The sequence below is a fragment of the Doryrhamphus excisus genome, chromosome 9 (genome assembly GCF_030265055.1).
Source record: "Doryrhamphus excisus isolate RoL2022-K1 chromosome 9, RoL_Dexc_1.0, whole genome shotgun sequence".
Classification (NCBI taxonomy): Eukaryota; Metazoa; Chordata; class Actinopteri; order Syngnathiformes; family Syngnathidae; genus Doryrhamphus; species Doryrhamphus excisus.
In genome coordinates, this window is record NC_080474.1 from 12,873,576 (window position 1) to 13,318,828 (window position 445,253).

Consider the following 445,253-nt stretch of genomic DNA (forward strand, 5'->3'; position numbering starts at 1 on the left):
CCAGTTAGTTTTAGGTATAAAACGAAGCACAATGAGTGAAAATTACATTCAAGACACTCACTAAGCATCTTATGTTTAATCTTGGATGCTGCTGCTGAAGCTTGCTTAGAAACCTTGCCAGGCGTCATATTCCTTAAATGCAACATGACTGGCGTTCGCTTGCTTTACATTCACAAAAACAGTAACCTGAAAGACAACAAAACAGTGGCATAGTCAGTAATTTGCGCCTTCAAGCCATCTTGTTTGCTAGTAAATTAGTAGCAGTGTAACTTGACATCAGAAATTCAAAAAGGGTGCGTATTTATTATTCCAAATGGAAGATAGCGGTGGTATAAATGACGGTAACAGTAGCATATATCTTCAACGGGTGTATTTAACGCGATTAAACTACAACCTTTGCTAAAGTGATGACTTTCGTAAATTCAGAGGTCAGATATCAGCGTTATGGTTAGCATTCGATACCATCCTTCGAAACTCATTTAAATTAGCTCTTTTGTCTAACAAAATGTATTACATACTTAACGGTTACGGGTCGTTTTCGAGTGGATTATCTTAATATGAAGCGAAAATGTGAACGATATACGCAATCGCAACAAGCAAATAAAGAATAGTTTTCCTAACAGACCCGTCCTCCGTTTTATTTTTTTGAAAACTAACACACTTCACCGCGCTTCCGGTTACAAGAGTCGGCGGAGCCAATCTGAAAGGCGCCACAAATTATTTTGCTCCTGAGTTTGTCTGCTTAGGCTATGTCTGCCTTCACGACTGCCAGGGGGTTACCATATTTTGTTTCTAATGGTTATAATATTTATGAATTGTATTACTGGTACAGTTCAGTGAAATATTTTCAAAACCTAAAAGTGTATCTTATAATACAATAAATTCCGAATTGATAGAAGATTAATATTAGCTACACACTACTGTTAGTAGTGACACATTGGGTTTCTTATCCAAGTTACTCTATAGGTTCATAAATTATGTTGATATAGATATATAGATATATGTACGTCAACATGTATTTGTATTCAAAGCAGATGACACAAACCATTGCATTCAATCGATCACCGACCGTGCCGGCTCAGCTTGTAATGCCTGCCCATTAAGCATGTATTAATACCTAGTATCAGTGCCTTGTTCCGTCAAACCTCTTTTTTGGGAGTATGTAAATGTGTTTTACAGATTTATGGCAGTGCGGAGAAAGCTTCGAGCACCGATGTGGAATTCATAAGTAAATGGGTAAGTCGAAAGCGGGATCAAACATAGCTTGTGACGAGGAGCCGGCTATTTAGCATTGGAGGCTAACGTGAGCTACCTAGCTTGCACTTGCTAACTTGACATTTCGGTAGGGAGTTAAAATTCATCTGAGCATTTATATGGGTGGTTGTTGTGTTTTCCATTTGTTTAGCTTTAGATGGAAAGGCAAAAACATTCAAGGTTGTCCAAAGCTGGACTGCCATTGATCGCTGTTTGTGATCGCTATTCAAACTTTGCGGCTCAGACCGACTCTTTTTTTGTTTTGTATGTCAATTATGTTAATGTTGGGCTTGGTCTCAAACTGTCAAACGGTACACACTCACAGACAGTGCCATCAAGCAAAGGGCCTGTTATGGTCACATGACGAGGTGGAGACGTGATGCTAGCACTTCTGCTATTTTCGCTACAGATCCCACATGACATGACATAATGTTCGGCCAGTTCTTCAAAGAGTAAGTTAAATCAATCCTTTTTTGTTTAAACGTGAATGTGCGACGTGTTATTGTACTGTTTTTCTACCGTGGTGAAAGTTAGTACTCGCTCAGAACATCTCACAAGTCAGTCGATACCGAACTAATCGATTGCACTGAATTTGGAGGATTAAATATTAGCATTCTAATAGCTACAAGTTAATCTAGTTTTTGTGTTTTCGGTGTTGGAAGTCGACTCGACGAGACTTGAAGTTCAGCAACAAATAGTGACGTCATTTTTGTAAACTATATAGCTTTCGCCATATATTAAAACGGTAATCGATTAGCGATAGTAGTAGTAAATAGTAGTAAATGTCATCTGTTACCTCTTATTAGTAACACACTATTCAGTTTTATGTTAGCTATACTTAGTATATCAATTTCTCCCTTTTGTAACATATGTCAGTATGAATGTCATTGAATGTTGACAATTTCAGCGATTAGTGTGGAACTATTGTTTTATGGAGTAGGACCAATGGACCATGAATGATTAATTATTATTTTCTTTTCTTGCCTATCCCAACATCACAACACTTTTAGCCAGGACACATACAGACAAACAACCATTCAGACTCACATCTACAGGCAATTTACAGTGTCCATTTATCCCAGTGCTATTCGGGTAGGCCCTCCTGGGTGGGGCATGAGAGGCAGGTTAGCACTTGAAATATTAGTCCAGACCTGCCAACATCTATGAATTAATGGTACTGAGAATGCAATTTTACTCTTGAATACTGTTGCATGCTTTGCTTGTTTTCATTTTGTTTCATTCCATTGAGTCTGTACAGTACAGATAAATAAATAGATAGTAGCAGTTTCTCAATACTATTTCAATTTGGGGGGAGGGCGGTTAGCACATGCTACCCAAGTACAGTGGGGTCACATTGTGTGCCGTGCCTTTGCCCTTGTAGGAGGAGATTCCGGGACATGGCCGCCGACGACAAGCCCTTGCCATCAGACTGGAGCGTAGATCCACCCATCACCTCGCCCGGCAGCCCCTCCCAGCTGACCCACTTCAAGCCGCTCACCCCGGAGCAGGATGAGCCTCCACTACGCTCGGCGTACAGCTCCTTCGTCAATCTGTTTCGCTTCAATAACAAAGGTCAGCCACCGCCTTCTGCCATTTGAAGGGTTATCAATGTTGCTGATTCGAAACAAGTGATAACTGCGAAGAGGCTGTTATTTTTCAAATGTGAAAACTTGTATATAACAAGTTATTTAAACATTAATAATGATTTGCAGAGCAGCTATCTTTGATCTTTTGACATATATTACACAACACAGCAGCAACAGAACCAATGTTGTAATAGCGATAAGATGCAAAGAAGCAGAGGAGTTTGTTGTAAACATCAGTACGGTACTCTAACAGTTTAACACCAACATCTGAGGAGCGCTATCAGCATTTTGAACGTCATGCAGAGGTCGGTAAAGCTGCTGGAAGCTGACCAAGCATTCAAATACAACTATAATACAACTCATGCTAATTTTCAAACACTTTCTGGCTACCATTTTCAAGACGAAGCAGTTGAGCAGCAGTTGTTGATGACGGCTGGACACCAGGATTTAGGAGCAACTTAAAAACACACCAACTTTATTGTATGGCACTTCCACATCATGTAGAAATCTGAAACGTTGTGTTGTATCCGCTTACAGTCTGACCTTTGAGAATGATTTAATGACACTAAGGAAGTTTCCACTGTATCTTGATAAAGTATGGTTTTAAGGAGAAATTGTTGGAACTAAACAATAAATAGTAAAGGCACATAGAAGTTTCTCCAATACTGTATGTATGCATATGAGAATCATGTGTCCGAGGACATTATTGGAAACCTGCAGTAGCAGCTGTCACTGTCTTGTGAGGTCGTGAGGGGAAATTGCGTCTTTTTCATGGTCCCATGCTGGTATTTGTCGGATCACATGACATAACTGCACAGCAAGATCCCTATACGGCACTGTATTAGCACATTAGTGGCATTGGGCTCCAAATTGGGAATCAATTTGCCCTCAATACCTTATTTCCTTCACACGGTGTTGATATTAGCCACTTAATTAGGTTCACTTCCACCTTTACTCAATGATATATGTTGTCTTTTACATGCAGCTTTTTTACGTGCCTTTCAAATGAACAGGCATTACAATAATTGTCCTCTCTGCACAGAGGAGGTTCGTCCTCCAATCGCTACTGCAGGCAAGCCGGATGAGCCATCCCCTTCCCCACAGTCGGAAAGGAGAAGCTGGTCCAGCTCTTCCTCCTCCACATATGGCTCAAGGGCACACCGGAAGTCGCATCCTGAGAACCTGCGACGAACTTCCACTGCCTCAGGTAAAAGCACACTTAATGTAGATGTTGACTGTGTTGCTTTTAGGCTATTTTTATTTGTTGCATTCTAATAGCCATGTAAAACTATTTTTATTTAAAACAAAAGGAAGGAAATGATAACAGTAGTGGTGTTCCCATTGATCGGGAACACCAATATCAGTGATAAAACACAGTATCGATATCGCACGATCACCGCCGAGCAGCTCCGCCGCCAGCTGCAGCATTTAGAACAACCATGTCTGCTGTGTGTGGGACTTCCTGTCTTTGTGAGAGTCATATAAATTTTGCACCCTACAAAATGTGCCTTAAAAATGTTTCACCGGGGTGGCGCTTGTGCGGCATTTGGGGGCAAGCCCTTGGCAGGGTGTGGTGAGTTTGAGGCTCGCGATGTGATCATCCTTCAGGCAGCAGCTATAAAGCCCACATCCCAAACCGCTGTACTTGCAAGTGTGGGCAAAATTTGGGAATAAGTACCGCCTCAGTACGAATATGGGAGCATGCAGATACTATGTAGCACTTATGTAGCACTTATGTACTTATGTACACTATGTAGTGCAGGAGGATCTTTCATCCAATAATTAATTGAGGCATGCAATCTACCACAGGCCACTATTTGAGGCACGACAAACTGTGTGGCGTATGCTTTGAGCTTTTTTGGTTTACTGATTTCATCTTTTAAGTGTTTCTGTTACTGTGGTTTCACAGTATTTATGTATGTGGTCTGTGTTTTTTTCTTCTTCTATGTTTGCAAACAAATGCCCTTTCAGATAGCAGCAGGAAGTCTGATACGCCACTAAGCAATCATGACCCCCGCACGGCTGTGCAGCTTCGGACGGCGCTGAAGCGACTCAAGGAAATTATGGATGGAAAAAGCCAGGTAAAATTTCTCCCAACCATTATTGAGCCAAGGCACATATTTGACATTAGAACATTAGAAAACTGTCACAGCAAAATACCAGTCAACAATATATAAGCCAGTGTTACAATAAGTTTACAAAGATTTGTAGTATAATAAATAACAAAGTAATAATTTTCAGAACCATTGAATGAAATAAACTTTTTAACCTCTCCAGGACAGCGACCTGAAGCAGTACTGGATGCCTGACAGCCAGTGTAAGGAGTGCTACGACTGTAACGAAAAGTTCACCACCTTCCGTCGGCGTCACCACTGCAGGTTATGTGGTCAGATTTTCTGCAGCCGCTGTTGCAACCAAGAGATTCCTGGCAAGTTCATGGGCTACACAGGTAAGCTGTACTAAAGCGTCGCGGTGATACCCACTGAAACCGAAGCAGACGAAAACGTGACACATTTTTCTTCTCAACATGTTATCTAGGAGATCTACGAGCCTGTACGTACTGTCGTAAAATAGCGCTAAACTACGCGTACTCGGCTGAGACGGGCTCCATCGGTGAGGATCTGAACGTCTTGTCTGACTCTTCGTGCTCTGTGTGTGTGTTGGAACCCATCGAACCACGGACACCTGTCGGGGTGCGAAAGGCTAGCAGGAACATCTTCCTTGAAGAAGACTTGACCTGGCAGAGGTGAAGCAATCGTGACATCCTTTTCGTACCTTTTTGAAGGCTCACACCATCAAAATCTGGCTGAATGTATGGGCTCATCTTCATTTACAATCTCTAGCCATTGCCTCCATTACAAAAATGTCCACATAAACATCAGTATTTAAAAACGATATATATTCTGCTATGCAGTTTGGCCTTTTGTCCAAAGTTCCTTCAAACCCTTAAATGGAAACTTTACTTTTTTGGAAAGCTCCAGCTTGTCTTTTTGCATTTTTTCTTACATGAACCAATTAAATATTGTGTTTTGGTCATTATTTTTAAACAAATTGAAAGTACAGTATACTGTCAGTCCACACGCATGATTACGGCAATTTAATCAGTATTGGTTTACACTAAAAATAAAACATACCCACGAAAAAAAACATGAAGTGGGATTCATTGAGCTTTTTTGTGTACAAATTTGTTGTAAAAATATATTGCTGTTTCCATCTGATAGCATTGGGGCCATGTTGGGTAGATACCCACCAATTTAAGTAGATGGAACATTGACACCGACTTAGTAATTAACGCATATTAGTGCTTAGAAAATCAAGATTTGACAAATATATATATTATCATTTATTATATTTGATTCTATTATTATGTTATGTGTGATATTAAATTATATTTAAATATATATATAATGCTCACTTGTGCCCATTTTATTTGTTATTGTGCTTTTTCCACTAAGGACTTTTTTCCGGTTTCTTAGTTATTCTAGCATCCCTTGCTGAGTCAGAAGTATAGCACTGCAATGAAGTAGAGCGGTGACCCATCACATCCATGCTCAGTAATTCATGCAAATTATCTGTATTTACGAGACATGTATAGGATCAGTCGTGAATTGTGTTTATTATGGCGCTTTTTCCGCCAATTACTTTCCCTTTTTTTATTGGTGTTTATTTCACTGCAGAGTAGTTTTTAGAAATACCAGTGTATGTGTGGACATATCTAATTTAACTAACTCAAAAACTAACAAAGTAACTAACTCAAAAAGTATGTTACATTTTATGCTTGTGACTATGTTTAAAAAGACGTCCTCCTGTTAGGTTTAGACTCAGCTAGCAAAGTGGCTATATTATTCATAAAGAACAAAAAAAGGTCCAGAGAGGATGACTTAGGCATAGTTTTAGTAAAGAATCTTCAACCACTCTTCAACAATCCAGCAATGACTTGATGTTTCCATCATCACGCTTGTTGGCTTTGCTTGCATTGCCGCTTGCTGCTGCTTTTGTTTGTTTTGTTTTCTATCTTCTGTCAAAATACCTCAAAGAAAAATATCTTTCCTCTCTCCTGGCATAGAAAAACTCCCATTGGGATGAGAAAAACGTGAGTGTCGCTATTTGTTTTTTTTCCCCCCTCCCTCCATGTCATTTCTCAGCTTTAGCCGTGTTCTCTGTAGATGAGTTAGTGTTGTGCATGCTCATGCTTAAATAATGATTACCACTCGATGTGATGGTGATGGCAAGATGATAATGACTACAATATTATTAAGGCCTATCTATTTGTTTGTTTGTACACGTGCACTAGAATGATCCATCAGGAACCTCAGAAAAGTGGCCTACCTTCCAGACTGACGACACTGCAAGAAGATGTGTGTAAAACCCCCACTAGGAAGAGGTGGGTTTGCACGCCTCACTCATTTAAATAATAATAATAATAATCACATTTATTTATCACATTATTCACATCACTGCAACTAAAAAATACTGGAGATCTAACCTCTAAAATATATATTTTTTAATGTAAATAAATGTATCAAATATAATAATAAAAATACATGCTTTTTGCTGAACGCTGTATATTTTATTTAATTTGGGCTTTTTCATTATTTTATCCCACTTTATCCAAGATTTTATTTTATTTTATTTTACAGTACAGTACAGGCTCCTTTGGTGAAATTATGATTTTCACTCATTTAAATAATAATAATAATAATCACATTATTCACATCACTGGGATTCAAAAATACTGGATAATACAGCCAATACTTCAGTTCAAGAAATAATAATAATCAATTTCTAATAATGATTTATTACTACAACATCACTGTTTTTTATATGGCAAACCTCTAAAATATATATTTTTTAATGTAAATAAATGTATCAAATATAATAATAAAAATACATGCTTTTTGCTGAACGCTGTATGTTTTATTTAATTTGGGCTTTTTCATTATTGTATCCCACTTTATTTAAGATTTTATTTTATTTTATTTTACAGTACAGTACAGGCTCCTTTTGAAATTATGATTTTTTTCCCCTCATAGATTAATGTCCATGACATGTGATCATCTGCAACCAAGCACTTTTAGTTTTCATTGTCTTTTTTGTTAAGTAGACAAATAGGGTTCCTTGTTCAAAACAAGCTACTCATTAGATGTCTATGATCCTCTGTTTTTTCCCCCACCAGGTCCGCCAGCGTCACCAACCTGTCTCTGGACCGCTCCGGATCCTCCATGGTTCCTTCCTACGACAGCTCCATCAGCCCACCCACCACACGGGCCTTGTCGGGTGCAAAGAGCATCACCAAGCTGGACCACAGCGAGGAGGAGAGGAAGAACATCCTGGTCGTCCGCTTTACTTATGCTGACTCCACTTTTGTTAGATGCTCGCTCACAAGGGAGGAGAGGTTGCTGATTTTCTTCCATTGGCTTTTGTCTTGCAGGACTCCTCCCAGCTTAAGGACCTGTGGAAGAAGATCTGCCACAACAACACGGGGATGGAGTTTCAGGACCACAGGTACTGGCTGAGGACTTATCCCAACTGCATTGTGGGGAAGGAGTTGGTCAACTGGCTACTGAGAAACGGCACCATCTCCAACAGGTACCACCAGAGCGTTTGTTTAGCTAAATCACAAATTTGTAATGGCAGTGAGGAGCATGCATGCGTTTCACAATAGTAGCGTGTTGAGGTAGATAGATCTGCTGGATGCTCACCCTGCTCATTGAAAGCTGTCCATGCGTGTTGCCTACAGCCACAGCAGTTGATGGCAATGTGTTTTGACCCAGCGCTAATTAGAGACCCCAGCGGTTATTTGATTTTGTAAGGAGGCTCTGCGGTTAATTGAATTCAATACTTCCTTCTTGGAATTTTGTGTTCCAGGGCCCAGGCGATTGCCATCGGGCAGGCACTAGTGGACGGTCGATGGCTGGACTGCGTCACTCATAACGACCAGCTCTTCAGGGACGAATACGCCCTCTATCGCCCCCTGCAGGTGACAGCCCTTGGCGGATGGAGAAACATCACAGGTGATTCTTTCTGGAAGGTAAAACACTGATGGTGCCTGTTTGGTCTGCAGAGCACAGAGTTCTCCGAGACACCGTCTCCGGACAGCGACAGCGTCAACTCTGTGGAGGGACATTCTGAGCCATCTTGGTTCAAGGACATCAAGTTTGACGACAGCGACACAGAGCAGCTGGCAGACGAGTCAGACTACAACATACCTAGTAGGTGTCACAGAACATCTGTTTTGGAGGGGTGTGGCATTGGGTCAGGAAAGAAACATTGTTTTGCAGATTGAGGAAATGTACTGTTGTGGTTCGCGGACAGTTTTTACGGAGGTCTGTATGACCACACAGAACCTCAGATACCTCAAATAGTGGGCCTCCACTCTAATAGACAAGGCATCTCAATCAATCACTGGTTATGTGGTCAATTAAAAACAAATACTTTCAAGTTTCTTAGCTGTGTAAGTGTTATTTTTGTGCATGTTTGAGGAGAAAGGAGGCCATATTCCAACCAATATGGCCGTATGTGGAAGAATTGATCGCCCCCTAAACCTAACAACTGGTTGAGTTATGGTAATGGTAATGGTTTTATTTGATTTGAACATGCATCAGATTACAATTGAATGCATCACACAGCCACAGCATCTCAATAGGAATTAGGTCAGGATTTTGACTAGGCCTTGCTGGTGTGTTTGTTTTGTTTGTTTTGTTATTGTCATGCTGCACAACCTATCCATCCATTTTCTATACCGCTTACCTCACTAAAGTCGCAGGCATGCTGGAGCCTACCCTAGCTGTCTTCAGGCGAGAGGCGTGGTACACCCTGGACTGGTTGCCAGCCAATCACAGGGCACATATACACAAACAACCATTCACACTCACATTCATACCTATGGACAATTTGGAGTCACAAATTAACCTAGCATGTTTTTGGAATGTGGGAGAAAACTGGATTACCTGGAGAAAACCCATGCATGCACAGATTGAACATGCAAACTCCACACAGAAACACCCAAACCCAGGTCTCCTAGCTGTGTGGCCTGCACACTAACCACTCTTCACCGTGCAGCCTTTTTCCAAAACATGTAAAAATTAACTACTTAAGCTATTGCGATTGCTACCATTGTCTTGTTGGTCCAGCTACAATTCTGCTAATGGTGTCTAATCTGTCCAGGCTCCGCCAGCGCCAGTAAGAGGACATCCGTCAGCAGCTCCCAGTCAGTGGTGGACAGTGACTCAGCAGCCTCCATCAGCCTCAACATGGAACACAACAACGTCAACTTCCACATCAAGAAGCAGTCCAAGTATCCACACGTTCCTCCGTCTACTGAGCAGAAAGGTTTGGACTTCTGATGCTTACATATGTTTACATATAATATTTTCACTGTAGCTCAGAGCCTTGTTTGGGCTTGTTGCAGCTGAATTTCTGATGTCAGAAGATGGAGGACAGAACATTGTGATCAGTGATGCCTTCATTAAAGGTAAGACTGTCAGCACTCATTGACTCAATCAAGGAAGCCTCATTGCCAATTGTCTTCCTGTGCGACTGCAGAGTCTCTCTTCAACCGGCGTGTGGAAGAGAAAGCAAAAGAGATGCTTTTTACGCCACTGGGTTGGCACCACAGCTCCCTGGACCAGCTCCGAGAGGAGAATGGAGAGAAGAAGGCCATGGAGAGGCTGCTGTGAGAACGGATACAAGAGCTAAATCTAAATATTCTGTCCTTATTTTGTTGTTGTTACTCAACATTTCTGTCCTCAGCTCGGCCAATCACAGCCACATGATGGCACTCCTGCAGCAGCTGCTCTATAGCGAGTCCCTGTCACTGTCCTGGCGTGACATCATCGTCCCCGTCGTCCGCCAGGTGGTCCAGACGGTGCGGCCGGATGTGCGTAACTGCGACGACGACATGGATATCCGACAGCTGGTTCACATTAAGAAGGTGGAGGAGGACAAGCTAATAAGGAATCAAACACACACAAGGACCTTTTAATGGATGCTGTATTTTTGGGTTTAGATTCCCGGAGGGAGGAAGTTTGATTCAACCGTGGTGAATGGCTTCATATGCACCAAGAACATCGCTCACAAGAAGGTAGGTCAGGTTTGTTTTGGACTCAATTATGCTTGAGCTTGCTAATTTTGCCATTATTTTTAGTTTCTCTTCCACTTTCACTGACTGTTAATATCACCTGTGTTTTTAGATGAATTCCTATATCAAGAACCCCAAAATCCTGCTATTGAAATGTTCCATCGAGTATCTATACAGGGAGGAGACCAAGTTCACCTGCATTGATCCCATTGTGTTACAGGTGTGTAGGTTCACACTTACAGTACAGGTTTGCTGCAACTTTATCCCCACGTTTTTTTCCATAAAAGATTTGTGTCTATTTCAGGAGCGAGAATTTTTGAAGAACTATGTCCAGCGGATAGTGGACGTCCGGCCAAACCTGGTCCTGGTGGAGAAGACGGTGTCTCGTATTGCTCAGGACATGCTATTGGAGCACGGCATCACTCTGGTGATCAACGTCAAACCGGTCAGTTTAAAAACTGACTATCAAATGACAGGCTACTTAGCTGACAGGAAGCAATACGTACAGCTAGGAGAATACACATCTGCAAGTTCATATATTACGTGCGGAGTTCCCCAGGGGTCAATACTGGGGCCAAAACTGTTATCAATGACATCTCCAAAGTTACTTTTAGTAAGACTTAAAGCTGGTATTATTTGCGCATGATACCACTGCTTTTTGTTCTGGAGGGAGTACAGACGAAATCATTATAAAGGTCAGAGAAGAAATGGTCACACTAAAAAGATGGTTTGATGATAATAGATTGTCCTTGAACCTAAGTAAAACTAAAATCATGCTGTTTGGTAACTGCAGAAAGAACATGCACCAGCAAATACAAATAGACGGTGTAGACATTGAAAGGGTTAACGAGAATAAATTTCTGGGGATCACAATAGATGAAAATATGAGCTGGAAACCTCGTATTACAAATATACAACATAAGGTGGCCAGAAATATTTCAGTATTGAACAAAGCAAAATTTGTTCTCAATCAGAAATCACTCCACACTCTTTATTGCTCTCTGGTTCTACCATATCTTACTTATTGTGTGGAAATATGGGGTAATAACTATAAAAGCAATCTTCACTCGCTAAATGTACTGGAAAAAGGTCAGTAAGGATAATTCATAATGCCGCCTACAGAGAACATACTAACTCCTTATTTCTAAAATCACAAATAATTAAACTTGCTGATTATAGTTAATCTTCAAACAGCTAAAATAATGCATAAGGCTAAAAATAACCAATTACCGAAAAATGTCATCCAATACTTCTCTACAAGAGAGGAGAAATATGATCTCAGGGAAGAACTACATTTGAAACGTATACTATGCTAGGACTACGTTAAAAAGCCATAGCATTTCAGTATGTGGAATCAAACTATGGAATGGATTGAGTAAGGACCTCAAACAATGCACAACGATGACCCAATTCAAGAAACAATCCAAGCAGTTGATGTTTGCTAAATACAAGGATGAAGAGTCTGAACCAGTCATGATGTGCTATACATATCACTATATTGACAGTTACTATGGTACCCATTAAGTCATTGTATGGTCATATCACCTCGGTACGAGGTATACATATTATTAAAACAAAAAAACAATCTTAAACTGTATTATGGAAAGCAGGAAGTGAACAAATGTAACAGTTACTGATTGTAAAAGTACCAGATGGAGGGGTAGGATTTAATAAGCTTTGTTTCTTCCCACTCCTTTTGGACATGTGGAACGGTGAACTGATTATGGGATGCATTCAATTGTAATCTGATGCAAATTAAATAAAACCATTACAGGCAGAACTGTGGTATCATGTCCAAGGGGAAGGTGGCTTTTCCTTCATGATGTCATCAAAAGCGAGCATTTTGTTTATGTTTGGTGTTCATAAACAGGTTCTAGGGACACATATTACTGTTAGAACATCATCAGTTGCTACCATATCATAATCATAATCAAGTTTCCCCCCCAATTTAGCAAGTCTTGGACCGAGTGAGTCGAGTGACCCAAGGTGACCTGGTAATGTCAATGGATCAACTCCTCACCAAGCCTCGTCTGGGTACCTGTCACAAGTTCTACATGCAGCCTTTCACCCTGGCCAACAGTGAGTGAGCACCTCATCAATCTTTATGAACACAGTATGACGTCATGTTTTTTTTTTTATTTCAGATGACGTCAAGATGCTGATGTTCTTTGAGGGTTGCGCCACCCACCTGGGCTGCTCCATCAAGCTGCGTGGCGCCTCCGAATATGAGCTGGCCCGAGTGAAGGAGATCATCATGATGATGGTGTGCGTAGCCTACCACTCCCAGCTGGAGATCTCCTTCCTCATGGACGAGTTTGCCATGCCGCCCAGTTTGTCCCAGAACACCTCCTTCCCTTGCCTGCTGGAGGGCGCCTCCGCCGAAGGGCAGGTGGACAGCGAGCAGAAGGATGATGAGAATCTGGACACAACTGTCGAACCTTATCCTGATGGTTCTGCACCACCTGGCCACCTTGATGAGGACACATTTCCTCCTTGGGTGGAAAGCAGCCAGGACCATCCACATTCATCAGCTTCATCCGTCCACAGTGAGGAAGCTGGAATCAAAGAGACCAGGACCTCATCGCCGTTTTCTAGCCCTCCTGCTCCTCCTCTGTCAGTATCCCCACCATTCCTCATGGAAGACAACCAAGTGATGTCTCCAAACACATTCGGCAAGGAAACAGAGGAGCAAGACAATGAAGAGCCGGAAAGCACGGAAGATAAGGGATCAGAAACACCGCGGTTGTTCCGAGACCCCCTCCAGGACGACACAGGCGTGTTTGTCGCCGAGCAGGTGGCGTCAACGGATGACCAACTGAAGTCCATCTCAGCTGTCTTCAAGCAGGAGCTCAAGGACATCATTTTGTCTATCTCGCCTTTCATCACATTCCGAGAACCGTTCCTCCTCACACCTGCTGGAATGCACTGCCCCAGCAGGGACTACTTCCCCGAACAGGCATGTGAAGTTTGCATGCATCACACAATGCATGTTACAAAAACACACCACAAACCAAAAAGATATATTCATTCATTTTCCACCGCTTATCCTCATGAGGGTCGCACGGGGTGCTGGAGCCTATCCCAGCTGTCTTTGGGCGAGAGGCGGGGCACACCCTGGACTGGTCGCTAGCCAATCACAGGGCACATACAGACAAACAACCATTCACACTGAATGGAATGTGGGAGGAAACCGGAGTACCCAGAGAAAACCCACGCATGCACGGGGAGCACATGCAAACTCCACACAGAGATGGCCGAGGGTGGAATTGAACTTGTGTCTCCGAGCTGTGAGGCCTCTGTGCTAACCACTTGGTCGCTGTGCAGCCCCAAAAAGAAATATGTATTTACTTAAAACCTCAATGGTCCCATATTATAATATTCTTGAACAATACTAAGTCCCACAATAAGGTATTATCCAAAAAGTGCTTTTAGTAAGCCCTACTGGGAACACTCCACATTTTACATTCATTCATTCATTCATTTTCTACCGCTTTTTCCTCACGAGGGTCGCGGGGGTGCTGGAGCCTATCCCAGCTGTCTTTAGGCGAGAGGCGGGGTACACCCTGGACTGGTCGCCAGCCAATCACAGGGCACATATAGACAAACATTCATTCATTCATACCTATGGACAATTTGGAGTCACCAATTAACCTAGCATGTTTTTGGAATGTGGGAGGAAACCAGAGTACCCGGAGAAATCCCACGCATGCACGGGGAGAACATGCAAACTCCACACAGAGATGGCCGAGGGTGGAATTGAACCCTGGTCTCCTAGCTGTGCGGTCTACGCACTAACCACTTGACCGCCGTGCCGCCCACATTTGATATAAACACTGTCATTTGGCACTTGTCCAACATGATAGATGACATACAACAATATAACATTGAGTGGAACAGGAGGACACAAATGTTAGCAACATAGTTTAGCACCAAAGCTATATGAGCCATGTTGTACTAACAGCAACATCATGCTAAGTTAGCTTATTCGCTGCAGAAAACACAATCTAACTTGCAGCTCCCACATGTGTAGCTGACTGACTTGCACAGCAATGCAGGACTATTACGAAATCCTAGCGGTTCTCATCTGTGCATTCCCATCCTGCATAGGTCTACCTGTCCCCCCTCCTCAACAAGGACTTCAAAGAACTAGACGTGCGCAGAAAGCGGCAGCTCCTCAAGGACTCTGCGTCCTCCTCGCTAGTCAGCAGCAGTCAGACCAATGGCATCGCTCCGCCCAAGCCGGTCGATGTCCTCCCCTGCCACAGCCTTACAAGCACCCGCATCGTGGAGCAACTGAGCAGCAGCCAGGAACTAGCCAAGATGCTGGCAGAGTACAGGGCCAAGGGAGGTCGCATTCGGCAGAGGGAGGCAAGTGACCCCTTCAACAGCGTGGTCAACGGCCAGAGTAGGACAGAGGAGACGTCACCACCGCCGTCGTCAGTTAAAATGCTCGTCAAAGGCGATGGTGACGAAGACAAACCAAGCAAACAGAGTGAAATGGGATTGGCTCCAAAGGTGAGAATCCATGGATTTCACGCTCGGTTGGACTTGTTTTATTTAAATTTTTTTTATTTCCTTCCCAGATGGACTGTCTGACACCTGTCAATCATCAGCGTCTATGCGTGCTCTTCAGCAGCTCGTCTGCTCAGTCCAGCAATGCTCCAAACCCCTGCGTCAGCCCGTGGTAAAGTCTCCTACTGGATCAGAACCAGCTCAAGAACTGTGTTAAGAACTGGTTTAGCAGTCACTCTTTCCAAACAGGATAGTCACCATGGAGTTTTACGGCAAGAATGATCTCTCGCTTGGCGTCTTCTTGGAGAGATATTGTTTCAGGTAGCACACATCTGTGGTTGGACACGTTTAGGAGGCCACAAGTGTTTGTTTTTTCCCCACAACAGGCCATCTTACCAGTGTCCCAGTATGTTCTGCGAGACTCCCATGGTGCATCACATCCGCCGCTTCGTGCATGGCAACGGCTGCGTGCAGATCGTGCTGAAGGAGCTGGACTCGCCCGTTCCTGGTTATCAGCACACCATCCTCAACTACTCCTGGTGCCGCATCTGCAAACAGGTCACTAATATAAATAGCACATCTTCAGTTTGTAGTCTCTTATATAATTTCCTGTTTTCTTATTTTTCTCCCCATTGGTAGGTGACCCCGGTGGTGCCCCTGTCCAACGACTCGTGGTCTATGTCGTTCGCCAAATACCTGGAGCTGCACTTCTATGGCCACCAGTACACCAGGCGGGCTAACGCCGAGCCCTGTGGACACTCCATCCACAAAGACTACCACCAGTACTTCTCCTACAACCAGATGGTGGCCTCCTTCAGGTAGGTCGATGTGGTCCATCCCCTTGCTGAGCTCAGTGACAAAAGTGTCCACTTCTTCTGTCCTCTTCTCAGTTACACCTCTGTGAGGCTGTTGGAGATTTGTCTTCCTCGGCCCAAGATCTTCATCAGAAACCGGGGGCCCTCCAAAGCTATCGTGCAGCAGGACCTGAAGGACTTCTCACAAAAGTAATGAATTTAAACAGCAGCTTGGCAAATGGAAAAATACATTTCTAATACATTTTTGGGGATGTCGCACAAAAATTCAGATTTGAAACTGTTATGTTGGATGTCAACATGACCGCAGTTCACATTTCAGCTGTATATTTTGCTCTTAACAATGGTTAACTTCTTGTTACACTTGTACATGTGTTAATGATGTTAAAATAATAATAGATACGTTTCTATAGTGCATTTCCTGGTACTTGAAGACGCTTTTACTTGTTAATGTGACTTAAAGTATTTTTTTACGATGACGTTTGATCCCGGAACAGAATATTTCTTTTTCCCCATTATATTCTATGTGGAAATTAGTTATAAAGAAGTCTGAGGTTGTCCAGCATCTTGGTCTTGGTTGGCATCATGACACCGTTCCAAAATACATTTTTCCATTGGAAATAATGTCTAATCTAATTCATCCATTCCAGAAAACTAAAACCATATGTGAGCACATTTGGAACCTGGGCCAGTCACTCTGTAACAAAAATGTAAAAAATAACAATTGCAAATATTGGGGGTTTGAACAACAGTCACCAATGGCGAGCAATGGACGCCTTAGCAATGCACCATACAGAAATTCAATGGCATTCCAAGAAATTAATTAACATAGCCACAGTCCCAATACTCTATTGATTATCATAAGAGTCCCCAATACACCTACTTGCGTTACTGCTCATAACTTTGAGTTATGGCAACACAGAAGCTAAAATCTGATTGGACAAAACATACACTAACAAGAAACATGCTACTAAATGAATATAATAGACTCTTTATAATACGGTTTCATAGAACAAATACTAGAATTAAAATTTAGCAATGTAGGTCTGTGGTAGTGGTTAGGTCAGCTGACTGACTGGACACTACTGATATAAATTATGACTAAAAGACATTTAATGTCACATTTACCTTGATTGAAGATATGATTGTTGACAAAGACAGAGATGTGGTAGTAAGATCCAGACACCACTTTTGCTATGAGGTATTTCTTGAATTCAATAGTGTTGCAACCTTGCTTGGCACTTGCATCTTTCTTTGGCTCCATTGTGTATTTAACATACGCTAATAGAGCTTTCACTGTACATAATTATTCCACCATACCGATTGCTGGGGGAAATATTGCTCATTCCATTGTTTTCTTGTGTCCATTGTCTCAGAGTATCACAGGTTTACCTGGCTATCGATGACCGCTTAACCTCCCTGAAGACCGACACCTTCAGTAAGACCCGAGAAGAGAAAATGGAGGACCTTTTCGCTCAGAAAGATGTACGTTCTTCCTGCGTTTTTGTCCTCTTTGGGGACAAAACAATTGATAGATGGCTTATTACAAAAATAATACTAACAACATATCATAATAAATACAAGTAGTTAATGAAAATTAATTTTAAAAAAGTGGGTTGCACGAGTGGATAGCGCGCAGACCACACAGCTCGGAGACCCGAGTTCGATTCCATCCTTTGGCATCTCTGTGTGGAGTTTGCATGTTCTCCCCGTGCATGCGTGGGTTTTCTCCGGGTACTCCGGTTTCCTCCCACATTCCAAAAACATGCTAGGTTAATTGGCGACTCCAAATTGTCCATAGGTATGAATGTGAGTGTGAATGGTTGTTTGTCTATATGTGCCCTGTGATTGGCTGGCAACCTGTCCAGGTGTACCCCGCCTCTCACCCAAAGACAGCTGGGATAGGCCTCATGAGGATAAGCGCTAGAAAATGAATGAATGAATGAACAAAATAGTGACATAAATATAAGATTCATCCCAAGTGTCACCTCCGTGTGTTTTAGATGGAGGAGGTCGAGCTGCGCAGTTGGATCGAGAAGCTCCAGGTGCGACTCCAGGCCTGCGGTCTGGATTCCCCGCAGCAACTCCAAGCTGTGCTCGAGTCCCTTGTGTTGAAGAAGCAGAGTCTCTGTGAGATGCTGCAGTCCTGGAACAGCAGGTCATATTCTTAGAACACTGTTCTCATCTTTTGAGCATTTTGCTGATTTCTTCCTTGCTTGTGTCCTCCCTAGACTACAAGACTTGTTCCAGCAGGAGAAAGGCCGCAAGCGTCTGTCTGTACCCCCGAGCCCGGGACGCCACCGGCAGGCTGCCGCAGATGACAGCAAGGTGTGTTTAGGTACCCTTAAGACCAGGGGTCTCAAACTCAATTTACCTTGGGGGCCACTGGAGCTAGGGTCTGGGCAAGGCTGGGCCGCATCAGGTTTTCCAAAAAAAAAAAACAACGCATTTATTAAAAACAGAAAAATATACAAACATTTTCAGTGCTTTGGTTCCGATTTTCTACAATAAAAGCTCTGATAAAACATTCCACTGTTCTCAAATATCTTAATTTTTATTTTTCTGCACAAAATAAGATGAAAAATAAATAAACAAATCAAGAATAAAGAAAATCAATCAATCAGTAATAAATAAATATAATAATAATAAAACGGCAAATAATAAAACGGCAAATAATAAAAACTTAAGAAACCACATATAGTTGGTGGGTAGACAAATTATTTTTTTCAGATTAAAATTCACAAAGCTTTTTTTATTTACAACATATTGCGCAACTGCAGGGTCTTGAGACACATGCTAACTCGCAAACTAGAGAGCTAGCGACCTAAACGGTAGCCTTCAAGTTATTTCCTTTAAACTTAAATAGCCAAAAACTTACCACTTCCACACGGATAGGGAGAATAACTATTAACAGTTATTTAACCTTTAACATGAACATTAATCAAACGTAATAATTTTTTCTGGGTACATGATACCATACAGCATCCATATCAAACTCGCGCGGGCCGCACTAACATTAAACTTTCATATCAAGGGCGGGGCCTCAAACTAGTGTCCTGCGGGCCACATTTGGCCTGCGGGCCGCGTGTTTGAGACCCCTGCTTAAGACTTTTCCATACTGTGGCGATAAAGGCGATGTCATGTTGTGTTTTGATGACAGAGCACGCTGGACTCCTCCCCCCGTAACCCGTCACCTGTGGTGCAGAATGGGGACAAAGGTAAACATGAATAGCTACTTAGAATCAGTTTCAGCAATTAAAAAAAATATGCGGATGAATTTTATTACAGCAACAGAGGACCGTCACCTCAGCACTTTACCCTCAACATCCTCCTCCTCCACTGTGCTGCTGTCGCCGCCCACAGAACCTGGAGTTGAGCCCACCACCCCCTCCTTCACTGAGCCTGACTCGGTCAGCATCCCAGAAGGTACACACAAACACACACATCATTGTGTTTGTGAATGACACAACACTAAAATCACCCGCATTTCCTGGGTTGGTCAGACGTGTTTGATGGACACTTGCTGGGCTCCACCGACAGTCAGGTGAAGGAGAAGTCCACCATGAAGGCCATCCTGGCTAACTTTCTGCCTGGCAACAGCTACAACCCCATCCCCTTCCCTTTGTGAGTACAGAGTACAGAAATCAGATCACAAATCAGTTCTTATTTGTAACTTTTTTTAATGTCAGTGCTGTTCATCCACTTGGGTCTAGGACTGCATGTGGGGGGACAAGATGTTCAGTTGGCTACATCCATTTGTAGTTATAAATGTAGAAGAATACTAGTATTATACCTAGTATACCAGGAACTACTGTATATGCATGTTATTCATTCATTCATTAATTCATTTTTTACCGCTTTTTCCTCACGAGGGTCGCGGGGGTGCTGGAGCCTATCCCAGCTGTCTTTGGGGTACACCCTGGACTGGTCGCCAGCCAATCACAGGGCACATATAGACAAACAACCATTCACACTCACATTCATACCTATGGACAATTTGGAGTCACCAATTAACCTAGCATGTTTTTGGAATGTGGGAGGAAACCGGAGTACCCGGAGAAAACCCACGCATGCACGGGGAGAACATGCAAACTCCACACAGAGATGGCCGAGGGCGGAACCGAACCCCGGTCTCCTAGCTGTGAGGTCTGCGCGCTAACCACTAGACCGCCGTGCCACCCCATGCATGTTGTTATTATTATTATTATTATTATTATTATTATTATTATTATTATTATTATTATTATTAAGTTGGACATTTTAGCCAAGACCTCACATTTGCCTGAAATCCTCCATTATATTTGTGAAACCTTGATTTTAAACACATGTGAGCTTTGCCGTCTTCCATGTTTGCAGTGATCCGGACAAGCACTACCTGATGTACGAACACGAGCGGGTTCCCATCGCCGTGTGTGAGAAGGAACCCAGCTCCATTATCGCATTTGCTCTCAGGTGACCACTCACACTTTGATGTTTGTTTAACACGTAATAAAGACATCAATGTTGATGTTTCTGACCACAGCTGTAAGGAGTATAAAACGGCACTGGATGATTTGTCTAAGGCGTCCAACGTGGGAGGCGATGAGGCACCCCAGGCTAACGGGTGAGTCCCACTGGCTATGCAAAATGGGGTGGGTTCAAGTGAACATGACGTTCCTGACTTGTGTGGAGTAGCGGAGAGAACCGAGCGAAGGGCAGCCCCGCCAGGCTAGGCGACTCGTCCCAGCAGAGCCGTACCAGCATGGAAGCCGACCTACCGAGTAAGATGTTCACTGATGATGTCATCTTTGAGCCGACGGCGTTGACTGTTCTTTCTTTCTTGTCTGCAGAGGAGACCGACTCGGCCGACAAACAGAAGAAGCAGTCACAGAATCCGCATATCGAGCTGCGTACGTTTCTCTCCTCCACTCCCACGTCTTCTCTGATCAAAGATGACTAATGACCTCGTTCTTTTGTGTAGAATTCTCAGATGCCAACGCCAAGTTCTACTGCCGCATCTATTACGCCGATGAGTTCCACAGGATGCGTGAGGAGATCCTGGAGAGCGCCGAGGAGGATTTTGTCCGCTCGCTTTCTCACTGCGTCAACTGGCAGGCACGGGGCGGGAAATCTGGAGCAGTCTTCTACGCCACAGAAGGTCAGACCTTTGACTCAAGTTGTAGTTGGAAGCCATGATTACATCACGGTTCTCCTTCTAATTTTTCATCTTCTTCTTCTTCTCATTTTCCTTTGTGTGATCAGATGATCGCTTCATCCTGAAGCAGATGCCCAGACTGGAGGTCCAGTCCTTCCTGGACTTTGCTCCTCACTACTTCACGTACATCACAGGAGCTGTGCAGCAAAAAGTATGCAAACACAACATTATTGTGTAGTTTTGACGGCTTAAGTAGGACTGAATCGTCTTCATCGTGAAACAGAGGCCGACCGCACTGGCTAAGATCCTGGGTGTTTACCGCATCGGCTATAAGAATTCTCAGAACAACACAGAGAAGAAGCTGGACCTGCTGGTGATGGAAAATCTATTTTACGGACGCAAGATGGCGCAGGTAAGGAAGGGGTAGAACTCATTTTAACGACAGTTTTAAAAAAAACTGATGTAGGTATATTGGCCCTGGGCATATCGTAAAAATTAAATCAAGACGATTCTTGTTTGGGAAAGCAAAAGAATCCCTTGAAAGAATTCCCTCCTCCCCTCCCAACCCCGGCAGGTGTTTGACCTCAAGGGTTCGCTACGGAACCGCAATGTCAAAACGGACTCTGGCAAGGAGAGCTGCGAGGTGGTCCTGCTGGACGAGAACCTCCTCAAGCTAATCTACGACAACCCGCTCTACATCCGCTCGCACTGCAAGTCGGTGCTACGGGCCGCCATCCACAGCGACGCCTACTTCCTGTCCAGCCACCTCATCATCGACTATTCGCTGCTGGTGGGCCGCGATGATGCCACCAATCAGCTGGTAGTGGGCATCATCGGTGAGCAAAAGCTGTTCATTTAGTATTTTTTATCATATTTTAAGTGTCCCACAAAATGTGTTGTCCAAATTTAAGCCTTGATGCTGAAATTTAGTTACCCTGATTGGTTTTGTGTGTCAGCTTTAATGCTAATGAGCTGCGTTTGTCCATTATTTTGCACTTTTTTTTGTCTACTTTTTACATATACACTGTAACTTTATCCTGGTCAAGCATAGTCGATGCACTATATCACAACAAGTTAACATTGTCGAGTGGGACAGGAGAACACAAACGTCAGCTACAGTGCTAACATTACACTCTAACAGCAGTATCATGCTAGGTTAGCCCAGTGATTTTCAACAACTGTGCCGCGGCACACAAGTGTGCCGTGAGGAATTATTCAATATTACTTTTTTAATTAACATGTACTAATAATTTTCTGCAAATATTATGTCATTGTCGCGTGTCATTGGTGTAAAGACTGGCAGAGCAATGTAATATTCGTCCGTGTGGCAACACGTAGCTTGATTGCCTCGTTCCTCCAATGCACGTGAGAGGTAGTGTAACATTGTTGGTTAAATTAGTATACGGATCAAAAGAATCTGCTGTGGCGAGTCCGTAATCAGGAAAAAAGCTGAAAGAAGCAAATAATGTTGGTTATTGGTGTGCCGCAAATTTTTTCCAACGTAACAAACGTGCCGTGGCTCAAAAAAAAGTTGAAAAACACTGGGTTAGCCTATTAGCTAAAGCAAAACAATCTTACAGCTCCCACGTCTCTAGCTAGCATATGAAAAGTTAGCTTTATTGTCTTTGGCAGATTATATCAGGACGTTCACCTGGGATAAAAGGCTGGAGATGGTCGTCAAATCCACAGGAATTCTGGGAGGTCAAGGTAGGTTGAAGTCAGCACTACGTGGATATGAAGTCAACTCACAACATTGTCGTCCTTAGGGAAGATGCCCACCGTGGTGTCCCCAGAACTGTACCGCGCTCGCTTCTGCGAAGCCATGGATAAATACTTCCTCATGGTGCCGGACCATTGGACGGGACTGGGCATTAACTGCTGAGAGGGACATGCCCGATAGGGTCCAATATGCACGTCTTTTTTCTTTTTGTATACATTCCATTATGTAGAGAGGCGGCATTCCAACCTTTAAAGTGTTTATTTTTATCCTTGAGGGTTTCGAGTCTAGTGGTAGGTCCTTCTTGCTGTTTTATCGGTGCCACGTGTTCATGATGCTCTCATATACTGTAATTTAAACTTTGAATATGTACATAGATGATGTAACTATTAAAAGATTAACACCGATTCTTAAATCATTGTGGCAATTTAAGAGAACTATTAATAAATATACATGTTATATACTGTATATCATATTTTTATTAGTTTTTAACTATTTAAAAATTAAGTATTTGACATACACACTTGTAAACCAAAGTTGAACCAGAAAATAAAAGTACATTTTAATTTTCTTTTCATGGATCAACATACTGGACCGCACGGTAGTCCAGTGGAAGACCTGGGTTAGATTCTTCACTTGGGCATCTCTGTGTGGAGTTTGCATGTTTTTCCTGCGCATGCGTGGGTTTTCTCCGGGTACTCCGTTTTCCTCCCAAATTCTAAAAACATGCTAGTTTAATTGGAGACTCCAAATTGTCCATAGGTATGAATGTGAGTGTGAATGGTTGTTTGTCTATATGTGCCCTGTGATTGGCTGGCAACCAGTCCAGAGTGTACCCCGCCTCTCGCCAAAAACACCCTGCAAGCCTAATGATGATAAACGGTATAGAAAATGGATTAACCTACTTAAAAATAATTACAAAAATGTACTACTAATAAAACTTCATTATAAAAATTTAATATTTGAAAAATAGATTAAAAAACATTTTAAGTAAAAACATTTTTTTTAAAAGTAAAAACGAATATAAAATTAAAGTACCAAAGTTTACTCCTTCATTTTGAATTGTACATCTATATTAATATCAAATCTTGACTATATATAGTTGTTATATTTGATATAACATGTTAAAAAATACACCTTTTTTTCAAAGTAACATTGTCTGTGAGTATATACTATATGTATATATACACTGATTACTTACAATTAATAATACTGTAAAATATAACAAATCCTTCTCATCCATAAAATACCTTACCTCAAACACGTTTTTATCCCTTGGGAAATTTACTTTTACATGATATTTAAAAGTATTTACATGTGGAATTAAAATCACTATCATATCATCACAAATCACAATTAAAGTATTTACATGTGGAATTAAAATCACTATCATATCATCACAAATCACAAAAAGCCTCTTCATCAATGAAGACCTTACTTCTAAGAGAGACCTCTTCTCTTTCCCCCTTGGGGATTTTTTTTTTTAAACCAAACAATAAAATTGATTTTATGATGACTTGCCACCATTCTATTTGGACTCTCTTCATTTTGTATTTTGCATGTATTTATTTAAATAGCAAACAAACGGGGGGGGGGGGGATTTGTATTTAAATAGTGAAGGGAAACACAATAACAAAAGGCCAAACTGCACACATTTAATGTTCTAATTGTACAATATATATATAAAAACAAAAAGTGTAGCTGACGAACAGCCGTCAGCGAGTCGTACTGCATCAGGAACTGCTGTGAAAAACATGTTTTTTTTGTTGTTTTTTAAAACGACGTGCTGAGGAAACATCTGATCGTCTCTTAAGTTAATTTAAGGTCATATGTTGAGTCTGTAATGAAAACTCATATGAAGCATCAATATATAAAAGAGCAGTACCAAATACAACCTTTAAGTTCACCAACAGCAAATCAGAGCATAGTTGGCAAAAATAAACAGACATAAAAATTCTCTCTTCATTCAAAGTGAAATGTCCGTAAATTACCGTATAACTTACCAACACCATCATTTCCTTATGCCCTTTAGTTAAAAATTCACTAAAATGCCCTCTAGTGGTTTGGGTCAATAGCAAACATGGCCCTCAATGTATTTCATATTTCTCAGTTATGATACTTCAAAATTCAAATGACAAAAAAAGAACATTTGGTTTAGTCTAGTACCTGTTTGGTTTTCAATTCAACACCATTGGGAATGTTTGCCTTCCAGCTCCAGTGGAGTGACAATACAAAAAGACACATTTAGATGCTCCAAATAACAGTGAGTACACATCTATTTAACGTATACAAAACATTATTAGGCCCGCAGTATTTATTTATGCTGGTTATTATTGTGAAATGGCTGTGATAAAAACAAAAATTGTGAAAATAACCTTGTATGTGAAATTTGAGTTTTTTTTCATCTTGCAAGATTTGGATGTTTTGATCCAAATATGACGCCCTCAATATACTCATATGCATATATACTTCGTTTGTCTCAGTGACACACAAATCGTGAAAATACCTCTTCCGTGAAATTTCAGGGTTTTTTTTCATCTTGCAAGATTTGGATGTTTTGATCTTGTAATATTGAAATTTCATCCATGTGAAAACTTTTTTCTTTCATAATTTTTTGGTTTATTTCATTCCAATGCACCCCCGGAATATTGCAATTTTGTCATTCTAAAATGATTTCCCCCCCCTTAACATTAGTGGAAAATAAACAATTTTATGCTTGGAATATTTAATCTTCTTTCCCAGAGTATTGCTTCTTTATAGTATAGTACGTTTTTTCTAAGTGCGGTGAAAACGCCATGGTAAACATCTGATCATCACATCCTAAAAATTCACTGTAAATAACGGCGATAAAATGTGCTGGTTGTGATTAGGCCACCTGACCCTTTTACTGTATACAGTAGATCCTCGACTATTCCCCACATACAGTGTTCCCTTGTTTATCGTGGGAGGGATAAGTTCCAAAATAGCCCACAATAATTGAAATCCACAAAGTCATCAATGACTGTATAATTATAATATACGTCTTAAGTTAATAAAATCCCTCACAATACACTTTTCGCAAAGTTCAAATTTCTACTTATGAGATTGACATATGAAATTTAAGGGACTCACGCATTCACTCCTCTGATTGTGGCTTGTCCTGGCGCTGTTTTTGTATCCTTGTTAAAACATGTTCCTCCTCAATCATACAACATACAACGATCATACAACAGGAAACAGGCAGTCCTGCGCGAAGGAGACAACGGTCTTCAGACAATCAGAACGCAGAAAACAATGAGCGGGTCCTCTGGACATGCCTTTAACTCTCAAATGAGTATACAACACCCTCTACTGGTAGCAGTACTAAATACAATACCACACATACACAGCACCAATAAATCACGCTAATACACCACAAGGATGCAGAACACATTGCGTGTTCATACTTTAAAAAACTCCACAAAGAAGTAAATCTAAATCTACAAAAGGGTGAACCGCGATGTAGTGATGGAACAGTATTCCAGATTTATTTTTTCTGCCTTAAATGGTAAATTATACATAGTTTAATGCTTAACTTAAACCCAAAATGAGAGTGATGAAGCTATGAATCCAGCAGAGGGTGCTGTCTCACAAAGTCAATATGCTGTGACAAGACGTGATGTTGTGTACTTTAAATGCACAATTAGCACAATACTATACAGTCATTGCTCATTTATCGCAGTGAATTGAAATCAGACCGAACCGCTTCTTTTTTAAAAATCATATTTTCGTAATTATGGCGTAGAAAACCTGTTTTTGAAACTTTAGAGCCTTCTAGACATGAAATAACACCCATATCCTTTACATCAGTATTACCCAATATAGTAGACATTATAAGAGAAAATAAGCCATTTAAGACATAAATAAAACTTGTGCTTGTGTGTGTCATAGTTAGGCCTGTCACTATAATGGATAAATCGATTTATTCAACGATTAAAAAAAACGGATAATTATGACGCCCTCGATATACTCATATGCATATATACTCCGTTTGTCTCTCTGTGACACACAGGCTGAAGGACAAGAGGGTTCACTCTGCATCTGTCTGTGGCATTTGTTCTACAAGTGGAATGACCGGAAAGAGTGGGCTCTCATCTCATTACGCATCTTTGTGGAGGCTAGGCTACTAGCTACGGTAGCTACTATCACAGCTGCAGTTAGCCAGCTCCGTGACTCGGCATTCGCTAACATGAATCGACTTTTAACCACGTTGTGGGGATATTTCTGTTTTAAACAGAACACCGACGACCGACACGGATAGTTTTTCTCAACTTCGAGGGGAAAAAAAGTACCGATGGAGGTGCTCGGGCAGCGATGCCTTCGTCACGACTGTCTGCTTACGGCAAATATAAACAAAACAGTTCAAAATGCTGCGCGCGCACAAAGTAAACATCGGAAAAACATACACACATACAGGCAACTTCTGTGTTAAGCTAATGACTCACACACATACACGGTACAAAAGTGGTTCATAATTAAATGGTGCGTGTATTTTCGCCATGAGCGAATAACGAGGATCTACTGTATTTTAGGAAATGTCGATTTAAAAACAAAAACAAGCGTCAAGGCACTGCACTGATGGCACATTGCTGGTAGGTAGTCACACGGTGGTTGAGGGGGCGGTGATAGAAGAGGTCAAGGCCTTGTGTCTTTACATTTAAGTGCTGGCAGTTTTTGTACCATTGTGTCAAATGAAAACAAAGAAGAGAGGAAGACTCCCTGTCAGGTGATTTTGGCGGGAATTATTTGTTTTTTTCTCATTTTTTTCTTTTTCTTTAAAAGCATTGGCTACCCTGGTTCACGAATGTCGGCATGCAGGAAAAGGGCAAAATGGAGTCTTTCTTAACAAGCCAGCTTTGTGCTTCAGGTAACAAAGTGATTGTTGCGACGATGACTCTGCAATTTTAATAAGTGCGTACGCCATAGGAGTATCGTTGCAGGTTGACATGTTCAATCAACATTATTATTGTGTTAAAAGCTGCTTATTTTGTACAACAAACCAGCCTGTTAGGAAAAACTACTAAAAGGACATTTAGTTTGTTTTTTTTTGTACAAAAGATGGCTTTTTTCTGTCTTTCTTGTAAAAGACAAAAAAAAGGTCTCACCAGGTGAAGACTGAGAAACGAGGTCAGTTTGGATTTCAGCACCCGTGAGAGAACAAACATGCAACCTTCTTCAGTCCAAAAAGACATCACCTCACAATGTCAGAACGTTTCCGAATCCTCAGAGTCGTTCTCTGTGGTCCCCTCGCTGGAGGGTCCCGACGGGTTCCGTGAGCTGCGCGGTCCACGGGGTCGGGCGCCGTCGGGGGGGCCTCTAGGCGCCTTAGGGGGCAGCTGCCTCAGCAGGGAACCCGGGGAGGGGGCCCCAGAGCTGCAAGGGGAGCAGAAAGGCATCATGGTAGCCAGAATGAGAGCCAGACAGTCTGCCACCTCATGGCTGGGAGCGCAAGCCAGAGCTGGGGTCAAACCTGCGGGACAGAGAGACAGGGATGGAGGGGGGGGAGCGAAACGGCAAAGCGGGAGACGGAAAAGAGGGACGGAGCGGCAATCTGTTAGTGTTTCAGCCAGCAGACACATACGTGAGGGGAGGGGTGCAACAGTAACAGTACATACAGTACATACAGTACATGCTACATGGACAAAGGTACTGAGACACACCTTTTAATTAATTCAGTGAAGTCAGACCAAACTGCTAATTACTCTGTCCCAACACTTTTGTCCATGTGGTGCACTGCACTGCAAACAAGTAACTTTAACTGACCTTTAAATTACAGTTTCTACTATCAGTTGGAACTTATTTTTTCATGACTAAAAGTTTAAGTTTAGGCAAAAATCCACAGATAATTGCACATAAAAATGTTCATTTTTGACACAGCTTGCTCTTTTTGATGCTCAATTCCAATTTTGGATCAACATTTGCAGTAAACGTTACTTTTGGAACTATTGAATTTGATTCAGCTCCAGAACCCTTTAAAAAATATAAATTAGTAACAAATGCAATAATGACTACAACATCATTACACATACAAACTAGTGACCTGCTTTCCAGGTCATGTAATTGACCAAGATTTAGGCTTTTTCCACACTATAAGGCACACTTAAAAACCTTTAATCTTCTTTCTCTTTCAGCTTTTCCCTTCAGGGGTCACCACACCAAATCAATCTCCTCCATCTAACCTGCTGTCTTTTGAATCTGTCTCTCTCACACCAACTACCCCCATGTCCTCCTTCACTACATCCATAAACCTCCTCTTTGGTCTTCAAAACGCAGCATCCTTTTACCAATATATTCACTATCGCTCCTCTGGACATGTCCCAACCATCTCAGTCTCTGACTTTATCTAACATGTAATGTCCCTCTGTACTTGTTCCTGATCCTATCCATCCTGGTCACTCCCAATGAGAACCTCAACATCCTCATCTCTGCTACCTCCAGTTCTGCTTACGTATTTACTTACTTAAAAACCTTTAATATTCTCTGAAATTGACCATGTTCCTTATGAGTGTATTGAGTTCCAAAATCTGTAAAAATTATGGTAAGCTTTTAGTAAGGGCTCCGCTTGATTGACTGTCGGACCATTTCCCGCTGACACAAGGACGCAATACGTATGCTGGCAGCGATAAACCAATCAGAGAACAATACGTACATTCACCTCTGTGATGAACTATACATATAGATATACATAATAAATACTGTAGACTGTGGGTATAGGCTTGAGCAAGCTGATGCTAAGCTAACAAAAACACTTTTAAAGAGCCTTTTTCCACCATCCTAATGAGTAAGTAAACTTTCTTCACAGCTTAGTGGGAAAGCAGATCAAAGAAAATAGCGCAAAGACTGCCGGAAGTCAACACTGAAGGCGCACGCAGGAAGAGGCTACTGCTGCCATGTCAAGCCAAGTCGAGTGCACCTCACCGTTCTCGTCCACCGTCTGAATGTTGGCTCCACGAGACAGCAGCTCCTGGACCGCCCGTTTGAGTCCGCTACGAGCCGCCAGGTGGAGGGGGCTGCCAGGGAGAGGTCAATGGTCACTGATGATGGTCACTGACTTTGGGTGGATTTTGCCGTGGCAAGGAACTCACGTTTGCAGGGCGGCATTTGTGGCGTTGATTCGCTCCGAGTCGGACAATTTGTCCAGGATTAGCAGGGCGCACTCTTCTTTTCCCTGGAAAGAGTTTAGAGTCAAGAACTCAGTCTCATTGGTGTATTTCCTCCAATAGTGGCCTCCACTCTAATAGACGCAATGCTTCAATGAATCACCATATGGTTTCCCACTTCAAAAGGAAGACCTTTTTTAAAAAAATGTTTTTTTCATGTTGTTTTTGTAGCATTATTTATGCATTGAAAAATAATTACAATTACATAAATTGTAAAACTTAAGTCCTCGTTATCTATAAACACCTTACCTCTATGAACCCTTCTGTTTTCACACCACAGATAAAATAACAGGTGTTAGTATTTTAATTTTAAAAAATTATATGCAGCCATGATTTACACTGTAAAATATTGTAAAAAAAAAAAAAAAATTATAGTCCTCACTTAAAAATGCCCTACCTCTAATAAGTGCCTTTTTGCCACAGCAAAAATAACAGGCATTGCAATATTATATTTTAGGAAATATGTCTTTAAATGTTATTACAATATTATTACATAATATAGGCGTTCTCATCCATAAACACCTTACTACTAATAAACCTCTTTTTTTCACCACTGGCGATGACATGTTAAAATATTTGTGTTTAATGTATTTTTTAAATAAAATAAATTATTAAATACCATTCACGTCCATGAACACCTTACCTCTAACAAACGCCTCCTCTTTTTCCCCTTCAGGAGAAAAAAAAACAGCAGTTATTTAAAATGCTATAACGTTATGTGGAAAAAAATACTAATCTTCTCATTGATAAATGCCTTACCTCTGATAAACATTTGATACTGTCTGCAGTTGAGTAATATGTAAAATGTTCCCATGGCCACTATTTGAGGAAATATGGTAATCAATGCTAACAAAATAAATCATTCCCATCTCCATTTTGTAACAATAACATCATATGGAAAGACAGGAGATGCCCGCCTTTGACAGGGTTAGCTTCTGGGACCACCAACAAATTCACAAATATTTAAGACGCCGATAAAAATGTCACATAAAATGGACACTTGACTACCTTGTCCCCTCCTCTAAACCCTCCTGCTACCTTAACATCAACCTTCTGCTCCGATTTTGTATCAACATTTGCAATAATAGTGGCTGTTGTAATTGGAGTAGACACTTACATTCTTACAAGCTAGATGCAGGGCAGTGTTGCCATCCTTGTCCGCTTGATGGAGGCTGCTGGTGGCATTGTTGAGCAGAACCTCTGGAAACAAAACAAACACAAAATAAAAACAATTTTCAGGACACGTGGTAGGAAGTAAATGCCGTCTGCTCACCAAGGACCCCAATGTGACCCCTCTCGGCCGCCATCATCAGCGCGCTGCGACCCGATTGGTCCACGGCATCCACTGGTGCATCGTGGGAAAGAAGCAACTGGACGCAATCCACGTGACCCGAGAAGGCCGCCGCGTGGAGGGGGGTCCTGGAACAGGGAGGAAAGGATGTGACCCCATGATGACACACACACGCACACACACACTTTTTACCTGTCTTTAGCGTCCTTGCAGCCAGCGATGTCTGAACCCATGGCCTCCAGCAGCAGAGATGCACACGCCTCGTGGTCGTTCACCCTGTTAGCAGCAATATAAAAAATTTACAGGAATTGCAAAAATTCAAATGAATTTTATTAAACTTTGTAGAAAATCATGACAAATTATTTAATTTGCAATTACCGGTATTTTTTTTTAAAAACATTATTGATTTTATATTAATTGTATTTCTCAAGTTTATGTTTATGCTTAATTTGAAATATTTTACCTACGTAATTATTTCAAGATTTTTTTTCACAACAGTTACTTGCAATTAAGTGCCACGTAAAAAATAAATGAAATCGAATTAAACCATTACAAATACCATTAAATATATAAAAATACCATTAAAAATATTAAAAATGTCCTAAAATCGGGGCACACAAAAATACAGCATATTGGTGAAATAAATAAATAAATGTATTATATTATTATATATACACAAATCAATTAAAATCAATTCATGGAAAGTGTAATACATTAATAATAATAGTATATTTTATTATATATTGTAATGAATGATTTTACCTAAGATTGTTGTTTTATACAGTATATATAATTACCATTATTAAATTTTGTCCATTATGAAGTTATTGGAGACCCTGTACAGGCTCCTTGAGTGCCCAAAAATACACCTGTAAATACTTTCTTTGTCTTTTAATATATTAATTTAATTTCACAATTAATCAACAGCACCTCTGCTGGTTGCAGACATGTATTGCACTTCATTCTGCCTCAGGTGCTGCCAAAGGCATAGCTCCTACTAATCAATTAATCAATTATTATGAACTTACACAGCACAGTGCAGTGGCGTGAACGGGTTTCCGTCAATGCAGCGACAACCTTTCTGCTCCAGTAGAACCTCCACACAGCCCTCGTGACCTACACACACAGATACGTGCAGACAGGATATATTACAAAGATGCACAGACTCCGGCCACTCTCTCACACTGACCATGGTAGCAGGCCCAGTGCAGTGGCGTGTATCCGTGGTGGTCTCTAACAGGTGGCAGCGAGTCTGGTTCAGGGCAGGCGATGCTCAGGAGCTCGCTCAGCCAGGAGGCGTGGCCGCGCGCCGCCGCCAGGTGGATGGCAGTGCGACCCTGTGCGTCGCCCAGCAACACGGAAGCCTCCTGCTCCAGAAGACACTGGACGCACTCCTCTTGGCCACACAGTAGCTGAAAGGGGGACGAACAGGGATGACTTACAGTGGATTATTGGGGCATTTAGGGGCTTTCATTTTATGTCACCTTCACTGACCTCAACAAAAAAAACAGTACAGTGAAAAAAAAAAAGAGATTCAAACCCAGATCTTCCCAATCTTTATAATTTTAAAATATCTGTGTTGCATTGTGTGCTTATTATTACTAATAGTAGTATTAGTACTGTGTAGGCGGCACAGCGATCGAGTGGTTAGCGCGCAGACCTCACAGCTAGGAGACCAGGGTTCAATTCCACTCTCGGCCATCTCTGTGTGGAGTTTGCATGTTCTCCCCGTGCATGCGTGGGTTTTCTCCGGGTACTCCGGTTTCCTCCCACATTCCAAAAACATGCTAGGTTAATTGGTGACTCCAAATTGTCCATAAGTATGAATGTGAGTGTGAATGGTTGTTTGTCTATATGTGCCCTGTGATTGGCTAGCGACCGCCTCTCGCCCAAAAGACAGCTGGGATAGGCTCCAGCACCCCCTGCGACCCTTGTGAGGAAAAATGATAGAAAATGAATGAATGAATGAATAGTACTATGTACTAATACTAAGTAATAGTACTAAGTATACTAGTCTAAACTATACTAAGGCTCACCCCGAGGTGCAGTGCTGTCATGCCATGGTTGTCCGCCATGTTGACGTCCACTTCCCTCTCCAGCAGCAGAGACACGGCATCCACATGACCCCCTGCCACGGCCAGCATCAGAGGGGTCCTAAGGAAACACGGTATGCGTAAGAAAAGATGAGTATGGGGTAAATGTCATGTGATGGCGAGGAATCACTCACTGTCCCTGAGAGTCAGCAGCGTCTGCTAGGTCTGCGCTGTCTGATTCGTCCAGCAGGAGGCGCACGCACGATGTGTGGCCGTTCATTACTGAAGGAAGGGACAACATGTTAGCAGACAGTTAGCTCCTTGCTAAACTGCATCTACAACACTGACTTTACCTGCTAAGTGTACTGGGGTGCCTCCGTGCTGAGTGTCGCAGGTGCGCGTTGACGCCCCATGGCTGAGGAGGATGTGCACGCAGTCTGTGTGACCCCGCTGAGCCGCCATGGCAAGAGGGGTCCGGCCAGCCTCGTCCACGCGATCTACCTCCCTCTCGCCCTGCAGCAGCACCTCCAAGGCCTGAGCATGGCCGTGGTATGCCTGCACACACCAAGCATGGCACATTCAAGTATCAGGAAGTCTTATTCTCTATCTTGTGAAAGGAAGTAAACTCCAGCCTGACATCAAATAACCAGAATTACATCATCTACCCTGTGACAGGAAGTAAACAGGAAGTCTGTCATTGTCTACTATGTGACAGGAAGTAAATCCGGGGCCTATACTCCATGGTATGGAGTGTGCAGTACTACAAAGCTGGATACCAACTTCATTAGTCAAGTCAGGATTTTCTAGTCGTCATGAGCGCTTTCACATAAAGGGGGCGGGGTTAGCAGCAGATTGGTTGGTTGGTAGAAGAAAAATGCGTCATTAATGACGCAAAAATAAAAACAAAATGAACCCTGACACCTGCATGACAGCAACACTGAGGAGCCACATTCGGAAAAGATCCAGGATTAATTTCACTTTAATAACAGGAAGAATAAAACAGATAATAAATATGTTAAATGAAATAAAATACATGAAAAATTAAACTGTTTGTTGTCGATGTTATCATTTTCTGAGACAACTGATTGGTCAGTGGGTGGGGCTTTTATAGATGTGATCTCTTATTGGTCTGTAGGATGTACTGTGTTTTTGGCTCTCGAAACCAAACCTGCTCATAAGCAGGCTAGTGCCAGTGTATGAGTTACCATGGCAACATAATGTAACATACAAGCCAAAGTACAAGCCCCAGAAATCTGACGTCTTTATCTACCATATGACAGGAAGTAAACAGGAAGTTTGCCATCAAGTAAACAGAAAACCTGCTACCAAGTAAGCAGGAAGTGTCCCATCTTCTACCATGCAACAGGAAGTTGCATGCAAATTGTTGTGCTACTCACAGCTAGGTGCAGAGGACTCCTGGCGTTAGGGCATTCTGGGTCGTCATGGTAACCGTCATCTCTGTCCAGCAGCTGCACATCACATAGGTCACATGATCAGTGCACGACCCACCTGTGTTATGCTTCAGTTACTTTTATTTGGAGCTATTTGGCTGGAAATCGAATATTTTATAGCCACTAATTCCCAGTTTGTGTGTGTGTGTGTACATGCACATACCAGCTGCAGACAGTGTTTGTGCCCGTAGGCTGCAGCGTAGTGCACTGGACTGTAACCTTGTTTGTCTTTGAGGGAGGCTGTCGCTCCGCTCTGAAGCAGGAACTCCAAACATCTAGAAAATGAGACAGCGAAACACAAGGACGTTCTACACATCTTCCACTACACATCTCTGTTCATGATAAAGCACAGTGCATGCTGAAGCAACAGGTGGTGCTATAGCATCTAACTAAGGCCTCTGAGGCTCATTTAGCCCATCAGAAGCATGTAGAAAGTCACTCCAGGAAAAGGCACCATAACAACAATGGTGAAAATTGTCATTAGCCTCTTTAGCACAGAAATACCTCACAACAACAATGTTAGATGGGTCTCAAACACGCGGCCCGCTAGTTTGAGGCCCCCGCCTTGATATGAAAGTTTAATGTTAGTGCGGCCCGCGCAAGTTTGGTATGGATGCTGTATGGTATCATGTACCCAGAAAAAATTATTACGTTTGATTATTGTTTGATGTTTGATGTTCATGTTAAAGGTTAAACTCGCTATCCGTGTGGAAGTGGTAGGTTTTTGGCTATTTAAGTTTAAAGGAAATAACTTGAAGGCTACCGTTTAGGTCGCTAGATCTCTAGTTTGCGAGTTAGCATGTGTCTCAAGACCCTGCAGTTGCGCAATATGTTGTGAATAAAAAAAGTATAAATGCGACTATAGTCGTGTTTTGTCATGTCTACAGGGCTCTAATAATGCTTTGTTAATTTTAATCTGAAAAAAATAATTTGTCTACCCACCAACTATGTGGTTTCTTAAGTTTTTATTATTTGCCGTTTTATTATTATTATTATATTTATTTATTACTGATTGATTTCTTTATTCTTGATTTGTTTATTTATTTCTCATCTTATTTTGTGCAGAAAAATAAAAATTAAGATATTTGAGAACAGTGGAATGTTTTATCAGAGCTTTTATTGTAGAAAATCAGAACCAAAGCACTGAAAAAGTTTGTATATTTTTCTGTTTTTAATAAATGCGTTTTTGTTTTTTTTGGAAAACCTGATGCGGCCCAGCCTTGCCCAGACCCTAGCTCCAGTGGCCCCCAGGTAAATTGAGTTTGAGACCCCTGGTTTACAGTGTGAAAAAAAACTAAAATAGCTTTAGTTTGGACTCACAGTGCAGCCTCTTTCTCCCGCTCCGCCTGCACTCCTTCACTCTCAGGCTCCAGAGCAACACGGCGCCTGAAAGACATGTATAGTACATTAGGCTATTAGTGCATTAGCTATCTCTGCATGCACTGTAAAATGTTGCTACTCAGCTTTACTGTTAGTCATTTGTGTTACATTTATTGTTGTGTTACCATGATACTGATGCTGAGCAGTTTGCTCCCCACCACTATTACAACATTGGTTCTGTTGCTGCTTTGTGGTCCAATGCACTTGTTAATAAATGACCATGTTTTCCTGTCCACTTTTTCATGCACTCAAAATTTAACAAATTATCACATTTCCAATTATCTCCTCGTTCCAATTAAGTCATCATCCATGAATCAACACTACTATAATTAGCTCATTTGTGGTACTCTGGAGCAGGAGACGTCCACATAGGTGGGCTTGCATGTCCTGGTCTTTCACCTTCGGTCCAGGTCAGAAGCAGCAGCATAGTGCAGAGCAGAGCGCCCCCAATTGTCTGTGGCATTAATGGCGGTCCCACAAGCCACCAGGGTCTCCAGACACTGATAGTGACGACTCGCGGCAGCATAATGGAGCGAAGTCCTGCGAGACAACCAAAAAACAAAAATCAATACTTTTCCGGTGCAATAGAGCGCTGATAATCACAAAGTAAACAACCTGCCGCAGTTGTCCCTCCTGTTGTGGTCACCGCCGCTCGTCAACAATAACTTGACACACTCCACGTTGCTGCACACAAACACCAGCATCACATGATCAATAAAAGCATGGCGCTTGAACCCTCTCAGAAAGCCCTGTGCCACCATTATTAATATGTAATATTAAACATCTGTTTAAAAACTGACATTTTTGTAGGCCACTTTTTCCTTCATTCATAAATTTATTATTTATTATTGCTGTTGTTGCACATTTTCTTCAGGCTTCTGACTGGCCATAATGGACTAAGCTAAATCACCACTTGTTGATATGGCATATGTTTCACAGCTAACAAAGGTCTTGATTCACGAGGGGGTGGACATTTATTTTGTAAATTTTTATGTTCCATTAGAGTATGCAGAAAATGTGCTTCAAACACAAGAGCTGCTATAAAACATGTTATCCAACATGACGCTCACCCTCCGGCAGCAGCGGCATGCAGGCAGGTCCTCCCCTGACTGTCGGGGGTGTCGATCTGGAAGCCTGCACACAGGACCGAGTCGTTACACATTATGCTAAACCTCCGGCCTGAAGAGGACAGTGCAGGAAGACAGAGGGCAGGGTTGGACAAGTGACGAGTAAAGAGAGAGACAGATGAAGTGGGGCACACAGAGAGAGAGAGAGAGAGAGACAGACAGGAGTTAGTGCTACGGGTGAGGGGAGGAAACAGGTTAGTGCAGTATGGTGCAGGCTACAGCTCCATGACATCTCCATTTTTAAAACATTTTCCGGAGCATAAACTTCTGAAATATTGGAATTTTCCTGCAAGGAAAATGCGTGCAATGAGGCTACAATGATGTACCATCACTTATATCATTGCTTTGCTTCCAACAGCCTCTGATGTGTTCAACTTTCTCCGGCATTTTCTCTCAATGTTGCTCATCAATTACCAAATACAATAATTTCTCATTTACTGCAGTATATAGGTTCTAGACCCGTTCAAGATAAGTTAATTTCCACAAAGTAGGATTCAATATTAATAATAATATTACCCCAATAGTCACTTTTACTCTCCTATTATGCTTTGTTTACATCACATTGGGATCTCTGCAGGGACAGAGCCACCGCTAGCATAGCAAGCTACCAATCTAATTAGTTAACCTCTCCATTTTACTTACTATAAAGTTAATAAATTTGCCACTTCCACACAGAATGAGAGGAGAATATTTATTTTCACTCATGGCACAATGCAATATAATGTCATGTCTCGACATTACTGATGCCTAGTGACCATAATACTACATATAACTTTCAATATTTTTGACTAATTACATGGCATAGGTAACCACAAAACATTATGAGGGGTTAAATGTAATTTCCATGTGGGTTACCTGATGAGAGAAGCTTGCGGCAGCAGTCCGAGTGAGCATTCAAAGCTGCCATGTGCAGTGGAAACATGCCGTTGACACCTCGTCTTTATAAGAAATGGACACGGGAGGACATTTAATAACTGTGGATACGTTGCCATTATCGGACGTTAACACACAAACCTGGTGCAGTCAGCCCCACTGGTGATGAGTGTGTTGATGAGGAGTTCGTGGCCGTAGCGAGCGGCGATGTGGAGCGGCGTGTTGCCGTCCTTGTCCACACTGTCGATCTCGCCACCTGGAATGTCATAACTTGCATATAGCTGAACATAGAAGTGCCATTTTTGGAAACACGCAACATTTGAACAGTACTCAAATAAAACTGTGTTCTTCACACAAAAACATGTCGTACTATGGATCCAGTGTACGCACCCTTATGGGACGTAGTAAAACATAAAAAGTCTCACCAAGCATCCTCTAACTGTATGGGATGCTGCCTTTATTAAGTTATATATAACCATGACAGGCGGCACGGCGGTCTAGTGGTTAGCGCGCAGACCTCACAGCTAGGAGACCAGGGTTCAATTCCACCCTCGGCCATCTCTGTGTGGAGTTTGCATGTTCTCCCCGTGCATGCGTGGGTTTTCTCCGGGTACTCCGGTTTCCTCCCACATTCCAAAAACATGCTAGGTTAATTGGCGACTCCAAATTGTCCATATGTATGAATGTGAGTGTGAATGGTTGTTTGTCTATATGTGCCCTGTGATTGGCTGGCGACCAGTCCAGGGTGTACCCCGCCTCTCACCCAAAGACAGCTGGGATAGGCTCCAGCACCCCCCGCGACCCTTGTGAGAAAAAAGCGGTAGAAAATGAATGAATGAATAACCATGACATTTTTTCAGTGTTATAACGTTGTCAAAATTGAAGACAGAGATACCATTTTTTGCCCCATGTTGATATCTCAACTACTCAATGCTAAAATGTGATCATGATCCGAGTACTGTGACCTGTGTTCTATGCACACAAAAAAATGTCAGATGATGAAATGCAAGATGCTCCCACACCCGTCAGGTATAATAAAACATGGAAAAAGTTTCACAAGACATCTTCCAGCTGCCTCTGAGTCCGTAATCATATAATGTGAATGTGTCAGAATCCAAATTAGAGACGCCATTTTTGGCCCATATTTTGCAAACATGCTACATTTGTAAGAATTAACACTGTGACCTGTGTACAAAATATATCGGAATCCGATTCATCCAGCCCCCAAGGAATATATCCACATGAAGTCTCACCATTCTGGATGAGAGTCTGTGAGCGAGTAAAGCGACCGTGGACAGCCGTCATGTGAAGAGGACTCTTTCCATCTCGACTCTGCAAGGAGGAGAAATAATAGTTAATAATAGTAGTTCAAATATCACGGCAACTTTGGCGCACATCTGCAAGAAATATGTGATGAACAGCCTATTGGTCTCACTCCCATTTCGTCTTTTTGCATTTTCAGGCCCTACCTAGAAACTCCTTAAGATCCAATTATATAAAATGTAACTGGTCTTAAAATTTTGATCAAGAGTTTATATTTAGAAATATTTTTATACCTGCACGTTAACATCGGCACCATTATTGACCAGGACCTCCAAACAGAGAGCTCCGTGCGTGGAGGCGGCAGCAAAGTGCAGCGGCGTGAAACCCTTGTTATTAGCCTGGCTGACGTTAGCACCGTAGTCAATCAGCTCGCTCACCACAGCGTCCTGGCCATTGAAACACGCCACGTGGAGCGCCGTGTTCCCAAAGGCGTTGGACTCATCGATCTGTTGCAGTAAAAACAAATATTCCAATTATTACTGCGACTACATGCACATTGTTTTAAAAAAAAAACCAAAAAAAAAACAACAACAACGATCCTTACTTCTACAGCCAGGTAGAGCAGGTGCTTCACCACTGCTATCTGTCCACTAGAGGCCGCCGTGTGCAGGGGGGTGTAGCCTCGCTTGTCCTTGCAGCTTATCTCCGCCCCCTGACTCACCAGTAGACACACTACATCCAAGTGACCTGGATGTAGTGTAGTACATGTGTAGTAAAATGTGATGTTGTACATTCATTCATTCATTCATTTTCAACCGCTTTTTCCTCACGAGGGTCGCGGGGGTGCTGGAGCCTATCCCAGCTGTCTTCGGGCGAGAGGCGGGGTACACCCTGGACTGGTCGCCAGCCAATCACAGGGCACATATAGACATACACCCATTCACACTCACATTCATACCTATGGACAATTTGGAGGATGTTGTACACTAAAGCATATTAATCACAATCATCTGTGAACATGTAATGTAATATACTGTATGGTCAACAGTATTGTATGGAATATTTTTTAAGCATTAAAAAACCTCCTTATGACCTTCTAAATGCTGTTTTTAACATTATTAAAGCCCTCTTGACATTAAATACACCCCTATAGTTATATTCTGCTGGAGCTGCTCTCCAGTAGTTCCCTTGTATTTTTGTACACTGTGGCTTCTCCCTATTTACCTACATTTTTCCACTCCTCGAGAGTGCACTTTGTTATTAAACATTGTCTCTATACATGTTTTTGTTGTCTTTGCTTTGAGATCCAACCACCGGCTGTTCCTTTACACTCACACTACCCAATATAGCAGACACAATATGAGTAAATAAGACTCATTGTGATGCGTTATGCTATAAATGTGTTCACCCATGTAGCAGAGTGGGTGATGGACAGGGATTTCAGAGTTCAGTTTCTGCTTTGAGTGGGTAACGGACTCAACAATAGCCAGCATTTTTATTAGGTATTGGATATTTATTAAAGATAATTGCGCCTGTTGTTCCTTGTGTCTTACCAAACACCACAGTAGCACTGCACTAACACCTACTAACCAGTGTACTATATACTACGTTTCATCAAAGTCTTTCAATGTGTTTTTTTGAATGCCTTATATTTGTATGTTAGTTCATTTTGTCAATTGTATGCTTAATTTAGGAATGACATTCTTAACATTGGTTAGCAAGCAGACCTCACAGCTAGGAGACCAGGGTTCAATTCCACTCTCGGCCATCTCTGTGTGGAGTTTGCATGTTCTCCCCGTGCATGCGTGGGTTTTCTACGGGTACTCCGGTTTCCTCCCACATTCCAAAAACATGCTAGGTTAATTGGCGACTCCAAATTGTCCATAGGTATGAATGTGAGTGTGAATGGTTGTTTGTCTATATGTGCCCTGTGATTGGCTGGCGACCGGTCCAGGGTGTACCCCGGCTCTCGCCCAAAGACAGCTGGGATAGGCTCCAGCACCCCCGGCGACCCTCGTGAGGAAAACGTGTTAGAAAATGAATGAATTCTTAACATTTGCTTAAATACGGTTTTCTTCTTTTTTTTTTTTTTTTTTTTTACTAACAATAGGCCGTATTCAAACAGGAAACTGCATGATTTATTAATTAATAGATTTTAAAAAGCGCAAAATTCAAAGTGGTGTTTATGCAGTGTGTACGAATCCTTGCAACATTATCATGCAACACAGTAAAACATATCAATTCGTGTATGGCCAGCATATTCACTCATTGAGCATGTTTCAGATTCTCTGAATCGGCATAGCAAAAGGTGGTTAAACCAGATAATGGCATGCCAAATGCCAAAGCGTGTATTGTACAGGTGTACTAATGTATAGTCTTACCCATAAAAGCAGCCCAGTGCAGTGCCCGCCCGTCCTTCTTATCAAAAGCATTGATGTTGGCTCCTTTGGCGAGGAGAAGGTTGACCATCTAACACACACAAACACACCCACACACGGGTCAGGTGATGCATAAACATGCTTGCATTCATCTTGTCTAATGACACAGCTGCTCTCTCTTTCACTGAGACACAAAGGATGTTCGCATCACGGCCGCTATGCTAATCAACAAGGAGCAGAAACAAATGGAAATGTTAGGTAATACTTTCCCGAAGGAAATTATGAGGTAGCCTGTTGCAAAAAAGAAAGAACAACAGATGGCTCAGGTGTCCTGCAGTACCTCCGTGTGGCCATTAAGGGCGGCATGGTGCAGGGCGGTACGTCCCCCTCGGTCTGACACGTTGACGCTGCTCAGCATAGGGATGATGACCTCGGCACAGCGCAGCGCATTGTTGGCGGCGGCCACGTGCAGCGGCGTCTGCCAGTTCTTGTCGCGGGCGTTGACGTCGGCCGAGTGGCGGATCAGCACTCGCACGGCCTCCTATGGGAGGGAAAATGTTAGCATCTCATCATCTTATGCCAAAAAACAAAAAGATGTAAAGCATGTTAAGTTAACAAACAATACATGCCAAAAAATATCATGCAGAGCTTTAATTTAATACGGCATTTGAAGAATAAACACTTGACGGACTATGGTGAGTTTTCTAGGCTTGCCGTGGTATCACTGAAATTAATTAAACACTCTGAATGCACAAAATAATCATCAAACTTACTTCTTTGTTCATTTGCTGCACACTTCATACACTGTCTGCTTTCTCCTCCATTTTCATGAGGCATTCGGGTACACATGTGATTGTTCGGTGCCAGTTATTTTTAATTTTCATTCATGTAAAACCTATTACAAACAGGTAATATGAAAGTATAAAAGTGGGCAAATATGAAAGTAATCCCTGCATCCCTTCATTTTCCGAATGTGGCACGCGGTTAGCTCATCCATTTGGTTTTTCACACTTCCTGTTTTGCACGCCTATAGCATGTATGCTAAATCGCTACCTGCACTGCCTCGACTGGTTCCACCTGTTCCTCATTTGACAACAGGTCTTGACGGTGGAACTAGCTCACCTCGCTGCGGGACGCCACAGCCCGATGGAGGGGGGTGAGCCACATGTTATCTTTCGCATTGACCCGGGCGCCTGTAGAGGGGGCAGAGTAAATCAAAATGTGGTGGCTTAGAGATGGGGGGGGGGGAAACAAACAAACAAAAAGTTTCTTACCAGAGAGGATGAGGAGTTCAGTGATGTCTGCATCGTCCAGGAAGGCGGCCGCATGGAGCGGAGTTCGCTTCTCAGCATCCTGAGGCGAAGAAGTTTGTACACTGTCACACAATGTTATTCCACAATATTCATTCATTCATTTTCTACTGCATTCCAAAAACATGCTAGTTTAATTGGTGACTCCAAATTGTCCATAGGTATGAATGTGAGTGTGAATGGTTGTTTGTCTATATGTGCCCTGTGATTGGCTGGTGACCAGTCCAGTGTTGTACCCCGTCTCTTGCCCAAAGTCAGCTGGGATAGGCTCCAGCATACCCTAATGAGGATAAGTGGCATAGAAAGTGGATGGATGGAGGAAAAAGAGTGCTTTAGCTGGCACTTATATTTTATTATATTGTGACTTAGAAGACTTAGAAGTGTGTTTGTAGGACTTTTTCTCCATTTGTGAGGTCAACAGTCGCTCATGTTAAGAGGTGTGTCCAACTTCTCCCAAGAGATTGCTGCAGCGGGACGCTCTGACCCTCCTTCATTCCTTCATGGGCACCTGGTGTTTCTCTTCTCTTGGCCCACCACGGACTTCTCCATGCTATGTATCGCAACGACACCCTGCGAACTGAACTCCAGGTGGGCGAGGGAAGCGTCGCAGGCATCCCCCCCACCAAAAGCCTTTGTCGCTAATTCCCCTGGTGCGGGAATGACGGACCACGGCTTGCGCCGTAAGTGGCTGCAGGTAGCCGGGCTGGCCGCCGCTCGTATCGGCTATTTTCCCTTCATTGGCGCTGGTCTTGTGTCTATGTGTGTGAACAATGTCTTTTACCTGTATGCCGATTTGTATGCCGAGGTTTTTTTTTTAACAGTCCCACACTGTACTCCTTCATCTAAGAGTCTAGTTTGGAGTTGTTGTTTTTTCCCCTCCCCTCTCCTAGTGTTGCCCCCCCCCCTTATTCACCCCACCTCCTTCATGCAAATTTCCCCACTGAGGGACGAATAAAGGCATATCATTCATTCATTCATTCATTCATTCTACTTATTTAGCAACATTTAGCATCCTCACCAAAGCATTGATGTCTTCAGACTTGCATATGAGCATTCGTATATCCTCTGGGTCAGCGCTAAAGATGGCCTGGATGAGAGGAGGCTGCAGAGAGGAAAAGGACACGCGGTCACTGAGGGAGGATAATGGAGGCATGTGAACATCTGATGACCAGTGTTTGACAAGACAGAGCGTGGTCATGTGTGTGCGTTTATGACCTTAACGTGTTTAGCTAGCACAACAACAATGTCCTTCACTACTACAACAGCTCACTTAGAGGAGGACCAGCAGGAATATTTGCACCAAGCATATTTTTGACAATCAAGATTGTGTGTGTATGTGTATGTGTATGTGTATGTGTATGTGTATGTGTATGTGTATGTGTATGTGTATGTGTATGTGTGTGTGTGTGTGTGTGTACACCAAGGGGCCCTTTGTCCCCGAAGCCCTTATTTTCCCTCCTAGATGTCAGATATGAAGTAAATAGAGGTGCGTTAGCATCGCAGTGCAACATTCTCTTGTGTCATTATCAGTGTACGTCAAGTTATACCATCTATCTACGATGCAACTTGCTGGAACCATATTTGGTAATTCAAGTCAAGTTCAAACTTCCTGCTTTGCGTCCTGTTGCTGGCGCAGTGGAGTGTTTCACTTCTGCGTTTGAAACCACTTCCTCTTTGCAACTTCTTACCTCCAGTGTGAGGCCCTTCATCATCATGACAATTACATGTCACAAGGCCTTTAACCTGGTGACACAAACTACAGTTATAGTTTATTTATGACATCAAAGTTATTGTATTTAACAGTGGTGAGGTTTTGCCAAAAATGCTATAACGCGAGGCACCTGTGCGACATGAATCAATGAAATTGTCATTTGTCCAAAATGTTTTTACCTTATGTTTTGCTATTAATACTCCTTTTAAAAGTAAAAAGTAAGATGTGCGTTTTCAATGTACCTCCATTTTGCTCCATAAAACAAAGCCTACATTCCATCCAAAGGAGAGAAAGGCCTAACAAGCTCATATCCGTCCCGTCGGGGTCAACTTGTGTTGCCCCGTGTCTTTCCACAGCTTCAAGGCCAACAACTTCCTGTGTTTCCTGCTATATTCCCAACGATGGGAAAATGCATGATTGTCCTACAGAACCTTAACTTTCTCAAATAATACAATTTCTCTGTTAATGTGCATCAAGGAATATCTTCAACCACAGAAGACCACAAAAGAAGAGAGGAAAATCTCTGTTGAGTAAAGGAATTCCGTTATCATGCAGTCTGAAAATAACAGGAAGTCCTGCAGTGTGGTGAAGTTACATAAAAAAATCAAGTTATTCCTGCTTTGCTTGCAGACTGATGACACTGCATCGCGTCAGGAATGTCTACATTGGAGCGTGAGGCCATTCCCCCTGAAGCACTCACCGGACACTTCATTAGGTACACCCGCACTGTCTACTTTGAGGCCAAAAGAAGAGATTCATCAAATGAATCCTTTTCCTCGGTTACCTTATACACACACCACCACAGGGTCAAAATATTAGAAACACTTCTCAGTATGACTTATCTTATATTGGATCTTATCGAACCTGTGCAGGTGTACCTAATGTAGTGTCCAGTGAGTATATAACCAAGCTGTGTTGCGCAACACCAACGCTTGCTGTGTTTCCTCCTTTATGTAAGCACACGTGTGTATCTTGGTTTAGCAAAAAAACAAAATGATGCTGTCAGCAGATATTTTTGGTAAGATATGTGCACACAACAGTTATTATTCTAGAACCTATTCCTTATTCCTATTTCCCAGCCTTCCGGGTGAATAATAGCGTCCAAATAGAGTCAACAAAAATAATCTAAGCAGTTTTTTTGGTGTGATTAAGGTGTTTAAGCATCTTATTGGTGCTAAAGAGAATCATGTGATGGTGTGAAAACAAGTCCAGCACACATGGTGACACCGTGAATGCATAGTTGTTGCTGTTGTGCAACGCAAAATGCTTTACTGAAGCACAAAATAGAAGGTTAAGCTCATCAGAGTTGCTATTTTTCCTCAATCTAAAAGGATTATTGCTTCTGAACTATTTGGCTATTTCCTCCAAGAATTTTAAGGGCAAAACCACGTAAATAAATACAATTTGGGGGACTACTATGATCTCTAATAAACAGTAATAACATTCATAAAATGTTATACATAAACAATAAAATATGTACTGTACACGGTGTAATCTATATTTTTCCATTTCAGATGTAAGAATACATAAAAAATGCTCTAATAGAAACCGCACCCAAATCATTCAACAGGACCACTGTCCACAAATACAAAGAAATGTCCCAATTCTTATCAATATTGTTTAAAAATATATAAACATACATTTGTACAAGAAGACATCGCTTTAAAGGAAAACTGCTCTTTGGGGGTAAGTTTGCCCATCATCCACAAATCTTATGTGAGACATAAACACAAGTCTGTCGCTTTTCTGTGCGTTCTAAAGATATAAAAACAGATAAAATGAGACAACTTGTTACTGCACATAATGGGATCCTCCTATGCCGCCTACAAAGACTGCAACTAAAACACCTCCAACAACCTCTAACAAGGTATTATAGTTTTATATACATGCTGTGACTATGTAGTAGCAACTACATTCATGATTAATGTAATTAATAATTACAGTATTTTGGCCATTTTAAGCATAACCGGAACATCATTCCTCGGTGCATTGATTTCACATAGCAATATGCTGTAGAAATGAACTCAAATATGTCGCCTTATATTTTTGGAGTGGTCTGAGGCATTGTTAGCGCCACTCTGACATGCTGCAAGTGAGCCTGTGTTGAAGCTAGTTGCTAGCCGGCTGGTAGCGAGCTAATGTGTTCTAGCTAAGTGTCAATATGACTGTAATGTAGTTTGGTCGGTGTAACAATGTTAATAATAAAAATAATGTCTCTGTAGCTTGTAACTAACGTCAAATTAATGAAATATGTAAATGGTGCATATTGTTAGGCCTTTTCAGAAGGCTTTATAGGCATAATAAGTGGTTCCAATACATGCAGTAATGAGTTTCTGTTTTTATATCTTTAGAACACACATAAAAATGAAAGATATGTCTCATACGGATTTTGGATGATGGGCAAAATGTAATGAAGACCTTACCCTGAAAAGGTGCCAAGTTCTCTCTGCATTTGAGTAAATAAACGCCCCTAAGCCTACATGATGGAAACACGGTAGCTAATTAGGCAAGATACACACACGCACATATTGTAATTAAATGTGACATTAAATATGTTTGTTTAGATGTTCAACAGGAAGCGAGTGTGTTTTGTAATAATAAAATATGTAATAATTAAATCAATGGGGAAAATTAGCATGAGCGCGTTCAAGTGATTCGGCTGCACAATTTAGGCTAAAATGCGATATAACTCCTCATTCCCGATACACGAATTAGGAACCGATGTGCTATAACTACAAATGCGGGGATAAATGTGTTGCAGTTGTGTGTGAAAGTGAATCACCAAGCGTGCTGGATGAGAGCAGGCTAAAGCTAGCGGCGGCTAGCGGCTCTACCTGGTCGGCCAGCTTGAGAACAGCCATCTCTGCCTCGTCTCCAGCGACTCATCCACGCACGCCGACACAGCAGCACCACGGGGCGATGCTGGCAGCGAGGTCCGCTCCTCCTCTCAGGCTAGGGTGTGCGTGGGGCGGCGGGGGGTGGGGAAGTAGGCCGGGCCCGCTTTAGCAGGCTGTGCCTTGCCGCTGGTGGCTTGCTGCGAACTGGGGGACGCTGGAGTCTCTGTGCGAGGGCTCGCTCCTCCTCCGTGTGTGGGAGCCCGAAGGCGGCCAGACTTACCCAGTCGAGCCGGACGAGGAGGAACTCGGAGGTTGTGTCTCGCTTCTCTTGTTTGATGCACTGGGGGCTTCCTCAGCATCAACGCGCACGCACAGGCACGCACTATCGCCGCTGCTGCTGCCATCCACTGGATACAGATGGAACCTAACAAACACTGATCACTTCATTAGGTACACTAGCACACAAACATTCATTCATTCATTCATTTTCTACTGCTTTTCCTCACGAGGGTCGCGGGGGGTGCTGGAGCCTATCCCAGCTGTCTTCAGGCGAGAGGCGGGGTACACCCTGGACTGGTCCCCAGCCAATCACAGGCCACATATAGACAAACAACCATTCACACTCACATTCATACCTATGGACAATTTGGAGTGGCCAATTAACCTAGCATGTTTTTGGAATGTGGGAGGAAACCGGAGTACCCGGAGAAAACCCACGCATGCACGGGGAGAACATGCAAACTCCACACAGAGATGGCCGAGGGTGGAATTGAACCCTGGTCTCCTAGCTGTGAGGTCTGTGCGCTAACCACTAGACCGCCCTGCCGCCCTAACACACAAACATGTCAGTATATATATCGATATTTACTATTCATGAGGCATTTTTAAAATGGGATCTCCACTTTGGACTTTTAGAAAAAGGATGCAGCGACATTTGAGAAATTACAATCACGTATTGGCATGGCCGAGGACATTCACTCGTCGATGAAGTATTAGTATCTCCCATAATCTCTGCCATTCTGAGTTTTAATCGTGTACTGATTGATTCAGGTATTGTATTAAATGTGATTAGACTGTATAGGTGTACTTTATGAAGTGCCTTTCCAAGCTGCTTCGACTTGCTGCACAGTGAACAAGCCTCAAAGAGGTTTGTAAACGTATTACTGGACCGTGTTGTCAAAACCAAGCACTCCTCCTCAATCAAGTTGAGCAGAAGAGGACGATGTGTGTTCTGCAGCCTGCAGGAATCTGGGTCACAGCATTTGGACCAGTAAGGGAACACAGCAGTGAAACATGGGGGAAGATGGAGCCCTCCCTCCTCCCTTCCAGTGTTTGAGTGAGTGAGAGAAACATTTCAATTGTAGCATGATGAATAATGAATAAAGCACGAATAAAGTTAATTAAAAGAGAACAAAGTACTATTTTCCAGTGGGTACAAAGTGTTAAATCTCCAACACAGAGAGCCCCCATGCATGTCTTCATCTGCTTATGTCTAAGCAGCTGGAAGCTTGATCTCCTTAAGATAATTTTTGTTAAATAATGTACTTTATGAAGGATGTGATAACAAGTGTACATAAACCTTTTATTTGGTTAAATAAAAACAATCTAATAAGAAGAGATGTGAAATGAGAGGGAATACCCCATCAGAATCATTACATAGGAAATATGCAAATATTTAAAACAATTTCAACGGATTTCTGACAATGATGGGGGACTAAAGGGTAGATAAGAGGGGTGTGTTGTAGATTATGTAGTCTACATTGTTCTTTTACAGGGAATGCACCTACATTTAACGCTCACTGTGGACCTCCAAGCAGCTGTTGATCCAAAAAAAACAAAAGGAAGGAGTATTTACAAGACATAGTCCAGCTCATAGCGGACATACATGTTCTTCTCATCGTTGTACACTTGAGGGTAGTGAGCAATGAGGGCGTCCTGTGAGCCGATGTAGATGGAGTTGTAGATCTTCCAGTACACATCTCGCACCTTCCTGGCTGGATGGAATAGACCCTGACGGCACACAGGACACCAATCAGTTTTATTTCAAAATCTTTTAAGAGTTCAGCATCGGCATTGCTTCAATTGCTTCATTTTGAACTATTTATATCTTACCTGTAAGCAGTACTGAAGCATGCGACATGGCCCGATGGCGACCCTGAGCCCCTCCAGTGCGCCCATGACGGCCTGGATGACGTGCGGCGATGTCTCAAACACGTTGGGCCACACGTAGTTGAGCAAGTGGTTGAGGGAGTCCTCACAGCCAAAGCCATACACACCCAGGGACATGTGCTGGACCACAGCGCTGGCTGTCTGCCTGTGGACCAGGTCTCTGTGGGACCACGGGATCACAAGTCATGGTCAAGCAAACATACAAGGTTATTCAAAATGTATGGCTTCAGGGTCGTGCAACTCACCTGTCCATGAGCGCGTCCTCCAGCAGTGGCGTGACGGCGTAGATGTAGTCCTTGCCCATCTCGCCAATATACTCGAACAGAAAGGACAGTGACTTGAGTACACCGTTCTGCACGTTGAGCTCAGGCACACGATACTCGTTCATGAGCGCAGGGAGGACAGTGAACGGCGAACACGTCTCAGCCACGATGGCGATTGCGACTGTGGTGCACACACGGTTCTGACGCTCCTGCACCTTCAAGTTGTTGAGCAGCGTGGCTAAGACATCGTGGGGGCTGGAAAAAGATGGGGGGGGGGGGACATAATTATCCCTCAGGAGTCCAGAATTGGCTTTAGTGGCATACTTTTACATATACTTTTGAGTTTACATTAAAAACTAAAAAAAAAACATTTTCCCCAGCACCACCTTAAATAGGAATTGCATTTTTTAAGGGAATTTTGTCCATCATTCACAATCCTTATGTGAAACATGAACACATTTCTTTCCATTCTCTTTACATTATAACACGATATAAATATGGATAGTTGCAAAGGGTGATTCATCATGATTCATTTAAAAGTGTGATTAATCTGAAATGAGAAAAATAAATAGACAAAAAGACAAGGAACACTAACCCAATAGCCTTGGCGATGTAACCAAACGTGTTGACTGTCGCTCTGCGGATCGCCTTTTTGTGGGCCTTGAGAAGCTCCAGCAGCTCAAAACAAATCCTCATCCACTCTCGGGCCGACACATACTCAGCACCTCTGTAATAGTGATAAAAAACACAATAGATTAGATAAGCAATTGCACCAAAACAGAGGAAAAAATATTTTGGAGGTTGCTGACCTGTCCGCAATCCTGCCCACCAGATCGATGCAGTTCTCCTGCACTTTTTCGTGTCTGTTTTTCAAAATGGGGGTCAAGCGAGGAAGCAGGTCTTTGATGGGCGGCGTCATCTTGTGCATACCTGCATTCATGATGGAAATGGTTACAAAAACCCAAAGTATGCAAATATCAACATTTGGAGACTTACCAATGACATTGACAATGGCCTTCAGTGCACCCAGGATGCTACCCAACACTTCAGGGTACTCTTCTCCTAGGTACTCGTAAAGCACAACACCCAAATGACCCATCAGTTTTTCCTGCAGGGGCACACAAAAAGATGTTACGACTGGCCTAATGGAAATTAAGAGTGGCTTATTGCGCCGCGTACCTCCTGACACGTCTTCATAACTACAGCAGTGCGAGAGATCAGGTCGGCAGCCTGCTGACGCACTTTGGCTGACTTGTTGTTTAGACGCCACAGCACTGTACCACAGATCTGAGGCAGGTAGGGCTTAACACGCTTGCCCAGGGCGTTGACCACGGTGCCGAAACCATTGAGCATTACTGAATCCTGCAGAGAAAAATCAAACCCGGTCAGTTGACTTCCATTTATGTAGCAGCAGATGCATCGCTGTTGTCCTGCTCACCTCAGTCGTCTGTTCCTGGAAGGCGTACAGGATGCCGTCAATCAGCTGCTCCTCCAGCTTGTGGTCAATGTCAGCTGCTCCAAGGTTGCCCATGATTTTCTCGATGGTTTCCATCACCATTTTACGGTACTGCTCAGCCTCGTCTTTCAGGTCGTCCACAATGCGAGAGATTATTTCGGCTGCTCCCACCTTATTGGCCAGCTCCACTGTGGTGTCCACTAACTGTTGAAGGCATTTGTACGTCTGTGTTTGACTGCAAGTAGTTTACCAAGGTGCATTTTATCTTCTTCCTATTACTATTAACAGACTGTAGTGTGTTTAACTCCACCCCTTCGGTACACTATTGTAGCAAAAGAGGGTAAAATACGGTTCTCTTTCTCACATTTATTTGCAAGACCTTACCACTTGGATTGAGAACTACTTTCTGGTTTGTGCAAGCACTGACCTGTCTATAGTTGCGTCTGTCCAGGGCCATCCTGTGCTGCCAGAAGTGCTTGAAAAAGGGGGGCAGGATCTCAGTCTTGATGTAGTTGGCTTCCACACCGTCAGTGCCACAGCACTGCTTCACCACCTATGAGATGAAACAGAAGGTGTGGGTCAGATGTGGGGGGGAAAAAAAACTACAGAAAACGAGTGTATCCAACGGGTGCAGGGTGAGAACAGAGAGGACAAGAGTCAGCTCTGCAAGCTCTCGTGTTGGAAGTTGATCTGGCGGACAGCTAGCCCTGATTCTACCACAAACAGGTAGAACAGGCGAGAATGAGCCGCAGGGTGGTCTTTAATGTTTGAGTGACTGCTTACCTTGAGCACGATCTTCTTCATCTCCTCATCTGGGGACTGGAACTCTCTGATGAGGATCAGCATCACCTCCCTGGTATAGTAGTTGGCATACTCGGCATCCATCAGCGGGATGAGGTAGCCAATAGCTTTGAGGAAGGCGGCCAAACCCTGGTGTCAACAAAAAGCAACCAGTGGTTACTTGTTTTACTCTTTTGGGATGTCTGAAGGCCACTACTGACAGTCCTGAGTTGGAGATGCGATTGCAAGAAAATATCCACACTGCAGCCATATGCAGGCATTGTATAGGGTGTTGAGCTTGTATAATGCTTTATTCTTTTACTTTTAAAACACTTTAACATTCTCACCTTTCCTCTGTGCTGTCTGATACCCTTCCAGAGAGGCTTGAGGACAGAGTCAAAGGATTCGATACCATACGGTGTGGCGGCTTCAGCAAGAGCGGCGATGGCCAGGGCACTGATGGTCCTGACCTTCTGCTGCTCATCTACCAGACCTGCAGCACCAAAGCAAAATCATTTGTCAGAGTTGGCACATAGTAACAATGACAGTAGTGAGAAAATCTTGCATGTGACCGACCGTGCTCGATGATCTCCACCAAGCTGCGCAGGTGAGGCAAGATGGCGCAGCCCATGAGGATGGCGATCTGTTGGACAATTTTGATGCCTGTGTGCCGGGCCTGCCAGGACTTCTTGCTTTTGCAGACGGCTTTGAGGAAAGGCAGAAGGGATGGGATGCCCAGGGCTGATGCCACCACAGCAAAGGCTCTGGCAGTGGTGTTCCTGACATACTCGTCCATGTTGTCGATGTCAGGACGCATGGTGGAGATCATCGTAGCCAAGCCGGCGGCCTGGGAAGAGAAGGATGTTGGTTATGTGAACAGGATATGTTCTGTGAACCAAGTAACACGTTTTTAGACCAACTATACTTGAATGTTTTCATAAGAAAAAGTTATTCCCGCTTTTATGAAATCTTGAGCCTTCTGTGACAACTTGTAACCTGTCCTGGTGTCAATCTAGAGAACTCCCTTGCCTGGTCAGCCCACAGACCGGTCCAACAGGCTCAAACGCTTTGCAGGCAGGAGCCAGGGTGAAAATAATAAATTTGCTTCAATTTACCTTTGCCAAGTTGGAAATGATCTCTCTCCCCTCTACTCTGGCGTAGTAGTCCTCATCAATCAGCAGGGGCTCAATCACCACCAAGATCTAGGCACAAAACATACAGTTGATCACTTTTGCAAGTCCAATCCACATTGAAAAGTCTGTAGAATAGGAGAGGTTTACCTTGTGTACGTAGGGTCGAACCAGGTCATCCAATTTGTAGAGAATGCGGTCAATAACTTTAACCAGCAGATGGCGCTCTTGGTCCTCGAGGGTGGGGGACATGAGCAGTGGCAGGATCTGGTTGAACAGTGGTCCCGCTCCAAACTCGCGAGCTTTATCTGTGATCTGACGAAGGGCGGCCTAAAACAGCACAGACACAGGGGTTCACATCACAAACTGAACACAGACACTTTCTGCACCGATGGCAGGATTGTCTGCTACTTCCAGCAGAGTTAGATGGCCCACACTGGGACCTCCACTGAAAGCAGCTGTTGATTTAGCAAGAATCATTCACACTACTGCCACATACAGGCTAAGTGCTGGGTGTTGACCTTGCAGATATACATTTTCAGCTTGAAGCTACACACAAAAACAAAGGGAAAAAAACTTACTAATTCAGGACAAGACATGCCAATTTTATTGCTATTGTATGTGGAGACTTGTGGGCATTATACTGCAGTATCTACAGCGAAGGCACAGCCGCCGGATGAGTTAACATTAGCATGTGTGTTTATTTCTAGCTGTTGTGTCCTCAAATGTTGGAACAACGACCAATAACTAATGAGCGACCCCCTTCAGTTTACATCATCTGCTTTAGTGGTGCAATAGTGAAATTGTGATTAAAGCCGTATTGCGCCGAGTAGCACACAGTGGACAAGTGGTTAGCATGTTGGCCACACAGTCAGGAGATCGGGATGACCTGGGTTGAATCTCTGCTTGGTACCTATGTGTTGTGTTTGCATGTTCTCCCTGTGTGTTCGTTTTCTCCGGGTACTACAGTAACACAAGGTGTTATCAAAAATTAACAAAGTATGCATGTGAGAGTTAAAAGTTGTGTTATGTGCCCTGCGATTGGCTGGCAACCAGTCCAAGGTGTACCCCGCCTCAGTGAAAATGTCAATAGTGTGGCAATGCTGAGGGACTGGTACCAACCTTTCTCATGGGTGGAGTTCCATTTTTAATCTTCAATAGCAGCTTCATGATCTTCCTTTCCTTCTGTTCTTCTGGGCTCAACGTGGACTCATCTACCTCAACCTGACATCAAGACAGACACATTCAGACACGTTTAATAACTCCAGCTGCTGGATTTATATGTAATGCAGCTTCAATGCTCACCAGCAGTTTATCAAAATACTGGATGTCATCGGGTTTGAGGAAGGGGAGGTTCCCGGAGGGTTGGTCATTCATCTGCTTGGTGGTGCGATCCTCCACTTGCATGTGGAAGCCTGTCATGCCGCCAATTGGGGTGGGTGTGGCAGCAAGCTTGCGGGCTGGTGTGCGGATGGGCACGTACCCAGCTGGGGGAGGTAACACCTATGCAGAGAGGGGCAATAAAACAATCAGTATTGTAAATTACTAACAAGATGGAGATGCAATACAACAGCAAAGGAATGGCAAGCTGACCTTATATCCTTCGGGAAACATGGCATCAAGCTCATCGTCCGTGAGAGGCCGGTTCCTCTCGTCAATCTCTCGCTCCCACCTCCAGGCCTGCAGCTGCTCTGGAGTCATGTTCATTAGGTGACCTGGACAAAACAGTGCAGGGACTCTTCAGAAAAGCATTATGGTGTGTCTTTTTTTAGTACCAAGTCACATCCATCAAAGAGGATTAGAACAATGGACCTTTAGAGACAGTCTACCTGGTGTTGGGGTTGCCATGTTCATGGCAGGTGTTCCTATTGGGGTCTTTCCAGGGGTGAGCAGTGGTGTTGAGGAGCCCATCTGACTAGCAGGGGTTTCATCCCAACGGGACTTCCTCTTGCTGGCCCCCGGAGTAGGAGTCTCTCCAACAGACTCATCCCCCCTGTCGGTGCGAGGTGTTTCTGCCCAGCCACTCCCGTGTCCGGGGGTCTCCCTCTCCGTCTTTGGCGTTTCATCCCAGCGGTTCTTGCGCACGCTTCCCGTGGCTCCTCCATGGCCAGGGGTGGCATGGCCGGGGGTGTCCCTTCCTGGGGTGGCAGCGCCAGCAGGTGTGTGGCTTGGGGTGGGGTCCCACATACGGGTGCTGGGGGTGGCGCCAGGTGTCTCGCTGCCTTTGGGCCGGCCAGGGGTTTCATCCCAGCGGCTGTTGGATGGTGTGTGTGCAGGAGTGTGTCCTGGGGTCTGAAAAAAAAAAAGACAAAATATGAATTAAGCAATGACTTTGTGACTTATGTGTGTCCCTTAATAACTTTCCATGTTATATTAATGAGTGTTTATGTGGTGTATTATTTGCTAAAAAAGTTTTAAAAAACCTCAGCCGTGGCATCAGCCTGATCCCAGCTGGACATCTTTTTGGGGGTGGCATTGGAGGGCGTTTGGTCAGCTGTCTGGTCCCAGCGACGTTTGCGTTTAGCAGCAGCTTGGCTGGCGGCAGAACCGTTGACAGCTTTCAGGTCACCTGACTTGGCCTTCTCTGCCATCTGCAGCCGAATCTCTCTCTGCAGGTGTAAAAGACATGAGTCAGCTATGATACAAGCTACCAAGCCACATCAAACCATGTTTTATTTTTAATTCTTACCTCCTCCTTGGACAGGTTTTGCTCCCTCATGACGTCCATGTATGACCTGACCGGCAGCTTCGGATCTGGCGTTTTGCCTCCTGCGCGAAAGAGCACCAAGAAGAACAGAGGACAATCATCAGTGCACTGGGAATATGTTGCTCTTCACACCAAGCACAAACAGTCAGCTAACCTTGACTTTTTTTTTTTTACACATTATGTTCATGTGTCTTTAAAAAAACAGCTGAATCACACAAAAAGAATTACATTGAACTACTATACATAGTTCTTCCTCTATTACATAGACATAGCAACATAAGAAACAAACAGATACATGGAGAGAAGAGCTTAGGTTTGTGGTGCTTTCTCTTTTTTTAAGTGGATATAGATGTTATAGCCATCACTGATGCAGGGGGTCCTGGGCTGTGCTCTTCAGAATACGTACACTTTCAGTGCCAAGGGTCCATCTGCAGTCAGACTTCAACCGGCAGAAAAGCAGCCTAGAAAATTGCTCTTTACCATTAGTAACACTTTGGAAAAGGGTTTGAACTTACACACAACAGTATACCACCTGTGTTACATTGATATATGGCACTCAAAAAATCTTCTCGGGGGACAACCCATGTAAGAACAAAAACTGATTCAGTCATTTATGCAACTAAAATTTGATCTTGACTGATGTTGATAGCTGGTGAAATAAAAGCCTGTCTTGATTTTACCACAAGCCAAATATGAAAAAAGGTTTTTTTAGGGAATCGAAAGTAGTTCTAGCTGAGCAGATTCCCTTCAGAGTAACTAACAAGTGAACCCTGACAAAAATTGTGCGCTGTGTCCCCCATAACCTACACAGGATGAGTTGCTGCGCCCTTAACAGAGTGCAGTACAGGACTGGCAAAGCAGTACTGCTGTAGGAGAGAAATTAAGGACAGTTAGTATGGGCCTGTGGTATGGCGGCACACAATGTTCTTTATAGCATATTTCTATTTTACATAGAGCGCTGTAAAATAAAAATATATATTTCTTTTACAACAACAACTTATGTACACACTGCTGTCACTACATGCAGGCATCGAATTAGCCTCCTAGCATTATTTTTATTTTAAAACATAGCTCCCTCGTATGTATAATAAACCCGGTTTATGCATGTATGTTGCTACCAGGGATGGGCATAACATTTGTTGATTGTTAATTATCTAGTATACGTAGATTGTAAATTCTGATTAGTTTAAAGCTATTGAGACAAAATTCAGTGCACTAGTATCTACAACCAGCAGAGGTGTTATTGCTCTAGCTGGCCTAAAGATGCAAGTTTGCTTGAAAACAAGAATTCAGAAAATGTGTTGAGAGATTCCAACTCAATTGTAACACAGGTTATGGAAAGTGAGATTGGCTTGTTAGAGTTTAACCAGGCTGCTGAAGTTTCTATATTAATAAATGCAGGATTGGAACGTTAGCACTCGGCATATTGAACTGTGCTTGATTTAAGAAATTTAGTCAAATGCCCACCCCTAGTTGCTACTTACAACCTGTGGACTATGTCTGCCATATGTTTCATAAAATTAACAGTGAAATATTGTGCCATGCCGTGCCCTAGGAGTAGTACATCTAGATCGAGAAGACCAAGGAGCTAGGAGAGAGTAGATAACTGTTCCCTTGTCTTTCCGTGTGTATAAGCTTAAGCTTCAGAGGATTAGCTGCCTAATATCAATTTGTTGAACTTGATTACATCACAGCTACACTTCACAAGTCGTTGCACAATTTAGCCTGACTGTCAAGTGGGATTGTTAACCCTTCGACTCACACACACAACCCATCTGCGACCCACGTCTGTTAGGGCGAACAATCAGATTCCAACACCTAACCACCTCTCCTACTCAAAAGCATGGTAATCCTACTAAGAGTTTACATTTTTTGAGTGCCAGCCCCCTCCCCTGCAACCAAAACCTTGATGTTGGTGGCAAATACAAAACTATTAGAAAGACAATAGACAAGAAAAAAGGATTGACCACAGGAAAGGCATGAATCTGGGAGGCAACAAACTGCATTGTGGTCGAAGGGTTGAACAGCTACCATATGTGGTCAAACATAGTAAAACCATGAAGAGAGGTAATAATAAAAATGGGACTGTGTGATAACGACAGGTGAGGGGGAAAAGGCTAAATTTACCATCTGCAAATGGGTCGAGACGCTCCGGCGAGATGATCATCTGCATGCGGCGAGTTTTGTATTCGTCCTCCCTGTCTGCGATCTTCTGTGGACGATGCTCAGCGAAGGGGTCATACTGCAAAATAACAGGGGTGAATTAACTGATTTATGGGAGAATTAATGGTAATAAACTAAAATGTACACATCTCCAGACACTTACTTGTTCATCTGACTGAGGGATGGCATTAAGGATGGCCACTGGAGCGTGGTACCCTTGCTTTTTCTGCCCCAGCAAACTTGTTGACGTGTCCTCTTCATCGTCCTGGAAGATAAAAATGAGACAGGAGTCTAGTCACAGTGCGCCAAAACAGCACAACCATGCTTTCGATCAAATGCAGACAAAGGGGGAATTTGACATGTCAGCAACACAGTTCAAAACAAGGTAAACAAGTGAATAGATACTTATTTGTCACTATAAAGAGAGGAGAAATCATCTTACTTCTTCCTGTTCATTGGCAGCGATGGAAGTGACATAGCCAGCAAAGCGACTGTCGCTTCCTCCATAGATCTCCTGGTCATAAAAGCCAGTCGATACCAGGCCTACTCCCTGCTCTGCTGCTCCTTCTTCCAGCAGGGAGGCCTTCATCCCCTGGATCTCCAGGATCTGGGCCTCGATATCTATTAAAGACCAAACAATAATATATTACACAAGCGCTTAGATCCACATGACCGTAATAAAAATTGCTATTCTCACAGGAACAATGGAGCTATAACCACAGTGTTGAATGACGGCGTTAGTCTCGGTCAAGTTATTCATAAAATGACCAAGTTATTCATAATAAAATGTGGCTGGGTTATAATTCAGGCTACAAATATTCATTACATTAAATAATGTTGATGGCTCCATAACGTCAACAAGAAGTGGTAAACGACGTTCACAGTGAAGGCCGGGAGCTAACATGCTAACAAGCTAGCAACCAACGCCATTATGGAATCCAGACCGCGTTGCGTCGCATCCAGACCCGTTGTTTTTCTCATTTTATAGCCTTAAAACAAACATTTACAGGGCCATGCAGGATATTTCAACAGCAATTAACACATCACATGTTAAAGTCGAGATTCACATTTAATAAGACTGCATATACATGTATATTTAAAATAATTTACCTTCGTGCGTTGTGGCGGCCTTCGCCATTTTGATGGTTGTGGCTGTTCGCTACTGAAACCGGAAGTTACCATAAATAAAGTAGGAAGTGACGACACCTCGGCGAAATAAATAGAACAATAATATAATTCATAATAAATAAAACATAATCCTTCGAATATATATATTTCATCTGTAATTATTTGAATGTAGTTGGTTTAGAAGAACGCCAACATTACAGTCAATGTCTTAGTACAAACACGTTTTAAAAAATCTAAATTCCAAATTACAATCAAAATATTTGGGTAAATTGTACAAATTTTGTAATCATTTGAGCGAAAAAGTGTTGTGAAATATTTAGTGTTTGTAGGCAACTTGAACCGTCTGCAATCTAGGCCACTTGTTTTGAGCTGGCTCACTCGCTCCAGCCTGCTTCTTAAAATGAACACAAATTAAATGTGGATAACGGCTTGTGTGACAAAAATAAGATACACAACTGTGCATTTATTTCATTATGAAAGTATAATTAGCCTCTTTCAAACAGACATCCCGTAGCACATGTAAAATGAATACAAGTGATCGTTTCAGCAAATCCTATTTAATTTGTATGACACTGAATAAAAAGGTTATCAGGTCGTCTCCCAGTAAAAAAGTATAATACGATGTATACCGTATCATTCGTCTTTGAACGACAAGTGTGACAAATTGGGTAAAAATGGTTAAAGTCCACTAACTTGTGTTCAGATCCCGTGACTGTGTACTGCGTGTATAACTATTCTTGATGACTTGTAAGCGACCAATTAGAATCCCTCAAATGGCACCCAGTTGACCAATAAGGTGCCGGTATGTGGGTATGGGCGGAGTCAACCAGTGTGTCTGTCATATTAGTGTAAAGAGAAGAAACTAGTGACAGACGAGAAGATGGCGAGAGGTCCTCGGAGCTTGAGAAATGTCGCAGAGTGTGTGAAGCGCTTGCCGTCCGCATCAAGCCGGGACGTTCACTCCAGGAACAACGTCAGGTATATATATATCTCAGTAGTGGCAAAACTACAGCGACTGTCTCGGATTTTCATCGGAGTGGCCAACAACATCCGGTTTAAACTAGTTGTTACAATTATTTAAACGACCAACAAATTCAGTATTTTTCAGGAATGAAGGCGAATCTCATTCCTGCTAGCGTGTGAAACCTCGTTTAAACAATTAGCATTCGCTCAGTATACTAACTTAGTAACTACGCATTTTTGAGCGATAACGCAAGCAGTGTATTTTGTCAGAGAACGCCATTTTCTGTTTTGTTTACTAATTTTTAAATTGATTCCAAGTTAGCGATCTTGTATCAGAAATAGTGGAGGCGAGATGTGGACAGAAAATCAGTGGTTTGCTATTGAACAGAACACAGTACATTATGCTCTAAACAACCTTGAGCCTATACCTTGAGTATATTTATAATGATGTGGTTGCTATGATATGCCGTAATGTATCAACCTGTGCATAGTTTTTTCCCTTTGGGATTTACAAGTAGTGTTTCTTAACATTAGCAATAGTATCCAGCATAATATTCAATTGCTTTTGAATGTAAAACAGTAACTGCACTATACTACATTAATGCTAAATTGCCCTGCTATAACAATTTTTGAAATATTTTACAACTCATGTCGACATACACACTAGTCTTGGGTGTATCCTGCCTCTCGCTCAAAAGTCAGCTGGGATAGGCTCCAGCATACCCTGTGACCCTTGTTAGGACAAGCGGCATAGAAAATCTATAGGATGGACTTCAATATAAACAGTTGTTTACATAACCAAAACTGGAACTACCCAGGGACATGAGAATGGGCCACATCATTTTTCAAGCAGGGGTCTAAGCATGTGAAAAAAGTAGCATCTTATAGTCATCTTATAGAATTACGGTACCGTCACAAGCAGGCGGTATCCAATACCTCTGACATTCTCATTTGTCTTTTTCCCTTTGTGCTATTGTAGTTTACAAATTGCTGGACTGACCTATTTTTATACTTGTATGTTACTTAAAATGTTGAACACATTGAACATCAGGATCTACTCTACTTTTTTTGAGTGGCAGGGGATGTCTTTCTTTGAACTAGGCAAAAGGTTTTTGCAGTATGCAAATTATTCAGGCTTACCGACAGGTGTGAGCGCGGATGGAATACATTTCACAGTCCTCACAATGAATAATAGAATAAAATCAAAGTAATAAAAGAATAATAATGAAGAGTTAAATTGTTTTATATTGGCGTTGTTCTATTATGTGTTAATTTGACTTGTGTTGGGTGGGTTCTGTTCTTCTATTTTGAGTTTGCACTGGCATTGACCACCAGGAGTCAGTCACATGTCAAGCATATCGCATTTCAGGCACTCAGGATCAGGCTTCCTGTGTCCACGAGGGTGGTGATAAGAAGAACAATTCTGTCTTTCCGATCAGCACAGCACAACTTTTGCATATTTGAATTGATGACATTGGGGTTACTCTTGATGACACGTCAACCAGTCTTTGTGTTGTCGTTGTTTTCTTCAGTCATCTTGAACAATCCCAACCCAATAAAAATTCACCTAGACACAACACATTGATGGTAATGATGAACTAAGTAGTCTTTGGAGGGCGACTGTGTCATTATGTGGTCTTCCCTAATAATTAACCTGCCCCCTCCAACCCAGCCAAACAAAGTATGCAGGCGGGCACGCAGTGAAAGGTTAGGTATTTTAATTTACGTCTTCAACACTCCGGTAACGTCAGCAGCCTTGACCTTGTCCTATTTTGTCGTCCGCAGAACTGACACATGCGTTGTTGAATGAGGGCTTCCATGTAACCTGTCTAGACAATGTCTGACTAAATGAGTTGTCTCCACCTATGCCACGCATTGTTCTGAGCTCAACCAGTTTTGCCGCCTAAACCCACTGTGAAAGGAATTTAAATTCAACACAAACAAGGAAGATGCGATGTACTGTTAATGTTGAAATGTCATATATACTTACAACAATATAGGACAGTGAATTCAGTTCGGTTCCCACGCAGTCTAAAGCTCAGTTCATATTGCATGTATAAGGGTTTGTTTGCTTTGGATAGTATCAGAGCAGTAACAGTAAGTCAGATATGCTGTATAACATGTTGAGATTTAAAATTTACATTTTGCCGCGTTGTGTGTGAAAGTCACAGTTGGTTACATGCCGGATCTCCCGTTACGACTCCGATAAGCCATACTTTGCAGGATCTCTGTGTGAAAGAAGTTAGAGTGTCAATATGTCAGTACTCCTACAACTTTGGTACCAAACTGTCATTGGACTGCTTTCACATGTTCACAAAACAACTAAAAACCCACCTCTTTAAATCTGTTTTTAATGTCTAACTTTTTATGTCTGACTGCTGTGCCCCGATCTGCTTTTACTCATGTTTTAACTGTGTATTAACTAATTAATGTCGTATTTTGGTGTGTCTTCTACTCTGTTTACTTGCTTTATTCAACTCCATTCTTCTGTGTGTCTTTGTCTTTTGAGTATTTTGAAAAGCGTTATACAAATAAAATGTATTATTATTATTATTATTATTCACATTTAGCAATCTGTAGTATCAGTAGTGTGTACTTTATTTTGTTCAAGAGGTTTATCTCTGAGCCTGGGGTGCTGCTTCTTCTCTTTTTTTAAATCTGCGTTTAATTAATGGAGGATTGTTGTAATATAAAGATCTCCACGTGGAAAAAAACTTGCTTTGTGCCATGTCCAATTAAAAGTGACAGAGTGATAATGAACGTTCTCCTCTGTCACACGGTTTTCCTTGAATGCCCATCCCTAAATCCGGAAAGGCATGTTGGAAATTTAGGGCACCGTCACTGTCTCGGTTTACCTGCGTTATGTCACAGTAGCACTGGGCCAAGGTGACGTTTGAAACATTCACCACACACAAATATGTTTTGTGTCCTCCAGATACTTGTCGTCATGTGGGATCCTGATGAACCGCGTACCCCCTCTGCTTGGTGCTGCCATGCCCATGGGCCGCGGTGTTGTCCTGCCCATTCGTGCTTTCTTCAATCTTGCTGATTCCTTGTCCAAGAGGAGGGAGTACTCCGAGAGACGCATCATCGGGTATGTGATTCATGTTTGGGTTCACTTAAGAGGTGCATTTAGTTTTTTATCCAACTGGTAATATCTGATAATATACAGTAACAAGGGTCCATTTGTTAATGATTATTGAGTTGTTTATTTATTTATATACTACCCAAATACATACAGGTCATATATCTAATTGAAATTTTGTTGTGTGTGCATCTTAAAGGGATAGTTTAGTCACCCTTGATGCACTACACTGCTGGTGAGGTTGTCGTACAACTTTTCATTCATTCATTCATTTTCTACGGCTTATGCTCACTAGAGTCGAGGGCATGCTGGAGCCTATCCCAGCCAATCACAGGGCACATATAGACAAACAACCATTCACACTCACATTCATACCTATGGACAATTTGGAGTCGCCAATTAACCTAGCATGTTTTTGGAATGTGGGAGGAAACCGGAGTACCCGGAGAAAACCCACGCATGCACGGGAAGAACATTCAAACTCTACACAGAGATGAAGTGGAATCGAACTCAAGTCTCCTAGCTGTCTGGCCTGCGTGCAACCACTCGACCGCCGATCGTACAACTTGATGTCAAAAAATCATGTTCATCATTGATGATGTCAATGTGTATGTTGACAAACCTTTGACCAACTTATAATTATTATTACTTAAAAGTCCCTCTTCGGTTGATATCACAGATAGCAACATTTTGGTAAAGATAATTTTTTATTTTCCAAACAGGTTTGTGAAGTCATTTATGGAAAGCAACAGTACTGTGCAGCACTTGCTGCTGTTACATAATAAGGATAAAAATATCTTTGAATAGGGTGAAGGCGTGCCACAGCCTTTAAAATTCAGTCCATGCATGCTGTTTGAGGTGCGTGTCGTGAGTGACGACGCATTGAGTGACCACAGTGTTCCGCAGAGACAGTCTTCTTTACAAATCTGCTTGCATAACTACACCCATCGGCCGCCAACTGCAGTGGACGCTCTTACATAAGTTGACTGTTTAGATTACCGTATATAATGTATGTTTATTAGGGGTGCAATGATACACAAAACTCTCAGTTTAATACCTTTGTGTTACGGTTCGATATTTTTTCCAATACAAAAATAAATTGCCAACATTTTCCTCACCTTAAAAGTACAGTTCTCCTGCTCACATTTAGCACCATATACCACCAAAATGAATGTGAATATGAATGTATTCAAAATAAGTCACTTTGACCAAGATAATGCATTTTCATTTCAGTTTGTAAGTGCACTTCAAGTATCAATATAATTCAATAAAAATTCAGGCATAATTATCAACGTTTCAATCTTATTTCGCAACAATTTCATTCAACTCAAAAGGGTCGAAAACCCAATTCAAAACTACATTGCCACTTGGACAGATGCCAAAAAAGTATGTTATCTTAACTCTATGTCTGTTAGCAACATGTTTGGCTGTGATATAAACTTCTATAATTTTAAATATAAATTTCTATATTTTTAACAATATGGCGACGCCGACCATATTTGTTTACCTGTTAGCTTGATTTTGAAAGGCACCATTCACAAGGCTGCACAATGAGATAATATCCATCCATTTTTGTACCGCTTATCCTCACAAGGGTCGAAGGGCATGCTGGAGCCTATCCCAGCTGTCTTCGGGCGGCAGGCGGGGTACACACTGGACTGGTCGCCAGCCAATCCAAACAACCATTCACACTCACATTCATACCTATGGACAATTTGGAGTCATCAATTAACCTAGCATGTTTTTGGACTGTGGGAGGAAGCCGGAGTACCCGGAGAAAACCCACGCAGATATGCCTGCGAGGGGAATCCTTTCCGGGTCTCCTGCTTGCTAACCACTCAGTTTGTGGTTACTAGCACAAACAGCAATGGAATCGAGGCAGTAGTTTGAATCACTTTAGCACAAGCAAAGAATTTAGACTCGCCAGACGATGGATGACCTGGCTGCGCCAAGGTGGCGACTGGAAATGTACCGCGGGGTTATATATTGTGCGATACACATGCGTACTGAAGCGTGACCCCTGTATCAAATGGTTCGATACAGATGCATGTATTGTTTCATCTCTAATGTTTACATTTTCTCTCCTTTGTTGTTACCATTTTTGTACATCAGGTATTCAATGCAGGAGATTTATGAAGTGGTGGCAGGTGTGGAGGACTACCGCCTCTTTGTTCCCTGGTGCAAGAAGTCCGACGTGATCTTCAAGCGAACCGGGTTCTGCAAGGCCAAGCTGACAGTGGGCTTCCCTCCTGTGGTGGAGAACTATACCTCGCTTGTCACCACAGTGCGCCCCCACTTGGTCAAGGTGCAGTTTATATCTTACTGTTTAGTTGTTTTTTTTTAAAATAAGGATTAGATTCCTATCAAAATTTGTGGTTGCTGATACGATTCAAGGACGATTCACTTCATTTAGAATGAAGTGATCCGAAATGATTCAATAACTTTTTAGCCAAAAATTCAACTAGTGTGACTGTGAAATCAATACCTGGATACTGGATACTACCTTTACATGACCTCATCCATTCGACCCCCTCAGCAGGCATGAATAATCAACTTAATAATCAACTCAACACAAGTAATGTTTAATATCTTTGTCATTAAAAGTGCTAGAACAACACATTGATATAAAGCCTGCCATCAAATGCTTTATTTCCTAGTATTGATGCAATCGACTGATTACCTTTTAAACATTGTTGATAGACATATGTCGTCCGGAATGACAACTTTTTAAACGCAGATCGATGTAATTGGCTCATTGGACAATAATTTGATACATGGATGTAGTGGATGAATCGTTACACCCCAACTCTTTAGGTTTGTTTTTGGCAGTTGTGATAGAATTATTTGTGGTCCAACAGGCGTCCTGCTCAGATGGCAAGCTGTTCAACCACCTGGAGACCGTTTGGCGTTTTAGCCCTGGCCTGCCAGGATACCCTCGGACCTGCACTGTGGACTTTGCTGTGAGTACACAAATGTGCCTTCAAGGAAAATGTAAGAATGGAGGTGATAACTTTGATACATCAACAAATCCAGTGTTGGTCAAAATATGCTAATTTGCTGAGTAATGCACTACAAATCAAGAAGTACAAGAATTTGCTTATATGATAATAGGTATTACAGTATATAGATGTCCTTTTTCTTTTAATTTGTGTTTTTAAAACAATGTGAATTTTCCTTTTTCAGATATCCTTTGAGTTCCGTTCGCTCATCCACTCGCAGCTCGCTCACGTCTTCTTCGACGAGGTGGTCAAGCAGATGGTGTCGGCCTTCGAGCGCCGGGCCTCCAAGATCCACGGTGCAGAGACGCCCATCCCCCGCGAGCTCATGTTCCACGAGGTTCACCACACGTAGCATTGCATATACGTTTTTAAAAAAAAAGGTCAAAAACATGTCTTCCAAATGAGATTAGCAGCGTGCCTTTTTCATGCAGGATTATTTTTAGTAATGAAGTGGCTCACTGTGAATGCAGATTTTTGTTTTTCCGCTATGCCTGCTTGAAAAATTGGACAGAATCATGTTACAAGCCTCTCTCAATGGAGTTCAAAGGTCATGCTCAGGCCAACAAAGCTTTTGTTAAAACAGAGAAGACCACCCACTATGTCACAGTAGTTTGTTATAATGCTTCTTTCAGTGGTACTAATAATAGCAATATGCTTCTTGAGTCATGTTTTTGGGGGAACACCTGCCTTTATTTTATTTCTACTTCACCACACTATATTAGCTACGGTAAATGCCGCACACACACACGAGTTGGATCTCTGTATCATAATTAGCCTTTGTTGTTTCGCAAGTGTGCAATATAAGAAACTTTGTTTTTAAACTAGTACCCACTGTTGGTACCCCATTAGGATGTGGTTTCAGCGAGGCCAGCACAATTCCAACTGTACCCCCTCCCCCCACTCGCATATTTATCGTTACTTTTAAGAAAACCGCGCTCACATATTTATTGTGTAAATATCACAATGAGCTGCTTAAAAATGTATTTTTGTTTGAGAAAGGGATTTGGTGTGTGTTGACTGATTTAAGAAAAATGATGTACTGACAGCATGATGTATAAAGTTTTTTTTTTAAAAAAACATTGGTGTAGTTCTATCAGTTGCAGCCCCCACCCCACCAAGACGGGACAGAAATAGGCTCATCATGTGAGCAGTAAGAATAAACTACCAGTAGTTACACTGTCCTTGAAGGTGACACCTTTAAAAGGTCTGGACAAATTAGCAAAAAGACTGACAACCCAAGAGGGTAACACATTCAAATTTATTTAACTGAAAAATCACCACTAATCTGTCTACATTGTACAAAACAAATGGAACAATCACTGCTATGTTAGTTTCGAGGGAATAAAGTATTGGAAAACAGCTACTTTTTTAAATGCGGTGTAGAACATTCTACATATTTTGTTTTTAGACAGTCCTCATCTGTTCTACATTGTAGGCACTCTGCATTCAACATACAGACCACAAAAAATAATTTGAAAAATTGTTTTAATTAAATCAAATAAGCCTTCGCCTGCATCAGGGAAAAAAAAACATGATTCACACACATATAAAAAACAAAACAAAATTAAGTAACGACATACGACAGCGACATTCCTAGCTTCACGTCACATGCTCCATCTTCTTCAGTGTTATGTCTTTACAAGATGAGCTTCACAAGATGCCGAGTCAGTTTTTCCACTGCAGGAAGTAGTCAAGGGATTTTAGCAAAAATGCCTGATGGTTGTCTTCTTACATTATGAGGTCCCCGGACATGACTTTGAGAAATTGTGGGAATGCAAGTCACATGGTCTTAATTGTTAGAACAACCCAGAGGGTGCAGTCCCTGTAAACGTTCACCTGGCATTCCTGCAGGGGAAAAAATGGTAAGGTTAACTTTGACATACATTTGTGCTGAGAAGGTCTCAGATGCATGGCAAGGTGACACAGGCTCCTCTGGAGAAGAATCAGACATCCTGGCGGTTGGTCAGTGAGTTTTGGGGGGGCCAAAGTTTGGTGGAAAATTGGTGCAGAGGAGTCTTGGAGGCACCATTCCGACCTTTTAGTCTGTACAGTCGTGGAGGGAGGACTGCAAGCTTTTAAAAACCCATACCACCACCCATGCCGCCCATACCGCCCATGCCACCCATGCCTCCTCCAGGCATCTCCTTCTCCTCCTTCGGGATCTCCGTGACCACAGCCTCAGCGGTGGACAGCAGGGAGGCTACACCCGCAGCGTCCAGCAGTGCCGTCCTCACCACCTGTGAAGAGTACCCCGTCAGGATCTTCTAGTGTTGACAGATTTCCACTGTGTTATAATAGCTTGGGAAAGCAGGTGAAGTTGTACCTTGGTGGGGTCGATGATGCCCTTCTCCACCATGTTAACGTACTCGCCCTGCATGGCGTCGTAGCCGACCTCGGTAGGGCCCTGCAGGATCTTCTCCACCACCAGTGAGCCCTCCACGCCAGCGTTCTTGGCAATTGTCATTGCGGGGATGCGGAGAGCCCGCCTGATAATGTCAACGCCTGAGAAAAAAACAACAAAAATGTAACTAAGATTTTAAAAACTAAAAGATTGTGTCCTGGAGAAGTTATGATGTTACTACTTGGTAACCATCAGGGGAAGCACTTGTGTGGAAGAATGGGCATGTGGCGCCAAAACAATCGTCCCTCACTACATCACGGTTGAAACATCCAACTCTTTTTTTTCCCAAAAAGAAATGAGTGCTGTTTCGGCCTATTATGCATTTACATACTAGTTTTCTGCCTAAATGGGAAGAGAATAACATCAAAACGGGAATGTTTGGTAATGAGAAAACTAAGATGGTGACATTTTAGCTCACCGCCACCTCGTGTCTTTGGTAACATTCACAGAATCACGTCTTCAATGAAGGTGAAAGTAACCTTAAGATGTTCATTTGTCCCTTCCGTTTTAAAGACATGTTTTGTTTTAACATTTTTGACTTTCTCTAACAGATTAATTCTAATGGGAAAAATAAGTTCAGATAGAGTTCAGGTACACCTTGTTGAACGAATTGATGCTAACAAACGGTTCCATTGTATGTACTTCTAATTGAAATGACCAGTAGTTGGCTTGTACATTTAAATTATCATAATTTATTTTTTTTAATCTCTGAACCTCATTCCTCTGCCTCTCTGGTCCATTTTTTACTTAAACGTTGTAGCAAATGTTAAAAGAAAAAACAAAACCACGATGTACTAACCAATTTTCTGGTCAGCATTGGCGGTTTTGAGGCTGTCCAAGGATGGGATACAGCGCAGCAGAGCGCAGCCGCCGCCTGGCACAATGCCTTCCTCCACAGCAGCCCGTGTGGCATTCAGGGCGTCTGTCACACGGTCCTTCTTTTCATTCACCTCCACATCGCTCGTCCCTCCCACCTGAGAGAAGAATCAAAATTTATTGCAGTGTTTGTGCAATCATGGGAGTCTTTTCCATCGAACAGACACACACACACACCTTGAGCACGGCCACTCCGTCAGAAAGCTTGGCAAGACGCTCGTTGAGCTTCTCCTTTTCGTAGTCGCTGGTGGTGCTCTCCAACTGCTCCACAATCTCCGCCGCCCGCCTCTCAAGGTCGGCCGGCTTGCCGCCTCCCTTCAGCAGAAGGGTGTCGTCTTTGGTGATCTGCACCTCACCCACTTTACCAAAGTCATGAGCCTGGATGTCTTCCAGGGCCAGACCAAGGGCCTCGTCTCCAAACACCTGAGGTACAAACACACAGACATAGCTATACTCATCTCATGTTCAATGTCTAACAAAAAGAAAGTGGACCTACAGTGCCTCCGGTGGCGATGGCCATATCCTTCAGCTGGTTCTTCCTGTTGTCTCCAAAGCCTGGCGCTTTGACAGCTACCACCTGCAGCCCCACCTTGAGCCTGCACAGTTAAATACACACCTTAATGCGGGGTGTCCACACTAAGGCCACTGTCAAAGTCTAAAAGTATACATTCATTCATTTTCTAGCCTATTCCAGCTGTCTGCGGGCGAGAGGCGGGGTACACCCTCGACTGGTCGCCAGCCAATCACAGGGCACATATAGACAAACAACCATTCACACTCACATTCATACCTATAGACAATTTGGAGTCGCCAATTAACCTAGCATGTTTTTGGAATGTGGGAGGAAACCGGAGTACCCGGAGAAAACCCACGCATGCACGGGGAGAACATGCAAACTCCACACAGAGATGGCCAAGGGTGGAATTGAACCCTGGTTGTGTGTTCTTGTTGTTGAAAATCACTGCAGTAAGGGATAATGGCAAGCACATGTGTACTTCATTGTATTGTACTTCCTAGTTTAAAACACTAGATAGCGCTACTGTCCTGAACATTTCTCTTGTGAATGCATCAGAAGATAAATGTTTGTGTAGGGAAATGTTTCCCAAGCAGATCGCTCATTCAAATAGCGCACCTCCCTCCCTAACTGAACATGTTGAAACAGTCGTCAAAAAGTCATATTCCTGGGTTAGCTGGGTTAAGTTTAGCAGACCTAATGGTGGTGGTACGCCACAACGTCATGAGGTTTTTTTTTACGTTAATATATTGTATGAACGGATACATGCTATGTACTGTAGATACATATATAGCTTATTTAGACCACAATTGGTTTGAAAACTATTTTGAAACTATAGAAATGTTGTTTCACTGGGCTTTATCTTGATAAGCATGCACCTGAATCACGTGTCTGCCTATCTGGCACTTCCGCATGTGTGACCTGATACACGACACGTCTTGTGTTGACTTTCACTATGTTTCTCATTATCAGGAGAATGAATAGCACGTGAACGGTGTAGTCAGTTGACAACTTGTCACCAAACCTGTTGAGAACCAAGGTGCTGAGGGCCTCTCCATCAACATCCTCGGCCACGATGACCAGAGGCTTGCGGTGCTGGTTGGCAATCTCCAGGGCGGGAACAATGCTCTGCACACTGGAGATCTTCTTCTCGCTCAGCAGGAGGTAGGCATCCTGGAACTCACATTTCTGACCTGGATGAGGAATAGTACATTTAAATGTTAGCTACACAGGAAGTAGTTTTCTGATTACGTTTGGCTGGAGTGAGGATTTCTTACCCTTGGCAGTGTTGATGAAGTATGGGGAGATGTAACCACGGTCGAACTTCATACCCTCAATGACCTCCAGCTCATCATGAAGAGTTTTGCCATCCTGGAAGAGTAATACAAGAACCATCAGAATAAAACGCAGTCTTCTATAGTTGCCAGGTGTTCGGTATCTAAAAGCAAATACTGTAGCTCCCGCGGCTTAACAGTGGTTAAGCCGCAGGAGCGGGTTGTTCAAAACACAGTGTTCTGTACACTTGTGTCACAATAAAAATACATATATGTATCATCATCTTGGCATGTAGTCAAATGCCACTGATGTCACTCACCTTGACAGTGATGACTCCTTTGCGGCCGACTTTCTTCATGGCATTGGATATGATGTTTCCAATCTCTGTGTCGCCATTAGCAGAGATGGTGGCAACCTAAAAACACAATTATTGTTTTATCTTCGAACAAATAGGCGTTTCCCAATAGTTGTCATTTGCGAATGCTGACCTGAGCAATCTCCTCCGGCGTTGTGACGGGCTTGGAGAGCCGCTTCAGCTCGTTTATGACATTCTCCACAGCCATCATGACACCGCGGCGGATCTCCACGGGGTTGGCACCCTTGCTGATGGTGTCAAAGCCCTCCTTGGCGATGGCGCGGGCCAGCACAGTGGCGGTGGTGGTGCCATCGCCTGCCTCCTCGTTGGTGTTGTTAGCCACATCCTGCACCAGCTTGGCGCCAATGTTCTTGTATTTGTCTTTCAGGTCGATGCTCTTGGCCACCGTCACGCCGTCCTTGGTGACCTTAGGGCTTCCCCAGCTCTGCTCGATGATGACCGTACGGCCCTGGGACAGACGTTGATGCATGAGTGAGGTCCAAATAGCAAACAGAATCCGTTGGATAGTAACTAGATGTCACCATACTGCCATGTAAAATCATCAATAGTGAGTATGTAAAAACTGTGCTTGACCTTGGAACAGACCATTTGCGGTTTTTTTTTCTGTCTCCTGAATCAGACTATTGGACCTTTAATGGGGTACCTTTGGGCCCATGGTGACAGCAACAGTATCGGCCAGCAGGTCGACACCCTGCAGCATGAGGGCACGTGCGTCAGCTCCGAACTTGACATCTTTGGCGTAGCAGCGCGTTAGGTGAGGAGCCAGCCTCCTGCACACTGGCCTCACCTGCTTCATGACTGTGGGTAGACGAAACATGTCTGTGGGGGGGGACAAGATGACAAGAGTGTCACAACCGGAGCAAAGTACAACCAAACGAAGCATTTGTCTCCCACCCCCCACCACACAAAGACAGGTGGGTTACAAATTAAACTCCACTGGTGGTATAAGACACTGCAAAGTTGTATGGATTGGTGGAATTCCACTTTAAAAGGGATAATCCCATGTTGAACTATTCTGATTATTCCTATTGTGCAAGATGGTGGCTGTCTTACTAGAAGAGCGATCAAATTAATTCAATAAAAAAACATATACGAGTGTGTGCACCATGGCTTTTGACTTTAGGAACATTTTGCGTCTTCCAATGTATTAATTGTAGGAAGTTGGTTATTAAAACCTTGCAAGGAGCGATTTAACTGCAGTCATTAAATAACTGCCCAACCTCTTCCAATCATTGCAAGGGAGGGGAAGTGCGCCAAACTTGAGTATGGATCAAAGTAGCCAAAGATAGAGGAGGACATTTGGTGTGATACAATTGGCCTAGTTCAGCTTCTAGTTATGGAATTCTACAGCATTGCCTCTCATGCAGTCTTGATCCTTTTACAGTTCATTGAGTGTTGTTTAATTCTTCACCGAAATGCTATTTTCTGGTGAGGAGGACATGCACTACAAACTACGCTGGACTGTTTGGAGAAGAAGCAAGCCAGTGTATCATTTTGTTTTCTTATACACAACTTCAACAGCGTCAACTATCAAGACAATCATATGTTGTGTGTGTGAGTTTGTGTGGCAGGGGGAGCATTTTTTGGGAAGTTGCAACCTGATCATTCCTTTCATATTTAGTTTCCAACTATCTCCATTACTGCCCCAAAGGCATTAAAAAAAAAAACTAAAAAAACTTTTTCCCCCCCCACCCCTTTGGTAAATATTTAACCCTCTGGAGCCCCTAAGGACGTTTTTTGTCCTTGCAGGTAAATTTTTGCTTGGTTTTTGCTAATAACTTCGTTACTCCATACAGCATGACTTAAAAATAAATCATAAAAATCTCAAATGTGTAAGTCCGCCAGGCGCCCAGGTGTCCCACCCTTTCGGGTCCCTAGAGGGCAAAAAACTGCTATAAAAACAAAACAAATATTTTTTCTACTTTTTTAAAATCTATCATCTCTTAAACTTTCTTATTTAAAAAAACATATATTGTATTTTAAACCTCTAAAAGCCCATGTGATTAATTGATGTCACAAATTTTGCTCAGAAAAAAACTAAATTAGATATTAGTTAACAAAAACTCCAATTAACTTCCCTTACAAGCACACTTTAACGCATCTTAATTGGACAAAATAAAACATGCATTTTCTAGCTTTGTCATACTTTCATTTACTGACAGTGGTCTACTATAAATATAAAGTAATCACAACTATAAAAAATGCAACTACCGACAACTCTAGGATAGTGTACTTTGTGGAAAGCATGCACACATAATTTTCCATCATTACTGAGCACCAAGTGGAGCTGCAAGCTCCTCACCGTCTCCTCTGTCCCGACTGCACAAAAAAAAATATAAGACCACACCAAGTCATTTGCTTGGTGATAATGACTTATTGCAAATGTTTCATTGCCATTCTGGTAGTCATGAACCATTGTGCCATTAAGCCCTGCCCCTCACTGGAACTCACCACAGTCACATAGTCCAATAGCAAACACTTATCACCTACAATTGCCCAAACTCATTCTAAACAGTAAATATGACAAATTGGACCAACTTTAAACAAAATGAAACCCTGAAATTTGAACATGCATATTTCTACTGTTTTATTAGGCCTGTCACGATAATGTACATTCATTGAACAATAAAGAAAAACAGGATGATGAGCCCTGGATAAAGTGACATAAGTGGATGCGCGTCTGCACCATTTGTTAGTCTCTCTGTGCTGGATGACAAGAGGGTTCACTCTGTATGTTTCTGAGTGCATTGGTCCTATAAGAAATGAACACGGAACAGCATCTTCTCAGTTATTAAGCCTCTTTGTACCAGTAGCGGGGCTACCCGAGTGCTAGCATTTAGCTAGCAGACGCAACCATGAATGAAGGCACAAAGGCGATAGTTTGTAAGCCAAATGCTACAGTTCCAGTGTGAATGCACAGCACAGCCTTCCACCCGACACTGAGCGTGGGTGACGCAAGCGATTCCTCAAAAAAGTTGACCATTTTTTGTAAGAAATATTCAAATTATCCGAATAATTGTTGCATTCCTATTCTACATTGGTAGTGTATAGTCTGTTTTTATCCCCCTATTGTGTTTTTGCGTGTGTGCGTGTGTAGTTCTTTTGACACCAGGAGTAGGAACTGTGTGTGTGACATGGCGATGTGCCTTGATTTGTAGCCAATATGGTATGCCTCATACAAGTACACTACACTTGAGAACCATCTAGTGGCTCGAACGTGACGTGACAACGATGACAAGACAATGATTGTTCAATGATAATTTTAATGATAATTGTTTTTTCCGGGAAAAAAAAGGTTGAAATTATCAAATCAAATGTCAGTCGATAGTAGCACAATTATCGACCCGCAAATTTTTTTGTAATTGAAGTGAATGGGACTTTTCTTGTCCTCTAGGGATCCAAAAGGATAGGAAATTTGAAATCTGACCCAGGAAAAAAAGAATAAAGCATCAAAACAAATTTTACTACTAATCGTATGTATGGTCAAGCCTAATCTTTGACATAGAACCCCACCCACTTTTATTATATGGAAAATAACTAATTTTTTGTTTAAAACATACTCATTTTTCAAAGCAAAAATAGTGACATCATTGAATAAAATAGGCATTTAGAGGGCTAAAATAAAAATACCTGCTATGTATTTTTTTTTACTAGAACAATTGTGAGATCCAAGCAAAAAAAAAAAGTAGTAAAAATATTCATCTGTTATGTTTTTATAGCAGTTTTAGTGAGTAGACCGTTTTGTCCCTTAGGGACCCGAAAAGCTAGGAAATTAAAGGGACCCCATAGGCTTTGAAGCAACCCTTTGTTTAGTGAACCCCTGCTGTCTTTTTAAGAATGACAGAGGATGAGCAGACTGGTGAACATGTGAGGCTAAATATTACATAGCTAACCAGCCCACACGTGTTTTCTGTAGGGGTCATGTCTGACAAGGTCATGTACACACAATGGACTGAACCCCCATCTTTACTACCCTGATGGGCGACCATTATTACCTTCTTGTAGAACTACCCCCAACTGGAAGAATTAAGACATTTATTTAAAACCACCCTGCCAGCACATGATGCTCACATGTCGCTAGACAATTTAAGTAGGTTTCATTCTGAGACAGTAAGGACACTGTCAAAAAAGTATTTTAAGGGTACATACATACATATACTTTATTAAGTGTGGATTTGCAGATAAGCAAAGCAAGAAGCGAGTTAAGCTAGCTCGGAGGTATGAACATTACGCCACATTCTTAACTATTTAGCATATATCTTTTTCATAATCAAGGACATTGGCACTACAGACTTCATAAGATGTATCCACTTACTTGTGATGTGTAGAGTTTGAAGCGGCGACAAGAGGAGGCACGTCGGGTAAGACGAGGTGCAAAAACGACTGGAGGTGAAGACTGTCCAGATGGAAGTGCACATGGCCTATCACATCCGGGTACTTAGCCGGCACGCCCTGAACTCTGAATAACGAAATCGCACTCATTTTATATATATTGTAGACAACGTTTATATCAAAAATAAACCAGTTTTCACAAAGAGTCATTTTTATTTTATATAATTGATAAGCTTGTTGTTGTATTATATCGCTGGCTTGTAAAAAGAGAGGTGTTAATACATAAATGCTTGTTCCGGGGCCACGCTTCCAGAAATTTCTCATGCGCTATTGGAGGAAAAAAACAGAGGTCAAAGTTGACATTGTGCAACATTGCTCAGTGTTGAAAATCATCAAAAAAATCCAATCATACTGTGGTAACATTTAATTCTTCGTTTAAAGTACTGTTACGTGAGACGATCTTTAGTGACCTTCAGTTTATTTGGTTTTGGCTTGGAGTGTTTTGGAATTTCCTGACACTTGAGTCGGTAAGTGAAGGACACACGACATTGCGCATGTGCAGCAACCTTCTGGACGTTTCCTCACGTGGAGGGAGACACATTCCCCTTGAGTCAGGTTGTCGCTAGCAACTCTCCAGGTGTCACTTCGTCGACTTCCAGGCGTCACACATTAAGTCATGGTAAGAATGAAACAGCTGTTATGTGTATAATGTTAATTTTAGTTAAAAACCTTCGCCATTTCTTGTAAACCCTCCTCGATCGCATGCTAGCATATCTGCCGGCTAGCATCTGTCATGTTAGTAGTTGGTTACCATTAGCAGCTAGCCAAGCACATTTAATGCTAGCTTCCTATACCAGCCATTGGCAAGGTCACGCTACTAAGAAAACAATTTACACATTATCGCAATTGTTGAACATTGTTTAGAAACATTGAGAAATGCTGAGACCCAACCTATTGGTATAGTGACCTGCGAGCGAATGAATGAATGAACACCACATCCATATGTTCGAATTGACGCTACGTTCACACTGAATATGAGTGATTTAATAATCAGAGAAAATCCAATAGGTAATCACCCATATTAGTGTCATTAAAAGAGAAGTGCATAATGAACTATATGTGATAAAGTGACTTAAGTTTAGAGGTGAAAATCTGCAGTTGCAATGTAATACAGCAAGAATGCAGGCAGTTTGACCTACATTTTAATGTATTTTTTAGTTTTCTAGTCAGCACTGTTGAATTGTAGAAGAATGGAGACACGTGGTGTCTCTACAACGTGAATGCTGCTGCTACTATACTACTGCAGCTATTTTGTTGTTAGTGTGAGGCTTTAGTGTGTGTATGTTATGTTTTGTGAGTGGCCTGATTCTACCTGCATTCCTTTTTGATATCAGATGTATTTTGGGGCCGAGATAATGGGTTGTCGTCCTTCACTGCAAACAGCAAACAGGCCACACTTCCATACTTTGTCTATCCACAGTTAAAGGTCGCTATATCAACGTCAATGTTCTTTTTAGGTATTGTCAGTGAATATATGCCTAGTGTGGGCAACATTTTCATGTGCAAATGTAGTAACTCCCAAACAGCAAAATTAGAGAACCTTCAACACCCACCTCCCTCCTCCACCCTCAGACGACCTTGAGTCAAGGTTGCTTGAACATCTGCTGCCCCCAGGCAACCACTTGGGGTGTTTTAAGCAGCACTGCTAGCTGATGTCCTGTATTCATCTGTAACTTGCCAGCATTTAAATTAAATTAAATGAAGACTCAATTGTCTTCTCAGTTGTCTCTCTCTTCCTCGTCTGCCCACCCCATCAAGTTAATCATTCCTCAAGGCGGATTTGGTCTTTGATCACTTAAACAAAACTGCTTGTGCATTTATGACTACCAACACTATTGAATATATTATTCATTCAGCACTGCTATTATATTGCAAATTATTATTACAAACGCGTCAGGTTGATGGGGAAAATACAAGCTCTATAAAGCCCCCTACTGGTTTTGAAGGGAAAAAAAACTATTATGTTGCAAGACAACCTTCAGGGGTAATTTTATGAGAACTGTTGAAATAGAACATTTATAAATTAGTATATTTCCGTTGACACAGCTCACTAGTGGTCAGAAAAAACAAGTCAAATATTTTCTGTTGTGATTTTTTTCAGGCCTTCAGAAAGTTTCTGCCGCTGTTTGACCGGGTGCTGGTGGAGCGTCTCACCGCAGAGACGGTGACCAAAGGAGGCATCATGCTGCCAGAGAAGTCTCAAGGCAAAGTGCTGCAGGCCACAGTGGTAGCTGTTGGGCCCGGTTCTGTCAATCAGGTCAGAATGTCATTTGAGGTCTTGGCACCATTGGCTGTGATAAGGCATATAAACATTCTTGGTGGGTTTTGTTTGTTTTTTTTGCTAGAAAGGACATATACAGCCACTCAGCGTGAAGGTTGGAGAGAAGGTCCTCTTACCAGAATATGGTGGAACTAAAGTCAATCTGGATGACAAGGTATAGTATCCCATTTTCTTTTTCTTATCCATCTTTCTTAAGATGTCTGCTGTAATACCTTTTCTTCTGCCCATATAGGACTACTTCCTGTTCCGTGATGGTGACATCCTGGGTAAATATGTGGACTAAATCAACATCAATCAAGAAGTAATCCCCCTCCCAGCTGAGTGAAGAGATCATGTCTTCATGTCTTTTTTTTTTTTGTTACGCCAACTGTATATAATTCTAACCACATTTTGTTACAATAATAAAAGATTGTCATTGGTGTCTGTCTCATGTACATTACTTATCCTAATCAGCTATTTATATTTCAGCTATTTATGGATGATGTTTTAATTATGCTCCAATTAATGTTGACCTTTTGGGAGAACAAGATAGTTTAGTAGAAATCAACATTGGCAAAAGTTCTGATTTGGCAGAAAGTAAGCCAGGGTTAACCATAAGATTGATTACATGAAAATAGGGGATCTATTCAACTCAACACGCAAATCTCTCTACATATATATATATAATTCTTTTAGTTAATTTAGTGTGGTAGATGCCATTTTGAGGGGTCAAATGCAGTTTATGTTCAAAATTTGCAATGTAGAATTAATTGTAATTTTGTAATAATTTACTGGTAAATGAACAAACAAATGTTAGTAATTTTTAAGAGTAACAATACAAGCCAAATATTTGGAAAAGTAAAGCAGTACAATCAGTTAAATGCCCAATTTATCCATGTTGTCACTGGTGTTGAAAAGTTATGGTACAACACAGTCGCTGGCCCACATCCGGGTATTCTGTCGAGATGGTCATGGCGGAGGGTACTGCAGTTCTCAGGAGGAATCGGCCTGGAACCAAGGCGAAGGTACATTATGAGCTAACGGGAAGGGGAGAATATTGCTTAAGACAAACAACCGACTCGTTGTGATTCATTGTCGCTCGTTTGGTATTGTTTTACCGCCTTTGTTGGGTCGAATTTGTCGACCTCGGACTTCACTTAGGGAAGGCCTGAAGCCGTAGATAGGCTAGCTTACGTTAGCATTGCCTCCGTTTAGTTGCGAGACTGACTATACGTCGATGTCCTCCGTTTGACAAAGATTGTAACTCATTTGCCTCTATAAACGAACGTGTTAGTGTGGCTACGTTTAAAAATGTTACGAATAAACAATTTGTTTTTTTACTGGCATAAAATCCTATCTATTTGTGTTAGTTTTGTAAGGAAGCAGTCATAGCCTTGTAGCTAGCCTCCAGCTACCTTCGCAATCGTGAGTCATGGCCGAACGTAACACGTAACAGTGAATGTATTTATATATTTAGCACATTCGTGTGCTTTTGTTGGAAGTTTGTAAGCATTTATGATTTTGTGAAGTAAATCTCACGTCAATCCCGTAGGACTTCTACAACTGGCCGGATGAGTCATTTGAAGAGATGGACAGCACCCTGGCTGTTCAACAGGTGCGTGTGCATAAATATATAGAGTACAGTGGAACCGTGGTTAGCGTCATTAATTCGTTCAAGGACTGACTGACGCCAACCGAATGCATTTTTGCCATATGAAATAATGGAAATCTAATCCGTTCCAGAAATCCAAAAATGTTAACACAAACCTGTTTTTATTCCACATTAATGAGATGGTTAATTTCCTCCTCGCTCCACAAATGTGCTGTTTTGTATTAGAGACGGACGCAATTTATTTCAAGAAATAACTGGGAACAGTAGTCCTCAATGAAGGTAAAAGCAACCATAAATGTTCATGTATCCCTTTCATTCATAATTTAAATGCATTTAGAATTCTTTTATGCACGTCAAACTATAATTGTAAAACTATTTTTTTGTTTTAACATTTTTGAGAGGCAACTACTGATGGTGACTTAGACGAGGACATAGCTTCCATTTCTAGTTGCCATTTTGTTTGCTGGCTAATAGGTTGCTAACAAGGAAGGAAACGTTCTGATTTAAAAACATATATGTATACTGCATATTAAGGATATACATGGACTCACGCAGTGTGACAAGACTTGTGCCATGTTGTGGGCTAACCAGAAAACCGAGGCGAGATTGTGGCGTAAATAAACCTGGAAATAAACTAAAAAATGCTCACCGAGACGGGTGCTAACTGAGGTTCCACTGTGTATGATTGTTTGTGTGTTATCGAGTTAATTTTCCACACCCTTTGCAAATTAGTTATATTGGCGTGTCCACTTGAAGAAAAAAAAGTTGGGCTACACACAAGGAAAATAGATTTACTCCGATTGTTTTATTCATAAATATATTGCAGTAATTTGTTGCTCAACAGAATTTGTGTTGCGCAATCAATTGTGCCCTAAATCAGTGATCCCTAACATTTTTAAGGCCACTGACCTTCTCGTTTCTATCAAACCGCTGACAGAACCAAGGGAAGAAGACAAAAAAACCTGATTTAGTTGCAACTGAAGTTTGTCATGCAGAGAGAAGATGTTGGTGTGTTTTTTGTTTTTTACCATCCGTGTCTTGTTTTGTTCGTGGTCAGCACTGAAAATTCAGCTATACACAAGTAACAAGGAAATTGTGGAAAGTATAGTATAATGTATAGTCCCTTTTAACTTGAATCCAAAGTGACAAAGCAACAAACGTCTTCCCTTGCACACAACAGACACTCAAGGGATTAGACACATTCGCATGGCTGGAAATGATGACACCACGTTGTCAGTCGCTGCTGTCATAATTTGGGTTGAATTTTGCTTACTTTCTTGTTTCCCCATGATATTTATTGACCTGGGAAGTTTTTTCAGCTGCCCGCAGTTAGAATACTTGTTAATCAGTGATCAGTGTTGTTATAACACCTCTTTGTGTTACAGTACATTCAGCAGAACATTCGCTCCGATTGCTCCAACATTGACAAAATCCTGGAGCCCCCAGAGGGTCAGGATGAGGGCGTGTGGAAGTATGAACACCTCAGGTATGAATGTGTGCTACTACACTGTATACTACAGTTTTATTTGGTTGTAAATTTTGTCATGTCATGATTTGCAGGCAATTTTGCTTGGAGCTGAATGGACTAGCGGTGAAACTGCAGGTAGGTGCACCTCAGACACACTTTAAATCTCTGGCTTTATTGACAGTGACATATTTATTTATACTTTAACATATGTTGTCTTATTCTGTGGCATTAAGAAGCAGAGTTACAAGGCATACCACTAACTACTGTGCATAGTTGTAATGACAAGCTACATTCACAGACCGTTCCATTACAATATGTTTACAAGCGAGATGGAAAAGGTAGTGCCAAATCTATTTGCGGTGGCTCGCCACAAATACATCAATACATGTCCAACACTGCCATGAAAGATAATATTTAACAAAAAAGCACAACTCAAGACGAACTGACCTTTTATTTGTCTACTTCGTCAAAACTCAAATGTTTTCACCAAAACGCTTTTGAGTGATGTTGATGATTCCTTCCTGTCAGAGCGAGTGCCACCCAGACACATGTACCCAGATGACGGCCACTGAGCAGTGGATCTTTCTATGTGCTGCCCACAAGACTCCTAAAGAGGTGAGTCCCAAGCTGTGTTTTTGTTTTTGCTTTTTACTGGCCCTCAGCATATTGTAAAAATTAAATTATTTTGCTATATTATGTGGATATTACACTCATTTGCTTTGTCAGCTGTAACACAAAGTTGTTAAGTGTTGAGTGTATTTGATGTATTTGCAGTGCCCCGCCATTGACTACACCAGGCACACGCTGGACGGAGCTGCCTGCCTTCTCAATAGTAACAAATACTTCCCCAGCAGGTTAGTTAACATCCCCACCCCGTGCCCATCACAATGGTGATTGTATGTACCTTTTATTTGCGCTTGCAGGGTGAGCATCAAGGAGTCGTCGGTGGCCAAGCTGGGCTCCGTGTGTCGCCGCATCTACAGGATATTCTCTCACGCCTACTTCCACCACCGCCAGATATTTGACAAGTATGAGGTTGGTATGGACTATGAACAGGAATAGGATAGACCATTAAAAAAAATAATAGCACTAAAACTACTGGTGTGTAGATATCACGATCTTCTTAGCATGAAGTCACATATTATTTTACATTGTGTTATTGCCAAATAATACTGTGAGGTCCACGTCCCCCAGCTGATTGCGGTTGTCAGCCATGTTTTTGAGTTGGACCTTGTTAGTTCCAAGTGGGGGATTTCCAGCTTTGCAGCAGACTAGAGTGGATGAATCCAGTCCAGTCCAGTGCAGTCCTGTAGGTGGCAGTCATGTTCAATTCTACAAAAGAACTGAAGGAGAAAAAAAACCCAATCTGACCTTGTATTTTTTATATTATTATCTGGACAGCATTTCCCTGGCACACATTCTTATTTAATTGACCTTCTAATTGAAGGGTCGTCTTCAACTCTGGAAGACCTTGGCTGTGTTTCAAACCACACACTTCCGGACTTATACTTGAATAAGTATACAATGAATACTGTGTTCCAAGTTCCTTAGGGTGCATATAGCAGACATGACGATCGCAGTATTTATATCCATCATCTTCACTTCTTTTACATTGTGAATAGCCACCACATGAGATAGGCCCTCCCCTTCTGCTTTAGGTGGTTATGCTCCATAACAACCCTTGACCTGAAGACGGAGTGTCTTAATGAAGGATGCGAATTTCAATGACAGAGCGCAATCATAGTCATCATGTCTTCCTCTTGGACAGAATGAAACGTTCCTGTGTCACCGCTTCACACGCTTTGTGATGAAGTACAACCTGATGTCAAAGGACAACCTGATCGTGCCCATTCTGGAGGAGGAGGTGCAGAACGCATCGTCGGCCGGCGAGAGCGAGGCTTGAGACACACCATATAAAAAAAAAGAAAGGGAGACAACAAAGAAAACAAACTATAGACAAACACGTCATCTATTCCACACTACTGTACAGTGTACTAAGACTCCTGCCTGGTGACTGTTCCTTAGTCACCTGTGTCTAAGCAAAAAAACCCAACAAAAACACAAAAAAAACCACCTGCAGGATCATTTATTTAACCTTCTCTTTGTTTGTAAAAAGCACCACACTGTCACACGTCTCCTTTAGGGAACATTTTATCGTTTAAGCAGCTGGATTTGCAAAAAAAAAAAAAGGTAATCACAGTGCTCTATATTGTTGACAAAGGCACACACTGACAGTTACCCCCCTGTGTAAATAAGCCCCAATCATAACCTGTTAGGTCTCGTTTTCTGATGGTGCTTCACTTTTCTTTTTTTTACACATCTGCCTCTGTTTGCATTGTCTTGTTTAGTGGGGAAGGGTTTTTCGATGGCTTGGGGGTTGGGGTATCCTCGTCCCATTAAGTGGATCAATGAATAGATTTATTTACGATGCTACAAAACAACAACAGGCGTGACTTGTGTGGTAGAGAGCAACTTGTAGTTTACTCCCAAGATATATTATGTCCCCCTGTTTATAGATGCGCCCCAATGTCAATGTGCTCAAAAAGGCGTCCATATCGGCCATGTTTTAAACCCGACCGAGCGCCACCTTCCTTCTGTCGCCTGCTCCTTCATTAACTTATTTTCTTAAGCCAACCCACTTTTCTTGGTTTTTAAATGGACTAAAAATAAATTTTGTTACTGTTGACATTTTCATGATGTCTGTTAATAAAAAACTTATTCTGGATTTTGCCTTGGAATGTTAATTGGCATGAAAGGAAAAATAATGGGGGAAATAACACCTGTGTTTATTCCAATAAAAACACTCTTTTCAGGAAAGGAAACAAATATACAACTCAAAAATGACAGGTGGAATTACAGAAATCTGTTTGAATGGCTTTTTCACTGCAGTAGCAAAATTTTACTTAAAAATATGAAAGGAACATTTTCATGACATGGAAGAATGCTAGATTGCATTTGCAAATATTAACAAAGAAACGTGTGTCTTCAAATCATATAATACTGCTGTTGGCTTTGTAACGCAATGATTTAAGTCATTTGTTCTCAAACTGTGGCACATGCACCATTGGTGGTAGGCCGGTCCCATCTTGTAGTTCTCAGGAGTAAAAAAGCAAAACAAACCAAGAACCATACACACAGTAAGCCCCCGCCAGGGTGCTGTATTTCACTGAGTCAATTCACTCCAACATTTCCAGCAAGAAGACACTTTGACAAGATGAGATACTGTATGTAACTATATTTTAGTATGATACAGTAGATTATATACCTGTAATTGTTTTTAATGTGTAAAACAATTAAAAAATGCATAATAACTGTGAATGGCAAGCTTTACAGTACCTAAAATAGGCATTTTAAGGGTTTTACATCGTGTATTCATGTTTTTTCCACTCTTGAGGGAAACAGCGGGGGCTACTGGATATGAAATGTACAAATCCAAAAATTTGCTGAGAAGTCTAACCTTAAAGGTGGAACAGTACTTGCAAAATATTGTTGAGGTACAAAATTTTGAGAAGTGTTGACTTTTCTACCCATTCAAGGACTGCTAGTACCATACATACTTAATACTGTTAAAACATTTCAAGTTAAGAATAGAAGTATACGGTTGTCCAACATATTTTGCTAAAACAAAAAATTAGGATTCAAGGGGAATTTATCAAGTCCCATAATTTTGCTCCATATTGTATTAAAATGAGCTTTTTAATAATCAAATCTGCCCTTTTTATCAGTCTGTGATGGCCTCCCAGGTTCCAGGAAGGTAATCAGGAGGTGCTTGGAATGTTTCAGGACATCTTTAAAGGGTAAACAAAACCCTCGAGGACACAAAAATACTATAAAGGAAAGCAGCTAATTGGAGGAGGAAGAGGACCACCGGTTTCCTTTCACAAATGTGTGCATACTGTTAAGTGGTGTTGTGCATAAATCTTCTGATCTTGTCTCATTATGGCTTCTGTTAAAAAAAGTGCTTCCGCAGGAGTGTGATGGTGAGAGAAATGTCTGGAAGATGTAGACCTCCATCCAGGACCTAATGAGCATCAGTCCGAAGAATAGGTTCACATGCAGGTGACCTCTGCTTTCCCCTCCTCTGGATCGAAGCCTGCCTCGTCCAGGTGGGACAACGAGTTGGGGAACCCGCCTCCGAACACTGGGAATCCCCCGATGCCTCCGGCCACAGCAGAGAGCTCCTCCCTCGGTGCAGCACTGCTCACAGACCGGCTCAAGGAACGGCTGGCCACATCGCTGTGCACGGGCAGGATCTGCAGGTACAGTGGCTTATTTGATGTATTTAAAAGGTGAATCCATTGCCGCAATTCCAATATTGCCCACCAGGGTGCAGTGCAGTCAGTAAATCAGTAAAACTTCTTACCTGGTTCCTTTGTTGTGCTGGAGCCTGATTCCTAACGGGCCTCTGAAGAAACACAACCTGCTTGGTGGCTAGATTCCCATCACTATCAAGAAAACAAATAGTTAAAACGCAAGCATGAATAGCATACAAATCACTGCTAACCTGCGCCATCTAATCAGATCCAATCCAAAAATTTCAAAGATAAATATGCTCTGTAGTGGTATTAAATTTAATAATATTTTTTAATTCAGTGGTTGTAGTTGGTAGTGTCAATTGAAAAGCAGTATTACTATCAATTTAAATCATTTTTTGGTGGGTCAGCGAGTCTATTTGTGTTATCCAGAGTAAATAACATATTGTGTTTTGTTCATATTGTTTACCTGTCATGGCGGATGATGGGAGTGGGCAGCACACATGTGAGCAGCCATCCAAACTCGGCCAGAGTGTGAAGGAGTGGCCCGTAGTCAGTTTTCACGTTGGAGCCCTGCGCATGGTTAGTACATCACAGCATATGATGTCAAACTCCAGACACCCCCAAATATGTGCTGTGATAGTTGCGAGCAGCACAGCATACATGATAAATTGCAAGCGTTACAGTATATTTATTGATATGGACATGTTTTCTGACCTCAATGACGGTCCACTGTTCCACCACAATGGTGTCGTTGGCAGGAGGGGCGGTGCTCTTCTCCTCATATACAAACAGGCCCTCCAGTGACCTTGGTACAGGCTCTCCTGAAACGTGGAGAAAAATCATATTGTTATGAAGACACAAGGCAGATATATTGGCCAGCATTCTAAGAGATCTTTTGAAAGTGGTTCCAAACAAGGCCAGGGTTTTAGACATAATCTTCAGAGTGAGCGCTCTGGTGAAAGAAACAGGAAGTGTTCTAAATATAAACATGGACAACTGGAGGGATTGGTCATAATCACAACAGGACGAGCCCCGTTTTAGAAACAAGAATCCATTTTCTATAGTAAAAGGCTATTGGATATTCCAAAAGCAACAATAGCACTACAGGAGGACAAAGACGCCCGACCTTTAGGAGTGTCCCAGTAAACAAAGGAGTCCACCAGCGACCAGCCTCTGCGGTAGTAGGCTGCCGTCAGCTCCAACCAGTCGGCCTCGAGAGCACTGACCACTTGACCTTTCCTGGACACACGCATAGAGAGTGCCCCCTGGTGGTACTGACAGGCCAATGAATCCAGAGGGGCACAACCGGGAGCCCAGGCGTGGAAAAAGACCAGGAGTCGCATGTCTGCAAAGAAAGAACAAGGCTGGGGGTCAAATTGGACGAACACCAATAGAACATTGGAACAGAGGGAAGTCCACTGACCAGGGCTGTACGTGTTCTCCTCCAGGTCCCTGTCTCCAGGTGGGGTGCGAGGAGGAGAGTGCGGAGGTGAGCGGCAGCCTCTTTTTGGGCTGTGCATCCTGCCGCCATTGCTCAGCCCACTCACCTGCTGGAGGACTGAGCCAACGAAGCGAACCCCTCCTCGGGCGCTGCTGTTCACCTTAGGGAAACACCAAAAAAGGACACCAGTTCACTGATAGTCCAGAGTAGGGAAGGCCATAATAATATGTGGAATTGTTTGTTGAAGCAGTGGAGGCAAACTGGAGTGCACTACTTAGCCCCACTAATTGAGAAGCACATCCACAAAGATCTTCTCTATGGTACTACTCCTCCTCAAGGAAGCATTATTCTACCCAATACAACACTGGCATGGAAACAGGAGTTCAGAACATGCAGAAAAGGATATCAAAGTGTTGACCCTGTCAAGACCCTGGCACCCAGAATCTTTTGTTCTGTTTTGAGGCTTTTTTCGCTGGCTCATGTGGACAGTGGTTGGTTGTCTTTCATGTATGAAGACAGTGGTTGGTTGTCTTTAAATGTATGAAGACAGTGGTTGGTTGTCTTTCATGTATGAAGACAGTGGTTGGTTGTCTTTAAATGTATGAAGACAGTGGTTGGTTGTCTTTAAATGTATGAAGACAGTGGTTGGTTGTCTTTAAATGTATGAAGACAGCGGTTGGTTGTCTTTAAATGTATGAAGACAGCGGTTGGTTGTCTTTCATGTATGAAGACAGTGGTTGGTTGTCTTTAAATGTATGAAGACAGTGGTTGGTTGTCTTTCATGTATGAAGACAGTGGTTGGTTGTCTTTAAATGTATGAAGACAGTGGTTGGTTGTCTTTCATGTATGAAGACAGTGGTTGGTTGTCTTTAAATGTATGAAGACAGTGGTTGGTTGTCTTTCATGTATGAAGACAGTGGTTGGTTGTCTTTAAATGTATGAAGACAGTGGTTGGTTGTCTTTCATGTATGACGACAGTGGTTGGTTGTCTTTAAATGTATGAAGACAGTGGTTGGTTGTCTTTAAATGTATGAAGACAGTGGTTGGTTGTCTTTCATGTATGAAGACAGCGGTTGGTTGTCCTTTCATGTATGAAGACAGTGGTTGGTTGTCTTTAAATGTATGAAGACAGCGGTTGGTTGTCTTTCATGTATGAAGACAGTACTTATCACATATAAAGTGCCTTGTCATATGTTCTATTGTGAATTGACGCTCCGTCAAACAAAATTGACTTGACAGTCACCCTGTCGATGAGCGCTCGAACTGTGTCGCCCGTCAGCGATTCCCCGGGTAACGGCCACTCCTCCACTCTCAGCATGGGCACGCTGTGACACATGGACGCCGTCTGATGACTGGAAACAACAACATAAAATTAAACTACCAACATCAAACTTCTAGAAAGCTGTTGCAGTTTTTTTAAGTGTTATTCATCTTTAAAATTCTGGCCCCAGGAGTTGAACCTTTGTTTTGTTCTAACTTGAATGAATGAATGCCAGACCTCACCCTATTGGTTACTCATCCCTGTTGTCAAGTGGCTTTCCAGCCAATAGAAGCGAGCTATTCAGTCAGACAAACAAGAGTTAGGCCCTCGCCAGCGTGACCTTCTTGCATATTTTGCATGAAATATGCAGCTGTCTCCATCAATCATTCATGCGTTTACTCGACAGTTTGCTGCTCAATGAGGTGGCACAGTGAGAGCATGTGGTGCCAATGAAAGAGCGTCACTTCAGTTTTCTAAGTTTGCACTAAGCGTTGTTGGCTTACCTCAATCTGGGCCGAGCTAGGACGGCGCGGTAGAGCAGGCTGAAGGGGAGAGAGCGCGTCCGGCCCACAGACAGGATGATGGGGTGCAGGGCTGCCAAGACGTAGCCTTGCGTGTAGTATGGCTGCAGAGCCTGGGGCAGCTCCGCCAGTGAGGATACGTATTGAACTGTGGGACGGCTACCTACAACATGATGTGGTGGACAAAATCCAGGTTGTTATCTCAGCTCAGTATGAATTGTGATACATTTTTTTGCAACAAACCATGACATCATGCATGTAAACAATAGTATGGCATGTGTAACACACATGACTTTCACACCAACAGCTCAGAAGCCATACCAACATTTTCAAGCGCATGCAGAAGGGAAATAATACTTCATATCCTGCTACTTCCTCAAGCCAATTATTGTTGACCACATAACATCTTACTTGACTACTATTTCTGACAAAGTTAACCAAATTCCACTGAGCAGAAAATGTGAGTTTTCAGCGTTTGCTAAAATAAGTTGAAGTGAAATAAACAATTAAAATGAATATATACTGTGATGGCGGCACGGCGGTCCAGTGGTTAGCGCGCAGACCTCACAGCTAGGAGACCAGGGTTCAATCCCACCCTCGGGCATCTCTGTGTGGAGTTTGCATGTTCTCCCTGTGCATGCGTGGGTTTTCTCCGGGTACTCCGGTTTCCTCCCACATTCCAAAAAAACATGCTAGGTTAATTGGTGACTCCAGATTGTCCATAGGTATGAATGTGAGTGTGAATGGTTGTTTGTCTATATGTGCCCTGTGATTGGCTGGCGACCAGTCCAGGGTGTACCCCGCCTCTCGCCCGAAGACAGCTGGGAGGAAAAGGCGGTAGAAAATGAATGAATATACTGTGATCTTTTTGATAATTGAAAGATTAATCGACAATCCTAATAGCTGTTAGTAGCAGCCTTATTTGATTCAGCTAAATGCTAATGTTAGCTCTGCCCGTGACCACATGAACACACCCCGGTGTAACCTTGCAAGCGACATGCGTGTTTTGACCGCAGCTCCTCCAAGCTGTGGTCAACTAAAACATCATGGAATACTCGGCTTTAAAAGTAGTTCTAGCTCTGCCCCCTTCAGCTATGAGCCCAGTGCATACAGTAGTGGAGAGACAGAAGCCCAATGAACTCAGTCAAGTTGGGCAAACAGAGCTACAGTTTACTGGCATTCCTGCGGGATCGAACACCCCACCCTACCCCTCTTGTGTGGATGTACAACAACAACAACACAACATTCCTTAGCTGCACAGTGGACACAGGCCACTTTTACGACGACTCTAGTTACATTTTAGCACAAAACAGGTCGAGTAAAACCCTGGAATACCAGTCTAAAGTTGAAACAAGGCTGTATTAATGTGCCCCCTGAGGACCATACACAAGCACACACACACGCACATTCACACACACACACACACACACACACACACACTGTGTTTTGAGTAGCAACACCCCCTCCCATCCCGCTACCACTGGCTCTGTCACCAGCACACTGAGGCCTCTGTTCAGAGCTCTGAGGGACCAACAAAAAGAGACAGAGGACAAAGTAAAAGCACTGACGGAATGGCAAAGAGGCGGAAAATAAATAGAGGTGGGAAGCATGAAACGTCTCATGAAACCATGACAGATAAGCGAGGCAGAATGGGGGGTATTTTGGAGCAAAACAGGCAGTTTGAAGTGAGGTTTTTTATGAGTCTATTAGTGCATAGGCGAGTTTTAGGAAGGTATAATGAGGAGAAATCTGACTGGCAACAAGCAGATCAGTGACACAGTGAAGTGTAAATAAGGGTTGCGGCTATTTTCTACATGCTAACAAGCTCACTTCCAGCAACCATCATATTTAGTAAATTGCATTAAAATCAATACCAATTGGATTAATTATATATATATTATTGTTTATTTTTGTTAGCTTGCCACTGATTTAGTCAAGGAGCTAATGTTAATACGCTAAAACCGTATTAATGTGCAAATTTACACAACAACGCTTCATTATCTCAACATCAGACTCGCCCAGACGGAGATTGGCGAGGGCGGTCATCCACGTGCCCATCAGCCTTTGTCAGATTTAATAAATCAAAATCCCCACTTTAATCTGAAATAATCCAGATGAGCAGATTAGGCAGAGATTATAGAAAACTGCACTCATCCCTGGAAATGACGATAGACACATACATAGTTTCATAAATAGGACAGGGAACATCGGTGCCCATCAATATACTGTATCTATGTGGGAAAAAAAGGTCAACAGACTCTTTAGTATGCGGGTTTGTGGTATTTTGTGTTAGTGAGTGTTTGTTTGAGGAGTAGACAATAAATGGCAACACACCCCCGTGGTCATGTGTCGTCTGGGTCCTCTTTTCTGTGTTATTCTACAAGACTATTATTGTTTTTCTCAGTAACCTCTGTGTTAGTCACTGCTATTAATGGGCAAGAAAAACACAGATGTCCGTACATTTTTTGCCACAAACTATAGTCCGTCTGGGACTTCTTAGCAGGGGTCAAAATCGCAAAAAAAACAATTTTTGAATTCTTGATGAGTTTGTAAAACATAAATCCAGATGTATGAGACATCTGCATTATTTACAGTATAATGACTAATAAGATAAATCTCCTTAAAGAAATACAATACTTTTAATGACACTGATTAAAATTTTAACTTTTTTTAATCCTAAAAATTTCAAGGTAAACCTCTTATGTACTTATTTTAATTTCATTGTCATTAAACAAATTTGCCATGTCCCATTAAGCCTAATAGGCAGTCAATTAAATATGTATCATTCCAGAAAATTATTATCACACATACTTTTTTTTAAAGTTAAGTATTTTATTCATTCATTCATTCATTCATTTTCTACGAGGGTCGCGGGGGTGCTGGAGCCTATCCCAGCTCTCTTTGGGCGAGAGGCGGGGTACACCCTGGACTGGTGGCCAGCCAATCACAGGGCACATATAGACAAACAACCATTCACACTCACATTCATACCTATGGACAATTTGGAGTCACCAATTAACCTAGCATGTTTTTGGAATGTGGGAGGAAACCGGAGTACCCGGAGAACATGCAAACTCCACACAGAGATGGCCGAGGGTGGAATTGAACCCTGGTCTCCTAGCTGTGAGGTCTGCGCACTAACCACTCGACCTAAGTATTTTTTTATTTAAACAAAAAAATCATTATGAATTATATTGATCTTTTTCATTATTTCAGTTACCAAATATGGTTCCTTGCCATATAAAGCTAAGCCATCTTTGTCATGATCATAGTCAAAGCACAGTGTCAATCATGATGTGATTTAATTTCAACCCAACTAAATACAAGAGTAATCAACTTTTAAAGTCCTTCTGACCTGGATGTACTCACTACACTGAAGCTACATATCTTTCTAGGACGCTGTCAAACTTCTCTTGCACTTGAATGTGGAGATGGAGCAATTAGCACCCTCCCCCAGTCCCTCCTTTCTCAGCTCCCAGAGCTCCTAGTAACCCCATTCTACATGCACCTAGAAGAAATAGGAGCACATCAAACCAATCACATCTCCTGGCCTGACATGCTGAGATGTTTTTGTACAGGCTGAGCAAAACTTTATTGACAATAATATTCACATTTGTGAGGCATCTGTCAGCCAGGTGCACCTCAGCCATGTGGTCACATGATTTAGAATGTTACAAATCATTCCAATAGTTCTTTACTGTGAAGCCACTTCAGTCCCTCTGAGCTTGCTATAGCATCAAACAAAGACTACAGAGACCCTGGCTGGAATCTAGCTAGCACAGATGGCGCTTTTGGGGCCAATTCTATTGGTTTTATATCGGTTTCATCCATGCAACATAACCAGATTTGGACCCGACCCGCTGCATCTGTCCAGGTTTTTCTGTGTATCTACTTGGTTGCTATTCCTAAACAACATAAAAAGTGTAACTTTGCAAGAAAATAAGCTGCAAAACTCCAACAATGAAGTCGTCAATTAACAAATAATACAATTTTAATGTTCAGGTGCATGAAGTCATCATTTTGCAGTAGAAAGCAATTTGTTATTTTACTATTTTCATCTTTTCAATGTGCACCAAACACGTTTGTACAGTTATGCAAGGTGGTGTTTATCAATGATAAATGGTCAATTACACATCACATCTATGTAGCATGCTGTACTGGTGCATGTGCAAACATACCATAATGTTCATGGTTTCGCTTATTTCGTACATGCGGTGCAAAAATTGCATTACATCACAGGTTTACACTTGCACATTGAAACATGTCCGAAAAGGAATAGGAAGATGCAGATCTTATTTAATCCTACACCTTCTCCCGTGCTTGAGTATGGATGGCATGGCACATTCACAAGTCAAACAATATGGACATTACATATGGTCCGTCAGTGCTCGTTGTGCAACTTGAAACTGACTTTGAGCCATGTTATATCGTTATTGTGTTTACACGATGGTCTCCCATTCATAACCTAATCACCATTTCCTTTCCAAATGGGTCACACAGCCACCAGCGGACCTCATGAAGGGATTTAGCCTCTGGGAAAAAAAATAACCACACTCCTCTCAGAATATCACGAAATTAGATTCCATATCACTGTTTTTTTGCATTCTGATGCTTTAAAATGGGTTACCACTAGTAGTCAATGAATGCGTGTGTGGACTACTACTACTACTACTTGCCCAGACAAGGAAAAACCTCTCCTGACCTATTTCTCCATAGGCTAAAAGAAGGAGCCTGTTGCTAGGAAGAAGATACTCTACCCCACTTTAATGAGCTCAGATTTAAAGCAAGCACATTCAATTCAGTTGCACTTTACAGGCATCAGAAGAATGATATCAAACAGTAGTATGCTTAGGGAAGATGTTTTCTAGTTTGGAACCATAGAGTGATCAGGAAGTAGGACTGTGACATTTTTCCTAACCAACCATATGAGAAAATCAATAATAAATGTGAATACAATTTAAAATAAACTTTCCTGAAATGCAATTAAATAAAATATTGTGCAAATCACAATACTTTGAAAAAAGCTCAACATTAAACAAGACAAGGGGTTAGCGCGCAGGCCTCACAGCTAGGAGACCCGAGTTCAATTCCAGCCATCTCTGTTTGCATGTTCTCCCCGTGCATGCGTGAGTTTTATCCATGTACTCCGGTTTCCTCCCACATTCCAAAAACATGCTAGGTTAATTGGTGACTCCAAATTGTCCGTAGGTATGAATGTGAGTGTGAATGGTTGTTTGTCTAAATATGTCCTGTGATTGGCTGTCGACCAATCCAGGGTGTACCCCGCCTCTCGCCTGAAGACAACAGGGATAGGCTCCAGCACCCTCAAAATGAATGAACGAATAAACAAGACTTGAAGCACACCATTACAGTAATAATAATAATAATTTCTGCGATTGAGTTAACAGACATCCGTGGACCCCCACAAAGAAAAAAAACAATTGCCTTGAAAACTATGTGAATTTCTGTAGGTTTGGCGTTAAAGTTGAGCATTTTGAAAAGTAAATACCTTCCAAGCTGAAGTCCAGCAAGACATAATCGTAGACTGTCTCAGTTTTGGTCTCCACTTGAGGTCTCTTCAGCGTAGAATAGATCTTCCCGGGACTGCTGTCCTCCGGGTCCTCCAGCTTTCTCAAGCCGCAGCCCATGGCCTCAGAGGCGGGCAGAGAGCACCGGAGGAGCCGCTCCAAAAAATAATAAAAAATCCAAAACCCCAACAATTCTCTCTTGAGACTCCAACCGCCGTCAGACTCTCCCTCCCGGGGTAGCTCACTTCTGACGGGATGCGGTCATCCTTACACGCGGTGATGGCGCTGGTGGTCCTCCAAGGGGGAACAATTCTCGACAATGGAGACGGAACAAAGTATGTTTGTATGACTTCTTCTCCCGCTGTGGGATGTGACTGTGCAGCGTGGGGAGGCGGAGTGGCGCGTTCTTCCCTTGGATAAAAACTTTCCCAAGGATTCAAAAGCGACAAATTGACTCGACGTCCTGCTCTGCTTTTCAAAATAAGATCACTTCCTGTATTTAACTCAGCAAAGGCTGATTGAATCACCATACTACCGCTCTTAATCAACAACTCTTAATCAATTATGCTGATACTGGCCGGTTTTGACTTTCAGACGAAACTAATTACACTAATTACTAATTACACTATGTCAGCCATTCTGCTTTTTAGATGAAAATCTGACGTTGCATGCAGCTCTAGAACGGTAAAAAAAAAAAAAATTAGTGAATGAAAACAATTCCAGAAATGACAGTGATTCCTGAACTTTTTATAACCTCCAATACATTAAAAAAATCAAACAAAAAAAATAGTGCATAAAGTTGTATTGCAATTTGAATCATTATGTTAAGCATTATTAATATTATAAATATATATAATATAATATTAATCATTATATTATGTTCATTCATTTTCTACCGCTTTGTCCTCACGAGGGTCGCGGGGGTGCTGGAGCTTATCCCAGCTGTCTTTGGGCGAGAGGCGGGGTACACCCTGGACTGGTCGCCAGTCAAACAACCATTCACACTCACATTCATACCTATGGACAATTTGGAGTCACCAATTAACCTAGCATGTTTTTTTTGGAATGTAGGAGGAAACCGGAGTACCCGGTGAAAACCCACGCTTGCACGGGGAGAACATGCAAACTCCACACAGAGATGGCCAAGGGTGGAATTGAACCCTGGTGTCCTAGCTGTGAGGTCTGCACGCTAACCACTAGACCGCCGTGCCGCCCCTTCATATTATGTATTATTTAATAATCATGATTATTATTCTAATTATAAAATATCATTACAATGCATGAATTAATTTATCATTAATTTTCTACCCTTATCCTCATGAGGGTCGTGGGCGTGCTGGAGCCTACCCCAGGGCACAATTCATTAATTATTATTAGTATTTTTATGGACTATTATTTATTGTCATTGTGCAATCACCCAAAAAATGAAAATCAGCATCTGTTAGGGGATTGAAAGTATAAAATGTTTCAAAGGCACAAGCAAACGGGTATACAGTATTGCACATTTTATAGGTATTATGAGTGTCCTGATAGCCGATGGTTAAAAATTTGTGTCAGGTCTAAAAATCAGTAACATGCCCCATAATTGCCAATTTGAACTGAGCTTTAAAGCAGGGGTCTCAAACATGTGGCCCGCAGGCCAAATGTGGCCTGCAGGACACTAGTTTGAGGCCCCCGCCTTGATATGGAAGTTTAATGTTAGTGCGGCCCGCGCAAATTTGATATGGATGCTGTATGGTATCATGTACCCAGAAAAAATTATTACGTTTGATTAATGTTCATGTTAAAGGTTAAATAACTGTTAATAGTTATCCTCCCTATCTGTGTGGAAGTGGTAAGTTTTTGGCTATTTAATTTTAAAGGAAATAACTTAAAGGCTACCGTTTAAGTCGCTAGCTCTCTAGTTTGCGAGTTAGCATGTGTCTCAAGACCCTGCAGTTGCGCAATATGTTGTAAATAAAAAGAGTATAAATGTGACTATAGTCGTGTTTTGTCATGTCTACAGGGCTCTAATAATGCTTTGTTAATTTTCATCTGAAAAAAATAATGAGTCTACCCACCAACTATATGTGGTTTCTTAAGTTTTTATTATTTGCCATTTTATTATTATTATTATTATATTTATTTATTTATTACTGATTGATTGATTTTCAAAGCGAAGTTTAAAAAAAATAATTGTTTTTAATAAATACATTTTTTTTTTTTGAAAACCTGATGCGGCCCAGTTTCACCCAGACCCTAGCTCCAGTGGCCCCCAAGTAAATTGAGTTTGAGACCCCTGCTTTAAAGACATAAAAAAAAAACATATATTTAAAAACATATATTTCCAACTTTTGAGACTTACTATGTATAGCAGACCTGGCAACCTTACAGTTTTAAGTTTACTCCTAAACTGGTGAAAGGAGGATTGAGCAGCAAAGAAAATGAATGAATGAATGAACTGGAATAAGGGAGCAATGGGAGGATTATTATCTTTCTTGGGAGCTAAAGACCTATCTTGGAGTCATTGCTCCTTTGCTCTCATCACGTCACAGACAGCTGTTTTGTGAATAAAGCTCAGTTCGCCACCGGATTCTCCAGGGTTGATCCAATTATATTAAATTTTTCCCGTGGGGGTTGGAAGGAAGGGATTTGCTGACTGTCAACCCTCGGCCAATCACAACATAGAAGACTGCAAATTCAAAAGTCAGTATTACAAGTCAGTACCAGTCAATGAAATGACTTCACATTTGCCGTTCAATCACTGTGTTTGGGTTACTGTTGTACAGTTGAAGTTAAGTGGTACAGTCAGTCAGATGACTACCGCCCTCAACCCTTCCACCCCCCCCCCCCCCCCCCCAAAGTGGGCCATCTGCCACTTTGTGAGTGCTCCACTCACATCAGGAGTAGTAATTCAATCAGTGGCAGACGCTCAGGATTTTATCTTTGAGCTCTCGTTTAGCCCAAAGTCAATGACTGTCTGTCTGCTGCCTCTTATCTACTCAGTCATCACCAACAACGTGCTACAATATCTGCAGGGGTCAGCGATCCTCGTGACCTAAAATCTTGAATTGTCACTTAATTTGGTTTTAATTAAGGCACATTTATACTATAGTTGAGTTGAGTTCAAAATATTTGCAACACTTTATTATTTTATCTCATTTTTATGAATTACCTGGAAACCATAGTTTAAAGACTGGACACAGTACAGTTTGGTTTAATTTGCTATAATTTGGTTTTATTTAATTCTGCTTTATTTTATTTCATTATGTTGGTTTATTTGCTTTTATTTTATCATCAAGGCAGTCCTTTAAAAATTGATGAAAGTTGATTGTGTGGCCGGGCGGCACGGCGGTCTAGTGGTTAGTGCGTAGACCTCACAGCTAGGAGGACCAGGGTTTGATTCCACCCTGGGCCATCTCTGTGTGGAGTTTGCATGTTCTCCCCGTGCATGCGTGGGTTTTCTCCGGGTACTCCGGTTTCCTCCCACATTCCAAAAACATGCTAAGTTAATTGCCGACTCCAAATTGTCCATAGGTATGAATGTGAGTGTGAATGGTTGTTTGTCTATATGTGCCCTGTGATTGGCTGGCGACCAGTCCAGGGTGTACCCCGCCTCTTGCCCGAAGACAGCTGGGATAGGCTCCAGCACCCCCGCGAGGAAAAAGCGGTAGAAAATGAATGAATGAATGATTGTGTGGCCAACATGCTAACCACTCTCCACCGTGCGGTTGCCATGTGTTATTATTAATATTATTATAGACATTTAGCATTTTATTATGTACATTATCAACATACATTATCACATTAGTGGGTTTAACTATATACAAATTAAATATAATGCAAACTCACGCAATTACATGAGAGTGAGGTTCACACCACCATCTGCAGTATTTACAGCTGCCAGATGCTCACAAACACACACACACACACAAGGCCATTATTCTGTGTGTATTCATATTGTTATTCTTTCTGATGATGTGCAGCCAAAGAAAGGAAGAGAGGAGGGAGGAAAGGAAGGAAGTGTCAGGCTGAATGAGAGGCCAAGGGGGAAAGTAAGGAGGAAACACACAAAAATAAAAAAAAAGACTGTGTGGAGTGTACGCTTATATTAAATTTATATTCCTTTGTGCTTACTTTTATTGTTTTCTGAATGGGATCAGAGATGAGTTACAACTGTTCTTCCTTTGATTTCTACGTACATGGCGCCATCTAGTGGTAGTTTAAAGTCACAACACCCAGTGCATGTTTTTTTTTTGCATGTTTGGAACAGTAATTATCCAGATCATCATTCATTCATTCATTCATTTTCTACAACTTATCCTCACGAGGGTCCGCGGGGGTGCTGGAGCCTATCCCATTTGTCTTCAGGCGAGAGGCGGGGTACACCCTGGACTGGACGCCAGCCAATCACAGGGCACATATAGACAAACAACCATTCACACTCACATTCATACCTATGGACAATTTGGAGTCACCAATTAACCTAGCATGTTTTTGGAATGTACCCGGAGAAAACCCACGCATGCACTCAGATGACTGAGGGTGGAATTGAACTCGAGTCTCCTCGCTGTGAGGACTGCGTGCTAACCACTCGTTCACCGTGCAGCATCCAGACCATCAAACAAATTACAGTATTACTGAATGACAACACAACTGAACACAACATTCTGTATGTAGGTTTGGATTTTTTTCTCTCCCTTAATAATAAAAAGTTTTAGCAATTGTTTACATAAAGAATAGCAATAATAACACAACCTCTACTTTTAGCTCTTCCATGCGTCATGATCCTGAGGAGACCAGCAGAGGAATGCAGTAGCATAGAACATCAATAGAACATCTTGCACTTGTCTACTCACATTCACACACAAGTGAGCATACACAAACACACACACACACACACACACGTCTTTGACTTTTTCACATCAGGGTGGCAGCATAGCACCAAGGCATGATTTTCAGCAGACGTACTTTTAACATGTCTCTCTTATCACACTTTTAACATGTCAAGGAACCATTTTAGGTAACTTGAGTGACTCTTATGATGAGGAACCCAGCCAGTCACTACATAGAAATAATAACCATACATTCATTCATTCATTCATTCATTCATTTTCTACCGCTTCTCCTCACGAGGGTCGCGGGGGTGCTGGAGCCTATCCCAGCTGTCTTTGGGCAAGAGGCGTGGTACACACAACTGGTCACAGGGCACATATAGACAAACAACCATTCACACTCACATTCATACCTATGGACAATTTGGAGTGGCCAATTATAACCATACATGTAATAAATACATTTTAGTAATAGGCCTCTTTCTGGACACTCAGTGCCACCATACAGAGCCATTTTGAAATAACAGAAACAACTGGTGTCTTTATGTACAATAAAGCAAATAAATAGAAGATCATTAAAATGTTTAAGTAATTTACTAAATAAATTTAACCACTATGTCATCATTTTCCGGGGTTCAATTCCACCCTCGGCCATCTCTGTGTGGAGTTTGCATGTTCTCCCCGTGCATGCGTGGGTTTTCTCCAGGTACTCCGGTTTCCTCCCACATTCCAAAAACATGCTAGGTTAATTGGCGACTCCAAATTGTCCATAGGTATGAATGTGAGTGTGAATGGTTGTTTGTCTATATGTGCCCTGTGATTGGCTGGCCACCAGTCCAGGGTGTACCCCGCCTCTCGCCCAAAGACAGCTGGGATAGGCTCCAGCCCCCCCGCGACCCTCGTGAGGAAAAGCGGTAGAAAATGAATGAATGAATGAATGTCATCATTTTTTTCCTGCTCACAGCCACAACAGGGCATATTTGCATGATATCTCAGGCCTGCTATGATATGCTGTGATGTATTAACTGGGGTTACGGCCCTGAATGTGTTGTTTATTTATGGTAATTTAGTCACAATTTTTTAAGTCACTTCTCTCTTTTAGAAATAAAAGTGGCATCTTGTGTGTGGAAGGCTGGTATTTCAGCACCAAATCACGACAGAGTGCGAGCGCCGAGCCGGGTGCACTAATGGACCTCACCGGCCGACCACATTCCACAGCTGTGTGGCTCATATCTACTCCGCCTGAAGGACCCTTGCAAATATTTCCGAGGACTCGGCAAGGACTCTCTTTGACCACACGACAGTCATTCATGAACAAGTATGTTGCACAACACAGCAGCAGCAGAACCGTTGTATTAGCCATAAGGAGTAAAGTGATAAGCATTAAATAGTACTTATTAGCTCATTAGAAACACAATATAAAATACAGTAAGTGTAAATAAAGTGGATCATTCATTCATTCATTCATTCATTTTCTACCGCTTTTCCCTCACGGGGGTTGCTGGAGCCCATCCCAGCTGTCTTTGGGCGAGAGGCGGGGTACACCCTGGACTGGTTGCCAGCCAATCACAGGGCACATATAGACAAACAACCATTCACACTCACATTCATACCTATGGACAATTTGGAGTCGCTAATTAACCTAGCATGTTTTTGGAATGTGGGAGGAAACCGGAGTACCCTGAGAAAACCCATGCATGCCCAGGGAGAACATGTAAACTCACAGAGATGGCCGAGGGTGGAATTGAACCCTGGTCTCCTAGCGGTGAGGTCTGTGCGCTAACCACTCGTCCGCCGTGTCGCCCTAAAGTGGATCATGATACTTCAAATGCAGCCACTCCCATATTGTGGTGGATGAACAAAAACCTGGAAGTACCAGGAATGCCAGACCTGAGGGATGAGCAAGGCATGCCCAGATGAAATTTGGCGGAATGAAAAGTGAATTTTTTGTGTGTTAACTTTGACATGCTGCACAATCACATCCCTGCTGTGTGTGGACTCACCACAAGACTGCACGATATCAACAAGTGCATCCAAGAATCCTCCCAGATTGGGATGCGACCTTGATCCCTCCTAGCATACAGGGAGGCGATGTTGTCTCGCAGACCGTGACCTTTGACCCACCCATCCTTCTTTCCTTGCAACATAGAAAAAAGCAATTTTGCAACAGTGTTGAATAATGTATCACACTTCTTGATATTGTACTGGCAGTCTGTGCCTATTCTGGTTAGATGTATTGAAAAGACTGACTGGACACAAAATTAGGTACACTTGCACAGTAATGCGAACATGCTGCTTTCACATAGATAATAATGTTCACTTTTGATGCATAAAATAAACATGTTCATTATGGTACTTGTAATATGCAATTTTAACCTTCATTGTTACATGAAGTAAGCAAAATATTCAAAACGGAATTGCAAACTAACAAGTACATATTATTACCATAATAGCTCTCTTTTTGTTCATAAGCAGGATTATGCAACAACTACTTTACAGGAATTTGATGTCTACTTTGTAGATGTGTGGGTCAAAAGTCAAAAAGTCACTAGAATAGATTTTACTAGTAAAGGACAGTTTTGTCAAAATAATTAGGCTTCAAGGGCGGCACGGCGGTCTAGTGGTTAGCGCGCAGACCTCACAGCTAGGAAACCAATTCCACCCTCGGCCATCTCTGTGTGGAGTTTGCATGTTCTCCCCGTGCATGCGTGGGTTTTCTCCGGGTACTCCGGTTTCCTCCCACATTCCAAACACATGCTGGGTTAATTGGTGACTCCAAATTGTCCATAGGTATGAATGTGAGTGTGAATGGTTGTTTGTCTATATGTGCCCTGTGATTGGCTGGCAACCAGTTTTACCACGCCTTTTGAAACTGAGTCATCCCAAACTTCTTTTAGGGCTCACTTCTAAATGTGCAAACCTCATTATCTGAAACTTTGGCATCGTTTAACACGAGAATACAACATTCTAATTACATTTGTAGGTCAGAAAAGTGGAAAAAAAGCATAAAAAAGTGGAAAAGTGGAAAAAAAGCAAGGTCTTCTTCAACTTTGGTTTCCTCCCACATTCCAAAAACATGCTAGGTTAATTGACGACTCCAAATTGTCCATAGGTATGAATGTGAGTGTGAATGGTTGTTTGTCTATATGTGCCCTGTGATTGGCTGGCCACCAGTCTAGGGTGTACCCCGTCTCTCGCCCGAAGACAGCTGGGATAGGCTCCAGCACCCCCCGCGACTCTAGGTAGACTCGGTAGAAAATGAATGAATGAATGAATAATTAGGCTTCACTACACATGTTAAACTGAAGCCCAATACTCTGCCAAGTATCCATTATTCAGCCAGGCACATGAGAGTTTTATTTCTATGTTTTATTCAGCAAATAGGCCGAGCATGATGTTACTGTTCAAACGTGAGTAATGTTATATAGCTCATACAGCTTTGGTCGTGTTACCAATGTTTTCCTTTACCACACATATTCTCTAATATATGGCATCTATTACATTAGACAATAGTCAGAGTTGCAGTAAGAAGTGGATAAAGTAGACAATATATGCACTTCTTGAAGCCACACACTCTGTGGGAGACACGCGTAGACAAACACAACTCATTAGTATTAAAGGTACAGACGCACAAAGTAAGGCTGTGTAAAATCCTGTCTAAAATCCAGCATCAAGGTTACATTAAATAATACACTTCCAATACACTAATGGAGGACCTGTGACACTTAATTATATTGTTTTAAAAAAGTGCCCTAACATGGGACCTTTGAAGGGCAGCTTCGATCTTCAGAGTTTATTTCTGGAGTGGAAGCAAGGATACTATCAGTTGTAAATGGTATGTCATGCAAGATGGTGTGAGGTAGCTGAGGTCAAAGGTCAGCTCACAGCACACTTACTGAAATTTGTAGGGATCTTTTCTGGTGTCATTTCTTGTTTGTATGAGACAATGTGATGTACTTTGGTATGGATTGAGGTTTAGTTTTTGGTTTTGTTAATTTGTGCTGGCCTTCATTTTTAACTGGTATATTACATACAGTAAATCTTAATGACAAAAATTCTTACATATGTACTGTATACTTATGAAGGGTTACAGTTTAGTGCCTATTTTTTTTTTAATTTTAGGCCCTGTCCACACAAGAATTCATGTCCACACTGTGCCAGATTAGCGCGCAGACCTCACAGGTAGGAGACCAGGGTTCAATTCCACCCTCGGCCATCTCTGTGTGGAGTTTGCATGTTCTCCCTGTGCATGCGTGGGTTTTCTCCGGGTACTCCGGTTTCCTCCCACATTCCAAAAACATGCTAGGTTAATTGGTGACTCCAAATTGTCCATAGGTATGAATGTGAGTGTGAATGGTTGTTTGTCTATATGTGTGATTGTGATTGGCTGGCGACCAGTCCAGTGTGTACCCCGCCTCTCGCCCAAAGACAGCTGGGATAGGCTCCAGCACCCCCGCGACCCTCGTGAGGAAAAAGCGGTAGAAAATGAATGAATGTATCCAGAAGGGAGCACATGACCAGAGTGGAAACAAAGTAATACACAAGGCACACCTACGTGTGGTGCTGTGAATAGACACGCATATGGAGCAACTGTGACTTTTCATACAACAGAAGAAGAAAAAACTCGCGAGCAAGTCTTTGATAGTAAAATACACAGAAATACCAGGAGACTGTCATCTATGGTGAGTCATGACACTCAAATATTTGGATATTTTGTAGGCTTGTCTTTTCTCCGGGTACTCCGGTTCCCCCCCCCACATTCCAAAAACATGCTAGGTTAATTGGCAACTCCAAATTGTCCATAGGTATGAATGTGAGTGTGAATGGTTGTTTGTCTCCAGAATACCCCCACAAAATGGACAGATGAATGGATGTTGGATGGAGCGTTCCCATGTGGACAGGGCCATAGTCTAATCCAAGACCCTTGAAGTAGTGGCGGTCAAAGGTTGTATTTGAACAGGGTTTTTTTTGCCACTTCACCACCAGTTGACCCTTTAAACTACTGTTTTTTTAAGGACAAACACATTAGGCAATTTTTCTTGTACTGGATCTCATTAGCTTGTGTAGGTGTACCTAAAGTTGTGTCCCAAAAAGTTTAGAACATTTATTTTTCAACATTTTTGCTGTCTCACATAAAATAGATGTAATCCGAATTATTTTTAGTTATTTTAACAAAATATTTGGATGGTTATTATTATTGATATGATCATGTGATTATAATGTTGATGTATAGAAATATAGTACATACATGCTATGTGTGAAGCACCTTTCATAGAATCACAAAGTGCTTTACAGTCAAATTCCATCGTAACAAGAAATACAAGAGAACACAAATACTCTTGTCTAACTAAAGACATGTTTAAATAAAATGAATACATCGTAAATTTTAATACTATCTAAACAATGAATAAAGCAGCTTCCATTTGTACACTTTTTGAATCAATGGGCCAGTTTCCGTTTGCTTCATGCCTATTAGTCGATATTCACGTCAATCAAAACATAGGTCAGCATTTGGGCGGGGTACGCTGTCTGAAAGGGGCGTGGTCTAAGGAGACCGGAGTGGAGGCGGTGTTAGTGTGCTTACGTTTAGTGTCGCCGTCAAAAGTTGCCCACCTTTTGCCGTCAGTGGAGCCGAACCGGTACCTTTTTCGGTGGTGGGGACAAGGGGGTCTCGCCGTTCTGAACATGCGCACAATATAGGACCTAAACCGCGTCTTTTTATTTATTTTTTTAGTTGACGCAAAGTGGCGCGCAACCTGTTTGGTTTTCGTACACTTTGGTTCGGATCACACCCACTGAGATTCGGTCCACTTGTTCGTGCACGGTAACCGTGGGTGCTTTTGACGCACACTGTTGGACCCCCACTCGTCTTTCACGCAAAAGACTGTGAGGACTTGTTGCGCCTCATTTGTGGGAACTGGCGCACCAGTCACCAGTCTGGTCCAGACGAACCACACTCCGCACCTGGTTACGTTCAAGGGCTGAAGGTGCGGTGAGGCTCGATGGTCGTGCACGACATCCATACTGATATTTAAATGGCAAACTTTCGTCTGCTTGATTCATTTCCGCGCCTGACTTGACAAATCAACAACCTGCTCCAACATGTCCGAGCGAGACAGCGACGGAACGCCGGACTTCATCCCGGCCAGAGTGTCCCGAAGCCGGCGAAGTGGTGTCATCTTGCCCAGTGGTGGTGGCCAAGACGCGGAGACCATCCTGCTGGAGTCCGTGAAGGCAGCACCGAGGCGTAGCAGCATCATCAAGGTAGAGAAGAACATTTATTATGTTGGCGTGTTGTTTTTTGGGGCTTTTGGGCTTAAACATACTTTTAATTTGTTTAGTTTTTATTCAGTTGTATATTTTTTTTTATAGTAAATGATCTACCTCTTTAAATGTGTATACATCATCTTGGGGACTCCCTGTATTTATTTTCTAGACACTAGTTTTATTACATATAAAATAATTGTGAGTAAAAAGACAAACGGTATATCAATTTTTAATATGTTTTTGACACAATTTTATCTAATTACATTAGACATACGGCGAGTCACATAAAGGTGGTCTGTGGGCTTAGTGGGCAACTACTTAAAACTGCCCTAACCCTTATTTGGTTAAAGCTTTTATTTTGAGCAGCAATACAATGTTACCTTGCAGTACAAACACATATCTCCATTTTCAGATGTTTTTTATCCCAAAAAAACAACACATTTTCCACGTTTTTTTGTGTTGGACAAATACTGGAGATATATGTCTTTAATTGGAGAGCGACATGGTCACAGAATTAAGGGGGTCTTTAAGGGACCCGCTCAAAACTGCTTGAACACATGAAAATGTATGGAACAAACTTGGTATATATCTATAGTATTTTTACTTGGTTCTGATCTATCTACCTATAATCGAATGTGTTGATGTCATGGTCCAGTCCTGTGTGGATGACCTCATGGTTTTCCACCTGTGCTCAGGTTGCAGGTCAGAGAGTAGTAGTAGTGGCAGGGGCGGTAGTGTTAATAGTGTCAGGGTGAGGAAGTGAGGAGGAGGATCATGTTTTGGTCATGATTACACTTCATGTTTACTCACTCACCTTCATTGGTCACTATATGTGCTTGGAGGAGGTCATGTTGCCGCACTGAAAACACTCCAAAAAAGAAACACATATTAAGTGTTTGTATTAGCAAAAAACCCCACAATGTAATCATTCATTCATTCAGTTTCTACCACTGGGTGCTGGTGCCTATCCCAGCTGTCTTCACGTGAGAGGCGGGTACACCCTGGACTGGTCGCCAGCCAATCACATAGCACATATAGACAAACAACCATTCACACTCACATTCATACCTATGGACAATTTGGAGTCACCAAATAACCTAGCATGTTTTTGTGGGAGGAAACCGGAGTACCCAGAGAAAACCCCCCCACACGCGGGGAGAACATGCACACTCCACACAGAGATGGCCCATGGTGGAACTGAACTCCTGTGTGCCCTGCACGCTAACCACTCGTGCAGCCTGAACCCAAACATTAAACAGAAAAAAAGCAGAAAATCCGTAACTTTTGTGAGTGGTGCATTTTTTTTATTTTTTGTTGCGGTGAAAAGTGAATTGTTGGCCAAGTACTATTAATTTTAATTTTAATTTTAATTTTAATTTTAATTTTAATTTTAATTTTAATTTTAATTTTAATTTTAATTTTAATTTTAATTTTAATTTTAATTTTTATTTTTATTTTTATTTTTATTTTTATTTTTATTTTTATTTTTATTTTTATTTTTATTTTTATTTTTATTTTTATTTTTATTTTTATTTTTATTTTTATTTTTATTTTTATTTTTATTTTTTGGAATGAAATCTTTTCAGTATCAGCATTCTCCAGATATAAAGAAAGTCGCCTTTACCCTCATAGTACCCAATATAGTAGACTTAATAAGAGAAATAAGCTATTAAAGACATCAATAAGACTCATGCTTGTTTTTGTTGCTATGAATGTGTTCCGTATGGGAGCAGAGTGAGCAGCAGACAGGAAGTGATGTCAGGGGTTCATAGTTGTGTTTCAGCTTGACATGGGTTGCGGGTGCAACAGTAACTTGTGTTTTTATTTCTGATATTTATTAGGGATGATTGTGCCTGTTGTTGCAGCGATCAAGTTTGGCATTTGTGTGTCTCAGCAAACATTACAGTAACATTACTGACACCTAGTGACCAGTGTAGAATACTACATCAATGTCTTTGAATGCGTCTTGTGAATGCCTTACATTTATTTGTATTTTAGTCGATTTAGCCATTTTATGCTTGAAAATGCTTAATTTAATTAAAAATGCATGACATGTTTTGAAACAGCATGATTTATGAATGAATATATTTTTGAAAAACAGTGATGGAGTCAAGCTGCTACAATTTGTGTTGAATTCGCAACAAGGTGAATTAAAAATCTGCTTTTTTTGTTTAAATAAACAGACGTTTATAGGCAACAAAGTGTATTATCATTAGCATTATTATCATATACATTTCAATTGTATTTTTAAAACGTGCCATGGTGCCAATAAAACACAAATTGCAGTATACACTTTGATACCAAGGTTTTGTTGGGAGTTATTTTGGCATAGTTGTGTCATCCCTAACACACAAAATCCCCCTCTCTCTGCAATGCCACGCCAAGTTGAAGTACCAAATGCACCATCCGCCACTTCATGCACCAAATTCCAACATTTTGTATTTTTCTCTCCTATCTATTCTCACCGCTTTGGACCTAGACAAACATGAAATCTCCCTCTGTTTATTCCCACCAAGTAGTGACATGCATTATGACACCAGGTGTGCCTAATGTGTTCATCAGTGTTATATAAAGTGATGTCATGGCCGACATAGAGCGGCTTTGTCCCAAACAACAAGCAGCAGCAGTATAGCTGTGATGAGCTGATGTGACTTTCCAGAGGGATGTGCTACCAGCAGCAGCATGACACGGACACACAGTGGGGCCTCAGTAGCTTTGCATTAACGCGCGCGCACCCACACAAACAAATTGTCATTACTGTCCAGCAGTAAACAAACGATTCTTCACTGCTTTGCATGGCGGGAGAGGATCTGACAATGTGACTAAACACAACAAAGTGAGAACAAGGAGAAAAAAAGACAATGTGATAATTCTTGTTCTTAAAAAAAAAAGCAGAACAGAGAACAGAACTGTCCAGACAAAGGACAAAAATAAACACAGCTACAAACTTTGCATGCAGTTTCAACTCTGACCACTTTGGTATGGTGGCGCATGTATACTATTATGCATGTTCATTCAGTCATTTTCTAGCGCTTATCATCACCAGGGTTGCAGCATGCTGGAGCCTATCCCAGCTGCCTTTGGACCAGAGGTGGGGTACACCCTGGACTGGTCGCCAGCCAATCACAGGGCACATATAGACAAACAACCATTCACACTCACATTCATACCTATGGACAATTTGGAGTCACCAATTAACCTAGCATGTTTTTGGAATGTGGGAGGAAAACCGGAGTACCCGGAGAAAACCCACGCATGCACAGGAGACATGCAAACGGCACACAGAGATGCCCGAAGGGGGGAATCAACCTCGGGTCTCCTAGTTGTGTGGCCTGGCTATTATGCATGTGTACTATGTATATTATTAGTCAACTGTCAAACTTTTTATTATTAAGGGAGAAAATAATCCAAGCCTCCATGACCCTGTGTGATAAAGCGACCCCCCCCTCTCGTTAAACCATAACTTAACAAAGCTTAATTGAGATCTATCAGTCTGAAAAAGGTTATGAAGCCATTTCTATAGGTTTGGAACTCCAGTGAACCACATTGACAGCCATTATACACAAAGAGTGAAATGAGGCAGAATTGTGGCAGAATTACAACAATTCTGCAAAGATGAGTGGGCTGCAATTCCTCCACAGCGCTATATGTGACTTGTTGCAAGTTGTCGCAAATGCTTGAGTGCAGATTTTGTTTCAGGGTGACCTGATCCGTTATTAGGTTTCTTTTTTTCACACAGGTGTATGAGGTTGGATTTTTTTTCTCCCTTATCACTAAAAATTTTATTCAAGAACTTGAGCTGGATGCACGGTGGTGGAGTGGTCAGTGCGCAGACCTCACAGCTAGGAGACCAGAGTTCAATTCCACCCTCGGCCATCTCTGTGTGGAGTTTGCATGTTCTCCTTGTGTATGCGTGGGTTTTCTCCGGGTTCTCCGGTTTCCTCCCACATTCCAAAAACATGCTAGTTTAATTGTGCCCTGTGATTGGCTGGTGACCAGTCCAGGGTGTACCCCGCCTCTCGCCCAAAGACAGCTGGGATAGGCTCCAGCACCCCCGCGACCCTCGTGAGGAAAAAGTGGTAGAAAATGAATGAATGAGTGCGCAGGCCTCACAGCTAGGAGACTCGAGTTCAATTCCACCCTCGGCCATCTCTGTGTGGCGTTTGCATGTTCTCCTTGTGTATGCGTGGGTTTTCTCCGGGTACTCCGGTTTCCTGCCACATTCCAAAAACATGCTAGGTTAATTGGTGACGCCAAATTGTCCATAGGTATGAATGTGAGTGTGAATGGTTGTTTGTCTATATGTGCCCTGTGATTGGCTGGCGATCAGTCCAGGGTGTACCCCACCTCTCACCTCTTGTGATTATAAGCGGTAGAAAATGAATGAATGAAATTTGTCATTGACTAATATTTGAATTAGTTTGATGATCTAAAACATTTAAGTGTGACAAACATCAATTTAGAGTATTCAAAGAAACTAATGTATATTTAAACACAATCAAGAAAGCTAATACATTGTACCTGTTACGTAAAAATGAAGATAAACATGACTGAACCTCAAATACATGTTTGTTTGTCATCATCATTGAAGACACTTTGATTCTTCAAAGTGTCTTCAATAAAGCTCCCATCCATGATTTATGGAAAAACTGAAGTCATTGTTGACACTCACAACAACTTCTTTGCTTGTCTTCTAATCGTGCTAACATTCACTTAAGTCTCTGTCGTGCCTTTAATCTGATGCATCACCACTTGATTCACATCTCAGACATTTCAAATGTTCTTCAACTCATATTTCATCCTAATTGTCACCCGCCTGCCTGTGATTGGCCCACGCAGCGTGTCGCCAGATGGCTTCATCGTGCAGCCAAAACCCCTCCAAGACCCCCACGTGTTGACGTCATCAACACACGTCTATGTGCATAAGCTGGCAACATTTAAACACACACATTTACAATCGTGCAAAAATGATGACAGCTCATGGTGTAACTCTTCTAGTCCTGAATCGTTGCCCAACGATACAGTGAAAATTTGTCAAAACACTCATACTCACCCATACTCTGTTGTCTGTGCTATTATTTTACAAGCACACTACATCGCGGCACTGTTATTAAACACAAAGGTTTGACCCCCAAAACTTGAGAGAGTTTATTCTTATCACTGCAAAATTTGGTACACACCTTCTGGGGACTGACAAGTACTTGTGTGTAAAATTTGTGTGTAGTTTGCACGTTTTCCCCTGTGCATGCGTGGGTTTTCTCCGGGTACTCCGGTTTCCTCCCACATTCCAAAAACATGGTAGGTTAATTGGCGACTCCAAATTGTCCATAGGTATGAATGTGAGTGTGAATGGTTGTTTGTCTATATGTGCCCTGTGATTGGCTGGCTACCAGTCCAGGGTGTAGTCCGCCTCTCGTCCGAAGACAGCTGGGATAGTTTAAGTGGAATAGAAAATGGATGGGTGGAAAAATGTAATATTCAATCTGTACCAGTTTTGTTTCAAAATTTTTATCTTAATCTTCATTATTTCTGACAAAGACAAGTTTTATCACCAGCCATTGCCATGTTGGCCTTCTGGCAGTTTACATGCCAACACGGCGAGCTGATATGCTGGCTAGCATCGATATAAACAGCCTGAGGCTAATGTGTTTAACCTGATTGAGATTAACGTTCGGTGCCAGACATTCCAGCTTCGTCCACACTGGGCCGGCCAGCATAGCCATACAGGAATTATGGAATTATCTTACACATACTTTATTAGGTTATCATTTTAAAATAGAATGGTTTCTTATAGTGTTTTGAAATAAAATAAACCCTCTGAAGGGTGGTACCGGGGTGCATTTTTCAGCATTTTCATCTGAGTCTTTATCTTAGGAAGCCAGTAAGGACAAGAATTGCTGAAAAATGTTTGTTTTGTTATTATAATTTATTGTATTTATTGCAGTAATTTAATTCCTGAAGATGTAGTCAGTACTTGCAGTCATTACCTCAAACATTTTGCTGTTTGGTTCTCACCCATTCTCACCCTTCTATTGAACTCCTGTCTTTGAGTACTATATTTTTCTGTATTAGATACACTGTTTTGGTATTTTTATGTGCACGTTTTGTCTCAGTCAGGGTAGACATGTTATGTTAATTCATTAATTCATTCATTTTCTACCGCTTATCCTCACAAGGGTCGCGGGGGTGCTGGAGCCTATCCCAGCTGTCTTTCAACTCTGACCACTTTGGTAGGGTGGCGCATGTATACTATTATGCATGTTCATTCATTCATTTTCTACCGCTTATCCTCACGAGGGTTGCAGCATGCTGGAGCCTATCCCAGTTGACTTTGGACGAGAGGCGAGGTACACCCTGGACTGGTCGCCAGCCAATCACAGGGCACATATAGACAAACAACCATTCACACTCACATTCATACCTATGGACAATTTAGAGTCGCCAATTAACCTAGTATGTTTTTGGAATGTGGGAGGAAAACTCGGAGAAACTCGGGTCTCCTTGCTGTGAGGCCTGCGCTCTAACCACTCGCCCACGGTGCAGCCCCGGAGATTGACATGCATAACTGAAATCTAAAACATGCAAACGTATAGCTATTGTTTGTCATTTCATAAACAAAAAGCCAACCGAGCCCAACTGTATGTATCTTCATGAACATGAAACAGTTCAGTCTAAAATGTATGCGGGATACTGTGTTTTCTCCCGCCGCTGTCACACGGTGTGGACGTGTACACTTCAAAGTGTTCATAATTGATCTCAGTTACGTAAGCTCATCATATTGTTAAAACATTCAGCAGTAGGAGTGCGAGGTTACAATGCTGCAGTCCAATGAATGTAAGAATTTTTGCCGCTGGGAGTCCAAATGTATGCGATGTTGGGGTGCAAATACATCATTTTCAGGGAAATTATGAATTAATTTCATTGCCACATCATGCTCACTTTGAGTAGCAACCTTGCATTAAAGTAGCATGAATGACGCTACTACGCCATCATATTAGTGTTCTATCAAAAACAATTAGAGATCTGAAGAGTCCTCGTCAGGGGTTTTAATAAAAAAAAAAAAAACTCCCAAGCCAAGTCAATATCAACTGTTTTGGTGTTGAATTGAGAGCGTACGAGAGAAAAAGGCAACAAAGAAATACACAAACTGACAACATGGCAACACAATATAACTTAACAAGAGCAGCAGAAGCATGAGTCTTGCTATTTGTGTTCCTTATCTTGATGATAATTACAGTGAACGCGACCTGCATACGCACTCTTTTGCTCAATGCGCAATCACAGCATGTATGTATGCGATTTAATAAGACTCACTTCTGTTTCCTGCGTGTGTGTCTTTTAATGGCGGAAAGCTGAACAAACACTCTCTCAACATGTGAGTGTGAGTGTGTGTTGTTGTAGTAAGGCAAAACCATCCTGGAGATTTTCCCTCCATTGCAACTTGTCCTCTTCATAGATTTCCTTTAAAGGGCAACTGTATTTCACTCCTGTGACCTCCTATCAGCAGCCATCATCAAGAGAAGATCATTGTGTCTTTGAAAAGCATTCCATCACTTTTAAACAGGGTTGCCAAAATACATCTAATGGATAATAATACATATCTATAGAAATCTTCCATGGGAAGTTCAGTTTGGAACTACTCTTTCAATGGGAACAGATTTAGAATGAATGAGGAATTCATTATTTTTCATTCATTCATTTTTCACGGTCGCGGGGGGGGGGGGGTGCTGGAGCCTATCCCAGCTGTCTGTTATTATTATTATTAAATTTATTTATTACTGATTGATTGATTTTTTCTTTGGTTTGTTTATTTATTTTTCATCTTATTTTGTGCAGAAAAATAAAAATTAAGATATTTGAGAACAGTGGAATGTTTTATCAGAGCTTTTATTGTAGAAAATCGGAACCAAAGCACTGAAAAAGTTTGTATATTTTTCTGTTTTTAATAAATGCCGGTTTTTTTTGTGGAAAACCTGATGCGGCCCAGCCTTGCCCAGACCCTAGCTCCAGTGGCCCCCAGGTAAATTGAGTTTGAGACCCCTGGTTTACACAGTATCAGTGGAGGCGTACCATTACATTTTTGGTAGTACCATTGTAGTTTTAGAATGATTAAGATGTGCTGGGTGAGCGAGACGATGGCACCGTTTTGACCTACTCTGACGACAGCCTGTTACGTCACCTTGTGTGTGTGTGAGAGTGTGTGTCAGCTGCGTGTAGCGTTAACCCCAGGGAGGACAGATTGGGTGAAGCTCTGGAGACTGCACGTCGGCTTGTTTTCTCGTTTCTAGCATCAGCCTAGAGGGCAACACACGCACAAACACACACAGACACACATACACTGATACTTCTTTTCACGTTCCAAAAATATGAATATTAAGTTAATTAGAGACTCCAAATTGTCAGGAAATGTGAATGGTTCTTGTCAATGTGCCCAGTCTCTCTCCCTTGGAGATGAGCTCCACCTTACCTGAGAGCCTCATGGGGACAAGCGATATGGACGGATGAACAGCATTGTATGTCTCAGTACATTTAAAATGTATACATTTTAAATATATACATATTTAAATATATATATTATATATTTATTTTATATTTAAATATATATTTTTTAAATATATATATTTTTTAACATATATTTAAATATATATCTTTTTAATGTTTTAGTCAATAGTTTTTTAAACATAATATTACTAAATTCTGTGCTTGGTGTATATTTTCATTTAATATATTTTGTTATTATTTTTTTAGTAATTACAAAAATATTTGCCAACAATAATATCCAAAAAATATGTACTATGTGTAGTATACTTTCATTTACTTTTGTTCATTTTTTGGTATATTTTCACTACTTTAAAAATATGATTCAACAATAACAACAATAATACCATAAAGTTCATTACTTTGTGTATGTTACGTTCATTTTACTAGTACATGTTTTGAATCTTTAGCTGTCATGATGCAGCGATGAAGTGATATGTGACAGCCTCTTGTAGTGTTCTTTGGTCCTGGTTCTGGTCCTGCCTTGGTGGTGGTATCAAGGACACAATGAGATGTGTTTACGCTGACAGAGACAGCAAGGGAGAGGCAGTGATTTGTAGATAAATAGTTTGTCTTCGTCTTTCACTCTGTTGTCCTTGCCGCACTCGTCCCGGCACACACACAGACCTAAGCTAGTTTGTGTTATTTCTCTCTCTCTCTCTCTCTCTCCGCTATGCACATTTAAAATCCTCTTTTATGCTTTCGTGTTTTAATTCCGCCTCGCAATCGAGCGAAGAGTGAAGGTCAACTTTATAAATCCCACATAATTCGCATTAACTTCCTAATAACGTGCATAAACACTCTTTCAATCCCTTTTAGACTTGCCACCTCATTTCTCTACAAATAAATATTATTATTATAATATTATTTTTTCCCTAACTTATTCAATCCCATCCATTTTTCAAAAGCCGTCCCTCTCAGCACCAGCCATTTTTGATGATTTGATGATTTTGATTTTATTTTTGTGAAATGTCAAATAGCTCTGGGAAAGTATGATTTTTTTCCCTCCTTGTTTACCTCCATGAAAGAGAACTTAATAGCATCCTGTTTGCTCATCCTCGTGCTCATCCAATCACAAGTCAGAACTCAGCCAGGATGCATTCAGGGTCTCACACAAAGTTGGATGTTTTTAACTTTTTAACTTTTTCATTTTCCCAATTGTAAAGGTAGCCACAACAAAAAGGCCCCAGAGCCGGATGTGGCCATGGGTTGCTGACCCCTGATCTAGCTCATAGGATGCTAACGACAAAGGATGTTTTGTAATTAAATTTAAAAAAAACCTTGAAGAACTAGTGGTGTTTCAGGGCACTGAGTTCACGAGATGAGGTGATACACAAGACTGGATCTACAAGAATGAGATGAGACGAGACTTTAACGCTACTTTTGAGAAAAGTATAATGGAAAAAATATAAAATACATGACAATAGATTGGAATCTATTTACATGATTTCTGCACTCCGCGTGTGTGCGACTGGCCACGCCTCCACCCACTGAGACTGACAAAAGGGATTACACCATTCAAGCACAAATGTGCCAAGGCATAATTCGAAGTGGCATTGAGGCCGGCAAAATGATTGAGTTCATTTTCATTTATTGTGTGATTAATTATTAAATGTATTATTTTTGCAGGCCTAGGACCCACGTGTCATTTTATTTTACTGAACTGAAAATGCCACGTTTTATTTTTGCAAAATCTTGTGAGTCCCAGTTGATACGATTAACACGATACCATGTTGTACGCTAACCGGAGAATGCACGCAAACCAAGGCAAAATTGTGGCGGACATTTTTGACGTTAACAGAAAAACACTTGAACCGAGACATGGGCGGTAACCACTGTCGCAAATGGTGATTAAATGGTGATTAATCATGATGAACTAAATTGTGAACTGATTAATTTCATTAATTAATCATTCATTCATTCATTTATTTTCTACCGCTTATCCTCATGAGGGTCGCGGGGGTGCTGGAGCCTATCCCAGCTGTCTTCAGGCGAGAGGCGGGGTACACCCTGGACTGGTCGCCAGCCAATCACAGGGCACATATAGACAAACAACCATTCACACTCACATTCATACCTATGGATTTTAAATTCAGTTGTACATATTAAGAAACAATTACTATATAACGTCATACCTTGTCAATACATCCTCCTGCTGGAAAATGTTGAGTGAATTGACTTTTGTTACTTCTGCTGGATTCATAGCATTTTTCTCACCCTGCAGTTAGCACATCAACCCACCTTTTATACTAATAGTACATGCTTTACCATCTTAAAAACAAAGCTGATGTGAGTATGAGATGTAGTCTCTATGGTCTTTATGTGGGACCCCTGTTGAGGACATTCGTCTTTGCAGGGACATTTTTGCTATTCCACACCACAAAAAATGCTTTTAAATTGTGTGTGTGATAGACAGTCATGACTCTGTCCCACGCATTATCCTTCCAACCCTCAAGTGACAAACGCGCTGTTTATCCATGCGATCCAAGTTTATGTCTGCAGCAGCCAGGGTCCCCGCTGCCCTCGTTAGCCGACACGTCAGCTCATTAGCTCCTGTGTTCGTCACCACTCAAATGTCACATCAACAAGGCGAGCACTGAAATTTGTCGACTACTGTAAATGCTCCAATTAACACCTCTATTCAGTTGAACTATACTTGCTGGGTGTGTGATTTAGGAACGCAAATAACCGCCGAGGTCTCTAATTAGTTCCGGGTCAAAAAACACTGGCATTCACAACTGTAGCTGTAGGAGACCTCCACAAGGTGGCAGTAGTAGCATTCCACGTAGCGGTCAGCAGCTTTATTTACCTCTGCATGAGCTTTAAAATGTTGCAACTCGGTCGCTGGTACTGTTGTTTACAGTGAACTCACTAGCACTGTTAATGCAACATTGGTTCTGTTGCCGAGTTCAATTCCACGCTGGGTCATCTCTGTGCGGAGTTTGCATGTTCTCCCCGTACATGCGTGGATTTTTTCCCGGTACTCCGGTTTCCTCCCACATTCCAAAAACATGCTAGGTTAATTGGTGACTCCAAATTGTCCATAGGTATGAATGTGAGTGTGAATGGTTGTTTGTCTTCATGTGCCCTGTGATTGGCTGGCGACCAGTCCAAGGTGTACTCCGCCTCTCACCCAAAGACAGCTGGGATAGGCTCCAGCACCCCCACGACCCTTGTGAGGAAAAGCGTCAGAAAATGAATGAATGAATGAATGGTTCTGTTGCCGAGTTCAATTCCACCGTGGATCATCTCTGTGCGGGGTTTGCATGTTCTTCCCGTGCATGCGTGGATTTTCTCTGGGTACTCCGTTTTTTTCCCACATTCCAAAAACATGCTAGGTTAATTGGCGACTCCAAATTGTCCATAGGTATGAATGTGAGTGTGAATGGTTGTTTGTCTATATGTGCCCTGTGATTGGCTGGAGACCAGTCCAGGGTGTACCCCGCCTCTCGCCTGAAGACAGCTGGGATAGGCTCCAGCACCCCCGCGACTCTTGTGAGGATAAGTGTTAGAAAATGAATGAATGGTTCTGTTGCTGCCTCTGTGTTGTGCAATACAGTCATGCTACATTGCTACATTGTGGTTTACTATATCACTCCCTCAATGTCTGGCGTTTTTGTGTCCATGTGTCACTGTGTGATCAATGGAAATTGAAGAGAGGGTTTGGGAGCTGAATCAAAGAAATGTTGATGCAAAATCCGAGGAGAACATCAACGTCATTTCTATAAGTGTCTCAATTACTTGTGTTTATTCGCTATTCAAGCATGGTCTCAGGAGCTGCTGTTTTCATATTTACCTGCTGTAGAATACTGTGCAAATGGCTTGGCCCATCACTATTAATGAATAAGGCAAAGCAAACAATCTTATTTTCCCACTGAAGCTAAAGGGTTGCTAAGGAGCAGTTTTTGTGTTTGTGTACACAACCAAAGTGGGGAGGGGACGAAAGTGCAGGAATTTCATTAGTTTGTCAGGAAAGGAAACGTCACATCCACTTTGTCAGAACATCAACACTGACGTTCACATGACCCTCGGCATCCAGATCCCCATAGTACAAGTCAACAACACGAGTAAGTTGGCGGACTATGCAGAGAGCTTTTATTAAACTGAGGTTTCACTCCGAGTTAATTTTTTATTTTTTTTTACAGCAATGATAAACCATGTAATCATTCTTGTACATGCCGTCACAATATGTACAGTACATTTGGGGAAAAAAGTGACAGCAGGACAGCTTCCGACTTGATCTCATTAGATAAAACCATAATCTCCGTTAAATAAATGACACTCATGACTAAGGACCGTTGTGTATGTTGTGAAAGCGTGCATTCATTGACCTCGCTGAATAAGAAAAACGGTTCATTTTGCTGCTTTATTGTAAAAAAAGATACAGTTGCATGACAATTAATGAGAATATGAGACATGACAGCAACTCTCATTACCTTCCATTTATACGCTTGAGTTCACATGGTTTTTAAAAGCATTCTATTCATTTGAAAGTTTTGAAGAAATAGCTTTTTGAGTGAGGTATTAACAAACCGCAATTAGTTGAAAATGGTGTGGAATGATTATGTCATTGATTTGGATGCTTGGGCTGTTCAAAGTCAATGACAACAAAACTGTACTTCCCAGTTCAGTCTGCCGTGCATCTCACTCATGCTGCTGCAGCACGGCCACTTCAACACCAACCTGGCAACCTGACTTCAATTGTAAGACCATTACTTTTTAAATTAAACTTCTCAAATAAATCAACTTTTCAAATATATACCAGTCCATCCATTATTTTTCTTTACTGCTTATCCTCACTAAGGTTGCGGGTATGCTGGAGTATCCAAAGTACACCCTGGACTGGTCACCAGCCAATCATAGGGCACATATAGACAAACAACCATTCACACTCACATTCATACCTATGGACAATTTGGAGTCGCCAATTAACCTAGCATGTTTTTGGAATGTGGGAGGAAATCGGAGTACCCGGAGAAAAGAGAACACACAACTCCACACAGAGATGCCAAGCAGAGATTCAAACCCAGGTCTTCCCGATTTACTTAACAGTGTTGCCTACATGCTAACCACTCGTCTCCCATGCGGCCAATTGCAAAACATCTAAAAACAACAGCTCTCTTTCATTCATTAAGAATATAGTAATGTTACTTTAAACACAACACACCACAGCTTGACCCTGGAACAGATTATTTGCTGGCAAAAAAAGTGTTGGGAATTGTAAGCAAGCAGAAGTTCTATCATTGTCCCACAGTGTCATGTTTAAGAGGCTTTTTTTCCCTAATCTTCTATTAGTGGAGTTCACTTCTATGTTGAGCGACTCGAGATAAACCTTTGACCTGTCACACTTTCACCTGTATAGCGTTCAAGCACTTTGTACACGACTCGTACAGATTACCCGAGGATTCATGGCACCTGCTCGTGTGTAGTCAACCGGCTCGGCTTGCTTGATGGGCGGCGTGAGAATGTGTTGAGCACATAAGAGTCTTCCATGGATCATCTTGTACCATGCTTTTGTCAAGATAAACTTGGCAAGGATCGGAGATAATGGGAATAGCCAACATGTATACATTTTTCATATTCATAGCATTTTGACCCTTTTGTTCTCTCGGTATGCATTTTGCCCGTTTCAGTTTCAAGTTCAATGTCTGAAGCCTGAATGATCTCCTGCGTCGAGGCGCCAACATACCCAAGGCTGACAACCTTGTTCAGTTGTTCACTTGTTCAGTAAGAGTAACCGCATACTGGCTCTAATGCCTTCTCCTTTGATTTCTGATCAACATTTACAATAATTTACAAAAATTCAGTTTGCACAGGATGGTTAATTAGCTAAAACCAACCACCCAGAGGGTAGTCATTTGGCTGCTCTCTGGGCATTCTAGGTATGGGAGCTCCCACTTCACACAACACAATAAGCTGTTCACACTTCAGGATGGGTCATTAGCGAAGCACTAGTCCACCCTGGGTCGAGCCATTTGGCTCACCTCTGGGCATTCTAGTTAGGGATGCATTCCCCTTGGCATTCTAGTGTTAATAATGCTGTGGCGTACATAAGAAAGTGGAGATGGAAGATGTAGCTGTCTTCGACTGCATAGTCTCGTACAGGGGTCTCAAACACGCGGCTAATTTAGGCCCACGCCCTGATATGAAAGTTTAATGTTAGTGCGGCCCGCGCAAGTTTGATATGGATGCTGTATGGTATCATATACCCAGAAAAAATTATTATGTTTGATTAATGTTCATGTTAAAGGTTAAATAACTGTTAATAGTTATCCTCCCTATCCGTGTGGAAGTGGTACGTTTTTGGCTTTTTTTAAGTTTAAAGGAAATAACTTGGAGGCTACCATTTATCGCTAGATCTCTAGTTTGCGAGTTAGCATGTGTCTCAAGACCCTGCAGATGCGCAATATGTTGTAAATAAAAAGAGTATAAATGTGACTATAGTCGTGTTTTGTCATGTCTACAGGGCTCTAATAATGCTTTGTTAATTTTAATCTGGAAAAAATAATTTGTCTACCCACCAACTATATGTGGTTTCTTATGTTTTTATTATTTGCTGTTTTATTATTATTATATTTATTTATTTATTATGATTGATTGATTATGATTGATTGATTTTCTTTATTCTTGATTTGTTTATTTATTTTTCATCTTATTTTGTGCAGAAAAATAAAAATTAAGATATTTGACAACAGTGGAATGTTTTATCAGAGCTTTTCTTGTAGAAAATCGGAACCAAAGCAAAGTTTATTAATTTTTCTGTTTTTAATAAATGCGTTTTTTTTTTTTTTTTTTTGGAAAACCTGATGCGGCCCAGTCTCACCCAGACGCTAGCTCCAGTGGCCTCCAAGTAAATTGGGTTTGAGACCCCTGGTCTAGTATAGTCAGTATAACACAGCCACCCATGATACTGCAATTGCAACTACTGCCATCTTGTAGAGTTAATTTAAAAAGTTCCTTCAAGAGGCTGCCTTCAGCCGCAACTGTTAATACCAATGTTGTTTGACCCACCGCTAATTTGACACTCTGGCGGTCATTTGCTTCTGCATTTGCTAGACCAGAGGCATGAATTGGAGCAATTACAGTAATCAGTGTATTATGCAGCACCTTGCAGACGCACAAAAAGCTGTCTTTTTTGTGTTGTTTTTTTGTGTGTGTTTGCATTGTTTATGTGTGCTCTTTCCACGTTTCCCCGACTCCTTGAGTGACAGGGAGGGCATCCCCCTTGCGCTCTCTACCCCCATCTGTCTCTCCATTACGCCGTCAACATTTCAGTCACACTTATTTGTGGCGCCGCTTGATTTATTTAGCGGCGCTGCAGCACACAATGCTGTCCTCTCCATCTCTGTCACGACCCGTCACCCCCTGTCTAGCTAAAAAAAAAAAATAAATAAAAATAAACCCACAAGTACACACAAATACACAAGAAAATGTACACTTCTCATCCATCCTTGCCTTGTTACCACGGTGATTCCATAATGGGACTTGACTGACTTAAGTGTCCAATGAGATTGGACCTATGCTGCACACTACATTTTGATGGATTGCTATGATATGCTGTGATGTATTCCCTATCTATTTGCAGTATCTATCAGTTCATGTTGACATCCTTGAGGATGTCTTCATCAAGCCCAGTGGTCGGCAAGCTGTGTGATTTTTAAATATTTTTTAAACACAGAATTAAAGGAAATGTGCATTTACAAAAATGTAAACAATCTGGCTCACATTTTGTTTTCATTTTAACATGTTTAACAAAACATTAACAGAAATCACTTTTATTTGTTGAACTTTGTTGTTGGAACAGGGAACAAAAAAAGCACACCTCAGAGAAGTTTATAAGCGGTGTAATGTTTTGTGGCTGCAGACTATTTTCTTCTTTTTTTTTTTTTACTGGAAGAGTAGGCAAAATGGCTGATTGGATGCTAAAGTTTGCCGACCTCTGGTCTAGACGTCCTATTAAAGTCAATAACATGGACAGTCTGTGCACTCAGAGACCACCCAAGGCTACTTTTGCTGAGCGTGCTGCACCTCCATCATGCCTACATGGATACTGGATAAGCCACAAAGCCATTACATGCTATTAATCTTTAGCCATCCCTTTTGTGATGAGACACATCTGGTCTTGTTCAGATGTCAGCATGGTTTCCCCCCCTATGGAAATAATAAAAAAATAAATAAAAAAAAAATAAATAAAATAAATTAAAATAAATAAAATTAAAATAAATAAATAAAAATTAAAATAAATAAAATTAAAATAAATAAAATTAAAATAAATAAAATAATTAAAATTAAAATAAATAAAATCATCCCTGGCCGTTGTTGCACCTTTTATGAATTGTGTAATATTATCAGTTTCTCCATAGTATTTTACATTGTGAGGGTGATGGTGTGGGTGGGAACAGGTCAGGTTTCCAAACTTTGCCATCTCAGTGTTTTTATTTTTGTGTCCATTGCCAATATTTTTATTCATTTGATTTGACCTTGAATCTTGAAATGAAATCTTCTTTTACAGACATCTTTTTCTTCCTCTCTTTCAACGTCATAGTCGTTCCCACCCACCATCCAACCATGCACCCAACGTCCTGCCCAAAAACTGCCGCCCGCCCTCAGGCCTTTCAAGGTCACATTTTAAATGTCGAGCCTTTTTGAACACTTTCTACTGAAAATACATATGAGTCATTTCTTTTTTATTTATTCCTCAACCTTGGCTCACAGGCTGGGATGGAATAGTGATAAAATAATGTGAAGTTTTTATGTCCGTCTTTCTTGGCGGAGGAAATTAGATGGCTTGTTTGTAGTGTAATGAAAAACGAAATGAAACATTTGTGGAATGTATGATGTGAGTGATTGCAATCAACCATTTGTAATACACATTACTGCCCCCTACAGGATTAGAGTGGGACACAGCAAATTTTAACAACCGCTTAGATTTCCTTTAAAATGCGATAAATAATTTAAACATAGGAATAGTTATATTTACATTTGTGTGACGAGTAAGAATCTGCAGTGCAGTTATTGGTTATTTGTCCTTTAATTGGACCTAACATGCAAATGTAGTTAGAATGTTGTATTCTCTGGTTAAATTATTCCAAAGTTTCAGATAATGAGGTTTGCGGATTTGGAAGTGAAGTTTGGGATGGCTCAAAATGCTCGGTCTCAAAAGTTTTTGGTAAAACTGCTTCTTTGTGATGTCACAGAGGGACAGATCTCCTCATATGGGCGTGTCTGTAAGCAGATAAGGCAAGCTGTGCTAACAATTCCTAAAGACGCCACCATCAGGCATAAGTGGTTGGAGTTCCTGATTCCCTACCAGCAAAAGAAATGAATTTTAATCCATCAACGACATTTCACACTGGACTGTTTTGTGAACATGGGCCAGTATGTAACTGGACTAGCCAACGCCATTCCAAAGTGACTTGGTTGTGTAGACTGAGCAAGCAGTAAGTAACAATTTATCAGTGTCCTAACTGTGTTTATTTTGTGTAAGTCATGTAGCAAAAGCGCTTGCATACAGGGAGCGGGGTTGCTAATAGCCATTGTAGAATGTTGAGTTGTAGATGCTGTAGAAAACGCTAAAATGCTAAAGCTACTTACCATTGAGAGTAATCTCTTTTCCTGAGAAACGTCGGATTGTCCAGTCGGAATGTAAAAATCCGACATTTGAAAAAGATACGTTGCCGTTTACTATCAACTCCTGTACCATGAGAGGCACAAACCGCTTAAAACAGACCGTTTTTTTGTGGCAACCACGAAATCCCCAAAAAATACAGCTGAATAGGTGCAGATTCTGGAAGATCTATGAAGCTTTATGTGCTGATGATCGTATGTAGCTACTCAATAGGAATCCACAACAATAATAGGTCCCTTTTAAAGTTTGGACTTGAGTGTTTTATTGTTACGGTTCACGACTAACAGTGGCTAGTACATGATAATGTTACGCAATACATTGTCTGTACAGTTAGTAAAAGGTTTTGATGGCCACAGTTTGACCATGGAACAGATTTTTTTTTCCGTTCATTGCTGGTATAGACTACCACCAAAGTATTTGAAAACAAAAATACAATTAATATGATTATTATATGAATTAATGATTGCAGATAGACTATGGTCTATTGTTAGTCATAGCATATTGAAATACAAGTGATATGTAGGATGTATAATGTTACTTCCTCCTGTGGTTAAAGAGTGGTGACAGCATAAAAAAAATAAAAAAATACTCTGTGACTACATTGGGTCTGTGAGTGTCTCCACATGTGTGCACATGACGCGCCGGTGCTGGAAGTCATTTCCATGGTTACAGTGATCCAGGATAGGCCTGTGAGTGCGTGCCTCCTGCAGACAATGTTGTGCGCTCTCATTACTGCCCGCCATGTGTCCTACATCCAGCTGGGATGGAGGAGAGGGGGAAGCCTACAGTGTAAATAATGAAGAGGAATGAATCGAAAAAGCAAAAAAGTGGAGCAAGGCAGTGAGGAAATCACATAAAAGCAACAGGGGGCAGATGAGCTGGCACTGACTATTCATTACCGTCCATTAGAATGTGTGACTGTATTTCAAGGAACCCCTGAATCTGTACAGTCTGACAGAAGAGTATACCCATGATTGAAAAAAAACAAAAAAAAAAAAACACTGCAGCATAACCGCTGTCCTACAGCTATATAGCTACAGCTATATTGTTATTGTAGCAGCTAACTATATTTATCTAACATATATAATCAAATAGAAGAGTATTAGCTTGGAGTGCCAACTGCTTTAGCTTGGTTGTGTTAGCTTGGTGGACGGATATAATTTTAGTAAAAATAAATCATTAAAACTACAAGCTAACAAAAAACAGGTGGTTAGAGCTTGGTTTAATCGTTTTAGTTAAAACAACCTCAATAAAATTACCAACCAAATTGATAGCGAGACTGGTCTAGCTTGATGTAGCCTATTAGCATGGACATACAACAGGTTCTTAGAGGCAATGCTTACCTTTTCTAATTTTATCAGCTTGTCAGCCTCATTTTGACTGCAAAAAAACTAAACAAAACAATAAAATAGCATTAAAAAATGGGTTGTTGATACCATAACTTGTCCATAAGCTTGTTGCTAATGCTAATGCCTGAACAGACAGCAGGTTTCTAGCAGAAATACTATAGCTTTCCTGACTATACATTGGATCCTTGTACATTAGTGATTTGTATTCATGACCCCCCCCCCCAAAAAAAAAAAATAAAAAAAATCCCAATTTTGTGCTTTCTGTTAGATCGCTCCAACAGGCTAACAACTCCCTTGTTAGCCTGTTGGTTAAGCTCGTTGCAAAGGTGTCAAACCTGACTACAGCTAGCATGGTGAGTCAGTCAGGTTGGAAATGTTTATTTTTTTGTGTTAACATTCCACGGAATGTACGTCGGGAACTCCTTGTTGACAGCGTGACCCTGTTGGATGGGGGGGGGGGGTCATCACAGAGCGTTCCATCCTGCTTGAAAACCTTCAAACTTGTTGACGCTCTACCTCGACTTGTTGCCGCTGCCGAATAAACGGGGAGTGGTGCACGAGGACCAATCATTGTGTCTTGTTAGCGCTTTGTCGAACAAAACTTGCAAACAAAGCAGTAACGTGGTTTGTGTTGTTGCTGATTTTGGAGTAAATAAAGTTTAGAAAGCTCTTTATTGTTAATTCTGTTGCTGTTTACGTGTTGGTGTGTATTCAGCTGCCTGACCTTGCATGTGATGTTGTTACATAAGGAGATTAGCTTATGTAATATTGTGTTTTATTTTTGTCAAGGAGGTCATAATTTGCTTGCATGTTTATTTATGAATGTTTCTGTGAGCATATGTATGTGTGTGTGTGTGTGTGTGTGTGTAAGCGTAGCAGCCAGGCGCCACCCGTGGGTGTTTTTGGTCCACGTGTGCGCACACCTGCACTCATGTACACGCTGGGGGAGCAGCAGTGAAGCATGAAAACACGTCTTCTGTCCTTCTCTTTTCACTCCTTTTTTTCCCCTATTTTTATCACGCACAGTTCCCAATCTATCTGTTCACGTGTCAATCAGTCTGAGCGTCTGCATCGCCCAAAGGGTATATACTGGGGACGCTTGGTACCCCTGACAGTACCTGTTTTGCAAAGTGTAACATGTGGGATATTCTTTACAAATGTGTCACTCTGTCTTTCCCGTCTCGGTGTCCCAAATTGGATTGCGGCACCAATGGAATGACATTTATCATCATCTCTTCCATGCCGTCTGCATGGGGGCCTTCTGCTCTCCTGTCTCGCTATGGCCGCCCATTGAGTCAGGCCACCATTTAACAGCTCCTTTGACACCTCCATCCATCCAGCAATCCACAATCTCAAATACTCCATAGTTATGAATGTGAGTGTGAATGGTTGTTTGTCTATATGTGCCGTGTGATTGGCTGGTGAACAGTCCAGGGTGTACCCTGCCTCTCGCCTGAAGACAGCTGGGATAGGCTCCAGCACCTCACACACACCCCGCGACTCTTGTGAGGATAAGTGGTAGAAAATGAATGAATGAATGAATGGTTCTGTTGCTGCCTCTGTGTTGTGCAATACAGTCGTCCCTTGCTACATTGTGGTTTACTATATCATAATCTCAATGTCTGCCGTTTTTGTGTCCATGTGTCACTGTGTGATCAATGGAAATTGAAGAGAGGGTTTGGGAGCTGAATCAAAGAAATGTTGATGCAAAATCCGAGGAGAACATCAACGTTATTTCTGTAGGTGTCTCAATTACTCTCGCCTGAAGACAGCTGGGATAGGCTCCAGCACGCCCGCGACCCTCGTGCGGATAAGCGGTAGAAAATGAATGAATGTTCTCAGGACAACTGGATTTTGTCTTTGACCTTGTGTCGTTTGTTCTTCACTGCATGCTGGCATCGTCAACAACATTGATGACCGTTTCATGTTTGTCCTTCCAAGAAAAAGGACAACAGCAAGTGACATCAACCTTCCAGTTGCGACATAAAAAAGATTTTTAATGTAATCCTGCATTTCCAGCACAGCCTGACCCTACCGCCACTAGCCGACTCTTGAGTCGCTTATTCATGCAGTCATTGGGCGACCTACATGTCAGTCAGTATGACAACAGCATGTGTAGTGCAAAACAAGTTACATTGGAATGCATCACATAATAAAAGATTAAGATATGCCTTTATTTGTCCCTCAGTGGGGAAATTTGTATTGCACAGCACAGCTAACAGAGTACAGAGTCAGTTAAGCAGTACAAAATACACAATATAGAAAAAGAAACAATATAAACAACCCAAGTATTAACAAAATCAACAGTTTTTCCAAGAGTTATATACAATACAGTATGTAGATAATATGAAACGAGATGAGATATATGACCAGTCTATACACTGAGATCTTGTTAGAGAGTTAATATGAGGCATTATGGAAATACTTCACATAGAACATACAATTCGCAAACTCCACATGTCGAAAAGGAGTAGGAAGAAGCAAAGCTGCCCCCCATCCTACCTAATTGGACTCAATTGTAGTACATTTATTCACTTCCTCTATTCCAGACATGGTCATTGCCAATTAATACATATGAAGATAATAAGGTAATTTATCAATGTGGTAATATAAATGTCAAATAATTCATTTAACAGTCAGTGTAAATAGATCTAAAGTTGGAATGATGGGTGAGTAGTTATATTGAACTCACAAGAATGAAGAGTAATGAGTGTTGTAGTGGTTACAACATGTTGTACTCAGTGAGTATTCTTCCTTGTATTTGGCAAATATCAACTGCTTTTATTGTTTCTTGAAATCACTCATCTTGGTTCATTATTTATGTTCCTGGCTCAATGTGTTCCATAATTTGATTCCACATCCTAAAATGCTGTGTTTTTAGTGTTGTTCTCTGCAAGTTTAATTTTGTCTGAGTTCATAGTTCTCCTCTATTGTTGAGAAGAAATGCATGACATTTTGGATAGTTATTATTTGGTTAAATATGTTATTATTTGCTGAATGCATCATTTTCACTGAGTGATGAATATGACCTAAATTAAGGCCAGGGAAGGAAATACATCTACTTACAACAACATTTTATGGTAACAGTTTCATTCTTTTAGATTGACGGGAGTGTTCAAACATCCAAAGATTCACGTATGCAACTCCAGCAGTCGTCTGCTATTTTACTGACATTCCATCTTCCCTGCTACCTTTTTTCCATCACTTTTATGTCTTGGTGAAATCTGGTCTTATGACAACTGCACTAAGACTGCCAAGAGAAGTGAAGCTCAACAAGATAGAATAGCACTCTTGCACCTAGACCAGGGGTCTCAAACATGCGGCCCGTGGGCCAAATGTGGCCCGCAGGACACTAGTTTGAGGCCCCCGCCTTGATATGAAAGTTTAATGTTAGTGCGGCCCGCGCAAGTTTGATATGGATGCTGTATGGTATCATGTACCCAGAAAAAATTATTACGTTTGATTAATGTTCATGTTAAAGGTTAAATAACTGTTAATAGTTATCCTCCCTATCCGTGTGGAAGTGGTAAGTTTTTGGCTATTTAAGTTTAAAGGAAATAACTTGAAGGCTACGGTTTAGGTCGCTAGCTCTCTAGTTTGCGAGTTAGCACGTGTCTCAAGACGCTGCAGTTGCGCAATATGTTGTAAATAAAAATAGTATAAATGTGACTATAGTCGTGTTTTGTCACGTCTACAGGGCTCTAATAATGCTTTGTTAATTTTAATCTGAAAAAAATAATTTGTCTACCCACCATTTATATGTGGTTTCTTAAGTTTTTATTATTTGCCGTTTTATTATTATTATTATTATTATATTTATTTATTCATTACTGATTGATTGATTTTCTTTATTCTTGATTTGTTTATTTATTTTTCATCTTATTTTGTGCAGAAAAATAAAAATTAAGATATTTGAGAACAGTGGAATGTTTTATCAGAGCTTTTATTGTAGAAAATCGGAACCAAAGCACTGAAAAAGTTTGTATATTTTTCTGTCAATCAATTAATCAATCAAAATCAATTACTAAAATGGTCTGACATTTCCGTTATTGACTGGCCCTTCATTAATTGTCTGTACCAATTGCACATAGTACGGAAAGAAGAATGAATTAAGATTAAGATTTGGCATCTTCTGGAAATTATTTGATGACCAACATATGGTCACCCTACGTTTACTAATGCAAAAAAACCCAACATGATCACTTTCTTTCATCTTTTCAAAAGGGGAATGAGCAGAAATTATTGCTTATATACTGACCTATTGTTGTGGTAAAAACCTGAGCACACGTGTGCTCCACATGCTCATGCTCATCACCTGACATGTAATCACCTTCAGGTCAATTATTCAACGCAATCATCCTCATTGTTCATCTCCCTTCCTTACATCTCTGAAAGATTCATCAGGCCGTGAACCTTTTCTGATATATACAGGACATGGCTGCCATCCAACGACACCTTCCTCTTCTTACCTCCTCATCTTACTTTTCTCCTTCCCACAGACACGGTACTCCGATATCAGTTCGGACATTTTTTTATGTCTGATCGAAGCAATCTTTTTTATGGAGGTGGACTTTAGTGAAAATGTTTGAGTTTCACAAACAACCAAAGATTTAAAATGGACGATCCTCAAATGGAGGCTGTGTATGAGGATGTGCAAAATGAGGCTAAAGAAGAAAATAAAAAGCATAGTGAGGAGTTAATGCCTTGATGCTCACTGAACTGAATTCTCACATGACTTGATATCAATCTGAATTGTACACATTCAGGGGATTCGAACTGCAGAGGTTGTGTGTCACATGTTTAATACACTGAAGTGTAAAAACATGGAAATTCCCCTCAGGAGGGGTCTTATTCTTCTCAGAGCATCTTCGCTGCTCTTCTGTCATTTTTTTCGTCTGTCTCCTCTCTTGCTTACTCCCTCCTTTTCACTCTCCATTCCAGCTTTAATCATCCCCGCCTAACGCCCCCCCCCCCCCCCCCCCCCCCCCCCCGCTCACTCTACTCATGTACACAGTGGATGGATATCAGTGGAGTCAGAGGAGCTTTAAGCTGTTACGTAACAAATGTCCTCTTCACTTGGAATTGTGTCATCTCTCGGGATAAGGGCCCCTCCGGTGGCCACGGTCCAAAAAAAGACCCTACCCCTCCTGAGAGCCCCCCCCCCAGCCTCTGGAGAGAATAGTAATGTTTGGATGGTGGGATGGAAGATCAGCAGATGAAGGAAGGACGGAAAGGGCAAAAAGGATGAGAGACAAGAATAAGAGACTTAATCAACAGGGACAGAGGGTGAAGGGGGGGGGCGGCAGTCAGGATTCAAGAGAAGAGGGAGGGAGGGGGTAAGGAGAGAAAAGAGAGTTTGATGAAGATAAATGGGGGGGACATGCAGGAGAGCTGCTGTCCTGTCCTTTGATGTCATACTACTTTGAATTAATGTGTGGACATCACTTCTGGACACCACATGTCTCTACACAGTGTTGATCTTGTTTGACTACCATTGTCTTTAGTGTAGGGCGGCACAGCAGTCGAGTGGTTAGCGCGCAGACCTCACAGCTAGGAGGACTAGGGTTCAATTCCACCCTCGGCCATCTCTATGTGGAGTTTGCATGTTCTCCCCGTGCATGCGTGGGTTTTCTCCGGGTACTCCGGTTTCCTCCCACATTCCAAAAACATGCTAGGTTAATTGGTGACTCCAAATTGTCCATAGGTATGAATGTGAGTGTGAGTGGTTGTTTGTCTATATGTGCCCTGTGATTGGCTGGTAGCCAGCCTCTCGCCCAAAGACAGCTGGGATAGGCTCCAGCACCCCGGCGACCCTCGTGAGGAAAAAGCAGTAGAGAATGAATGAATATTTCTCTACCTAAAGTTGTCTTTGTTGATGTGTGTAGTATTGATATTACTTCCATTTGAAGATCCTACCATATGTCTCTACATAAGTGTAACATGAGATGGCCAGCTAGTGAGCCCTTTTGGGGTGAGCCCTTTTGTTAGTCATACAGTCTTTTTGTATTGGTGGGTGGAGGCGGGGCTTCTAGCATACACACAGTGCAGATGAGTGTAACAACATAGAAATAAAATTATTCATTCATTCATTCATTTTCTACCGCTTTTCCTCACGAGGGTCGCGGGGGGTGCTGTAGCCTATCCCAGCTGTCTTTGGGCAAGAGGCGGGGTACACCCTGGACTGGTGGCCAGCCAATCACAGGGCACATATAGACAAACAACCATTCACACTCACATTCATACCTATGGACAATTTGGAGTCGCCAATTAACCTAGCGTGTTTTTGGAATGTGGGAGGAAACCGGAGTAACCGGAGAAAACCCACGCATGCACGGGGAGAACATGCAAACTCCACACAGAGATGGCCAAGGGTGGAATTGAACCCTGATCTCCTAGCTGTGAGGTCTGTGCGCTAACCACTCAACCGTCGTTAGTAGATTGTAATATATTGTGAAATATTTTTTTCATTCTACTTTTCTAGTAGTAAGTAATGAAAGTAAATCTCTTGTTGTCTTCGTCTCATTCTCGTAGGCCCAATCATCGTTTTGAACTGACTGCCTCGTGACATCCCTAGTATTCATATTTGAATCTCAAAAAAAAAAAAAAGCAACAAAAAAGTGGGACAATTTCACAGCCGTCTATGACAATGCATCATCTTAAAGGATGAAAAGCATGGACGGTTCAGCAGCAGAAAAAAGAGTAGAGGTACTGTTAAAATAAATGGACAGTGGACAAAGGGTCATTGTTGTGTGCATGGATCCCAGCTGGCTCTTCACTCGGGATGAATTGGGTCCACATGACTCACACACTCACACAGTATTCTCGAAAATTCTTGACCAGTGGACAAAAATAAACAGTGGTCAGGATAGATTTTTATTGAGGCGTTTTACTAGGAACACTTGAATACACATTTTCATTGCGTCAATCAGAAAATCCATTAAGCATTGTATTATATTTTTTGTTTTTTGTAATAAAAATCTGCCTTAGAGTGCCACCTACTACAGGACTACAAATTCAAACTAGCCACAATGCTAATTACAGAATATTTCTGTTTTATTTGCTATACTACCACCACTCCACAAGCAGTACACATGATTGCACTTTTCTTTTTCATAATGTTGTTATTGTGTCTTTTTCAGCAATTACTTTCTTCAGGCTTCTGATTGGCTAAAACTGCCTTACGTAAGACGTTATTGTTACTTTGGCCTGCACTCACTTAACAGCCTGCGAATGCATTTTCAAAAGATTGTCTTTAACCATGCATTTTCTTGCATGTACTTTTCTACTTTAGCATTAAAATTTAATATAACCATCAAGCCAAAACTGGCACGGGCACACAACATTAAGCCACCCCCACTCGCTCAAATACAAGTGTATGCGGTATGTTTTATTTACACTGTATGTGTCAATAAAATCCAGTAAAGCGAAATAACATTTTGCCTTGAAGAGATAATTACAATTTCATACATTTAAAAAAAACGACTATAGCAGAGTTCTTGCATTTAGTCACGATAACCTTCAACAGTTATTCAACCCAAGTGAACTGAACGAGGCGGTGGAATGTTCATGTGAAAATCCATTCACCGCTGTGACAAAACACACACACGCACACACAACACAACACACTCCACCTTCAATGTTTCCATTCAGTGTGTCGTTATTTAACATTGTGCATAAACCACGCACTCACGACACCTGGCAGTTGCGTAATTCCGCTCCCAATCGGATCCCATGATCTGATGCCATGAATCCGGCTAATGATCCGGCACGCTGGCGGCAGATTAACTCAATAGATTACTGCAACAGGCGGCCGCAGCCTTGTCGGCGCTAATCCAAAGTGCTAATGTGTATGACACTCTGGTGTAGAGAACAAGTGGATGTCAGTAATGACATTAATAAAATAGCTTGTAGCTTGGCTGGTTGCATTGCATTCATTTTCAGGCTAAGGTTATCAAATTAATATAATATCCATCCACTTTCTATGCCGCTTATCCTCACTAGGGTCACGGGTATGCTGGAGCCTATCCCAACTGTCTTCGGGCGAGAGGCAGGGTACACCCTGGACTGGTCACCAGCCAATCACAGGGCACATATAGACAAACAACCATCCACACTCACATTCATACCTATGGACAATTTGGAGTCACCAATTAACCTAGCATGTTTTTGGAATGTGGGAGGAAACCGGAGTACCCGGAGAGAACCCACGCATGCACAGGGACAACATGCACACAGAGATTGTTTTTTTTGTCCAGCTAACAGAAATTTTAAAAATGTTTACAGAAAGTCAAAGTCAAATTGACAAGAAAAATCAATACTTTGTTCACTGAAAAATAAAACAATGTACAAAATGTATGGACAATTTGGAGTCACCAATTAACCTAGCATGTTTTTGGAATGTGGGAGGAAACCGGAGAAAACCCACGCATGCATGGGGAGAACATGCAAACTCCACACACAGATGCCCAAGCAGAGAATCGAACTCAGGTCTTCCCGATTTCCTGAAAAATACTGCCTTTTCAGAAGTAATAATTTCTATACTGTATATACTCTTACATATAAGACACAAGGAGACCAGGGTTCAATTCCACCCTCGGCCATCTCTGTGTGGAGTTTGCATGTTCTCCCCGTGCATGCGTGGGTTTTCTCCGGGTACTCCGGTTTCCTCCCACATTCCAAAAACATGCTAGGTTAATTGGTGACTCCAAATTGTCCATAGGTATGAATGTGAGTGTGAATGGTTGTTTGTCTATATGTGCCCTGTGATTGGCTGGCGACCAGTCCAGGTTGAAAAGCGGTAGAAAATGAATGAATGAATGAATGAATGAATGAATATTTACAGCCATCCCCCTTCTGACGGCACGTTTTCCGAATATTCTGAGGACCACCCATCCCACTTTTCCATCTTTTTCTGTTGTTCCATTCACTTATGTGTTCTCCAATATGACCTGTCTCAATGGCCTTTGCTACCTCATAGCTGACCATCCTTTTTCTGACACCATTTGTTATACATTCTGTCAACTTTTCCGTTTCACATCTTCACAACCATCCTGTCTCACACTATTTGCCAGGGAATTCTGAGGAGACTGCACCCATCCCATATCGTCATCTTTTCTGCCTCACATCTTCATGAGTGCCTCACCCATCTCTGACGTGAACTATCCCAAAGGGCCCCTCTTGTTGTATGACTGATTATACCGCTACTGACACCATTTGACAAAAAAACTACCCTAAACCGGATTCAAACCTCTTGACCTCTTCTCAAATAGTGGGTTGGACCCCGTGGAGGTGGCGCGGTGACAACATGTTTAATTTTTTTGTACTCAACATGCAATTTGACACGTAAATACGCTTCACTGCTCTCCATTTTGTTGGTTTCACTTTCGAGTTCAGTCTGTAGAGTACAGATAAATACATACATATCATCAGTTTCTCAATAGTATTTCAAATTGGTGGATGCGAAAAAAATATGTCTGTCCAGCAGTCGGGCATGACAGAAAATAGTTGAGAACCACTGTCTTAATGTGACTTTTCCTGATACCCCTTCAGCCTTTGCTCCACTTCCCTCGTCTCCATCTGCTCTCAGACTTTTCCTGCAGGCAGCGATCAAATCACAGCCGAAGAATCCAAACAAGCTGGAGAGAGAGAAGGGGGCGGTGCTTAAAGGCAACCAGGGGATTATAACTCATAGATGCCCTCTTCGACCAAAACCTCAGTGTTGTATTAAAGGCTTTGCAAGGATATACTCATAGTTTCCTGGATGGCATCGTGCGCGTGGATGTCAATGTAAAAATATGCGAGACACACACACACACACATACACACTGGATTAGCAGCCTGCAACCACAACACCCAATGTTCCTAAACGTCCGAGGCCCTCAGCATCATCGGCAGCCAGTCCGGTCACACTCAGTCCACCTAAATACTCGCTGACCTGTTTTCGCTAAGCGCGTTTGTCCGGCCCCGTCAGGACAACTTGATGAAAAGACGATTTTTTTTTTTGGGATCCTAACAAGAACAAAGACAAAACACCAGGATTTTAGAAATCCAGTTCATGCAGCAATCGGCTGTGGTGGTGACGCAGATAAATGACCTCGCAAGCAAAGCGCCATCAGCACCCGTTGTCTCCGAGGAAGGTCTGGCACAAACTTTCCAGCTCGATAGTCGTCTTGAGTTTTATTTACATCGGCAAGTTGCCGCTTGTTGCTGCAAGGCCACCAATCAATAACAGCAGGAAAGGAATGCTTTCAACCAGCAGCATGCTCACTCCTGCTGAATGCTAAGCAACATTATAATATCATCTTTCATCAGAAAAAATACATTTGTTTGAACCCTTTTCTGTAATTTTGGTATCAGCAGTAGAATATAGGTACATTTCCAACAAACAAAATGCACTTTTTTATGGCTTAAAACTGCTAGAAAATTGACATCTGTTAGTGTGCAGTTTTTGTCATCACCTCTTTTTGCCTCTTGCACTAAAAAACATAAAAGATGTATAAATATGTCTTTGGTATTGAATGAGTTCATATGCAAAAATTAAATTTCCCTTTCAATTTCTTCCCTTTTCTTTAAATATGATTGATTCATATATGGTTTTCTTCTAATATGTCGATAGTTGTATAATGGCTGCCTTGCAGTATTATTGTTGGCATTAGTGCAATATTAATATACGTATATTAATATATATATATATATATATATATATATATATATATATATATATATATATATATATATATATATATATATATATATATATATATATATATATATATATATATATATATATATTAATATAATATTATATTGCTGATTTTTGGCACTTTGTATTGAGTTGTGGACTCCTATAGAGCAGCTACTCACGATAACCCGCACAGAAAGCTTTCTAGATCTTCAGGAATCTGCACCTCTTCATTCATGCAGTGTTTCCATGGACTTCCTGCTTCTGACTGAAATTATCTGGTTTTAATTTACTCCACCCCCGCCCTCCTCTAGGTATGCCACTCCGCTGTGATTGGTCACACTCACAAGCGCTCCAGAGGACTTCCGGATACTTTGGTCTGTGTTTACTAATGGCAGGCAATATAAGGAAGTCTGGATCACATTGATGTCCGTAGAACTTTCAAAACGTCTTTCAGGGCTCACTTCCAAATGCGCAAACCTTTTAATTAACGTTTAATACAACATTGTAACAACATGTATAAGTCTGAGATTCTTCAGCTTAATTGTTAATCTTTAAAAAAAACAATAACTTCATCATTTTAAATTCAACTCCTTTAGTGGGTAAACATATAGTATATAAACAAGAAAGTACAAAAAACACATTTTTGTATGCGTTTGGTTATATCCAAGTTAGTTACAGTACTTTTTAAGCACCTTTGATAATAGTGGAGTAAAATAAAGTAATTATATGTTTTATTTCAGTGGAAGATATATACAGTATACTTCAGTGTGGTGTTACTTGAGTCGTGTTAGCGTCTTAAAAAGGACAAGATTGTTGCCCAGCACAAGGTGCTCCTCGACATGTTGCCTCTATGAGAAGATGGCGCTCTGCCTGCCCTGACGGATGATTCGTCGTCAGACTCAAAAGTCAGGAAGTCAGAAAAGGCAAGCCTCACATTCTCCCTGCGTGTTTACTTTTCAAGCCTTTTATCTGCCCTCGCCATCACTTCATCATCCCTGCTCATGTACCGCGGATGTGCTTGGGTGTTGTTTTACTGTGAGTTATGCCTGCGTACAGGAAGTATGCTTATTGTCACATTTATGTCTCAGGACATTGTAGAAACAAGTGGAATTGAACTATTTATTCACAAGTATTGGGACATGTTGCAGTTATCAAAGCTTCTACTCTGATGAGAAAACTTTTTTCCTCCCATTTTTGAGGTCAGAGGTCATTTGTACTGTGGCAACACCCTTGTTCATTTTTATTTGTATTTACATGTTATGCATTTAGTGATCTAGGTTTATTATTTGTTGTTTAGTTTTCACAACTGTAATCAAGAGGTTGCGATAACTTGCAGTGAGTCGCTTTTTTTCGGCCCACTTTGCAGAATTGTTGTCATTCAGCTACAATGGAGGCTTTTGGAACCACCTTTTAAAGGTCCTAGCACAGGATCTCAATAGGATTCCGGTCACTCCAAGGTCTTCATTTGGTTTTTCTTCAGCCATTCAGTTGCAGGGTTGCTGGTGTGTTTTGGATGATTTTCTTACTGCAGAACCCACGTTGGTTTCAACTTGAGGTCACAACAGATGGTAGACAGTAGAATTTATGTTCCCATTTATTACAGCAAGTCTTCTAAGTCCTGAAGCAGCAAAACAGCCCCAGGCCATCACACTACCACCACCATATTTTACTGTTGGTATGATGTTCTTTTTCTCAAATGTGGTATTACTTTTGCAGTAGATGTAATGGGACACACACCTTCCACCAGACCTCAAAGTATTTTTCCAAAGGTCTTGGAGATCATCAAGATGTTTTCTGGCAAAACCTTATGTTCTTTTGTTCATCAGTGATTTCATCTTGGAACTCTGTCATGCAGGCCGTTTTTGCCCAGTGTCTTTCATGAAAGGTCAGTCATGAAAACTGACCTTAACTGAGGCAAGTGAGGCTTGCAGTTCTTCTTGATGTTGTTGTGGGGTCTTTTGTGACCTCTTGGACGTGTCATTGCTGTGCATTTGGGGTAATTTTGGTTTGCTGGCCACTGAGACAAACCACCTCGGTTCCATGTTTTTAGCATTTGTGGATAATGGTTCTCACTGTGTTTCGTTGGCGTTCCAAAGCTTTTGAAATGGCTTTATTATCCTTTCCAGATCGATCTCAATTAATCTCAATTACTTTTTAAAGGTGGGGCCGGTTCGGGTTGTCACTGACTAATATTTAAATTTGATGATCTGGAACATTCAAGTGTGACAAACATGCGAGAAAAACAAGAACTCATGTAGAGTACACTTTTTCACACCACTGTATATTTATTTTATATGATATTATTTGTAATATTTCAGAAAGTGTCATGACTAATTGTGATAACGTTACCTCACTATTTGGCAACTGATGCATTGAATATACTCTTAACAAAAAGGGAAGCTCACCAAGAGCTGACAAAACTACAAATAGGCTAATGAAATAACTAGGCTGTGTCGACGCACTGTGGAAGGTGGAGGACAAGGTGAAGTGACTTAAAGAGAAAAAAATAATTACAGATGTGAGGAAAATGTTCACAGGAATGCAGCGGGGTGCATAGAGCGTAAATATAGGAAGAGAATCTAATCCAAACATTTCACAACATGAAATGACATGCAACGACCCGACCACTTATCTGAAGCTATAGCTGAATTCACCGGTAAATAAGACGCTAAATAAAGATGCAGAAAATATATTTATTATACTCGTCAATATCATGTTATATTATGATAATATTATTTCAGGGAATACTATAGTATATCCTGATACATTTAGCAAAAAATTACATTGTAATGTATTTACAAATGCATATTTAGCTACATTATTTCTGTCATTATCTATTAGCGGGGCCAATGGTCGTTGTGGCGGGAGTTCCTTGGTGACATCTCATCACCGTATCGCTGATGAAGGTTATGGTGGCGTTGACATTTGCTTGCCCAGCTGAGATGGAGCTGCCAGTCAGAGTTTGGGTAGAAGCTGATTGGAAGTGGCAAGGACCGTCCATGTGAGCACTGCATCGTACTATTATCGTAATATTCTGGTGATGCAACTTGAGAGTTGCATTTTATTTATTTATATTTCTAGCGGATCACGTTTTTTGCAAGTGTACCTACTATTTTGTCCAGTATGTTATGTGTCCGTGTTTTGTTTTGTGAGCAAACTGTTAAAACGGTTCGGGATTTTCTGTGCCAAGTCATTATTATTCTAATTTTATTCTGCTGCTCATTTCGTGATGTGCCTCTTTGGGAATTCAAATTAATTCCGTCATTAAGCTATCCCAGATGTGCCTGATTTTCAAAAATGATTCCACAGTACTGGCAATACTAGTCATTTAATGCCATGCGTCATCAAACCTGGTGCCGCCATGCGTGTTATACTTAAAAGGTCAGGAATAAAGATCCTGTCCTGCTTTTTTTTGTTCTCACAAAAACACAAAGCTGTGAGGGGGGGTGGGGGGGGGGGCTTTCTTTGAGCCACCTAAATTAGGATGACAAGAAGATGGAGAGTAAAACAAATGAGTCTAAATATAGAAAAGGGGATTACGAAGTGAGTGAAAGCCAACCTACGTTTTGTCAATCGTCGTCACTCGCCACACATATCAGCTTTATCTTTATCATCTTTATTAATAGATGACAAAAAACACACCCTTATAGCACTTCCTGCCTGGTGCGTGTAACGGTCTCTCATACGACTGTGATACAAGCACAGGCGCTCCTCTAAAAATATGTGACCTGTCTATTTTTGATGGTTGCCATGTCAGTCTGTGCAAGGGCAGGAAGTGCAACCAATTACGCTGGAGCATCCAGGATCCTTGTTTTATGTCATTTGTTTACATTTTGAATTAGTTCCTGTCATAGAATATTTTCATTGTCAGAGCATAGAAAACTTGTTTATGAACTTCTTAAGATATAGGTTTTCAAATGATTAGAGATATCTAGACAAGAACTAACACCCCTATAGTGACCTTTACATTTGTATCTAAGCAGTAAATAAACAGTTTAAGGCACAAGCAATACTCATGCTTGTGTGTGTTAGTATAAATGTCTTCTCAAGGGGAACAAAGTACTGAGCGGACGGGAAGTGACATTGGGGGTTCAGAGTTGAATTTTAGCTTGCAATTGCTATTAAAATTATTCTCGGGAGCTTGTTGACAGATTCATCACAAATTAATTATTGCCTCTCAGAAATTTGAACATGCATCAGATTACAATTGAATGCATCACATAATCAGTTCACAGTTCCACATGTCCAAAAGGAGTAGGAAGAAGCAAAGCTTATTAAATCCTACCCCTCCATCTGGTACTTTTACAATCAGTAACTGTTACATTTGTTCACTTCCTGCTTTCCATAATACAGTTTAAGGTTGTTTTTTTTTTTTTTTTAATAGTGCACCTCATACCGAAGTACAAGTTGATATGACCATACAATGACATAATGGGTACCATAGTAAGTCAATATAGTGATATGTATAGCACATCATGACTGGTTCAAGACTCTTCATCCTTGTATTTAGCAAACATCAACTGCTTGTATTGTTTCTTGAATTGGCTCATCCTTGTGCATTGTTTGAGGTCCTTACTCAATCCATTCCATAGTTTGATTCCACATACTGAAATGCTATGGCTTTTTAACGTAGTCCTAGCATATAAGTGTTTCAAATGTAGTTCTTCCCTGAGATCATATTTCTCCTCTCTAGAGAGAGAGTAGAGAGTATTGGATGATATTTTTAAGGAGATTGGCTATTTTTAACCTTATGCATTATTTTAGCTGTTTGAAGATTAACTATATCAGCAAGTTTAAGTATTTGTGATTTTACAAATAAGGAGTTAGTATGTTCTCTGTAGGTGGCATTATTAATTATCCTTACTGAGCTTTTTTGCAGTACATTTAACGAGTGAAGATTGCTTTTATAGTTATTACCCCATATTTCCACACAATAAGTAAGATATGGTAGAACCAGAGAGCAATAAAGAGTGTGGAGTGATTTCTGATTGAGAACAAATTTTGCTTTGTTCAATATTGAAATATTTTTGGCCACCTTATGTTGTATATTTGTAATATGAGGTTTCCAGCTCATATTTTCATCTATTGTGATCCCCAGAAAATTATTTTCCTTCACCCTTTCAATGTCTACACCGTCTATTTGTATTTGCCGGTGCGTGTCCTTTATGCTGTTACCACAGGACTGAGTCACTGTTGTCAAAGTCTTGTCGAATTGCAAGTCTTTGATGATATTGTGAAGTCAAGTCCAAAATTATAAAAATAACTGAACAAACAGTTTGGTTGTAATTATTTATTCTAAAAGTGATTAATCTTTTGGGGATTGTGTGTCTAGTTCCTCCTCTGTGGTACTACTACTACTACTGGTGCTACAACTACTGTTAGTACAACTACCTCAATGAAAATACTGATGATTTTTTGGGGATAACTTTTGACTATGGAAGCATAACACTAGCATTATGTGCTGTAAGTGTAAAAAGAATATTTCTATTTTCCCCCAGGATCCTTCAGTGCAGAAGGTAGGCGGCGGCAGAAAGAAGACGGTGTCATTCAGCAGCATGCCCTCAGAGAAGAAGGTACTTTTTTGTATCTCAAAAGTCATTATATATAAAAAGTTCATTTTTTTAGTGCATGAGAAAGTGGAATAAGATAAGTGGATAAGCTCCCAGCGTCCCCGCAACCGCAGTGAGGTTAAAACGACATATAAGATGGATGGATGTTGTAGTCTCTGAATGAATTGCTGTGGTCCTTTCCTGGCAGGTGAGCAGCGCAGCCGACTGCTTGACCTTTATGCAGGGCGGTTGTGAACTGAAGAAGGTACGTCCCAACTCCAGAGTCTACTGTCGTTTCTACACGCTGGAAGCCGACCTGAGCTGCTTACGTTGGGAGCCCTCCAAGAAGGACGGGGAGAAGGCTCGGCTGGATGTCTGCAACATTCGAGAGGTCAGAACAGGGAAGAGCACAGAGACCTTCCTCCATAACGGACCCCTCTCTGAGCACCTGGCTGAGGAGGCGGCCTTCTCCATCATACATGGCGAGGACTACCAGGTAAGAGTCTTGACTCTTTTAGCCGTTTCTTCCATTTTAACCTAATACTTTCATCCTCACAGTCCCTAGACTTGGTGGCGCTGTCAGCCGACGTGGCTAATATCTGGGTGACAGGCCTCCGCTACCTGCTAGCGCACCCCTCGGTCATTGGAGGGGCCGGCGGAGGTGTCGGAGGAGGCTTCGGGCTCGGTGAAGGAGGAACCATGGAGGGCAGTCTGGGCAGCAAGCTGAGGAGTGAGTGGCTGGCGGCCGAGTTTGCACGTGTGGACGAGGACGGCTATGGCATTGTGTCGGAGGACATGGCAGTGGCTACCATCTGTAAGCTGTGTCCAGGCATCAAGGAAGCCAAGGTGCTTATATTTTATTGTTTTTATCAATAGAGCAGGGGTCTCAAACTCAATTTACCTGGGGGCCACTGGAGCTAGGGTCTGGGCAAGGCTGGGCCGCATCAGGTTTTCCAAAAAAAACAAAACAAAAATGCATTTATTAAAAACAGAAAAATATACAAACTTTTTCAGTGCTTTGGTTCCGATTTTCAACAATAAAAGCTCTGATAAAACATTCCACTGTTCTCAAATATCTTAATTTTTATTTTTCTGCACAAAATAAGATGAAAAATAAATAAACAAATCAAGAATAAAGAAAATCAATCAATCAGTAATAAATAAATATAATAATAATAATAAAACGGCAAATAATAAAAACTTAAGAAACCACATATAGTTGGTGGGTAGACATTATTTTTTTCAGATTAAAATTAACAAAGCATTATTAGAGCCCTGTAGACATGACAAAACACGACTATAGTCACATTTATACTTTTTTTATTTACAACATATTGCGCGGGGGCCTCAAACTAGTGTCCTGCGGGCCAACAAGAACCGCTTTAAAAAAAAAAACTCTTCACAGTATGGAATGCCAAAGTGCACTTGCTCGATGGGAACGTCACTGATTTACTTGCCCAAATTTTGTTTTAACTTGCCCCGGGCCATCGGTACATCGTTATTGTCGAGCCCTGTCAGTGGTAAGTATAAACATTTCTCAAGGCTGGGTATGATGTCCTGCTTCACAATGTCACATTTCCCCATCAACGATCTGCAATCCACCAGTGCCGGCAGCACTCGTGCAGCCCCAGACTACAACACTACCAAAAAACAGTTCTGATAATAATAATAATACATTTTATTTGTATAGTGGAAAAACAGATATTATCATCATTGGTCCCAAAAACACCTGGAATTATGGCTATGATAGTAAACATACTATACTGCCACACAAGCTGTACATTGGCTACTTTACAGTAAATCCAATGTAGTATCGTCCATTGTACAGAAATAATAATTTTCTTTGCCGACATGTGAGGTATCCTCTCATGTTGAACTGCAGGGAAAAAATGGTGGATGGATATTTTGCGTGGTTTGCTGGTTGTTATTATCGGCAGTGACTGTCTGTCTCGTCCATCCCTTGTGTCCTCTGCTGTCAGAGTAGCAGACATGATATTAGAGAGGAAGGATTCTTTTTTTCTCCTCAAGCAGGCGAGGAGCACAGAAGGAGACGGAATGTTAAAGAGAAAAGAAACTAGATTAAAGACAGAGGACAAAGAATGAGTATTAGAGAGAACATTATTACTATACGCTGTCCTGCATCTGGGTCATGTCCATTTCCTCAGTCAAACAAGATAACCAAAGTTTAATCAGCTAGGCTAACTTTATGTAATGGATGAGGCAGAAAAGTTTCGAACTTCATTGTCTTTCATCTCACGTCGACGTCACCGATCACAGCCTCTTCTGGACTTTGATTGGATTTGTTGTCCTTTTTTTTTTGCAAAGGTGTGTCTTCGTTTCAAGGAGATCCAACGCAGCAAGGAGAAGCTGACCTCCCACGTTACACGAGAGGAGTTCCAGGAGGCCTTCTGCGAACTGTGCACCCGGCCTGACGTGTACTTCCTCATGGTGCAGCTCTCGAAGGACCGTGAGTATCTGGACCCTCAGGACCTGCGCCTCTTCTTGGAGACAGAGCAAGGTCTGTCCTTGGCCACAACCGAAGGCTGCTTGGAGCTTCTGAGGCGCTATGAGCCCTCGGATCCGGGAAAGGAGAGAGGGATTCTGGGGTTGGACGGATTCGCTCGTTACCTGCAGTCCCACGAGTGTCAGCTCCTCGACCCGGACCACGAGGGTGTTTGCCAGGACATGAACATGCCCCTGTCCCACTACTACATCAGGTAAGTCCATACGGTGTAATGTTATACATTTGAAAAACATTTTATTTTGAAAGGCATGCCACTGGCAAACTCCTGATTTTGTTCATAAGTGGTCAACATGCAGTAGATCAGGGGTCTTAAACATGCGGCCCGCGGGCCAAATGTGGCCCGCAGGACACTAGTTTGAGGCCCCTTGCCTTGATATGAAAGTTTAATGTTAGTGCGGCCCGCGCAAGTTTGATATGGATGCTGTATGGTATCATGTACCCTGAAAAAATTATTACGTTTGATTAATGTTCATGTTAAAGGTTAAATAACTGTTAATAGTTATCCTCCCTATCCGTGTGGAAGTGGTAAGTTTTTGGCTATTTAAAGTTTAAGTTTAAAGGAAATAACTTGAAGGCTACCGTTTAGGTCGCTAGCTCTCTAGTTTGCGAGTTAGCATGTGTCTCAAGACCCTGCAGTTGCGCAATATGTTGTAAATAAAAAAAGTATAAATGTGAATATAGTCGTGTTTTGTCATGTCTACAGGGCTCTAATAATGCTTTGTTAATTTGAATCTGAAAAAAATAATTTGTCTACCCACGACTTTCTTAAGTTTTTATTATTTGGTGTTTTATTATTATTATTATTATTATATTTATTTATTACTGATTGATTGATTTTATTTTTCTTGATTTGTTTATTTATTTTTCATCTTATTTTGTGTAGAAAAATACAAAATTAAGATATTTGAGAACAGTGGGAAAACAGTGAGAAAAGTTTATTCATTTTTCTGTTTTTAATAAATGCATTTTTTTTTTTTTTGGAAAACCTGATGCGGCCCCGCCTCGCCCAGACCCTAGCTCCAGTGGCCCCCAAGTAAATTGAGTTTGAGACCCCTGCTGTAGATTTATTTATACACTTTAAGGATTGTTGGTCAGCATCATTTTATTTGAATCATTAGGAAACCAACAAAGTCTGTTTTTTTCCCAAGCACCTCCTACCGGTCCTACCTTCTGGATGATCAGGTCCACGGCAGGGCTGACCTAGGTGGCTTAATCAAGGCCCTGCAGTCTGGTTGCCGTTGCCTCGAGCTGGGAGTTACAGACGGCCCGGAAGGGGAGCCTCTCCTCGGTGTGGACTACGGTCCAGACATTTCGTGTCACCACCACCACCACCACCATCATCAGCATCACCACCATGCTCCAGTTACCATCCGCTCCGCTCTAGAAGTGGTCAACAAGTACGCCTTCCTCACCTCGCAGTATCCCCTCCTGGTGTACTTGTGTCATCGCTGCTCACCCGTGCAGCAGCGCACCATGGCACAACATCTAAAGAAAGTGCTCGGTTCCAAACTCTACACTCCAGAGTCCTTGCCTGTCAGCCTGGGAGGACGAGCCACAACCCTACCATCCCCCGAGCAGCTCAAAGGACGCATCCTTATCGTGGGCAAGAAGCTTCCTCCAGAGCAACAAGGCTCAGATGGGGAAGTGTCTGAGGAAGAAGAGGAGATAGGAGGTGGAGGACCTCTGGCTGGACGTAGAATGACCATTCCAGGTGAGGAGGATCTTGGTGTGGTCTTGGTGGTCCCGCCTCCCTCTCAACCAAGGAAGCTCCGCCTTCACAGAGACCTCTCCGACTTGGTGGCCATTGCCCGTACAGGCAGCCGTCACTTTTACGCCCAAAGAACCAGTCACAAGCAGCACTCGCCGCCCAGCAGTCCCGGTTCTCCTGGCACCCCCTCAGCTGTGGAAACCCCCTACTGGACACTGTGCTCCCTGGGCGAGGGGGAGGCCGGGCGGCTCACCACAGAGAGCCCAGAAGATCTGGTGATGTTCACCAAGCGTACTCTAACAAGGGTACGGCCCAGCTCAGTGCGCCTGGATTCCAGTAACCCCAACCCGCAAGGGTACTGGAAAGGGGGGGTGCAGCTTGTGGCCTTAAACCAGCAGACCCCTGGTGCCATGCTGGACCTTCACAAAGGACGCTTCTCTCAGAATGGAGGGTGCGGGTATGTTCTGAGGCCCGCCGTCATGAGGGACGAGGTGTCGTACTTCAGCGCCCACACGCAGGGATGCGTACCAGGGGTTCCGCCTCAGACTCTCCGAATTAAGGTTCTTTCTTTTATTTTCGGAACGTCGTAATGATAGAATTTACCAACAACATGAATCCATCTTGTATTCTTCTCCAGCTTATTAGTGCCCACAACCTACCAAAACCTCAGGGATCAGGTGCCAAGGGCGAGGTCATTGACCCCTATGTGGTTCTGGAGCTGCATGGCGTTCCTGCTGACTGTGCAGAACAGCGCACACGCACCGCTCTGCAGAATCAGGATGACCCCCTTTTTGATGAGACCTTTGAGTTCGAGGTAAGGCATTTTAACTCCAACATATTTGTGTTTTCCTGAAATAGATTTTACAAATATAATAAAAGTGGGAACACAAGCTTGTTAAAAACTGATAGCAAAGCCAAAAGATTTTATGAAATTTTTCACATTACTTATGTCTGGCGCTACAAGTCTGAAGTAAATAGTTATGTTCCAAGGCTATCAACAAATGACATAAATCTGAAAGTAATTGATGTGCCCATAAAAAGGCTCTCTTTTGGACACACTGCGACCCTTCAAAACTTTCCTGCTAGCTTGACGTTGAAGTTCTCATTTGATTTCGGATCAACATTTGCAATAAAAGTGAACGTTGCTATATGCTAAATGCACAATCCTAAATATGCCTCACACATTTTAAATGATCAAATGAAAAGCTACTCAACGCTAATGAATAATGATAGAACACATGAATCAGAGCCACAGACTCGGGTGACATCTGTGCTTACGTCTGTCGTGGGGGCGCCTCCACATCACTACGGTGTTGTTTTTTGTCGATGATGAAGTTATTATGTTGACTAACCTTTTTTTTATGATGGAAACGAGATGATTATGAGCAAAACATGCCTCTTTGATGACTAAAATGTGAGTGTAAAGTTGTGTGTGAGTTTTCCCCAAGACTGAATGCAAACTTTTTGGACCAACTTGTGTTCACACAAATATCTGGCGGAAGATAATTACATCGCTGTTTGATATATGTGCTACCAGGCAGTATGCTAGCATGAATTAACTTGACGTTGTGCACCAACCAATATTAGTACTCAATAACGTCATCGAAATGTACCTTTATTTACTTTGAGGTGAAACAAAAACGGCAAAAATGCAGTCTAGAAAGTTTACATGGTGCATTCAAGGACCATTGAACAAAGTGGGAAAAAGTGTTGCTGCTCAACTTATATATGCAAAAAGTGAGAGATTTGTATTATTATTATTATTATTATTATTATTATTATTGTTATTGTTACTATCATTATTATCATTATTATTATTATTATTATTATTATTATTACTATTATTATTATTATTACTATTATTATTATTCATTTTCTACTGCTTTTTCCTCTTGAGGGTCGCGGGGGTGCTGGAGCCTATCCCAGCTGTCTTTGGGCAAGTGGCGGGGTACACCCTGGACTGGTCTAAAAAATATATAATTATTAAAATTAAATAAATTATATAAAAAAAAATAAAATTTTTAGTGTTTGTTGACTAAATCTGGGAGTTTTCTCCGGGTACTCCGGTTTCCTCCCACATTCCAAAAACATGCTAGGTTAATTGGCGACTCCAAATTGTCCATAGGTATGAATGTGAGTGTGAATGGTTGTTTGTCTATATGTGCCCTGTGATTGGCTGGCGACCAGTCCAGGGTGTACCCCGCCTCTCACCCAAAGACAGCTAGGATAGGCTGTAATAAATGAATGTTTTAATATCATTAATTAAGCAATTAATTAATTAAATAAATAAATAATAAATAAATGACTAAAACAAGAAGCTTTTTCGCCTAAAAGGCTGACTAAAAATAAAATGGCTGCCAAAAGCAACACTGCATCACTAGTGTCATCCAGTAGTGGCATATTATAGGTACTTCTACAATCAATTAGTGTTCTCTGTCCGTCAGCAGACAGAATATCATGCTTCTGTGGTTATCATCACGCTTTTCATCCGTCACAAAAACAAAGAAATCCACATACAGTTGTGGAGCTCATGCATTTAGCACACAGGAGTGGAATTCCGAAATAGGCTGTGTGGCCATAACGCCCATCAATGCGAATGACCTATAGGCCATAAGAAGTGTCTAACCTTTCGTTATGGTACTAAGTAACCTTTAGTTTTTGTACTAAAGTACTAAAATGTCAGCCCTAACTCAGTTTGTAGAGATCAACAAGAGAAGACTTGGACTTTTTGATGTTTTGCTCTTTACATCTTGTGCATCATAGAAAATTAGCAGCAATCGTTCCTCTGCCATAATGTAAGTGTTACCATGGTTACTAGGGGATTCGTTTTTTTTCATAGACAGATGGCTTCCCTGAGCCTTTTCCTCTAATTCCAATTTTCACACAAGAGAAAAAGTTTTATCAGCTTTACTTTTAAAGTACACACATAGAAATACACAAAGCAATGGAATTATTATACAACTAATCCTTAGGATTGCTTACATTATATAATGTATTCCTGTGTATTGCTATTCCTATACTTTACTGCTTACTCATGTAAAAGTACACATTTATTGCACCATAAAAATTAATACATGACAACAGTGTGTAGTACCAACTAACATACAGTTAGTTATAATGTCCGAACGGAAGAAGGTCTCAGGGAAGACCCAGGATATGTAGGAGAGACTACATCAACTGGTATGGGAATACCTCGGGATCCGCCGCGAAGAGCTGAATGAACGTCTCCCCGCTAAGACCTTGAATAGGCGGTAGAAGATGGATGGATGGTATATTGGGTAATTTAAGTATAAAGGTACAGTAACTCTAGGGGTGTTAGCTCCTGCGCTAATAATGTTAAAAAATATATTTATAAGGTCATAAACAGGTTTTTATGCTCTAACTACGACAATATTACCTATATAAACTAGAAAATTCCACCAGAAATTTTGATGGGCTTGCCACCTGTGCTGTGAGCCTCGGGCCCGGTGTGCCAGTGGCTACCATGCTAGCACCTAGCAAGAAGGCCTCAAGTACCGAAGAGGTTGATGCAGTCCCATAGTGTCCCTACATCATGCCATGTATCTATTTGCCTTTAGACATGAGAAAATTAGCTTAAATGCTAACATGCTAACGGCTACCATGCTAGCACCAAGCAACACAGCCTCAGGTCCCGAAAAGTTTGGGGCAGCCCCATAGTGTCCCCATATCATGCCATGTGTGTAGTTGCCTTTAGACACGAGTAAATTAGCTAAATTGCTAACATGCTAACAGTCATCATGCTAGCACCTAGCAAGACAGCCTCAAGTCCCAAAAGTGTCCAGGGAGTCCGAGTCCGATATCATACCCCACATCATACCATGTGTGTATTTGCCTTTAGACATGAGTAAATTAGCTAAAATGCTAACAGTCATCATGCTAGCACCTAGCAAGCGAGCCTCAAGTTTAGAAAGTGCCAAGGTTGTCCTATAACCTCCCTACATCATGCCATGTGTGTATTTGCCTGTAGACATGAGTAAATTAGCTTAAATGCTAATATACTAACGGCTACCATGATAGCACATAGCAAGACAGCCTCAGGTCCCGAAAACTTTGGGGCAGTCTCATAGTGCCCCCACATCATACCATGTGTGTATTTGCCTTTAGACATGAGTAAATTAGTTAAAATGCTAACATGCTAACAGTCATTATGCTAGCACCTAGCAAGAGAGCCTCAAGTTTAGAAAGTGCCAAGGTTGTCCTATAACCTCCCTGCATTATGCCATGTGTATATTTGTCTTTAGACATGAGTAAATTAGCTTAAATGCTAACATGCTAACGGCTACCATGCTAGCACCTAGCAAGAGGGCCTCAAGTTTAAAAACTGCCAAGGTTGTCCTTTAACCTCCCTGCATCATGCCATGTGTATTTGCCTATACACATGAGTAAATTAGCTTCAATGCTAACATGCTAACGGCTACCATGCTAGCACCGAGCAAGAGGGCCTCAAGTTTAGAAACTGCCAATGTTGTCCTATAACCTCCCTGTATCATGCCATGTGTGTATTTGCATAGCAGCAGTCTACGGGGCTTGTATGGCTGGGCAAGCCCATAATAAGAAATCTGGGAAGTTTACAAGCATATTCAGTATTCAGTCAAAATGAATCCTCCCTATCTCTTACATCCCTCCAACACATCATCCTGCCCCCACAGGGGGTGGGGGTCACCGCAATTTTAAGAAGCATTGTTCTAGGACACATTAAAAAGCCATTTTTTCATGTTAAGTCTACAGTGCATGGGTATCTGTATTATGTTCTTACTGTGTGATACTTGGTGCCTTCATGTCTTAGTAGAGGATCATTTGGTTAGAAGTATATTGTATTAAATGTCACTGAGCCACAGTATTCTATTCAGCAGCCGCTGGCCCAAAACTGACAATGACGCACACACACAAGCACAGTCTGCTGGATCTGTCAGTCTGGTTTGTCCAAGCATGCAACACACACACACACACACACCTACACACACACACACACACACACACACACACACACACACACATACACACACACAGTAAATGTAATTGGGTGAAAGGAGCTTATTACAGCATTTCTCTTGAGTGAACCAACCAAAATGTCTCTACAAAGAAAGAAAGGTTCTGAAAATGAAGATGTCAAGGGTGTGCCACAGACACACACACACACACAATGTTCAAATCGAAGCCTAAGGGGCATCCCAGTCTTTCATTCAGTGTGAAATGCAGTATTTTGGCTGCACCATCCATCATCTCCTTTTCCTCCTACCAGAATAGATTTGTTAAACATTAACATTACAACTGTGAGCACTCGACTTTCTTCCCAAAGGAACCCTGCATGTCGTTCTCTGACATGGAAAAATGTAGGAAGGCATGTTTTATGGAAAGTCATGCAATAGTAAACATTTACAAAATAAACTACCACATGAATTTGGACAAATACTGATCACTTTATATATTAGTATTTGCAAAGCAACACATTAACGCTAATGTTACAACAGGACTATTCAACTGTTGGTGTTCAAAACTTTGCAATAGATTCTTAAAAACAGCACTTTATAGAGTATTTTTGACCAGTACTTTTTGCAACAGATTGGGAAAAACCTCATTCCTTGTCAAATGGAAGATTTTTGACTAGAATATTTGCAGAAGATTGCTAAAAGCAGCACTCCATGTCACATTGAGGATCTTTGACTAGCATTTTTGCTTGTCATATAGAAGATCTTTGACGAACATTTTGGCAGAATATTATTGAAAACGGTTGTTTGTCTATATGTGCCCTGTGATTGGCTGGCGACCAGTCCAGGGTGTACCCCGCCTCTCGCCCCAAGACAGCTGGGATAGGCTCCAGCACCCCGAGGAAACCGAGGAAAAAGCGGTATAAAATGAATGAATGAATGAATTATTGAAAACGGGCTGAACAGGGTATGAGTGGTTAGCGCGCAGGCCACACAGCTAGGAGACCCGAGTTTGATTCCACCCTCGGGAATCTCCGTGCGGAGTTTGCATGTTCTTCCCGTGCATGCATGGGTTTTCTCCGGGTACTCCGGTTTCCTCCCACATTCCAAAAACATGCTAGGTTAATTGGTGACTCCAAATTGTCCATAGGTACGAATGTGAGTGTGAATGGTTGTTTGTCTATATGTGCCCTGTGATTGGCTGGCGACCAGTCCAGGGTGTACCCCGCCTCTCGCCCGAAGACAGCTGGGATAGGCTCCAGCACCCTCCGCGACCCACGTGTGGATAAGCGGTAGAAAATGAATGAATGAATGCTAAAAGCAGCACTCCATGTCACATTGAGGATCTTTGACTAGCATTTTTGCTTGTCATGTAGAAGATCTTTGACAAACATTTTGGCAGAAGATTATTGAAAACGGGCTGAACGGGGTACGAGTGGTTAGCGCGCAGGCCACACAGCTCGGAGACCTGAGTTCGATTCCGCCCTCGGGCATCTCTGTGCATGTTTGTGAGTCTGTGAGTTTGCATGTTCTCCCCGTGCATGCGTGGGTTTTCTCCCGGTACTCCGGTTTCCTCCCACATTCCAAAAACATGCTAGATTAACAAAACTTTTTTGCAGTCAATTCCTAAAAACAGCACTTCTCGTCACATATAGATCTTTGGCTAGCATTTTTGTCTGTTTTGACAATAATGACTTCTATTTATTCTTCTTAATTGACACTGAGCATTGTTTACTATTCGTCACGCTCCTTGCATCGTTCTCGATCGTTCTTGCTCTGTCCTCTGTCTTCATACTTCTTTCCTGCTGCCTTATTAGCACGACAGCTTCCTCTGACGGTGCGAAATTTAATATTGCAACTCCGACGCGGGGCGTTCTTTTCATTGTAGCGTGTAATTAAAGTGGATGGGTGCCTCTCAGTGGACAGACGAGTGACAGCTCATAACAGGAAACACTGTTTTGTTTGAGCTTCTTTGCTTCTCAATATTATGATTATTACTATCCTGCTGTAAATTCTTAGCCAAGCATAGAGATACACGGCACACCTTTGGGAGTGAATTAATCAATCACAAGTTGAGATACATCCAGGTGAGTCTTAATTCTTCATCTTAGCAAGGCATTCTGGGCAATTGTATGCTGGGAAATTGTTCTTTGCTGTCCCCAGTGCACAAGTCTATAGGCCTGCTTGGATGGCTTTGTTGTGGAAGAACAAGCCCACCACACATTGTTGACCTCTAACCTCACATATGGACATTAATTCCCACTAACACACTCCAAAATCTGCACCACCAATGGTAGTTTGCCACAAAAGTAATATACATATTTGTACATAAAAGGACCAAATATGTAGGTATGTGTATAATGGCACAATGATGATTATATGTAGTATAAGGAAATGGAAGTTTAACAGAAATGCTACGTTTTGACATTAAAACACCATATTTACTTACCAAAAGGCTTAATTGCCGTCTGACAATGTTATTTTTTACACCAAAAGGCTACATTTTGATGCTGTACTTAGCCACAAAAACACATTTTGTCACAAAAAAGATCTATTTGATTGGGAAAAAACCTCATTCCTTGTCATATGGAAGATCTTTAACTAGAATATTTGCAGAAGATTGCTAAAAGCAGCACTCCATGTCATATAGAAGATCTTTGACAAACATTTTGGCAGAAGATTATTGAAAACGGGCTGTGCGTGCTTACCAAACAGGTGTGGTTAGCACGCAGGCCACACAGCTAGGAGACCCGAGTTCGATTCTACCCTCGGGCATCTCTGTTCGCAGTTTGCATGTTCTTCCCGTGCATGCGTTTTGACATTAAAACACCATATTTACTGACAAAAAGGCTTAATTGCCATCTGACAATATTATTTTTTACACCAAAAGGCTACATTTTGATGCTGTACTTGGCCACAAAAACACATTTTGTCACAAAAATAATTTGGGAAAAACCTGATTCCTTGTCATATGGAAGATCTTTGACTAGAATATTTGCAGAAGATTGCTAAAAGCAGCACTCCATGTCACATTGAGGATCTTTGACTAGCAATTTTGCTTATCATATAGAAGATCTTTGACGAAAACTTTGATTTTGGCAGAAGATTATTGAAAACGGGCTGAATGGGGTTCGAGTGGTTAGCATGCAGGCCACACAGCTAGGAGAACCGAGTTCGATTCTCTGTGCGGAGTTTGCATGTTCTTCCCGTGCAAGCGTTTTGACATTAAAACACCATATTTACATACCAAAAGGCTTAATTGCCGTCTGACAATCATAAAATGATCTATTTAGCCGGGAATGTTGTACATTTCTCAGTTAATGTTAAAAACACCATATTAACTCAGAAAGAGTCTAATAGGATCTGCAAATGTTAGGTAGTTTGCCATGTAAATGTCATATTTTGCATGTATTTGGTAACAAAAAAGGCTATACTAGACAATGAAAATAATATTATAATAAAGTGCCATGTTGTCTTTACATGTGTAATTGTCATGTAACTGATTTTGCAGTTTTGTCAAAAATGAGTGGGGTTCCTCAGGGATGTATTTTAGGTCCATTTGCTTTTTATAAGGTTTGAATATACATCACAGTATACTGTATTTCCTGTCCAGGTGAACATGCCAGAACTGGCCTTGCTGCGTTTTGTGGTTCTGGATGATGACTACATCGGCGATGACTTCATCGGCCAGTACAGTGTGGCTTTCGAGTGCCTTCAGTCCGGCTACCGCAACGTGCCCCTGCTGGGCCTGATGGGAGAGCCCTTGGCCCACGCCAGCCTCTTTGTCCATGTGGCCGTCACAAACCGGCGAGGGGGTGGGAAGGCCCATCGCCGGGGTTTATCGGTGAGGAGGGTCGGGCGACGGGGGCGGGAGTACGTTACGCTGAGGAACACGGGCATCAAGGTGGTGGACGAGACTTTCAAGCAGGCCAGTGCGCCCCTGAAAGAGGTGATGGACCTGAGGGAGGAAGCTCAGGTAAGAGACCTCACACAACATTAGGTACACCTGGGTAGTCTTGTAATGCTTATCATCTTACATTAGCTAGCTACATGGTATGGTCAAAATAATAAACTGCAATACATTTTTTAATGAACTACTCTATCAATCAAAATTATGCATGAACTCCTCCGGCATAAAAATATTTTACTACCACACCTTTGTAGTGGGGTGGGGCACTTGCCAAAAGAAGGTGCAGTTAAACGTGTAAATCCAGTGATGGTAGTTTTGGCAACCTTGTATTACAAGGCATTTTGTACATTGTTTTTTTTTTTTCAGTGAAGAAAGTATTGATTTTTCTTGTCAATTTGAGTGCAATGTGTGATGTCCTTGGAGGCGACTTTCTGTAAACATTTTAAAAATTTCTGTTAGCTGGACAAAAAAAAACTATCTATGTGTGGAGTTTGCATGTTTTCCCCCTGCATGGGTTTTCTCCGGGTACTCCGGTTTCCTCCCACATTCCAAAAACATGCTAGGTTAATTGGTGACTCCAAATTGTCCATAGGTATGAATGTGAGTGTGAATGGTTGTTTGTCTATATGTGTCCTGTGATTGGCTGGCGACCAGTCCAGGGTGTACCCCCCCCCACCCAAAGACAGCTGGGATAGGCTATAATAAATGAATGCTTTAATATCATGAATTAATTAATTAATTAATTAATTAATTGATTGGATTGAAATAAGAAGCACTCTAATGCTTAAAAAACACAAATAAAAGCAAAAATCACATTATAATATATACATATAATTAATATATAATATAATGTTATTATAATATAATAATAATAATATATTATTATAATATAATATAATTTTACATTTTAAATAATTCCTATTATATTTCAAAATATTTTTAATTGACACTTTCTGTGGGATTGCTTAAAAGGTACAAATAAATAAACTAAAAATCACATTAGGATTTGCGACATGCAGTGTAAAAAAAAAAAAGGAGAGCACAGAATGAGCAGAAAGGTGTAGGAGGATTGTTATCAAGCATCTATTAATAGCAGAGGCATCTGAAGCCAACATCTTGCCGCCATTCACCCACCTCTTTTAACACACACAATGAAAAAAAATGTTTGAAAACACTCAGCTGCACACAAACACCACACACGTATGCATGCACACATGCACGCACACACACACACACATTTCTATTTTTCAGCTTTAATCGTCTTGCTTCACTTGTATTGCTCCCCACCCAACACCCCTCAGCCTGCACCCGCCTGAGCTCTCTGTGGGCTGCATCTCCAGCTGTAGGCTCATCTGCCACACTCCACAATCATCATTCATCACGCCTCCACTGCTGCAAGTTATACGTACACGCCGCTCACACTGGCACTTGCACAAGTGTGGTGTGATAATCGACTAGTCTGATTTAGTCTCGGGCCTCGGCTAGTCTGGTCTAGTTGGGGCTGTGCCAGGTGGCAAACTGCAGGTAGCTGACATAATTTCCCTGTAACATTTTTCCTGGTATTATTTTGTTTTCAGGGCACCATTGCCAGTTTGAAAGAGCAGTGTGGACTCCCCACGGTGGCCAAACTCAAGCAGTGCATCCAGTGCCTGGCCACCCGGCTGCAGAGCCCCGACGGCACCATGGGGGCCACCATGGTTCTCAAGGAGGGGTACCCATCCCTGGAGGCGCTGGTCAGTGTTTCGGAGACCACGCGAAAACTGCTCACCGCCTATGACACGGTCAGTACCAAGACCAATATTCTTTTTTTTTTCCTGTTGCTTTTGAGTGACTTAAACATCCCATATTATCGTATTTTAGACAACAGGTCACACAATAGTGTATTGGAAGTGTGTTGTACTAAATGTAGCCATGGTGCTGGAATTTCGACACTTTAAGTACTTTTAGTAAACACTAACAGTTAGCATGGCAAAGCTCCAGCTTTATTTTAAAAATGTGTAGCAAAGCCTGTTTTTTTACAACATGATGAGTGTTTAGATGGGGCAGGTTCATCTTGTTTGGTTCGGGTCAGAAACAGTATAATGTCCATGAGTAATGAGGTTTTTTTTTAATTCATAGTAATATAAAAGACTGCAGTCTGCAAATTCAAAAGCGAGTGTTTCTTTCCAAACTGGAGCAAACGACTGAGGGAGATGATATATTTTATATATTTTATGCTTGAACTTATGACCATGACCTCATCGTTTCAGTTTGTATTTAATGTCAACACACCGTTCTGAAAACCATTGAAAATAGTCCTAACACAACACAATAAGTGTCCTGGTTGGACCACCAATATTAAAGTTGGTGATGCAAGGTTGCCATGGCAACAGTACAGCTGCTGTTGTCCCTTTTGGTTACCATTGTAGCGTCAACATGACGTTTTTCAGGTATTATTTGACTTCCTTTGGGCACAATGCTAATGTGAGAACATTGTGATGATGAAGTGAATGTGATGCTTGTCAAGTTATGTAATGATATTCACTAATGAATACAAAATTAGTCCACAGTAGATGTGATAAAAATCCATGTTTGACGTAGTGGACCGAAAAAAGCACAACATGACTTACTACTACACCTCCCTCGGGGGCATCATCAGGCCTATTAAAACGTCTAATTGGAGAGCCTACACACACACACGCATTCACATGTAATTACACACTGATGTGGTATGCAGAGAGACACTCAACGATGACATGCGCAAAGCCGTCACCCACACGCCTTGTTGAGTTTCCACACCCCCAGCAGGCCAGCTGCGTCTGTTCCCACCTACATCTCAGGACGCCTCCCTCCCACCTGTGTCGCCACTCTGCTGCTATACCCACACACACATTGTCATACACAGCGGAATTAATATTCTGTCACTTTAGCAGCAGCTGCACTGAAAAAAATCATATATGAACATAAATTCCACAGACACACAACAATGCAATACTGTTTTTGCCATAAAAATGCAATGTTTGATTGTGGCTTAAAAATTATATATTTAGCCAGATAAGTGGAAATTATATGTTTAACGTCTGTATTTGGCCACAAAAGTATGGTTTTCTTTTGGCTATAGTTTATACACGCAGCCTGGTTTCCCATGCAAATACAATATTGCACCACTTAAAACACTATTGGGGGTTACTAAACCACATAAATTCATTTTCTACCGCTTATCCTCACGAGGGTCACAGGGGTGCTGGAGCCTATCCCAGCTGTCTTCGAGCGAGAGGCGGAGTACACCCTGGACTGGTCGCCAGCCAATCACAGGGCACATATAGACAAACAACCATTCACACTCACATTCATACCTATGGACAATTTGGAGTCACCAATTAACCTAGCATGTTTTTGGCATGTGGGAGGAAACCGGAGTAGCCGGAGAAAACCCACGCATGCAAATTTCACACAGAGATGGCCGAAGGTGGAATTGAATCCCGGTTTCCTAGCTGTGAGGCCATTGCGCTAATCACTCGCCCGCTGTGCAGCCCCACATAAATTCTCAGAATAGAAATGATAACAATAGAACTTCATTCATTCATTCATTTTCTGCCGCTTTTCCTCACGAAGGTCGCGGGGGTGCTGGAGCCTATCCCAGCTGTCTTCGGGCGAGAGGCGGAGTACACCCTGGACTGGTCGCCAGCCAATCACAGGGCACATATAGACAAACAACCATTCACACTCACATTCATACCTATGGACAATTTGGAGTCACCAATTAACCTAGCATGTTTTTGGAATGTGGGAGGAAACCGGAGTAGCCGGAGAAAACCCACGCATGCAAATTTCACACAGAGATGGCCAAAGGTGGAATTGAACTCCGGTTTCCTAGCTGTGAGGCCTGCGCGCTAATCACTTGCCCGCTGTGCAGCCCCACATAAAATCTCAGAATAGAAATTATAATCATAGAACTTAAGACAGAAATTCCAAAATATCAGAAATTGTAATATGTTGTCAAAAGTATTTCCAGAACAGTGGAAGTTGTAAAAGCTGCAAAAGCAGGGAAGCTTTTTTTTTCCACATTTAACTTGCTGTAGCTGGAAGGTCCATGTGTCCCAATACTTTTGTCCGTGTAGAAACTGTATAGCATAATCAAACATGATTTTCCACCAAAAACGCTCCAATAATTCAGGCACAATTTTGAGTGGAAAATGGTGATATAATAACAATATAATTAGCTTCCCAGTATTCAGACACTTTAGTGTTGAGTTCCACAGGGATATGTTTTAAATCCATTCATTTTCTACAAAGGTTGAACCAAATACCATGTGTGTGTTTGTGTTCAGATGATTGCCGCGCAAAAGCAGCTGATTGAGAATGCTGATGCTGTCCTGGAAAGGATTGCTCAGGTGCAGAAAGAAGGTACAAATTATAAAAATTAAATTTTCCATTACAACCATAATAAAGTATTCATGTATGAATATTGTTTTAGTTTGCAGCTGTGTCTAATGTTTTGTTCCTCTCAGGAATGGACTTCCATGAAGATCTGTCCCGGCTGTCGGAGAAGGAGGGATTGAAAGGATGCAAGCTGAACAAAGCAGTGGAGAGTTTCACCTGGAACATAACAGTTCTCAAAGTACTACTCATACCTCAAACTATTACTTTTGTTTATTACCTTTATATGAATGACATTTAGTATGAATGTGAGTGTGAATGGTTGTTTGTCTATATGTGCCCTGTGATTGGCTGGCGACCAGTTCAGGGTGTACCCTGCCTCTCGCCCGAAGTCAGCTGGGATAGGCTCCAGCATACCTCCGCGACACCAGTGAGGATAAGCGGTATAGAAAATGGATAGATGGATGGAAATTAATTACATCTTTTACCTGTTAATAATGATAATCATCCGCGATGGCTGACGACCAGCCCAGGGTGTACCCTGGGATAGGCTCCAGCATACTCTATCGCTGCGACCCAATTTATAAAGGCGAAACATTTTCTACAATATTATCAGTGTGCTAATTACAACAGTAGTTGGTACTGTTCATCAGTACCTGATGTCATCTGGGATAGGCTCCAGCATACCCCTATGACCCTTGTGAGGACAAGCGGTATAGAAAAAGAATGGATGGATAGTTATGAAAATTAATGCTAAATGCTTATTTATGATAAATGATAAACCAAACACACTGATGTTGCGGCACTGCGGTTGAGTGGTTAGCGCGCAAACCTCACAGCAAGGAGACCAGGGTTCAATTCCACCCTCGGCCATCTCTGTGTGGAGTTTGCATGTTCTCCCCGTGCATGCGTGGGTTTTCTCCGGGTACTCCGGTTTCCGACTCCAAATTATCCATAGGTATGAATGTGAGTGTGAATGGTTGTTTGTCTATATGTGCCCTGTGATTGGCTGGCGACCAGTCCTGGGTGTACCCCGCCTCTCACCTGAAGACAGCTGGGATAGGCTCCAGAAAATGAATGAATGAATGACACACTGATGTTCCACTTTGTCGCTGCAGGGTCAAAGCGACCTCCTGCGTGGAGCTAAAATGGATTCTCTGGACGCTCTGAGGCAGCTGGCCCTGGCCTGTGAGGCCTCTGGACTCACCTCACCTTCCTCCAACTCCTCATCCTTGTCCACCTTCTCCAGTTCTACGGCCGAGCTGCACTACACCTCGCAGACCTCTAGCGGGCGCCGCCGGAGCAGCACCCACAGCAATGGACGTGTCTGATGTTGATGTCAGGATATAATCCCTTTATCAATCTGTCAAAGCCTTACAGGGGTCCCATCTGAAGGAGAGACCTTTCCTGAATGTCGAAGCTCCCAAATGGAATGGAAGAAACTTTATTTTTCTGAAGGAACATTCCAGATGCAACACTGTAATGCTAGCATGTTGCTCTCGTGAGGTAGAAGTTTGTTAACTCCAGGGCCATCACGGCTACGGAGGCAGTTGGTGTGGCACAAAAAGTTCTTTTCGAGATACCCATTCTCTTGCTCTCTTGCTTTTTTCCCCCACATCTAACTAAACAGAGCTTCATCAGTTTCCTTTGTGCACTACCTTAGCAGACTGGGAACCATATTTGGTACCAATGTACATAAAAGTGAACCATGTCAATGATTTTTTTCCCAGCTAATAATAATAATAATAATAAAAATAATAACAACAACAACAACAACAATAATAATAATAATAATAATAATACTTTTCTTAAAAACTGAAAATGTCTCAAAAGCAAGTAGAACATATGGTTGACTTTATTAGGGTTTTTTAATTATCAAACAATATGAAATATTTTCGGGGGGCACGGCAATCGGGTGGTTAGCACATAGACCTCACAGCTAGGAGACCAGGGTTCAATTCCACCCTCGGCCATCTCTGTGTGGAGTTTGCATGTTCTCCCCGTGCATGCGTGGGTTTTCTCCGGGTACTCCGGTTTCCTCCCACATTCCAAAAACATGCTAGGTTAATTGGCGACTCCAAATTGTCCATAGGTATGAATGTGAGTGTGAATGGTTGTTTGTCTATATGTGCCCTGTGAATGGCTGGTGACCAGTCTTGGGTGTACCACGCCTCTCGCCCAAAGACAGCTGGGATAGGCTCCAGCACCCCCACGACCCTCGTGAGGTAGAAAATGAATGAATGAATGAAATATTTTCAGTTATAAAATAAATACAGTACTGCTAGTAATTTTCCCCCTATTTTATTTGAGGACGTGACCTTGTGTTCAATATTAATGTGACCTCCTTAGGGTTTGAACATATAAATCTGTGTCTTATTGGATTTCACCACACTTCAATTACATAGCAAATTTGAGCTCTGACTATGTTTTTTTCCTCAATTGAAAAATGTCCACCATATATGATGAACATATATGAAGTAGAGCAACAGTATTGGATTGCAGAATTAACTTGATGTGCTGCACTTGGGTGGCCTTTTGTCTCTGTCATGTCAACTCTTGAGAGGTTGAAATGTGAGGACGGGTAATTGGAGAGGCGACGTATAGTACAGGTGTGGATCACATGAACCCACTTCCTACAACGTTACAAACATACATGTGGCGTGTAGCGGTGGTGGTAAACTTACACTGTACATTAATGTAGCAATAAGAACAATGGAGACATGTAAACTAGAGTGTGTGTGTGTGTGTGTGTGCACTGACTGACTTTCTAATTGTACACATTGACTCTTTGAATGTGTCTGAACATCCTGTTGATGATGGTTGTTAACATTGGCCTTTTTTTTGACTGTAAATGTGTTTTCTTCTCATTATTACATCTTCCTTTAATCTTTCTGTGTCTGTTTCTGTTCACCTGACAGAAGCAAACCAGCTGTAGGTATAGTAGTGCATGACATTTAACACTCCACACCAATAGGGGGTGGCATACCCCCCAAAGTTGAAAAATGGCAAGGCCTACTGTTATTATTTTTGCTGCTGACGCTTAAACCGTCATTTTTGGAAGGGAAACGCCCAAAAGGAATTACAGAACACATTTCATTTCAATTACCAATATAACTGTCAAAGATCCTTTACATGGCAGGAGTGCGCTACTGTTTTTAAGAACCTAAAATGTTCAAAGGCAGTCGTGTGCATGACTGGGGCACTCTACTGTTTTTCTACTGTTATACTACACAAATGTGAATCAATGATCCAAATTCTCTTCTATTTTTAAAGGCCTACTGCGAAAAGGCTAGTCAAAGATCCTCTACATAATAAAAATGCGTGTCTGTTTCAAAACGCTAGTCAAAGATCTGGAACATGACAAGAGGACTGTATTGTTTTTAAAGATGTCAAAAAGCAGTTTGTTCTTTTTGAGGTACTCATTCTTTGCTTTGTGTTTAATTTGCGCGCTACTTTAGCGGACTGGGAACCATATTTGGTACCGTAAAGGTGGACTCAAATATACGTAAGTCAAAAAGTTATATGACAAGAGCTCTGTTGTTTTTAATTCAAAAATGTGAGTCAAAGATCCTCTAAATTACAAGAGCACTTTTTTTTCTCGATGTTTGATTTTAAGAATGTACTACAAAAATGCTAGTCAAAGACCCTCCCAATGACAAGACCAATCTACTGTTTTTAAGGATGCGCTACAAAAATTCTCGTCAAAGGTTCTTTATATGACAGGTTGCTGTTTTTAAGGGCGTACTGCAAAGATGCTAGTCAAAGATCCTCTTCATGGTTCTTTTTCTTTTTTTTTTCTGAATTCAAAGACAGGCGGCACGGTGATCGAGTGGTTAGCGCACAGACCTCACAGCTAGAAGACCAGGGTTCAATTCCACCCTCGGCCATCTCTATGTGGAGTTTGCATGTTCTCCCCGTGCATGCGTGGGTTTTCTCCGGGTACTCCGGTTTCCTCCCACATTCCAAAAACATGCTAGGTTAATTGGCGACTCCAAATTGTCCATAGGTATGAATGTGAGTGTGAATGGTTGTTTGTCTATATGTGCCCTGTGATTGGCTGGCGACCAGTCTTGGGTGTACCACGCCTCTCGCCCAAAGACAGCTGGGATAGGCTCCAGCACCACCCGCGACCCTTGTGAGGAAAAGCGGTAGAAAATGAATGAATGAATGAATTCAAAGACTCGTCCAATGTCATTCACGGGCCAGATTGACACCATCAAAGATACCCATGACTTTGATTTTAATGTCACATTATTCACTGAGAAATTAAAGAAAAATGTAGAAAAAATATGGTACTGTATTCATATGTGATTAAGTGGACTCTTGCATGTGCACCTTTATACTGATCTGCACCAAAATCTGATGGGTACTTCATTTGACTCCTGTACAAAGTTTTATGGAAAATCATTTCATCAAATAATCACAAACACGTACAGTTGTTTTGAAATGCAGTGCTCATTCCAGTAATTTACCAGTCGTGTGTCCATTCAGGGTGACAAGTTGGGCTTCTATTGCCAAACTTTTTTTACAGGCTAATGGGGACTTTTGAGGCTTTCTGCCACTGGAGATCCGATCTCGCCCATACATGAATGATGCATCCGCGACCCGTAAAACAAACCACAGTATTACCTTTCTGACAAGACACGTGTCAGAGAGCAAACAAGGCAATAAAGGGGATTGATCCATGTACATGCGACCAAAACATAGCAAAGAATGTTCGGGGAGGAGATTGCGGGGTTCGGCGGGTTGCTGGGTCTGGTTTCAGTAATTAGGTCTGACCTGGTTCAATGTTGAGCCTGGTTTTTAGAATAATGCATTGGGAGTGTACTGTATTTACAAAGAGGATCCAATCACTAACACCCAACATGTATGATGATGATGATGATGATGATCATGATGTCCTTAAAGAGGAACTGCACTTTTTGGGGGAATTTTGCCCATCATTCACAATCCTTAGGCGGCACGGTGGTCTAGTGGTTAGCGCGCAGACCTCACAGCTAGGAGACCAGGGTTCAATTCCACCCCATCTCTGTGTGGAGTTTGCATGTTCTCCCCGTGCATGCGTGGATTTTCTCCGGGTACTCCGGTTTCCTCCCACATTCCAAAAAGCAACAGAACATGCTAGGTTAATTGGCGACTCCAAATTGTCCATAGGTATGAATGTGAGTATGAATGGTTGTTTGTCTATATGTGCCCTGTGATTGGCTGGCGACCAGTCCAGGGTGTACCCCGCCTCCCGCCCAAAGACAGCTGGGATAGGCTCCAGCGACCCTCGTGAGGAAAAAGCGGTAGAAAATGAATGAATCACAATCCTTATGCAAAACATGAAGACATATTTATTTTCCATTTCTGTGCATTATAACACAAGAAAACAAGTTAATAGGAGCGAGCTAACAATGGACGTCATTGGGACACACCTGTTTCAATTATGAAGCCCTCTAAAAAAACCTCTCACAATTTTGTATCATTTGATATTGCATTAACACGTACACTGATGATAACATGTAGTAGTTCTTGCCATAATTTTGATGATTTAAAACACGACCGAAACTTCTTTTCTAAGCGCAACACTTACGATGTCCGCTCTCCTTGAATGGCTGTGTCTTCCAGCACAAGATGTGTGATCCAGTCCTCAGGTAAAAAATGCTGACGGCAAACGAGCATCTTGTTGAGTCTTTGTTGAGCAAAATATAGAGCAAGGTATCGACTAGCGATTAGCGACGCATCGTGTTAGTCCGTTGCTGGCTTATTAGTCTTATATTAACTTGTTTTCTCGCGCTAGAATATACAGAAAAGAGAAAGAAATATGTGTTCATTTTTCATATAAGGATTGTGAATGACAGGCAAACTTTCCCCAAAAGTGCAGTTCTCTGGTTATTTCTTATTTCCTGGTTTAACATGTCAAACTAACCCCTGAACTTCCTCCCACCTAAACTTACTGTAGCAGTGAGACTCACAATGACGCATTAAAACACGATACGGTTATTGGAATGTATTATTTGTTATGCAAGATATCATACTATTTGAACTCTACATGTTAGGCTAGCCACCCCAATGTAGTTTTGTCAAATGTATTTTTAAAAAATTATCAAAAAAGACAGATTATATATTGACAAACACAACAAATACTTTATTTTATGTTTGTTTTGTAAGCTCTAAAGTACAATAATGTCTCAGCCATTCACACATACTGGTGTGAAGTGTCCTGCTATCTTTCAAAACCTTAAACAGAGGAACAACTACATCTCCGACTTTAATTTCCGATTCTTCATTTGTAGTTTTTCCCCAGAGGCAGGATGGTGCATTCAGGTGTCCCTTGTTACCCACGTGTCCTTAAACCCTAAGCACCTCTCTGTATCTCTCTTTATAATGTATTTGTACGTGTCATTTTAATGTGGACAATGCTATGTAAACAGGTTGATGATGATTGTGAAGGTGGTACCACCTGTGTTCCATCTCCTGTGGCTTCTGCAGTGTATGTCGGTGTTGGATTTAACCTTTGACGCAATGTTGGTCTCTCAACTGTTCTAACACTCACTTTTTGTCTTTGTGTTTTGTAAGATGGAAGAAAGACCAAAATAGAAATATTTATTGATGTGTATTTTAAAGGATATAAATAAAAACAATTATTAATAATAACATAATTGCTATTTCTTTTATTTTGAAAAGCATTCTCATATCAATAGGTAGCTCTTATGTAACAACAGTTTATGTAATCCCTGACTGAGTAAAATAAAGTTATCTTTTTATGACTGAATGCTCCTGTTCAATTATCATTTATGCATGTATATTCATTCCATGCTTACGTTTTCAGTGATCATATTAAAGTACAATAAGAGATAGATCTCATGTGAACTGACAGTGATATTTGGTATGTACATGCACTTTACTGTAAGATTATAGTATTACTTACATTTTTTTGTTATTTTATTTCTTCATAAAAAAAATAGATGACACTGTTTTGGTAAACATTTGTCCTACTTCCTGGTACAGTTTAGCATTTTTCTCATACATTTTTGATTGGTTAACAAATCTAGAGGGACAAGTCAGGTGATACTAATTGTCACTCAAAGTTGGCCCCACCCCTCCCAGTTCCAAGTGCTTCTGTTGGAGACTATGCAGGAAGCATAGCAGGTAAAATATTTTTTATATTATTTCAATTACCCAACCCCACTTTTCTATATCATAAGCATTAACAGAACACTCAACAATTTAAGGGTATAATTTTGTTCTTCACAGCCATGTTTTTTGACGAATAAAGTGTGTATGTTAGCTCGTAGGGCCTGTTTTACCCCAAATAAATTGAAAACCTTATGCTTAAATGGTTATGTCTGTGTGAGAGAAGAACATACTTGATACAAAACAGAACAAATGCATTTCATTTTACAGACAAGGCTTGACTTTGGCTGACTGGCGCATTATTTGGACCGAAATACAACTTGCGGCGGGAACGAATGAACACCGACATCGCAGGTAAGCTAACTTCCGGTTCCATTGCCATTAGCGCCAAGTGCCTGCGATTTAGCTAACGGCCAGCAGTGGGCAGTTTTTTTCCCCTGAGAAAATGTCCTGCTTCCTGCTAATCCTCATTTATTTGTATTTGGCTTGATTCTCTTCTTTAAAACGGTATTCTAAAAAAGTGAGACTATATTTCGATGAGAATAAAGGGTTGGTCATTTGTAGTGGTGAATGAATAAATTGTTATGGTATTGTTAGTTTACATTGAAATGCTTCATATTTCAATTCACATTTCCAAACGTGCAAATTGGAGTAGGAAAGAAGCAAAAGCCTTGTTTCATGGTAGTGATGTAAAATGTTATTGAATATAATCCTTCCAACTGCGTCATTCTTCCTTTGTGGATTGTATCCTTCATTTCCCTTGTTGTCATACTGATGTGATCTTTACATTTATCCAAATAATTGATATCTTTGACAAAAAAAGCAGTCTTGCCACTTGGTCCTCCATTTAGCTTGATGTAGATTTTGCTGTTCGTGCTTTTCCTGCATTCTCAGGTTGCACGCTTCCTGTTGATGACAGTTTTGTGCCTGCATTTTCAGGCACTCATTCATGTAGATGTTTGGCGAATTTAAAGATGATTACGGGTCTTGTGTTGTTTCTCCCATACAGTGGGATGCAAGTATCGATGGTGTTGATATCTACACCCAGCTCCATTTGTTTGTAGGATATTGACAATGTGTTGTTTTGTTGTTGAGTTGTTTGGTGATCCATTTCTTCTTGTTCTCCTCTGTTCTGGACTGCCCTGTCATCAGATCTGGGTGTTTCGGAGTCACATGAGGATCACATTGTTTATTCGTGCAGTCTAATCCATCTCATCAGTTTGCTCAATGATATTTTCCTTCGCTTTTTTCTCTTCCTCAAGACTGACAGCTTTATCATTAGGTAGTACTCTTATATCAATTCAATTATTAATGTACCTCTATATAACAACAAAAATCTGATTTGCGGAATTTATGTGAGTTTCAACATGTCCAAATTATCTTTTTGTTTGGTTTCAAACAAAAAAGTAAAAAAATGTGCTGTTAAAACCAGTTTTTAATCCTAAGGACATTTTGACATCCTTTTTTTTTTACAATTTGAACATCTTTACTTATGCCAGCAGGGGGAGCCAAATAATTATTTATGACGTTATTTGTTAGTATTTGTGTAATTATGTTAGGATTATTTAAAAGGTTATGTGTTCAAATTTGTGGCTTCACAAATATTATAATTTTATTTTGATAGTTTCAGTGCTACTTTGAAATACTGTTATGGTAATATTTGATTTTCATTTGAACATACATACATTTTACTTTGGTATACATCACATAAGGAAGGAGGTGGAAGAAAAACAACAAACATTATAAACATCAACTACTGGTATGGTTTCTTGAAATGGGAGATTTTATTGCATTGTATTATTCTCTGTAAATAATACTAGCTTTAGGTCTTTTGTCACTTTACAGATGTCATTTATATGTATATGTACTTTAGGTTAAACATAGGCCTGTCAGGAACGGATTTTGCTGGTAATTGTGCCATTAATTATTGACCGATGTACTATAATTTTGACTTTAAAAAATTCATTATCCTTCAAAGATCATTATGTCATGTCATATTTGTACCATGACATTACTCGAGTGTAGGGTACCTGTGTGAGTCAAACTATCTTAACTATGAGCACCGCCATGTCACACACAATTTCTACTCCTGGTGTCAAAATAACTACACATGCACAGCAACACAATGGGTGGATAAAAACAGACAATACACTACCTACTATAATGCAGGATATTAACAAACTACTATGTGAGCGCAAACCATTTTTTCCAAATCTGTACAGCAAAGCACTCTGGGGAAACAGGAAGTACTCCCAGCAAAGTTGTATTATAAAGATTGTCTCTATTCACTTCAATAAAACCTTTTCACACACCCAGTTATGTAGTCATATTTGAGCTGTGTAAAAATAATAACTTGGCATCCACGCATATCTTGAATACAACATTGAGCATCACCGCTTCTTGTACATTACTCAAGTGCACCATTTTGCGCTGTTTCGTTTAATATTCATATCGCCAATCAAAAGTATGCTGCACAGCCCCACTGGAACTGTGGCATTCAGCTTACAACAGCCCAGGGTTAATTCACTCCACGGAGGCCATATTTTCTCTCCGCCAGTAATTAATTGTAATTTGCGAATGTATCTCAGCTGTAGTTGAATAACTTTTCAATTATTTTAGAAAATTGTGTCAATAAGAAACTGGTTTGTAGTTAGTGACTTGGTGTTTATCACCAGTTTAGAAAATTGGTACTACTTTAGCTATTACTTTAGCTATTGTAAATATACCCGTCTGAAATGATAAATCTGTCTGAGGTAGTTGCTTGTTAGCCTCATGAACATATTGTATATTTTTTCAGTGTACTAATTTCACAAATGTCTGTGCTGCATTATAGGACACATTGCTCTCATTAAATTATGTATGTGCACACTTACATATGTAACTTACATATATCCTGCTGTGGTCATTACGTTAAAAAGCAGCATTTCCAGCACTCACTCATGACATTCTAGTATTCTAGTATTGTCTCTCATTCTGAGGTTGATGGACGATGAGGTGCCCCCCCAGGAGGTGTTGGGCAGCAGATGGGAGGTGATGGAACTGTGTGGTAGCGTAGGTGGTAACATGACAGGCTGTCGGGCCCTAATGCAGGCTAACATCTGGAAGTTGCCGGGCCACGCCGCTTCTTGCCTGCCAGCAGGGGCGTCTAGCCTGGGGCCAGGCATCACCCTGAGAGAGGTACACTCGCAGATGAACCCAGGCAAATGAGAGGGGGACGCAGCAGCTCTGATCACCTCACATTCTGTGCTGAAGTGAAAGTTAAGAGCCAAACCTTGAAGTCGCTGTCAGACTTGAAGGTCATCAGCGTGCTCATGCACTCTGGTGCAAACATTAGGTACACCTGCACAGCCTTACAGCCTTGGAAATGTTACAAAGATAGCAAAAATTCTCATCACTGTAGACCTCCACCAAGGCCCAACAATTGCTATTGGTGTAAACAGAGAAATAATGTGCCAAAAAAAACATGTAATAATAATGTAAAATGATGATATATAGCTACGTATACCTCATAAATACACAAGCATGTGTCAATGTGACTTTAAAATGGGGGGAAAAAAACTATTTTAAAGTGTTGTCATGGGTATGTCAATATCTGTCATATGTCAATGAATGCATTGCGTCTGAGCAATGCATTCATTGGTTTGCTGCAATAGCGTCAGCCTCCCTCTGCCCTCCAGGCTCCCGCTGGTTGACTGAGACAGCATTGCAGGAAGAGTCGCTTATGCTGCTTGTCCTCCAATGAAATGCATTAGGGGAAAACCTAAACCCCCCTTAAACTCCTATTGTATGTTTTGTATATTTGTTATACCTTTTGACTGTTAAGTTGCTGTGTGAGCTTGTTGTGAGTGTACCGCTCATGATTGGCACCTGCCAATGAAGGAGCTTCTGTTTCCAGACTAGTAACAACATGATTCATTCTTCTAGACGTTTTTGTCCAAAACCAATTAGACACTTATAAGATGTCCTTAGTAGACCGGCATGCAGAGAATGGCATGTTTAAAGCAGTCAGCGGTGTGAAGCCTTGGCTGCTATTAGCTGCTCGCGCTCGCCTCCAGTTCCCAGAAATCTAGCGCCTCCTCTCTTTTAATGACAGCCCTCACCCAGAGGTAATTTCACAGTGATTACAGCCGGCCTCTTAAAAGTCTGTGGATTGCATCTTCTTTATCAACCTTTTAACTAACTAACAAAAGAACGGCAGACAATGGCGCTGCATGTTTTCAAGTGCCTCAAGACATCATAATGTCTTTTTCTTTAACCTCTATTAAATGCAGCATCCAGCTGATTGTACAATGATGGAAAAGTTCAAATGTGTGTGTGTGTGTACTAGGGCTGCAGCTATCGAATATTACCGAATTGACTATTCTACTGAAGTAATCGGAAGAAGCATGATTTTGCTTGGTTAAAGAGCAATAACATTTACACAGTAAAATTTGGTGAATTTTATTGAAAATTGTGGTGTGTCCATGCTCAGGAACAATCAAACCTGACTCAACTGGTTATGTTGTAAAGAGGAATGGTCAAAAATACCTTCAGCCAGAATCCAGACCCTCAGTGGAAGCTGTACAAAGAATTTATTTCTGTAAGTGGAGCATCTATTAAATATTGATGTCATTTTTGGGGGGGGAGCCCAAATTTTAGAGTCACTCTCTCTCGCCCTAGACATAGTCTATCGTCAACGGAGCCTGATATAGCGATCATGCAGGTAGAAAGTAGAAATAAGCATACATCTACCTCAAAGTTTCTATTGACTGTCACCAAATATATAAAATTACATATGTGTATGTATATGTATTTTTTTGAGTGAATGTCCACTCAAAAACGCTGAAGTGGCATATCACAATCTAATCAGCTTCGAGTGAGAGGCAGGGTACACCCTGGACTGGTCGCCAGCCAATCACAGGGCACATATAGACAAACAACCATTCACACTCACATTCAAAGCTATGGACAATTAGGAGTCGCCAATTAACCTAGCATGTTTTTGGAATGTGGGAGGAAACCGGAGTACCCGGAGAAACCCTACGCATGCACGGGGAGAACATGCAAACTCCACACAGAGATGGCCGAGGGTGGAATTGAACTCCGGTCTCTTAGGTGTGAGGCCTGCGTGCTAACCACTCGGCTGTCGTGCAGCCGCTTTTGGTTCATTCCTTCCAAAATCTCGTATGTGAACTTGTAAATCTCGTATGTCTCATGTCCATCAAATCACGTCTCTATTGTGTGAAGTAGCCAGAAGCTGTGTTTTGTGGTAATTGTTCTAACGAGAGCGTCGGCCTCACCTCGCTGACCTGCGCCGTCCCGCCCCCCACCTGTGCAATCACGTGCCATCTTCAGACAGATTATATGATAATCACAGTCATTCACAACTTTTTTTTATTCTCCTCACTTGATTGCTCAATCAACAGTTAGTCTGCAAACCTTCCAGTAAGTCACTTTCACTGGTGAAGGTGCTGCCATGCAAATAAATGAATAAATTAAAAACTCAAAACAATTTTTTTGCTGCGCATTTTCCCGCCCACCATTTGCCAAGCTAATGTTGCTGGTGTTAATAGCTTGTGCCCATTTAATTGGTTCTTAAACGATTTAAGAGTGTCGTGTCCCCCCCACAGGGCCTTTTAATGAACAGGTAGCCCTCCGTGATTACGGCAATCTCAACCCACCACCCCGCTGTTAGTCGCCGCCATAAACACCACCAAACGCCAGCCCGCCATGCTCACTAAAAGGACAAAAGCAATTTGAGGAGCGCCTGCACGCTGCAGGACGCTGGCTAATTTAGAGGCGCAAAGAGAGGGAGGCAACAAAAAGAAAATGAGGGGAAGATGAGGACTATAAAGATAATTATGAAGTGAAGAAGAATCATGTTTGATCAGAAGCTTTGCTGATTGTAAAACCACTTCTCTGAGTGACTTCTCTGAGCAGAAAAACTTTTTTCTTCGCATGTTTTCCCACCATTTGTCCTCATTTATTGTTTGTTGTCCATCCTCAGGCTCAGAGTTGTGACATTGACAGCCAGTTTTTTTTTGTCTTTTTGACCGAGCGCCTCACACCTGAGCTATATAAAGACTATTTTAATGTATGTTCTCCTGATTAGGACCTAATGAATGCCATTATTATGGATTAATCCACTGAGAATAAGTAACTGAAATAAATTACATCTAGGATAAATATGGGTCGCAGATATCAGAGTGCACAACGAAGTACAATTTAAAAAGAAACAAGAGTTGAAAGTTATGTTCCAAGATACCCAGAGAATGGCAAAAAATGTGAATAAAGAATGCACCCTGAAAAAGCCCTACAAATGTCTATTTTAGATAATCTCAATACTATAATGTGCTTCTCACACTTACTAAACACATTTTAAATTGTTGCAGTAGACAATATTCAATGAATGAATGCATTGCGTCTGAGCAATGCATTCATTGGTTCGCTGCAATGGCGTCAGCCTCCCTCTGCCCTCCAGGCTCCCACTGGTTGACTGAGACAGACCTGAGAATGGCAAAAAATGTGAATAAAGAATGCACCCTGAAAAAGGCACCCTACAAATATCTATTTTAGATAATCTCAATACTATAATGTGCTTCTCACACTTTTTAAACACATTTTAAATTGTTGTAGTGGACAATATTGTACTGAAAAGTCGTATGGTTACATATCACGTTGTGTCAAAGCATCGTCCTGCTGGACAATGTTTAGAGAATTTTCTTGTGGAACAGCATCCTTTGCTAGAATCATCGCTCCATCACTCTTTCCCCTGCATAAACCACCATTAAATTACTTTCTTTTTAAGTTGAGAAGCTGTCAGTATTCAATTTTGTGAAAAAAAAAAACTGACTGGGTATCATTATTGCTCTAATCGAATGTATTGATGCATTCGTTAATTTAAAGGAATCAATCAATTGTTTTGCCCAGGGGGGGCCTCGAAGTTTGACATATGTGGTCCAGGGTGAGCAGAACCAGAGGTGGGTGTCATTGGAGGCGTGTGTATGCGTGCGGATGGGTGGCAAACCTCACGTTGTATACATATTTGTTCAATTATGTGTCTGTGCGCGCTTCCGTAATCCTGACCCCCCCCTCATGTATACAAACAGGTAGGCCTCCGCCTACCTCAGCCACCACGATGGCAACACAGGCGAAGCCATGCGCGCCCTTTCACCAGATGCCTTTTGTAAATAAGCAAAAGGCCCTTGCAGAGGGCGCCGTCAGGCCGCCTGGCTCACCTGGTCCCGACGGACGCAATCAGGACCTCTTCTTACCTTGAATAGAGGGTGAGGAGAGGAGAGGGTCTGGTGTGCGTGAGCCTGCTAGTTGTGACACAGAGGAGCCGTGGGTCTAATTCATTAAAGCAGCCTTCTAATATAAACAGCCATTCATTTAGCTGCCTGACACTGGGCCGTCTGGACAATGTGAAGAGCCCCAATAGAGCTGCCATACACTTCTGTGTGCATGCATAGAAGCTTGGCATGCATGTTTTTCCCAAGCAAGGTACACTGAAACAAACCAGAGGGCCCTTCAGAGACTCCACATCGTTCACAACTGCAAAATCACCCATTAAAAATATTACAAGTAATCAATATACATTGCTGGTTGTTCAATTCGGAATTGGAACCAAATTTCCTGGAAAAACAAAACACTCTAGTGATGAAAAGAAGCATACCTTGTTTCTCTGGCATAACGTGAGACCTCAGTTATGCAGGCTTTCACTGATCATTTCTGTGAGATAGGGGCAACTACTGTACCTTCTTCAGTGTCGCTGTGCAGGACTACATATTTTTCCAGTTATGAGCACATAACTCGGTTTTGACTGAATCTCATATTTACAAAGCAAACTGCTTAGGTCGAAACCTTTCTTTAGTAATTTGTGGGAGTGCATCATAATCATCAAGCGGCGTAGAACGAAATTTCGTAAACCGATGACCACTTATAATCCTCATTATAATACTTATAATGTATTGCTTTAGCGGTGCTTAGCTTCTTTTTACACATTAATCATGTCAACAATTTACGCCTTTCTCATTAGTTCAGTTAGTACTGCGTGTTGTACTGTTTTTAAGTGTTACCAATTGCAATAGTGAATGTCATTAATTGCCTATACAGTTGCTAAAGGTTTTACAATTGCCACAGGTGTAAGATAGGACAGAACTACCGTAATGTGTTGAACTACCGTGCTTTTTTTTTGTTTGTTTTTTTGCAGTTTTCTGTCATGTGATATGAGAGCATATAGTATACATATATGGATATTTAAAAAATATGGAAAACATGCCTGCTCCTAAAATCCAGAGTTTTTCTTGATCTCGCTTAGATTACACACAGACACACACACACACACACACAAGAAAGATGAAAACAAAGCTAAACTGTTGTCCGCAGGGATTGCACTGGTGAACAAAAACGGAAGACTGATGATAAGCAGACGCACAGCGCAGTCTGCAGACTCTGATTTAATACATACTTAGTACAGATCAGAGTGTAAATGGGGATAGATTTTAACATGTCAATTTTTAAAATTGACATGTTAACAATGTAAATTTTTAAAATTGACATGTTAACAAGTAAGACACCTTCCTTGCATTTTATTCAAGGAAAGGAGACTGCGTAAAAGGTACACATTGTATAATTATAATAACCTTTTTATTTATAGTAAGCGATACATTTTTGAGCAAAATATTAAAACATTTTACATATAAAATGCATTTTCTGTCAAAGCATCCCAAAATTCAAGGCTTCATTTTGTCTGGTGTGCTAACATTATTATTGAATCAACTTCTTAAAGACAGTTAAGAATAATAGTACTAATAATACAGAGTTACCGTCCTTCAATCAAACTACGGTTTGGGTCGAGGGTCAAACAGGAGTAGCGCACTTTAATCACACGTCAAAAAAATTACCACATCATTAAAGTGTTAACTTTGACAGCGCTGATTTAAATATATTTGCTAATTATTTTAATAAGCTAGTATTTCACCAAAATGCTGAAAATGATGGAGCTGACAATAGTGGCAGGTTGATGCACCTAATGACTCTGAATGTGGAATGTTGGTATTTAAGGGATTGCAACTGTACTTGCGCACACACACACACACACACATACACAGTATGCACGCACATAGACACTAGAAGGCTTAGTAACACACCCATCTGTGTAAGCGCACACACACAGCACGGAATTTCGTGACCACTAATTGTGTCTGGCCAGTGCAGTCCGGGTCATGGGAGTGCTGCGGTCCAGGACAGGGTAGCCATTGTGGTAGTCTCAAACATAGCTTATACCCAAGCCTGTTATTACCCTTAGAAACCATCATCGCGTCTTTCGTTTCTTCTTTTTTTCCTGCTCAGTGTGTTTTAATGAAGCTGGCAGAAATGTGCAACAACAGCAGTAGCTAATAATAATACTTGTAGACAGGGATGGATGTGTCTTTCGGATTGTTGGTTTCTTCTATTGTGATTGTTGTCTTTGTTGAGCCTCTGTTCATCATGTTACAATTACAATTGCCGAACTTTTCTGTCACACTCATTTTAGTCAGTTAAACATGCACAGCTCTATTTCTTTGTTGTTAAGAGTTCAACGTTAACACAGTTTTACATAGTTTTGCTGCTTTTTCTTCTTATTGAACGCATGGTCAGAAAACACTGGCGTAAGCAGGCACCTATCCCAGCTGTCTTCTGGCAAGAGGCGAAGTACACCGGGGTACACCAGCCAATCACAGGGCACATATAGACAAACAACCATTCACACTCACATTCATACCTATGGACAATTTGGAGTCGCCAATTAACCTAGCTTGGTTTTGGAATGTGGGAGGAAACCGGAGTACCCGGAGAAAACCCACGCATGCACAGAGATGGCCGAGGGTGGGATTGAACTCAGGTCTCCTAGCTGTGAGGTCTGCACGCTAACCACTCATCCGCCGTGCAGCCCCTCCTGGTGTCATTAAAAAAAAAAAAAAACTCGACAAGATGGCGATATCTGCTTTGACGTATCATCCAGCAGCTTGATCTACCTCTGCATGTGCATTAAAATGTTAAACTCAAGTGTGTTGTGATTGCTGTATTTTTATTTATTTCTTTTTACAATCCATATATCAGTGCTATTAATGCTGGCTAAGCAGTTTGCTCTTTACCGTTATTACACCATTGGCTCTGCTGCCGCGATGTTGGTCAGCATGTTTGTTAATAAATTATTATGTATACCATGTGGAGAAAATAACATCAATAGAAGTGATCTGTTCATCAAACTGTCACCTTCAAAGTGTTTTAAAGTACCGTGTTGACAACCTGTGTAGTGTACTATCCAATTTCTTCAAAATAACCTCCAGTACTTGCACATTGGTACTTTGGTCCAACAAAGTACCTTTACCAAATGTGTGTGATTTTGTTTGGATGCAGACATCAATGAAAGGCTCATTCATGACAATTGATGGTACTGTAATGTTTTGGTTGGGTGGCTTTGGTAGTGTAGTGTAGTGGTTCACATGCCTTGGGATCAATTCCCCATTCATTGGCATCCATGGTGTCGTTTGCTTTTCAGCCTGATTCCTCACGGATAGAGTCCAGCCCGTGTATTAGTCCTGAACAGTCTAAACAGAGTCTGATGACCTGAAGAAACTTTATTCTGATGACAGACACTTAGGTAATGATAGGCTATAATATCTTGGTAAGCTATCAATGAAAAAGTATCGCAATAATGACTTTCCCTGTTAACTATTTACATTATGAAGGCGTAATTATGTTACTAATACAGTTATTTTTTGTATTAGTTTTAAGTAATAGTACCTATAACTGTTACTTTAGTAGTTTGTCCAACACTGATCATTATCAGTTTAAATCAATTTGCTATCTTGCTTTTTGACTCGGTATGATTATTGAAAGACGTCAGATGGGCTCGCCCTTAACTCTCGAGGACTCTCCTTCAACTGTTGACTTGAATTAGCCTCCCACCGCCTTTATTAGCAGCAGCGGTGGAATCAGAGAAGACTCTCTAACGTGGAGGAAGGAAGGAGGGGGGGTCACCACTGCTAAGTGCTTCACTTCTGATCTCTGATGGGGGTCATGGGGTCGCCGCTCAGACTCACCCTGATGACTTGTGACACCGCGGGAGAAACCAAAACCACTTGGATTGAGCCACATCCTACGGGATTGGTTATTAAGTAGAACGCAGCCACTTGTGTGCCAACATTTACATGGATGTGTTCTTACTTCATATTGCAAAGCTCTCATGGTCAAGACACTGCCAAAATATGAAGTGATAAGCTATTTTGGACTCGCATGCAATTAATGGGTCAGCATCAGACTCAGGGTTTATGTTTATGGGACGCTGGCTCTCTAATCATATCACCAAATTAGATGTAATTTAGGGTTTTTAAAGTCGGTCCGCTCTCCTTTTACTCATGAGTTTAGTTTAAATGTGCCAGTGTCAGACAAGTTGTAATTAAAAATGAAATGCAATCATGTACAACGCATACTTCAGCCATTACGCCAGACTTTGGGGGGAAAAAAGTGTGAGACTCTGTGGGAAAATGTATGGCACACAAGACAGCTGCAGTGATCCAGTGGCAGCGTCACTTGAAGCATTTAAATATAGTACTGTCTGCTGTTATTGTTTGGATAAATTCACATTCAAAACAGAAGGAGAACTGCATGTAGAAAAACATATTTGTCACCTTTCAGTGTGGCCATAATCCTCTGTGGTGAAGATTGAACATGGCCTGCAACAGGCAGGCTGTGTTTTTTTAATTTTTTTTATTTATACATATTAAAAAAACACAACTACGTGCCGCTTTGGGCACCCCTTCTTGTAATTAAATTGTAGTAGTGTATCGGTCTGAATGTAAGACTTTGAAAAATATGGGTTGTGCTTATACTTGGGATTTAAAAAAGTGAGTCAAAGCCAGAGTAGCCAAACTGTACATTATGTATGAAATACTGTATCCTTTTCCCCACCATCTTCGTTTTCATTAAAAAATAAATAAAAATACAAAACGTTCTTGAAAAACAGGGGTCGTTCTGGTCAATAAACAATTGGTGAGAGTTTCATTATTACAGTAAACCTCGGATATATCGGATTCAATTGTTCCCACTGGTTTTGTCCGATATAAGCGAAATCCGTTATATGCGTATACCGGAAAATGTCCGTTATACGCATATATCGGATTTATATCCGGTATATGCGTAAATCGGATTTTATCCGTTATAAAAAGGCACTTCCTTGACTATGTTTCCAATGTACCTGGACGCGCAGGCAACGCTGCAAACGCTCCAAATGACGTTGTATAGCGGCCTGTCACGATTCGGCGAATCGGAGCGCCACGATGCGGCCATCAGATATATGCAAGGGAAATTTAATGGAAATGCATTGGAACGGGACTGGAGATTTTGTCCGAAATAGGCTAAATCCGTTATAAAAAATCCCATATATGCAATGAATTTTTATTGGAAATGCATTACAGAAAAATTGGTTCTTTTTTTATCTGTCCGTTGTGAGCGAATTTCCGATATATCCGAGTCCGATATATCCGAGGTTTACTGTAGTATGGTTTAGAGATTCATGTGTTAAATTGTCTTGAGTTTCCTGAGTTCGGCTCAAAACGTTCATATGTCCCACAAATGCTCAACATTCAGCTTTTAGCATGTCATGTGTTAGCATACCCTTCGTTACTAGCACTTCCTTTAGCATGTCCAGTATTAGCTTGGAAACACACATTTTGTGAAGCAAACATGGATTTTGTTGAGATTTTCTATTGAAACATACTATAAATACTTTATAAATTCCTTAACTGATCACACAAGTGTACAAACCACTTTTAAACAATGAAATGTAAAATCAATAAACTATAGTGTTGTATTGTTTCACTTGAAACAATTCAAGCGAGTATACGCATGACAAAATAACAATTACTAGTGTGTTTGTGTTTTGCCATCTTGGCTAAGTAAGATGTTCCTCCCCTTGGCTCACCTCTTGTTAATCTGCTTTAAGCCTTCCCAAGGTATTCTCAGTCAACCCCCTTCCACGTGTACTCTTGCTGGAACAAAGCTGAAAATCAGACTTACAATTGCTTTCCTCTTTTCCCACCTCCTCCTCCATCATCCATCTAGCCCAGACTGTCTCCAGTGTGTTTATCTTCTCATCAGTGGTCTTTATTGGTAAATAAGGCTACCCTGCTTGGCTAGCCTTCACTCTGTATGCTCATATAGTGTGGAGCCTCAGTGCTACTTTTGTGTGTATGTGCGTGTAACTAGATGGCAGTGTTTAGGCTATTAGAGCAGTCTATTTACAATCTGGAGTTTCCTATTGATTATGTCTGCCTTGTACGAGTGTTTACACCAGGGGAAAATAAATAACACATGTGGCCGGCCGGCTCGCTCTGACTCAACATCACATCGTCTTTCCTTATTTCCTTGTTGTCCAATAAGAATGCTCGTCACTCCTTGCTCTTACTTGCAGATACAAACATCATTGAGGACTACACCAAACTGCAGTTAATTTTGTTTAATACATTTGTAAGGGTACCAAAAAAACCCAACTAAACATGTCCCCCGTTTATCGCGAAAAATGAATTTCCGCCATGTAGTAGTAAATGTTATAAATGTTAATGTTTCCTTAGTTAGAGCATGGAAGACCTGTTTATGACTTACTAAATACAGCTTTTAACATTATTAGTGCTCTGTAGACATAAAATAACTCCTATTCATTGTTTACATCACATAGTGCACCTCTTATGCCGCAAGGACTTAAAGGGGAACTGCACTTTTTTGGGAATTTTACCCATTCAGTGTTGCAGACGTGTGCTCCAGTCCTCAGGTAAAAAAATGCTGACATCAAATGAGCATCTTGTTGAGTCTTTGTCGTGAAAACAAGAGATAGGTATCCACTCTTCCAACTGTCAATGATGCTGAGACTCTTGATGTATCGTGTTTGTCCGCAAGATAAAAAATAGTTTTTCATGTTGCCTGCTACAATAATATCGCTGTAGCTTGGTTAATATACAATTCAGTTATGTAAATGGAACAGTGACATTTTTTTGTTGTTGTTTTGTGAGGGCTTTAGCGTCAAAATGGGTATTTCCCATGACGTCCGTTATTTGCTAGCTCATATAAACTTGTATTCTCGGGCTAGAATGCACAGAAAGGGGAAAGCAATATGTGTTCATGTTTTATGGGTAAAATTCCCCCCAAAAGTGCAATTCCTATTTAAGACAGCTTTTACCAAGCTAACATGCTAGAGCTTGTGAGCTAATCAGTTAGCCTTAAATTAATTTATTTTAAATTCAAGAAGCAAAAAACCTACCACTTCCACATGGAATGGGAGGATAACTTTTTTTCTTACTATTTCTCACATCCCCCGTACACCACTCAAGAGACTGCAGTGAGTTTAGCACCACCCGTTACAACCAATAGTATGATGCCAAAAAGTGGTATACACTCATCCCTCGCAAAATTGTGGTTTGATTATTGCACCCTCGCTCCATAGCGATTTTAGAAAATAATTAAATTGTTTCATGGCACACTATGGTCTATTTTTTTTAAAACATTTTGAAACACATGTCATATGTAGTATCTAGTCAAATAGGTGGCAGTAATGAGACAAAACACTGATGAGTCGTTACATTACATTACCTAAAAACTGCATGAAGTCAGCCATAGCATGTCCAACATGACAATGTGTGGCCACTGGTGGCAGTGGGGTTGTAGTAGGGTGTATGTTAATGAAAACTAACACGGGTGCATTTTATTGATGGCATTTTGAATGCACAGAGATACAGTGACAAGAAGACTAAGCCTAAGGCCCATTGTTTTGCCATTCATTCTCAAGCATCACCTCATGTTGCAGCATGATAATAGATAGCCCCATGTTGCAAGGATCTGCAAGCTGAAAACATCCCAGTTCTTGCATCGTTACAATCACTAATTGTTTCCCATTTTTATTCACATGCCCCCTATGACAATTGGTGTAACCTTGGGGGTACACGTACACCACTTGGGGAGCTTGAGGCTGTTGTGCCCCTGTCTAGTCAGCGCACTGCACCACCAAGTCAGTGGCATGTTTATAGACTGACAAGCTTGAGTTAGATGCCGTTTAATTTGGAACATAAAAGACAAAACAAAAACAAACAACTTTCCAGCCCATAACTGCTTGATGTGGTTTTTGTTGTGTGACCAACAGAGGGCGTTAGAGTCCTGATTTATAACCACTGGGGCCCTTCGTTTTCACTTCTACTGGCCTCTACTTTGCCCCTAACAGTCACCCAGCCCGCTAAGCAACCAAAAAGGTTAATTGTTTTTCAGCTGTTAATTTGCATGTGTGGCGTATTTCTGTTTTTTTCACTCTTGTTGTTGTTTTGCTGCGTCGCTATGCGGCCTTGCTGCGGCTGCAGACATCCCCCCCAGATGACAGTCTAATCAGAATGCATGTCCATGTGAAATGCCACCAGTCATTACTTGACTAAGTATAGGATGGCTGCTGCCCTCCGCCAAATGTTTTATGATAACCACCACGCGCTCAAATATGCGCTATGTGAGAACTTCTCTGCAGTTTAGTGAGCGTGAGTAGATGTCATGGTGGCTTGGCAACAAAACCATTCAATGTTTAAACTATGGCACTGAAGTCCACATTCCTCTGTCCAAGCACAAGTACTGGTGTTGTAGTTGCAGAAGCTAAATGAGCCATTTGTTAATAAAGAAAGACAAAAACAAAAAAGTCAAAGTTGTGGTCAGTACTGTTGGAATCCGATCCTATAGGTGGCCGTAATACGAATTAAAAACTGTTAGCCATCTGCTGAACTCAAGTCATTGCCTCAGTGATATTTACGGAGCGACACGAAATTTCCCAGTATTCTTCTTTTAGACCACAGCCCACGCCTGTACCAAGCATAGTTAAAATTGAAAGTAGGTTTTCCATGTTTAGTTTACATAAATAGCAGTATATTAGCAGTAACTATATAATTAGTCTATTAAACTGTCAATCCGTGTGTACTTCACATCACAACACAATCATGTTGGAGCCAAAATGAGCAACAAATGTATTACATATAGGTATCGGTGAGCCTGTTTTCTATTAAACTCGAGATAAGGATGCTCAGGATTTCTTTAACTTCTTTAACCTGTCAATCAAACATTATTATGAGTTCTGTCAATCCAGCAAGTTTTTCTTGCCTTTAAAGGTTCTGGTTGCACTGTGTCCTGTGGTGGAGGCCACGCTGGACCGGGTACAGGTTTGAGGCTTTTGGTCAGGAACCCGAGCTGACCCACAGAAAAAGAGAGAGCCCGGCGCCGTCAGTGAAGCCAACAGAAAACTGTTTTTACATTTTTTTTAAACTAAATGCAACACAAGAACGGTGCTGCTCAAAACAAAAAATATGCTAATCATTGACTTTCATAGCAGTCTGCAGTTTTAAATAATACACATCCAATTCTCTGTCCAACTCTCAATTTCCGATTCCGATATCAACCAGTGACCATATGTAGAAAGGAGGAAAAAAGTAGAATTGATTGAGGACGTGCAGGGGCATGAGAGTCGGCGTGCAAGACAGTCAGTGCTGTATGCCGCTGTTACAAATAAATGGCCAACTGAATACAGCCATCCTGACGTGTACTTATTCAGCCGCCATTACAATATCATTGAATATCAGTGAACATGAACTACACCACACTTAACCCCACACTAACTTAAAGGTGCCAAATACCACCCAGAAGTGCATACAATTCTACACAAGTTAAGCCTTACCTACTACGCCCAACCGCAGAAGTAAATAGCAACTAAATGCAGAATGCAACAGAATATTATCCCGGTCAAACTCCGCTATTACTGATATTACTGTTGAAAACAGCATCTGAAACCCAGTTGAGGTGAAAGGTAGTGTGTTTTACAAAGCAAAATACGGATGCAACTAAGTTGAGCCTCCTCCTTTGCTGTGTGAAGCAGCGACTTGTGGGGGGCGGGCAGACTGCTCTATGTCGCTCTATCCTCGCCCCCGACTGCTGAACACCAGTCACTCATTACATTGGCTGATCCAGGCATGCTCTGCGGTCTCACAAAGAAACACAGCTTTCTGATATGATGTTTAAAGTATTTGTTTGAATTAATTTTTCATAAAGTCATTATTCATGCTGTTCCGAATACCGTATTTGGGGACTCTTGCTGCGGCGGCTCTAGTGTAAGCCCGGGGTTACCCAAATGTTTTAGTGCAGAAAAAAGTAGAAATTGGCCGGTATTTAGAGGGATGTGACTGGCAGTGAATGAGTCAATTAATCATGATTAATCACATTGTCACACTGTTTGAAATATGCCCATTTTTACTTTATTTTATTGAAAGAAAGAAATGACATGAGGCAATCCATGCCGGTGAATTAACAGAAAATTTAAATTAAGTTTAGAGATGAAAATCTATTTACCTAGTAACACTGGTTTCTTTAATAGCAGAATATTTGAATCAGACTTAATTTTAACTGAAACACATCACATCTTTTAATTTGAATTCACGTGTTTTGAGTGAACTTTCTGGCATTTTCCAAGCATACTTAAATGCAGCAAATGTAAGATCCACTTATTGTTTTCTTTTCTATTTCTGTTTATTTAGACCGCACATACACACACATGATGGTGGAGTGTTGTGTGACAATAGGGAAGTGTCGTTGCAATGATGAATGGACTAGAGACGTGTTTGTTTGGAGTTGGAGATACATATATGGAGTTGGAATTGCACTGCTGTTGATGTGTTCAGGTCAGAATAAATTTATAAGAGCATCAGACTCTGTGGGGAGCTACACTGTGCTGTCGTCATAACAGAAAACCGGCTATGTGTTAATTATCCCAAAATTTTATGCGATTAATTGATTAAATTAATGAGTCTCATGCAGGAGTCTAGTCCATTTGTGTCAAACTCTGGCCCAGGGGGCATATCTGGCCCGTGCTGCAATGTTATTGTGACCTGCGGCGCTCTTTGGGAAAATATAGACTAGCAATCTGCTACTTTTTTAAAACAATTAGGTCACATGACCAGAAGTGAGCGTTGATGACAAGCCAACATAATATATGAATATTTTGAGTGTTATAGCTATAAAAACAATCAAGATAATTAATGCACGTAATGGGGCACACCTATTCCACCCACAAAGCCTGCTAACACCCCCAAAAACCTCCAACAAGCTTTTATGTTTTTATATACGTACATGCTGTGACAATGCTAGTAACAACCACATTCACAATAATCTGTAATACTTTTTTTTACTGTACCTTGGTCGTCGTAAGCATTCCTGGAACTTCCTTCCTGGGCACATTGATGTCACATGGCAGCATATAGATAAATGCTATACGTAGCATTAATTTTTCAAACTCAAAAACACATTAGCAGTGGCGGCAGCTATGTAATAAGGCCTTTCAGTAGTGGGCTGATGCATTGCGAATGTGGCGCTATGAGGCAGTGTGTGGTGAAGCTGGTAGCTAGCCGGTGTGATGTGGCCAGGTGTCACTACGCCAGTGAAGTTGTCCTTTGGCATAGCAATGTTAATAATAATAACAGTATCGCTGTAGCTTGGTTAAAAAGCAGGTCACATTATATAAATGGAGCATTATTGGTGGTTTGTGGAGGTTTTAGCAGAAGACTCGGTGGAATAGTTGCATCCCATTATGTGCATTATTAGCTGCCTCTTTTTAGCTGTTTGTGTATCTTTAGAACGCACAGAAAAGAGACATGTGTTCAAGGATTGTACAAAAAAAGTGCATTTTTCTTTACCAAACTTTATAAAAATATGTTACTGGACTATGATTCTGAAAAGACATCCTTGGCAGAGATATGAAATGGTCCTACTACATTCAATCAAAACTTCTCCAATTTAATTATTTTGTTCGTTTGAAATCCTGGTCATATGTGTCACATGAGGTCAGAACATAGCGTGAGAATCAGCCCCATTTTTTATTATCTCTATAACCATCATCCATTTTTTTTTCTTTGCAAAGAAGACCCCCTCATAAAATGCCCATAAAATAACTCTTCAGGTCTATCATTACCTGTTGCCTGAAAACAATAATGCTCGTAAAACACTTTTTATTTTTAGTGGAGCTGTAAAAAAGGACCTGCTGAACATGTATTTCATTTTAATGGAGATGCTGCTTTATGGAGGCCGAGTCATATGAGAGCCATCAATAAGGACGAGGCAAGAGTTCACTTAATGCATGTGCAAATACACGCACAACTCGACTCAATGGATCTGCATTGCCATATTGTAGCTGCTTAACCTGCAGTAATTAGTGTACAGGAAAAGGTCTGGCCACTGTAAATGCAATCAGGGAATTAGCCGTGTGCTACATCAACTGAGCCCACGTCTATTAAGTCCAAGTTATAGACGTGGCATTTGTCCACATCAGCGCCAGGGATGGCAGATAATTGGGCACGCTAATCCAGTAATGCTTACAAATGGTCAATTTACAAGCAGAAGCGCTAATTAAGGCGCCAGGTCAACCATTACTGTCATGTCCGTGGTTCATACATGCTAACATACATACGAGCACAGGGTAGCATTTGTGTCATACCAGCATCGGCGTGGTCAGCGTTTAGGCTGGGGTTGTAAAACAACGCTGTCATTAAGTACGACGTCGTTTGCCAGCACATCACACTCCGCTGCCATAAACGTAACATGCGGCGGTGCTTATTACGCACTTTACACCTTGACCTGGCTATAAACACGGATTAAATTACTAAACGGTGAGTCTGCAAATAGTTTATGAGGATTTTTCGGCCAAAGCTCCACTAATAAAATTGACAAGGTGTCATGCGCAAACTGCAAAGACTTCAAAACACGTCAATTATATCCTTGGGAAGACTGAGGCATACACATGCACACGTATTACTAAAAAGCTTAATCAAAACATTCACTGCAATCTAATAAAACATACCTGTTTAATTTATGAGCAAATACGCACATGACCTCGTGGCTACCTATTTAACCAAATAGAGCCAATGTGGGCACCATACATCACTTATTGCTGATATGGAATCAATAGTGAATTCAATTAGCTAATGATGCAGACCGTGACTTCCTGGATGGAATACAGGCCTGTTATTGGGGGGCTCACGTTTGATTTCTATGAAATTGTATTTTATTTGAATTGCCACAAAACAGGAACACACAAAACTAAGATAAGGAGTTATCGGTGCTATCTTGGCTCAATTTATCGATCCAGTCGGTTAATTCCAGTCGGAATTTATCAGTCCAGTTTCACAAAATTGGTATATGTTCTGACATAAGTTATCATGGAGATTTATTCTGTGGCGTTAGCCTGCTCCAGACCAGGCTGAGGTCTACGGACCTCAATAAAACATTGCGTAGAAATCATACTAATACTAATGTGCGTATGCCCAAAAGCTGAAAATGTAGTACGCCAGAAAATATTCAGATTTATAAAAGCGTCCGTACGCACACCTGCACGCAATTTTCAATTTTATAAATCACACTCCACCTACAAGTTTGCACAGCTAGATTCATCTCTCATCCTGCCCTCGACAAACATTTTACCATGAATGGTCAATGCAAAGTACCTCATGAATGCTGTGGCCATATTTAATGAGCCTTCATTGCATTTCGCTGGGTTCTTCTGAATTATGGCTGCTGAGAAGGCGAAGATGAAGAAGCGGAACTTCACCGAACTGTGGTGGAAATCTTAGTTGAATAGCTGGAGACCCATTAAAACATCATATCTGGAGGACATAGCAGTGGCATAACAAGAGGAAGATTAGCGAGTTTGCAGTCAATAGCATCAGTGGAACGGGGTGCGCTGTGGTAGAACTAAAAACTTGTCTTGACTCTCTCAAATTGAGCTGTTGATTATTAAAATCGTCTGCTTTAGTGACCGACTGAAAGAAATCCTTTAGTTTCTCGGCCCTCATGGCATTCGTTTGACATCCCTGATTTATTAGATTATTTACAGTCCCCCACATACTATATATTAAATGTCACATCCCATATAAATACAAATACACTTCTACAGGACAAGAGTTATGCACTTTGATGGAGTTACATTTACACAATTTCACTCACATCTGCAGTCAATTTCACTCACAAGTTGAGCTGATTCCTAATCACAGTGTGACTATGTTTTCAGAGATGTTAATTGTGTTGGTTAATGTGGAAAAAAAAAAATATTTCTTGTGCCATCTTCCAATACAAACCTACGTTACGAGAGCAATTGAACACACTACTTTTCATATGTATGGTATGTTAATCACATACCTGTGTTACTAGTTATATTTTGTCTGACATGACAAGGAATGCTCCCTATAAAGCTTCAAGGCAGCCCATTTTGCAGTGTACATTCCGCTCCATTATTACAATTGTTGACAAAGCCGTTTTGTACAGAGCAGCAACCTGGACACATGTACTGTATGTGTACCAAACAACTGACCGTGTGTTTCATTCACATACTGTAAGGATTATGGTATGTTCCGTTGTTGTTCTTTTGTTGTATGTATCGTTCTAGCAGTTTTGTAATGAGCAGCTAGGACACTTGCAAGTACTTTGGTTGAGTCGCTATTGCAAATTTCCAGTTCTATAGTTTTGTATTGTAGGTGAAACAAAAGACTTGTAACTATAATTGTTACGATTGTTACGATCAAATTTACCAAAAATATGAGTGGTTAGCGTGCAGGACACACTGCTACGAGACCTGAGTCCAATTCCACCCTCGGCCATCTCTGTGTGGAGTTTGCATGTTCTCCCCGTGCATGTGTGGGTTTTCTCTGGGTACCCCGGTTTCCTCCCACATTCCAAAAACATGCTAGGTTAATTGGTGACTCCAAATTGTCCATAGGTATGAATGTGAGTGCGAATGGTTGTTTGTCTATATGTGCCCTGTGATTGGCTGGCAACCAGTCTAGGGTGTACCCCGCCGCACGTCCGAAGACAGCTGGGATAGGCTCCAGCGACCCTTTTGGTATGACTTTGGAGTCATTTTGAGCTCCTATTGTTATCAGTATAATTTATCTGGCAGTTACTAAAAGCATACTCTTAGCATTCTCTTACTTTGAGGGATAGCACAGTAGTTTCTGGCCAATATTATTAAACAAATGTAATGTGTCTCAGAGATATTTTAAATTTGTTTAAATCTCCATTAAGAGGTGACTTGTGGACCGTCTTGTTCACTTGAGGACTGCTGTGGGCCCCTGAGCCTTTTGAACTTTTTCAGACACGAGTATGACAGGGGACTGCTGGAAGGTTCTCATTTGATTGTGGCCAAAAGTCTGGATATCATCAGGTCGGCTACACGCTCTGTAAACACAGCGGGCATTGAATACATTAGTTGCCGCATCGATTTGAACTGTTCCCTCCATATAAACCATGTTGTTCACATCCGCTCTCCTCGTTGTCTTTGACATCTTCAGCTCCTTTTACAGTTTCCTTTTTGTGTTTATTATTTTATACTAATATGTATCTTTGTTGGTGACACTGTACTTTTATATTTTTACTGTTATCAGTGACTAAACATAATGAACACTGATTACTGCAGGGGTGGGCAAACTACGGCCCGGGGGCCACATGCGGCCCACCAAGCGCTTGAATCCCTCCAGTTGCTTTTTAAGTATTTTCAACTTTTAACATACAAACTGGCAACATGACTTGCAAGTCGGATGTCTTATTTAGTGAAAGAAATATATATAACACTTTCACAAGATAAAATTTGACAAATAATTAAAAGAAAATTATAAGCATAAAATAGTGTGTGTGTTTGTTAAATATATGTTCTCGCCCCCCGAACAATTTTGTTAACTTGATGCGGCCCACGAGTCAAAATATTTGCCCACCTCTGGATTACTGGGATGGTAATTAAAACAAAATGTGGACAGAAGTATATGGACACCTGGCCATCTGAACTACAGGATGTGAACTGTAGCTTCTTCTGTGAAGACATTCTGTTCGATATTTGTTTGTTTTGAGTCATGGTCTAGCTTGTTTGTCAGGCTACTGTAAGAACCATCTCCCTTTTTAAAACAGCTAGTGTCGTTACGCAGCTCTGCATGTCACTGTCTCTTCCTGCCGAGCAGTCCGAGACCACACAGTCAGTTCTCCAGTGCTGCATCTGCATAATCCATACTGCTTGCCTGTTGTAAGTCCAGTAACAACTTGTGTTCACCGCCACTGTATGTTTGGAGACCAGACTGGAACAAAAATAGTTGACCGTCTAAAGCTAGTATTGCCGCCATCTTACACCGACGTCCCTTCTTTATAGTATGTACATAAATGCAGTATTATTATGCTGTACCTTTGGTGCTTTTATTTTCACACATTTAAAAATGATTACCAATTTACAGTGAATGAGACTGGTTTCAACAAAACAAAATACCATAGTTTTAGATCCAGGATAAATCCAGGATAAAAATGTTGGAAAATGAACAAGGCCATATGGACAAAAGCATAGGGACACCTTGCTACTTGTCCACTTGTTTGTGAAGACGTTCTGCAAGGTTTTCTAATCCATCCATCCAGTTTCTATGCCTTATCCTCACAAGGGTTGTGGGATATGCTGGAGCCTATCCCAGCTGTCTTAGAGCGAGAGGCGGGTTATACCCTGGACTGGTTGCCAGCCAATCACAGGGCACATATAGACAAACAACCATTCACACTCACATTCATACCTATGGACAATTTGGAGTCGCCAGTTAACCTAGCATGTTTTTGGAATGTGGGAGGAGACCGGAGTACCCGGAAAAAACCCACGCACTCACGGGGAGAACATGCAAACTCCACACAGAGAAGCCAGGCAGAGAATCTAACCCAGGTCTTGGTTTTCTAATTTGCTCGAGTAAAAATAACTAACTGCAACAAAACAATAAAAAGGAAGGTAAAAATGTAGAAGTGAATGTTGACGGTTGAGAATTCCATAACAATGCAAGCATTCAATAGCTGACAGTTTGAGAAGAGTTGTGTAAATTGAAAGAAAGACAAAGACCGTCTGGATGTTTTTATTAATTCATGTATTACTTTAAAGCTGTGTTCATTTGTAGTGTCAAACTCTGCTTTTTATGCGTATTTCATTTGTCTGCATGTGAGGCCTCTGTCAGCTTATGTGACAATTTAAGTGCCTGCATCCTTATGCACTCACCAATAGAAGTTTGTGTGTGTGTGTGGGTTGGGCGAGGGGGTCGGTCCGTGAGCCTGGTCTGGTTGTTGTCCTGTCGCCTTGGCTCTGGTCTGATCAGTACCAGCAGACCCGGTTAGCGCTGAGCTGAGAGTGCAAAAGCATGTCAAGCAGCACACAGCTGTTTACACACCAGGCCGCAAACACCCCGCGCCGACACGCCTCGCTCCTGATAAATAATACACACCCCCGACAGACGGCCATATTGCTGCCTGCATCAGTGTATGTGTGTGTGTGCATGTGCATTATTGCAGCCTCGACAGCAAATATAAACGACTAGACGTTATGCTTTATTTATTTGCAGGTCTATTTATCATCTATTGAAGGAAATGTGTGATTTGGTACATTGCAGTTTAATGTTGGCCTAAATTTAAATTGGCCTAAAATTGCCGTTAGTGACACTTTAAGAGGCTCCCATTTTATTGGTAAAATTTCCGATTTCGATAAGTGTATACTTGAATGTAGACATTTAAGAAAGCCTGTCATGAGGCCCGATGTGAATGAGTTGGTCTACCCGGATAAGTAAGGGGTTAAATACACAGAGGGGATAAATGGGGGTGTGCGTCTGGGGGGTCTTCTCAGAAAACATCCCTGATCTCCTTTATTCAGTTTAATTAAATTTTCAGCTCTAATTGCAATTAAGGCACTCAGTATGTATAATAATGTTTGCATCACAGAGCAGCACAGATGCAGTCCATCAAAGCAATTAAATATTAAAATGCTTGGTGCTTGTATTAATAGCAATGCAGCGTGCCCATCGCTGTTTGTGTGAGTGTGTGAGTGCATAAACACAAGCAGTCGCTGCAAGGGGGGGGGGCTCCCTTGGTATTGGTGCATCGTCTGGAGACCTCACAGCGTCATCCTTAGTGCCACCAAAGCGCCCGGTGCTGATATGACCTATATTTCTCCGCAGCACTCAAACATACCAAAGATCCCCACGAGTGTTTGAATATTCTTCTTCGCCTGCTGAATCACTGTACTGAAAGTCTAATGCAGAATTAGTGTTTTGCTGCAAAATTATTCATGACTGCACATAATGAGTGCATTTTTAAGTCAAAATGATGATTTGCTTGATTCACCTCTACTCTTACTACTCCCTTTTGGATCTCCTTTTTTATGTGATACCTTCACTTTGCCACATTCCATTTTGTTTATGAGCATCCACTCCAAAATGTGCATAATATATATGCACATTTGGGATGAGATGTTCATTTATCCCCTTCATTTTTCCTTTATGTGCTTTCACAATTGTTTTATGCTTGCAAAACTACAGTTATAAAACTATAAAAATACTGTATGTTTTGTGTTTTGAAAAGGTGGTATAATAATAATAATATAATAATACATTTTATTTGTATAGCGCTTTTCAAGATACTCAAAGACACTTTACAAAAGAATGAAGTTGAATAGAGCAAGTAAACAGAATAAAAGACACACCAAAGTTTGGTGTACCAGTTTGGTACAAGAATAAACGTGCTACCCATCTTCACTCGGAACCTGCACGCTGTCACTCCGCATTGCGACTATATACCGGTAAATAAAAAATATCGCCAGTTGGTAGGGACAGTTAAGTAAAGAGTTTGGCTACTCAAACAATATGCGTAATACAAAAGCATAACACATTTGCATCACAAAAATGCCCACTAGAAAAAAATCAGGCCTCACAAATCGCTCTGTGTTATTTTCTCTGCCGTTGTATCACTTCACGCTCCCGCCTGTCCATTGTTATGCTCATTTACTTAACCACTGTTACAGTGTTTACTGCTGGGATAGTGAAAGTTAACACTGAAGCACTGACTGTGAACCGGAATATAGGGAGTGCTATAGCGCCATAGAGTTCGGTGATAACGACAAGGTGCTAATGGGCGGCACAAATGAGCTAGTTCTTACCTGTGGTACTGGAACAGCAGAACTCTTCAAAATATGTCTCATCATCTGTCCTGGGTGTGTAGTAACGTAATCCTCCTCGTAACAGTGTGCACTGCACACACAAAGCTGTTTCACCTTAACCGCTATGGGTCCCACATTATAGCCAATGGAAAGCAGGCAAAGTTGTTTAATAGCAATGATGGAAAATAAGCTGTGACAGGAAAACGATGGAATTTATAGGGCGACAGTTCCTTGTTGTTACAGCCCGGATAATTATAAGGACGTACGTTTTTCGTTTTTTATTTTTATTTTTTACCACTATTGCTCTCATGTTGCAGTGATCGTGATCCGCTCATCACTGTGCACTGCATCACTGCATCACACTGTGAAACACACACACTTGTAGTAGTTAGCATTTTTGTGACACGAATGTATTATGCTTTTGAACGATTATTGTTTACTTAACTGCCCCCAATAACTAGCTGGAACTACTTTCTGATGCTTTCTGTGTTCTTCATCCGCCACGCATACCGCCCCATGTTATGTCCAAATAACTTTTAGTTTCATCAGTCCACAGCATCTTATTCCAAATTGAAGCCGGCTTGTACAAATGTCCTTTAGCATACCTTAAACGATTTTTTGTGGCTTGTATACAGAAAAGGCTTCTTCCGCATGACTCTCCCATACAGCATCCCCTGGTGCACTGAATAGTTGAATGATGCACATTGACTCTGCACCAAGATCATGTTGTAGGTCTTTGGAGCACGTCTGTGGGTTGAGTTTGACTGTTCTCACCATCCTTCGCCTCTGCTTATCTGAAATTTTTCTTATCCTGCCACACTAGGCCTTAACTGGAACTGCGTCTGTGGTCTTCCATGTTCCTCAGAGTGGAAACTGACAGCTGAAATCTCTGAGCTAGTTTTTTGTTAACCATGATAGTGAACAATCTTTGCTTTCAGTTCATATGACAATTGTTTTTAAGCTCCCAATTCTAAATTGTATCCAAAAGTAGCATATCATGAACTGTTGTGGCTGATCCAACAGAAAATTGTCTGTCCTCTTCTGCTTTTGTTATTGTTTCAGTCTTCTGGAATTTTGTCATGTGACACTATAAATTCGGCACATTTTGGCATAGTTTGGGTCAAGAGCAATCCTGACAATGTATGCAGATTTTCTAAATTCTAACAGCAAGCAGCATACCATTCAGTGTAGTGAGTAATAAAACCATAATACAAAAAAACAGCCTCAAGGCTAATATTCTTCAGTACCAGGATCAACATTTTTAAGAAATAGGGCATATGGAACGAAGCCCACTGATGCAAGGACATTGCTGTTGGTATTTGGGATGGCGAACAGCTGCTGGAATGTGTGCGTAGGGGGGAAACATCAGCAGTAAAGTCGAGCAACGTCCGGCCTGGGCTATGCATGCTTCGACAAATATAGCTGCCGCTGAGACTGTCTAAGTACAAGGCTCCTCTGGGCTCTAATGGATGGGTGTCGCTAACCTGTGGTGCAATCACGCCAGATTCCACTGAGACATTTCTGCACAGCGGCAAACAAACAAAGCGGAGAAAAAACAAAAGGGCGGCAAGGACCATGCTAATCACCAGGCATGGCAGAGCGTCTGTGGCCGGGTGGCGGACATGTTTGTGTGTGTGTGTGTGTGTGTGTGTGTGTGTGTGTGTGCACGAGTGCCTGAGTGATTGTGAGAACCACCACCACTGGCCCATATGGACTGTAGGACCTTTCCAACAATAGAACATAAAAATAAAGTCAGTTTGACTCTTTTGACCAGGAGAAATCTGACCAAAACTGGACTTTTAGGAGACACAAATGCACAAATCAGTCATTTAATCAATATGAACAGTCCAGAATTCAAACAGTACACAGCATGTCATGCACTGCAGTGACTTTGAGTGTCTCATCCTCTTTTGTTGTTGCTGTGTTTTGCTATTTAATCACATGACTATGTATATTTTGCCTCAAAATCAATACAGACTTTGTTCTTGCAGCATGCAACAAGAAAAGCCCAATACAGAGAGGTTAAAATATGGCACAGTACCACCTACCAGGTGTTGTAGTTTTATGTTGACCAAATCAGAACTTTCAAAAATACTGCATTTGCGTCTTTCCAGTTCATGGCTACATGGAGAAGACTAGCAGTATGTTTATGAGTCAGGCTTGTCCTGAGGACACGGTGGCGAGTCCAAAGGTTGCTTTTCTACTGTTGCTTCTGCTGCTGCTATTGTTTCTGTCGCTGTCTGTTTGTGAGCCCATCATTAACCAGCATTTAACTGCAGGCTGGTGAGTACAATTTAACAACCCAGGCGTTGCATAGAAAGGACACCACACCCACACGCACATGCAAACACACATCCCCACACTGTCATCTCCTCCCTCCAATATCCGGATCGTTAAAGCTCTATTTATTAACCAATGAAAAGGTCTTGTGATACTTAAATTGCACTTGGTCACCTTTGTCCAACTGTCCCATCGATTTGTTTTTGTCTGTTTTGCATGTATGCACACACACACACACACACACATACACACACAGTCTGTTGTGATAATTTTTAGATATACACATACGTATGTATTTGTCCATCTATTTATATATATATGTATGTATCTTTAGTTACGTAGTTCGTTAGTTTGTTGAAGGTCAAAGGTCTATTCCTCACTTATCACTCTATGTATCTCTATCTTTTCATCTATCTGCCCCTCTCTTTATTGGTATTGGTATCGGTGCTTCCATCTATCAGTAATTTCAACTTTGCTGTTGCTGTTGAGGTATATTTTTGTCGCACTAATGTATTTTATATTTAATACAGAGCAGTGATCCAGTTGCAGAATGTTGTATAAATTGTCTCATCATTTTCTTTTTTATTGGTCCTCTGGGCTCCACAGTTCTGCCTATCAATAACTGGCTTTGCAAACATGGTAAACTAATTTTCCCAATTCTGTTTATGTACATTGTTGCCTCTGTTAGCTGTCTCAATAACTGCAATACCACAAAGAACAGTGGAAGTAGTGTAGGCTTTCAACTGCATGGCCTAATTTTAAGTGGTTGAAATTAAAACAGGCTTCTTAATTCATCATGGCAGGTTGAAACTCAGTTTAATCATGCAGAGGTCACTAACAGGACACACTAAGGCCACACAAGTTGTCTTCTCTGTGAGCAGGTAAAAAAAGAAAAGGACAATGTCACTAACAATTGTCTTGACAAAACAAAGATGTGCACAGCTTTAAAGTTGGAACATTACTATGGGTGGATAGGATGGGCAAAAAAGAAGAAAACCCAAATGACTTAAGCCCATTTGCCGCACAGCTAACATTTTTTGGGAGGAGGCATTTTCCCACAGTGGACATTTTTGTCACAACTGCAAAACCGCAGGTGTAAGCCATAAAGTGGACGGTGGCTGAATTCCATTTCTCGCTTTTATTCACTTTCAGGGTGCTGCAAACGCGCGCTTTGCCTCTGTCCCGGAGTGAACTATGTCGGGCTAACAAGGATGAGACCAGAATGGCATTGCGGTGACAAATTAGTCACATACAAAGAATTCTCAAGTTTAATATCAACTTTTCCAACACATAATTTACACTTAAATATAGAGAGGACACCCTGTTTCACAACATTGAAAACCACTGGTCATTTTTCACTGTAACAACCCAGAAGATGAATAAACTTCAATGGTTTTTTCCTTATCAACACAATGTACACAACACAATGGAACTTCAAAATTCAAATACTCAAAGTCAGACAAACCAAACATTTTTTAGAAAAAATTACCTTTGGTTTCCTTGATACAGACCAAAGACAGGACACCCCATACACAGAACAACAGGCTTGTATATGCTGTCAATCCTTTTACCATTTTTATTGATACAATGACAAATGGTGTGGAGATGGCCGCTGGGCAGCACATTGGGCACCCTTAAATCTATGGATCTTGGTCAGGGTCAAACTTGTGGTGTTGGCTCTCTGAGCAGACTGCAACTCTTTTTGGCTTGTGGGCTTAGGGTTGTGGGCGAGTGATGGCGGTTGAGGGGAGATGGTCAGCGTTGCATCATTCAGTAGAGCCGTGTTTTTTTGACGGTGCGCATTTGTGAAGTCACATTTGTGCCCTAATGTAGAGGAAGCAAAGGCAGATTTTGAGCCACTTTAACGTGCAATAATTACTATAATAATTATGTGAGCAGGCACATTGCTGTGCTCTGTCACTCTCTCTCTCCCCCCCTCTCTCGGCCTGTGTGCATATGCTGGTACCTCTGGTGGGGTTTTGGGGATTGGGCTCCTGGCTTGAGCTCGCGGGTTGTGTGCCTGGAGAGTGGAAAGCGGTATGGCCGTGTTCCGTGGTCAAAATGTGTGCCTGTTAGTCACTCTCCACGAGGGGAGGGCACTGATATAATAATAATTTTTTTTCTAATATTCTTGCAAAGTCCCAAAAATTGACTGGTGGCTCATGATTGACGGGTAGGTGACCCCTGCTTTTACAGAGGATAACTGTTGAATATTTCTGCATACTGCAAAGACCTTTATACACTATAACACATAGTTCAACAATAAAGTCCTCATAAAAGTCGAGTGATGCATCTAAACATAGATACTTAAACCACTATATCCAAGGAGTACTCATTCAAACGAGCCGACTGTCACTTCCTGCTTTTCTCAAGTTTTCCCTGTCAGTATTTGTCCTTCACATCTGTCTGTTTCTTTGATAACAAGAGCGGACCAGATGCCGGTCCAAGGGAGTCTCAGATTCCCCCTCTGCGGCGCACAGACATATTGGTTCATAATTAATGACATTAGAAGCCTTATCTGCCTTGAAGAGCTTGGCATCTGTCTGTGGCTGAGTGCCGACAGACACGTAGTTTGCTGGAGGAGGCCCAGAATGATGGGAAGGACATGAGCGATTTTAAGATTTGTAGCAGTAATGAGCCCAGAGAGTTGACAGGAAACGCCTCCATGTTGCAAAGAAAATCACCGTAACTCAAATTTTTAAAATTAAGCGGACAATACGGTTTTGAGGCGTAATCTTAGAGGTCAGTTAATTACACGTACCGAAAGTGCATATCGATGAGAAGCCACTTTGTGTGGTCTCGGAGGCTATTAGTGAGAGCAGATATTTGATTAACCCCCTACATTAGTGGACGTTGTTTGCCCCCAGAGGAGCCTTTGCGTTGACAGTGACCATCAGTGTTGGAATGCGGCCAAAATAACTTTCAGTTAATATTTACTTTAGCAGTCAGTTTATCATAAACAAGGTGTCCGATTTAGATCTTTAATCGTCAGTAGGCATTAATTATTTTTTTGTATATTTACTAGCACTCCTCTGGGAGTCTTTGCTCAGCCTGCATGCTTCCTGTCCCACCCTGCCGGACATCAAATGTAGTTTATACGAGGTGAGTAAACTGAGGTATTTATCAACCACACAGGCTTCCGTAATGGAGCTGATTAATGGCTGCTTATTAACTAAAGCGCCGTCGTCCATGGCCCCGAGGGCTCGGCGTAATTCTAGAGGACCAGAGTCGATATATAATGGTCTATTTTCGCGGCTCCTGTGATTAAGCACCATTAAAGTCTGGCTTTGAATCACTTCAATGGCGACAAACATAAATGCTAGCGTGTCCCCAGAGTCCCCCAGACTCACTCACTCTATGTAGGCCTGCTACTGCAATAAAAGGCTGTATTTGTGGAGAGTTTAGATTCTCAGGGGAGCAGCATTTATCGAAGCTCTGCTCAAACATTGATCTTTTCAGCAGTTTGGATGAGATATCCACTGGGAACGCAGGCTGCCACTAATGTGAATGAATGTGTGCATCTGTGTTTGGATGCTGTATGTCAATGTGTACACATGTTAATGTGAGGCAACTGTAACACCAGACACCGCGTATGCAATAACATTAGCATGCTAATCTCTAACCTGATAATGTCTTAACTAACACGGTTAGTTAGGCCCAACATAGCATGTGCTTTCACAAAGGGACACAGCATCTCACCGTCAGTAGATGCATGACTGCATGAGCATCTTTTGACAAACTGTATAATATATAGTTTAGAAGATGGGGAATTACTAGGTAGACTCCCACAATTCTGTGTTGCTGTCATTTAAGAAAAAAGGTGTTAAAGGGGACCTATTAGGCTCATTTTTCGTCCACTTGTATTGGGTTGTGGACTCCTATAGAGCAGCTAGTATACCCAGCTATACAGAACAAAATACAACATTCATTCATTCATTCATTTTCTACCGCTTTTCCTCACAAGGGTCGCGGGGTGCTGTAGCCTATCCCAGCTGTCTTCGGGCGAGAGGCAGGGTACACCCCGGACTGGTCGCCAGCCAATCACAGGGCACATATAGACAAACAACCATTCACACTCACATTCATACCTATGGACAATTTGGAGTGGCCAATTAACCTAGCATGTTTTTGGAATGTGGGAGGAAACTGGAGTACCCGGAAAAAAACCCACGCATGCACGGGGAGAACATGCAAATTCCACACAGAGATACAAAATACAACATTCTAACTAAATTTATACGTCAGAAAAGTGGAAAAAAACACAATAGGTTCCCTTTGAAAAATGCCAGGTTAAACAGGTTGTGCAAAAGGGGCTATGATCAACGCAACCAAATGAATCAGAAAGTGTTGATGCTAAAGCTAATGACTTGAAGCACTCATAGTGTGCAAAGTTGTTGTCATTAGAGGAGATTGCGTGTTGACTGTCAACTGTCAAAACAAATCACAAAAATTGGTGTGGACCTGGATGAATACAAAAAACAATTGTATTACAATTACTACAATTACAATGTAATGAAGCCTTTTTTTAAATAAGCTGTGAAATGATCAGCATACACACAGTGTGGGCACGTCTAGCTAGGGGCAGATTACAGGTTTTTCCATTGTGATGTCATGAAAGCCCAGACTTTAAAAGTGAGCAACTTTAAGCACCTTTGAATGGACCAAACACGTGTGATAGAGGATGATTTATTCTGTCATTTGGTGTTGACATATTACTCTTAGAACATCATTATAAAGTCAATTTTAGTGGACCTTGAAAAATCGGTGTTCAGTCCGACCTTCAAACTTTTATCATCTTAGAAGAAATGAGTACATTTTTTTTGCTGTTGCTTTTGCTGACTGCACAAAGAGGAGGGCATTGAATGCAGCTCTCCATAAAACTTAATGAGTACATTTTTTGATGTTTTCCACTGTTTGCCTCTCAATCCATTTGTCTCCCTCAACAGGAAGGACTCTTCATCCTCTCAAATGTTTGGAGTAGCCCGTCCCCTCCTCTCTCCTCCCCTCCTATCCCACTCTCCATCTCTCCTCGGGCCCTGATGTTCTCCCCGGCTCCTCTGGGGACGGCAGTAATAATTATTATGTAAATAAATACGCCTGCTGTAATCACATTCGTGCCACTGATCCAATTAGAAAGCTGATAGCAGCCGGCTGATTGCGCGGCATGGCGGCTGGTGGTCAGGGCCCGTTGTGTCTTTTGTGCGTGCGTGTGTGCGTGCGTGCGTGCATGTGTGTGTGTTGTGTGGCTGGCCAACTTAGCTAAAGCCACATTAGCAGGCTGCTGTAATGAGAGCCGTTTGGTGCCATGCTGCATGTAGTCATGCACTGGAAGTAATGCTCTTTGACCGGGATCCTGCATGTCTGCCAGGCCTTGTGGTCTGCTCTCTGGGTTTGTCTGTCACTCAAGCACACATTGAGTGTGTGTTGCCGTGTGTGTGTGTCTATGCTATCATGATCCCTGGCTCTGGATCACTTTCACCGTGCATCATCTTATCGGCAATTACGGCCCTGTTGTGATTCCCATCAGCTTTAATGATGGTCCGCCGAGACCATCACCAGTCCACCGCCATCCATACTGACCTCATTCTGCTCTTCTGTTCAGTCGGCGCTCAACACAACTCTCTTAATATCTATTTTAAAACACTCAATCATTTTGTGTGGGGGTTGCATTTCAACTGCTGTTAAAACTGTACACTAGATGTGTCCCACTTGAAGAGCAGCATTCTCAAATTTCATCATGATGATGAGCATAAATGCGGTCCAAATTTCTAGTTTTCTTTATTCTCAGCTTTCTTGTCCCACTTGCTGCTACTGTTCTTTAGCCGGCAGCACTTATGCAGCCCCAGACCACGGTGCTACCACTGTAATAGTTGACTGTAGGCGAGACACAATTATAATGCTACTTGTGTTGCCAGCTTATGAGTGGAGGTCAATACTCAAAACGCAAAACCACTAAACTGATTTTTACATAAATCTGGTGTTGGTATGATATAGTGTGTTTTCTCACCTAATTTCTCTGTGGCTAAAGCAGAAATGTTACTGACAAAATTCATGCATATGCAGGAAGGGAAGCTATACGGAGCCTCAAAGTGCTTAGTGTTCACATTTTTGAGGCGATGGTGTAGCTTTGCTGTTTTATTGTTTCTGTTTTGGCAAAAGGTATTCAAAAATGATATGTTGCAGTGGCACCTTGCCAACAGTTTCCTATGGCGTGGAGGGCATCATTTCAAACAGCAATATACACTGGGCAGGAGGGGGGGGTTTGCTCTGCGGCCGCCATGTGTCGCCTGAGTAGACTCCTGCTAATGTTGGGAAGTAACGTATGGGTCCCAGCGCTAACTCCCTGCCTTTTACATCTCAATCAGGTCACTCTAGTTTATTTATATATTGTCAAGAGGACGGGGGGTAAGGCAGGCCTGGGAGGAGGACAGGGGGGCAGAGATGAATGTGGCACCCCCCCACCCCTTCCCCTCTCTATTTAGTTAGCAAAAAGCTTTTATAATGAATTTGAAAGGCGGCGCAGATCCAAGCTTTTGAAATTCCCAGAGCACCGCTAAGTGAAATGAGGAGGAAGGGGGGGCTAAAGCGGGTGAGCCCAAAAACTAAAAAGCATTAACTTACACAATGTGGGCTGGATCAAAAAAAAAAAAAAGGAAATCATTATTTTTTTCTTCTGTATTGCTTAAATCGCATGTGTGATTGTGTCCTCCTGTAAACGCCGCTCTTTGCCACGCGGTCGCATGCTATTAAACGAGCCTTCCTAATATTTTGAGTCGGCTGGCAGTTTGAATTTCATCTCGCCGACGCATCTTGTTTCTCTCAAACCCTGACTGTTTTGACATGCGGCCCGATTAAATTATAAACAAGCAGGCCTCCTGATGGTGATGCTGGAGCCACTAATTTCCCTAATTGTTTGCAGTTGTCTGGGAGGCCCTGGACTCAGCCAGCTCCGCCCCTGGCTGGCACGGCCCCGTTTAAGGAAGCAGGCAGGAGGGAAGTGGGCGGTGGGAATTAAAGGACACCATGTGAGGAAACGGCAGGTAAAGTCAATGAAATCCAAGCTGATATGTAATTTTAAGAATGTTATCAAATTAAATGTGTGATATACAGTGGCATGAAAACATTTGGGCACCCCTAATAATTTTCACATTTTCATCATTAGCACTGATAGCACTGATAGATGAGAAATGGAATTAAATGTATAGGATTTACAGAAAGTGTGTAATAATTATTGAAACAAAAGTAGGCAGGTGCCTAAATTTGGGCACCCCAACAGAAAAATGTTTAGTAGATATTTAGTAGATCCTCCTTTTGCTGAAATACATGCTTCCTATAGCTTCCAATGAGGGTCTGGATTCAGGTTGAAGGTTTTTTTTGGCCATTCCTCTTTACCAAACATCTATAGTTGAGTCAGGTTTGATGGTTTCCGAGCATGAACAGTCCGCTTTAAATCACACCACAGATTTTCAATAATATTTATACCAGAACATTGTACTTCTGTACAATGTACTGTCTTTGGGCGAAAGGCAGGGTACACCTTGGACTGGTCGTCAGCCAATCACAGGGCACAAACAACCATTCACACTCACATTCATACCTATGGACAATTTGGAATCACCAATTAACCTAGCATGTTTTTGGAATGTGGGAGGAAACCGGAGTACCCAGAGAAAACCCACGCATGCACAGGGAGAACATGCAAACTCCACACAGAGATGGCACAGGGTGGAATCGAACTCTTGTCTCCCCGCCGTGCAGCCCTGCATGCAGGTTCATTGGAGTTAATTGGTAACTCCACATCATGCAGGTTAATTGTAAACTCTAAATTGTCTATAGGTCTAATATCAGTCTGAATGGTTGTTTGTCTATATGTGCCCTGCGATTGGCTGGCGACCAGGCCAGGGTGTAACCCGCCTCCCGGTCAGTTAAATGGGATAGGCTCTAGCATACCCCCGCCACCCTAAGGAGCACCATAAAAAATTAATGAATGTAACAATACAAGCAGTCAGAAAGGTTCTGGGATTACTGTGAACTAATCCATAATCCTGGTTCACAGTTACTAGTAAAAATACAGAAACTGACTTTTTCTATGTTTTGTGCGTGTTCATAAATATAAGTTTTTAAATTGGATTGTAATGATAGGCCATATGAACACAGCTAGTAGTATGTTGATGAGGCTGGTTTCAACCTGTCCTGGAAGAGAGGAAGGAAAAATACCATTGGACAGTGGGGCTGTAAGCCGCACGGTGGATGAGTGGGTAGCACTAAACTGTGTGGAGTTCGCATGTTCTCCCAGGCATGCGTGGGTTTTCTCCGGGTACTCCAGTTTCCTCCCACATTCCAAAAACATTCTAGGTTAATTGGCAATTCCAAATTGTCCATAGGTATGAATGTGAGTGTGAATGGTTGTTTGTTTATATGTGCCCTGTGATTGGCTGGCCACCAGTCCAGGGTGTACCCTGTCTCTCACCCAAAGACAGCTGGGATAGGCTCCAGCATACCTGTGACCCTAGCGGCCAGAAAATGGATGGATGGAAATGTATATAAACACGCTATCATGTTAGGTATTGTCATGTTCGGGCTAGCATGCTAAAATTAGCATTTTTTTGGCATTGTTCTTAAGATTAACATACGAAGACACTTAACATTACCATATGTTGTAGCTGTTTTAAGTAGAAATATACTTATATATATAAGTAGAAACTTATATAGACACTTAGTTTTTTCGTGCTAGGTATTGTTCAAACACTTCAGTGTTTCATTACATTTCTGCGCCATTACAGAACAGCTTCAGCTCTCCTGCTTCCACCCTCTACTTCCACTTTCTGCATTTTGACGTTCATGCCTTTCCAGTTTCCAGTTTTTTCTTCATATCTTAAGCATTCACATGCAGTGTCTTCTGACATTACCATCATCTCATTAAAACTGAGTTTTTATTTTCACTGTATCAGCAGTGATTTACTTCTTTATACACTTCTAAACTTAATGTTAAAACAATTAATTTGATTTGACACAAATCATTAGTCCTCATTAGTCCACACACAAATATATACAGGTACTGTCGTGCATATGTACATTAAACACTTTATTCATTCATGGGTTCTTTGAGATTCACTATATCAATAAAAGTTATTGTTTTTGCTGTATATCTGTGATGCAAATTACTGTACGTCCCTCATTTATTAGAAAGTTATGAGTTTTATTAATGAAACAATGATAGTGGTTGACCTCTTTTTACACTTGCATGAGGGTTAAGAGACACTCCTGTAATTATTTACACTTTTTGGGATTGATGTTTGGGTCTTTATCGTCCCCAGCAAAAAATGAGATAAAAGTCACTGGACTAGAGCTCATGTGTACACTTGTGTGTGTGTGTGTGTGTGTGTGTGTGTGTTGTGTTTGCATGCTAGTGTTGGGCGGGTGGGAGTGGTTTGAAAGCTGAGCTGTGAATGTTATCCAAGCTGGCATCAACAGACGTCCTTTAGCAGACGGCTAAAGTCGTATCGCTGCTGTCATCACTCGATCGCTGCTATCGTCTCTCTGAGAGCGTGTGTGTGTCCACGTGCTCATTGAAGGCTAATTTAGCGTGACAGTAGGGGAGCAGGTGAGCTAATACACCTTTCTCCGGGCACAGTCGAGATCTGAGCACCAACACGTACACACGTCTCCATCTTAATGCATCCCGGAACAGCTTTTTGATACTGAATTCCACATTGTCCCCGTAGACTGTGATCGTAGGTCACAGTTGTTTTTTTTTGTCCGGTTCAAGCTTTGTATTTATAAAAGGACTTCACATGGGCAAAAAATTGTATCTTTCTTCAATTTGGATGAGTTTAGAGCTCTCAAATCACACATTTCTCACCATTGTCCGATATTACACAAACATAGCCACATCTCGTTTATTTTTTTATAAAATTATTCATGGTGTATCATGTCCTTTTCAACAGTTTGTCAACATCCCCAAAGCTGTTCATAGCAGAAATAGAGGCGCTAAGAGGTTAGATTGCATTATTCCTTTTTGAAAAAGTGTATTTGTACAAATAGCTTTTTTCTTTTTAACGATTCCTCCAGGATTTTCTAAATGTTGCAAACTAAAATGCCTGAATTTGTGGCTTTTTTTCCCCACCAATATTGTTGAGTGCTACGCAGGGACACAATTACTTAATGAAAATGATGATGGTTGGCCAAAATGTGTGAGGAAGTTTGGGAACTGGACAAAGATGTGAGGTCTTGCATAATTTGTTGGGGACTTCTTGAACTTGGTTGACTTGGTGCGATTGCAACATGTTGTAATCCTGCCTGGGCGGGTTTAATAGTCTGATTATATTTTTAGAGCAAAAACCACAAAAATCAGAAATTGACAGTCTTAGCCAAATGTTTTTGGAGTGATTTCACACAAAATTGCTTTCTTGTTCATGAAGCACCTTGTTTATGTAAAATATTATTGTAAAGTGATTGAATGTTTTTGATTGTATCTTTTTATATGCCGCAAGAGTATTGCCTCAACTGATTACCTTTTATTTTAAGTCAAATTTGAGCAGAATTTACAGGTTAATGTGCAATTTACTGTTTTTTTTTTTTACATTACACTGTGAATTTACCGTATTTATTAAAACCAAGTAACAACAATCTGTTCCTTTCTTTAAAAAGTAAAACATGTTTTCCTTGGTTGTTTCGATGACAGAACATAGAGAACATCAAGGTTAACTTGCAACCGCAGAAAGTTAGACAACAGTAGTATTAATAACAGATGTTGGCGTACTGATACTGGACTGTGAGAATAAGACTCAGATTAGATAAGATGTGCCTTTTTTGGTCCCCCACGAGGAAATTCCAACAACATTTTTTTTTAAGATAATAGAAAACCTATTGAACTAATAACATTCATTAACCATATGATACATTGCAATATCAATATTCTTGATATTCTCTATAAGGTTGTAGGATGTCCTATTGTGGTCGTCATGCCTTTTTTACATCTTTATGGCCCTCGTCTTTTCTTCTATGGTTGACATTGTGTGTGTTTTAATATACGGTACTAGTTTTTCATCTTTTATTTTTTTTACCCAAGCTGAGAGTGTGTACGTGCGTGTGTGTCACTCATGCTCTGTCATCTGTTTAACTATTTCAACAGAGGGAGCCCATTATGTGGCAGCTTGTGGTGATGAATATTGAATACAGTGTGTGATCATGTTAATGTTTCAAAATATGCGCGTGTGTGCGTGTACAACATGCGATAATCTGTGAATAATGACAATATCTCTATGAGAGAAAAACATGCAATGTACATTAAAGAGGCCACATTTTCATGATTTTGATGGAGTCACATGTTTGCAATAAAACTTGCAGGGGGGACACAGTTATTGTTCATTACTTATTTTCACCGTAGTAAATATTTGAATTTGTCTTGTTTGTCTATGTTCTGAATGAATAGCTCGGGAGGTTGAGGCTGCATGATGTTCATGTCCTACCAATCTGTGAAAAATGGTCGTTTGGAGGTATTAAGATAAACACACGCAGGACAATAAGTGACCGGTGGCTGTTCAAGCGGGACACGTGCCTCAATAGGCTACTGATGCAGTTAATGCCTGATGAGAGTTCATCACGACACTGGTAAATGCTGGTTACTCATCCACAGCCCTGCTGCCCGTCTTGTTTTTGGGGCTTTTTAATATGGAAGGTGAGGTTGCCGGGATGACATACTGTAAATGACAGTTTGCTGCAGTCAGCATACAGCCGCCATTGTATATGTAGCTGTGAGTGAGTGAAGGTGAGTGAGTATACCGACCAAATGAAAATAAGCAACTCCAAATTGTCTAAAATGTCAATATTTAGTGTGAGTATTATTGTCATTGCACAATAACACAGCAGTGAAATTGCCAACGAAATGTCGTTACCTGGCTCCCGTGTAATAATAAATAATAGTGTGTAAATAATAATGTGGAGAATAAATAGATTACATCAAATATGAACAACAATGTACAGCGTAAACAGTAATTTGTACAAATAATTTAAATCATTTAGAATAAATAACAATGATTTAAAGTTTGGGGCGGCACGGCGATCTAGTGGTTAGCGCGCAGACCTCACAGCTAGGAGACCAGGGTTCAATTCCACCCTCGGCCATCTCTGTGTGGAGTTTGCATGTTCTCTCCGTGCATGCGTGGGTTTTCTCCGGGTACTCCGGTTTCCTCCCACATTCCAAAAACATGCTAGGTTAATTGGCGACTCCAAATTGTCCATAGGTATGAATGTGAGTGTGAATGGTTGTTTGTCTATATGTGCCCTGTGATTGGCCGGCGACCAGTCCAGGGTGTACCCCGCCTCTCGCCCAAAGACAGCAGGGATAGGCTCCAGCACCCCCCGCAACCCTCGTGAGGAAAAGCGGTAGAAAATGAATGAATGAATGAATGAATTTAACGTTTTGTTTGTGCGTGTGGTCATTGAGGAGTCTGATGACCAGGGGGAAGTAGCTGTCTCTAAACCTGGTTGTTCTACATACAGCGGATGCTGCAGAGCCTTCTCCCTGATGCCGGAAGAGAAATACCACGCCACTCCATCATTTTCACCTTCCTCAGCAAAGCACTTAACCTCTTGACGGTGTGTTTGGGTTCCTTATCATGTTGGATAACTGACCTGTGACCCAATTTCTGATTTACAGTATGCCACATTACATGTTGGAATTCATTCTTCCAATCAATGAACCGCAGCATCCCGATGCTGGTAGCATTTGTGCGCGACACCACCATTTTTCTTGACTAAATACAAGGCACAATTATCTTGTTTTATATTGTTGCCAGCTATTTAATAACGGTGATGTGTGGACTCATTCTCAATTCATAGTAAATCAAGACTGCTATACAGGTTTTTCCCACTAACTACTCTAAAGTTCACGTTCTATAAGGTGAGGTTTGTATTTTTTTACTTCGGAGGGAGTTAGCTGCTCTGTCAGTGAGCATCATTGCTAGCCTCTGTGGAGGTCTGCACCAAGGGACAGCCTGAGGCGGCGGCCTGCACACACCTGCCACCTCCTCGCTCGCCATCGTGGCCCGGGGGAAGCTGGCCAGAGCCTGCGGCGCCCCCATCTTTGGGTGCTATATTTCTATTAAATCAGCTTTTTCCCCACTTTGACTGTGTATTACTACAGTATTATAAGTACAGTTAATTACCTGTATGTATTCATTCATTCAGTAATAAATAGAAGTTTCCATGATCTACTTTCCATTATCCGTTTATGTAGTTGAGCCATATCTTAGCATATTTATGATCGTTATGACCAAAGTGAGTGTATAAACTAATTTGATTTGCATTATTGTTGTGCGTTGGAACTTTTCTCCACCTCATTGTTTGTCGCACCCGCCGTTTTGTGTTTTAATCTTCCGAGGATAGACGCAATCATCACATTTTCCCTCATGCATCTTTCATGTCCCAGTCCAGATTAGTTATTCCAGGGTTTAGAGAAATGCTGAGTGTGATTTATTTTTAATCACAGCAGCTGTTTGCCTTCTCATATTGAAGATCTCGCCTGACAAAGACCTAGATCGGAGGAGACACATCTGACCTGCTGAAAAAAGGATGTTAATTTTCACTGCATTCAACTTTTTTTTGTTGTTTTTTTGGGAGCTTCTTGCCAAAATTGAATAGTCTGTGTTCCACCCCTCCTCTCTATTTTGTGTTGGTAGTTGACTGGACGAGGTTACTTAGTCTTAGCAGGATTACACACAAACCAAAGTCATGATTTCTGTCTCCCTCAGTAGGTCTCTGAACCAGGTTATGTAGACAGAAGTCAGGTTATATTAAAGTCACAGCAGCAGGAGGCCACAGGTGTGGGAGCATCCTCCATAGCGAGCCTGCTGCATTGTGGGTAATAATAATAGCAACGGCAGATGTGCCCCCGCTATTCACCCCTAATGTTCTCTAATCATCCCTCTTTCAGACCTAATAGTCCACAGTGGTGCCCTCACAGCTGCCTGATGAGCCCTGGGGTATATGCACACCTGTCAATCTCATACTCAAACAACAAACGCACACACACAGCTCGGCTGTATTGCAATTTATCGTACTGTACTTTGCTGTACCTCACTTACTACTATTACGTACTTGGCATATTGTCCAGTTGTAGTAAAATCAAAATAATGCATCATGAAGGGAAAAAAACGTATATAAGTCACATAGGACTATAAGCATTTATTTTTAATTTTATTTCACAATAGCACTCAGACTAATAGCGTAAGTAGGTGGTATATTAGCGCAACACATTAACAATAGCACATTAACATAACAATCCAACAAGTCCAACAAGAAAGTTACCGGTAAGCAAGTTCACCGATCTCCCGATCTAATGCGACTTATAGTTCCGAAAACACGTCTGTTACTGAACTACTACAGTCATCCTTGGTTTATCACAGTTAATTGGTTCCAGACACAAACGTGGTGTAGTAGGACTCCGTATAAATCAAAAATGGTTGTAGTTAGCCCGTAGAACACATTTTTAAGACCATGTCAATACATTTTTAAAACATTATTAGAACCTTAGAACTGTAGTATCTGTGCATGCACATATGTGCATTTTATATTTTCATTCAATGCGTAACCTCCTGCACCCTACACGCTTCCATGCTTTTTCATTTCCTATTTGCTATGGGGGGCTTTATTCACTGGAAAGATGCATGCCGGGCTCTTATAAAATGCACTTCTGCCGCCTTTTGGCTTTTTTTTACGACTAAACGGGATCTCTTCTATTATGCAATTGTGTCATCACCTCTTTTTACGTCTCATGCAAAACGTAAAAATGTCTTTGGGATTGGGTATTCGGGTTGGAAAAAACATCTAAAAATGTCTTTGGTAGTGAATGAGTTAATATTTTTTAAAAACCATGATGGCATGAACACACAAAATTCAAAACGTGAAGTGGTGAGGGTCAACTGTATCGTGTTGCCCCCAGTCTATTACTGTCATTGCATATGTAGCCACTCCTTTTTCTTAAATGAACATTGGTTATTTTTGCACTACTAAAACACACAGCTTCAAATTGTGCAATACTGGACTTATGTGCAATATGATTCATTCATTCAAGTGAAACTCTGGTACAACATGTGCAATACTACATTTTGTTTACTGAAATTCCACATTTTGGTTACTGCAATTCCACATCTTGTTACTGTATAGGTTATTGTTTTTGACTGCAATTCTATATTTTGTTACTGCATAGGTTATTGTTTTTGTTGTACATATATTTACACTTATTTTGAACAGCACCCGCCACTTTCATATTTATATTGTTATTCCTTGTTTTATTTTTATCCTTTTCCTTATTCTTATTTTTACTTTCTACAAAATGCACCGTGGAGTTGCACTCAAATTTCGTTGTATGCGATACAATGACTATAAAGGCGATTCTGATTCTTCTCTTGTTTTTAATTTGTAAATTGCAACCACTCGAGTTAGTCTCTTCTCTTTCGTTAGGTAGCCAAGATGGTGACTACTGAGCATGCTTAGAGTTGATGCACATTCATTTGGGGTGTGTTGAGTGCAGCATCTGGTGCTGATGGCAAACTGCATTTTGCCTTATTTCTCTGTGTGAGCGCACTTAAGTATGTACTTATGTACTTATGCACTTAGTATGGAAGTGCGTCAATTGAGATACAGTCCTCCTTTGTTTTGAACCACCCTCCTAAGAACGAACAACAACTTCACTTTTGTGAAAGAGTCAACAGAGATTGACAGAGCACATTATTCCTTTTAAATTCCCCACATTTTGGTAAAAATGTGTGGATATTTGGAATTTTTATAACGCTGTTATGATCAGCTCAAGCTACAGTCGGAATAAAATGGAGTCTCAAAGTTGGATATTTGTTCACTGTTTTAATTATGCCCATTACAAAGCCATGTGTAATTTACTTTCATATTTGCAGTCTTACTTTTTTTCCTGACATACTGGTGCTATTTGTGATTTCTGTATAGCAATAAGAAAACACACTTGAGTCTTTAAGCTTTTATTTGCCCCTTCTCAAAAGCCTCCCATTGTGAGGTCAAATTCATATTTCCCATAAGCCTTCAGTGGGGCACATGCTCCACACACAAGACCGCAAGAGACCTTTGGGTGGTCTTGTGGTGTGACAGTACTGTCTGTCTGACTGTTTTATCTGTGAGGAGAGCCCACTCCCATCCAACATCTGACAGACCTGCTCTTTAACACTGGGAGGCTGATATGTGTTTAAATGCTGTGACACCCTGCCGCTCTGCACCCACTTATCCACTGTGTGTGTGTCTTCTAATGACTACCAGCTTCGACAGGACCTGAAGCCTGAGGAGAGGGGGGGGGTTGAAGCCCGTCAATTGAGCGAATAATGACTTGAATAAGGAGATTTAGGGATGAGGGGCTGTTTGGCGCTGAATGAAAACCAGAGGTGCTCGCCGCAAAGGGCTAATGGTGGCAATAAGCGAGGCTGTGGCGTGTGAACGCATGAGGAGAAAACACATTGATGTTTCCAGAACGTTCTCAAAGGCAAATGTACAGTACTGTGCAACTGTTTTTTTTTTTGCCACCACTAACTTTGTTGTTCATAATTGGTTAAGCCGAACGTTTGACAAAATTTTGCAAAGAATTATGCAGAAAAAACAAAATAAAAATCCAGAGCACATGAGCCTGCTTTGGAGAGGATCTGGATAAAAGTGCAGATACAGGAACTAGGAAGTAGCCTCCAACTTAACAAAATGCAACCACTTTAGTGGATAGTATGGACATGGCAGAGGTCTGCGCTTCACCACAACAGTCTAGCATGTTATGTTTTTACACTGTATATTGGTCTTCGAAAAAAAAAACATGTACAGCAGGGATCTCAAACACGCGGCCCATGGGCCAAATGTGGCCCGCAGGACACTAGTTTGAGGCCCCCGCCTTGATATGAAAGTTTAAAGTTAGTGCGGCTCGCGCAAGTTTGATATGGATGCTGTATGGTATCATGTACCCAGAAAAAATTATTACGTTTGATTAATGTTCATGTTAAAGGTTAAATAACTGTTAATAGTTATCCTCCCTATCCTTGTGGAAGTGGTAGGTTTTTGGCTATTTAAGTTTAAAGGAAATAACTTGAAGGCTACCGTTAAGGTCGCTAACTCTCTAGTTTGCGAGTTTGCATGTGTCTCAAGACCCTGCAGTTGCGCAATATGTTGTAAATAAAAAAAAAAGTATAAATATGACTATAGTTGTGTTTTGTCATGTCTACAGGGCTCTAATAATGCTTTGTTAATTTTAATCTGAAAAAAATAATTTGTCTACCCACCAACTATATGTGGTTTCTTAAGTTTTTATTTGCCGTTTTATTATTATTATTATATGTATTTATTACTGATTGATTTTCTTTATTCTTGATTTGTTTGTTTATTTTTCATCTTATTTTGTGCAGAAAAATAAAAATTAAGATATTTGAGAACATTGGAATGTTTTATCAGAGCTTTTATTGTAGAAAATTGGAACCAAAGCACTGAAAAAGTTTGTATATTTTTCTGTTTTTAATAAATGCGTTTTTTTTTGGGGGGGGGGAACCTGATGCGGCCCAGCCTTGCCCAGACCCTAGCTCCAGTGGCCCCCAGGTGAATTAAGTTTGAGACCCATGATGTACAGTATACCTAAAGCTAAGCAACCAATAAAAACATATTTGACTATGTTGAGTTTTGGATGAAGTATCTCCATTAGTTGCTAGAAGTGGCGGTCAAATGGCCAAGCGTTGTCCATAACAGTGACCTTAATTTTGTATTCTTTTGAAGTACCATGGGTTTATGGTGGACTTAAACCCATACATTCATCGCTGTGGCATGGATTTTGCGCACTGAGCACAGGTCACACTTTTGGTGCATGATTTATGTGGATATTTTCATTGGATAGCAACTATATTTGTTTATTTAGATATCATAAAGTGTTAGTTGGAATATTCAGATGCTGGCAAACTGAAGCTTGTGAGAATAGTATTTCCATTCAAATCTAGTCTCTTTACATAATATTTATTGTTTGAGGTTGAGGCCAGAAAATTGATGGGAAAATAAGGCAGGCAACTGTTTTGATGCAGTTTGTTTTTCCTAATTTCCACAACCATCCACTGTGGCCTTGCGGTAACTCGATTTTGTCTCAGAACAAAAGGGCGGGCATGTGAAACATTTGCAGTTAAATTCAGTTGCTGACCAGTTATTAGCTTTATCTTGCATAATGTCCCTTTCACACAAATGAGTATTAGCATTTGAAAGTAGTTGTTGTGGCTGGCCCGTCTGTACATTTGCAAAGTTATTTACAGTGCCAGAACTTAAATAGTGGCCTCCTTTTAGGAAAGTCACATTATTTTCTTATAGAAACACAAGAAGCTGCATTGTCATCCATAATTTCTAGTCAATTTACCCGCAACAAGCTCTTAGAGTGTATTTTTTCATTTCTGGTTTTCCTCTGATTGCATACATGTACAAATGAAGCAATGTTTGGTTGCTGCGGCCACCGTGTTGTCTCCCTCGCTTGTCTCCTGCTTTCTCTCCGACCAAGCTTTGTTTTAAACAAAGCGCATCATTGTTCACGACGTCTGGCTTCTCGGGACATTGTGAAGTGGGTAAACATCTATTTTGAGTAAAGGATCATTCTTGCTGAAAAGAAGAAATTGATGACAGGTTTTGTGTGCATGACCCGAGCTAATAAAAATACCAGAAAAAGTTGTAGGGCCGCTAAATTCTTTTATTCCTTTTTAGAACTGTTTCAGAAAACCATATGTTTTATTTGTATTTTTGTGGGAAAGCGACTCAATAGAAAATCTCCCACTACTGCTTTATTAATTAATAACTTCAAGCCATCATTAATAAATCTTGTGTGACTGTGTACTTTTGCTTTTCTTGGCTTTTGTAAAAGCAGCATTTTGAGTGTTGCAGTGATCATTAATTAGTCGCCTATAGTATGATTTAGAGTTGCAAATTACGAACATGCATACTCCACACAGAAATGACTAAGTGGAGATTCGAACGCAGATCTTCTCTTGACTGTGTGGTCAACATGCTAACCACTCTTTTTGATTCATTTTTGTTATCATAAATTGATGTTGTGTCTGTTTTTAATTAGTGTATGTGCAGTATGTCAGTGTAGACAAATATATCCCATATTTCAATCATGTTTGGGGGTCCTGTAGGCACCGCATTTCTAAAATAGGATAGGTCTTGAGCAGAAAAAAACCCTGTGATGGCCGGATGTACAGTACATTTGTCCATAGATGCCTGATCCCTTTATGTAGTGGTAAGATATTATTGTATTGTTTGGAAAAGCTGAAGAGGTAAATTGTAAAAAAAAAAAAAAAAAATACATGTTCGTGTTTGTACACTGGATGAATCCAAGTTGTTTTGCAGAAATGCTTCTATTTTCTCGGGGCGGGGGGAAGCATACATTACATATCAGTGGATCCCAGCAGGTGTAATCACGCCATTGTGACGGAATCACAGCATGGGCTGATTGTCTTCCTTATTCTAACATCCAGATCATCACCAACCCTTAGGGGCTATTGTTTGCAGATGCACCCAGGTTAAGCGCCATGATTGTTCCTCTCCTGCCGCGTTTTGAAAGTAATCCGAGTGCAATTGTGTCACCCGTTTTTAGATGATTTTGCTCACCTTACTGTGAAAAAAAAAACACCACAAGTTAACTTTATGCCTGTAAAATGGCCCTTGATTGACAGGTCCAAGCGGGATTTGCTTCCTTTGTCCTCAAATGTGAACCACAGCCCATCTTGAGTCAGTTTAGCTAAGGTAGTTTGGCCCATTTCACAGAAACCTCTGTGACCCATCCATCTCCACCACAAAGCCACAGACTCCACTTGGAGCCAAAGTGACTATCTTGACGACAAGAGGCAATAAGTAGGTTTGAAAGTTCATATATTCAGGATGTGAACTGATACTATTCCCTCAACTGTTGCTGAACTCTTGCACAAGAAGCAAATATGTCACAAGGCCTGTGAAGTAGGACAGCGGTGACAATGCAACCTCACTGTTATTCCATTTATGTACCATTTCTATGGCTTCATAGTTGTTCTCCTAACGGTTAATGAATTGCCCTCCTAAAGATACGCCACTGCAAGCTTTAAATCGTAGAGCTGCTACTATGTAACGTTTTGTAAAATCATGAGGCAATCAACCAGAGTTGAGGGTCAAATTTGCTTTACATCAGGATTTCATTAGAGACACTTTTTATGACCTCCGTAGTGTAATACGTTTTTATTGACAGAACAATCCTTTTTGTATTCTTATTTGCTATAAATAGCTATAAGTATTTTCTTTTAGCAAACAAGATTAATTCTCAGAACTTTGGAGTGCATCAGGGTTCAATTATTGGCAACCTGTTTTTTTTCATTATACTACTTGTCCCCATTATATCAATCAATTTAATTGTGTTTGACATGATGAAAACTCAATTTGTGCTCAAAAACCAATTGAATTAATCGGTTAAAAATCTGATCTTTAACACCTTGTCTGATATAAGTTTTGATATTTAATACGTATTTTGTAATTTACTAAGATATAGTGTCCTCATTGGAACTTATGGGGGCTCAGACATCTCTTCTTAATATGTTTTGATGCCACTTACATGTAATCTATTAATATTGATGGATTTTCTGTGACTTTTATTATTGAGGTGTTATAGTTTTTTGTTTTTTATTCAACAAGCTTTTGGTATTCCTCAGGGCTCGGTTATTGGAACTTCAGTTTTTGAATGTCTTTGTTTTTGTATGTTTTGGTTTTCCAAAAAAAACATTTTTCTTCGGTTTTGTGCAACATTGCACATGACAAAGTGGTCCAAAGTAGATTGTAAAGTTAAAGAAGGTGAAAGTGACTGTAAATGTTGTTCACATTGTTTTTTGTTAATATTTTGGTTCTCAAGAACAGATTAATTCAACATTTCCTCAAGACAAAATTGCTTCGGTTTTTGTACATTTTGATGTTTGTTTGACCTTCTGGAACAAATTATGAACAAAAACCCAGGTATCACTTATTTTGCATGAATCACCTTCCTATAATCATCAATTAGAATAAAACGCACTTAACTCTTAATATCAAAATCTTTTGGTATCATAACCTTGCATATTATGAATTTTGTCATTTCTCTGTCAACCTGTCATCCTTCCCATCTTGACAAAAAAAGACACTTTTTTAAAATTCACAAATTTTATTCACTTCAACACTGAATGAACTATTTCATCGGAACTGTTTTTAACCCTGATTCCTGTCTTACAGAAAAGCAACAATATCTGATCTGTGTGTTGATGTGATAATTAGAAGGCAGGTCATCCGTTGGAGTTTAGCAGCCGACTTAGACGCTCATGAGAAAAAAAAACTATCCATTCTCACAATATTCTCAACATGTGTGTACACCACTGCACCAGACGATGAACACAAAACAAGTTTTCACTTCTTCTCCTCCTTCTTAAATACTCCAAACGATGGCATTTGCCTGACACAACTAAACTGATGTCAGGAAAGAGGAAAACTGCCTCTGCAAACTGGCTCAAACACTTATTTTGCAAAATAAAAAATAGACATACACTGATAACAATTTATCCCGCTTTTGGGGTATATACAGACATTAAAAGTGAAGGATAGGAATAGAACAGCCACAGTTTGTTTTCCTGTAATGGCTCAAAATAGTCGATTGTCGTCCACTGCAGCAAAGTAAAGCACGAGTTCCATTTTTTTTTAGTTTCTTTTTTGGATGCTGCTTTTACAAAATAAAAACACAAAACAGCACTTTATTTTTTATTTTTTTACCACTCAGTAACTGCTTCTTTTTTCATATTCTCCCTTCTTGTTATCAAAATAACTTCCGTTGTTGGAAAGAAAACATGGAAATACAAATTAAAAATAGCATTTATCAATCCTCACCATAATAACAACAATAATAACAATAATGATAATAATAACCATGGATAAAGATAGCAATAAATAGGGATGGTGAAGTTTAAGTGCGGGTAGGCGTGGTTAGACACAACACCATGGGCATCAATTGCAGAGGGAAAAAAATGGGCGGGGTTAGATTGTGAGGAAGCATGGAAGGGATAGACTCGTAAAGTGACTGATTGCTTGGCTGCTGAGTCTTCGCACGAGTCTCTCTGTTTTTTGGGTGTTTTTGCCACATGTGGGTGGCGCCAGGGAGGAAGAGTGTCCCTCACGCTACAGTATATCCTCTTGACTTTGGTCCCCTTGCAAAAACAGTCCATCATGTGATTCATTTATTAACCTCACAGTTTTGTGAGTCTCGGCAAGGGAATATGGAGCTCAGGGTATGAGGGTTGGCAAGGGTACATCACATCTACAAAGTAGTCCTAAGTGCTAGATAGGATCGGTAGTGATTCTCCAGGGGTAGGGACGATGCGAGGTTCGTCTTCTCAGGCAAGGAACAGCATTAGCAACACAAGCGTGTGTCCTGAGGTTTTTATAAGAGGTCTCCGAGGGTCCTAAAACCAAGTCCATGAGGATCCAAAGTGACTGTGCTGCTCAGAGTTAATAGGGGAACAGAATTGTCTTTGGCTAGAGCTAATCTTACCCTGGCAGCCCATTTCCTCTGGATCTTCAGTGGTTCTTCGGTTGTTCTACCTTGAAAAGTTTGAGATGTTTCACATTTACACAGAGGGCCAAAGTCGAAAGTTCGATTGTCAACATGAAATGTTTCTGGCCAGTGGTTTGTGATTCGTGTGCCTACATAAACTGTACAATGTCTGAGACTCTTTCCTAGTCCCCTCGCTGTTTCTCCGTTATTCTGTTTAGCCGTCTCTACCTCTGGTAGTCCGGTTGCTCTCTGGGACTAGATGAGGAGCTTCCTGGACCTAGGGAGCCACCTGGCCGGGCATGCCCTTTGTCCTTGCCTTCCTCCTGAACCAAGTTGTTCCCAGAGGACGCCTGGCTTGAGTTGGAGGAAGTGGGAGGTTGGCTCAGCCCTCCAGTGCTCCCACTACTACCACTCCCCTCTGAATGGTAGATTTCCTCTGCCCCGTCCTCGCTGGACTCTGGATCCTCCGAGCCCGAGAGCAACTCCTCCTCGCGATATTCGCTGACATCTACACCGCCGCTGGCAGCCGCTCCATCACTCAGTTCCTTGAGGCGCCCGTGGTGCTTCACGTGGTAGCGCTGGTTCTGGAAGAACTTGATGATGGTGTGCTTGGGTAGGTCGAGTTGTGCTGACAGGGTTTGGATGGCCTCCTGGTCTGGGTACAGGCCGACATCCTGGATGAAGCTCTGGAGGATGCCCAAGGCTTCCAGTGAGATCTAAAATGCGTAGATCGGTGGAGAATATTTAGTCTAGCTGGATTCACTACTGAATTTTATGTTTCTAGACGTAGTACCTTTGTGCGCAATCTTGGCTTCTTGGTGCTACCAGCAGGACCAGTACTACTAGGTGGACCACCACCTCCTGTCATCGCAGTCTGAGAAGCCTCCTCGGTAGTGGGGACAGATAACAGCTCCTCTCGCATCGGAGACAAGCGGTGCTCCTTCATTTGGGTTGGAGGCGGTCTGTGAAGCGCCTGGCGAGACAGACAAAAAAGCTAATTAATGGGGTGCAATGACCCCTGATCAAGACTTTTGGGGTTCACATTATCTTTTCTAAATGCTCTGATGTAAAATGTTCTTGTCTTTCTGGAGTACACAGTAGCCAGTGCCGCACTGTTACACCAGGGTGAGAGTGTTCACAGTCCACAGAGTGTCATGGTCTATTAACCAGCCTGACGGATTGACACTCTAACTACTATGTGTCCATATACCTTTGACCTAATGTGAAGCTGAAGTCAACTGAACTTTACACACCTCTCCATTTTAAAAAGACACCCCATTACTTTTTAACCTTAGAGTGTATCTTCCACTGGAGATTAGATGACATCCTTACCAGTGAACCTGAGAGTGGTGTATGCTACATAAGCTACATAAGCTGCATAAGCTACATAAGCTATATACACACTTGTGTTTTTTTTTAGTTCAGTACTGCGTGACAAAATATGACATGTTAGTGTGTTGATTCCAAAACCCACAATAGCTTCCTTATATGCATTGTTCTGTCCACAGCAACATAACATAGAAATAGCGGTGACATTTTTAGCATAAATACAGCAAACATAATGTGGGTACAGATATGCTTTTTTTTTTACTAGGATGTACGTACTTTCTTGCCGGAAAATGATCGCAAGTGGAGACAATGCGGAAAAAGAAGGTGAAAGTGACTGTAAATGTTCATAATTTGACATTGTTTTTTCCATGTTTTTTGTTAATATTTTTGGTTTTCAGGAACAGATTCATTTAACATTTCCTCAAGACAAAATTGCTTCGTTTTTTTGTACGTTTTGATTTTTGTTTGACCTTCTGGAACAAATTAAGAACAAAAACCCAGGTATCACTTATTTTGCATGAATGACCTTCCTATGATCATCAATTAGAATCAAACGCACTTAACTCTTAAGATCAAAAATTGAAATTGATGAATATTTGGTATCATAACCTTGCTTATTATGAATTTTGTCATTTCTCTGTCATCCTTTCCATCTTGACAAAAAAAAGACACTTTTTAAAAAATTCACAAATTTTATTCACTTCAACACTGAATGAACTATTTTAAAAAGACACCCCATTACTTTTAACCTTAGAGTGTATCTTCCACTGGAGATTAGATGACATCCTTACCAGTGAACCTGAGAGCGGTGTATGCTACATAAGCTGCATAAGCTACATAAGCTATATACACACTTATGTCTTTTTTAGTGCAGTATTGCGTGAGAAAATATTACATGTTAGTGTGTTGATTCCAAAACCCACAATGGCTTCCTTATATGCATTGTTCTGTCCACAGCAACATAACATAGAAATAGCGGTGACATTTTTAGCATAAATACAGCAAACATAATGTGGGTACAGATATGCTTTTTTTTTTACTAGGATGTACGTACTTTCTTGCCGGAAAATGATCACAAGTGGAGACAATGCGGGTGGCATCAGGAATGTGTCTGTCAGAGTGGGCTGGGATCAAACGGTGAATTTTGCTTGTTTGTCAGAAGGTGGTGGCGTGTTGAGAGAGTGTTGTGGTGGTGTCCTGCCCCGCTTGCTTTAAGAGCAGGGAGGGGCCTTCCCCACTGGAATGTCCAGCTATAAATCTGTGGCGCATAAAAATTAAAGGAGCCACGTAAAGATAATAGTAATTCTCTCTTCAATAATAACAGGGTATTACTTAAATAATGGCTAGGGCAGGCGCCTATTTCATCGCAGAGGGGGGGGAATGGTCAACTAAGAGGAATTTGATATGTTTTGCTTGTCCCTCCCTACCTCGTCCTTGCCGCCTTTAATGGAAAGTGACATATTTAGACATTTAGATGTAGAGAAATTCCTTTTAAAACTTTTTTTTTTTTTACTCACCCCCTTCCCCCATTCCTCGCAGCTCAGGTCTAATGCATCATGAATGATTAGATGAAGAAGGCTTCTGTCAAGCTCAGCCAACTCAAACCAAAGGATGCCAGGAACACCTCGCTTCCACCTCCTTCTAGTTCATTCCCACTTTTTGCACCGCTAGTTCCAGGAAAATTAGGTTCTGAAAATAAATCCTTCATACAATTTGCTCTGAGAAGATTAGCATCTTCTTAAAGAGAAATTCAGTTGAAGGCTTACTGGAATTTATTTATATTCAGAAGAATTTCCCTTATTTTGTTGACCGGTCTGTTGACCGGTTCTGCTATCAGATTATTAGATCTGTGTGTGATCACTACCAGCATAAAATACTATCGGACGACGACAACTGTTTCCAACACAAATGAGTGTCAAGTGCCACATTAAGGTAGTCTTTATTTAGTTTAGTTTTTTGTAATTTTATTTATTACTTGCTTCACTGGGGGTCAGAAAGGACTGAAATTTCATGTATGCTGTATGTCGACCATGTATAGCATATTTGACGATAAAGTTGACTTTGACTTGACTTTGACTTATGGCATTCCCTAACACACAGACCATGCCACCTCTGTTACGGCTCTAATACAACCCTTGTAAAGGTGGAATATTCCCAGGACAACTTTGTCCTAGCCATCCTATTTTCTGTTTTGTGCAAAGCTCCTTTCAAAGTTTTTTTTTTTTTTTTGTGACAATACAGCCTTGAAATCCTTGAGCAACTCATACTGAATTGACTGGTCTATAGTCGTTATGGTGGCGTGATCATGTCAAGGTACACTAATTCTCATCACATCTTTGGTTCTGTCTCAGGTTTTTCTGCATTTGAGGCAAATTACGGCACAGAACGATAAAAGAATTATACAACATCAAATATTTATCTTCTCCTTAATGAGCACTTGTCCTTCCTTCCTTCCTTCTCGCAGTGTGAGGTGGGGGCTAGCTGCACACGTGTGACCACCACAGACGCCATTAACACAGAGATAAATAGATAATGAAGAGAAAAAACACTTTTCTGTTAGTTTTTTTGCGTGACATAACCTGTGCTCTTAATCTCAGAGTATTATTTTGTGTGTGTGTGTCTGGTTGGATTTCATGGGGAGTGGATGAGTCAGTGCACTTTTCTCTGTTGTTGTGAAATAATATTTTCATGAAAAAACGAGATGTTCGCGAGATAAACTGACATTGGTGCTGTGTGCAGGTCTGCTCAGAGTTGTTTTTTTTTAGTTCAATGTGTTTGTGTGTGGTATTCCTTCCATGTATCTGCAATTAAACGGTTACGTTAATTGTGAGTAAAACAAAATAGGCCAGGCTGTACCCTACAGAAGGCTAAAAGAGGCCACCAGGACAGTGGAGGGGAAATGGTGTCTGTTTATGGCTTTTTAGCTTAGTGAAGCAATCATTTTTGTGATGTGCTCCAATTATCAGGTTGTAATTTGGAATCTCTAACTCTGTTTACACAAGATGATATTAACATGAACTAATATCGATGCAAAAAAGCTTCAAACCAATCATAAAGCAAAGCACACTTCAAACCAGAAGGGGCCAACATGATAGGCATAGTTTGCAATACCTTTTGTCTACAACTAAAGACCAGTATGTTTCGCAGTGAGAAAGTGCTATCTTCATGTACTATGGTCCTAAAAACATTCCATGTAAAGCATTTCCATTTTAAAGGTTCTTAAAACATCCGTCCAACTTTCAAAATTCAAATTCTCAATATCTAAACAACATTCTGAGGCTCTAGCGATATATACTAGTTGACTCCAAAGGAGTATAAATTGATACACTGATAAATTCGTCAATTTCTAAACACCCACTAGAAATGTAAGCCTGAGTCGAACCGAACTGCATGGTGAATACATCGCTTTCGAGTCCAATCATTGGCTCTACAACTTGTATACCGTAAATTCCAGACTATAAGCCGCTACTTTTTTCCCAAACTTTCAACCCTGCGGCTTATTCAGTGATGCGGCCAATTTATGTAATTTTTCTAACAGCCGCCAGGGCCTCTCGAGTAGAAAAGGTAAGATTAAGACCGGTGGAATATATGCGTCGAGGAAGACTGCAACTTCTTGTCTTGTGCATAAATTAGCGTGAACATACCCTCATTATGGAAAATGCAAAAAGAAAGGCATATGACGCAGCTTTCAAGCTAAAAGCAATCGAGCTGTCCGATAAAGAAGGAAACAGAGCTGCTGCACGTAAACTTGGCATAAACGAATCGATGGTGAGATGCTGGAAACGGCAGCGGGAAGAAATGGAGCAATGTAAAAAGACCGCGGCGTGTTGTTACCGTTTTACTGCCGCGTCACAGGCACCGTTTGTGAAGAAAGTTATATTATTATTATTGTTAAGTTATATTATTAAAACTTTGAAAACTCTCTCTGTGTACCGTCTTTCTTTGTAAATATGTTTACATGTTTTAATGTGGGCACATGCGGCTTATATACAGGTGCGGCTTGTGTATGTACAAAATCGTTTTTCCTCTAAAAATGTAGTGGGTGAGGCTTATAATCAGGTGCGCTCTATAGTCCGGAAATTACGGTATGTAACTTGCTAACTAACCAAGAAATACCAGCATAAACGACTCCTGTGACAAAACCAAACACTTGAGCGTCATTTTGTGTGTGACGTCCATTTTGCATCTTTTCTACAGTAAATTTACTGAGTACCGTGAATTGTTTTTTTTCTTCTTGTAGTGCTGGACTCTTGGGGTCCATGCTGCCTCGACACACACACAGAGCCTTGCAGCAGAAATCAATTTAGCATAAACAATAAAGAAATAATTTATAAGGGCAGGCTGTGCCAAATTAGCTGTGGGACGCACTTAACTGCAAACGCCATATGAATAAGAGCTGTGGAGCGAGCAGCGCGGCCGTGTTAGTCAGGAAGAATTGTGATGCTGCTTTGGTGGAGGTTGGGGGGGGGGTTCACGCACACACACATATCTAACACACCTGCACAGCTAATAGACACACAGTCGGAGATCTCCCAAAGCCCCTTCACGAAGAAGAAAAAAAATGTACTGCACATGCTGTCCAAACGTAAACAATCATCTCTGTGTGACTCCACTGAACTCTACATCCATTTTTAATTTCTATTGTGCCGTCTCTTGTTATAAAGTTGCCTACTATTGTCCAGAAGACAAAGTAGCGCTCACGTTACCAACTTTGAGTGCGAGACAGATGGGACACATGTGTGGTGTATATGGTTGCAGACTAGCTAAAGCAGACAAATATATATATATATTTGTCTTTTATACTGTATATAATTATTTAGATACATTAAACATATACTACACCTCCTTTGCCATTAATAAACCAGAAGCTTTTCACCACATGCGGTAAAAGGGACAATTTTGTGCCAGTAGAGCAGGGGAATGTCGTCATGCCACCACAGCTTCCTTCCTGTCTTTTTAATACAAAGCCCGCACGTGGTTTACTACTATGCGTGGCACTTCAAGAGGGGAGGGTCTTGTGGTTTGGGAAGACCTGTCGGGTCTGGATTGCATTAACAACACTGTGACGTTTGACCCTTTGCCGCCGTTGTTGTTGTTGTTGGCTGTTTGGAAGATTAATCAAATCTTGGTTGTGGAACCTCAGAAATCATAAAGCTGATTGACGTCCAATTTGTACAGATTTCTAAACAGTTTTTCTCATAGGTAACCAATGGAAATAGAGAGAATGTGTTCCTGGGTCAAATTGTAACCATTACAATACATTACATTACCATTCTAAATTGTAATGCAAGTGTAATCATATGAAACGTTAAAAATGTAATTGCTCAGTCTTGAGTGATAAATATAAAGTATATACCATACATGTTTTTGCCTCATGCTTCACTGATATTTTTTCTCACATCCTTGAACACACCATTGTTGGTGTGAGACACGCTAGCCTGTGATTCTGATTCGTCTATTCTATCACTCATTATCATTCATCAGTGGTAAATACATATACATTTTATAATTAAAAACTTGTGTTTCATAAGTATGTGAGGCATATTTACAGCTCAAAGAGGACCCATTATGCTTTTTCCACTTTTCTGACCTATAAAAGTTGTTAGAATGTTGTATTTTCGTGTTAAATGATGCCAGAGTTTCAGATAATTAGCTTCGCCATTTGGAAGTGAGCCCAAAAAGAAGTTTGGGATGGCTCTAAACGCTCTATTTCAGAGAGGTTGTTCTTACAACCACTCCCAGTGAGCTGGACTTTCTTACGTGGGCGTGCCTGGCTACAAGCTGTACAAGCTGTTAGCTGTACAAGCTGAGTGGAACCAATCACAGCAGAGTGGACGTGCAGGTGGAATAAATTCAAACAGACCCTTTTTAGAAATCCAAGAAAATACAGATGGAATAGGTACAGATTCTGGAAGCTTTCCGTGCGGGTTATCATGTGTAGCTGCTTTTAAGTATGTGGCAAAGAAATCCAAAACAAAGTTATTTACAAAGTCAAACCTTACTGATCTGAAAAATGAATTCAATTTTTTTCTCACAGCAGAGGTCCAAGCCTTATTTTGCGTTAAACAGACTAGCTAATATGAATATCAAATGAAATGAAATTCTGCACATCACCATACAACCATAACATACAATTATTCTGGGACCTAAATTGCATTTAAAAGAAAACGGGACCAAATTTCCCTTAAATAATAAAACAATGACTGTATAAACCGTGAATGCTGTGCTATAAAATCATGTATACTGGCTTCTCAGTGCCATTATTTCCCGCCCTCTCACATCAGACTGCTATCTATGGCTATCTGGCTATCTATGTTGCGTCAGATTTCTGCTTTTGACCAACACTACAGTTTCAGTTTCAGAACAACATATATTGGTCTGTCTTTTCACGATCAATAGTTCTTACTTTTGAGCACGCCATGATTTTTTATTCGCTTGGCAAGTAAACCGGCAATTTCATTGGCTCTTTTTGAGTGACGTCACTGCATTTGCTGTCACGTAACTGTAATAACATAAGTATTTAAACCCGCAAACTGTCGCTGTGATCAGTCCACAAGCATGATTATATGTTATAGTTGACATTCACTTGAATTGATCACGGGTCCGTAAAGGGCCATCATTGGGTCCAGATCCGGACCGAGGTTCGCGATGACTGAGGTTGGTGATGACTGGCTTCGGAGATCAAAGCTTTGGGATGGACTAGTTTAATTTGGTTCTTGAGGACAAACGTTGAGTGTAAATAACGTGGCATTTCCTGTTGTGCCACCCAGGCACAGCGTTTACTCTTTTTGTACCTGTGTGTCTTGCGGTAGGTGGAGCACGGTGTGGAGCCTCTCGCTGTGATGATGTCGCGACTCCTCCTCGTACGCCATGTCCCTGTCGGTTTGTGGTAGTGCCAGGAACCGCCGGATGGTGCACAGGTTCTCCCAAAGGGTGCGGTTCTCCGGACTGGGGTTTTCCTTCCAGCGGAGAAGCTCGCACAGCCAACCCTATGAGCAGACAGATGGACCATAGGTAAAGTGGAGTCTGAAGGAAACTACCGTAGTTTTATTAGTCAAAGCACCATATTTGGTACCTTTTAGTCATGGGAGAGCTATGTGATTTCATCTGACCAATTAGGGATAATTAATGTGCTTGAATATGGCCTATTATGAACGAACAAAAATGCATATTTAGGCAAATATTTCATATAGTTTGCCTAAACTAAACATTTAAAGCATAAAAATGTCTAAGTGAACATAGAAGACAATTATTGCAACACACAGCCTTATTTATGTCTTCAACAGCTTAGTTAGACTTAGCTAACTTAGACTAACTTAGTTACTATATTGGGTAATGTGAGTGTAAAGGAGGGCTACAGGCCTCTAATGTTAAAAATAGTATTTAGAAGGTCAAACAGGTTGTGCTGTTACTAAAATATTTGATTTATAAATAAGGAACCCTACTTTGTATAAATTCACTTATTATTGTTGCATCTGGAACCAATTAACTGCGATAAATGAGGGATTACGTTAATTGAGGACCACTGGTTCAATGCCTCTATAAGTTGTTCGTGTCGAAGTTGAGAGTAGGAACGCCATTTCAATCTTTTTGAAGTGTTAGGTTAGAAATAGCAGATTTTTCTGGAACGTTGCCAATAGGGTATTGAATGCCCCAAATTTTGAGTTCAACCACAATTTTCTGGAAAATATGCTTTTAAAAGTCAAAACATTTTCATTTCAGCAATCCCTGTAAAATGCCGCTACCTGACCTTGTATCGCTCATCAAAGATTAAGAGTCTGTCAGGCATCTTCATCAAGTGAGAGGTTTTGTACTTTTAGTTTTGTTGTACAGTGCTTAACTTCTTTTTACACTCGAGTTCAGAATGATAAAATGTGACTTTAAAACCTTGCCTGTATGGGTAATCAAGGTTTTATGATGGCAACAGTTTGAGCCTAGAAGATATAACAACATTACTACTTATCTAGAGAAATTGTTTTCAAATTTGAATATAGATTAGAATATTAAACAGTTTAAAATATGCACTAGTGCAGAGAAGTTAGTACTTTGTACAATCACTTTCCCTCCATCTTTGGTCTTTGCTGTTTAAGATAAGCTGAGCTCATGTAAGAGCGATAGACTGTATGCAGGGAGGATGCAATGACGGGAAACCAGCAAAGAATAAGTTTCCAATGCATGTTGTGTGAGGTAAATGTTGAGCCAGGACGGGTGGTGGTGATGATGATGATGCTGCTGCTTTGGGGTGGTAGAAAAGCTGGAGAAGATTCAATTATGTCTGCTAGACTGGCTCTGTTTGTGACACCAGCTGTTGTGTTCAAGCAGCCACCTCAGGCAGCGTGCGACGCTAATAGCCTGATCAGCGCTCGCTCCCTCCGTCCTTGTGGCCAGCTGCAGCAGATGGGTGCACCGAACTGTGACACCTCCCCACCCCCTCAAGCTCAGGGACCCTCACTAACTGTGCACACACACACACACACACAAGCATGCAATACTGTAAAGAAAATGTATATGGCCCCTTGTCACGCTTACACCCGGCTGGCCTGATACATATAAGCTGTCGACAAAATAGCATCATTCTTCACACGCAGTTATTTGGCATTCACCTCTGTCTTATCAATTTATTATTCCCACCATGTCCCCTTTTTATGTTGCCCCCCTCCCAAAAAAAAAAAAACTTGCATGCATTGTCTGTGTTTCCTGACCTGACTTTTGTTGGCTGCCACCTTGGCAAACAGAGCCTGGGACACCTTGGCTCTTTTCATCTCCTGCTGAATTTCGTCGTAGATGCCTGACGTGATGTTGACCAGCGATTCCAGCTTGATGGGGAGGTCAGGGGCGGGGCCTGATGGCTTTGGCTGGGATGGGGACATATCATGTACACAGTAAATTGAGTGTGCTTGTCAGGCCCCTGAATGTGTGATATGGCTTTGTTTGTTTGTTTGTTTCGGCTTTTTCCTGATTACGGAGTCGCTAAACACCTTAAAGTTACAGTTTTGTGGTATGCATGTGAGCTATGTGAGAAAATTCAAGTGGGTCCAACTTACGAAGTTTAATAACAGATTTGTGAGAAAAATAACACAGGCAGCACAGTACGGGTGCATGTTTTGACAAATGTCCACTCTTTTGTATGCATCAATTCAGGTCTAGAATAGTGAGTTCACATAAACTGATAAATTCTCATACATTCAATGACTTAGAAGCCAGGATAACAATTGTTGAACAGTCCTTGTGGGGTTTTATTTGTATCACGTTATCACGTTTCCCCTCACTTTGTATTTTTCCTGTTCCTGTATTCCCTTAGTTGGCTGTTTTCAAATACAAATCTTGACCGCTTTGCTTCAGAGCTCAAAATTGGTCAAATGTGGTTTCTCCATCAGGTTTGATGACATTTTTTCTGATGTCATTTGAGCTTAAGTTCTCCAAACCATATATACGATTTGGATGATGCCTGAAATACGCTGTGAATGTCTAACATCATGCAGTTGAATTCTTGAAAAGTCAAGTATGCGGATCAAACTCAATTTGTCGCCTCTCATCCTTCTATTGCGTTGTAGCTGTTTGCAATACGTGCGTTCACCTCGGAGCGCTTGCATTGTTTTGATGTCGTCTCCCAGACGTGCACAGACTGGCTAGCTTACATTCCCGACGCCTAAACGATGCTGAGATAATCTGATGTAGCCATAATAAATAATATCCCACACGTTCACCCCGAGCCATGAAAGAATGGCCATTTGCCCTGACATCAGAGGGGGGTGAAAAATCTTTATCACTCACTTTGCTGTAAATGCTGTATTACATCATTATGTTTACAGTGATTTGACTTTGAAGTTGTTGTTCCATTATACAGGGAATTTGTTTAAAAGATGAAAAAGGCAGACATTATTCACTTAAGCGTACACAATGTGCTGATGGCGGAGGGCTTACCGAGTTGGTTATCTTATTCTTGTTCTTCCAAATGGAGGCCCAGGTATCAGGCGTTATCTGCTCATCCAAGCTCCTCTCCCACACTTTCTATGCACACATACAAAGGAAACGCAGCATATGGAAATATAGCATTTACAGTATGTCATACAACCCTAAGTCAGCCTTACGAGGCAGGTTTTACCTGCGAGAGGCGAGGAGCGCTGGGGTTGGACGAGTTGGAGGCAGGTAGGCCCACCGAAGGGTTCATGGTGCGCTCCCGCTCTTCCTGGTAGATTCGGTCCCGCTCGCCCTCGGGCAGATTGAGGAAGTTCTGCATGGCTTTCAGGTTGACCAGCAGTGACTGCGAGGCTGTACGAGGGTCCTCCTCCTTCCGCAGGATCTCTGACAGCAGACCCTGAGCGAACAAGAGCTTTTTACCACAATGTCAAACCTCTTGGCAAAAGTAAATGTTTCATGTTGTCTCGAAGGTGAGGGCTCTCTCAGGGTACAATATTGCTATATAAGCATCAATTATTGATTTGACCTATTTAATACTTTACCACTGGATTGCATCATCAACATATATTTAAAATCTCTATCGTAGGCCCAATTTATATCGTCTATCATATGTATATATTTACAGGTTATCACATGGTTTGTCTGGTATCAGGCCAGGTATCATGCCCCCAAGTGTCAGTATCAGCCCGAGACCGAAGGCTTATTATCACATACTATTTAATCATGAGCTTATTATCACGTACTATTTAATCAAAAGACCATTTTGTTTCCAGAAAATGTTCAGTTTATTACATGTATTATATCTAAACAGTGTAAACACAACAATTGCAAAAATATTTCAACAATAATATTTTATCAACAGTCTTATCTTATCAATGTCTGACAATTAAAGTTCCATTAATCAAGTTTGGGTTTTTTGGTGACTGGAGAAGCACTAGGCACTAAGCACTCGTGTGCTGTTCTCTGATTGGTTGTTTCACGGGCACGATACCAGAGCAGCGCGCTCTGTGGACAGAGTGGACAGCTACGGGGGCTGATACTGGACATGGTTAAACTCTATATTTGATCAGTATCACTGCCCTGGGCTTTGACACAGTATCATTTCGGCCTTTTCCTGTATCATTCATGGGCGGTTTCTAGGGTACAGGGCCAATTAATACTGTAGTATGTGATCATGCATATTATATCACCCATTTTACTTCTGGCACAAGTCCTTAAGTTAGCATCACTCTACCGTCACTATTAGCGTAAGCAAAATATTGTCAAAGATACCCGAGCATGAGCACTGATTGTAAAAAATATTACATTATTGCTCAAACATACTTAACATTAGATATCGTTTAGTTTGGTCTGGACAGACACTTCCCCCCCCCCATGTTGAAAAGAGCAGCTAACCACAGGTTAGGAACTTCCCGTTCCTTCTCCATTTTATGGCCAGCTCTACAAATAGTGGGCATTGTATTGAAAGTCTTCCTGGGATTGTCAGCGTTGAAAGTGGAGTTGCCACCTGCAGGTCTATGAGCCCTCATTACATTGCTCTAATGGGGTGTGCAGTAAATAGGTTAGCGCAGCCTTGAATACATCAGGTGTTGGCGCCCCTGCAGGAAATAGAGGCCTAATGACCCGGCAAGCTATCCCACCATGCTTTCTGCTAATCCTGCTGAAAATACCTCCATGTGGGTGTCCGCAAATGAGCCCCACGTCTCTGACAGTGAGTGGAGCTCAATCAATTCAAGTAATTATCTTTCCTTGCCTGTTCTCAGTGGAATCAACAGCTTAGCTAAACATGCCTTCAGAGGCTAGATGATCAACTTTGTTCTGGCGTCTTCTCCCTCCATGTTGACCACGCTGTCCTAACATACCTGTGTGCGGTTGAAGGCCACACGGGCAAACACTGCCTGAGAGACGCTGGCTCTTTTCAGCTCGTCTCGGACCTGCTGGTAGATTTCCGACGACACTTCAGCGGCTGAGGGGTTGGTCACAGGGTGGTCGCCACCGACTTTAGTCGAGCCCCGTGGTATGGGCGGGTGGTTGAGGAACTGCTGGTTGAGGGCCTGCGGGTGCTGGTGGGCCAGCAGGCGGCTGACGGCTATCTGCTGGTTGATGAGGTGGGCCATCGCGATCTGCTGACGCACGAGCTGTGGGGAGAGTTGAGGTGAGAGCAGCCCACCTGGGCCCAGCAGGGGCTGGAGGGCGCCGGGCGGGTGGGGAGGTGGCGGAGCGGGCACTTGGCCCGCGTGGAGTGGGGGGCTGTGGTGGAGGGGACCATGGGGCGAGGGCTGTTGCTGGGGAGGAGGAGGCTGCTGGGGAGGCTGAGAGGGCGCCTGTGGATCTCCAGAAGCCGCCTTTAGGAGGGGACTGCCACCTCCTAGGTGGCCTAGCTGAGCCAGGCCAGCCAAGTGAGGAGGAGGTCTTTGGCCCAGCAAACAGAAGTCGGCCATATTGTCTCGTTCGACTGTCAATAAGACAAGTTCATCAGTTTGCTAACCAAGCACTAGACAAAAAGATTAGATTGCTTACTTTTGATGTCAGTGGGATCTCGGCCAGACCACATCTTCTCCAAATAATCCACTGCACAAAGTAAACACACAAAGTGACGTTTACTAGTTTGTTGTACAAAAATGTTAAAAATAGTTAACATACTCAGACATACAGAGAGGGTACGTTTCATAGGGCATAGCTTAACTCAAGATACCACTACCAAGCCTATGGAAAGCTACACCGTAATACTTGGAATGGTTGGGAAAGATACAACAATATGCTCTGGGACTACAAAAAACCCAGAATCGAACATTTAAAAAATAGTAATCAGCTAATCTACCTCACTTCAGTGCCTGTTTGATTGTATTTTTCTCTGGCTTTTTAATTTTGGTAAGGGTGGCTCAAATAGTGCAAAACAACGATAGAGCTAAAAAATAATGATGAAAAAAATCAAAAGCAGTACTCAACAGCACAGGTTGCTCCAGGTTTATTCAACAGTTACAGTGGAACTCTGGTTAGTGTTATTAATTTGTTCTAGAAGGTCCAACTCTAGCCGAAAAGGAGGATTAACCCAATCATCAATTATCTGTTCTAGAAAGCCAAAAATGTTAACACAAAACACGGGATTATAGTTCTAGTATTCAAATTATCATCCAATTATAGCTTGACATTCTGAAAACTATTTAAAATGTATAGAAATACATACATATAAATGATGGGATAAATTAACACATAAGGTTACTTTTACCTTCATTGAAGATGTGATTCTTGAAGTGACTGAAAACGGAAAGGTGGTTTTGATTGATCTTGCTGCCATATTGTGTCTTTGGAAACTTTGGAAGACTGATCTTAAATGTTCAATATGCATGTAAAACTATAAAAACGTGTTTTGTGTTAACATTTTTGGAAGTCAACTGCTGATGACATAAACGGCGACGTAATGTCCAGTTCTGGCTGCCATTTTGTTTGGTATGATGCTAATAAGGAAGGGCATTTTGTGATTTAAAAAAATATATTAAGAACACAGTTGGACTCACACAGTGATTTAATAACATACGTATGACACGAGCCATATTGTATGCTAACTGGAGAATGCACTGAAACCGAAGCAAAGTTGTGGCATACATTTTCAACTGTGGCAAATGCTAAGCAAGGTTCTACTGTACTTTATACAGTATATTCTTTTTGCACCAATGAATTATGCTACTTAAAAAGTTTAATGATGGGGAAACATAAAACCTTGGAACAGATGAATTCTTATTTTCATTGTTTCTGGGAAAATGAATTGGATATTGGAACAAATGTAATGGTGTGGGACAGACCTGTAATGTTACCTTTGATTTTCTTGTATTTCTTGTACCACCGACCAAACTCCTGGCATTTGGCAGTGGAGACATTGGCGTAGTAGGAGCTGTTCACAATGGACGAGATCATACTCTGAGGGACAGAGACACAGGAGAGTTAATTAATAGCCGGCATGATATGAAATGTTTACAGTTGCACATAAGAAAAGCCATGTGACACACACACACACACAAAATCTGTCAGTAATCACGACTGGAAGCCACCCATGGAAACTTCCCCCAGTATAGAGCAGCGAGGGAATCTCCAACCTCTTTCTCTCACACACACATATGCTTGCAATTGATATGCTTGCTGCCATCAACACCCCCACCAGAGCTCCATTTAAGCACATAAATCTCCCACAGCAGCCATTATGATGCGGCCAGAGCGCTAAACATGCAGCTGGGGAGTTAAAACACGCCAGAGTTTGATTAAAATGTAGCAATAGTTATTAATCACAAGATGTTTTATTTTCTCCCAGCTTGTGTCGCATACACGTCGACCTAAGACAGGGTGACGTGACATGATTTTTTTTTTTTTCCTCCCTCACCTGCGACAGAGGACACTCTTTGGCCAAAGTGCTTTGGTTCATTTCCTTCAGGAGCTCCTTGAGAGCGTTCCTGACGGTCGCATGGTTCCACTGCTCGCAGGGCAGGTCCTCCAGCTTGGAAAAACTACAAAAAAAAGTCATTTACATTAGTAGATTGTACGTTTTAAGATTATTTTTATTTTCAATAACACCAGTGGTGAACTTATTTTAAAACTTGTATGAATATGTGGGGGGCAGCACGGTGGATGAGTGGTTAACGCGCAGACCTCACAGCTAGGAGACCAGGGTTCAATTCCACCCTCGGCCATCTCTGTGTGGAGTTTGCATGTTCTCCCCGTGCATGCGTGAGTTTTCTCCGGTTTTCTCCGGTTTCCTCCCACATTCCAAAAACATGCTAGGTTAATTGGCGACTCCAAATTGTCCATAGGTATGAATGTGAGTGTGAATGGTTGTTTGTCTATATGTGTCCTGTGATTGGCTGGCGACCAGTCCAGAGTGTACCCCGCCTCTCGCCCGAAGACAGCTGGGATAGGCTCCAGCACCCCCCGCGACCCTCATGAGGAAAAAGCGGTAGAAAATAAATGAATGAATATGTGGGGTAGCTTTAGTCTGGAATGGAATATTTATATTATTTCCTATCTGTAATTTTTTTAAAGCTATTTTGAATGTGGTTTAACATAATAAACAAGATCCTGTGTTATTGTTAAAAAACACAAATAGGCCAGGCCTATTATTTTAACTGTCCTACTGTGCCTACTCATCTCCTAACTCAACCCCAAAACTTCCAGCTCCAACTGGGCCTCGTTTAAGGCTTAAAGAAATCACCATAGGATTATGCACCAAAGCTCACCGCCATGGATATGCACATGAACACGTAAACAAAACCTGGCTGGTATGTGCCAAGACAGTACCAAAAAATACGTCTCTCATCTGGATTTTATCTGTGTTTATCTGTCCATCAAGACTGCGGCTCCACTCTCTTTCTCGGAGTCTGATGACAGATAAATCATTGCAGCATTGTTGTGTGCTTCAATATTACTATTATCGACATCAACAATGACATCAGCGCATTAAAAGCAGTCATTGTGGGAACATTAAAAACATTATTATTACGTTATTCTGACCTTTGTAGCTGAATACGTAGAGTGACCATGTGGTAGACCTCCATGAGCATGTCGGCCACCGTAGCGTCCGGGGCATCCGTGAGGAAGTGGATGGGCAGAGGGTTCCACCTCCCTACCTTGATGATACCTGGGCATGGAACAACAAAGCATCAGTGTGTGTTGGTACTTTGATGTAGCTTAGAGGCAAATAGTAGCTGAGGTCTGTGTTCAGTGTTTGATTAAAAATTAGCTAAAGAAGCCGGTACATCTTTTAACCCACAATTATAATCAACTGAATGGCTGTTTCCTAAAAGTCAACCAGTCAAAACTCTGAATTGTCATCCCCTTTCACATAGAAATCCTATAAAATGACTACATTGTAAATATCTGGCATGTATCTGCATGTACCTTTTATGCAAAACCAAATAAAGGGTCAACAGTGTACATTTCACACCGGTGGCATCCCATCTTACAGTCGGATAATTTGCAGATGTCAGCTCCAGCCTCTTGAGTGACAGAATTGCTTTCAAAAGAACAGAGCGGGAGAAGTCCTTGTCCGTTCACAGCACTCTCCCGCCATTGAAGAACACCTTTAACACAGGCATTGACTCGCCAGGAAAATAGAAAATGAATTTGGTGTAGAACCTTTTCATGGCTAACACTGGTTCAACTCCAGCTCTGAACTAAATCTGCACCAGCATCAAAGACCACTGCAGTGGAAAAGGGGCTAAGAGTGAACTCTTTCCTGTTTGGAGTCGAGAGACGAGTGACATATGATTAATTTCTTATCACACAACAGTTTTTTTCTGAATGGGAAATCTTGTCAAATTTTGATCTCTTTGTACTTTTGCCATCTTGTAGCATATTGTCTCTTGACATTGCCTTGTCCTCCATACCAGCGTCTTAGACAGTGTCAAAACGGTTAGTAGTGAATGTGTATGTTAGCAAAAAAAAAAAATTCTTGTTTGTGTAATATTAACGTATATCTTATGTTATACGTACATCGTCCTCATTTTAGCCTTACAATCAGTTAGTTGTGTTGTGTCTCTGGCATTCTGATTTGACTTCCTGATTCAAACAGCATGTTGAATGTCTGATTTCGGATTATCAAAATCGTGTACATTCAAGAGAGATGGGCTCATAAACACACAGTCACACATGCGCTGGTTGGCTCGAGCTGTAAAACTTAAACAAAGGTAATCACATTATTGTCCTCTAAATGAGATCCAGACCTGTCTCTTTCCCACCCCCCTCATTTGAAATTCAGTTTTTTTTTTAATGTATCTCTTCACTTGTCTAATCAAATGAGATCCAATACAAACAAAAAACTGCCTATACAAAGATAATAGTATTCAGGTTGGACTTATGAGGTAGTCATGTTACAAAATTTATTATTGTGTCCCATTAGACTGTGCGGGTGACCTAAAGAAGTGTCTCGTGTCATGCCAGTGTTCTTTCCCTTATTTAAAAAAAAAAATACACTTTGACATGGTACATTTTTTAAACAAAGAACATATATAATTGTCACATAATTGTCAATAATTACATCCTAACTGGAAAACCACATATTTTGCCAAAAACGCTATACTGCAAAATGTAAATGCATATTTTGACGGGGGGAAAAATGTAATTCTGAATGACGCATCCCAAATAACACATTTCTGAATAACACATCCTTTTCCTCCATCTCTTCACTTATTGTTGTTTTTGTGTGTGGGTCTTGTCTAAAAGGAACCATGGCTGCACTCAGCACGCCTGATAATTGTCCCTCTGTAGTCAAACGCGTGAATAAATAAGCAGACAATGCACAAACCCACCTAGGACATCTACATGCAACCGCTGACAAGCAAACACACACACACACACTAGCAAGCTCCCAGTGTGACGCCGTTAATAATTGATTTGATCGTTTTTTTGGTCAGGGGCCTGCTTCTCTGCTTGTTGTCCACATTTAAAAGTTGAAATTGTTGTTTCCACATCAACAATTCCACGTGCCATCTAGACTTAAGAATGAATGAGCACACACTGGACCACAACATGAGGTACACATGCATACACATATCTAACAATAACAATGCTCATCTAGTTTAGTATTGCTTAAGATCAGGGGTCTCAAACCCGCGGCCCGCGAGACGCTAGTTTGAGGCCCCCACCTTGATACCAAAGTTTAATGTTGAAATGACAGCTTAAAGCTGTGTGCACACCGGACACAACATGATTTTGCCCCGCCCATACTGTTACCCTACCCTGTTACCCTGCCCTGTTTTGCTTTGGATTAGCAATGAAGCTAAAGGCTTATGATGCTGGGTGCAAATAAATGCAGGAAATGATTTGGAATAAAACGGAAAATACACATCAAGATAAAGCATCTCATCAAACATGTTGTTAAAAGTTACGACGCTGCTCCGAGATGGAACTGAGTACGATGCTAACTTGCCAATTGGGTAAAATTATTAAGTTTCATTAATGTTCATGTTAAAGGTTAAATAACTGTTAATACTGTACATTTTAATCTGAAAAAAATAATTTCTCTACCAACTGTATGTGGTTTCTTATGTTTTTCTTATTTGCTGTTTTATTATTTTACTTATTTATTACTGATTGATTGATTTATTGTCTTTATTCTTAATTTGTTTATTTTTTTATCTTTGTGTATAGAAAAATAAAAATTAAGATATTTGAGAACAGTGGAATGTTTTATTTTGGTGTGGAAAACCGGAACCAAAGTACTGAAAAAGTGTAGGGTATAGCAGAAGCAAAAGCATTGAATATAGTTTTTTTTAATTGATTTTTTTTCCAGTTTTTAATAAATGCGTTTTGGGGTTGTTTTGAAAACCTGATGCGGCCCGGCTTCACCCAGAACCTAGATCCGGTGGCCCCCAGGTAAATTGAGTTTGAGACCCCTGCTTAAGATATAAATGTTGTTAAATGAATATTATCTTTATAAAGGCAGCCTCTCCTTTTTTATTGTATCTAATAGGACAAACATCCCCCTTTAGCTCAGTGAGTCCATGTATATTCATTAATTTTTTAACATAGTGTATGAAGCATTGGTGAAGCGTTCTGAGGTAAAGCAAGCAGCAGCCAAAAGAGCCCACAGTGGGATTCCGGAAAGTTCCCTCCAAGCCGAATGTCCAGTGTCCTTGTTGCCGCAGTGACCCGTCAGACGTGGCACTGCAACAATGCTGACCGCCATTCGCTGTTTGCCGACTTAAAGCCATAAAGTACACGTCTGCGCCCATCCGTGCTATAAAAGCCTTCAGACCCTTATAATTGAAATAAACAATATCTCCCACTTAATTGCTGGCCTGGGCTAATTAAAGAATGGCCGTGGTCCTCGGCCGGGACTTTAAATACACCACTAGGACGCAAGAATGCAGGACACAATTCAAACAGGGCAAAAATAGCCGGGGCTCTGTGTAATTTTGGTTGTGGACCGCAGAGGGAAAAATGTATAATTTAAGCCAGAAATTATTCAGTTAACATAAATGGTTGTTTTAAAAAACAAAAAGTATTCATTAGAGAGAAGTCCGGGATGGGAGGTGTGTCTATTTTGTCTGTGACGCTGCATGACTGCTCACTATTCTCAACTCTTTTTCCACGCATCTTTGCCTAGGTTAAATAAAGTTTAGTCGCGTGTGCATGCATGTGCGTGCACACACACACACACACACACACATGCACTAGCATTAAGCATTAATATTGACGTGTAGAGCCCACACATGTCCAACAGATGACATTCATTCATTTTCTACCGCTTTTTCCTCACGAGGGTCGCAGAGGTGCTGGAGCCTATCCCAGCTGTCTTCAGGCGAGAGGCGGGGTACACCCTGGACTGGTCGCCAGCCAATCACAGGGCACATATAGACAAACAACCATTCACACTCACATTCATCAGATGACATTATAGTAAAAGAAAATCGTATCTCAAACAGAAGTGATCAACAGCATAAAGGAACATACTAATAAACCTAAATTAGTCCTTATGGTATTAGTCCATATGGTGCCATTTATTGCTGGTTTGAGCAACTATTTCTGCCAACTCATTGTGTCCTTTCAATACTTGGTAGTGGAAGCCCCCTGAAGCCAGCCTGAGTACTTTTGATTTAGCTTGAATCACATGAGCTGTTGGTTGTTTGTATGGTTTAGTGCATTTCTGCAGAAATATAAATTGAAAGTAAGAAAAACAAAGCCAGTGAGCAAGTGTTGTGGATTTTTTTTTTTTTTTGCTTTTTGGTGGAGGTAATTAACAGGTAATTTAAACAGGACTGTTTTAAAAACACAGCTCTGCTGAAATCAATCATTTCAAAAGGCAAAGAAACCAAAACTACCCTTTTTACTAGATTATTGTGCTTGAAGATTTGGGCTCAAGAGGCTTTATGGAGAACGGCCCTCTGTCTCCAGGTGGTCTGCAGGCCTGATAAGAAGCCGCTGGCCTCGAAGCGGTAAAAAAAGGAAATCACCTGCAGCAGCGTGTTTATGAGCGGCAACAATACGACAAACTCAATCACATGTAATCTCCCACATTTTACAAACAGCACATGTATGTATTTATGCATTCCCGAAAATCGAACTGGACCGGGGGGGGGTTCGATGAGAGACACAAAGAGTCAGTTTGAAATTGCTAACAGATGGGAGATGTCTGATTGTCTTTGCCATAACTTGTGTTGGGTCTCTTGGTTTTTTGTGTCTTCAAAACCGAACGGGACAGGAGTACATCACTGTCTTTTTGCTGATGACTAACATGCGTGCAATACTGACATTTCTTCTTTGTGGTTTTTACTTCATATGTGTTCTCACATTCTTGACACACACAATACTGTCTAACTCTTTGTTGAGTCTTTAGAGTCTGTTGTATTTTTGAAACATTCTTCTGCCGACTTCCACTCTCAGTGCAGTGCCTGCTGTAAACACAGTACACTTATACAATACAGTGTGTGTGTGTGTGTGTGTGTACTCACTATACTGTACCAGTACAGTAGTACAGTGTCACACTGTATCAGATCTGTCGCTATCTAAACACACTGTAACACTACAGTGTAACGGTGACTGCTGTCAACACTGACAGTATGATGTCTGCACGGCACGATGTATCACTTAAATATATGGCAACGTAACAACAGTGTCAGTCAGTGTGCACACTAACTAACACTAATGCGGTGTCTTTCTTGAATACATCTTAGCAGTACAGCGTGTAGTGTAAATACTGTAACAATACTGTCATTACCTGTACAGTGTCTTAGGCTCACTGTATCAGTACTGTCACTATCTTAAATGTAATATTATATAGTAGTCTCTGCCATAAGCACACTGTTAACTCACTGTGCAGTACTGTGCGTTTATTTACTCTAATGATACAATTTGTACTTAAACTGATTCATTTAGTTATAAAGTAACCCGAGTCATCAGAATAATAAAGATGAAATTAGCATTTACATTTGCCACTGAAACACTGTTCACCATTTCATCTTTGCCACGGAGGAGCAACAGTGAACCAGGAGGGCAGCTTATTGTCAGCTGACTGACATCAACAAAGTGGGTAGCACATGCAACTGACCCACAGTACCTTAGCAATCAACGTAATGATCACTCCTGTTTTAAACACTGTAGTAGTGCACGTTACATGGTCACTTTCATAGTAGTGTGTGTACAAAGTGACAGTATAGTTTCCGTGGAGTAAACAGATGCACATTAAGACTTCTACTTTATACACTGGCTCCCATCTTTCATAAGCAGAACTCAAAGATCTAAAACATAGGGCATAGCACATTTTAGAGGGACCTTTTATTGTAGCCAGCATGAGGCACATAATAGTAATCATGCTGTCGAGTCAGCATTTTCATATGCCATACCTGTGAAGTGAATGGATTAGCTTGGCAAAGGAGAAGAGAACACAGATTTGCGAGAGAAGTAGGCCTTTTGTGTACGCAGAAAAAGTTTTACATATTTAGCTTCAACTCATGAAAGAAGTGTTGCGTTTATAATACAGTAGTGAGTATGTTCTTTGTGTAAGACTGACCGTGGGCTTGTGCAGCTGAGCTGTGCGAGTAGCCAAGGGCCAGCAAGGCCGTCTCCACCAGCTGAGAGAAGAGGATGTCCTTCCGCACCAAGACAAACTCTGCATGCTCCTCCCTTCCATCACATCCATCTACTTGGATCCCGCCGTCCGACTGCTCCACCACACAGAAAACGGGAATCATCAGACCTAGCAAGGAGACCAGATATTATTTCAGATACTCTTCATGAACTTGGATGATCTCATGCAGTTGACAGTTCTAATCATCATTTCCATAGCAAGGCATGTAGAAGGGTAATTTTTTGGGGGGGGGGTTGGTGGACAGTTCACTGCCGACCAATCAATGGATCACAGTGATGATGTGCTGACAAGATATTTTGGCTGATTGCGGCAAACTTTTCTGATGTCACTTCATCTATGAAGTGGACTATTGTGTTATTTGGATTTACTTTGTTTATATTTATATATTTATAATGTCATATGTTGCCCACTTGACATCCATTGCTGCCTGGTCATCCTGGAAGGGGCCCCCCCCCCCATGCTAGGTTAATTGGTGACTCCAAATTGTCCATAGGTATGAATGTGAGTGTGAATGGTTGTTTGTCTATATGTGCTCTGTGAAAAAAAGATTCCTCTCATTCCATGGGGAAGTGGTAAGTTTTTGGATTCTTATTATGCCCTTCTCTGCACGACCTGAGTTCAATTCCACTCTCGGCCATCTCTGTGTGGAGTTTGCATGTTCTCCCTGTGCATGTGTGACTCCAAATTGTCCATAGGTATGAATGTGAGTGGTTGTTTGTCTGTATGTGCCCTGTGATTGGCTGGCAACCAGTCTAGGGTGTAACCCGCCTCTCGCCCGAAGACAGCTGGGATAGGCTCCAGCACCCCCCGCGACCCTCGTGAGGAAAAAGCAGTAGAAAATGAATGAATGAATGAATGAACTTGACTACACAATAAAATGAGAAAAGGAACTGAATTGTCTGAATTGAAATGAGACTCAAGACGTTTCTTCCTGGCCTTCATGTGTGACCTTCTCGCACATGTTCTAAGAAGACAAACTTCTCTCTGCTTATGTAAATGTCCAATGTCCTTAGGGTTGCCCGCTCTAACTAATTCCTTCCCTCATCTTTTTTTTTTTTATACCTAAAGCCTTTTGTTTTGGAGCCACCTGTCAGCTGACACAACACGAAAGCAGCGCTTGAAGAATGATGGACTAGAGAGCATTAGGCAGCGTCCCAGCACTAATAATGCGGGGCAATGTGTTTTACGGCGGGCACATGGCACCAGACTCTTTGTAGCATTAACCTCCCCTCGCTCCATCCCGCTCATTGTTTTAATCAGTCAATTCCTATATTTCTATTTCCTCCTCATTAATCACTGCAGCTCGCAGGCCTCCAGGCGCTCGACGAGTGAATTACACACCGGAGCGCTGTGCCAATTGGAGTAAGTGAATTTTTTCCCCCAGCAGGGAAATATAACTGTCAACGCGGAACAGCTCTGCTGTGCTCGCTCCCTCTCGCTTTTCAGAGTTCTTGTCGTGCTCACCATGCTCTGGTTTGGATGATGCGACGCGGCCTCAAACCTCTAATCCCGCTAATATGTATGAGGGGGGTTTTAAAATAAGATATATGTGTGTGTGTGTCCTTGTGGCAGCCGTGCGGTTTGGCTAAGACATGTCGAGTTTCCTGTCTTTAGAGGAAAAACCTGTCGTTATTATTGGCCCATTCGGCACCAGGAAACCCCTTTCTCCTTACTTCCTCCTCCCATAGCACCTTCCATCATCACCTTTTTCCCTCATCTGTCTTTGCCTCCTCCTTGCTTGCTTTGATAACCCCTTGCCCTACAAACCACACATGCCGCAAATTTGATGTTTCTCATTCCGGCAAAAGAACCCCAGGAATGTTTTATGATAAATATTGAGGAGGAGCGTCCAAAAGTATAAATGTCGCTCTAATTTTAGTCAAAGGGAAAACCGCTCTTGGGGTTTAAACTTGGGGACAACGTATGGTAGTAGCATGAATAAATTATTCAAAAAAGCAGCTTTCTTTGCGAATACTGCGATCGATAACAATCCACAGTGAGTGGTGTAAATCATGTTTATATGCTGCAATCACCTTTATTTGTCGTGGAACCTCTCTCACACACACACACACACACACCACCACCCACCAGACCTGTAAAAATAGTACTGCCTTTGTGCACAGTTGCCAGAGGTCAAAGGTTCAAAGCGGATCATAGCCACAAACCAATCTAGTTTCAATGCACTCCGTTCCGGGATGCTTGTCAACTTCCATTTTGTTGTTTTGTTTCCCATCGGAAATAATGAAAATAGAAATAATCTGTTCCAAGGTTAAACTGTCATTAAAAAAACATTTTTTAAAAACTGTACAGGCAATGTTTAGGAGCATTTTAACGTTCTTAACATCTCATCCAAGTGAAAAAAGAAGCTAATCACAAAGCAAGTCTCACATGGTAGAAAAAGAAGACGTTAACCACCATAAACGGTACAAATCACTGAACAGTATATTTTAATTTTGAATTTTGAACTTTGAACTGAGCTGTGACTTGTGTGGAATTTTAGATGTGTATTTTTCCTGGGTCGTTCGACTTTAGAGCTTCAACAGTTTAGAAGGAAAAATAGCGTGACCTCAGCAGTCTAACATATGCGGCATTTTTCCTTTTTTTGCGCAAATGCGGTGTATGAAAGGTGTGTTTTACATGACTGTTCTCAGTGAAATACACTCAGCCTTTGGAAATATATTTAGAGTTGTAACAGAGGTGGGACAGCATCTGTGTGTCAGGAAATGCCGGCTCTGTGTGTTGAATAGTTACTACTGTGTGAAAGCGCAAACATTGTGGCAATATTCTGCCTTTGCTGGGTTCTGTGTAAAAGGTACAGACTGATATTTGCTGGACTGTCTGTCTATTTTGCTGGTTCTCTGTGTGAAAGAGGGTTAAAAAAAAAAACAAAACAATGAATAACAAAAAATCTTTCTCACGCCTCATCACATGACTTACCTCCCAGGGGTCTCAGCGGTGCCCCGTTGTGGCGCAGACGTGGCCCTGTGGGGCTGCCGTTGAGCTCCAGGCGCCCCTTCTTCCCCGGTGGCGGCAGGCTGCCAATGTCTGGGCTGCTGCCTCCACCTCCCCTGCGCTCAGGACTGTCCTGTGTGATGGGACTCTCCCCTCCTCGCTCCATCCTCTTCCAGACCCCCAGAGGAGCTCCAGTCAGAGAGAAAGAGTCTGAAAACAAACAGAAAGAAGCATAAACAGTAACATAGGTGGACATTTGATATGATGTCGCTGTTAGGCCGACATATGTATATAGATATACACATAGAATCTCCTTGTACACATCTAAGACCTGCCATTGTTCTTTTTCTTTAATCTATTAACGAGTACCGACTGTACAGTAGAGACCAATCAGATCAGGTTCCATTCATGGTCCTAGGAGATATAGCCCATCAGTGTTTAAAAAAAAAATACATATACACACACACACTGTCCATACAAATTTAGCATTATTTTTCAAATGTTATTTTTGCATTGTATTGCATATTATTTATTTTTCATCCATCCGTTTTCTATGTTGCTTATACTCAATAGGGTTGAGGGGGTATGCTGGAGCCTATCCCAGCTGACTTCAGTAGTGAGGTACACCCTGGACTGGTCACAAGCCAATCACAGTTTAATTATCCATTTTATTTCTTAATTATATCACTGAAGCACCTTGGTGACGGAGACAAGGAAAAACTTTTTTTTGTACATTGTTATAGAAATATTAGAAGTAAAGCAGAGACTGAACAGAGCAGTAGAAGAAACAAACAGTCGTGTGTGTGTGTGTGTGTGTCTAATACAAGCTAATGCATTTTAGCCTTTGCCAGGCCAGCCGCAACTTGCTGAAGCCAAATGGACGTCTTTTATTTACACTGGTGGCGCCTGGACAATATCTGCTGGCATGTGTCACTGAGGAAGAGGAGGGGCGAGATAAGGGAGAGAGTGAGGAGATGGAGCTCAGGATAGTATTTGTCTATTAGCGGTTGCCAACAGAGATTTGAGAGGGTGACAACAGCAGCGGGTCGCTTGACTGATGATTTCCAACAATTCGTCAGAGCACAATGAGAAGTGCACGCTTGTATTAGCGTTTGATTAGGAAAAGATCCCACATCACACTTTGTACATTCTTTTTACAGCACCAGCTGTCCAAACCCTGCATGGAAAACAGTTGCCTCAAGCAATTCTCATTAGGTTTAGTTTTTTTAATTCTAATTATTTTCCTTTTTTTGTAAGTTTTGTGGTATTTTAATGAACTACAACTTCAATAGTGACTATTGAAAAGAAGAGAAATTACTATTACTACTAAAAATGAGACATTCATTCATTTTCTACCGCTTACCCTCACAAGGGTTGCGGGTATGCTGGAGCCTATCCCAGCTGTTTTCGGGCGAGAGACAGTGTACACCCTGGACTGGTCGCCAGCCAATCACAGGGCACATGTAGACAAACAACCATTCACACTCACATTCATACCTATGGACAATTTGGAGTCGCCAATTAACCTAGCATGTTTTTGGAATGTGGGAGGAAACCGGAGTACCCGGAGAAAACCCACGCATGCACAGGGGGAGAACATGCAAACTCCACACAGAGATGGCCGAGGGTGGATAAAAGTGAGACAAGACAAAATTAATAGCCAAAACATTTTTATAGAAATGTTTTCAGTTCATTTGACTCTGTGGAGCCATTACTTACTGTTTTAATTTAGTTATTTAGTTAATCTAATACATGTTTTTAAATAGTGTTTATAGACATTTGTAATAAAAGTGAATATTAAATGCCATACTTTGCAAATGACGTTAAAATAATATTGTCAAAATGTGAAAACAACTGCCTTTAAAATGAATAAATTCAAATCCAAAGGGATACAGATACCAATCAAAGGGTGGATTTTGCTCAGGAGAAGACAATAAACTTATCAAATGCTGCTCAAATACAGCGAGCGCTCATACAGAACCAGAAATTGAAGTCCCACTTCTGGGGAATCGGATTGAGTTCATCAAGTGACCTCATTTTTTAACTTTATTCCAAAGTAAGATTGTGCTTATGTGGTCTACAACCAGTCCTGACTTGTCTCAGCATCCTGATGATGCCTATCAAGACTTATAGCTACTCCTCGGCGACATCTCATCATCTAACCTGCACACAGCATCATCATCATCATCCACCATCATCTTCTCTAATCTGCAAAACGCTTCATTTACATCTTGTTCGGAATTTCACCCAACAGATAAAGGAAGATTGGGCTTTTACTTGGAGGGGTGGGGGGATGCTGAATTATTAAATTGAAGGCACTTTGTAATTGTCCTACTGTGCTTGTTTATCTATCACACAAGACTGAGGGACGTTGTGATAATACACACCCCTTCACCTCAATCAATGAATCCGCTGCACAGCCCACTAAAACATATACCTCATCCACAAAGCATGGGAAGTTGGACATTTTGACGCCGAAATGTGCTGCTATTGTTTTTTTGTTAATGTTCAACCACGACGTTCCAAGTTGACATGGGTGTTGTTTTCTTTGCTGTTTTTTTTGTTCGCTAGCAGGATTAGGCAATAAACTACTTCTGTAAATAAATTAATGATGATTTGGTGGTGCGGTGGGACATGGACAAATAAAGAAACTGTAGAATTTGGGTGCATATCTGGATAAAAAGGATTTTCCATTTTTAACAGTGCATTTCCTTACTTTTTCAGTGAATTCAGACATCATAGACCAGGGGTCTCAAACACACGGCCCGTGGGCCAAATGTGGCCTGCAGGACACTAGTTTGAGGCCGCCGCCTTGATATGAAAGTTTAATGTTAGTGCGGCCCGTGGAAGTTTTGATATGGTATCATGTACCCAGAAAAAATTATTACGTTTGATTAATGTTCATGTTAAAGGTTAAATAACTGTTAATAGTTATCCTCCCTATCCGTGTGGAAGTGGTAAGTTTTTGGCTATTTAAGTTTAAAGGAAATAACTTGAAGGCTACCGTTTAGGTCGCAAGCTCTCTAGTTTGCGAGTTAGCATGTGTCTCAAGACCCTGCAGTTGCGCAATATGTTGTAAATAAAAAGAGTATAAATGTGACTATAGTCGTGTTTTGTCATGTCTACAGGGCTCTAATAATGCTTAGTTAATTTTAATCTGAAAAAAATAATTTGTCTACCCACCAACTATATGTGGTTTCTTAAGTTTTTATTATTTGCCGTTTCATTATTATTATTATATTTATTTATTACTGATTGATTTTCTTTATTCTTGATTTGTTTATTTTTCATCTTATTTTGTGCAGAAAAATAAAAATTAAGATATTTGAGAACAGTGGAATATTTTATCTTTTTTTTTTATTTTTGTCATTTTATTGTAGAAAATCGGAACCAAAGCACTGAAAAAGTTTGTATATTTTTCTGTTTTTAATAAATGCGTTTTTTTTGTTGTTTTTTGGGGGGGGAACCTGATGCGGCCCAGCCTTGCCCAGACCCTAGCTCCAGTGGCCCACAGGTAAATTGAGTTGAGACCCTTGTCATAGACCATTTCCATCCATTGTCAACTGGGTTAGCATGTTCCATTTTTGATAGGCCTTGGCGAAGTGACAGATCCTCACATTCCCTTAATGAATTAGTGTGGATGCAAGAATTGTGTTGGTATTGATCCAAATTACAATTGTTTGGCCTTGGTGGAGGTCCACGCTTAACTGACTGCCTTTGCATTGAGACTTTTGAAACAAACAAAAAGGAATTTCCATGAGGAATTCCACCCTAACCACATGGTGACTGTAACTATGACAACTTAAAGGAGTGTGTTGACGCGTCATTAGGCCTCATTATTTTGGAGAACTTGCGGTCCTCCAGCAGATGAGATGACGTTTAGTCAGCGAGGATGTTGTTACGACACAAGCAGCCTGTGTGTCAACAATAGTGACTTAGATGTTAATTTATCTGTTACCGACACATCCAATGCTGATAAACGCTAATCTGCTTTATGTGCCATGTTGAGCAACAACCTTCGTTTGTACTTGTTTTTTTTTTTTTTTTTTACAACTTGATAAGTGAATAATGGCATATACTGCACATCGAGGAGGAAATCGAGTGACCTTTTCACGGTTGTTATTGCCCGGGGTGCATCCTGGTATCCGTCGTGACGAGGGCGTGCCATAGTTAAAGCTGTTAATAAAACAGCAATAAGAGGCGTATCGACTATGAGAAATATAATGTCTTTTTGATAAGCACCACTTCATGACACATTTCCCATTTATTGCTTCAAAGGAATAATTGCTGATGTTTTTTGTTTTTTTTTTACCCCACCTTAAAAATGACTAATATTTGCAGTTGACACTGTTGTATTGATGCCATACACCCATGTTGCTATGCATATTTGTGGATGCTAACTTGTCTACTTCGGAACTGGTGCATACTGGTTAACTGGGTTAACATTTTTCAAAGCATGCCCACCTCGTGTTTTGCCTGTGCTATTTTTTCCTGACAAATACACATGATGGCGCTGTTAGGTGACCACCAGACGACTGATTGACATAAAATTTCTAACACAGCTACAAAATAAACACTTTAACTTGAGGTTGTTTAGCCCAATCGGTAGGAAAATTGGTAAACATCTTCAGGGGACTTACAGGAACGTTCATTTTCATTCATTAATTTTCTACCGCTTTTTCCTCACGAGGGTCGCGGGGGTGCTGGAGCCCATCCCAGCCGTCTTCGGGCGAGAGGCGGGGTAGACCCTGGACTGGTCGCCAGCCAATCACAGGGCACATATAGACAAACAACCATTCACACTCACATTCATACCTATGGACAATTTGGAGTGGCCAATTAACCTAGCATGTTTTTGGAATGTGGGAGGAAACCGGAGTACCCGGAGAAAACCCACGCATGCACAGGGAGAACATGCAAACTCCACACAGAGATGGCCGAGGGTGGAATTGAACCGCTTACAGGAACATGTGTGTCAAATTCAAGCAATATTGGCCACAGTCTTGACACAGGCTTTGTCATTGCCCATAAGTCAGTGACCAACTGTCTATTCATTACAAAACTTTGAAGCTATCTGTATTCCATGTATGCTAGCATGCTTCCCAAGCATTCTGACCACAACCTATATGAAGGGAACCACAAATGCCATGTGAAAAAATGAGGACACCCTGTGGTGTTACTTTGAATGACCATATAAGTCCAAAAAAAAAAAACCAGTGTAAACTACGATCACTTTTGTGTTGCTTATTATACCTAAAAAGTCCACCCAAAAAAACAATGCAACAAGTAAAGACGGTGATTTTCAGACAGGAATTTGCAGCTTTAATGTACACCGAAAGTTGAATGTTACACAACCAGGCATAAAAGTTGGATAAGAGGCTCAGTCTGCCTTGCCCCATCTCTCCTCTCATTTCTACATGAGCACTAATTGAAGCTTATCAATTATTAGCACAGATAGCAGCAGATAGGACGTCCCTTCTTCTTTGCCAGCTAGATGCACTTTTATACCTTGATGGTGGAGCTATTGGTTAATGCTTGTCTCTGCTGAGCTGATAAAACCAGGCAGGAAAACACAAAGAGAGAGAGAGGGTAAACGCATATTATATATATATATATATATATATAGAACAGGGATTCAAATGAAGGTGGAAGTCACTAAAACTAAGTTTGAAACAGTGACATGATTTACTGTGTGTGTGTGTGCATGTGTGTTAATGTGAATGATGCTTTTGCTTTGTAACACACACACAGCAGGACACAACTCAACACTTGCATCCTATTGGATCATATGGAATGTACATATGAAGACTTAAAGTATATCCACACACACATGCACTACTTTAACATGTGTGAGGACCACTCATGGTGACAGCACACACTTTTTTACACACTGTAAAAAATGTGGCATCCTATAGGACACAACATTAGGTACACCAGTACTGTGTACAATTTAGTTTTGATTGACAACTTGACAGAGGTGCTCATTTGATAATGTGCTTATGATTGTGCATCCCGTGGCTAAATAAACATACAGTATGTAACATCCATAACACTGAACCTTATTATTATTATGATTAAATACGTAATGAAGTGTTATTAGCTGGTGTGTAAGAGATACAAAATTGGTCATTTAAATGAATAACATAACATGACATGAAATGAAATAAGGCAGGTAATGGATGGGGTACTTAAGTGAAAGGTCATTGTTATGTAACTTAATGTGCATCACTATAAACACACCTGCCACATTGGCTTTTACATAATTTCAATTATTTGAAACTTTTCAAAAAATGTCTTATTGCAATTAAAAACAATTCACCTTTAAAGATTTGCTCACAAACAGAGAAAATTATATACAGTTCACTTTATTCCAGCTGGATTTATTTATTTTATCCCAGTGTTTGTTTTTTTAACTTTATTTAAGTCTGTGGTTCATTCATATTATTGAAACGAAGAAACGTGAAAGTTGTGTGTTGGATTCTTGGAAAGATAGCATCATTTTAGAGGCCAGAGAGGAACAAGTGTGTCCGTTTTTAGCTCAAAAAATGTCACTTTTAGTTCACATTTGAAAAGGACTCCCTTAAAGTTAAATATGTGACTTTAAGGAATATGTAAATGTATATCATTTGGGTCCCGTTTTGCGGCATTCAGTTCCATAATTAGTATTTTTCGATGATTATATGCATTAGGCCTTTATCTTCATTGTGCTGTATTATGCATGTTAGTGTTTTAACTTCTTATTGGCATCGTGTCGTGGAGGTGTGAAAAACGTATGGGTAATTCTAACATTTATGTATACTTTTTTCACAAAAACGTCCCAAAAAAATGAACACACGGACACTTAAAAGTGGGTATAAATCATGCAGAGCTGTGTGTTAAAAATGAAGACCACCTTTTAATAATACAAAAAATAATTGCTACGTTTCAATGAATTTAGACGTCTTCGGCTTCATTAACAGTGTTCGTAGTATTTTATATTTTGTGTATGAAATATAATATAAATGTAAAACGCTACAGCAGCCACATGGCCGCAACTATTACGCATTTGGAATGTCATCATTTTAAACAGTTTTACTTTACTACTAAATTGTGTAATATACTCAGTGACATATCTAATCAACGTTATTGGTAACGACAAATAAAAATAACAAATGAGCAATAAGTTTAAAAATATATATAGTTTTAGGCTCGCTCAATTACTTATTTGACTTTTAAATTTCCTTAGCTTTGGTTTTCTATCCTGGGTTGTTGTTGTTTTTCTGGGGGTTCGGGTCTGCGCACCGTGCAGGTGGTGGTGGTGCATGCGGGCTGCAGGGCTGCACCTGGCCGCCTTATACTCACTGTTCACGGCGTGTGTGTAGCGCTGCTGGCCGCTGAGGAGGTTCTGTCCATTGATCAGCAGTAGTGAATCCAGGGCTGGGCTGGGCAGGGCTGGGTTGGTCTCGGGGTTCGGTTCTGCTCTACCGGACGAACGGATAACACTCTCGGTCAGTACCTCGGAACCGGAAATCCACGATGGGGTCGGGTAAAAGTTGTTGGAAGTATAGGTGAAAAGGATGCAGGTTTTTTCCCGGAACCGGAAATTTGTATACTCTTCTTTTCTAAACGCTCAAAGTTGCACAAGGGATCTCTTCATGGTTGCCGCAGGAAGCAAAGTGAGGACGAGAACCGGACCGTGGAGTCGTTGGAACCGCCAGCTTTGTAATCAGAAGAGTAGCTTTCAGTCGCCGCCACTCAAGTGTGGGAGGGAGGAGAGACATGAAGGGAAGGAGGGAGGAAGAAAGGGGGCGTATCTCCTATGTCTTTTATTTTTTTAATACAGATTATCCTCAATGCACAAAACCTATTTCACCAAAATGTTACTTATCTTCCTTTTGAATAGCGTCACCCAAGTTGAAGTCCACACACAGTGGCGTTAATAAGTAGCTTCTTATTAGTCAACAAGCCCCTCCTCTAACTGTTACTCATTAAGCTGACGTTTGATGGACAGCTGTCATGTGCATTGCACAGGAAGTATGTTTGCTCTTATTGTGAAAAGGCGTGTGTATACTGTAATACTGTGGTCACCAACATTTTTAAGCACAACAGCCCTGATTGTGAACCTGCAAGAACTATACCTCCCAAACTGTGTGTGTGTCTGTGAGTGTGTGTGTGTGTGTGTGTGTGTGTGCATAGAAGAAAAATGTAAATACTGATACATATTTTAAACATTGTCTTTAAATATTGTATGATGCTTTTTGTTATTACTGTATTTTGTATTTTGTTTTAGTATTTTGTTTTAGTGCCAGAGTGCCAGATGAGCCAGTAGCCACAGCCCCCCCCCCCCCCCCCCCCCCCTTCCAGGACCGCAATTTGGGCAACCCTACTTTTGTGGATCTCCATTGGGGTCGGGTTTGTGACATCGGCTTTATGAGCAAACTACAACTCTATTCGGCTTGTTGGTTCGGTGTTGCAGGTGAGCGAAGAGGAGAGAGGGGGGGCCTGATGGATGCTTACTTGTCCCACAGGCTACTTTTTGGGGGGTGGCACTCCTGTGGTGTTATATTTGTGCCTTCATTTTGAAGTAGCAAAGGCAGATTATGAGCCATATTCATGTGCGGAGATACATCGCTGTGATCCGCTACTCCCCCTCTCTCTCTTTCTCTTTCTCTCAACCTCGGCAAGCTTGTTGCGGTGTAAGGCGAGCCAGTGTACATGAGCTGGTACCTCCGGCCGGGTTTTGGGGACTTGCGGGTTGCGTGTCTGGAGGGGCGGTGAGGCGTACGGACCGTAATCACTGGTCAACATATGTGGCTGCTGGTCACTCCAAGAGGGGAGGGCACTGATATGATAATACTTTTTTTGTTATATTCCTGGCTCGCGATCGATGGTTTGGCGACCCTTGGGAAGTCCAATGAGGTCACTGAGTTGACAAATTATAATGCAGTTAACCACTTCCTCCTCAACTTTTAATGTGGAACATAACCATGACGCCATTGACCTTTTTTGGAAGGTTGCTATACCTACAGAATACTATGCATGTTTTATAGTCATTATTGCAGTTTATCTGGTTGAGGCAGATGGCCTCTGTGGCTCATGGAGCTTTTTTTCCTCCCGGAAGTATTTTTTCCCACGGTTTTACATATTTTACCCATTATTTTAATTACTTTTTTGCACTCTTGAGACATTGAATCACCTGGACTGTTGAGGTTGTCTCATGGATGACATTTCTCATGTCAGCAGGCTTCATCAGTTCATGATTAAATACTAGTTAGGACAGCTAGTCGCACCAGAACAGTCCATTTGCAATGGATCCACCTTGAGGATACCATTACTTGAATGAATGAAAATATTATCAGGCATTTGACACTGTTCAGACTTTGTATTTCTACTATTGTAAAGTCTTGATCTCCATTGTTCTAAAGTCTTCTACATTGTTCTTCATTCTTTATTTCACTGTTCTCCAAGGTGCTATATGTCATGGTTAGGTACTGCAAGGGTGGGGGTGGGGGGTGAGGGGGTCGCGTTCAAACCTACTATATCCCGCCCTCTTCCTGCTCAGCCATGACTGCTAATTGTCAATCACTCTGAAAATACAAGACTTGACTATAGGGACATATGCCTGTGTATATGACAGCCAGGTCCAATGACAAATCACATTTAGAATATAGGCATCTTTGTACATTCTGTTATTTGAAACCACTATTGGTAATGTATATTAACCGTGGTGGTCTTCTTAATTTTTAAATAGGAGTCAAGCAGGGATAGCATCTTCTCCGAAAAGTCCTACTTTTCAACTGTTTTATTTCTACTTTTTTGTAGTATTTATCAACATTGTTCTTAAGTTCTTTTTTTCCACTGTTCAGAAATTTTATTTATTTTTGTAGTATTTATCAACATTGTTTTTAAGTTCTTTTTTCCACTGTTCTGAAATTCTATTTTCTACTACCTTCATTTCTATTAAGTTATACTTGTACTGTATGCACTGTTTTATGGCCTAATCTTATCGTTCCTATTCTCTCCCCACTTTCATTCTTTTTCTCCACTGATTTTATTCCCCATTCAATGCCAGTCATTTTTAATCAGGAAATAATACACTTTAGAGTATCCATTATTGAGACAGACGCTTGAACATGCAATGTTATAGGCTATGCATGTGACACATCCTCATACACATATCTTAATTATTATTGTATTACTATTACTGCAGGCTTTCGGGCGATTTATTAATAAATGTCTTTTTTTCGTGAAATAGTGAACGTTGGTTCTTCTATTATGCGGGGATATGAGCTGCCTAGCTCGCTGTTGGATAAATGCTCTTAATTCTTGGTGTGCGTGACGCTTAAATAATTGAAACCCAACATACAGGGAATGTTTGTGCACATAACTAGTCTCCTTTCAAATTCGTGGGGAGGGGGGGGGGGCATGCAAACAAGCGTGAAGAGCTTTCTCTCCCGCGCGTGCGTTTGTCGAATAAAATATTAAAATACTGATCGGAATACTAACCCCCCCCCCCCCACACACACACACACGTGCACATTTGGTGGGTGGCCTCCATAATAGGGCCTAGCGTCACGTCCACTCATTAACAAAATATTCAAATTGCATTATTTTGGGAAGACTATGATTTGAAGCAGGGCTTAAAATACACACAAAACGAGAAAGGCGTCAAAAAAGGCAACATTAATGAACACAAACTATGATGTGACCCCGCCACCCAACCCACACACACACACGCACACACGTTAACTACACTTGCTGCACAAATGCAAATTTAACACAAAACTCTATGCCATTATGACAACATTTTTAAATTTCTAATTCATATTAAGTTAGCATTACGCCAGCTTGAGCTAAGCATTAATAGTACATACTATAGTAAACAGCTCTGCAAAATATTTCTCCAACCACAATATAATAAATATATTGTTAAATAATTGTGTGTTTTCTAAATGAAAAGTACAAGTGTACCTAACCTAAGTATTTTTTCCTGTCCACGCACAACACTGACCTTTCAAAGGTGGGCCGATGCCGTTCTAATTCAATTAAAGCAACCCTACACTGACTTTGTAAAGGGGGGAGAAAAACGCCTCACATCACCCTTAATGTTGTTTTGGCTTATTAAAACATGCAATAAAGCAGATGGACATTTCTGGCTAAATTCAGCTTATAAGGAGAAGAATTAAAGAGCGGTTGAATGAGCTCCCTTGTTTTGAATGAACGACAGCAATTTTCACGTTGCATTGCAATATAACGACGGGCAATGCAATGGAGACTCACATATATATGTTATATACATATATATGTTTATCTTTTATCACAATTAATATATATTTTTATTACTTTTGATGGCTAGCAGGCGTGTGACTCTATTGCTTTTGTTTGCATTTTCTATTTTTCCTGTTCATGTTTCCACTCAGACTTAATTGAAATCGAAAGTAACAAACAGCAGACACACGACGAACAATTACAACAACATAAAAAGTACAAATAAACGCACATTTTTTAAATGGCATGCTCTGTTTTTTTTCGTTTCACAGATGTGTAGAAAAATATAACTCTAAAGGGACTTATTTAAATGTACTTGAAATTGATGATATTGTTTCTATTGCATTATGGAGCGTAAATAGCAGAGTTAAATGAATGTGTCTAGTTTCCGTCAAAAATTAATTTGTCTCTTAGCTCACTTACTACTTTTGTCCTCCTCCCACCCTCCTTTTTAAGGTACATTGCTTCCACGCAGCGGTCACCTATCCATCAATGCTCTTTTCCACCCATTCCTCCGAGGCTGAACGCTCTATTGCCGTTTTTATTGTATTATTATTAGCATTTAAAACACATTTGTCTTGATTGAAATTATATATATGTTATCTATATGTGCAAGACGTGTTCAAAACCCTTAATACCCATACCTTAACATTAAAAAAAACTATTAGGGTTGTCAGTCATCCTTGACTGATTCAGAATATTTAGAAATTAACTAAATCATAATTCATTGGTAAGAGCAACAATTGTTTTCCATTAAAATTTGTGCATCCAAATGTTTCCCTATAGTGATTCATAATGAATAAAGTTCTAAAGAATATCACAACCTTAATAATAGTGATGAAAAATGTAAAAAAAAATACATTTAAATGTTATATATATATATATATATATATATACACACATATATACTATAATCTCTCCTGGGCCCTCAATTGTCAAATAATAATTATAATAGTCATAGAGCATGAGAGTCTCTCCCGTTATCAGGTCTTGGGTTTCCGGGGTTGCAATTTGTTTCTCTTTACAGTTTGCGTCTCTTTGGAGGCCGGTTAGGAAGCTTTTCTTCTTCTTTCTGGTAAATGGTGTCCCCCCTACCACCACCTTCAGCCCCCCTCAATATGATCCCTTACCTGAAATGGAATAAGGCCCACACTAACGAGGAGGAGGGAGGAAGGTTGTGAGTGTCAGCACTCTGCACTTTGTCACCGGGCCACAACTATTTGACAGTTGGAATTATCTGTAAATACTTCATTTCATGTGCTGCACCCCCACCACCCCCCTTTAGCTCCACTCCTGCTACGATTTACACATGATAACATAAACACTCTGCCGGGGTAACCCCACCATCCCTCCCACCAAAAAAAATTGACATTGGTGTACAGGAGGAGGCTTGATTGGTGGGGAAGGGGGGTAACAAAAAAAGCGGTGGTCTGCTTAATGAGGTTTTGGAAAGTGTGTGTTTTTGGAGGAGAGGTTAGGGGCGTTTTTGGGGATTGTCGTCAGTATGCCAGAGGTTTATAGCTGCCAACCAGCTATGTTATTAACTGAAAATGTGGAAAATAATACGCCCCTTCAAACTTGGCCCCTAATAGTGGGCCTTAATCAAATCAAAGCTTTTCCCTTCTCGTTAGATATGTTTATATCATTAAGTCCCCCTCCCTGGAGCACAGCGGTTAGGCACAAGAAAGTCACTCACATCGTGTCAACATGTCCGTCCTAATAAGCCCAGAAAGCGGGCTCTCGTTACTCCTCAAGGTTGATGTTTGGACGGGAGGGAAAAGTGATACAAGCAAGAGTATAAGGAAGGTGAGGGAGGTGTGTGTGCAGATGCTGTTCCCAGATCAGCTAGGAATGCCACATCTAGCTCCTACCTATCATAAAACGCCTCTGACAAGTCGTCCCCTGAAAATTTCTTCTCTGCACCGTCTTGGTCCAGCGTAGAGCTGCAAAGGCTTTTGGGTAAAAAAAACAAAAACTTAACAGGACTTTCGGGATAGGGGTGGGGCTAATGGAGCCCTGTCAATCATTTACTGTGGGGACACCAATGAGGAAGCGCTCGTCTAGTCTGACTCTTCAATAGAGTCAATGATTGAAGACATATTAGCTGCACTGTTTTAAATGTGGGGAGTGTGGGTGGGTGGGGGGCTCTGTCAGGGTGATAATGATCTGCGGGGTCATGGGTCACCTTGCCGCTGTGATCTTGTGTTTGTTATTGCTATGCTGCCCTTGGACGGGTTAACATAGCGTACGGCCAGTCAGCTGGCATGTGAACTTCCTCTGAGACACACACACACACACACACACACACACACACACACACACACACACACACACACACCTCTAAAGGGTCACTTCCACATGGGCCAATGGCCCTAAGTGGCTTCTATCTAAACTGAACAAAAGGTCTTATCCCACTATAGCAGCATGGCCCCATTCATAATGGGCCCAGCAACCTAAATGTTTGTTTTCTTAAAGGTGCTGCACCCATCTAACTTTTGATAAAAAAAAAATCAGAAAAGAACAAAAAATACCTTTTAATAGTTTGCATTTCTACACCATCAAATGGTTGCTTGCCTGTAGTCATAGCAGTTTAACCCCTGACAGTTGTGAGACAGCGTGGCTATGGTCTATTTGACCTGTGACCTCAGCTTCCTCTACCGTCGTCTGCTTTGTCAGATACAGTGGAACCCTTGATTAGCGTCATTAATTTGTTCTGAAAGGTCAGACTCAAACCGAAACATACTCCAAATCATGGAAAAATAATACAAATCCAATTAATTTGCTCCAAACAGCCCAAAATATGAACACAAGTATAGTTTTATATGCAGAAAACAATTAGGAATTCATATAAGCATTGAATACCTTTGTTTAAAAAGATGCAATAGTGAGCAGTGAGGGAGGGAACAGAGATCCATACGAATGACACCTTCATACTTTGCTGTAAGGTACAGTATTTCTTAAAATCAATAATGTTCTTCTTTATCAAAATGCTGCCACTTGCAACTTTATTTGGCTCCATGGTAGCTTATTTTGCAGCCATAATCATAAGAAAAGAAAGGGAGAGACTTAACTGGCTTGGCTTAACTGGCTTGGTTACAGTAGTGAAGAACAACATTCAACTGCTGATGACATCATAGATTGGGGCGGACAAACTTTTTGAATCATCGGCCACATTAGGTAAAAAAAAAAAAAAGGCATCACATAAATCAACTACAACTATGTGGGTGATAAACAACAACTAAGCACTAAACATAATAATAATGATAATACATTTTATTTGTATAGCACTTTTCAAAATACTTAATGACACTTTACAGAAGAATAAAGCAAGTAAACAGAGTAGAAGACACACCAAAATACAACATTCATAGGTTAATACACAGTTAAAACATGAGTAAAAGCGGGGCGGGGCACAGCAGTCAGATATAAAAAGTATAGTTATAACATGTAATTTTAAAAAAAACGGTTATTTCCAAATACCCGCAAGGCATGCCGGTTAGTCCAACGGCAACAATATGAACTACGAACAATAAAATATTGGATATCAAGTATTTTCAACTCCCCGTTTACTTCTCTTATAACTTCACTTCAAAATATTTTGCGTTCAAGCAAAAATACAGCAAAATGTTGGGATAAAGAGTATCAGAAGCTACCCAGCATACCTTGCGGCAGGTATATATTTTTATTTTTATTTTTATTTTTATTTTTATTTTTATTTTTATTTTTATTTTTATTTTTATTTTTATTTTTATTTTTATTTTTATTTTTATTTTTATTTTTATTTTTATTTTTATTTTTATTTTTATTTTTATTTTTATTTTTATTTTTATTTTTATTTTTATTTATTTTTCCCCATGGGTATTGTGCATAGATATTTATTTGTATCCCCACATGGGGCAGTAAGTAGGTTACTTTAAGTTACACAAGCCCAGACACTCAGCGGGCCTGATGTGGCCCAGAGTTTACCCACCTTTATCATAGATGGACAACGGAGCAGGGGGACAATGACTTCCAGTTTTGGTTTTGATATTAACATGATACTAACATGGACATTTTGTGATAAAAATGCATTATGAACCCAGTTGGACTTATGTAGCGTGTTAATAACATGAGGGGGGCTCCGATACAGAACTATTGTCTGGGGTAGAATTTTGTTGAAGTTGGACCACTTGACCTTTGATCTCTCAAGATTGACATATACATTGTATTTGTTCTAAAAATAGTAGCAGTAATATCCTGTAAATGCTATTAGCTCGCCACTAACTTTGTATACCTGTGATTGTGGGACCCTCCTGACGTGAGTGATGAAACTGAGGTATGCTAATGGAGTCAGAGGATATGTTAGTGTGCGTCACACATGCGGTCCACCCTCTTCCTTCTCTCTTATGCTCAGAAGACCGCACGTAGATCCACTAATTGGGAACATACATGGAGTAAGGACCAGAGCGGGGAGCGAAGAATATCCTCTTAATTGTTATTGTCCGTCACTGGTGGCTTTAAAATCAACATGTGGCTTTTCCCCACCACTGTTTAAATAAGCACAGTGCATATAGTCTTTGCTTCTCATTTCCCCTCCTCTAGGGGCTCCTGCTCCAATACTTTTCTGTATATAGTGTGTATCATATGTAGTGTGTGTAGTGTGTATGCTTGATATGCTCCAAATTAAAGACACTATATGAGGGTGGCGTTGCTCAGATAAGTGTTTTAAAAGGTCCTATCCGTTCCTAAAGATACAAAAACAGTTAGCTCATTTATGCACATAATGGGACACACCTACTTTGCCTACAAAGCCTGCTATTAAAAAGCCTCCAACAATGTTTTATCCTTTTAAAACCATGCTGCAACCATGTAGCAACAAGTACATAAGATGTTTTAATTGATTTCACATTGATTTCACATAGTAACATAGAAACAAACACTGCACCTAGCATTGATTTGTCCACAAACACAACATCACTGCAACAGCTCCAATATGTAGCGTTACATTTCGGGAGTGATGTGTTGTCACGCGGCGGTGAGTGTGTGGTGAAGCTAGTCGCTAGCTGTCAAGTAAATAGTTAGTCGGTGTGGCAAGGCGTCACTACGCCCGTTAAATTGTTCTTTGGCATAGCAATGTTAAGAATAATAACACTGTCCCTGTAGAGTGGTTAATATGCAGGTGACATTATGTAAATGGAGCGTTCTTGGCAGATGTTATAGGCGGAGTAGTTGCATCCAATTGTGTGCCTTCTTAGCTGTCTCATTTTAGCTGTTTTTATATCTTTAGAATGCTTACAAAAGAGAAAGACGTATATTTATGTCTCACATAAGGATTGTGAATGACAGTAGTCATCCAAAAGTGCAGTTTTCCTTTAAAATCCCATGGAAAGTCTTCCCAGAAGAGTTGGAAGTTGTTAATATGCATGCACTCATTTTAGCTGTTTTTATATCTTTAGAATGCTTACAAAAGAGAAAGACGTGTATTTATGTCTCACATAAGGATTGTGAATGACAGTATTCATCCAAAAGTGCAGTTTTCCTTTAAAATCCCATGGAAAGTCTTCCCAGAAGAGTTGGAAGTTGTTAATATGCATGCACTCATTTTAGCTGTTTTTATACAGTAAACCTCGGATATATCGGACTCGGGTATATCGGAAATTCGCTCACAACGGACAGATAAAAAAGAACCGATTTTTCTGTAATGCATTTCCAATAAAAATTCATTGCATATATCGGATTTTTTAATAACGGATTTTGCCTATTTTGGACAAAATCTCCATTCCCGTTCCAATGCATTTCCATTAAATTTCCCTCGCATATATCGGATGGCTGCATCGTGGCGCTCCGATTCGCCGAATCGTGACAGGCCGCTATACGACGTCATTTGCAGCGTTTGCAGCGTTGCCTGCGCGTCCAGGTACATTGGAAACATAGTCAAGGAAGTGCCTTTTTATAACGGATAAAATCCGATTTACGCATATACCGGATATAAATCCGATATATGTGTAAAACGGACATTTTCCGCTATACGCATATAACGGATTTCGCTTATATCGGACAAAACCAGTGGGAACAATTGAATCCGATATATCCGAGGTTTACTGTATCTTTAGAATGCTTACAAAAAAGAAAGACATGTATTTATGTCTCACATAAGGATTGTGAATGACAGTAGTCATCCAAAAGTGCAGTTTTCCTTTAAAATCCCATGGAAAGTCTTCCCAGAAGAGTTAGAAGTTGTTAATATGCTGCACGGCGTGCATGCAGATGCTGATTATGATGTAAATGATGAGTGAATGGAGGCAGGAGAGGCATTAGTGTGCTCTGCTTGGACCGCATACACTACAATATGTGGTGTGCTAATATAGAAGATTGAGCAGCAAAGGGTTCTGACATTGCCAGACCTCGCCATGTGTCGCTGATTAACTGAGCAGAGTTGCAATGATTTGACAAAGCATCACATTAGTGGCCTCTAAATATGTATATGTGTGTTTGTGTGTGTGTGTAAATTAATGATCCAGAGAAAAGGCCACATTAGTGTTGACACAGTCCAGTGTCAAACTGATATCACAACTTTGTTTTATTTCTCACGGCCCTCTCCCACTCTTATTTTAATCACTTTGACATCATTGAATATGACGGCCAGAATAACATCATATCCGTAGTGAGGGGTTGTTTTTCTTCAGCTGGAACCATGGCGCTTTAATTTATGACGCTTGGCACGATATTGATGCATTTACATTAGTAAAAGCCATTGCTACCAGGTTCTTTTTGCAGTCGGCTGTGGTTCCAAGCATGACAAAACAATACTGTCAGGAAGAATGTACATGCTAATGATAGCTTTTTTCTGTGTCTTAGCTCTGGATTATTCTCAGCGTTATTCTCACTTGTCTCCACTTTGCTCCAGTGCTCTGGGTTCTCGCTGCCCTCAGTCTCAGTTTTCTATTGAATTATTTCATTCATTCATTCATTTTCTACCGCTTTGTCCTCATGAGGGTCGCGGGGGTGCTGGAGCCTATCCCAGCTGTCTTCGGGCGAGAGGCGGAGTACACCCTGGACTGGTCGCCAGCCAATCACAGGGCACATATAGACAAACAACCATTCACACTCACATTCATACCTATGGACAATTTGGAGTCGCCAATTAACCTAGCATGTTTTTGGAATGTGGGAGGAAACCGGAGTACCCGGAGAAAACCCACACATGTACAGGGAGATCATGCAAACTCCACACAGAGATGGCCGAGGGTGGAATTGAACCCTGGTCTCCTAGCTGTGAGGTCTGTGCACTAACCACTAGACGGCCGTGCCACCTATTGTGGATTAATTTTTCAATAAAAAAGAAAAAGCTATTGATGTATGTGACACAAATTTTCAGTTAGTAGTCCTCCACAGTGAGTGTATATGTGTCAGGGAGCTTTAAGGGCAATGTGAGGAAGGGTGGTGTTTTTTTCTTTTTTTGGGGGGGGGGTTAAGTAGGGGATCGGGAACAGCCAACACTTGCGTTAATCTGAGGCCAGACCTGTTTTATCTCAGTGTGAGGGGTAGCGAAGGAGGGCCAGAGGTCTTTGCAGGGACAAGGCCAGGCTCACTATTGTGTGGTTATGTGGTTGGGAGTGGAGGGGGGAACCAGGGAAGGGGGGGGGTTAAGATGATGCTGCCGTTGACCTGGTGAGGCGAGGGTCTCTCTGTCTGTCTGTCTGTGTCGAGATGTCTGTGGAAGGCCTGCTAACTGATTTGGCTATAATTTGAGAGGTGTCACCCCCCCCTTTTTCCTTTTTCACCCATGGGAGGCTGGGGTGGCTGCAATAGGAGCTTGCACACACACACACACACACACACACACACACATATACATGAGTATAAAATGATGGATAAGCAGACTTTGGGGATTGAGAACAGGAAGTGATGATTTAAACAGAGACGCCAGCCAGAGGAGGACTTTTACTTAGTTAGTGATCCCCCTTCAGAGGACTCCAGCTTCATGTTACCATGCAGTCATTCATTTTACCACCATGCCAATGGATCAATTACTTACAGTATATTCTCATACAGTGCAAGACCCCCTGATTTATACGTATTCTCTCCTTTCTGCACATTTTTGCATTGTAAAGTTTACTGTCTTTTTATTTTCAGCAGCAAAATACTTACGTTTTATATAAGGTAGGATCCGCAAAACTAGAAATCTGGAAATAGGCATTACTTTTAAGACCTGACTGAATTGAGCTAAATTAATTGGTTTATTTATAGAGCATAGAAAACATCTAGGGAAAAAAAAGTATATGAATGAGTCTTTAATTAATTGGGACTAATATAATAAAGTACGTACCTGTCATCCTCCACATTTTCCCTGGGAAACTTCCATATTTTGCCCTTCTTAAATGATTATTTATGATGATTATTTATTATTATTATTTATTTATTATTCTTATTTCTAGGTGTCAACAAACAAACAACAAAGTGTATTTTTTTGTGCATAAACACTCTACCGCTGGTCGACACGTTTTTGGACTTGATCTGCTTGTGAGATTAAAGTGGCTAAATCTCATTTATTTTGATAAGATTAACTCAAATTTTGGAAATTTGAATGAATGTTTTCAAGAAATTTTATGATATTGTTTTACATCAAAATTGCATATGTTCTTTTTTCTGAAAAATATTCTTATTTTGTAAAAATTTTAAAGTTGCACTTCTTTATCTGTCAAGAAATAAACAAGAAATATCATCAGGTGATTGTATATCTTTTTAAAAACAATTTAAAGTATCACTTAAAAAAAACAAAGTTCCCTTTATTCAGTATCTGAACAACGCTTTTTGGCTTTTTTTACTCAGCAGCAGGGTCATCTCTGACCACATTCCAACAGTAGTCAGCAAGCATTGATGGATTCCACTTTCCCTGATATCGTTTCTCCATAGCTGCAATGTCCTGATGGAATGGTTCCCTGTGCTCATCACTAGTTTCTCCACAGTTCATTTGAAAGAAATCTAGATGGGAATGCAAAAAGTGTATCTTTAGTGACATATTGCAGGAGGTTTGCCACCTGCTGTTTATAATTATCTGCCCTGTAGCTTCCAAGAAACTCAAAAGTCAATTTCTGGTTCGTTTGTCCACTTCTAAGAGACATTTCTGCAAATAAAAACATAACATTTTCTGTCAAAACTCTAGATATATTAATATGAACGTACTGGAACGTGCAGACAGGCTGTCAGATAGAACTGGTTGCTTGTAGACACACCGTACGTTCTGGTGAACTACCGTTTTTGCATAAATGTCCTATTTTGACCCAATTATAATGTATCTTGGAAACCGTACCAATTTTTTTTTTATTAGTGACCTAAACCAAGAAAAATGTCACTACATTTGCATTTTGCCTGTAGACTGGTGTAAAATGAAAATAATTAACTGTAATAGCTTGATATTCTGATTTAAAAGCACCAAGATAATTAATTACATATTATATTCGGACATAAATGATTAACCCAAAATATAAAGTAATTAGGTAATTTACAAAAATATGTTAACTCATTTAAATGTAACTTATACATTAACTAATGTAATTTTTTAATTGAATATTGTGTTCATAACCATACTTACATATAGATTATATAGAATACTGGTAATGTTTATTATTGTATATTATGAGCATTTGTTTTTGAATGTTTTGGGGCTTTTTATAATACCCTGGCTCTAAAGTTTTTGTGTTTTTAAAATTGCATGGGGCGGCACGGTGGTCGAGTGGTTAGCGCAGACCTCACAGCTAGGAGACCAGAGTTCAATTCCTGCTTCGGCCATCTCTGTGTGGAGTTTGCATGTTCTCCCCGTGCATGCGTGGGTTTTCTCTGGGTACTCCGGTTTCCTCCCACATTCCAAAAACATGCTAGGTTAATTGGTGACTCCAAATTGTCCATAGGTATGAATGTGAGTGTGAATGGTTGTTTGTCTATACGTATGTGCAGAGTGTACCCCGCCTCTCGCCCAAAAGACGGCGGGGATAGGCTCCAGCACTCCCTGCGACCCTCATGAGGAAAAGCGGTAGAAAATGAATGAATGAATGAATAAAGTAATTAGGTAATTTACAAAAATATGTTAACTCATTTAAATGTAACTTATAGATTCACTAATGTTCATAACCATATTTAACAAGATTATATGGAATACTGGTAATGCTTCTTATTGTATATTATGAGCATTTGTTTTTCAATGTTTTGGGGCTTTTTATAATGCCCTGGCTCTCAAGTTTTTGTGTTTTTGAAATTGCACGGTGGGCTGCATCAAATTGCTCTCTCGTTCTGTTGATGTTACTGGGGCCATGGGTTGCCTACACCTGCTGTACAGACAGGCGCCAGACAAGCAAACAGCTGGTACTTCCTTGGTGGAGCTTATGGGTGCTTACGTTGCTGTGTGAGCAGTTACCGCCTGGTGATAACACCTGCGCTACAGCTATGTATTAATAACACCGGGCCTGCATACAAATGACATAAAAGTTCAAAATGAATTTTAATGTTTACCAGGCTTGCTTTGTACCCAAAATACACCAGCGCTCTCTCCTTGTGTTGTTTGGCCATTGCCATGACGCCGCGTGGGTCTCCACTATCAACAATCTCCCCATTAGATCAGACACTATTAGAGTCTCTGAGCAAACAGCGTGGCCGCTTTTAAAGGCTGCCTTGTTATCTAATCTCGTCAGCAGGGATGAGCTGGACTTTGGAGTTCACAGACACGACAGAGGAGGCACTTTGTTTGTTGTGGGTATAACACACACTCGAGGTCAGACGGTGTCGCCATTGGATGACACCCCCCACCCCGATTTCCCAGCACCTTCATTAGGAGCATTAGCTTTATGGGCGCTGATAAGAAGTTCTTTGTCTTAGGTTAGTTACGTGGTCAGGTCCAATCAGGACTTGGTATGAGAAGATAGCATGGTACAAACCTTGATACTAAGACACTCCTCAGGTTTGATGATGGTTGATAATGGCTGAAGAACATTGGGCTTATTAAACATCTTTCACTGGTCGTAGTATTAGTATTAGTAGTAGTATAGGGTTTCTAAACCACCAGAGATCTCAATAACATAGTAAAATTTGTCAGATGGAATGAAAAAGGAAGGAAAGTCTGTTTGACATTTGCGTTGTTCCCACTTTTTATTGTCTCAAAAGCCCAATTTCATTCAAGCAGTACATTTTAGTTTGCATTGTTGGCGGTTTTGTTTTATGTTTGGTGTGCACTTTTATTCTCTTATATTATTTTGTTTTGTCATCTTCTCTATTCGACTCCAAATTGTCCATAGGTATGAATGTGAGTGTGAATGGTTGTTTGTCTATATGTGCCCTGTGATTGGCTGGCGACCAGTCCAGGGTGTAGCCCGCCTCTCGCCTGAAGACAGCTGGGATAGGCTCCAGCAACCCATGTGAGGATTAGCAGTATAGAAATGGATAATTATTCTTTCATTGAATAATCAAACAATGATGGTGTGAAATTGGGTGCTGATCCAAATTAGGATTACGATTTGGATCAGAGCATTAGTAAAATAATAATTTTAATTTAAGAAAATTGATCGATGGATGAATCTTCTATAATTAAGAGTTACATAACAATGTATTCCAATAATGCTATTTGCAGTTCCAGACGTCCAAAAAGAGTAGAAAGATAAAGCTGCAATGCATTCATTCACTTCCTGTATTCTAAATGTAGTCTTTCCCATACATAGGAAAATGATAAGGTAACAATATAACAATGTGGTGATATAATTGTGCTGATGTAACACATGAGTGTTATAGTGGTTAGACCCAAGGTCGGCAACCTTTACTATCAAAAGAGCCATTTTACTCCCAGCTGGGATAGGCTCCAGCACCCCCCGCGACCCTCGTGAGGAAAAAGCGTTTAAAAATGAATGAATGAATGAACTTCTAGGGCGGCACGGCGGTCGAGTGGTTAGCGCGCAGACCTCACAGATAGGAGACCAGGGTTCAATTCCACCCTCGGCCATCTCTGTGTGGAGTTTGCATGTTCTCCCCGTGCATGCGTGGGTTTTCTCCGGGTACTCCGGTTTCCTCCCACATTCCAAAAACATGCTAGGTTAATTGGCGACTCCAAATTGTCCATAGGTATGAATGTGAGTGTGAATGGTTGTTTGTCTATATGTGCCCTGTGATTGGCTGGCAACCAGTCCAGGGTGTACCCCGCCTCTCGCCCGAAGACAGCTGGGATAGGCTCCAGCACCCCCGCGACCCTCGTGAGGAAAAAGCGGTAGAAAATGAATGAATGAATGAACTTCTCTATTCAATTACTTAGAGCTCCCGAGGACTTCCGAATAAGTATGTCCACTATTTGTAGACCGAGAGTCAGTCCGCTATGACACTTGGGGGGGCACAATAGACCACATACAAACCAGTATCTTGTACAATGTTCGGGACATTAAAGTGAATAGGTGCATGTTGTTGAAATGATTTGCTCCAATTGTGTGTGTGTGCATAGTTTATTGCATGTAGTCATGAAATAGTTGAAAACAATTTGAACCGCAGTGAAAGTTTATCCTCTGCAGAGACATAATGAATGTAGCAGATGAAAATAATGCTTCTACCATGTCAATCTGCATGAATACATTCTGATATGTGTCCTTCATTGTTTCATTGTGCTGTTTAGCACAGTGTGAACTCCAAAGCCAAAATCCCCTATAGGCTTGTCGTTTTAGCCGAACTTCATGCACTGCCAGGATGCAGGTCAGGAGAACCAGTGTGGAGAGGGGCCAGGGACACCTCCCCTGTCTGTTTTTGAGCCCTGATGTAGCGGTAGGAGCGGGGGGGAAGGTGCTGCAGGTGGATGCAGGATTGTCGAGTCATAAGTTCGAATACATCTTATTTTCTTGCAACAGAGCAGACTTTATCATCTTTGGTTGTATATTTACCTATCTATGGTGTTTATTGAATAATCAGGCAAAATGATTAATGTATGGTTGACTAATTTGTGGTAAATATGTCTGTATTTCACATTTTCACAAGCATTTTCGAGTTCTAACAATATTTTAGTATCATGCCCCCGCGTGTCAATATAAGCCCTCTCGGGCTGATACTGACACTTGGGGGCATGATACCTGGCCTGATACCAGACAAACCATGTGATAACCTATAATTATGACTGACCAAAAAATATTCTCCATATAAAATGTAAACTGTAAATATTACATGTACGTCATCGATCACATTCCAAGCAACAAATGGCGCAATAACAACGCAATTGGCCATGACAGCCGATGAGAAACTTGAAAAAAGTAGTGAATCATACTTGTGGAAACAGCTATATTTGAGCAAATGTTCTTACTATTGTTTTGACATATTGCTATTTTAATTGGAGTCCATGTTGTAAACATGTCCACCACCACGACTTTTCACCCTCCCGCTGCCGCCTGAAGCGCAGCCAAAGGGATCAGAGACTGTTTTTCTGTTTGTTATGTCTCCATCCTTTCAAGGTTCTTTATCAGCCTCCTTCTGCTTCTTTTGCTGATTGCTCCGGTCCGTGCTCGGGGGCCAGAGGCGGCGGTGTACACCGACCCGGCGTGGGCCCCGCCTGCCCAGCGTCACCCATAAGTGCCTCTGACAAGCGCTGTGCTCTGTTATTAACTGTGATCAGCCACCAGCAGGAGAGACTCCACCGCAGGAGACACAAAGCCTGCTTTCAACTCACCCTCTGACATCCAGCGTGCAGCCTCCTAAAACCCCCGTACCCCCCCTTTTTGACCCCCTGGGCTCATACATATTTACATCTTTTCATACAGTGCATGTACAGTGCATACTGGAAGGCGCCTCTGGACCGTATCCGAGCCCGCCAGGCTGATGTGCAGTTTAAGGATACATAAAAAAAAGATACAAGTTAGTGCTGCTATGTGGGATTAGTGCGACACGTAAACAGAGCGCTGTATCGTGTACGGGTGTGTGGCTTTCATCCATATAGGTGGTCCTCACTGCAGTCAGGATGTGGGAGAGCCATCAGCCACTAGAAGCAACAACACAGCACGGCTCATTAGATGACAAAATTGGGGCAGAAATAAATAAATGTTAGCGAGCGACGGTGGGGGGTGGGGGGAGAAAATCATAATGACAGTTGACTATGTTTAGCCCAGGAGAATCGGGATAAACAGCAGCTCGTCCCGGCGAAAAAACCCCCAAAAGCCACTTTTCCCCTCCCACGCGGGCCATAATGAGAACCCCGCCATTCAATTGTTGAATAGTTGAGGCTTTGCTTCCTTTGAGGTGACTGGCTTTAATATAGCAACACCGCACAGACAGCGGGCCCATGCACGATGTCCTCCCCAGCGGCGTTCAAAGCTTCAGCGTGCTGGCGACACGGCTCACATGCATTATTCCTCACAAGCATGGCCCTTTGTTTGCTTTATGTTCACATCCCGCAAATTGTAGGCTTTGTCTATCAACGCTCCTTATTTCTGTTCATTTTTAACCCCCACACGCCCCCCGTCCCCCTTGTGTCCTGCTGGCTCTGCTGCATTGCCCTCGCTAGCAATGGTGTCCATCGGGTGTCCAAAGTGTGGCCATGGGCTGCTTGTTGTTTGATTGGCAGTATTATTCATGGCTACATTACAGTATTAGGTATTATTAGTTACTGTGTGCTTTGTCACCTGCAACTAAGATGTAGCTGTTTTGTTCAGATAGCTTAGTATGTAGTATAGCGACTTACAATGGATTGGTTTTAGCATCTATTCATTCATTCATATTGGAGCCTATCCCAGCTGTCTTTGGGCGAGAGGCGGGGTACACCCTGGACTGGTCACCAGCCAATCACAGGGCACATATAGACAAACAACCATTCACACTCACATTCATACCTATGGACAATTTGGAGTCGCCAATTAACCTAGCATGTTTTTGGAATGTGGGAGGAAACCGGAGTACCCGGAGAAAACCCACGCATGCACAGGGAGAACATGCAAACTCCACACAGAGATAGCCGAGGATGGAATTGAACCCTGGTCTCGTAGCTGTGCACTTTTTTTCTGTTGTGGCCCTCACTGGGAAAGGTTTGGATACCTCTGGCATACATACTTATATTGCACAGAAGTTGGACTAGGTTGCTTAAAGGGGACCTATAATAATAATAATAATAATAATACATTTTATTTGTATAGAGCTTTTCAAAAATACTCAAAGACACTTTACAGAAGAATGGAGTTGAATAAAAACAAGTAAACAGAGTAGAAGACACACCAAAATACAACATTCATTGGTTAATGCACAGTTAAAACATGAGATAAAACAGGGGCGTGGCACAGTAGTCAGATATAAAAAGTTAGACATTAAAAACAGATTTAAAGAGGTGGGTTTTTAGTTGTTTTTTGAAGGTGGGAAGGTCAGGGCAAGCATGGAGTGAATGGGGCAAAGAGTTCCAGAGGGTGGGGGCAGCGATGGAGAAGGCGCTGTCTCCCCAGGTTCGGAGCTTGGTCTTACAGGGGAGTGCCAGAAGGTTGAGGAGCGAAGGGGACGCGGGGGATTGTGTGGATGGAGCAGGTCTGTGAGATATGGGGGGGGGGGGTTAGATCGTGGAGGGATTTGTAGGTTATGAGAATGCTCATTATGCTAATTTTCGGCACTTTTGTGGACTCTTATAGAGAGCTACGCACAATAGCCCGCACAGATAGCTTTTTAGATGTTCCAGATTATGCGCCTCTTTCTGCAGTGTTTCCATGGACTTCCTGCTTCCCACCTAAATGGTCTGTCTAATTTACTCCAGCCCTCCTCTGGACACGCCCACTCTGCGGTGATTGGTCACACTCACAAGCACACTGACAAAGACTTCCGGATAAGTTGGTCCACATTTAGTGAGTGCAAGCAATATACGGAAGTCAGTAGAACATTCTTTCATCTGATTTAACAGTGAGTGAAACAATGATGTTCCTCAAGGAAGTGTTTTAAGTCCCTTATTATTCATTGTCTTTGCGGCAGTGCCAGTGACATTTGACCTCACAAATGTCCGTCTGACACTAAATAAGAGTTTTTTTCCGAAAGAGTGGGATTGTGTTTTAACCGTGTTCCAGTGTGGTTTACTGGATGGTTATTCTCTGTTAAAAAAAACCCTGCGTGTGACAGGTCAGGCACCATTAAGTGAGCGCGCGACTGTGTTACAGCGGTTCCAAACACCCGTTGGCGCCGCTACAAACACACACGCACACGTAGATTGCCCACTTAGCCTTTCGTTTTGCCTATGCCTCACTTAACCCTGCAGCTACGCTTAGCAGTCATTACACTCAGGGTCAAGTGTGATCCCACTACTTATCTGCATCAACAACTGAGACACACTCATGCGCGCATGCATTACTGTGGCTAATAGGCAATGCTGCCCTCATGCGCTCTACAATTAGTAATTACATGAGGTTAAGAAACGTTATTGATGGATGCGCTTCCCATAAAGAGGCTCATAAACACACATACCACACACTGTTGTTCCTTATGGCGGACACACCCAGTGACTCTTTCGGTTCTCATTCTCAGGAACAAGGCCGGCTCAAGCCTACATGGGGCCCGAAGCCAAATTTTTGGCCCTCTCACACAGAAAAAACATTTTTTTATTTTTTAAGTTAATTGCTCTCAGGGGGGCGGCATGGCTGTCGAGTGGTTAGCACGCAGACCTCACAGCTAGGAGACCAGGGTTCAATTCCACCCTCGGCGTTGGCACACTGGCGAAAATACAACGAGTCGAATCCTGGCACCCAGAGACAAAATCTACAAAAGACAAGTAATGGTAATGGAAGTCGTTATGTGTTGATACAAGAATAATTAATAAGTCATAGTTAACTTGCCTGTCTCTTGGCACAATGTTGCGTGACCTGCAGGAAGGTCTGCACGCAGTGGTCCACGGCTCTCCAGCGCACATAGTAGCCCCTAAGTATGGAATGCATATGTAATATTTTTGTAATTATTTACTAAAAACTCACGACTACAATATTATGTGGTATTTAAAATTAAATACACAGAAATAAACATTGAAAGGCAAAATATATTATATATAAATATCTTGGCGGCACGACGGGCGAGTGGTTAGCGCACAGACCTCACAGCTATGAGATCAGGGTTCAATTCCACCCTCGGCCATCTCTGTGTGGAGTTTGCATGTTCTCCCCGTGCATGCGTGGGTTTTCTCCGGGTACTCCGGTTTCCTCCCACATTCCAAAAACATGCTAGGTTAATTGGTGACTCCAAATTGTCCATAGGTATGAATGTGAGTGTGAATGGTTGTTTGTCTATATGTACCCTGTGATTGGCTGGCAACCAGTCCAGGGTGTACCCCGCCTCTCGCCCGAAGACAGCTGGGATAGGCTCCAGCACCCCGGTGACCCTCGTGAGGAAAAGCGGTAGAAAATGAATGAATGCTCTTGGGGGCCCCCCACTGGTGACTGGGCCCTAAGCAGGTGCTTAGTTGGCTTATGCCTTGGGCGGGCTCTGCTTAGGAACATACAAATAATGACAAAATAATATGCTTCAAGTTCATTTTAACCCTTTATTGCATGTACAATATATGTAGGTGTATCTCAGTTGTGCAGTACAGCTGAGTCCAGCTGTCATTGTCACCGTAAACCTTGCTTAACTGTGCAGGCATTTTCAAATAAGTAATATTTTAAAATATTTTTTTTTCCATAGTGAAACTGTCGTAGCCATATTATTGCCTTCGGGGCATTTTCCAAACATAACATTTTTAAATGCTATGCAAGTGTAACAATAGATTAACTGCTGTTAATATTAGTAGGTCAAAACAATACAACCCTGACATGTCTTAGTTTGTCTTGATTTGGCTTACAAGTGTAAAAAGAAGTGAGCCATTGCTGACAAAAAAGTTGGATAACATCAATGGTAAATCTCAGGAGCCTTGTGTTGTCTTTTCTTGTTGATTCTTCTGCTCCTTTTAAAAATACATGTAGCAAATAAAGCCAAAGAAAAAGCGCATAGGTCATTTGATGCATGTGCAGCTAACTGATTTGACTTCAGAGGTTAGATTAGATAAACTCGAAGGTGTACTTGTGTACGTTTTTTCCAATTTAGCTGTTTTATTTTACATTTTATTTGTATTTATTTTATTCTTACCGGTATTTTTAGTATAACAAAATGACCATGTACTAACAGTAACACTTGAAGACACATTAGTGTGTGTCTGATGGTGCTTATGCAGCATTATTAGAACTCACAGAAACATACTACTGTCTCTGAGACACCATCATCATCATCATGTGTGAAACCTGACTATAGGAGGTTTGACGAGACAACTCCCTTCACCGCAGCCCTGCTATCTCTGTGGGAGTTCATCACACACGCACACACACAAGTAACAATAAAGGGACAGTAATTCATTGTGTTGCGGGCAGATGTGCACATCAGTCACTGGGCTATAAATTAACTGTCATAATAGTTTGTGTGGCCTGGGTGCCTGCCCCCGCCCACGTATAGATCCCCCCCCCAACAGTCATGAGATGGGTGCATGGATGATAAAGTGGGGTGATATTTAACAGAGGTGGGTCCCAGATGGCAGCCATAACAATTCTGAGGACATACTTGCTTCCAAAATGAATGCATTGATTAATATTTTTGAGTAAAAAAAAATAACATATACAAATATCTGCTATCCTCTCAAACTAATAGACAACTAATCTATTATAAACTGGATAGTGGCTGGATAGTCATTCATTGCAGCTACACAAGCCAATTGACTTAATACACTATATATACAGTATATATATATATTAGTTTTATCAGCAATATTGGGTAGTCATTGGTTATCATGTTCAATCTAATTTAAAAAAAAAACTTTTTTTCTTATATTTTTTGCCTGGCAAGACGCTTTGAAGACAGAGAGAAGTCCTTTAAAAAATAAAATAAAAGCCCAATCTGGGACTCCAGCGTCATCTACTGGTGAATTCAGGAAATAACACAAAGACAAGCTACAATTGGTAGAACTCTTGTTTTTCCTCCCCCCCCCCCCAAAAAAAAACAACAAAAAAACGTTAATTCACATTGATGGCTGTTGCAATGTCATAACAAGGAGGCAGCGTTGATACATATAACACTAATTGGGAAACATTTATCCTTTTGAGTGTCAAGCCCAGGAGGAGGGTCAGTAAAAAGAGGCACTAAGACGTGTAAAGCCTTCCTTCAAAATAAAACATTCATGTATAATTAGGGACAAATGGGAGGATGCAGAACATTCCACCAGGGAAAATCCTTTCGTTGAGCTTGCTTTTGTTTGTTGTTGTACAGCATCCCACTGTACAGTTTCTCAGTTGTTCTTCAGCATTGAGCAGAATGGGTGATGTAAACCAAAGACCATGTCAAAGATGTGGACAGAGAGTTTCTTTAGTCCAAAAGCAGGAGGCTATTGCTCATAAAACCTGCTTACTCATTGATAGCCAGCAGTGGGAGACTCCAATTATGAGTAAATATCCCTTGACTCATTCCATTTATTCCAAACCACCACTTTTTTCATACAGTCTAGTTATAACCTTAAACCTTGTAGCTGTGTACTTTAAAAGGGGGAAAATGTTGAAATGTAAAAACAAAAAGGGATCCAAGTCATCCTGAGTTGGAAAACCATAAATAAGACTGGAAGGACGATCCCACCCTTTGTCCTGTTTGTGTGCGGTGTCTTGTACAAGTCCATCCAAGAAGCATGTACTGTACTACTAGAGATGCTAGTATCCTTGTAGTCCATTATACACCTTCTGTACAGAGCCTTGTTTCAGAAGATCATGTACACCTGCAGCAACACAAGCATTTTAAAACATAGCAAATTGAGAAAAGATGACTAAATGTATTATATTTGAATAGATTTGCGATGAACACTCACCCTTTTTCTGTTGCTCATCCAGCTGTGTCTGAGGGAACTCCACGTCGAAGGTGATGATGAGAGAGCCGCGAATGTTGATGTTGTCGAAGTTAGGCAGGCCTTCGCCTTTCTTCCACATCCTGGCACCGGGCTTGGTCACCTTGTCTCGCATGATGTGCACCTGACGGACAAAAACCAGGCTCAAAGTAAATATACTTGTTGACAAAATGACTTGACTTGGGACAAAAGCAGAATGGACAATGATAAAGGATAGTTTGTAATCGTTTGTTGACATGGTTTTCCTCCATTTGTGCATATTTTTTGGGGATTATTCTGTTTTCATGTGATACTTAAAGGTTATCCCAGTATCACGCGGGGGCATGATACCGGGCCTGATACCAGACAAACCATGTGATGATCTTATTATCACATACTATTTAATCATGAGCTTATTATCACGTACTATTTAATCAAAAGACCATTTTGTTTCCAGAAAATGTTCAGTTTATTACATGTATTATATCTAAACAGTGTAAACACAATAATTGCAAAAATATTTCAACAATAATATTTTATCGACAGTCTTATCTTATCAATGTCTGACAATTAAAGTTCCATTAATCAAGTTTGGGTTTTTTGGTGACTGGAGAAGCACTAGGAATATTTATAGTGTGTGTTCACGCTCATGCGCTGTTCTCTGATTGGTTGTTTCACGGGCACGATACCAGAGCAGCGCGCTCTGCTGAGTGAACAGCTACGGGGGCTGATACTGGACATGGTTAAACGCTATATTTTATCAGTATGACTGCCCTGGGCTTTGACACAGTATCATTTCGGCCTTTTCCCGTATCATTCATGGGCGGTTTCTAGGGTACAGGGCCAATTAATACTGTAGTATGTGATAATGTAGAGTACTGCGAGTACAGGATTGCTTGTGGTTCAGAGCTGCAGTGTGGCGTTTGCCTGCTAGTTAGAGCCAGACTAAGATAGGGAAGAGCGTTGAAGTGTGGGATGTGTCTTGCGCTAAGGTGTACATGGCTGTTTTGGAGAGAATATGTGCAGTCACCCTGCCTCATCATCATTCTACCAATATTGCAATATTTTCTACAATGGAACTTGGGTCAGTGACCAGTCTAGGGTGTACCCCGCCTCTCGCCTAAATACAGCTAGGATAGGCTCCAGCATACCACGGAGCAGTACAGAAGCAGCACAGAAAATGAATGGATCGAACTTCGATCAATATATTTTTTGTTTCCTATAAAAAAAAATTCTGCAAACATAATGCCTCGGTTCGCATACATTGCCTGGTTAGCATACCATCGATATGGAACACGTCTTGTTATCTTAATATACTGCATGAGTCTAACTTCTTTTGCAACAAAACCTCCCTGTTAGCAGCCTGTTGTTGTTGGCATGGAAACCGGAACTGAAAGTCATTGTCCTCCAAGCTCTGTCACCAGCGGTTGACTCTGTGGTTCTTTGCTAACTAACACTTACGCTGCAAGGCTCTGCTTTTCTTATTGTTCACGGCTACAAAATAGCCAACAATGAAGAAGAAAGAAAGTTGCAGGTGCCAGTACTTTGATAAAGGTGAGACGTTATTCTGATGTGAGTGTGTTTCCTTGTACGAGAGAAGAGTAACAGTACCTTGTGTCCGTCCAAGTGGACGATGTCCATCTCAAAGCCGACCAGCGCCTCCACTAGGGAGATGGTGACGTTTGTGTACAGGTCATCCCCTCTACGTTCAAATACTGGGTGTCTACAAAGAAACATCTCATTAGCATAACAGGACATAATGTCACACCACGCATAGTAGTTCTTGATAGTCAGCTCCTACTTTAGCACTTTGATGCGGAAGCGTAGATCTCCAGGTTCTCCGTCGATGTGAGGTTCCCCTATGAATGTTTAGAAAACAAAACACATGAAAACATTTTAATTCAAACGTAAACAAGAGACATCCGTGAAGGTTACCTTCTCCGATGAAAGGGTATTCCATCTCATCTCTCACCCCTTGTTCAATTTCCACCTCCAAGGTTCTCTCCTCATTCACCAACCTGAGGTGTTCAAAAACACAACACATATATAGTCATTGCCATCCCATGGCGGCCACTTTGCATAAAAAAACAGACAAGCAACCATCCACAAAACCTAAACCCCGAGATAGATACATAGATAACATAGAATAAAAATAAAAACATGTCACTTGAAGAGATCACTTCAAATTCATAATGCATTCATAATAAAATAATGGAAATAAATGAAGACTAAGCCACAAAGTCACGAAAGTTGCAGTAATCCAGCATTGTGTCATGAAGTGATTAACACAAACGCTATAGAGCCGTGTGGGTGTGTCATGGACTCACTTCACATTGGGACACTCGTCGCACACCATCTCTTGGGTCATCTGGAAGCGGCCCGGGCCGAGCTGCGTGGTCCTCATTTCCTGTCTGCAGTTGCACTTCCTTTTCCCGGGAGCTTCTTTGGCTATGGGCTTGTTACGTACCACCTGGTCCACAACGCAAAATCACGGTTACAATTACAACAACTGTCAAAAGAAGGAGTGTTCTCCTCACCTCCACAAAGTTCCCAGAGTAGACCTCTTCCAGTGTGACCTCCAGGTCTAATATGATGTCATTCCCTCTGGGGATGTTTCGGTCCTGTTGTTGCCGGTTGCCGCCAAACATGAAACCGAAGTCGCCAAAGAAACTACAGAGAGGGACAAAACATTTAATACAAGAATTGTATGGTAACACCATAATGCATTGAGACTGTGTAAGGAATCATATTATTTTGGCTTTCACTTGCACCAACTAAAGACTCACCTAGAGAAGATGTCATTGTGTGAGCCGTGGTGGCCTTCCTTAAGGCCATCTTCTCCATAGGCGTCATACTGTTTCCTCTTTTCTTCATCTGAAAGAACCTGCAAAATAAAATAGTGTAGTACTCAGAAGCCTGCATTGTTCAGCCAGTGTCAACTTTATCATTTGTAAATGATTTTTTTGTAATATAGCGCTTGTATTGACTCATTCGATGCAGGTGTAACTAATGTTGTGGACAGTTTGTCTCAAGAGTTGTTATCATTTAAGCAGTACGATTTACAAATTAGTTTGAAGTATGTAAATAGTAATAGAAGAATTTGTAGTCTTTGTGCTGTATATTTAAAAAAAGTTGTGCTCTTTGATCCACCTTGACATATTGGTGTGACAGCATGTGTTGTCAGCCAATCAGACGCAGCCACACGACCGAACTGACCAATGACGATGAGCCTAGTGTTTCCAACAGCAACCAAGGAGCACCCATACAAAAGACTTGTGCCTCGAGCGCTTCCGGCACACATTTCACAACAAAACTCGACACTTTGTTTAACTAATCACCTCTGAAGCTCAGTATGGGGATAACAGTTGTCTCTTACCTCGTAGGCTGCGCCCAAGTCGGCAAACTTATCCTGAGCTTTGGGGTCGTCTTGGTTCCTATCGGGGTGTAACTGGAGAGCTAGCTTCCTGTAGGCTTTCTTTATGTCCCTGATAGATGCACTCTTGGTAACACCCAATATCTTGTAAAAATCGCGCCTGTGGGAGAGAAAATGGCCTTTAAAATTATGACAAACGTGTATAATCTCACAACAACATGCTGGCTTGTTTGTTTGAAATGAATCGCTAACTATTTTAGCTACCCGCTTTTACTCAGTGTAATAGCACGGCCAAGATTATACGGAAGACATACACAACAGTATTTAGTGGGTATTTCATATTCCTGTGCACTGCACTGCTTGAACCAATCACAGTGGAACATGTGTACCAGCTGGCGATGCTGCTTCGCCGCTGCCTGAGCGACCATTCCAGCCCAAAGCCTTGCTACTTACCCGGCGAACACCGCCGTAATAGCCCAGAGTATCAAACAGCACACAGTGCACAGGTTCATCCCTTTGGCAGCCATATATATGTGTGTGTATAAATCCGCGCAAAAATTATAAACGTAACAAAAAAAGCGTGAAAAGAGCCGGCTTCTTTTGAAGGTTGGATCTCGTAGCTGCCAGAAGCCCTTTTCCGCCTTGTCAAGGAAGTCCCTCCTACCGACAGCCCACATTTAAAGCGACAGTGCACGTTAATGTTGAAAAATGCTTATGAATGTACCGTATGTAGTATGAAAAGAGTTGAAACTTTATGTTTTGATTATTTGAGACATAATGGTGATTTTTACTCACTTTGTCTTTCTAAAAGCCGGTTAACACTTGGGAAAAACTGATCGTGAACGTTTGCTTCTTATAAGGTTACATTGTATCACAGTAGGTACGACAAATGCCGAAGCATCCGGTTTGACTCGTTCTTTTTCGACTTAACGTAATTTGGGGCAAAGAATTCTGCCTGGAGGATGTCTACTTTATTTTAAACAAAAGACGTGTCCTTATAGAAGTATTTGTTTCTGGTACCAATCCAGATAATATATTTAATTAATACCTCAATTGTCATTGTTATATTCTATTATGTTTGAATTGCCCTTGAATTGGATCAATTTATATTGCGCAAGTGTACCACAAAGTGGCCTGTGACTGGCTATTGCTAGCTGCTCGAACGCCACAGTCGGCGGGGCGGAGCCTGTAGGTAGGCTGTGGACAAACGAGGCAGTATAGCGAAGGAGGGCGCCAAATAGGAAGTCCATTAGAAATGATTTCAATATCAAGCCTCCAAACGAAATTGGCGGTACTTTTACTTTTAAAGTGTAAATGACTCGAACCCGTTGACGAATCGCTGTCACGCCGAAATGGAACTACAACACCAACACGTTTGGCCCTCGACGAAGGCGGAAAGTAAGTGAGCTGGCGTGTGGCGTTTGTCAGCCTTGTTAGCTTGGTCGGGAGTCATGTCTGAGCCTGCGGTCTAGTTTGGCCAACAAAAAGTCATTCGTTGGGAGGCAAAATCGAGACGATATAACCATTTTTTGACAACACAAGATGTATTAGTTCTAGCCGGGTTATGGTAAGTCAACGCTAACTCGGTGGCCGTTTCACGTGAAGGGTCAGGTTGCCTTGTCAACACGCACCAGTATTTGACGTCAATACACGTCGACGTGTCTTTTGTTGTTATTATTATTACAGCCCCCCCCCCTTGCATTTTGTCAATTAGACCCAAAACACATGTATCTTACCAATATACTTTACTGCTTAGTGCATAGTCTTGGGTGGCTAAGCATTTATTAGTAGTCAGTGTGCAGTCAGGGCCAGCAAGGCATTTTCTGCTGGCTGAAACACTGACCAACATTCATTCATTCATTTTCTACCGCTTTTTCCTCACGAGGGTCGCGGGGGTGCTGGAGCCTATCCCAGCTGTCTTTGGACGAGAGGTGGGGTACACCCTGGACTGGTCGCCAGCCAATCACAGAGCACACATAGACAAACAACCATTCACACTTACATTCATACCTATGGACAATTTGAAGTCGCCAATTAACCTAGCATGTTTTTGGAATGTGGGAGGAAACCGGAGTACCCGGAGAAAACCCACGCATGCACGGGGAGAACATGCAAACTCCACACAGAGATGGCCGAGGGTGGAATTGAACCCTGGTCTCCTAGCTACACTGACCAACATTTACAACTTAAATTCTAATATTTGTTTTGAAATTGTATTAATTTATTCCCATGTTCTCCTCGTGCGTGCATGGGTTTTCTCCGGTTTCTTCCCACATTCCAAAAACCATGTATGTTAGGTTAATTGGCGACTCTAAATTATCTAAACCAGGGGTGCTCATTAAGTCGATCGCGAGCTACCGGTCGATCGCGGAGGTGGTACTGGTCGATCGCTGGTCGATCGCGGCGTGACATTACAAAAATATCATCCCAGCATCAATGCCGTCACTTGATTGATATACAGGGCAGCCATTCAGATGACAACTGAATGTTGCCCTTCGGGTGACCAATCAAATCAAACAACATCTCTAAGTGCAGCAGAACTTACGATGTCAGCCTATCATCCATCCCCGTTACTTGATTGACATACAGGACAACCAATCAGATGACAACTGAATTTTGACCTTTAGGTCACCGCTCATGCGTAAACAACGATGCAAAGTGCTAAGCTAGTCGGCGAATTGCGAGATTTTAAAGCCCTCGCTAAAGTTTATGGTCACTAAAATGAGTGAAGGAGCTGGACCAAGTAAAAAGGCAAAAACTGGACCAAGTAAAAAGGCAAAAAACATATCACTTCCATACGTATATGGAATATTGTGATACGGATATTATCCATGACTGATAAACATTTGGAAGTGTGCTTGAGGCTGGCTATCAGCAGCTACTGTCCGGACTATGCATCCCTGGCTGGTTCAATTCAGTGCAAGTCATCAAAGTAAACTCAGGTAATTACAAAAAATTTAATAGTTAATTATGTGTGTTTTGCAATATTGGCTCATTTGGTTATGTAAGGTACATCAACATACATTGTACGTACAAATAATCCTCAATACATTTGAAAATAAATAGATGTTTTTGTAGTGGGTAGATCATTTTGACTCGGTCATTTTAAAAGTAGCTTGCATGCTGAAAAAGTGTGAGCACCCCTGATCTAAACTGTAGGTATGAAGGGTGTACCCTGTCTCTTGTCTAAACTCAGCTGGGATAGGCTCCAGCATACATCCACAACCCTAATGAGGACAAGCGGCATAGAAAATGGATGGATGGTTACTGCCCCTCACAGTGTCTGTCAAGAAAAGTTCTGCCTGGTCAAGGCCCAGGTACCAAATGCATCGGCCACTACTGTGATCTAAAAAAAAAAGCTTTATTTAAATCTAGTGGTGACTATGTCAAAATCATGGGTCAGCATACATACATATCTATTTTTTTGGGTCCAATCATATGCAGTTTCAATACACACTCACAGGGCATTACATAAAGTGCACCTCTACTGCGAGAACTGTCTCAAAAAATGCTTTGTTTTGTTTGATGCAATGGAATGGTATTGATTTAGCAAAATGTTAATCCTGCGGTTGCAGTGGTGTCAAAGTATACATCTGAGATCACAATGGTAAACAACTGCTTGAATCCAATTTTTCTTCAGACATGGATCCAGACAGAGTGACCATATGGCCACGTATGGAGCCCTTCCTCCTGGGTGCCCTTCAGGTAATGTTCAAAAGGCCTGGCCATCTCCTGTAATATAGTTTTAAAGCGTGGTGTCTGGTTGTAGGTGGCACCCACCTCCAAGCTCAGCCTGCACTACCTCCGCAAGATGGCCACCTATGTGCGGAGCCGCGACGGATGCTTCCCCTCCCTGGGCTGGCCCATGTGGAGGCACATCGCATGCGGAAAGCTGCAGCTTCCAGAAGACCTGGCATGGCTGTACTTTGAGACCTTTGACCTTTTCACCAGCAACTCACCTCAAGAGCGGTTGGAGAGAGTCGACTGTCTTTCACAGTGTTCTAATAAAAGTGAACTGGAACAGCAGAGGAATAAGGTATACAAATGGTTTTTGATCATATTATTTTCAAAGGAATATCTGCTGATTTCACATTTGAATCTTTGCTCTCCAGATGTCTGTGGACACGCTGCAGTTCCTCCTCTTCCTTCACATTCAGCAGCTGAACCATGTGTCTTTGCGTAGTTCTCTGATTGGTGAAGAGTGGCCCAGCCATCGAACACGCTCCTTGTCTTCATCAGACAGAGAGGCCAAGACTAGCTCCCAGAACAAGGTAATTCTCCTCTCCAAACAATAAGTATAATATTAAATTCACACATTAAGTACACCCATCACAGTCGACCGGCATCCAATACAAGAGCTGTAACAGGAATTCTACGGAACCTTCATAGATCACAGCCTGTTATCTTTGTTGTCAAGACTGGTGCATTATCATTACAAAATTAAGGAAAGTGGTTTTTAAAATACTATCACAAGTGAAAGAACTTCTAGCACATACCTCCACTGAGGTCAAATTGGCATCCATTGACTTTTGTCAATGAAGTCATTCATTCCGCCTCTCCACAAAGTATCATGGAAGTTAGTAGTACATTCTTAGAGGTACATTAAGTATCTATATCTACACCACTAACTACAACACAACTATGTAACGATTGCGCCCTCCTATAGAGGTAACGAGGCTACAACGCAAACAAGAAGGTCGCGGGGGGAGCGGATATCAGCTGTAAGAAAAAAAGGAAACACTGTCGAAAATGCTTGGTTGCCACCACCACGGCAGTTTAATCACTCCAAACCAAACCCCGCATATCATCCCCTCCCAACCTACCTAACTAACTAACTAACTAACTAAACCTCCCACCCGCCAACAAAGACAACCATGAAACACCAAAATGAATCCCGAACGTTTACCCCCCCCCCCCCCCCCCCCCCCCACCCCGAAAGTGTCCCAAAGTTCCCCGAAGAGTCAGTGCTTGTCCTCAAGACAGAGGTGAAAGCTGCAGTTCCACTCACGGACACACATCCACCTGTCAGTCCAATCCCTGGGTCCGCAACCTTGCCCAAAGTCCAACAGCTCAAGCCGAGAGGGAAAAGGAAATCCCATCAGGTGCCGCTTGACAGAGTTGGTCCTCGTGGCTCGAACGCTGGCTGTCAGCATCCCCTCGGCGTGTGACGTCACTAGTTTTCTCTTTCTCCAACCACCCCGGCGCGCTGGATGAGCTTCCTTAAATACGCGCCCTCTACAGGCGTGTCTTCTCATCGCAGTAGCTCTTTGCAGATGATGAGGATCCATGATTACAATGATGACGCACGTATATATAGCATGTATATAACTCCTGTACCTGTTCCCCTGTACATAGATTATGACAGCAGTTTTCTTACAGCTGAGTCTGATATAGTGACGCACTTATTGACCCCACTACCTCTGCTGATGGACTTCTGTGGCCATTACAACTATTGCTTATGATGTCACTCTTAGAACTGGGACGACCAGGCCCACTTGTCATTCGTGCAGAACCACCTCGCTGAGCTTCTGGAGCTGCTGGTGGAGCCCGACCAGCTGTCAGAGTCTGGCCTGGCCCTGCGTGACTGTCAGGTACATGCACCACCACCCGCATTGTATTAGCTTATAGCACTTCAGCACTGACTGACCTGTGCCGTTTGGTTTCTTAGATATCGCTAGAGGCCTTGCGCAGTTTGGGCCTGCTCCTGGAGGGCTTACCCCACCCAGGCATGCCTGTCCAGCCTGTCCACAGGCTGCTAAGCAAAGGTCCGCTCCAGGTGCAAGCGGGCTACAGTGTACTGAACAACTCATTCCCTTTGCACCAGTTGCTCTCCTGTCTCCAGCAGAACCTCACTCTCAATCCTTTTGGTATAAAGGCCTGCCTGCGCTCTGGGAAGAAACTAGCTTGGGCCCAACAAGGTATGCTAAATCTTTCACAGTACTCCGATCTTTTCTTTGGGTGAACTTTGTCTTCCATTCTTCCTTTTGTGTCTAGTCGAGGGCACCATGAAGCGAGCCAAGATAGCCCGAAACACTCACATGGCTCCAGCTGGCAGTAAGATGGTGCTCATGTCTCAGGTCTACAAACAGACCCTCGCCAAGACCTCTGACAAGCTGACAGGGGCCAACATTAAAATCCATCGATGCTCTGATGCCTTCATCTACCTCCTCTCTCCTCTCAGGTAAGGTCAAAGATCAGACTGCATGCTTGAAGGACTTGACAATTTGCAGATTTAAACCAAATATGTTGCATGTAATCAGGTTTGGAAATAATCTGGATCTGATCAAAATCCTACATATGTACAAGCATATAGGTTCACACAGTTATTGCTGTCAAATTTCATTGAGAAATTGTGGCGTTTCTTGGCGCCTTTTGACTTCATACAATAAATAAGCATAAAAACGTATCTTTTTTTTCATGTTTATTGGTGTTGGTTGTGTATTCTCCAGGTCAGTCAGTGTGGACAAATGCAGAGACTGCACGGTGGTTCTGGGCCCTGTGGAGACCAGCGTCCATGTGCACTGCTGCCAGAATGTGCGTGTGGTGTGCGTGGCGGGGAGGATCGCTGTTGGTGCGTCATCACGCTGCACGGTCCATGCCCTGACGCCCACCCGCCCTCTTCTACTGCCTGGGAATGCCGACATCACCCTGGGCCCCTACCACACCTTCTACCCCACCTTGGAGGACCACATGGGTATCGTGGGGCTGGCGGTGGTCCCCAACTTGTGGGACCAGCCGCTGCTGCTGGGGACCGATGGCCTTGTCAAAGATCTCACCGCTAACCCCGATCAGGCCTGCTACCGCCTCCTGCCCCCTGAGGAGTTCCATATGCTGGTGGTGCCTTTCCAGATGAAGGGAGACACATTTGAGGTGCCAGGGGAGTTGCCACCACGCTACCAGGCAGCGCTCTACGAGAAGAAGAAGAGAATACAAAGATGGCAGAAGACTGTAATGGAGGCCCGGCTCAACAAGTGGGTGATGCATATGAAAATTTGAATCAGGGGGTGCTTGATCGCTTAAGGGGTAGTTTGTATATTTGTACATGAAGTTGTACATCCCCATCAGCACCGTCGTCCATCAATGGTCATCCTAATGGTGCCCAAGATGCTTCAAAAGAGTAAAAATAAGAACAAGATGATGATGGAATTAAGGTAATAGGGTCCCATAGTTGGCGAGTACACTATACTACATTCAGTTGTATTTACTCCTATGTTATAAAGGCACAAATGTGTGGTTCTTGATTAAACTCTGCTAGCTACCAGATGTAGCGCATGGGTTTAACCAAATAGCACATTTAATTTATGCTGAATTTGGCAGCCTAAATCACCACTGCTCTCTCAGCCAATAGGGAAACAGTCATACCCTAGACATGACACACAAGGATTATGATACATGTTTATTTCTAAACACTATTCTGGATCAACTACTGCAGCTACCGTGGTGTTTGGATGTAGCTTGGATGCCAACACTCAATAAAAATGTGCGCTCATGCCGTGTGTGCGGTGCCATTAGCTTGAGGGACTCTGCACTCAACATGACCCTGACCACAACATCAATAAGTGAAAATGAAATTCCTGGAGCCACCTTTTTATCCACCCCTGCACCAAAAATGTTATTACCAGATTACCTACTCCTTTAACACATGCATGTTCTGTCTGTAGGGAGCAGAAGTGCAAGTTCCAGGAACTGGTGGAGGCCAAGTTCCATGAGTGGCTCCTGGAGACGGGCCAAAGGCAAGAACTGGACAGCCTTATACCACCCCCTCTCCAGTTCTACGGCGGTGCCCCCCGGGGAGACGAGCTGCCAGTTAATGTTGCAGCGTACATTACAAGTAAAGGGGCGGTGGGGCAATCGCCGATGGCTTGTTGAACTCAAAGGGGGCCAGTAGCACTTCACGACACCTTACACCTCAGTTCTATTTATTTAAATGAAGAGTAACGAGTCATTTACATGTTTTAGGGAACTATTATTATGGTAATCAGGTTGAACTTATAGTAAAGTACGGGTCCATTAGGGTGAAGACTCTATGCTGTCTTCTGTATGAAAATAGAATTAACTGAAGTACAGTAGGGTGAGCATTTAACTAAGATAAGATATGCCTTTATTCGTCCCTCAGTGGGGAAATTTGCAACTATTAGGACTATGATTTCTAGCACTGGGTAGGGCATGAACATCTGACATCAATGTTAATCCGCTTCTTGGCAGAAGTCACCACTGATCTGTTTATTTTGTTTGACTCCATGATGAGAAGGAAAGTTTAACATTTTGTACCAAATCGAAAAAAAAAGTATATTTTTCCTGTAAAAGTGAATGTTTATTGTAATTATCCATACATCCCAGCCGCATACCGAATACTGATTGTTTTGCACTTCATATACATACTCCGAATGTAGTTTGTGAAGGGCATTTTGGCTTCCTGTTAGCACACGTCTCTTTGTCATGGTATATCACAGTGACTTCAAACAATGGATTATGAGGTTATATGTATTGGAGAAATGCCTGTAGAAATGAATGTAGCACAGCTGTCTCCCGTGCAGCTTTTAGCTCGATTATATTTGCTAATAAAACAAAGATGATAATATTCACTAAAAATGCCCATTTTCTTAAGTTTTTTTTTAAAACGTATATGGATATATAGTAATAGGAATATACACTGACTGGATATTTTATTTACATAATGAAGTTTTTGATACTTAATATAACAATGTTTATTTAGACTGTCGTTATTTTAATGACCTATCGAGTAGACACACCTCCCAAAACCATGTATTGTTACCTCGTGTGTTGGATGCACCGCATGAAATGTCCTGTAAGTTTGTTCAAGTGACACTGGAAGTGTATCCGCACCTTTTTAAAAGGAAAAAAAGATGGCGCCTAGAGCAGTGTCAAACCAGTAGCATAAATAAGTCCTGACTTGGCAGGACCTCCCTCGCCAGGTGGGGGTTATGCCGGTGGAGCTGGCATGTGCGATACGAGGGGGGGAGAGGGCTGGGTTCGCTGGACGCAGCCAACATAGACGTGGGGTCATTGGACGCTTATCGTGGCCCGGCCATTATGCCGTAATCCTTCCTCGCTTTTCTGGAAAAACTGAATAGCACTAGAATCACTGACTCAATTTTTGGATCTCATTTTCATGACAAAGCGATTGTCCCCCTGTTTGCCTTCCAAATGTGGCGAGGCAGGGCTATAAAAGGGACCACCCAGGTTCCCAGCGCAACATCGAGACCTCAAAGGCAAAGAAGCAACACCATCACCTTTGCATCAACACCAAGGCTGCGCCGCACATTGTCTTCAAGATGGGCAGGGTGAGTGGATACACCTTAAGGCATTTAGGTCTGGTTTCTTGATTGGGTCTTTTGGATTGTAACCTGTTTCAGTACACGTGTAATTCTTCACTTTACAAACCAGTTTGCAGAGTCCCTTATGAACAGCCAATTGGAAATATGTAAGCCCAGATGCAATGTGTAGCGTAGTGGTTCACAAATCTGGCTGCTGCCAGTTGAGGTGATTGTAGTAATCCTGGTGATTCAGGGTTTAGACTCTAGCTGTTACGGTCATTCTTGATTGCACAGGTCAGTGTAACTAATCACATCGCTGACTTTTGAGAAGCAAGCATGGGAATGATTTCCAGTCGATTCCTCGATCTGTTTTAATTGCCCAAAGTCTGCTGGAATAGGCTCCAGCATCTATAGCAGGGGTGCCATAGACAATATGGATAGGTTGAGACGGTTCCAAAGGTTCAGGACAGTTCTCTGGTTCTACCATATCTTACTTATTGTGTGGAAATATGGGGTGATAACTATAAAAGCAATCTTCACTGGCTAAATGTACTGCAAAAAAGGGTACTAAGCATAATTCATAATGCCACCTACAGAGAACATACTAACTCCTTATTTCTGAAATCACAAATACTTCAACTTGCTGATATAGTTAATCTTCAAACAGCTAAAATAATGCATAAGGCTAAAAATAGCCAATTACCTAAAAATGTCATCCAATACTTCTCTACAAGAGAGGAGAAATATGATCTCAGGGAAGAACTACATTTGAAACTTATATGCTAGGACTACGTTAAAAAGCCATAGCATTTCAGTATGTGGAATCAAACTATAGAATGGATTGAGTAAGGACCTCAAACAATGCACAACGATGAGCCAATTCAAGAAACAATACAAGCAGTTGATGTTTGCTAAATACAAGGATGAAGAGTCTTGAACCAGTCATGATGTGCTATACATGTATGTGATAAAAAAAAAAACCTTAAAATATATTAGGAAAGCAGGAAGTGAACAAATGTAACAGTTACTGATTGTAAAAGTACCAGATGGATGGGTAGGATTTAATAAGCTTTGCTTCTTCCTCCTCCTTTTGGACATGTGGAACTGTGAACTGATTATGTGATGCATTCAATTGTAATCTGATGCATGTACAAATGAAATACAACCATTCCCATTACCAAAGGGCCCAGAATTCCTGGTGGCACTGCTCATTTACAGTAAAAGTGCCACAAAAAATAGACGGCTTGGACAGACCATTTTTCTGCATACCACGATAAAACTTTTTGACAACCTTCAACAATTTGTCCTGATATCTTACCATTGTACATTCTGTCCTGCAGATCGTCTTCTACGAGGACAAGAACTTCCAGGGCCGCCGCTACGAGTGCGACAGCGACTGCTCAGACTTTCACACCTACCTGAGCCGCTGCAACTCCATCCGAGTGGAGAGCGGCGCCTGGGTGGTGTACGAGAGGCCCAACTATATGGGCTACCAGTACGTCCTCACCCGGGGTGAGTACCCCGAGTACCAGCGCTGGATGGGTCTCAACGATCGCCTCAGCTCCTGCAAGATGATCCACTTTGTGAGTTGCTTTATTTTCTTCCTACATTAAAGACGACCCACATTAGAGCTTTGGTGATGGCACCATTTATATGGTGCTGACAACTGACACTAAGGTCAGTCTCTTGGGACCATCCAGCTGACCCACTGCTTGCAGGCACGTTCAATCAAAACAATCAATCTACTTTCATGTGTTCTTTGAACCTCATGACAAATACAACCAGCATCCAACATTAATTGATTGGGTAGCGAGTCACAAAGCTAACAAACTGGAAGACCAACATAGTCAACGTTTACACTCAATACTCATCACATACTACAGTATTAATTGGCCCTGTACCCTAGAAACCGCCCATGAATGATACGGGAAAAGGCCGAAATGATACTGTGTCAAAGCCCAGGGCAGTGATACTGATAAAATATAGAGTTTAACCATGTCCAGTATCAGCCCCTGTAGCTGTCCACTCAGAGCGCGCTGCTCTGGTATCATGCCTGTGAAACAACCAATCAGAGAACAGCGCACGAGTGCTTAGTGCCTAGTGCTTCTCCAGTCACCAAAAAACCCAAACTTGATTAATTAAACTTTAATTGTCAGACATTGATAAGATAAGACTGTTGATAAAATATTATTGTTGAAATATTTTTGCAATTATTGTGTTTACACTGTTTAGATATAAGCTGTTACTGACACTTGGGGTAACCTATGATAACCTATAATTATCAGAAATATTTTTAGATCAGACTTCCCGTCTTATAGACTAGAGGTCCCCGACCACTAGGCAACAGCCTTGTACAGGTTGGTGGGCGGCGCCAACGTTGGAAAACAAAACTATTCTGTGATTTGGGGACCACTTGATTACAGAGCAGTGCCTCCTCTTTGACAAAACAATAGAATTGATGATTAGCTCAAACTTTTACTGGTAATGTTTGTTGCCATTCGATTGGTCCTGTTCATGACTGTCTTTGCAGAGAGATATAGAGTATTTCTTGTTCCTGTTTGTTTGGAGAATAGTTTTATGAGCGATTCTTTCATGTATTTACCGTATGTGAAGGCTTCCCCCTTTACAATCGCTAGTGCAGCCACATTAGCAGCTGTAGTTGTTTGCTCTGCTCAACCTTCCGTAGTACATTAGAGGCCAAATCACTCTTACTGCCATCTGTAGTTTTTATTTTCAGAAAAAGCTGAGTGCTTGTTTTGAAAATGTCTTTCAACGTTACATTTTTTTGTAAATTAATTTTGTTAATAACACGGATAAGCCGGCGTCATTGGCAGTGAAGGCATACGAATATTTCCATTCAGAATGAACAGTCATTTGTTTCATTTTGGGGATGTATTTATTGTTATGGGTGGTTTACGGTGGGGGGCAGCACACTCAAGACTGCTTTTTTGTGTCTCACTGCACACACTGGCACCCCTCCCCCTTTCCTTGCTCATCCAATCAGCAGCCCGAACGCAGTCTAGATGCATTCACGGAAATTCGGTGAGTCGGATATTTCAAACTTTTTGAAAATGCACATTTCCTTCACTTCAGACAAATGCCAAGCTTGCCGCAGGCTTCCGCCCCCCTGGTAAAGAGGAGTTTTAAAAGTCAGCAGGACACTCCTGTCAAATAGCGGCTTGTTGGCCGGTACACTTCTGCCCTAGTTTTTAAAACCAAATCAATCATGTCAAATAGATCTTTGCCTGTCATTTTGCCAGTTGTATTTAAAACCATAGTGTGTTCCAACTGAATACATGATCTTTGATTATGGCTCTAGTTTTTCAGCATTCTTGTCAAATACAATCTTTGACTAGCCTTTGGGCAGTATGACATCAAACCAGAAGAGCACTTCAGTCTGAGAATGTTGTATTTTTGCAGTGTCTTTTATAACGGTAGGCTTTCAATGTCTTATCTTTCCAGACTAGCGGGACCCTCTACAAGATGCAGCTGTATGAGAAGGCTGACTTTGGGGGCAAAGCCTTTGAAGCCACGGAGGACTGCCCTTCGCTCTTGGAGAAGTTCCGCTGGAGGGAGGTGAACTCGTGCAAGGTCTTCGACGGCTGGTGGGTCTTCTACGAGCACCCCAACTACCGTGGGCGCCAGTACTTCCTGGAGAAGGGCGAGTACCGCAAGCCAGGTGACTGGGGGGCAGCCAGCGCCGCAGTCCAGTCCTTCAGGCGTTTCACAGAATGAGAACCAACATCAGGCTATGATCTAGGACGGGGCAAAAAAAACACGTCTGAACTGAGGTCAACAAAATAAAATATCCTGTCCACAAAGCAAATCAAGATGTTTCACGACTTAAGTTTGTTTCAAAACTAAGGGAACAGATGCTTTTGCAACATACAGATGTGACTTGTAACAGACAATGTAACAGATTATATAATAGTCACTTTGAAAGAGCTACTCAAGTGTGAGCTACCTTAAAGCAGGCTGAAGGTCCACAGTGACCAGTTGAGGGTTAAAATGTGTCCCAAAGGAAAAACAGTTTCCTCCTCCACCAATGAGCAGCAGTTCTACTTTCTTTTGGTCTGTCAGCTCCGAGCAGAAGGAGTGCAACATCAGGGGCCAGGGCACTGAGCTCTAAGGATAGCAGAGAACACTTATAGGTTCCGTTAAAGCCATGACTGTTTTTTCAACCCCGTTGAACTGACCGTATTGAGACGGAAGTCCACACTGCAGCGTGTGTCGAGGTTAATCATGGACACTGCTGGCACGTCGTCAGGATACAGCCAAACTCCTCCCACCACAAGCAGGTGTTTGCCGATCACGTGTGCAGAATGTGAATACCTAAAAGTACATTTCAAATAAGAACCACAGCAAAAAGGCACATATACAGTAGCTGTGTAGAAAAAAAACAACTAATATTAGTCTTTATAATAGCCATATTTTTGTTTTAGCTTCTACAATGAAATATTGTAAAGAAAAAAACTAGGAGACTGCTGGCGGGAATTAAGTACTGCAGTCCATTTTAAATGACAGAATTTGAAACAATTTCCATTGTAGAGTGCGACCTCCGTTAGCGGCTCCATTAGTTATCAAACATTTTTGCCTCATTTTTTGCCTCATTTAGAGGCAAAGGCATTCTTGGCTGAGAGAGGCTGCAGCGTCTTTTTAGACTTAAAATGTGATTTCGTGTGATGAACCCACCTGGGACAAGGAGGGGGCTGTACGTCTATCATCTCCCAGCAAAAGCCTCTCTCATTGGGTTTCAGCACAACTGTGTCCCCCAGAGGCTGTCCTCTTCTTCCCAGTCCCCCGAAGACCAGCACCCCTCCCTGGTAGGGACACGCCGAATGGGAATGGCGATCATCCGGTGCTGTGCCCTCTACTGGCAACTGAAACAAACACATATTGAATATTATTGTAAAAATTGTAAATTTGGAACAGCCTGCTAGAGGAAGCAATACTCCAGAGTACTCAAGACAACATTCATTCATTCATTCATTCATTTATTTTCTACTGCTTATCCTCACGAGGGTCGCGGGGGTGCTGGAGCCCATACCAGCCGCCTTTGGGCGAAAGGCGGGGCACACCCCGGACCGGTCGCCAGCCAATCACAGGGCACATACAGACAAACAACCATGCACACTCACATTCATACCTATGGACAATTTGGAGTCGCCAATTAACCTAGCATGTTTTTGGAATGTGGGAAGAAACCGGAGAAAACCCACACATGCACGGGGAGAACATGCACAGAGACGGCCGGGGGTGGAATTGAACCCTCGTCTCCTAGCTTGAGGTCCGCCGTGCCGCCCTCAAGACAACAAAAAAATAAAAAAGAAGCCATCTGTTAGCTTACATGCTAACTATTACGGTGGCCAGTTCTTACCCACAGTTTTGTGGTAAGCCTTGTATGACACATTTAATAAACTCAAGTAAACATGTTTATTCGCCACAATCCCACCAGTTCAGCCTCCAATTAGAATTTAGTTTTGCTCCGTAAATGAAGGTGACCAAACATCCCGTCCTGGGCGGAATTTGGGAACTGTGCTGTATGTGACATAATGCTTGAGAGGCTGCTGTGTGGGCAGTTTTCTGAATTATTGTTGTCAAAGAGACCACAGAGTTAATCCTCCGGCACTTGTGGAGTTGAAGTCTCGTAACACTGGGAGCGCCATGCACGACGGTCGTTGAAATTCCCAAGTTCATGCTACTATACGGGTTATATTCCCAATTGGCTGTTTCCTGTACCTTATATAAATATAATATGACAGTTGACACACGATAGTATAATCTTTAAAAGTCTTCCAGGAAATCATGCAGACATCATGTATCAGGCTCACCTCCATCCAGTGCTGCTGATCAACATCCAGAAAGTAGCCACCACCCAAAACAGCTTCACACTCATTTTTCCCACCAAAGACAAAGAGAATTTTTTTTCCTGTAGAAAAATACCCAATTAGGCTTTTAGCAAGATATAATTTCTTGATATAATTTGTATACCATTATGAGAGAGCAGAGTAGCAGTATGTCTCCACCGAAGTGGCGGATGATCCCCTGTGCAGACCATCTGCTCCTCATGAAGTGATCCACCATGATGGGTGACTTTGACAAGGCCTCCGATTGGGCTGAGAGGAGAGGATCGGCCGCCGTATATGACAGCACCTCCCCCGGGAGTGGAGGTAACGGTATGGTACAAGCGAACACCCAAATGTGCCGAGGGTTTTACAGTGACACTTTCAGTCCAGCTTTCAGGGCCTTTGAGCAAGAGTCGACTTGGAGCGCCTCTGCCACTTCGGCATGAGCCTCCAGTGAGGAGGATGTGTCCGTCATCGAGACAGGTGGACGCCGAGCCGAGACCCTCCACACAGGCTGTCAGTGTCTTCACTGAGAGGTAAATTGGGCTCCAAGATGGGCTTTTTAGGGGCACTGAGGGTACATTTCACAGTGTGAGTGGCAAATGCATTGTGGATAATGTATTTTTACACATGTATAAATAAGTACCTGGAGGATGGGTGAGCAAGGACTGCGCTGTGAGAGAACCTCGAGATGCTGTGAGGATGAAGTAGTGAGAACATTTCTGGTGCCACTCCTGACCAAATGATATAAAAAGAAGAAAAAATCGTCAAAGCTGATGCTAGGTCTAAAAATGAGACGTTCCAATTAATGCCTCTATTTAATTCAACACAGTCTCCTAGTTATCAACAGCTGTGGCTGGAGGCAACATCCTGATGTAGAAAAGAATTTCTTTAATATATTTTCCATAGTGGCAATAGCTGTATTTCTGGTATAATGAATGGTCAGCTCTTCTCGTGTGTGTTACATTGTCCTTCTGTTTTTTTTTTTTTTTTTTTTTACAATGACCTCATCAGCACACAGTGGTGTGAAAAGGCGTTTGCCCTTTTCTTTATTTTTAATTTTATTTGTATTTTTATTTTATTTTTTTTTTCATGTTTGTCACACTTAAATGTTTCACATGATCAAAAATAATAAATATTAGCCAATGACAACGAAAGTGACCAAAAATGCAGTTTTTAATGAAACGTTTTATTAAGGAAGGAAAAAAAATCAAAATCTACTTGGCCCTGTGTGAAAGAGATTATTGCCCCCCACCTCCCCTCATAAAAACATAACTGAGATTGAGATCTATGAGTCTGGGAAAGGTTATAAAGCCCTTTCTAAAGCTTTGAGCCAACCAAAATTACCCCAAAAGCACAGTGACAACTCATCTAAGTGGTCACAAAAGACCCCACAACAACATCCAAAGAACTGCAGGCCTCACTTGTCTCAGTTCAGGTCATTGTTTATGACGCCACCATAAGAATGGCCTGCATGGCAGAGTTCTAAGACCAAAACCACGGCTGAACAACATCATTAAGGTTTTTCTCAATTTCAAGTTTTAAAAACATCTTGATGATCCCCAAGACCTTTGGGAAAATCGAAAACAAACGTCATACCAAAAGTAAAATATAGTGGTGGTAGTGTAATGGTCTAGATCCGTTTTACTGCTTCAGGATCTGGGTGACTCACTGTGATAAATGGAACCATGAATTCTTGCCGTCTACCAAAATATCCTGAAGGAGAATATCCGGCCATCTGTTTGTGACCTCAAACTGAAACGAACTTGAGTTCTGCAGCAGTTTTCAGTGCTAAAATGACATTTAAGGCCGCATTGTTCACTGCTGCTACTTTTATTTCATGATTTAAACTGACCTCATACTCGTCAAAAGGCTCCAGTCTCTCCACTCGGAGTCTCTCATCATCTGGGATCAACCTGATGAAGAAGTCATTCATGTCCACGCACACACACTGCTCCCATCCCTGAAAAAAAACAAACAAACATCCATTAAAACACGCACATTTGCAAGTTCACGGCTCTGCAACTTCAAGGATTTGTGGTCAAACAGTTACTCTCTTTTTGCTATTTTTTCTGAAAAAAATGAAATATGTGATCATAAAAGTAAAATATACAGCATACACCTGTATTTACCACTGTTAACCCAGGCAAGTTAAAAACACACAGGGTGCCCTAACTTTTTCACACCACTGTATATTATATATATAGTTTATATATATATAGTTTGAGTCATGCTGCGGGGCGGCACGGCGGTCGAGTTGTTGGCGCATAGACCTCACAGCTAGGAGAGCAGGGTTCAATTCCACCCTCGGCCATCTCTGTGTGGAGTTTGCATGTTCTCCCCGTGCATGTGTGGGTTTTCTCCAGGTACTCCGGTTTCCTCCCACATTCCAAAAACATGCTAGGTTAATTGGCGACTCCAAATTGTCCATAGGTATGAATGTGAGTGTGAATGGTTGTTTGTCTATATGTGCCCTGTGATTGGCTGGCGACCAGTCCAGGGTGTACCCCGCTTCTAGCCCAAAGACAGCTGGGATAGGCTCCAGCACCCCGTGAGGAAAGGCGGTAAAAAATGAATGAATGAATGAGTCATGCTGCATCACACTGACCTTGTCCAGGAACCTTTGCCTTTGTGCATCAGTGTCCGGGTATTCTCTAAGCGCATGCAGAGTGGAATTAAGTTTGACGAAATGTTCCTGCATGATGCGACCAAACGGATCTTGAGGATGGATCTGCTCGTACATCACAAAGAGGGAGTGGGGCAGTAGTCTCGCTGCCCAAGCAATGATATCATCAGACCTGGACAGACGCCATGCGTGTAGAAGTGAATATGAACATTACTGTACATGTCAATAAAATAGAAACACATCAGAAGTTTCAAAAACTCACTGCTGTGTTTCCATGTAGGTGAGGACCACTTCGGAAAGAATGAGCGTGGGGGTAGCCTGATCCAGTCCCACCATCGTCAAAGCATCTTCAACAAGGGAGGCATGTCGCACATCCACCCCTAACAGGAAGTACTGACTACTAGACACATACACAGGCCCTGCACAGACACACACACACACACTCACATATAATGTACATACAGCATAATATAGGCAATGTGAACTAACCTGTAGGAGAATGTTCATACTGCGGGTCTAACATTGCTGCCAGAGCCTGGTTGGATCTGATCAGAGCTGCTTTACGCCGGGTGACGTCGGGGAAATCCACCTCGAACACAACGGCCCTTTCAAGCGCTGTGGCGTTGGCACACTGCCGAAAATACAACGAGTCGAATCCGGCGCCCAGAGACAAAATCTATAAAAGACAAGTAATGGTAATGGAAGTCGTTATTTGTTGATATAAGAATAATTAATAAGTCATAGTTAACTTGCCTGTCTCTTGGCACAATGTTGCGTGACCTGCAGGAAGGTCTGCACACAGTGGTCCACGGCTCTCCAGCGCACATAGTAGCCCCTAAGTATGGAATGCATATGTAATATTTTTGTAATTATTTACTAAAAACTCATGACTACAATATTATATGGTATTTAAAATTAAATGCACAGAAATAAACATTGAAAGGCAAAATATATTATATTATATATAAATATCTTGGCGGCACGGCGGTCGAGTGGTTAGCGCGCAGACCTCACAGCTAGGAGACTAGGTTCAATTCCACCCTCGGCCATCTCTGTGTGGAGTTTGCATGTTCTCCCCGTGCATGCGTGTTTTCTACGGGTACTCCGGTTTCCTCCCACATTCCAAAAACATGCTAGGTTAATTGGCGACTCCAAATTGTCCATAGGTATGAATGTGAGTGTGAATGGTTGTTTGTCTATATGTGCCCTGTGATTGGCTGGCACCCAGTCCAGGGTGTACCCCGTCTCTCGCCCGAAGACAGCTGGGATAGGCTCCAGCACCTGAATGAATGAATATACAGTCTATTGATGATTATTTTGGTAATAATTTTTTCAAGTCTTAACATTTCCTGCGGTAATGAAAAAATAAAGCACATAAAAATAACAAAAGAAAACAATTGCAAATATATAGAGAGTACATAACATGACACTGTATTTCCATCCATCCATTTTCTATGCTGCTTAGCCGTGACGGTATGCTGGAGCCTATCCCAGCTGTCTTTGTGTAAGAGGCGGGGTACACAGTCAGTTTCCAAAGGATTCATTATTAATGTATTTAAATCTGTCTACCCCCCCTCCCCCACCCACCCACACACACACACACACACACACACACACACATACACACTCAAATAATATGCAGTACTTAAAAAAAACAACATACATTTTACTGCTAAAAACTAAGTTACTTTTCCCATGCAAGTTGTACATAGTATTCCAAGCATGTCATCACTTGACCTTTATTACACCAATGCTGTCCACTCATGTCAAATAAATGCCATGTGAATGTGTTGTGTTCCACAACAAGGAGACCTTTGTGCTGACCTGTTGATGAGTGGAGCTCTTCTCGCCACTTTGCACACAAAATGCTGAAGGAAGGGATCGTGGAAGTAGCCTTGAGCTGCAGCAGATACTTTACTCAGCACACTGCTGTCATTAGTGCCCTGCACCTGTGGACAACAACATTGGCGACAATCACACCTGAATTCATTTAGTCTCTCCAATTGACGATATAAACTTACCGCCGTGTCCGCACCCTTTTGCTTCTTCCTGTTAGTCATGACTTGGGTAAGCTCACATAGTTACAAATAACTTAGTTTAAATAAAAAGGTTACGTACACATACTGTTTCACAATTCTATTTTACCAAGTTGTGTCGTCCATGTGGAACCATCGTTTAACCCGTTTGCCATTGAAACTGCACCACAGCGCCCCCAAGCGGCTCGGAGAATGCCACAGTGTTTTCACAGTAATACATATAATATTCAACTGTACACTGCTTGCCCTTTGCTTATTTGTTTCTCTTACTTGGTCTAATTCAGTTGAGAATGTTGTGTAATATACATTATAATGATATAAATTGTTAATTTGTTTACCTCAAGACGGTAACATAGGGTCAACCTACCGAGCCTGACAATGCGGCAGCCAGTACGCATGCGTGTGTATGCCAACAGGAAGCGTTTTGCTGTCAACCAGCTGATGAAGCGACATTATTGTCAGGGGAAGCTGACGTTCTTTAGGGTAAGAGTTTCTTTTGGCATTTAAACTGTCTATGTCATTTGTCAGTAATTGTTAATTTGTTGTTAGTGACGCGTCTAAAAATGTGAGCTTGGGTTTAGCATTCAGCTTTAGCTGTCGTTCAACCTGTAGTGGTCATAACGGTGTCATGCTAGCGGCACACAAACACACAATAAGATGGCTACCGGAATAAACACAGAAGCTAATAAAATGTTGGACTTCGACATCACAAAAGTTCCTGTTTTATTGTGCAATGCTGCAGTGATAGAGCGGGGAGGAGGAGACAGCTTGTTCCGAAAGGGAACCCATCAATTGGGTCCCATACAAATCAGTTGCATTGCAAAGGTACCATGCTTGATGCTGAAGTCAGTGTGTTTTGCTGCAGTACCCACCTCACCAAGACCAGACAGGGTATCACCAGGCAGCCTTGAGGACACAGCTGGAGGCAGAGCCAAGTGACCAGCAGCATCCTAGAGTCACTGTGTCCATCAGTGGGACAGCACCCTTGCACGGGTTGCTATGAGCTCCAGAGGGAGTGGTGCTGGCCGCTCCAACGGCACGCCACCACAGACCAAGATCTGTCAGTTTAAACTGGTGCTGTTGGGCGACATGGCCGTGGGCAAATCCAGCCTGGTGCTGCGCTTTGTCAAGGGGCAGTTTGACGAATTTCAGGAGACTACCATCGGAGGTGAGGAGGAGGGAAGGAGGGAAGTGAAGCAGGGGAATTTGCTAACATGTCATTTGTTTGCCCAGCTGCTTTCCTGGCCCAGTCGGTATGCTTAGACGACACCACGGTCAAGTTCGAGATCTGGGACACTGCGGGACAGGAGCGCTACCACAGCCTGGCACCCATGTACTACAGAGGGGCTCAAGCTGCAATCGTGGTCTTTGACATCACCAAGCCGGTAAGCAATAAACTTAGGAAATACTCCATTGACAAAAGAACCTCTCAAGCCAATTTCAAAACGATTTTTGAAGTAACGGAAATATGAATAATCCATTCCGGGGTCTAACACTGACATTTGTAATATTCATAACAATTGTACAAGTGTAAAAATCCATTGTACTCAGGAGACCTTTGAGAGGGCCAAGGCCTGGGTGAAAGAGCTGCAGAGGCAGGCCAGTCCCAACATTGTCATCGCTTTGGCAGGAAACAAGGCTGATCTGTCAGAGAAGAGACTAGTGGAGTATGAGGTCAGTAGCCCCTGTTAAGATTAAGATTAAGATATGCCTTTATTCGTCCCTCAGTGGGGAAATTTGTATTGCACAGAAGCAAGAGTACAGAGTCAGTTAAGCAGTACAAAAATACACAATATAGAAAAATAAACAATATAAACAACCCAAGTATTAACAAAAATCAACAGTTTTCCCAGAGATATACAATACAGTATGTAGATAATATGAAACAAGATGAGATATATGACCAGTCTATACACTGAGATCTTGCTAGTGAGTTAATATGAGGCATTATTGAAATACTTCACATAGAACTTAGTATATTGCATTTAGAGCCCTTAATATTGCACATGGAGGTTGATCAGATATTGCACAGTGAATGGGGTCTGGAGTAACTATACTGAGTATAAGAACAAAGTATTGCACAGATGTACATAGTGGTGTAGAAGTCTATTGGGAGCAGCGCTGGTTGTACAGCCTGACAGCTGCAGAAAGGTCAGTAGCCCCTGTTAAGAAAGCCAAGTATGGTGCCTTTGTTTTTCTCTTAATTTTTACAATGTTTGACATTTATGATTCTTTTCATTGTGTCTTTGCGCATCGAAGGAAGCGCAGACATACGCCGACGACACTGGCCTGCTCTTTATGGAAACCTCGGCCAAGACCGCCATGAACGTCAACGAGCTCTTCCTGGCTATTGGTGAGTTTTTCCATATTCTTGATCAAATTCATGAAAATGTCCCAACTTTGCCCAAAGTGTCAATATTTAAGACCGCCTTAATGCTCTTGGGCATGAAGTTCACTAGACCCTAGCTTGTCTCTTGAATCCTTTCATGCCTCCAATGACAACGTTATGGAGTTAGTGGACGTTAATGACCTTGTGCTCCTCCGCCTTCCATTTGAAAATACCAAACAGATGCTCAATAGGTTTTACATCTGCAGCCATGCTTGGCTAGTCCATCACCTTTACCCTAGTAGTGGCCATCTTGGAGGTGTGGTTACCATCATATTGGAATGCTGCCCTACGGCTCATCATGCTGTGCTTCACTATGTCCCAACACATGTTGGCATTCATGTTCCCCTCAATGAACCGTGCGTCCCCAGTGTGTCCCACTCATGCAGCCCCAGACCATGACACTGCCACCACCATGCTTGATGCTGACAAAGACTGAACCAAATAAGTTTATCTTGGTCTCATCACACCACAGGATATGGGTACAGTAGTCCATGCCCTTAGTCGGTATATTTAGGAAACTGTTAGTAGGCTTTTATGTTTATATAAACACACACATTAATTTTATTAATAGGCCCCTTTCTGGGCATATCGTACAAACAGGAAATAGAAAAAGTAATTTAATATTGCAAATGTGGACTAAAATAAGTAGTTGATCTAAAAAGTGAATGCAATGTCTGGAATAAGTGTGCTTTGAGTCTGGTGAGGGTAAACAAATCAAGTCCTCTGTCCCCCATGGTAGACAGGTGAGAAGAGGGGGTAGTGAGATACAGGGGACATCGAGGATCCAAGGGAGGAATTATCATTTTGGTTTTTATCACTGTTAAGTTGTACAAAAAAAAATGGATGAGATTCAGCGCTTGGGTTCAGCAAGGCAGTCAGAGAGGGAGGAAGGTGGCAGAGTGGTATTGGGTTTTAGTGTAGATGTAGAGCTGGAGGTCATAAATGATTGCTAAGCGGTAGTGTCGATGACAAGCAGGGACACCAAGATACAGCCTTGGGGCACACTTGAGAAAATGGGGGACAGATGGGATTTGGATGATCTGACTTGAACTGCCGGGGAGACATGATGGGAACCAGTGGAGGGGCGGAGGCTGATGCCAATATTCTGCGGTCTGTTAAGGAGGACACTGTGGGAAAGGCAACAGACAGCCCTAGGGGAATTGGGATAGTGAGAAGTAGGGATGCTCCGATCAATCTGCCACTGATCAGTATCAGATGATTGGCATATGCAGATAAATGGCTTTCAATGCTGATCCGATCACAAAAGCTGATCCCCTGTGGCCAATAATATTGCAGCTGGCAGCGATCCATACATGTTGTCTTGCCCTAACTAACGTCTTATCACACATGCCATGAAAACTATCTTGCAGGGAGAGGAGGGTGGGGGTCGCACATTAAAAAGGTTAATCCAACAGGGGATTTTTGTCAGGGCCGGTTCTAGACACAGGGTTTGCCGAGTGCTCTCTTACTCACCCAGACGTCCATCTGGAGCTCCATCAATGTACTCTCACATCCAAAGTTTCCTTATAGAAGGCATCTCATCCTTTAAGTAAGTCAAATATTCATTTTCTACTGCTTATACTTAAGGGTTGCGAGAGTGCTGGAGCCTATCCCAGCTGTCTTAGGGCGAGAGGCGGGGTTACACCCTGGACTGGTCGCCAGCCAATCACAGGGCACATATACACAAACAACCATTCACACTCACATTCATACCTATGGACAATTTGGAGTCACCAATTAACCTAGCATGTTTTTGGAATGTGGGAGGAAACCCACGCATGCACAGGGAGAACATGCAAACTCCACACCATGGAATTGAACTCAGGTTTCCTAGCTGTGTGGCCTGCGCGCTAACCACTGGAATTAGCTGCCAGGGAGTCATTTTCAAAAGTGCTGTGCTGTACTTTGAAGGACCGGAATTGCATATACCGTATCATTGTACTGAACTAACTATTGTATTAAAATAGAAAATTAAATTAAAATAGACAAATGGAAATACAAAAATATGTATTCCTGTACTTTATAGTAGGCAACACAAGTTGTAAGCTTTTTTTTTTTTAATCCTTGCGTTTTATAATGGATGGAAAAAAGTTATTACTTGGTGTTATTTTTGCATGCAGGTTCAATTACTATTGAAACAAGCTCTGCACCTCCTTGATTTGCATAATCCTTGTACTCTTGCTCTAATATTTTGCAGCCAAAAAGATGCCAAAAACAGACACCCAGAACCCAACACATGCGGCACGACATCGGGGAGTCAATCTCCAGGACCCGGACGCCCACTCTACCAGAGCCTGCTGCGGTGGGAACTAGACCACCTTCCCCCCCGTTTTCCCTCCCATGTGACCACCATTACCATCCACAACCACGGCAGTCATCCTAAAGCATCCTATCTCCCTCAGCCAGCTTCTATTCGTCATCAGTGAATCAAGCAGTTGTCAAGGAGGAGGAAGAGGACGTTAAGCTGTTAACTGAGGAATAATACAGCGAAGGACACTAATTGTGAATATTCAGCCTTGCATCATTTCAGCTCGAGCCCTATCTGATTGCCTAAAAATACTACAAAGCAACCAAGGAAGAAATATGAGGAAATGTGTAAAATAAAAAGTTAAATGTGTTACAGCCTGGCTGGCCTTCTTGATCCTACTTTGTTTGCTTAAGATGATACAGTACAACACTTTGCACCTGCGTACTCCCTACATACATTTTCTTTACACTACACTATGACAAATGTAATACATTGCAACCTAATTTGATGAAAATTTTAAAAGGAATGTCCCATGTTCAATCTAAATTGTTAACTTGCCGTGAATTCACAGGCTGTCTCTCAAAACACTGAAATGTAGTCACACACTCAGAAAACATTTGTAAAGGTTTGCCTTTTAAAGATGTTAATGTATTTTAAATAAAGTGAAAATTTAAAAAAAATGAAAGTGGAGATTTGTTTTTTTCAGAATGAGCAAATAATCCCCCAAAAATAAAAATCCTGTCTTTTAAAATTGAACATTTTTAAACAAAAATGTAAAATGTTTAATACGCCTGTGCTCATCAAAACAATATGAAATACAACAAGGAATTAATAGATTGTATAAAGCTAAATCATTATTTTTCCCCCTTTTGGCAAAAAAAAAAAATTAAAAATACAACCAATGATAATCCCTGCTGTCTTGAAAAATCACATTTACCAAAAAACTACAATGAACTCAAATCCTGTTTCTAAAAATAGTATATAAAATATATTTTAAAAAAGAGGAAAAATAATTTGTCCTCTATGTTAAAAATGCAGAAGAAATGCATAAATAGAAAAATAAAGGAGGATATCTAATCATCATTACACTCGTCTTCCACTGTGGCATAGATGATTTGGTTCCTGCGTTTGATGCGTGGCATCGTGGTTACACTTCCATTACCCCCAGCCTCGATGCTGGTGCGTTTGGGGGCGCGTGTTCCTGCAGGATCTGCCTCCTCGCCCTCTTTGTCCAACTCTAGCCCAGAGTTGGACTGGGTGGTTGTAGGTGTGGAGTGGCAGGGGGGTGATAGGTCAATGAGGGGAGACATAGGAATGGGGGAAGCCTCCAATTTGGGCGGGGGAAGAACCATGCGGGGTGTGTGGGTAACATCCCCGCCAGGGGGTTTTGGATCAGAGTCGCTATCAAGCTCTTCCTCCCATTCGTCCTCTATGGTGATCTCATCTGGATTAAACGAGCTTGACATGCCTGAGGTGTCCGTCGGGTACTCGCTGGGCTCATCATCTTCCAGAGAATCATCTTCCTCCTCTCCACCCTGAGTCCCCTTTGTGTCGTCGCTTTGCCCCACCTGGGTGTAGATGTCCGTGAGACCTAAAGTGGAGCACAGCACGGTGGTCTGGGGGTTGGTGTTGTAGCTGGGGGCCGAGTGGGGCTGTGGGTTTCCGGGGTCATAAGCGGACACGGTATGACTAAAGTTGTCTGGGATGGCGAGCTCGCCGCTGAGCTCCTCCATCACCTTCATCATTGCTTCTTCTGATATGCTAAAGTCCCACCTGATGGACACCAAGGCGGGTGGTTAAAACTTTATCAGTACTCGTCAACATTGGCTACACCTGCGCAATCTACAGCTCTTGTCGTGGCCCAAGTTTGTGACTAAAGATAAAATTCAACGCATTTCCAGCGTTTCCTTGGTGCTGCCAAGTTTAGACATTTTTGCAGAAGATGGCGCAGGTCTACCTCATGACAAGACAATGAAACGCACTTAGAATCAAGCGTATGTGTGTGTACCGTTCATGCAGGCCGTTGTTCTCAGGGGGGTTCCAGGGATGATGAGTGGTCCTCTGCAGATGGTTGGTGGCTTTCAGAATAGCGAGCCACTCTGGGTCATATTCCAGACCCTCGGATGAAGTGTCCCTATCTGGAATGTCCACAATCTACAAGGGAAGTGTGATTGCTTAGAGGTACCGCTTTTACATCCTCAATGTACTTCAGCACGCTAACTTACCTGCAGGAACTGCCGATAGGGCAGACATTTATCCAGCGACAGGAATTTAGTGACGCGCGGCGTGGTGTTGGCTTTAGGCTAACGGTAATTCAGGACAGACAGCTCATGAAATCAAATCAAGTATTAAGAATAATAAAAGATTTGGATTAACCACCAGTCTCACCAGATGTTGCTTGAGGGCAGCAAATTTGACGTGAAGATGTGCCGAGAACCAGTAGCTGGGCTGGAGGTGGTCCAGAAGCTCGGCAGCTGCTGGGCTGCCCAAAGAGTTGGACTCCACTTCTTGACGCAGAAACTTTTTCTTCCGTAACAACTCCTCAGTGTGGCCGTGGTGGTAGATCCCACGGGGCCAGTCATGGCTCATGAAAATATCGACTGGCATGCGGATCTGGTGTGGATTTGGAGGATTTTGTCAAGTTTAATGCTGAATCAAACTTGCATTAAAGCCATGTGGAACAACATTGCATGTGGAATAACATTGCATGTCAAGAAAATGCAGCAGCAGCAGCTCCTAGCTGATTGTGATGTGTATTCAAATTATAATAGTCATAGTGTGGGTGTAGGCAGCACAGCGGTCGAGTGGTTAGCGCGCAGACCTCACAGCTAGGAGACCAAGGTTCAATTCCACCTCAATTCCATTCCGGTTTCCCCCCACATTCCAAAAACATGCTAGGTTAATTGGTGACTCCAAATTGTCCATAGGTATGAATGTGAGTGTGAATGGTTGTTTGTCTATATGTGCCCTATGATTGGCTGGCAACCAGTCCAGCGTGTACCCCGCCTCTCGCCCCAAGACAGCTGGGATAGGCTCCAGCACCCCCCGCGACCCTCGTGAGGAAAAAGCGGTAGAAAATGAATGAATGAATCATAGTGTGGGTGTAGGCAGCACGGCGGTCGAGTTGTTAGCATGCAGACCTCACAGCTAGGAGACCAGGGTTCAATTCCACCTCAATTCCATCTCTGTGTGGAGTTTGCATGTTTGCATGTTGCTTTTTCTCCGGGTATTCCGGTTTCCTCCCACATTCCAAAAACATGCTAGGTTAATTGGTGACTCCAAATTGTCCATAGGTATGAATGTGAGTGTGAATGGTTGTTTGTCTATATGTGCCCTGTGATTGGCTGGCAACCAGTCCAGGGTGTACCCCGCAGCTGGGATAGGCTCCAGCACCCCCGGCGACCCTCGTGAGGAAAAAGCGGTAGAAAATGAATGAATGAATAGTGTGGGTGTAGTTTAGGGCTGTGCATATTGTAACATATAGTGATATATTTGATGTACAATTCATGTGATTGTACATGTATACAGTAACAACAAAACGTATTCTACTACCTGCTTTAACTTGAACACCTCAATATTTCGGACGTGATAGACACTTCTCAGGGTTTCAGGGTTGTATGGAGGGAATTCATGGTGACCTTCAAGGGCAAACACACCAATCAGTCCTTTTCTATGTATCCATTTGCTCAGTAAAGAAAAACTCACCTCTTCTGTAGTCATGTGATTTGAAGATGCCGGACATGCCTCCGATTCGGATCCCTTTGTAACGGACAACGCCGGCATAACCTACAAACATCATGTCGCTCATCAGGGACGTCAGGTTTTATTTGGCGATGTGATGAGAGAAGATGTATTCTCATAAGGTCCGTACCCAAATAATAAATATTGGGGGCCACCCAGCCACCGTAAGGCAGCTCCTGTAGGTGATTGGAGGCCTCGTGGTTACCTCCGATGAAGACAGTTAGAATTGGAGCCTTCTTCTCTCCAGAATAGTACCTCGAAAAAAAAAAAAAAAAGTCTCACTTTGGTCTTCTTTTTTTTTTTTAAGATAGAGGAATGTGTAAGAAGCACTCACTTATAAAAAGTCTGCATGGTTCTGTACTTGGCAGGCACCGCCATGCACTTGAGGTCGCCTTCATTCCTCACGGCCTGAAAGTCCCCGCAGCAAAGCAGCAGATCGACCTTGAGGGCTTCCTTCTTCTCCAAGTAGGCGATGGTCTCGTAGATCTTGTCTAGCTCGCCATGGCAACAGCCCTCCACCGCAATCTTCATACTGTTACTCTCTTGTCGCTCCCTTGGTAAATACTTTTTCTGGAATCTCTGCAGGCAGGGATGCGTTCATAAGATCTCTTTACAGTGTAACACATTTATTAGAACAGCAAATGTAAAGATAAATCTGTATACATTATTACAAAATGAGGTGTGAATGAAGATGTTTTTGATTGTTATCATAATTTGGAAGTGCTATGATTTTTAGGTAATTCCGTACATTCCTGTATTCCTAGAACATTTGCGTGGCTACATAAAGGGTCCAACATCTCGTTTAATTTACTTTAGTTTGGCTGAGTGACGCATTAAAAAGAATGTAGAACAGCTCCACATAGTATGAATGCACGTCTTTTACACCCACGTTGCTGGAATGGTTATTCTTATATAAACCACAATCAACACAAAAGGCGCCGATTAAAAACTACTTACATAGACGAACGAAGGAACGTAGTCAACACCGATTCGCGTTTACACAGCATAAAATCGCCAAATCGTGATGCAAAACATGCCTGCACACATTGTCAACGAAATTTCCCACCCTGCACACACAACCCAGTGCGCCTGCGCAATAGGTCAACAACAAGGCGCTGACTTTTTTTGATCACCGGGCGTAGATTCGACGCTTATCAAGAGAAGCCGATTGTGAAAATAATTATATTTTTTATGTACATAAAGAAGATATTAATATGTACTCTATATATTGTTTAATGTGCCTTTGATCCTTTAGTCAGTTATTTTATATGTGACGAATCTACTTCCAAGTGTCCACCATACGTCACGCTAACCTTTACACGACTGACAAATCCACTGCCTGTCAGGCAGCACGCTAAGTTAGCGGTGTTACTTTGAAGCCTCGCAATTACATTTATGCCCGCAGCGATATAGTGCACACGTTTTAAAACAAATTAAAATCACAACCTAATAGTCGCTTTATTCAACAGCATTTTTCTTTTTAAAAAAGCCGCTTAAAGCTATTCGGGGGGCGGAGTGTCTGCAAAGTGTTGCGCCGATTGGGGCGCTCCATCGGGGGACGAGAGATGGCGTGCTTGTTGGAGGCCCCACTCCGCATCAGTGTGCTGTCTGTGAGTGTCACTCTTACGTATTCAATTAGTTGTTTGTAGTTACACTGTTCCCCAATTATTGTTGTGCCTCATTAAGACCAACTAGTTGACACAAGTCTAGAGTCGTCAAAATAGACGAGCTTCTTGTGTCCCTATGTTAGCATACAAGCTAAGTCTTAGCGGTCCGCCTCCTATGAGTGCTCACCACAAGTGAGTACTCGTTTCAGGCATACTGCTTGCACGGACAGGCGGGGATATTCGGACAACTGTGATGGCCGTGTCCACTCGCCCCCTCGGCGTGTTTGGCGAGTCGAACCGAACGGACGACGGAGCTGTCAGTGTCACCCGGAATAGGTTAGCGGCTAACCTCTGCGAGTTTTCACAACTGTTCATTATAAGACAAATCTTGACGGTTGGTTACACATTTGTTTAAATACGGCATTTATGCCTCCAGTCATCCACTCTTTGCTCCCCAACGTTGAAGTCAACTTCAAATATGACGTGAACCGAAATGCAGTTAAATTAGCCGGTTAGCCGGCTTACTTAGTTACCGGGTGGCGACCATAAACGGCCGAACCAAACATCCCAATTGCTGCGTTATTTATTCTGACATTCTGATGGTGACAATGATTGACAGATCTGACGTATTGTGTGCACACATTTGGTGCCGTGACCGGGTCACACCATGTGGACGGTTCTAGCTATCACTGACAATAACAAAACTTTGATAGTGGGTGTCACATGCAGCTGCAGGGTGCAAATCTACTAACTGGCATTTCTATTAACCCTTCGGAGTCAAGGGTAGGAATTAGCGGTGTATATACTTTTGTGTTTACCTTTTATATTTCATTATTTACAGAACTGTTTACTGTATCCTGCCTCTTCTGATTTCCTTTTTCAGTCATGAACATAAAAAATGTGTAATTCCCAAACGTGGCCAAGTTTAGCCAACAAACCAATAGTCTCATTAAATAAAAAAACAGTATAAAACATGAATGAATTAAGAGGTTTCAGAATTTAATTGCCCAGCTTTACTTTAGCTTTCAGTGCAGATGTATTTTTACTTTAAAGATTTTACACTGTTTAATGACCCACATGTAGTTTGAAAGCTATATCACCTATTATGCTGTACCTGCATACATGACGGATACGGGATCGTGGGAGAGTTCAAGGGGTTCTTATTGTTGCATGCATAGAACAATAATGTTAACACTTGGACTTATTATTAAACACAGATTTGGATGTTAAAAGTAATATAAAACTGAGAAAATCAATAGCGTGTTAGTTTGGTGATTGATGTACTTCTTTTTTTTCCTGTATTGTAGGAAGTTACTGCCACAAGTCGCCATTATGTGGACCGCCTGTTCGACCCCGACCCACAGAAAGTTCTGCAGGGAGTCATGTAAGTTTATGTCATGTCAACCAATGAGGCATTTTATAGTCAACAAGCACACACGAGCTGTTATTCTCTGTGTTTATATACTAGTCTCTTTCATAACACTTTTTGCTGAATCCATTTTGGTTCTTTTTATTTTTATCTTCGGAAGAGCTCTGGTTACAGCTTCCAGTCAGCAGTACTATTCCACAAGCCTTGCTGCCATTTGATAGCATTTGGCACACTTGCAGAACACAGGAAATGTTGCATACATGTTAATGCAATGAAAAAAAAACTATGATGCAACGCAGTAGTTTTATAAATCGGTGCCTATCGGCTGATACAGTACCTTAAAACTAGACACACATTTAACCAAAGATACTTTGAAACATTATTGCACAAATTGAGTCATGTTGTGTTTGTCTCCATAGTGACATGAAGAATGCTGTAATTGGCAACAATAAGCAGAAAGCCAATCTGATCGTCCTGGGAGCTGTGCCGAGGTAAGCGCCCGCCCTCGGTTCATATTTCACTTTCTGACCAGGAAATAAAAATTGAAAGACAAAAGGCAACTTTGATGTATGAACCATAAACGAGTGTATCAGGTGACACATTTTTTTAATGTCTTTTGATTAACATTAATATAAACGTTTGTTTCCCTTTCATTTTTACACAATAAAAGCAATAACATGTCAAACACAAGCTTTTCCAGGATGTGGGTGCATTTTTCATGTGTATATAAAATAAAATTAAAAAAAATCAATTTCAGGGTCATCATAACATCATACAGGCAACGTTTAAAGTGACATTTTACTATTATTAACTGTTAAGTGTAAAAATAGGTTAACCAGTGTAAAACATAAAAATAAGTCAACCTTTATTTTGATGCTGCTGCTTTGAGCACACCTACTTCACACCACTTCTTGTCTATATTCTTCCATTCTCACCCTCGTCCTTTATTAAAAGAAAAGGCACAGAAAGACAAAAAGTGAAACAGTCAAGCCTTTGATTCCGCATGACATGTTGCAGGTTCGTGTAACCCTTTGTGTAAATTGTTAAACCCTTTGTCAGCAATTGTTCTAATGACTCACCACAAGAGTTTTGTGTGTTGTACAGGTTACTGTACCTTCTCCAGCAGAGCTCCTCCAGCCTGGAGCTGAAAACAGAGTGCGCGGTGGTGCTGGGCAGTCTTGCAATGGGCACAGAGAATAACATAAAGTCCCTGGTGGACTGCCACATCATCCCTGCCCTTCTTCAAGGTAGGCATACTTCTGGACTCATTCACTCCATTTTAGAAAGCAGATAGAAGTAGGGGGAGCATTATGAATGATTAGTTCTTTTGTCGCTTCTAGGTTTGCTGTGTCCTGACCTCATTTTCATTGAGGCTTGTCTTCGATGTCTCAGAACAGTCTTCATCAGTCCAGTCACTCCCGTGCAGCTGCTCTACACTGTAGGGTCACTTTTTGCTACTTACTTGACCTTTGCTACTGTACCACAAAAGCCCCCAATTTTTTTTTTTCTATCTTCAGGACCCCACTGTGATCCCCCATTTAATGTCTCTACTGAGCAGTTCACACAGGACGCAAGAGTACACCACACAGATCTTCTCCCACTGTTGTAAGGTATTTGGTTGGCATTGGCTCACACGCAGTGTACAGTCTTGGTAGGAATCAGACTCCATGCAATTGCTGATTGAAATGTTTTGCCTCCAGACACCGGAGCACCAGACGGTTCTGTTCAACCATGGCGCCATTCAGAACATTGCCCCATTGCTAATATCACCCTCTTATAAGGTAAGCTAATACATAATGCAACAGAATAAAGTACTTTTGTTTACAGTTACTATAATCTACAAATTATACAATATGAAAAAGTACTGACATTGTTTTCGTTTTGCATTTTGTCTTAATGCACAAAATAATCAAACTTGTTCATATAATGGACAGAGAAACCAGCAACTTATGCTCTTTTTTTCATTTCTGCTCAGTTCTTGCACCATGGGGCGTTTAGGCCCACCCGTAAGTGTGGTGTTTGGTGCTGATTGATTGGTATGTGTACCCCACTTTGGAAACCTAGGAATTAAAGCATGCCTAACTTACATGTTAGATTCATTCATTCATTCATTTTCTACCGCTTTTACCTTACGAGGGTCGCGGGGGGTGCTGGAGCCTATCCCAGCTGTCTTCGGGCGAGAGGCGGGGTACACCCTGGACTGGTCGCCAGCCAATCACAGGGCCCATATAGACAAACAACCATTCACACTCACATTCATACCTATGGACAATTTGGAGTCGCCAATTAACCTAGCATGTTTTTGGAATGTGGGAGGAAACCGGAGTACCCGGAGAAAACCCACGCATGCACGGGGAGAACATGCAAACTCCACACAGAGATGGCCGAGGGTGGAATTGAACCCTGGTCTCCTACCTGTGAGGTCTGCGCGCCAACCCCTAGACCACATGTTAGATTGTATTACAGAAAATTAGAACATATGCACATTAATATATAATGCAAAAAATGAAAACCTACCCCTTACCATTTTCAGTGTGCTGGCCACTGTAAAGCATTGACCTTTTTTACCTTTAAGGTGCGGATGCAAGCATTAAAATGTTTCTCAGTGTTGGCGTATGAGAACACTCAGGTCTCCATGACGCTTGTGAATGGTGAGCGCTTGGTCTTTCGTTTAAGAGCTATCCTCATTTAATTGCAGTGTTGAAGCTGAGACGGTTTTGTGTGTTTGCAGTGCTGGTGGAAGGCGAGCTACTCTCTCAGGTATTTGTTCGAATGATGCAAAGGGATCAGCCCATTGAAATGCAGTTAACAGCAGCCAAGTGGTGAGTAAAGTGGTGTGGAGGCCATCATGTTTAGTTGAATTCTGGAGGTACATCTCTTTGACGTGCCCTCCTTCTGCACCAGTCTCACGTACATGTGTCGAGCTGGTGCCATCAGGACGGACGACAGCTGCATTGTGCTAAAGGTGATGCTTTTATACCACGTTTACCACTCGCCATGACGTTTAGATGTTTGTGTGACCTCCTCATATTGTCCTCGACACAGACCTTGCCATGCCTGGTGCGCATGTGCAGCAAGGAGCACCTGCTAGAGGAACGTGTTGAGGGAGCAGAGACGCTGGCCTTCCTCATGGAGCCTGACGTGGAGCTGCAGAGGATCGCCAGCACCACCGACCACCTGGTGGCCATGTTGGCTGACTACTTCAAATACCCCAGTTCAGTGTCGGCCATTGCTGATATCAAAAGGGTGAGTTGATGCAATAGGAGTTCTTTTGTCATTCAGGTTGAGTCCACATTTATTATTAGCGACATGTTTTTCTCGTCCGACCGATCAAGTTGGACCATGACCTGAAGCACGCTCACGAGCTGAGACAAGCCGCTTTCAAACTTTATGCCTCACTGGGTTCCAACGACGAGGACATCCGGAAGAAGGTACATTGTCCTGCTTGGTTCCATAATAATAATACATCCATGGTGCCATTGACTCTTACTTTTATCAAGATCACAGAGACTGAGAACATGATGGACAGGATAGTCAGTGGCCTGTCAGAGTCCAGCATTAAAGTTCGCTTGGCCGCTGTCAGGTAACACCACGCCCTTGTCCGAAGGTGACGCTGGTAGTATTTAACCTTTAAATGTGTCCTGTTCTAGATGTCTACATAGTCTCTCACGGTCTGTGCAGCAGCTGAGGACCAGCTTCCACGACCATGCCGTATGGAAGCCTCTCATGAAGGTAAGAGGAAGGAAACGTTTGTGCTCTATTGTTAAAGGATGCTCCTCCATGGTAACTTATTGGTTTGGATGCAGCTCTTGCAGAACGCCCCTGATGAAGTTCTGGTCATGGCATCATCCACACTATGCAATCTGCTGCTGGAGTTCTCACCGAGCAAAGAGGTAGATGTCATCAAATACACAGATACCTCTTCCATGACGTACAATAATGGCAGTAAGAAGAGTGCAGACCTCTGCCTCGGCCTCAAGTGTACAAGCTTGTGAAGTTAGCAGGATTACACAAAAACCTACATTGCTAGTTTGCAAATATGAGGGTTGGTGGCCCACCAGATCCAGCAGCTGGAACTGTGCTGCGAAAATCTTACTGTTGGCCCTCAATTTATAATGCACACATTCTGGAGTGCAACCAGTATGGAAGTAGTAATATGTATTCACTGTGTGTGTTTGTGTGTGCGTGCAGCCCATCCTAGAATCAGGAGTGATAGAACTACTATGCAGTCTGACTCAAAGCGAGAGTCCTGCACTACGGGTCAACGGGATCTGGGCCCTCATGGTGAGCAGTGTCTCTCCTCGACAAGCTTTCAAACCACGAAAGAATCTAAAGTGTGCATGTACACATAGAATATGGCGTTCCAGGCTGACCAGAAGGTAAAGGTGGAGATCGTTCAATGTTTGGGCACGGAGCAGCTTTTTCGTTTACTGTCTGACCCCGACGCCAACGTGCTGATGAAGACGCTGGGTTTGCTCAGGAATGTTCTGTCCACGCGCCCTGTAAGAATACACAGATATACACATTTGTAAATAAAAAAAAATAAGTAAAAGCCTGCATGAAAACTTGATGTTTCTTGTGATTGTCAGCACATTGATCAGATCATGAGCTCACACGGCAAGCAGATCATGCAGGCAGTCACGCTCATCCTGGAGGCGGACCACAGCGTGGAGGTCAAAGAGCAGGTGAGTGGCCTGGCTAAAGCTATGTCATTATTATTATTATTATTAGTAGTATTATTATTGCTGAATGTCTGCCAAACATCATCATTCAGACGCTGTGTATTCTGGCCAACATCGCTGATGGCAACACGGCCAAGGAGCTCATCATGACCAACGATGACATGTTGCAGAAAATCAAATACTACATGGTACATGCATGCTTGTATACACTAGATCCTCGCTATAGAGAAAAAATTTAACAATGGGCGCACCCATAAAATACTTTTTTGTATATACCTCCTAAGCCTTACAATATGCCTCACACACACATTTGAAATAGCAAAATGTATAGCACTCACCACTAGTGAATGATAATGAAAGATGATCGACTATGGAATGGATCTACAGTCTTGCCTTTAGCCTGGTTGTCAGACCACTGCCACACAGGGCACCGCCATCTTAAACCTACATCATCATTAAGTACATGTATGCTTAATTATTATTAACCCGTACATTTTATGCTTTATTATCACATTTTATTGCCACCTTAACCCTTTATAGGGCAAGTAACCATATATGGTAACTTAAAAAACAGGGTTTCCCCATGTCTCAGCAAGGCAACAGAGTCATGTGACTTTCTCATACCAATCAGCCAAGATCAGACAATGTCACAGGAAGTGACATCATGGGCTGTAATCAATCAGGAGTGAGCCAGAGAGTTATCAAACTTCCTTCTTCATTCCGAAGTCGGAAATTGCAATTTTCTGACGCTTGGGGCAAGCATAAAACATAAAAACTAACCATGATAAGTTGATCACTCTAACTACAGTACCTCTGTTGATGTTCACCTTGTGCAGTTTGACCTGTCCCTTTTCCATACCCTAAATGGGCAAGGAACCATATATGGTAACTTCTTTGATCTTGATTTGCACCCAAAACCTGCAACTTTTTTAAAAAGTAAAAAAAAAAAGAAAAAATGTCTTTTTATAGCCCCCAATAACACTGAAGGATTGAATTTTTAAATTTCTAAGTATTTCAAGTTGAATGAGATGTTCTTTCTGAACAAAATTGCCTACTTCTGGAAAGAAAAAGCATGAATGAGCTTTTGATAACAAATCTGTGAATCCAGAGTATACATAATCATAATAAGTCATAGTTATAGTTAACATTTTATTGCCACTTTTTGACCTCCCTCAGGGTCACTCCAGTGTGAAACTGCAGTTGGCCGCCACCTTCTGCATCTCCAACCTCATCTGGAACGAGGAGGACGGTATAAGCACACAAAACACATGTTAGAGTGGGCGATGGGAAGTTTATCAATTGGTGGGGTTGTCACGAGACACTTTTAAGAAAAGTAAAATGAAAAAATATGACCATAGAACTTGATATAATTTCTACATTACACTCTTCTTCACTGGAGACTCACTCCCTTCATGCCATTGTTATACGGAATAAACGTGCCGAGGTGGTGAACCAAATGCACAGAGGAATATACACGCATGCACATTGCAGTATATTGAGGCTGGCAAAATTCTGGAGTTAATTTTCAATTAGTGTGTGATTAATTATCGGCCCAGGTCTAGTGCCCCACCAGACATTTATTTTTCTGAATGAGAAATGACCTTTTAATCTCACGAGATCTTGTGACACCCCTACCAACAGCAATCAAATGAATGGTCAAGATAGTCAATTGTACCCTTGAGCCATTAAGGAATTGTGGTTCTCCCTGCTAGGTTCTCAGGAGCGTCAGGACAAGTTACGGGAATTGGGCTTTGTGGATATATTGCACAAACTCTCACAGGCGTCAGACACCAACCTCAGCGACAGGTGAGTCCCAGTAACGCACAGCAGAACATAATACGAGCACTCACCCCATGTCCCTCCCATTTTCAGGGCCAAGACTGCAATGCAGCAGTACCTGGCGTGACCACAGAGAGGCGCTGACAACCATCACTCACTGGAGGACGCCTGTGCTGTTTTTGTTTGTTTTTTTTGGGTTGCACAAAGACACCTTTTTTTTTTGTTTTTGTTCTTTAAAGACATAGATCTCCCTTGCATTCATGAAAAGTTTTGGACACATTCACGGTCTTGAAGTGACATTCACAGCGAAGTGAAGTTTGGGGCTTTTGTGATGTGACATTGTTGAGGAAAGAGGAGACGTTTCCTCTTGTTATTTTTACATTTTTGTGATTCAGGATGGGACGTTTTTTGCTCCGCAAGGACACCTTTAGAAGATAAACACAGAGACTGCTTATTTTGAAATGTGGTTTTCATTCTTGTGGATACATACCTCGTAAATATATAAATATATATATATATATATATATGAGTCTATAAATATCTATTTTTGGAATATTATCTTCCAACGCCTCCCCACCCACTAAGTAGCGTTATTCACACCTCTCAGCACACTCCTGTTTAGAAGTAAATGATTGTCTTATGTGCCAAATAAAGTGGCACATAAGAATATTGGCATGCGTGTTGAAACTTAAGATCATGAAGCGATTGCGAGTAGCTCCCCCTTGTGGACACTAAAGTGCAGCACATTGAAAGCCTCGTGTCACTCATTCCTCAATCATGTTTTAAGTTTCCCCCCCCCAGAGTATTTGTTCCCTGACATTTCAGACCTCACTGAAGCTCTGATAGGATGAATGTTATCACCGAAAATATATGCAGTCCCCAACCACTTGCTACTGTGTTCTACTCATTATTTAACTATTAAAAGTTGAGCCTGTAGACTCTAAATTGGCTCCAGAAGTACTTGCACAGTGATGGTGAATACTTTTGACTTTGTATACTGTAGAAATTATCCTGAGACGTTGACAAGCTTGACACACCTTTATAATATGGCAGGCGTCCTCCAATTACGTTTGTCCAAGAGCCAGGTTTTGTCACCGAGGCGTCTGTATGTCCCTCTCCAACCTCCCCCATCCTCGAGTACAACATGAATGGGTGTCAAGAGACACTGTTCACAAGACCACGAGAACAAGATGATACACTGGAATGGGTCTAATCATTAGTATTTAGTATAGCAGTTTCAAACTTTACGTATGACAAGGGGTCTCAAACTCAATTTACCCGGGGGCCACCGGAGCTAGGTTCTGGGTGAAGCTGGGCCGCATCAGGTTTTTGAAAAAACCCCAAAACGCATTTATTAAAAACTGGAAAAAAATCAATAAAAAAACTATCTTCAATGCTTTTGCTTCTGCGATACCCTACACTTTTTCAGTACTTTGGTTACGGTTTTCCACATCAAAATATCTGATAAAACATTCCACTGTTCTCAAATATCTTAATTTTTATTTTTCTATACACAAAGTAAGATTAAAAAATAAACAAATTAAGAATAAAGACAATAAATCAATCAGTACTAAATAAGTAAAATAATAATAAAACAGCAAATAAGAAAAACGTAAGAAACCACATACAGTTGGTAGAGAAATTATTTTTTTCTGATTCAAATGTACAGTATTAACAGTTATTTAACCTTTCAACATGAACATTAATGAAACTTAATAATTTTACCCAATTAGTAAGTTAGCATCGTACTCAGTTCCATCTGGGAGCAGCGTCGTAACTTTAACAACATGTTTGATGAGATGCTTTATCTTGACGTGTATTTTCCGTTTTATTCCAAATCATTTCCTGCATTTATTTGTACCCTGCGTCATAAGCCTTTAGCTTCATTGCTAATCCAAAGCAAAACAGCAAAACGCGAGTTTGAGACCCCTGACGTATGATATAATGCGAATGTATTTGACTGGCAAGATGGGGATTCATTGAAAAACCCTTCTAAAAATCATTTTCAGACGAAACAGAAGGTATAAGACCTTTTCAACAACGTAAAAGAGGACTTGCTGCATGTTGTCTTGTAGTCGTACCCAATAGCTCAAATGTAGCCTTTTTGCTAAGTCCCGCCCCCGTAGCGGGTATTCTGCAGCCTATCCCAGCTGTCACCACCCTGGACTGGTCGCCAGCCAATCACAGGGCTTGCAGTGATTATAGAAAATATATCCCCATTTCAGAGGGAAGTGACTTCGTTATCCTTGACACGGAAAATTTAACTTAACAAGGCAAAACAAAAATACTAGAGTTGGCTAGCTAGCGTTAGCCGAAGTATTACTTTGGTTAGCTTCAAAGGTTTCACAACACATCATTAATACCTACATTGCTTACCTTGGGACTGTTGGAGGATGATAATTGTTCTATTAGCAAAAACTAAAAACTGAGTGACGGAAGAAGCATGACTGACCTGTGGGCGGTGCTTGAGTTGTGCTACTCTGTGATTGGCTAGTCTGTTATATTGGAACGTGGCTAACCCAATGGTCATTTTGCTTTATTTTCGGTACACAAGATGGATGAATGGATGTAATGCATTCTGTCACAAAAACCCTTTATACACTTTATATACACTTGTAAGTGTGTATATATATATATATATATATATATATATATATATATATATATATATATATATATATATATATATATATATATATATATATATATATTGTAGTGGTAGGTTACCGGGACAGAACTCACCCCGGAACTATCGATAGAGAAGGTGTTGCCACCCGGAGGCGTAAGCGTAGGTGACAAGTGTTTTTCCGGCTCCTGTTGCGGCTGGTTTTTGCTAAAGGTTTTGACGTAGCAAAGAGTGCAAGTTGATGTTGACGAGAAAAATAAAGTTTTCTCCCAAATTCAACACTCCGCCTCCGACTCCAGTCCTCTGGCGCTTCACTGGTGACCCCGACAGTAGTCCCGAAGTGTTCGGAGCTACAGCGAACATGGCTACGAACGCCACCCTAAAATTGCCGGAGTTCTGGGAATCAGCAGCGGCGGCGTGGTTCGCACAGGCGGAGGCACAGTTCGCCGTCCGCGGCGTGGATGACGACGACTCTCGCTACTATCATGTTGTTGCGGCGTTGAGCAGCTCGACGGCCGCTAAGGCGGTAAACTTCATCACCTCCCCGCCGGCCCAGCGGAAGTACGACGGTCTGAAGTCGCACTTGCTGAAGACTTTCGAGCTCTCTAGGCAAGAGCGTGCACGCCGGCTCCTGGACATTCCCGGGTTGGGAGACCGTAAGCCGTCGGAGCACATGGAGATGATGCTGAACCTGTTGGGCACGGAGGAGCCCAATTTCCTCTTCAGGGAGCTTTTCCTACGGCACATGCCCCCGCAGGTGCAAACCTCCCTCGCCAATACTGCAGCCTCTGACCCGAGGGCCCTGGCGGCCGAGGCAGACCTCTTCTTCTTGGCCGCCCAGCGCTCTACGCCTGGCCACCTGGCCCCAGTGCAAGCCCGCGCACCCCTGCGAGCAAGGTCGCCGGCCAAGGGGGGTCTCCGGATGCACACCGAGCGCGAGGTTGGATGGTGTTTCTTCCACGCCAGGTTTGGTGCTAAGGCGAGGAGATGCCGCCCCCCGTGCACCTATAAAGTTACGGGAAACGGGGAGGCCTGCGCTCAGTAGCAGCCCTGGGCGCAGGCGCGGCGAACCGGCTGTTGTTCATCAGAGACTCCCTCTCGGGGAGGAAGTTCCTCTGCGACACCGGCGCTCAGCGAAGCGTAGTTCCCGCGACGGCCAAGGACATCGCGGGGGGCGGGCATGGACCGGCTCTAGCCTCCGCCAACGATACCCCCATCAGGACCTATGGAACCCGTGCAGTGGAACTACACCTTGATGGTCAGCGCTTTGTGTGGGACTTTGTTACGGCGGACATCGCTTTTCCCCTACTCGGCGCAGATTTTTTCTGCGCACACGGATTATTGGTGGACGTTAAGAATGGCCGGTTGGTGGATGCTTTAACGTTCTCGTCCCTCGCCTGTGTCCGGGACGGAGGGCGGTACGGGGGCCTGTGCTGCTCACAATCGGAGGGCGACGACTTCCAGCGCCTCCTCAAGGAGTTTCCCAGCCTCACCAGCCCCACCTTCTCCGCCCTCTCTGCCAAGCATGGTGTGGAACACCACATTGACACCACTGGCCCTCCAGTCCACGCCCGAGCCCGCCGCCTCGACCCCGCGAAGTTGGCAGTCGCCAAGTCGGAGTTCGCTAATATGGAGCGCTTGGGTATTGTCCGCCGTTCTGACAGCCCGTGGGCATCCCCTCTCCATATCGTGCCCAAGGCAGACGGCGGGTTCCGTCCATGTGGGGATTACCGCCGCCTCAATGATGCTACCACGCCTGACCGCTACCCTATTCCCCATGTCCAAGACTTTTCGGCTCACCTTGCAGGCTGCACCATCTTTTCGAAGGTTGATTTGGTGCGGGGCTACCACCAGGTGCCCGTACATTCCGCCGACGTCCCGAAGACGGCTGTCATTACGCCTTTTGGGCTGTTCGAATTTCTCCGGATGCCGTTTGGACTCAAGAACGCGGCCCAGTCCTTCCAGCGCCTCATGGACTCCGTGCTCAGAGACATGCCGTCCGTTTTCGTGTATTTGGACGATGTCCTGGTGGCTAGTCGGTCGAAACAAGAGCACCTGCGTCACCTCCGAGAGCTGTTCTCGAGACTCGACAAGAGCGGGCTGATCATTAATCCAGCAAAGTGCGTCTTCGGCGTCCCTTCGGTCGAATTCTTGGGGCACCTCATCAGCGCGGACGGTTCTGCGCCACTGCCGTCGAAAGTGGAGGCGATCACCGCCTTTCCCCTCCCACAAACAGCCCGTGGCCTCAGAGAGTTTGTGGGCATGGTAGCTTATTACCACCGCTTCGTCTGCCATGCAGCGCATGTCATGCGGCCGCTATATGATGCGCTACATAATCTGTCGCCCAACCAGGCGGTTGTGTGGACGGAGGAGAGGAGGGACGCCTTCGAAGCTACCAAGTCCGCCCTAAGCCAAGCTGCCTTGTTAGCCCACCCATGCCCCACAGCCCCGGTGGCCCTCACCACGGACGCCTCGGACTATGCAGTGGGTGCGGTTTACGAACAGTGGGTGGATGACGCCTGGCAGCCGCTCGCTTTCTTCAGCCGCAAGCTGGTCCCACGGGAACGGAAGTACAGCGCCTTCGATCGGGAGCTCCTTGCGCTGTGGCTGGCGATTCGTCACTTCCGTTTCCTGCTCGAAGGTCGCGAGTTCACGGCCTACGTCGACCACAAGCCACTCGTCTTTGCCATGTCCAAAGTGGCCGAGCCGTGGTCCGCGAGACAGCAGAGACAGCTGTCCTTCATCTCGGAGTATACCACAGACATACGCCACGTTTCTGGCAAGGCGAATGTGGTGGCGGACTGTCTGTCCAGGGCATTTGTGAGGGCCGTGCAACTAGACCTGGACTACCCACGAATGGCGGAGGAACAGGCCACCGACGTGGGGGTGCGCGCTCTCCAACAACCGGATGTCGGCCTGCGCCTGGCCAAGGTGCCTGTTGGCGCCTCCGGGGCCAGGTTGTGGTGCGACCTCTCCACCGGTCTGCCCCGCCCGTTGGTCCCAGCGAGTTGGCGACGTGCCGTCTTCGACGCTATACACGGGCTCTCGCACCCCGGCAGAAAGGCTTCTGTGAGGCTGGTGGCACAAAAGTTTGTGTGGCGGGGCCTGAAGAAAGACGTGCTCGCTTGGGCCAGTTCGTGCATTCCATGTCAACGCGCTAAGATTCACCGCCACACAAAGGCACCACTGGAGCATTTCGCCGTCCCGGAGAGAAGGTTCGACCATGTTAATGTCGACCTTGTGGGCCCTCTCCCCCTTTCCCACGGCTTTACACACCTGCTCACCATGGTAGACAGGACTACCCGCTGGCCAGAAGCAACCCCGCTTACTTCCACTACGACCGCAGAAGTGGCCCGCGCTTTCATCAGCACGTGGGTGGCGCGCTTCGGAACTCCAACGGACCTCTCGTCGGACCGGGGTGTGCAGTTCACCTCGGAGCTTTGGAGTGCTGTTGCTGAGAATTTGGGGGTCAAGCTACACCGCACCTCCGCCTACCACCCCCAAGCGAACGGCCTCGTCGAGAGGTTCCACCGCTCAATGAAAACGGCGCTGCGGGCGAGCCTGACAAATGGCGACTGGGTGGACAGGCTACCGTGGGTCATGCTTGGTCTGCGATCCGCCCCCAAGGAAGACCTGCAGGCATCGTCGGCCGAGCTGGTGTACGGGCAGGTCTTGCGCGTCCCCGGGGACTTCCTTCCAGACGCCACCGCGCCGTGGTCCGCCGCCCTTCAGAGGTCCACCCTGCGGGAGGCGGTGGCCACCTTTAAACCCACCCCTGCATCACACCACGGCACGGTGGACCCACATGTTCCCACTGCCCTGGGCACGGCACGTTTTGTGTTTGTCCGCCACGACGCTCACCGTGGGCCTTTACGCCCGCCCTATGACGGACCGTACAGGGTCCTGGAGCACGGAGACAAGCATTTTGTTTTGGACATGGGCGGCCGACGGGAGACTGTCTCGGTGGACCGGCTGAAGGTTGCGCTGGTGGACGACACCCAACCCCTGACACTGGCGGAGCCCCCTCGCCGGGGTAGGCCTCCGCTCCTCGACATGGCACCCCCTGCCAGGCCAGGTGTGCCGACCACCGCGCGGGCAAGCTTGTCCCCTTCACCACACCCTTCTCCCCTGCCGCAAGCAGTGCACACACGGCGGGGCCGTGCAGTTGTCCCCGCGCGCATGGATGATTTTGACTATGGGTGAATTCTGGGGGGGCTGGTGTAGTGGTAGGTTACCGGGACAGAACTCACCCCGGAACTATCGATAGAGAAGGTGTTGCCACCCGGAGGCGTAAGCGTAGGTGACAAGTGTTTTTCCGGCTCCTGTTGCGGCTGGTTTTTGCTAAAGGTTTTGACGTAGCAAAGAGTGCAAGTTGATGTTGACGAGAAAAATAAAGTTTTCTCCCAAATTCAACACTCCGCCTCCGACTCCAGTCCTCTGGCGCTTCAATATATATATATATATATATATATATATATATATATATATATATATGATATATTAATATAATTGAGACTGTCGGGGAGGTAACAATATGTTCATTATTGTTGTGAGTGGCCTAAAATTGCACTGCATCACACAAAGTAATATTTTGCTACAGGAGAGGGTCGAAATATTAGAAACAGCTCTCAGTATGATGCAGTGCACTGGGAATTCCCACCAGGTTTGCCTAATTAAGAATCCATTAATCAACAGTCAAAACTATGATTGCAAAACAATATTTATTTATTGTCGTAACTCTGCGTGAGTCGAGAGTCATTTAACAGCAGTCTTCATTTTGATATCATTTTATTAATAAAATACATCTGAGACCCCCCCTTATAAGACCACCATCCCACAGGGTTTATTTGTCTACAAGTTAGCCGCCCGGTGTGGCTCCAAAAGCAGGCACATTCCTCATGCAACAAAAACTGACATGCATTGGACCCCCCCCCCCCCACCCCAAAAAAGAATAAGTACAAATCAGACCACTGATACGCCACCTGCCTGCACCACCTCAAAGTGAGTCTCTGTGAGAAAATAAAATCACGTTTACCTGTTACCAAATAAGTGATGCATCATTTTGTAGTAGCTCAGCATATGGCAAAGGGGAGTGTGACGACATAAATATAATGTGTGACTGCTACATATAGAGATCATCAAGAAAAATATCCCACATTTATTTTCCCAAATCGGGATCAAGGTGCAAAGACTTATCAGATGGCTTTTTTTTAATGTTCTCATTTGCTCCAAAAATGCCTGATGTGGGGAGTGTGTTGAGGCGGAGAAGGCACCAATGGTTGGATGGCTAAAGCTCAGGAGTGTCGTGTGAGGGTTGTAAACAGTCCTGATCAACTATGACATATGGATGGATGGGATACTAGAGAGACTGTCGTCCACTTACATTATGCTTCATTCATATATGACAATTTTGTCTTTGGCACACAATGAAAACTGCATGATTTGTTAAGTTCAAGGGGTGCCCAAATTGTTGTGTTTTAGTCAATTGTGTTTTACAGGTGACAAAGCAAGTGGCTATTAGCCTTTTTTTTATATTATACATATTTATAGAATATGACACCAAGCAAATAAAAATAGGCTACATTCTGTAGTTAGTTGGAATCTTGCTATTGTATAGTGAAAGAGGTGAAGGAAAATTAGACTTCTACAAAGTGTACTGTGCAAGCTAACATCTGACATTAGCCTAGTTAGCCGTGTCAGACACCCATTCAAATCAGAAAGGTTGTTTGTGATTGGTTGAGCAAAAATAAACACTCTCACAATATGGCTCATTTGACTACCTACTGCTTCTTGATCAAATCTTGTTTAAAAAAAAAATAAAGATTTTAACTCTACAACAATACTCCCGTAGTTTAAAATCAGAGTGACCTTAGCTACCTGGACTGTCTTGGGTCACATGTCCTTTAAAATTAATAGGATTGTTTTTTATAGTCCTTCTAATCCATCTAGTCTTTGATCTCATTCAAAAGCAGCAGGGTTCTATCTTAGATATCTGACAGTTTAAGTGCTAACCTTTACAAAGAAAACAAATCCTCAACAGTAGCTAACATCCTTTGAAATCACTAGGATTGTTGATATAAGGACCTGAAAGTTTATTTTGTGTAAAATTCCCCAAACCAGCAGGGTTCCTTAGATATATTGAACAACTGTAGTCTATAAAAGTAGAAGTTTGGGTTGCAAACTAGAGCACCCTTTAGTGAGCATCCTGACTGTTTAACATTTGTATTGGATATTATTCAAAATCAACAGGGTTCCCTCTTCAACAATAATAATCCCTGATAGTTTAAACATTTACACTGATACCTGTACTATAGATCGAATCTCCTTAAAATCTATGAGTGTTATTACAGGACCTGAGAGTTTGGTTGGCTTACATTATGTCAGATCTCTTTTAAAGGGGACCTATTATGCTTTTTCCACTTTTCTGATCTATAAATGTAGTTAAAATGTTGTATTCTCATATGAAATAATGCCAAAGTTTCTGATAAAGAGGTTTGCACATTTAGAAGTGATCCCTGAAAGAAGTTTGGGATGGCTCAAAACGCTCAGTTTCAGAGGGCGTTGTAAAACTGGAGGTTTGTGATGTCACACATGGGCGGGCTTCCTTATATGGACGCGTGCTGTAGGCCAGATATGATCTCTACTCTTCCCCAAGTTCTGCTTCCCCTGCCCTCCCCAAAGCTCTGCTTCTGTATTTATGTTGTTAGCAATGGCTCACAGGAAGTGTTTCTTCAGGTGTAAGGGAAAGCTACATTTGTTTCCAATTCCTAACGATGCAAACATCAGGCTTAAGTGGTTGGAGTTCCTGATCCCCTACCAGTGAAATAAATATGTTTTAATCTGTCAACAGCATTTCACACTGGACTTTTTTGTGAACATGGGCCAGTATGCAGCTGGACTAGCCGACAAACTGTTGCTGAAGCCTGATGCCTTTCCAACATTACTTGGTCGTCTCGAAGAGTCAGAAAAGCAAGCAGTAACTAACAATTCATGAGTGTCCTAACTGTGTTTATCTTGTATAAGTCATGGAACAAAAGCAGTTGTCTGTGTAACATTATTGAGTGTATAAATGGAGCGGCTTTGCGAATAGCCATTTCCCCCTATAATCAGTGTCTCTACCCAGGTTTTTTAAAACATTGGTAGTCCCGCAAAAAACATGTAATGAGCACATTGATGCACAAAATCCAAAGAAATACAGCTGGAATAGGGTCAGACTCTGGAAGATCTAGAAAGCTTTGTGCGCTGGTTATTGTGTGTAGCTGCTCTATAGGAGTCCACAAATCAATACAAAATGAGCATAATAGGTCCCCCTTAATGTCAATGGGTGCACTGTAGGAGAACAATCCCTCAAAGTTGAAGACCACTGAAAATGAAAGCAACAAATCGACCCCCTTATGGTGGGCAACGTACGTATGGCATCAGATACCTCTGCTATCGAATCCCTGAAAGTTTGAAGGTTGGTTTAAACATCAGAGTACTCAAAAAGGACTGATCTTGGGTCTGGTTTGTTTTAAATTGGATTCCCCTTAAATTCCTGACTGTTTTTTTTTTTTAAATGTGGTGGAAGGAGGTGGGCGGATGGCTAGGGCTAAATACAATGTAGTCACTTTTTGGTGTGGGGGGGCAACTGAATTGTCAGTGGTTCTGTAACCTTCACTTTGAAGGGGAGCAGACATCCATGCTGGGTCTTAAATTAAGCAAGTCTTGAATTCAACAAGGTTCTGTTAATATGATACTGTAAGACCGTGAGGTGTGCTCTTGTAGATCCATCCCACGACCGCTGGCTTTGTGTCCCAACGACAACCAGTGCACATGACATTCCCTGATCTGGTCTCATTTGGATCTAGATTTTTTTTTTGTCCTGCTGCTACTCTCAGCTTGCCAATCACACTGCTGGCTCGTCTTCATCGATGAAGCTGATGTTCTCCGTGGATGACCGTCCCTCTCCTGCCTCGCTCTGCCGTTCCTGCATCTCCATCTCCTGCAGGGGAGCGCCGCCCAGCCCCGTTGGCAGGTGGAAGTGAGAAGCTTGATTGGGATGGAAATCTCCGGACTTCCTGATCCATCCCGGTGAGTCCAGAGACAACGGCAGGGAGAAGAGGGAAGGACGGGGGTATGTGATGGGGGATACAATGGGGATGGATGAGGAAGGTTTCAAATGGCGGTCCCTGGGTGAGGATGCAAGAGATGGGGGCGCAGAACAGTGTGGCGGCCACGGGGGTAGAGACATGTCCTGGGATGGAGGTGGTGGGAGCAGACCTCCTCGTACAACGCAGCTGGACGGTCGGGATAGTTGGGTTCCCCGGCAAGAGGACATGGATGAAGATGAGGAGAGAGACATGGAAAAGGATAGCGATGGTGACGGGGTGCCAGAGGCCAGCGGTGGGTGGTCCTGCGGCGAGGACATAAACATGCTGGGGGAGGTTTTGGGACTCCGGAACATGAGCGATTCCTCAAGAAGTCCTTCCTTTGGCGAGTTGAGACTGGGGGCGTTGGACGGGGGTGGCGAGGGATGAGGCCTTTGTGGTGAATGAGAGGTCGGGAGAAGGCATTGCGACAAGTCCACGCCTTCGATATCCCCACAGTCCAACAGGGATTGATGAGTGTCTGGTCTCTGGAGGTGTGAGCATGGCGTGGCGGGAGGGGCTACCGCCAGGCTGACGCTTGTGGACAATCTGCTGGCACTGCTGGGAGGGGGGGTCAAGTTTGGCACAGCGGCCGCCAAAATGGGCTGTAGCGGGCTTTGGAGGAGGGGCTTGAGCAGGTGTGTCATTTCCTGGAGCTCCTGGCTGAGCTGGGACACTTGTCTGGAGAGGTTATTCATCTGTGTGACAAACAAAAATATAACATAATATATTGTAATTCCTAGCATCACATGGTGCAAAAGTATTGGGACATATGATCATTTAAAGGAAGTGGAACCTATACAGAAAAGGCGTGGACTTATATTACTTCCCAGAGGAGCTCCACAACTCAAAATAGATGGTGATCTGATTGTTACTTTGAATGGATATTGCGGTATTGTTGGGCAAAATAACGCATCTGCAGTGTACAATAATCCTTCGTTTACCGCAGTTAATTGGTTGCGGACCCGACTGCGATAAGTGAATTTCTGTGAAGTAGTTTTTGTAGTTATGGCAAAATTTTTGGACTTTATTAGAGCCATCTAGACATGAAATAACACTTTTACATTTGTATTAGGGAATATAGTATATAATCAGAGAAGATTTAATGGCTAATTAGATTTAATGGCTTATACTGCATCTGTATTTTTGTTAGCTTAGTCATTTTTATGGTGAAAAATGCTTAATCTGGGCATTAATTTGACTAATAATGTGCCGTTGTCAACCGCAAAACAGTGATCATTTATGAATGAATTAATGTTCGGAGAACTGAGTATACAGTATGTTAAAGGACACACAAGAATCTTCTGTGTGCTTGTCCAAAAATAGTATAGAAATATTGTCTACCCAGAAATGCTATTTTTGAGCTACTGATTTGGAGCCAGTCACCATAAGGACTCACTCCTTGCAACACTGCATTTTCTAGCATTTGGATCATTCTCGCTCACCATCACTGTGAGTGCTGCTATAATAGAGAGCCATGTGTTCCCCTGTCGCCTGTCTTAACACAATATTATATGGAATTTTGTGTAGACTTCAGCTGGCTGTGCGGCTATCGAAGTAATGCATGTGTAAGTAGATAACGCTATAGTAGTGCATTTCACATATTCACATAAATAACATAACCTAATAAATCCTAAATTTCACCATTTGATAGTTACTCCAGACTCTATTCACTGTGCAATATCTGATCAACCTCCACATGCAATATTAAGGCTCTAAATGCAATATATTAAGTTCTATGTGAAGTATTTCTATAATGCCTCATACTAACTCACTAGCAAGATCTCAGTGTATAGACTGGTCATATATCTCATCTCGTTTCATATTATCGGCATACTGTATTTGTATATAACTCTGGGTAAAACTGATTTTGTTAATACTTGGGTTGTTTATATGTTTATTTTTCTATATTGTGTATTTTGTACTGCTTAACTGATTCTGTACTCTCGCTGCTGTGCAATGCAATTTTCCCCACTGAGTGACGAATAAAGGCATATCTTATCTTATCTTGATAGGATGTAGTGTAAAACATGTATATATAGTGTATACACAACATAATGATCCCCCGTAACACACGCAGTATTCGTACATGAAATTCAGGGCCTGTTTCGGGGGATCTTAGTGTTTCAAAGACATTGGGACACGTGGCCATTCAAACTACAGGGTGTGCAACCTATATAGAAAACAAATGGTCATACAACACTTTCCTGAGGAATTCCACCTCTCAAAATAAACAAATAAATAAGTGTCTGTGCTATTTTCCTAATGTCCAAAATGTCCCAAAACACAACAACTCACCTCTTCTGTTAACTTGTGCACACTCTGCTTAATCTCAGATGACTCCCGGTTGGCTACACACACACACACACACACACACACACACAGTGTTATGTTCTGAATCCTCAACAGACCAGTGGTTGTTCAGGTACTGTAGTGTTACTTGGATACGGGGAGGGCGGCGCTGCAGGTGACATGCTGGGGCTGAACTCAAACTTCTGGGATGACATGGAACTGTTCTCCGTTTCGATGCCGTCCACAAACCTGCAGCAGATGCATGAAAAATGATAGAATTACAACTTCATAAAAAAACAAACCACACAATAAAGCTGTATTAATCCATAATAAAAAACTTTTAATGACCCCTCAGTCTTCCAATTCCACAACTGCTGCAGAAAGGAGTAGGAAGAAGCAAATCATATTTAATCCTATCCCTCATCAGTTTCACGTCAGTTGCAATACATTTGTTCACCTCCTGTTTTTTAAACATGCTTTTTGCCTTTGTAAATACTTCTGGAAGTGTTGGGACAGTATAACATTGAAATGATAGTGAAGGTTTATACTTACTGTAAGGAAACTACAACCTAAATAACAGTATTAACTGACATATACACAGTAAATAGTTGATGATCATAACTTGATAATGAGAGACTACAGATGATTTATTCAGTAGTAACGTGTTTCTTGCCACTTTATGTTGTATAGTTTTAATGTGAGCTTTCCATGTCATATTCTCATCTATTATAACCCCAAGAAATGTATTTTCGTTTACTATGTCAATCTCCATGTCATCAATTTGTGTTTGCACCTACCTATCCTTTTTGCATGTAGCAAATAGCATGATTTTAGTTTTACTTAGGTTAGATATTGCTTGTATATAGATTGAACAGTTTTGGTCCCAGTATTGATCCCTGGGGTACTGTGCTGTTTGCTAAATAGCTTTTAATGCTCTGATTCTGTACCTTTCTAATTTTGTAAGTAGGATATTGTGATTGATTGCGTCAAAGGCTGTTGTTAAATCCATAAATGCTGCAGCTGCACACTTTCTGTGGTCTATACTAAAATTGATGATTTCCATTTTTGTCATGTTAGTGAGGAACATGGAGTTGGAATTCCTTTCTATAATTTCATTCCTTTCCTGAACTGGAGGGAAATTTGGGATCTTTTCTTCCAGTTCCGGTCCAATATTTACAATGTAGATATTGAACTTTTCAACTACCTCAATCATATTATAATTTTTGACATTGCCTTAAGGCTGCACGGTGGACGAGTTAGCTAGCTTCACAGCTAGGAGAGCTGAGTTCAATTCCACCCTCAGCCATCTGTGTGGAGTTTGCATGTTCTCCCCGTGCATGTGTGGGTTTTCTCCAGGTACTCTGGTTTCCTCCCACATTCCAAAAACATGCTAGGTTAATTTGGCGACACCAAATTGTCCATAGGTATGAATGTGAGTGTGAATGGTTGCTTGTCTATATGTGCCCTGTGATTGGCTGGTAGAAAATGAATGAATGGATATGCAAATGGTTAACAAGGAAGCTATCCATGGGAGATAAGACAGTTTGTCAAGACAGTGCATGATATCATGCATGACGCTAATGGCTGGCAATGCTGAAGCAGTCTATGGTAGCATAACACTTGTTAGAATATAGTGTGTAATGTTTCCAGAGTTTAATTGATGACAAATGTACGAAATGTACCGTCGAACTGCAGCCCATCTCTGGTGCAGTGGCCTTTTGGGTTGCCATGGAAACTAGACTATTATATTGCCTCATCAGCTGCAATGTGAGCCCCTCAATGGTTCTGTTTACTTGCCCCAGCCAGTCAACATCAATGAATTGTGTGTGTGTGTTACCTGGGGCTGAGCTCAGCGGGCGCGCCGCTGAAGCTGACCACAGGTATCTGCAGGGTCGTAGGGCGGGGTTGCTCAGTGGGGGCACGGAAGGGTCTGGGCGGAAGCAGAGGGGAGCGCAGTGGCGAGTTGAGCCCCCTGCTGAGGCGCAGTGGGGAGCGGGGCGCGCGGGATATCAAGTTCTGCTCCTCATCACCCTCCTCGTCTTCCCGGATGGAGGGGAGCTTCTTCACCAAGCCGCCGTTGCTTTCCCAGTCGGCCTGACGCAGAAACACACAAAGAGATTAAGACTGGTAAATGTGTATGCAGAACGATATCTCACTTTGCCAACAAAGTACTGTACTCAACTGATGGTTGGCAAACAGCATTTGCTTGTGCCAGTAGGTGGCAGACAAGCACTGCTTTACATTTTCCATAAATAGGAATTTCATATGAACGCTCATTAACCACAATATTAGGTACTATCCACTATCCAATGCAAGGAAAACTCTGCCATCGTAAAGATATAATGATGCTGATTTTGAGTTGTTACAATGCAATACATCCCATAATTAAATTTTCTGTTGATTAAAATAACACAAAAACATCACTAAAAAACGCAATATATGCTGGATATCAGTAGAATAATACATACATTTATGAATGTCTAGTTTGAATGTCTAATCTTCTGACTTTATTCTTATAGTAAAATCAAATAAAATGTTTTGCTTAACAGCAAGTTTTGTACTTCAAAATAGAAGCAATGACTAATAATAGTTTCATTCCATATCTTATCATGCACGCATATTCTCATTTGAGTCCCTCCGTCTTCATTCCTCATCTTTGCCTGCTCAGCATCCTATTGTTCATCTCCCATCTCCTCCCCCACGCCACCTCCTCGCCCCCTCCGATTCGTCCTCCTGTGGCACAGTAATTTATTTTTAGCCCCTCTTGTTCTAATTTTAGTTCGCGGCTCCAGAGGCATCCAAGGGACCCTGCATGTGCGGTTGAGTGTGCACTCGCCTGATGGTTGGCGTGCCAATCGTGCGTCTGCATAATTCTATTGTGCAGGGCTGTGCGTATACAGCACGTGTTATATAGCAGGGTGTGCACTTGACTTTGTGTCTGGCAGCGCCTTTGCAAGTCAATGGTGGGTTGTACGGTACTCAGACGTCTCAATGGACATATCATTAGGTACACCTGCACCATCTAATGAATCGAATAAAATGAATTCTGCCTGTGCAAAGACAATAAAGTTCACTTTTGGTTGACACAGTCAGAGAGAAGTGGAAAAGACCATTTACTATTTACATCAATCAATGCATCTCTATGCTCATCCATTATACTCTAGGCCTGTATATACAGTCCATCCCTTTATACGTCCACTCACTCATCCATGCATACATCTCGCCCCTCATCCATTGACACAGACAGTATATACAGCATGTATCGATTCATATATCCTCCACACATATGGACTGTTTGTACATCCATACGTACATCTATCCATACATCTCTCCAGTCATCCATCCATGCTGTACTTATAGGTTATCACTTGGTTTGTCTGGTATCAGGCCAGGTATCATGCCCCCAAGTGCCAGTATCAGCCCGAGACCGAAGGTCACGTACCTTACGTATCACGTACTATTTAATATTTACTATTATACTAATATTTACTATACTATTTACTACAATTTACTATTTTACTCCAGGCGAAAGACAAATAGGGAAAATAGCAAACAGAATATTAGAAATGGAATGTTTTATCACCATTAATGAGGAGGACACTCTTGAAATGATCGAAAAAACTAAAAATGCAAATACAAGTCGGAAAACCAAGGGCGACCTCAAGCTTTTTTCTGAATGGCTCATCAACTGCAAGAACGAACGAAGACTGGTAGAAAGTATTCCCCCGCCTGAGTTAGACAAATACGTGTCTATGTTTATTTTATCAATCAGAAAAGAAAATGGGGATGAATACGAGCCTGATTCTCTCAAATCAAAATTCAACTCTCTGGCACGTTACATGATGGAAAAACGAAAGCTAAACTTCCTGTGTTTACACTGTTTAGATATAATACATGTAATAAACTGAAAATTTTCTGGAAACAAAATGGTCTTTTGATTAAATAGTACGTGATAATAAGCTCATGATTAAATAGTATGTGATAATAAGATCATCACATGGTTTGTCTGGTATCAGGCCCAGTATCATGCCCCCTAACCTATAAGTACTGCACATCCACCCATCTATAAGTCCATCCATCCATACATACCATACATCCATCCTGATGCCCATCAATCTATGCATAGACACACAAACACACACATCAGTTATCCAGCTATCCATACAGCCACCTCCTCATTAATGCATCCTTTTATCCACCCATACAGTATAGTGGTCATCCTAAGCATGTCAAAGAGACCACACATCCCCACTGATTGAGAGTTATGTCAGGCATTGCTAGCTAGTGAGCTAAAAGCCCTGGGCTCCCAACCCACTGACCAGCACGGCTTTTGAGGTGTCGGGGAGTGAGGTTTACTTAATGTTCTAACACACAACTAAGCTAGCTGGCATCTGTTACATACCCATGCATCCACACCCATTCATGTAGTAGACATACAGTACCTAATGCTGTGACTGGTGAGTGTGTGTTGGACTTTTAAGTGTTGTTGTTACTACCAGCCCTAGCGTGCATAAATAAGCAATACAAAAGCCAAATCCTTCTCCTCAGCTGTCCTCCACATGTGCCCTTGCGGACAAAAGCTCAGTCATCTCATGTGTGTGAGTTGGAGTGGACTCTGCAGTAAAAAAGCACTGCAGTAGAAGAGGAAGAGGAGAAAAACAAAGCTCGCCAAAGTGCACAGTCTTCCTCCACCTACGCGGCTGGCTGGTCTATTTTTACCCGTCGTGATCCAATCTTAGCAGCAGCTGCAGGGGACAGCCAGCCAGGGAGAGCCCGTGCTTCCCCCCCCCCATTCTATTTTTAGCAGCAGAAGGCTTCAAACAGCAGCAGCGAGCTATTCTGGGCTCCCACTGCTGCTGCTGCTGCTGCTGCACCCGTTATGCTGTTTGTGTGTCTGACTGCACACTGTGGTGTCAACATTCACGCGTGTGTGTAGTAAACTCATGTTAGCCAGGTCATGCATAGCTTTCATCCACCAAAGAGACCTCCTCTTAAGGTGAGCGTCACCTGAGGCCTTTATTTTGCATGTTGGAGGCTGCACGTGGAAGTGTGTGATTGTGCATTCATAAGCACACACCTCCCGCATAGCAACACTCCCTAAGCACGTGTCCCTGTCTATACACTAATTCACATTTTCGTTGTCGTTCAGTCCAGGCGCTTTATGCATATGCTTAAAGGTGATATTACTATTTTTCTCCACTATTTACACATTGTATTTTTGAATATTTAAGAATACATTTATTTAATGACATCCATTCATTCATTCATTTTCTACCGCTTTTCCTCACAAGGGTCGCGGGGGTGCTGGAGCCTATCCCAGCTGTCTTCGAGTGAGAGGCGGGGTATTAATAAATTAATGAATTAAGGTGTAAAAATTGTTGTTTCAAATTTAAAAATACACATTGATACACATTTCTTGAAAATTTCTAGAGAATTCCAAAGACCACCGACATACTGGTCAGTGACATATTTTTACACTTATATGATGGTTAGGAATGCAAAAATGTTAATAAAAGGTTTTAAGATGGCAACAGTTTGACCCTGGAACAGATGATTTCCATTATTTCCTAGTCATCATACAGTATATGACGACCCTTAACTCCACCCACATTAGTAGTTCCTGGTTAAGAGAATGTTTACCTTAGGGAACAGGAAATGATATCAAGGAGATCAACAGGAAGTGATCACAAAGTAGTGCAAATAAGGTAACTTTCAATGTAAATAACACTTACACTCAATGGCCACAAGAGGCAGTCTAATTTTATTAGCTTATATTCCTGGTTTTAGCTTTCCCAAACAATCGTGTTTCAAAGGTTACGTTAGGAACTTACGTCGCTGCCGTGTCCGTCACGCAAATTGTAGGTGAGGTCGTGCTGGATCTCGCCGATGAACTTCTGGGCGTACTCCGGGTAGAGTCTCAGCACCTCTCTGAGGCCCTTCAGGCTGATGTACTGAAGGTCACAGTAGGTCAGCGCCTTGACATTGGCGTTGGTTTTGATCACCTGCTCCTTGGTCAGAGAGTCTGAGCCGATCAGGTCGCCTTTACCTGGATGGACATATACACACACTTTCTCTTAATAGGAGTTAAGTATGTTAAGTTTAAAGGTTGTCATATGGTGTTGGATGGAGGGAAGAACATATTGATTGATGGGGGTGTGGAGAGTTAAATGGGTAGATGAATGGAAAGCTGAATGTACTAATAGAAGAATAGATAAATGGATGGATGGGTAGATGAAGGACTGAGGGGGTGCTACCATAGAGGGGGGAGGAACGAAAGAAGGGTGATGGCGCGTGGAGGAGGAAGAAGTGTGATCAGGCGAGGTGGCAAGAGGAAGTGAGGAGGGAGGTGGTGACAGACAGCCATGATGGGGAGAGGTGGAGGGGGGCGATATAATAACAGCCAAACATCTTGTAGAAGCTTTTCCTTCCATCTGTGCTCTCTCTCTCTCTCTTATCCACCATCACCCCCACCACACACACACTTTTTGTCACACAGATGACAAGCAGCACCTCAGCAGCTTCGGGGGGAAATCTGGCCTTAATAATCACACCAATTTCTTTTTAATTGTTAGACTTATTTGCAGACGAATCTCCCAAAGTGACACTTTGCAGAGCGAATATATCTTGTGTCTGCGTGTGTGTGAATTACATTACTTTTTTTTCTTGTCAGTTTCAGCCTTTTTTTTTCTACTATTATTTTTTTGTGCTGAAACTGCATTTTGTCACCATCCAATGAAAAGCAGGCCACATGGTAAAAAAAAAAATCTCTGACCCCATAAAAGCACTTTTGCAAGCTGTCAAGGATATATCCAGGCGGTGCTCTAACCTGCTGTGGTGCTGTAACCCTGAAGTGTGAGGCTAATTTAGGCAGACGTATGAAGAAAGCATTTTCCAAACAAGGCAGAAAAAAACATGATGAAGCAGAAATAACAAATCATTAATAGGTATTTTAAAAATCAATAAAAGGTACAATTGTTAAATATGAGATTATACAGCACACAGTAGATTCCACACAAAGGACACAAGAAATTATGCTTTTTTTTTATAAATATGAACTTTTTAGGTGACATAAAATGTTTATTTGTGTGTAGACATGAATCTAAAATGCATCAATACTAAGGTTTTCAAATATAGTTTTAAAAATGTAAACTTGACCTATCGGGTTCAAAGGTCAAACGGCACTTTTATCTGTCCAGAAGTAATTATTGAAAGCCTTAAAACCGTCAAAGATGATTTCTCTAATTTTGGTAAAAGCATTTTGATGAAGTCATTTCTTGTAGTTGGGTTTCCAATCCTGGAAGCGCTACAGTGATTTATGAGCACGGTGGGAGTCAATGTGGACTTCTGTAAAGGTTAGAGCATCGATCATCAACCCTCCATCCATTAAGATGTCTATGTATGTGCCTGTGTTGATAAAGTTAATGGAAAGGGCAGGATTGGAGATACAAAAAAAAAGAGAAAAGTATATGTTGTCTTGTTTACTGGTGTGGGTTGTTTCCTTGCCGGGATTAATGCCTTAACGAGAATGATACGTAGGCAAAATTGGCACATTTGGATCAGCACCAAAATGTACATCTTTCAAAGAGACACATCTCTTGTAGTGTGAATGTGAGTGTGAATGTTTATATTTTAACGATTGGCTAGTGACCAGTCCAGGGTGTATCCCGCCTCCTGCCTGAACTCAGCTGGGATAGGCTTCACTGTACGTGTGACAATATTTCTCATTTAGAGAAGAAGCTTAACCATGTTGTGGGTCGCATCAAGGGACATCCGAGTACGTTGCGTGTAGCACGGGTGGTCAAATGACCGCTACGGTGAGGGGGTTGGGGGGGGGGGGTATCGTGAATGGCATTGCGGGAGAAAGCGCTACAGAAATGCACTTATAATACTTAAACTTGCTGATATAGTTAATCTTCAAACAGCTAAAATAATGCATAGGGCTAAAAATAACCAATTACCTAAAAATGTCATCCAATACTTCTCTACAAGAGAGGAGAAATATGATCTCAGGGAAGAACTCAATTTGAAACACTTATATGCTAGGACTACGTTAAAAAGCCATAGCATTTCAGTATGTGGAATCAAACTATGGAATGGATTGAGTAAGGAAATCAAACAATGCACAACGATGAGCCAATTCAAGAAACAATACAAGCAGTTGATGTTTGCTAAATATGTAATAAAAATATAGTACTTTGGTAGGTGACAAAATAAATAAATTAATTAATTAAAAGAAAACAATAAAAAAAAACATTAAACTATTTTAGGAAAGCAGGAAGTTAACAAATGTAACAGTTACTGACTGCAAAAGTACCAGATGGAGGGGTAGGATTTAATAAGCTTTGCTTCTTCCTACTCCTTTTGGACACTTGGAACTGTGAACTGATTATGTGATGCATTCAATTGTAATCTGATGCATGTTCAAATGAAATAAAACCATTACCATTACCAAATGATGATGATGCCTGTATTTTTGTGAGAGATGAGGAAAGCTACGACAAGTAGATCAAACATTCTGGTGAGCTTGTTGGGTATGGTGGAGACAGGGATCTGACCATTTCCGATTCTGGTGATGTCATAACATACAAATTAGATGAGTGAATTAACTCCCATTAGAAACTTTGGGTCATACTAATGACTTTTCTCACTTACAGTATGCATTAATTTGTAACCATTTTCAAGCTACAACCCTTTGAAATAGTAATATCAAAAGTGAATATTTTCTTGAAATAATCTGTGATAATGGAGCGTGTTTACTTCACAATGTACCTTCATTGTTTTCTGACTTATATCAATAAGTCTGTTTGTCCAGTCTTCTATTTTGTCATTATTGTTTTCTTAAAAGTCATGTTAAAATATTGTATCGTCTCGTTCTTGTCCTTATCGTGTCTTGTCCCGTCTCATGAGTGTATTGTGACATCACTATAGTTTATGTAACAACGTGCAATTATGAATCAACAAGCAGATAACATTGCAGATTTCAAGCAGAGCTGTGTGCACACTCCCCAGCATTAATAATCAAACTGTTTTAATAATGTAATATTTTTTTCCATTCATTTTTAATAGCAGTGCAGTCCAGTGATGTATCAACTCTTGTGTGTTTGTGTGTCATGATCAAGATCAAATACTGGCCGTTGGCATTTGGAGATTGATCCCACTTCAGCACACACGCACACACACAGCCTCACATTTGTACATGGCATTAATTCAACACATTTTGACCTTTTCGGGAACAGATGTTAGAGAGGTGAACACGTGTCTCCGCTTAACACATAAACATGCGCAAACACACACATACTGTACAAGATAAAGGTGGGTGGGGGTTCCACTTTCATTGATGCCTGCTACACACACACACACACACACACACACACACACACACACATACACACGCACACACACTCTGAAACACCTGGAGGAAATTCATTTACAGGTATACACTTAATACATATATTCATAAATGTGTACACATTCATGTTATTATGTATTCTGTCTGTACATACGCCCACCACTTTGATCTGGCTTTGCTACACATCTTAAAATAAAGCCTGAGGTTCTGACAACTTTCTTTTAGTCATTAGCAAAGTCCATAGCTTGTTTTTCCTTAGCAAATAGGCTAACCTCGCGTCATGCTAATGTGATTGTAATGTAAGCACTGTAGCTCACAAAGCTATGCTAGTGTTGCTGTATCCTCCTGTCCTACTCCTTAATGTATAATTACTGTATAGTCTATTTGACAGTACTATGTCAAATATGCATCTATTACGTTGAACAAGTGCAGTGTACAGTAATCTCTCATTTATCACGGTTAATTGGTTCCAGATCCGACTGTCATAAGTGAATTTACACAAAGTAGGATTCCTTATTTATAATTGAAATATTTTCGTAATTATGGCATAGAAAGCTTTACAGTTTAGCGCCGTCCAGACATGAAATGTCACCCTTACATTCATATTACAGTGTACCCTTGCTACATTGTAATTCATCTTTCATAGACTCACGCTCTTGAGGATTTATTTAACTGCAATTTTGCAAGTTTTTTTAAAACTGTGTGTACATTGTGCTCTGTGTCCTTGTGGTGTATTAGAGCGGCCTGTCAGTGTTCTGTTGTGTCTGTTATTGTATTTACTACTGCTATCAGTAGTATATGTGTATACTCATGTGAGAGTTGAAGATATGCCTAGTCATGTCCAGCTGTCTCTGCAGCTCTGACTCCTCTGTAGCTGGCTTAATATAGAGCCACAGCAATCCTGATTGGCTAAGGGAGAACCCACCTGCGTTCTGATTAGCTGTAGACAATTCACAATCAGTCTCCTTCATGCACGACTGCCTTTTTCCTGTTGTGTGATTGCTAGGTGCTAGCTATCACACATCACACATCTGACTGATGGCGGCTGGAGGGTGCCTGGAATACTGTATAGCAGTGGTTCCCAAACTTTTTACAGTCAAATACCCATTCAGGCATTTGATCTGAAGCCATGTACCCCCACTCCTGCACACCTGCATAACATAAACCTTATTATGTTAATGAACTTGAAATATTGAACATAAATCAATGGTTCAATCATTTTATAGTCATTCCGGGTGAAAAATTTGTATTTTATATACACATTTTGTCAAACTTTATCCTATAGCACTAATAAATAGATAAGTTATCATTCGACAGATCTTCTATTCCACTCTGATGTTGACACCGTTCCTTTTTAATCCATTGCATTTGAATAGACTTCATTTGAGCTTCACTTTTTTGTCTTAGGATGGCTTTGGTTTAAGTCTGCATATTCATTTCATACCAAATTGACAATGACAATTGACTATCACAATTGACGTACACCTAAGGGTACACGTACCTCACTTTGGGAACCACTGCTGTATATGAATCTTCATGGAGGATGAGGAATATGCTATAACAAGGATACAACAACACTACAGCCTAATGGCACTGGGACAAGTCATGATCAGATGCGAGAATGCATGAGTTACTTAATTACACGTGTCCAATCTTGTAAGTTGATCATTAAATTTCAAACAAAATTCCAACTTTGAGAGTGTTTAAACAAGACAGAAATGTGATAAAGGGCTCTATTTTCATAGGCAAAGCGCAGGCCCGCCTACGCCACGGGGTGCGGCCAGTGCACTTTGCAATTTTCATGAGCGGTGTAGTCTGGCGCAGCGCGGCACACCACGCTTCTATCCCTCCCACCAGTACAAGTGGCAAAGAGGGAGGAGAGAAGGTGATTGAGGGCATCATTTAACATACTTACCTGTCACACAACTTAACCACTGTGAACACAACAACACTCAACCTTGTGGACTCACCCAGTATGGCGAGCACGGTGTTGTCTTTCAGAACTTCCATAGAGCCTGAGCACACAAAGTAGATGGCTTGTAGGGCGTCGCCCTGCCTGATGAGGAACTCCCCGGGTGCACAGAAGGACGTTTTGATGATGAGCGAGAGCGAGCGCAGGCACCCCCTGCTGGCTGACTCAAAGAGAGGCAGTTGAAGGAGCTCCTTGTTCAGGTGCATGGCGATGTCGGCCCTCAGCTCATCTGGGAACTCCTTCAGGAGCTGCAAAGAGATGGTGTTGCATTTGATGCTGCTTGGAAGATGGAAATATCCTGCATGGAGGTTAATGTGTTCCAAACAAACAAGATGGCTGTCGGGTGCGATAAGCTAGTATTTGTTTGGTTTATCAAGAGATTATTTTCCTGTATTTTTTTTTTTATTATACTACCCATATGTCTTGATTTTCCATTTCCAAAAATGTCTTTCTTCCGGCTTCACAATCACTAAAATGGCTCAAATGTTTCAGTTTACAGTGCCATCTGTAGTTTTGGCATGCACTTGACACCTGAAAATTATAGTTGACCCCTTTTAGAAGTGTTCCAAGTCTGCATTTGCTAAAATCGTCTCACCTCACTGACGTCGATGCCGTTGTTGACTGACCAGGTGGTCTGGAAACATTCCAGCATTCGTTGCTCCAAAGCTTTGGGCAGTCGATGGACACGGATGAAATCTTTCAGGTCCTTAGTGCGAGTGTGGTAGAGTGAACGACGTGAGTACATCCGCTGGATGATGGCTGTCACGTTGCCAAACACCACAGCATGCATCAGCGCTGAGTGACATACAGGAGAAAATGGATATACTTTAATGTTGCCAGAGTACAGCTTGTCTTGCAGTATAGATTTACTATCCACTGGAAATGAGTCAACACAAAGCCATTATTGTCTAGCAACACAAGTAAGTAGCAAGATATTGTGTCTTCCCTACAGTCCAGCGTGGTGGTGGTGGTAGTGTACATGAGTACTGCTGGCACTGGGAAGCTGTGGTTCATTGAGGGAAAACATGAGCTATGACACTGTGAAGCAGAGCATGAGCACTGAGCTGAACTGGACTGCTTGGTGGAAAGGGATTTTACTTAAAAATTGTCTCTTATGTGTCTGTAGAAAGCTCTTATGATTCTGCAGAGTGGGGACATGCACGGACAAGCCAAAAAGTTCTTTCCCCGGATCTTTGCATTGACAGGCAAATACACTTATTACTTATTAGTCAACAAACATTTGTAACCCCACAATAACGAGTCTGAGGGCACATCCCGCTGAAAGAAACTGGCTTTTTTATTCAAGGGGATGAGTGAAGTAGAAAAGCGTTAACATAGTTTTTGAAGTGAATGCAAAGGACCACATGGGAACCCCTGAGCTCACTGTGAGGATAACATTCAGCAGGATTAATTAAGAGGTGGCCTTCACCCGGCTTCCCTCTAGCCTGTCTCTTTTAACTATCCAATTCACACTTCTCTGCAAAAAGGAGCTCATTCAAAGAAACAAACAAATCAAAAGATGTGAACCTTTTAACTGGAAACAAATACAAATCATACAATAATGCATTTTGAACATGTCTCATTTATACCAGAAAGACAGAACTGATACCAGAAGCACAAAGATGTGTCTGTTATATGGGAGCCAGGCAACGACATTTCGTTGGCAATTTCACTACTGTGTTTTTGTGCAATGACAATAAAGGAAGTCTATCTATCTATCTATAGGATAGCAAACAGGAGCACACACTCACCTCCGATGAGCATGGTGCAGATGGAGAAAATCTTTTCCGAATCAGTGTTGGCTGATACATTTCCGAAGCCCACGCTGGTCAGACTGCTCAGTGCAAAGTAAAGTGATGTCACGTAGCTGCTGCGCATGGAAGGGCCTCCGCCCAGGACCCCGAAACCTGTGCCTGATGTGCCTTCGCCTGCTGTCACATTGCTGGAGTTCCAGGGGCCTTGAACCCCAAACTCATTAGAGCCCGATGCTTTCCACTGGCTACTGTTGGCTGGGAGGGTGCCAGAGGAGGTGGGAAACAGGGCGGTCAGGGGTGACAGAAAGTAGGGCGTCCCCAAACGTTTGGCAAGCTCATGCAGCCAACCTGAAGAGAAAAATACAGTTTGAATTTAAGTGTATAATTTCAGTATGTCAAACAGAAGCGCTTGGGTTCATGTTTGTTTGCTGTATTCATAACAGTAGACTATTCCTATTCATATTATTCATATATTTATGAATTATGTCATCAAATTGTAGCAGAGAGTAGTAGGTGTTTGAGGTCAGACTTACTGGAGAGCAGGCATTTTTATAACCATATTTAGAATCATACTTATTTCTATTATTTCTCCCACTTACAATATATATAGAAATAGAAATGTTACTTTTTAAAGAAATACAATTGTATGGTTGTAGTTTAATAACTAGATTATATAATTATTATAACCTTGAGCATTTTTTCTGATGGTGGGAACAAAAAAACAACAAAAAAAAAATCAGGCATTCATTTGGGTTGAGGCATTTGTTTATGAGTGAGGAGACCTTTATTTGTCTAAATGAAGTACTGTAATACTTAAATAAGACTTAAGTCTTTTGAACATATTCAAACCTTTTTGTTGTCTGTTGCAGATTCTGAGTATTTGACTCTCCTACTAATCACCCATCAACAACACCCCATGAAAGTGCCAACAAACCCGCTAATCCCGATGAGGAGGAGAATTTTCAAAGTGAAAGGGCGGGAAGCAAGCGGCGAAGGAGGACAGATGAATAATTGAGCGAGAGAGGGAGAGTGTTTGAGAATGAATGTGTGTGACGCGGCAAAGCCAGGCTTAGCTTCTGTGACTACACAACATGAGAGAGGAAGAGGAATCATACAATATGGATGCAGGCGCCCATTGATCTGCGCACCAGGCTCGTATACAGTAGCTCGCTAGCCCGTTTGCTCGAAAACCATCTTGGGAAAGGACGAGGGAAGAGATGCCAGGCTCCTTATGAGTTGTATTCAAAATGCATTGGAAGACATGCTAGCATACATGTAACACAGATACAAAGTTTTATAATCATGAGACAACTGGTCAATGGCTTATGGATTATTAGTTACCCGTGTCTCTGCAATGAAATTTTACTTTACCTTTCCATTGTGTTGCCATTGCTACTTCATGTGTTAGTTGAGGATAAGTGGTATAAAGCGTTTACTCTCCAGTAAACAACAAGCAACAACCATTTAACAACAAACCAGTTGCTAACAACAATCACATGACCCAGCAACAGATGTTTGTTGGAAAGTAAAATAAACCCCTTAAAAAAAAATGCAAACTTGCGACAAAGGCTGTAATACATTATTTTTTCTGCATATAAACAATGCACTCAGAGCCTACCTATGCCAACAGTGTTATAATGCAATGAAGCCTAGAAATCGGATGCAATAAAATTATTCAATCTATTAAATTATCACTAGCATATTCATATTTTTAAATTGGATAAATCATGGCATTATCGTGCCTCATCATGAGCTCCACTTGACCAACAGTTGGCAAATACAGTTCCTTTGCTGGATAAATGGTACAATAAATGGTATGTTCAGGTGATAATATCATATCTACCTGTCATGAGCAAACAGGAAATCAACCCCTTGCCTTATCATCATTTCACAGCAAATCTTTATAGTTGAAAGTGTACAGTGTATGCAGCGTTCTGTGAGAGCTTTGTCCGACTCTCAGGGGAGCTTTCCATGGTTCTGAACTCATCTGACCCAGAGATGGGAACTTTACCATTTGCTTGAGGGATGTGTGAATGAAGAAGTATGAGTCCATTTTTGTGAAGAAGAAACAAGATGACTAAGCGTTACTGCCTCTAGACTCTATTAGCAGCTACTGTCAGTAGACACTTTAGTTGTAGCTAATAATATACAGGTAAGATGCTGCATTTTAACATGTAAAAAGACTTAACTGACCAATATCCCAGGATCCAGGACTTTCTATCTCCCTCCGACCGATGAAGTACCAGACGCAGGCCATCCAGTGCGCTAGCAGCGCGAACATGGACATGAGCAGGGTTAGGACCACGGCGCTATACTGGGAGTAGCGCTCTAACTTCTGCAGCAGGCGCAGCAAGCGAAGCAGACGCACCGTCTTCAGCAGGTGGACGCCAAAGTACTGCACAGACATAATCGTGTCAAATTCAAGGAAATTGTCTCATTTCACACTCAAAAATGAGTACTAAACTCACATTAAAAAGTTATGAGCCTGTCAAAGCCAATGACACCAAAATCATGTTCCGATTTTATGCTATTACTTATGATTATTTATCAGCTACCTTAAATGTTCCAATTAACGCCTCTATTAATTTAACTGCAGAGTTTTGTATACTGGCTGTATGTAACGCCCTGATAACTAAAAAAATAACTACACAAGATGTCAGTAATTGCATCTGAAATATCATGACAGCCACCCAGCAGTTTTATCTACCTCTGCATTCACTTTAAAATGTTTTTGTTGTGTTTCTGTTGTTTGCAATGAACTCATAAGGGGTGTCAGTGTTAACTGAGCAGTTTGCGCTTTACCTCCTATTACCACATTGGTTCTGGACTACTTGGCGTGGGTTACACGCAGCAGTAGCCATTGTGAGATAAATCAAACCGGCAATAAAAGTCTGTCGTTTCGGTGTGTTTGTATGTCAGTAATATTGCTGACATCTAGTGACCAATGTGAAGACTTCACATCATTTACCTTCTATTCAGCCTTATCATTTAGCAATTTATATGTTGCAAATGCTTAAAAAAATCATAAAACTGGCGTTTATATACATATATATTACTAATAAGAGACTGAAGTCAACCACACAACAGCATAATTTGTTAATTAAACTCACCACGCTGACATTGAAAGCATACAGGAGGTCAAAGGGCAGGGCTGCAATGAGGTCCACAAAGAGCCACGTGGTGACGTAGTGAACGCAGATGGAGCGAGCGTCGTACACCACTTGGCCTGACGTGCTCACAAATGTGGTTCGAAAGTTCAACACAATGTCTGACACAAAGAGAGAAAGCAAAATGACGTGTCATACTAAAATTAACACATCTCTCACAACTCATGCTTTTATACACTGATACATAACATAGCATAGTGGCCAAATTGAGGAGGTCAAAGGTTAGAATCTCTGTTTGGAGGTGTGGAATTTGCAGGTTCTGCCCGTGCTTAGGTTTCCTCCCACATCCCCAAAACATTTCAGTTTTACTGGAGACTGTAAATTAGGTGTGAATGGTTACAGTATATGTATGTGCCCTGTGATTGGTGAATAAAAGAAAATTTGTCTCGAAGACCAAGCAGGCAAGAATTATAACAAAATAATCTGACTCAACAAAAACTCACATTATGAGCCTTGTTCTTGTTAACAAAAAAGAACAAATGAAAGATTGTCCCATGGCACGTCTCAGTTCATTGTGGTATTGACACTCAAACGCTGGCTCGATTAGTTCTGACAAATGGCATATCGACTGACAGAAGGTCCGTAATAAAGTTGTGGGTGGCTGGTGTAATTTGATTTGCAAGCGGACAATTCTCCACTTATGGGCGATGGTTCACATTTCCTTCAGTTGGACGAGGAACAAAGAGGCTTTCTCAGAAATTACTTTAGACCATAAGATGTAATGTTGAGTGGTGCTCATGCTCATTTCCTTCCTCTGATGCAAATCTCTCATGACAAAAAACTTTACTAATGATAGACAAAGTCTATCTATTCTCAAATAGGAGGGTAGGGTGAGGTGTTGGGGGTGGCACAGGGGCTGGAGGAGGACGTTCACTATCAGTGCTATCTGCTCCCGCTAAATGCTTCTAATGCTTCTACAGTTTCTATAGAAACTTCTCGTTTATGGTGGTATCACGGTTCTGACCTGAACACATCAGACTTGTGGACAGGAAGGGAGTGGAGTTGAGTTTTAGCTGCATTACGGCCACAACAGTAGCCATGTTATTATTATGATTATGACTGTATGTATTGTGAGATCATTTAACACGGAAAAATGAAGGCATGAAATTTCAATCAGAATGTGGCGAGGGATGACTGTGACTTCCCAGGTCGGCAGACAGATGACAATTTCTTTACTTTGAACACTAAACATAGATAAATAAAGCCTGTCAATTATGATTTACATTAATTAACGCCTATGTACAAATGATCAGAGCGGCCACTAACGAGGTGTTTTTCCAACGCGCAGGCGTACTACCTATCTTTACGCAGGACAGTCATTCACCAGCCACGTCAACAACCACATTGTGGCCACGTCCAAGGGACACACCCACCAGGGACATAAACAGCCAAACTCCACTCCTAAATGTTAGAACTGAAGAAGCTTTTTGGATGAAGGGTAAAACCCTCTTCAGCAAACAAAAACAGTCAAATTGCCTTGATTCAACCTACAGTCTGTGAATTACCATGACATGGATTACCGAGCATCTACACAGACAAAATTTAGCTCAAAGCCGTGGATTATGAGATTTTTTTCAAATAATTAAATAAAAAAAGAGAATTGTTGGAGTGTAACCTGTCGAAGGAAGGATATTTTGATTGGCAGGGGGGAATGTGATTTATTTATTTGAAATTGGTAATCACAGTTATTCCAACTGCGAGTTCCTTTTCTCAATTAATGATGAAGGTTGAATGATAATGGATGAAACGCCACCTTAACATAACTAGCATCATCAAGGTGCTTTTCAGTACTCACCTAGCATAAATAAGATCTCCACGAGGATGTCGCTGACGCTGGGAGGGCTTCTGGGGGCGCTGCCTTCGTCTCGCCCACCGACCACCGTGAAGCAGACATTATAGGGCACAGTGACAGCCACGTAGAAAGTGGCCAGTAGGATCAGCCAATCCCAGCCGGCCTTGAAGGTGCCGTAGTGGAGCAGGATGAAGCGGGACTTCTGGATGGCCGCTACTTTGTACTCTGGGATCGGAGGCTTCTCCCCAAACATATTCTGTGTAAGGATGGAGGTGTTAGCTTTCAAGGCTCACAAGTATGCAGTACATAAAAAATACACTGGATATACCAAGTTGATATTTCATTAGGTAGCCACTACAATGACATCAAATACAGAAATTGTATAAAAAAACAGTATCTGGTTATAGATGAACACAATGTATCTCACCGGGCATCCTCAAATAGCATCAACTAGCATCTCCTCCACCTGTTCCCTATACTCTCACTACAAATGTCATCTGCAAACATCATAGTCCATGGAGATTCTTGTCTAACCTCATCTCTCAGCCTGTCCATCATCATAGCAAACAAGAGGGGGCTCAGAGCTGACCCTGATGCAGTCCCATCTCCACCTTGAACTCTTCTGTCACACCGAGAGCACATCTTGCAGTCTTACAGTATGTCCTGCACCACTTTAACATACTTCTCCAGACTTCCTCATACTATACCACAGTTCCTCTCTAGGTGCAGTTCCTCATAGGCTTTCTCCAGATCTACAAAGACACAATGCAGCTCCCTCTGATCTTCTCTGTACTTCTCTATTAGCATTCTTAAAGCAAATACTGCATCTTTTTTGGCATGAAATCATACTGCTGCTCACAAATGCTGACTTCTGCCCTTAGTCTAGCTTCAACGACTCTTTCCCATAACTTCATTTATGGCTCATTAGCTTTATACCTCTGTATTTGCCACAGCTCTGCACATCACCTCTCCTCCATTCCTGAGGCATCTTCTCAACAACTAAGATCCTATTGAAGTCAGGAACCCTACTGTTACCTCTACGAGACACTTCCATACCGCCACAGGTATACCATCAGGACCAAGTACCTTCCCACTCTTCATCATTTCCAATCCTCTTCTCACTTCATCTTTACTAATCTTTGCTACTTCCTGGTCCACAACAGACAAATACAAGCAGTAAAAATACATTTCATCCCCAATAAATCTCGCCAACTCATTATTGAGAGCTTATATGTATACTTTGATAAAAACATGCTAGCTAGCATCTGTCGCAGCCCATCTCTTCAGGTGTGAGCTGCTTCTGGCTGACACTACACTTTTAACTCGCTAGAGGTGACCTTCACGCCATCTGTTAAGATGTAAGCACAGCAAAGTAGTACACTATTTACTGTATGTCAGCAACATATAAACACAAACACACATGAGCTCACAACGTCTACATTTTACTCTTTGGCTGTGTTAACCATGGTAATGCCACCCTGTTGTGATTACATAATGCTAACACCCATAATTAGGTTACTATGCTAATGTCACAGGGGATTGGGACACCTGGGCACAATACTGGAACCATCTTTAGATTTGTTAACCCTTGCGGTGGCTCTTTGAAGGCGACATTCAAAACATTCGGTACCATAGGGTCAAAATATTAGAAACAGCTCTCAGTATGATGCAGTGCCACAATACAAATACAAGCGCAATAATAATCATATTATGACATGAATTGATGAATACGCGGGACTCACGTTGTTGATCTTGAGCTTGCTCTTGTCTTGCTTCTGCAAGTGTCCAGATAGATGGTAGAGGACAGCTCGGCTACGACGGCGGTTGGCGTTGAAGCCGGGAGGCCGCGTCACCTGATGCACCTCCAGACCTGTCTCCTCATCTGCGGAAGGTAGACGGGCTCCAGAAAACCATTATCAAAAAAAACACCTTCAAACCAACGTAGAAGACAAAACTTGTGTGCGTGATCAACTTCTATACCTAACCTGTATTTTCAAAAGACCTTTTTATGATATTACAATAGTAACATATGTCCCTAAAACCTGTTTGTAATCACCAAACGTCTCCCTCACTTGGTTGCCCCACTTTTGACAGACGATGTGCTCAAACACTTTTGAAGTTACGGATTTTCATGATGTCATTAAAGAAAAGCCTCCTTCCTCATGTCTGTGACCAGCTCCAAGCTAGGTGAGCCCACTAACTTGTAAAAATCAGGCTTTACCTGGCGCGCTGTTAACTGTCTGTCAACTACAAATGTTTGAACTCTATGTTTGATCATTTTGCTTTACTTCTCTGAATAAGCTAACCCCAACCTGGCATGACGTTGCTGTTAAAATGTGAGTGTAATGTTAGCACTGTCGCTCACATAGCTATGCTAGTGTTGCTAACATTTATTGTCCTTCTGTCCCACTCTTCAATTTTACATTGTTATGTGATATATGACATCTATCACATTTGGACAGAGTTACAGTGTACTTTATATGTAAATAGTGGATGGAGTACACAATAGTACTTCTTGAAGACACAAAGGATGCCATAGACAGGCATGGACAAACACAGCTCATTAGCATTATAGCTACAGACACACAAAATGAATAGAAGCTCTTCCAAACTGTCTAAATTCCAGCATCAAGACACCTTAATGGGGCCTCTGAGACTTATTTATTGTTGTATAAAAAAGTAGACCTTTAAGATTTGGGCTTGCTCAGGATTGCCTTAAATCATCCTGTAATTATGCCGCCAAAGGCCTGGACTCCCAAGCTGCATTCACATTTTGTTTGTGGCTGCCCCTAGACATTGATTATTGTGGATTATTGGCCCCACACACTCATGGAATATGTATTGTTTATCATTATTATTCCACACAGATACAGTGAAGATCTCTTCACACAAGTGTTTTGCAGTTGGAGTAATGCTGTGCTTATTAATAAGGTGCCACTTTGGAGTTCAAGGAGGATGAAATAAAAGTAAAAATACTGGCCTCCAGGAGGAATGTAGCTACTTCGCTCATTCTTTCTCAGGGGACATGTTAGGGGCGGGAGGGGTTCAGTCCTGCCACGGAAAAGGCTGCACATACATTTTAAATTATTAATGCTGTAAGTTAACGTGATCAGTACTGTGTGTGCCTGCGATGGTGAAGATGCCCTTTTATTACAGGAGTTTGAAACTAAACATTTATTTCATTCATTAATTTTCTACCGCTTTTTCCTCACGAGGGTCGCGGGGGTGCTGGAGCCTATCCCAGCTGTCTTCGGGCGAGAGGCGGGGTACACCCTGGACTGGTCGCCAGCCAATCACAGGGCACATATAGACAAACAACCATTCACACTCACATTCATACCTATGGACAATTTGGAGTCGCCAATTAACCTAGCATGTTTTTGGAATGTGGGAGGAAACCGGAGTACCCGGAGAAAACCCACACATGCACGGAGAGAACATGCAAACTCCACACAGAGATGGCCGAGCGTGGAATTGAACCCTGGTCTCCTAGCTGTGAAGTCTGCGCGCTAGACTGCCGTGCCGCCTGAAACTAAACAGTTATGCTTTATTTGTGATTTAATACGAACCTACAACACCACTTAGAAATATCTTGCATGTGTGCGGTCATTCACCTGTATCTGGTCCCTGCTCCGGATCCTGGTCCTTCTTCTTGTCCGTGATGTCTTTGTGAGACACGAGGAAAAGTACCACCTCGCCCTTCTCGTTCTTGATCGGTACGATGTCCAGAAGACACCAAAACTGAGTGCCTGTACACAAAATAAACATTCCGTAGATGCTTAAATCCAACAGCAACATTAGTAGCAACATTTTCGAGCGCATGCAGAGGTAAATAAAGCTGCTGGATGCTGGCCACTTATAATACTTCAAACTGGAGTTACCCTCAGCTACAGCTTTTGTAGACCACACACAAATACAAAATACTTGGTAGTTAATTGAATAGAGGTATTAGACTGTGCAATGATTTTGTTGCATGTGGAAATATTCATCATATATATATATTTATGTCAACAAGAGAATATCAAAGCAGTGTATCCTTGTCTGACTACAGAGACAGCACTTGAAAGTATGCTCCATTTGTATCTGTTTCAGCCTTTTCATGGTGAATATTGAACACTGGCAGCCTCCTCTTGCTTGAAAAAGAATATGGTGAGACAAAGAAAGGCAGTACACACTGTTCATTCATGGCACTGCTTTTGTTTTGGTTTCCTGTTACTCGCCTGTGTAGTCCTCCGAGACGTTTATGGATACTGTTTCCTGTCGAACTAACCAACAGGATTCAATGCGTGTGAATAATACAGGAGGAAAGAATGCCTGAATAAAATCATTAGACATATTGTCCTTGTTTGCCTGGAACAAAGAGGGTAAACAGAAACAACACTTGGTCGCTTTTTGTTTTGTCTCATCAGTTTGTATTTGTCAGAGATGAAGAAGGGATTTAGAGACAATAATCCAATTGAAGGTTGCGTACTTGGCATACTTGGTGGCATTCATGCAATTATTATGTTTACCCAGCAACAATGCAAACAATTTTTTTGCAGGAACTGTAAATGTAGACCTTAATTTAAAAATGACATAACCTTGAGGTTGAAGTCCTTAATGTGCATTTTTTTAAATAACTTTTAATTAAATAATAAGATGTGAAAGCATAAACGCATGACTTACGTCTTAATGTCTTGATGTTGGCATTCATTCATCCTTCATTCACCAAGAAATTGAGTAAAATGTGTAAAAATACCTTTGTGCCATGTTGCAATGTGAGCCAAAATAATAAAAAAAAATCCCTGCATTGAAGCTACAAAGATCCTGACTAATTTGAGTGTGAATTTACATTTACATTTAGTAAGATTGGACAGGGAAAAGCCGAAAGTAAAAAACAAACACGCTAAACGGTGATGAGAGTAATTATGCCCTTTAATCAATATATCAATAAAAATATAAACATAAATTAGTCATCAAAATTAAATGTTGATTATGACCTAATCCTAATTATTATTTTTTTAAAGTTACTTTTTCCCTCTCTTCAGACCAGCACTGGACACCTTATTCGGCTGAGTGTCGGGGTCCTGGCCGGGAATTGAACTTGTGCCTAATAAAGGTCCATCGTCAACCACCGAACAGAGGTAATTAGTTTTCAAAAAACCACAACAGAGAGAGTGTAGTTCAAATCGCAGTGTAGTTAGGGATGACTGTATATGATTTAATTTGTCATTGATAAAACACAGTGTTGTGCTGACAAAGCTGCTTTTACAGTAAAGTAATGAAATAACATCAGAGTCTCATTGGCACTTCCATTTGCGAGACTTTCTCCTTTCAAATCTGACATGACACTTAGATTTATGAATAAAAAATGTCTGGATGTAGTGTTTCGTGCTGTTTCATTCACAATTTTCACTTCACACACTCCCGTCTCACATGCTTGTGAATGAATAGTATTCCCATCACAGATCCAACAACGAGAGACGCACCTTCTTTCTTGTAGAAGACCAGCTCGGTCTTGAACTCGCGTCTCTCATCCAGTGCTCCTTGGATCTGTGCTGTGAAGCGGTCACTGGTTTCGGGGCCGTACAGGAAGTGGCAAGCACAGCTCTTCTGCATGAGCTCGGCACGAGCGTAGCCCGTGAGCTCGCAGAAGCCATCGGAGCAGTAGACAATGGGGTAGAGTGACTGCACCTGAGCGTTACCCAGCACGAAGTTGCTGTCTAAAAAGACGACATAGAGAGGCAATGTTAGTATCACAAATGTTTACTTTAAGCTCTCTAACAATTTTCATCACACTGACAAGTCGCATACATTGGAGACAATTAAAAATCCTGATTAATGGACATGGGGCACTGAAAAGTGGGAGACAGTTTTATTCTCTGATGAGTAAAATGTAACCTTGGCGGTCGTGATGGCTTCCAATGTTGCTGGCATGACAAGGAGATCCCACCTGTGGTGTTTTGTACGCAGTACATTGGAACGGGTGCTGGGGTGCTTTTTTTCCCTCAATGCAACAATGGAGGGTCAGGTTGTGCAGGGGTGTCAAATGGCAACTGGGTATGTGGAGATGTTGCAGGGGGCATCCGTCATGATGGAAGGCCCAACAAAACAACGCTGCAGTTCACCTGACTAACCTCATTCTATTGCACCATTCTGCTGTGTTCTCTTCATCTAAATCCAACTGAGAACTTGGGATTGATGGAAAGGGATATTTAGAAAAATGGAAAAATCAGTTTCAGACAGTGGATGCCCTCCATGAAGCTTTACCACTCAGAGCAACATTCCCACTAGCCTCCTGGAAACACTGGCATCAAGCATGCGTAAACCAATTTGTGAGTTGAATGAAAGGAATGGTCCAGCTACTCATTACTGAATGTTTTTTTGAACATTTATTTCTATTTTAGAAAGGTTTCTGGGCTTTTGGGCTTTTTTTTTTGCTATGATCTTAAACTTAAAGACAGCTAGAATAGGCTCCAGCATCCCCTGCGACCCTCGTGAGGAAAAGCGGTAGAAAATTAATGAATGAATAAATTGTGTACTCAAATTATTTTTGTCGCACTATTTAGTTTTCTATTTTTTTGCGTTTTGAAGCTTTACTTAGAACCGACTTAGGATCCAGCAATGAAAAATGTAAATACTTGCAATTTTTCACCAGTTTTTAAAAATGTTGATCAGGAGTGTATTTATGAGCATTATGTCCAAATTTTTTTACATATTTTTGCTTCAAAACAGCAACTTTTGGCCGCAGCCGAGGCAATCCTTCGACATCTGAGGTGAGAGGTCATCCTCTTGAGAGAATCCCCCTTGATCCACAAGGAGTTGAGCTCAGTCAGGTAGGTAAACACACACATGTATGCACACACACACACACACACACACAAGTCCAACAGTTTCCTCAACCATTAAAGTGGCAGCCTCGGGTGTGCCTCTAGTTTCTTGTTGCCTCGGAAACCGTTTCCATTCTCGTCCCTCCATTCAACACGTTTGTTCAGTGGAGAGGTCTAAATTGCTATTTTTCTGCTATTTTTCCCTCCTCTTGTGACTGAGAAGTGGCATGGTTAGTTATAATGAAGGTCTGTCTGCTTGGCATGTGAGGTCAACATGGGCCCGCCGCATGCGAATAGAATCGCAAATGAGCGTCGATGCCTCCGCTGGCCTTGTGTGAAATGTATATTTATACTTAAGAGCCCGGGCCCTTGTACTTTGTGTCTCCAGAGTTCATGTAAATGTCCACTGCCTTTGCTAACGTTATTCATGGCAGGGACACTTTCGCTGGAAACAAAATCCTCCTGGAAAACATACTATACGTCGCGTACTGCCGCAGGTGCAAACACCTCATCCGTCACAGGGAAAAGCTGACATTTCCTGGTTTTCCAACTGGAGCCGAGGTGCCCAGTAATCATTTGCTTCAAGAGCTTGTTGTGGTCTGGGTCCATGTGCTTGGAATGGCAATAGGATGGAACAAAGCTTCCTGGAGAAAATGCAATCCCTCGAAAAGAATATGAGAGAATGCTGAGAAATGTAAACGAAAAAAAAATTAGCATTGGATCCTAAAAAAGGTTCCAAGCCGTGACATCACAGCTTTTCCTAGGGGTACTAGTTGGAGCAGCAAAATTCACATGGAACAAAGAGATAATGTTTTAATGGTTATAGTATTTTGTATTTGAGCAATTAATGGCTGAGCAGTGTGCTGAGGGCATATTTTCAATGCAATTTATCTGGATTCAGCACCCTAACATGGCAGCCAAACCTGCCCAGGGCATAGTACAGAAGCGGGTGCAGAGTCGGCTCTCCTGTTGTATAATCTTCTTGGTGCCAAGAAGAAGATGCCAAGAGACGGCAGAGAGGTGATTACGGTGGATGTTTTTCAAAACAAAGTGCAGTGAAATATTTGTATGATATTTTAAATTGTTGTCAAAGTAATTGCAGTCAGTATGTGCATAAATAATAATCTATATATGCATCTGTATGTACCGTGCCTCTCACTCAAAGTCAGCTGGGATAGGCTCCAACATACACCCGCAAGCCTTTTGAAGATAAGGGGCATTGAAAATGGATGGATGGGTGGATATCAGGTGCAATATATAGTCATACAATACATCACTTAACATTGTTTTCAAGTTAGTTTTTAAGGTGTGGCGGCTTTTATTTTGTAGTGGTGGGCCGTCATGATTAATTACATCTAACGGAAACCCTGGATCCATTGTGGAAAAACATGCCCGAGGCCACAGCATCAGTAGCTGTACAGCCTTGATGAATAATCAAATACAGTGGCTGAGATGACTGCAGTGTGTTTCATCCACTCAAAATTTGAAGACCAGTCAAAAAATTGCAAGAATTTACTTTCTGCATTATTGGATTTTAATTAAGTTCTAAGTAGAGCTTGAAAATGCAAAACTAAGAAATCAAAATGACACAGAAAGAGTGTAAGCAATTTATTGCAAACAACCATGTGAAACAGGATGTTCATCAGCTGATCCGCTGAAGTTTAAGACCATAGGCTCTATTTTTGTGGCGCAGGGTAGCAGAGCGTGGCGCACCCTGTGCAGTGGTAATTTCATCCAGCGCACCATTGTGCGCAGCCAATTTAGTAATCTGGCAAACAAGATGGGTGTGACTGCGCACAAAGGGGAAGCGTCCACATTTTCAGCTTGGTGCAATGACAATTGCAAGCTCGCCAGCTCTTACCTGGTCTATTCTCTGAGCGGGCAAAGTGCACCCTGCACTGGGGTAAATTTGCTGACATGTCACAAAAAGCTCCCAGGCAGGTTTGTCAGGCACATTTCAATGCAATAGTTCAATAAACAATCACAGCAACCATTATTTAATGTAAGCATCTGAACCAGCATGTACATTTTTGTATTAATTACCCCATCACATCTGATGTCAGATTGTCAGATCAAAGACGTCACGCATAATGGGAACTCAACCCGACGGCATCTGAAAGTATTTTTTTATTAAAAAATAATAAATAGTTAGAAATCCCCCAATGTTTTTGTTTTGCATGTTGATTAGCGACTTGTTCCACAGTCCTCAAACACACCATCTAACTTTGCAATGCATCTTCTCCCACGATGCATGGTAAAATTTTCTGATTGCCTTGTGATTGGATTATCCCTCTAGCTATCCAATGCTAACTTGTCATTATGTAGCAGCTGCCCTTTAGAAAATACACTGGTAAAAACAATATTAACAATATGGACTCCCTTTGGCACACTGTTTGAAGGTCAATCAGATACGCAACGTCATTGCATACTGAAACACTTTCCACATTACCCATACATCAATTAACAGTAATATACACAAACACACGGAACCCACACATAATCTAATGAGAACAGTATCAGAAAATTAGTAGTAGTAAAACATTAGACATTGTATGCCTCTAAAGTGGTATTTTATTGTTTTTACCAGTTACTATTAAGAATGAGTCAATTCTTTTTACAAGTTAAGTTAAGAATGTTATAATACTGACTGGCATTTCCTGGCAAATACATACACCACAATATAAAACATAATGTTGTCTACAGTATGTACAGTACCACTCAAATGTTTAGGGACACCTTCCAAATCTTTTGATTACTACTGTATGTATTTGTATTGAATTTGCTTTTACTTCAAATCTCAGGCATGATGTGTTGCAGCTCAGAGTACATAAGAGTTTTTCCCCTAGAGAATGCAGTGTGTAGTATTATATTGTCAGAGTGTATTCCACATATTACCAAATGATGACCTCGGGTCACTTTAAATGGACCAGAGAGGACAATGTTGACCACTACTGCATTTTAAAATAAGGGTCAGGTTGGTGGAAGCTCTCATCCATCAGTGGAGAACAACTTTTCCTTTCTCTTTTCATGTTTTTCACGTCATAAAAAGCTGATACCTCGCCGCTAAAATGTGGCGGGTCAGAGTAGGGCTCAGCTACAGTATTTCAGCAAGCATTTTTATGAAAGTATAGCTTGTCAAGGATTCAGATATACTTTAGAATAGTCAATGTAAAGATTGTATAGCAGTATTGGTTCACTACGGTACACTGAAAATGAGTTAACACAGCCGTTATTGTCTAAACATCTGGCAACACAAGTGAGTAGCAACTTAAATGTGTCTCGTTTACAGTCAAGCATGAAGGTGGTAGCATGCATGAGTTCTGCTGACACTGGGTTGCTGCGGTTCATTGAGGGGAAAAATGGATTCCAACATGTGCTGTGACTCTGTGAAGCAGAAAGCTATGCTCTTGAGAAACTTGATCACCACAACTCCTGAAAACTCTTTGTTTGCTGCCAATGATTAAGAAGACATTGAACACGCGCCTCAGGCTGCCATGTCTGTAAATAGTCTTTCACGGCTTTATTAAACTGAGAGGTTGATTCCTGGCGCTTCAGACAACAGACTGGAGGAAGAGGAACAGCAGAAGGGGGAATGACGGCTCTCGTTTTAGGATTATCACCACATGGGCTCCCCATTAAGAGATTAGAGACAAAAATAAAGAGAATGTTGGGACATTTAGATCAGACTCAATTGCTCATAACTTGCTCAAAGTGTATTTTTATTTGGCAATATGGTATGTTTTATAAAAATAATAAAAATATTAAAATTCTGTTAACTTTAACTGCAAATGTCATCAGACTGTGGATTATTTAGGGTTTAATTGAAAATGTGTGTCTAAATGGGTTTTTCTACGTTGATTGGATGATTTGATTTGATGATTTGTTGATCTTAAATAGACCTTGACTCAATTTACACAGTAAATTATGTTTTTTTTTTATTAAAAAAAAGATCAGATTTAATGCGAAGACAATTAAATTTAACTGTAAATTTCTCAACCTGACTGGAGAAATATGACTTTCGAGCATGAACCGCCTTTTTAAGGTCATGCCACAGCATCTCATTCATGTCAGGACTTTGACTAGGCCACTCCAAAATTATGTTCCATTCAGGGGTGGACTTGCTGGTGTGTTTTGGATCATTGTCCTGCTGCAGAAACCAAGTTCGTTTCAGCTTGAGATCACAAACAGATGGCCGGACATTCTCCTTTAGGATTTTTTTGTCGACATCAGAATTCATGGTTGCATTTATCACTGTTTACATTATTACTGACAGTAAAGTTAAATATATAAAAACAGACCATGAGTTATGTTTTATCAGGGCACACAATCACTTTTTTAAAATAGAAATCGAAGGAAATACAGCTGGAATATGTGCAGATTCTGGAAGTTCTAGAAAGCTTTTTGTGTGAGTTATTGCGTGTAGCTGCTCTATAGGAGTCCACAACTCAATACAAAAATGAGCATATAGGCCCCCTTGAATGAGAACATCATTAAAGGGTTGACCATCATCAGGTTGATGTATAAAAAAACTACAGGCAGGAAGCTAAAGTGAGATGAATACAGCACATCCCTGGGCTATGATAATCAAAACAAAATAAGAAAAACAAGACAGGAGAGATGCAAATTAATGACTTTCACTAGATGAACCTTTCAGAAAAAAGTACCTGCTTGGGACATGAAGGGTCCTTGATGTTCTGGCAGGAGATGTTTTTTTTTTTTCAATTCCGTCATCCGCACAGACCAACTCTCAGTGTCAGACACAAGTGCTCCTCCAATGCACTACACAAGCAAAAAGTGCTAGTCAGTTAGCACAAAAAGTCATATGTGTGTATGCAAATGGACAAACAAGCACTACTAATAACATGCTACACCCCCAATATTTGTTGGCTAAGCAACAAAAAGAATATAAAGTAGCAGCCAGTGAGTCCATCAGCCATGTGATGGCCACCTTCACACGAACGTTGGCGCATGCAAGTCTTTAGGCTTTAGCGGTAATGGTGTTCAGTCTCCAGGGACACGCATGATAGCAGCTATAGCTGATGAACTCTTTAACCTCCAGCTGAACCCTCACTGAGACGTGCACAGTTCAGCACTCGGGGGAATACTGACGTGACTTTTTATCACCTGACTCATTATGACAGACATGTGAATATATTTCAATATATCAATATGACTTGAGGCAAGGTTAGCTGCTTTTTAACATCACAGGGAGCGACATCTTGGGTGAGAATTGTTAAAAGTACATAATGTTAAAAACTCCTGCAGTCTGCGCACCCCGTTTAACCAATTCTTTTCACCAGTTGATGAATGAAAGAAAGTAAATACAATGGAAGAGAAGGGCAGAGTGGAGAAAGGAATCTGACACAATACAATAAAATAAGGTTCAAATAAATTCCTACAGTTTGGATTAAAAAATATATAAAAACAAACAAAACACTTGGTTAAAGAGGTGCACACTAAGAAAAACTTAACAATGTTTGATTTATTTCCAAGTGAAAATCAATTAACCAGTCATTATCCCTGTTTTCTCATGTTTACATTTATTTTTACTGTGATTTTAGATCAGCATATAGTAATTAAGATGGCCATAAAATGGACACCTCCTTCCCCCAGCCATTCTTCACTCGCAACACTGTCCATGGGTAATGCCTAATTATGCCCAGTAAATGTGTCACTTTAAAGTATAAAATGTAAACTTACTCACCACTTGGATGAATGATAATGAAAGCCTTGCTGACCCTGTTGTACACCACTGAACAGTGTGTACCCTGAACATGGTAATGGTAATGGTTTTATTTCATTTGAACATGCATCAGATTACAATTGAATGCATCACATAATCAGTTCACAGTTCCACATGTCCAAAAGGAGTAGGAAGAAGCAAAGCTTATTAAATCCTACCCCTCCATCTGGTACTTTTACAATCAGTAACTGTTACATTTGTTCACTTCCTGCTTTCCATAATACAGTCTAAGTTTTTTTTTTTGTTTGTTTTTTAAATAATGCACCTCGTACTGAAGTATGAGGTGATATGACCATACAATGACATGATTGGTCATTAAACATGATAAAAGGTAGAAAATAAGTGAAAAGATTGTTAATAATATATGCCACATATATTCTTAGCTGAAATAACATATTTTAATAAAAAGAAAGACAATTCTAAAATGAGAATGTGATCTTTTTATATCCTCTGTATCACTGCAGTACAGCAAGCTTTTTTTTCCATTGTTTGCAAACAGGTTTAAACCCAATCAACTGTACGCAAGGCTAATGCAGGTCTGCCCCAAATCCACACAGACCAGGAACAATATAAATACATAATATATCTCCATAATAAACACAGTTATCTCACCCTGACTCAGTTACACTGGACTTAATTGCCAAAAAGGTCTCATATCACAGATGTGAATGGTATCAGATGCAGTGACAACACATTGCTTAATGACCCGGCCTGAGGCCCATGTTTGCAGGCAAGTGGCTGAGTCACGTGACTGTGTGTGTGTGTGTGTGTGTGTGTGTGTGTGTGTGTGTGTGTGCAGATTAGCTCATGTTCCTGTTCAACTAGCCCGAAAGCGAGCTACGGATGGGCTGAGTGATCCAATTAGCTTCATCCATGTCCACAAAATAACAGTCAATGGCCACTCACTCTGCAGAGCATGCAACTACTTCACCTTTTTATGCCTCTTTGGTTAGACTACTGCAAAGTGCAATGATGCTTTAAATTGTTTATTTTTTATTGTCAAGCAGACTTCAGCTTGTGGTCTTCAAGATTCACAACATCCAACAACTTTTACAAATTTGTCTGAAATCATTTTTAGGATTCATTCATCCATCAATTTTCTACGCCACTTATCTTCATTATTGGGTCGAGGGGGGCATGCTGGAGCCTATCCCAGCTGACTTCGGGTGAGAGGCGGGGTACACCCTTGGACCGGTCGCCAGCCAATCACAGAGCACAAAAAGACAAACAACCATTCACACTCACATTCATACTTATGGACAATTTGGTCACCAATTAACCTAGCATGTTTTTGGAATGTGGGAGGAAACCTGAGTCCCGGAGAAAACCCACGAACGCACGTACATATTTATAAACAAGGTAAGGTGTAGACAAATAATATCAAACGAAGGATTTGCACCAAAACTTTCTTAGCCAATGATAAGAATATGTCTCTAAATATAGCTTATTGTAACTCCATACAGTAGGTGGCAGTGTGCATCATAACTCTGCTTTTCATGCACACTAGGTCTGCCAGGTAAAGAGCAGGTAACAGGAGGGATCACTATTGCCAATTTCAAGACTTTGTTGGTATACTTAGTTGGAGTGTCACAAGATCTTGCAAGATTAAAACATTTCCTGTTTAGTGAAAAGCTGTTTCGGGAGAGTAGGACGCCAAGGAATGAATATCGGCTGATTGACCGGACAATATTTTCTCAAGTCAACCTCAAGTCACAGTCTTTAAGAAATGTGGAAACAAGAACTCATGAGCTCTCACAAGGGGGTTCAGACCCCCATTAAAATGTGTTGTTTTCTTACTTAGCATATACAAAATTGGTTAAGCATTTTCTGCAATTATCCGAATAGCACACATATAGCCAAGAAACTATACAGAAAAATGAAAGAATATGGTCTGATTGGTTTAGAATTATAGTGTTTCTACAATGTGCCGTTGGCCATTAAAAAAGATGAGCAAAGGATATCAAATGGCCCCCTGGGCTGCACTTTGGAGGCCCCTAAACCACACGTATTTCTGTATGCAAAGTGGCAATACTGTATAGAATTACTATACTCCTAGGGACATGGATATCACCGTGCTGTGGATTATTGTGAATTGTCTCTCTGTATAAAACAGATGTAGACTGTGTATGTGTGTGTGTGTGTGTGTGTGAGACACTGTTGATAAGAAACAATCAGTGTTTACACAACACACGCAAACAAACACACACATAAACAAACTAACTTTTGTCACAGGTGCGCATTGAATGCTGAGAGTTGGACAAAGACACATGGACCACTTTGAGCGCTCTGTGTGTGAGCATGTGTGTGTGTATGTGTGTGTTCTCTCCACCAGCAGCTTTGTGTCCCAAAGACACCAGCTATTGTTGCCTGGCGACTGGTATAAATTGTGGTGCGTTTCCTTGGAGATAGTGGGGAGGGTGGGGCTTTGATGAGAAAAACACAGTGCCTCTCCTCTACCCGCCCAACCCCAACACACATGCATATGTCAGTGAGCATGGAGAACATGGAAGTACATGCAAAGATGATAGCCCACTAGAAGTTGTGCACTCTGGTGTCGAGTTATGCACACTGACAAAATGGCTTTCTTAAACATCCTTGTCTGGCCACTCACAGTTAAAAATGAGAGGTGAGACCAACGTCTTTGCTGCTTCCTTCTGCTGCTGCTAAGTGGAAAATTAATGCCTTGCACAGCCACTTTCAACGACAAAGAACACACTTTGCATCAGAAAAGTCACTTTCAGGTTAACATCTCATCCCATACAGACTCAAATGAAGGCCCAAATTATGGCAGTTCTAAAATAGAACGTACCACAGCACGAACACCAAATATTACAGAAAGGTAGACAACAAGTTATATGTAGGACAACATCTAAGGTCCACCTGTGTGTTTTGTCATTGTAAGCAAATTTCAAAAGGCCATCATACAAGCTTCATTATTTGAACATGTGTAAAGATTATAATAAATACAGTTGGCCCTCGTTTGAACATCGCTTAATTGATAGAATTGAATTAATTGATAGATGGTTGTTGTTTTGTGGTTGCCTATTACTAGTAAAAAATATGTAGTACTCTGGTCACTAGGGCTTCACTAATGTTACATTGATGAGACATGGCATTAGTTTAGATTACCATAACACTGCATGGAGTCAGCCATAGTATGTCCGGCATAATAGTTACAAAAAAAAGTTGTAACTAACCCGAGTTCGATTCCACCCTCGGCCATCTCTGTGTGGAGTTTGCATGCTCTCCCCGTGCATGCATGCGTTTCCTCCCACATTCCAAAAACATGCTAGGTTAATTGGCGATTCCAAATTGTCCATAGGTATGAATGTGAGTGTGAATGGTTGTTTGTCTATATGTGCCCTGTGATTGGCTGGCGACCAGTCCAGGGTGTACCCCGCCTCTCGCCTGGAGACAGCTGGGATAGGCTCCAGCACCCCTGCGACCCTGGTGCGGATAAGTGGTAGAAAATGAATTAATTAATTCTTTGATGGTAAACTGAGGTCTCTGAGGCCATGTAAACATGACAGAGGTTAGAAATGTTTCGAGAAGTCCCCAGGTGACCACAGTCAATATTGTATACTACACCAACATTTTCTCATTTTATGCAAGTACTCCTATATGCGAAATAAAGAATCGTGCAGAACAGGCATTTATACACACACTAAGGAACAAGTCTTGATTTAGTTGTGTAATTAGGACTCCTTCAATTGAACTATAAATCAGTCTGTGGCACAAGCTATTCATCAATGTGGCCCCATTCAAATAAAGTAATTTGAGAAAATAAATACTGTAAATATTGGTCCCGACAAATTGAAAATTAGCCATCACTCTTTCTGAGTTGAGGATCACTGGCATCCATTACTTTGGCAAACTGTACTGACGTTGAACCAGTCACGCATCGCCTACTTCTGGTCTTTATCATACAGATAATGGAGGGCTGTCTGTGTCATCCTTGCATACCTAGGCTCTAACCTGTTAGATGGATCATTAGGAAGTAGTTCGGCTGTAAAAGTCAGTGGATCATTAACACACTCACACACATGCACACACACACACACACACACACACACACACACCTGCTGTCACCATGGTAACAAGCCGTTTGATGGCAAAGGCCATGCTCCCGTCTGAAGCTTGAGCATGGCAAATCATTTTAATACATTTTGATTGTAGTGACTTCAGTGTGTTTAGAAGAATATTTCCTCTCCCAATGCAGACAGTAAATGTGACCTATAATGGCACACACACACATATCCACTTATCCAAAACGTAATGCATCTGCTTGCGCCTCCAAATATCCCAATGCATGTCAATAAAGTATGAATCTCAACTGACTTCCCAGCATTAGAAAACCTCAAATGGCCCTCCGACCGCAGCTGAAGACCAGCAGTGGTTTTGACCCCAAAGTGCTAAATGCACAAAAATCAATAAGACATAAACACATCATTGGGCTGTCTCATGCCTTACTGCGCGAAGAAAGGGAACACAAGCCTCAATACAAATGACTAAGGCGTTATCTTTGTACCCCTCCAGTCAAGAAGCTAATCCCTGCCTTGTTTGTTAAAAAGTCAGTGTTGCACTTTTTACACTTGTGTGACAGTTCTTGTTAAAGAAATGCGCAGTGTATTGTTTTTGCGTTCCTATGAACTTCCTTTTACACTTCCTCCCAAAAATATGCATGTTAGGTTAATTCATTCATTCATTCATTTTCTACCGCTTTTCCTCACGAGGGTCGCGGGGGTGCTGGAGCCTATCCCAGCTGTCTTTGGGCGAGAGGCGGGGTACACCCTGGACTGGTGGCCAGCCAATCACAGGGCACATATAGACAAACAACCATTCACACTCACATTCATACTTATGGACAATTTGGAGTCGCCAATTAACCTAGCATGTTTTTGGAATGTGGGAGGAAACCGGAGTACCCGAGGAAAACCCACGCAGAGATGGCCGAGGGTGGAATTGAACCCTGGTCTCCTAGCTGTGAGGTCTGCGCGCTAACCACTTGACCGCCGTGCTGCCTGTTAGGTTAATTGAAGACTCAAAATTGTCCATTGTTGTAAGTCAGGACCCTAATGAGGACAAGCGTAATACAAAATGGATGGGTGGATAGAAGGGCTGCACGGTGGACGAGTGGTTAGCGTGCAGACCTCACAGCTAGGAGACCAGGGTTCAATTCCATCCTCGGCCATCTCTGTGTGCAGTTTGCATGTTCTCCCCGTGCATGCGTGGGTTTTCTCCGGGTAGTCCGGTTTCTTCCCACATTCCAAAAACATGCTAGGTTAATTGGCGACTCCAAATTGTCCATAGGTATGAATGGTGTGAATGGTTGTTTGTCTATATGTGCCCTGTGATTGGCTGGCGACCAGTCCAGGGTGTACCCCGCCTCTCGCCCGAAGACAGCTGGGATAGGCTCCAGCACCCCCGCGACCCTCATGAGGAAAAGCGGTAGAAAATGAATGAATGAATGAATGGGTGGATAGAGATCACTGGGCTGCCCAGGTGTACCTAATGATGTGGCCAATGATTGTATTTTATGTTCATCCCCTAAAAGCACAACAACTCCTTGTTAATAATATATGCCACAAAGTTACTCAATAAGTTCCCACCAGATTCATGTTGTACTAAAATATTAATTGCACTTGTGCACCACCAGACTCTTACTGGGCCTGAACCGAATCAGTAGGAGTGTCTCTGTAGGACACTAGTTGTGGCAGGTGGGTTCCAGGCAGTAATTCTCATATGAAAAACACAATTAGAAAAATGGCTTGGGGCGGTGCCGCAGAAAGGAACTCGGCAGAGGTAATAAAAGTGAATGGAAGGCATGAAAAGAAATAGCTTTTTTGTAAAATAAGGAGGAAGCAAGAATGAAATGTGATGGATGTGACCCAAAGAATAAAATAAGACATTTTCACAGAAATGAAAAGATGATACACAAGAGTCATGGCATACACTACAATAAGGAGTGTGCAGGTGAAGTGTGTGAGGAACAGATGAAATAGGATTGGGGGCCGAGCGTCAGCCATGAGGGAGTTCTTTTAGGTGTGGGGACTGAAAGCTAGTGGGTTAAGATGAGGGACCACAAAACATTTAACTGGACTTTCAAAGAAAGGTCACGGTATGGCGGAGGCACCCAAAAAAAAATGACCTTTGAATTCATTTGTGAGGATGATTGAGGGAGGGACGGCGTAGGGCATCACAAGTTAAGGTAAATGGATGCTACATTTTTGCTTTGATATCTCACCAATCTATCTTCCAGAATTGGAAACAGACATACAGTACTGTAATTGGACCGATCAGCAGCCTGAAAGCAAACCTGTAAGCTTGAGAATGGTGCCCCCACCCAGGGTTTTGTCAGAGGCGCAACTTTAAGAGCTTTCGTGATGTTATTTCCCGATTGACGACAGCGAGAGACACTTGCTGCTCATTATCATTTATGGCAGGGGTCTCAAACTCACGGCCCGCGGGTTTGCTGTGTGGTATCATGCACCCAGTAATGACAGCTTAAAGCTGTGTGCACACCGGACACAATTGACATGATTTAGCATGTTACGACACTGCTCCTAGATGTAACGATGCTAACTTGCTAATTGGGTAAAATGGTTACGTTTCATTAATGTTCATGTTAAACGTTAAATAATTGTTAATACCGGTAATTTCAATCTGAAAAAAATAATTGATCTTCCCACCAAATATATGTGGTTTCTTAAGTTTTTCTTATTTGCAGTTGTAATATTATTTTATTTATTTATTACTGATTGATTTATTTTCTTTATTTTGATTTGCTTATTTATTTTGTAATCTTATTTTGAGTAGTAAATAAAAAGCAAGATATTTGAGAACACCACCCTCGGCCATCTCTGTGTGGAGTTTGCATGTTCTCCCCGTGCATGCGTGGGTTTTCTCCGGGTACTCCGGTTTCTTCCCACATTCCAAAAACATGCTAGGTTAATTGGTGACTCCGAATTGTCCATAGGTATGAATGTGAGTGTGAATGGTTGTTTGTCTATATGTGCCCTGTGATTGGCTGGCGACCAGTACAGGGTGTACCCCGCCTCTCGCCCAAAGACAGCTGGGATAGGCTCCAGCACCGCCTGCGACCCTCGTGAGGAAAAGCCTTAGCAAATGAATGAATGAATGAATATTTGAAAACAGTGGAATGGGTATAGCAGAAGCAAAAGCATGGAAGACAGTTTTTTTATCTTTATTTTTTTCTGTATTTAATAAATGCTTTTTTTTTTTTAAGTGGCCAGTGGCCCCCAGGTAAATTGAGTTTGACACCCATGATTTATGGCATGCCTGAAAACTCCTTTGCACACTGTTTGCGTTGTGTTTATGAATAAATTACGCACGTGGCATGCAATTTGTGACCGAAAATGGTGCGCATTACGACTCATGCAAGACAATAGTATGGGTGACGTGCATTGCTCCCACATGGGTATGCATTGTCACCAACACTTCCCGCATTAGCGAAGCAGTCATGGCATTATTTGGTCCTGCTGTGTCCCTCATGATGTCCCTCTATTTGCAAGGGACCTTTAACATGTTACACACAGGGAAGAAGCTCTCATTGCAGCAAAGTAAGGTAAGTCTACAAAGTTAGTCAACATTATCTTGCAGCTGCAGAGAGAGAATGTGCAAAGAGCAGGAAGGAGATAAACTAGATGAAAAGGAGGCAAGGTGGCACTGACAGTGAGGGAGAGGGAATTGCTGACGAGAAGATGCCGCTGTGGGCATTATGATGTGTCATTAACAGAAATTCACAAGGAAGATTCAAAAGGCTACAGAAGGGGTGTGAAGCTCAGCACTGGGGGGTAAAATTCAAAGACTACTTTAGGTAGGAGCAATTGCTTAATTACTTATTACAGCACGGGTCAGATGACTTTAACACATATGGGCGACAGGAAATACGTGAGAATTCAACCTGACTCTCCAAGAGGTGGTGGAAAAGTTAACCCAAGCTTGTTGAGCTAAAATGGAAGGAAAGGACGGAATGAGCTTGCAACTATCTTCCCATTTTCAAAAGCTTTGCTGTCTAGATTGTCAACAGTAGGTTTTGGCATCACATGCCGTAAATTGCTGTAAATTCAATGCCATGAAAATGCACTAAACCCAATCATAAGTCAATACGCCCGAGGGCCGCAGGTATATCCAGCGGAGAAGAGGTTGTACGCATGGATGGAGAGCTCCTGGGGCTTGCAGGTATGGAGCCTATTGTCCAAGGAGCTCAGTAACGTGACAAGCACACTTCTCTCGGCAGGAAATCAAATTGCAAAAACAGTGCCGGGCCAGCATTTCCCAGTGAGCCACTGTATCCTATTTTATCTGATGACCACAATACAAGAAAAAAGAGACATGTGGATGAATGATTGATAGCTTTGCTGCAGTTTACATTGCAGAAGTGCCACAGTGTAGAATAAAAGCTAAAAAAAAGTTTAATTCTAAAAACAATGGCAAAACACCATCCATTCATCTGTTTATTATGTCGCTTATCCTCACTAGGGTTGCATGCTGGAGCCTACCCCAGCTGTCTTTGGGCGAGAGGCGGGGTAGACCCTGGACTGGTCGCCAGCCCATCGCACATATATATATTAATTCATTCATTTTCTACCGCTTTTTCCTCACGAGGGTCGCAGGGGGTGCTGGAGCCTATCCCAGCAGTCCTTGGGCGAGAGGCAGGGTACACCCTGGACTGGTGGCCAGCCAATCACAGGGCACATATAGACAAACAACCATTCACACTCACATTCATACCGATGGACAATTTGGAGTGGCCAATTAACCTAGCATGTTTTTGGAATGTGGGAGGAAACCGGAGTACCCGGAGAAAACCCACGCATGCACAGGGAGAACATGCAAACTCCACACAGAGATGGCCGAGGGTGGAATTGAACCCTGGTCTCCTAGCTGTGAGGTCTGTGTGCTAACCACTCAACCGCTGTGCGCATTGTCCATAGGTATGAATGTGAGTGTGAATGGTTGTTTGTCTATATGTGCCCTGTGATTGACTAGCGACCAGTCCAGGGTGTACCCTGCCTCTCGCCCGAAGACAGCTGGGATAGGCTCCAGCACCCCCTCGACCCTCGTGAGGAAAAAGCGGTAGAAAATGAATGAATGAATGAATGAATGAATGATATATACGTATGCTATATCGGTCCCCAACTTTTGGAATATGGGAGGAACCCAGAGTACCCAGAGAAAACCCACACATGCACAGGGAGAACATGCAAACTCTGGGGAAACCCAATATCCCAAAATACAATATACAAAAATAAAGCATGCAATGTCCAAAACACACTAAAGACATGCAAGGACCTATACGAAAACTAGCATGACTCCCCACACAAGACGTGCAACGACCAGGCGAAGACAAAGGAACTAAATACACAGACTAATTACACAATACCTCACACCTGGATGGGACACAAGGAGGATTGAGCTAATTGGCGGCGACACAAGGGTCAGGGGGGGAGACACAGGTGCAAACTATGGCACAATGAGCACAAGGAGGACAAACAGCAAAAACCAGAAACCAAATAACACATATCGTGACAAAGACCTCAATTGTTGTATTGCCGTAAAGTCTGAACCTTTATCCTTATGTTCCCTATTGAGGTGGCCTAGTCACTTCTGCTTTTATGTTCTTGGCCACTGCTGAAATCCCCCTAAAAATTGATGTTCTTTAGAGGAGTCCCTCTGGCGTCTCTCTGGTCTTGCTAACCTTCTTCCATGACCTTTCATGGCATTTCTGGGGTTTAATTTCTACTTTTTCTTTTAGAATTCAACTGCACTGTGTTTAACTCAGTGGACAGAAGACGGAGTTGGAGGAATTCTCTGGTCGTGACAGGATGGATGTCTTCCAAGCTCAACACATCATACGTCATTGGAGGACACATAGATCACATACAGGTAGATCACATACAGTAAACATTGCTTGGTTGTGTAATTCACACTTGATGGGCAAGCAATCCATAGACCCAATATTTATGTATCAAAGTAATAGAAAAAGTAAGGTTTTCATATTTTCATCGTATGTCCCCGTTAAAAATCAAGATATCAAAATAGTGTGTCTGATAGCTTTAGCTTTGATCTATTGCTATCTCTGGCTCGAGTCCACACTCAGAATACTCAGATGAAATACTGATGAGGTGGAAGTAAAACTGCTACTGCAACAAGCAGATGGGCCAGGCCATCGTGAAAGCTTTAGCGTTTCATGCAAGTGAGCAGTGAGCGGCTCGATCAATGCAGTGCGGCTCATTCAATTAGGAGGCTAAAGAGGAGGGAGGCTCGCAAGTGGAAAAGGTTCAGGCGAGGAAATGAGACAAGAGAGAGGACGGGACGAAGGAGGGGAGCAGAAGAGGGAGGAATGTGAAAAGAATCTGCACGGGGAGATTATTACGGAGCGCTGGTAGAATCCCTTTGAAAACATCAATGAAAGATACTAAAAAGATGGAAGAGTGAGATGTAATGAGGGAAATGGGTTTGAATACAGGAGCAAATTACTGAAATGGAAGGAAAAACGGGCCTAAGACATCACTTTTGAGGCAAAGTCTTCACACAGGCTCAACAGAACGAGCATGTCAGAAAACATGCCTTTCTTCTTCTTGTCATTCTCATCCATTGTCTCTCTATGACAGTCTGTCTTGTCGCCTCATTTTCTGCTTATTTTACATTTATATCAACACATCTTCCAGACATGACTGGCCTGCCCAGAGCAGGTGGTGCACAAATGCAAATGAATGCCACATTTTGATAATCTGCACATGTAATTAAAGCACGGAGCAGGCTGTTTATGTTGAAAGAATCTTAGGGAATGTACATACTAGGGATGAGCGAGCACACCATTATCTGTATCTGTATCTGTTCACCCATCGAAATGATCTGTATTCATATCTGTACTCTATGAGGGTGGGACATAGACCAGAAATGGGTGTGGTTTTACCCGGAAATGGACTGTATTTTAAGTCTGAAATTGATTTTCATTGATCAGAAGTTGCTATATGTACTGTACTTGTAAGGTACATAAAAGATAAGGTAAAATGATTTTTAAAAAACTGTTTAAAATGCATAAATATGGTTAGAGCATTTAAGAGTAGTAATAGTTCATGTCATACATATAAAATTCAGTTGTAAAAGAAAAACAGACACCCTACTATTTTTTTATGTTTGTTTCTAAAATAAACAAATCTCCATTGTTGGCGTTTGGGTGTAATACCGCAAAATCCACAAGGGGGTGCTAGCAGCGATGGTGGTATAGAGTAGGTGACAAAACCACAGAGGAAGACTAAATCCTGAGGGTGAATATACATCAAGTCATCGTGGATTGTCTTCCTTATTCTGTACCACGGGTTAGTACAAAGTAGACATAATTTATATTTTAACGTCTGTAAAGAGTTTAGAAAGTTGCTAGAGTAAACAGCTGACTGCCAAATGTTTGTTACAAAATGTGTTGTAGGGCAATTGAACATAAGCGAAATGGCTAATGCTAGCCAGCTTTAATGTACAGTTAATAGCATGAAGCAGGCTAACTGAAAAATGTGAAATATGTCTGGAAGAAAATTGGTAATTGTAATTGTTGATCTTTTGATATCTGAAGTGTTGTTATTTTTGAGAGGAAGAATAAATCCTGAGGGTGAATATATGTCGTGGATTGTCTTCCTTATTCTGTACCACAGGATTTTCAAGGCATACAACCCCTCCAGGTGGTGGAGGGGCAACATACTATTCACTGTATGTGTGTGTAAGTGATCCTTGAGATTTTATTCTTTAATTATTTATATATATTATAATTATTTCATATCAATGAGCTGTGTGAAGTTGGTGATTCATGCAAACATGGCAATAAACGATAATGAGTCAACTGACTTTATATATCACCAGCCAAACCACACGAAACAAGCACATACAAAAAAAAAACCCCGTCAGTGACTGATGCACGATCGTGCCTGCTGTCGTGTTAAAAACACCCGTGTATTTTATGAAACAAGTATAAGATTGCAAGGTGCATACTGCAACATATTGCGAGGGCTGTAATATCTTAGCCATATTTTAGTAATATTGCCTTGATGCCTTGTGCGTCATCAAGTGTACCTAATAATGTGGCCAGTCAATGCATGTCTGCACAGAGCTGCACCGCATGTTACGGAAAACAAGTCTACCAAGTAACTTTAGATATAAACCAAAATAGTGCATACATGACATGCAATTTGAACAAAAATTGATAACTGACGACCTGCTTGTGTTGAAATGTTAACGTTCAGTATTAAATTAACATGCATTTGTTTAGAATATGGGAGGAAGCATCCATGACTGCATGCTTAGAATATGGACATATTAAATTAAATATTAAATTAATACCTATGCTGCACACAGAGATGCCCAAATGAAGATCCGAACCCAGATTTTCCATATCTCCTGACTGTGTGGCCAACATGCTAACCAAAACTTAACAAAACTCGGCGGTCGAGTGGTTAGCGTGCATACCTCACAGCTAGGAGACCCGAGTTCAATTCCACCCTCTGTGTGGAGTTGCATGTTCTCACCAGGTTAATTGGTGACTCCAAATTGTCCATAGTTATGGTTGTTTGTTTGCCCTGTGATTGGCTGGCGAGGCGAGTCCAGGGTGTACCCTGCCTCTCGACCAAAGACAGCTGGGATAGGCACCAGCAACATCCGCGACCCTAGTGAGGATAAGCGGTATAAAATGAATGAATGAATGCTTCTGAAGGTTTTTGGACACCTGTTATATATCACAGGCTGCAGCTTTTAAGGATCTACCTCAAAAGTGATGGTCAAACATCCTCAACATCATGCTGTTTTTAGGAATCTGCTACAAAAATGCTATTAAATGTCTCTGCTATGTAACACTGGTACAGATAAAAGTTTGCAAATGTCGCCACTCTCTCTTCCTTCAGCCAAAGGGGAAGCAGTGAAGCATGAAGCCCAGGGCTGTAATAAAACACCTCGCATCCAGCGCGTCACGCCTGTGTATGTGCGCTGGTGGTGGCGGGTGATGAAGCGCATTGCAGGACATTATGGAAATCACCCTACTCATCATTCACAGAGAGGATCCATCATGTTGTCTCAGCAAGGCTGCAACATGCACATTATTCCCTCAGCGAGTTGGGCTCTGACTGCATGATGAGTGTCGGACGGGCTGGACGGCCTTACTCGGATGAATGGAGCAGCTTCATGTGTCGTATTGTAGTAGTTCTAGTAGCTCTATCACTGCGTAATCTAACACCCTCAAGGGCTTCGAACAGTAATATGCATCCCTCAAGCCAGTTTATGAGCATCAAACGTGACGGAAATCTGTCATGTACCTCACTTGTTTGCTCCACTTTTGAAAGAAGAGGCACTTATTGTGGCTTTTCATGATCTCATGAAGGAAAAGTGGACACACCCCATTAGCATTAAAGCTACAGACACACAAAGACATCTGTTCCCAGTAGGGCTTACTACAGGACTTTTATTTAATTAAGGGCATTTTGTTATGTACTCTATACATAGGGTGTACCGTATTATAAGTTGCATGCTAAAACATATGAACTACAAAAAAACTTTATTCTACTATTTAACAACACTCTCACCGAATATTTAATTAAGCTTCTCCCACAATTCCATCAAAGTCCTCATCTTAAAATGATCGGTGCGTATCCATTTCTAGAGGCATGAAAGGTTTCAACCAAGCAAGCAACTGAAAACAATCACTGCTGGCTCTCGCTATACAACCTCCTAAATGGCCCTCTTATTCTGATGAGACATTGACGTAAATCAGGTTGCCTGTTGGTGATTTACATTAAACTGTCTGTACACACATAAAAACGGAGGCTTGAAAATGGGCCAATTGCTTCGACGCTACAACGTGCTACGAGATGCTATCACTACTACCAAGATTATTTTAGAGGAACTTGATGAGCATGACAAAAATCTGTGAATTTGTCGGTAGTCCGGAATTTACATACTATTGTATAGTTAACAGAAAAAGTTGTAATCTTAAATGTCATAAGCGATCATGCTAATATTGCTAATAACTGTTTTTTTTTTTGTTAATATGCTTAACTGCTTAGCATATTTTTACCTGCATTGCAGTAATTTTAGAATGTTAAAAAAGCAAAGTGGTCACTGCATCTCAATTTATTTGTAAAGCATGTGGCCCTGGGTGAGAAATGTTAGTACACACCTGACTTAAAGTAATACATGTTATTGCGAAAGGATGACAAGAATCTATCGAGTAAAATGTAAAACACAATGATGATGGTTCATGTATAAACAAGCACAATATGTAACAGCTGTTTGGTCATGAAGGATGAAATAGAAAAACATGGTGATGAATAATAATAAAGAGTATCCCATGGATGCATGCACTGCAGAAATCTAATGGCAACTTGGATGTTTAATTTAGGACGGATGCAGATGAGTGCAGCACAGCTAGGAAATGAGGGGGAGGGGTTATGGGTGAGCGAGGGAAATTTTTTGGGAGATGGAAAAAAAAAGAAAGCACTCATTTAAGAAAGACTCAGTTAAAAACTGAAGTATTCGTGTCTTAAAAATGTGAGATTTGCTGGGTTGACAAGTATGAGAAAGAATAGACTACACTTTTATTGTTATGCTGGACATTGTATGACATTGGTTCCTTGTTATATTTGGACAGTTGATTTATTCATTCATTCATTCATTTTCTACCGCTTATCCTCACGAGGGTTGCGGGGGTGCTGGAGCCTATCCCAGCTGTCTTCGGGCGAAAGGTGGGGTACACCCTGGACTGGTGGCCAGCCAATCACAGGGCACATATAGACAAACAACCATTCACACTCACATTTATACCTATGGACAATTTGGAGTCACCAATTAACCTAGCATGTTTTTGGAATGTGGGAGGAAACCGGAGTACCCAGAGAAAACCCACCAAATTGAAACGGAATTGAACTCGGGTCTCCTAACTTTGAGGCCTGTGTGCTAACGACTCGTGTTAATTTATTTTACCCATTTTTGCAGATTTTGCCTAATTTTATTTCTACAACGTACCTTGGGTCAACAGACAAAACGGTATGGTCCACAAATGGGCCCCGAGGCACCACTTTGGACACCTCTGCTTTTATAGCTCTTTGTCAGGATTGAGTGTCTTGCTGACTAGTGAGCCTGTTAGCTTCCCATAGCGCGTGAACGTTGGTAATTAAAGAGAGAAGGATGTTATTGGAACTGGAACTAATCAATGCGTGATAACAGACAGTAGATCCGCCCTCTGAACAAGCCAACCAACCACAGCCACAACGGTGTGGCCATCGCACTTTGCAATTTTCGCTTTAGGTCCATCTATCTGATTCAACATGTCATTAGGGGGAATTGTTGCTGGAACTCCTAAAAGGTCTTCAAGTCAGCCAGATGAATGATGATGATGATGATGAAATACAGCAGAGAGAGAATACCACAAGATGAATAGTCTTTATATAGCAGCGCGCAAGAGGCGTGAACCCATTGTAAGATAATGTACTGTACTGCAAGTCCTGACCCTCAAATCCTGACCATCAAAGTTCCCAATTTCCCATTGCCGCTGTGAACACCGTGATTGCTCATGGGTGTTGTGATCCAGCAGAGCAAGGTGTAGTATCATCACTGTAATAGCTGTTTTTTTCCATCCTGTGTCTACCTTCCCCTGGTGCGTTTGCCTCTAATTGGTTTGCTCCTTGTGAAGAGTCCTTATAAATAATTTGACTACAAGTCTGCACTACAGTCAGCCATTTTATCCTTTAACCAAGCTTATCACTATTTCCCCAGGGAGAACTTGACAGAGAGGTTGGGGAATTGTACTCGCACATTGCTAGATTCCAATTTTACAGCGAAGTGAACGCCAAGGGCAAGGCCTTGTGCTTTGGGCACCACGCCCAGGTTTCAGCTTGGCATAAGTCAATACATTGGGCAGAAGGGGGTGGGGCGGGGCATAGTGAACGTAGCAAGAGAGACACTTAATTAAAACATTACTGTCCAAACTGTAAAAGTAGAATTTTAAAAAATGAAATAATGATTTGGAGTGCATAAGAAAGCGAAAAGGGCAGCACGGCGGACTAGTGGTTAGCGCACAGACCTAACAGCTAGGAGGACCAGGGTTCAATTCCACCCTCTGCCATCTCTGTGTGGAGTTTGCATGTTCTCCCCGTGCATGCGTGGGTTTCCTCCCACATTCCAAAAACATGCTAGGTTAATTGGTGACTCCAAATTGCCCATAGGTATGAATGTGAGTGTGAATGGTTGTTTGTCTATACAGTGAAGAAAATAAGTATTTGAACACCCTGCTATTTTGCTATTTCTCCCACTTAGAAATCATGGAGGGGTCTGAAATTTTCATCGTAGGTGCATGTCCACTGTGAGAGAGATAAACTAAAAAGAAAAATCCAGAAATCACAATGCATGATTTTTTAACAATTTATTTGTGTGATACAGCTGCAAATAAGTATTTGAACACCTGTGTATCATCTAGAATTCTGACCCTGAAAGACCTGTTAGTCTGCCCATTAGAAGTCCACCTGCACTCCATGTATCATCCTGAATCAGATGCACCTGTTTGAGGTCGTTAGCTGCATAAAGACACCTGTCCACCCCATACAATCAGTAAGACTTTAACTTGTAACATGGTGAAGACCAAAGAGCTGTCCAAAGACACCAGAGACAAAATTGTACACCTCCACAAGGCTGGAAAGGGCTACGGAGCAATTACCAAGCAGCTTGGTGAAAAAAGGTCCACTGTTGGAGCTATCATTAGAAAATGGAAGAAGCTAAACATGACGGTCAATCTCAATCGGAGTGGAGCCCCATGCAAGATATCACCTCGTGGGGTCTCAATGATTCTGAGAAAGGTGAGGAATCAGCCCAGAACTACACGACAGGACTTGGTCAATGACCTGAAAAGAGCTGGGACCACCGTTTCCAAGGTTACTGTAGGTAATACACTAAGACGTCATGATGTGAAATCATGCATGGCACGAAAGGTTCCCCTGCTTAAACCAGCACATGTCAAGGCCCGTCTTAAGTTTGCATATGACCATTTGGATGATACAGAGGAGTCATGGGAGAAAGTTTTATGGTCAGATGAGACCAAAATAGAACTTTTTGGTCATAATTCCAATAAGCGTGTTTGGAGGAAGAAGAATGAAGAGTACAATCCGAAGAACACCATCCCTACTGTGAAGCATGGGGGTGGTAGCATCATGCTTTGGGGGTGTTTTTCTGCACATGGGACAGGACGAGTGCACTGCATTAAAGAGAGGATGACTGGGGCCGTGTATTGTGAGATTTTGGGGAACAACCTCCTTCCCTCTGTCAGAGCATTGAAGATGGGTCGTGGCTGGGTCTTCCAACACGACAACGACCCGAAGCACACAGCCAGGAAAACCAAGGAGTGGCTCCGTAAGAAGCATATCAAGGTTCTAGCATGGCCCAGCCAGTCTCCAGACCTGAACCCAATCGAAAATCTTTGGAGGGAGCTCAAACTCCGTGTTTCTCAGCGACAGCCCAGAAACCTGACTGATCTAGAGAAGATCTGTGTGGAGGAGTGGGCCAAGATCCCTCCTGCAGTGTGTGCAAACCTGGTGAAAAACTACAGGAAACGTTTGACCTCTGTAATAGCAAACAAAGGCTACTGTACCAAATATTAACATTCATTTTCTCAGGTGTTCAAATACTTATTAGCAGCTGTATCACACAAATAAATTGTTAAAAAATCATGCATTGTGATTTCTGGATTTTTCTTTTTAGTTTATCTCTCTCACAGTGGACATGCACCTACGATGAAAATTTCAGACCCCTCCATGATTTCTAAGTGGGAGAAATAGCAAAATAGCAGGGTGTTCAAATACTTATTTTCTTCACTGTATGTGCCCTGTGATTGGCTGGCGACCAGTCCAGGGTGTACCCCGCCTCTCGCCCGAAGACAGCTGGGATAGGCTCCAGCACCCCCGCGCCCCTTGTGAGGATAAGCGGTAGAAAATGAATTAATGAATGAAGAAAGCGAAAAGACACGTATATTGCCTCACAGCTAGGAGACCTGAGTTCAATTCCACCCTCCGCCATCTCTGTGTGGAGTTTGCATGTTCTCCCCGTGCATGCGTGGGTTTTCTCCGGTTTCCTCCCACATTCCAAAAACATGCTAGGTTAATTGGTGACTCCAAATTGTCCATAGGTATGAATGTTGTTTGTCGTTTTTGTTGTTTGAGTGTGAATGGTTGTTTGTCTATATGTGCCCTGTGATTGGCTGGCAACCAGTCCAGGGTTGCCTCTCGCCTCAAGACAGCTGGGATAGGCTCCTGTACCCCTCGCGACCCTTGTGAGAATAAGCGGTAGAAAATGAATGAACATTATTATACAGCCATGACCTGTACTGTAAGCGTTTTATGATGACCTTGAATTCTGGTATTTCGCATGGAACAAACTGTGTCAGATTGTCTTTGAGTTTTAAGGTGTCCGGTATTAATAGCTTAATTAGTGTTTAGTTATTTTGGGGGACAATAAATTTACACTGTTATCCAAACAGTTTTCTTTAGTGTTGTCATATGCAAAATGTGTCAAAAACACTGAAGCACGAAAACATGGCAATGCTGCATGTGTGTGCGTACAGTTACATATTCGTGACAATACAAGTGTGTCGTCCCATTTCCAGTGACCCGTGCGCTTTCTTGGCCCCCACAGCCTCAGAAAAAGGCTGTAGATCAATAGTAATTTCTTTTACCACCTTTCCCAGAGTGACCCAATATTCCCAGCAATGCCCTCGAGCAAAGTAAGCTTATTGTTGCATGGACAGCCACCCTTTTACTCTTATGACAGGATTCCATGGGGAACTTTCACATTCCGATGGTTCGACCAAGGGGGGTGGTGACAGAAAAGGGGCTAAAATGGAAGTGATGTAAGATGCCATTACCCTTTTAACATTGCCTCATATAAACACACACACTCACTCACATTGGATGAAAAACTGCAGACTACACAGATTCACACACAGATTAGTTGGCTTTTCACAGGTACAACATTGCAGTAAAAGCCCATTCCTTGGCAGCATCCCGCTCGCAGACCTGTGTACAGTAGTCAGCATCTGCTTCTGTCGGGGGGCTGTCAGCTCCTTGACAAGCACTGAGGTCAGCAGTAGATGGTGGTTTATTCAAGTTTGTCAAGATAAGCACACTAAAGTTCATGCAGCCATTAAGGTCGGACACACATCAATAACAGTGAACCATCGGATTCTAGTGACTCCTCTGGGATTGAATGAGCCACGGGCACAAATGTTTAGCTTTAATTATCTCAACAAAGGATTCTGAGGATGAGCGTTTTTCTGTGTGTAGCACGCTGAGTGCAGACATGCAGCATGACTGAACAGAAAAACAAATACGTGTAAATCAATGAAGATTCAAAAGCAACACAAGGGCAGATTATTGAGCACACCAAGACTAAAAATAGACATGTTTTTAAGTCAGACTAACAGTACTATTAGCATGTTAGGACAACTTCTCTCATATGTATGGCCAAGTGGGCAGATGTTCATTAAACCAACATTTTAGGTGAAAACATTTGACTATTTCAGTGAATTTGCTTGAAAAAAAAAGTGCTGCACGGCGGCTCCTGGTACTCCGGTTTCCTCCCACATTCCAAAAACATGCTAGGTTAATTGGTGACTCCAAATTGTCCATACGTATGAATGTGAGTGTGAATGGTTGTTTGTCTATATGTGCCCTGTGATTGGCTGGCAACCAGTCCAGGGTGTACCACGCCTCTTGGGATAGGCTCCAGCATGCCTGCGACCCTCGTGCGGATAAGCGGTACAGAAAATGGATGGATGGATATACAAAAAGTACTAGACCAGGGAAAATCCGGAGAAAATAAGACAAATTAGACATAAGTAAGATAAAATAGACTCACATGTTAACAATGTTAGGAGCACCTTGGTTTTTTTCTGGACAGCGTACTTCCCACAATGGCTGCTGTCTCATCAATGTATTGATGTTGCGTTAAATAGCTTTCGTATTACCTAACATAGTAGACATAGTAAGAGTAAATAATCCATTGAAGACATAAATAAAACTCCTGTTTGAGTGTGTCACGGTATAGGTGTTCCCTATAGAGGACTTGAGTGGTGGGCAGGCAGATGTATCCGGGACAGGAAGTGATGCCAGAGGAGATGCTCAGCTTTGTTTTACATGGTATCATATCAGTAAGAAAAAATTTGGTGTCAGTCGTTCTGACTGTAGCATCCCGTGCATCTTGGGCAGCTATAAACGTTAAACCCAAACTAAAGTAGCAAGGAAGTAAATGCAGTTCTTTTACACATCTGCTTTAAAACCCTATTCCGACTATGATGTTCATCTGGTCCTGGTCCAACCTTTTTCCTTCTCACTCAATTTATCTCATTCCTGATTTTGGTATGGTCTCTCAGCAGTCCAGCCATGAAATGGCCCGCGTTTTCAGATACGTCAGCCCAAAATGCTTCAAAGCAATCTTGCCTCTCTTTTCCCAACCCCTCCCCTGTCAAATCTCAATCCCTAAAGAAGGAAGACACATGAAAGCTCTTTGGCATCCATGCAGATGATGAAAGGACCTATTTTCAAGGACTGTTTAGTTCGATGTGCAGGCATATCTCCCCACAGTGAATCACTAAATATGTTGATAGTTTTTTTGAAGCCATTATACATGAATCAAACAATAATGCATGAAAGTGAGGCAATTTCGGCCATGTGAAGTTGTCAAAGGTAATCAGATTATTTTAAGTCCATTAGGAGATCTGGCTAAATTGTTACGGTTCTAATCTTCTTATTAAAAACACTTTCCAAAAGTTGTAGTGTCGCTTTTATGAAGAACATTTCCTCAGTGAATTTTACATTTCTGAGAATTTCATTATTACAGCAAGATTTATCCCCCAAAATCTCAGAATTAACTGCTATAATTATCTTATAACAATAGAGATATATTACAATCAAATGACTCAACATGCAAAAATGAAAAGCACTGGTGATAACTTTGCTGATTGACCAGCATTGACCACCTGATGTCATCCGGCTGCTTCCAATGACGCTCCATACCATACCATACCAAGTCCCTGGGAGGCATTGGAAAAATATATGCATTATGCAGAAAGAAGTCCACTATAACAACAATGACAAAAGTGCCTGTTTGTTGAATGCTTTCCTCTCACTCCATGTGACACCATCCACCCACAGCAATCTGTAGAGGAACACCAAAAGAACACCAAGATGACTGTCATCGGGTTCAAGCAATCTCAAGCAGCCGCAGTGATTACCACTCCACCATCATCATCATCATCACCACCAGTTACAGGACAGGAAGTCAGTGTGTCAAGGTGGGTGACACCAAACCATCCATTCCATCAATTTTCTACACCACTTAATCCTCATTAGTGTCGCTGAGGTATGTTGTCATTGGGCGAGAGGCGGGGTACACCCTGAACTGGTTGCCAGCCAATCGCAGGGCACATATAGACAAACACTCACATCCATACCTATGGACAATTTAGAGTCACCAATGAACCTAACATGTTTTTGGAATGTGGGAGGAAACTGAATAACTGAGAACCACTGTTGTTACAACAATGTTGTGCTTATTAGTCTGTACAGCAATTTTTCAATTGACAAGAATCTATAAGATGTGTGTTTTGAGCAGTGCACTGATACTGTACGCTGACAGCAGCACCAAAAAAAACCCAACAAAACCAATCTGTAACAATATTGACAAACCTGTATGACCACACGTTACCATGACACCCACAGTCAGTGCTATAACAGCAGATTGATCTTTAATTTAAACCAAGAAAAAAGAAATACAGAACGAGGGACGATGTAAGCATGTTGAGGAATGTTAAATATGATGCGTCCAATGTCGCTCGGAGCAACAGGAGTATGTGTGCGCGAGATGGTGGGGGTGGAGGCGCTTTGATGATGATCCAAAGTGAAGAGGGGCCGGTGAGTGTGCTTGTGTGTGTGTGTGTGTGTTATACGATGCTTATAACATCCTCACCACCCTGCAACCATAAGGCTTGCAGTGTACTGCATTGTGTGTCACTAGAGCATCATGGGAACGCTGCAGGTGGGGCTTCGGTTGCCCTCCCACCTGCTGGTGCACCCACACATGTCACGATTACGCCTGCTGTCCTGGTAAATGTAAGATACTGTACATACACAGACAAATGTATTGCGAAACGCCTTGTAATAAGTTCATTATTCAGTCTAGAGTTGGACTAGACTGAGATGTTCAGTCATTTATCAATGGCTGGATCATTGAATCATTCTTCAGCACATCCAAACAGGTTGTAAGACGGATGGATGCATCCATCTATCCATCCACTTACCGCTAATCCTGTTTGGGGTTGCTGTGAGCTGAGGCTTAACTCAGTTGACTTCGGGCGATAGGTGGACTACACCCTGGAGTGGTCGCCAGTCAGTCTCAGGGAACATATAGACACAGGCAACCATTTACAGTCACACCCACACTGTCACTGAGTAGGACTAAACCCACACTGCCTGCAAAGGAAGTCAGGCGAGTCAAACATGCAGAAGAAGACTGTCTCAATAGTGATTGAAATTTGGACGTTTTGTTGACAGTAGTTGAGTTATAAAGTAATGATGCCTGATTGCAGCGGAGATGTTTCTGACCGATGGCACAACACTGACCAAACAAAAACATCATCTTTACGATTAGTTTAAGAGGGCACATTGTATATGCCTATGCCTTATGTCATTCAATGGAAAGCCTGAGCTTGAACAGCCAGACTGGCATTATATTGTAAATGACTTGGCCCTTAAAAGACCTGTCAGAATCCGCCAAGGAAAAAGATATTTTTACCACTGCTGGCATTCAAAAACAGGCCCAGCTTCTCTCGACAAAATTAGCCAGAAACCAGTCTTGTCAAAAGAGAAATCATTGGAGAAAAGGTAAAAAATTGGGTAAAAAAAAAAAGTCTACAGGTTTGCCTTCATCAATGTAATCCTATGTTGGTGCTAGTTGCCTGAAGCCTTGTTGGTCTTGTGGCCTCATTAAAACACTAATTATTGACAGGCCGCCTTTCATTTATATGACTTGACGGAACGTGCAAAGGGTCATCCTTACACAAGATGGTCTTGTTTAAGATCAGGTCAAAATTGCAATTTTAGGGATTTCTAGTGCAATTCCAACAGTGACAAATGTTTCCTTAACTACAATTATCTTACATAATCGCAGTTCAAGTGTTTGAACTGGCTTAGATGGGGTGTCGTGAAAAGTTATGCATGATGGCACTTTACGATGTAAACATTTGTGCAACATTAGTGGCATGTCTTTCCCAAAATTTGCGTTCAAATTCCAAATTGCACAACGTTGAAGGACAGTAATATGTTGGAAAAACAGCTCCAACATCTGAATCTGGTGGGGAACTGCCTCTAATACCCGCACTTTTCAGCAACATTTTTGTTACAGTATAACTTTACATAACTTTTTTTTTTTGGGCAAATATATGAAACATTCATTCATTCATTTTCTACCGCTTATCCTCATGAGGGTCGCGGGGGGTGCTGGAGCCTATCCCTGCTGTCTTCGGGCGAGAGGCGGGGTACACCCTGGACTGGTCGCCAGACAATCACAGGGCACATATAGACAAACAACCATTCACACTCACATTCATACCTATGGACAATTTGGAGTCACCAATTAACCTAGCATGTTTTTGGAATGTGGGAGGAAACCGGAGTACCCGGAGAAAACCCACGCATGCACGGGGAGAACATGCAAACTCCACACAGAGATGGCCGAGGGTGGAACTGAACCCTGGTCTCCTAGCTGTGAGGTCTGCGCACAAACCACTCATCCACCGTGCAGCCCATTCTTAATTTAATGATATTGTAAATGTATTTAGATGAATTAACTTTATTCATTTAACTGCAGGTTCCTATACTATAACACTATCTGCAAGAGCAAATAACCGCCGTGTTTCTTCTCACACGGGGGCAAATAAAACCGGCATTAGCAGCTGTGGCTGTAGACAACCTCGTGATGTAGTTTTTTTGATGGCAGCAGCTGCATTTGAAGTATCGTGATGAGTCAGCATCCAGCAGATTTATCTACCTCTGCATGTGCCCGAGGGTGGAATTGAACCCTGGTCTCCTAGCTGTGAGGTCTACGCGCGAACCACTAGACCGCCGTGCCGCCCTTTATTATTATCACTGTAATATTATTATTGTTATTATCATTATCTTTACTTACTTTATACTTTACACACCACTATTACCTAAATAGCTGGCAATACAAATGACATGATGTGTTGTCGTGTCACAGTCTAAGGCTGCATGAGTGCAGCGGACACCAGGGAGCTGCAGTTCATTGGCTGGTAACATGCACTGTGGCATTGTGAAGCAGATCACGAGTTACTCTTTTGGGAAACTGGGCCAAATGGCAGATTTGTAACATAATAACATGCCCAAACACACCACCATCTTGCTGAAGAAGGTGAAGGTGAAGGTAGAATGTCCTCAGACTTTTTATTTGTCCTCATCATTTTGGATTCTCTTGTTCCCTGTGCACCTGTCCTTTGCTCTTTGTTCTGGGCCTGAAGGCAGCTAATGAGATTTGTATCCTTACCAAGAGGGGTCAGCCTCACACGTTCGGGAGCTCATAATTCATTCCTCCCAGGGTGAAAAGGCCAGTTTGACATCAGCAAAGTTCAGAGTATTGTGATGTGGCTTCCTTTTACTTTCATTTCGGCATCTCTTCATGGACGTGGGACGTTGTATTGGCTTAATGATCTTGATATATATGCGACTATGCACGAGGGGAAGTCAAGAATCCTCTCTTGCTTGCTCAAATCAAATTAAATAAGCCTCACTGGCATGAAGTCAATATTATAATATCCTCTTTTTCTCCAGTCACTGCCCCCACGGAGACTGTAAAGAGAGATCAATTTGGCACATGTTTCCTAATCATTCATATCTGAGAAAAATTGTAAAGAAATCTTGGCGTATACAACAAGGCAGAACAATGTTTGTGTTCAAGGAAATATGCCAACTTGAGTCTAGATATGATTTATACTGAGCCAGTGGATAATTAGATGTACATAAGGGGTGTTACTGCAGCCACTGCGATGTTTCCCACACATTCATTTGCTCTAGTCACTCGTGAAATTTGACTGCCACAGATCGATTCACCGCTGACTATTAAGAATTCTCCATGTTTATGGACGTTGTTTTTATGATGAGATTATTAACCCCCGTCACAGTGAGAATGCGAGTCTGTGGGAAACACTGCTTCTGAAAACTCAATGACATACAGTATGTAAAGCACTTTATGGATTTCGTTATGGACAGTTTTACCACTGCTTCATCACTACCACAACCAAACTATAGATCTGTTGAACTAAAATGACATACTGTATACTACATAAATACAATACAGACCAGAGCTGTGTCACTTCCTTTTCCGAAGCAACATCATAACTGGGATGATCATCATTTGAAACATTTCCCAGATGAATCTGCACAGTAGCCTAAAGTGAATTAAAGGACATTAAAAAAACATTTTGTGACATTCTGAAACAATTCCCTTTTGGAAAGGAAAATTCAACTGAACGATAAAACAGCAGTTGTTGGTAACATGTTGTACATAAAACATACATTAATTTTGTAGTTATAGTTGTGTATTTTTGTGTATACCCTCGACTCAAACCAGAACCCAAATCAGAACAATGAACTAGAAAAGTGTATTCGTTTGTTTTGACTCTGACTCATTTTGTGTTTTTCTCTTTTGTTTGTGTTTATTCTCTCTATTATTGCCTCATCCCCGAGACAGCAGCCATTCAGGTGGCGTTCACTCATATCTCCTCCCTTAAGTTAGCTACACATACAGTAAAGTAAGAAAGGAGCAGGCTGCGGGCAACTTCAACTCAGAACGACTCATTCCTAGTTCAAGTGAAGTCAGCATGGACAACTCAGACTGGAGCACAGCATGGAAAATTTGCATACAACAACAAGCCATACTCATATGTAACTGACAACTGTTCACTTTAAAGAGATGCTAAAAAGGATGGACACATTTGCTCTACCATTTAAAAGGTCGGACACACTTCCTTAAACTATTGAATGAGAAGTGCCCCCAAAAAATCCATTAGAATTAAAATTAACATAGAGAATAATGATATTTTTAGGTTTTTAAGTCAGTGTGGCAGACCCACCAAAGTACAGGTAGGGTGATACTACACTACCCCCTCCTACTACCCCCTCCCATGAGTAGTGAGCTCTTGGGAACATGATATCGACAGGCGGATTGGTGCGGTGCCTGCAGTGATGCAGTGATTGGTCCGTTGTGATGTAGAGGAAGCTGAGCCGAAAGGCAAAGCTTTCAATTTACCGGTCAATTTACCATGTTCCTAACCCCACCTATTGTCATGAGTTTTTGGAAGTGACCGAAAGGACAAGAGTGCAGGTACAAGCAGACGAAATGAGTTTTCTCCATGGGGTGGCCAGACCTTAGAGAAAAGGTGAGAAGCACTGTTTTCCAGAAGAAACACAGAGTAGAACCGCTGCTCCTCCGCATTGAGAGGAGACAGATGAGGTGGCACGGACATCTAGTCAGGTTGTGTCTCGGACTCCTGCCTGGCAATGTGTTTCATGTTAGTGCCAATTTAGCATTTTTTGCAGGCAGGGGCAGTGCCCACCAGTTTCATTACATTCGACCAGTAATGAAATTAATTTGTGTTACCTGTAGATTTGGATAGAACCGTTTCATTTGTATTTTGTTAGCTCTCTTAGTTTAATTTGACTTAGATCAACAAGATAAAAAACAAGATCAACTAACACAAATATATTACAATGTACGAATATACTTTTTTTTTTTTTTTTTTTTTACTATTTTTTAATTTAGGGCTTAATTGGATGGAAATTCTGCCAACAATTTAATTGAGGTAGTCCAATTAGTTATTTTTTTGAGTGTAGAAGGCCTTGGTCAAGACCCAGGTTGGTGAGACTATGTCTCTCAACTGGCCTGGGAATGCCTCAGGAACCGCCAGGAGGAGCTGAACGAAGTAGTTTGGGAGAGGGAAGTCTGGCTTGAACCAAGCTATACTTATAGGTTATAAGTATAGTATAGCGTGCCTTGGGGGCATGATACCTGGCCTGATACCAGACAAACCATGTGATGATCTTATTATCACATACTATTTAATCATGAGCGTATTATCACATACTATTTAATCATGAGCTTATTATCAAGTACTATTTAATATTTACTATTATACTAATATTTACTATACTATTTACTATTTAACCGCTGACATATTGACAGAGCACAGACGATAGCAAAACAAACGCTGTGTGTTCACGCTCGTGCGCTGTTCTCTGATTGGTTGTTTCACGGGCACGATACCAGAGCAGCGCGCTCTGAGTGGACAGCTACAGGGGCTGATACTGGACATGGTTAAACTCTATATTTTATCAGTATCACTGCCCTGGGCTTTGACACAGTATCATTTCGGCCTTTTTCCGTATCATTCATGGGCGGTTTCTAGGGTACAGGGCCAATTAATACTGTAGTATGTGATAATGATTAATATGTTGCACAAAGTAATAGGTAATACAGTAATATAGACTGTACCATTACACCACAAGGGCCTTACAGGTGAAGTGGTGAATTCTGCCATTTTCTACACTTATTCTGATGCTGTCAATCATTGAGGCAACAAACACAGTATTATATTGTCCTTTCATTTTTCTCTCCTGCCTTTGTCTGAATTGGTGTCTCACACAATCAGCTTCCTGGTTGCACATTTGCAGAGAATGTGCCCCCTTGTGTAAAGTGCCCCCCTCATTCCCCATGGATCGTGGGGTCCTACGAACAGTGTGTGTGTGTTGCATGGAGGGAGGGGTGGCCTTGAGACAGATGGATAGACAGGTGGACAAACAAACAAAAAAACTGCAGCAGTTTGGAGGCAAGCTGTCAGATGAATAAATAAACAAAGGGACAGACGTAAAGGCGGAACGGACCCATAAAGTGCACAGATAAACTTTTATAAACAGATTACAGGGGACTCTTACAGTTTGTGAGCGATTGCAATCTGATGCTCGTTTCAGACCTGATGAATCGGTCGCCGCACACGTGCCACAGTTGACATGGCAAAACACCCCCGTTGGCACGTACACTTAATCCCTTAGCACCTTGCGGCAAATTGTGGCTTATTGTCGCTGCTTGACAGGAAATTTGTGGATGTGTTCGCTAAGAGGCTTGCCATCCTAATAAAACCATACTTGTAATATGTGTCACCTCCCTGAGGTCAGGAAATTTGGAATTACATCAAGAAATGACTGGAAAATATGCCTCTAAAGTTACCGAAAACCTCTTAGGTGATGAACATGAGATGTCAGGAGAGAGTGTGAAAGTTTAGCAAAGCTTGTGTTTTTTTCCTTTTTCTTTGGCTTTTTGTGGCTACTTTTGTGAGACTTTATGGCCTTAACAAAAGAGAGATGAAGACTCCTCATCACAATACACACGGTCACTTGTTTTCCAAACTCAGGTAGGGTTTTGTTGTCTCAGCAAGAGTGGTTAACTTATGTTTACATTAGTAGAAGAGGTAAACATTGTATTATTCATTTTCTACCGCAAGGATAATGTTGGAGCCTATCCCAGCTGTCTTCGGGTGAGAGGCGGGGTACACCCTGGACTGGTCGCCAGACAATCACAGGGCACATATAGACAAACAACCATTCACACTCACATTCATACCTATGGACAATTTGGAGTCGCCAATTAACCTAGCATGTTTTTGGAATGTGGGAGGAAACCGGAGTACCCGGAGAAAACCCACGCATGCACGGGGAGAACATGCAAACTCCACACAGAGATGGCCGAGAGTGGAATCGAACTGGGGTCTCCTAAGTGTGTGGCCTGCTAACCACTTGATCACCGTGCAGCCAACATTTTATTAATTATATTTAAATGATTTCCAGTAGGGGAAAAGCAAACAAATCACGGATTAAGTTGGCTCATTTGCTTATTATTCTGGTCTTGACGCAAACTTCTGACATTGAAATTTTACAAGCAAAATGCAGAACTGATTAAATTAAACATGGGCTTTCCAATCCAATTGAACTGGAGCCAATCCTGAGTGTGGCCCAGGCCAAATTTAACCCCACACTGCGTTTCACATCATTACTTATGAGTTCCTACTACTGGAAGGTAAGGTGTCCGTGGAAGAAAAAGGACAAAAGTTAGCTTAATGTGTCGGAGGAGCCTGGTGACAATATTAATGAATGCAAATGAAAACAGTCAAGACACCTACCCACTACACACTCCCTCCTCCTCCTCCATTAAGGGCTGATAAATATTCCATGTTCCCGTTTTCTTCCTCAGTCCATCAGCTCTGCACATGCTTTAGTGCGGGTGATCTATCTGCGCTTCCATTACTTCTTTTAGTCAGACTTTGGGTGCTGGATCAAGTAATCAGAATGGTTTTAGGTGGAGCTATTGTATGATTGACAGCGTGCTAACAATTGACACTTCATACACATCATCAGGATTTAAACAAAGTCTTTGTTTTTCCAGCCTAAGCAATAATGTGTGAGTCAGACAAGTGTACAAAAAAAAAACATTGGAAAGGACACTAGAACAACAAAGCGTCCTTTTCTCACCATGCTCGTTCTAACACATTTCATTGTTGTTCATTATTTCTATTAATAAGAACAGCTGCATAAGACACCAGATGAAAAGTCAACACTGCTGCTGCGGCATGTGTGTCTTTTCAGCACCACAACAGGTGTGGAAAGCCTCATGAAGAGAGATGCAATCTATTTCAGCACTGTTACACAAATACTGTATACTGTATATGTCCACAGGAAATAACAGAACCAGAAATGATCTGTTATGAAGTCAAACTGTTGGCAACATAAGACGATTACTAACTTTACAGGTGACTTTGAAGGTAACATTCATACAAGCAGTGCAGCTGGCGGTAAGGCAGCATTCATTCATTCATTCATTTTCTACCGCTTTTTCCTCACGAGGGTCGCGGGGGATTCTGGAGCCTATCCCAGCTGTCTATGGGCGAGAGGCGGGGTACACCCTGGACTGGTCGCCAGCCAATCACAGGGCACATATAGACAAACAACCATTCACACTCACATTCATACCTATGGACAATTTGGAGTTGCCAATTAACCTAGCATGTTTTTAGAATATGGGAGGAAAACCCACGCATGCACGGGGAGAACATGCAAACTCCACACAGAGATGGCCGAGGGTGGAATTGAACCCTGGTCTCCTAGCTGTGAGGTCTGCGCGCTAACCACTAGAGGTAAGGCATCACTGATGATGAAAAAAAAACCCAAAACAAATGATAACCACACAGCTAGGAGACCCTAGTTCGATTCCATATTCGGGCATCTCTGTGTGGAGTTTGCATGTTCTCCCCGTGCATGCGTGGGTTTTCTCCGGGTACTCCGGTTTCCTCCCACATTCCAAAAACATGCTAGGTTAATTGGTGACTCCAAATTGTCCATAAGTATGAATGTGAGTGTGAATGGTTTTTTGTCTATATGTGCCCTGTGATTGGCTGGTGACCAGTCCAGGGTGTACCCTGTCTTTCGACCGAAGACAACTGGGATAGGCTCCAGCACCCCCACATAGTATGTGTCGATTGTGGACACAATATTAAACATTTATCATCATCTCTTGCAGAGCTGCTAGAAATATGAAGTTCTCTTGGCAATAAATGAAGCATCTATCATCATCAGGACAGTTTGCTCATTCGGACGGATGACAAATGTGGACGGTTTTTGACTTGCCCAGGTAAATATCTTATAATTGAGCTTATAAAGAAAAGCAGATTTGCCACTACTGCATCGCTACATAAAGTACCTCCTCCACCTGTACTTCCTGCACTATTTGTATGTGTGGTTGCTGACAGAAGGACCCCTGTGCACTCGGGTCCTACAATATTAATCGCATGTACACATTCATTGCTGTTTTATTGTGGTTTCTCGTGAATCTTTACATTCCATGCAGCACACTGTGTATGAAACGCTGCAGGACCTGGAATATTGCCGCCTCCTGCTGTTACTGATGCAACAGGCTCTTTTTAGTCTTTATCGCCAGGGTCATAATTGAGCATTATTAACATTTTCTTCGGCAAAAAGCACCCGACATCACAATACATAGCAGCCAGGAGCAGCCAGTATACAACATATCTCTCATCAATCTGACACTGTGCCATAATTGCGTAATCTTATGACTCTAGTTTTATTAAGAGACGGCTTGGTAACACAAACGGCTGGAAACCACAGATGTAAGGCATGAAAGAACCCCACAATCTCATCTTTCACTGCCAAACACACACAAACATGCACACACACACACACACACACACACGAACAGAATAGAAAGTGGATTCACACATGCAGCCAATTAATTTGACAGCTGAGAGCTCAAGAGAAGAGTACCAGTCAGTCAGAGTTGTTTCTGTGAGGGGGGAATAACAGTGACGAATAAATTAATTGAGCTGAGGATTTCATCACAAAACAATGAGTGCACAAATTACACAAGCTGGCCAAAAGTAATGGCACACCTGAAAGCTACACTGAATGAAACTGAAATTGAAACTCAAAATTACAATTGTGCCTGAACGCCGCAGCAGGAAGGAGACAGAGCAGCAAGTTGTTCCTTGCTCAGTGTGCATCATATCAACAAATAAGTACGTCTGAAGGATTACTTGGTGCATTAAGAGTGTTTCATCTTGAAGATTTAATTTTTATTGGTGTTCTAATTTATCTTTGCACAGCTCCAGCGGTGAAAACTTGTAACTTTGAGTGGAGATTCGAAAATGAGGCTTTATTGTTGTATGTATTTTTGTATTTTAGATTAATACTATTAATAGTATTAAGAAGGGGGCAGCAGTTCTTTTATAGTTGGGACACCATGGAAAGATTCCAGTAATAGTAATAGACACTTCATACCCAACAAACAGGATCAAAATACAGGTGCATTCAGGTGCATTGCATAACTTTTGGGATACAAGTTGCTGCTGCATTCAGGGACACTTGTAAATCACAGTAAACACACCCAAACATGGACATGCAGCAGTGATAGCAGGTTATACTATTTACAAAAGCAACCACTTGTTGCTCATACAACAATAAGACAATGTTACTAAATGTTCTACTTCTAACAGACATCAATGTTAAACCAACCTTTGGATGGATACTGCTTTATCATGATTGGTCAACTTTCCCCTTCTGTTTGCTATGAAATGAATATGCAGACTTAAACCATAGCCATACTGAGTGGACTAAAAAGTGAAGCTTAAATCATGTCCATTCAAATGAAATGGATTCAAAGGGAAGGATACCAACATCAGAGTGGAATAAATATGTAGGATGGAAACTTATCTATTTATCAGTGCTCATGTCAAACTTTATCCTAATGTCACCATGCAAAATACACATTTTACACACGGAATTACTATAAAATGAGCTTGGCTAATTAGTTCTCAAGTGTACCTTGAGAAACCGTCAGGTGTGCTGTGAGGAATTATCCAATATCACTTTTTACAGTTAACATTGATTAATCATCATTTGCAAATATTATGTCAATAGCCATTATATCAATAGTATACATACTATAATGTGCAAATATTCCAATTGCATTTGGTATATTTGCTCAAACGGAAAGAATTGAACAGGGATGGAATATTCCTTTAACCAATCCGATTGACGTATCTTGTACCCGCTCAAACGGAAATTTGTCAGGGTGCGTTCTTCTTCATGGTGTTTTTCTTCTTCTGTTGTTTATTGGCAGTTGGCAAGCAGCTTTTGTGTGCATTACCGCCATCTGTGAAACAGAATCTAAAATCCTTCTATACTTTATTTATAAGTCCAGTTTTATTAAAAAAAGAATCTATATAGAATATCTATATAAAACATGTTTAGTTATAAAATATTAGTAAGATTGAATGTGATCTTTTCCTGTTTAAATTTATCCCGGGTTCATTATTTCAGCGCATGCTCAGATATGACGTAACACGCAGCTCCAGACGTTCTTCACTTTTAAAAATGGAGGCCAGCAATCGGCATTGGACTGCTAAGCAAAGTTTGTTTCTGATTCAAACAAAATTTCAAGACTGGACAGAAGAAAAACTGGCAATACGGAGTTATTCCAACAAGTGAAAGAAAAACTCGGGGAAGCCGGTATCACGTGATGTTGATGTTTACGTTTTACCGCACATGACCCATTGACTATTCTGTTTGATTTTCACGGCGCATATAGACAAGAGATTAGAATATTCCTTTCTATGGATACCATTGTTCCCGAAAGGTCATTTGGAAAGAGAAAACTTGTCATGTAAACGTGGCTACTGTCGAGTGTCTGTGGTGTAAAGACTGGCAGAGCAATGTAATATTGGTCCGTGTGGCAAAACCTACCTTGTTCCTCCGATAGACTTTTTGATGCACGTGTGAGGTCGTGGTGACATTTTGTAACATTTTTGGTTAGTGGTGTGCCACAAGATTTTTCCAATGTAAAAAACGTGCCGTGGCTCAAAAAAGGTTGAAAAACACTGCTATAGAGGATCATGTCCAGGGGACTCTAATAATGTTAAAACTAATTCATGTAGGAGGTCGTAAACAAGTTTTCGAATCTCTAACTACAAAAATATTCAATTTAAAATAAGGAATCCTACTTTGTGGAAATCACTTATCAATGTCATGTCAGGAGCCAATTAACTGTAATAAACAAGGAATGACTTTATACCTGGTGTAAGTATAAGATCAAGTGACTCAATACTTCATATCGTGTAGAATTCTGGTGAAGTATGCTACTAATTGCTTCAAATATCCTACCTAATGTAAGCTGGTCAGATCAGGTCAACTCCCAAGTTTATTGCTTGTATGGAACACCAACCAACATTTGTATGAAATAAATAAAATAAACACAGAAGAGCACATATGCATAATGACAGAAGGCTTTTGTTGCTGCATACGTGAACCACAAAGCACAGGCTGAAAGTAAAGCCGATACGTGCGGTCCAGCAACAGGTGCATGCTGTGTTTTAGCATCGTTCAGTCGCTACGCTGGAAAAGCCCTCCTTCGCTAAAGTCAATATTTGCAGCAATTACACAAAAGCAGGAAGAGATTAGCAAGTGGAGAGTCATGGTGCAACTAACGACACCATAAAAGGTTCATTTGCGATGTTCCGAAAAAACAAATACACGCCACATACGCCCTGAATTGATTATCATACAGGAAGTGCTGAGACGCTGTGGGTAGGGACATCAGAAGAGATTTTGGCCATGTGGCTACGCATTTTTTCCAACCGTCTTCTTTAGATGGAGGTCGCAAGGACAGCAGCAGGTCCCTTGGCTCCGGCTGCCACTTCCTGTTTGGGTCACTTGGCTCTCTGACTCAGTTCAACTGGCAGTCTGGCTGAGAGAAGCCGGTCCAAGTAGCCCGCCAACAACCTTCAACTCACCAGGAGGACAGAGGGGTCATTGACTAGAAAATGTGGCTTCATTAATATTATAGAGAGCTATGCAGGACTTCTTTAAGAACTGATAAGGTAGATCATTTATTCTTCCGGAGCAAATTCTTGAAACTGTTTTTAACTGCATTTGAGCCCTTGAGTCTTGTGCTGAGAAAAAAATAAGAATGAACAAAGTAAAGTATAGGTAGGAGTGGTTTATCATTATTTTTTAATCCAACAGTAATTTGGTTTGTATAATTTGGGAGAATTAAAGCGGGTGTATGTCAGCTAAACATATTGAGCAATGTAAGTGTGTGTCTATTTTCCTCTTTTTTCGCCTACAAACAGGAGGCGGGGCCACTAGAATACACACAGCAGAAGAATGTGAGGAGCAATGCAAGCTAAAAAAAAAGTTCAGAAGGAAAAAGAACCATGCACAACCAAAAGCTTACAGTGTGGGAATATTTCAGCTTCAAGCCAACTGAGCAAGGTCACCTAATCAACACGGACGAGCCAGTATGCTAGTATGCTAGTATGCCATAACCCAGTTTTCTCATAATAATAATAATAATAATAATACATTTTATTTGTATAGCACTTTTCAAAATACTCAAAGACATTTTACAGAAGAATGGCGTTGAGTAAAAACAAGTAAACAGAGTAGAAGACACACCAAAATACAACATTCATTGGTTAATGCACAGTTAAAACATGAGAAAAACAGGGGCGGGGCACAGCAGTCGGATATAAAAAGTTAGACATTAAAAACAGATTTAAAGAGGTGGGTTTTTAGTTGTTTTTTGAAGGTGGGAAGGTCAGGGCAAGCATGGAGTGAATGGGGCAAAGAGTTCCAGAGGGTGGGGGCAGCGATGGAGAAGGCTCTGTCTCCCCAGGTTCGGAGCTTGGTCTTACAGGGGAGTGCCAGGAGGTTGGAGTCTGAGGAGCAAAGGGGACGTGGGGGATTGTGTGGATGGAGCAGGTCTGTGAGATATGGGGGGATGGAGTTAGATCGTGGAGGGCTTTGTAGGTGATGAGAAGAATTTTGAAGTGAATGCGTTGGGGAATGGGAAGCCACTGGAGGACAGGGGTAATGTGTTGACGGGAGCGGGTGGAGGTGAGGAGGCGGGCAGCGGAGTTCTGAATATATTGTAGTTTGTTGAGGGTTTTGGAAGGTTTACCGTCGAGAATACTGTTGCAGTAGTCGATTCTGGAGGTGATGAATGCATGGATCAGGGATTCAGCGGCAGAGAATGTAAGTGATGGACGGAGTCGGGCTATGTTCTTAAGATGGAAAAATGCAGTCCGGGTTAACTGTTTGATGTGGGGTTCAAATGAAAGGGTGAGGTCCAGGAGGATACCAAGGTTGCGGGTGAGGGTGGCACTGTCAAATTGATGATAGAAGTTATGGGTGGGTGTTGTGATGTTTTTGGGACCGATGATGATCTGTTTTGTCACTATTAAGTTTAAGTAAATTTTGTTCCATCCAAGTTTTGATATCAGCTAAGCAGTTGGTGAGGGTGGAGTAGATGTTGGGAGTTCATGGAGGTAGAAATGTATAGTTGAATATCATTGACGTAGTTGTGGAAATTGAGGCCATGTCGACGGATGATATTGCCAAGCGGAAGGATGTAGAGGATGAAGAGAAGAGGACCAAGCACTTCTCTTCAAGGGGAACACCTTGAGGTAAAGGGGCTATGGAGGAGAAGCAGCTATTTATGTGCACAACTGTTGACGATTGGTGAGGTATGATTGGAACCATGGGGGAACAAACTACAAATCGAGATGAAAAAGGATTCGTCCTCAGACAGTCATCAGTCACCGAGATGTTTGGTTGACAAAATAAATAGAAACGGAACAGCGGAAAGTCCTGTGCGTTTGCAGAACAATTGCACGGAGCAGGCAAGATCAGTGTAGCCAACTTAGCGACTTTGTCACTATATTTAGCAAGTCCCTCTAGAGACTGATGATAAATCTAGTGAGGTCTTCAGGTGACTCTGACATCTAGTATTCTTCTTGTTATGGAGTAGCAAGCGCTAAAAACGATTCACTGAAGGTTAGCTGCGTTTGACATTACAATAGAAAAAGAAATGTCAGGAGAAAGTTCATTTGTAGTTCTAAGCATATTTGTTTTGTTTTTCATATTTGTTACTCACGTCATTTCACCTACCCGCAACCCACCACTGTTATAAATATATTGCATTTCTGTGGGAAAAATGTGGCCATAATACTCCTTCATAGAAGTAATTACATTTGCAGTAAAGGTACACTCACTTGCCATTACAAATACTGTCTGACCTCATGTAGCTACACAAGCTAACCAATATCATTATAATAAACTACTTGTACAAAGCACTTTTATTGGAACTCGGATACTAATGACTCAAACCAGGAAATATGACCATATTAGTCCAGTACTCAGGTCTCTGTCGGTCAGAGACTAGACTTGAACAGCTCTGCTTGTGTACAAGCAGATTTCATGGTCTTGCGCTAATGTGGATCTCTGAGAAGCTCAGGTAGTGATCTCCTGCAGGTCCACAGGTTGATGCTGTGTTTCAGGTTCCTGCTGCCAAAATCTGGCAGCATGAATAAAATCTACCTAAAACAGTCTCTCAGAAGATGTGTGACAATACTCGACTTCGGCAAATCTAAGCTGAAAACACTTCTATTCTATTTATATGGCAGCTGAAAGTATTTTAGGCGGCACGGCGGTCTAGTGGTTAGCGCACAGACCTCACAGCAAGGAGACCGGGGTTCGGTTCCGCTCTCAGCCATCTCTGTGTGGAGTTTGCATGTTCTCCCCGTGCATGCGTGGGTTTTCTCTGGGTACTCCGGTTTCCTCCCACATTCCAAAAACATGCTAGGTTAATTGGTGACTCCAAATTGTCCATAGGTATGAATGTGAGTGTGAATGGTTGTTTGTCTATATGTGCCCTGTGATTGGCTGGCGACCAGTCCAGGGTGTACCCCGCCTCTTGCCCGAAGACAGCTGGGATAGGCTCCAGCACCCTCCGCGTGAGGAAAAAGCGGTAGAAAATGAATGAATGAATGAATGAAAGTATTTTATTTGTATTTTTGGAAGGGTTTCATTGTTTTATGGAATGATTTATGGGATTTTATTGAATGATTTCACAATTTTTATGGAATGAATTTGTGAAGTGATCTTACCCTTCTTTTTACCTTGTGTAGGAATGAATAATGTTATACTTAAAAGTAGCATCATTGCTGGCATCATTTGAAGTACTTTATTAAACTGCTGTACAGTCACATGTCATGTTCATGTTTATGCATGCATTTGCATCATATACTGCCTGTGGCTATTAAGAACGCTGCCACATCCATGTGTCTGCTATAAATTATGGCCGTGTGGGGCTGTCTTTTTTTTTTTTTTTTACGTAAAGCTCAAAAGACACCCTTTGGGGCGACATCCAATTCTCCATCTGTCAACCTTGAGAATACATTATATCCCATATTTTAACACAAACCACATTAATCCAGAAATTCTGAAATCCAAACATGGTTGATCTAATATCGTCTTTCAAAACCAAAATTAATTCTATTGACCATCACAACCTGATCGGACAAATACAAGTGAAAGCCAACTACATTACTGGCTAGTTCCAAACATTTTGTAGCGAGAGTCAAGTCCCAGGTGTGGAGTTTGCATGTTCTCCCCGTGCATGCGTGAGTTTTCTCCGGGTACCCGGTTTCCTCCCACATTCCAAAAACATGCTAGGTTAATTGGTGACTCCAAATTGTCCATAGGTATGAATGTGAGTGTGAATGGTTGTTTGTCTATATGTGCCCTGTGATTGGCTGGCGACCAGTCCAGGGTGTACCCCGCCGCTCGCCCGAAGACAGCTGGGATTGGCTCCAGCACCCCCGCAACCCTCGTGAGGAAAAAGCGGTAGAAAATGAATGAATGAATGAGTCAAGTCCCAGGTTGAATCAACCCTTCCCTTGCTTAGTGGAGCCTGTTAGCTGAGATCCGCCGTCTAATGCGCAAGCCATCGCTTTGACTTCATTGCCTTCATTTGCTGCCATTACTACAAACTTTTAGCACACGTGGCCCCCCCCCCCCATTGTCATCAACCGCTGCACGGCTCTACTTCCAGGCAGTCCAATGGCCGTACAAAAAGAAAGGAATCACTTATTGGTACCGAATCTGATTGTTCCTATATTAGTACTTCCACACTTAATGAAACTTAATTGACATTTCCACTGAACATGACCATAAAAGGCGAAGCAATTTGCTGTTAAAGGGAGAGAAGGAAGGAAGAATCACCATCTTTAATTAGAAATCCCGTGTATAAGCATTCGCTTTAAATCACAAACACATTGCATCCTACACAGTTCATATCTGCAGGAGGTGGGAGGTGAAAGCACTCGATGATCCACTGCAGGCAAACATTGTCAATAATAATGTATGACTGACATCCAGCATCACTGCTCCTGTGTGTATGCATGTGTGTGTGTTTGTGTGATGCATGTGCGATTCTTAAAGCAACAATGTTAACAAAACCCTCCTAGCGTCTACTGCATAGCAGCAATGAGCTCCCTCTTAATTAATTAGCCGAGAAAAGTTCACTGATTATTCATCATCATAATCATCTCCATAATCTGACATTAAGTGCAAAAAGGAAATTGTTCAATTAAGAAAAAAATAATGGCACTCTCAACATTGTGTTATGGAGGGTGTGCTTGATTATAAAGCACTCCAGAGCTTGGCTAATTAGTGTTATTTCTGTCCTCTTCAATCACAGGTCTTGTTGTGACAGTGGGATGAATAGCAGAGTGTAGTACAAGCTAGTAGGTGAGTGGTTCATGTTCAAATTTGTAAAAAAAAAAAAAAAAAAAAAAAAAAAAAAAAAAACAGCATTATGTATTTTAAATGCTGTAATTACAGCAGGGGTGTTTATTTACCTAAAGCAGAAAGAGGACGGAGCGTTAGTTGGAAGCAGGTGATAATTGGAAAGAGGCTATTTGCAAAATGTGAACTCATTATACGAGTAAAAAGTAGGGATGGGTACCCAGTTCTGTATTTTTGTAGGCATTGACCAAATTTCATTGTTACTACAGAGCACCAATTAAAAAACCTAAGGTGTTTCTGTAGGGAGGGTGTTTACACCAACAAAACTTAACTTACAGATGCTAAAATAAATCATATTTATAAGTACTGTACATGGATACAATAAACCTGTTTAATAAATATGTGTGTATTGTGTTTGTCAGAGGTAAGTAGACAACAACATAAACAGGGATTAAGTATATGGGAAAGAACGTTCACAACAATATCTTTAGTAATACTTAATTTAGTAAAGTCATTCATTCATTCATTTTCTATTGCTTATCCTCACGAGGGTCGCAGGCGTTGCTGGAGCCTATCCCAGCTGTCTTCAGGCAAGAGGCGGGGTACACCCCGGACTGGTCGCCAGCCAATCACAGGGCACATATAGACAAACAACCATTCACACTCACATTCATACCTATGGACAATTTGGAGTCGCCAATTAACCTAGCATGTTTTTGGAATGTGGGAGGAAACCGGAGTACCCAGAGAAAACCTTTGCAGAGTTTGTATTTAAATTGGAGATCCTTGATTGGTCACCAATTAGTATTGGCCACTTTAAGTAAAAAACATGTGATCGTCAAATGCCAATAAATGCCTTTCAAAGCCACTAAGCTTGATTGCTATAGTGAGTTTCACAGACAAAAACACAAAGCGCTTCACAACATAAAAACATCATGCACATATAAAAAATAAAATCAGTAAATATGAGTCAGTATAAGTTAAAATGATTGTCTAAACAAATAAGTCTTTAGATCCTTTTTAAGGGCATCGACTGAGTCCAAAGTACGCAGGTTGAGAGGAAGTTCATTCCAAAGCCTGGGCGCAGTTGCTTTGAACGATCAATCTCCTTGCGTTTTAAAGGAGGTCTGTCGAACCATTAACAAATGCTGCCCAGACGACCTTAAATGGCAGGTTGAGGTGTAGGGCTCGATAAGATCTAAAACCCATCATCACCTTTTTCAGCATGAAATGAAAATTCATGTCAAGACAACACAAGATACCTCAATCGGATTGGGGAAAGGAATATTCCACCCCTGTGAATCCGATTACATATTCATTTGGATTTGCACTTTTCTTTCGGAATGAGGTGTATACAAAAGTTAGATTATTTCAGTTTGAGCAAATAACCCGAATGGAATTGGAATATTTGGGTCCATGTATACGTGGCTATTGTTTGGTACTTACGTATGCTGTCAACTCGACATTCTGTCTCATTTGCCGATTACCTCGTAGGCTTACCAGTTTTATGTTTCACGCAGCCTTATTGGTCCGCCGGTTTTGGGTCCCGTTTGGTCAGCATTGCTGTGAGTTTCTGCACCTGCTGGTGCTAATTAAAAGGCTCTTTTTGTCTACACATTGCGCCTGTCTCTGCATACTGGGCAACCACATTGTAACAACAAAGTGAGTATCAGGCTCATGAGGTACCTACTAACTTTTTTTAAGTGTCGCTGAACAATTTTGCTCTTGTGTTGTCTTTATATTAATTATGTATTGTCCTCAAGACACTGTTTGTGTAATTGTTTAATGAAAGTAAACACATTGTGTGTCCATGATGGTGATACCATGACAGGTGTCATGACAGGGGGAAAGTTGGAGACCCTTGAACCTAGACACTGAATTCATGAATGCAAGTATAATATGCTGGACTACTCATGATAACTCATGATATTTCAAATGTAACTACTGCCATTTTTTCGAGTCAACTTTTAAAAGCTATATCAGCAGGTTGCCTACAGCCACAGCTGTTAATATCATGTGGACCACACATCCCACACAATAGGAAACAGTGGTAAGAAGCATTCATTAGAGCATTTTATTAAGTTTAGGAAGTTAAGGCGGGCTGGTGTTTGGATATCTCAAGTCCTGTTTCAACCAAAAAAATAATAAAAATATGCCTGAATGAATTGTGTTCGCCCTTTAAAGGAGTTTGCGGGGCAATTCTGTGGCAGTAATACATAATAGTATATCAAAGTTGATTTGATTTGCAGAATAGCATAGTGAAAGGGTTGTAATTCAAAACATGTACTCCACCAAAGCCTGATGTATGTCTATATGACCTTCAAACCGTTTCACCATATTTACAAAATTAATTAATCATCCCGACAGACACCAGCTACCGGTTAGAGATGCCTCTTTATTTCCCGTATCATGACACAGTAATCGCCAACAATGGCATACTTCGTACATTTGTACCATTAGTCAGCAATACATTGTATTTCATGGTTGGAAAGTGCATAAATCATCACATGTTCTGTACTGGTGTGTGTTGGCCACACAACACACTGTTTTATGATGGAGAGAATGACAGCTAAGCCATTACCATCAGCAGGCCTATCATTATATCTGAGCGACATAAGGGGAGTTTAAGCAGATAAACCGCAGGGAGGGACACTCACCTGAGACGTGATGCCACAGCTTCAAGGCTAATCTGTGCTCTCATACATACACATGTGCAAGATGGTGAGCTTTTTTCGAGCACACACACGATATGAGAAGCAGATGGAGGGAATGGGCGTCAGTAATGAAAGAGTGAAGACATGGAGGGTAAGCGATGAGAGGGTCTTATCCGCGATAGAGCTCTGCTATTTGAGCAAAGTAGATGAATGGTCTTTTTGTGGTCTAGTATTGTGGGCAATAAAGCATATAGTTTGTTGAAATAAAGTGGGGTAAATGTACAGTAATGGAGTTTTTACTGAAGTTTAAAGCCCTTGTCGGGCTTCACAGCGGATGAGTGGTGGCAACCCGAGTTCAATTCCACCCTCTGCCATCTCTGTGTGGAGTTTGCATGTTCTCCCCGTGCATGCGTGGGTTTTCTCCGGGTACTCCGGTTTCCTCCCACATTCCAAAAACATGCTAGGTTAATTGGCGACTCCAAATTGTCCATAGGTATGAATGTGAGTGTGAATGGTTGTTTGTCTATATGTGCCCTGTAATTGGCTGGCAACCAGTCCAGGGTGTACCCCGCTTTAAAAAATCATTGCTTCTGAAGGGGTGGCTGCACGGCGGTCGAGTGGTTAGCGTGCAGACCTCACAGCTAGGAGACCCGAGTTCAATTCCACCCTCGGCCATCTCTGTGTGGAGTTTGCATGTTCTCACCAGGTTAATTGGTGACTCCAAATTGTCCATAGTTATGGTTGTTTGTTTGTTCTGTGATTGGCTGGCGACCAGTCCAGGGTGTACCCCGCCTCTCGCTTGAAGACAGCTGAGATAGGCTCTAGCACCCCTCACGACCCTCTGAGGATAAGCGGTAAAAAATGAATGAATGAATAAAGCCCTTGTCTAGTATAAAGATAACTATATGAGCACGTAATACAAAAATCCTGCAACATTTTAAGCACAAAATTGAGTTCTAACTGCTCTGGCAAATGTGCTACAATGAAAATGCTATATGCTACATTTTGCCATAATCAAAAGTGATTGGGGATATACCTTTATTTCATAAGAGAAACATATTTTTCATTCATTCATTCATTTTCTACCGCTTATCCTCACAAGGGTTGCGGGGGTGCTGGAGCCTATCCCAGCTGTCTTTGGGCGAGAGGCGGGGTACACCCTGGACTGGTCGCCAGCCAATCACAGGGCACATATAGACAAACAACCATTCACACTCATATCGTATACTCATATCATATTCATTCATACCGATGGACAATTTGGAGTCGCCAATTAACCTAGCATGTTTTTGGAATGTGGGAGGAAACCGGAGTACCCGGAGAAAACCCACGCATGCACGGGGAGAACATGCAAACTCCACACAGAGATGGCTGAGGGTGGAATTGAACCCTGGTCTCAGAGCTGTGAGGTCTGTGCCGCCGTGCCGCCCACATATTTTTCAAGTAATCCCAAAATATAGTTTTAAATTTTAAAGTTTTAAGTTTTAAATCTGTTCCAATTTGAATTGTACTGTACAAGTCAATGAGATCCTTGTCAGTAGCCAGTCCTCACCGATCAATGAGATCAACAGTTTGGCATAAAGGCATTGGTTTGACTAAAATGTCTGACCAAAAGCCACGCAAGGAGTCTTGACAGCAGCTCGTCGCTCAGAACATGACAACATGATGAGCAGGGCACTCAGTACGCTAACCTGATTAGAACCAGGCCAAGGCCCACTCAATTAATCGCAGCGATTGACTGATGCGGTCCCACACAGCTGCTGCTGTCCTGCCGAAGGAGGCAAATGAGCATTGATTGAGACATGCACAGCATTTCTAGGAAAGACTTCCCATGCTCACTTACCCCCCAAAAAAGCAGTAACCCTCACGTCTTCCCACATCCACAATAATGACTTTCATGAGAAGTCGCGTTAATCTACTAATAGCATAATTATGCTAAGTAGATGCTCTGACTGATGAAGCATTTGACACATTTTTCTATTTGCAAGATGCAGGCAATCAATCATATTGTATAAACTAATCACATCATTATTGATGGAGGAAAAAAGGAAAACTACATAAATGTTCCTAATGCTCCTCCTAGCTTTGCTGTATTCATAAAAAGCTCAGAAGATCCCACAAAGCCACGCCCACTTGCATGTTTGAATACAAACTGGGAGCTGAACACGAAGTCAGACAAATACCCGGTACTCCCAACACAACACCATACAAGTATGAGACCACTTTATTTATACACAATGATTTTGCAGTTGACTCACTGCTCTACATTAAATATAAAACAAACACAATAATTGCTCCAATTAACAAGTCTATTCAATTAACCACCACGTCTTCTACAGTCGCTTGGTGGGTGCTCTACAAAAGCAAATAACTGCTCGGGTTTCTAATTAGTCTGTGTTCACAAAACATTGCTGTGGCTGTAGGCAACCTCCTTGTGTTGTTTTTATTAACTCCACAAGATGGAAGTACCGTATCATAAGTCGTTGGCATCCAGAAAATGTGTATTTGAGTTAAAAGGGACACATGCACATTTTTCTGAAATTTGTATTGAGTTGTGGACTCCTATAGAGCAACTACACGCAATAACCTGCACAGAAAACTTTCTAGAACTTCCAGAATCTGCACCAATTCCAGCTGTATTTCATTTGATTTGTGCTTCCCGCCAAAACAGTGTTTTAATTTATTTCACCCAAGGCCTGCCTCCAGGCACGCCCACTCCGCTGTGATTGGTGACACGCCCAAAGTGCTTCCGACAGACAATAAACTGTTCTTTAAAATAATTCAATAAGAGAGATGGAAGTAATACAATAATAGTAGAAGCAAATAATACTGCAATAACACACATATTGTACAGTATATATATATTGCACAGAGATTTTATGTATGTATGATATGACGCAGAGATATTGCACACCAAGAAAAAAAATAGTCCATATATTAGTTAATGAAAGTACTCAGTTCAATTAAGACCCTGTCCTTTTTGCACTTTAAGTGCCCCTGATATAATAACAGCATTTTTGTTATATGTACTATACAATATACACACATTGGGATGCAAAACATCAGTCAAACACGTGTGGCCTTCGCCATTTTCCAATAGAGTCTCATTCAGGCAGTAATATCACATCTTTCAGGGACATATTGCAATATAATGGAAAAGCCCCTCCTCCCATGAGCCACATCCAGCAGGCCCCCAGCCCCCAACCCACTCCACTCCAACCATTCTCCTCGTATTGCGCAACCCCCCACCCCGTCTGACAGCCGCGAAAAGGAGTCCACAATGGATTCTTGACATCAGTGCAGTTAATTACAATGACTGTACACGGCGCTGTTGGAGATGTGTAATTATTAGCACATTGGCCAGTGGGGGGGGGGGGGCACTCTCTGAGACAAGCGGTGAGCTGAGCCTTGTCTTGACGTGACAAAAGCTAGAGACACAAAGGCATGGTTTTTCATCTCCTCAGCTCCCCTATCCACCGTCTGTTTGGTTTGTCTTGGTTTGGCCTGTGTGTGTGTGCGTGTACGTGTGTGTGCATGTGTGATGGTGTGTGAACAACGCACCCCACTCCCCTCTCCTATCATGCAGATGACATTATTATTATTATTATATTGTAGATGCAAATCTACTGTCATTAAACAGTGAAGCCACTGATGAAGTGGAACACACTAAAAGTATTGGGACATGTGGCTATTCCACCCATAGGACATGATATTGCAACTTGGTACCCCTTGTGTAGCTGATTGCACTCTTCTTAGAGGAAAAAAAATTATACTGTACTGAGGCCAAAGGTCACAGAGAGAGTTGCCTAGCTCACCATCTTTTCTGTAGTCCAGTCCAAATATGCGTGTTAGGATCTACTTTGATTTAAAAAAATGAAAGGACTGCTCTCAATTATTATTATTACGTTCGAAGGATGTCTGAGCACCATTGTGCAAAGTCAAGTACAATATGTGACATACCTACTAGACCTATACTGTACCATAAATTAACACATTACACCTACAAGAAGTGAAAACTGAAAGAAATGTGGACTCAAAACAACCACTTCCACACTTCTACAAGACTTTTTTTCCCTCAATTCATCCAGGAGCACGTACAGTATGACATGTCAGAGGTCAGCGAGAAAGTTGCCTTTTTCTCCACAAGTAATATCCCTCAAAAATGTATGATAGACTATTTATTTCATTTTAATTTATCTTTTATTTAAAAAAATAATGGACCCACTCTCAAAATGTTGTCCATCAAACAATAAGTGAATACAAAACAAAGCAATTCCACCTACTGTAAGTGGAAAGCACGGCTTCTTTGGAATTTGTTTTCCATTTATGAAGTCAGCTGGGATAGGCTCCAGCACCCCCGCGACCCTCGTGAGGATAAGCGGTAGAAAATGAATGAATGAATAAAGTCAGAATTACCAAAAGTGTTTGATGATTCTTCCACACCAAACTCCTCAGAGCTTTGTGCAATGGACCTTCATCCAACTGTTGCCACAAAAGTTAGAAGCCTATATTCGTCTCAAAATGTCTTGCTAAGACGAAGAACAATTATCACTGAGGGATAAGAAGAAGAGCCTGAATGCAACACAAGTATCTCACACCCGCCCACCTGCTCAGCATGGGCCCAAACACACTGGGACTGCTCATCGCGTCTGTTCGTAATAAAACACCCTCGCTGAAAAGGAAAATCGAAAAAGACTCAAAGTGAGCTTCAGAGCTGAAATGAACTACAAAACCACTCCAAGGAGTGTGGTCACCTCAGAAGCCTGAGCATGTGCACATGATGTACCCACCCCCTTGCTGCATGGTGCACATGCAGCCAAAAGGCAACAACAAGCTTTTATTCACACCACAATCATTGCCACAGAAGAAACACTGGAATGGAAATGTAGAAATCTGCTGCTGAATGTTTGCAATCACAGAATAAATTGTAATATTATTACAAATGATTCATTACTAGTGGGTAGTATGGCTGTATGTTAGTGTAAAACTAACTTGTTTATAGGAACATCGTGACTACTCACGGGTGCCATCGAAGCGTGTGGCGATAGTGTCCAGGAAGGTGTTCTGCGGGGCCAGCAGCCCTCTCATCACCGGCATCCTGCTCCGGGTCGACTGGGTCCTCCTGGCTCGGCGCCCCGGGGCTGCACTGGACTCCTCCCCCCGTTGCTCAGACCCAAAGCTCGGCAGGAAGCGGGAGGTGCCCGGTGCGCATCCCAGCCCCTGGAGGAGCGCACCGATCCGAGAAACGCGCGGCGGCTCCACCTTGGCACCGCGGGGGTTGTGACCATAATCGAGCCCAGAACAGAGAGCGAGCAGGTGGGTAAGCGTTATGGCGGGAGCCTTGGCGCACCTTCCGCCTTCCTGAGCGGTGCGTAAAGGTAAACGTGTTATTTACGCACAAAAAAAAGGCGGAGAGACGCGGCAAAGAATGGCTAGAGGGAGTACGAATGTGTGGTGCTGATGGTGTGTGAGTGAATCTTATAGCAACAAGCCCCTCCTCATCCCTCTTCTCGCTCTCTCCTTTCTCCCCCTCTCTTGGTTATCAAGAGAGAGCAGATGCAGAGTCACATGACGCCTTGGAGGTCCTGATGTGGTCCTCTTTACAAGTAGAAGGCAGACGACAAAGAGATTTGTGTGGGTGCGTAATTGCGCGCGTAATTGACTTTTTGGACCACACAAATTCACCATTCAGCATATTTTCAAGTATGCGTGGTTAGGCGTGTGGAAAAGAAAGCAGTATAACATATAATGTCCTCAACCGGATTAAACAATACACAGTTTTAACAGTTTCAATACGCATAAAATGGTCGCCTGTCATGTTGCAATGCAGGTTTTTCTTTTAAATCAAAAGTTGTAGAAAAGACGTGCTTTGCAAGAAAATACTGTTATTGTAAGAAAGACACCTGTCTCTTTTTTTGTCTTTCCTCAGGACCACATGGCTGCTGTGAAGCGAAAAAGAGGAGGCCTTCATACACATTCTGCCCTCTAGTGGAATAAAAGTGTATTTATAAACATCAAAATGATTGTATACTCAAGTAACATAATTTGTTGCAATTATTAAGAACATTTATTTAGCACTGTACAAAGCAATGAGCATTTTTTATATTGAATCCTCAAACATAAAATTGTAGCCATTTGTTTAAGAACTCATGTTTTATTCTATTTTATTTTCTAGTTCTAAATAATTTCAGTATTTAAACAGTTTTAAATATTTTTCTTTTAATTATCCACATGGCTGCTGTGAAGCGAACAAGAGGAGGCCTTCATACACAGTCATCTTCTACCCTCTAGTGGAATAAAAGCGTATTTATAAACATCAAAATTATTGTATACTAAAGTAATATTTTGTTGCTATTATTAAGAAAATTTATTTAGCACTGCACAAAGCAATGAGTATTTTTTTATTGAATCCCCAAACATAAAATTGTAGCCATTTGTTTAAAAACTCATGTTTTATTCTTTTTTATTTTCTAGTTCTAAATAATTTCAGTATTTAAACAGTTTTAAATATTGTTCTTTAAATTATCCACATGGCTGCTGTGAAGCGAACAAGAGGAGGCCTTCATACACAGTCATCTTCTACCCTCTAGTGCAGGGGTCGGCAACCTTTACTATGAAAAGAGCCATTTCACCCACTTGCCCACTAAAGAAAAATAGCCTGGAGCCGCAAAACGTTGTATGTTTAAAACAACATTGGAGGGAAAAAAAAAAGACGAGTTGGAGTACTCTTGCTAGTACTGGAGATAAACTTTTGTTTTTAAATGAGCTCTAATTTATTTTTTAGAATTGTCAAATAACTCATTAATAATAATTAATAACTCAAATAACTCAAAGTATTACTCATTTCCCTTCATGTTAACCTGTCAGAGAGAACTGGATAGCATCCTGTCTGCTCATTCAGTCACCAGTCAGAACTCAGTCAGGATGCATTCATGGTCTCACACAAAGTTGGATTTTTGTAAACTCATAACAAAGACGTGCATTTTCACCACACGGGTGCTAAAAAATATTCAAACATTGCAAAGGGAGCCGCAACAAAGAGGCTGGAGAGCCACATGCGGCTCTGGAGCCGCGGGTTGCTGACCCCTGCTCTAGTGGAATAAAAGTGTATTTTATAAACATCAAAATGATTGTATACTAAAGTAACATATTTTGTTGCTATTATTAAGAAAATTTATTTAGCACTGTACAAAGCAATGAGTATTTTTTTATTGAATCCTCAAACATAAAATTGTAGCCATTTGTTATTATTATTAGGTGTGGGTTCACAAAACTGTGGGCTATGGGTTCTCCACTTGTGCATAGAGTTTGCATGATCTTTTGGCCATGTATGAATGAGTTGTTTTTCAATATGTGCACTGATATTGGCTGGCGACCAATACAGGTTGTACCACGCCTCTCATCCAAAGGCAGCGGGGATAGGCTCACACATTCGCCCGAGGATAAGCGGCATAGAAAACGGATGGAACGTTGCATTCACTGCTTAAAAGCAAACGGGCAATCTCGCCTCATATAACGCTACGCCCATTCGGTCTTGTGATCACCTATGATTGGCTGTTTAGTTTCCTCCTCTTCTCTAATTGGTCAATGGCTTGTCAAGCTAGCTCGATTGGGAAGGAAGCCGGTTACCTACGTGCCTGCTGCTCCTTCCTACAAGCTGTCACAAGTTCTCGGTTCGGACATTTGTGCAAATCACACGTCTTTTTTAATTCCCTTTACTCGCTAGATAAGGTAAGGATATATGGGCTTTAGCGGCGCTGTCTCGGCTAGAGATGGCGAGCAGAACCCGGAAATGTTTTGTTTACTCTATTGTTCGGGGTTAGCAAACTGTAAGCAAGCTAAAGGCTCTTTTAAATACTGCACTAATTCCTACGATTTAAGAAAGAAAACACCTAATTTTTTGAAAGTGTGTATAAGCACTTTTTTGGCTTGACCATTCCGCTTATCAGCTCTTGTCCAATTTTACTTCCTGTTCCTATTCTTCTGTCTATCTTTGCACCACCACCACCACTACATAGGCTTGTTATTGTGGTGTAACGATTCATAAGTCATCTGTTTAGAAGCTATTGCTATTGCTGCTGGGGACAGAACAGATGAGGTTTAAGCAGGGCTATTGTGCTAGTCTATACGTTGTTACTCCTCCCCCATACTCTGTGAATGAACCCATTGAACCAGTTTTTCCTTTTCCCTCCGCAACTTTACAATGGATGCTTCATAATTCTAACATTCATATCCCGTGTGCTTGCGCAGACGCGGCAATGGCAGCCAAAATCCATGCAGGATCAGTGGTGGAGATGCAGGGAGATGAAATGACTCGTGTCATCTGGGAGCTTATTAAGGAGAAGCTCATCTTCCCCTACCTGGAGCTGGACTTGCACAGGTAATAAGCAGCGAAGATTGCGCTTGGAATGATTGGTATTTCTGGATTTTGCTGCGTAAAGTGGCCATCCTGTGCCTGTGGTCCCTTTTTAAAATTGGATTTATAATTGCACATGCTGTGTTGCGGTTTCGGATTTGATGTATTTTTTTTCTCCTGCACCCTCGTGTTTTCTTTCCCTACAGAGTTTGACAGGCAGATGCTTCATAATGCAGATTAGAGCTCTTTTAAGACTTTTACATGATTACATTATGAAACAGGTCAGTCTGCAGTTGCACAAATCCATGTAAAACTGTATAAAAGACGACATCAGCCAGAATAACAATGAGCTCACCGACCTGTCGCCGTCAGTCACGTGACCAGAAGTGAGTCTTCCTCGATAGTTTGGTGTGTCACATGGTTCCGTCTGTGTTTCCGTTTACAGAGCCGCACTTAGGTGTGCCTTGTGGAGGTTTTCACCCAGTGACTCCTTCCTGTCTGGATGCAAATATATACTCATTTGACAGTGAGGACACACATTTTATTAAACCTGCCAAAAAAACAATAATTGGAAAGTTTCTGTGTGGATGGGGCATTAACAGTCATTCAAGTGTAAAAAGAAGTTGACCAACACTAATAGCAAAATATAGAAATAAAATGTTATATATATATATATATATATATATATACGTATGTGTATATATATATATATATATATATATATATATATACGTATGTGTATATATATATATATATATACGTATGTGTATATATATATATATATATATATATATATATATATACGTATGTGTATATATATATATATATATATATATACGTATATATATATATATATATATATATATATATATATATATATATATATATACGTATGTATATACAGTCATTCAAGTGTAAAAAGAAGTTGACCAACACTAATAGCAAAATATAGAAATAAAATGTTATATATATATATATATATATATATATATATACGTATGTGTATATATATATATACATACGTATATATGTATATATATATATATATATATACGTATGTATATATATATATATATATATATATATATATATATATATATATATACGTATGTATATATATATATATATATACGTATGTATATATATATATATATATATATATATGTATGTTATATATCAGTTTCCGGTTCGTGGATGGAGGAAGTGGGTGAAAGGTCATGGCTGTTCTCACACAAAGCATGGCGTTCAGGACATGGATCATGCAAGAAGGAAGCACAACCAGTCGGGTCGGTGGATAAGTGTCTTTCCTTCAGCTTGTCGTGTCTTGCATGAAGTACAGATAGCAGAGAATTGAACGAAGAGAGATTTTGTTCGCTGCCTTTAATGGGTCGACATCCCTTAATTGCCAATCTTTTTTACATCCACGTCCTACTAATAATATGTAACTTTGAGATGAATTCTGAGGATAAGCGGCATAAAAAATTGATGGATGGATGGAGATCAATTCTGAGTCGTCTGTCTTTTCCATCATTTCCCCACTCAGCTATGACCTCGGAATGGAGAACCGCGATGCCACTAATGACCAAGTGACGGTGGATGCGGCTGAGGCTGTACGGCGCTACAATGTGGGCATCAAGTGCGCCACTATCACTCCGGACGAGAAGCGTGTGGAGGAGTTCAAGCTGAAGCAGATGTGGCGTTCGCCTAATGGAACCATCCGGAACATCTTGGGTGGCACCGTATTCCGGGAGGCTATAATCTGCCGGAACATCCCCCGTCTGGTTCCCGGGTGGGTGAAGCCCATCATTATCGGCAGGCACGCCCATGGAGACCAGGTAAAAATAAAAAAATGCATTTCCTAAATGTATCTATCTACCTTCTTGGGAGACAATATGATGGGTACAGATTACCCAGCATGCCTTGCGGGTTACAGATGGGGGTATATTTAGGTATGTATTTTAATGTGTAATTCTTATTTTGCTACCTGCATAGTCTGTGTGGTACAGTTATGTTGTTTCATTCGTGTTAACTTATGTTGCTGTTCTCACGGCAAGTTATATAGTCTTCTGTGTTGATAACCTCCTGCCTGTTTGTGCTGTGTTTGGCAGGGCGTTTCTGTTGGCTCATTTTCAAATAAAGAGTGCTTCTTTAAAGAAAGCTAAAGATGCTAGCGACCATTTCCTGTGCAACATAAGCCCACCACAATATCCCATGAAATGTAGACCGTCTTCATTGGGAGTATTAAAACTCAGAGCACGTAATGACCTCACCAGTTCATTAAAAATGCTCTAAAATACTGTTTACTTTCTGTTTACTTTCTGTAGCATTGTCCCTTGAGATTTTGTTGTAGCAAGAACCTTGTTTGAGTGTTACTGTGGAGTCAAAAACAAACTGAATGCATAATGGCTTGTTCAATGGCTATCTATGATCACTGTGAGTCGTGTTATCACTCACTGGTCTGTAGATGTAAAGTCAAAGATTATATTTCATCAGTTGTCCTTTGGACCGCCATAGTCAGTCCCTGCAGGCAGAATTGAGAGGCTGCCCTGTAAAAACGGACCAAAGTCAACAGTGCAGGAACTATTTAGGTGAAGAGTCACATGGCACATTGTGTAATTTGTATATGAAAAGCATGGCTGTGTCTTACAGTCAGCAAACAGGGGTTCATGACTGTACATACTGTATTGGTTTATCATGTGGTTACATTGATTTTTTATTTTTTTTCAACACAGTACAAAGCCACTGACTTTGTGGTTCCTGAGCCAGGCAAAGTTGAGATGATCTACACGCCCTTAAGAGGGGAGCCGGTCAAGTTTGTCGTACACAATTTTGAAGGTATGCAGTCCGTTGGTGTGTACATTCAAGCATTCTGTGATCGTCACACTTTCTGATATCATTGTTCAACGTCAGAACTTCTAAAAATGTCATTGTTGCCTATTTGTTGGTCTTTTTCGTTTAATTTTATTTAGGGGTGTCCGATATTGGCTTTTTTTGCCGATAACCAATATTGTCCAAATCTCAATTTACAATACCGATATCATCCGATATTCATACCGTTATGTGTAACATGACATATCTCGCATGGTGATATAACCTTAATTAAAAGCAGACTTGCTGACGCATCATGCGGTCATGGGGGGTCCACTGGGTGGTGACCCCTAATCTAATCTAATAATCACAACGGTCACTTTTGATTACAAATGTTGATACAAAATCAGAGAATCATCAATGTCAAACTGCAGTGGGGAAGGTCATCTGTTTACTTTGTTACAAAGTCAACGCTGTTTTGAGGGAATCTTATCTTCAGAGTTACTTTCAGATGAAACATCACAATTCAGTTTTTCTCAGTTTGGATACACGGACACAGAAATTAAAAATAACTGCGAGCAAAGCCAAATTATCTTTTCTAAGTCCTGCTCTCAAATTTTTTTAAATTTGCAATTAAAATATTGCTATGATACTACTTTTTATTAAGTGCTCTTATGATGTTATACTGAAACAGCTGAACACGTGCATGTCCTTTATGTCCTTGTCGTACTTGTCATGACCTTGGACCTTAACATTTTTTAAACTGTCACCATCCTTATTATGTAGTTGAGTAGTCCTGATCTATATTGTGTGTGTGTGTGTGTGCAGGCACGGGTGGTGTGGCTTTGGGGATGTACAACACGGACAAGTCCATCCGAGACTTTGCTCACAGCTCTTTTCAGATGGCCCTGACTAAATCCTGGCCTCTCTACCTCAGCACCAAGAACACCATCCTGAAGAAGTATGACGGGCGCTTCAAGGACATATTCCAGGAGATCTATGAGAAGTATGAACACATACACACGCGCACATACAAAGAAGATGCGCGTTGTGCTGCAGGCACCACATCGGTGACCCTCGCTCTAAAAATATGTGTTGTATTCGACCATGAAACGGCATGATTTATTAATTACCGTAATATGTTTTGGAAAAACTGAGTGAAGCTGCAAAATTTCAAGTGCAAACTGCAAGGGATTACTGTGATTAAAACAGTTTTTACTGCAAATGTTAATCTGAAATTGGAGGGGAATGTCAATGTTAAGCTAGCAGTACGATTTAGCAGGAACGTTTTTATGGTCATCTCAACTACTCCTGTTTTTTTGTCATCAGATGATGGTCTTGGATGATAACCCCTGCAAATAGCAGGGAACTATTGTGTTTAGAAATGATTACTGACCTGAAGTAAATGAGGCGTGTATTCTGCCGGCAAAAGTATATATTTTCTTAGAGCTTAAGCACAAGAGGTCTGGGTTTTTCACAAATAATAAGAAATCGTAACTTGGCGAGAACCCACTACATATACACACTCTTTTGTTGGCATTGTTGTGTTTCCTCAGGGAATACCGCGTTCAGTTTGAGGCCAAAGGAATTTGGTACGAGCACCGACTGATTGACGACATGGTGGCCCAGGCCATGAAATCTGAAGGCGGCTTCATTTGGGCCTGCAAGAACTACGATGGGGATGTCCAATCTGACTCTGTAGCACAAGGTCGGTGGTCCAGTAGACGACACATCAGCAAATGAATGAGAAATACGGCAGCAACTTTTTCCCCGATTGCAGGCTACGGCTCTTTGGGAATGATGACCAGCGTGTTGATCTGTCCTGACGGGCGCACTGTGGAGTCAGAAGCTGCGCATGGCACGGTGACACGCCACTACAGACAACACCAGCAGGGCAAAGAAACCTCCACAAACCCCATCGGTAACAAACACCCTAAATTAGCCAGATAGCAGTTTGAGATGATTTCTTTACTGCGTCTCATTTTGTTGCCACAGCCTCCATCTTTGCGTGGACCAGGGGCCTCCTCCATCGGGCCAAACTGGACAACAACAAGGAGCTGGGTGTCTTCTCAGAAGCACTGGAGGCTGTTTGTATCGAGACCATCGAGGCCGGCTTCATGACCAAGGATTTGGCCATCTGCATCAAAGGGCTGCCAAAGTCAGTGGCGAAATAAGTAGAAAACATGGTGGCACGTAGTTGTGTTCTGTAAACAAGCGTGGTGCACATTCTTTAGCGTATCTCTACCAAAATGACTGAGCCGTACCACATAATGGTGACATTATGATTTACTTTTGTAATTCAGAGAATAGATGCTCCGATATTTAATGAAGGGTTCTTTCATGTATTCTCCACATGTGAACGGCTTCCCCCTCCTTACAATCTCATGTGCAGCCACAACACGAGCTGCTGTAGTTGAATTGAAGCGTTTATCCACTTCTTGAAAGTACTATAGTACTGCTCTGCTCAACCTTCCATAGTAGATCCAAAGCCATGGCTCGCTAACCCTGCCTTAGCCCAATTTGGCAGTTGTGTTTATCAGTTTTGTGCATCAGGTCTTTGCTTGCAAGTTGCTTATATCACGACTGCCCTCTAGTGGTCAGTAGTCCGCATTACACAAAGTCACCATATGGCACTTTATTTCAGTATCTTGTAATAAATAATAATGTTTTTTCTGCTTGCAGTGTGACACGCTCCGATTACCTAAACACCTTTGAGTTCCTGGACAAGCTGGCGGAGAACCTGAAGGCAAAGATGGCCAAACAACCCAAGCTGTGATCATGCTTACAGATACATACTCGTCATAGATATACACACTACCACTGAAGGCCACCCCTGCCAAGTGACCCTCAGAGCCAGCAAGAACCAGGCCAGGATGTAGGACTACTATTATTCCATCACATAAGGAGCTGTAGTCGTAACAGGATGTGGACCGCCACTGCTGTTGGTGGGACAAAAAGCAAACTGAAGGCAGACAGTGCATGTTTGACTTCTAAAGTGGTCGAACTGTACAACATACATGGCTCATTGATAATAACTGGCAAAAAAAAATAAGACGAGTTTTAAATGTAGTTGTGAAGTCATTTTTAAGTATTTGTGGATAATGCATATATTGATTCCATGCAAGTCTAAGTCAACAGTCCTTTTTCACGTTTAACCTGATATGACAAGAATTCATGTTTTTAATGGTACTTTAAAATGTGTTAATCAAATTAAATATTTTGTCTTGAAATTTGTTTTGTGGGACTCTTGCAGAATCCAACAGGCAACGGCAGACCAAGCGGCTTCGGCAGTGGTCGAGGCAAAAACTAGGGTGTGGGTAGGTGTTGGGTGAGCCCATGGAGCCCCATTTTCGGTCCACCTCAAAGTGGTTCTGACAAACTTTTTCACGCCTCAGAAAGGAGAAGAAGTGCCCATCCACACTCTTTACAGTGAGGACGAAGGCCTGAGGACATACATAGTCAGGAAGTGGAAGAAACACTGAAACCCACTGACATACCTTCCGATTTTCACCCTGAATTCCTCATCTGGATGCTAAGGGTCTTGGGTGACACAAAGGGGTGCATGGGAGTTAGCCTGACCAGTCTACATGTGCTTTGTAGCATTTAACTGTGTCTCTGGCAGTGTCCTGTGGGGGCGTTCCGGCAGTACGAGATCTGTCTTCTCCCCTTAAGACAGCTGGGATAGGCTCCAGCATACCCTTGACCTTAGTAAAGACAAAGGGTACAAAAATGGATGCACGGGTGACGTGTTGGAGAACTACAATAGAATTACTAGTTTTCATTATGTTAAACTGTGGTTTATTAAATTGTATTTGTTCTTTAGAATAGCATTGTTAGGACCATAGAATAATGACCAGGTTAGTGTTTAGCATTCAATCGCCAAAATGTGGAACCAAACGTGCATACACCTTTATCTGAGTGTTCCCTTTTGTATAATACACACCCAGTTTGCAGTATGTGTCTCTCCTTCACATTTCTATTATGCATAATAGATGGATAGTCATCGGTTTGAAACCTCCACAAATGTGGGAAATTTGAAGATGAACACGTCTGACAGTAGAAGAGTTGACAGAAGGACGCAAGAGTAAGTAAGACAACAAACAAGGAAGTATTGTTACTTTCTTGATGTTATATTGTTTATTCTTCATTCATCAACCGAGGGCTGCGTGATATCCTGATGATACAGTATAAATTAAATATCAAATATTGCTCTATAAAAATGTAAAAATATTTTTTTTGGACACCCATTATTAATGTAGTGCTTTGATTATTTGTGAGGCAATCTATCATAGCAATGTGCGTTTAGTGTTTTTTTGTTTTTTACTGTTAAATGTAATATCTACTAATTTCATTTAATTTTAGTGTCAGTTTTTTCCAAGCGGAACCTTCTGTAATCGTTAGTTCTTTGTTTGGGTAATTAAACATGGGATGGCCATGGGTGGAATCGAACTCCGGTCTCCTAGCTGTGTGGCCTGCGCACTAACCACTCTCCACCTTGCAGCCATGTTTAAAGTTTTTTTTTTTATTTAGTAACTTTAGTGACTTAAAAGGTCAGGACATGATGTTGCATTTTTATGTCTTTTGTGTTTACCTTGACAAACACTGTTTTTTGTACAGTATATGTTGTTTTTAAATCACTAAGCATGTACAAGAAATGTTGGCCCAGAAGAACAGAAAAGAGGAGGATACCGAGCGAGATGAACAAAGAAAAATGTTATTAAAAAAATCACAAATAATCAGAAACATTTTTTTTGGCCCAGTACTGATAAGAGAAATACTACAAGAGTTCATTCATAGTGTCAGAGTTCATGTTCATGTTGAACCACCAGTACCATGTGTAGCCCCTAGATGGCGGTAAAGACAAGCAAGATGACTTATTGAAGGCACGCTCTGGTCACTTCATTTGGTACATCTGGACAGTCTTACTGAGATCCGAATAACATGCTATAAGATCGTCTCTGGTTTTCACTTTCATGAAGCATGTAAAACAACATGTTTGTACCACACAAATTCACATATATTGCTGTGATGCTTTGCAGGCCGAGCATCACCGTTGGAGCGGCGCAGGCAGGATCAGCAGGCAGGATCAGCGAGGGAAGGATAGCGTCAGGTGAGCAATTTCCAGTGACGTGCAGTCACAGCCATGGATGAGGAGGCACTCCTTAGGAGTTTTGTTAATGTAAATATAGGTTGCTCATTAGGAGGTTAACCAAAAAAGTGAAGAATAATTCACTTTTGTGAAAAAAACATCTTTTAGATACAGTAGAGCCTTGGTTAGCGTCATTAATATGTTACAGACGGTCTGACTCTTAACTGAAACAGATGCTAACGGAATCACACAGACATCACCTTCCGGTTTTGCCATGAGTTATTTCTCGAGTTGAACAAGTTTCTCACAGTTTTTTGATAAAAAATAGGAACATTAGGAATACAGTTGGACTCAGGCAGTGTATTAGTAACATGGGAAGAAGTGCACCGTAATGGACGCTAACCAGAACATTTACGCAAACCAAGGCAAGATATTGGCGTACTTTCACATTAATTAGGGAAAGAAAAAAAAGCGCTAACCTATAAATGACCTATAAATGTAGTTAGAATGTTGTATTCTCGTGTTAAATGATACCAAAGTTTCAGATAATCAGGTTTGTGCATTTGGAAATAGACACTGGAAGAAGTTTGGGATGGCTCAAAACATTCAGTTGTAGAGGGCACTGCAAAACAGTTGTTTTAAGATCTCACAGAGGGGTGGGCTTCTTTATGGCTGTAAGCCAAGAAGTATAAACTCATCACACAGCATCCTAACATTCAAAGGGTACAAGTATAAAATAAATTACGAAAATGAGAAAAATAACTATATTAATGTTTTCTCATGAAGTATTTCCGAGCAAAGCATCTGAGCTAAGCATTTAATTGGAGGACATTCGGTATAGAAAATGGATGGACTGAACTGTAATACTGCCTCTGTACATCAGAGGGAGCCAGAGAGCCCAGAGGGAAGCTGACATCATTGCAGCACCCTGGCAGGCACCAATTCTTTTCACACAAAATGTTGGGCTATAAATGAATTAACAGTGTTTCTTCTGGTTGCAGTAGTGCATGCTATGTTTAAACTTTTATTCTTCTAAGGACACGATTAATCAATTCCACGGATTCTAACATTCAAATTAATCAATTATTATCCCTATCCCGAATGGCTAATGCAACGCATTGAATAGTCAATGATAAAGTGTAAGGTAAAACATTATAGTTAAAACATTCATTCATTCATTCATTCATTTTCTCCCGCTTATCCTCACGAGGGTCGCGGGGGTGCTGGAGCCTATTCCAGCTGTCAGGCGAGAGGTGGGGTACACCCTGGACTGGTCATCAGCCAATTACAGGGCACATAGAAAACCCACGCATGCATGGGGAGAACATGCAAACTCAACACAGTGATGGCCGAGGGTGGAATTAAACTTGGGTCTCCTAGCTGTGTGGCCCGCACGCTAACCACTCGAACACCTTGCAGCCCATAGTTAAAACAGATTAACAAAATTATTTTCTATAGTAAAAGTTATGTTGAAATCTGATGCCTAGTAGCTTCAATAAATATTCCTGCAGTATTTCCAGAGCCGGACCAGGGCCAGGACAAGGATGAGGATCAAGATCTGGATGAGGACCAGGACCTGTACTGGGCTTTAATGAAACTTGTGGTCAACTTTCCAGACATGAGCCAAGTCTTCCTGGAGGACATCCTCACTCAATGTAATGGTGACTACCAGCAGGCGCACACTTTACTCATGCACACTCTCATTTGATTGGTGCATTTCAAGGGGGCGTGGCCAAATTGCAATAATAGAAGGTCCATCATTGGTACACACAGAGGGCTTTCTTGCTGCTTTTGATTCTTTGAATGTTTGGTATCTTCTACTATCTGTCTGCATGTACTAGTGAGTCATTTTTGTAATACGTTTTGGATTCAAATATAGTTTTTTTTTTTTTGTTATGGGTCAGGACCGGCCCGTGACTCATCATCTTCAACACATATTTGTGGCTCTTGATTGAATCATTGTGTGCAGCTGCAAGAAAGACCGTTCCACCCAATAAATAATAAAAAAAAACATTTTATGACCGTAATATTATAATGTAAAGACACCGCTGGGAGAGGACTGGCTATCATATTTAAATGAAATGAAATGTCTCATTAATTTATTACAACATCTTGACATCTTCTCGGCATTTATTAACGGAAACATCATGTCATTGTTGTGTTTTCTGAGTCTCTCCTCACAAATCCCAAATAATGTCATTAAATTGTGCAGATGATTCAAATTAAACCCTGCTCTTTGTGTCTTAATGAATCGAAGATCAACACACCCAGACTGGGAAATCAAAACAATAGTTGAAAATGAAGACAGATAGCATGAATAACTTCACTTGTGGGGAATTTTCCAGTTCAGCTTCCTCGTACAGTGGAACCTCATATGGAATTCAATCAAAGCTTTCTGGAAGAATGTGCCTCAAAAGTCGAACTAAATCTTGCAAGATTCGCAAAGTAACATAAACTGTAAAGTTGCATGTTTGCCTTTAAAAAAAAACCCACTGATTTAAAAATTTTTACTACTAAAATCAGATTAGGGTGGCACAGCGGTTGAGTGGTTAGCACGCAGATCTCACAGCTTGGAGACCAGGGTTCAATTCCACCCTCGGCCATCTCTGTGTGGAGTTTGCATGTTCTCCCCGTGCATGCGTGGGTTTTCTCCGAATACTCCGGTTTCCTCCCACATTCCAAAAAAGATGAATTGGCGACTCCAAATTGTCCATAGGTATGAATGTGAGTGTGAATGGTTGTTTGTCTATATGTGCCCTGTGATTGACTGGCCACCAGTCCAGGGTGTAACCCCGCCTCTCGCCCGAAGACAGCTGGGATAGGCTCCAGCACCCCCTGCAACCCTCATGAGGATAAGCGGTAGAAAATGAATGAATGAATGAAAAATCATATTATTACTTTTTTGACATTGTCTTTTTGTGAATGATACCACCACTGAAGAGGGGTCACGGTTCAGTACACATGTATATCGAACAATATGTTACACAGAAGAACACTTCTGGTTACCACCTTGGTGTCATTCCTCCTCCTTTGCTTGCATGCATGAATTAGAGTGTATGAGTGTACATGCGTCAAGATGCCTTAAAGTGCATTTAAAAACTTAAAATTGAATTTATGATCTTGGTCAAAGTGACTACATTCCTACTGACAATGTTCTACAAAATGTGTCATGAATTGTATCATGGACTTATTTGATATCCATATAAAAAAAACATTGTAATATTTATTTATTTATTTGTAATATTTATATTTATATCACCCACTAAGAATGCACCACCACGTGGATCTCCATCAGATACATTATATTCTTATTACATGATGCTTTTATTTGTCTTATATTGTACAGGATATATTGTACTTTTAAGGTGAAGAAAAGAAGGTACAGTACTTAAACACACCACAGGCCACAATATTAGGCACACCTGCACTATTCTAAGAGCTGTATAATGACAACCGTTAATTGTATTTATGCATGTTTAAAGTTCATTTATTCATTTTCTACCGCTTATCCTCACGAGGGTCGCGGGGGTGCTGGAGCCTATCCCAGCTGTCTTTGGGCAAGAGGTGGGGTACACCCTGGACTGGTCACCAGCCAATCACAGGGCACATATAGACAAACAACCATTCACACTCACATTCATACCTATGGACAATTTGGAGTCACCAATTAACCTAGCATGTTTTTGGAATGTGGGAGGAAACCGGAGTACCCGGAGAAAACCCACGCATGCACGGGGAGAACATGCAAACTCCACACAGAGAATCAAACCCAGGTCTTCTCGATCTCCTGACTGTGTGGCCTACATGCTAACCACTCAGATGTACAGACGCATGGGGAGATGCCCGAGTGGGGAATCGAACATCCTAGCGGTGTGGTCTGTGCCACTGCTTCCACCGTGCAGCCCCAACCATATGTATGACATTTTAAAACAACTATAATTTTTGGTTTATTTTATTTTAAAAATGTCACCTAAAACATTGCCTGTACAGGAGGATGCTGACAGTTTGACTCCGGGCGAATTCCCGACCAGTCCAGGGTGTACCCCGCCTCGTGCCCAAAGACAACTGGGATAGGCTCCAGCACACCAGCAAACCTAGTGAGAACAAGCAGCATAGACAATAGATGGATGGATGGATTCCCTTTATATGATTTCCTATGTGGGGAAAAGGGTGTTGAAATGAGGAATAACTTGGAAAAGCAACAGAGGTTCCCAATGTTTTATTCCGTCCAATACAGGAATGCTTTGAATGTTTAGTACCGTTACAGATGACGCATCTTTGTGCGCCTCAGTTGTCTGTGTTGTTTTGAAACAAACCGACTTGTGAAGGGGAAAATGTTGTTTTTGTTGGCATGTGTGTTTGTACAGCACTACAAGATGAGGTGACCTTATTCCGACGCGGAGACCCACCCTCTGGGAATCCCCCCTGACTCCAACACATTGCATCGATGCTGGTGTGTTTGTGTTGTTGTTCATGTTGATGTTGTGTCGTCGACCTGATCAAAGTCATGTTTTTTTTTTTACCTGTCTCCCTGCATTTTCCCACCTGAAGCAAACCCCGATGGTTCTTCTCTTGCAACACAAGATTAATAATTCACATTTGCACTACTGTTTGTAATTAGAGACGTGTTCCAAAGCCAAAGTAGGTTGCGCATTACTCACCACATCATCCTCCGCTGTCTGTTTGGACAGCAGCTCCAAGCTTTGTGCAAAAGGTCACACAACTACTTTAACAACTTTCGTGGATAAACAACTTAAATGCCATAACGATAAAGCAGAGACAGCAGCTTTGGAGTAAGTGATTGCCATGTTATGATTTGTAATTATAAGCATATACTGTGCCAAAGTAGTAAACATCCACCCGACAATCTGACCTTTCAACTTAAAATGTCAAACAGAGTTGTTATTCCTAAAATGGATTGTGTACTTGCTTTGCATATTTGGATGTTCTGATCAAGATTTTTTGCTGCCCATACCGATAATACTTGACTGAAATCGGCCGATACCAATACCGATCACATACTAGATGCAGTGTAAATGTTGAAATATATATTAGGGGTCAACAAGGGTTTTTCTTGTGAGAGTTACTTTCAATGGGCAGCACGGCGGACAAGTGGTTAGACCTCACAGCTAGGAGGACCAGGGTTCGATTCCAACCTCGGCCATCTCTGTGTGGAGTTTGCATGTTCTCCCCGTGCATGCGTGGGTTTTTCTCCGGGTACTCCGTTTTCCTCCCACATTCCAAAAACATGCTAGGTTAATTGGTGTCTAATTGTCCATAGGTATGAATGTGAGTGTGAATGGTTGTTTGACTATATGTGCCCTGTGATTGGCTGGCGACCAGTCCAGGGTGTACCCGGCCTCTCGCCCAAAGACAGCTGGGACCCCGCAACCCTCGTGAGGAAAAGCGGTAGAAAATGAATGAATGAATGAGTTACTTTCAATGTCGATACCTTCCTTTTTCACTGATATCGGCCGATACCGATCTGTGGCCGATCTATCGGAGCACCCCTAAAATATATGCATGCATACACACAGAACCACAGTGAGAGCCATTATCTACACATGGTGAAAACATGGAACGGCGGTGAACCTTCCCAGATTGTCCGGCCAACCAAAATGACCCCAAGAGCGCAGCAACAGGTCATCTAAGAAACAACATCCAAGGAACAGCAGGCCTCACTTAAGGTGAGTGTTTGTGACTCCTTCATACTGGGCAGTGGGCAAAAACGGCCTGCATGGTTGAGTTCTGAGACCGAAACCACTGCTGAACAAAAACATAAAGGGTCATCTCAATTTTTGCCAGAAAAGTAATTGATAATCCATGGATTCCATAGATCAATCCATGGATCAACCATTGATTCTGCTGTTTTCCCCTACCTTTGGGGAAATACTCTGAATGGTGTGTCCCCCATTACAAGTGGTATAAAGTAAAATAGTAAAATATGGTGGTGGTAGTGTGATGGTCTGGGGCTGTTTTGCTGCTCCAGGAACTGGAAGACTTGCTAAGATCAACCATGGATTCTGCTGTCTTCCAAAAAAAAGTCCACCTGTGACTGGCAAAATGAAAACTTTGGAGTGGCCTGAATCCTATTGAGATGCTGTGGCATGACCTTAAAAAGGCTTGGGTTAGGGTTAGGGTTCGGGTAACCCCCATGCTGGAAAACCCTCCAATGTGGCTGAATTACAACAATTCTGTAAAGATGAGTGGGACAAAAATTCCTCCACAGCACTATAAGAGACTCATTGCAAGTTATTGCAACTGTTTGATTGCAGTTGTTGCTGCTAAGGGTGTCCCAATCAGTTATTAAATTTAGGGGAGAATTACTTTTTCGCCATGTAGGTTTGGATTTTTGTCTCTCTTAATAACAAAAAGTGTATTTAAAAACAGCATGTGGTGTTATGATTGACGCATATTTGTTTAATGATGTGAAACATTATGTATGACAAAAACAAAACAGAAATCATGTCACGGTGCGGCATGTCTGTGTTGCGGTGCGACCCCAGGATGCAGAGAGCAGGACCAAATGCAGGTAAATAATATTTATTACGTGCAATAATAGCAGCAGCAGGAAAAAAACAACCCAGGTAGCGGGCGGACAAACAACAACGATCCCACACAGGGAGAAGCACACACCTGAACTAAATAGACGGGACAAAATAGGGACAGGTCTGGGTGGCTATGGCAACGAAGGCAGACCAGGCAAAACAGGAAGTCCAATACAAAATAAGTGTCCAAAACGGAAACCAAAGCCCAGAAGGTAACCTGTCACGTGGGAACCCACACAGGGCGTGACAAAGCAGTGTTTGTACAATTGTTCAAAAATCCCCAAAAAGAAGTCAACAATCATGTTTATGAACTGCAGTAGAGGTCATGGAGGTTGCAGTCACCAACAAGACTATATTTAAATAGTATATACATTTTAAAAAGCGGTGAGGATAATGATGATGATGTATGGTTCTCAATCAATTTTCTTTGACATCCCAGAAAAAGTCCACACAGGAAGGACGGTACACTTCAGAAATCCTTTTGCCTCTTGGATGCACCCGCTCACTCTCGCTCTCTTCTCGCTCACTCTCTTGCCCACGTCTGTCACTACGCCGCAATGAAAGCCACAAAAACGTCAGCCAAGAAAAACACCAGCGTGTCAAGTTGACTTTTTCATGCGTGCATCCTAATGAAGTGTGTGTTTATAGTGGCGGCCCATCTGTAGCTTCAGAGTTCCATGGTCACATGATGCCCTCTGTGACCTCTATGAAATGACTTAAGACACATCGATTCCCCACCACCGTAAATAGTCCAGACCCAAATGCACCATAGTGGCGGTTTGCCCTGTTTGCTTGTCGGGCTGGGGTGTTAATCTGCGATGCGGTTTCTTCTATATGTTTTTCAAGTTGAGGTTTTGGGATTTGGGACACGACCAAAGCGAGGGGAGGCGGGGCTGCTTGTGGTTCCGGGGGAGTCGACTGGTTTTCTTATGGAGTCTTCATATAGAGGTCCTCGGCATCGTTGCATTTTATATGATGGACACTATGATGATTATGTTAATCTTAAGGTTGCACTATAACCGCAAAAGCATATGAATACTTGCTGTTGTTGCTTGTTACTAAAATATGATGGCAGATTATACTGCTAACATATTTTAGAAACATTTCATTATTATTCCATTTATCCCTTTTCTATGCCGCTTGTCTTCATCATTAGGGTGAGAGGCGGGGTACACCCTGGACTGGTCGCCAGCCAATCACAGGGCACATATAGACAAACAACCATTCACACTCACATTCATACCTATGGACAATTTGGAGTCGCCAATTAACCTAGCATGTTTTTGGAATGTGGGAGGAAACCGGAGTACCCGAAGAAAACCGAGGGTGGAATTGAACCCTGGTCTCCTCGCTGTGAGGTCTGCGCGCTAACCACTAGACCACCATGCCGCCCCGGAAACCATAGTACTCGGAGAAAATCAACGCATGCACAGGGAGAACATGCTAACTCCCCCGAGGGAGGAATCAAACCCATGTCTCTCAGCTGTATTTAAAAATGCAAACAAAGCGTATTGTTTTGGCGATCAAGTCACCGAACAATTACTGACACCACATTCATAACCGTGGCAGAGTGGAGTCGTATTTAGCCATACTGCCATCTGCTGTACCTGATCAGACGCTGCCCCTCTAGCTCCTTTAAGACAAGACTCACCATTGCCCCATTTTTAGCCACCGTTACTCCACCACATTAAAACAACAATAAAAGCTCCATGCCCCGAAAGGAGAGAACTTTAAACCTAAATCACAATGCTTTTGACACTCTAATCCTCTGTGGGAAAACGTTTTGCCCACTTTTGGACTTGAGCACAAAAAGTCTTCCAGCGAGATTTATAACAGCTGGACGGTGTTTCACAGCCGTTGATGATTTGTGACATGGAGGAAAGGTCTTCATTGAGGAGCATGGAAGACTTAACAACCGAACCCATAAACACGGGTCAGTCCCTCCAAGAAACTCTTTGACTTAATAATGCTGTCCTTTCCTTTTCGGACCCCGGCCCTGACTGACCCGAGCTCGACCCAAAGCTGTGGTCGCTGATGGCTGATGGCTCTCAACCCTCGCCCTCGCTTTGGCTTGGCACGTCATCAAGCAAGGACATTTTTCCAGGACTGAATGCTTAGTCAGTATACTGCAGCAAGCTAAGGTTGTTTGTGCCTGAGCCAACGCACCAGGATTGCCCTCTTCCAACTAAGAACAGGTCTTCCCAAACCACGTGGTCAACTGCTATTGTGAATAATGAAAACATGAGAAATCTGTCTATTTATAGCGACATTTTGTAGTATTGTTAACTTTATTGTTGCAGTTTTTCTCAATGGTTTAAACACATTTTCTGAAACTCTACAGAACTCTACACACAAATCCAAAAATCACTCACACATTTCTGAAAACCCCTCAATTATCCTGCAAAATGAAACTTTACATCCAAAACAGTCTTATTGTTAGACCGCTAATTGTAAAAATGTGTGACAGGTGTTTACCCATGTGATGAGTCAGTGTGAATAATAGGAATATTAATTTGACTGTTTTGAGTGGCAGTGTTCTTTGTGAAAGCAAGATGTTTGCTTCATGAAAATTGTGCCAAAACTCAGAGAATTGTGTGTAGTGTTTTGAAAAAAGTCTGCTGTAGATTTGCAGTCTGAGTGTAAAGCAGGAATTATTATTAATTCTTATAGTTTAGCAGACTCGGTTCATGGAGTTGGTGCATTGGTTATATGTTGTGGTCATTGTTTCTCAGGCATCACAAATTGTGTGTAAACAATCAAGAAAAACTGTAATAACAGCAACATGCAGGCATGTCAAGTGGCCCTTTTTACAATTTTTCCCGGGAAATTACCATATATTGCCCTTTTTTGACAAAAGGTGTCTAGTATGTTAATATAACACATTAAAAGGCCTTATTAATAACATGGTTGATAGCCCATGGTCCGCCCCCAGGGAGTCCTAACAGAAGGATCTAAAAACCACACTACCTGATGAAGTACTGGCAGCTAGTATTGTGGCGTCAATTAGTACAAGACAAGGCTTGCACAAAACTAATTACTGTAAACATTAATATTACTGGTGTGTGTAACAGATGGGAAGAATCTCCTGCTGACAATTCTCACATGTTTTGACTCAGGCTTGCCATATTTTAGTCAGACATCTTTAATACGCTTAATATAGCATATACCAATGCTTCTAAAAACTACTGGGTCAGGACCCAAAAGTGAGTTGTGCAGCTGTTTTTAGTCGGTCGTGGGTCTTTGCCCAAGCAGGAGGACTGAATGTGCTTTGCTTTTTCTTTTGCTTAGGATTGGGAAATGTATAAATTCACTCTATTTGTCAATTAAACTTCATTCATTCATTCATTCATTCATTCATTCATTTTCTACCGCTTTTCCTCACGAGGGTCGCGGGAGGTGCTGAATGCTGAAAAGTGGTAGAAAATGAATGAATGAATATTACCAGTCTTCTAACTTTCCACAATGCTGCTTTTGCACTTTTAGCAACAACATAACGCGTCCCAACAGATAGCTGCTTCTATATATAGCTCAGTGTGGGCCTTACGCTCACTTGCAGTATGCTCTTCATCAGCCTTTTGCAAGATGACAAGCCTGACAACACCGCCGAAGCATCTGGAAGAAATATCAACAAGATCATTAAGACGTACAGTATGTTACAGCGGTGATGAAAGCAGCAGAGGGGAAAAAACAGAGGGGGGAGAAAAGACAGTGTCGCTGCACTCCGAGGGCAATGACACCCACGAGGCCTGTCCTGTAGGATTATCAGTGAAAGCGTTATTATTCTGTTATGATGTCATTTAACATGTGTGGGGTGGGTGAATCACACATGATGAGGTGCCGTGACGGCCGCACCTTGGAAAAGGAAACACTCTTGGCTTTATCCTGCTTTTATTCCACATGGGGCGAGGTTGCGCTCATCACACGTGTGTCTACGTGTGCATCTTGCAGCAAGAAAAGAGAAGCAATAACGGTTTTAAATGAGATGAATCCTCCACACAAGACACACACTAAGCGCTAGAGTCGTGTGTGTGTGTGTGTGAGTGAGGCTTTCCTGGCAATGTCGCTCCAAGTTCCACTAAATGTGTCTGAGGTTGGAGACGCAACGGCGAGCGTGAGTCTGGCGTCGTTTTTGAGTATGGCTTCGGTCTGCCCCGCCTCTTGTCGGCACCTCTGTGAAAAATAAGCCATGACCATAGAGGAGGGTGGAACGGGCCGGATCCCATGACGTGATAGACTCTACTTGCTTCTTTCACGCAGAGATCCCGCAAAACTGCTGCATCAGTGCCATCAGGGTCGATCTAGGTCTAGGCCTTTTGCACAGAAGTCGACAATACTTGGATTGGGTTGCAGAACCCTTAGATTAGGGATGGCCAATGGTGGCCATGGCAATCACGTACTCGGAGAAAATCCACGCACGGACGGGGAGAACATGCAAACTCTACATAAAGATGCCCAAGCGGAGAATCGAACCCAGGTCTTCTGGATCTCCTGACTGTGTGGCCAACATGCTCACTAATCCGCAGAGTCTTGGAAAAGTCCTGATCCATGAGTTATACCTGCAGAGGGCGGAGGTGATCTCCAGTGTTGATTTTGTCTCTAGGTCTGATGACATTCCAACCCCCCTTGACACCATATTTTCTCAAAAACGACTAACAACAAATCTAGCAACTTTTGTTTTGTTTGGGGGGGGCGGCTTCATTGGGGAGTTTTCTGGCATATGGGGACTTAAAAGTGAAAGCACATAGGCCCAAGGCAGTAACTAGTCGACAGTGTCCAGTCAGCTTCCTCAGCACACACAGAATAATTTTATATTTGCTGTTCAATTGTGCTCATTAAATCTTATATTAAATAAATTAAATTGTGCTCACAGATCTTTGACTTTTTTTTTTAGAAAATATTTCAAATAAATATGCTTCATTCCAAAAACATGCTAGGTTAATTGGCGACTCCAAATTGTCCATAGGTATGAATGTGAGTGTGAATGGTTGTTTGTCTATATGTGCCCTGTGATTGGCTGGCGACCAGTCCAGGGTGTACCCCGCCTTTCGCCCGAAGACAGCTGGGATAGGCTCCAGCACCCCCGCGACCCTCGTGAGGAAAAAGCGGTAGAAAATGAATGAATGAATGCTTCCATTACCAGCTGGGATAGGCTCCAGCACCCCCGCGACCCTCGTGAGTATAAACGGTAGAAAATGAATGAATGAATGAATGCTTCCATTACATGACATTAACTGGAGGGAGATGCTGCAGACAATATTGATATTTTTTGGGGCTGATATCAGTATCGGTTATGAAGAGCAAGTAATTCAGTCTCTTTGACAGTGACAATAATTTAATTTGTAGGACAATTATCAAGCTAAATTTGTTATCATGACCTAATTTTGACACATTTTGTTCATTAAAGATGCAAAAAGTAATCCAATGTAGGTCAATATGAGCTATCTTTTTAGGGTTTGAGATGGAGATGTCGAATGCTGGACCCCCCGGCATGCAGAGACATGTGCTACATTCAAATAAAAAGGCATTTTACTCATAGCGGTGCAAGCAAAAGGTCTCAGTGAAATATAACATTGGTAAGGACAAAAGAAACTCGAAGAATAAGACAGGTTCTGGTGACAGCGGGCTGGAGAACCAAACTAAGGTAATGACTCTGCTGGGCTAATATAGCCACTGATTGATAATTGCCACCAGCTGTGACCCATTGCCACATCGGTATCAAGCGGCTGGGCCTCACATCCAACAGGAAGTACACCAAAATAAGAGGCAGAACTGGAAGCAATCATTCCTGTCCTGCATGTCAAGCATGACGGATACATCTTAGCTTTGTGTTAGACATGACAAAACAAAATAGTTTAATATCTAATGGAAAGTGGCCACTATTAAGCATCGTGACCATAACTTAAAGCGGAACTGCACTTTTTTGGAATTTTGCCCATCATTCACAATCCTTATGTGGAACATGAACACATATTTCTTTCCCTTTTCTGTACATTATTCATTCATTCATATCCCTCTGTACATTGTAATGAGTTAATTTCAGCTAGCTTACAATGCTGTCATTGGGACACACCTGTTTTGATTATGAATTCCTCTAAAAAAAAACTCTAACAATGTTGCATCATTTTATATACACGCTTTGATCATGCATTAACACGTATACTGACGATAACATGTAATAGTTGCAGTATCTTGCCGTATTATGATGATGGTTCCCCTTTAAGGGCTTTCATTATTATTGGCTAAAAGTGGGTCTTGTTTTAAAGAATTCACTCTAAGATGAATTAATATATACAGTTTCGGTCATTAATTTGTTGCAGAAGGTCTGCAACAAAATAATGTTAATAGTGAAAGAGGTTACTCCGGTTTCCTCCCACATTCCAAAAACATGCTAGCTTAATTGGCGACTCCAAATTGTCCATAGGTATGAATGTGAGTGTGAATGGTTGTTTGTCTATACGTATGTGCCCTGTGATTGGCTGGCGACCAGTCCAGGGTGTACCCCGCCTCTCGCCCAAAGACAGCTGGGATAGGCTCCAGCACCCCCGCGACCCTCGTGAGGAAAAAGCGGTAGAAAATGAATGAATGAATGTTGTCTTTAGGGCTGCGCAGTGGACTAGTGGTTAGCATATTGGCCACACAGTCACGAAATCTGGATCTGGGTCATGCATGGATATTGTCCGGGCACTGTGACTTCCTCATAAACAATTCAAAATTATTTATGTGTGGTTTTTAAACCTGAAAAGGAATCCCTGCTGGCCAGATGGAGGACAAACACTCCTGTTATCCAGTCATACACAACAACTACTACAACAAATTAAAGGCGTATTGACATTGAGATTTGGGGGTTGTCAGTGAAGTCACCTCATGCAGGAAACCACGGATCATTGTTGTGGTACAACGTAGTATGAGTACTTTCCAATAGGAAATAATAGAAATAGGAATAATGTGTTCCATTGTGAAATTGTGGCCATCTTAAGCATTGATGAATTGCACATGCAATGTGATAAGTAACGTGTTATCATATTTAACTGTCATATAAGTGTAAAAAGAATGACTGTAAAATTAAATAAAATGTATCTTTAAGCAGTACTGATTTTTAAAACTGAACATGACACCTCTGCTGGCTCAAGACTACGTTGTCAAGTCGGGTGTCGGACACAACAATTCCAACAATGAATCAAAGATGTTTTGTGGGTTTTCAGTGAAGTCACCTTGAGGACACTGACGTCTGCAGACAGATTCCAGCATAAGTGCCTCTTGAAACATCACCACTTGTCTGTTATTTGATTGAACACAGCCTCTCGCTTTCTCATTTTAGGACAAAACAATAAAGAAAAAAATGTTCCTCACGCTCTGACTGTCAGTGGTCTTTTTGGTAAACACTCGGCCGTGTCTGGTTAGCGTCAACAGGCAGCAGGGTGGCGGGGAGTATTCTCAACAATATACCATTGGGATATTGAAATCAGGATATTTGTAAATCACATAACAAACTTATTGTTTTGGAGAAACTGTATATCATTTATTATTGGTTGAAAGTTGATGTGTTATAGCGCATACAATTATAAACACCATAAAAGCAATGTGGAAATATCAGCAAAATATGTAATACAGTGGAACCCTGACATTTTTACACCTGTCCTGACTGTACAGGCAACATTCTTGACATACTTGTCATACAATTTTAAGAATAAGTTAACTGCCATTAGCGGTAATCACTTGCTACAAAAGATGTATTTCTACATTTTTCTCAACCCAAGCACTGACTCCCAAAGATGTATTTATACGTCTTTTTACGTTTTTTGCATGAAAGGCCCAAACAGGTGATGATGCAACTCCATAATAGAAGCGAGCATGTTGGTGCAGTTATAAACCCCCAAAAAACCCACATGGTACATGTTTCGCCAACCAAGAAGTGCATCTTGCGCAAATTAGGTTACGTAGATTTTTCTACCTTGAAAAATCAGTCAAAATCATCAAAAATGGCTGTGATTAAATGAACGAACAATGTAGAAGTAATGTTAATGCTAAACTAGAAAATAGGAGTTCAGACCATCCATCCATACATTTTCTATGCCGGAGTATGCTGGAGCCTATCACAGCTGACTTCGGGTGAGAGGCAGGGTACACCCTGGACTGGTCACCAGCCAATCACAGGGCACATATAGACAAACAACCATTCACACTCACATTCATACCTATGGACAATTTGGAGTCGCCAATTAACCTAGCATGTTTTTGGAATGTGGGAGGAAACCGAAGTACTTGGAGAAAACTGTAGAGCATGCAACCTATACACAGAAATGCCCAACAGAGATTCAAACCCGATCTCCTGTGTGGCCAACATGCTATCCACTTCACCGTGCACCGTTAACAGGTATGTTTCATGCATTCATTCATTTTCTACTGCTTATTTTCACGAGGGTCGCGGGGGGTGCTGGAGCCTATCCCAGCTGTCTTCAGGCGGGAGGCGGGGTACACCCTGGACTGGTCGCCAGCCAATCACAGGGCACATATAGACAAACAACCATTCACACTCACATTCATACCTATGGACAATTTGGAGTCGCCAATTAACCTAGCATGTTTTTGGAATGTGGGAGGAAACCGGAGTACCTGGAGAAAACCCACGCATGCACGAGGAGAACATGCAAACTACAGTGTGGAATTGGGTATTGTTCAATGTTTTTCAACAATATAAGTTGGATGCATTGGACGTGTATGGTGTCGGTTGTTTAAAAAAAAGAAGTCAGCATTGGCAAGTCAGGCTTTGTGAAGATCTGTGTCCTTATCAAAGTCCTACAAGATTTGCCTGTGTTAACATTTTCCAATGGAAAATTTGTGTTACTTTCCAAATTGTACAACCTTCAGGGCATTTTATATTAGGAGAGTGCCTGATGCATTCCAGGTTAATTCCGAGCAGATAATTGTGTGACTGTGTATTCCCTGGGAGGCATACAGTAACTGTGCAACCAAAAGGAGAGTCAGTCTTACTGCCTTAGTGGAAAAAATTATGTGTTATCGTGTAAATTGCACTATTGACAGAGCCTGGACGAAGTGTGTGTCTATGTGGCGAATCATACATCAGTTGTATGCATGCAGGAGGACGACCATGTTGGCCTCCCGCTCTGTGTGTGGGCTTTCTTGCGTTGTGCTTCAGCGCCATGTATTTGTGTATAGATTGATAATTTTACACCACACACGCCGCAGAGGAGGTTGTGTATGTACATGTAGGTTGTGTATCCATACCACGGGACTGCAGGTGTAGACCGTTGTCTTTACGAGTGTGCCAGTGAGTAAGCAAGTGTTTTTGTGTGAGAGTCGACCTTCTCTTTCGTGTGGTCACTCAATCTTTGCATAATTGTGTTTACTGTAATGCTCGTGCCTACATGTGAGTAGAACACTTACTGGATCACAATCCCAAACCTGCAGTGTGGGATTTTAATGCACTTTGCCCGTCAGCTATAAAGAACACACAAAGGACGGATACCAAAAAACACTTTTATCTTGTTTTTGGCCTCTCGTGCAATTATTGCTGTCTATTTAGTCTAAATGTGCCTCCAAGGGTCAGAGTGGCCTCCCAAAAATAAGTTGAATCAAAATGCTGTCACACACACCCTGAGGGTAACGCGGCTACAAAGACAAATTATGCTGGTGATGAAGCCGAAAGGGGGTGGCATGGCGGTCGAGTGGTTAGTGCGCAGACCTCACAGCTAGGAGACCAGGGTTCAATTCCATCTCTGTGTGGAGTTTGCATGTTTCCCCGTGCTTGCGTGGGTTTTCTCCGGGTACTCCGGTTTCCTCCCACATTCCAAAAACATGCTAGGTTAATTGGCCACTCCAAATTGTCCATAGGTATGAATGTGAGTGTGAATGGTTGTTTGTCTATATGTGCCCTGTGATTGGCTGGCGACCAGTCCAGGGTGTACCCCGCCTCCCGCCGAAAGACAGTTGGGATAGGCTCCAGCACCCCCGCGACCCTTGTGAGGAAAAAGCGGTAGAAAATGAATGAATGAATGAAGCCGAAAGGCCTTTACCAGTACAACACAGGAGTAGTCGCAACATTGCACAATAAATAATAAAAGGTCGAGGGAAATTTGTTATTGGAATAGTCACAACGGTGCCTCTTTTTGCTAGGAATGAGAAAATCATTAAAAGGGACAAATTATGCTCATGTACGACCATTTTGTAGTGAGTTGTGGACTGCTATACAGCAGCTACTGTATACATCAGGGGTCTCAAACTCAATTTACTTGGGGGCCACTGGAGCTCGGGTCTGGGTGAGGCTGGGCCGCATCAGGTTTCCCAACCCCCCCCCCCCCCCCCCCCCCCCCCCCCCCCCCCCCCCCCAAAAAACGCATTTATTAAAAACAAAAAAAATTTAAAAACTTTGGTTCCAATTTTCAAAACATTCCACTGTTCTCAAATATCTTTTTTATTTTTCTACACAAAATAAGATGAAAAATAAATAAACAAATCAAGAGTAAAGAACATCAATCAATCAGTAATAAATAAATAAATATAATAATAATAATAAAACGGCAAATAATAAAAACTTAAGAAACCACATATAGTTGGTGGGTAGACAAATTATTTTTTTCAGATTAAAATTAACAAAGCATTATTAGAGCCCTGTAGACATGACAAAACACGACTATAGTCACATTTATACTTTTTTTATTTACAACATATTGCGCAACTGCAGGGTCTTGAGACACATGCTAACTCGCAAACTAGTGAGCTAGCGACCTAACCGGTAGCCTTCAAGTTATTTCCTTTAAACTTAAATAGCCAAAAACTTACCACTTCCACACGGATAGGGAGGATAACTATTAACAGTTATTTAACCTTTAACATGAACATTAATATAATGTAATAATTTTTTCTGGGTACATGATACCATACAGCATCCATATCAAACTTGCGCGGGCCACACTAACATTAAACTTTCATATCAAGGCGGGGGCCTCAAACTAGTGTCCTGCGGGCCACATTTGGCCCGCGGGCCGTGTATTTGAGACCCCTGGTATACATACAGTAATAACCCGCACAGAAAGCTTTCTAGATGTTCCAGATTATGCACCTCTTTCTGTAGCTTTTCCATAGATTTTCCATGGATTTATTCCATCAAACCTCTTCTTAATTATATTGTCTATTCCCTGCCATTTTTAGACACTGACTGACTTTCTGTGTATTGCCTATATTGCTAACCCTTACTTGAGTATTCAAACTTACCTGAGACCTGTCTGCCATTCAGGGTTTGAGTCCACCGTCTCATGTGGATTACCGACACAATTGTGTAAAAAATATGTATTAATATTGCTTGTAGTGTATGTTTTCCCACGTCCTTGTCTGCCTTTGAATGTCACTGAGTTCATCACTGTTACTACATAATTTACAACAGCTGTTTGTTTTTGTCTTTGTGTGTGTGTGTTTGTGTATTAGTGCTTGTCAGTGTCTATGTGTGTGTGTGTGTGTTTCTGTGTGCAATAGTCTCTCAGACAGATGCATTTCCAGCAGCCCAGCGGAGGGATGGCTGCGAGGAAATGGCTCAACATGGCGTGTTTGTTTCCAGTCATTGGCGGTGGGATTAACTAGGAGTAAATAAGGCTCTTCCTTCTCAGGTGATGCGTCCAGCTCATAAATGTGGTTCGCTGCTTGTCAAGTTCAGGAATGAGTTTTGAGTTTGATCACGGCCCAAGGTCGGCTTGGGTTCTGGTAAAAGGATGTTTGGCAGACATGCAGAAACACTATTTAATTATCTTGTATGTGGAAGTTTTTTGCTGGTAAAAAGCATGTTTGTACTGAATGCTTGTGTTTACTTCTTAGAATAGCTTGCTGTTTTATTCATTAGCAACAATTTAATCACTTTTCGCTAACATATGCAAAAATCTGGATCGGACTGGTGTTCCTCAAGGCTCCATGTTTGGACAATTTATTTTCACCCCACACCACACTCTAACCTTCACTGACCCCACCGTTCCATTAGCTCATCATACACTGCTCTAAACTTGTTCAGCCTCTCCAAATTGTTTTTTTTTTTTTTTTTTTGCAAGAATGGCAGCTTTGAAAACAACATGAAGAACATTAGAGACACGAAGAACCGAGAGTGAGGGGAAATCTCTGCCATGCCCTTTTTAAGAATGTGATCAAATAAACCTAATAACTCCCTAAATCCTGCACGTAAACAACTCCATCAGCTACAAATCTTCTCCCGAACGCATGACAGTGGAGGTAATCAGATAGCTAGAAGAAAAATAAACACTCGTAAGTCAGCTCCCATTGTGTCAACAAGTGTGGCTTGCAGTCAGCCTTCTGCAAATGGATGACAGACTTCTCTGTGACAGGATGTTTCCCACATCCAGGAAGTCAATTCGGTTTCCTTTTGAGAGGCCCTTGCATGAGATGTTTCTATCATAAAAAACATTGCTGGCGTAGCTTTTTCTCCACATTCGCTCAAGTAATTTAGAATGTGTGTGTATACACATGTGACAGGTTAGTCATGGGTTCATGCTGGGTCCAAATAATTGCCACAATTTTAGTATACAGTACAATCATACGCTGCAGTATTCAATTGGCAGGAGAATTGCTTCCTAATAGTTTTCATCTGGTTCCAAGTTTATTCATTCATTCATTTTCTGCCGCTTTTCCTCACGAGGGTGGCGGGTGCTGGAGCCTATCCCAGCTGTCTTTGGGCGACTGGTGGCCAGCCAATCACAGGGCACATATAGACAAACAACCATTCACACTCACATTCATACCTATGGACAATTTGGAGTCACCAATTAACCTAGCATGTTTTTGGAATGTGGGAGGAAACCGGAGTACCCAGAGAAAACCCACGCATGCACGGGGAGAACATGCAAAGTCCACACAGAGATGGCTGAGGGTGGAATTGAACCCTGGTCTCCTAGCTGTGAGGTCTGCGCGCTAACCACTAGACCGCCTGTTCCAAGTTTATTTCTAAACAAAATTTAAACCATCGTAATCTACATGGTACTGTGTGCTCTTTGCGCCTTTAAGACCTCACACAGCATCTTTGGCTATACGGCTTCTAAAATGTAGTCAATAAATTACACAATAGTGTTTTTTTTTTTTTTTTAATCTACTATTGTATTTACTAGCAGTAATAAAAGCAGTTTAGAGTGACATATTTCATTAAAACACACCACAAATGACAAAAAAAACACACAATTTTCCTCTTGGAATGCTGCACATCTCTTTTGTTTAGAGTTGATTAGGTTGTTGTGGAATATTGGTCCACAATTCTTCAGTGGCTGTGCAGTTGCAGTTGCTGCTAATTGGAACTGGATCAAACTGTGGTTTACACCAAATCCAGACATGAGCATGCTGGGATGTTTTCAGCTTCCAGGAACTGTGTACACCAGGGGTGGGCAAATATTTGGACTCGAGGGCCGCATTGAGTTAACAAAATTGTCTGGGGGGCCAGAACATATATTTAACACACACACACTATTTTATGCTTATCATTTTCCTTGAATTATTTGTCTAATTTTATCTGTAAAAGTGTTATCCTATATCAGTTGTATGTTCTCATGTCCCTTTTTTAGGAGCACTTTAAACATCACACCACATCAAACTATGTCATTTAATTTTACAGTTTTGTTGTTTATTTTTTACTAAATCAGACATCCGACTTGCAAGTCATGTTGCCAGTTTGTATGTTAAAAGTTGAAGTTACTTAGAAAGCAACTGGCGGGCCGGATTCAAACGCTTGGTGGGCCGCATGTGGCCCCCGGGCCGTAGTTTGCCCACCCCTGGTGTACACAGATCCTTGCAACGTGGGGTTGTGCATTATCATGCTGCAACATGAGGTGATGGTCATGGATGAATGGGCCTCAGGATCTCGTCACATTATTGCCGTGTCTGCAAAATGCCATCAATAAAATGCCTCTGCGTTCTGCAAATGCGATAAATGCTGTCTACCATCTGCTTTGTACAGAGAAAACCAGGATTCGTCCGTGCAGAGAACTGCTCTCCAAAATATAAATCATATGTGTCGCACTACAGTCAGGTTGAGACCCCAATGAGAACGACAAATATGCAGATGAGATTCCCAGATTTGATTTCTAGTAAGGATGTGAATCTTACAGCAACTCACGATTCTGTTTAATTATGGTTCTTTTGGTAACAAATTTGATTCATTCATTCATTCATTTTCTACCGCTTTTCCTCACGAGGGTCGCGGGGGGTGCTGTCTCCCAGCTGTCTTCGGGCATGAGGCGGGGTACACCCTGGACTGGTCGCCAGCCAATCACAGGGCACATATAGACAAACAACCATTCACACTCACATTCATACCTATGGACAATTTGGAGTCGCCAATTAACCTAGCATGTTTTTGGAATGTGGGAGGAAACCGGAGTACCCGGAGAAAACCCACGCATGCACCGGGTGAACATGCAAACTCCACACAGAGATGGCCGAGGGTGGAATTGAACCCTGGTCCTCCTAGCTGGTCCTCTGCGCGCTAACCACTAGATCGCCGTGCCGCCGATCTAGGAAACAGCTTGTCGTATTACTTTCAAGAAAACTGGTTTTGTTCAAGGCAGTGTTCCCTCTAAGCTCTGCGCCTGCACAATCAAACACTGCTCAAGTGTCCCTCAGGGCTCTTGGCTCAGACAACACATTTTTACATTCTAATGCTGTGCCAGAATGTAATCCATACAAACTATCATTGACATGGAGTTACTTTTAAATCTTTGGAGCTCCATGTCAACTTCCTAAATCAGATCAGGGACAACTTTGAGGACGCTGTACCCACCCACCACACTTCACTGTGGACTGCCCCTTCAAAGTCCTATATGCATGTGTTCACGTGCAGCGAGGCAGGAAGGATGGGAACATGAAACCAACCCCCCACTTAAACAAGGTACTCTATCGGACAAGATCATTCTCAATTGACTTCAGTAGTGGAGTATAATTCAAGCATATCATGTCTGACAGATTGGAGGAAACGTTCCCTGAACACCATGGTATAGAAGAGTTGCTCGAGTGGTTAGCGCGCAGACCTCACAGCTAGGAGACCAGGGTTCAATTCCACCCTCGGCCATCTCTGTGTGGAGTTTGCATGTTCTCCCTGTGCATGCGTGGGTTTTCCCCGGGTACTCCGGTTTCCTCCCACATTCCAAAAACATGCTAGGTTAATTTGCGTCTCCAAATTGTCCATAGGTATGAATGTGAGTGTGAATGGTTGTTTGTCTATAAATGCCCTGTGATTGGCTGGCGACCAGTCTAGGGTCCAGCTGGGATAGGCTCCAGCACCCCCGCGACTCTCGTGAGGAAAAAGTGGTAGAAAATGAATGAATGAATGAATGATTCATGAAGCATAAATGCTCATTTTATAATGAACAGTTGCGTGGATCCATTTAATATCTACATGTCAAATAGTGGCTGTGATAGGTTCAGTAAAGATAGCAAACAGAGAGTGAGGATGGAGACAACCCTGCCTTGTGCTCCTCTGCAGAGTAAATTCTGGAGAGATCTGATTATTGGTCATAACGGAGCCCCTCAGGGTGCAGTTTAGTATTTTGATCCATGCTCTGAATATGTTTTCCAAAACCAAATTTGTGTAGGGTTGCAAGGAGAAATTTCCAGTTTATTCTATCAGATGCTTTTTCTGCATCCAATGAGACAATTGCGGTTTTGAAATGATGGATGACACAATAGTCCATCAGATTGATTATAGGGCGTACATTGTTAGTTGAGTGTCTCCTCTTGATAAATTCTGATTGATTTGGGTGTATTATATGAGGACTCAGTTTTTCCAATCTTCTAGCTAATATTTTGCATATTATTTTAAGGTCTGCATTAATCAGTGAAATTGGTCAGTAACTGGAAGGGAGTGTTGGGTTGTTATCCGGTTTCAGCAGGAGACTGATTCAAAGAGTGTTTGGGAAAAGGCAAGTTTTCTTTTTGACTCCAAAACCATCCTAAGGGGCCATTGGGGCTAGTAATGGCTGGCAGGCTTTGTATAACTCAGCAGGGGACCCATCAAGTCATTTGGCATCTGCTGTAGATCTTCACAAAGTCCCAATAATGAAATTAGCTATTTCTAAAAATTTTCAAATTGTATGGATTTGTGAACGAAGTCATCATAACCTGTTGTAAATCATGTACTGTATGTTGTGGATGTGCAGACCATTGTAGTTCATCCCAAAGGTGTTTGAGCTGGAAAGGGGTCTTTGCCAAAGTTCATTCATTCATCCATTCATTTTCTACTGCGTATCCTCACTAGGGTTTCAGGGGGTGCTGGAGCCTATCCAAGCTGTCTTCGGGCAAGAGGCGGGGTGCACCATTGGACTGGTCGCCAGCCATAGACAAACAACCATTCACACTCACATTCATACCTATGGACAATTTTGAGTGGCCAATTAAACTAGCATGTTTTTGGAATGTGGGAGGAAACCGGAGTACCCGGAGAAAACCCACACATGCACGGGGAGAACATGCAAACACCACACAGAGATGGCCGAGGGTGGAATTGAACAAGGGTCTCCTAGTTGTGAGGCCTGCATGCTAACCACCGTTTAGTTGGTTAAAACCAATGTTATTGTTTTTAATTTACAAGGGCTCTAGTAGCGCGCCCTGAGTGACCCCACTGTTAAGAGAGCATTGTTTGGATGGGAGGGCCTTGTTATATTTAAGTGTTTCATTTTGTCATCCAACTCTTTCACACAGGCGCCTGAGTTAAAAGGAAAGGAAAGGTATACAAAACTGTGATGAGACCAGCCATGTTGTTTGGTCTAGAGGAAAGGAAGCAGAACTGGAGGTAGCAGAGATGTGGATGCTGAGGTCCACATTGGGAGTGACCAGGATGGATAGGATCAGGAAAGAGTACATCAGAGGGACATAACATGTTAGAGGCCAGACTGAGATGGTTCGGACATGTCCAGAGGAGAGATACTTATAGAAGGAAGTGATATTGGTAGAAGGATCCTGCATGTAGAGCTGCTAGGTAGGCAGGAGGTTTATGAATGTAGTGAAGGAGAACATGAGGGTAGTTGGTGTGAGAGAGACAGATGCAGAAGACAGGGTTGGATGGAAGCGATTGATTTGCTGTGGCGACCCCTGAAGGGAAAAGCCCAAAGTGAAAAAAGATTGTATGTAATATTAAGTTGGAGACACCCAAATTATCCAATCCAAGTTGAGGAGAAATCAGGACCAGATGAATGGCATTCCATCTTGTCCCAAGTCAGGGTGTGTTGCTTGTGTGTGTTTCTGGTGGTTTGGGAAGTCTGGGATCTTCGACTGATTCTGTTCTCGGATGTTGAGACTGTCCTGGCGTGACCCTGGCATCTACTGGCCCCTCATATTGCAGACCAATCAGGATGTGCGTGTTGATCGTTGATTTATCTAACATTTCACTTTCTGAATCATATTTGGCGCTGACAGGTGTGAGCTATCGGAGTTGGGGATTACGCTCGATAATGTTGCAACATTGTGTGCGATTAGATCGGGGATTCCCTCTACATGTGCCTCTGTGGTCCTGACTTTGCCTTTTTTTTCCTGACTAAAAACCAGACAGGATGGGACACAAGCTCTGTCTCCAAATGGGGAAAAATGTGATTTTTAGATTGAGACAAGGTAAGAAAGTCTGGTTGTGTGCAATATGTGGTTACATGGATGCATGCATCACAGTCTACTTAGTGTATACCCTGTGTGTGTGTGTGTGTGTGTGTGTGCGTGTTAGCTTCAATTCAACCACAATGTCTTTCCTGTTTTTACAATCCCCCTCCCCTCCTCTGTGTTTCATTTCACATCCCTTGATTTACTGTGTGGGCTGCCCGGAGATCACAGCCCAAAACACTGCAGGGTTTTTGGGCGTTGCGGGCAATAAAACATGAAATATAATATTACATGAAACCGGCTGAATCCCCATAAGGTAAATGAGGAATAACATTATTGTGGGAATGAAGCACATCTAATGCACATCTCATTGCTTTTTTTTTGTGTATGTCTGTTTTTGTTATACATACAGAACTGAGGCATTTTGGACAATGGAGCCTATTTACATAGTCGTCCCCGGCAGGGTTCCGACATCAGGGAATACCGAGTCCATGGTGCACGGACTTGGTCGAAAGGAGGCCAAAGAGCCCAGAAATAATCTGGTGTTACAAAAGACAAACTGCAGCATGTTTATATATTTACTGCACTATTATTTCTTTGTTCATTTTGCAGTGAAAATTTTTTGTCGGATGTTAATTAAAGTTGGAGCAGATTTTAAATTACCCCTGCATTTGTTTTCTGTCTATTGTCAATTCGAGAACTCTATTAGCTGGCCTGACTTTTGGTAGCTTGGGTTAAAAAATAGAAAATCACATCTATAATTGCTGCATACTTTGCTGCATACTTTCACATACTGCTTCCATCACCACCCTGAACTCAGACATACAACGTACCCGGTCATTAGCATAATGCAAATGTGCAATATTTCCATCACTGCCTCTGTTACTACCTCAATCATATTTATTTTATTTAACAACCCAATACAATACACTCATATGTGACTTTACTCATCTGTATACACCAGTCATTATTTGCACTATGACCCATCTACCATTGCACTAAAATTAATATATCTGCAATATGTCAGCTCCTGCATATGCTCCTGTGCAATACTATGTGTATATTTTGGATATCTTGTATATATCTTGTTAAATTGTCTTTTTTACTCTACTTTTATATACTTTTTTTTAACTTGACGACTGCGCTGAAAGGAGAAGCTCTCCAATCTTGTTGTACATCTTGTATAATGACAACAAAGGCCATTCCATTCCATTCCATTCCTGTCAGTGCTAAATCTCTTAATGTTGAAGTTACTGTACCCCAAGTGCAATTTTTTGGCAAGGGTTCAGACTTGCTACAATTGTGGAAGCGTTAGTGCTCTTTATATTTTGAGTGACGGGTTTGGATCCCTGAATACAGACGCAAGGATACTCCAGGTAAGAAACAATGTTTAACAGAACATAATGCACAGTACAAAAAAGTAAAAACTAAAACGACGGTGCAACAAAACAGTACGAAAGCACCAAAAAGGAGAACTAAAAACTAACCTGAGAGTCAGGCGGGCTACTGGATGAACAAAAGGTAGCTAATGAGCAAACCAGGAGAACACAGTCCAGACCGAAGCAACGAGTGTCTAGTGAGACAAGAGTTAGAGTCCCACGCCTTCCTGAAGCAGCTGAGGTGATTAAGTACAGGTGTAGACGGGATGCAGCTGTGCTCATCCAGTATCTCCACCCAAAAATCACATTCTGTGAAACACAAACAGGGATACCAAAAAACGCAGAAAACTTCAGAAAGGCATACATGTCACAGCAAGGTGTGACAGATGATCCATGGTTGGATAACCATCAACATGCTACAAGGAGCATTTCAAACCTGACACTTTACTTATCTTGTCTTTTTTTGGCATCAGGAAAAAAGGTCCACAAAAGTTGAATTGCAGCCAAGTAACAGAAAGATGGAATGTTGACTTCAGTCTTCAAGTCTGAACAAATTCAATTATTTAAATAATGTGGACATTCTTGTGTATAGACAAAGATGATTTTTTTTTTTGTTGCCAAAATGGGATTTCATTCATCACTTACTTGTTCTACTCAATTCAATCCCACCCTGGGATGTGTCTCACAAATCACAAGGACAGATTAATGTCGGATAAATTGACTGTGATGACTGGAAAAAACACTACAATGGTCTTTTTAATAGTAACAGATATGTTGATATGATTAATGTCTCAGGATGTATTCTGTTCCACTCCATCATGAGTGCCACATGGAATATATCAACATTTTATTTTATCGGTATCGTTAAATAAGAAAATGATAGCATACATGGTTAACTAGCTCCATCGCGATGTTGCTAAGATAGATTATTAGTAAACAGGAAGTACCTATACCTCCGGATTGGCCACCGACCTGCACATTTTTCCAAGGCAGACGATGACGTCATGTACGAGATGACACGGCGTGGTTACAGTAATAACCCTCCTTTTCTCTCTCACGCCCATGCAAAAGCCTGTAAATCTCGCCCTGTTATTGTTTTAATAACACCACTGTTAGCATTAGCCAAGCAGCACCAGACATCAAACAGCAACATTGTAACGCGTGTGACGGGGGTGAAGGCCAAAGGCTTGTGAAAATAGAAACGACTCGCTGACTCAGCAGAGGAGTGGAATGGATTTTGAGTGAATATATATATGTGTGTGTGTGTGTGTGTGTTTGCTGGTGCTTAGCCACAAACGTATGCAAACTGATGATAGCACACTGGCCAAAACTAAAACGTTTTCTGTGCTCCATTTCCTCAAAACCACAAAGCATCGTAAAGCCACTGCAGCCAAAGTTCCCTAATTGTATAAAGTTTGATGCCGCTCCTCTGTGAGGAAAAATACCCCGATCTACTTTCCAGTACAATGTTTTTTCCCGATAAACAGCTCCACCTCATCACCGAGCGTCACGCGCAGGACATTGAAGTAACGTCTGGAATCAGACAACATTCTTTTCGCAGCAGATCATCAGGTAACATCCCAGACCGAAGTGAAATAATAAAGTCTTAAGTATTTTAACGCCCCAAAGTGTTAAGAGTCCATTCCCATTCCTATTTCATTGCCATGAGCCGGTGTGTTTTTACATATGTGAGCAATAAAACAACCCAGTGAGACTTTCATTCCTGCCAAATGGGGGTGCTTTTATGTAATGCAGCGAGCAAGTGAAATTCCTTTTCTATATGTGATTGGTGTTCAACTTGGAAGGGGGTGCCAGGACGGCGTTTTAATGTTATGGACACAATATCTTTAAATGGTTTGGCGCCACATTAATTAGGTATTTATTGTGTACAAAGGAGGGCGGCACGGCGGGACAAGTGGTTAGCGCGCAGACCTCACAGCTAGGAGACCAGTGTTCAATTCCACCCTCGGCCATCTCTGTGTGGAGTTTGCATGTTCTCCCCGTGCATGCGTGGGTTTTCTCCGGGTACTCCGGTTTCATCCCACATTCCAAAAACATGCTAGTTTAATTGGCGACTCCAAATTGTCCATAGGTATGAATGTGAGTGTGAATGGTTGTTTGTCTATATGTGCCCTGTGATTGGCTGGCGACCAGTCCAGGGTGTACCCCGCCTCTCGCCCGAAGACAGCTGGGATAGGCTCCGCGACCCTCATGACGAAAAAGCGGTAGAAAATGAATGAATGAATGTGTACAAAGGCTTTCATTACATCTGCATTACCCCAATAACAATACATCTCTCATCGGGAAGCAAATCTACACTCCTCAGTCTAAAACAGGAGTGTCAAACATACGGCCCGCGGGCCGGAACCGGCTCCCAAGGAGGTTCGATCAGGCCCGCAGGATAATTTGAAAGTGGAAAAAATACATAAAAGACATGGAATTAATATTTTTAATTCGCTGCAATTCATGGATTATCCGCTAATGGGCGCACTCTTTCCATCAGAGTAGAAGACAAGCCGCATCACTGAGACAGACTGAAAACAGCAGACGGTATCAATGCGCCATCTGCTGCTTGTTACGACGTTGTTAATACCTTGGTCTCTACCTCTCCGCTACACCCTCATTAGCCAAAATGTCGTTATCCAAACGGAGAAAAGTAGATAGGGAGTGTAGAATTTTCAAAGAAAAATGGACCACGTCCTATTTATTTACAGAGATGCACGGAAAACCTCTGTGCTTGGTGTGTTTGCAACAAGTTTCGGTATTGAAGGAATATAATATTCGACGCCACTACGAGACTCATCACAGCGAAAAACTACCAGGGTACCCCAAATTAACAGCCCTGGCTGCTAAAATTTTGTGCATGTTTGGGACAACCTACCTTTGTGAACAAATTTTCAATGCATATTT

The 445,253-nt window shown here is 41.8% G+C and overlaps 20 protein-coding genes and 1 long non-coding RNA gene across 54 annotated transcripts in view; 10 read left to right on the forward strand and 11 right to left on the reverse strand.

The window, feature by feature from the left end:
- Nucleotides 1–692, reverse strand: part of sgo2 (shugoshin 2) — a 7,695-nt gene extending 7,003 nt beyond the window's left edge. For 3 of the 7 annotated variants that reach the window (XM_058082117.1, XM_058082116.1, XM_058082110.1), the window contains exons 1-2: nt 519–655; nt 62–186 (exon numbers count right to left, since the gene is read on the reverse strand). In XM_058082117.1, the coding sequence (XP_057938100.1) occupies nt 62–146 (85 nt within the window). In that variant the 5' untranslated portion in view covers nt 147–186; nt 519–655. Of the gene's footprint in view, nt 1–61; nt 187–394; nt 417–518 lie in introns of those variants that run through there. The other 4 variants (XM_058082112.1, XM_058082113.1, XM_058082114.1 and 1 more) reach the window with 4 other exon arrangements.
- A 374-nt stretch (nt 693–1,066) lies between these two features.
- Nucleotides 1,067–25,435, forward strand: pikfyve (phosphoinositide kinase, FYVE finger containing). Of its 2 annotated transcripts, XM_058081395.1 has the most exons (44): nt 1,067–1,236; nt 1,664–1,706; nt 2,636–2,826; nt 3,883–4,047; nt 4,812–4,921; nt 5,118–5,289; nt 5,379–5,586; nt 6,907–6,933; nt 7,135–7,224; nt 8,017–8,173; nt 8,272–8,429; nt 8,709–8,820; nt 8,905–9,052; nt 10,008–10,172; nt 10,252–10,314; nt 10,386–10,515; nt 10,593–10,773; nt 10,849–10,923; nt 11,033–11,140; nt 11,225–11,365; nt 12,873–12,999; nt 13,065–13,876; nt 15,028–15,435; nt 15,504–15,604; nt 15,682–15,753; nt 15,819–15,990; nt 16,072–16,250; nt 16,323–16,436; nt 17,621–17,729; nt 18,248–18,402; nt 18,476–18,572; nt 19,405–19,462; nt 19,533–19,670; nt 19,748–19,868; nt 20,601–20,696; nt 20,767–20,847; nt 20,919–21,004; nt 21,074–21,133; nt 21,205–21,381; nt 21,486–21,589; nt 21,662–21,790; nt 21,953–22,214; nt 23,011–23,085; nt 23,145–25,435. In XM_058081395.1, exons 2-44 carry the CDS (start codon nt 1,684–1,686, stop codon nt 23,258–23,260), a joined length of 6,273 nt encoding a protein of 2,090 aa, XP_057937378.1. In that variant the 5' UTR covers nt 1,067–1,236; nt 1,664–1,683; the 3' UTR covers nt 23,261–25,435. The 2 variants fall into 2 exon arrangements, with proteins under 2 accessions (XP_057937378.1, XP_057937380.1); XM_058081397.1 differs by lacking the exon at nt 1,664–1,706 and having other exon boundaries at nt 20,916–21,004.
- ankrd44 (ankyrin repeat domain 44) lies at nt 24,737–48,285 on the reverse strand. Of its 7 annotated transcripts, none has more exons than XM_058081401.1 (29): nt 47,925–48,285; nt 44,398–44,481; nt 43,344–43,422; nt 43,192–43,262; nt 42,410–42,610; nt 42,073–42,160; nt 40,296–40,438; nt 39,985–40,197; nt 39,682–39,760; nt 38,570–38,684; nt 38,411–38,493; nt 37,499–37,562; nt 37,044–37,112; nt 36,828–36,968; nt 36,369–36,434; nt 35,212–35,323; nt 34,995–35,066; nt 33,951–34,152; nt 33,792–33,879; nt 33,601–33,718; nt 32,754–32,976; nt 32,593–32,680; nt 31,757–31,840; nt 31,547–31,692; nt 31,391–31,473; nt 30,917–30,943; nt 30,199–30,281; nt 30,032–30,123; nt 24,737–28,583 (listed from the first exon to the last, which is right to left on the reverse strand). In XM_058081401.1, exons 1-29 carry the CDS (start codon nt 47,949–47,951, stop codon nt 28,318–28,320), a joined length of 3,207 nt encoding a protein of 1,068 aa, XP_057937384.1. In that variant the 5' UTR covers nt 47,952–48,285; the 3' UTR covers nt 24,737–28,317. The 7 variants fall into 7 exon arrangements, with proteins under 7 accessions (XP_057937384.1, XP_057937381.1, XP_057937386.1 ...); XM_058081398.1 differs by having other exon boundaries at nt 37,499–37,607; XM_058081403.1 differs by having other exon boundaries at nt 37,499–37,607; nt 47,873–48,285.
- Nucleotides 48,286–49,495: 1,210 nt separating this feature from the next.
- sf3b1 (splicing factor 3b, subunit 1) lies at nt 49,496–59,775 on the reverse strand. 2 transcript variants are annotated; one of them, XM_058081729.1, is made up of 24 exons: nt 59,706–59,775; nt 59,038–59,216; nt 58,759–58,860; nt 58,560–58,674; nt 56,415–56,494; nt 56,149–56,334; nt 55,555–56,017; nt 55,319–55,440; nt 55,031–55,228; nt 54,848–54,949; nt 53,876–54,055; nt 53,711–53,797; nt 53,172–53,442; nt 52,943–53,088; nt 52,599–52,745; nt 52,243–52,368; nt 51,798–52,019; nt 51,539–51,721; nt 51,356–51,467; nt 51,169–51,289; nt 50,955–51,086; nt 50,342–50,614; nt 50,040–50,256; nt 49,496–49,937 (listed from the first exon to the last, which is right to left on the reverse strand). In XM_058081729.1, exons 1-24 carry the CDS (start codon nt 59,731–59,733, stop codon nt 49,779–49,781), a joined length of 3,951 nt encoding a protein of 1,316 aa, XP_057937712.1. In that variant the 5' UTR covers nt 59,734–59,775; the 3' UTR covers nt 49,496–49,778. The 2 variants fall into 2 exon arrangements, with proteins under 2 accessions (XP_057937712.1, XP_057937713.1); XM_058081730.1 differs by lacking the exons at nt 58,560–58,674; nt 58,759–58,860; nt 59,038–59,216; nt 59,706–59,775 and adding an exon at nt 56,839–57,260.
- An 810-nt stretch (nt 59,776–60,585) lies between these two features.
- Nucleotides 60,586–68,083, forward strand: coq10b (coenzyme Q10B). The gene is made up of 5 exons (XM_058081732.1): nt 60,586–60,701; nt 63,622–63,780; nt 65,884–66,076; nt 66,630–66,731; nt 66,955–68,083. The coding sequence occupies exons 1-5, from the start codon at nt 60,604–60,606 to the stop codon at nt 67,120–67,122; spliced, it is 720 nt and encodes a 239-aa protein (XP_057937715.1). The 5' UTR covers nt 60,586–60,603; the 3' UTR covers nt 67,123–68,083.
- hspd1 (heat shock 60 protein 1) lies at nt 68,010–76,687 on the reverse strand. Its single transcript, XM_058081731.1, has 11 exons — nt 76,528–76,687; nt 72,856–73,031; nt 72,325–72,660; nt 72,156–72,251; nt 71,839–71,932; nt 71,586–71,754; nt 70,544–70,643; nt 70,225–70,470; nt 69,971–70,145; nt 69,094–69,272; nt 68,010–69,007 (listed from the first exon to the last, which is right to left on the reverse strand). Exons 1-11 carry the CDS (start codon nt 76,628–76,630, stop codon nt 68,846–68,848), a joined length of 1,836 nt encoding a protein of 611 aa, XP_057937714.1. The 5' UTR covers nt 76,631–76,687; the 3' UTR covers nt 68,010–68,845.
- A 280-nt stretch (nt 76,688–76,967) lies between these two features.
- On the forward strand, nt 76,968–83,872 carry LOC131136131 (MOB-like protein phocein). Of its 3 annotated transcripts, XM_058082674.1 has the most exons (9): nt 76,986–77,223; nt 78,706–78,861; nt 80,417–80,479; nt 81,862–81,962; nt 82,037–82,079; nt 82,473–82,559; nt 82,719–82,798; nt 82,868–82,979; nt 83,713–83,872. In XM_058082674.1, exons 1-9 carry the CDS (start codon nt 77,221–77,223, stop codon nt 83,845–83,847), a joined length of 780 nt encoding a protein of 259 aa, XP_057938657.1. In that variant the 5' UTR covers nt 76,986–77,220; the 3' UTR covers nt 83,848–83,872. The 3 variants fall into 3 exon arrangements, with proteins under 3 accessions (XP_057938656.1, XP_057938657.1, XP_057938655.1); XM_058082672.1 differs by lacking the exons at nt 76,986–77,223; nt 78,706–78,861 and adding an exon at nt 79,785–79,889; XM_058082673.1 differs by lacking the exons at nt 80,417–80,479; nt 81,862–81,962; nt 82,037–82,079; ... (2 more) ...; nt 82,868–82,979; nt 83,713–83,872 and adding exons at nt 78,950–79,039; nt 79,118–79,304 and having other exon boundaries at nt 76,968–77,223.
- On the reverse strand, nt 83,583–95,380 carry rftn2 (raftlin family member 2). 2 transcript variants are annotated; one of them, XM_058082670.1, is made up of 9 exons: nt 94,933–95,380; nt 89,406–89,586; nt 88,885–88,993; nt 87,624–87,801; nt 87,327–87,545; nt 86,915–87,021; nt 86,667–86,770; nt 86,308–86,389; nt 83,583–86,212 (listed from the first exon to the last, which is right to left on the reverse strand). In XM_058082670.1, exons 1-9 carry the CDS (start codon nt 95,069–95,071, stop codon nt 85,994–85,996), a joined length of 1,338 nt encoding a protein of 445 aa, XP_057938653.1. In that variant the 5' UTR covers nt 95,072–95,380; the 3' UTR covers nt 83,583–85,993. The 2 variants fall into 2 exon arrangements, with proteins under 2 accessions (XP_057938653.1, XP_057938654.1); XM_058082671.1 differs by having other exon boundaries at nt 83,585–86,197.
- Nucleotides 95,381–105,199: 9,819 nt separating this feature from the next.
- Nucleotides 105,200–165,982, forward strand: plcl1 (phospholipase C like 1). The gene is made up of 12 exons (XM_058081519.1): nt 105,200–106,029; nt 141,730–141,804; nt 141,989–142,276; nt 142,339–142,626; nt 144,106–144,497; nt 145,453–146,572; nt 146,650–146,826; nt 154,575–154,937; nt 156,449–156,652; nt 159,182–159,257; nt 159,362–159,471; nt 160,349–165,982. The coding sequence occupies exons 1-12, from the start codon at nt 105,868–105,870 to the stop codon at nt 160,559–160,561; spliced, it is 3,468 nt and encodes a 1,155-aa protein (XP_057937502.1). The 5' UTR covers nt 105,200–105,867; the 3' UTR covers nt 160,562–165,982.
- Nucleotides 165,983–166,619: 637 nt separating this feature from the next.
- tbccd1 (TBCC domain containing 1) lies at nt 166,620–286,421 on the forward strand. 6 transcript variants are annotated; one of them, XM_058083070.1, is made up of 11 exons: nt 166,620–166,703; nt 201,560–201,680; nt 225,343–225,544; nt 281,070–281,134; nt 281,199–281,465; nt 281,542–281,700; nt 282,904–283,020; nt 283,098–283,347; nt 283,424–283,610; nt 283,879–284,400; nt 285,091–286,421. In XM_058083070.1, the coding sequence occupies exons 4-11, from the start codon at nt 281,072–281,074 to the stop codon at nt 285,296–285,298; spliced, it is 1,773 nt and encodes a 590-aa protein (XP_057939053.1). In that variant the 5' UTR covers nt 166,620–166,703; nt 201,560–201,680; nt 225,343–225,544; nt 281,070–281,071; the 3' UTR covers nt 285,299–286,421. The 6 variants fall into 6 exon arrangements, with proteins under 6 accessions (XP_057939053.1, XP_057939054.1, XP_057939055.1 ...); XM_058083071.1 differs by lacking the exon at nt 201,560–201,680; XM_058083072.1 differs by lacking the exons at nt 166,620–166,703; nt 201,560–201,680 and having other exon boundaries at nt 225,328–225,544.
- On the reverse strand, nt 215,805–250,702 carry satb2 (SATB homeobox 2). Of its 4 annotated transcripts, none has more exons than XM_058083065.1 (14): nt 250,320–250,702; nt 242,964–243,188; nt 239,949–240,134; nt 233,951–234,077; nt 232,827–232,950; nt 232,267–232,369; nt 230,972–231,022; nt 230,314–230,906; nt 228,636–228,848; nt 228,455–228,541; nt 227,233–227,385; nt 225,325–225,519; nt 217,995–218,195; nt 215,805–217,917 (listed from the first exon to the last, which is right to left on the reverse strand). In XM_058083065.1, the coding sequence occupies exons 2-14, from the start codon at nt 243,142–243,144 to the stop codon at nt 217,426–217,428; spliced, it is 2,706 nt and encodes a 901-aa protein (XP_057939048.1). In that variant the 5' UTR covers nt 243,145–243,188; nt 250,320–250,702; the 3' UTR covers nt 215,805–217,425. The 4 variants fall into 4 exon arrangements, with proteins under 4 accessions (XP_057939048.1, XP_057939049.1, XP_057939047.1 ...); XM_058083066.1 differs by having other exon boundaries at nt 217,995–218,174; nt 232,255–232,369; XM_058083064.1 differs by having other exon boundaries at nt 232,255–232,369.
- On the reverse strand, nt 273,184–278,108 carry dnajb11 (DnaJ heat shock protein family (Hsp40) member B11). The gene is made up of 10 exons (XM_058083077.1): nt 277,883–278,108; nt 277,433–277,589; nt 276,843–276,940; nt 276,594–276,726; nt 276,384–276,526; nt 275,992–276,074; nt 275,858–275,915; nt 275,668–275,779; nt 274,042–274,201; nt 273,184–273,951 (listed from the first exon to the last, which is right to left on the reverse strand). The coding sequence occupies exons 1-10, from the start codon at nt 278,104–278,106 to the stop codon at nt 273,887–273,889; spliced, it is 1,233 nt and encodes a 410-aa protein (XP_057939060.1). The 5' UTR covers nt 278,107–278,108; the 3' UTR covers nt 273,184–273,886.
- Nucleotides 286,422–286,578: 157 nt separating the features above from the next.
- crygs2 (crystallin, gamma S2) lies at nt 286,579–290,533 on the forward strand. The gene is made up of 3 exons (XM_058083079.1): nt 286,579–286,734; nt 288,048–288,290; nt 290,170–290,533. The coding sequence occupies exons 1-3, from the start codon at nt 286,726–286,728 to the stop codon at nt 290,440–290,442; spliced, it is 525 nt and encodes a 174-aa protein (XP_057939062.1). The 5' UTR covers nt 286,579–286,725; the 3' UTR covers nt 290,443–290,533.
- Nucleotides 290,534–290,652: 119 nt separating this feature from the next.
- Nucleotides 290,653–297,390, reverse strand: lcmt2 (leucine carboxyl methyltransferase 2). The gene is made up of 13 exons (XM_058083068.1): nt 297,201–297,390; nt 297,004–297,128; nt 295,933–296,014; nt 295,669–295,855; nt 295,442–295,598; nt 295,162–295,351; nt 294,409–294,516; nt 293,200–293,287; nt 292,699–293,124; nt 292,539–292,636; nt 291,400–291,587; nt 290,904–291,039; nt 290,653–290,832 (listed from the first exon to the last, which is right to left on the reverse strand). The coding sequence occupies exons 1-13, from the start codon at nt 297,237–297,239 to the stop codon at nt 290,668–290,670; spliced, it is 1,989 nt and encodes a 662-aa protein (XP_057939051.1). The 5' UTR covers nt 297,240–297,390; the 3' UTR covers nt 290,653–290,667.
- rab5b (RAB5B, member RAS oncogene family) lies at nt 297,151–302,221 on the forward strand. Its single transcript, XM_058083078.1, has 7 exons — nt 297,151–297,246; nt 297,560–297,698; nt 298,081–298,383; nt 298,449–298,600; nt 298,767–298,889; nt 299,475–299,568; nt 301,802–302,221. The coding sequence occupies exons 3-7, from the start codon at nt 298,215–298,217 to the stop codon at nt 301,915–301,917; spliced, it is 654 nt and encodes a 217-aa protein (XP_057939061.1). The 5' UTR covers nt 297,151–297,246; nt 297,560–297,698; nt 298,081–298,214; the 3' UTR covers nt 301,918–302,221.
- On the reverse strand, nt 301,614–306,697 carry dbr1 (debranching RNA lariats 1). Its single transcript, XM_058083076.1, has 9 exons — nt 306,551–306,697; nt 305,928–306,172; nt 305,724–305,848; nt 305,558–305,638; nt 305,405–305,490; nt 304,241–304,465; nt 304,078–304,155; nt 303,861–304,006; nt 301,614–303,625 (listed from the first exon to the last, which is right to left on the reverse strand). Exons 2-9 carry the CDS (start codon nt 306,122–306,124, stop codon nt 302,926–302,928), a joined length of 1,638 nt encoding a protein of 545 aa, XP_057939059.1. The 5' UTR covers nt 306,125–306,172; nt 306,551–306,697; the 3' UTR covers nt 301,614–302,925.
- Nucleotides 306,698–306,913: 216 nt separating this feature from the next.
- armc8 (armadillo repeat containing 8) lies at nt 306,914–315,552 on the forward strand. 6 transcript variants are annotated; one of them, XM_058082814.1, is made up of 22 exons: nt 306,914–307,203; nt 308,508–308,584; nt 308,989–309,060; nt 309,674–309,816; nt 309,910–310,007; nt 310,087–310,179; nt 310,270–310,350; nt 311,145–311,220; nt 311,301–311,391; nt 311,474–311,534; nt 311,615–311,815; nt 311,905–312,000; nt 312,070–312,152; nt 312,220–312,301; nt 312,376–312,462; nt 312,761–312,853; nt 312,922–313,071; nt 313,159–313,254; nt 313,344–313,439; nt 314,428–314,500; nt 314,964–315,057; nt 315,124–315,552. In XM_058082814.1, the coding sequence occupies exons 1-22, from the start codon at nt 307,159–307,161 to the stop codon at nt 315,155–315,157; spliced, it is 2,022 nt and encodes a 673-aa protein (XP_057938797.1). In that variant the 5' UTR covers nt 306,914–307,158; the 3' UTR covers nt 315,158–315,552. The 6 variants fall into 6 exon arrangements, with proteins under 6 accessions (XP_057938797.1, XP_057938795.1, XP_057938798.1 ...); XM_058082812.1 differs by having other exon boundaries at nt 314,972–315,057; XM_058082815.1 differs by lacking the exon at nt 306,914–307,203 and adding an exon at nt 307,458–307,536 and having other exon boundaries at nt 314,972–315,057.
- On the reverse strand, nt 310,139–317,144 carry LOC131136208 (uncharacterized). The gene is made up of 3 exons (XR_009131709.1): nt 317,061–317,144; nt 316,068–316,195; nt 310,139–313,069 (listed from the first exon to the last, which is right to left on the reverse strand). It is a non-coding gene; the product is annotated as an uncharacterized LOC131136208 (long non-coding RNA).
- A 5,486-nt stretch (nt 317,145–322,630) lies between these two features.
- kcnh3 (potassium voltage-gated channel, subfamily H (eag-related), member 3) lies at nt 322,631–409,331 on the reverse strand. Of its 4 annotated transcripts, XM_058081686.1 has the most exons (16): nt 409,293–409,331; nt 405,599–405,938; nt 351,577–351,810; nt 349,723–349,857; nt 347,851–348,008; nt 346,112–346,364; nt 344,260–344,417; nt 343,343–343,544; nt 341,147–341,497; nt 339,991–340,190; nt 339,394–339,643; nt 333,906–334,120; nt 329,912–330,168; nt 328,223–328,323; nt 328,081–328,133; nt 322,631–326,480 (listed from the first exon to the last, which is right to left on the reverse strand). In XM_058081686.1, exons 2-16 carry the CDS (start codon nt 405,672–405,674, stop codon nt 325,542–325,544), a joined length of 3,582 nt encoding a protein of 1,193 aa, XP_057937669.1. In that variant the 5' UTR covers nt 405,675–405,938; nt 409,293–409,331; the 3' UTR covers nt 322,631–325,541. The 4 variants fall into 4 exon arrangements, with proteins under 4 accessions (XP_057937669.1, XP_057937670.1, XP_057937668.1 ...); XM_058081687.1 differs by lacking the exon at nt 409,293–409,331 and having other exon boundaries at nt 347,851–347,990; nt 405,599–406,031; XM_058081685.1 differs by lacking the exon at nt 409,293–409,331 and having other exon boundaries at nt 405,599–406,031.
- On the forward strand, nt 408,160–414,948 carry idh1 (isocitrate dehydrogenase (NADP(+)) 1). The gene is made up of 9 exons (XM_058081689.1): nt 408,160–408,308; nt 408,828–408,957; nt 410,477–410,768; nt 411,666–411,768; nt 412,570–412,747; nt 413,298–413,449; nt 413,522–413,662; nt 413,737–413,899; nt 414,424–414,948. The coding sequence occupies exons 2-9, from the start codon at nt 408,836–408,838 to the stop codon at nt 414,515–414,517; spliced, it is 1,245 nt and encodes a 414-aa protein (XP_057937672.1). The 5' UTR covers nt 408,160–408,308; nt 408,828–408,835; the 3' UTR covers nt 414,518–414,948.
- A 1,807-nt stretch (nt 414,949–416,755) lies between these two features.
- Nucleotides 416,756–418,569, forward strand: epsti1 (epithelial stromal interaction 1). Its single transcript, XM_058083011.1, has 2 exons — nt 416,756–416,851; nt 418,342–418,569. The coding sequence occupies exons 1-2, from the start codon at nt 416,770–416,772 to the stop codon at nt 418,536–418,538; spliced, it is 279 nt and encodes a 92-aa protein (XP_057938994.1). The 5' UTR covers nt 416,756–416,769; the 3' UTR covers nt 418,539–418,569.
- The last annotated feature ends 26,684 nt before the right edge of the window (nt 418,570–445,253 follow it).

What these genes read in the sequence shown, in the direction of transcription:
- idh1 (XM_058081689.1), top strand. Translation starts at nt 408,836, where the DNA reads ATGGCAGCCAAAATCCATGCAGGATCAGTGGTGGAGATGCAGGGAGAT. An exon ending in TGTCGTACACAATTTTGAAG is followed by an intron (nt 411,769 to 412,569) that starts GTATGCAGTCCG and finishes GTGTGTGTGCAG; the next exon opens with GCACGGGTGGTGTGGCTTTG. An exon ending in AACCTCCACAAACCCCATCG is followed by an intron (nt 413,663 to 413,736) that starts GTAACAAACACC and finishes TTGTTGCCACAG; the next exon opens with CCTCCATCTTTGCGTGGACC.
- LOC131136131 (XM_058082674.1), top strand. An exon ending in GGCCCGGTTCTGTCAATCAG is followed by an intron (nt 78,862 to 80,416) that starts GTCAGAATGTCA and finishes TCAATCCCGTAG; the next exon opens with GACTTCTACAACTGGCCGGA. An exon ending in TGGAAGTATGAACACCTCAG is followed by an intron (nt 81,963 to 82,036) that starts GTATGAATGTGT and finishes CATGATTTGCAG; the next exon opens with GCAATTTTGCTTGGAGCTGA.
- ankrd44 (XM_058081398.1), bottom strand. Translation starts at nt 47,951, where the DNA reads ATGGCTGTTCTCAAGCTGGCCGACCAG. An exon ending in CGGGAGAAAGAGGCTGCACT is followed by an intron (nt 35,324 to 36,368) that starts GTGAGTCCAAAC and finishes CTCATTTTCTAG; the next exon opens with ATGTTTGGAGTTCCTGCTTC. An exon ending in GCACTGGGCCTGCTACCATG is followed by an intron (nt 32,681 to 32,753) that starts GTCAGTGTGAGA and finishes CTGTGTGTGTAG; the next exon opens with GTCACGAGGGCTGTGTGGAG.
- tbccd1 (XM_058083069.1), top strand. Translation starts at nt 278,782, where the DNA reads ATGGAACTACAACACCAACACGTTTGGCCCTCGACGAAGGCGGAAA. An exon ending in GCCCTCGACGAAGGCGGAAA is followed by an intron (nt 278,828 to 281,069) that starts GTAAGTGAGCTG and finishes ATTTTTCTTCAG; the next exon opens with ACATGGATCCAGACAGAGTG. An exon ending in TGGAACAGCAGAGGAATAAG is followed by an intron (nt 281,466 to 281,541) that starts GTATACAAATGG and finishes TTTGCTCTCCAG; the next exon opens with ATGTCTGTGGACACGCTGCA.
- rftn2 (XM_058082670.1), bottom strand. Translation starts at nt 95,071, where the DNA reads ATGGGCTGCGGCTTGAGAAAGCTGGAGGACCCGGAGGACAGCAGTCCC. An exon ending in GGAGAACACGTACAGCCCTG is followed by an intron (nt 87,546 to 87,623) that starts GTCAGTGGACTT and finishes CTTTCTTTGCAG; the next exon opens with ACATGCGACTCCTGGTCTTT. An exon ending in TTACTGGGACACTCCTAAAG is followed by an intron (nt 87,022 to 87,326) that starts GTCGGGCGTCTT and finishes TCCACGTTTCAG; the next exon opens with GAGAGCCTGTACCAAGGTCA.
- kcnh3 (XM_058081686.1), bottom strand. Translation starts at nt 405,674, where the DNA reads ATGCCGGTGATGAGAGGGCTGCTGGCCCCGCAGAACACCTTCCTGGAC. An exon ending in CACACGCTTCGATGGCACCC is followed by an intron (nt 351,811 to 405,598) that starts GTGAGTAGTCAC and finishes TCGTCTTTTTAG; the next exon opens with ACAGCAACTTCGTGCTGGGT. An exon ending in ATGCTTTCAATGTCAGCGTG is followed by an intron (nt 343,545 to 344,259) that starts GTGAGTTTAATT and finishes ATGTCTGTGCAG; the next exon opens with TACTTTGGCGTCCACCTGCT.
- epsti1 (XM_058083011.1), top strand. Translation starts at nt 416,770, where the DNA reads ATGCTTTGCAGGCCGAGCATCACCGTTGGAGCGGCGCAGGCAGGATCA. An exon ending in CGAGGGAAGGATAGCGTCAG is followed by an intron (nt 416,852 to 418,341) that starts GTGAGCAATTTC and finishes ATATTCCTGCAG; the next exon opens with TATTTCCAGAGCCGGACCAG.
- satb2 (XM_058083064.1), bottom strand. Translation starts at nt 243,144, where the DNA reads ATGGAGCGAGGAGGGGAGAGTCCCATCACACAGGACAGTCCTGAGCGC. An exon ending in AATCAAAGGTAACATTACAG is followed by an intron (nt 231,023 to 232,254) that starts GTCTGTCCCACA and finishes TACTTTGTGCAG; the next exon opens with TGGATTATTTGGAGAAGATG. An exon ending in TGGCCTTCAACCGCACACAG is followed by an intron (nt 228,849 to 230,313) that starts GTATGTTAGGAC and finishes TTGTTCGCTCAG; the next exon opens with GGTCTGCTGTCAGAGATCCT.
- hspd1 (XM_058081731.1), bottom strand. Translation starts at nt 76,630, where the DNA reads ATGTGCACTTCCATCTGGACAGTCTTCACCTCCAGTCGTTTTTGCACC. An exon ending in CTTCATCAACACTGCCAAGG is followed by an intron (nt 71,755 to 71,838) that starts GTAAGAAATCCT and finishes TTCCTCATCCAG; the next exon opens with GTCAGAAATGTGAGTTCCAG. An exon ending in GCATCATCGACCCCACCAAG is followed by an intron (nt 69,008 to 69,093) that starts GTACAACTTCAC and finishes TACTCTTCACAG; the next exon opens with GTGGTGAGGACGGCACTGCT.
- dbr1 (XM_058083076.1), bottom strand. Translation starts at nt 306,124, where the DNA reads ATGAAGATTGCGGTGGAGGGCTGTTGCCATGGCGAGCTAGACAAGATC. An exon ending in ACCATGCAGACTTTTTATAA is followed by an intron (nt 305,849 to 305,927) that starts GTGAGTGCTTCT and finishes TTTTTTTTCGAG; the next exon opens with GTACTATTCTGGAGAGAAGA. An exon ending in ATCACATGACTACAGAAGAG is followed by an intron (nt 305,491 to 305,557) that starts GTGAGTTTTTCT and finishes TTGCCCTTGAAG; the next exon opens with GTCACCATGAATTCCCTCCA.
- armc8 (XM_058082810.1), top strand. Translation starts at nt 307,924, where the DNA reads ATGCAGCTGCAGGGTGCAAATCTACTAACTGGCATTTCTATTAACCCT. An exon ending in TTAACCCTTCGGAGTCAAGG is followed by an intron (nt 307,984 to 308,507) that starts GTAGGAATTAGC and finishes CCTGTATTGTAG; the next exon opens with GAAGTTACTGCCACAAGTCG. An exon ending in GCGTGGAGGTCAAAGAGCAG is followed by an intron (nt 313,255 to 313,343) that starts GTGAGTGGCCTG and finishes ATCATCATTCAG; the next exon opens with ACGCTGTGTATTCTGGCCAA.
- coq10b (XM_058081732.1), top strand. Translation starts at nt 60,604, where the DNA reads ATGGCGAGAGGTCCTCGGAGCTTGAGAAATGTCGCAGAGTGTGTGAAG. An exon ending in TGCGCCCCCACTTGGTCAAG is followed by an intron (nt 66,077 to 66,629) that starts GTGCAGTTTATA and finishes GTGGTCCAACAG; the next exon opens with GCGTCCTGCTCAGATGGCAA. An exon ending in CCTGCACTGTGGACTTTGCT is followed by an intron (nt 66,732 to 66,954) that starts GTGAGTACACAA and finishes TTCCTTTTTCAG; the next exon opens with ATATCCTTTGAGTTCCGTTC.
- pikfyve (XM_058081395.1), top strand. Translation starts at nt 1,684, where the DNA reads ATGTTCGGCCAGTTCTTCAAAGA. An exon ending in ACGAACTTCCACTGCCTCAG is followed by an intron (nt 4,048 to 4,811) that starts GTAAAAGCACAC and finishes ATGCCCTTTCAG; the next exon opens with ATAGCAGCAGGAAGTCTGAT. An exon ending in AACGGCACCATCTCCAACAG is followed by an intron (nt 8,430 to 8,708) that starts GTACCACCAGAG and finishes TTTGTGTTCCAG; the next exon opens with GGCCCAGGCGATTGCCATCG.
- lcmt2 (XM_058083068.1), bottom strand. Translation starts at nt 297,239, where the DNA reads ATGACTAACAGGAAGAAGCAAAAGGGTGCGGACACGGCG. An exon ending in AGCCTTTTGACGAGTATGAG is followed by an intron (nt 293,288 to 294,408) that starts GTCAGTTTAAAT and finishes TCATTTGGTCAG; the next exon opens with GAGTGGCACCAGAAATGTTC. An exon ending in TGGACTTCCGTCTCAATACG is followed by an intron (nt 290,833 to 290,903) that starts GTCAGTTCAACG and finishes TGCTATCCTTAG; the next exon opens with AGCTCAGTGCCCTGGCCCCT.
- sf3b1 (XM_058081729.1), bottom strand. Translation starts at nt 59,733, where the DNA reads ATGGCGAAGGCCGCCACAACGCACGAAG. An exon ending in AGTATTTTGATAAACTGCTG is followed by an intron (nt 54,950 to 55,030) that starts GTGAGCATTGAA and finishes TCTTGATGTCAG; the next exon opens with GTTGAGGTAGATGAGTCCAC. An exon ending in GAACTCCACCCATGAGAAAG is followed by an intron (nt 54,056 to 54,847) that starts GTTGGTACCAGT and finishes GTGCTGTTTTAG; the next exon opens with GCCGCCCTTCGTCAGATCAC.
- crygs2 (XM_058083079.1), top strand. An exon ending in CCTGCAAGATGATCCACTTT is followed by an intron (nt 288,291 to 290,169) that starts GTGAGTTGCTTT and finishes TTATCTTTCCAG; the next exon opens with ACTAGCGGGACCCTCTACAA.
- rab5b (XM_058083078.1), top strand. Translation starts at nt 298,215, where the DNA reads ATGAGCTCCAGAGGGAGTGGTGCTGGCCGCTCCAACGGCACGCCACCA. An exon ending in TCAGGAGACTACCATCGGAG is followed by an intron (nt 298,384 to 298,448) that starts GTGAGGAGGAGG and finishes TTGTTTGCCCAG; the next exon opens with CTGCTTTCCTGGCCCAGTCG. An exon ending in AGAGACTAGTGGAGTATGAG is followed by an intron (nt 298,890 to 299,474) that starts GTCAGTAGCCCC and finishes TGCGCATCGAAG; the next exon opens with GAAGCGCAGACATACGCCGA.
- plcl1 (XM_058081519.1), top strand. Translation starts at nt 105,868, where the DNA reads ATGTCCGAGCGAGACAGCGACGGAACGCCGGACTTCATCCCGGCCAGA. An exon ending in CTGTCCCACTACTACATCAG is followed by an intron (nt 144,498 to 145,452) that starts GTAAGTCCATAC and finishes TTTTTTCCCAAG; the next exon opens with CACCTCCTACCGGTCCTACC. An exon ending in ATGAGACCTTTGAGTTCGAG is followed by an intron (nt 146,827 to 154,574) that starts GTAAGGCATTTT and finishes TTTCCTGTCCAG; the next exon opens with GTGAACATGCCAGAACTGGC.
- dnajb11 (XM_058083077.1), bottom strand. Translation starts at nt 278,106, where the DNA reads ATGTGGGCTGTCGGTAGGAGGGACTTCCTTGACAAGGCGGAAAAGGGC. An exon ending in TTCCGCATCAAAGTGCTAAA is followed by an intron (nt 275,780 to 275,857) that starts GTAGGAGCTGAC and finishes GTTTCTTTGTAG; the next exon opens with ACACCCAGTATTTGAACGTA. An exon ending in TCCACTTGGACGGACACAAG is followed by an intron (nt 274,202 to 275,667) that starts GTACTGTTACTC and finishes TTTGTCCGTCAG; the next exon opens with GTGCACATCATGCGAGACAA.